General features: G+C 38.4%; 10 protein-coding genes, 1 long non-coding RNA gene and 1 pseudogene across 12 annotated transcripts in view; 6 read left to right on the plus strand and 6 right to left on the minus strand.

Annotated features, from left to right (window-relative positions):
• Positions 1 to 213,724: 213,724 nt before the first annotated feature.
• Positions 213,725 to 257,066, plus strand: LOC127659290 (von Willebrand factor C domain-containing protein 2-like). Its single transcript, XM_052149039.1, has 4 exons — positions 213,725 to 213,733; positions 216,814 to 217,215; positions 244,355 to 244,484; positions 256,918 to 257,066. The coding sequence occupies exons 2-4, from the start codon at positions 216,826 to 216,828 to the stop codon at positions 257,064 to 257,066; spliced, it is 669 nt and encodes a 222-aa protein (XP_052004999.1). The 5' UTR covers positions 213,725 to 213,733; positions 216,814 to 216,825.
• Positions 257,067 to 275,617: 18,551 nt separating this feature from the next.
• LOC127658836 (uncharacterized) lies at positions 275,618 to 282,490 on the minus strand. Its single transcript, XM_052148367.1, has 5 exons — positions 282,439 to 282,490; positions 278,595 to 279,632; positions 278,345 to 278,500; positions 276,850 to 276,939; positions 275,618 to 276,081 (listed from the first exon to the last, which is right to left on the minus strand). Exons 2-5 carry the CDS (start codon positions 279,615 to 279,617, stop codon positions 275,764 to 275,766), a joined length of 1,587 nt encoding a protein of 528 aa, XP_052004327.1. The 5' UTR covers positions 279,618 to 279,632; positions 282,439 to 282,490; the 3' UTR covers positions 275,618 to 275,763.
• Positions 282,491 to 297,414: 14,924 nt separating this feature from the next.
• Positions 297,415 to 322,711, minus strand: LOC127659241 (BRCA1-associated RING domain protein 1-like). The gene is made up of 11 exons (XM_052148972.1): positions 322,573 to 322,711; positions 322,416 to 322,472; positions 318,287 to 318,435; positions 313,737 to 314,755; positions 313,233 to 313,313; positions 311,592 to 311,764; positions 308,239 to 308,365; positions 307,944 to 308,076; positions 304,488 to 304,583; positions 299,529 to 299,626; positions 297,415 to 298,379 (listed from the first exon to the last, which is right to left on the minus strand). The coding sequence occupies exons 1-11, from the start codon at positions 322,668 to 322,670 to the stop codon at positions 298,044 to 298,046; spliced, it is 2,367 nt and encodes a 788-aa protein (XP_052004932.1). The 5' UTR covers positions 322,671 to 322,711; the 3' UTR covers positions 297,415 to 298,043.
• A 2,009-nt stretch (positions 322,712 to 324,720) lies between these two features.
• On the minus strand, positions 324,721 to 413,827 carry abca12 (ATP-binding cassette, sub-family A (ABC1), member 12). Its single transcript, XM_052148368.1, has 72 exons — positions 413,707 to 413,827; positions 411,687 to 411,768; positions 410,682 to 410,775; positions 398,995 to 399,163; positions 395,546 to 395,673; positions 395,279 to 395,346; positions 393,411 to 393,590; positions 393,114 to 393,305; positions 389,951 to 390,082; positions 387,761 to 387,927; positions 387,115 to 387,245; positions 386,871 to 387,001; positions 385,923 to 386,087; positions 385,594 to 385,802; positions 382,024 to 384,228; positions 381,259 to 381,924; positions 380,464 to 381,135; positions 379,635 to 380,309; positions 378,796 to 379,470; positions 376,664 to 377,323; positions 376,228 to 376,340; positions 376,011 to 376,102; positions 374,269 to 374,390; positions 373,615 to 373,745; positions 373,359 to 373,501; positions 371,659 to 371,835; positions 370,081 to 370,301; positions 366,404 to 368,836; positions 365,734 to 365,837; positions 364,618 to 364,724; positions 363,518 to 363,726; positions 362,966 to 363,042; positions 362,692 to 362,822; positions 361,033 to 361,203; positions 360,330 to 360,494; positions 359,919 to 360,114; positions 359,631 to 359,770; positions 358,630 to 358,749; positions 358,445 to 358,535; positions 358,134 to 358,313; positions 356,721 to 357,012; positions 355,746 to 355,860; positions 355,187 to 355,516; positions 354,399 to 354,468; positions 354,177 to 354,311; positions 353,595 to 353,747; positions 353,291 to 353,474; positions 351,826 to 352,044; positions 350,875 to 351,071; positions 350,284 to 350,441; positions 349,817 to 350,053; positions 349,463 to 349,610; positions 349,039 to 349,285; positions 348,180 to 348,269; positions 346,834 to 346,933; positions 346,251 to 346,378; positions 345,212 to 345,299; positions 344,933 to 345,038; positions 343,922 to 343,976; positions 339,737 to 339,914; positions 338,602 to 338,717; positions 336,191 to 336,350; positions 332,801 to 333,051; positions 331,900 to 332,104; positions 331,193 to 331,302; positions 330,635 to 330,785; positions 327,285 to 327,419; positions 326,854 to 326,957; positions 326,362 to 326,454; positions 326,090 to 326,195; positions 325,746 to 325,883; positions 324,721 to 325,061 (listed from the first exon to the last, which is right to left on the minus strand). Exons 2-72 carry the CDS (start codon positions 411,753 to 411,755, stop codon positions 324,957 to 324,959), a joined length of 17,415 nt encoding a protein of 5,804 aa, XP_052004328.1. The 5' UTR covers positions 411,756 to 411,768; positions 413,707 to 413,827; the 3' UTR covers positions 324,721 to 324,956.
• Positions 386,467 to 388,189, plus strand: LOC127659239 (uncharacterized). Its single transcript, XR_007972509.1, has 3 exons — positions 386,467 to 386,509; positions 387,199 to 387,279; positions 387,775 to 388,189. It is a non-coding gene; the product is annotated as an uncharacterized LOC127659239 (long non-coding RNA).
• A 15,251-nt stretch (positions 413,828 to 429,078) lies between the features above and the next one.
• Positions 429,079 to 468,513, plus strand: LOC127658838 (3-hydroxyisobutyryl-CoA hydrolase, mitochondrial-like; annotated as a pseudogene).
• Positions 468,514 to 483,556: 15,043 nt separating this feature from the next.
• On the plus strand, positions 483,557 to 486,550 carry LOC127659272 (growth/differentiation factor 8-like). Its single transcript, XM_052149013.1, has 3 exons — positions 483,557 to 484,152; positions 484,854 to 485,224; positions 485,729 to 486,550. The coding sequence occupies exons 1-3, from the start codon at positions 483,774 to 483,776 to the stop codon at positions 486,107 to 486,109; spliced, it is 1,131 nt and encodes a 376-aa protein (XP_052004973.1). The 5' UTR covers positions 483,557 to 483,773; the 3' UTR covers positions 486,110 to 486,550.
• A 31,982-nt stretch (positions 486,551 to 518,532) lies between these two features.
• On the minus strand, positions 518,533 to 554,798 carry pms1 (PMS1 homolog 1, mismatch repair system component). Its single transcript, XM_052148698.1, has 13 exons — positions 554,686 to 554,798; positions 554,249 to 554,390; positions 551,195 to 551,377; positions 550,638 to 550,740; positions 550,378 to 550,541; positions 546,154 to 546,270; positions 533,632 to 533,754; positions 532,890 to 533,039; positions 531,806 to 532,605; positions 526,361 to 526,840; positions 525,874 to 526,004; positions 520,046 to 520,206; positions 518,533 to 518,834 (listed from the first exon to the last, which is right to left on the minus strand). The coding sequence occupies exons 2-13, from the start codon at positions 554,378 to 554,380 to the stop codon at positions 518,637 to 518,639; spliced, it is 2,742 nt and encodes a 913-aa protein (XP_052004658.1). The 5' UTR covers positions 554,381 to 554,390; positions 554,686 to 554,798; the 3' UTR covers positions 518,533 to 518,636.
• Positions 554,799 to 557,301: 2,503 nt separating this feature from the next.
• On the plus strand, positions 557,302 to 561,968 carry ormdl1 (ORMDL sphingolipid biosynthesis regulator 1). The gene is made up of 4 exons (XM_052149101.1): positions 557,302 to 557,429; positions 558,574 to 558,756; positions 560,805 to 560,956; positions 561,356 to 561,968. Exons 2-4 carry the CDS (start codon positions 558,583 to 558,585, stop codon positions 561,489 to 561,491), a joined length of 462 nt encoding a protein of 153 aa, XP_052005061.1. The 5' UTR covers positions 557,302 to 557,429; positions 558,574 to 558,582; the 3' UTR covers positions 561,492 to 561,968.
• Positions 561,969 to 563,559: 1,591 nt separating this feature from the next.
• Positions 563,560 to 568,500, minus strand: LOC127659326 (probable inactive tRNA-specific adenosine deaminase-like protein 3). The gene is given in 3 exon segments (XM_052149100.1): positions 563,560 to 566,080; positions 566,082 to 566,280; positions 568,390 to 568,500. Coding segments are annotated over 2 exon segments (1,035 nt in total). The 5' UTR covers positions 566,235 to 566,280; positions 568,390 to 568,500; the 3' UTR covers positions 563,560 to 565,198.
• Positions 566,880 to 568,500, minus strand: LOC127659325 (probable inactive tRNA-specific adenosine deaminase-like protein 3). The gene is given in 3 exon segments (XM_052149098.1): positions 566,880 to 567,405; positions 567,408 to 568,051; positions 568,390 to 568,500. Coding segments are annotated over 2 exon segments (1,032 nt in total). The 5' UTR covers positions 568,006 to 568,051; positions 568,390 to 568,500; the 3' UTR covers positions 566,880 to 566,971.
• Positions 568,501 to 568,758: 258 nt separating this feature from the next.
• The window catches only part of osgepl1 (O-sialoglycoprotein endopeptidase-like 1), an 8,923-nt gene continuing 965 nt past the window's right edge, over positions 568,759 to 576,716 (plus strand). Inside the window, exons 1-6 of one of the 2 annotated variants that reach the window (XM_052148825.1) lie at positions 568,759 to 569,047; positions 571,499 to 571,886; positions 572,209 to 572,413; positions 574,748 to 574,896; positions 575,067 to 575,197; positions 575,281 to 575,352. In XM_052148825.1, the coding sequence (XP_052004785.1) occupies positions 568,854 to 569,047; positions 571,499 to 571,886; positions 572,209 to 572,413; positions 574,748 to 574,896; positions 575,067 to 575,197; positions 575,281 to 575,352 (1,139 nt within the window). In that variant the 5' untranslated portion in view covers positions 568,759 to 568,853. Of the gene's footprint in view, positions 569,048 to 571,498; positions 571,887 to 572,208; positions 572,414 to 574,747; positions 574,897 to 575,066; positions 575,198 to 575,280; positions 575,353 to 576,716 lie in introns of those variants that run through there. The other variant, XM_052148826.1, reaches the window with a different exon arrangement.

Genomic DNA, 576,716 nt, shown 5'->3' on the forward strand with positions numbered 1-576,716 from the left:
CTTATGAAAACCCCAAATTCAGAATCTCAGAAAATTAGAATATTACATGAAAGCAATAAAAAAAAAGGATTTTAAATACAGAAATGTCGGCCCTCTGAAAAGTATAATCATGCATATATACTCAGTACTTGGTTTGGGCCCCTTTTGCATGAATTACTGCCTCAATGCGCCGTGGCATGGATGCTATCAGCCTGTGGCACTGCTGAGGTGTTATGGAAGACCAAGATGCTTCAATAGCGGCCTTCAGCTCTTCTGCATTGTTTGGTCTCATGTCTCATCTTTCTCTTGGCAATGTCCCATAGATTCTCTATGGGGTTCTGGTCAGGCGAGTTTGCTGGCCAATCAAGCACAGTAATACCATGGTCATTGAACCAGGTTTAGGTACTTTTGGCAGTGTGGGCAGGTGCCAAGTCCTGCTGGAAAATGAAGTCTGCATCTCCATAAAGCTTGTCTGCTGAAGGAAGCATGAAGTGCTCTAAAATGTCCCGGTAGACGGCTGCGTTGACTCTGGACTTAATAAAGCACAGTGGACCAACACCAGCCGATAACATGGGTCCCCAAACCAACACAGACTGTGGAAACTTCACACTGGACTTCAAGCATCTTGGATTGTGTGCCTCTCCATTCTTCCTCCAGACTCTGGGACCTTGGTTTCCAAATGAGATGCAAAATTTGCTCTCATCAGAAAAGAGGACTTTGGACCACTGAGCAACAGACCAGTTCTTTTTTTCTTTAGCCCAGGTAAGACGCTTCTGACGTTGTTTGTTGTTCAGGAGCGGCTTGACAAGAGGAATACGACATTTGACGCCTCAGTCCACTCCTTGTGAAGCTCCCCCACACATTTGAATGGCCTTTTCCTGACAATCCTCTCAGGCTACGGTCATCCCTGCTGCTTGTGCACCTTTTTCTTCCACACTTTTCCCTTCCACTTAACTTTCTATTAATGTGCTTTGATACAGCACTTTGAGAACATCCAACTTCTTTTGCAATTACCTTTTGAGGCTTTCCCTCCTTGTGGAGGGTGTCAGTGATGGTTTTCTGCACAACTGTCAGGTCAGCAGTCTTCCCCATGATTGTGAATTCAACTGAACCAGACTGAGAGACCATTTAAAAGCTCAGGAACCCTTTGCAGGTGTTTTGGATTAATTAGCTGATTAGAGTGTGACACTTTGAGCCTACAATACGGTACCTTTTCACAATATTCTAATTTTCTGATATTCTGAATTTGGGGTTTTCACAAGCTGTAAGCCATAATCATAAAAATTATATCAAATAAAGGCTTGAAATATCTTACTTTGCTTGTAATGAGTCTATATAATATATTAGTTTCACGCTTTTAAGTTGAATTACTGAAATTAATGAACTTTTGCACGATATTCAAATTTTTCGAGTTTCACCTGTAATGTTACACTGTAATTCTAACTAGGTTTCGTTTAAATTCAGCCATACAAAGTGTGCAAATGGCTTTACTTGAATTAGTCCCATTTGGATTTCATATAAAAAAAAGGATCTACATCATTTACTGATAAATGACATTTTATGACACATAAATGGTGTCTTTCCACATCCAAAATGTATGTCTACACGTTTTGTGCAGTATCTAAAAAAGACCTCTTTAATGACAAATGTATTCCTAAATAGAAGCCAGGTGGGACCTTTAATTTGTACTGTTAAGGTTTGTTTGGTTTTATGTTTATCTGCACTGTTTATTTAAAACAGTTTGAAATCACCTTTCAAGGTGATAATGTGCGCTATCTTGTCCACAACAGTTCCACGCAACTGGTGAACACTGGACGCCTCTTGAATTTCTTAAGCTTTATTCTGTGACGAACTTGAAAGAGGAGTATCACCGGCAGGTCCAGTACTTGTGGTATGCCCCTTTTCAGATGAGCCCGTGTACTCTGGCTTAGTGGTCCATACATGGTGATTCCCTCATCGGTAATCCTGGATGATGCATTTCCACTGTTCGGTTTCCCGACAGAGCTTCGCTCTGCCTCGACCACTGTTGCTGTGTACCCTCTCCATAGATAGGGTACTCACAGAGGCTCCATTCCATTTGTGAACTTCCCCATCGGTAAGTCCATGTGAGGAATTCTCCACATGTTAACTTCTGTTATGATGTGGTCTCCATAGTGCTCTCGCTCCTGGAGAGGGAAGAGCACTTCCCCAGCGCTATTATAGCAGGTGCTCAGCAGGAAATTGTTTAATGCACAAATCAGTAAAGGCCACTGCCTGTAGCCTCCTCGGGTATGTGCCTCCTCCCACCATTAACAGGACCAGGGAGACACCTTACCTAACTCGCTGGAAGGTTATGACATGGTCGAGCGCTCGCTGTGAGGCATTTCTTGTAGGAACCCCTAGTGTCACTTCATCGAAACAGCATCGAGTGAGTGACAGACAGGGAACATCTTGGTTACAGATGATATCTCTGTTCCCTAATGGAGTCAATGAGATGTTGTGTCCCTCCTGCCGCGGCGCTGAACCGACCACTGACTTGGCTGGGACTCTCTCTCAGCTCCTCAGCACAAATCTGAATGAGTGTGGCATACCATCTCCTTTTACACCCGTATGTCCATGGCAGAGAGTGGCATGCAAATTCCACTTGCCAATTTTCATTGGTCTTTTCTGAATTAAGAAAAGGTGTCTGGGGCTCTCAAGAGTGAACCCCTAGTGTCACTACATCGACACAATGTCTCGTTTACTCCATCAGGGAACAGAGGTTACATCTGTAACCAATACGTTATTATACAGCTCTCTGAAATAATCGATTCTGATTGGTCAATGGCAACGGTTAGATATTGCTCTGTAAAAACCACACATCCGGGGACTTAGACGTATCAGACCGCTCATCCGGGTTATGCAAGCCGTCTCTCTTGCTTTTCGAATCCCTGTGCGATATCTACAAGTAAACTAATAAATAATTTAAACTCAAATTAATATTCAAGTGTATTTATTTATTTGTCAAGTAGTCTTGTAATAGGCTGAATAATGAGGAGTCAGGCAGTTATTATTACAAAGTAAACACCTACAGATCTCAGATGCAAAACGGAGGTTGATTTCATTTCTTGCATAATTACACAATTTCAGTGTAAATCAGTGTTTAATGTCTGTTTATTTATTTGGCAAATATTCTTGTAATAGGCTGAATATTGAAGAATCAGATGGTCATTTTCTATTATAAACCAATTGTTTGTTTGTTTGTTTGTTTTTTGGGGGAGGGTGTTTATGATGGTTGTTTATTAAAAAGGAAAACAGTGGTTGATGGGGCCGTATTATATACAAATTTTAAGTAAATACAAAAAATAAGATACAAAAATGTAATGTGAAAATTATATATGGAACTAAAATATGGTAGAGGACAGTTTTCATGTGTGCACAGAACATGGTCAAACTTCACGCATGCAATCCATATAATTATTTACTGATGAACAAAACCAGGAGCTCTCTTGCACAATGTATGCACAATGTATGCTCTCATGTTCTAACCAGAACACATGTGTGAAGAGTTCTTAAAGGGGTCATGTTCAATTTATGACTAGATTTAAATAACATGAAATTTCTCTACTTGGCTACATTCTCCCCTGCTAAATGTCATTGTCCCCGATTACGTACTACTTTTTTCACTTCTTTAACAGCATCTCTACAGAACATACTACCCAGGCTTGTTAACACCGGAGATAAGACTTCAGGAGAGAGTGAAATAGCATTGCATGCTGATTTTGGCACACAAAACGGGTTTGAGTGTATGCCAGCATTGGCACTTTTAGATCGTCTTGTTGCTCTATCTCAACTCTCTCTTGTTGGGTGCTTCGGTCAGGAGTGGGTTTGGTTATTAGATATAATTAATCAATATAAAAGATAACAGGACAATAGGATAATAAGATAATAAAAACAATAGGACTTTGATTAGAATCAACATAAGCTTTTTAATTATTTAAACCAAGAATCATCAAAGATAACCATCAATTATTAAATTCAATAGAATTTTAATTATTATCAAAGATAATCTCATGATGGTAGAGGAGTTCTAATCCAAGGGAACCTGCCTCCTGCTCATTCCTGCAAAACGCTAGAAAGAACAAAGTGCATCGAACAACCTCCAACCCCACACTGGTTAACAAACAGGCACTTAAATTCCCACAGCCCATCCAAACCAGATGTTCACAATATCACAATCGCAGACAGACAGCGACAGCACGGTAAGACCATGACACCTCTCCTAATAAAAAAGGGAGGACCTTAGCTAAGGGCCTCGTTTACTAACCCTGTTCTCAAAAAAGTCAGAAATGTAATGTTTAAAATGACAACACTGTTTTATCAAATTAAATCCCATCACCAACACATTTCAACACCAATTCAAGGCTCAGCCAGAGTCATCTCTCCTACCTCACACTTGGTATCTCCCTCTCCAGAAATTCTTGAAGCCTAAGTAAAGCAACATTTAAGGTGAGAGAAATCCAAAATGAAGGAGACAAACTACTCGTCCTGGTGAACTCGCTCTTTGCCAGGTTAATGCTTACAAGCCAGAGCGTTCAAATTTGGGAACAATTATTCCCATGGTTCCTGTCTCAAAATCTTCGCCATCCAATCACTGATTTTATTTCTGAAAACTTCCATATACTCATGACAATATAAGCTAAAAGCACAAATGATTGGTAAAGGGGTTACTGGGCCAAAATAATGTATCATCATCATCGTCATACTCCATTTGCATGGGCGGAGCCAGAGAGGATTAATTTATGTTAACGCAAGACAGCTCGTGGGGATATGAGGTGGTGTATTGAGCAGAATATACTTGTAATTCAGTGGAATGATACGCATGCAGATACATGACTTTCCAATTTCAACAATGCGAATGGCTCAACCGAAATGACAAGGTTTGTAAAATATGATGGTGACTGGACAACAGAAGTAGCCCTCCAGCCCACTGTCATCAGCCATTATAACAAAAACATGGGCATTGTTGATAGGTCAGACCAAATGATAAAATCTTACGACGTCCTACAAAAAAACTCAGAAGTGTTGGAAGACTGTTTTTTTCCACTTCATAGACATCAAATCAAATCAAATCAAATCAAATCAAATCACTTTATTGTCACACTACCACGTACACAAGTGCAACAGTAGGTGAAATTCTTGTGTGCAGTTCCGAGCAACATAGCAGTCATGACAGTGACGAGACATATACCAATTACAATAAACAACATACTTACACAACACAATTTACATATCAAATGTACACATACTTACACAACACGATAATTATATACAATACACACAATATAGAATACAATATAGAATACACAATATGCAATACAATAAGTAAGGAGTATATGAAATATATATACAGTATATATATATATATATATATATATATATATATATATATATATATATATATATATATATATATATGAAGTAGTATATTGAGGAGAATATGTTGACAGTCCAGTGTGAGATTACAGTTGAATAAAGTGCAGTGCTAATTATTGATCCTGAGAGATCAAGTGTTCAACAGTCTGATTGCTTGGGGGAAAAAGCTATCATGTAGTCGGCTGGTGCGGGTCCTGATGCTGCGATACCGCCTGCCTGATGGGAGCAGTGAGAACAGCCCATGACTCGGGTGACTGGAGTCTCTGATGATCCTCCGAGCTTTTTTCACACACTGCCTGGTATATATGTCCTGGAGGGAGGGAAGCTCACCTCCGATGATGTTCCTGGCAGTTCGCACCACCCTTTGCAGGGCTTTGCAGTTGTGCGCGGTGCTATTGCCATACCAGGCGGTGATGCAGCCAGTCAGGATGCTCTCTACAGTGCTGGTGTAGAACCATGTGAGGATGTGTTGGTTCATTCCAAACTTCCCCAGCCGTCTCAGGAAGAAGAGGCGCTGGTGAGCCTTCTTCACAACGGCCTCAGTGTGGATGGACCATGTGAGTTCTTCAGTGATGTGGACACCGAGGAACTTGAAGCTGCTGACTCTCTCCACCGGTACTCCATTGATGGTGATGGGGCTGTGTTCTCCGTCTTTCTTCCTGAAGTCCACAACAAGCTCCTTGGTTTTACTGACGTTGAGGGAGAGGTTGTGCTCTTGACACCAGTGTGTCAGAGTGTGCACCTCCTCTCTGTAGGCTCTTTCATCATTGTCAGTGATCAGACCTACCACCGTCGTATCGTCAGCAAACTTAATGATGACATTGGAGCTATGTGTTGCCACACAGTCATGTGTGTACAGGGAATACAGGAGTGGGCTGAGAACACAGCCCTGTGGGGCTCCAGTGTTGAGGGTCAGTGATGACGAGGTGTTGCTGCCCATTCTAACCACCTGACGTCTGCCTGACAGGAAATCCAGGATCCAGCTGCACAGCGAGCTGTTTAAGCCCAGAGCCCGGAGTTTCTCATCAAGCTTGGAGGGCACTATGGTATTGAATGCTGAGCTGTAGTCTACAAACAGCATTCTCACATATGTGTTCCTTTTTTCCAGATGGGAGAGAGCAGTGTGTATTGTAGATGCAATGGCATCATCGGTGGAGCGGTTGTTGCGGTAGGCAAACTGCAATGGGTCCAAAGAGGGTTGCAGAACAGAGCAGATGTGATCTCTGATTAACCTCTCGAAGCATTTGCTGTTGATGGGGGTCAGAGCAAGTCATTTAAGCAAGTGATTGTGGCTTGCTTTGGTACAGGCACAATGGTTGATGTTTTAAAGCATGTGGGGACTACAGACAGGGAGAGGGACAGATTGAAAATGTCCGTAAAAACACCAGCCAGTTGATTCGCGCACGCTCTGATGACGCGGCCCGGAATGCTGTCTGGACCCGCAGCTTTACGGATGTTCACCCGTCGGAAGGATCTGGTTACATCCACAACAGAGACGGAGAGTGAATCAGCCTCTGTAGCGTCAGCCGCGAGTGCTCTCTCCGCGAGGGCGGTGGTGTAGTCCTCGAAACGAGCATAAAATGTATTAAGGTCATCCGGGAGAGATGCAGCGGTGTTCATGGCGGAGACTTTATTCCGTTTGTAGTCCGTGATTGTGTTAATTCCCTGCCACATACTTCTGGAGTCAGTGGTGTTGAACTGACCTTCAAGTTTGTGCCTGTACTGGCGTTTGGCTTCACTGATGGTGTTACGGAGGGCATAACTGGCTTGTTTACGCTCCTCCGTGTTAGAAGAATTACCTCGCCGTTAACCCATGGTTTCTGGTTGGGGTATATCCGTATAGTTTTGGTCAGAACAACGTCCTCTACGCACTTCCTGATGAAACACGTTACGCTGTCAGTGTAAACCTCGATGTCGTCATCAGAGGCGGACCGAACATCTCCCAGTCCGCGTGATCAAAACAGTCTTGTAGCGCAGAGTCTGATTGGTCCGACCAGCACTGGATCGTTCTGAGGGTGGGTGCTTCCCGTTTTAGTTTCTGCCTGTAAGCAGGTAGAAGTAGAATGGAAGAATGGTCCGATTTGCCAAATGGGGGGCGGGGGAGGGATTTGTAGCCATCCCGGAAAGGAGTAACAATGGTCTAAAACCCGGTCCCCTCGTGTGTTGAACTTCATGTGTTGGTGGTATTTTGGAGCGATTGTTTTGAAGTTGGCTTTGTTAAAGTCCCCGGCAACAATGAACGCAGCCTCAGGGTGCGCGGTTTCCTGCTCACTTATACTCCCATACAGTTCCCTGAGTGCCCGGTCTGTGTCGGCTTGTGGGGGGATGTACACAGCTGTGATGATGACCGCTGTGAATTCCCTCGGCAGCCAGAATGGTCGACACAGAAGCATGAGATATTCCAGATCAGGAGAGCAGAAAGACTTGATGAAATCTACGTTCCTCTGATCACACCATGATTTGTTGATCATAAAACACACACCACCACCTCTGCTTTTACCGGAGAGGTCTTTCGCTCTGTCCGCTCGGGTGCACGGAAAAGCCCGTGATTTCGATGGCCGAAGTCTGGAATCTCCGCAGCCAGCCAGGTTTCTGTAAGGCAGATAACACAGCAATCTCTCGCTCTCGTTGGAAAGAGATCCGCGCTCTCAGCTCGCAGAGCTTGTTGTCCAGAGACTGAACATTTGCCAGTAGTATACTGGGTAGCGGGGTCGATTTGCACGACGCCTTACTCTGATGAGAACGCCGGCTCGTTTTCCTCTTTTCCTTCTGCGTTTCCGCGGCCGAGCAGCCCAGACAAAGGGCTCCGCCGGCGTGTTTGTAAACAGCGGGTCGGCATTAAGGAATTTGAAGTCCGGTTTTCGATGTGTAATTGTAGAACCAATGTCCAAAAGCGTTTGTCTGTCGTAAAAAATAAGGCAGACAACATCCAAGACAAAAAAACAAAGAACTGTAAACAAAACAAACAATAAACCGCAGTGTTGTAACGGAGCTCGCAACGCAGCAGCCATACTCAGCGCCATCCTTAAACCTTTCTAAGGTTTGCCCTCATCATTAGTTTCATATTGTTTAAGGAATGGCAACACATTCATGCGGCACCAGGGGATGAGCGTAGAACGGTGAACTTAACCCGGATAGATTTCAGAGAAAACCTGCCTTGTCAGCTGGTAGGTATCGATGTTCACGCAAGTTTCCCTTTGCATACACTAAAGCCTAGTGTAAGTGCTGTGTTTACTAAGAGGCCTAGGTTGGGCTGTGTTTACTGGTGTTGCTGTCCTCCCCTCTAATAATATATATATATATATATATATATATATATATATATTGTCTTCCTGCACTCTTCATGAAAAATATATTTACTGTAGATAGTTAGAAAGTTTGATTCTGTATGTTTTGCTATGTAATTTGTGTGTAAATCTAATGTTCAAATTAAAGTGTGTTTATTGAACACATAAAATGTATATTAATGTATATTAAAGTTTCCCTCTATCCTGTAATTATAATGGTTGAAAATGCAGTTGCCTGATGAAGTTTGGTGGCGGGAGAAGATATTTGTAAAAATTGCTGTGTGAAATCTTTTTGATAAAGGATTATTCACCTTAAATAATCATACATATATTTATATAATTTGAAAGCCCTAATTACAGTTCAGGTGTGTGAAGTTGTATGAATATGAATATAATATGAATTTGGATAAGAATATCATGTTCTGGAACAGAATGGAATTTATGGAATATTGGGCTCATGCAGGTAAGGTTTAATGGTTAATCAAGCCTCAGCAAGACACTCGAACAGAGCTCGGACCCAGCAGAGATGTTGTTCCCAGGTCTGACTATAGACCACAACATCAACTAATTATACAGCACAACCCTCTTAGCCAGACGTCACCTGGTTAATTAGGTGCTGGAAAGTGGCAGGCACATTTCTAAGGCCAAAACTCATCATTCTTGAGCACGAGGAGTAAGAGGTACTTGCCATTAACTATTCAATAGGTCGAATTTTTTAGGTCGAAAAAAATTGGTCTATAGAATCCTCCATGCGTGGCAGAGGGATTGAATCAGGTTTCGTGACATTATTTAATTTTCAGTAATCTGTACGAAAGTAATTCGATACGTTCCATCTGGCTTACCAAACAAGGGGATGCCCAGCTGGAAGAGGATGGTTTAGCAATATTATATTGAACCATATATTTATTTTCAGACTGTATATAAAGCTGCTTATCCAGTGAGACACAGTAGAAGCACTGACGTATAGGTTTAGCTTCTCCAACATCTATGTCATGCTCTATTAGATGGGTCCGAGTAGGAACATGTGAAAATAAAAAAGAAAACTAAAAAATTAAGGACATCAACTCAGCTCTTTGTTAAGTGGGTAAATGTTTCACCAACTGCTCCAAATTAGCCAGTGTTTCAGAATTTTTTTAAACGTGGCTGTTAAAGACAATCATCGGGCATCACATCTTCTGATACAGCTGTCACTGGGGAAGAAACAGCAGCCATTGCAACAGCTACCGTTGCAACCGAGTTGCCGCAGCCACAACTGAATGGACCTAGAATGGTTTTAATAAATTAGCACGGCACAGCGGAGAACGTCTTTTATGCTCAGGTGTAGAAATTAAGTAATTCTGATCTGATCGTTTACGAATCATGGTATAAGGACCAGAAAACTTAGCACAGAAAGGTGACTCACCAGCACAAAACTCACAGGATTCGGTCTTCCTGTCAAACCAGCACTTTTTCTATTTCTTTTTCAACAAATTGTCTTTAGCATCTCCCTTGCTAAAAACAACCGTCTTCGGAAACCATTTACATAATGTAACAAACTCACTGGAGGTTCATCCTCCTGTAACCCATCACAAAGAACTGCAAGTGGTCCATGCACTTTATGCTCAAAAACTTAATCACTGTGACTAAACCCTAAATTGTCCTGCAACACTTCCAAAGCTGCCAGCAACAACCATGGCAAATAAAAGGCCCCAGTTCATATTTTACAAAATATCATTCTACTTTTTTATTCCAAGTCTTACTCCTGATCGGAGGCTTATGTAAATATTTAGTTCATACGTAGGGATACATTCTAAGTTTTGACTTACTGCCCATTAACACCAAAACTAGGCTAGGTTGTAACATACGTATTGCCGGTGAAAAGGCCCCAGTTCTTTTACACATGAAGGTAAGAGCAGCTGTTGATATTCACCATGATGTTGGTCATTCACAATGCAAAAAAGCAAGCCATCCAGCTCCCTAACACACTTCTGCTGCTTTACCAGAAAGAGAACAGACTTTGAAAGACCAGATCTCACAAGTGGTGGGCTTTTGTTTATGATCCCAAAAGATTATGAAAGAATTGAGAGTGGGATCTTTTAATTGAAAATCCTTCAGTTCAGCTGTTGTGTAAACTGGCAGAGTAGGAGTACTTCCTTGAGGGTTACCGCCTTCCTCTGCTCCACTGCTTCACCTCAAAATCAAAGACTGCTACTTAAGCGATCCAACTTTGTTTAACTGCACAGATCATGGCTATTTTTTGGTGGCACAGAGGGTTGTTATCTGTGATGACCACTGTGATGGTTCTGCTTGGAACCCAGCAGATAACCACTGAATTGTTCAGAGACAGAACACTTGAGGGCCAGTAGCTCAAGCTTAGTGCTTCTGTGAATTTCTGTCATTCCTTTCTGCTTTTCAAAGTCTCCTACTGGCATAAGCTATGACTCTCCTACACTCACCTGCTGCTGGTATAAGACAGCACCCATGCCTTCGCTGCTCGCATCAGTCTCCAATGTGAAAGGAAGATTGAAATCTACATACCCTGACACAGGAGCAGAAGTAAGCTTTTCCTTCAGCAGCTCAAAAGCTGATTGGCACTCAGTTGACAACAAAGCACTTTTATTGAAGGACAAAATTGAAGGACAGTTCAATACCACCGAATCTAGAAGTATGTGGCAGGGAATTAACATCATCACGGACTGCAATGGGAATAAAAACTCAGCCGTGAACACCGCTGCCTCTCTCCTTGATGAGCTTAATACATTTTATGCTCGTTTCGAGGAAAATAACACCGCCCTCGCAGAGAGAGCACTCGCGGCCAACGCTACAGAGGATGGTTCACTCTCCATCTCTGTTGTGGATGTCACCTGATCCTTCCGACAGGTGGAACATCTGTAAAACCCCCGGTCCAGACGGCATTCCGGCCCGTGTCATCAGAGCGTGCGTGAAGTGTGTAGTCCCTACATGCTTCAAAATGTCCACCATTGCGCCTGTACAAAAGCATTTAAAAATAATTTGTTTAAATGACTGGCATCCTGTTGCTCTGACCCCCATCATCAGCAGATGCTTTGAGAGGCTAATCAGATATTACATCTGCTCTGTGCTGCCCACCTCTCTGGACCCACTGCAGTTTGCCTACCACAACCACCACTCCACTGATGATGCCATTCCATCTACAATACACACTGCTCTCTCCCATCTGGAAAAAAGGAACACATATGTGAGAATGTTTGTAGACTACAGCTCAGCATTCAACACCATAGTGCCCTCCAAGCTTGATATGAAACAGCTCACTGTGCAGCTGGTTCCTGGACTTCCTGTCAGGCAGACGTCAGGTGGTTAGAATGGGCAGCAACATCTCCTCATCACTGACCCTCAACACTGGAGTCCTGCAGGGCTGTGTTCTCAGCCCACTACTGTATTCCCTATACACATATGACTGTGTGGCAACACATAGCTCCAATGCCATCATTAAGTTTGCTGACAATACGACGGTGGTACGTCTGATCACTGACAATGATGAAACAGCCTACAGAGAGTAGGAGCATACTCTGGTTTCTCTAGCGCAACCTCTCCCTCAATGTCAGTAAGACCAAGGAGCTTGTAGTGGACTTCAGGAGAAAAGACAGAGAACACAGCCCCATCACCATTAATGGCGCACCGGTGGAGAGAGTCAGCAGCTTCATGTTCCTCGGTGTCCACATCACCGAGGAACTCACATGGTCTGTCCACACTGAGGCCATTGTGAAGAAGGCTCACCATGAATGAACCTCCACAGCCTCATACGGTCATACACCAGTACTGTAGAGAGCATCCTGATGGGTTGCATCACCGCCTGGTATGGCAATAGCAACGCCCACAACCGCAAAACCCTGCAAAGGGTGGTGCGAATTGCCAGACACATCATCAGAGGTGAGCTTCCCTCCCTCCAGGACATATATAACAGGCCGTGTGTGAAAAACTTTCGGTGGATCATCAGAGACTCCAGCCACCCGAGTCATGGGCTGCTCTCACTGCTACCATCAGGCAGGCGGTGTCGTAGCATCAGGATCCGCACCAGCTGACTACATAACTACATGTCTCGTCACTGTCAAGACTGCTATGTTGCTCGGAACTGCACACAAGACTTTCACCTACTGTTGCACTTGTGTATATGGATGTGTGACAATAAAGTGATTTGATTTGATTGACTAAACTCTCTCTTTGTGGTGCCAAGGTGTTTGATACACAGGTTCACTAAACTATGAAGAGGGCAGACAAAATACTGGGAATTTTCCATTGCTTGACTGCTTTAACTTTACCTGGAACAGTACCAATACCTCATGCTGAGATCTGATGACTTAAGAAAGTTACTTCTTGCTTTAAGTAATGACACTTTTCAGGCTTAAATTTTAGACCTATTTATTTTTGTTATTAACAGTTTTATTGATTCCATGTAACATATAAAAAAAATATTTGGAATCACATTATATTAAAATCAACCCTTCCTCCTGAACATTAAACCCCCCACCCAACACAAACAGATACCCCAGTGGTCAAATGCCAATTGACAAAGACACACAAAGAGACAATAAAACAGTAGAAAGGGTCCATTGCAAACTCCAAATGGCATCCGAAAATACTCAAAGATCCCAAATGGAGTCGTAAATGCAGTCTTATGCCTGTCTCACTCATGGACAGCAACCTGATGATATCCACTTGCTAAATCAATAGAAGAAAAGAACTTGCTCCTTGTAGTGCATCAAAGCTTTCATCTATCCTAGGCAGAGGAAACGCGTCTCGCTTGGTCTTTGTGTTCAGCTGTTTGTAATCGACATAAAGTCTGAGACTGCCATCAGTATTCCTAACAAGCCTGATAGGTGAAGCATAAGCACTAGTGCTTTCTTGGATCACTCATTTCTTAAGGAGTTTGGTGATATGTTCCCTCACTTCCCTCTACTGAGTTGGTGGGATACACCAATAAGGCAGAGTGACTGGTACATCATCCACCATGTGAATCTCATATTGTTCTTTGTCTGTAAAACCGAGGTCTTCATCCTCGAGAGCAAAAACTTCAGTGTACTTCATAAACAAATCACTCAGCTCTACCTGTTGTTCAGGAGTACCACAAATTTGTAGCTAGTTGAGAAACTCTTTAAAGCTGTCCACCAATAACTGATTGTCTTTTGTGTTTACACTGATCTCTTTAATATCAGCAGCAATTCTCTGAAATCTCACCTCACATGTCTCACTGGACTTCACACTCTCAACACAAGACTGAGTAACAAGTCCGGTTCTGTCTTGTAACTATATATCTTCTGGGGAGAGGTTCATATCCTGTACAGGAAACAACAGTTTCTCTGAAGACACAAGAGAGGGAACACCAATCATATCACCAGGTAAGGGTGTGTTCGCTGGGTCTAACAGGAAGTCACATAAACCATTCTGTAACATATATTTTTCTCCCTTGACCATTACCATTGTAATCGATGAAGCACGTATGTGTACTATGTCTTTTCCAGCTATTCGGACTACACTTTGATTCTTTAGACTGCTGGCACTCTGCATCTGCTGAAACGCATCCCTCCAATCAGTCTGCAACTCTCCACCACAGGCAGTATAAAACTCTGCATGAGACAGTCTGCTAATGACGTTCATGCCAATGAGGGATGGAAGCAGAAGAGTTTTCAACCTCCAACTCAAGATAACCTTGATAAGGTATGTCTAAACAATTGGCAGCTATAATCTTCAGCCAACCTACTGTGGACAGCGTATCTTCATCCTCACCAGTTCTCTTTAGAAACTCTCAAAAATAGTACTGATTTGGCTTCCTGTATCAAGTAAACAAGAGACCATTACTCCACTAATCTTGATTAGTGACAGAACATTTTCCCACAGCATGCTGGAGTAGTCGTCATAACAAGTATTGATATTGGCTGAGCCTATGGACTGCCCTCATACTGCTTGACTCACAGCAAGCGAGTTTTCAAGGTTTCGCTGCTGCACAGATGATTTAGCATATTCTGTGACAGTGTGTTTATTTTTCTTCACACACCTCTTAACTATGTATCCTACACCATTACACCCGAAACATACTGGCTGGCCATCATCTGTAAACCTTGGCTGAATCTTGGGTTTAATATGAGACATGGGATCTGACTTAGTGCACTGCAAAGTGAGTTTCTTGACAGCTTGTGTTAGCTCTCCTATAGCTTTTCCTTGTGCTGCTACAATTTTTAAAACGTCTTCAAATATAGCAGGGTTTTTCTCAGGTATAACAACACCAGCACACTGAGCTTCTGCTGTCTCAGACACAACACTTCTGTTGCTGACTAATTTTGTGACCACATAAGGGCTTCATCTAACACTTAAATTAGTGTTGACTACGGCTTGTCTCTCACAAGCTTATGAAGCTCCCTTTTAAGGCCTTTATCCCTAATCCCCTAAATGAATTGATCTCGGATTGCTAAATTCACATTTGATATTGCATTTGATGATTGCTTCAGGATAGAACTCAGAATTTGGAACAAAGCATGAGATTAAGCACAAACATCCTTGCCTTCCATTTGTTTATGGCTATAGAATGTTTGTAATTGAATCACAGTGCACTTTTCTCGAAAAGCTTCTATCGGGTACACAAAGAGGTCACATGTTCTCTTTGATTAATTTCCCATCCGTAATCTGACCTTTTCTATGGTTGTACCCTTTAATAGGGAGAGTACGAGGTCTAACTGGTCCTCTGTGGTCTGATTTATAGCATGTAACTCCCTCTCTACTTCTTCAAGAAACTCATAAACAAATCTCCAATCTCTGCTAAAATAACTACTAAATGGTTGGATGTGATGTTATCTTGGCACATATCAATAAGACTTGGTTGGCTCTCTTCTCATATTGGCAATAGCTACCATGGTCTAATCATGATTTCTGTTGAGTTCTTGAATCTGTAGCTGAACATAATGCATACTACTACCTGCACCATGTTCATCATCAGTGTTTTGTAATACTAGACAATCATAATCAGATTGTGACATTTTTAAATGTTCAAATTATCTATATTAAATTATTCAACTCAGTAAAATAACGATTTCAGTTTACTTGTGGGAAAAAGAAAAAATATCAGTCCGTAATTTTGAAACCAAAGGATATGTTGCCAAATGTCTGTATAATACTTCTATGTTCTCTTGTAGACAGTCACTGGATAAGTGTCTCAGCAAACAGTACCCCAGTGGAATCAACGAAAATCAGGTGTTCAGCATTCTCTCTCATTCAGCAGTCTTTTCACCTTGACATGGCACCTTTGGCCGACATCTATTCACTGGACTATTGCACCAAGGATGATAGCCTCCACCTTCTGTACCACTGGCACCTTTCTTCAACTCTACTGTTTTTCAAAAATAACAAAAAAAATGTATCTATTGTCTCCCAACAGTCAGATACCCCTCTCCTGGTACCAAAATGTAACTGGTTGGTGTGAATAAACCACAAAGAATACAAAACATTTTGGGGGGGAGGGGGTTTGTTTCATACTGCTGTTATTTAAAAGGAAAAACAGTGGTCGATTGGGCCGTATTAAATAAAAATACAAATGTTAGATACAAAAATGAAATGTATGCACAGAACATGGTCAAAGTTTTCACATGCAATCCATATGCACTACAAATAATGATTTACTGATGAACAAAACCTGGAACTCTCTTGCACAATGTATGCTCTCTCCTTCTAACCAGCACGTATGCGCAAAACGAGGAGTTCTTAATGTTGTTATGACCAATTTATGACTTAACCATAAAATTGACCTGACTTGACTTGACCTCGACAGTTCCATTACAAACACATTTGCGTATGCTATTACAATGGTTCTGGCCATTCTTAAGAAATTACACAGAATGAAACAAAGTTGTTACTAAATGTTATAATGTTGAAATGTCCTATGATGTGACATTCTGTACCAGCATTTTGCCTATTCTTTTAGAATTAATTTGCATGCAGATTTTGACTCCATATTAAATGTTAAATATAAAAAAAAAAACATTTTACACACCGCTGGACTATTTACAATTAAACAGTGAAGGCAATATAAAATTGTGACCAGTTGCAAAACCATTTAATTTTATTTTCAGACATTCATACAAATTATAACCTAAAACCTGTCTGATGATAAAGTGAAAAGTTAATTTAAACATTGTATTGTTTGTATTAAAAATGTATATGTGCTAGAACAAAACTTTACATTCAGATACCTTTGAATACTAATTTGATAGTTGCCATAATAAATAGGAAGTCAAACTAGCTTTCTCTTTCTTTTCCATCTTGTACTCTTTGTCTTTTTCTTCCACTCAATCTATATCTGTCAAATTACTCTCATAGATTGTGGTGATTTATTTGAGGATTATAGAGCTGGCTGTCCATAATTCGGCCTGTGACTGAAGGCACAGAAGAACCCCAGGGATCTGGTGGCGTGTCACTGTATGCAGTTTCAGTATGGGCAAGGACAAGTGCAATCAATACGATTCGCTATCTCGAATGAGAGTCACTCTACCATTTCTCAATCACTTGGCAGAAAAGGAGCTAATATTTTGCCCAACATTTTTCTGTCAACATTCTAGAATACAAAATGGCCCCATTCTCAAGGAATTTTGATCTACCTAAGTGTATGTGAACTGACTTCAACAGCAAAAGTGTGTCTTCATCAATGTCTGCCTGGCACACATTGCTATCACTTGCATTCTTCTATTAAATAAATCCACACATTGATGGGTTAAATTAAATTAAGTCACTAGTTAAATTAAATTCAAGTACACATTATGAGTTATGTCACTAGCCTTTCACACAGAAATTGAGTTCATTAGCATTACACAATCTGGCCAGTGGTACACCTAGCTAACATACACACAGAGCAGCATATGTCAGAGAGCAGCAGCAGTTCACGTCTTGGAGATAGATCTGCTTGGATGGGCAGTTGTTTTTGTGTTATGCATTTTATGCAGCTTACCTGTTTTGTTTGGGGATTGTTTGTAATGTAAATATGTGCTGCAGCATATCATACATGCTTATTCAGCATGTCTTGCATTTTGTCAAATTGTGCAGCAGCATGTACACATGCTAACTCAGAATGTATGTGCATTAGCAATAGCAAGTCTCAGCACTTACTATGCAGCAGCAGCATATTAGACCAATTCTGCCAAGAACAATATCCTATCAATACCCACATTAATATGATAAATCTTTCTGAGAGTTTTAATGACTGAATTAAAATGTGGAAATTATTTCTGGTCTAAGCTATTCTTTTTTTAGCAGGGAGGGGAAAACAAGTTTATTTCAACCTGTTAAGAGCCCTCTTTTAAACAGAGAGCTAGTAAAACATCTACTTTAGTATATTGACATTTTTACTGTATATGTTGCTTGCAAATATAAAAATGAATTTTGTCAGAATATGTCTTTTTAATGGCAGTCAATGGAGAAACATGCTTTTTGCCAGCATAATATTGTAGTTACCGCATCTACTCCACCTGCAGGGGCTAACTGCCAAAGCTAACTAGACAAACCTTGTCCCCATGTCTGCAAAAATAAACAACAGATGTGGTTGACTCTATGCAGCGCTGCATAGATAGATAAGTGCCTGCCTTGATACAATGCATGCAGGTTAGAAATTTTGTCATGAAAATGTTGTAATTGTGTTTTTTTATAATGACATTTTATAAAAGTGTTACATGGTTTGTAATACGTATCATGGCAGTTCTGTGGTCAAATTTCCACTGTGTGGCACCATTAGAGTTACATTTTCTCCCCAACAAATTAGGTTATAAGGCTAATGCTCAATCTAATTTTAAATGAACAAAATATATATACACCCTAAAAATATCCGTAAAAATCAGATGTAACATGAAAATGCAATTGCTGAAGCAACCATGTCAGTTTGAGCTCTTCCACTTCTAACAGTATATATTTCTACTTTCAACTTACAATTTGAGTGCTGCCTAAGATGGCTTCAAAAGATCAATTGGTAAGGCAAAGTGCCCGACCCCAAGGTCCTCGCACAGGCCAGCATCCACACAATGCTCTGTAGGTCTCAGCTGAGATGGGCAGGCCACGTTATTCACATGGAAGATGAACTCGTGCCCAAGAAACTTTTCTTCAGTGAGCTGCAACATGGCAAGCGATCTTAGGGCAACAAAAGGAGGTACGAGGACACCCTCAAAGCCTCTCTGAAAAAAAATGCACCATCAACCTTGACAGCTGGGAGAACCTTGCAACTGACTGGTCAGCTTGGCGCAGACAAGTCTCCGCCGGCATAGCCTCTTTTGAGCGGAAAAGGACCGATGATGCCAACAAGAAGCATGCTGCCAGGAAATCCCAAGCCAGAACCTACTCACCCAGAAGGCATCCTTGCCCCCAATGCAACAGACTTTTCTGACACCTATCGATGATGGATGAAATCCGTTGTCCTCGTTGCTTGTTACGGACGAAAAATAGGACTCGTAAACAGGTCTTAAACAGGTCATTTTCAGTTAAGCTACTATACAATTTGATTGCAATTGAACAAGCTTGTTAATGTATTTGACTATGTAATGTAAGTGTTAATGTGTATTGCCTGAAAAGTCATGCACTAGTAAAATTCAGTAGATGTCGTAAGATAGCATTGTGCAAAGGTTCATTTGCATTATGCAATTTGGCCTATCCTTGAAAATAATGGAACACAGGAATTAATGCTGGATAAATGAATTCCACATTAAAAGGATAGTTCACCAAAAAATGAAAATTCTCATTATTTACACACCCTCACGATATCCCAGTTGTGTATTACTTTCTTCACCAGAACACATTTGAATAAAATAGAAAACTATCTCTGCTCATTAGGTCCTTAAAAGCAAGTGCATGGTGATCCGACGTTTGAAGCTCCAAAAAAAAAAAAAAAAGGGTCATTTTTGTAAATGAAGTAGGACATTCCATGCATACAGAGCATACACTTACAGTGCAAAGTACATACAATATACTGCAGAAATATTAACGCCTTTATGGTAATATGCCATTCCGAAAATACCCAGAGGTGATTTCCTCCACTATACAGTCCGTGGACACTCATGTTTCCACTCATCCATCACCCTGCTCTTTAAGCATTATTAATTGGTCACTTATGAACAATTGGGCTTGGTTTATTAATTAAAATCCCATTCTCATTAAGCCCTATCAACGCTTACAAGACAGACTGTGTGAAATTAGTCTGTAAACTCCCATAGTGAGACAAACATAATGACAAAAGTCAGTTATGACTGTTCATCTGGTGGGTCAGGTTATTACAACCAAAAACCTGAATAAACAAGTAAAATAAAAAAAATAAAAAGATACCAAAAAATTTTTAAAATAGGTGATACTAAGAATTATTTTTACCCCAGTTAATATTTCTCAAAGATTTATTTTTGAAAGTTCTGCATAGGTACATGACTACAAAAAATAGCTAATTAATATTTAGCATTATTGTCCATGAAAGATTATGCACTTCAGTAAACACATGCTGACCTTTTCTGTCAACAAGCCCTACCATGGGGTAAGTAATCACAATAGAATCAGCCATTAGTCAGTGTATTGTAGGCCTTTGAGCAACATTTATACAGTAAAACAAAAAACATCAAATACCAGTAGCATACAAAATATCAAACCTCTGTTGTGGCCAAAAAGTTGTGACAAACTGAGTTTCTAAAATTCTCATTTCACAGGGATGTAAACTAGGCATTTGAACCCAATTGGCCTATTCAAATCACTACTAGAGAGAAAACTTAACATTTGTGCCATTAGGCTATTTTGTTCACTAATTATTGTGACCATTGCAATAAATTATAATAACTTTAAATACTGTACATTTCATCATCATTAACTCACACTCTTGTCATTCTAAACCTTTACAACTTTCATCTGTGAAACCTTTTGTAGCATATCCTGGCCATTCAATTAAAGTAAATGTGGACTGGAGCCATCAAGCACTATAATGATAAAGTGGCCCATGTGACTTGTGTTGTAGATCTCAAATCTTTTAAAGTCAAAAGGAACAGCCAGAAATTTTACTGGTAAGTGTTGTTCTATCCTACCTCTTTCTTTTACAGGTAAATCGGTTTACCCATAGCCATAACCTTTATAACCATAAAATATCCATACCTGCAAAGACATGGTATTTTAGTTAGGAACATATTGGGGTTTTTCACACAGTCCTGTTTGAGTGGTGACTTCTGGGAAGATTTTTGTTCTTGTTTATTCTCTTTGTCCTTTGTGCCTGTGAACAGTTCATCTTTCAAGCCAGTCACTTTCAAGAATGAGTTCTGAATTTGTAAATATGGAGCAGTAAATTGACCAAACATGAATTCCCTGTGAATAAAGTTTGCAGATCCATTATTCGTGGCACCCTTTGAAAAACTTTCACTGACGACCATTTAAAAAGGGCATTTTATATACTCACTGTCACTCAGTTGCCTGATAATTCTCCCAGCCAATGTTGCAAAAGGGAACGGTGGCATTTCTGCAAAAATACATAGTCAATCCTTTTGACTTCAGGGATCAGACCGAAGCCCACAAACAATTTATAGGCACAATAAATAAATATATATATATAAAAAATAGCTGCAGTGAATGGCCTTGAATAATGGGGCAAACAAGTCATTGTCACAAAGTGAACCAACACACTGAGGATAATGATGAAACCAGGAGCGGATATCTTTATTGAGATACAGCAGGTTATGACAGACAAATAATAACCACAGAGATGGATGAAGATGACTCTGGAAGAGCAATAACAAATGGTGAATCACAATGGAGAGTAATGTGGGAATAAATACCTCTTGTGAGAAGAAATGAAGATGGAAGTTCAAATATCAATGGAGTTAATCCACACGATAGGTGAAACGGAACATATAAACACTGTGTGGAAGCAGCGCAGTTGCACCATACTTTTGAGAGACTCAACAGAGAATGATTGTGAGTGGTGAGTATTTGTAGCGTCCTTGATTAACTATGGTTTGTTTGCAGGTGTTCATGATTAGAAGTACAGCGAGAGAGATCGGAGCCAGGCGTGACAATTAATTTCACTAGCCTTTTTTGAATTTTACCCAAGGGTTATATTTTACCCAGTTGTTTGCAAAAGCTTTATTGCCTGTGTGATTACAGAGTTTAATTTTCTATTCCTTTTTGTTTTGCATTTCAAGTGACATTTAAAATTGCCTATGAGTAAGTGAATGTATGTGATGTTGTATTCACAATGAAAATACAAAGTGATTCCAGAAAATATTAACTTAAAATGGCAATACTAATAGGGCTAATGAAGCACAAATTTTGTTCTCTCAATTAAAATGTTTTTTTTTTTTTCGCCTTTGGCAAGTAACAAATTACATCTTTTAATTGTCCTTCATTGTTGAATGGCTGCCGGCTTTATCTCATAGTTCTCTTTCAGCATCAGTTTTACCCAAGCCTGACACACCAGACAAAAAAAAAACAGGGTACACAAGGTGTCCTATTTTCATGTCACAGTTTCATGGCTTTCTTTTTCTGTAATTCCAATGTTCAATATGTGTGCTCATATGAAGGTGCACATATGAGCATATGGCATTTTCTTTACAGGACCCAGGCAGTTTTTTATAACATTAGGGTTAAATCATTTACGTTAATATTTATTCTCAGATTTGTACTATGTTTACTTTTTTTTAAATGAGGCCTTATTGATTTATGTATTGCATTTTTACATGCTTAACATAACTGGATTCCAAGCATTTAGCATTTTAAAATGTTTTGTGCTGAACATTTAAGTCAGTTTACTATCAGCACAATTAACAACAGCACATTCTGAGCATCCAAATCTCTATTAAGGTCATGCATACACTGCTAATTACAAATAAATATATTTTATAAGTTTAATTGAGTCTTGATGTTATTTGGGCACTGCATCATATACTGTCAGGTAACTAGTTAAAACACATGCTTGCACTATACACATTATATAGATTGAATGCTGAAACTGAAAGGCCAAATATAAAGAAAAAAGGCAATAAATGGCACAGCCCGTTAAACTGGAAGGGGGTAATTTTTATCTCACCCTTGTCCAATTTGCCCCAAGATTTGTTGGCATTTTTTAGTGAGAATGAGCTGTAATTTCAGAATTGCAGCTCAACAGCTAATTCACAAAAGCAATGTCATAGCCTATCACTCATGTTTTTATAATTGTTTACTTCCAAGCTGTAAAATGTATTTACGGCTTAAACAAAGGAAAAATTAAGATAAATTATTTCAAATAACAATGCCATAGTTACCATACATAAAATATGTTGTTTTTACAACATATTATCTCATTATTATGAGAAAATATGTCATTTTTGCAACATATTATCTCGTTATTAAGAGAAAAGTTGTAGTTTTATGACATGTCTCATTATTATGAGAAAAGATGTCTTTTTTATTATATAATATCTCGCTATTATGACAAAATTGAGTGAAAAACATATTAAGTACATTGACACGTAGGATACATTCACAAGCTGCACACGTGTTACACATAATAAAGACCGTCTTCATAAACGGCAAGTGATAGGATGCATTTGCAGGTTTGGTTTCCTTTGATTGTATGTCCACTGCAACCAGCGTTATCTTGATTTTCTGTATTTTAAAGCAGTGGTTCTTAACCAGGGGGCCAGGTCCCACTAGGGGGCCTAAGCACACTTCCAAGGGGGCCGCAAGGTGACTTAAAATCGATTTAAAATAAGAAATATTAAAATAATTTAAATTATTTAACTTAATTGAAATGCCAAACAATACTTTAAGATGTATGCTGACAAATTATAAACAGACTCTTTCTGAAACTTATAGACTAAAAAATTATCCATGATTAAGTATTTTAACCAGACTTATCTAGTTTCAGGTGAGGGGGCCTTCAAATATTGTCTTGGACTGGGGGGCCTTGGAGTCAAAAAGGTTGAGAACCACTATTTTTAAGCATTCCATTTGCATGTTGGCAGTGAGAGAGTGCACATAATGATTTAGCAGTGCGCGCATGAGCTTTCTGATTAATTCAGATTGTATTGCAAACTGATTCAGACAGATTCAGACACAGATAGATAAATAACGGACAGACAAACAGAATGCTAAAGTGACTGACAGACAGACAGAATTAATGTTAGAATGACCGACAGACAGAGATAGAATGTTAGAACGACCGACAGACAGATACACAGACAGACAGATAGATAGACATATACACAGAGAGACAGACAGTCAGTCAGAGAACAACACTATTTTAGTTAAAAAAAAAATTCTAGTATTTTTGTCTTGTTTTCCAGTAAATGATCAAAGCATTCTTAAAATGTGATTTATTTACTTGACAAGCAAACTTTCTAAAGATTTTAGGTCTTGTTTAGAGATAAATTTATCCGAATCTACTAAGAGATATGTTTAAAAGACAAATGTTTGCCAATGGGTTAAGAAAAATAATCTTAATTTGAAGGTAAAACAAGTTTATTTTTCTTACTCCATTGGCAGATTTTTTTTTAAGTCTGAAGTTCAATTAATTTTGTCAGATTTCTCTTAAAACAAGACTAAATTAAATCATGTTTTAAGAACGTTTAGACAATTTTTCAGGAAAACAAGACAAACATTCTTGTCTTGAAAATCATTTTTTGCAGTGCAGACAGACAGACCCCAGTTAGCAAAATTTGTCTTGCTTACTTGTGGGCCACATACTTAATTTAGTTCTGGCCCAGCATATGCCTGGTTCCTCGGCCCTGATTTGGCCCACACACTGTAAAATGATCAGAACTAATGGGTGTGGGTCAGATCTGGCCCAGAGATTGTTAAATGAATGGTTCTGACCCAGATGTGACCCACAGTGTGTAAATTGAAGAAGGGACTGGTGTGGACCAGATTAGGCCCAAAGGAAGTATTGTATTGTATAGTATTGCCCTTAAAGTTCATATATGGCCTGAGAATGCCACATGGATGTTAACTGGGCTGTCATTTTCAAATAAAATGACAACAAGCAGTTGAAATGTATTATTTTTTATTATTGTTGAAGTTCATCAGTTGCCAATACAGAGAAGTGCAAAGCAGTTTAAAGGGATAGTTCACCCCAAACTTAAAATGTTCCCATCATTTACTCACCCTCATGCCATCCCAGATGTGTATGAATACAAATAAAGATTTTTGAAAAATATCTCTGTAGCTCTGTACAGTAGGTCTGTACAATGCAAGTGAATGGTGATCAGATCTTTGTAGCTCCAAAAAAACTTAAAGGAAACATAAAAGTAATCCATAAGACTCCATACTCCATGTCTTCTGAAGTGAAATAATAGATGTGAGTGAGAAACAGAGCAATATTTAAGTCCTTTTTTACTATAAATCTCCACTTTAACTTTTACTTTTAGATGTGAAAGTGAAACTAAACAGGCTTCACAAGTGACTATAAGATGTGTAAAAGTTAAAGAGTAGATTTATAGTAAAAAAAAAAAAAGGGATTTAAATAATGATCTGTTTCTCACCTACACCAATTATATTTCGTATGAAGATATAGATTTAACCACTGGAGTCTGGATTGCTTTTCTCTTTCCTTTATATCATTTTTGGACCTTCTGAGTTCTGGCCACCATTCACTTGCATTGTATGGACCTACAGAGTGGAAATATTCTTCTAAAAATCTTTGTTTGTGTTCTTCTGAAGAAAGAATATCTGGGATGGCATCAGGGTGAGTACATGATTGAATGAATTAATTTGTATTTTTAGGTGAACTATCCCTTTAAATGAATGATTTTTAAGTTCATCAGCTGTCAATTCAAAGAATAGTAAAATGCTACGAAGTGATGTTGCAACCCATAAAAGCAACTGTGAATATTTACATTAAACACATTCATGTTTTTTAACAAGGCATAAGTTACCTATGGCATAAATATACTTTTATAATACCGTTATTTTAATGTGTAGAACAGAAATAGACTGGGAATGTTGGATATATTTTGTACAATAAAAACACTGATATTTTCTAGTAAACTGTGCATTTATTTGATCAATTACTGATTTTATCAGTGTAACAAGTCATTGGATCTGTCGGGAGGAGGAGGCGGGACTCTGCGTATTCTTTTCATAATGAAGTTGTTTATTTACAATAAACAACGTGGCTTTGCAGCACACACACTTAAACGCATATACACACTCACTCTAACGTTTGAACCGTAGCTCTCTCTCCCCTCTTGTGGTTAGGATTGCACTTTTATCCCTCTCCAGCTCTCAGTGCATTTCCCACAGGTGTCAATCCTTATCATTCTTCTTCTTCCGGCCTCGCTCTCCACAGACATCGCTCAGCCACACCCCCATTATCACATACCCCCATCGCCTGACTCAGACTGGGGAGCCATCCGACCTGTCACTTACTCCCTCCCCTCCATTTCTAGAGAGGAAATCCGCAACAGCCATCTACGCCCCGGACTGTGGACCTCTGTGGATACCAATGGGTGATCTGCGCGTTGGTATCCTTTATGCGATGGAGCCACTGGAGCTGGGCATGTTCTGAACAGAGGGTGAAAGCACGCCCCAACAGATAGTACAGGAGGGTGAGGACTGCTCTCTTGATGGCCAAACACTCTTTTTCCACTGTGAAGTACTTAGTGTCCCTCATCAAGAGCTTACGACTAATGTACAGCAGGGGCGCTCCTCCTCCTGCACCATTTGGGACAGTATTGCTCCCACCCCCCTGTCCGATACATCCATCTGCAAGATAAAAGGGAGAGAGAAATCAGGAAAGTACAACAACAGCCTGCCGAAACGTGCAGCTTTCACCCATGTGAAGGCCTTCTGATATGGCTCTGTCCACTGGAATGGATCTGGTGCCCCCTTTTTAGTCAGATCAGTCAGCGAGCTGGTGACGGTCCAATAATTAGGCACAAACCTATGATAATAGCTAGCCAGCCCCAGGTACTGTCTCATTTTTGGTCTTAGGTTTCTGGCAGGCTGCAATTGCTGCGGTTTTATCAATTTGGGGCTACAGCTGCCCATGACCCAAATGGAAGCCCAAAGGGCTTCAAAGGGCCCATGCCACTTGGCAAGTGATTTACAGCTCAACGTGGTGAGTAAAACTAGGACTTCATTTCCCAGTGTAAATTCCCATAACCGAGTACCCCATTATACTACCGGCTTTGATGTTCGTGAACCTGGTGCATCTCTTGTGTTAACTGCTAAGAAATTGCTAAACATTCTGTAGTCATTGTACAAAGTTAGATAGCTAAATTACATTTATATACTGTAACTAAAGGATTTTCATTCTAAAGATACACAACAACAGTCGGTGTAACAGTCTCCAGGACTGAACAGGTTTTCTAACAGGCTATCACAGCTAACGTTAGAAAAATATAGAAAATTATTTTCCAATTGACTGTTACAACAAAACGGAAACTGAACATAAAGTACCATGAGTTGTCTTTTTGCAACTGATTTTGATCCTCTCAAAAAGTCAGTTTATACCTACATCCTCACCAAGCAGGATCCGAGTGTCAAAGATAGCTAGGCTCTGCAAGTATTAACCACCAAACCGTCAGTTTTATAAGTGGGCCAATTGTGTGACGTATTATTTTAAATAATTGTGGAACATATCGGACTCGGGCCACAACTACACCAAGTATGGATCTGCATCATAGAACTGCTTTCAACCACAATTGGCCCACATGGGAAAAGCCATCTGTCTGCCAAAGTGGTGTGAACAGTAAGCAAGGCTCTAGCCAGTGATCTTTCAGCCGATGTCAGCATTGAGCCAACAGTGCCGCATTTCTGCCGTAAAAGGCCCAAATGTTAGAACGACCGACAGACAGATAGATAGACAGACAGACAAACATACTGACAGAGACAGAATGTTAGAACTACTGACAGACAGATACACAGACAGACAATCAGAATATTAGAACGACTGACTGACAGATATACAGACGGGCAGACACACAGACAGAATGTTAGACCGATCAACTTTTAGACAGACAGATTGGTACATTTTTAGATATATACTATAAATTTCTGAGTTTTAAATCATGTGCACACAAGAGAGATTTTATTCCCCTTGAGTCAGTTGCCCTTTCCTAGGTCCCTCCCTACTTGCAGTGTTCCAGAAGGGGTCAGCAGTTTAAGCCTATAAATAAAACAAACCCTTAAACATGAGCATCAATTAGATATTAATGAACCTTACAGTTTCTTTAATGGTTAAAAAATTATCAAATAGGTCTCCAAGCTCCTAACCTTGTTGACATAGTTGTAATTTAAGAGGGAGGAATAATTCAATGGTAGAGACTTATCTCTCTCCACCCCTATGGTGAAGAGGACCTCACCTGTGGGTGTACTGAGGGCATACAGACAGCCCTATTCTAGCACAATTCTGCTGGCTCTAATTACTACTAAGGAGCTCAAATCCTCAGCATGCCGCTCACCATGTGATCTCCAGTAAAACTGTAGGGTCAGACTCTCATGAACCCCAGAATCCTTCATTATAGTACCTCCATTAAACACATAGACCTCTGTATGCTTGTTTAAGTGGTATCAGGGGCATGCACACCTAGGTCAAGTCATGAAAAAATATTTTTCTTTTTTTTTCATAGAAATTTTTGCCACATTTATGGTTGCTATCAAAAAGATTTTTTACTTTACAGAACGTCAGGCCATATTCCCTATGCACTGTCAAGTGGAGTCATTCTTATAATTAAGCACAAAAAAAAAAACAAGAATTTTGAAAGAAACTTGACTTTTAACAAGCGTTGCTGCAACATAGACAGAATCAAAAGAGTATAAATTATGAAAGAGTGTAAATAAGTCTGAAATAGAGAGGAATAGTCTGTTAGATGACCTGAGCAGGTAGAGTATAGGTAAAGAAGATTACAAATATATTGCAGAGGAATACCATGCTACGCCTTAAAAAAGTTTAGTAACATTTTAAATTAAATTCTTAATTGACTGGTAGCCAAAAAAAAACGTCAGAAGATGTTACCCTGGGAAACACCATATGTAATGGATGCAGGCAACCATTATGCACAGAAGAAGTTCTTTCCTTGAGGCAAACTAATTTTTGAGCAAGGCCCTGGATGCAAACCACACATTTAAGGTGTTTTAAAAGAATGTCATGGTCAGTCCTGTCAAATACTGCACTAAAATCTAACAGGACTAAGACAGCACAAGATTCAATCAAGAGAAAAAAATAAATGCCATTAGTAATTTTCAGCATTGCAGACTGAGTGCTATGTAACACTCAGAAACCTGACTGGAATTTATCAGAGGTTAGGATCTAGGAGATAAATAGTACACTGTAAAACATGTCCTTAATTTTAACGGTAAAAGACTGTAATTGGGAAACAGTACCTTAAAATGTACTGCAAAAATTATAATATATTTAAATAGAAAATAAATGTAATTTTACAGTACAATGTTGTAAAAATAAAACATTTTACTTGTAAAAAGTATGGTTTTACTGTATAATTAATGGTAAAAATGTATATTATGTTTAACAAGAGAGTACATGTACTTTTTATGGTAAATTATTGTAAAAATTACGAATAAAAAAACAATAATTGGTAAGATCTTTCCCAGAATTCCCTGCATTACCAGGAAGTTTCTTAAAACAATCCACAGAAGCAGCATCCCTAATAGATGAGGGTAGTGTGCTCCATAACGTAGGCGCGTTATAGGAAAAGGCCCTTCCCCCCATGGTTTTTAATTTACAACGAGGCTGACACAGAGAGAGAGAGAGCCAGCAGAGCGGAGAGAGCGAACGGGAATGGATGGAGTAACCAAATCACAGATGTAATCTGGAGCCAACCCATGTACTGCTTTATAGGTTAAAATCAGAATTTTGTAATCAATACGTGGCTGAACTGGAAGCCAATGCAGTTGCTGGAGCACGGGTGTAATGTGATGGCGTGAGGATGTATGAGTCAAAACACGTGCGGCAGGGTTCTGTATATATTGCAACGTCCTAATAGAATTTGCTGGTAAACCCGCAAAAAGAGAGTTACAATAATCAAGCCTTGATGTAATGAAGGCATGGATTAGCTTCTCTGCATCAGGCCTAGAGAGAAATGGTCTAATACGTGCAATGTTCCTCAGATGGAAAAGAGCAACCTTTGTTATGTTTAGCGTTTGTGGGAGTGACACTGAGCACTCTCTCTTCATGTTTGGTCATTGGTCATTGCTCCACAAAAGGCCTCTATTGATGAACTCCTTGTCATCTTGTGCCTTTCTGTAAATACTTTGGTGAGCAACAATACATTATAAAGTGAAAATCAGATTTTTCAGAAGATTAATATATCAAGTTCATTATTTAATAATATAAACAATGTTAATGCACCATAAAATATACTGGCATCAAAATTACATCCTGTAAAGCCTGAAGTGTGTGGTCACTGTGTTTTACCATCATTTTAACAGGATTTATTTTTTCAGTCAATCTTAAACATAGGTCTGTAGTTTTAGTTTTATAGGTCTGAAGTTATATAAAAATATATATTTCAGAGGAAAGATGGGGTTTCAACGTATCAAGAAAAGTAATAAAAAATAATAATTTAAATAAGGTTCCATTTTTAACATTAGTCAGTGCAATAGTTTCAAGAACAAACTATAGAAAATATATGTTTTACAGCATTTATTAATCTTCGTTAATGTAAGTCAATACAAATGCATTTGTTTTATTGTTAGTTCATAGTTTATTAACTGATTTGAACAAATTAAAAAAATGATTAGTATATTTTGAATTTAACATATATAACAACCAATATTAATAAATACTGTAAAATTGTTAACTAATGGTGTTAAAAAAAAATTACAAATGGAACCTAATTGTAAAGCGTTACGTTTGGTTCCATTTGTTAACATTATTTAACACCATTAGTTAACATGAACTAACAATGAACCAGACTTTTTAAGCATTTATAAATCTTATCTAAATAATTGTTCTGGGTTCAATACAAGTAAAGGTCAATCGACAGAATTTGTGGCATAATGTCGATTACCACAAAAATGTATTTAGACTCATCCCTCATTTCTTTAAAAACAAAAGTCAAATTTTATCAAACTAAAATCATATTTACACTCATATCCTTTATAACTTGTGGCTATCATTTTGAAATTGTGAGTATTTTAACATTAAAAAATTAGCACCCATTCACTTTTTAAAGAATAGGAGTAAACAACATTATGCCACAAATGCTGTCAATTGAGCTTAAATTGAAGTGAACTCGGAATATTCCTTAAATGTTAATTTCAGCATGTACTAATACATTTTTAAAAATAAAAAGTTGTATTTGTTAACATTATTTAATGCACCATGAACTAACAATGGACAATTGTTATATAATATATATATATATATATATATAAATAAAATTGTTTTATAAACTAACATTAACAAAGATTATTAAATTGTGTAATAAACATATATTTTTAATTGTTAGTTCATGACATCTTATGCATGAATTAATGTTAACGAATGGAACCTTATTTTAAAGTGTTACCGTGGACCCTTGTTGTAAAATGTTACCTTAAAAAAAAGGAAAGGTTGCAAAAAAGAAAGTCAAAAAAACTTTTATTTATTTTATTTTTATCTGTCAGATAATATGCTCAAAGGTGTAACGGTGTTGCTGAAACAGGCAGCGACGATGATGACAAAGTGAAGATGAACCCAAGTGCAGTTTATTCTTAAAACGTGAAACCAATATCCCTAACTATCAGTGTGAAAGGAAACAACAAGAAACCATTGACCTAACTAATAATGACAAAACTAGACTAGACACGACATGAAATAACTAAGGCTAAGGCTAGACTGGACTGGAACAAAACTACAAGGTACATGTATACTGACTGGACTAAACTATGGCTTGACAACAAGGTTACATGTACACAGGCTAGACTAAACTAGGGATGAACAACAAGGTTACACATATAATACCTGACAAATGACAAAGGTAAACATGAGGGTTTAAATACACAAGACAATTAACTAAAGCCAATGACAAACTAGAACTGAATCAAAGTAATCAAACAATGAACCAATGAAAACCAGACACATGAACAAGAAGGGAAAACAGGAAATGACAAGACTAGGAAACAGGAACTTAACAGGAAATTTAAAAATAAAAGTACACAAACTAAAAGTCAACTGAGAATATCACAAAAGGCAATGATGCTTAATGACTTTGAAGAATCCAGTCTGCTGACTTATCTGAGAAGAAAACCAACGGGAACAATCGTCATTGTATTAACTTACATTAACAAAGATTAATAAATGCTGTGAAACATATATTGTTCATTGATTGTGAAAAAATGGACCCTTATATTAAAGTGTTACCAAAAGTTATTTGTTAACATTAGCTGATGTATTATGAACTATGAACTTATAATAAACATTAGTATATTTCTAAATGAACATTGTCCAACAATTGTTAGTTCATGATACCTGATGCATTAAAGTTATTGTATACAGTAGACCTTATTGTAAAGTGTTAGGATTATTATTTATTTTATACCTTAACGGGAGAAATCAAATTACTTAAAATGTTACATAATCAGTAATTACTGAATATCTTGTGAATTTAAATTAGGATCATATAAGTGACAATTTATATAAGTCAAAAGGGTTTAATCAATATCTAAGTGATCATTTGATTGACATTTTCCCAGCTTTGATTATCCCAGGAAGGATTTTGCTTAATTAAATATGCATGTTCAACCATTCCTTTGATCATGAATGCTTTAGCAGTATGCTTACTTAAATATTTACATTTTAGGTAAAACAGTGATGTCAGTTACAGTTTAGCAGGCTTTATTTGGCCTAACTCATACAGTAAAGCACAGAATACACTGTGCTGCACATCCACCGAGCTGATCTAAAATATCTATCTAAAAATAAAGTGAACTTTGCTCCATCCATAATGCATGGCTGGCTGGATTTCATGCTCCATTGGCGTTTTGTGTAGCACATTCTTCCACCTGAGGGGCACAAAAGAAACAGAGCAGGAATCAGGACCTCATCACTGGCCAGACCATACTGGGTCCTTCTAAGACTATGGCTCTCAAGCTACTGAACCTGCCAGGTGTCAGACTGGACAGTCCAGTGTTTCATTTTTATATTTTTTTCATGTTTATTTAATTATTTACTTTATTTTATTTTTAATGCAAAAAGAAGCTACTTTTAGAAATGTATGTCCTGTACTATTGATATTGTTTTACACTATTGTTCTGTAATGTCAGCTTTAGAACAGAGTAGGTATGTCTGGCTTGAAATTATACATACAGTGTTGCTCAAACACAGTAAATCTGAATGAATTTTAAAGAAGTTCTTTTAACACTGGTGTGTATGTTCACCTCTGTGATATAGTATATAACTCTTTCACCATTAAGATATGTGTGATGCATGAAGTATTCTCAATGCTCTATACTGGAAAAAGGTGGCGTTCATTTACTGAGCACTTTCTAATGCCATTAAACAACCATTATTTTTCATTAAGGTGACATCTAATTTTCTCATCCTATAAATCATGATAAATTACACAGTAAGAAGCTGGCCCTTTTAAATTATAATTGTATCTATCTATGATGAGGAAATTAAATTAAACAAACATTTAATAATTTGCAGACACAAAACCATGATGGTTTTAATTGGCTTGCCCAATTTTGTTTCCTTAAAATCAAATTTGAATCTAAATTATTTGGCTTGTTGACTTGTAGTGGATTCACAAGTCTGGTGGAAAGAATTTAATATATGACTATACATTTGTCCCAGATTGCTACAGCATCATGAGTCATCTCCCCATTAAGTGTTATTTTATGGACTGCATTAAAACATCACAAGAATACTTTATATGACCTCCATTACACTAAAAGGCCACTTGCCTTATGATTGTTCTCTGTAACGGTGACAGACTTTTCACTCTTTACAGAGAATATCACCCATTCCCGGAACAGCTTCATGCCTGAAAGGAATCCCCAACATTACAAGGGAAAAATACTGTGCTGTTTTACTCATTGACTTGATAAATTAACCCTCAGCATGTAAATATGCAGTTCAGGAATTATTATAGGATTCATCTTCCTAAATCATCTAAACACATCATATTGGTTTCCATTGGATAAAATATTTTTTGTGACCTATACTGGATTATCTGTATATTCTCCATGCAAGTTGATTGTAGTTTTACACCATTTCCTCATCAGACACAACGCTGAGATACTAAATAAAAGGTATCTTTTCCATGTTAATTCGGCATTCTATCGATGGCTTGGTTACTATCTGTCCGCTGTGAACTCATTGGTCTAAAATCAGTCTCAGAATACTACATTAAAGCCATCATCTCATTAGCCGGTTCCAATCATTTTGATTTTGGCCAAGGGTGTCACATCTGTTGTACTGGAATCTCACTCTCTTCAGATGGAGGTCTATCAAACACACACACACACACTGATTCAGAATGGAGAAGAGGTGACTGGAAAACCGGTGTTTTGCCAAAATCTGACTTCCCACCAGATTCTAATACTCTGCTACCTGATTGGTGCCTATCCCTAAAACCCACCCCTACACCTACCAAAAATTATAATCATAACCATTACCAGAATATCATTCTTACTGGACAAGGAATCAGTTGATTTGCATTTTAACATTCTGTAGGGGAGAGTGTTTTTATATAAATTGTCTGTCAATGTATGAAAATAACTAACAATGCCATCAATTTCTGGTATGTCATCCAATTTGATAAGGAATCTGTTTACTTGACATTAAAAATTAACACTGAGAGGGAAGTGGTTTTATTTAACAATGAAACTGATGACAACATTAACTTCTCTTCCATCTTGTTGATCTGGACTCAAGTATCTCTCAGGAGAAGTGAGCTGCACCATGTTCACTTATTTTTAGTCGTTGCGTGATATCGCTCTTTGGGACCGATTCATAGAGTAACTTTGCTTTGTGAATGTGTGTGTTTGTGTATTTATCCCCTAGGGGCATGCCTTAGAAATGGCATTTTAATGCCATGCCTTCAGTGTGATTCATACCATTAAGAAAACACAGTTTCACAATGAATAAGACACCCTATGCCTATGGACATCATACACTACATCTCAATCAACTAATAAAACCAACTGAAATTTAAAAAACATGTTCACACACGAAAGCCAAAACCAAAGAATGTCTAATACCAGAAAAAGCTAATAATCTAATAATACTTGCAAAATTTTGTTTCGTAAGGGTACACGGTTACTTTTCATAACTTTAACCGACACTGAATTCTCCAGCCAGCCTAATTTACACGTGGAAAACTCCTGATGTTCTAAGCACTTTCCAATTTGCTTCAAGTGGAAATCCCCCCTGCGATGGACTGGCGACCTGTCCAGGGTGTCCCCCGCCTTTCGCCCAATGTTAGCTGGCATAGGCTCCAGCCCCCCGCGACACTGTACACAGGATAAGCGGTTGACGATGGATGGATGGATGGATGGAAATCATCCCTCTTTTATGTTTACATCTTGGGTTTTTAAATTTATAAGGATCTCTTTCTCAATGGTGATGCTGGCAGTGATGACAGCGACTCATCAGCTAGATCTCGTGCTCTTAGCTTCCAAATTACGTACATCATTTGATTGCATCACTCAAGGCCAGCTAGAAGCCTTGACTGGGACATATCCTAAAGACCGGGACATATCCTAAAGACCACACCCACCAAAAACAAATAAATCAATCTGATTGGCTGATGAATCTGACAATCTGACTTTAAGTGCCTATTCACTGCACTGTTGAGGGATTCTGTAGAAATTCTGAAGCCCTTACAGGGTGGAGCTCAGACTCAAGTTCTGCTTCGGCTATCAAGCTCTATGGGGAGGAACATACTGCCAATCTTAAATACTTTAATAAAAGGATAAAAATGAAAATAAAAAAAATAACGATTAACCATTTTATTATTAATAAGTGTCCGCAAAATATGTACCAAAATTAAAAAGAAAATGAAATGATTTGATTTGACATTTCATTTTCACTACAATCTCAAGGCAAGACTGACAATGAATTTAAAATGAAAATGCAATTGTGAATAAGTGAAGCATATGTGATTTTTTTTTTACAAAGCTTTTTCTTAATATTCATGCAATAATAGTGACATAATTTAAATTCAAATGCAAAGTTCAGTTTTAATATTATTTTTAAATGTATCTTTTAATTTCAATTTTCACATTTCATCATATAAATCGTCATGTTACTGTTGTAACCTCTGTTCTCCGATGGAAGGAACGAGACGTTGTGTCTATTTTAGTGACACAAGGGGTCTCTTCTGAGAGCCTCACATGTATGGGCTGAAATATGTGCCACCAGAAACTGAATTTGAACCATTTATATTTGAATTTGAATGGCTAAACTTGAATAATTGCATTGAAAAACTGAATTTGAATCACATAATTTGAAATTGTATTGTTTAATTAAAATTGAATTTATTCAAAAACTGAGTCTGAATTGTATCATTTGAAATTGAATTTATTTGTTTGGAACTGAAGTCCAATAAAATTTGATCCTCACTGAAAATTAAACTCTCTATATATCTTCACATTCACTTCTCACAATTCAGATTCAGTTCTCAAATTCAATTTCAAGTTACTGAGACAGACATCCGGGTAGTTGGAGGATGAAGGAAGAGCAATCGAGCGCAGATCGATAAATAGCGTTCATTGGTTGGTTTCACGTGACGTCACGCTGCTGCATCGCGAGAGCGCGCAATTCAGATGGAGGGCAGGAAGTGAAATAGCTGAGGATCTGCCGTCTGGCAAAATGCCAATGTTTTGTGTAGTTTACGGCTGCTCCAATCGTTCTAATCGAGAAAAGGGAAAGGGTTTTTATAGAGTAGATTTCTCGATTTTTAACGTCTGCGGTCGGGAGGAGCAGAGTCCGTTAATGCCCGTGTCTGCAGCGACCACTTCGTCGGAGGTATGTTAGCTAGCCAACGTGTTTTTTGTGTCTGTGTTTATATAGCATTAGGTTGTCATTAAATGCTCATTTACTTAGTAATGCTTATTAAGTTACCGGTAGTCTAATATGGACTTCATTGGGGCTTTTAGGTTGCCCTAAGCTTGTCTAATCTTTTGGAGTCTATTGTCCCATTGGAGTAAGGAGGAGGGATAATAATCAGTCAGTCCAGTACCTGAGCCCTCACACATGTAGTGTCCAATACCTGATCCCTGCTTCTTGGCTCTGATGATGATAAGTAAGAGGACAGGGAGTAGTAGTACCTGAGCCCCGACACATATCAGTCTGTTAATATGTTTTCAACAAGTGTAATACTTTTATCCACTAGTCCAATTGTACTGGCTATATGTATTATATGTAATGAAATGGATTCTAATCTGTTATTGCACACCATGTTCTTGTTATTATAACAATTGTTGAAAAATCTAATCTTGTAAATAAACCACCATGTATAATTCTGTCTTCTCAATGGCATTTAATCTTTTCATTTAAATTATACAACAACCAGAACTCACAAAGACCACACTCATAACAATAGTCAAAATGTAGAGTGCCTAGATCCTTTCATTACATTATACATGTGAGTTTGTAACTTGCTGTCCCAGTATTTCTGGAGTATACCGTTTCTAAAAAGCACTCAACTTTAGGGATAACATCATCCCAAAGTTCAAGATCGGGCAAAATCCTTTCAACAAAAATGTCATTGTGGTTCCACACAACAAAATCACAGTACTCAGCGTCTACAATGTGAAGCTGTCCCTGAACTTGGTAGTAGTAGTCATGTGTCCGGTCCAGCATGACATTATAATAATAATAATAATAATGCATTTTATTTAATGGTTCCTTTCATAACACCCAAGGTCACCTCACAAGCAATATACAGGTCACTGCATAAGACAATACACACAACAAACAAGCCGCATACAGATAAAGTGCATTAAAAACTCAATACAATATGTTATAAAAAAGCTTGTATAAAAAGATATGTCTTAAGACGCGTTTTAAAAGTCAACAAGCAGTCAGCTATTACGAACATCAAGGGGAAGAGATTATCCCCATCATTGATGAGGCAGAAGCCCTTTTCCCCAGCACACAAGCGCAGATTGGCTTCATCTTGGTGAGAGTGTGGACACTAAAATCACAGAGAGAAGGACACGTGAACAATAGATTAACAAATATATTTTCTGCCTTTTTGCTCAGTTTAGGACTTGAGACACGACTCAGACTCGAGATTTAGGGACTTTACTACAACAGAGACTGTAATATTACCTTAATCTCGCGAGATGCCAGTTCCGTAACAGTCACAAGCAACAATCCCATCAGGGAGGACCCCATGTATGGCCACTTGGGGTTCAGCCAGAGACCACTGTCCATACAGGAGAAGCCTGCATGCTCCCGACCCATCAGCTTCTCATAGACTCCTCTGGCTTGTGCTTCATGTTTGCATCCATAACTGTACACAGTACACATGCAAAACATGAAAAGGAAATGATTACTTAGTATTGGATGTGTAGAGCCAGTTCAGTGATTTAAATGCCATTTCCCTAACCCCTATACTTAGTTCTACTCCTGCATAACCATAGTCTTATAACCCTATAACTAATAACTAACGTGCACCAAAGCAATGTGTTACTATACATTTCATTTAATATTCCATCAGTAAGATACATTTACTTAATAGACAAGCTTCTTTTTTAACCAAATTATACCCTCTGTTGTCAGTGTTTCTTTTTCTGGACATAAACACTGTTTACACGTGGCCTTACCTCTTCCTTACCCTAATTCAAACCCTAAATACCTTGTAGCGGCTGTGGTGAACCTATATGCTTCTGGGTAGCATATGGCCTTGATCAAGCTCTTGGATGGTTGCTGTGGGTTGGTCTTAATAGCTTGTTTCAGCTTGGAAGCAGTTATGCGTCCAGCTGTTTGCCTAAACCAAATCCTGCATGCACTCTGACTTCGAGTTGCCCTCTCTACAGCCTGGACCTGGGACATGATGAGCTCTTCTAGCTGGAATACCTGGCATAGCTCTCCAAGCTCTTTGGGGGGTAGCTGCAGAGTCTCTGGTGTTCTGTATTCAAGAACAGTTTTAAGAAGCATACTAGATTTGGGGATGAATTCTTTGTAGTAAGGCTCCTAGCCATCAGTGCTGCACTCCTTGGACAGTTTTTGCTTAAAGTCTCAAAAAAACTAGCATATGTTTCTGACCCTCTCTTCACTCTTGGGCATGAAGTGATTTCCCAACCTGGTTTTCAGTTGTCCTGCCATCAATAGAACGGTCAAGCTTTTTTTTTTGACTTTAGCAGAGGAGAAGTCGATCAGAGCTACTGGAGCAGCAGGAATCTGAAAATAAGTTAACACAAAGAAGATCATTAAGTCCACATTTCTGTGGTCCATAACCATAACATATCTATATGCAGTATAAATCTGCCGTTTATCCTATGGCTGTGAGCAAAACAGGTAAGGCTATCATCACAGGATTGAGATGCCAAACTGTGTTTATGTGGGTCTTTGCTGTCTTAGCTTCTCTTTGTCCAACAGGGAAATTGTGACGGACCACATTGTCACAAGCTACACATATTAAGGCAGAATATAGAATAGAAATAATTTAATAATCCCCAACATTAGGTATGATGGAATATAATGAAAATCCCCTAAAAGAAGATGAAATGTAGATGAAGACAAGCAATCTGCCTGATGAAGTAACCAAAGGGGCACAATATAAACATTAATTTAACATCATCATTTAGCCTACAGTTACACAGTGTCCAAAAAATACAGTGTCACCTTACCTTTTTTACATGTGATGGCATCAGCCACTTGCACTGCTCTGTTGTGCAGGAAGCTGTATCGCTTTCTTTCGAAGTGTAAATGTGCTATTTTTGTGTTCTAGTCAAACGGAATTAGCTAACTTATGCATTCAATTCAAATGAATAGGGCTAGTGCTATGGTGTAATTGCCCTGAATTTATGGCCTTACATTATGCTAGCACCTGCCAAACACAGCGACACATAACTTACACGCTTACTACTCTATCTCTCCCTCTCAGTAAGCAGTAACGTTACTCTGACAATGACAACCACGAGGAGAAGTTATCGGGAAAAAAAAAAAAATCACACTGAAGACATGACCAGTCTACTTGGCGGCGGCTAACACTAGCTACGTTTGCAACAACATTTTCACCGGAGGAAGAGGCAAACGCTTAGAAATAATAAACACCAGGCAAAAATGTTGTTACCAGAGCTAGTAGGCTACCATAAAAACGTGGGATTATAGCTACTGTGTTTGCAACGCCGGGAGAAAGATTTAATTTCCCTGTTTCTACAAAATAGCTATAACATTAACAACAGTTAAACAAAAGATCGTAAAAAAAAAATGTCATTACCGTATTTGTCCCAGCCGAATCCATGGTGGTGGTCACGCAAGTCAGGCAAGCACTTCTTCTTTGTTTCATGGCGGGTAACGCCCTGTGCTCCAAAACATTGGTGCTGATTGGCCCAAGAGGAGTCCTGTGCGCCAATGAACGCTATCTATCGATCTGCGCTCGATTGCTCTTCCTTCATCCTCCAACTACCCGGATGTCTGTCTCAGTAACTTGAAATTGAATTTGAGAACTGAATCTGAATTGTGAGAAGTGAAATGTGAAGATATATAGAGAGTTTAATTTTCAGTGAGGATCAAATTTTATTGGACTTCAGTTCCAAACGAATAAATTCAATTTCAAATGATACAATTCAGATTCAGTTTTTGAATAAATTCAATTTTAATTAAACAATACAATTTCAAATTATGTGATTCAAATTCAGTTTTTCAATGCAATTATTCAAGTTTAGCCATTCAAATTCAAATATAAAGGGTTCAAATTCAGATTCTGGTGGCACATATTTCAGCCCATACACATACCTCTGAACTTGAACTTGAGAAAAGGCCAATGTCAAGTTGGCAGACAGAATTTGCATGCCCCGCCCCGGACATATGGGTATAAAGGGAGCGGGCGAGCGAATGCCTGACAGGTTTTCACTGAGGAGCCGATAATACGGCTACGGCGCATTACAATGGTAGGGATAGTGACGTGGCAAGGGGAACACAATGTCTCATTCCCCTTGCCATGACGTTCTCCTTCTGTTACTCACTCAACATTGTGTCGATTGTAACGGCATGCACTACCCCGTGTTACGTGGCTGCCGAGCCAGGTGTAAGCAGGCTGTTGCGTGCTAGAAGCAGCTGGGTCGGCTGCATGTAACCCTCCCTAATGCCCCCAATGAAAGGTGTCATATACCGCTCTTAGGTTCCCCGTACCCATACGGAAACAGGCGACATGACTTGCATGGGAGCCAGCTGGCCAGCTGTGCCTTTTCTCGCTCTGTGTTTCTTGTCATAGAGTTAAAAAGCGCTATAGATGTGTCTAGGAAGGTGTCCTTTCCCGTTCCTATTCTTTCAGGGGGAAGAGGCCCTGCGGAGACCACGACCTGCCCAAACTGGGGGGAGGTAACTTGTGGTTAATACACACAGGGGTTGTCAAGCCACCCGTGGACATGGTGCGGTGGTAGATCTTGCCTGACAAGGGAGGAGTTACTACAGACACGGCGAACAGGGGGCAGTGAGGACCGGCCCAGGGAGATTTTTCCGTACCACGAAAAATATGTCACAGGGAGTTGCACGAAGCGGGAACTCTGCCTGTGGAGCCCAAGTCCAACACGGAGCACTCGACTCGTGGTGGGTCTGGCGGTGAATTCCTCCGCTGAATCTGCGGCCAAAGGGCTAGGGAGGAAGAGCATCCAGGAAGCGAGTGCTTGCTGGCTCACCTGGGAATGAAGGCGCACTGGATCAGCTTGGTGAAGGGCACAAGGTGCAAGCGGAACATCCGGTCGGTTGTTCCGTAATACCGAGTTCTACAAGCTCGGACCTGTCAAAACATGGCACGAGACCGACTCAACCCTGAGGTTGTAGAACCTAGCAAAGGGGTTGGGTGTTGCCCAGCCCGCCGCTCTGCAGATTTCTACTAAGGAGGTGCCATTGGCCAGTGCCCACGAGGATGCCACACATCCCGTAGAGTGTTCTCGAACCCGCCTGGGTGTGATAGGCTTGGGAAATAGCGTCAACAACCCAATGAGCTAACCGCTGTTTGGAGATGGCGTTCCCTTTCCATCGTCCGCCAAAGCAGACAAAGAGCTGCTCAGAGCATCTAGAGCCCTGTGTACAGTCCACGTGGGTACGCAAAGCAAGTACCGGACACAGCAATGAAGAGGCTGTGCCCGTCTCGGGACTTGAGTCTGAAGCCAGTGCTGGAGCAGTCTCATATGCCTGTCTGAACGGATCAAGACGTGTTTGCCCTGAATCAGCGGGAGAAACCTCCACAGGGCAAGGAGTACAGCCAACAACTCAAGGCAGTACACAGGCGGGGCCCCGTCCAGGAGCCAGCAGCTGCATGCCCATAGCACACGGCACCTCAACACAGTTGAGAGGTGTCTGTGGCGACCACGACATGTCTGGACACCTGCTGTAGGGGAAAACAGAAAACAGAGGTCTGTCCAAGGGTTGAAGGTCTGATGGCAGGAAGGGGTGATAAACACACGATATGTGCCGCGGCACCATGCCCATCTTGTTACTTGAGTCTGAAGCCAATGCTGGAGCGGTCTCTTATGTCTCATATGCCATATACCGTGGCCGAGGATGCCATATGCCCCAGGAGTCTCTGGAATTGTTTGAGAGGAACCGCTGTGCCTGGCTTGAAGCGAACCAGGCACGTAAGCACTGACTGTGCACACTCGGTTGTGAGGCGTGCTGACATTGAGACTGAGTCTAACTCCAAACCGAGAAAAGAGATACTCCGAACCGGAGAGAGCTTGCTTCTTTCTCAGTTTACCTGAAGCCCTAAGCGGCTAAGGTGCACGAGCACCTGGTCCCTGTGGGCGCATAGTAACTCTCGAGAGTGAGCCAGGATGAGTCAGTTGTCGAGGTAGTTGAGTATGCGGATGCCCACTTCCCTTAGTGGGGCAAGAGCTGCCTCTACGATCTTCGTGAAGACACGAGCTGGACAGGGACAGGCCGAAGGGGAGGACCTTGTACAGATACGACTGGCCATCGAACGCGAACCGTAAGAAGGGTCGGTGTCGAGGCAGAATGGAGATAAGGAAGAACGTGTCCTTCAGGTCTACCGCTGCGAACCAATCTTGATGCCAAACGCAAGTTAGAATTCGCCTCTGAACGGGAGTCTGTGTAAAGTCCGGTTGAGTATTAGTTCCATAATATGGAACTATTAAGCAGAAAAAACACATCATGTTACGGAGCCATGGATGCTTAGATGCATGGCCTGAATGACATGCCTCGGTTGCGACATGTGAATGGCGTGTTTGCGCTGCTTCTGAGATGTATTGAGCCAATAGCCTGGATGCTGCAGTTGTGATGTCGCCAAGCTTGAGCGCACAGCCCGAGGAGAGGGTTTGTGGTGAGGTACCAAGGTGGTACATATGAGTTAGTAAAGAATGGGCTTGTTAAAGCTGTGGTGAGGAATAGACAAAAAGGGCTTCGGCAGAAGCATGGTAAAATGCTGAGGCTGCAGTGGGTTGTATTCGAACAATTAGTGAATTTAATACTGAAGAGTGTCTTTCCTCCATTTGCTCATGATCCAAAGTCAAACATCACCAGAAAACAGTTTATGGCTGATTTCTATGTTTATGTTTATGTTTAAGGAGTATTTTAAAGGGGGAAAAAGTTTTGATTCCAAAAAGAAATCAAAATCTAGTTTTAAAGAATATATCAAAACAGATTAAACTTTTAGTGTGTCTTTTCAATTGCTTATTCCTATTTACTATAAGTGTTGAACATGTAACATTTTCCAGAATGTCTACCTCACCCAGACAGTTGAACTGTTCTCAACAATAATTTATCCAAATCAGGTAAATTATTAATTGAACTTTCTTTCCTAAGAACTTAAAACACATTTTCAATTAATTTGGTATTTATGTTTACAATATGTCAGTATTGGCACCTATTCGTTATCCTGGAATAGCAGCTGTTTGCCTCGAGAGCAGAGTGATGATGTGAGACAAGTGTTATTTGTGCATGCAACAGTAGGAGGTGCACCTGACTCAAGTGAGTCATGAGAGAGAACCCCAAGACAACATGCATCTATAATATAGAACTGGATTGCTCATGACTCACAACAGTGAAGATACTGGGCTGCCATCTTTGTATTCCCTAACATTCTGTACTCGCTATGGGTCTTAAATAGAAATCATCTGTTTTTGGAGTAAGTTTTACCCATGCAGTCACTTTAAAAAATTAAATTGAAGTCTGCATATACAGCATCACAATGCAATCTTCTTATACATGTAATTAGTTAGTTAATTGGACATATTTTCTTTCCCTGAATGTGTGAGTGTGTTATGTTACTCTTTATTGCATCAGCATCACCGTTAGCGGTGCACGTGTTACCTCAATAGAAACAAGTTTAAGATTAGTAGACATTTTCAAACATATGTGTTTATTCTGAATACATAATTATGCGTTGTAACTTTTGTTTACGTTGAACATTCATTGTGGCTATTTTCTTAGGCTAAATTAATATTCGCTATGCAGCTATGGTTAGCTTAGCAAAATAACCAAAATGAATAACAGTGTAACTCAACCAGTTAGCTTTTTTAGTCAAGTTGGATAATAACACCAGTGATGCAACTGATGAATATAATGTGGGCATGTATAATCTTTTTTTTACTAACCTATTGTTGTCTTTTCTCTTACCTGTTAAAACAGCTCTTCAGTGAAGCTAGGCTGACAATTGTCATCTCATACAGCTTTTTCCTCTTGTTGCAAACCAATTCAGTTTTATCTAACATTCAATGGGATTATTAAAAATCCAAACTGCAAACTTACCTCATTTAACTTTTATAATATCCATGTGCTCCTCGTAAATTCCAATTGACCGCTTTAGAAATTATGCCCACGAGTTGGGCCGTGTTCAGGCCTGCACTGCAAAAAATACATATCACACTGAGAATTAATACTATCTGTTTTTATTTGCAATGTAGATACTTTTGCAACATGCAGTATAACGACAGTCTCATACAGCTTTTTCCTCTTGTTGCAAACCAATTGCAGTTTTATATAACATTCAATGGGATTATTAAAAATCCAAACTGCAAACTTACCTCGTTTAACTTTTATAATATCCATGTGTTCCTCGTAAATTCCAATTGACCACATTAGAAATTATAAAGAATGTTTTTGTCCATATAAAGAAAGTCAATGGAGACCAAAACAAGCTGTTTTGCTCACCATTTACTTATCTGGAATACACTGATGACATAATTCAAATTGTTGAGTTAACTTTTCTATTAACATTAAAAGATATAATTGAAAACACTGAAAATCTGAAACACAGTAATTTTATGAGACGACAATTGTCAGCATAGCTTCACTGAAGAGATGTTTTAACAGGTAAGAGAATAGACAACAATAGCTTAGTAAAAAAAAAGATTATACTATCTGTTTTATTTGCAATGTAGATACTTTTGCAACATGCAGTATAACGACAGTCTTATAAAATTACTGTGTTTCAGATTTTCAGTGTTTTCACCTCATTTTTTTATGAGCTTAAATATTCGAATGCCAAATTATTGATGAATGCTCATCCCTAGTGCTAGGTTGAACATGTGATGTGTGCCTCAAGATCCTTGAATGCAAAACCACAATGAAGTTCCAGCACCTTTGTGGAGACCCTGGATTTAAAGTTTGTGTCAAATTCAGAGATGGGCCTAGTGAGTGTGTGCTGTTGAATAAATCTCTCAGCTGTCTTGCAGACTTTCAGGATGCTGTCTGACAGTCTGATACGTCCACCTTGGGACTTCATGTCGATCAGTGTGTGTTCAAGTTCATCGTGGGAATAGCTCTTGACAATGAGTTCTGATAAAAAGGTAGTGCACTGAATCTTCATAATTGTTTTAACTAAAAAGCCTGCTATGTACCCAGGGTTGGGAGTGTTACTTTTGAAATGTATTCCACTACATATTACAGAATGCATGCTGTAAAATGTAACTTGTAACATGTTCCGTCAGATTAATCAAGGTCAGTAACATATTCTAAATACTTTTGATTACTTCTTCAGCACTGGTAGATTGTTTCACTTGTTTTGACTATAAAACTCTGCTAGCACAGTAAGACAAAATACACGTATTGAAATACATTCTCTGAAAAACCTAAATATCTTATGCAGTGTTGTGGTGCAGTGATATATATATACACTGCATAAAATGTATATATACAAATTACTGTATATATATATATATATATATATATATATATATATATATATATATATATATATATATATATATATATATATATATATATATATATATATATATATATACAAATTACATAACATATATATCTTTCCATCTGGCCTGTCACAGAATAGAATGACCCGGGCAGCAATCATTGTAAAGCTTAAAAGTGGATTTCAAGAGTCTGGCAGGGTAAGGACAAGACAGAGCACAGCAAACAGGTTAATATGGATAGGGGTTGGAAAATTGATTTTAACACCCAGACAAGTATAAGCTCAATGAATAGAAGGGTCAGATGAAATCTTGTGTGACAGCACTGCTGATTGTGGAGACTGCAGCAAAAGTGAGAAAGTTTGCATCAAACAACACCTGGAAGGAGAAAGGGGTGTCTAAATGTGAATGTCCAACATGTGACAGAGAGGCTGTAAAAATGCTATAGATGGCTAAATAGTCAGAAAATAAAGGGTTAACAAAAGATACTATGTTTTATTTCATAAAATACAAATTATAGTGCATATTATCTTACAGTATTCTAACAGTTATACACTCAACAATTAACTAGAACAGATAAAATCTCAAGACAAACTTTGAATGTTTGAATTTTTAAGGTTAGATTGAACTTAATATACCTTATGTAATGTATAGTTTGAAGAGTTTTTTAGTATGTATGAAGAGAGATTTGAATAGTTTTGGGATCAATCAATTTAGATGCAAAGGTTCACAGTGAATCTATTAAAATATAAAGCATGCTAAGTCAGAACAGGCTGAAGGACTGTGCAGAGTTTGATGGATATATTTTCAAAACTCTAGTAGGACATGGAGTCAGATATGAGTTTATAGGATTTTAAACAACCTTAACCCAAGTTTGTCCACTAACAGCATGTTGTCTTTTTCAAGTCAGCATAATTACCACACCACAACTTAAAAGCTCTAATGGACTGACTTTGAATGGCAGTAACGGATTCATGGACATATTAAAATGCATTTATCACTGTCAGCTTTCTAAAGTTACTATGAATTTATGTGTTGCTCTAAAATTTCCAATTACACTGAATGCTGGCTCAAAAAAATAAAATAAAATAATACAAGAGCTCATTAGTTTAGACACCATTTAGACACTCTTGTTCATTTAAACATAGAAAGAACTGGTTTTTACATCATACATTTTTTATTTGTTTGTTTAATATGTTGTTTTGAAAAGCAAAATAACTATGTGGCTCCTTCCCATCAGTTTCACACATTTATTACAAGACCATTTTATATGCTGTCAGACAGCACAGTTTGATCCTGGGTATTTGCACATAATGAAGTACTGTGAGAGCAAATCAGCTTGTGAAACTGTACAACAAATATGGTTAAGGAAATTAAAAATGACAAGAGCGGAAAAAACCCAGCCGCACAAATGGTGACATTCTTTCCACAGCACTTTAACATTTCACCAGTATGCAAATAACCACTTTGTTATCTCAACTGTTTGAACTAAATGTCACTGAAATGTTATTGTTTAACCATTAAAAAGATTCCTCTGACAACATGCCAAAACTTGATGAGCTGCCTTCTATGATACAAGGGGAAATTACTTGCCTGTTGAATAGATGAGAATAATGCATTCTTTAAGCTTTATTTCCTTGAATATAAACCTAATGTGAATCTAAATAGGATTGATGTTACAAGCAAAAGTGCTTAAATTCAAATTTCACCACAGAAATTTTAATTTATGGCATAATTTACATATAATTCCAAACCTGTATGACTTTCTTTCTTATGCAGGGCCAAAATAAATACGTTTTAATCAGATGTGGGTAGAGTAGCCAAAAACTGGACTCAAGTAAAAGTACAATTACTTTAAAAAAATACTTAATCTAGTAGAATTTATAAGTACTATTATAATTACTTGAGTAAGAGTTAGAAAGTATCCTATTAAAAGAGTACTCAAGTAGTGAGTAACTTGTTACTTTCACAAATGACATAATGGATGTTAACTCCCCTATATTCCATTACATAATACACATTTAACATGTATTACAGAATTATTATTATTATTAATGGAAATTCTGTCATCATTCACCATCATGTTGTTCCAAACCTGTATGACTTTCTTTCTTCCATGCAACACAATGTGGAGATATTAGACAGAATGTTTGCCTGAGTCTGAGTCACCAATTACTTTCAATGGTGTTTTTTTCCTCTATATTTTCAAAGTAAATGGTGACTGAGACTGTCAGTCTCTACCATTCTGTCTAACATAGTTTGTGATCCAAAAATTACAGAAGGTCACATGGGTTTGGAACAACATGAGGGTAGGGAAATTATGACAGAATATTAAATTATGGCTGAGCTATCACTTTAAAGGTATAGTTCACCCAAAAATGAAAATGCTCATCATTTACTCACCCTTATGCCATCCCATATGTGTATGACTTCCTTTCTTCTGCAGAACACAAATTAAGATATTTAGAAGAATATTTCAGCTCTGTACGTGAGTACAATGAAAGTGAATGGATGCCAACATTTTGATGCTCCAAAAAGCATATAAAGGCAGCATAAATGTAATCCATATTACTCCAGTAGTTAAATCCAAACCTTCAGAAGTTATATTATTGGTGTTGGTGAGAAACAGATTAATATTTGTAATTTTTTGCTAGACATTCTTCTCCCTGCCCAGCAGGGGGCGATATGCAGAGAAGAACATGAATCATCAAAAACACAAGAAGAAGAATGTGAAAGTGATCTGTTTCTCTGTTTCTCATCCACACAATCTCATTTCGCATAGCTTCTGAAGATATTGATTTATCCACTGGAGTCTTATGGAATACTTTTATGCTGACTTATTTTGTTTTTTAGCTTTAAAATGTTGGCACCCATTAACTTGCATTTTATGGATGCTGAGAAATTCTTCTAAAAATTGTAATTTGTGTTCAGCTATGGAGCCTCTGAAGTTACCTGTGCAAAAACAAATCACAGAGACATTTGCGTGCGCACACGTTACAGTTTCCGGTGTGTGTATAGCTCTTTTCAGATTGCGTCATTGCCACAGAGGATGAGCTAGGGATGACAACATTCATCACTGATCTATAATAGTAACGTACATTTTGAATCTAACCACACAAAGTATTCTGAAAGCTTATAATTCAAAGAAAGCTACAAACAAGATAGTGGCACAAATGATTAAGCCATCAAAAGATTTTCTGAACCAGCAGGAGCAACTGACACTTAATCATTTGCAACGCCATGTGAGAAGCCTAGACCAAAGAAAGCTTGAGGCCTTCTTACGCGTCTTTACAGGATCTACTGTCATGTGTAAAGACAAAATTTAAGTCATGTTTAATGGATTATGTGGTCTTGGATATTAGATTAGATTCAACTTTATTGTCATTGTGCAAAGTACAAGTGAAATACTAACCAGAAGTGCAAATAGCAATATGTACATATTATATATGTATATATAAATGTTTAAATATATTTATATGGCTGGTGACCATAACAGTGCAAGCGGCATCAGGAGGTAGACGTTATGTGCGAGAAATGTGCAAGGGGATGTGTGATTTTTTTTTTATATAGATTAATAATAAATACAAATATGTAGTTCGGGTGGGATGTAGTGTTCAGTGCCTGAGTTTAGAGTTCAGTAGGCTGACAGCTGAGGGAAAGAAACTGTTCCTGAGTCTGCTGGTGCGACAGCAAAGACTCCTATAGTGTCTCCCAGATGGGAGAGGAGTAAACAGACTGTAGTTGGGATGAGAGGTGACTTTGATAATGCTTCTCACCCTCCTAAGTCAGTGGTTATCATGAATGTCTTTGATGGAGGGTAGCTGGACACCAGTGTTGTATTGGGGAGTTTTCACTACCCGCTGGAGTGCCTTCTGGTCTCAGACCCCGCCGCATTTCAGCGGCTGGTAGGAGCTTGGGCATGTATCCGCTCCAGGCAGTCAGCTAGGAGCCCCTTCTCCCCTTGCGGTGGGCGACCAATGTTTCCGCTTCCAGGCGGCCGAGCTCCACCGTCTCCCTGAAAACAGCCGTGGCTGCTCCATTGGGGTGGATGGTAGCAGCGAGAACTCCACTACGGCGTATCCCGCCTCCTTCCCGGGGCTTCGGCACCAGTTTAAAGGATTTCAATGGAAAGGAGGAGTCGAGAACCGGCTAAACAATATAAAAAAATATTTTAAAGAAAAACTTTGTGTGACACAAACACACACATAACGGTCAGCTGCTTGTAAATATTCTCTCTCTCTCTCTCGCACCACCATCCGCAGTCTGCCTTTATCCCTCTCGGAGGCTTAATTAGCCTGATAAGGGACCGGGCCCCGCCCTCCACCCTGTCACAATCTGGATCTCAGATAAATTAAACATGCTAAGCACAGGTTGTAATGAGGTTAATAGCCCATTCCTTAAATGCAAATACAAGTCTATTGCTCGATAAGAGTCCTATGGAAGATCAAAGTGTGTCTCAGCCATGACAATTTTACAAATGCCTTAGACATCACTGTTACATGCTATTGATAATCAAGATGTGCATTCTGTCTTGCACAGCTGTAGGTCACCACTCTCCACCAGTGACAGGTAGTTTTCTGCTCCCAACAGCTCTGGGAACAAGTACATGATATTAGGTCAACTGCTTGGCACTCAGTCGTTCTTGGAAGGTCTAATTACATGCGCATCCCACACATGGTCAGTCTTGTCCAATTCATCCTGTAAGGAAAAATATATAGATTGGTTTAGTTAAAACGTTCTCTAAAAAAAAAATGTCTTTCATTGTGCTACTGAGAGTGTCATGATTGTTTGTAATTGAAATGTAGAATTTTCACTAGAAAATAAATTGTTTCTAAATTTCATAATCTGCAAAACAGTTAATAGGTCAGTCTCGCCCCAAACTCATAGCCATTTTTTGAGCTAATGTTTCTCTCTTAGGTTGGTAGGGGGGGGCATCAACCTATGGGGCACAGTTGTCTTTGCACATTAAGAAAATATTTGATCAAAAACAATGCTACACACTTTACATTTAACTTTAAAAAGAACACACTTACCTGAATAATTACCATAAAACAGAAAAGGAAGAGATTTTTATCCCAAAAAACCCCCATCAAACAATCATCTGTCTTTAAGGTCAACAAACAAAGAAATAAAAAATTCCATGCACTTTTTTCTCAGGAATCACCACCAACCTTTTATTCGTTGATTAGCTGTGCTTGCACCTTCCAGGTAGCTGTCAGTGTTGAAATCCAGCTCAATGTTGTTGTGTCTGAGGAAACGCTGGAAGTCCCTCATGTGTCCATTCTCTGTTCCACAATCGCCTCTAACCATTCTAGAACAGCCACATAAGCCATCCACTGTTTCCATGTAGTATCCTCCGATGACCTTCGGGTCACTGCTTGTTTTGTATGCATTCAGTCAAATTATCTTTCTTGAAAAGCCATCAATACAGCCGTTTATGCAAATACCATATGGCTTCAGTTTGTCATAAGAATCAATGTGCCAGTCATTCTGTCCTGTTGAGAAATATAGCGCCGATTGAGATGTCGAGATTTTCTGTGTTCTACACCACTAGCATTTAATAAACTCAAAATGAAACGTACATCTTCTTTTTGAACATGTAAGTATTTTTCTTTAGATTTTGTATACATCCACATTTATCCATGGAGCTGGCCTGATGTTTGGTGTTGATGCTGAATAAATTTGAAAGCTTCTTCAATGCGTGAGTAGGCCTTTCGGCAAAACAGACCTCTTGACCATAAAATGCGTTTTAAATGTTGCGCTGTGACGGGAATGTCGGGAAACAAGAACAGAAGTAATTCTTTATGTGTAAATGAATGATGGCAATAACGCAATCTGAAAATTTTTCACAGGTCACTTCAGAGGCTCTATATTCATGTGTTTGTTTGTGTTTGCACTTTTACACACGGTGTGCAGTTATAGCATGTTACTGCCATACTGTTGACAAAGATCTCTGCTTTTGGACCCACAATCTGATCCACCCTCCTCTGCTTCAGTCACCATCACTGAGGGTATGGAGAACACATGCTCTCAACTGCATTTTTTCATCAAACCTCCTGTTCAACTGCACATCCAGAGAGCTAGGACATGTATTCAAGCCGAGAAGAGCCACCCTCCTTGACTTCAGTCAACATCACAGAGGGCATGGAGAAACCGATACTCCCGACTGCAAATTTTCATCAAACCCCCTGTTCAACTGCTCATCTAGGGGCTTTAATTCACTCACTGCTGAGTTACAGTGCACCCACTCCCATTCACTAAACAGGAAATAGAATGAGTGAATTTCAGACACAAGCACTCTCTTCGCATACAATCACCTAACGCCCACACATCTCTCACGTGCCTCTCACAACCCTCGCTTTGCATGTGCAGAAATACTGTCTGTTCGTGCTCTAGATGTCAATCACGTGAAGGGCAGAGCAAAAGGCATTTACACTTAACTGTATAAAGTTAATCAGCCTAAAGTAGTAGCGACAGTTTCCAGTATACCCGCAAGGGCGTGGTAAATGTGTAAATGTTACTGGTCATGACATGTGGGACGCGGGACAAAGCGCACTGATATATTGCTGCACTGATTTAAAAATGTACAATTAAAAACTGATGTCATAAGAGCCCAGTTACAGAATCTCCCTGAAAATGACCACCACATTACACAGAAAAGCCACAACTTTCCAGCTGCCAGCTGTCTTAAATTGAAACTGAGATTTTAATCTTGAAATATCATCTTGTCTTGGTGTTTCACTTTGAAGAGCTTGATGCTGCAGCATTGATAGAATCGGTCTGTGATGGCACGCACAGCTGAACTTCCGCTGTTTTAAAAGTCCCGTTCAATAATCTCTCAATAAATTACACATTAATTAAAATTAAACCCAGTAATATAATGATAGGAACACAGCCCTTTTTAAAGAAGTAAAAGTAAAACAAATTCATTAGAAATTTACCTGAGTGAGAGTAAACAGTACCCACTTTTAAACCTACTATAAAAGTTTTTTTTTTTTAAGTTACTCAAGTAAATGTAACACAGTAAATGTAGCACATTATTACCCGCCTCTGGTTTTAATGAGCATTATGGGGGATCTTTTATTAGTTCATGCAACTCCGGCATCATTTTGCAAGTCTTCTTAAGTTGTTTTAAGTGCTCTTTTGGAGTCGTATTCAGAGCTACAACCTTAAATCTCTTTGGCGTTTTCCAGAGTATCTATTTTGATAGAAACATAGAAACACTTGACTTTTTGCCAACTTTTTTCAGTACACAAACTGTAAGTTTTAACTAGTAAGTGGCTTTGCTTAAGGGTACAATGGTGATAGGAGATCCCAGCTCTGATCTTTAACTGCAAAACTACCATCACCCCCAACGGAAGACCGTTTTATATATCATGTTTTGTGTCAGCACTGTCTGTAGGTTTTATACCACGACTCTCTCTATATACATTAATGGCCTATGGTATTGTTCGGTTATTCTCATGTAGTAATCACCACTTGTCACAATTGTTTGATTTAAACTGAAAACGTCTCGGGTTACATGTGTAACCCTTGTTCCCTGAAAAAAGTGGAACGAGATGTTGCGCTGCTAAGCGCTACGGGGAACAATCTTGCATTGTGAGCAGCTGTGAATTTGTGTGAAACACGTCAATGAACATTGACCTGAATTTATAGCCTCGGCTGGTGAAGATCATTAGATGCACCTGTGGCCAGGCTATAAAATAGAGGCGTCACCAGCGTGTCGACAGATACCTTTTTCTGAAGAGCAGTCCTGGGACGTCCCAGTGCGGCAAAGCAGCGCAACATCTCGTTCCGCTTTTTTCAGGGAACAAGGGTTACACATGTAACCCGAGACGTTCCCTTTACAAAAAGCTTCACTACGATGTTGTGCTGCTAAGCGCTACGGGGAACGCAACACCCACGCTGCCGCACTTGGGGCTGTCCGGACCCCTACAGTTGTGCAGTGTACTCACAAAAACGCGAGAGGTCTCAGACATGAGCTTGAGATGTCGACTCAAGGGCATAAGAGTCCGGAGTAGCATAAACATCTAAACCATTCAATTTTGATGAATGTGTGCGGAGAGGACCAGCCTGCCGCATCACAAACTTGTTCAGGCATGAGCTGAGATGTCGACTCAAGGACATAAGAGTCCGGAGTAGCAAAGCATCTAACCCATAAAGTTCGATGAATGTGTGCGAAGAGAACCCTATCGCAACACAAACTTGTCATAAAAACTGATGAATGTGAGTGGAGAGGACCAGCCTGCCACATCACAAACTTGTTCAGGCATGAGCTGAGATGTCGACTCAAGGGCATAGGAGCCCGGAGTAGCATGAACATCCAAACTATAAAATCTGATGAATGTGTGCGGAGAGGACCAGCCTGCCGCATCACAAACTTGTTCAGGCATGAGCCTGTCATAAAAATTGAAGAATGTGCGCGGAGAGGACCAGCCTGCCGCGTCAAAAACTTGTTCAGGCATGAGTTTGGGATGTCGACTCAAGGACGTAAGAATCCAGAGTAGCAGAAACATCTAACCCATGAAGATTGATGAACGTGTGCGGAAAGGACCAGCCTGCCGCATCACGAACGTGTTCAGGCACGAGCCTGCCATAAAAAACTGAAGAATGTGCGCGGAGAGGACCAGCCTGCCGCGTCACAAACCCGTTCAGGCATGAGCTTGGGATGTCGACTCAAGGAAGTAAGAGCCCGGAGTAGCATGAACATCCAAACTATAAAATCTATGAATGTGTGCGGAGAGGACCAGCCTGCCACATCACAAACTTGTTCAGGCATGAGCCTGTCATAAAAATTGAAGAATGTGCGCGGAGAGGACCAGCCTGCCGCGTCACAAACTTGTTCAGGCATGAGTTTGGGATGTCGACTCAAGGACGTAAGAATCCAGAGTAGCAGAAACATCTAACCCATGAAGATTGATGAACGTGTGCGGAAAGGACCAGCCTGCCGCATCACGAATGTGTTCAGGCACAAGCCTGCCATAAAAAACTGAAGAATGTGCGCGGAGAGGACCAGCCTGCCGCGTCACAAACCCGTTCAGGCATGAGCTTGGGATGTCGACTCAAGGAAGTAAGAGCCCGGAGTAGCATGAACATCCAAACTATAAAATCTGATGAATGTGTGCGGAGAGGACCAGCCTGCCACATCACAAACCTGCTGCAGAGGGACCCCTCTAGCCAAGGCTTTAGGGGCGGCGACCCCTCTGGTGGAGTGAGCCCTGACACCTACTGGCGAAGCTTGACCGCGAGCCTCATAGGCCAGGGCAATAGCATCCCTCACCCAATGTGACATAGTCTGCTTGGTAGCGGCTGCCCCCCTGTTGCGGCCCCCAAAGCAGACAAACAATTGCCCAGACTTACGCCACTGGCTAGTGCGGTGGACATAAGTTTGAAGGGCACGGACTGGGCAGAGTCCGTGAAGACTTTCCTGCTCCGGCGTTAAAAACGGCGGGGAGCAGAAGGCTTCCAGAGTGACAGGGTGTAGTGTCAAAAAAGGCACCTTAGGAAGGTAGTCAGGATGAGGATGCAGGATAGCTTTGGCCATACCTGGGGCAAACTCTAAACAGGCCGGCAAAACAGACAGAGCCTGTAGATCCCCGATTCTCTTAAGAGAGGTAATCGCCACAAGAAAAACAAGCTTGAGAGTCAGAAGTCTATCAGACGCTGACTCTAGCGGTTCAAAGGGGGTTTCAGCCAGACCCTCCAGGACTATTGCTAAGTCCCATGAGGGAGTTCTGGTCCTAACAGGAGGCCTCAGTCAGCCTGGCTCCACCGAATGAAGCTGAGCGAGTAGAGGGTGCCTCCCCAAAGGCCTCGTCCATCAAGGCGTGGCAAGCCGAAATGGCGGCCACATAAACCCTGAGAGTAGTGGGGCATATGCCTGCTGACAGTTTTTCCTGCAGAAAGTCCAGAACTGAAACAATTTGGCAGTTAACTGGATCTGCACCATGTGAACTGCACCACCTTTCGAAGACACCCCATTTATTGGTGTAGATTCTTCTGGTGGAGGGAGCCCTAGCACTAAGAATGGTCTCGATAACTTCAGGCGACAGTCCTGTGTTCATCAGTTGGTACCCTTCAGGGTTAGTTTCCACAATTCGGGCCGGGGATGAAATATCGTCCCCTGTGCCTGAGACAGAAGGTCCCTCCTGTCCGGAATCGCCCAAGGCGAGCCGTCGAGGAGAGATATAATTTCTGAGAACCAAATCCTGTTCGGCCAGTGAGGCGCTATCAGTAAGAGGCAAGACCCTTGCTGGCGAACTCTGGCTAAGACTCCTGGGAGCAGAGAAACCGGGGGAAAAGGATACAGACACATTCTGGGCCATGTATGCGCCATCGTTTCCAGACCCAGGGGGGCTGGGTGACTCAGAGAGAAGAAGAGGGGACATTGCGCAGTCTCTTGAGAGGCGAAGAGGTCCACTTCTGCTCTGTAAAATCTCCCCCAAATTTGTTGAACTACCTCGGGGTGGAGTTTCCACTCGCCCCTCAGTATGTTTTGTCTGGACAGCAAATCTGCTCCCACATTTAGGCGTCCAGGGATGTAAATTGTCCTGAGTGACAGGAGCTTGTCCTGGGCCCAAAGGAGAATCCAACGTGCCAGGAAATTCAGGTGGCGAGAGCGTAGACCTCCTTGACGGTTTATGTAGGAGACTGCTGCTGTGTTGTCCACCCGCACAAGGACATGGCAGCCTCTCAGATGTCGGAGGAAGTATTTCAGGGCCAGAAATACCGCCATCAGCTCGAGGCAGTTGATGTGCCAATCGAGCTGATGACCCTCCCATTCCCCTTGGGCTGGACGACCACTTAAGATCGCACCCCAACCCGTCATGGAGGCGTCTGTCGTTAGCATTCTGCAACGACATGACGCACCGAGAGTGGGACCCAAGGTAAGGAACCGGGGTCTGAGCCACATAGAAAGGGAATGAAGCGCTTGGCGCGTAACCCTTATTTGCCTTAGGGGACTGGCCCTTGGATGAAATTCCCTGGCTTTTAGCCACAGCTGAAACGGTCTCATATGGAGAAGGCCCAAAGGAATCACCGTGGACGCAGACGCCATGAGACCTAGTATTCATTGATACTGATGAACAGTGCAACTTTGACCTAGCCTGAGATTGCTCAGGGAGTTCTGGATGGAGCTGACACGAGCGGGAAACAACTGTGCCCGCATCGTGAACGAGTTCCATATAATCCCTAGATAGGTAATTTCCTGGGTTGGAGCAAGAACGCTCTTCTGGACGTTGAGTCTCAGACCCAGAGAACCTAGATGATCCAAGACGATATCCCTGTGCTGAACTGCCAGTTCTTGAGATTGTGCTAGTATCAGCCAGTCGTCTAAATAATTCAGAATGCGGATGCCCTAGAGTCGCAAAGGAGCCAGTGCTGCATCCATGCATTTCGTGAATGTGCGGGGTGATAGGGCTAGGCCGAATGGAAGAACCCGATACTGGAAGGCTTCGTCCCCAAAAGCGAACCTCAGGAACTTCCTGTGCTGTGGCAGAATTCCAATATGGAAATATGCATCCAAGAGATCGATCGTGACCAGCCAATCGTGATGTTGGATCTGAGACACGACCGACTTGACAGTTAGCATCTTGAACTTGAACACCCTGACCGAGCGGTTCAAGCCTCGAAGATCTAGAATCGGACACAACCCCCCACCCTTCTTGGGAACCAGGAAGTATCTGCTGTAATAGCCTGACTCTTTCTCTGGAAGGGGAACATGTTCTATGGCCCCTTTTGCCAAGAGATTTTGCAGTACTTTCCACAGCAGACATGCCTGCTCCGCTTTTACGGTAGTGGGAACCACGCTGTTGAAACGCGGAGGGCGGCGAGCGAATTGAATTCTGTAGCCTCTTTCTACTGTCTTTAGAACCCACATAGAAATACCTGGCAGAAGTTTCCATGCTGCCAGGTTCTCTGAGATGGGTAATAATTTCAACACTTCCTGTTGAGGGGGTGTTGAGTGTTCCGTGTCCTGGACTAAGGCAGGAAGCAACGGTACACCCAACTCTTTGTTGGAAGCCTCTATCACCCGAAACACCAAAGGCGGCGGGAGTGAAGAGGTTTCGTGAGGGTATCGGGAGGGCCGAGTGGATGATACACGCGCCCGTCCCGAAGGGAACTACCCTCACAAAGTTGGGTACAAGAACATCAGGGCTTCTTTCTTTTAGAGATCACAGCCCTGAGGTCCTTCTTGGGTGGCTGCTGAGGGCTGACGAGCCTGTCCCCAGTCCCTACGAGGGGAGCACGACTCGCCACGCTCTGTTTTTGAGCCTCTCTCCTAGCAGAGGCGGGCGAGACTGGGTGGCCGACGACCCCGCCCCTGAGTGCGGCGAGGAAGAAACTGCCCAAAGGCTTCCTCATGGCTTTTCAGCCTCCTGGAATCTGGAGATAACCAGTATTCATGGTGTCTCCGAAGAGACCAGAAGGCGAAACCGGGGCATCAATTAAGAAAACTCTGTCCCTATCTCGGATGCCTGACAGGTTAAGCCATAAATGCCTCTCCGTACTGACTAAAGCGGACATAGACCGGCCAATGGCACGGGCTGACTGCTTGGTCGCTGGAGAGACAAATCCGTAGCTCGACGAAGCTCTGAAAAGGCCTCTTCGTCAAGAGTTTTACCCGCACTCAGATCTTTTAGCAGGTCAGCCTGGTACGCCTGTAACACAGCCATGGTGTGCAGCGCAGCACCAGCCTGACCTGCCGCTTGATAAGCCCTCCCCACTAGCATGGAGGTAGTCCTGCATGGCTTAGAGGGAGAGCAGGTTTTTCAAGGACGATGCCGAACCCGGCGAGAGATAACCCGCAAGTGTCTCTTCGACCGGCGGCATCCTCGAATACCCTCGCGCCTCAGCACCCACGATAGTCGAATATAATGATGTTGAGGGCACGTGAACGCGCGAGGTATAAGGGTTCCTCCAAGAACGAGCAAGCTCATCGTGGAGGTCATCAAAGAAGGGAAGGGACTGATGAGGTGTTCCCTTCCCTTGGCCATCAGACAGAAATCTATCCTCTAATTTGGAGCGTTTGGGGTTTCTTGGTCATGTGGCCAGTCTGATTGAAGTCTGGCCACAGCACGAGTCACCACATCGAGTAACTCCTCAGAGGATTTTGCATCATGTTTTGAGTGCTCTGATGTAGGTAACTTGAAATCTATAGACCCAAGGGAATCGAGGTCCCCCTCCTGAACTGAAGAGGCGCCAGAGCGTGCTTCAAGAACACGAGAAGGACCAGCCGGATCTGGGGAGAGAGCGAGCGAAAGGGACGCACCCGTCTCTCGCTCCTCAGCCAGATCCATACGAGAGCCCCACGAATGAAGTGCGGTGCTGGCTCTCGAAGTAAGCGTAGGCGACGCGAAGCATCCGACCGAAAGAAGGTCACAATGCGCGCACCGCCCGCCCCAACGCGAGCCGCGTGCTCTTCCCCAAACAAACAAAGCAAAACTCATGCGTGTCCTTGTCCGTCATGAGAAGTTGACAAGGAAACACGCATCGTTTGCTCTGTTTCTCCGTCATTCTCTCTTTTTTTCTTTTTTTATATATAAATATATATACTCTTTCAGAGCAGAGAGAGAAAGTAAGAAAGTTCTGCGCACTGCCTAACAATTTCTAACTCCTAACAAAGAGGGAAGATAGTTTTCTAGCAGGTTGTGAGACACACAGCATAGTATGCTCTGAATGAAAAATATCTGTCGACACGCTGGTGACGCCACTATTTTATAGCCTGGCCACAGGCATCTAATAATCTTCACCAGCCGAGGCTATAAATTCAGGTCAATGTTCATTGACGTGTTTCACACAAATTCACAGCTGCTCACAATGCAAGATTGTTCCCCGTAGCGCTTAGCAGCGCAACATCGTAGTGAAGCTTTTTGTAAAGGGAACACTAATAACTTAATTGCACTCATTTCATTGAGTAAACTCATTCCCTCAATTCCATTAGGTAATGGAGTCTCCTAAAACTTTTTAAGTCCAATTAACTTGATTTTCAAGTACAGTGAACTTAACTATTTAAGTTGAGTTAACTACATGCAAGTAGACTTAAATCAGATTTGAATTTAAACATGGTTATTTCTACTATTGTACATTTTAATTGAATTGACTCAATTTTAGATCAAACAACAGCACATCTCAAATAAAGATGATACCTGATTCTAGGTCAGTTATTAAATAATTATAATTATTTAATAATTATAATATAAATGCATATTTGCACTTCAGCTGTACATGCACAAAGAGAACTAAGATAGTGTGACCAGGTTCCAACTAATGGTGACATTACACCAAACATATATTTGCAACAAAGCATTAATAATACAACAAAAGAGCTAAAACACATATGAATTCTTAATAAAAATTATTTAAATTCAAGCAGCCTCAAATTTGTACTCAATAGTTTGAGTTATTAACACTTCAAATCTTAAGTCTATGGATTTTTAAGAAAGATAAGTATAAGTTATGAGTCCAAAACTTTTCAAGTAATACTTAATTAAGCCAACTTGATTTTTACAGTAATGACAACTTTAGGGTTTACAGTGTAGTGCATATCCTCAAATCCATGTCATGAGATGTGTATGTTAAACCAGGGCAGAGCACTCTAAAAGTGGAAGATTAACTACTGTCGGTCCTTGGGAAAGGAGGAGACTAGTGATAATAAGAATGGAAGAGAATGATTAAGACAAAAAGGAAGGGTACAAAAGTGCATCATAAAAGTGCTCTATTATCAGAGACTGTACAAAGCAGCTTACTGCCATTGCCAAACCAACAGCACAGAATAAAGTTATCAGATTTAGGATTTGGATGTGATGCTAGTTCACTCTTTATTCACTGTGAAAGATGGAATATTCATATATAACATGGATTATACACTTTTTAACATAGCTGTCCATTCTTTGAATTACATGTGTCAATCTAAGATCTGAATATATTTGAATGCCCATTTCAACTAATTTTGGCACCTACACTATTTTAAACTAAAATAACCATAAGAAAAAGAAAACATACTAGTATGTGCTAGTTGATATTTGAGGAATACCATTATTATGGGTAGCCGTTCAAGGAAAATACAAATAGAAGTATGAATCTCATCCTCTGAATCGTTTCAGGAAATGTCCAAGTTGACATTTAATTAGCACTGTATCCAGAGAGCCATGGAAACATCTGTTATGTTCGGCAAATTGCTGCAGTATGTCCACATCTTGGTTAACATCTAAAATAAGAGCAACATATTGTGGTCAGGAATACTGTGTTCAGTATTAATAAAGGGCAATAATGGGGGAACCTTTTTAGTTCATTCACTAGTGAATATTATTGTATATTTATTTTATTTATTTTTTTAAGTAAATTTTTGTATTGACACATCCCTTAAACCTTTCTATAAAAAGGTTCACACATTTAACTTTTGTGACTCCCCAGTAGCAGGGCATGTTGTCACACAATAGGGGGTATGTTGTCACAACAGAACCTGTTATTAAACATCTTATAATAGGCTTTTCAGCTAAATATAAATTGTAAAACAATTATGAAAAACAGTGTAACTGGACTTTTGATTTAAAAACTTAGTTACTAAGATACAGCTACAGTGACAGCTTACTCTTTGTGACTCACTAGCCCCAGTCTCTGCCATTTACATTTTATATAAAAATTACTTCTATGTAGATCTGAAGCAAATTCATTGGAGGGACAAGGCTTCTTATATTTTAGCTTTTAATTCAACTCTTCTGATTGTCAGCACACCTATACACATATTCTGTAAGTGGGGAAGAGAAAGAAAAACAGTTTAGAGGTTTAAATCTTGTTGCTCATTTCAGAAATGCCACAATTAACAATGCCCAGGTAAGAAATTTGTTATTTTGGGCTAAAATATTTAGACTTTAAAATAGCTTCCTCAAACTTGTGAAAATGTCCAAGATCAGAGATAGGCCCATCACCTGTTCATCCTGTCCAAGCTGTTACCCATGACAGCATCTGAAAAATAAAATCACTAACCATTTATATTTAGGAAATGAGGGATCATTACCCACTCAGGAAAATGAAGATCAATATTTATGTTTCCAGACTAAAGATGCTATTATGAATAATTTATCTTTCGGCCCCCATTGGAAGAAGCCAAATGTAATACTTTTAATCAGGTTGATGCAGAGATGCAAAGGAATGCAGCTATGCAACTCGTTTAATCTACCAGCTCACCTGATTTAATGCCTACTGCTTTTTTTTTACTATTTTTAATTGTATGGAGGAAGATGTTTTGTCTGCTGATCATTTCTCCCTGTGCTTGTAATGTCTCCCTGTACTTAAAACTACTATTTCAAAGCCTCGAGTTAGGAAAGTTAATTTCAATCCCCTGATACTCAGTATTTACAGGAAATTCTAAATTATTATTTTAAAGTTGTATTATTGAAAAAAAAATTTTTTTAGACGGTTCCAAATTTATAAATAATATCTGGTTTTGATGTGCATCACCGCATGTGATGTGATTTTTTTCATTTATTGTTACATTTGTTCCTATCCAGAAACAACTGTAACCTCCTGAGACCCGAGCAAGACTGCTTTGTGCATTTTTCAATTTCCCTTTTGTATTTGTAACTAGTAGCCCCTAATAAACATGAAATAAAAAAACAACTGAAGAGTAAATAGTTTTCCTAAAAATGTATGTCCTCATATGGGGACAGTGGGACTAAGTTGTACAATTTTAAATAATACCAAGCTTTGGAAAGTTTATATGAAATAGTTTTTTATGTTTTAAATCTGATTCAAGGGTAATGGCCAGCATCATCCAATCTCTGCCAACCATGATACAATAAAATTTATCATTATAAATTCAGAATCCATGTACTGATTACCATTGTCCTATCTCTGCCAACCATGTTGAGTACATCATCTGCTGCCTGAAACTGAACTTTTGACTAGAGGTTTGGAGTATATAGAAGCTATTGGATGCTCCAATGCTCCCTTAACACCTATTAAGTGAATGACTTAACTTCCAGTGTGCTGTCTGTCTGCACTGGTCTCAGAACAGTTTGAAATCCACTTTATTTTCATCAACTCTATATACAGCCTCTGAAAGCAACATTTTCCAGCTTTTAGATGAACTCATTGATTCTCAATGTGATAATGCACAGTGGATATAGGGGAAAGATCCACCATCTGAAGTCATTGTGTATAACAGCGTGCCGCTATGCGATAAATTGATTTTAAAAATGGCATATTGGATAAAACTAGAGTATTCTGACTCATAAAGGTTTTGATGTAAATACTTTATGAGGTCTCCATCAATGAGGTCTCATTCGCTTTTATTGTTTGGAAAAAGATGCAATGAAAGTGAATGGTGACCGATTGTTTGGTGACTAACATTCTACGTGACATCTTCTTTTCTGTTATTTGAAAGAATGAGAGAAAGTCACATGGGTTTGGAACTAAATAAGGTTGAAACAAAACGAGCTTGAGTACATTAACTATCCCTTAACCTTTTGAAAAAATGTCTCTCCTCTTAGTCCAGAACTCTACATTTTGATCTATTAATTTATATGTTAATCATTAATGAATTATTGATGCTAATGATTTTTTTTTATTTGTCTGTATCAGTACTTCATTTGAATTCAATTTATTTATTGACTTAAAAAATTTGCTTTTTATACTATTGAATTTCCATGGATGTAAATGCTAAAAAAAAAAAAAGGAAAAAGTTACAAACACTATTATTTCCCTACAATAAAACATAAATATTTGTTTCATTATACTCATATTAATGTACTGCATTATGTTGAGTAGTAATAAAGCTGTTTCTCAGAATACTTCAATGTAGCCAGGCAAATGAATTTATGTTTAAGTCAGTTGAATTTATTTTTGGATTAATGTTTAATGTGATGGAAGTTCCTCCATGTAAAGAACACTATTTTCTTGTTATCACAAGTGATTATGTTCATTCATAAAATGTGTAATAATATTATGGCTCTTATCCTTTATTCAAAAAATGTGTAATCAGGAACATAGGAACATAAGAGGACACTTGGAACCACAACCCCATTGCAGCCAATCAAATATACCTCAGCACTTACAAACAAGTTGTTCATTATCAACCTCATGCCAGCATAGACAACAGAAATTAAATAAAAACATTTACTACATGCACAACTTAAAAACTGTATAGATTAAGTTTATCAGGTTAAGAACTCAATGTAAAGTAATTCGACTGTATTATTGAATAAACTATGACAAATATTCCTGCATTGGTAGTGATCATTTGCATTTTATATTCTCTACACTTGAGTCTGATTCTTTGGTCATACTGAGCATGTGTACGGAGTATACTGGAACCAGAGCAGAGTGTTGGTACAGCATGACAGATGATGGAGACCTCTTGGGAACTGGGGTTATCAGAACAGCCCATAGGAGGAAAGAGGAGCATGGCAGAGACTGCAAGAGTATTATCAGACTGTAATCCCCCTGTGTACTGTTAGACCATGCCATGGTGTTTCTACAGAAGCATACTGGCAACACTGTTGCCAGCTAATTACTGTAAAAAACTGATAAAAGTAAACTACTGCAATTGCTGTGTACAGTAATTTACTGATTACTGTAATTTTTTAGATATATTACTGTAAAAAAAGTAATTGTACATTAACTAGCTGTGAATATCCCTTACATAATTATTTTGTTATGTTGTATTGTTATTCGTAATGTTACAGAGAAGGCTGGACAGGCTGAAGACAGGAACGGATGAGGACAATGATGTTGTGAGACCCCAAGTACAGGTTATTTACAAATCCAAAAACGTGACTCCAAAGTGAAAACAACACAGAATCTACAGTAACCCAGAACATAAACTAAACTTGAATAAACTTCACTATAAACAAGGACTTGACTAACAGCATGACAACTGACACGACATTACACCAACAATACTTGACCTTGAACAAGAGAACATGAGGGCTATAAATACACAGACAAGGGTAACATGACAACCAATGGGAGAACTGAACTAATAACAAGATATCTAGGCAATGAAACAAGAACCATTGATAAAATAGAACTGATAACAAGACTTATAAACATAATCCAATGAAAAGCCAAAATTAATAAACATGGTGAAAGCAGAGGGTTACATGACAGTCACATGACAGGGAAACCAAATGACATGAAACAGGAACAGGAAGCATGACAACAATTTAAAATAAAAGACATGACTAAATGAAGAACATGAATCAAAACATAAACAAAAACACATTTAAACATATAGATTTATTTATTATTTATTTGTATTTTTATTGGAGCATATAACAAGAACAGGGGAACATCCAGTAATTCTAATTTATATTTTAAAACATTAAAGGTATAATTTTAATTATCTTAAAATGTCCTCACCCTCATGCCATCCCAGATGTGTATGTCTTTTTGCTGAACACAAACAAATATGTTTAGAAGAATATTTCATCTCTATAGGTCCATATAATATGTGAATGGTGACTAGAACTTTGTACCTCCAAAAATTAAAAAGGCAGCATAAAAGTAATCCATAAGACTCCAGTGGTTAAAGATATGTCATCAGAAGTGATATCATAGGTGATTTATATGCTTTTTGTAGCTTCAAATTTCTGGTCACAATTCACCTGCATTGTATGGACCTACAGGGCTGAAATGTTCTTCTAAAAATATTTGTCTGTGTTCTGCTGAAGAAAGAAAGCCATACACATCTGGGATGGCATGAGGGTGAGTACATATTTTTTGGATGAACTAACCCTTTCAGTAAAAGACTACACAACATACTGTATACAGCCATTAAAAAGATGGCAAGGATAAAAATGTATACAGATAGAAGGAAAAGTAGTCATCAGTCAGTGTAGGGCCACCTGGATCAAATGACCACTGAAAGAAAATAATTAATGTTAAGTCATGAAGTCATCACACACAATGCTCCCCAAAATCTCCTTTAATTGTGTGGTCATTCACATAAGATGTGAACTCGTAGTGAACTCGTGTGTCTCATTTAACGTTAACGTTTAATGTGACGCACTGACCTCTTAAAAACGCAACTCTCAGGACTCAAGAAAAAGCAGCGAAACACGGTTGTTGGAGCCATTTTAATGGTGTCTTTTGGGGGCGCTGTAGGTAGCCATGGTAACCTAAGTGTAGGACTAATTATTACAGGTGTGGCACACAGCGAGGTCTATAGTTTTTTGACCATAAGCAGGGTAAATGTGGTCTTTTTATTTTGAGGAGATAGCCTACTATTTTCTGGAAAGATACACCAGAGGGCATCCATGAGACCTTTTGCAAAGCTTTTTACAACGGCCAAATCCCTCCTACAGGAGCATTTTGGCAAAGAAACAAAAGATCACAGCAGCTTCTATGGTAAAAGTTCTCAACTGGCCTGCTGTTCAGGCTATAAATATTTGTTTTGCTCTATTGCTTTATTCCTACGTGGATGTAACAACGCACTGCGTCTGATCTGCTAATCTCAAAGTTGTCATTTCAAAACTTCCTTTTGAACTGATGGAACAGTTCAGAAGCATTGCATGTACTATTCATGAAAATCAAAAATGCAAACCAAACTTGATGTGTACAATTTGTGGAATGTCAAAATACAATTTTTGGGGATATTCAAAATCACATATAGGGGAATGCATATCAAAAGGGATGTGTATATGGTAAAACCAAAGTTGAAATGAGACAACTTTGCAACAAATGTCTGTGCTACAAAGAGTAAGATCAATTGTTTATTCTGTTTACAAGGTCACTCTCTGGATGAATGTCAAAAATTTGCCAAAACAAAAATCAACTTCTTAAAGGAAAAAGGAGCTTGCTTTGGGTGTCTCAACATTGGGCATTTGAGCAAGAATTGTGATAAGCGTATAACATGTGAAAAATGCAAACAGAACCATCCAACAGCTTTACACATTCACTTAAAAAAAATGGACAAGGCAGTAAACCACAATGGCATAAACTCCAGTGAACCTGAACCAACTGTAAACAACACACTTGTGTCAACTCAAGGCTTTGTAAGCCAGACAGGGGCTGGTAGCAATGGAATGCTCCCAATTCTTCCAGTTCAGGTGAAAGCATAAAAGGCAACAAAGTGATTCAGACATATGTGTTTCTAGACAATGGGTACCTCTAACTTCTGCTCTGAAGCTCTGATGTGAAAGCTGAACCTTCCTGGGAAAAGATCAAAGATATGTTTGTTAACAATGAGCCCAAAGACATCTGTGTCAACATACATTTGTAAATTAACTAGAAATATCTAGCCTTACTGGAAAAGGGTACTACAGGCTTCCAAGTGTTTACACACAAAAAACGATGCTGGTGAGTACAGCAAACATCAAACCGGAAATCCTCAGAAAGTGGTCCTACCTTGATCACACTGACATCCCTGAAAACCATGCTGAAGTGGAGTTGTTAATTGGTACAAAGCTTCAAAGTTGCTGGAACCAGGGACGTTGTGAACAGCCAAGGTATGATTTCAATGAAAGATTCACTGAGGACAAAGAACAAATGTCAAGAGAGGAAACAAAATTAATTTAAATTATGGAGCAATCTGTGAAGTGGCAAGATGGACATACAGTTTAAAACTGCCTATCAAAAACAAAGAGGTGACAATGCCAAAGAACCGTTGTGTTGCTCAACAGCACCTCATTGGAATAAGCAAGAAAATGGAAAGGAATGAAAAATTCCACAAAGAGTACACAGAATTTCTTAAGAATGTCATCAACAATGGTTATGCTGAAATGGTACCACAGGATAAATTAAACTGTGGTGAAAACAATGTGTTTTGCATTCCTCATCATGGGGTTTACCACCCAGGCAAAGGCAAGTTGCGGGTTGTTTTTGACTGTGGAGCTATGTTAATTGGAACCTCCTTAAATGAACAACTTCTGCAGGGTCTGAACCTTACAAGTTCCTTAATAGGAGTGCTCTTAAGATTCAGACAATAACCCATTGCCTTTATGACAGATGTAAAATCCATGTTTTAGATGTAAAATACAAGTCAAAGTGGCAGAGGAAGACAAGGACTTTTCAATTATTATGGTGGCCCAATGGAAATGTAACCAAAGAAGTTGCAGAACACAGGATGACTGTACACTTATTTGGAGCAGTGACGTTGCCCAGCTGTGGATGCTATGCTTTGAGGAAGACTGCAGATAACCACCAGGGCAGCTTTATGGAGGAAGTGATTGGCACTTGTGTGTAGAAATTTCTACAGTATGTGAATGACTGCCTGAAAAGCTCACCATCTGTGGAGAAAGCAATACTGATTGTTAATGACATTGGTGACCTTTGCCAGAAAGGTAGCTTTCATCTAACACAGAGGATCAGCAAAAGTCGTGAAGTCCTCCAAGCAATTCCTGAGAAGGACCACTCAGTGAGCTCAATTTAAACAGAGACCATCTCCCAATGAAAGAGCCTTGGGGATCCAATTGTGTATGTAAAGTGACACATTAAACTTCCGCATGGACTGCAAAGAATGGATGCAAACTCAACAGGGGATTTGATCAGTTGCCAGCTCAGTGTATGATCCTTTAGGGTACCTTGCAGCAGTTAATCTTCCAGCCAAGCACATTTTTACAAGAGTTGTGCAGGAAGAATTATGGCTGGGATGAAGAAATTCTGCAAGGACTAAGACAACAATGGATCAATTGTTTGAAATACCTGAAAGGGCTTCCGAGGTTCCGAGGGAGCAGGTGCATGAAACCACATGACATTGGACCACCTATCCACGCCCAGTTGCACCATTTTGCTGATGCCAGTGAAGGAGGGTTTGGCACAGTAACATACCTGAGGTTACAGAATGAACCAGGTGATGTACATGTTTGTTTCCTTCTTGGAAAAGCCAGAGTGTCACCACTTAAACCAGTAACATCCATTGTTTAGAACTCACTGACGCTGTCTTGGCTGTTGGGGTAGACAAGATATTAAAAACTGAATTGCAGCTTCAATTAGAAGAATCCTGTTTATGTACTGACAGCAGCACAGTCTTGAAATGCATCAAAAATGAAAATAAGAGATTCCAAACCTTTGTGGCCAACAGAATTTCTGTCATTAGGGAAGCATCAAACACAACACAATGGCGGTATATTCATACATCACAAAATCCTGCAGATGATGCGTCTAGAGGACTGACGGTCCACAAGCTTCTGAACAACAAGACATGGTTAACAGGGCCAGAATTCTTGTGGAAAGCAAAGGAAACATGGATGCACTGCAAAGTAGAGTCCAGTAATGATGAAGGTGATCCAGATGTCAAAAAGGCGATCTCTACAAATGCAGTAAGTTTACAGAATAGCAGTGCAACCAGTCAGCTCATCATTTATCACTCTGATTGGAAGAGACTGAAAACTGCAAAAGTAGCAACTGTGCACACCCAGTGCACAGCTGTAGGCCTCTGCTAACCTGATAGCTAATGTTATTGTGTTAAAATAGTTTTGCTAATCAGCTGCAGGCCCACTTTTACCTACAATTGTGTAGAATTATGCAGCTTGTTTGCCATTCTTACTATCATGAATAGTGATCAAGTGTGGAGATGGATTTATTTTTACAAATGGTCATTTTACGTCTGCATTCCACGGTAGTGCTCGGCTAACTTGCTATGTAATGTTGTTGTTTTGGGTAAGGGTTTACTATTCAGCTGCGGGCCGGCTTTTACCTAAAACTGTGTAACAAAATGGTTGATCTCAAGATTCTAATATAATTATATAATAACAATCTGTAATGTTACGGCTGCTATCCACGGTTGTCCACGGTTAACTTGCTAATTAACCAGGAGTAAGCTTCAGTTCTCTGTTCATATCTTGGGTGACAAAAGTTTGGCTACACCCATTCCAGCAAAAGATGACTAACTTAGATGCACTATATGTCTTTCAATTGAAGCTTTGTTAGGTTGACTATAATCAACAATGCGCTTAAGAAAGCTACAAAATTAAAACTTACCACTGTGAAACATTGTGCTCAAGTCATGCTTGTGAAGGTGGTTCAGGTTGATCAGCTTGTTCTTCCAAACTTTCATTATCTGACTCAGGCTAGAGTCTGTATGGCAAAAACTGATGCCGCTGTTACCATAGTTACAATAGTGTTTACAACTGTTAAGGAAGCTTGAAACTCAGTTATGGTAAGGGTTGTTCCATTTCTGACATATGCTCTGTGGTTAACCAATCACAACAGACTAGGCCAGCTGACCAATCAGAGCAGACTGGGCTTTTTGGAAAGGGGTGCTTTAAAGAGACTGGACCTAAATCAGAGCATTTGAGCCAGTGGATGAAAATAGGTTTAGCAGAAATATACAGTATGAGAAAAATAATGTATTTTTTTAACATTAAAGCATGTAAATCTATTCTAGTACACCCCCAAAATAAAATGTGAATGTAAATAAATGAGCCTGTAAATTAGCGTAATATGGGCTCTTTAATTTATGATTATTAACTTGCTGAGTCACCAAATGCTAGCTTGCTTAATGTAATTTGATAGGTATGATACATTGTTCTTTTGTCTAATAACCAGAACTATTTTCATGAAAGTTAAGATAAAAAACTGGATATGCTTGTGCTTGCTTGTTAGTCTACATGCTTGCAACAGCTAGCCCTACGATATTTTGAACAAGGGCAGGTGTGACCAACCCTGCTCCTGGAAAGTTACCTTCCTGCAGAGTTTAGCTCCAACACACCTGTCTGTCATTTTCAAGTAATCCTAAAGACCTTGATAAGCTGTTTCAGGTGTGTTTGATTAGGGTTGGATCTAAACTCTGCAGGAAGGTAGCTCTCCAGGAGTAGGGTTCGTCACCCCAGACCAAGGGACATCATTTATTTTTTGAGGCAGAGACTATTTGCACTAAGTGCAAATAGCATTAGATGCTGCTTGCACTCTAATGCAAAAAGTGTCATATACTCTTACTCCCCTGTTTAAGCATTAGCATGCAGTATAGGGGCATCACTACAGAATTTGTGTGATAATTTATAATCCCACAGACATCCACACCAATCCCTACCTCTAACCCTACCTTACAAAAATGAACCATGGTTTTACTACAGTAACAAAGTATCACCATGGTATTTTTCTAGTAAAATCATAGTAACCACAAAATTAAACATGGTTACTATTAACTACTATTAACAACACGTTACTGTAGTAACACCATGGTTAGTACATCAGAACTATATAGTTTCCACCAAAACACATGGTTACTACACTATATTACTAAAGTAAAACCATGGTTAATTGTTCTCTCAACTCCCTCAAATCCTTCTCTCAACTCCCCGACCTTCACTGTGACCAAGTCACTGCAAGGAATCTCTTTTATTTATTACTATAAGTAGTATTATAGGAAATATTAAGAGTTGAGACATGGGAAAAAGTATATCATGGGGTGGGATTTGAACCCAGATCTCCAGCATGACAACACATACACATACCATCATTACACCTAGACCTACTACAGCTTTACATGGGGGCGCTGTTTGCTGTAAAATCCTGTGTTTCCACCAGACTATTAGCATGCAAACAGTCACTTTTTAAATGTCCAGTAATGTCTAACACGTTAACTTGTTTAATGTCTCTGCCCCATCGCAAAAATTCAAATATGCCTGCCATCATTTGATCAGCAGTTGACCCCAAATGAATCAGTCATGGCTGTCTTGAGTTTGGTCTGAGCAGTTGTGGGCAGAGTTAGTGTAAACAGCCTCTGCTAGAACCATAGAGCACAGAGTGAGAGGCTTCCTCTGGACTTTGGGGTCCTGAGTTTCATTGGACTCTACATGACTCGGAGGCTGCAAGCCACAAAGGCAAGAGCACAGAGGAATGAGGAGTTCCAGAGGAAATGAAGAGCAAGAGAGCCGAAGAAGAGAGGAGACTGAGGAGAGCGTCCCTTGTCGGTAGGAAACATTTGAGCTGAAATTGGCCACTCCCCAAAGATATCCTGAGCAATCAGAAGTGGAGTCACATGGTCAACTGGTCAGTCCTTTTCAAAGTTGATTTACAATCCTTTGTATAAAGGGTTATTACAAATTTCCTGCTCAAAATAGTGCTTGTTTAATCATGGCCTATTACATCTTGGATAGAACTGAATATATAAAAAGTTAATTAACATAAACATTCCTGAAATGCAGAGAGAATTGCAACGATAGTGAACATAACATTCTTCATAAAAATGACATGGATAACACAAGATTAAAGATTATAATCATCAATTTGACCGTTATAAGTGATTACAAATCACTACACATATTTTAAAAGGAACATAAGGCTATAATCATTAATTTGTCAGTTATAAAAGTGATCATAGGTCATAAAGTCATTTTTGGAATTGTGTACATTTTGGATCCAAATGCATTCTGTATATTTTAGAGGGTTAAATCACTGCTACTTTGTGTGAAATTATCATGGATTCCTTTTTAGCTGCTGTTTGCAGAATAATGATCACGAGGTCTTGTGATCTGATGAGTCTAGTTTAAGTGTAGCAAATTTGTTTATATCGAAGGACAAAAACAAAGTGTGTTGTAAGCCTTTCCCAGGGTTTCTAGGGAGTGTGTTCTCTGTCTTTAATTGCCTGTAACCTCTGCCCCTGAAACGGTGGGATTTTCTTCAGAAGCAAGTTCTCAAGTCATGTGCTATCTGGACAAGTCCCTTTTGTTTGTTTTATTTGCCAAATGTAAGCTTCAGCTAGACTTCTTGGTGCCTAGTCGAGCAGAATCTTTTAATTTATGATGAGGAATTCCTAACCCATTCCAGGATTAAAAGGTTGGGTTTTCTAGATTCAAGTCATATTGCAGCAATTGTTTGCTCTTCTGCACCTAATATCCTACACGATGTTCATGTGTAGTCCGTTCTAATGGCCCGATGAGGTCCATACCAATTCTTTCAAAGGGTACCTCAATTAACAGTAGAGTGCGAAATGCCGCTTTTGGGGTGGTCGGTAGATTCACCAACGGAATTTAACGACATGCCACACACCACCTGCGAATGCCCATGTTTATGACCGGCCAAAAAAACGGGCTATAAGTGTTCTTTCCTAACCTAAATGGCCAGCCACTAGATTATGGTGAGCTGCCTGGAAAAGAGCTTCCTGATGATTATTCAGGACTAATAACTGGTTTGTATTTTCTTTTGTTTGTGTGTCACTCAATACAAACAATCTTTGATAATTGAAAAAAGATATGTGAGCACAACATTATGCTAGAGCTGTTGACCATCGATTACTCTCACTTGGTCAAATTAGTGTTTGAGGGATTCGATATGTGACTGCTCTAGAGGGAAATCCTCTTCAGGGAACTCCCTGAGGGCAGGAAGCTCCTCCCTTGCGTCACTTTGATGCAGAGCAGATGTAGAGGGCCTGACCCACCGCCTTCCCAGCCATAGCATCGCACATCACACACCGAGGCATTATTTCCTAGGACCTATCACACATACACTCACCTAAAGGATTATTAGGAACACCATACTAATGCTGTGTTTGACCCCTTTCGCCTTCAGAACTGCCTTAATTCTACGTGGCACTGATTAAACAAGGTGCTGAAAGCATTCTTTAGAAATGTTGGCCCATATTGATAGGATAGCATCTTGCAGTTGATGGAGATTTGTGGGATGCACATCCAGGGCACAAAGCTCCCGTTCCACCACATCCCAAAGATGCTCTATTGGGTTGAGATCTGGTGACTGTGGGGGCCATTTTAGTACAGTGAACTCATTGTCATGTTCAAGAAACCAATTTGAAATGATTCGAGCTTTGTGACATGGTGCATTATCCTGCTGGAAGTAGCCATCAGAGGATGGGTACATGGTGGCCATAAAGGGATGGACATGGTCAGAAAGACCGTGGCATTTAGACGATGCCCAATTGGCACTAAGGGGCCTAAAGTGTGCCAAGAAAACACCGTTACACCACCACCACCAGCCTGCACAGTGGTAACAAGGCATGATGGATCCATGTTCTCATTCTGTTTACACCAAGTTCTGACTCTACCATCTGAATGTCTCAACAGAAATCGAGACTCATCAGACCAGGCAACATTTTTCCAGTCTTCAACTGTCCAATTTTGGTGAGCTCTTGCAAACTGTAGCCTCTTTTTCCTATTTGTAGTGGAGATGAGTGGAACCCGGTGGGGTCTTCTGCTGTTGTAGCCCATCCGCCTCAAGGTTGTGCGTGTTGTGGCTTCACAAATGCTTTGCTGCATACCTCGGTTGTAACGAGTGGTTATTTCAGGCAAAGTTGCTCTTCTATCAGCTTGAATCAGTTGGCCCATTCTCCTCTGACCTCTAGCATCAACAAGGCATTTTCACCCACAGGACTGCCGTATACTGGATGTTTTTCCCTTTTCACACCATTCTTTGTAAACCCTAGAAATGGTTGTGCGTGAAAATCCCAGTAACTGAGCAGATTGTGAAATACTCAGACCGGCCCGTCTGGCACCAACAACCATGCCACGCTCAAAATTGCTTAAATCACCTTTCTTTCCCATTCTGACATTCAGTTTGGAGTTCAGGAGATTGTCTTGACCAGGACCACACCCCTAAATGCATTGAAGCAACTGCCATGTGATTGGTTGATTAGATAATTGCATTAATGAGAAATTGAACAGGTGTTCCTAATAATCCTTTAGATGAGTGTATTTCCCAAAACAAATTCTTGAAATCAGGCCAATTCGTCCCCAAAATTAGCAGATGGGTGAGGTGGGAATTAACTGTGGCCTCCATTCTGTTTTCTTTCCCTGAATATTATCTCAGTGGTAACCACGGATATGTGTGAATATCCCCATGCACACAACGCACCTTCACCCAACTATTTGTGCCCAATGCCCCGTCTAGTACCAAAAGATGATGTATGGAGGGTTGAGAATAACCAGAATCCACCAAAGCTTGATATGTATCCGATACGCCCCAGCCCGATCGGGGCAGCCTGTGGAGCGTTGGGAATCTGCACCAGTGTAATCACCTCCATTTAAGGGGCAATGGTCCAGGAAATGCCCTAGATCCCCGCAGCTCCAATAGACCAGCCCAGGCCCCCCTCCTACACCAGAGGGAATGGACTCTCCAACCTGGGTGGGATAGCGGAGAGAGGCAGAGTTAGCAGGGTAGATCGGTGAGGACCTGGGCATCAGACCACCCAGCCTCCTGGGGGCAGGAATGGGATGAAAAGAGGATGGGATTTGGTGGTATGGAAGCGAGAGTAATACCGGTGATTTAAGCCCTTTTGCTGACCTCATTCCCTCGGAATGTAAATTTGTTAACTCTTCTTGAACTTCCAGCAGAGATGGAGGTTTGGCTTCTGTTTTTAAAAAAGTTTTTCTCTGTTGACTTGTAGAGACTGATTTTGTTCTCTAGTTTTGAACTGCAAGTCTTTCAAATAGATTTAGATGAGCCTGTGTGTGTGGTGGTATATCGGCCACCCAATATTAACAAAGACTTTATTCAGGACTTTTCTGAATTCTTGTTGGGAATTTTATTGAAGTTTGACAAGTTTTTAATCATGGGGGATTTTAATATTCATGTTTGCTGTCCATCCGAACCTCTGGTGAAAGACTTTGAATCTTTTTGACTCTTAATCTTTTTCAATATGTAAAGGTTCCAACACATGATCATGGACATACTTTGGATTTAATTTTATCTTATGGCATCTGTGTTATGTTGATGTTTGTGATGCAACTTTCTCTGACCACAAATCCGTCATTTCTTTTCCCATGTCAGACTGCTAAATCTCGCCCACCTGCATGTCTGTGCCGTATGATAAATTCCAGTATTATTAGTGAGTTTTTTACCGTATTTGAGAATGATCACAATGTTTCTGGTTTTGAAATCCCTTCATCATATATTTGAATCTGGAGTCTCTGCTTTGTTTTTTTTATTCTGTATGTACAATTATTTAACATTCCATTTCACCCTTGAAGGTGAGGCATGTATAAACTAAGGCAGAGCCTTGGATTAATGGTAGAAGGACAGGCTTCAGGTGTCTTATGAAATTTTAAGGGACTCCTTGCATACCCATCAAAGTAGCTAAGGCAAAGTATTTCTCTATTATTGTGAAAAACTGTCACAAGCCTAGAGTATTATTTAAAACTATAAACTCTGTTATAAAGCCACCTAATGTAATTGGGCCTGATATCTCAGATACCTTTGAATATTTTAAGAGATTTTTTTGTTTCAAAAAATTTACAATATTAGATCTCAAATAACACCTGCTGTTTCTGTCACTCTGTGTTGCCCTGTGGTGTTTGATCACTTTGAACTTCTCCATCTCTCTTGTTTGGCTAAAATAGTAGACCAGCTGAGGCCATTGGAATCCCCACTTAATACTGTTCCATTAAAACTGATCAAACAGGATTTTGCTGCCTTGTATCAGGGTCTGTTCCGGCCTTTTTTAAACATGCCATGGTGCAGCTATTAATTAAACATATAATTTGGATCGAACTATATTCGAAATATAGACCTTTTTCAAAATGACCTTTACTCTCAAAAGTGTTCGAGAAAGCTGTTTTTATCCAGCTGCAGTCTTTTTTGACTAGTAATTCTCTCTTTGAGTTATTTCAGTCTGGGTTTAGGGAGAATCATAGTACAGAATCTGCACTTTTAAAGGTTCTTAATTATGTTTTGGAAACTCTGGACTCTGGGGGATGCTGCAATTCTGGTTTTAATAGACCTTAGTGCAGCATTTGACACCATAGACCATGATATTCTAATTGCATGGCTTGAGTGATTATTAGGGATTCGAGGTACTGTTTTAAACTGGTTTAAATCATATTTAACTAATAGAAGTCTTTCAGTTTCCTTAGGTGAATTCACAATCTTTGGCCCCTCACACATGTGGGATTCCACAAGGATCCATTTTGGGACCCATTTTGTTTTCATTATATATGCTTCCAATTGGGTCTTTGTTAAAAACACAGAGTATAATTTCACTGTTATGTCGATGATACTCAAATATACGTGCCAGTAAAGAAGGAACTTAACTCTTTAGGAACTCTTCTTGCATTTTTTAAGGAATTGGATGCATGGTTGCCTGTGAACTTCTTGCATCTAAATACATGTTAAACAGAGACTATTGTATTTGCACTCATCTGGGTCCCAGGAAACTGCACACCCTGTGGCCATGTTCATTGTGACCGGGGACTTTAACAAAGCCAACCTCAAGTCAATAGCACCGTCAATCAAATACTGCAAACACATCTGCTTCAACACACGAGGGGACTGGTTTTTGGACCATTGCTGCTCTCCCTTCCGGGATGGCTACCAATCCCTCCCCTGCCCACCATTTGGCAAATTTGACCACTCTTCCATTCTGCTTCTGCCCGCTTAAAGGAAGCACCCACCCTCAGAATGATCCAGAGCTGGTCGGAACCAATCAGATTACATGTTACAAGACTGTTTTGATCATGCGGACTGGGAGATTTTCCGGTCCGCCTCTGATGACACTGATAGAGTATTGTGTTTCATCAGGAAGTGCGTAGACGACGTGGTACCGACCACAACTATACGGATCTACCCGAACCAAAAATCATGGAATAATACCAATGTTCGTGCGGCACTTAATAAGTGGACCTCCGCTTTTAATTCCAGGAATGTGGAGGAGCATATCAAGCCAGTTATGCTCTCCGCAAAACTATCACAGCAGCCAAACACCAGGACAGGGACAAGATTGAAGGACAGTTCAACACAACCGACTCTAAAGGCATGTGGCAGGGAATTATTACCATCACAGACTTCAAAGGGAATAAAATCTCTGCCGCCAACACAGCTGCCTCTCTCCCGGATGAGCTTAATACTTTTCATGCTTGTTTCAAGGGAAATAACACCACCCTTGTGGATAGAGTTCTCGTGGCCGAAGCAACAGTGGTTAGTTCACTCTCCATATCTGTAGCAGATGTATCCCGATCCTTCCGACGAGTGAATATCTTTAAAGCTGCGGGTCCAACTGGCTGGTGTTTTTACAGACATTTTCAACCTTTCCCTCTCCTTGTCTGTGGTCCCCAGAGGCTTTAAAATATCCACCTTTCTGCCTGTACCAAAGCAATCCAAAATAACTTGCTTAAATGATTTGCGTCCTGATACTGTAACCCCCATCATCAGCAAACGCTTTTAGAGACTAATCAGAGATTACATCTGCTCTGTGCAGCCTCCCTCACTGGATTCACTGCACTTTGCATACCTCAACAATCGCTCCACTTATGATGCCATTGCATCTACACTACACACTGCTCTCTCCCACCTCGTAAAAAGGAACAAATATGTGAGAATGCTGTTTGTATACTACAGCTCAACATTCAACACCATAGTGCCCTCCAAGCTTGATGTGAAACTCTGGGCTCTGGCCTTAAACAGCTCGCTGTGCTGCTGGATTCTGGACTTCCTGTCAAGCAGATGCCAGTTGGTTAGAATGGGCTATGTTCTCAGCCTACTCCTGAATTCCCTGTACACATAATTGTGTGGCAACACATGGCTCCAATGCCATCATTAAGTTTGCTGATGATATGACGGTGGTGGGTCTGATCACTGACAATGATGAAATGGCCTACAGAAAGGAGGTGCACACACTGACACGCTGGTGTCAGGAGCACAACCTCTCCCTCAATGACAGTAAGACCAAGGAGTTTGTGGTTGACTTCAGGAGAAAAGACCACAAAGAACACAGCCCCATCACCTTCAATGGAGCACTGGTGGAGAGAGTCAGTAGCTTCAAGTTCCTATGTCTCCACATCACAGAGGAACTCACATGGTCCGTCCACACTGAGGCCATTGTGAAGAATGCTCACCCGCGCCTCTTCTTCCTGAGACGGCTGAGGAATGAACCACCACATCCTCAACCATGAAGCCCTGCAAAGGTTGATGTGAACAGCCAGACACATCAACGGAGGTAAGCATCCCTCCCTCCAGTATTTATATACCAGTCAAAAATCTCTTAGGATCATCAGAGACTCCAGCCACCATTCACAGCGGTCATTATCAAAGCTGTGCACCCCCCCCAACACACATACACACACACACACACACACACACACAAGCTGACACAAACCGGGCACTCAAGGAACTATGTGGGAGTACAAATGAGCAGGAAACTGCACACCGTGTGGCCTCTGTGAACTGTCAGACACATCAAAGCAGGTAAGCATCCCACCCTCCAGGACATATATACCAGTCTGTGTGTGAAAAAATGTCTTAGGATCATCAGAGACTCCACCCGAGCCTTGGGCTGCTCTCACTGCTACCATTCACAGCAGTCATTATCACAGCTGTGTAAATTGGTATATGTCTCATCGCTGTCATGACTACTATGTTGCTTGGAACTGCACGCAAGACTTTCACCCGCTGTTGCAATTGTGTATATTGTTGATTGACAATAAAGGGATTTGATTTGATACTGTGTTACCACACAATGTAATTAGATTACAGTACTTTGTAACGTGTTACACCCAATACTGCAAACAATACAATGCCTGAACATTATACAGAGTTGTACAGTCATCTTTTATAGACTGTGAGTGAGTTTTATAAATGGCACTTCACGTTTATATCAGATCTTTTAATGCTAAGCAGGGAGACTCATCTATGAACGCTAACCTGGGGTGCTTTCCCATACAACGACGTAACTCGCGGCTAAAACTTGCTTTTCAGTGACAGAGAAATTTAAACCCTTCACCATCTGAATTTAAATACAAAATATAATATCCCATCTGATGACATTTTGCAACGTGTTTTGTGTTAGTGCTTTTCTAATGCACATGGCATTCATTCATCCAGTAGTTTAAGATGTGGAAATGAGCACATAAATGTGATACTTGTGACTTGATGCATCACAGTAGCATGTCAGATCAAAATGTAAGCAATTATTGTGTGAATCATGTCTTCCATGAATCCTGTCATCTCTGCATGATCAACTACCAGAATAATGTAATTAATACATTAAATAAGTATGGTTATGAATCATATGGAATGAAAACCGTTATTGTTTTGCAGTGGTGACCCACCATCACATACAATACAACAGTCAAAAAACGTAAGTTTCTCCCAAGACACAGCATGAAAACTATGAAAAACAGCATGAAAACAGTCTATTTTAAAACCAATAACACATTAACCGATTAATAGAATTACAATATGAGATATGTGATAATCAAATTAAATGACCCTATTACTGTCACAAATCATTGATGAATTACTCATTATTATTATTATTAATAATAAACTTTATTTAACCAAGAAGCCCCTTGAGATTAAATCTCTTTTTTGAGGGAGACCTGGCCAAGAAAGCACACCGAACAAGGTAAAAAGTTTAAAGATCAACACAACAAAAACAGACACAAGAAAAACATAGGACACAATAATGAAAACAATGAACTACAATTAGAGAATCCAGCTTATGCATTGCAATTGCATCTCTTCAGACATACACTTTTTTTATCAAAGATTTGAATTCACCCAAGGTTACAAAGTGATTTAAATGTAATGTGTTCTGGAGGGAATTCCATGACCAAGGTGCAAAATAATAAAAAGCCGTTTTACTCAGATTAGATAAAATCCTGGGTACCCTGTAGTGTAGCCATCTAGAGGCATGAGAATCATAACAGCTATTGATGAGTGACAAAAGATTGCACAAATAAGGTGGTAGTTTTCCCTGTATGGCTTAAATAAAAAAATACCAGTGATGCTGTCTCCTTAATCTTAATGAAGGCCATGAGACCAAATTATAAAGTAATTAGTCAATGACAATGATGTGTACTAGACTATGAAGAGAACAGTGATACACAGAGTCTAGACAGCGAAGTATAGAGGAAGCAACATGCATGTTGATAATATCTCCATAATCTAGAACACTTATGAATTTAGCCTGTACAAGCTTTTTCCTAGCTGCTAAACTGAGGCAGGCCCCATTTCGATAATAAAAACCCAGCCTAACCTTCAGCTTCTTCACTAGGTGTTCAGTATGCATGCTAGAAGAGAGCCTATCATCCACCCAGATACCCAAGTACTTATAAGATGATACTTTTTCAATTGAGTCCCCTCCTAAAGTATAAATGCCAACATTATCTGAGGTCTGGGTGTGGGCTCTAGAAAAGATCATAAATGTAGTTTTCTTACCATTAAGTACGAGCTTAAGATCGTACAATGAGACTTGTAGCTTTTGAAAAGCAAGCCAAAGATTAACAACAGCCTGGTTCAGAGAAGAGGCAACTGAGTAAACGATTGTATTATCTTCATAAAGCTGCATTTTAGCTGTAGACATGTCCCTCACAATGTTGTTGTGGCAGGGCGGAGTGCGGGGCCGGGTCGTGATTCTACACACCTGGTCCCTTATCAGGCTAATCAAGCCTCCGAGAGGGATAAAGGCAGACTGCGGAGGATTGTGAGGGAGAGAGAGATCGTTTACGGACATGTCCATCGTGTGTGTGTTTGTCTTTTGTTTCAGTTTTAAATTAAAATATTATTAATATTGTCAAGCCGGTTCTCGCCTCCTCCTGTTCATTAAATTACGTTACAGATGTTTATAAAAATAGAAAATAACACAGGGGCTAAAATTGAAGCTTGGGGGACACCCTTAGAGATTTCCAAAAAGCTTGACTTATGTCCATCTGTGTATACACACTGGGTCCTATCTGCAAGGTAGTTCTTAAACCTCTCTATAGCCTTGTCACCCAATCCAACATCACTGAGTCTACCTAACAGCAGCTCATGTTCAACATGATAAAATGCCTTTGACAGATCAACAAATAGGGCAGCACAATGCTGTTTTCTGCCCAAGGCATTTATAATGTAATTTGTTAACAAGATAGCTGCAGATATTGTACTATGACCTGATTGTACTCTAAAACCAGACTGTCTTTCACTTAAAATATTATTGTTAGCCACGAATTGCTTCAATTGAGAGTTTACTTGATATTCTAGAATCTTGGCAAGAGTAGAAAGTTTGGATATCGGGCGATAGTTGTTTAAATTAGAAGGGTCCCCATTCTTCGGTAAAGGAAGTACATAGGCTGCTTTCCATATTTTAGGTATGGTATTAGTCTGCAGACTCTGATTAATAATTTAAGCAATCGGCTCAGCAATAAAATCAGCTGAAAGCTTTAGAAAATAAGGATCCAAATTGCCAGGTCCAGGTGACTTTTTTGGATCGATACCCTTCAAAGCTTTATAAGAAAAGCTCCACACAAGAAATAGGACTAAATACAAAGGGGTCCCTAGGTAATTTAGTACATGATAAAGACGTTATCAATTTAGAATTATAGCTCCCCGATTCTGCTACATATGTATTTAAGAATAGACCCCTCATGTTTAGCTAGTTAATTTAGAATAATTTTTAGCCACCAAGATGTTTCCATCCATCCCTCAGTTACATCTGTAGCAGTTGTACTAATGATTCTAGTAATAAAAACAGTAGTTATGCATAGTTCAAATGCTCAGCAACGGTGGCTTTAAAAAGTATTCTACAGCTTGAGCACAGAAGGTGACGCAGAAATCAGGCAGTATAAATAACTGTCTGCAAAAGGACAATGTTCACCCCGCTTGATACACTATCCGATGTCGACAAACATAAGAATATTTCGGCTTTCAAGGACCAAGATCCTGAAGAGTGCCACAAGAAGCAACTATGCCTGAAGTCTAGCAATGCAGATCTTAGCTGCACAGTGGTGTTCTGCTGTGGGAATTTTTATGGAGGTGGTTAGTGATGGCCTGTGGCTCAGCAAGTCTTTGGTCAGCAAGGTTGTGACAGCAGTAACACCTTTGCTGTTACAGCTTATGAACACCATGCTGACTTTCTCCTCAAGAAATCCAGCTGGCCAATCAACAGTTCTGTAATATTGCCAACATCCCTAGAGTGATTGGCATCATCGATGGCACCCTTATCCCAGTAGCAAGTCCTGTGGGTAATGAGCACTTATACATTTGCAGGAAGGGCTATCAAGCCATTAATGTTCAAGTAGTGTGTGATCACCTGAGGATATGTGATCACATTGTGGGAAAATGGAATGGAAGCACACATAACACTCTTATGTGGGCCAATTCTGCAATTTGGTGACAGCTGGCTGCTGGGAGACAGTGGATATCCTCTTCAGCCATACTTCTTGACAGCTGTGCAGCATCCAGCCACCATTGCAGAGGAAAGGTTCATTCAAGCCCATGGAAGGACATGCTCTATTGTAGCGAGGGCTATAGGAGTGTGGAAACAATGTTTTCGCTGCATCAGCTAGTCCAGTGGCGGCCTGAAGCTAAACCGCTCCAAAACATGTGCTGTTGTAGTGCTTACTGCAATTCTCAACAACAATTTAGTCAGGGAAAATGTTCAATTCCTGAGGATGAAGAGGATGCTGTGCTGGTGCTGATGATGTGGAAGATGATGCTACTGATAATGATGATCCTCTGAATCCACATCAAGGCAGAATGCATCATACAGGAGCAGAAGTCAGAGAACATTTAATTCAGAACACAACAAATTATCTAAAAGAAATATCTGGTTACTGTATTTTCTATTATTTCATCTGACTGGCATAATTTATGTTAATAAACATTTTGTGTAATTGCCTGCCTTGGTCTGTTTTTTCCCCCTGCAAACATTAATTGAAAGACTGCTGCAAACAAGAAACATACTGTACATTTGTTTTCTATAACCAAGCCTATTGAGAATATTCTATTATATTCTACTTCTGTGAACACGACACAGTAAACCCAAAACCACTTACACAGACATCTAATCCCATACAGAAATCAGATATTGCCATGTACATATTTTTTTAATTATTGTTCATTTATTTGGGCATATTGACTATATAAAATTATACTGTGATTTGGGAAATAATGTTTTACTTAATGTAATATTTTGAAATGTGAATGAATTAATTTTACACTTAGCACTTTGCTAACACTACATTGAAAGCACTGCAGATATGTTGAATATATGTCTAGAACAGATACATTTTATCAGTGAAAATCACTAACATACATATTATGTTTTACATATATATTGCCATATGTGAAATTTCACTATGGGAATGTTGTACCTCACTGTGACAGGGCGGAGGGCGGGGCCGGGTCGTGATTATACACAACCGGTCCCTTATCAGGCTAATTAAGCCTCTGAGAGGGATAAAGGCCAACTGCGGAGGGTGGTGCAACGAGAGAGAGATCGTTTACGATCAGCTGACCATCATGTGTGTGTTTGTGTCTTTTGTTTACGTTTTTCATTAAACTATTATTTATATTGTCAAGCTGGTTCTCGCCTCATCCTTTCCCGTCTAAATCCCTTTACACTCACCTTTTCAACATGGAAAAAAAATGCCAGTCCTGCATTCCTAATGGCATTAATAATAACTTTGGAGGGCACTTCGAAGGGAGAACAATTGTGACAGTTCCGCTCTAAGATCGTTTCAAACTGAATTTCCAATAAAAATAACTTAAAGTAAATTACGTGATATTTGAACACCAAATCTTTAAGCCTTCCAAAACTATCAAAGTGTTTGAAGTATTTGAAAGAAATGGGGCATAGGGCTGATACCTCTGAATAGAACACACCCAGCCACTGCTAAATCAATGACGTTGACAATTTAAACTAACAAGGAATTATGCTTCTAACTAGTGTTGTCACGGTACCAAAATTTCAGTAGTCGGTACCAATACCAGTGACATTTCACGGTACTCAATACCATTTTCGGTACCAAAGCAAAAACAGGTTACTAAACAACACTCTTTTATTAACAAAGTCTACAAAACATTAGCAGCAGAACTAAGAACAGAAATATGCCATTGAGCAACACTTTAATTTAAATATATTATTTTTTAATTATAACAAAACTGAACAATGTATGCTTAAAGTATTTTTGAACACTTATATAAGATTTGCTTCAACTTTTGCAACTTTTAATTTAAGTTTTTACCAAGTACAAAAAAAAAAAAGCCTAAATAAACAAGCATACAATAGAATTAATAAAAAACTATTTTCAAACTAATGTGCAAAGTGCTCTCTTATTAATAAAGCTGCATATTGCCAATTTTCTTCATGATAAGAAATGCATAGTGACATATATATATATATATATATATATATATATATATATATATATATATATATATATATATATATATATATATTAGATATAGATATTATGATTAAGTTGCGAGCAACCGCATTCTAATCTAGCTGCATTTAGCGTGCGAGGGAGGAGCGACCGAGGCAGAGTCTCTCTCAGCCGGTTACAGTTTCAATCTCTCCCCCTGAGATCGGGACATTCGCGCAACTCATAGAAGAGGCACCGACCACACAGAGAAATGCCAGTTTCTGGGTTTATAATTATTAACATGACCTGCTTCTGTATTATTTGAACTTTAATAAAGCAATTTTACTGCATTTAAGATGTTACGCCGGGATGTTTCCTTTAAAGAGCTCCGCCTCCACTTATTCCACAACGGTACATGCTTCTGAATGTCCTTTTTTTTAATCATTCCCTAATACTTTGGGATCTACATAAAATAAACTGTAAAAGTTTAGAGTGCATCTGGACTGATCTGTGTAATTCTTCCTCCATCTGGCGTGAACTGCTGCTCTCATGCGATATCGTTACAGTTTAATGTGATTTCATGTTACGTTAAGTGAGATCAAACGACTATTCATCAACGAACATTTTTCTCATCAATTTTGTATTTTCGACGATATCGATAATGTCGACTAAACGTTTCAGCCCTAATGCAAATGATAATATGCTTTTAAACTCACCTGCTTTATTTGCTTGAATAAATCCAGGTGTCTGTCTTTATTAAGTTTGATGTGTTCCCTCCTATCGTCAGAAAATTGCGAAAGCAGCGTTTACAAACAGGTTTTTGCTGATCTGTGATGTTTCCCTTTTCATCAGCCTCAAATTACCTGGCTTTTCCCACGTTTCATTTTGACATGATTCAGTTGAGGCTCCGCAGCAGCTTTGCTTGTCGTCATCTTTTGCTTGTTGTGAGCGTTCGAAAGTTCCCACCTCTGCATGGGTACCGGGTAGAGTACTCTGTACCCCGGTACCTTCAGAAATTCTGGTATCGTAAATAATTTTTTGTTTGAGTTCCGACTTAGTACCAGGGTACCGGTATTTTTGACAACACTACTTCTAACCACAGGTGGAAAGCTGTAGTTCCAACTACACAACTTTGCGACGCAGTTTGCGAATGGTCGTTGGAACTACGGTTTCAGGAAACATCAAATCAATGAACTATGTTGGTAATGATGGAAATTGCAACCATAGTTGGCTAACGATAGTTTTGGGAAACGCACCCCTGGTCATTTGCGCTTGCAGTACAGACTGAGTGGCCTAGAAAATGGCTACACTCTTACCAACTCTGAGTACTTCCTATTTCACAAATGCCACAGCCTAGATAAAAGCACATTTGTGTCTGAATGTCTTTTTATGCATTTTGAAATATGAGAGCCAACCTCGTAACGGACAAGCTCCTGTCATTATACATCTTTCAAATGGTTCCGTCTGCTGAGACATTTGTCTCTGTGAGTGCAGGACGGCTCATCCATTTTAGTTTTTATCTTCTCGTTTCAGTGGAACGGATTTATATTTGGAATTCGAAAGGGCATTCTGACCATGTTTAGCATCTAGAAGGGCAGCCTTTATTAATCAAAGAAAAAAGAAAGAAAATAGAAAGAGGTGTATAAATCCTTTGTGGAATTCAAGATATATTAAACCATCTTTTAGTTTCAATATAGGATACTGCTCTGATACTGTAAAGCTTTGGAACTATCTCCATATTCCCTAAGGCTTGACTCTCATCTCTAGACCTTCTTAACTGTAAAATAAAACTTTCACTCTAAAAATGATAAATGACTATACTTTAAAGAATATTAGAGATTATTCTAGACAGGCATATATATATATATATATTACGAATCATGACCCATATATATATATATATATATATATGGGTCATGATTCGGTAATATTTCAGTCCCCAAGAGCTTAAGTGGTGGTTCACTAAAATTAAATGTTCAACTTTTTATAAGATGTTGATATGGCCATCATGATTTTAAAAAAACAAAAACAGGCTATAAAGGTTTGTCCCTCATTCTGAACTCAACTCCGTCACACCAACCATTTTCAGGCCGATTTTAGTTCCGCACATATGTAACATTATTAATCAGAAGTGACATCTGTCTTCAACAGCGTGGTACAGAAACAGGTACGATATCATAATCTGTATTCATATTTTGAAGTGTACTGCAGTAAGATAGGTATGGTCAAGCTCAACAACTCAACCCCGTCACATGAAATTAAGATATTATATCAGTACTTTCAATAAGATATTTGAATCCATTAATAAATAGATAGAATTTATTAATATCATGCATGCTATATGGTCTTCTCTCCTACACCACATGAGGAACAGTGACCATTTTCAGCAAAAATTCACAACTCTGTCACACTCAACCCTGTCACATTTCTTCATTGTAAACCTGTGACGGGGTTGAGTTTAGTACATTTATGAATATTGTGACAAAAATATGGAACAGTCAATGTATTGTATATTACAAATTCTATATATCCACTTGAATGAAAAGTGTTAAAAACACATGGGTGCAAGTCGCCTAGTGGTAGGAGAGTTGTTATGGGGTTGAGTGATAATATTTAATAATAAAAATGGGAACACAATTAAAAATCAATATATTGTTTGCAGTGCACAGCCTGAAATGTTAAAGCTAGCTCAAAAAGGTTGAGTTTTAGTTAAATATCTGAATTGTGTCTCTGTCTGTTTGTCTGTCTGTGTTTGTCTATCTATATATTTATTTATTTTTACAAAAAACTATGAGGCCACGGACACACACAATTTGACTTTCTGTAGCTTTATCACATTAAAAATAAGACATGTTTTATAAATTGTAAATTTGCAATCATTATATTTATATTAGGGACAAATGAGGTAGATGATTATTTTCTAATAATATTGTGTAGCATAATTTTCAAACCACTTCCATTATGTCTGTGATGGGGTTGAGAAAAAAGGTGTATAAATCAGAAAAAAATTGTAAATAATAAAAGGTATATGATGTCTGATGTGGAAAAATATGATTACGAAAGACATTACAAATTACATTTTACAGCATGTATTCTGTAATCTGTAGTGGAATAAATTTAAAAAGTAACCCTCCCAACTCTGTATACAGTGTGTGTGTATATATATATATTAGGGCTGCACGATTTGGACAAGAAGTTATATTGCGATTCTTTTGAAAAATATTTTGATTGCGATTTCAACTGCAATTATGATGGTCATGTTTTCCAAATGTTCATCTGCAAAAAGGCTACTTTTCATACTTGAACCCTCTTAAAAAGAACCAAACTGAGACCTTTTCTTCAGTTCAACCACAAACAAATAAATATATAGTTTTCTTCATATCCAAATGTTACCATCCACCGTGTACCTGTTTTTGTTCATTTTGTGATAGGGTCTCTGCCCACTAATCATCATCATTAGTTTTTGAAACACAGTCAACTTGAATATTAGGGATGCTCCAATCAGGATTTTAACATCCGGTACCGATCTCCAATGTTCTTTTCATCTCATCAATCGATGCTGATCATTTAATTTTTATCAGCAGCTCTGTCAAAACTGGTTATATGTAAGCTTTCTGCTCAATGTCACTGTTAACTACATTTCCCTGTTGTTAAAACCATTTTTGTTGCCTAGTTTTTGTTGTCAAAAATAATTCAGTATACACAAAATATAATTTTTAAATATAAATGTTACTCTTTATTCTAGGCCTTAAAAACTAGTGGGCTTATACAAACTATTCTTTACTGTGTATAAGATAGTCTTAAAGAATGAGGCTTAATGTCAAACTGAAGTTGAACTGATAACCCATTGGTGTCATTAAATTTAAAGAGAAAATTTTGGTTAGTTTGTCACTGTTTCATTGAATTATTTGTATTCATTATTTTATTATATTTAATTTAGCAATACATTATATTATAATAACTCAATATTTGATAGATTTATTATATGTATGTTCCTTCCATATAATTTTGTTAGATATTGGTAATATTAGTTCCGCTTTCACTTGTTTACGGGGGGAGTGTAATAAGGGCGACACGCTCTCTTTTTTTTTTTTTTTTTTTATTGAACATAAAACACAGGGGATACATGTATCAAGCACAGAAAAATAAAATAAAATAAAAATAAGACATTACACTCAAAGTAAGCAAGGCAATAGGCTAGATAAGGGATAGTCCACTAAAAAAATAAACACAATTTACAAGACATGCATAGAAACAACAAATATACAAAATGAATACAAGTAATTAGAAGTAAATAACATTGGGAATACATAAATTTAAAAAAACACATATATATATATATATATATATATATATATATATATATATATATATATATATATATATATATATATATATATATATATATTTTTTTTTTTTTTTTTTTTTCAGAAAAGCATGAGGGAATTTATACTGAAACCATAATTTATTTGAGCAACAAAGAAGTTTTAGCAGCTTTCTTATTAGCTGATAAACAAAGAGAGTCGTAAAATAATTTCAAATCAACACAAAAAAGTCTAAAATTGGGCTTAGAATCAGTTACTTTACATTTATGAAGATGAAACTCACCACATAAAGTAAGCAGTTTTAATCTGTCATCCATCTCCTTTGATCCGGAGTCCCAAATCAAAAACAACACATTCACAACCTCAAAAGTAAAGAGTTTGTAATAAGCAGAAAAAATAAGCCAGGCTACTTTTTTCCAGAACTCCTTTGCATAATCACATTCAAAAAACAAATGTGGTATTGTTTCCAAATTAGAATTACAGAATGCGCACTGTGAAGAGACGTCCAACTTAAATTTAGAAAGAAGAGAGTTACAGGGATAGTAATTATGTAGAATTTTAAAATGAAGCTCTTTCCACTTGTTAGGTAGCGACACGCTCTCTTGTGAGGTAAATAAATTACATGAGAATGAAGAGAAGTTTCTGGACTTTACAGGTGTACTGTTAATGCTGTTTGTTCAGCAATCATTTAATAAAGATGTTTGAATTATACTCCATCTTGTATTTGCGTTATTATTATGATACCTGTGCCTTGCGGACACTGAAATGCTGCTATCGCAATAAAAAACGCTTCACACAGGACGCGCCAGTTTATTGTAAATAAAGCGTTTATTTTATTTTGATTAATTGTGCAGCCTAATATACATATAAATATATATATGTATATTAGGTAGTATATATATGTAAAAGGATTGAAATAATTAATTTTTTTAAGGTAAAGAGGATAAATAATTTTATACTGTGAAAATGTAATATACATATCAAAGCATTTGCTTGAGTGCCCTATCAGTAAAACATGGCAACAACAACTTTCACCAATTAACTTTCACACAATTAAATTAATTGTTTTTACTTTCGCATTGTGTACATTACTTCTAAATAAATCAATTACATTTCTTACAGAGCAAATCAGGTACAGATACAAAAGAACCTAAGGCAAAGTCATCCTCTATTTCACTGCACAAACATTTTTATTGATGATTGTAACCCAAACTGTCTACTCAGCCACTGTGTTTAACGTGGGTAGCATTGTAAACACCAATTTCACATTATTCAGATGAATTCTTTATGGCTCTGAATACATTAGTACTGTGCTAATAGTATCATTAGAATTGCTGGAATGCTGCCACCTTTTTTGAGGCATTAGCACATAGAATGGATAACAAATAGACTGTTCAGACAGATGCATTTTATACTTTTAAAATACATCTTACAATGACGCCACTGTTTTCGACTATACTCAAGACCTTAGCTCGTGTTTCCTTGTAAATCAATAAAGTGGTACGATTATGATTATTGCAGAAATTGACCATGGATGCAATAGCACAGGTGCAAATTTCCAGGGTTTTAGGTTTAAGGGTTTTGTTCTTGCAAGACAGGTACTGCAACTCAGTGAATACCAAGCTAAACAAATTGTGAAGTAAGTCTATAAATTATACAGAACTTTTAAAAGTGTTTCACTGCCTGCTAGCATAAAATGATGTACCTCTATAATGGCATTTCTTGCCAATGACACATCAAGTGACTTACTCTGCAGAATAGGCCATCTCAGATATAATTCAGTCCAGGCACTTTACTTACAAACTGCAGCTACAATTTAGAACATGTGTAATGCAGAAATTCAACTTTTAAAAAATCTTTTCATTCTGTCCTTAGGAGTCATCTATAGCAGCCCCCGCTGGAAAGATAAATGGCAAGGAATTTAAATTTAAAAGAAAAGGAGAACAAGGGTAGGAATAAAAACTAGTATTTCTGAGAATTACAGTTGTTTATGTTCTTGTAATGGGTATTTATTAAATGATAGCCTTAAGCTCTACATGAAAACATTTAAAGATGCTCCCCTAAAATACCACACCGTATTCTGCAGGGTACTAACGCTCCGTGAAACCATTTCTCTGCCTCCAGATCTTACATTATACTGTGCCATCTTTTGGAAATAATAGACTGGAATTGCGAATTATGAGCTTGTGTGAATGTGCACATAGAGTCTGCGAGGCAGGGCCCCGTCCCCCATCTTGACAAATGAGCTTAAATTGGCCTGCCATAGGAATCATAATTGCAGACTTTGCATGGCTCTGCTTTACTCTTTCCTGCATTTCATTTCTTTCATTAGTCATATCCTCAGAGTAGATGAGCCCAAAGTCTCAGCATTTGCCGGATTGACAGCCACTGGTCTAGTGCAGGCATCATTGAAGAGGAATCAGATATTACAGGGACACTTCACTTTTAGGGCAGATCAGGGTTCCAGACTCCCTCATTTAGCATTCATCCTGTCCTGTCCCAGAATGACAGCTTAATTTCATGTTTAACGAGCCAGAGTAACTGTAGTTTTGGATTACATGTACACACCCATTTGAAAGCAAAAATACAAGGTGTAGAGCAAAGCACAAATAGTTTTCAAATCACAAGCTCAGCAAAACAAAAAACCTTCTCTCGAGTAATTCCAGACTCACACTTTTGTTTGATATTGCTATATATCTGATATATCAAAACTAAAGTATTGCTTTTCAAAAGGCATTTTTCCTAAAATTCCAAAGGAGAAATAAAACAATACTCTACAATTCACAGCATGGGATGTACTATTGTATTAAACGGCAAGCTTCATATACATTCAGTTCCCCAATATAGGGCCTAGCTAATCTGGTAGGTGGATTGTTCAGTGTGAACAATCTACTAATTCTCAAGTCCTGAAGATGGCTCATGCCACAGCCTTAATAGGTTCATAGTTTAATGGCGATGTTGGACACCGAGGACTAGACTGCTGCCACCTTCGGGTCTGCACCCCCAGTCTGAGGCCAATGCAGAGCTGACCACCATGCTTGCCCTGGCCGCTGCGAGTATCGGGTTGGACTGGAATCCTCCACCCTCCCCTGAGCCTGATGAACTGTGCATGATGAACTGACGATGTCATGGTTGGCAGTTTTTTCTGCCTGATCATTAAGTCTCCTCACATTAATTCTCTTTCTGTCACATTCCTCATTGATAGGCCCAGGAGAGGGGTTTAGTGTGACCTTTCTAACACTAAAAGTGTCTTACAAAATTTAAATTACTATATTGTTTTGTATTAATGAGATGTCATCCAAATGCCCTGCTGTGGGGGCTCTAAAGCTGGAACCAAAGTGTGTGTGTGTTGCTCACTGTTCTACCTGCATTCGAAGTATCTACCAGATTCTCTTTCTCACTGACCTCCACTATGGTATGGATGCATGTTTCTAACTCATTAGCCTTCTCTGTCAGCCTTACTAATTCCTTAAATGTATCACGTTTAAATCCCTCACTGCTCACACTGCTCACACATGTAGCATGCAATGCAGGAAGCAATAACGTGAGCGGATGCCATGACTTAACGCAATTGTTTGTTGTTGTTGTAGTTGTTATGGTTGATCTTGAGCAGATTAACTTGGGTTGAATTATTATATCACACAAATTTCATATTTGATCAAATATTCCAGGCTTGTATTTTAGAGAGTAACATTTGTTCAGAAATATTTTACAATTGATTCTGTTTCATTACAACACTTTTAACATTGATGTTTTACAACATTTCAAGTCAACCAATTGTAATGTAAATAGATGGACCACTCAAACCAAAAGAATGAAAATGGTGGATGAACAGTGTGGAGTTGCAGAGGAAACTTATATAGTTAGGTTGCTCTTGAATAGTTCAGGAGACTTTTGGAAGTTCTCAGTCATGCTTCATATAAGTATCAGCTATGTCCTTTGATATTTCTCCTAAAATAGTCAAGCCAGTTGTTGGTAACAATAAGTGTTTAGAGCAGAGATGCCCAAACTAGGGTCCATGGGCCAAAGTTGTCCAATGATGACCTTTGATTTGGCCCACCTTGAAGTATATGACAAGTGTGAGAATAAATTATTTTTATTTTTATTGCATTAATTTAGCAGATTGCAGAGTAATGATTTTTATATTTAAATCATAAAGTAGGGGAACCAGGGCAACTTTAATATTTTAATATAATTCAGTTTGCAGAGCCTGAAATTCGGCACTTGATTGCAGGTAATGCGCAAAATTTTAATAATTCCTGCAATTTCCACATTCATAATGTGGGAAACTCCTGCACACTTTTATTCACTTTACAGTGCAGCTGCGAATTAGTAAACCAATAGATACAGAAAATCAAATAAGTTCAATAAACTTGTTTTTGTATCAAACTGTAATTCCAGAAGCTGCGTGAGTAAATCCGCTTTACTTCCGTCTTTCACTTTCTCTCTCGTGCAGCTGTCTGCTGTGTCAGACTTCTAAGCATGTGCAGTGAGGAAGTGCTTTGTCACATAAATATTGAACTTAAGATGTTACAGATCTATAAACCTTTCTCATCATGCAAATGGCGTTACACCATGTCTTCCTAAGCAAGCGACGCAATAAAACAATATATCGTTCCTGGTTATAATCAACAAAGCTGTTAACATTGCAAGCGCGTGCGCCTATATATACAGTGGATATAAAAGTCTACACACCCCTGTTAAAATGCCAGGTTTTTGTGATGTCAAAAATATTTGACAAAGATAAATCATGTCAGAACTTTTTCCACTTTTAATGTGACCTATAATGTGAACAATTCAATTGAAAAACAAACTGAGAGCTTCGTGGGGGGAAATTTTTTTATTAAAAACCTGACAATAACCTGGTTGCATAAGTGTGCACACCCGCTTATAACTGGGGATGTGGCTGTGTTCAGAATTAACTAATCACATTCAAACTCATGCTAAATAGAAGTCATTACACACCTGCCATCATTTAAAGTGACTCTGATTAATCACGAATAAAGTTCAGCTGTTCTAGTAGGATTTTCCTGACATTTTCTTAGTTGCATCTCAGAGCAAAAGCCATGGTCCGCAGAGAGCTTCCAAAGCATCAGAGGGATCTTATTGTTGAAATATATCAGTCAGGGGAAGGGTATTAAAGAATTTCCAAAGCATTAGATATACCATGGAACGCAGTGAAGACAGTCATCATCAAGTGGAGAAAATATGGCACAACAGAGACATTACCAATTATATATATATATTTCCCCTTCTGTCGCTCTCTCCACGTTGTGTCGGAGAAGCGACACTAGGGGTCTCTCTTGAGCGCCGATATTCACCTCTGATCTTATTGAAAAGGGCCAATGGGAGTTGGCAGTCAGTATTTGCATACCCGCCCCGGACATACGGGTATTTAAGCCGGGCAAATACGGGAGTTCATTCAGAAAATTTCTTCGAGCCGATGGTCTGTCTGCAGTTTGCTGCGAGTTACACGCCACTTAAACGTTCCTGTTTTCCTCTGACGATCTGCATGCTGTTGGATCTTGACGGCGCACAACAGCTGCTTTCTCCTTCTCAGTGCACGGCGTGCATTGTTGCCCCTGAGCGCTCGACAGCGCAGACACGCATACACACACACTGTGTATTAAAAGAGCTTTTACTAAAAGAGTAATTTTCTCTAAAAGAGCAAACACAGCGGCGTTGAACGCCCTTTTAAGGACGCCGTCTTTTCAAGATGCCTTTCCGCCCCTGTGTCGCTCCTGGATGCGGTAGAGTGCTCTCCGCTTCAGACGGCCACAGGCGCTGTCTCGCGTGTTTGGGCCGCGATCACACCGAGGCGGCGTTTATGGATGGTTCATGTTCTCACTGCGAGAACATGACCATGACCACGTTAGTGTCGCGGCTTGCTTTCAACAGAAAGCAAGCTACCCCAGCTGCACCTCGCATTGCTCCTTCTTCCCACGGGATTAAGGACGGTGCGGTTGGCGCTGGGGCGATTTGGGGCGGCAGCGGTGCAGTTTCGCCGGTAACCCCCTCGAACCTCCTGTTCTCGACACGCCGCTGGTCTCCGTCCACGCTCAAGGGCGATAGCGGCTCGCCTCACGGCCCAGCTGTCTATCCTCCCGAGTCCGAAGCAGATGAGCTCGCCGCTGCATCGGAGAGTGCGGTGTCTGATGCCGAGGACTCCCTGGACTGCCGCCTCGGGCCAGCAGGCCCAGGCTGAGGCCGACGCTCAGATGTCCGACATGCTTGCCCAGGCCGCCTTGAGCGTGGGGTTGGACTGGAACCCTCCATCCTCCCCACAGCCTTCTCGGTTGGATGATTGGTTCCTGGGGCAGCAGCCGCTCAGCGGCCTCGCGATCCCCCGGTCCCTTTCTTCCCGGAGGTGCATGATGAGCTGACGTCTACGTGGAGAGCCCCGCTCTCCGCTCGTCTAGGTGCCACCCGCTCCACTCTCTCCACCCTCGACGGCGGAGAGCCACGGGTACGACGCGATTCCCCAGGTCGATAGGGCAGTTGCGCACCATCTATGCCCCGTAGCCCTACCTCCTGGCGGGTCGCCTGCACTCCCATCCAAGCCCTGTAGGACAACATCCTCGCTAACGCCAAGGCCTACACTACGGCTGGACGCGCTGCCTCCGCCCTGCATGCGATGGCCCTCCTGCAAGTCCACCAGGCCAAAGCTCTCAGAAACATGCACGGGGTGGACCTGATCCTGATGTGCTGCAGGAACTGCGCTCAGCGACCGACCTCGCCCTGAGAGCGATGAAGGCCACAGCGCAGGCACTCGGACAGACGATGGCCACCCTAGTGGTCCAGGAACGCCATCTTTGGCTCAACCTGGTCGAGATGCGTGAGGCTGACAAAAACGCTTCCTGGATGCACCTGTCTCCCAGATTGGCCTTTTCGGTGACACTGTCGAGGACTTCAGCCCAACAGTTCTCCTCGTGTGAAGAAGCAGACGGAGGCCATTTCAGCACATCATGCCCCGCCAGAGACCTGCCGCCACGGGCCCTGCCCCGTCTGCCCGCCGAGGGCGTCCCCTGCGAGGAAACCAGCTCCTGCTCCGCCTCAACCCGGGCCCAGCTCTCAGCCCCAGCGCCGAAGCACTCCGCAGGCAGCGACGCTCCCTGTCACACTGAACCCCTCCAGGACCCGGAAGGCTCCCAAGCCGCTCCTGAGACAGCCGACCCAGAGCCGAAGATGTTAGCTCCGGAGGTGGTAAGATCAGCCCGCCTCCCGGTGGAGGGCCGGAGGAGAATCCTTTGTTTTTCATTTGCCACACCCCTGACGGGCTGTGGTACCCACATTCTCAATAAAAGAGCTATTTCCTTTGCCTCTGGGTCACCTGGCCTGCAAATGCCGCTTTCACGGCAATGTGCTTTCAGATCACAACAGTCCCGTACACCGGACGCGGTGATCCCGCCTTCCGCCTGCCCACGACTGTCCCCTCGGCCGGCCGGTTCAGACGAGTCCAGAGGACGCCAACATCAGACCTCCTCCTCAGTCAAGAACCCGCCCTGCCGGGCGCGGAGCAAGGTAAGTGCTTTGAGTCTATTCTCAGCACCTCAGCCTCAGGCCGCAACGGCCACCCGACGCTGCATTACCTGTTCCACTCCAGCGCAGGCCCCGCCGGTACATCCAAAATACTCATCCCTTTGGTGCCCCTAGCGCAGAGCTGGGAAGCGTGGCTTTCGCTTCCCAACGCATCACGCTGGCTGCACCGACCATTCGACTCGGTTACGCAATTCAGTTTGCCCGCTCCGCCCCCTTCAGGGGCGTCCGCTTTCCGCAGTACACGGCGAGCACGCCAGTTCCCTGCGCGACGGAAATCGTGACCCTCTTAGCCAAGGGCGCAGTAGAGCCCGTCCCTCCAACCGAAATGAGGAAGGGTTTCTACAGCCCTTACTTCATTGTACCCAAGAAAGGCGGCGGCTTACTGACCAATCCTGGACTTGCGAAGTTTTCAATCGGGCCTTGTTAAAACTCCCGCTCAAAATGCTTACGCAGAGAAATATTCTGGCTGGCGCTCAGCATCTAGATTGGTTCGCAGCGGTGGACCTGAAGGACGCGTACTTCCACGCCTCAATTCTGCCACGACACCGACCCTTCTTACGGTTCGCGCTCGACGGCCAGGCGTTTCAGTACAAAGTCCTCCCCTTCGGCCTGTCTCTGTCCCTCGCGTCTTCACGAAAGTCGCAGAGGCGGCCCTTGCCCCGCTACGAGTAGCCGGCATCCGCGATTCTCAACTACCTCGACGACTGGCTCATCCTAGCACACTCTCGAGAGTTACTATGCACACACAGAGACCAGGTGCTCCGCACCTCAGCCGCTTGGGGCTTCAGGTCAACTGGGAAAAGAGCAAGCTCATCCGTTCAGAGCATCTCTTTCTCGGGTTGGAGTTAGACTCAGTCTCAATGACAGCACGTCTCACGAGCGAGCGTGCTCAGTCGGTGCTGGACTGCCTCGCTTCCTTCAAGCCAGGCACAGTGGTCCCTCTAAAACTTTTCCAGAGGCTCCTGGGGCATATGGCGTCCTCCATGGCGTCGCACGCTGGGGTTGATGCATATGAGACCACTCCAGAACTGGCTCCAGACTCGAGTCCCGAGACAAGCATGGCACCGCGGCACGCATCGGGTAAGGATCACCCCCGCCTGCCTCAAAACACTCTGACCCTTGACAGACCTCTGCTTTTTACGGGCAGGAGTGCCCCTGCAGCAGGTGTCCCGACGCGTCCTGGTCACAACCGACGCCTCCCGGTCCGGGTGGGGTGCTGTGTGCAGCAGGCACGCAGCAGCGGGCCATTGGAAAGGGGCCCCGATGCGTTGGCACATCAATTGCCTGGAGTTGCTGACCGTCCTTCTTGCTCTCAGGAAGTTCCTCCCGCTAGTTCGGGACAAACATGTCCTCGTGGAGATCGGACAGCACCACGGTGGTGGCGCATATAAATCGCCAAGGCGGCGTACGCCCCGCCACATGTCACAACTCGCCCGCCGTCCTCCTATGGAGCCAGCAGCTACTCAAGTCGCTGTGCCACTCACATCCCCGGCAAGCTCAACGTCGTGAGCGGACGCCGCTTATCACGACAACGCCTGCCCGGGCGGGAGTGGAGGCTTCACCCCAGTCGGGTCCAGCTGATTTGGGAACGGTTTGGCAAGGCCCAGGTAGACCTGTTCGCTGCCCAGGAAACCTCCCACTGCCCGCTCTGGCACGCCCTAACAGAGGCTCCCTCGGACAGACGGCTGGCACACAGCTGGCCCTCGGGCCGCGCAAGCACGCATTTCCCCAGTGAGCCTTCTTGCACCGGTGCTGTGCAAGTTCAGGGAGGACGAGGAGCAAGTCACGCTGGTGGCCCCCTACTGGCCCACTCAGACTTGGTTCTCGAACTCAGGCTCCTCGCGACAACTCCTCCCTGGCGAATTCCCCTGAGAAAGGACCTCCTCTCTCAGGGACGGGCACGCTCTGGCACCCGCCCAGACCTCTGGAACCTCCACGCCTGGTCCCTGGACGGACGCTGAAGAGCTAGCCGGCTTACCGGCAACCGCTAGAATACCATCAACCAAGCCAGAGCCCCTCTACCAGGCACCTTTACGCTCTAAAGTGGCGCTTGTTCGAAGATTGGTGTTCTTCCCGAGCCGAAGACCCGCAGAGATGCGCTGATTAGGGTCAGTGCTTCTGTTCCTACAGGAGCGGCTGGACAGGAGGCTGTCCCCGGCCCACCCTCAAGGTGTATGTTGCCGCTATCGCCACCACCACGCATCCTGTAGACGGCAAGTCTTTGGGTAAGCACGACCTGATCCTCAGGTTCCTGAGAGCGCTCGGAGGTTGAATCCCTCCCGCCAGGCCTAGTTCCCTCCTGGGATCTCTCGGTAGTCTTGGCAGGACTCCAGAGACCTCCCTTCGAGCCGCTCGAATCAGTTGGACTCAGGGCCCTCTCTCTTAAGACGGCCCTGCTGATCGCGCCGCCTCCATTAAGAGGGTCAGGGACCTGCAAGCCGCTCTCTGTCAGCTTACACTTGCCTGGAGTTCGGTCCAGCAGATACGCCTGTGATCCTAAGACCGCTGACCGGGCTATGTGCCCAAGGTTCCTACCACACCATTTCGAGATCAGGTAGTGAACCTGCAAGCCTGCCCCAGGAGGAGGCAGACCCAGCCCTTTCGTTGCTGTGTCCAGTGCGCGCCTCAAGCATTTACCTGGACCGCACACAGAGCACCAGACGCTCTTGAGCAGCTCTTTGTCTGCTTTGGGGACGGCAGAAAGGGAATGCCGCTCCAAGCAGAGGCTCGCCCACTGGGTTGTCGACGCATCACACTGGCTTATCACACCCAGGTCGCGTCCCCTACCCTTGCGGGTCCGAGCTCACTCAACAAGGGGTGTTGCGTCCTCGTGGGCACTGGCCAAGGGCACCTCCCTAGCAGACATCTGTAGAGCCGCTGGTTGGGCAACACCCAACACCTTCGCGAGGTTTTACAACCTCCGCGTTGAGTCGGTTAGTGCCTCGTGTTTTCTCAGGTCCGAGCCCGTGAGAACTCGGTAACACGTAGACCGACCGCCGGGTGGATCGCTTGTGCTCAGCCCTTTTCCTGACGCCAAGGTAAAGTAGTGCACCTTCTTCCCAGGGCGCTCCACTCGAAGTCGGGCCCCTGGTCGATTCCTCCCCAGCCCTCCGGGTCCAGCGGTTCAGCGGAGGAACTCGCCGACCCAAGCCACTGCAGGTACCCTGATGGCTACCCTGTACTGGTATAGGTGCTCCAGCAGGTAAGGCCTCCTGCTCAGACTCCCCTGTGTGTAATTCCACGGTTCTGTCCCCTTACGAGCGGACTCCGTGTCTCCCTTAGGCAGTTACAGCTGCCTCGGTCGCCGTGCTGTAGCAACTCCCCTTTCGAGGCTGGATCTACCACCGCACCATACTTTCCACACGAGCCCTAAGACGGCCGTGTGACGGTCTACCACTTTTCCTCCCCAAGAAAAAGGGCAGGTGTGGTCTCCGCGAGGGTCTGGGTAAGACCCCCTTCCCTATATGCGTAAGGGCCCCGGCCGTGATTGCTCTATGCGAGAAACATAGAGAGAAAGAGGCCCAGCCAGGCTGGCCCGTTCCCATGTTGGCAAACATCGCCTTGTTCCCTCCCAGGGTAACTAGAAGGACTCCGATGTTCTTATGGGGCATTGGGAAGAGTACGTGCAGCCAGGTACAGACGATGCGTGGCACTGGATGAAATCCCTGCCCGCCTCTGTATCGGGCGGTCCACGTACAAGGTTCAGCACATGGCAAGATTGGAATGGGTCCCCTAGTGTCGCTTCTCCGACACAACGTGGAGAGAGCGACAGAAGGGGAACGCTTGGTTACGTATGTAACCTCCGCTCCTCGAGGGAGGGAACGACACGTTGTGTCTTTCCTCCGCCATGTCGCTGAACCGAGCCACTGTTGTGGCCGGACCATTTCCGGCTCCTCAGAAAAATCCTGAATGAACTCCCGAATTTGCCCCGCTTAAATACCCGTATGTCCGGGGGCGGGGTATGCAAATACTGACTGCCAACTCCCATTGGCCCTTTTCAATAAGATCAGAGGTGAATATCAGCACTCAAGAGAGACCCCTAGTGTCGCTTCTCCGACACAACGTGTCGTTCCCTCCCTCGGGGAACGGAGGTTACATACGTAACCAAACGATATATATATACAGTGGATATAAAAAGTCTACACACCCCTGTTAAAATGCACACCCCAATCATTTTCTGAAATTCATTCCCGGCACTGAGTTTTTTATAATGCAATGTTCTCTTTTGGCCCACGGCCCTTAATCAAGTTTGATTTGTGGCCCTTCCTATGAAAAAGCTTAGGACCTCTGGTATAAAGCAACACATATAAATTAGGATAGCATAGCTCAGATAATTTGGTCTTAGAAGAATTTGATGAGAACTGTTTGAGTTCATATTGTAACCTCTGACTTTTGATAGCCAACTTTGGTATTTCTGGCAAATATGAGCACAGCTTGTGGCATTGTGGAAAAGAAATCTGAAACCTGATCTCACGAAATGTTTTATATATTTTACGAGTTGATTTTTTTGATTATGTATGATTTAGTTTGTATGAATGTGCACGATTTCATCATGCGCAAATGCCCAGATGTGTAAATGTGGAAGTAAATGTGAGTTGTCAAGGACATGCTTATTAATATTATGCCCTTACCCATACCCCTTCTCTAAACGATCAGTAGAGTGTGTAAACATGACAGGAAGGTGCTGTGTGTGACAGAAGTAATTGTCACGAATTAGATGAAAAACAATGTCCAGCGACATCATTGGCTGTAGTGAAGTTCATACGAATTCATACGAATGCAGTCATCTGATATCAGTATAGTGTGTTGAGGAGGCTTTAAGTCTTCATTTGCTGTCCATTTTGTTTCATTGCTGTCTTGGAGAAACAATTTATATTTTAAAGAGATATTATTTTTAATTTTTCTTTTCTGTGGGAAATTTAATGGGAAAACACGGGAAACCTGGCACAGAGCATACCAAAACATGCAAGAACTAACAAAGCAAACAAGAAAACTAAGGGCTTAAATACACAAAGGAACAAACAAGGGAATGAGGAACACGTGGGGAAACAATCAGGGAATGAGATCTAATCAGGGGAAAACCAATCATAAAATGAAACTTCAAAGGACTACAAAAACCAAACAGGAAACGGGAACTAAACTAAACTTCAACATAAGAGCACAAAAACAAAAGACAACAATGAAAATGACACTTTTACTATTATACTGGATGTTGGTTCATTGTTTTAGTGCTTTGTGTTGGCACTAAGCTTTGCTTTCCCTACGGGATAGGCTGAGGCCTTAATTAATACATGGCAGGAGAGGCCTTAATTAATACATGGCAGGAGAGGCATGTTATTATCGTCACTGGATATAGAAAGTAAAAACCAGATCTATAACATGAATGAAACATTTTCGAAAAGCTGTCACAAGTATCTCTCAGCAGACCAACTGCTAGCAATATTGCTACACAAATTTGTTCACAGGTCAAAAAAATAAAATAAAAAAATAACTTGTTATTGTGATTTGTTGTTAGTTTATGTATATTTTGATCCTATTAAATTGCATCAATTAAGTATTCATGTACTATTCCTCCTCTGGCAACCATAGTTTCACCTAAAATATCATAGTACAGTACAACAATTAATGTTACTACAGTTAAACTGGTACATTTACTTTAACCATTAGTGTTATTTAAAATAATTGAAGTAAAATAACAAAAACATTCAGCTTCTTACACATTTAAAAGAGATCCAATGTTATGGGTAAAAAAAGAAAAGTTAGACCCAAAATGAAAACTCAGTCATCATTTACTTTCCAAACCTATATGACTTTCTTCCATGGAACACAAAAACAGATGGGTAACACTTTATAATTTCGACATGGTATAAAGTTTTTGTAAAGCATTAGTTTGTAATTAATTGATCATTTATAAACTATTGTTCCTACATTATTACTAGATTAATAAGCTACATATAAATAGTATGATATTTATGATATTTACTTATATAGGCAGTTTGATCTTGTTTTATCCTTGGTAACGGATGTATTGTAGTTGATGCAAACCAGTGGTAAATATGTGTTTTGAGAACATTAAGAAAACGTACATTTATAGTTAATAAAGATATTAAATATGTAATGAATTGAAAACATTTCTGCTTAATTTGTATATTAATGTTTTAGGAACACTTACTATTAAATCAATTAATGCTTAGTAAAGGTTGTAATAAAACACTTATGGCTAGCTAAGCATTTTGCGTGACCTAATCTAAAGTGAGAACTATGTATGTCGAATTAAACATTTATTAACATTGTTCAACAGCAGTGGCGATTTCTCAGGGCCAGCAAAGCCTTCTCTGCTGGCGCAAAGTGCCTAATAAATCAATATTTTTCCTCAATGCTTGCAAGCAAAGTGTGACAACTATTTCACAAGTCGCATGCCCGAAGCTGAGCTTGCGAGCTGAAGCGGCACGTGAGATTGAGCTCCTCCCCGTTAGGCCTTCAGAATTTAGAGAGTCCCTCAACAGTGCAAATGAATGTGCATCTAATGTCAGATTGTCAGATTCATTAGCCAATCAGATTGATTTATTTGTTCTTGGTGGGTGTGGTCTTTAGGATATGTCCCAGCCCTTCTAACTGGCCTTAAGTGACGCAATCGTGCTTTAAGTGATGCATGTAATTTGAAAGCGAATAACGAAAAATCTTGCTGGCGAGTCGGCTGTCATCACTGCTCTTTTTGCCGTTGAGAAAAAGATCCCTATAGACTTAAAAACCGGACATGTTCTGCATTATCATGCGATTGATTAATTAAACAGGAAAGATGATTAAACAGGCTGATTTTCACTTCATGCAAATTGGTAAGTGCTTTTTACAGTGTTATTGCAACATCAGGAGTTTTCTAAGTGTAAATTAGGCTGCTTGAGCATTCAGTGTCAGATCAAGTTTTGAAAAGTAATGTACCCTGACGAAACAAAATTTATGTCAAGCACAATTTAAATCGAAAATATTATTAGAGCTTTTTCTTGGTATTAGACCTCCTTGGTTCTGGCTTTCATGCGTGGATGTGTTTTTAAAATGTCAATTTGTATTATTAGTTTACTGCCACGTAATGTATGATAGGCATGCGGTGTCTTATTCATTCATGGCATGAATCACACTGAAGGCATAGACTTAAAATGCACGGGCCGCTGTTGTTCAACAGTAAGTATGGCCTGCTGCCCAGTGTGAGAGATTTGCCCATTTAGGCCAGTACTGCGTTGTCACTAAATCTTCCATTGATCTTGTAAATGTGTTGTACACATGTGCTAGTCTGATTATTACACCACAGCAGCCAAATTACAAATCCGCCCCTGCAATCTCTGAAAATGATTACAAACGGGCAAATTCCAATCGAAAGTTATCGTTCCTATGCCCTACTCACTACAAGGACAAAGCTTTTGATATGGGCTCTCTAAAGAGAGCGTGGCATTACTGTTTGATTGTACCCTTCACTAAAAGTCTTGTAAAAGGGCCCTTTGTGAAAAATATACTTTATTTATTTTGTTTGGAATGACTCTTCGAGTGATGTCCCCTTCTCAGAATACCTTTCAAGTGTGCAACAAATGTTAATCCCATTATGCCCTATTCAGGAACCTGTTATTGTTCCATCTGGCCCGGCGCTAAGAAATGTAACGTGCGGCATGACAACATTGCTTGTACACTTCAGCAGCATAGTAAGGAAATTTTCACTAATGAAGTTTAATAGGCACTGAATTGGAAAAATATTATTTAATGTCAATAAAATAACATTACATGCACCTGTGTTTTTTTTCTTCTTTTTTTCTCTGTTTCATCACTGTTGTGTCTGTGGTGACGTACTGGCTGTTTCCAGAGCGTGCGCAGACTATAGCACAGACTATAGCGGGATGTTTGGGCCTTTCTTCTGGAATCGGAAAAACATTAATATTAAATAGTAGGTGGTGAACACTGGTGAAACTGCATTAAACAGTATTTTTTTATTGGCAATAATGAGAACAAGTCTGCTAATAAAGCTTAATAGGATGGAAAATCCTAAAGTGGCATTTGAGCAATTAGAGGATCTCTTTTAATAAGCTGTGGATTTTCCTCTCTCTCTTATTCCTGTACTTTTGTGTTGTCTTTTTTTATTTTTTAGTTTCGAGCCTTTGAAAACTTGAGCCTGAAATAACCATCTCCACAGCATCTCAATCACAGAGTAATGGATCATTAATAAATGTTTAATTGGGCATATACAAAATTGATAAAAATTAACTTTTTAAACAATAATAAATAATTTACTACAATATAAACATATAACAAACTATTTTTATTTAACTTATTAATGCAGGAACAATAATTTAGAAACAATAAATTGACTATAAACAAATACTTTACAAATACTTTATACTGTGCAATTATTATTAAGTGTTACCAACAGATATTATGCCAAAAGTTTTGGACTGACAGCCTCAGTCAATATTCACTTTCATGATGTGGAGAAAAAAAATATACACACACACACACACACACACACACACACACACACACACACACACACACACACACACACTAGCGGCCAAAATATGGAATAATGTACATATTTTTCTCTTGTGGAAGGAAATTACTTCTACTTTTGTTCACCAAAGTGGCATTCAACTGATCAAAATGTATAGTCAGGACATTAATAACATGAAAAATTACTATTATAATTTGAAATTCGTAAAATAATTCTCAACGTGCAGCAAATGACAGCTTTGCAGAACCTTTCCATTCCTTTCAGGTGACATTTTACCCCATGCTTTCTGTAGCACTTGCCATAGATGTGGCTGTCTTGTTGGGCACTTCTCATGCACCTTCGAGTCTAGCTGATCTCACAAAAGCTCAATGGGGTTAAGATCCATAACACTCTTTTCCAATTATCTGTTCTCCAATGTCTGTTTCTCTGCCCACTCTAACATTTTCTTTTAGTTTTTCTGTTTCAAAAGTGTTTTTTTCTTTGCAATTGCACTCCTGAGTCTTCTCTTTAATGTTGTACATGAAACTGGTGTTGAGCAGGTAGAATTCAATGAAAATGTCAGCGGAGGACATGCAAGGCATCTATTTCTCAAACTAGGGACTCTGATATACCTATCCGCTTGTTTATTTGTACATATCTGCTTCCACATCTCTTTCTGTCCTTGTTAGAGCCAGTTATCCTTTGTCTTTGAAGACTGTAGTGTACACCTTTGTATGAAATCTTCAATTTTGGCAATTTCAAGCATTGTATAGCCTTCATTCCTCAAAACAATGAGTGACTGACGAGTTTCTAGAGAAAGGTGTTTCTTTTCCATTTTTGACCTAATATTGACCTTAAGACATGCTAGTCTATTGCATACTGTGGAAACTTAAAAACAAACACAAAGACAATGTTAAGCTTAATTTAACAAACCTAATAGCTTTCAATTGTGTTTGATATAATGGCAAGTGAGTTTCTAGTTCCAAATTAGCATTTTAGCATGATTACTCAAGGATAAGATGTTGGAGTGATTGCTGCTGGAAATGCGGCCTGTCTAGATTTGATAAAAAATAACTTTTTTCAAATAGTCTTGGTGCTGTTTTTTTTTACATCAGTAATGTCCTGACTATATTTTGTGATCAGTTGAATGCCACTTTGGTGAATTAAATTACCAATTTCCTTCCGAAACAGCAAAATCTGTACATTATTCCAAACATTTGGCCATGTGTGTGTCACAATATTTTATCAGCCACAATATTAAAAGCACCTGCCTAATATCATGTAGGTCCCTCTCATGCCACCAGAACAGCTCTGATCTGTCAAGGCATGGACTCCACAAGACCTCTGAAGGTGTCCTGTGGTATCTGGCACCAAGACGTTAGCAGCAGATCCTTCAAGTCTTGTCAGCTGTGAGGTGGGGCCTCTATGGATCAGACTTGTTGGTCCAGCACATCCCATAGATGCTCAATCGGATTGAGATCTGGGGAATTTGGAGACCAAGTCAGCACCTTGAACTCTATTTCATGTTCCTCAAACCATTCCTGAACAGTTTTTGCAGTGTGGCAGGACGCATAATCCTACTGAAAGGGGCCACTGCCATCAGGGAATACCATTGCTGTGAAAAGGTGTACATTGTCTGTAACAATTTTTAGGTAGATGGTACATCATGATTCATCAGACCAGGCCACCAACTTCCATTGCTCCATGGTCCAGTTCTGATGCTCACATGCCCATTATAGGCACTTTCGGTAGTTGAGAGGGGTCAGATTGGGCACGCTGACCGGTCTGCGTGGTACGCAGACCCATACTCAACAAGCTGTGATGCACTGTGTGTTCTGACACCTTTTATGGACAGCATCAGCAGTTTATGCTACAGTAGCTTTTCTGTGGGATTGGACCAGATAGGCTAGCATTCGCTCCCCCTGTGCAATGATTCTAGGGCACCCATGACCCTGTCGCCGGTTAACAAGTTGTTCTTCCTTGGACCACTTTTGGTAGGTACTAATCACTGTTTACCAGAAACACCCCACAAGACATGCAGTTTTGGAGATGCTCTGGCCCAGTCATCTAGCATCACAATTTGGCCCTTGTCAGTCACTCAGGTCATTATGCTTGCCCATTTTTCCTACTTCCTACTACATGAAATTCTAGAAATGACTGTTCACTTGCTTCCTTATATATCCCACCCCTTGAAAGGTGCTATTGTAACAAGATAATAAATGTGATTCACTTCACCTCTCAGAGATTTTAATGTCATGGCTGATCAATGTATGTATGTATGTGTGTGTGTGCGTGCATGCGTGCATGCAATGAAACACAATGGTGACAGTTTATAGGTTCTGCTTGACATCTCCTTTGGTGTCCCACAGAGAAAAATCATATGGATTTGTAATGACAGGTTGGTGAATTATGAAAAAAATGTCATTTATAGGTGAACTCTTTAATAACAATAGTAACTGTAGTATTCTGGTAAAAACAATATTGTTACCATGATAAAAATTCAGAAAATACAGAACAAAGCTTTCAGGAACATTAAGAAAGCTCCATACTGTTTGAAGGAGATACCATACACAGTACATTTATAGTTTTAGTAGCAGTTACTGTAGTAACTATACAATTTTGACTAAAATATTATGGTTACCTTGTACATTTTTACAAGGGAATGAGTCTAATACATGGCCATTCTGTACAACAGAACATTTGAATGTGGAGTTCTTTAAAAGTCACTGCAGGTTCACTTAAAATGCAGAGCGATTTTCTGGGTAAACATTGTTCAATCACTCTTCCTAAATCATAATCATAATCATCACTGCTGTCAGTAGCTAGGTGCTCCTGCAAATGATGACAAATAGACCGCTGGAATTATAGGGGTCTGGGGGTTATTCTCTCAGGTCAGGATGGGTTTATCCAATAACAAGTTTTCATTCATTTGGAAAATAGTCTCTTTTTTATTCTTGATTTGTTTGTTTATTTTTGTCAATTATGTGGAATGAAATGTGTTGCCATGAGTTTCTACAACCATAGGAATGTACTCATTTCATTTTCTCATAGACTATGTTCACAGGTAGTGTTTGAGATTGACAACAATATTTGGGAAATATTTTGACAACATTTGTAGCATTTTCTAAAATGAATAAATAAATTGGATTTAATAACTTAAAATTGTCAAGTAAAAGACATTAATTTACTCCTTACAATTTAAAAAAGTCTTCAAGCACATTTTTCAAGGTTTACATACACTCACCTGCCACTTTATCGGGCAGGCGATGTCCATCTTGGTGGTCCAGGTGCGCCACCTGTGGCTGAATCTGGTCGAGATGAGGGATGCCGAAAAAGCACCCTGTCCCCTTAGTGCCCCTCGCCTGGAACTTGGACGCATGGCAAATGCTTTCCAACCATTGCGGTGGGTGGCCAGGACCATCTGACTCTGCTACATGATTCAGTTCGCCAGGAGTCCACCTTCGGTGCAGGGAGAGAACGCCGCCACCCTGCGTGCGGAGATTGCTGAGGACCTAAGTGGCCTACGACTGCTGGTGGTAGGCAAGATAACTCAGGCCATCTGCCACTCTACAAAGAGTTTGGCATCTTTGTAGGCACTGGCCAATGGCACCTCTCCAGCAGACATCTGCAGAGCAGCAGGCTGGGAAACACTCAATACCTTTGTGAGATTTTACAATCGCCGAGTTGAGCCGGTTTCATCCTGTGTTCTTTCAGGTACGAACAGGTAGAGTTCGGTAATACGGAACAGCTGGCTGGGTATATCTCTTGCGTATAGTGCCTTTCCCCTCCCCTGAGGTGAAAAAGTGTGCGAAGTCATGGACCCTGGATGTAATTTTTCCCTAGCCCTATGGTTCACTAACTCAGCAGAGGAGTTTGCAGCCAGCCCCATTACGGGGTCTAATATGCCCTGTACAGGGATAGGTGCTCCACAGGTACCGATTACTCCGGTAACCCCTGTGATGTATATTCCGCAGTACGGTCTCCCTGTCAGCGGACCCATGTCTCTGACAGAGCTCCCTCTGGCCCCGGTCGCTGTGTTTGTAGAGTCCTTCCCCGTTCTTGGTGGGACCTACCACCGCAACTCTTCCATGTGCTGCTGCTGAGCCCATGTGTCGTATTGCCACATGTTGACCTCCCCTTTTTGGCAGGATGTTGTATCCACTGGGTCTTTTCCCCCTGAAAGAATAGTAAATGAAAAGAACACCTTCCACGATAATACCATTTGATGGCCCCAGCTGAATATAATACTCTGTGGAGAGAAAACATAGATAGAAAAAGCCACAGCTGGCATGGCCTGCTCCCATGCTAGTTACATCGCTTCACCCCATCAGGGAAATACGTGACATCTTTTGGGGCATTGGGGAGGTTATGTGCAGTCTGATGCACCTGCTATTATGCACGCAGCAGCTTTCTTGCACATGCGTCGGCAGTTCACGTAACATGGTTCAGCTGTTGTGGTGTTCCTAATGTAGGGAACGAGACGCTGTGTCCCTCTTTCCACAACGCTACTAGCTGCTGAAATGGCAGGGACCGTGTCTCGGCTCCTCAGCTCAAAAACTGAATGAATCCTGCATTCCAGCTCCCTTTTATACCTATATGTCCTGGGCAGTGGTATGCAAATTCCACTTGTCAATTTTCATTAGCCTTTTTTCAAAGATCCGAGGTGATCGGGGCTCTCAAGTTCGACCCCAAGTGTCACTACATCGACACAACGTTTCTTTCCCTCATCAGGGAATGGAGGTTACGACAGTAACCAAAATGTTATCATGTTTATATTGTATCTCATGTCATGTTTTTATTCAGAAAAACAAGCATATCCATGTGCTCAGTAAACTATACTCATTAATACACACCAGTTTAAATGATAGAATGTCCCTTACCTCCCCTACCATAGTCTTTCTCAGATGCCATGTTTGTTGTTTACATTCACACAATAACCCCTTTTCTGGTGTCCATCTGAACATACTGAATGACAGAAACGTTTGCTCAACAAATGTGATTAACTTGTGTCCACACTCAACAGCGCAATCCAGTGCATTATTTTTTAACTACCAGTTTTAGTTTGTGTGTTCAGGATTTAACATGCATCTCACTGTATATATGGCCAGTAAAGCAAAACTTTCCAAATTAGAATAGTATTTTTACTTTATTTGTACACTTAGTGCAAATTCAAGGTCTATTACTACATTTGCCATACAGCTGGACAACACTATTGGATCAGCGGATTTACCTCTTACACTATATTAAATATTATATATTATATATAATTTATATACATTTTTGTCTGCTCTGAGCAGCATTAAACAGTCTGTGTAAATGCATCTAAATGCCTGTTTAAATGCAGCTTCTGTGCCACCTTGGCAGGGTAAACATGGCTTTATTTTATGCTGATATTTTATATAGATATGCTTCAGCTTCATCATTACAAATGCTTGATACAGTTCATCATGGGGTTCTGAGATTCATTACAAGATATAAACTCATCATTGTGTACTGTATGCAAAGGTTGACTGGCTATCGTTAAATATGCATAGGTTGTTGCATTGGTATGTATCCATTTATTAAAAACGTATTGGTTTGCTACCATAATATCTTACACCTTATGATAAAATTCAGAGCAATTTACATTATACAGTGGTTTATGATCAGATGTATTACCTGTGTTAGTGCCTAAAGTGAGAACATAATTTGGAAAGAAACACACTTCAGCAAACTTTGAGACTACATGTATGTATAGTGTGTGTGTGTGTGTGTGTGTGTGTGTGTGTATGTATGTATATATTGGAAAAGGAGTAATATTGACATTATATTCATGATGTGAGACAGAGGGGAACTGGCCCCCACAGTGTGTCTGGTTTCTCCCATTAACCAACATCTTATGGAGTTTTGTGTTCTTTAACACAGTCACATTTTGCATGCAGTCATGAGTGTCCGAAGTGCCTGTATTTGTCTGTATTTTACACTAAATGACTTTGATTTGATAAATCTTTTTATTCTTATCATATTTTAAAACACATTTCTTAGACTGTAATAAATATTGTTCTGCACTAATGACAATATTTCCTTTTTCAAGAATTTCAGCTTTTAATTATATATATATATATATATATATATATATATATATATATATATATATATATATATATACTGTGTATAATGTTTTTTTGTCTCTGGTTGGTTACGCCACATGCGATTTTTCACACTAATACGTTTTCATTTGAAACGCATCTTTTTCTTTCCGTTTTGGCCTTCCGTTCACACCGAGACAGCGTTTTTGTCTGCAAAAATGTCGCTTTTTGAAAACGCACTCCAAAGTGGATACATTTGAAAATGCCGTTTTTGCGTTGTTGTGTGTGAAACTATGAAAATGTATATATATATGAAAATGATGATGTATTTGTTGTCATGTGATACAGTCTATCGTGCTGTACTTAGTCTCCCTCAGTGAGAGTTTGCAACTAATGTACAGCATGGGGTGCTCCTCCCCTCCACCATCTGGGACAGTACCGCTCCCAATCCCCTGTCCGTTACATCCTTCTGAAAGATAAAAGGGAGAGAGAAATCAGGAGAGTGCAATAATGGCCTGCCGCAAAGTGCAGCTTTCACCTGCGTGAACGCCTGCTGACATGGCTCTATCCGCCCTCTTTTTAGTAAGATCAGTCAGCGGACTGGTGACGGTCAAATAATTAGGCACAAACCTGTAATAATAGCCAGCCATCCCCTGGAACTGTCTCACCACCTTTTTGGTCTTTGGTCACAGGCAGGCTCACCCACTGGCCTGTCATTGAAATTTTCCACCTGGAATCCACAGAAGTGAGTGGTGTTCCAAACACACAGGACACAGTGCAGTCTTTTCTCAGCTTTATTCGTTCTCACGGCCAGGGAAGAAGCTTCAGTGTCTTCCCACCTCCTTACACTTACACTGTCAGGATTATATTAGATGTGCTTACATAAACTGAAAAATATACTTATTCTTTGAGTAAACAAGTTCTTAGAATAGGAGTTCTTAGAATAGGTCATTTCACAATACCACCCCTCCCCTGAGATCTGACCACAGCAGAATTATTGTTAAAAACAGGAATGGAGGTGTTATCATTTTTTACTTTAAAACAGGATGGGTGACTTGAAAAACAAGATGGACATCAGCACAATATAGAGCTGTTCTTATACTGGAGTTTCTAGCTCAAAGTTAATCATTAATAAATCATAACAATGTATTAATACACTTAATTATTTCCTTCACAGTCCTGTATTCAAACCCTCAGATTGAGCCAAGCTTTGGTGAATGGAGGTTTGATTAAAATCTGAATCCGCCAAGGCTTGGTATGTACCCCCCTTAATACTCACTGGAATCTAGTATGCTCTTGCTTGATCAGGGGCAGCCTTGTGGCACATCGGGGATCCAGACCAATGTCTCCACCTCCATTTGTGGGACATCGGTCCTGGAAGTGCCCAGGCTCCCCGCAGCTCTAGCAGACCATCCAGACCTTATTCCCACACCTGAGATTCAACAGCCTGTGTGGGAGAGTGGAGAAGGTTAGGGAAAACTGGCGAGTTGAAAGGTCCACGGGACCGGAGAACGGGCTTTGGTCATAATTTCCAGTTTCTGGGGGAATAGGAACAGAAGAGGGGAAAGGAGAGGGGGAGGGAGTGAGAGGGAGAGAGATAGAGAGAGGAAGGCTCACCGGCCCCCGGATATGCCACCATATGGTCCTGAGCCAGCTGGACCGCCTGGTCAGCGACGCCGGTCAGGAAGCACTGGACCCACTCCACTGTTCCTTTTGATAGCCGGTGATGAACTGTTCCAGTACCATGAGATTGAGTACCTCCTAGACACCGCAATGTTCAGCCAGCAGCCACCTTCAGCAAGTGTCACGGAGCTGTCAAACAAATGTGTAAGGTTGTCCGAGCTCGCCGAGCATCAGCAAGTAGATTGTTGCCGTTGTTTTTCTGGGCTTTCTTCAAAACTTCGTACACCAGGAGGTTGGATAAAGGTAGTTGATGGGCAGCGAGTTGGGCTTCCCCAGACAACAGCAGCATCGAGGCGGGCCACCCACTGAGTGTTGGGCCTGTTCCATTCTCGTGCTGTCCCCTCAAAGAGCACAAAGAATACCTCCTTGTCATCTTGTGTCTCATGACGTGCTGTATGGCCATAGGTGGGTTCGGGGTCATGGCTGAAGACCCTTCCTGGTTTTCCAATCTCCTTAGCACCTGCCAGTCGTCCATTTGAGCCTGAAAGAGTGCCTGGAACTACTCCTCTTTTTCCATATGCAGCTCGTGCAGATACTGATGTTGGGCTAGATGGATGCTGCCGAGGGTCTTAAATACTTCAGCCAGCAGTGAGGAATCTATGACAGCATTTTCTTCCTCCTAATTACTGGATTTTGGCACCACTGTGATAGATCATTAACTCTGTACTGAAGGAAGCGGGGGCCAGGTGAACAGTCCATGTAATTCGTTATTATTTACACTTTTCAGTGTACAACAATGCTATCCAGCCACCCACTGAAATGCGCACACACACAGCTTTGCGAATCTCTCTCTCACTCCTCCAGCGGTTTTGATTCATACCAATGTTTCTTGAGGCAAAGTTGTTCAGAAGGAGGAGATCTATCATATGATATGAATAATCTGTGTCTGTGTGAAACAAATTGGTATATACAAGCATTTACAGGCATGTAAAAAAATTATAGCGCCCCCTGGTGGCCAATGTTTTTTTAAATTAAGCACAGACCTCTTGGACCAAGAGACAAATAGGCCTAACAAGTTTCGTTCTGACCAGACTTTTTTAACCTAGGCTAATAGCTGCTGAAAATTGATTGGTCAATGGCAGCCATGTTTTTCAAGATATGCAAATGTCTTCCAACACCTTTGTGGCACCTTGTTCAAAAGACACTCCATGCAAACTTCCAAGTCGATTGGGCCAACAGTTCCATAGTTAGAGCTATTTTTAGATTTCTAATTTTTAAAGCATCACCAAGAGAAAGAGGTGCACAATCTTTTTTTATTATTTGTGCTTAGATAAATCACATACATAAGTGTCTCATATTTGTTGAAAATATCTCATTCTGTTCAAGAGTTATAACCATTTAAGTAAAAGTGGCTACTACTGCTTTGTACAATTTGGGGTACCCATCAGGGCCACGCACCGGCATTTTGGGGGGCAGGTGCTCAAATCTTTACTTATTCTTTTATTTAAATACCCATCAGAGCATGTAAGCGAAGCAGAGCTGTGTGACACTCTGCTCAATAACCCACTCCATGCATATGCTATCTACTCAACCGTTCACGACCCCAGCAGGCGCTCCGCTCAAGTATCACTCACTCTCACCGGTAAAAAAGTGTTCGCTCAAATCCCACTCCGACATTAAATTTCTCGGTAGTATACTTGGTATACTTATTAGTATACGTACACAAGGGGTCGCTACAGTGCCCCTCTGGGTGAAATATAGACAATAGGCCAACACTTATTAAATTATCAAATGCTTAGTAATGCACACATCTGAAATTATGTGATTAAATTGTTGTGTTTTAGTATATAAATTATTGCTGTTTATTTTGGACTGGTTTACAATGGCTGTTAGATAATCAGGTCTACCAGACCTTCCTTATCAGCCAAATATTTGTTAACACATTTGTCATTGAACATCTTAAAAATTTGTTTTCAGTTCTAATTACCATTATTTACTTAAAACAAGTCATCAAACATGCCTCTACAGATGATAAAACATATTTGTGTTGCCGTGGAAACTTGCATATGCACAAAATTGAGCTTTTCAGTTTAAACTGGACCCGAGGGATACAACCAACCCAGAAAACCACAATCTTTTCAACTTTGAAATTTTGTTATAGTTGTTTATGGCAATTATGAAAACATGGGCTGTACCAGGAAAAAAATTGCAGGTAAAAGTGAAATTTATCATTATTTTTCAGTTGTCTCCATGGAATGATTATACTGTAGATTTGATACATTAATAGGTTTCTGATTTAATGCTATCAGACTTTGGGTGTGTAAATTAAAATTAGCAATTTCTCATCTTAATTTTCTGTTCAAAAACAAAATTTTCCTTGAAATTTTTAAAGCAGCATAAAGTGAATCTGGACTTTATATCCCTCAAACAAGCATGTCTTGTGCATGCACTCTTTATACAGTGCATCCGGAAAGTATTCACAGCGCTTCACTTTTTCCACATTTTGATGTTATAGCCTTAATCCAAAATTGATTAAATTCATTATTTTCCTCAATTCTACAAACAATACCCCATAATGACAATGTAAAAGATGTTTGTTTGAAATCTTTGCAAATGTATAAAAAAATAAATAACAATAAAACAAATCACATGTACATAAGTATTCACAGCCTTTGCTCAATACTTTGTTGAAGCACCTTTGGCACCAATTACAGCCTCAAGTCTTTTTGTGTATGATGCTACAAGCTTGGCACACCTATTTTTCGTCAGTTTCTCACATTCTTCTTTGCAGGACCTCTCAAGCTCCATCAGGTTGGATGGGAGTGTCGGTGCACAGCCATTTTCAGATCTCTCCAGAGATATTCAATCAGGTTCAAGTCTGGGCTCTGGCTGGGCCACTCAAGGACATTCACAGAGTTGTCCCATAGCCACTCCTTTGTTATCTTGGCTGTGTTAGGGTCGTTGTTCTGTTGGAAGATGAACCTTCACCCCAGTCTGAGGTCCAGAGTGCTCTGGAGCAGGTTTTCATCAAGGGAGTCTCTGTACATTGCTGCATTCATCTTTCCCTCGATCCTGACTAGTCTCCCAGTCCAACTACTTCAAATCAACTGAGATTTGAGCAAAGATTTCAAACAAACTTCTTTCAAGTTGTCATTATGGGGTATTTTTTGTAGAATTTTGAGGAAAATAATGAATATAATCCATTTTGGAATAAGGCTGTAACAACAAAATGTGGAAAAAGTGAAGCGCTGTGAATACTTTCCGGATGCACTGTATGTACAGAAAAGTTTAACAATAGATTCAAAAAATACAAAATATTTTGCCCAATATATAGCATATATTAGATTAAATCATGTTTAATGAGCCGAAAACAAATATATATATATATATATATATATTTTTTTTTTCACAAATTACACTGCCTTTGTTTAAGATTTTGTATTTTTTTCTAATGTACAATCATTTATAGCTTTTGACTGCATGAATGCAGCAAGCGATGTCGAAGATGTTATCTGCAACCACTAATCTAGAGTAAGTTTTTTACATTTCACTTATCGTTAAGGTGTGGATTTGGCTTTGGGAAACTGACCAGCAGTTATGTGCCACTTTACCCCAAGCAGAAATCGAAAGCAACAGGCGGTCGATTAAGTGAGATAATTCCACGATGAAATTCTCTATGCGAGAGCGGAAATCTTTATTATTTAAATACTAAATATTACAATGGAGGCATGAAAGAAGAATGCTCTGCCAGCAAATTAGGACACACTGATCTGCAAGATCATGTTTATTGGTTTTGATTCAGGGATTTTTTTGTGTGCAAACACACACAAAAAAATCTCTGAATCAATTCAAGGAAAAATGCCTTGCCAAAATACAGTATTATTTAGCTTACATGTTCAATTGAGTGAGCTCTAATATTCGCAACCCTGCAAAACCGGGCCTGCCTCTAGCTGGCAGCTGTACTGACATGATGGCAAAACAACAAGATACCTTGCTTCTCTATTAATTTATTGTCAAATAGTAGTGTAGCCTACTAGCTCACCTTTTGCTGCACTGCCATGTTTGTGTAGCACATCCTTGTGCTCTCTGGCAATGTGACAAATACGATTCCAAAAGGAATATTTGCTCATTCTCACAGTCTATCCACACTCCCTTTCGATTTCCTTGTTCTTAACTTTGATTTATGCTTTGCATTTATTTAGGCTATAAGGTTTGCAACTTCACTAAAACAATGTTTGAGCTCCCTAACCTCAGGCCTATTGCTTATTTTGCAGAAACCCAATCCAGCATATTACAAAGTGCATTTTGGGTTGAACGAGAGGCACTGAGCGGACTGAGCGGGAGAGTGGAATCTTCAAATAGGCGCTCTCCACTCGGTTGGAATTATCACCACTCCACTCAATGCTCTGCTCACATGCTCTGATACCCATATACTCATGCAAATGTTTAATACTCAATAGATTTCTTCAAAATGATCAATTCTCATAGAGACTATGGTCTTTAGCATTCACTATTATCAGTGTTTCCCACAGGATTTTGTGAGACTGTGGTGGGTGGACCTTGGACCCTCTAGTGGGGTCCAGGAGTATGCTCCCCTTAAAATGTTTTTCACATTTGAAAGTTAAATGCATCAATCTGGTGCACATTGAGAGCAAGTAATTTAATCATAAACACATTGATTGTATTGATATGAATGGTGATGACATAGCAAAAAAGTCACACCAACAAAGCATAGTAAACGAGACCGAATTTAATGCAGTACACAAATAGTCAAAACACAAAATCGATTAGTGCATACATTTAAGCCATCAAAGGAATGATGCAAAAATGGTTAACAGTGTTGAACTTGATCCTCAGATGCTGACTGGGAGTGAGAGATGCTTTGCAGAAGCAACAGTGCAAATCACAACGCTATAGATCTTTTATGTTATTATGAGAAGTGTAAAAATATTTTCGGTTCATTATGAAACTGGTGGGACGCCACAGTCTAGGTAATTAATGGGAAACACTGCTATTTCAACATTTAGCACAAGAACAGGCAACGACAAAGAAAACCATGCAACATTGTGCATGCTTTAATGGTCTATAAAATTAATTATCATTCAAAATCAAACAAATCTTTTCACAAAGTTGAAAAAGGCTGTTTTCTGAATAAATAAAATAACAAATCAACCAACCAATCTACCCTCCAAACTACAAAGTAGGCCTATGTTCAGTTGCAACAATTAAGGTGCACTTTGTGTACTGTGGTGAAGGGAGCAGGATCATTCTTCTGCTTTTAAAATTTAAATTAGTTGAAAAGTTAAACTTTCAAATCTGAGCTTGTAAAGGCCCTAGACTATTGTATTAAAATGACTATCAGTTGGCTTGCCTACAATTGCCAGTACATTTTTTGTCACAAGAGTAAGAATCGACAATTCACTAGGCTATACCATAAAGCTTTTGCTAATCAGTATGAGCATGTAAAACAGTGGACGAATCATATATTTTCATATTTCTTGTTAGGGACGACAGGTCGGCTAATGTTTCTGATACCAAAATATGATTGGCTATTAACCACATAATGCAAATGTATTTGTTTCAGTTGCCTGACAAAGGAACTAGCCTACCAGAGAATTTTTCATTGACGACGGCGTCACGTTGCTATTTTACTGGGGTCTATCTGTGCATGTATGTGGGTACCATTGCAACGATGAATCGAAAGTTTAAACTTTTTTGATAATTGCTGATATCGGGACATTGAATCTTTCTCCACTGTTTTGGTTTCGATCGGGTGAACAGCCTAGGACTAGTTTGAAAAAGTAGGTTTTGCAAACAATCCAGAATGGTAGAAAATGTAGTTGGCAGAGCTCAAATTTGACAAGGCTGAAAAAGATTAGTCATGAACCAAGGCATCACAGGAAGAAAAACAATTGTAGGCCTTATGGTTCAAATGTTATGGTCCTAAATGTGTGATTTTCTTTCTTTCAAGGCATGTCAGTCCATTTGGCGGCCATCTTTAGAATGCTCCCAGGCAGCAATTCTCTATGGTTACAAGCGGCGTACAAGTACTGCTCCTATCAGTTTTAATGGGAAAAGGCCAAAATCTCCAAAATAACTGCTCAAGTTCCCAGTGTAAAGAAGACTGCGCTGAAAAGTAAACAAAAAAACAAGGTACTTTTCCAACTGTTCTGAGACCAGCTTCCTGAAGAGTTCTATTCATTAAAAAAATGCTATAGTTTAAGCCATTTACCGATTAGGCAGCAATGCATCTGCCTCTATTTTTAGATGCAGCCACAGTTTGTGTAAAACTAACAGAAGTGTAGTTCCAATCATGGCGTCCTCCATCGGTGTAGTTGATGTTGTTGCTATTGAATAGCACATGCAAACAATATCAGAAGAAAAGTGGTCGACACTAGATGATGTCAATATGGGGGTTACTTTTGTGCATGCGAAAGCAAGAGGGAAAAAGTCTCATTGGGTCGTTCCTTTTAAGGTTAATAAGTACCAGGACTGTGTGTGGGAAAGATGCTTTTCATGTCTCTAGGCCTTACAGTTTGGTCTCCACAATCAGATTTAGTGGAGAATAATAAATAATAACACTAAAAGTGAAACCGTTCAATTACAATAGAGTTTCAACACTTAGTGCTTGAACCCCTAATAATAATACAAATACTGAAAAAAATAATAGGGTTTCAGTAACTGAATATCCTTGAATAAAAAAAAATGGGGCATTTAAATAATTTGTGTAATTCTGTCTGCCTGGTGCATTTAAACTTTACTTATACAATCACTGGATTAGAACAGACAAAGAAATTCCAGCAATACCATCTTCAAACTGTTAAGCAGCCATGACAGTTGTTGGCTTGAAAATTAAAACCAATGTAGAGATAGATAGTTAACGTTTGTTACAGCGCCCCCTGCAGCAACATTGAGAATGCAGCACTGTGTTTGGAATGAAACAAAATTAGCAATGAACCAATTAACATGCATCAAAATGATATACTAAAATATGATTTGTCACAGTCATGCATAGCATTTACTTTTTACTGGCTGTTTTACAGTGAAAATTTCTTGAGACTGGGGGTACTTTATAAAAGCGATTTACACCACAGTTTTAACACTCTATGGGTCTAACAAACAATGCACACTCTATTATTTGCCACTATGACGTAAGACATACCTGTCATAAAAGTGGAGAGAATTGAAAAGTATATGCAAGCTGAGTGGTGCTAAATTTAAGTAGCCTATGCTTTCCTGTCAGTTTGTTGTATTAAAAAAAGATTGTCAAAGTGGTTTCCTGAAGAATTGTGCTATATAAGACCCTGGGGAGCAATAATTAATAAATGCAATTATGTACTTGTATTTTTCTGTATGTTTGTTTATGTGCGTGCCTATATTTATTTTTTAAATAAAAAGATGGAGGAATTATTTTTTTTTGTACATATTGCCTTAGAGGAATTGCCTGCCCTCATTGTAATGTCATGGCATTGTGGATATGCTTTTCATATTTGAAAATGTATGAATGCCACTTTTGTGAACTGTATTTCATAATAATACAAATACAAAATAATACAAACCTGTATTATTCGCTAACCACCTGCAATCCATTTTAAGCAAGCATTAAATGCACTGAAATTGCACCGAATAAGTGTGCCATTTAAAAAAATTTAGCCATTGTCGTTCTTTTCAGAGCAAACATGCCAAGCTTTCTATGTAAATTAGGCTTGTTATATATTGCGCCTTATTCATAATAGCCCTATTTGCCAGGCACAATTTACGCTACGCTAGTATTGCTTGCTTAAAACAGACAGAAATGTTTGTTTATTTTATAGTGATCATTGCAGTAATAATTTATAAAACAATGGAGAAGAACATTATAACAAGGCATATATCCAGACATGCTGTGTAGTTGAGTGAACTTTAAGTATTTATTTTTTCTTGCATCCAAAAAAAGCAGCTAGATTACAAGTGTAAATGTGGTAGTAGTTTAAACTGCAGTATGTAGACTGCAACTCCCTTTATCAGAAATAAAAGCTCCATAAGGTAGGTGAGACATCTTAGCACTTCAGTCCACTTCCTTTGGGGTAGAGGGGGTTGGGGGAGATGGGATTGTGGTGAGTGCTGAGATCAGAAATGACACAGCACCTGTCAGCACTAATTGGACCTTTCATACTTTCAATGCTAGACCACAGGCTCCATATTTTCTAGTCCTGTTGTCAGTCCTAAACCAGCTATTATGAATGATCATTTACAAGATGTATAAACCTTGTGTCTTTTTAAGAAAAGTCAACTTACTGTTTCCGATTCCACTGTGAGATCCGTCTGTCTACTAATCTGAGATAGATGTTTAGAATCAATTGAAAAAATATTTGAGAGTCCCTTTGCAGAAGTCCTTAAGTCTTCTTTTTTAACAAAAAATGTAGTTACATTTTGCTGTCCTAAATATGTTTCAGATTTTAGTTATATGAATTATGGTGTATTCTAGTTTTTATTACAGTGTATTCTAGTTTACAATAATTGTATCTGTTCAAGTTTAATGTTGTCAACCTAAGATATCAAATGGGACACCTTGAGGCAAATTTTTATTTACTGGATGAACAGATTTTTTTTAGTTCGGCAAAAAATTATGAGAAAAAAACTTTTAAATTTTTTTTTTTAATTTTCAAAATTTTTCTATTCTGGTGGCGTAGTGGGCTAAACAACATAACTGGTAATCAGACGGTCACTGGTTCTAACCCCACAGCCACCACCATTGTGTCCTTGAGCAAGGCACTTAACTCCAGGTTGTTCCGGGGGGATTGTCCCTGAAATAAGTGCACTGTATGTCACTTTGGATAAAAGTGTCTGCCAAATGCATAAATGTAAATGTAATGGGAGAGTCGTAGTCATTTATCATTACATGATGTTCTTCAAAGCCACAGTTTTTATATGATACTAAAGACAAACTTCACAAAGAAAATCGTTTCATAACCAGCTAGTAAAAAAATGCATATGGCTTCTTCCATTGCATAAATTACACTTTACGGTCTCACAGGCCTCACAGACTCACCGACAGCCATTGCAAGTCCACATCAGGTGCACCATTTGGAACAGGACCATATTGGCAAAATGTAGACCAGTACCTTTTTTTTTTTTTTTTTTGCAATGAAACTAATCTGCTAAATGCATTAAAGGGATAGTTCACCCAAAAATGTAAATTCTCTCATTTACTTACCCTCATGCCATACCAGATGTGTTTGACTTTCTATTTTGTGCAGAACACAAATGAAAATTTTTAGAAGAATATCTCAGCTCTGTAGGTCCATACAATGCAAGTGAATGGTGGCCAGGCCTTTGCTCCAAAAAGGAGATAAAGTCAGTATAAAGTGAATCCATAAAATTGCTAAGGAGACTGCTGTCATGACCAAAATGTAACTCCTTTTTAACTGTACATCTTGATAGCAACCCTTGGCAATCATATTTTCAAGCTCGATTACACTTCCTATAGAGCTATCTAGTGCTCTGCGCATGGGTCAAGAACTAGGCGGTGTAGTCGAGCTTGAAATCATGATTGTGCCTAGATACTGCAGTCGCAACATGCACAGTGAAAAAGAAGTTATATTTTGGTCTGTTCTCACCCAAAACCATTTTTTATTTAACAATTGGAGTTTGATGGATTATGTTCATGATGACTTGATTTGCTTTTTGGAGCTTCAAAGGCCTGGCCACCATTCTCTTGCATTGAATGGACCTACAGAGCTGAGATATTCTTCTAAAAATCTTAATTTGTGTTCTGCAGAAGAAAGTCAAACACATCTTAGATTTCATCAGGGTGAGTATATGAAGTCATTTTTGGGAGAACTAACCCTTTAATGCAAAACTACACAATTAACTCGTAGTGTAGCTTGTTCAAAATAGGATCCTGACTGTAGTTTAACTACTTTATATTATGAGTAGTTTGTAGTTCACAAACTAGTTTCAAAGTAACTTTAAACACACAACACAGTGAGCCACATACGTATACTAATAAAATCTTCCATGCACTGCAGCATTAGTGTCAGCCCAGGAACTCTGTCCCGGGAGACGGCTCAGCCAGAGCTTGTCAGTGTAGCTCTCTCTGCCCCATAAATCTTCACAGAGCATAGCCTTGTGTTACTTTGCCAAGAAGAATTAGGGCTCGAAAACTAGAAGCCATGACATGAAGACAGAGCATCCACCTGAACCACAAGGGACATGGAAGCACAGGAGATGTGCCACACACCTTAAAACTGCAGTAGTGTGTCATCTATGCATAACAAACACATCCTACAAATAAAAGGTACACTCTTAAAGTGAATGTCTCCAAAAGTTTATTCTCTAGTTCAAAGCCAAAGCAACCTATGAACTAATTTTAAAGAACACAGAAACCAATACTCTGATCTGTAGAACCTATAATGTAATTCATTATAATTATACCTAAAAACAATGCTGGGTAGTAACATATTACATGTAATTTGGATTTCGTATTCAGGTTACAAAAATCAAGTACGTCTATTTGGATTAAATTACATTTAAAATACTCATAATATGACTACAGTTACTTTTTATGGATTACATATTAACAAGGCAAAATTGTTAATAATTTGTTGATCATCCTAATGTGTTTCATTCTGAATCAGCACACCGCTGATATATGTTTGCTAAATCTTTGAGTGTTTTCGGAAGAGAGTTGTGTGCACACAGAACTGATACACGCGAACATATAATGACTTCAAAACAAATAACAGATTAATCTGAATAATATACAAATATTTGTATGACTGATTATAAAGTCAAAGTGACATTTTAAATAAACTTATCCAAAATGACAGTGATGTTGCAAATCTGTGCAGCCAGTATTTCTAATGTGTAAACCTTATAAATGAAAATGGCCATGTTGTAATTTCAGATTGGATGGGCGCAGTCTCGACTCCGTTTGCGGTCTCTGTTAATTGTGCACGGCTGGAGCTTGTCAAGTTTAATATTAACTAAGATACAACATCATATACACTTTCCACTTCTTGAAATGTCTATGTTAATTTATCAAAGAAGTATTAAGTATTATGAGTCTTATGTATTTATTTATAGTCTAAACCTGAGCGTGATGTTAAATTCCTGACTTGAAGTGAGTTGACATCAGAGCTCATCTAGCCATCTTTTAAAGTTGATCACATTCATATCCATTTCAGCAATTAAGATAATTAACTGGTTAAGACTTTATTCCCAAAAAAGTTAAAGTACTCCATAGAGTACTCATTTTCAGGCATATTCCTCCTTATGTAAAATGAAGAAACTGAAATATGCTCCATCTTTTTTTTTTTTATTCTTCTTTAAACTGTACTAAATTTTAATTTTTTAAAGGCGTTATATAAATGTAAAATTATTATTATTATTGAACTAAATAATGGTGTCCTATTGTAAAAATTCCTGATAGACTTATGGGACCTTAACTGGTTTGTAGGCTATATTGATTTTAATTCAATTTATTTTAATGTTTGAATCTGTATTTATTATTCACTGCAAAATTGTGTGCTTGACATTTCACATTTTGTTTGACACATCTTGCCTTCAGAATAATGTTGTTATACATGCACAGACAAACTGTTTCATGCAGATATTAATATATGAAATACCTGGAGATACCACAGTTAACATATTCCACATTACTGTAGCCTACAAATTCAGCTTCATCTAGTAAGAAAAATATAATTTAATAAAATAAATAAAATAAAATAATAATTTAATGAAACAACATTTGTAGATTACAATAATAATAATAATAATACTTATTATTATTATACTTATTATACTTATTATTATTATTAGGCTACTATTATGAAAAGGCATTTACAAGGCACATTTTATTATAGAAACTATAAATGTAAGAGTAACATTTAAAAATTGGCATTTTATATGTTTAGAAATGTCCAGTTTAAGCCCAGAAACAGATACAGATAATGGCTTCACTGAACACCCCTAATCTATAGAGATAATTACATTTTTCAGGAGGCATGGGGCAAAAACATCACTGTGCAATGTAAACTCTGCCTTCCAAAAGTTTATATCCTGTCAACTGCAAAGGATTCTGCATCAAATCTAAAGAAGCATATGGAGGAATGTTTGCAAGTTTTTTTTTTTTCTGAACATCGAAAATCTAACCAAATCAAATAAAAATTATATTATTATTTGAATTATCACTCTGTGTGTTATATAACTAAGTTTTCGCTATGTCTTTGGAAGGTTTTGTCCATCAAACGCATCAAAATGCACAAATATACATAATTTAATATTCAATTGGATTAGAGCAGCAAAGTCACCATCAATTTCTTAAATTGCTTTTGTAGTCGGCTTCACAAATGTATATGAATGCACTTTAGTGATAACTTTGACACTTTCTGGGATGGTGATTCACAAATATAACTGGTCTGATCTCTTTCTAGAGGTGTTTGTAAAATGGCAAATTTGCATGACCACATTTGTATTAACGAGCCCTGGGAACCTGTCAATAATTTTAGAAACTCCAATAAGAAATGCCTATTCAACTCACACATGTTTGAGTCTGTCATGCCTCTATCAGCATCAGGGGGGAAAATATGACTTTGTGACATAAGCCTCAGTGTTGGGGGCAATGTGTTATAAGTAATGTATGTTATGTAATCAGATTACCTTTTCAAAAAACGAGTAAAGTAACGTGATATTTGTTTTATTTTAAACCATAATATCTGAGTTAATTTTTAAATAAGTAAGGCATTGCTTTGTACACCTTTCCCTGTATTGTGATAAATCAGGAGTAAAATTATACACATTTTGGGGAAGAGATGTTTTGCATGATGGGCAATGAAGTTCTATAGGGTGGGAGGCTTGATTACCAGAGATGCACAATGAAGTTGTAGTATGTGTGCACAAGATGGATATTGTAGTTCTAGAGCATATGAGCCATGTTTATCAGTGATGGGCAGAGCACAACAAGTCTTCTTTTAGCCCACCCTGAAATTTTAGTTTTAAAAACTGAAAAATATTGCTGGTAAAGGAATGTACCTAGCTCAGGCATAAGCCCGGAGAAGTCTTCCTGTGGCCACGGCATGATTATACAGTTACATACAACGTGGAATGATCGCTGACATTTTGTGCATCTGAATTGCTTTGTTTTAAAGCATTTAACATTCAATATTTGATTGAGTGAAACGTGTTTGATTCATGTGTAAATACACACTGCATTAAAAAAAAAGTCAGTAAACATGTTTAGGCAGAGGGATTATAAGACTAGCCTTCCACTGGTCATGGCATGATATACAGGCAAACTGCTCCGTGTTAGAGCTCCCCATAACTAGAAGAATGGGATGAGAAAAGCTGACTCTGGATCTGCAGCTGTGAGCAACGTACTACATGGTTTGTGTATGCAGACAAAATGTCTTAATTTCTTAAAATGTGATTTGTGAAACATACCATTTTTATGATATTTTGGTAGCATTAAAAACAAACCATTCAAGTTGTAACAACATGGGTGTCTGGAGTAGGCTGTCCGCAGTACGCACCGTGGATCAATTCAAAACAAGCTGCACTAAGATGACTTAAATGAAAAATAATAATTTATTCATCAGACTTATTCCTTGAATGTTAAATTGGCATTCCCCCCTGAATTTTATCCTGACTTCTGAAAAATATTTCAATTTGACTCTGGCATTGTCAATGGGCACTGCATATGATCACATATATGATGCAGGTTTAAGTGTTGGAATTTACTGCTTTAGGCAGTAGTTTTTCTTCATTATTCATATTTGCTGCCATGTTGATGGAAAAACAAATCATGCATATTCCTGTTATTGAGTCTTTATTATAAATATGATGTGAAGTCCTACTAATTGTAGTCTTTCTAAATATATGTTTGTTTAGTATGTTGTTTTGACAAGAGTGTTGTACAGTAGCTTGCATGTCCTGTAATGTATCTTGTAAGCAATGCATGGCTTATATATATGGAATGCATAGCATAACAGAAGAGAGAGTGGCAGTGAGAAAAAAAGTTATGCAAAAATAGCGCAAAATTACTTTTAATAAAAAGTAACTTTTTAATTAATTCAATTACTTTTTTAAGGAGTAATGCAATACTCTAACATGTTACTTTTATAAGTACCTAACACTGATAAGCACCATTTAAATGAATATACCATGCAGAATTTGGTTGTAAGTAATCCAAAAGTAATTAGAAAAGATTACTGCTAAATGTAATCTATGAGATTACATTACTGGTTGCATTTTTTGTCATGTAATTTGTAATCAGTACCTAATTACAATTCACAAGTAATCCACCCAGCACTGCCTACAAAGAACTCTCCAAAGAACCACATATCCAACTCAAGAACTCTGTAACTCTAAGGAGCTACAAAGAACCACTGCAGAATCTTAATTTTTTTAGAGGAGGGGCTATAAAGCGTAACAGTGCCTGTCCACTTTTTCATATATATTTTTTCCAGAGGGATTTCAAGTCCTTCATATGATAGTTCTAAGCAGTGAACCAAACCAACCAAAACAGTAGCACTAAAAACAGCAAAAAAAGTATTTGAAAATCTGACAAAAAGACAAAGATTGTGTACTTTTCGTCTTTCATGAGGGAATGAGCTACAATCCCATGAAGCATGCAAATGATATAATTGAAAATATAAAACTATTCATTTAAAGTAGTTGATTATGGAAGCATTTTAAATTTATTAACAAAATTTCAATAAATTTAAGTCATTTCAGAGGATATAAATGGGTGTCATGGAAGCGGGCATTCACTGCTGGGCTTTGCAGTGCTTTGTTTCTTTGATTGGTGGATTTTTCCTTTTCAGGATCATAGGTAGTGTAGTTCCTCACCAGAAATTCCTCTATTAAACAAGATTGTGAAATAATGCAGACTGATCGCTTCAACGTAAGCACAAACCGTCAATTTACTGAGCTCAAGGTAGGTCTGTCTTTAACGGTTTATAAATTATTTTAAAAAAATAAATTCGCCCAGTGAAAAAAATAATGGGAATTTTACTTTCAGAACAAGAGTGTTGTGCTCTTTAATCACAAGCATAAGGGTTTGAAAAAGGTGATGTACAGTACACTACCTGACTTGAAATCTTGGAGCAAATATATCTTGGTTTTGCAGAGATTTCAAAAGGTGTCACTTTGATATATATTTACTTTCCCAGGAACACTTCATCAATCAGGCCTCAAGCCAAACGTTATCGCACCGTGCTGCTATCTGCTGCTCCGCAGATGAACCCAAGCTCTTTGCCAGACAGTCTGTAAAGGCTCTCAGGAAAGGCCACAGTGCACTTCCTGTACAAGATAAGACAGGTGATCAATAATGCTGTACCACATGAGTGAGAAACAATTCCAATTCAATGTTTGTATTTTGCAACATTGAAGATTCTCAAAGTATTTGGCTTTTTAGCAAACTGAAACAATGTACTGCTATTATATTATCCCAAAGGCAAACATTAAATACAGCTTAGGTCTTGTAAAGCAGAGGAATAAGTTACATTTTATTATTTTCAATTAGTCACTGCTGTTCATGACTCTATCAGACCAGACCTGTGACCCATTTTGGGACCCACCAGTTTAAAACCACAGGTGAATGTGTGTCAAAATGTGCACCTGACTGCCTGTGTTTTAAGGGATGCTATCCTCAAGTATCTGTCTCCATGCATGCCTACAGTTGGGTCAAATCTTGGCATTTCCCGTATTTGAGCTTTTATGAAATTGAATTAAGTTAATTCATATGTCCAGTCTCTGACTATGACTTTATTTATTGATAAGATTTGCATTTATCTCCATATCAGGACTCTGTCCTTGATGCCTGCTCTATTATTTCATACAACTTATTTAAGATTCTAGAATGCATATATATATATATATATTAATCAGAATTGCTATCTTCATGGAGACCCAAGTACATGTCTCCATTGGCAGTCCCCATATCCTTACATACAATGTTGGAATAGTTATAAGAATAAGTAAAATTGCCTTTTATCTAGATCCATTATCATTTGTTGCAGGCACAAATAGAAACAAGCCATCTCTGTTATTTACCATTTGACAAGATTTATTTCCCCTTTCCAATCACAGAGAGTGGAAAATGTATTTTATGTCTCAACTCTGCAGTCTCCATGTTGCATTTTTAGCAATGATGCCAGTGGCTGAATTTCTCAATTTTATGGTCTCAACCTTCCTAACTCGCTGAAGAACAAGAGCTCTATAGCTTTCTAGTGGATATCCAAAATCTGGAGTTTTTTGTTTTTTGTTTTGTTGTTTGTTTGTTTTTTTGCAGACAATGTATCTTTCTGTCTGTTTGTCCATATATCCATTTATAACATCCATCCATCTCTAGTTTCAAATTAAACAAAATTAAATAGACTGCACACCAAAGGGTAAAATAATCTACAAATCACAGTATGAATGTTGTCTCTATGGGCTGAATTCATTGCATAAGTTTAATACTTCAAACAAACACCTAACCTGAATGTTTTAGGAATATCAATACAGTGCTGCCTTGAAAGCACTAGCAGCAAAAATTCTTATTTTGAGGCCTTTTAGGAAGACACAAGACACTATTCTTATCAGTGTGTATTGTGTGGAAGGGCCCATTACATTTACATTTTGTTTTCAAACAAACCACCAATAAGCGGAAGCAACATTAATCCATCGTACATCAGACACGAGGACATACCAGGTCTAGAAATAAGAGTGATCATGAGCTGTGCTGGCAACTGAAGGCACAGTGGTGTGTAGGGAGAAGGACCATTCATCCAGAGAGAAACAGTAACCAGGATGAATTTTTCTTACCACAGGCTCCTATTGATGCATGCCATCTATTTTTCATTGCCTCTTCTCTGCACACTGAACCACCATCAGCTAATAATATTTCACATGGCCGGGTTTATCTTTCCCAGTGCATTTCTCATCTCTGCATAAAAGGGTGTCATGCACCTAATTTTTTTGTTTTGTTTTGAGGCACACAAATGGCAGCCTGGCAACAACTTAGTAGTAGTTTTTTTTTTAGGATTTGTTTTTTACTGAACCAACATTTTAAGTGAAATAAGAGTAAGGTAGATGAAGGCATGAATCTCATGAAAAAAATACTTTGGAAACATTTGTGCAAAATGTCATTTTGTGGCTCCTTTCACTTATCGTGGAAGTTCAGAGGTCAAATGTCTAGTGAGGGGCGCTATAATTTTGTTAAATTCTCCCCCAAACAGATTGATGCTCTATCGAGTTCCCTTACAAGAAGGTAACTTCGACTGTACTGTACTTTACCAGCCAATACAATTTGCGTGATGGTATAGGATTCAAAGTCCTGTCCCCTGATGTGTTCTCGCATAGTGTCAGCTTGTGACGCAGCGTCTCATTCCCTCCTTTTAGGGAACCAAGGTTACGTACTAACCAAAACATTTTAAATCAACAAAGACGACCTCCGATAACTAAACGTTTGACCTAAACCTTACTGATAGCTTCATAAAAAGCAAATGTGACATGAAAAATACAATTGCTGTAGCAACCGCATCATTTTGCGGTGATCTATGACACTTGTGGCACTTGTTTTCTTTTGTCAACTCTTTTCTTCAGGACTTCCCAGTCCTTTGCATCGCAAGGACAATGCTCTATCAGTTGGAATATGCTTGTAAATGTAGATGTACCATTATACATCTGTACCATTTATGGAGCGAGAGTGAGTACTGATACTTCCTTTTTGATACTCACCGATGCAAATCAGTTGTCTTTTATTATTTTATTTTTATTTTTTTATTATTTTGTTATTTTTGGATGGAGGATTTAATGAGTACAATGTACATCTCTAACCAAAAACTTAAACCTTAACCTAACCAATAGTGATCTAAATATAAAAATGAAAGGCAGACAGGTATCTTTACACTTAACCAATGCCTAAACCTAACCGCTAGTTTCAACGTTATCAAAAATCTGTTTTTATGCTTTGTCATTATGGGGTATGGAGTGTAGATTTATGTGATTGTTTTTTTGTGTGTGTGTGTGTGAATTTTAGCATAAGGCTGCAACATAACAAAATGTGAAAAAATTAAGGGGTCTGAATAGTTTCTGAATGCACTGTTGTGCATTTCAAACTCAAATTGACTCATGTGATGTATTCCATGTTTTCTAAATTCATCAACAGTTTTACGTGAGGAACAGACCGAAATTGTGAATGTTATCAGCTACTGACTGTTTCCTATGAGACACAAAGTTTTCTTCCTAGGACAGAAAGTCGAGGATGAATGATATGGGTTTTTAAATGGCCAAAGCCGATATCCAGAGAGCAGGGTGGCCGATAGGCTGATACAATGCTGATATATCACACAATCTAATATAGTAAATAGCATAAACATAAAATTGCTAAAAAAAAATTATAAACTCTTAGTTAGCACTATATTTAATCAATTTCATACAAAAAAAAATAAAAAAATGATCTAAAAAAATTATATAATATGTATAATAAATGGTAGATAGCTTTCTTCTGATTTCTGTTTAGTCATCTCATTTTTGTAATTTATTTGCACAAGAAATTGATAATATATTAGGAAGACGGAAATAACAGTACACACAGTAGTCCAGCATCCATGGATGACATATCCATGCTAGCAATCGCATTTTAAAAAAAAATACCAAATCAAACCAATTTCACATAAAGTGCATAGTGAATAATTTACTTATACATGAAGTTGCACCAGATACTATTTAGCAGAGATGGGCAACTTCTATTAAAATGAATGGAGGAAATTAGTATGCCCAACTGCAGCCAACATTCAACGGATGTAGATGGGAAGTCCCGCCTTACAGGTAAAAGAGTCAGTCATCTTTTATATACAGACATCGGCTGTCAATCAACTTGAGAACACGCATGCGCTTTAGCTATGAAAGCTGGGGAAATTGCATTTTTAGCATAATCTAAGGTAAAGAAGCACCATTTATGATACCAATGTTGTCAGATTTTACAACTGATTTGAATTTTTTTCTTTGATCATAATCTTGACCAACCATTTTGGAGATTTCAAGTCTTTCCCCACTCAAGTAGAATGGAGCTGCACTGTAAATACTGGAAATAGCCTCATGAGAGCATTCCAAACATGGCCAACAGTGGACTGACTAGCTAGAAAGACTTTGGTTGTGCTCACACACTCATGTGGATCCAGCGAGCAGCAGCAATCTCCTGACAGTTTAAAAGGCCTGGATCGCCTGCTTGATTGTGACTACTGGCCAGCTTGATTGGTGAATCAGAGGATCTTTAGATCCTGATCCTGAAATTTTGATTCTGGCTGATAGAATATGCGCTTCAGAGGAAGATATTAGATGAGCGCTCGACAGGAAGAAAACTGAGAATTTTCGTGAGGTTTGTGAATTACATCTGTTTAAATGAGATATCTGCATATTTGCAAACGGTATATAATAGAAATGTCATTTACATTTTCCTTATATCATCAGAAACGAAAGTAAAAAATGACAGGGAACTGCTGAGAAGAGGCTGATAGAACACTTGCTTTAGAGGTAGATAAATGAGCGCTCCACAGGATGCTGGATCTGCTTTTTTGAGGATTATTACATCTGTTTAAATGAGAAATGTGCATATTAGCAGATGGTATATATGATATTAGGTTTATTGATATTTGCCTTTTTATCATTCGAGTTAAAATTTACAGGGAACTGTTTTGGAGAGAGAGAGGGAGAATGAAACATGCGAATAACATTATGAACTCTGAACGTGTGTGTCACGGCTCTGATATGCAGACCATTTAAATGACACTGTGTTGCACACCAGTCTATTATTGTAGTAACAAAACAAACTGTGACTGGTCGTTTACATGTCTTACTCACTTCACATTTTTGCACAGGATAGTAATTTTTTATAAAAACCGATTCATACCTGTGAATGGAAATCTCCCTCAGCATTATCTATGAAAGCATTTTTAAAATCCTCATCCAGTAACAAACAACCTTCCCTGGCCAGCACTCCGTGTAGGTTCCGCGTGACAGTGATGTCTACACAATGCTTGGATAAAGGTCTGGACCTCTGGACAATAATTTCCACCTGATTAAAGATACTAAAAAACTTTAATAACCATTGAAATAAAAACAGACCTAAGAACGTTTTAAAAAATACAATCAAGTGGTACCCCCATGGACACGGTTCTGCTGGGCACATGCCCAATTGCGTTCAGCCCTGCCCTTTCTGCTTCTATGTGTTTTTAAAGGTAGCTTCTCGCCTCCGGAAAAGCAGGTCACTATGTGACATGGGGTGCCTTCCAAGCAGAAGTGATTATCCCTTTGCCCTATTTCCTTTGAAAACTTCTCCATCCACTGTGAGAGCTTTGAAATGTCGATAGGTTTGTTGCTCAAAAAGAACATTAAATCAGAAATAAGTTTTTAAATAATTGAAATGCGGTTTGAAGCGATCTTACAGCATGACTATCATGATTGTTCTCCCCTCAAAGTGCCCTATGGAGGGCCAGTGTGATTATTAAACCGCAAAAGGCTGCTATTTAATTAAATAAAAATGTTGCCTGTATGTGATGCAAGCTGCAGAGTGAATTAGCACTCGCTGTCAACTACTACAAACACAGCGTGCAATGCTCATGGTGGTATTTCTTGTGTAGATCTTTTTTAAGTTTATGAGCAGCCAGCTTCACACATTCACTTTGAAGTGCACAGCATATGCAAACAATTTACAGTATGTATCCCATAAATAGTTATCTCAGCTTTTGTGATTTAATAATCACTCTAGGACATAACGTGATTGTAATATGTGCACTGAATGTGTATGCAATGACATTCATACATCCAATGGTACCATTTTTTGGTATTTGAGCATATTTACTAGCACGAGTACAAGTATAAGAGCACAGTATCGGACCTGATTTCATTACTGGTATCAGGACATCCCTAGTTTTGATTTCATAAGATAACATTGTGTGAGGAGCCGAGCAAAATGTGTTTATGAACTAATGAACTTTATTACTTGTGATTTGCGAATAAAAGTCATTGTTATTTTAGTGCCTCTAGAGATTATTTCACCATTAAACTGCTGCGATATGCGCAATGAGCCACGCCACATAAAAAGTATTTAGCAAAAATGTAGTAGCATGTTTCTAAGACTAGGTTTATTCGCTACTGTTTCTGCTAAAGAAAACTCTTTTCTATCTATAATAATCAAGCAATTTAAATATCAAAGTTACAAATAAAAACATTTAACTCAAAATACCCATTGGTCGAAATGTTTTATTATTTGTTTGAATTGAGAATAATCTTTTGTGTGCATAAACAACTGCCAACGCTGCTGAAAGAGACAAACTCCACTCAAAATGCTGCTTCGAATCACAGCACATTCAAAATTAGTGAAAAGTTGAGAGATTAGTGAAAGTGAGAGATCATTATCGCAAGGGGCTTATTATGGTGCGGTGCGTGTCCTTTTTAATTTGTCTGTTTGTTGATCAGGGGTGGTTCACAGACCCCCCATTGGATGGAATTTCTTAGCCACCACAGACTGATCACTGTACCCCGCCCGGCCTCTCCCCCCATGTAAAAATCCTGGCACCACCCCTGGTGCTGATGTGCCTTTGCACTATGTGTTGACTGCAGAATCATCTGTTTCAAAGTCTGGCAGAAACCACACCACCACCCACCATATCCATCACTGCTTTTGCCAACCTGGCATCTCCCTACAGTCATCCTCTTTCTAAAGTTTGCTGTCATGTCTTTTTTGAAGGACGACAGAAGCAAAAACTGTTTTAGCACAGATCAGAAGTGTAGTAACAAGCTGCCCCTCCAGCAATGTGGCAATGACAGCACTGTCAATGAAAGTGAGATGAGTCACTTTAACTACAGTATGATCAGGTTCTTTTAACCCCCCTTAGGTGGCATAACGCATTCAGGGCGCATTCATAGTGTGTGTAACACATCAATGAACATTGACTGGAATTTATAGCCTCGGCTGATGTAATCATTAGATGCACCTGTGGCCAGGCTATAAATGGATATGTCACCAGGTGTCGTCAGAAACTCTTTTTTCAGAGCGATTCTGTTTCTGTGTGTTTCACAAACCCTGTCAAAACTTTCTTTCCTCTGTTAGAATTTAGAATCAGTTAGGCAGTGTGCAGTGAACGTTGTTCTCTTTTCTCTTCTGTTTCGAAAATATTATATATATATATTTCTAAAAAAGAAAGAAAAAAAAGGGAGAATGACTGAAAGCCGCAAACATTTACATTTACATTTATGCATTTGGCAGACGCTTTTATCCAAAGCGACTTACAGTGCACTTATTACAGGGACAATCCCCCCGGAGCAACCTGGAGTTAAGTGTCTTACTCAAGGACACAATGGTGGTGGCTGTGGGGATCGAACCAGCATCCTTCTGATCACCAGATTACCAGTTATGTGCTTAGACCACCACACCACCACCACTCCTGGTGGTGGTGGCAAACGGTGTGTGTTCCCCTCTTCTCGCTCTATAGCTGAAGACGACACACATCAGTTTTTGCTGTTTGTTTGGGGGTAAGAGCACGCTGCTCTCGCGTTGCAGCAGCGCGGGTGCGAGCACTGCGATTTGCTTTAACAGGCAGAGTGCGTCGTGCTCGCCTCGCTTGCTTCCGGGAGTCAGCACTCACGAAAAAAAAAAAAGATAGTTCGTGGGGCTCTTGCATGGATTTGGCTGAGGAGCAAGAGACGGGTGGTTCCCTTTCTCTCACTTTCTCCCCAAACCCAGCTGGTCCTTCACATGATCTCAAAGCGCATTCCGACGCTTCTTCGGATCATGAGGTGGATCGCAATTCTCTTCCCGCCTCCGAGCTTTCCGTCCGCGATAGAAAATCTACGGAGGAATTGCTCGATGTTGTTACTCGTGCGGTTGCCAGATTGGACTGGCCACGCGAAAAAGAGACCCCCAAACGCTCCAAATTAGGGGATAGATTTTATCTTCCAGTCGAAGAAAGGGAACGCCTCATGGGTCCCTTCCCTTCTTTGATAACCTCCATGAAGAGCTTTATCGCTCATGGAGAACCCCTAAAAAAAAAAGAAAATAAATAAATAAAAAAATATATATATTTTCTTCCCGTGTTCACATACCCTCGACGTCATTATATTCGACTATCGTGTGTGCTGAGGCACTGGGGTATTCAGTGATGCCGCTGGTCGAAGAGACGCTATGGGCTATCTCTCGCGGGCTCGGCATCGTCACTTAAGAAGCCCTCTCTCCCCTCAAAGCCTTGTAGGACAACCTCCACTTTAGTGGGAAGGGCTTATCAAGCAGCAGGTCAGGCTGGTGCTGCTCTGCACACTATGCTGTTTTACAGGCGTACCAGGATGACCTCCTGGACGACCTGAGTGTGGGTTCTGCGCTTGACGAGCAAGCCTCAGACCCACCTCGGTCCTGACTGAAGGGAGGCTCAAAAGCAAAGCGTGGCGAGTCGTGCTCCTCCCAACAGGGATTGGGGACAGTCTCGCCGCTCTCGCCAGCCCCCGAAGCAAGACCCAAGAGAAAACGCTGATGGTCTTGCGCCTAGATTAGGGGGTAGCTCCCCTCGGGACGGGGCACGTGCTTCACCCCTCGAAGCCCCTCCATTCCCGCCACCTCTTGGTGTTTCGGGTTGCAGAGGCTTCCGTCAAAATTGGGTGTTTTCACTGTTCCTGCATTTTATTCAGGACGCAAAACACCCGACAACCCCTCAACAGGAAGTGTTAAAAAATAATACCGATCTCAGAGATCCTGGCAGCGTGGAAACTTCTGCCGGATATATTCTTTTCTGTGGGTCTTATAAGGGCGTCAGGATTTAATTCACTCGCCGCTTTTCCGTGTTTCAACGGCGTGTTCTCACTACCAGTAACCGGATTTCTTTTTTGTAAAAACAAAAAACTCAATCTCCTGGTTAAAGGGGCCATGGTATGTGTTCCCCTTCCAGAGAGAGAGTTAGGTTATTACACCAAATACTTCCCGTTTCCCATGGAGGGTGAGGGGTGGCGTCTGGCTTAGATCTTAAAGCTTGAACTACCCGTGGGTGTTCAAGTCCAAGAGGATGCCTGTCAAGACGGTCGTGTCTCAAGCCCTACAACTCGTTTGGCTCGTCACCATCGATCTTATGACGCACTTCTATACTTCATTTAGAAGTTATGCCACAACATGGAAAGTTCCTGAGGTTCACTTCGGGGCGAAGTCTTCCATGGTCAGGTTCTTTCACTCAGCCTAGCCCTTTTTACCTGCACATTCACAATGTATGATGTAGCGGTGGCTCCTTGCGACTCCGGAGCATCTGCATTCTGAATTATGTAGACGACTGGCAGATCCTAGCGCAGTTCCAGGAACTGGCAGTTCAGCACAGGGACATCGTCTTAGCTCATCTGTTTCTCTGGGGTTGAGGCTCAATGCCAAGAAAAGCATCCTCTCTCCCACTCAGAACACTGTCTATCGGGGCTAGTAATCACAATACGGGCACAATTGTCTCCCGCTAGTATTGAGTCCATTCAGATCACCCTGAGCAAAGTCAGGCTAGGTCAAGGTTGCACTGTTTTTAGTATCAACGATTTCCAGGTCTCAGGGCGAACGTGTCCACGGTGATCCCTCTGGACCTTCTGCTCATGAGACCATTTTTGTTGTGGCCAAAAGCCAGGGGATTTCTTCCAAGGGCCAAAATCCCTAGGCCAAATAGGGTTACGCGCCTCAGACTTCGTTCCCTTTCTATGTGGTTCAGACCCTGGTTTTCTGCCTTGGGTCCCACTCTTGGTGCATCTTGTTGTCGCAGGCTGCTAACGACAGACGCCTCCCTGATGGGCGGGGTAGCGGCCTTAAGTGGTCGTCCAGCTTAAGGGGATAGGAGGGTCGTCAGCTCGGTTGTCACAGTCACTGTCTCGGGTTGATGGCTGTATTTCTGGCCCTGAAATACCTCCTCCTGAGGCTGCCATGTCTTGGTGCGGGTGGACAATACAGTGGTAGCCTCTTAAATCATCAAGGAGACCCAGGTTCATAACATAAATCATCAAGGAGACCCAGGTTCCTGTCAGCTGTATTTCTGACACGTTGGATTCTCCTTAGGGCCCAGGGCAAGCTCCTGTCACTCAGGTCAGTTATATCCCTGGATGCCCGTATATGGGAGCAGATTTACTGTCCAGACAGAAAATACCAACGGGGGAGTTAAGAACTCCACCCTAAGGTAGTAGTTGGCCAGAGTTCGCTAGCAAGGGTTTTTGCCTCTTACTGATAGCACCGCACTGGCCGAACAGGGCTTGGTTCTCGGAGTGAATTTCTTCCCTCGACGGCTCGCCTTGGGAGATTCCGAAGAGGAAGGATCTTCTATCTCAGGCACAGGGCAATATTTCATCCCTGCCCCGAATTGTGGAATCTTTCATGTTTGGCCCCTAAGGGTACCAACTGAGGGACACAGGGCTCTCTCCTGAGGTTATCGAGACCTTTTTAAATGCCGGGCTTTTTCCACTTGGAACAAGTTTGGGTGAGATCTTAGGGCAGAAGAGGACCTCTTCGCCTCTATGAATAGCGCAATGTCTCCTCTACTTCTCCCTGAAATCACCCAGCCCCCTTGGGTCTGGACGTTAAGACACATACCGTACATGACCCAGAATGCGTCTGTATGCGTTTCTTTCCCTGGTTTCTCTGCTCCCGGGAGTCTTGGCAATGTTCACCAGCAAGGGTCTTGCCTCCTATTAATGGCGCTGCGCTGGCCGAACAGGATATGTTTCTCGGAGTTAATTCCTCTCCTCGACAGCTCGCCTTGGGCGATTCCGAACAGGGAGGACCGTCTCATCCTTGGCCCGAATTGTGAAACCTTTCATGTCTGACCCCTAAGGGTACCAAATGAGGTTCACAGGGTTTTCTCTTGAGGTTATCGAGACCATTTCAAGTGCTAGGGCTCCTTCCAATTGGAACTGATCTGGGTAGATTTTACAGGGCAGAAGAGGACCTCTTCGCCTCTGTTGATGGCTCAATGTCTCCTCTACTTCTCCCCGAGTCGCCCAGCCCCCCCCCCCGGTAGGGGCTGAACATAGTAACGCAAATGCGCCTGCATGCGTTTCCTTCTACTAAAGTTCTTATTACAGAACCAGCTAACTGCCAGTTTGCTTCAGTTCTGGATTTTCTGTAGAAAGAACTGTCAGCGGGCACTTGCCTCGCCACTGCCAGGTTCTATGTGGCCACTGCGGTTTGCCACGGCTTGGTGGGCGGGGTGCCCTCAAGAGGCATCCTCATTATTACCCGGGCCTACGAGGCGCGGGGTCAAGCTTCACCAGTAGGTTTCAGGGCGCACTCTACCAGAGGGCTCTCCTCCTCTAAAACCTTGGCTAGAGGTCTCCCTCTGCAGCAAGTTTGTGATGCGGCAGGTTGTCCGCACACATTCATTAGATTTTTATAGTTTGGATGTTTTGCCACTCCGGGCTCTTATGCCCTTGAGTCGACATCTCAAGCTCATGTCTGGACAAGTTTGTGATGCGGCAGGCTGGTCCTCTCCGCTCACATTCATCAGTTTTTATGACAAGTTTGTGTTGCGATAGGGTTCTCTTTGCACACATTCATCGAACTTTATGGGCTAGATGCTTTGCTACTCCGGACTCTTATGTCCTTGAGTCGACATCTCAGCCCATGCCTAAACAAGTTTGTGATGCGGCAGGTTGTCCTCTCCGCACACATTCATTGGACTTTTTTAGTTTGGATGTTCTGCACTCCGGGCTCTTATGCCCTTGAGTCGACATCTCAGCTCATACCTGAACAAGTTTGTGATGCGGCAGGCTGGTTCTCTCCGCTCACATTCATCAGTTTTTATGACAAGTTTGTGTTGCGATAGGGTTCTCTTCGCACACATTCATCGAACTTTATGGGCTAGATGCTTTGCTACTCCGGACTCTTATGTCCTTGAGTCGACATCTCAGCCCATGCCTAAACAAGTTTGTGATGCGGCAGGTTGTCCTCTCCTCACACATTCATTGGACTTTTTTAGTTTGGATGTTCTGCACTCCGGGCTCTTATGCCCTTGAGTCGACATCTCAGCTCATACCTGAACAAGTTTGTGATGTGGCAGGCTTGTCCTCTCCGCTCACATTCATCAGTTTTTATGACAAGTTTGTGTTGTGATAGGGTTCTCTCCGCACACATTCATCAAACTTTATGGATTAGATGCTTTGCTACTCCGGGCTCTTATGCCCTTGAGTCGACATCACAGCCCATGCCTAAACAAGTTTGTGATGTGGCAGGCTGGTCCTCTCCGCTCACATTCATCAGTTTTTATGACAAGTTTGTGTTGCGATAGGGTTCTCTTCGCACATAGTCATCGAACTTTATGGGTTAGATGCTTTGCTACTCCGGGCTCTTATGCCCTTGTGTCGACATCTCAGCTCATGCCTGAACAAGTTTGTGATGTGGCAGGCTGGTCCTCTCCGCTCACATTCATCAGTTTTTATGACAAGTTTGTGTTGCGATAGGGTTCTCTTCGCACACATTCATCGAACTTTATGGGTTAGATGCTTTGCTACTCCGGGCTCTTATGCCCTTGAGTCGACATCTCAGCTCATGCCTGAACAAGTTTGTGATGCGGCAGGCTGGTCCTCTCTGCACACATTCATCAAAATTGAATGGTTTAGATGTTTATGCTACTCCGGGCTCTTATGCCCTTGAGTCGACATCTCAAGCTCATGTCTGAGACCTCTCACGTTTTTGTGAGTACACTGCACAACCGTAGGGGTCCGGACAGCCCCAAGTGCGGCAGTGTGGGTATTGCGTTCCCCATAGCGCTTAGCAGCGCAGCATCAAAGTGAAGCTTTTTGTAAAGGGAACGTCTCGGGTTACATGTGTAACCCTTGTTCCCTGAAAAAAGCGGAACGAGATGCTGCGCTGCTTTGCCGCACTGGGACGTCCCAGGACTGCTCTTCAAAAAGAAGTATCTGACGACAAATGGTGACGTATCCATTTATAGCCTGGCCACAGGTGCATCTAATGATTACATCAGCCGAGGCTATAAATTCCAGTCAATGTTCATTGACGTGTTACACACACTATTTCAGCTCGGTTCACAGCTAGAGTTGCCTCCCCATAGCGCTTAGCAGCGCAGCATCTCGTTCTGCTTTTTTCAGGGAACAAGGGTAACCCGAGACGTTTTTAAATGTGCTATATAAATAAATGTGATTTTGATTTGATTTCCTTGATGGCAAATGGCATTGGTTGTTGTGTGTCATGTGACTGCATCATTTAATCGTAATTTCACAAACATAAACGTCCACATACGTTTTGAGAGCTATGGCTTCTGAAGACTATCCCCATTTACTCATAATATATGGAAAACATTCTGTCTAAGCACACATTTTGTGTGCACATATCTAACTATTTCTCTCTACACTGCATCTTCAGATGACTGATCGCCACAAAATAGAAACACATTAATTGACTCTTTGCTGTCTTTGGTTTATGAACTAGCATCTATACAAGACCCCTTTCTAACTTTTTCTGTATGGCTTAAATCAAACTGACAGTTTCTTTTTTTATTGGGGAATTGTTGATGGACGCTAGCCAGGGTGGGCAGCTGGTATTGAGTGAGTTCGAAACAATCTATAAATTGAAGTAAGGCCTTTAAACGGATTTAAAACATATCTTAAAAGCACTACAGTAACTTTTAAGCCTTTTGCGGCACCGTGGATTTCAAACGTATGCCATGGTTCAGTGATTTATTTCTTTTTTAGGGAAAGTTCCACACTGCAGCACAATTTTGAAGAGCTGTCAAAATGTAATGTTTAAACAATATTGTACCCAGTGTCAATAATTAACTTTTATCTTAAGGTATATTTGATGCTTTAATTTAATGATTAGGTTTTTTTTTTTCTTACCAGGTTTAACACAAAGTATTTAATATAACTGATTCATTTAAATGTATTATTTATTAAATCAAATCTGAACAGTAAATGTTCTGCTTGAATATATTTTAAACAGTCATCTGGACCCTATGTTTCATTATATAGTCCCTTAACCCCTATAGCTCTCTATTTTATAATATGACAAACCCATAACTAGAAAGGCAAACAATAGAATATTATAAAATATTAAATAATAATTAAGACATTCATTACAAGGATATATTTGTCTTTGCCTTTGCAATTTTATATATCTGGGGTATTTTGTCACTTTCAGTGGTGTTTTAACTTAGAATTCAAAGCATAGAGCTATTTTTCAGAGTTGTATTCGAAACACATGTATTTGTAAACTGCTAGATTTTCTTGACACACAGCTCCTCAGGTCCCCGATGTGTTGAACAATGACCTTGAAAGACTCTGGGCACTCAGTCACTAAAGCTCTGCAGCAGAGGAGAGGCAAATCAGGATTCTGGGAGCATTTCTGTGGCATTTCTCCTGCATTTTCGAAAGCCCATGAATAAAAGAGCACAATCTGTATTGAAGTACAGTGCAGAAGCTGATCAATGCAGAGGGACTGTAATATCTTAGCATTCTGGTCAGATGTCTATATATGCAGATATGAGTGAGTGCGTGAGTGCGTGAGTGAGTGGGAGTGAGTGAGTGAGTGAGTGAGTGAGTGAGTGAGTGAGTGAGTGGGTGAGTGAGTGAGTGAGTGACATTTGTTCATGTTACCATATGGCCTCAAAAATAACATGTGATCATAAAATAACATGGAATTTATTTATTTAATTAATGACCAGCTTAATGCATTATACCAGGTCTGCGGAGATCCCAACATACTAACTAGTCAAGAATCAACGAACGAGGATGATCACCCAATACTGCGAAAAGAAGTGGAGGCAGCCATCAAGTCTCTGAAGAATGGAAAAGCAGTTGGTGTTGACAACATTCCCGCAGAGCTAATTAAGTGTGGAGGAGAAGCGGTAGTAAAGGTCCTCACCAGAATCTGCAACAAGATCTGGCAGACTGGAATGTGGCTGACACCCTGGACACAGTCACTCATCATAACCCTACAGCTCTGCCAGAACTACAGAACTATCAGCCTTATAAGTTATACCAGCAAAGTGATGCTCAAAGTCATACTTAACAGTTTAAGACCACAAACATAAGAAATCATAGCAGAAGAACAGGCTGGATTTTGTAGTGGACATAGCACTACAGAAAAAAAATTCAATTTAAGGATTATATGCGTAAAGTATACACAACACAAGCAGAACATTTACCACGTCTTTGTGGACTTCAAAAAGGCCTTTGACCGAGTCTGGCATGAAGCTCTTTGAGCCACCATGAGAAATTACAACATGGGCAAGAAGCTGATAGAGAAAATCCAACAGCTGTACACAAAAGTTAGCAGCGCAGTTCTACTCCAGGGTCAAATTGGAAAATGGTTCTGCCATCAAGGATGCCTCCTATCCCTGTATTCCTGGAAGGTATTATGATGATGCACTTGAGGACCACCATGGACCTGTCAGCATCGGAGGGCATACCAACACCAACCTCCGTTTCGCCGATGACATTGATGGCTTAGCAGGACGCAAAGATGACCTGGCAAATCTAGTGAACCTCCTGGATAAAATATCAACCAGATACAGCATAGAAATAAGTGAGGAGAAAACCAAGATCTTGACAAACTCCACCCAACCTGTCACTAAGAACATCTTAGTGAATGGACAAAAGCCAAAAAGGTCCACCAGTTCAAGTACCTGGATGCCATCATCAGTGACGAGGGGTCCAGGCCTGAAATCCTTGCCAGGGCAGCACAAACAACAGCTGTGCTTGCCAGACTCAAGCCCATCTGGACAGACAGTAAAATCAGTCTCAAATCCAAACTCAAGCTGCTGCATTCACTGGTCCTATCTATCTTCCTGTATGCTTGCGAAACATGGATGCTGACAGCAGAACTAGAAAGAAAAATCTAGACAATGGGGATGAGATTTTATTGTAGAATCTTGGGCATCTCATATATGGACCACATCACCAACGAACAGGTCCAAAGAAGAATTAAGGCACAAGGCCATTATGAAGACCTGTTGGCCATCATAAAAAGAAGAAAGATGCGGAGGTACGGACATATCACTAGGAGTGATAGTTTATCGAAGACAATTCTTCATGGGACAATACCTGGAGGCAGAATATGAGGTAAAATGGATGGATGACATCAAGGAGTAGACAAGCAAGAGCTTCGCCACAACCCAGATGCTAGCCTGTGACATGAAATGGAGGAAGACGGTGTTTGACTCAACCATACAGCGACCCTATGACCGAAGAGGGTTAAGGGACAAATAAAAAAAAAAAAACAGCATTATAATGCTAAGAAGCGAAGAAATCCTTACAAACCTGAGATTTAATTTGTGGATGGATGTGGATTGTGGATAAATTAAAATAATATAATTGTTTGTTGTTACCAATTTTTACTTACATAAACAGTTTGATCCTGCATATTCAGTACCATATTTTACTTTTACTATAATAAATGCTTAGAGTAAGACATTACAGGCAAGCTATAACTGCACATAGGAGTCCTAATGACAGGCACAAACTGTACAGGCCAGTGGATGGTGGAACTGAAAAATTATGTGTATGGATAAAGAAGAAAAAAAGAAATACCACAGATAATGTTTTTTTGTTGTTGGACTCTTAAATAAGAGTGAATTTGAATGTGTACACAAATGAATGTGGTGTTGATTCATGCAGACAGATCGTCACTCTGTTGTTTTGTGGATGTTACTGAGTCACGCGTGACTAACTGTCCTCTCTCAACATAATGAAGACATATCACACGTCGCCTGGTGGTGTGCCTTTGCCTGACAGAGTAACAGACTTTAACCATTGATGACAAACACATCTCTGTTATGTTCAGATTTTGCATGTTTTGAAGCCTTGCTTTTTTTGATACAGTATAATATAATTGCAATTTATGTATAACAGCATACCTTAGAATGAAAATGCAAGATGGAAGAAAATCATATGAGTTTAGAATAACATGAGGGTGAGTAAATGAATGCCGAATGTTGATTTTTATTTGGGGCGAACTATATTTTAAACCATTGGATTGCGGAGAAAATCACAGAGATCCAATGTAACAAAAAATTTGAAAGAAAGAAAAGAAAACCTTCCAATTTAAGTATTATTAACTAAAGCAAAAGTAATCTATAAGATAAATCAAACAATTTCAAGAGAATACCAAGAACCATATGATATTTCATAATACTAAATGCAAATCAAATATGTCAAATGTTAAACTAAAACACATAGTTCAGAGGGAGTACTTTACTGCAACTCTTCCTTAGATGGTAGGAGACATAGAGATTAATCATACTGTTTTTCCAGTGGGTGAATTTCTACATTGATTCCACACATCTGCCCACTTGGTGTAAGCACAGCACAACCACATGTTGTATAATATTCGTCAGCTTAGTTTAACTGTATCCTGTACTGATATGTTTGCATCACCTTACTTCAAGTGTTACCAAAAAAGTAAGCAAGCATGAAAGAAAACTTTCAAGTGTAACACTGGGATGGTTGAAGAGATATGAGTCTATCACGTCCTGACACTTTGGCAATATATGGCAAGCCATTATATCCCTTAAAAACACTGAAGTCCCTAGATGCATAAGTTAGGCATACTGTAAGGTGGAATTGAAAGCTTAGAATCTGAACTTTTCAGAGAACCCCATCGAATTTGCATTTATTTGCATGAAATAACAAAATAAGGCCTGAAAAAAATTATTGTAAAAAGGCCCCACCTATAGGTAACATTGTAGAAATTTAAAAATGAATATAAAGGTCCTTCACATAGCACATAAATAGACAAGTCTTATCTCAAATGAAACCTCTCATTCTCAAGAAGGTGATTGTACAGTTTAATTTGTTTCCATAATACCACAATAATCTCACGAAGTGAAATTTTATTTCAGTAAGGCATAAAATGCAAACGTCTCTTTTCTGTGATGACCACTGATCTGTAAGCCCCAAATAGCCTCAAACTTTATATCAAATCTTACCTTGGGTTGTTTGCTGCAAAATTAGTTAAAGAAATTACTTGTTTGTTAGCTTCCTTGGGTGAATAATCCAATGTTGTGTCAAAAACATTTTGAACAAAATATGTGCCGCTCGAAAATGTATGAGAAACAAATCATCAGCAAAATCGTTTTTTTGGGATTCTCTGCTTTCCAATGACAGATTGGGCTTCTAGAAACTCAGAATCCAAGATATTCAAAACAGTGTGGAAGCTCTCAGCACTTAAAAAAAAAGTGTGTAGTCTATGGAAGAGCACTAAAATGCTTCAGAGCACCACCTACTTTTCAGATCAGTATAATGTGATGAAAGGTGATAGAGGACAAAAAAATATGTTCTAGTACTTTGCTGAAATCTAGTGGAATAAAATAAGACTTTTTGCTTTAAAACAGAGGACACAGAACTGAAATGGCATGCTTTTAAACTTTAAACTCTGTTTAAGTTTAAAATGTTGAACTTATAGTGGGTTATTTGTAAAATGATAAAATTTGTATTAAATTATTCCACTGTATGTGTGAACAGGGCACATTTGAATTTGAGTGTGCACATTTTCAGGTGGCAGCCCAAAAATCCTACAGAGTATAAGAGGTTTTAAAGATGAAACCAACTCATCGTTTAACATTTAGCTTAATATGTTTTTCTTTAATAAAAGAGTTTCCTTTAAGATTAAAAATAATTTAATCTTTATACAAGCAGTTGAATTTCCCTTTTTCTTTACAAGCCACCAGACCTTGTGTCCTTAATTCCCACTGAGACAATGTTCCAAAGTTTAATTAATTGACTGTACGTTTTTTTATATGTCTGTTCACTCAGTTAAACAGAAAAAAGGAAATAAGATTTTTGAAAACACTATTATACTACTGCTGACTATACTAATACAACAGAAAAATTTCCAACCTCATGGCTTAGTCAAGTGTGATGTGTGTAATCCCTTCAATACAAAAATACATTCTCCAGTCCCAGCTTAAAATGTAAATACATTAAAGTAAGCCATTCATATACATTGATTTTGAAAAACGAATGTGATACCAATCAAACGAACCAAACTCTGAAGTCAAATGGACCCCACACACACCATACCAATGGCTGTTGTGGGAGAATGCTATATATGTCTGCCTGCCACAGCCCATAAGTGATATTTTATACAATGACATATCAGTGGTGATTGTGTAGTGTATCAGTAATATATCAGTGTTTTATCACCAATATTTATCTGTGACAGTAGAGTAATTGTCTGGGTGGTTCAGTGTGACTGGGATGCAAATGTTTTTGGAGAGAATGTCATTCAGTGCTTTAGATCTGTGCATTAGAAATTCACAATGCCGTGTCTCATGATAGATAATGTGGGAGAGAGAAATAAATATTTAAAATCCAGGGCAAACAAGGAAGAATGATGAAGCTGGGGTGGTGCTGCTACACCATTCAAAGGGTGTCTGAACAATTGAAGTTGCTCCAAGCCAACCAGCACTCCCTCACATAACCATCCCCCTCCCCCCACCCTTCTGTTGTCGGTCCATTTCACCAAGCTCACTTTAGCGTGACTGATAATGAAAATGCAGGTAACGACCCATTTTTGAGGCGGCAAATGACAATGACAGCAGCCACTGAATGTTTGGATAAAATAGCCAGGGGTTCGATTGCTGTGAATGCCAGACCTGAAGTCATTTATGCCTCTGGCTTCTCCAGAGCTCAGTGAGTTAGCAGTAATCTAATCATATGAGGAGAATGCACTCAGGGAGGCTAAGAGAGCTGTTGCACAGGCAGAGAGCAGAAACGAGCCTTGGGTGCCAAAAGGAAACAAGCACAGTACTGCCATGAAGAGCCTTGCAGGCTGTATTTTCATAAGAGTACTTCTGTTCGGGGGACCTGGGTAGCTCAGCGAGTATTGACACTGACTACCACCCCTGGAAGGTAGAGTCACATGGAGTAACCTCCTCTTGGTCGCAATTAGTGGTTCTCGCTCTCAATGGGGCACATGGTAAGTTGTGCGTGGCTCACGGAGAGTTAGCATGAGCCTCAAAATGTGGAGTCTCCGTGGTGTCATGCACAATGAGCCACGTGATAAGATGCGTGGATTGACGGTCTCAGAAGCGGAGGAAACTGAGACTTGTCCTCCGCCACCCGGATTGAGGTGAGTAACCGTGCCCCCACGAGGACCCTACTAATTAGTGGGAATTGGGCATTCCAAATTGGGAGAAAAGGGGATCAAATAAATAAATAAAAAAGAGGACTTCTGTTATTGGACTAGTGAATGACTGGATAACTATGATGGAGTATAGCCACTGTAAATAGAGATAGGCCCGCCTCTTTTCTATCATGCAAAATAAGCATTAATACGCAAATCACAGAATAGCCTTTCAGTAATGTCAAACATAAAACACACATAAGAAACCAAGAGGGCTAAAACTGAGCTTTTCAATGCACAAAAGAAAACTACAAGTAATAATTAAGCATTTTATGATACAAATAAAATGCACATTTCACTGGGCCACATAGTCTCTGAATTAAAAAGAGCTATGCTCTATGCGGAGACATTTATATTCAAGTCTTTTTTCGGTAATGGACAGAAATGGAGCGGACTGATATATGGATGTGCCCATTTATGCAGCAGGATCCATCCATATCGACTGAATTTCATATGGATTAACTGAAGGGGAGTCCCAAGGAGAAAAAACAAAATCAAATGACTCTCTGACCCTGCTGGAGAATGGTAGGTGCTTCTGGGGGAACGCCATTTTAGATGCAGTCGTGTGCGCTCTTCACAGTGTGAAAAGCCTTTTACAAGTTACCTTAGCTCTGTATTCCGGCTGCATTCTCACTAGCCCAGGACCTGAACTGCTGAAGGAGATGCTTCAGAAGGTATGCTAAGAGCCTAATGAATGCTATACTTTGTGCAAGAAAGCTTAAAAAAAAAATGAATAATGCATTGTGTTTTGCTGGATGAAACTTGTTAAGACATATTTCGGAGGTGAAAGATGAGAGTTTTCAGAACACATTTTTAAGTCTTCATTTTGATTGGTCTTATTGATGTAATCTATCTATATAAAGAGGAATGTTTTCCTTTAAATAATTCTCCATCTTAGAATATTCCTTTTTTAATTCATGAAGCAGCGGAGACAGGGTTTGTTGTCACACACTGAATAGTCAAATGGGCTTTATCTTAGCAGGTCAGGACAAAATGTGTATTTTTCACAAAACCCTTTTAAATTAGAAAAATGTGAATGTGAATTCCTCATCCACACTAAAATTCCAATATCATCATATTTTTGCTATAGCTGTTGTGTAAACAAGTGAACATAATACAACCACACCGGCATACATTCAGGCAACGATTTTAACCAAAAAATGTAACTATGTTCTCAGTACAAGTCCCACAGCTTTATGTTACAGACCAGATTTTTAGAGGAAGCTCAGAAACTCGGTCACCCTGAGACAGAGCAGTCATGAGGTCACCCTGTCAGTCCAAATCAATGCCACAGAATATATTAGGGTCCGCAAGAACTGGTTGGTTTCCAACGGTTAATTTTTTAACAGCACATTCATTATTACTAAAAATAATAATATTAATAAATTAATAATAATAATAATTTTTAATAAAATAAAATAAAAATGAATCAGCCTAAGCTGGTTTGCTGGTGTTAGCTGGTCTCCCAGCCTTGTTGTGCTGGTCTGGTTGGCTTGTTTTAGAGGGGTTTTGGGAACTTGTCAGCTGGTTAGGCTGGGAAGCCTACCAGCTAAACCAGCTGAAGTCCTTTTGACCAGACTGGGAGACCAGCTTAAACCATTAAACCATTGTAAGCTGATGTTTTTATTTTATTTTTCAGCTGTGATTTCCCTTCAATTATTCAGTTTGTGTTCACTTATCATGGTGCAGTCCATTTGGTTGTTTTTGATGTGGCTTCTATGCTGGAGACATCAAGGGTGATTTTTTTTATTTTTTTTTTTATGGAATAGCAAGCTGAAATAGAAAGCAGAAATGTTTATATCACGTATATATGCTGAGATATGACACCTGTCTCAGAGACAGCCCTAGGCTCTGCAAACAGCAACAAAAAAGGAACCTGACCATGAGACACTATTGTTTATCTCAGGGCGTTTTAAAGTGTTAGACAGTGGACCTCCCTTATGACCAAACTTACAAGAAGATGACACACACACACACACACACACACAAAACTTTTAGTCATGTTTTTCTTTCTAAAAACAACCAAATCTATTGGATATTTCTCAGAAGACTTTGAGGTGCTCGCTGGCTTTTTTCATTTTATTTAATTTTTTCTCATTTTGAGTGTTTGGTTTTGCTGACATCAGGTTTGCAGCTAGCATTGTTTACACCACCATAAAGATGTACACTCACCTAAAGGATTATTAGGAACACCTTTTCAATTTCTCATTAATGCAATTATCTAATCAACCAATCACATGGCAGTTGCTTCAATGCATTTAGGGGTGTGGTCCTGGTCAAGACAATCTCCTGAACTCCAAACTGAATGTAAGAATGGGAAAGAAAGGTTATTTAAGCAATTTTGAGCGTGGCATGGTTGTTGGTGCCAGACGGGCCGGTCTGAGTATTTCACAATCTGCTCAGTTACTGGGATATTCACGCACAACCATTTCTAGGGTTTACAAAGAATGGTGTGAAAAGGGAAAAACATCCAGTATGCGGCAGTCCTGTGGGCGAAAATGCCTTGTTGATGCTAGAGGTCAGAGGAGAATGGGCCGACTGACTCAAGCTGATAAAAGAGCAACTTTGCCTGAAATAACCACTTGTTACAACCGAGGTATGCAGCAAAGCATTTGTGAAGCCACAACACGCACAACCTTGAGGTGGATGGGCTACAACAGCAGAATCTATATATATATATATATATATATATATATATATATATATTATTTCTGAATAACAACAGTTATCAGTTCCCAATCCTGTATACCGTATGTCACAGCAACAGTATTTGTTATGGTTAAATAAGTATTTCTCATCTTAGCTGTTGGAAACTCCCCAAACTGTGTCCTGAATTAATTTATCTGTGAAATAATTCCTGCAGAAACCCTGCCAATCACAACGGCGAGGTTGTGTTAGTGTATTGTGGTTGTGTGTGTTGTGGGTTGGGGGGTTTCCAGACAATGTCTGTATGAAAAATGAATTCAGTGGCTGTTAGAGGCATTATCTGGGTGGACAAGTGACAGGGGGGATATTGCTGTGTTAATCTGACAGGGAGAAAAGAGAGGACAGGAGGCTGATTGACAGAGGAAAGGCCTGTTTACCAATGGCCCCCTCAGAGGAGGGTTGGGCTGGATTCACATGCAGGTCAGGCAGCACTCCATTTCCTTGCCTGTCAGTGTGGACAAGCTAAAACACCAGACTTCTGACACTGGCATTTACCATTGCTCAGTCTCCTTGACAAGTCCAGTAGCAAAGGAGGCTTGAAGGCGAGTTATTTCCTGCGGGAGCCAGGTCAATTTGCACGTTCCCCTGAAGATTATAAAGAAAGCTAAAGAAATAATTTCTTCCTTAAGGTGTGAAATAATCACACCTTAAAATGTCATAGCTGCTATTGGTGGTGGTCAAAATCTTTCTATGTTTTCTTTCCCATTTTGATTTGTCTTTCTCTCTTTAGCCTTGACCAAGGACTGATCTTGATCTCAAAATTCTAACAACAACACATTGAGATTCAGAGGAGGTTTTGGAGAACGTGCCTCATGAAATAAGAAACATCCAGATAAAAACAGTGATCTCCTCAACTGAGTTCTTTCTAAGGGCAACTTTGACTAAGTACAATACTCAGATAAAATACCTCCTCATTCATAGTCAGTGTCTACTCAGAGGAAGACAGTTTTAATGAACACATACTCTCTATGTCTCAAAGTGGTCTGATGGGTATGCCATGAATGGTTAGTTAATCTGCCATAAGCACACAAAAATATTTTGGGGGCGACTCGTGAAATTTTGATGGTCAATGTTAATGATGCTTAAACTAGCCCAACTAGTCTGTTATCACCTCTGAGCATTCATTCAATTATTGTTGAATTATTGAAGGCTTTTAAATGAATATTAACCTCAAATGGAAAACTCTGTCATCAATTATCATTTAGATAAACCTTTGACGTACTTTCTTCTGTAGAACATCAAAAGAGCTGTTTATAGCAGAATATACATTGCACTTTTTTACATATAATGAAAGTGAATGGTGACTAGAACTGTCAAGCCAGATTTTCAGCTTTTCAGATCTTTCAGATTTGTCTGCTCCTTACACAATGCTATAGTATGACTTCAGTTAGACTTATATATATAATATATAAAGCCCACATAGTATGGACCCACTTTAAGATACTTTGATAGTGCTTTCCTTTTCTTTTCTTTATCTTTTTGTTCTTTTTTGGAGCTTGACAGCACCTGGTCCCCACATACTTTTTTAATTGCATGAAAGAGAGCAGTTTGGAAATTCTGCTAAACTTCTCCTTTGGTGTGCCACAGAAGATAGAAACTCATACAGGTTTGAAGTAATATGATAAAGGTGCGGTCACACTACACTTTTCAATCAATTCACTCTCATTCAGATGCATCCGAATACAACAGAGTGGAAACGCGAGCTCATGTGAAGACATTTCATACTACGCTGCATACCAAAGCTCAAGCAAGTGAACTCTGAACCATGTATTCATACAACAAGAGGACGTGCGACTAATAGGAGGCCAAAACATCACACTCTGACCTCTTGACTCAATTCAAAGGATACATACACTCACCAAGCACTTTATTAGGAACAGTATGGTAATAAAGCACTGCTTCTGCTGTTGTAGCCCATTGGCCCATTGGAATACATGTTGTGTATTCTGAGATGCTATTCTGCTCAGTACAATTAAAAAAAGTGGTTATCTGAGTTACCGTAGCCTTTTTGTCAGCTTGAACCTGTCTTGCCAATTTCCGTTGACCTTTCTCATCCTCAAGCCATTTCCGCCCACAGAATTGGAGCTCAATAGATCTTTTTTCTTTTTGGCACCATTCTGAGTAAACTCTAGAGACTGTTGTTAGTGAAAATTCTAAGAGATCAGCAGTTACAGAAATACTCAAGCCAGCCCGTCTAGCACCAATAATCATGCCACGGTCAAAATCACTGAGATCACAATTTGTCCCCATTCTGATGGTTGATGTGGACATTAACTGATGCACCTGACCTGTATCTGAATGATTTTATGCATTGCACTGTTGCCACACGATTGGCTTATTAGATAATCACATGAATAAGTAGGTGTACAGGTGTTCCTAATAAAGTGCTCAATGAGTGTATTTCAAAGCTGCTAGATTTATTGTTGCAGGAAAGTGAGTAGACAAATATTTTAACATTTTAAGACAATATTACTTGTTATTTGTGATTTATTATTTACTACACCAGAAGCCCTCCAGCGTGACATCATATCCTGGTTCACTGCGTTGTCCGAAAAAAAATTGTATGCTCATAACCTAGATTGACCGCCCCTTAAGTAAATACATTTTCATTTGTAGGTGAATTGGAAAGTCAGATTCTTCTTGTGGTCTAGACATCAAAGGTGTGTTCCAGGCACATAGCCTCTTAAAACAAAAACCTTTTTCAGGAAATATTGGATATTTTTCTTGTATTTTCCATAATTCATGCGATGTCTTTGTTGGTATCTTTGATATACCCCTAAAAGTTTCTTTTTTTGCTTGAATGGTAATTTTTTAGTAGGTCTCAGCCATATTTGGAGATGACTCATTTTACCCACAAAAATGATGTTCAATTACAATCTAAGCCTTCGAAGTTGATAGATGATTACCATTGCTGCCTAACAAATGTTAACAATGACTCATGACTGCCATAGTGATTTCTTTCTTTCTTTCTTAACAAAATCAGTGCATAGTTCTGGGAGCATTTTTCAGAAATAAAGCCTTATCAGCAATTGTTTGATAAAGCTGACACATAGAAGTTAGAGCTCTTTATGAAAAGCATAAGATCCCAATTAATTAAGATGAACATTTTTGTGGAGACAAGGATTTGTCTCCACAAATCCTTGTTGTGCTGTAGTATGTGACTTGCAACACTAGCCTCACAACTTTGATTCCCAAAGAACATACATTCTGGATTAAAGCATGTGCCGAATGCGTACATTTATTTTTTACCTTCTTACCCTATGGCATTATTATGTTCACTCAGGAGAATATGTGGCATTTTTATATTGTAGTTGTAGGACTCACATAAAATACTTGCACGGAATAATCATTAAATGTATGACAAATGTTCTAATCCCCAAACCTGTGACAACTCATTTGTATTATACTGACATTATCAGCTGTCATGACAGGTGTTTTCTTTCAAGCAACTACAACTACACTGTTTCTTTACAAACATCCCTAGTTCTGTTCTAATACATAAAGCATTTGTTAATGCATTGCTACATTAGGCATTTGGGTACAAAACATGAATTTGAAGAATGCAAATAGAGCATTATATAAAGCATTGTTTTGCTGATTAGCTCCTAAACTGCCAGAAATGTCATAACACTCATAATTAATTTCATTATTTAGAACACAAAATAAAAATGTTGCCTTTTACTGTGTGTGACTTTCACAATGCCTAAATGTACCTTGACTGCTGTATTTAATGACACAATCCTCACTAAAAATAGCAAATATTTTAATGGCAGTTATTGTAATCAGCAACAAAATGTATCCAGTGTTCAAGTGCTTTACAAGATAAACAGCACCTAAACAATTCCAATGGACTGCTAAACAGGAGTCTAATTCCCATTCTCAGGTCATTAGAGATGCATACAGTGGCATGAAAGTGGATTATCACTTCAAATGCCCCAAACTCTTTCACTAAAAAAAAAAAAAGAAGAAGAAAAGAACAAGAGCCAGCACTCCAGAGAGCATTGTCAATTCTCTGACAGTTCAAAGCCTTGTACACGGCTGCAGTGTGGATCTTCGTAATTCAGCCATTTGTTGGAACAGCAAATTGCTTTCTTATTTTCCTAAGCCACCACTCTTGTTTAAACTTGGCTCACAAAGTGCAGGCTACAAAAAAGGAACGCCATGACAGCTTAAATATGGAAGTGCGACAGCAAATCTCCTTTTGAACAAAGATAAAAGAGTAACACATTTGCCAGGGAGCTGCTAACAGTGTTTGACAAATGAGCCTTGTTCTTCACAAAGGCTGTATTCCTGTAGACAGAGCAAAGTCTAGATGCATGTGGACCAGTAAAGAGAAAGGCCAGCCTCTGAACACTGGTGACAATAAGGAGACGGAATAGAAGAGACATTAGCCTTTGATCAAATGTTGTATTTGGCAACTTTTTTGACCTTCTCAGTCTGTTAGCGTCTGGAAAGTTTAGCCCTCCAACAAGGATAAAACTCTAAAGTGCAATACTACACTTTTTATCTATCTATTCAATGGGACTGGGATCACCAGTCACCATGTACTAGCACTTTTAAAAGGTCAGTTAGCTCAAATTCGCAAAAGACATCGCATATAATTAATTAATAGTTCTCTTAAAGAGATATTTTACCCAAAAATGAAATGCACTTTCATTGCATCTTTTTGTACATACATTTTGTTTTCCGGGTAAGAAAGAAACACATACATGTTTGGAAAAATATGAGGGTGCGTAAATAATGACAGAATTAAAATTTTTGGTTGTACTATCCCTTTAAAGAATTGTGGAGAAACACTTACAGACTGTTTGGCAGTAGAGCATGCATAAGGCAATATCCAACAATTCATTGATTATCAATTTGAGCGGCCTGTATTTATCAAGGAAATAAGACTGTGTATACAAAGGTCTCACATTAAGACATAAGAAATGTATAAGCAGGGTTGGGAGTAACAGAATAAATGTAACTGGATTACGCATTTAAACAAAATATAAGTAACTGTATTCCACTACAGTTACAGTTTAAGTAATTGGTAAATAGAATACATTCAACAAGTATTTTGATTACTGAAGAGATTACTTTGCATTTTATTGTCTTTTGTTTCATTTAATATTTAGTCCTATCAGATGGAAAACATTAATACATATAAATGATGTGATCAAAAGTGCATTTAAACAGCGGTGAAACACTTTCTTTTGATGTGTTACATTCATACGAGCAGACAGGGAAGTAAGTTTGAAGTTAGTGTGGAGCAGAAGAAATAGAAATAAACCTTGTGTAAATTGTCAGCTTTATGCTAAGCTAAAATGCTATTTCTAGCCATTTAACATGCACATTACCAGGCACGATCATATTTTTTATCAAGAAAATTCATCGTAATTCGTAATTATCGTAATTTATTTTTTTCTAGTAAGACCTTTGATATTAGGGCAAAAATTGTATTCTTGATAATATTTTTTTTATTGTTTTCTTGTAAATCCTTAAAAAAAAGTTTTAGAATAAACACTGCATAATATATTTAGGTTTTTAAGAGAATGTATTTTTAACATGTGTATTTTGTCTTACTGCACTGGCAGAGTTTTTATAGTCAAAACAAGTGAAAAAATCTACCAGTGCTGAAGAAGTAAGCCAAAGTGTTTAGAATATGTTCTAAATATGTTATTCAAATGATTGTAAATATTTTACAGCATGTATTCTGTAATCTGTAGTGGAATTAATTCCAAAAGTAACCCTCCCAACCCTGTGTGTAAGTTATTAAAGTTGCCAGAGCAGTTGCACATCAAGAAAAAGTACCTTTAGGCAGCCTTTTGATGATTATACTGAAATAAGTGGTGAGTTTAGAACATTTTGTTGATCGCTTGGTTTCTATTTCTGCCAAGTAGCCACATGGACTGTGACATCATTGGTCCAATATTCCAATGCTCTTAACTGTATGTTAAAACATCAAATACATTTTGCTGTAATTTTCTAACGTTTTAACACAAGGATGAAAATAATTATACAGAGAAAGTGTACCTATCAAGAGCTCATCCAAATCATAGTATTACATTAGACAAAAAGGATGAGATTCCAGAAGTCCAGTTGCCTATGCAATAATTGGCCTTTCTTATAATAATTTAATTTCATCTTTGAGCAAAGTAACCAAAGTTGTTTAGTGTAAACATAAACATAAATGTCCTTAAAACCAAACATTAAAAATGTATTATTATTTAGATTAGATTTTTTTTTAGCCAATAGTTCATGGCACAAAACACATTGTGGTTAGCACAAACAATCTTCGTCCATGCTAAAATGCAAGGGTTAATGCATCAGGTTTATTTTTCCTTGCATAGTTTTGTTCATGTTTTTGAGGATAAGGGCATTTCATATAACCTGTCCATGATGGTATCTGCATAATTGGCTTCATTCTAACAAGTAACAGATGAATTTTCGACAAATTCAACATGATCACACAGGAAGCTGGCATCCATCCATCCATCCATCGTCAACCGCTTATCCTGTGTACAGGGTCGCGGGGGGCTGGAGCCTATCCCAGCTAACATTGGGCGAAAGGCGGGGGACACCCTGGACAGGTCGCCAGTCCATCGCAGGGCCACACATAGACATACACTCACACCTCACACCCACATCCACGGCAATTTTTTTGGAGACACCAATTAACCTAGCCTGCATGTCTTTTGGATGGTGGGAGGAAGCCGGAGTACCCGGAGAGAACCCACGCAGACACGGGGAGAACATGCAAACTCCACACAGAAAGGCCAGGGCAACCAGGGTTTGAACACACGACCTTCTTGCTGTGAGGCGACAGTGCTAACCGCTGCACCACCGTGCCGCCCGGAAGCTGGCATGTTGCTACCAAATGTTCCACTACCATGACATCAACCCCATTCTGCCTACTGAAAAGAATCATCTTCCATCAGACATCTTTGCATCAGTTTGTGTATTTACCTTTTCAGTGACCGATTGCGTGGTCAACAGCCTCAAAGACCCAGGATCTCGTGCAGCATTGAAACAAAGAAGTTATTGCATTTGGATAATTATTGATGAGTTTCGATGGTTCCATTTTACTATTTTTACTCTACTAATGGTTAGGTTTAGGGTTGAGGTCTGGGTTAAGGGGTAGAGTTAATATGCATTCCATTTATTGTATCACATCATTTACAACTAAAACTACTGGCTTTACAACTTGCATTTGGTGTCACTGTGTGGACATTTCACCCTGAAACTGAAGCTCACACATGCCCATACTTTAAAGAAAAACACTGGGGGGCAGTGGTTCGAATTTTGGTAAGCACAGAGTTTAAGAACATTCCACTAATTGTCACCGGAATTACAGTGTGATCAGTCTGCACAAAATTATCATAGAATATAGGGTAAATGTTTTCTACTACTTTTAAAAGGATGAACCAATTTATATTGCTATCATATCGATGCACAGTCATATGGCTAGTTGCATTTTATGATCTGAATGACCCTGTCAGAACAAATCCAGTGGGCCATTTTTGGGTTGCAATTCATCTGTTAAAAACGACTTCTGTAAATATATATAACCTTTCTTATTTGTTATAATGTAACATTGAGAATAACATTCCAGGACAATGCTGTTCTTGTGCTCTAAATCTGTAGGAGGTGTGGAGGAGGAGATGGTGGCATGCCCCTGTATTCCCTATACGGGAGGTTCCAGTGATCTCATACTCCATATAGACGAGCTGGATATGCTGATGAGTTCAGAGGGAACAAACAGGGAAGATGCTGTTTTGGAGCCATTCCCAGCAACTGACAAAACAGTAAACTGGCCCTTGCCCAGACATTCGTTGTGTGGGAAATTTGGGGATGTTGAGACAGAACACATCCAGCGGGATGGGGTTGAAGTCCTTATGAAGTAAGCTATTCAACTTCCATTCTCTTTTAAGCAGGTATTGTCACGGTTTCATGACAATTTTATGCTACTTTTCTTGGAAAGTTGTCTGGACCATTCAAAAAGCACAAACAACAGTTTAGATGAAGTTGGACATTTTTTTCAAGCAAGTCAAATTCCTTTATTTGGGTAATTTCTCATGGATCGATGCCTTTCTTTTGCAGAAATACATTCATCATGGATCCATTTTGGCGACATGATGTCTAGCCAACAATAGTTTTCCTGCAGAGCTCTTTTCAGTTATTTGTGTATTCTTTTCTTCTCTTTTTGTGTTGGAGGGTTAGTTTTTGCCAGTATAGCTGGAGCTGAACACATAAAAAGTGTTCTTAGTGTGTCAAGATGTTCTCTTCTGGATAAATCTAAAGTGCTCAGAAGACAAGGCACACTTAGATGGTAGAACATACCATAATCACCTCTTGTCTTACTCCCTCATTCAGACATACATCTAGCTGTAAAATAGAAAAAACTTGAAGACAGTTTGAAGACTTGAAGAGTGTTTTCTACTAGTCTTTCTGCCTATCATCCAAAATCCTGGTAAAACTTTCATGGTTGATGCATGCACAGTAAAGTTGTTATTCTCTGGTTGAAAGATTCAGGTTATGATATCTGGGACTGCATGGAGATTTATAAAAAGAGAAGAGAACCCCTGCCTGCTGGCAGACTTTTCCCTGCCTCTCGGGAGCTGGAGTGGGGGATGTGGGGAGGGAAAAAAAGAGGAGAGGGAAAGAGTGAGGCGGAGCGGCAGTGAGAGAGGAGAGACAGAACAAATCTTGCTCGCCGGTTCCCAGACACGCCGTCACCTGGTCCTCGATCACTCATCCACCTTCTGGCGAACGACAGCTGCTCCTCCCCGGCCAGACTGGAGCAAGTCCTCCGACACATGGTGGATGGAACGCCATCTGCCTTTTGGCGGCCGGTAGGGAGCCTCTCCACCCCTGGTTGCAGCTCCACTACTCCAGGTGGCTGGTCGCGAGCCCCTCCTCCTCTTGCAGATAGTGGCCGTTCCTCCATGCCCCGGCAGACTGCCGCGGCTGCTCCTTTGTGCGGATGTCAGTGGCGAGCTCTCCACAACAGCGCGTTCCTCCTCCTTCCCGGGTTTTAGCACCAATGTAACATGATTCAAATGTAAAAGGAGGAGGCGGTAACCGGACGAAGCATCAAATGAATATTTTAATGAAAACTTAAACAAAAAGACACACAACACAAACGCACACACAGTAACTGCATGTGTCTCTCTTGAAATGCTGCGTCCGGCTGCACTTATCCCTCTCCTTGGCTGATTATCCTGATTAGGTGCCAGGCGTGCATAATCATGGCCTGGCCCCGCCCTCCTCCTTTTAACAATATTTATTATATATATTAATGTTACATATAAAACGTTCACACAAAACAATTCAAGTAAGCATGCAAGTGACCTGTATTTAATGTACTCTGGATTCTTTCACATTGCATATTTTGTTCATGGTTTTCAAGGATGAGGGCATGTCATGTAACCTGTCCATGTCAAATTTTACTAGCTTCTACCAAGTCAATTTTCTCCAAATATTGTATTTGATTAGACGAATGGCCTTTGACATTAATAAAAAAATATATGGAATATGTGTTCTCCTCCCTTTTAAAATTTTATAAACCTATTTATATTCGTATCCAAACTATGCATGATTATGATATGGTTAGTTGCATTTTATTATTTGCATTTAGCATTGTTTTTCCTGCCATCCGTGATAATATCAGAATGGATCTGCAACCCATTCTTTGGATTTAATTAAAAGTTGATAACCACTGCTCTGGAGAAAACACAGCCTAATAGAGTATCAGCTGAATAAACCTCTTCTGCAGGACACTGAGTTGCTACTGTTTTATTACATTTCTTTCCAAATATTAGTATGTCACGACAGCAGATATATATTATCTGCCCCAACAATAGAGTCATATGGCGATAGGAGGAAATGCCAAGTGAACACATTTACAAACACTCCTTTTCCACTTACTAATCCTTACTTACTTATCGCCCTCTAGGTCAGCTGGCAAACTTTCTTGAGGAGTTGGATATCCTACTGTCCTCCTTACTGGACGATGGTAGGCCACTTGTGGTTCCTGGAGATTTCAACATACACCAAGACAAGCCCCAGGTCACTAAACGTCATACTCTTCTGGCCTTGTTTGACTTGGAAAGACTAAGCACTTCAGCAACTCACAGATCGGGCAACCAGCTGGACCTATTTTTTACATGTAACTGTACCAATTAAGATATTCTTCTTACTCTTTTACATATCTCTGATCACTACTTTGTTCGATTCAACATGACTCTCTCATCCTTATTAAAACAGACTCCACCTTTGGTTTCCTTTTGCCGTAACCTCCATTCTCTTTCACCCTCATGCCTTTCCACTGCTGTCACTAACTCTCTTCCCACACAAAACTTATTTTCCACCCTGGATGTAAACACTGCCACAGACACACTAAGCTCTACTTTAACAATCTCTCTAGACAGCAGCTGTCCTCTCTCCTCTAGGCCAGCATTTATGACACCACCCAGCCTCTGTCTGACATCCTTCATGAACATCGAACTGACCTCAGGGCATCTGAGAGGAGATGGTGTAAATCTAAAGATCCAGCAGATATGGGTATGTATCAATTTCTGGTTGCAACTTTTTCAGATAAAGTTAAATCTGCAAAAACTTTGAAAAAGATCAACAGCACCACTGACAATCACAGCTTGTTTAGAACATTCAACTCACTTCTCTGTCCTCCACACCCACTGTCTCACACATCACTGACAGCAGATGTCTTCACCATATTTTTTTACTTATAAGTCAAGTCAAGTCAAGTCAAGTGGTTTTTATTGTCGTTTCAACCATATACAGTTAGTACAGTACACAGCAAAACGAGACAACGTTCCTCCAGGACCATGGTGCTACATAAAAACAACAAAGGACCAACATAGGACCACATGAGACTACACAACGAAATAAAATACCTATATAAACTACCTATATATACCTATATAAAGTGCACGTGCAAACATGTGCAAAAAGTACAGGACAGTACAACAAATTACTGACAATGAACAGGACAATAGACAGTGCAGCGCCGACCAGTACTCAGTAGTGCAAAAAGATGACAGTTTCTAAAATGTAAACATAACATACTATGAGATAATGTTCTATGCACATAGCAGTTATTGAGGTAGCAGACAGTTATAAAGTGACAGTTATTAAAGTGCAACTTAGGACACGTGTGTGTCAAACCAGTCTCTGAGTATTGAGAAGTCTGATGGCTTGGGGAAGAAGCTGTTACACAGTCTGGCCGTGAGGGCCCGAATGCTTCGGTACCTCTTGCCAGACGGGAGGAGTGTAAAGAGTTTGTGTGAGGGGTGTGTGGGGTCAGTCCACAATGCTGGTTGCTTCTATGGATACAGTGTTTTTGTAAATGTCTTTGATGGAGGGAAGAGAGACCCCAATGATCTTCTCAGCTGTCCTCACTATCCTCTGCAGGGCTTTGCGGTCCGAAACGGTGCAAGTCCCAAACCAGGCAGTGATGCAGCTGCTCAGGATGCTCTCAATAGTCCCTCTATAGAATGTAGTGAGGATGGGGGTTGGGAGATGTGCTTTCCTCAGCCTTCGAAGAAAGTAGAGACGCTGCTGGGCTTTCTTGGTGATAGAGCTGGTGTTGAGGGACCAGGTGAGGTTCTCCGCCAGGTGAACACCAAGGAATTTGGTGCTCTTGACGATCTCCACAGAGGAGCCGTCGATGTTCAGCGGAGTGTGTTCACCTTGTGCTCTCCTAAAGTCAACAACCATCTCTTTTGTTTTGTCGACATTCAGGGACAGGTTGTTGGCTCTACACCAGTTCGTCAGCCGCTGCACCTCCTCTCTGTATGCTGACTCGTTGTTCTTGCTGATGAGACCCACCACGGTCGTGTCATCGGCGAACTTGATGATGTGATTCGAGCTGTGCATTGCTGCACAGTCGTGAGTCAGCAGAGTGAACAGCAGTGGACTGAGCACACAGCCCTGGGGGCCCCAGTGCTCAGTGTGGTGGTGGTGGAGATGCTGTTCCCGATCCGGACTGACTGAGGTCTCCCAGTCAGGAAGTCCAGGATCCAGTTGCAGAGGGAGGTGTCCAGGCCCAGCAGGTTCAGCTTTCCAATCAGGTGCTGGGGAATGATTGTGTTGAATGCTGAGCTGAAATCTATGAACAGCATTCGAACGTATGAGTCCTTATTGTCTAGGTGGGTGAGGGCCAGATGGAGGGTTGTGGTGATGGCATCGATCCGTTGAACGGTTTGAACGATCACGCAAACTGCAGTGGGTCTAGTGAGGGGGCAGCTGGGTCTTAATCTGCCTCATGACGAGCCTCTCGAAGCACTTCATGATGATGGGTGTAAGTCGCGACGGGACGGTAGTCGTTGAGGCAGGACACTGAAGACTTCTTTGGCATGGGGATGATGGTGGTGGCCTTGAAGCACGTTGGAACAACGGCGCTGCTCAGAGAGATGTTGAAGATGTCGGTAAGAACATCTGCTAGCTGGTCTGCACATCCTCTGAGCACTCTGCCAGGAATGTTGTCTGGTCCAGCAGCCTTCCGTGGGTTGACTCTACGTAGAGTTTTCCTCACATCTGCCGTGGTAAGACAGAGCACCTGGTCGTTAGGAGGAGGGTGGACTTCCTCGCCATCACGTCGTTCTGCACTTCAAACCGAGCGTAGAAGTCGTTCAGCGCATCTGGAAGGGAGGCATCTTTGTCACAGGCAACTGATGTTGTCCTGTAGTTGGTGATGGCCTGGATGCCCTGCCACATGCGCCGCTTGTCACCGCTGTCCTGGAAGTGACTGTGGATTCTCTGGGCGTGTGCGTGCTTTGCCTCTCTGATTGCCCGTGACAGTTTGGCCCTAGCTGTTCTTAGGGCTGCCTTATCGCCTGCTCTGAAGGCGGAGTCTCGGGACCTCAGCAGCGTCGCACCTCCGCAGTCATCCACGGCTTCTGGTTGGAGCGTGTGGTGATGGTCTTGGAGAAAGTGACATCATCAATGCACTTGCTGATGTAGCTGGTCACTGATGCTGTGTATTCCTCCAAGTTGGTAGAATCGCCATATGTTGCAGCCTCCCTGAACATGTGCCAGTCAGTACACTCAAAACAGTCCTGAAGAGCAGAGATGGCTCCTGCTGGCCAGGTTTTCACCTGCTTCTGAAGCGGTTTTGTGCGTCTGACGAGCGGTCTGTATGCTGGAATTAACATAACAGAGATGTGGTCTGAGTAGCCGAGGTGGGGGCGGGCTCCGCCCGCAGCGCCTGGGATGTTTGTGTAAACAAGATCAAGCTGCTCGCCCCTCTCGTTGCAAAGTCCACATACTGATGGAATTTAGGGAGCACTGTCTTGAGATTTGCATGGTTGAAATCTCCGGCGACAATAAACAGTCCGTCGGGGTGAGCGTTCTGCAGTTCAGCTCATAGCCCCATACAGTTCACAGAGCGCTTCCTTAGTGTTAGCGCTGGGGAATGTAAACTCGGTTATGCAAACAGTGGTGAATTCCCGTGGTAGATAAAAGGTCTGCATCTAACAGTCACAAGCTCCAACAGCGATGAACAGTAACTAGAGACTAGCATAGAGTTCTTGCACCATTCGTGTTGATATAAACACACAAGCCACCACCGCGAGTCTTACCGCAGAGAGCTGTATTTCTGTCGGCACGTAACGAGGCGAGCCCGTCTAGCTGAATGGCGGCATCCGAACTCTGTCGCTGAGCCACGTCTCCGTGAAAACAAAGACGCAGCAGTCTCTAAACTCACGCTGCGTAGCCTGCTGGAGTCGGATATAGTCCAGTTTATTGTCCAGGAGCAAACATTTGAGAGCAGGATAGACGGGAGAGCCGGCCGGCTAGGGTTTGTTTTTAGCCTAGCATGGACCCCGCCCTCTTTCTGCGCTTCCGCTTTCACACACCGCTTACGACGTCCTCTCCCCGGCCACCGGCATCAGGCGACGCCGAGGGCTGGAGGCCTGGTCTCCACAGCAAGCCGAGTACGCGTAGCGCCTCCTGCAGGTCATCATGCAGCTTGGTTTTTGCATGAGTCTTATATTTGAGTAGTGTCTGGCGATGGTAGACACGAACACTGGTTGCTCCGATGTCCATGTGTTGCAAAAGTCGGGCTTTTTTAACAAAAATAGCACCATTGTGGATCCGGAGTGGCCGCTGCGTGCTACCGCGCCGCCATCTTGGATTACTAGATTAAGGTTACATCCATCAGCAATACATTCTCAGCACCACACCCTGTCAAACACCTGCCTCCTGTGTGCAGCTCTTCTGTCTCTGTGTTCTCTCACCTGACTGACACTGAGGTCTCTAAACTCTTCCTCTCCAACCACCCCACCACCTGTTCCCTTGACCCCATTCTTTCCCACCTTCTAATTTCCCCATCCATCCTACCTTCACTCACACACATAATTAACACATCTCTACTTACAGGCATTTTTCTCACTACATTTAAGCTGGCTCGAGTAACCCTGCTGCTGAAAAAACCTGCACTTAACCCTACACAAGTAGAAAACTACAGACCAGTCTCTCTCATCCCATTCATGGCAAAAATACTTGAAAGGGCAGTTTTCAATCAGATCTCTGCCTATCTCTCACAGAAAAAGGTGCTGGATGACAATCAGTCAGGTTTCAAAAGTGGACATTCCACGAACCCTGCTGTCTGTCACTGAGACGCTGAGACGGGAAAGCTGGATCCAGATAATCCGTCCTGATTCTACTGGACCTTTCTGCAGCCTTTGACACAGTCAACCATCATATCTTTCTCTCCACCCTCTCTACTCTAGGCATCACAGGGACTGTGCTTGAGTAGTTTAATTCCTATCTTTAAGGTAGGTCCTTCAATGTAGCATGAGCCCTTGGGCCACTTCTCTTTATACACAACATCACTGGGACCCATCATTCAGGCACATGGTTTCTCTTACCACTGCTACGCCGATGACACACAGCTCTACTTGTCTTTACAGCCCAACGATACCACAGAGATTGCTTGAATATCTGTCTGCTTGGCAACCACAGCCTGAATGAAAGAACACCAACTGCAACTTAACCCAGCCAAGACTGAGCTCTTTGTCTTTCCAGCCAACCCTGATGTTGAACAAAACATCACCATGCAGCTGGGTTCAACAGTAACACCTTCAAAAGGTCACTTCTCTTCTCTAGGGGTAACCATCGATAACCAACTCAGTTTCACAGACCACATCTCAAAGACAGCACGATCAAGTAGATTTACACTCTACAATATCAGGAAGAGAAGACTCTTCCTCTCTGAGCATACCACACAAATTCTTGTTCAGTCACTTTATGTTCAACTTGACTGGACTACTGTAACACTCTCATTGCAGGCCTCCCTGCATGGGCAATTAGACCCCTACAAATTATCCAGAGTGCAGTAGCACGTCTTGTCTTTAATAAACCAAAGAAAGTGTGTGTTACACCACTCCTTGTCTCTCTTCACTGGCAGCCAGTTGATGCACATATAAAGGCTCTGATGCTGGCATACAGAACATTCACTGGGTCTGCTCCAGCATACATAAATTGTTCCCACCAGAAGCCTGCAGTCGGCTAAGGAACGGTGACTTGTTGTACCAACACAAATAGGCACCAAAACACTTTCCTGGACTTTCGGTTTCATTGTACCACATTGGTGGAATGACCTTCCCAACTTCATCCGTGAAGCTGACTCACTTTCTGTCTTCAAAAAACAGCTAAAAACACATCTTTTCCTTGAGCATTTAACCAGTCATTAAAAAAGAAAAGAAAAAAATCTTGTTGCAATTCTTGTCTTGAATACTACTATCCTGATGCTAATGAAACTTTGCGATTCAGCACTTTTCAACCCACTCCTTAAGATGATTTGCTTATAATGTGTTCCTCTTTCGTAAGTCGCTTTGGATAAAAGCGTCTGCCAAATGAATAAATGTAATCCTAGAGGCCTTAAGAAGTGTGCAAATGATCATTTACTCCACACATTATTTTGCACACTGCTTTAGACTAAACTGCAGGAACTAAAAAATAAAAAAAACTCTGATTACTAATGTTGGGAAATGACTGTATGCCACTTCTCACATTAAAATGTCATGCTTTAAAAACAGCATATTTCCCCATGGGAATTTTGTCTGAGTAAAGAACATTAGATCCTAGTCTAGTGAGTATTGCACATTATGCGCGTGTAATACTCCAGCACCTTTTCATTTCATTTATTTATTTATTTGTCAGGGACAATACACATTAATCAAACATCTCAATTATGTAAATGTGTCAGATTTAGCCAATGGCACATTTTCATCTGCTGTCACTGGGCAGGTTGATGTCAAAGGTTAAAATTGCACTCAACATACATAATTATAAATATCACAAATTACAGATTATACAAATGTTTTAAAATAACATAACAATCAAAACCAATCAATTATTAATCTTAAAAAACATGAAACTCCAAAACACAATATAAAAAAATCCCTAAGAGTATACTAATACTAATACTATGTTGGCAGTTCTGGTTTGACAGTAACCAGATTTTTTATTTTTGCAAGAGCTTTCAAAATCAACAATAGGCCTACAAATTTAGTCAATTTTTCCCTAACTAAAGAAATTATAATTAATTACAATACAACAGTGATGAAACCCATTTGATTTCCTTGTCTAGTACTTTAAGAGCCTACATGTATACTGTTTCAACAGGCTTCAGAGCAGATTTACCAGGCATTGCGAGAAATATATTACTACTTTCTGCTTAGCATATAGTCTCTTCAAAGGGTTGGTAGAAGATCAAATCTAGAGTCTTTCTGGGGCTAATTTTGCTGTCTGGACCAGAATTCAGGGGTAGTGTCAGCTGCTAGTGCAGGACTCCAACAGATGTGATGTTTATGATGTTATCAGGGGGACTGATATTACTGGAATTATTTGATCAGATTGGTCCATCGATTGTCTGTGGGTAATTTTTTCGTCCTTTTTGGTAAAGAATATGCTATAAATACCACATTGGTCTTGGTATTTATTAAACAATGGGGCTAAGGGCCCCACAGAGTAAAATTCCCCATGATTTTCTTTTAAAACAAAAAAAATGGATTTGTTTTGATGGATGTGCAAAGTGTCTCAACTGACTGCGTCTGTCAAAATGGACATTTATTTATAAAAATATACATGGAATATGCACTAAAATTGTAGCTGAGGTGTACGCTGTTGATTTACTAATAGCAGAATAATGGAGGAGTTGTAATAAAATGCTATTAATAATATGAAATGCTTTCATTATTTAATTGAACATTGGATGTTCCACCCAATATACAGTGAGGGAAAAAAGTATTTGATCCCCTGCTGAAATTGTATGTTTGCCCACTGACAAACAAATGATCAGTCTACAATTTTAATGGTAGGTTAATTTGGACAGTGAGAGACAGAATAACAACAAAAAAATCTAGAAAAACGCATGTCAAAAATGGTATAAATTGAATTGCATTTTAATGAGGGAAATAAGTATTCAACCCCTCTGCAAAACATGACTTAGTACTTGGTGGCAAACCCCTTGTTGTCAATCACAGAGGTCAGATGTTTCTTGTAGTTGGCCACCAGGTTTGCCCACATCTCAGGAGGGATTTTGTCCCACTCCTCTTTGCAGATCTTCTCCAAGTCATTAAGGTTTCGAGGCTGACGTTTGGCAACTCGAACCTTCAGCTCCCTCCACAGATTTTCTATGGGATTAAGGACCTTAATGTGCTTCTTCTTGAGCCACTCCTTTGTTGCCTTGGCCGTGTGTTTTGGGTCATTGTCATGCTGGAATACCCATCCACGACCCATTTTCAATGCCCTGGCTGAGGGAAGGAGGTTCTCATCCAAGATTTGACAGTACATGGCCCCGTCCATCGTCCCATTTATGCGGTGAAGTTGTCCTGTTCCCTTAGCGGAAAAACACCCCCAAAGCATAATGTTTCCAGCTCCATGTTTGATGGTGGGGATGGTGTTCTTGGAGGTCATAGGCAGCATTCCTCCTCCTCCAAACATGGCGAGTTGATTTGATGCCAAAGAGCTTGATTTTGGTCTCATCTGACCACAACACTTTCACCCAGTTCTCCTCTGAATCATTCAGATGTTCATATGCAAACTTCAGACGGGCCTGTACATGTGCTTTCTTGAGCAGGAGGACATTGCGGGCGCTGCAGGATTTCAGTCCTTCATGGCGTAGTGTGTTACCAATTGTTTTCTTGGTGACTATGGTCCCAGCTGCCTTGAGATCATTGACAAGATCCTCCCGTGTAGTTCTGGGCTGATTCCTCACTGTTGTCATTGCATTTAGCCCCAGACCGAGGGAGTTTGACAGTTCTTTTGTGTTTCTTCCATTTGCAAATAATCGCACCAACTGTTGTCACCTTCACACCAAGCTGCTTGGCGATGTTCTTATAGTCCATTCCAGCCTTGTGTAGATTTACAATCTTGTCCCTGACATCCTTGGACAGCTCTTTGGTCTTGGCCATGGTGGAGAGTTTGGAATCTTGTTGATTGATTGCTTCTGTGAACAGGTGTCTTTTATACAGGTAACAAAATGAGATTAGGAGCACTCCCTTTAAGACGTGTTTTTCTGGATTTTTTGGTTATTATTCTGTCTCTCACTGTTCAAATTAATCTACCATTAAAATTATAGGCTGATAATTTCTTTGTCAGTGGGCAAACGTACAAAATCAGCAGTGGATCAAATATTTTTTTTCCCTCACTGTATATACAGTATATATTCACATTGTGGGACCAGAGAAAGACCCATTTCCCCTTCTGTCGCTCTCTCCACGTTGTGTCGGAGAAGCGACACTAGGGGTCTCTCTTGAGCGCCGATATTCACCTCTGATCTATTGAAAAGGGCCAATGGGAGTTGACAGTCAGTATTTGCATACCCCGCCCCCGGACATACGGGTATTTAAGCGGGGCAAATACGGGAGTTCATTCAGAAAATTTCTTCGGAGCCGATGGTCTGTCTGCAGTTGCTGCAAGTTTACACACCACTATAAAACGTTCCTGTTTCCTCTGACGATCTGCATGCTGTTGGATCTTGACGGCGCACAACAGCGGCTTTCTCCTTCACTTTGCACGGCGTGCATTGTTGCCCCGAGCGCTTCGACAGCGCAGACACACATACACACTGTGTATATTAAAAGAGTTATTTTCCTTAAAAGAGTAAATTTCTCTAAAAGAGCAAACACAGCGGTGTAGAACGTCCTTTTCAGGACGCGTCTTTCTGAAGATGACTTTCCGCCCCTGTGTAGTTTTTGGAGGCGGTGATTTCTCCCTACCTCTGACGGTCATAAAAACCGTCTGGCGTACCTGGGTTGCGAAACACGCATGCAGCGTTTTTTTATGAAAAACGCTGCCTGCCTTCCCACGGGATTGAGGCAGGCGCCGCGGGCGATGAAAACGATCTGGGGTCAATGACGGGCTGCGTTTCGCCGGGTGAACCCCTTTGAAACCCCCCGCCTCCCCGGCACGCTTGCTGTTTTCCGTCCGGGCTCGGGATGAGCATGCTCTCCAATGAGTTAGGTTTTCAGCCTGAGAACATAGCTGCAGCAGCGTTGCGATCTCTGCTTTCTTGTGAGGAAGAAAGCCACTTCAGCCGCCCTCCGCTCCTCGCCTCCTTCCTCACGGGATTCACGCAGGCGCCGCGAGCGATGAAGATGATCCGGGATAATGGCGGGCTGCGTTTCGCCGGGTAAAACCGCTCGAAACCCCCCCCCCCTGCACGCTTGCTTGCTCCCCTCACGAGCTCGGGATAAGCGCGGTCCGCCTAACGGCCGGCCGCCCGGTCCCTGGAGCTCCCGGACATTGGATGACGACATCACCGCTGCATCGGAGAGCATCACAGCGGCATCGGATGCGGATAACTCGCCTGGGCCGCCACCTACGGGTCTGCTTGCCCAGTCTGAGCCTGACGCACGGAGATCCGCTATGCTTCCCCGGGCTTGATGATTCACGGGCTGGTGAGCCGCCCACAGCCGCGCCCCCCCCCCCGTTCCTTCCCGGACGTGCACGACGAGCTGAGCGAGCCAAGCTTCCTCGCTCCTCCGCTCTCACTACCCTCGGCGGTTGAACGGTCCCAGACCGCTCCCCCCCTGCATGCCATGGCCCCTCCCTGCAAGTCCACTGGGCCAAGGCACTTCAAGATTTGCACTTGGGTAGTCCTGTTCTTGACGTGCTGCAGAAACTGCACTCGGACAGGCGATGTCCACCCTCGTGGTCCAGAAACATAACAAATGGACTGGATCTGGTCGTAGTACAGGAGGTAGACAAAGCACGCTTTCTCAAAACTCTCCAGTCTCCCAGCTCCATTCGGCGACACCACCTGACGACTCCACCCAGCAGTCCTCAGTGGTGAAGAAACAGACGGAGGCCAGGTCACACGTCCTGCCGCCAGGGGCCATGCCCTGTCAGCTCGCTGAGGGCGTCCTCCTGCGGCTTTCAAGGAAGAAAGGAAGTGGTGCTCCGCCTCAACGACCGAGAGCGGGCCTAGCTCTCAGCCCCACGTTGAGCTCCCCACAGAAAGAGGATGCCCCCTCGTCTCACGGACCCCCTCGAGGACCCGGAAGGCTCCCAGGCGCTCCTGAGATGACCGACCCAGAGACCGAGACGTTAGCTCCGGAGGTGGTAAGACCTCTCCATTCCCCGGTGGAGGGCCGGGAGGAGAATCCTTTGTTTTTACATTTTCCACATTCTCAATAATAGAGCTATTTCCTTTGCCTCTGGATCACCTGGCCCACAAATGCCATTCTCACGGCAATCTGCTTTAAGATTACGACAGTCCCGGTACACCGGACGCGGCGATCCCGCCTTCCGCCTGCCCACGACTGTCCCCTGGCCGGCCGGTTCAGACGAGTCCAGAGGACGCCAACATCAGACCTCCTCCTCAGTCATGAACCCGCCCCCTGCCGGGTGCGCGGAGCAAGGTAAGTGCTTTGAGTCTATTCTCAGCACCTCAGCCTCAGGCTGCAACGAAGCCGCCCGACGCTGCATTACCTGTTCCGCCCCGCTGCGAGGCCCCGCCAGGTACGTCCAAAATACTCGTCCCTTTGGTGCCCCTAGCGTATAGCTTGGAATCGTGGCTTTCGCTTCCCAATGCATCACGCCGGCTGCACCGGACCATTCGACTCGGTTACGCAATTCAGTTTGCCCGGCTCCCGCCCCCCTTCAGGGGCGTCCGCGGAAATCACGACCCTCTTAGCCAAGGGCGCGGTAGAGCCCGTCCCTCCAACCGAAATGAGGAAGGGTTTCTACAGCCCTTACTTCATTGTACCCAAGAAAGGCGGCGGCTTACGACCAATCCTGGACTTGCGAGTTTTCAATCGGGCCTTGTTAAAACTATCGTTCAGAATGCTCACGCAGAGAAATATTCTGGCTGGTGTTCAGCATCTAGATTGGTTCGCAGCGGTAGACCTGAAGGACACGTAGTTCCACGTCTCAATTCTGCCACGACACCGACCCTTCTTACTGTTCGCGTTGGACGGCCAGGCTTTCCAGTACAAAGTCCTCCCCTTCGGCCTGTCTCTGTCCCCTCGCGTCTTTACGAAAGTCGCAGAGGCAGCCCTTGCCCCGCTACGAGTAGCCGGCATCCGCATTTCTCAACTACCTCGACGACTGGCTCATCCTAGCACACTCTCGAGAGTTACTATGCACACACAGAGACCAGGTGCTCCGGCACCTCAGCCGCTTGGGGCTTCAGGTCAACTGGGATAAGAGCAAGCTCACTCCGGTTCAGAGCATCTCTTTTCTCGGGTTGGAGTTAGACTCAGTCTCAATGACAGCACGTCTCACGAGCTGGCGTGCTCAGTCGGTGCTGGACTGCCTCGCTTCCTTCAAGCCAGGCACAGTGGTCCCCCTAAAACTTTTCCAGAGGCTCCTGGGGCATATGGCGTCCTCCGCGGCGGTCACGCCGCTGGGGTTGATGCATGTGAGACCACTCCAGCACTGGCTCCAGACTCGAGTCCCGAGACAAGCATGGCACCACGGCACGCATCGGGTAAGGATCACCCCCGCCTGCCTCAAAACACTCCGACCCTGGACAGACCTCTGCTTTCTATGGGCAGGAGTGCCCCTGCAGCAGGTGTCCCGACACGTCCTGGTCACAACCGACACCTCCCGGTCCGGGTGGGGTGCCGTGTGCAGCGGGCACGCAGCAGCGGGCCATTGGAAAGGGGCCCCGCTGCGTTGGCACATCAATTGCCTGGAGTTGTTGACCGTCCTTCTTTCTCTCAGGAAGTTCCTCCCGTTAGTTCGGGACAAACATGTCCTCCTGAGATCGGACAGCACCACAGTGGGGGCGTACATAAATCGGCAAGGCAGCGTACGCTCCCACCACATGTCACAACTCGCCCGCCGTCTCCTCCTATGGAGCCAGCAGCGACTCAAGTCGCTGCGCGCCACTCACATCCCCGGCAAGCTCAACGTCGTAGCGAATGCGCTATCACGACAACGCTGCCCGGCGGGGAGTGGAAGCTTCACCCCCAGTCGGTCCAGCTGATTTGGGAACGGTTCGGCAAGGCCCAGGTAGACCTGTTTGCCTCCCAGGAAACCTCCCACTGCCCGCTCTGGTATGCCCTAACAGAGGCTCCCTCGGGACAGAGCAGCTGGCACACAGCTGGCCCTCGGGGCTGCGCAAGTACGCATTTCCCCAGTGAGCCTTCTTGCACCGGTGCTGTGCAAGGTCAGGGAGGACGAGGAGCAAGTCACGTTAGTGGCCCCCTACTGGCCCACTCGGACTTGGTTCTCGGAACTCAGGCTTCTCGCGACAGCTCCTCCCTGGCGAATTCCCCTGAGAAAGGACCTCCTCTCTCAGGGACGGGGCATGCTCTGGCACCCGCGACCAGACCTCTGGAACCTCCACGTCTGGTCCCTGGACGGGATGCGGAAGAGCTAGCCGGCTTACCGGCGACTGTTGTGAATACAATCAACCAAGCCAGAGCCCCTTCTACCAGGCACCTTCATGCCCTAAAGTGGCGCTTGTTCACAGATTGGTGTTCTTCCCGAACTGAAGACCCGCAGAGATGCGCTATCAAGTCAGTGCTCCTGTTCCTACAGGAGAGGCTGGACAGGTGGCTGTCCCCGTCCACCCTCAAGGTGTATGTTGCCGCCATTGCCGCCCACCACGATCCTGTAGACGGCAAGTCTTTGGGCAAGCACGACCTGATCCTCAGGTTCCTGAGAGGCGCCCGGAGGTTGAATCCCTCCCGGCCAGGCCTAGTTCCCTCCTGGGATCTCTCGGTAGTCTTGGCAGGACTCCAGAGACCTCCCTTCAAGCCACTTGAATCAATTGGACTCAGGGCCCTCTCTCTTAAGACGGCCCTGCTGATTGCGCTCGCCTTCATCAAGAGGGTCGGGGACCTGCAAGCGTTCTCTGTCAGCGACACTTGCCTGGAGTTCGGTCCAGCAGATACGTCTGTGATCCTAAGACCGTGACCGGGCTATGTGCCCAAGGTTCCTACCACACCATTCCAAGCTCAGGTAGTGAACCTGCAAGCGCTGCCCCGGGAGGAGGCAGACCCAGCCCTTTCGTTGCTGTGTCCAGTGCGCGCTCTGCGCATTTACCTGGACCGCACACAGAGCACCAGACGCTCTGAGCAGCTTTTTGTCTGCTTTGGGGGACGGCAGAAAGGGAATGCCGTCTCCAAACAGAGGCTCGCCCACTGGGTTGTCGACGCCATCACACTGGCTTATCACACACAGGCCGTGCCCCTACCCTTGCGGTCCGAGCTCACTCAACAAGGGGTGTTAGCGTCCTCGTGGGCACTGGCAAGGGCACCTCCCTAGCAGACATCTGTAGAGCCACGGGTTGGGCAACTCCCAACACCTTCGCAAGGTTTTACAACCTCCGCGTTGAGTCGGTTAGCGTCTCGTGTTTTCTCAGGTCCGAGCCCGTGAGAACTCGGTAACACGTGAGACCGACTGGCCAGGTGGATCGCTTGCGCCCAGCACCCTTTTCCTGACGTCAAGGTAAAGTAGTGCGCCTTCTTCCCAGGGCCTCACTCCGAAGTTGGGACCCTGGTCGATTCCTCCCCAGCCCTCCGGGTCCAGCGGTTCAGCGGAGGAACTCGCCGACCCAAGCCACTGCGGGTACCCTGATGGCCACCCCATACTGGTATAGGGGCTCCACAGGTAAAATAAGAAGGCCTCGGTTCGGACTCCCCTGTGTGTAATTCCACGGTTCTGTCCTCTTACTGAGCGGACCCCGTGTCTCCCTTAGGCAGTTACAGCTGCCCCAGTCGCCGTGCTGTAGCAACTCCCCTTTCGAGGCTGGATCTACCACCGCACCATACTTTCCACACGAGCCCTAAGACGGCCGTGTGACGTGTCTACCACTTTTCCTCCCCAAGAAAAAGGGCAGGTGTGGTCTCTGCAGGGTCTGGGTAAGACCCCTTCCCTATATGCGTGTAAGGGCCCCGGCCGTGATTGCTCTATGCGAGAAACATAGAGAGAAAAGAGGCCCAGCCAGGCTGGCCCATTCCCATGTTGGCAAACATCGCCTTGTTCCCTCCCAGGGTAACTAGAAGGATTCCGATGTTCTTATGGGGCATTGGGGAAGAGTACGTGCAGCCAGGTACAGACGATGCGCGGCACTGGATGAAATCCCTGCCCGCCTCTGTATCGGGCGGTCACGCATACACGGTTCAGCGCATGGCAAGATTGGAATGGGTCCCCTAGTGTCGCTTCTCCGACACAACGTGGAGAAGCGACAGAAGGGAACGTTTGGTTACGTATGTAACCTCCGTTCCCGAGGGAGAGAATGACACGTTGTGTCTTTCCTCCGCCATGTCGCTGAACCGAGCCACTGTTGTGGCCGGACCATTTCCGGCTCCTCAGAAAAATCCTGAATGAACTCCCGTATTTGCCCCGCTTAAATACCCGTATGTCCGGGGGCAGGGTATGCAAATACTGACTGCCAACTCCCATTGGCCCTTTTCAATAGATCAGAGGTGAATATCGGCGCTCAAGAGAGACCCCTAGTGTCACTTCTCCGACACAACGTGTCGTTCCCTCCCTCGGGGAACGGTGGTTACATACGTAACCAAACGTTTTCATTAGGTGTGTCTTTAGTTTTTTATGCCCTGATCATTCATTTTTTATAATTTTCGATGTGGGGTCACAGGTGGGTGCAGTTTTGTAGGACAAAAGGGTGTTTAAGAAGATCTGAGAAATAATGTTTAACGTAGTTAAATGGAAGCAGGCCGTGGTGCCCAGAGGAGTTGTGCATTTCAGTTTCTCCTTATGGATTGAGGGCAACAGAAGGGTTGTTTGACAGTTGGGCTGATTATATTGAGGATATTTGGTTAATTGCCATTATAAATCCTATTTAATGTTTTAGAGGCTTCATTAACTCGCTGTCCAAAATGTCCACATTCATAATGAGATTGTCATTTTTGATGCAAGAATTGTAGGTTTTGCATTATTTTATGTTGGAATGTGGTACTTTATTTGATATGCGACTTGAGATCTGAACAAAGAATGATATTGCAAAGAATGATAAAGAACACGTCTTTACGCTTGTTATAAAATTCACATTGACAAGTAATTCGACAGTTAGGATTAATTACTTGACATAAAATGTGATACTTGTCATAAGCGGTGGCTACAGAATGTAAGTTTTATAAATGTTAGATATACCTACCGGTTCCATTGGTATGTACTGCGTAATGACCATATGTCTACATTCACTTTACTGGCTTTTAATAATATGCCAGTGGTCTGGTAAAGGATTTAAATAATGAAGGTAACCAGGGCCAGATCTAGAAGTGTTTTTATGGGGTGGCAAAGGGATGACTATGAGACTATGAGGGGTGGCAACACCAAAGCAAGCTCCCATGTTCAGTTTTTATGGATTAAATATACCAAGCTTCATAGCAACAAGTAGCTGCTAGTTTATATATTGAAATCACTATCAAATCACAAAGGTCCATGGATTTGTGATATAATTCATCCATAGATACATAGAGGAACCACATGGTAAACATGTTGCTACTGATTTGCTAAATAAAAAAAAATAAAAAAAGATTTATTTTATTTGATTAACATTTGTTTAAAATAAAGTTTTTTTTTGTTTTGTTTTTTTTGCACAAACCATTAATAGCAAAATATATATCTCCAGAGAACCAAGACATTGTCACATCAACAAATTCTAAATATTCTTTTGGTTGACATATAGAACTGGCAATCTAAAGACTTATTAAGCATCATTGGGGTAAAGACTGGGAAAGGAATGATCATAAGATAAAAAGAAACACAAACTATGGCGATCAATAATGACAGGTTATGTAGAGCAGGGGTGTAAAACCCATTTTAAATTGATTACCGGATTGGACTTAATGTCACCTTTTACAGGCCGAATTGTTTTATTTTGTTAAAGCTGATGTAACATTTTCAGTGTTAAAATACTTCCTTGTTTTCCAGTTTAATATGCAGAGACAACAATAAGTCATTCAGAAGTTAATTTTCTCGAAAACTGTAAACTTTTTGTCTCGGTGGCACTAAAAAATGTCTGCGTTTGTTTACAGCGACCCGCTTAGACTTACCCCAACAACGTTACTCAACCTATGGCATGAGTTGGGAGCATATCTATCTGAAGAACAACACAAGATGAGGGGCGTATTCGGAAAGCTGCTTTGAAAACATTGTTTTTGCATTTCTGTCAGGTAGCACTAGTGTTGCAGAAATGACATATTTTAGCTTTAAGTGTGTAAGTGATGGAGGGTGCATGCATATACTGCAATGCTTTTTCTGAGGGTGGATGATGCCACCTGATGTCACCCCAGTAGATCCGAAGCTGAAGATAACTTTGGCTAGAAGAATTCTTGAAAGTGTAATTAAGTTTGTGTTTGAGTTTGTGTTTGTGTTTGGTGTGGGAGTTCACAGAGCTGAATCTAAGGTCTTTGATGAAAAAATTTTGCAAATGCACTTTGTATTTTATGCTTGTGTGATTTGTATTTTTACCTATTCTTTATAAGGACCAATTTTAGCCTCTGAAATCTGACATATAAGTCACAAAGGATATTCAGTGCAAAAATAGTAGTTTAGGACTTTTATCCATCAGAAGTTGATTGGATGGTTAAAAGTGGGTGTTACATACTAGAATGGAGCCAGGGCTTTGAAGGGGAGAGGCTAGAAGAGGAAGGGAGCTGGTCATCCCTTTGATGAGAATCTCAAGTTGTAATTAGAGCAAATGTAGTGCATGGACTAGTGAGCACAATATCATGATATATTTTCAATTACCCATCTTTACATAAAATTATTACAATTTTCTTCAGCTTGCATATCAAAAGCTCTCCTACTGAGTAATTCTGCTCCTTTGAAGACCAAACCCCAGGAGCGGGTAATTCAGAATAGATCACACTAATGTGAGTCCACACTAGTTATGAATTTTTTGTAGATGAATTCCTTCAGTGTCTGCTTTCATTGTTTTATATTATTTATTTATCTTAAACAAAAACAGTTTTATGAGAAATGGATGGGTGAATTAACCACTGTCGTCAGATAATGTGTTACATGAAACCAACAGCTTATATGATCAAATAAACTCAGAATCCCATGAGCTTTGAAATCGTGTGCAGTAAAGTAGGTTTGAATGATTGTAGTCAAAAAATTTAATTTTTGCACCAACAGGGAAAGAGGGGGCAAAATGCATGAATTCATACAGTGAGGTTTGAATTAATTCCACATAGAATGTGAGATATTTTATTTTTGAGAGGGCAGGATGTATTTGTTCAGTGGGTATAGGCTATGTTTTAGAGAGAAAAAAGAGACTCAGGGGATCTATTTAAGTGTCAACAAGGAATCAACAGGGGTTTAAAGTAATGAATTACAAATACTCACATTACTGTAATGAACTACTTTTTCCCAAGAATTGTACTTTTATAAGTAGTTTAAAAATGGTATACTTTGTCTTGATTACATTTTAAGTGCTGTAACTGTATATATACGGTGCTATGCCGTCTGTGTTCTCTACTTCCCTGTCCTGATTTTATTTTTATCTATCAACATTATTGGCTAGGGAGAGTCTCGTGACTCCCATCCAATCAAATCACACTTAAAAAAATTGAACAGCAGCTGCCGATCTGGCGCCAACCGTTATGGATGTGGAGAATGTCTCAAGCACAGTTTACAGCTGAATATAACCTGCCGAACCTGGAGGGGTTTTCACAGTGAAAAAGACCAAATTCTTAATCGTGTCATGTGAGTTTAACTTGCTCAAGCCAGATATCAGCATTAATCCTGCCTCTAATTTGAAGAAACATATCAAGGTAAATTTCATATTTCTGCTTACTTGATTCTGTGTGTCTATAATGTAGCCTGTGATTTAACTATCTATCACTGAAATTATTGGGCTGGTGTGAGAGATTAATGCAATGTTATCAATAGGGCTGGACAATAAAATGATCTAGAAGTTTATATGAAAAAAAGATTTTGATGTCCTCGATCAAACCTTTGAGTAGTTTTCTATATTTAGCCTGTGTTTTACATCTATAACACGGGTGTTCATTAAATCAATCATGATAGCAAGAGCACCACTGGTTGGTTGATCTAGATGAAATATAAAAGATTGACTTTGTTTGTTGACAATGTTACTTCCTGACGTCTGTCATTGCATGCTGTTTGATTGACAGGTGGCTAATGCTTGAGCACTAATGCTGTTTGCGCCTACGTAAATGATCAAATACACTTTGTAAATCCAACAATGCCCATTTTGATGAGACATTAATTTAAACACAGTCGTTTATGTCTAAAGTGAATTTAAACAGTGGGACAAAAAGAGTATTTGTATCAAAATGTTGGACTTACATGTCTGTAGTAGTTATGTATGTATGTAGTTATAAGTGTACATGTATGTGATTTGAGCTGTGTCTAGTAGGCTGTCATATAAAGGCTATTAATCAAACAACATTAACAAGGTAATGGACCACTCACCACTTTGGCCGAATAACTTGAGTAGCTTTAAAAGTATTAATGGAATGGAATATTTGTGTGATATTTTTAATAATATTTTTTTTTAAAATATTGTTAATTTTTTAATAATACTTATCCCTGATGTAGAGAGTGTGTTAATTGGTATAATAAATTACCAGGAAAGTAGAGGTGATAAAATTATTTATAATAATGCTTAGCCTGTATAAAAATCAACATTTGCATAGCAATACTTCAGCAGTTCATTCCACGAGTCACAAACTTCAGAAAATTGTGCATCATGCATTAGAATGAGAACACAACTATTTCTTGGCTTAAAAGATACAATCAATGTTGAACATTGTATCTCAAAAGGAGGACAATGTGACCCACCCATGTGCTACTTAAATAAATAATTCATACATAAATGAAAATTCTCTTATCATTTACTCACCTCATGCCATCTGTCTATGACTTGCTTTATTCAGAACACAAATTAAGATTTTTGAAGAATATTTCAGCTCTGTAGGTCCATTAAATGTAAGTGAAGGGGTGCCAATATGTTGGTGCTCCAAAAAGCACATAAACGCAGCATAAAAGTAATACATACAACTCTAGTGGTTTAATCCATGACTTCAAAATTGATACGACAGGTGTGGGTGAGAAACAGATCAATATTTAAGTCAATTTTTGCTAGAGATTATTCTCTCTGCCCATTAGGTGGCGATATGCATGAAGAATGCGAATCACCAAAAACACAAGAAGAACTATGTGAAATTTAAAGTGGAGATTGACTGAGCAGGGAGGAGAATTAATAGTAAAAAAGGAATTAAATAATGATCTGTTTCTCACCACATCTATCATATCACTTCTGAAGACATGGATTAAATTACTGGAGGCACATGAATTAGACAACTTTTATGCTGATTTATGTGATTTGTGGAGCTTAAATATTTTAGCACAGATTCACTTTCATTGTATGGACCAAAAGAGCTGAGATAATCTTCCAAAAATCTTACTTTGTGTTCTGCAGAAGAAAGTCATACACATCTGGGATGGCATGGGGGTGAGTAAATGATGAGAGTATTGTAATTTTTGGGTGAATTATTCCTTTTTAAGCGTGATTTAGCCCCTGTTCCAAAAAAAAACTTTACCTCCTCTATAGTGCAGGACATGACATGCCAAGTGATCCTGCTTATTTAGCATTTTTTTGCATTTCTTGCATTGTTTTGAAATCAACAATAACGCTCTGTCGGCAATCGGTATAAAGGGAAATTTAGACCCTACACATAAACTGATTTTAATGTAATTGTTTCATACATTATGATTTCAAATGTTGATCAGTTTATTGAAAATAACTATTTAATCTTTTCTGTTATTATGTCTCTCTTTTATTTATTGGAATCATATTCATGTAGTGTTTATCATAGATAAGTGATGTATTTTAAAAGTTGGTATTCAGTGTTCATTATTATGGGGCATAGGTTTTGCAACTCGGTACTCAATACTCACTACTCATGAGTACTTTTAAATGAGCTACACTTTTACTCTTACTTGAGTAGTTTTTAGGACAGCTACTTTTACTCTACTCACACTGCATTCTCGTGTTTCTGTTAAAGGGATAGTTCACCCCAAAATGAATTTTCATTTTTGGGGGAATCATTGCTTTAAATTACCTTTTTGCTTTCAGTAGTTCATTTTAAAATGGTCCTCCATTGTGATGATAAAGCAAGAAGCCATGAGAGGCCATGCATTATAGTAATTTTACCGTGAGTAAGGGATGTTTTGATGGCTTGTTGCTTTTATAAAATGATGGCAACAGTGCTATGATAAAAGACACCAATGTTCTATAAAGAATCATATTCACAATTGATATTTATTGGAATAAACAATTTAGCAAAAACAGAAGTACTATGGTTCATAATACCATAATGGTAGGCTGTTTACGGTTGCCAAGAAACTTAGAAACTTGACGCTTACAGAATCTACAATTACAATCATTTTTCAACAGCTTGAAACATGGTGCAACCAATCAGAATTTAGTGTTGGAACCAGGGTCTAAAAACAAAATGTTTTTCATTTTGGTACCTTCTGAGAAAAAAAAAATGTATTTTTTCATTCCGGTTCCTACAGAAGTTCTGCAGCCTCCTTTCCAAATTGTTACCAGATAGAACAAAATAAAAGTATGATTAATAACATTATTATTAAAATGACAGTACTCTGCGCTAATGGGTGGGTGAAATATCAATTGCAGTGTTGTCAGATCTCGCAAGAGAAACAAGCGACCAGGTCTGGAAAAACAAGACCAAAATAAACCACTTGCCTTATAATTTTCAGCATAGGAATCATACCAAGCATACAGTTATTTAACAGTTAAGGATAATTTTAATTACAGATCTGTTTCACAGTCAAAACCCGACAGCATCAAATCTGTAATAATGCATCATATCTAACAATACTTCAGTGAAGACGTGTAAACAACTGATAAATGAACTTTTTACCTCTAATAATGTTTTCCTTGTACCTGGATTAGCCATGCATGTATACAGTATGTAGTAATAATTATACATAGTTGCTAAAAAGGTCTTGATTAACAGAATGTGACATTCACAACGGGCAGTTAGGCAAAGAAATGTGTGATACAGCAGTTTCCTTCAGGATCAAAGCACATGTTTCATTTTTTAAGGCAACATGAAGTGCTGTAGTTCCAAAAGTTTACTGTGATAATCCCTTTGGCCTTTGGTTTCATGATTTTTTTTTAGATGGAATATAGCATAATACACTGCAGGATATGACAAGTTCCCCAAAGTATCTCATGTTAACTACCCAAATGGAGCAAAATTATTTATCTGATGTTATGGCTCTCAAACAGTGTTTATACTACTTGTGCGTATAGTTGGTTGGCACGCACATTACTTACATGGATTTGCAATACAATGCATGCTTCGACTTACATATCTTATGCATGTCCAGCTAATCAAACCATGAAATACTCTACAGCGATCTGCTTCCCCCATCACAGAGTCTGGGGCTTATGCACACTTTAAAGGTTGAAAATGACAAGCCTTTTATGAATTACACATAGCCACTAAAACTAACATGAATGCACTTCATCTGACTGGCAAGCAGCAGGCAGAAGCCTTTACAAGGGCAAAATAAGACAGATGCTGAACATTTTGGAGGCCTTAATGAGAGAAGGCAGTGAAGCATGATGTGTAAAGGACAGGCCTCCTGAGATAAAGCAGAGTGGGTTTATGAAGGACTGCTTTATGCCTGGTCTCAGTTTAGCGCAGAGGGCTTCCAGGATCATCTGCCAGGCTCTAGTGGAGAAGAATGTAACAAAATGATCTCGGGGGTAAGGTGGCAGTGAGTTAAGCCATGTTTTTGTGGACTTGCATGGAATAGTCATGGGGTTTTATGGTTGCCAAGAATTCTTTCAAATTGTTTCCTCATCAAAAGAATTGTTGATTGATTTGAAAGGGAATTTGTTCCATAGAATGAAAGAGAATGGTGAATGAGGCTGTCATTCTGCCAAACATTTTCTTTTGTAGCCCACATTTGGTAAAATATAATGGTGAGAAAATGATGACTAGCTATATCATACAAAATGTCTGGCAGGATGTGTGTTTGAGCGGAAATGTCTAATCAGAAGTTTGTTGAATGACCGGATGTTTGATAGGAAGTCTGTTTGAGAGATAACAATAAACGGATGTTTTGTTCGGTGTTTATGTCTGATAACAACAACCATATGTTTCTGACCGTAGTTTGACCTTTGGTGTGCAGGAAGTCTGGTTGTGGTGACAGGAAGTCTGTTTTGTGGTTACAGGAAGTGTGTTTTAACTGACCATGGTTTGACAGATGTTTTTAAGTGACACAAATTGTGTCAAGCAGTCTGAATAACTGTCCACATTCAGAAAAATATTGTTTCTCATTGAGAATGCAAGTTGAATTAACTGAAAGGAAAGCTTTTGCCTCATAGCGCAAGAATGGATCAGGTGTGCTAGAGTTAACATCGGACATTGTGAAGTATGAGCTCCCCACATCCCATGAGAGTGTTGTTGGGTTTGAGTTTAATAAAACAACATGTACCATCAAGATGTCCACTAGGGCTGATGATTGAGTATCATTCAATGATCCACACTTATTCCTCATGGCTGCGGATTATAATTTTTTCTATATGAACATCTGGACATCTGTGAGGGGGAAACGGTACAGCTCGATGTACATTATCAATTGGGCAAGTGTGAATGATGATCAACGTTTTCGGGTACTGCCTGAACAATACAGAAAGTCAGATAATTATATCTGTATAGGCACTTCAAGGGTTAATGCAAAACATTCTGATGGTGATGACTCTTCCTCAGGAGACAGTGACACAGATTTGGGATATAAAACAGACTCTAAAAACATAGAAAATTTGTTGATAGCCTTGAACATGTCTGTAATGACCAAGATGAGTGAATTTATTGAAACAAACCTCTTTTTCTACTGTTCTGACATGAAAGTATTTAGCGAACTTTTCTCAAGTTTGGACAGAGTAAATATGTTTTTTTCAATAATAGACCAAAATGTTTCAAAATAAGAATTTCAATTAACAAAAAGTAAAGAAATTGTGTATGTACTCACCTGTTTTGAATGAGATGTCCAAGACTTTTAAAACGTTAACTCTTTAACTTGAGTCACCACTTCACAGGATATCCTCATCCCACTTCACACATAACCTCAACAGAACCTTCTGGTCGTAAAACATTAAGGTTGACCAGCCTACACATGTTTGACCTTATGTGGATCAATTTAATATTACAGTATTTCTTGACATTATGTGTTAAACTCACATTTCATTATCATTGTATCATACAGCATCAAGAAATAGGCTATAAACACATGTTTAATAGTGTTAAGTACAAAATGAATGTTAAATCAAACATACATCGAACAATATCAAACTAACATGTTTAAAACTTAGGGTCCAGCACTACCTGTGACCCTGCATAGGACAAGCGGCTATAGAAGAATGATGGATGGATGTTTAAAACTTTTGAATTTACAAACTGTTTAAAGTGTAAACTCCTTTATGATTAATTATTTGTAATAATGAATATGTTTATTTCATTTTTATTCTAAATCCTAACATGTACACCATTTAAACATGATTATCAATTTAACAATTCAGTAAAGAGAAATATTTCAAAGTAATTTAGTATATTTTATTTTTAAATGATTTGTAAATTATACACTGCTGATGATAATCAGTGTTGGGTGTAATGCATTAATAAATAATGTATTACTTTGCTCAAATAATTACTCCTATTTATTTTATCTCTTTAAAAAATTTTGTTTAGACATTGAAACAGCAATTAACATTTTAGCAGTCATGATAACAATGAATAAGTGATTAATCTCTGTTGTATTCATATTATTAGAAGCACCAAACATGAGCCTATTGAGTATGTAATCCCTAGTTTATGATGAAAACAGTAAAATAATAATAATGCCAATAATGTTATAACTAATAATGTTTTAGGGTAAGCACTTACCATTTTCTTTTGCTACTGTAAATTGAATGGTCACACCTAATTAGAGAGTACAAGTAGATGTAGAATTCAACCAAAGACATTAAATATTTTTTATTTGGTCATAAATGCTCAATCTAGCATTACATCCCTCTGAATCAAATGCTGTATAGTATTAGCCTTCTAATACAGCCATTGCACTGGGGGGTTTATGAAAACAGAGAGGAGTAACTAGGGGCCTTCGCTCTGTAATACACTACAACCACAAAATAAATAATGGAAATGTTAACTTTTTAAAAACATAGTTTTAATTAAAACAACTTTTATATTCATAAAGTTAAATTAGTAAATTAGTAAGAAAATGGTTGTTAGCGAACACACTAATTTATGATAACCATATATTGCATACTGATGTGCTATGGTTCACAATTTGAAGATGGTCTGTATGTTTTGTACTTTGTCCGTATTATTCATTCAATGGATGAGATTTATCACAGTTTTGATAAAAGAATCTCTTTGAATGCAACAGTCAGACAATGTTATTTTGTAAAATAGAGTAAATATGTGAAATATCTTGAAACTGTGTAAGACTTTAAAAAAAAGGGCAATTGTAGCCAACTTGTGACTTTCTATTGAGCAGGTCAGAAGATACATGCTACAATATAAACAGTAGAGTTTAGTTGTTTTCCTTAATACAATTCTCATCTGTTCATTTCACAAATAGGCTTCTAACTCAAATTATAACACTTAAAACTGCACATGCTCTGTTAAGTTGCTGGTGTTACACTCAGACAGGCTATGCTCTGACATAAATATTTTGGTTCACAGATCTGATGTTAACATGTTTTTACAGAACTGTATTAACTCCAGGAGCTGTTTTACCCACATAGCAATTTTAGGCTGGCCCAGCATACAGCCTAAAATACAGCAATGAATTATGGCTGTAGTGGCCCAGATCAAATTTTCAGACTAGGGCCACGCATGGGCCATAACTGGCCCAAATCTTAGCAAATCAGTTGCCCATAACCGCTCCTGCACTGGGCCAGAACATATATAATGTCAGTACCGAATCTCAGCCTTATGTATACCATATCTACACCAGCCTTTAACCAGAAACCCCATAACTAAGCCACACCCCTCATCTAACCAAATTTCTGCACAGAATCTCTTCTCAGCCATAATATCCCCAAATCATATACATGTAGAATAAACCACAAAACAACTATTGAATGAAAAGGTTTTATGTTTGTATATAAAAAAACATGTCCTTTAGACAAATTACAATGTTGTTAATTTTGTGTGTTTCTTTACACAAAACGTTTACAATGATCTAACACTAAAAGTAAAATAAACCAACTAAACTAAGCAAATGAGAAAAACTGTATTTTAGTTCAGACACACTTAAAGAAACTGGGATCCACTTTATGTTCATCATCACCTTCTTAGCAGATGAAGTCTTCTCTTGCAAATGTCTTCACACTTTTTCGTTTGTTTCACACATTTTTCACTTTCTTTGTCGAAACAGTTTCCACATATCTCATTGAAAGACCTCAAACTCTATTGGATTAACTTTGCTGAACAAAAGGAAAACATCTATTCACAGCTGATAGAAAGAACTTGCATAATTACGAATCTCTAATGCGTCTGTGTGAAACTTGTTTGCACAACCCTTCAATCAGCAATCAGTCCTCATCCATCTATAAAAGATGCCACCTCTGTGTTGCTCTTTGCAAGCATGGATCAAAGAGGCAAAAGGTACGGAAGGAGAGTAAGAGGTCATGGTAGAGGGGCCCGAGGAAGAGGAATTTGCATGCGTGGTGGAGGAGCCACATCAAGAGGAGGAAATAGAACTCAAGTTTCAAATGAAATTCAGGCAACAATTATTGACCATGTCATCAATCATGGCTTGTCCTTTAGAGAGGATGGACAAAAGGGTCCTTCCCATTCTGAGTCGGAGCACTGTGGCAACTATTGCCAGTCCTTTTCGGAATGAGAACAGGCAAGTCACAATGTTACTATATACCAATGTGTATTTAAGCTTTACTGTATTGCCCTGTAGGTAGAACAAACTGTGTCTACAGTAATGCAGATGTTTCATCAATCCCATTTATGTGACTGTCATAATGTACATTTTGACATGCTTTTTGCTTTTACTTTATAGAATCCACACATTGGTGGCAGAGGAAAGATCTTTAGTGTTGAATAGGAGGCTGCCATTGTAGATATGGTTGTGGCCAACAATGCAATCAGACTGTGTGAAATCCAGGCAGCAGTAATTGCAGAGCAAGGAGCATTTAGAAATATCAACAGTGTGAATTTGGCAACTATTGTTAGAGTCCTTAAATGAAACCATGTCAGAATGAAGCAGCAGTACAGAGTTCCATTCCAAAGAATCTCTGACATCATGGAGGCAAGATTCCAGTATGTGCAGGTACAGATTTGTTATTGTAATGCCTTATTTTACCATACAGTTACATGCAACTGGAATAATTTGTTTTATGAATTTGCTTTTGTTCTTGGAGAATAATTGAGCTTGAAGCTGAAGGGGCACATCACAAATTCAAATTAAAATGAATTGGATGAAAAATGAATCACAAATTAAGCGGATGAAGCCGGCTTAGGAAACGCAGGAGGAACATCACTGGGCAGAGGGCCACTGTTACAGTGCCGGGTCAGAGGGGCACCAATATGTGCTGCCATCTCCAATGATGGTGTCCTTTGCCACATACCAACTATCGGCCCATACAATACAGAACGCCTCATCACATTTCTTCATGCACTGAATGAAAGATTGGTTCAACCCCAAGAGAGAAGGCTGTTGAGGCCTGGCATGACTCTGTATCTCATCTTTTGGGACAATGTTGCATTCCACCACTCTCTCCTTGTGAATGAATGGTTTGTAGCACAGCCCCGTATGATGATACAATTCCTCCCTGCATACTCTCCTTTTCTGAACCCAATTGAGGAGTTCGTCTCTGCTTGGAGATGGAAGGTGTATGATCACCAGCCATATGAGCAGATGTCCCTCCTGGAGGCAATGAATGCTGGTTGCCTGGCAATATGTGCAGAGGAATGCCAGGGATGTATACGCCATGCAAGGAGGTATTTCTCTCAGTACATTGCAAGGGAAAACATCCAGTGCAATGTTGATGAGAACTTGTGGCATAATCTTTGGGAACAAGTGGACCAAATGTGAAGTTCTGAGTATTTCAACTGTTTATTTTATTTTTTTTATTTTTCCATTGGTTTCCTTTGGTTGCTTTTTTTTACAGTATTCAGCATCATTGTATCATATATTTCATATTGATAGCTGTATTTTGTTGTCCATTGTTTAAAGGTTGATTGAAAGAATATATTAATTTGACCACAAGTTGTTGCGTTTGATGGAAATATTTGCTTTTGTTGCATGTTTTTAATGTTTCGTGAGTGTTAGAGCATTTTGCCAACAAAATTAGAAAAACGGTGTCAAATAAACACCTGCAACAGGTAAATTGCAATTAATTCAATGTTTTCCAATTATCACAGTTATACATTTTGCAGAGGGGACTAAAGGAAAGGATTAATGCAATATACATGCACATTCTAAACAAATTAAAGGGATCAATCAACAGATAAAAAAAAAAAACAATACATTTGTATGATCACAGTAGTTTTTTATTGCCAACTCTAATAGCTGTGTGTGTGTGTCAAATCAAAATCAAATCAATCAATGTGTGTTTGTGTGTGTGTGCGAGAGAGAGAGAGAGAGAGAGATAATTGTCCTAAACAAGTTAAGTGTCCTGCCCTTCTTTTCTCCTCATCTGCTTCCTCCTTCCTCAATCCCTTTCAGAGGCAAACTGAAGCCATTTCATTACTTTAACTTCAGTCTTCTGGTCAGTGCCAGTGTCAATTAATAAATAAATAAATACAGATCATTAAAACACAGGCATTGCTAGATACTATTTAGGGGTGCTTCAGCGGGGTTGAGTGCAGGACGAGCAAAGATCCGGATCTGCTGACCGACTGAACGAGAGGAGATGGCTTGTCGTTCTTTTAGTTCCGCAATCTTGTTTAACAAGAGAAAGGGGCTGAATTATAAGTAAAAGTAACTTATGACATTACAATGACATCAGGACCTAATTAAACTTCAAATACTTTTTGGGTCTTTTCTGTATCGTCATGCACAGCAGTTCACAAAATAAAAGATGTTTGTTTTGATTTGTGGGAAAAACATAAACACTGCTAAATTCTCTTGGTAGATTTGTATACACGCAACTATTAATAAAGTATAATTACACTTGTTTCAGTCATGAACAACTCAGTATTTTGTTAATGATTTAAATGGATAGTTGGTTAGAAAAATGAAAACTCTCTCATCATTTACTCCCCCTCATGCCATACCAGATGTGTATGACTTTCTTCTGCAGAACACAAATGAAGGTTTTTGGAAGAATATTTAATCTCTGTAGGTCCATATGGTGCCTAGAACTCAGAAGGTCCAAAAAGAACAAAAGCAGCATAAATATAATCCGTATGACTCCAGTAGTTAAATCTTCAGAAGCAATGTGATAGGTGTGGGTGAAAAAGATCAAAATTTAAGTCCTTTTTACAATAAATATTTTGATCAGCCCCGACCAGTATCTGGCTGAATGTGTGGAAGTCACTTCCACACCAGAATGTGAAAGTGTAGATGTACAGTAAAACATTTCCTTAAATATTGATCTGTTTCTCACCCACACATATCATATCACTTCTGAAGACATGGATTTAACCACTGGAGTCATATGGATTACTTTTATGCTGCCTCTATGTCATTTTTGTACATTCCAGGTTCTCATCACCATTCACTTGCATTGTATGGACCTACAGAAAGGCACACACATATGGGATGGTGAGTACATAATAGTGTGAGTGCATAATGAGAGAATTCACATTTTTGGGTAACCATTACTTTAAAGACTCTTTTTACAAAAACAGTCACTCACCGAATCAGTGAATCAATCATTTTGGACTTGCAAGTTAATGACAGACAAATCAACTTTATCTAAAGTTATTTCACTCTATGAAATAAATGTGACTGGAGTGATTTGCAGAAGAAAGCATATCAGAACAATTTACAGGTTAAATAAATAATTAAATTGCAAATTAACATATTCTTACTTTTTCCTTGGTCTTGCCAAGACGTTCTTCTCAGTAGTGACAGCCCCTTGAGTGTTAGGATGAGATGAATGATAAATCTGCTGTCCACCATCCAGTTCTTCTAGTCCGCACACTAAACGAGATAGAGAGAGAGAGAGAGAGAGAGAGAGAGAGAGAGAGATATATCTAATTGACAGTTTATAAACTGATAGAAAAAAAATTATAGCAACTTTACTCTTTCCTTGGCTTTGGTTTCTTCTTAGCAAATAAATCACCTTGGAAGACAGTAACCAATGCATGTAAGATCTTTGGTGCACTAGACAGGTTTTCTGGTCTGTACAGAAAGAGAGTGAAAGGCAAATATAATAAACATTTCATAAATTGCTTATAGGAAAAAAAGTGAAACGCAACTGAAACTTACATTTTCTTTGGCTTCATTTTTACCAAGACAGACTTCAAGGGTGAATAAATATACTTGGGAGTGAGGAATAAATTAGTAAAAGAAAAAGGACTGTCTCCATACTGGCCATTGTTTTGCAGGCAACACTTTAGATTAATCAGTTTGACAGAACTCTGACATAACATGTGAAATTATACAGTATGTCTTTATGATATGTCAAGGTAAGATAGTATTCTACATGTGTGGGACATGACATGTTTACTAATACATCTATTTTGTTTGGTGGACACATACAGTACATTCATTTGTACATTGCATTAAATGTTGTTTAATTCTTGTCATCTCATATTGCTCCTGTTGTTAGAAGACCAATTACTCTCCATGCCTAAATCAATTTGTCTCAATTCCAGTTTTCATTGACCCAAAAAACAGCCCCTGCAGGGAAGGAAAATGAAAGATATACTTTTAAAACAATCACTAAACTGTTTTGTTTTAAGACACTGATTATTATGAATCATCATTATAAATCACAATAATATCTGGTGTTCTGCATAGATGCTTACTAAAACATATATATGTGGAGCGGAGGGGGGCGGGCCGGGTAGGAATATCGTGCGCCCGGTCCCCAATCGGCCCCAATGTAACACAGTTAATGATGGACAAGGATTAGGCGAGAACCGGTTTGTCGATATAAATGATAATTTAATTGAACTTAAACCAAAAGCACAAACATAAACACACATGTGTGTTTTCTCTCTCTCGAACCATCGTCACCGGCGCCTTTATCCCTCGCGCGCCTCATCAGGCCGATTGGGGACCGGGCGCGTGATATTCCGACCTGGCCCCCTCCGCTCAACAATATACATTTCTGCACTTGTAATTTTTAAATCATGCTGCATTATCAGAACCTGCTAGAAACAAGACAAGCAACTGAACAAGAAAGCACTGTAAATAGATTACATCAATGGAGATGTGAGATAAAGTTACTTATATGGTCAGTGTTGGGTACAACAGACTATATCTGAATAATACAATCGGTTACTGTTTCATTATAATTACATATTTCATTATAATTACATATAATTACATATTACATATAATTACATATACATTATATACAGGGTTGGGCAGTAACGGAAAACATGTAATGAGAATACGTATTTAATATACAAAATATAAGTAACTGTATTCCACTACAGTTACAATTTAAATCATTGGTAATCAGAATACAGTTACATTCAAAATGTATTTTGAATACTGAAGAGATTACTTTGCATTTTATTGTCATATTTTTTTTCATTATATAAATATTTCATTTAATATTTAGTCCTTTCAGATGGAAAACATTAATACATATAAATGATGCGATTCAAAGTGCATTTGAACAGCGGTGAAACACTTTCTTATGATGTGTTACATTCATACGAGCAGACAGAGAAGAACGTTTGAAGGAAGTTTGGAGCAGAAGAAATAGAATTAAACATTGTGTAAAATGTCAGCTTTATGCTAAGCTAAAATGCTATTTCTAGCCATTTTACATACACATGTTACCAGGCACGATCATATTTGTTTATCAAGAAAATTCACTTTGGATCATAATATCTTTTTTTATAGAAAGACTAGAAAATATTATATTTGAAATTAGGGCAATAATTAAGGCAAATGTTGTATTCTTTGTATCATTTTTTATTGTTTTCCTGTAAAAATATCTAAAATTCCTTAAAACAAGATAAATTTGATTAATCTTGTTTTAGAAATAACACTGCATAAGATATTTAGGTTTTTCAGAGAACGTATTTTTAACATATGTATTTTGTATGACTGTACTGGCAGAGTTTTTGTAGTCAAAACAAGTGAAAAAATCTACCAGTGTTGAAGAAGTAATCCAAAGTATTTAGAATACATTACTGAGCTTGAGTAATCTAACAGATTATGTTACAAATTACATTTTACAGCATGTATTGTAGACCATTCTGTAATCTGTTATGGAATACATTTCTAAAGTAACCCTCCCAACCCTGACTATTTATCAGGCACCGCAACATATTTGTAGCTAAATAATTTGCTTGGTAGGCCTTATGTGACAGTGTTAAAACACTGAAAGTGGTCTCGTTCATCATTTACTTAGACTACAGAAATAACAACTTACAAGAAGACACAAAGACACTATCACAGTGCAATGCAGCGTTAGCAGAGAAACATCGCTTACCTCGCAGCACTCATGGAAGGAAAAAGAGGCACACAGACACACATGCCTGTGTGGATCTGACACACATGCCTGTGTGGATCTGACACACATGCCTGTGTGGATCTGATTCACATTCGGTGGGAACAGTTAAATGCCAACTGCCAACAGTCCTGATGTAGAAAAGAAAGTCCCACCTTAAAGGTAACAGATCCAGTCACAATTTAGATTCAGACATCGCCTGTCAGTCAACTCGTGTATGCACATGCGCTTTAGCTGAAGCAGTCAGAATTTGTCTTATTTAATGCTATCTTAGCTAAAGAATCACAATTTATGATAATTTTGTAGTCAGACATTACTGCTGAATTTATCTTTGAATGTAATCTTGACCAACATTTACATATTTTTAATACATATCAAACATTTTCAATTTTTAACAAATGTGATGGAAAAAATAAATATATACAAACATGGGTCATGCAGGTGGCTTACGAAAGACTTATAACAATGAACATTGTCTTGATTTTTTGATTATCAATTATTCTAACATTTATAAAAATTATTATTTCTAAGAAGAATACAATTTAGGAATCCATTAAAAAAAAAAAAAAATCAATGTAACTTTTCAAATGTGGCCCATGATTCATACAGTAAGCCTAATTTGGGCCACACACCTCCCTCCAACAATCATGTTGTTTGCTGTCACATATGCAGAGATGTCATTGCCGACATGAGGCCATCAGTGCCAGATTGAGGCCACACTCGGGCCAAGTCTGTCTGCTATGTGGGTAGGCTCATTGGCTATGTATGTGTTAATCCTTTGATGGAAATAGGAATATAATACAGTAAACTTTATAATTAAAGTTTAAATCTGTGAGGACTCATTTATGTAAAATATATTTCTTAAAAGAGTTATTACGCACTAACACTTGTCTCAGCCTCTTATACGCTCAATGTACTTTTAACACTAGTCACTACTTTAAAACATGATAAAAAAAAAAACACACTTTCCATAGTTCAGTGCACACTGTGTGCAACTGACAGTTTAAAGCATTGAATCATTGGGTGTGTTTAGAAGTTACAAGTCTATTAAATAGTTTTAAATATGTGTTTATGAAAAAAAAGTAGTTGCTGGACTCATGACTATTATAAGAATTTAGTGTGTTTTAAGCATCATATTAAGCGTAACAAATGAATACCATATTGTTTAATCATCATCAACATTGTATAATTTACAAATCATTAACTAAATAAAATATACTTCATTACTTTGAAATATTTCTCTGTATCTGAATTGTTAAATTGATTATCATGTTTAAATGGTGTACAGCTCTCACATTAACACAAAACAGCTGTCAGAGATAATTTCCCACAGGTGACAATCCTAACTGCTGTCATCTCCCAAACTCGCTCTCCATTCACAAACCGCGCTCGACCACGCCCCCACCACAACTGTTTGTTTCAAACAATTCACACATCGTAGTCATTATAGACATGTCGAAGTCTATCACCACATTTTCTACATCTTCAGAGTGTTTTATATCCCAAATCTGTGTCAATGTCTCCTGAGGAAGAGTCATCATTATCAGAATGTTTTGCATTAACCCTTGAAGTGCCTATACAGATATAATTATCTGACTTTCTGTATTGTTCAGGCAGTACCCGAAAACGTTGATCATCTTTCACACTTGCCCAATTGATAATGTACATCGAGCTGTACCGTTTCCCCCTCACAGATGTCCAGATGTTCGTATAGAAAAAAAATGCCAATTTGAGTCCGTGAGGAAATAAGAGTGGATCATTGGATAATACTCCATCTTCAGCATTAGTGAAAATCTTGACGGTAAGTGTTGTTTAATTAAACTCAAACCCAACAGCACTCTCATGGGATGTGGGGAGCTCATACTTGATGTCCAACGTTAAATCTGGCACACCTGATCCATTCTTGCGCTTTGGGGCAAAAGCTTTCCTTTCAGTTAATTCAACTTGCATTCTCAATGAGAAACAGCCATTTCTGCAACATTCACAATATTTTTCTGAATGTGGACAGTTATTCAGACTTTTCGGTCATTCAAACATTAAACACACATCTGGCCAGACATTTCCAGTTATGGTTATCAAACATAAACATCGTCAACGACTTCCGGACATGCCCCCTCATCAATCATTTTGACATTTACCAAATCATATCACTACTCCAAAGTACTGTGCAAAAACACAGGCTGAGGGCAGAGGATAAAGTTTCTCCCATACAACATGTCAACAGATTGAAAGCAAGTCAGATTGATGCTACCTCTGAATACACAGAACACCATAACAATTCACAGTAGAAATTGGTTTGGGTGGAGGGATGTTAACGGATAGACAACAGGCCACATGTTACTCAAGGCCTCCCGCTGTCAGGTCGATTCAAACCAAACCAGACTGTCCCTGAGGTTAGCATGACTCACAGTCAACCGTGAAGAAACAGATATATCTGCATGAGGAGAGAACTGTAAGTGAAGAGCAAACATAAGTTTAAGGTTCGGTGAATGATCCCAGCTGGAGTAAGAGATGGATAGAAATGGAGAGGGTACCCTCCCCTGCTTTTAGCCATAAAAAGAAAATCCCAAAATGGATTGAATGGAGTGAAATTGTACAAAATAGGGCCTGAAACTCTTAAACCCCCTTTTTCAGGTTTGCTAATTTTGCACTTCCAACACTTTTTTAATTTACAGTTTAAAAACCTGATGGTGTGATTATATTATTTTTTACCAATACAAATAAAATAAAAATTATAAATTAAATAGACGAAATACATTTTTTAAACAACTTTGCCAGAGTGGGTAACAGGGTTGTAAATTTAGCCTAAATTAAGAAATCACTTTTTTTTTGGACCAAATGTTGGCTTGTAGTCATTTCCCATAAATTAAAAACATACAGTTTTGAATTTTTTTGTCTTACAATAACAAATGTAGTCAACGAAACAATATTTGTAAAGGGTTAGAAAATGTAATGAGTACTTCAGAGTTCCCATCAAAAAATTATCCACGTGCAGCAACGACAACTTTGCAGATTCTTGACATTCTAGCTGTCAGTTTGTCCAGATACATTTCACCCCACGCTTCCTTTAGCACTTACCATAGATGTGGCTGTCTTGTCGGGAACTTCTCACGCACTTTACAGTCTAGCTGATCCCACAAATGCTCAATGGGGTTAAAATCCATAACACTCTTTTCCAATTATCTACTGTCCAATGTCTGTTTCTTTGCCCACTCTAGCTTTTTCTTTGCATATCCTCTTGTTTAGTTGCACATCTGGCCTTCCACATCTCTTCATGTCTTTGTTAGAGCCAGTTGTCCTTTATCTTTAAAGACTGTAGTTGTAATGATGAGTCATTGAAGTTGAGATCATGGGCAGCTTTATTTATAATAATGTAAACAGGTAAAGGTCAATCACCAGCAGTATCCAAGGATAATCAAAGGGGTGGAGCCAGCCAGGCAGCCAGCCAGGCAGCCAGCCAGCCAGCCAGGCAGCCAGCCAGCCAGCCAGCCAGCCAGCCAGCCAGCCAGCCAGCCAGCCAGCCAGCCAGCCAGCCAGCCAGCCAGCAAAGGCAGGTAATAACACAAGACTTCACAATGATAGCGAGTGAGAGTGAGTCTTAAATAGTTGTGTAGATGAGGAACAGGTGAGCAGGTAATTAGTGACAGGTATGGGGATTCTGGGAAATGGAGTCCAAAGAGTAAAAGACAATAAGAGTTTGAGGAGACCTCTGGTGGTGAGCAGGAGGAACAACAGAGGTGTGATTCATGACAGCAGTGTACACCTTTGTATGAAATGTTTTGGAAATTTCAAGCATTGTATAGCCTTCATTCCTCAAAACAATGATTGACTGGCGAGTTTCTAGAGAAAGCTGTTTATTTTTTGTAATTTTTGACCAAATATTGACCTTAAGACATGCCAGTTTATTGCATATGGTGGCAACTCAAAAACGAACACAAAGACAATGTTAAGCTTCATTTAACCAACCAAATAGCTTTCAGCAGTGTTTGATATAATGGCAAGTGATTTTTCTAGTACCAAATTAGCAATTTAGCATGATTACTCAAGGATAAGGTGTTGGAGTGATGGCTGCTGGTAATGGGTTCTGTCTAGAGTTAATCAAAAATGACTTTTTTCACATAGTGATGGTGATGTTTTATACATCAGTAATGTCCTGTCTATACTTTGTGATCAGCTGAATGCCACTTTGGTGAATTAAAGTACCAATTTCCTTCTGAAACAGCAAAACCTGTACATTCTTTTTGGCCGCTAGTGTGTATTATTTTGGTCTAGATTAAAATGTACTTGAAAACTCTGAGCACACACATAAATCCACAACTAAATCCATCAGATGAATTAATGAATTATGTGTCACAGACTTACTGAACAGCAGTTTATCATAGCTATCATTGATCATGTCTGAGTTGAAATGGTATATAATTTCAATTTAAATTTCTTATTTACTTTAATAATAATAAAAAACATTTAAGTATGTTACCAAATAGTTTTGTTAAATGTTTTTAAAGTCCATTCATTTAACAGAGACTGTGGTCAATTTCTGATTCTTATCAGATCCAAAAATCACCATCACTGAAAGAAAATTCTTCTTAATCATAGATTCTTTCCCATTTTCTCCACAGATTTTCATTTTGTGCCTTTGTGGGAGAAGAATGGGAAGGGTGCTCGGTTACTCTGCAATTACTCAGCCTTTGTGGAAGAAGAATGGGAAGGGTCCTCGGTTACTCTGCAATCACACAGCCATTTTGAGGCAGACTGCTTCACCGTATCCACGGTAAACTTCCTTCATCTGGCCAATCTCTGACAGGTTTTAATGAGGTCATTGGGTCCACCTCAGCATGCAAAACATCATTTTGAATACACTCTGCCAAGAAAATCACATCTATAGCACCAAATATGACTGTATAAATTATCGCTCTGTGTGCTCGCCCCATTATGGCTGTAGTGGTCAGATAGTGTGTCCATAATTGGAAAGAGGAGGAATGGTCTAGCTGTTTGATTGACCCCCTGCAAGCTGGATTTGAGAAAAGCAGAAATTATGTGATTTGTTTGTTACCATTAGAGCTTTGCGAATCAGATGTCTATGTGTGACTAACATTGTATATGATGTGTTCTTTAGATGATATGGGGAAATCCAGTGATACATGCAGATGCAATCATTTTCTAACACTGACCTTTCTTAAGTACATTGGCACACATTCTGAATCATCGCTTTTAACTACAGTAAAAACTGAAATGTTGTGAAGTGTAATTTAAAGGAATGTTTGCACTTACAAGGAAGTGAATAAGGCCAGTCCATAAATGTTAAAATATAGCCACAAGATATATAGATTGTGTTAACATGGTTTTAGAGTGATTAAATCAAGGATTTGCCAACATTATAGCATTTACCAGATTACAGGATTTAGTCTACCTGTGTTTTGTTGTAATGACAAGTGGTAATATAAGATATAACTTTACACATATCAGGTTTTTAGGTAATTTGATCACAATAAAATCATGCTAACATATAATGTGTACATCATGTGAAACATTGTGAATGTTTATGTTTATGTATTTTCCCCGTTCTATTTCTGTCTGTCTGTCTGTCTGTCTATCTATCTATCTATCTATCTACTGTAGATATCATTCTATCTTTCTGTAGTTCTTACAATATATCTAACTCTCTCTTTGTCTGTCTGTCTGTCTATCTATCTATCTATCTATCTATCTATCTATCTATCTATCTATCTATCTATCTATCTATCTATCTATCTATCTATCTATCTATCTATCATCTGTCTATATGTCTGTCTGTCTGTCTATGTTTCTATTGTTCTGTCTATCTATCTTTCTAACAATCTATCTATCTAACTCTCTGCCTGTCTGTCTGTCTGTCTGTCTGTCTGTCTGTCTGTCTGTCTGTCTGTCTATCTATCTATCTATCTACTGTAGATATCATTCTATCTTTCTATTGTTCTTACAATATATCTAACTCTCTGTCTGTCTGTCTGTCTATCTATCTATCTATCTATCTATCTATCGTCTGTCTATATGTCTGTCTGTCTGTCTATCTTTCTATTGTTCTGTTTATCTATCGTTCTAACAATCTATCTAACTCTCTGCCTGTTTGTCTGCCTGTCTATCTTTATATTGTTCTATCTATCTATCTATCTATCTATCTATCTATCTATCTATCTATCTATCTATCTATCTATCTATCTAGAACTAACCATTCTTAGAAAAATAGGTATACGATACCTAAATATCCAGGAAGTTTCACCCACAAGGCCTCACGCAAACAGCTGTATATACATGCTCATCATGCCAGACATGTGTTTAGGAAGCATATGAACATTTGTAATGTTAATCTAATACAATATCCATTGAGCAGAGGAGTAGGCCAACAGAAATCTCCAGTGTTATTATAACCACTGGTCGTTCACTCTTACAATCACTTTGTAAATTACTGACATTAAACGAGGGGATAAAGTTAAGATGCTGAATTACAAGACCTCTGACACAAGGAACATAGGTACCTGCCATCCTTTAGTAAAGCACCCTGTAGTTTGTGTTAGTAAAACTCTCCTTTTTGCAGGTTAGGCAGTGTGCTGACAGCAGGAGACCTGTTGTGAGAGGAGGGTCTAGACAGCTTTGTGTTCCACCAGGAGAACTGTAATTGGAGCTAATTACATAGAATACATTATAACCATAACAAATGACCTTCTGTTCTGGCTGTATGAATCCATCTGATTGAGTGCAATATCTTTCTCTGTCACACTCACTCACAAGCAGTCATGTAAGGGATAATCCATGGTTACATAAAATTATTTTAATTCACAATGAGGAACCACCCGATGTGAAGCAGAGGGTGTTTGCCTCCACAAAGTGCATTCAAATTGTTTAACACACCTAGCCATAGATTATCCCACTTATACCATGGTCACTTGCCAGCACTGATTAGTTACAGCTGTCATTTTTACAGTGATTTTTGATCTGAAGTATAACGATAATTAACTTTATCGACATGTTGTTAGATCTAGAGTTCTGCTCATTCTAACTCAGACACAGAGATAAAGAAGTGTGATAGTATAACATTTATTTGAATTAACTAACTAAATAAAAAGCTGTTAGAATCATTAAAAAAATGGACATGAGTGTTTTGGAGACCAAACATTTCTACAAATCCAGAAAAAATGGTGGAAAGTAGAGCCATGGGAGGCTCAAGACTAAGAGTCCTGGATGTCTGGGAAAAGACTTCAGTTGTCATGAACATGAGGACAGTCTTGGGAGCGACATCTGTGGTTGTGTACATGGACTGAGTCTCAGGAACGACCTTTGGGGTCGTGGACATAAACAGAGATGCGGGAATGACCTCTGTGATCGTGGGCATGGAAAGAGACTCGGGAACGACCTCTGTGGTCGTGGGCATGGACAGAGACTCGGAAACGACCTCCATGGATGTGTACATGGGCAGAGACTCAGGGACGACCTCTGTGGTCGTGAACATGGGCAGAGACTTGGAAACGCTCTCCGTTGTCGTGAACATGGGCAGAGACTTGGAAACAAACTCCGTGGTCGTGTACATGGGCAGAGACTTGGAAACAAAAGCCTTTTTCCTCCTCCGGCTCTTGGACAGACGAGGCTGGCAACGTTGGCTCTGGGACGGAGAAGGCTGGCACTGGGCTTAAATAAAAGGAAATAGGTATCAAGTAAACAAGACAACCAATCACAAGACTAAACTATAAACAAGATAACAAGACTAAATGAACTATAACCAATGAAAAGACAATACTAATAACAAAGTAATCAAACAATGAACCAAAGAAAAATCAAGACACATGAACAGGGGAAATGCATGCCAAGATCACACAAGGGAACAGGAAATCACATGACAGGAAAAGGAACTAAACTTAAAAATGAAAGACATGAAATAAACATGAACCAATAGAATCAACATGACAAATTGGAGGAAGCCTCTGATATCATGCAGAGCTCAACCATTGGATTTGCTCTTCACACACATCAGAAGGTTAGCAGCATCTCTGGAAGCTGCAGAAACATGTGTATGTGTATGTGTCCTTACAAATGGAAGGAAGCTCTTCATCTGCCTTTATCTGTAGCCAGACATGGCAGCATGCTGTCTGTATGAAAAGGCACAGGGTATGTAGGTTTTTTATATACATCATATCAGTCTTTAAAAATACAATCTGAAACATCCACTTATAATGTTTTTTCTCTCCAGTCATAACTACATTTTCATGATAATTTTCCATTCCCTCTTTGACCCATATAATATTTGCTCTTGTGCCTTTAAGACATCTAAGTAAACAAACTCTTCGTAAATAAAATGGTAAAATCTGTGTTTTGCTGTACTTTCTCAGGTTTGCTGTCTAGTCCAATACAGTTTTCAAATGTGAAGTCTGCGGCACTAGGGACACTAAAAATATAAATTATAAATAGAATTAACACTTTGCACATTTCAGTGTCCGTATTGCACATATTACATATTATTATAATTATTGTTCAACCCCAATTACAAAAAAAGGTGAGACAGTATGGTAAATACAAATACAAATATAAAGATTGATATGTTAATTATATTCACCCTGTGCTATATTGAAAGCACTACAATAACACATTATTTGATCTTTTACTTTGTGAACGTTTTTTTACTCTCATATTAAATCAGATTGCAACACGCTCCAAAAAAGTTGTGACAGTCGAGTGTTTACCACTGTGTAAAATCACCATTTCTTCTAAAAACACTTTGAGCACTGAAGAAACAAGTTTGTTCAATTTAGCAGGCAGAATTTTCCCCCCATTCATCTATTTTGCAGGTCTTCAGCTGCACAATTGTACAGGACTTCGTTGCTATATTTTGCGTTCCATAATATGCCACGCATTCTCAATTGAAGACGATTGCTGTTGTCTTGTTGGAAAACCTCTTCTGAATGCTCATCACTGTCTTAAAAACCATCTTGTGTATCATAACATGGGCTTGAGAATACTTCAGGAAACCCTTGTCAGTCAACACATGCAGCTACATCCACAGATGCAAGTTAAGACTTTAATATGCAAAGCAGAAGCCCTACATTAACACTGTCCAGAAGCACTTCCAAATTCTCTGGACATCTGAGATGAAGTGTAGAACAGTGGAGCATAAGGTGAAACTGGTGAATAATGGAGAGAGTGATATATTCCTTTTATTCCTCTCCAGGGGAGTCCACACCTCTGAAGCAAGATTGAATTTAGTTAGACATGGGACTGTGACATTTTTGGAGATTTTATATTTTTCTTTCTACAATGAGCTTCCTTCTACATTATTTGATTAGATTATTTCACAGCAGTTGGAGCTACCGCCATGTCATGCGAGGCATGCAAGACAATAACCACATGGAGAGACTGGGGATAGTTGTCACAGGGGGAAGTTGTGACATGGGTTATATTATAGTAATATAAGAGTTTGAGTCAAAAGGCCCAGTTACCCAAATGTGTTTTTTTTTCCTTCTCTCTCTCTTAGCAGTGGTTTTGAATATTGGTTTCAAAGACCTGGTTGAAAACACTCTTAAAGAAATATTCCAATAGTTCAATACAAGTTAAGCTCATTTGACAGCATTTGTGGCATAATATTGATTACCAGACTTATTAATTTTTACTTGCCCCTCCTTTTGTTAGAATGTGGCATTTAAAATGGAAGTGAATGGGGCCAATCCATAAACATTAAAATACTCACTTTCTCAAAAGTATTGTCACAAGACATGAACAATATATGTGTTAACATGATTTTAGTGTGATAAAGTCACTTAATAACCTTTTCTGTGTAAAGTTATAGCCAATTTCACTGCACTGTTGTCGTGACGATGTAGTCAATAAACCCTAAAACCCTAAAATGACAGCAAATATTATGTTTTAAACAAATTTGCTCAAAAACAGCTCAAATAATGCACACATTTTAACAGAAAAAAATATGTATGTGTTTTATAAAATATATGCTACACATTTCTGCCTTTAAATCCTCCAAATATTGCCTCTGTAACATTGCTTCTTTCTCTTTTTTTAAATAAAATAAAAAATACATTTTTTAATGGTTATCAACATTATGCCACAAATGCTGTCAAATGAGCTTCATTTGTATTAAACCCAAAATATTCCTTTAAATAAGAATATGTTTGGAGAATAATTTTGAAATCTATCCTCCAGACTTCATAAATAGTGTGACAACATGCCCTGCTATTGGTCAATGCGTGTTCATTGAACTAAAGTGCATCCGGAAATTATTCACAGCGCTTCACTTTTTCCACATTTTGTTATGTTACAGCCTTATTCCAAAATTGATTAAATTCATTATTTTCCTCAAAATTCTACAAACAATACCCCATAATGACAACTTGAAAGAAGTTTGTTTGAAATCTGTGCAAACTTATTAAAAATAAAAACAAATGTTCATATGTTAACTAATGTTCATAAGTATTCACAGCCTTTGCCATGACACTCAAAATTGAGCTCAGATGCATCCTGTTTCCACTGATCATCCTTGAGATGTTTCTACAACTTGATTGGAGTCCATCTGTGGTAAATTCAGTTGATTGGACATGATTTGGAAAGGCACACACCTGTCTATATAAGGTCCCACAGTTTACAGTGCATGTCAGAGCACAAACCAAGCCATAAAGTCCAAGGAATTGTCTGTAGACCTCCGAGACAGGATTGTATCAAGGCACAGATCTGGGGAAGGATACAGAAACATTTCTGCAGCATTGAAGGTCCCAATGCGCACAGCGGCCGCCATCATCCATACATGAAAGAAGTTTAGAACCACCAGGACTCTTTGGACCGCCCGGCCAAACTGAGTGATCGGGGGAGAAGGGCCTTAGTTAGGGAGGTGACCAAGAACCTGATGGTCACTCTGACAGAGCTCCAATATTTCTCTGTGGAGAGAGGAGAAACTTCCAGAAGAACAAACATCTCTGCAGCGCTCCACCAATCAGGCCTGTATGGTAGAGTGGCCAGACGGAAGCCACTCCTCAGTAAAAGGCACATGACAGCCTGCCTGGAGTTTGCCAAAAGGCAACTGAAGGACTCTCAGACCATGAGAAACAAATTTCTCTGGTCTGATGAAACAAAGATTGAACTTTTTGGCCTGAATGGCAAGTGTCATATCTGGAAGAAACCAGGCACCACTCATCACCTGGCCAATACCATCCCTACAGTGAAGCATTGTGGTGGCAGCATCAGGAACTGGGAGACTAGTCAGGATCGAGCGAAAGATGAATGCAGCAATGTACAGAGACATCCTTGATGAAAACCTGCTCCAGAACGCTCTGGACCTCAGACTGGGGTGAAGGTTCATCTTCCAACAGGACAATGACCTTAAGCACACAGCCAAGATAACAAAGGAGTGGCTACGGGACAAATCTGTGAATGTCCTTGAGTGGCCCAGCCAGAGCCCAGACTTGAACCCGATTCAACATCTCTGGAGAGATCTGAAAATGGCTGTGCACCGACGCTCTCCATCCAACCTGATGGAGCTTTAGAGGTCCTGCAAAGAAGAATGGGAGAAATTGCCCAAAAATAGGTGAGCCAAGCTGTAGCATCATACACAAAAAGACTTGAGGCTGTAATTGGTACCAAAGGTGCTTCAAAAAAGTATTGAGCAAAGGCTGTGAATACTTGTGTACATGTGATTTCTTTAATTTTTTATTAATACATTTGCAAAGAATTCAAACAAATTTCTTGCACTTTGTCTTTATGGGGTATTGTATGTAGAATTTTGAGGAAAATTCATGAAATTAATCCCTTTTTGAAATAAGGCTGTAACATAACAAAATGTGGAAAAAGTGAAGCCCTGTGAATACTTTCCAGATCCACTGTATATCTTTTTTCCTGAGCAAAAATGGTGGAAATGTTCAATAACTTTTTTGTAGCCGACACTTTAAGGTGTGTGTCTATAGAGATTGATTTTCAAAAATGCATGTACCCTGAGAAATATTCACTGGAGTACAAAGTGTGACAATTTGCCTATATACAAATAAAAAAAATGCATAGCTAGTTTTGCAAGGGCAGATTTTTTTGCTGTGCATGTCTTGCTGTGCCGTTTATATTGTGGAATTATGAACTACCTTAACCAAATATAATGCTGAGAAGTTGTGAGTAGTCTATTAATGGAACCCTAATGGCTAAACCATTATAACGATGTTGAAATTCTCACTGTGAAATGCATTGCCAAGGCAAAAAAGGGCTTTAGGAAATACGCTGCTCCTCCATTAGCATAATTGAATGTGAATGGTTTCTTTGGATGCTCCCTGATGCTTTTACCAGCGATTTGATCAGACTCAAATAGTCTCTGTTTAGCGCTCTGAGGATAGCAAACAAGAAGAGAGTAGATAAACTTTCCTGAGCCTCAGATATACACATGAAAGTTATTGTGAAAACAGCTTAATGGATTATATACCTTTTTGTGTTTTTAGTGTTTATTGCTCCGTTAATACACCAATTACTTGTTTTTAGGTTAGTTAAAGCAAAGCTAATGGATCAGTCAGGAAAAGTTGTGGAACTAATGGTTCAGTCTGTGTCATAGAAGCTCGTGGTTAAGTGAAATGGCTGTGATGTCAGAATTGTGGCTGGAGAACCATAGAAAGGCCTGTAATATTTCACTAAATATTTAATGTCCTTATTTCCTGCTCTCATTTTGAAACTTTTTGTTAATCTGTTACAATGAACATGGAAAAGTAAATGGTGACTGGCATGAAAGTAAATGGTGACTGGCAGAAAGTCATATGAGTTTGAAACAACACAATGGTGTGTAAAAGAATTTCCATTTTAGATGCACTATCTCTTTATTTGGGAGTGGGTCCTCCCTTTGATGTTGTGGCAGCTTCCACTCTACTGGGAAAACTTTTCACAAGATATTGGAACATGGAGGGGATTTGCTCCCATTTGGAGGCATCATTTCAGAGGCATCAGTTAGGTTAGGCACTAAACTTTGGCGATGGGGTCTGGCTCACAGTCAGCATTTCAATTCATTCCAAAGGTGTTCAGTGACATTCGGGTCTGGGTTTTGCGTAGGCCACTCAAGTTCTTCCTCTTTGTGCACAGGGTCTATTGTAATGCTGGAACAGAAAAGGTAAGTCCCTTTCTTCTAGAAATGTCTTTCTCAGTAGATTGCATGGCTTTATGCTTAATTTTATGCACATAAAATAATAGGTGCAGCTGAAATGACGAAACATGTTAATTAAAAGTGGTTGTCCACGTGCTATTTGCCTTCTAGTGTACTTAGGCACTGCCATATCAACCTGTTTTCAAGTTCTGTGCCTTACTGTAATTTTTCAGAAATATCAAATTCACAGAGACATTATGGTTTTTGATTCATGCAAACATCTTCAGATATTCCTTAAGAGATTTCCTCTTGGTGAATTGCATTTCAAAGTCTGCATGAATCTGCTCTTTAATAAACTATGAACTTATAAAAACTCCACTGAGAGAGTAATTGAGAAAACCTGGTTCCTTTATGCTCGCCATTGAAGCTTGAAGATATTAGATTCTCTCACTTGGTTACTCATACATCACTTGTGCTAGTGGTATGATGTATTTAATAAAATGTTGTATTGAAATAACAAGAGACTGTTTAATAAGAACTCATTCACTGGTATTATGATTTCCATAATCAGAGATGTGACACTGATCTGACCCTGTCTGTGAACCCTTCATAACACAGGAGTGGTTCAAGCCAATTATGGTGGGATCATTTACAGGGGATGACACCCTCTGAACGAGAAAGTGAGAAAACGTGCCCCAATTACTGGGTGGTGATGTCATCACCCGCGGTCAGACACAGTTGATTTTTAAATTATGTGACAGATTCGCTGAGAGGCCCAGTGCTTATGTATAAGATTCAGTGTCAGCTTCTGTAACAAATGTGCATCTGTGACCAAACATGAAGATTAGGATGGGGAGGAGGCATAAGCTTCATGACAAAATAAATTCTTCTATGGCTTTGACTGGTGATTTGCATATAGAAAACAGATACATTTCACTTTTAGATATGGATAACATATATTAAAAGGATGTGGACACCCCTTTCTGAATAATAGGTTTGCTGTTTTGGTGCATAAAATCAAGCATTCAACCATGAAATCTCCTCAGACAAACATTTTTAGATGGCATACTTTTTATGTTCTATAAAGATCTATAAAGAAATAGTTTACAGAGTCTAGTGTGGTAGAACTTGACTGGCCTGCACAAAGCTCAGACTTGAACCTCACGAAACACCTTCAGAATAAATTGAAGCATAGATTGTGAGACATGACCTTGCTGATACACTTGTGTCTGAATGGGGGAAAATGTCCGTAGCTATGTTCTAACATCTTGTGGAAAGCCTTCCCAGAAGAGTGGAAGCTGTTAAAACTACTGTACAAAAGATGGACCAAATGGCCATCACACTACAAAAACCTGTTTAAAAATATGTTTTGTTATCCAAATTAAGGGAAAGAGGAAACAATACTGCAAAAATAATGTTCTTATCTATAATTTTTGTGTTGTTTTGCAGTGTATGATTTGGTGGGAAAGCACTAAATAAATACAACTGAATTCAATTAAACTGTTAAAAACATGTACTGTTCAAGACAGACATACAGTATTTGTATGTGGTGTTTTAGTGTCCACATGTTTGCTTTTGGCCACAAAGTGTATTCCCCATTGTTCAACAGCACATCAGTGTAGCCCACTTGTACTATTTCTATAGAGAGCTTTAGAAAAGAAGATAGTGAAGGTTAAGCTAAAGGCACACTATTCTCCATCTCCCTCTGAGGTAGGCTATGCTTATTCGATTAGAGTCACACTGGGATGAAGACACTAGTTTCTCATGTTTGGCTTTGCCCATACACACCCCCCTGAAACAGGCCTAAAGTATCTTCAGGGGCAGATAACCTAGAACTGAGATCTCACATTTAAAAACAAAGCCTGCAACCTTGCCTTTAGATACCACTCTATTGATTTGCTCAGCTATGTGAACGGCATGTGTCTAAGAAGGTTTGCCATCAGTGGTTTAGTGGAGACATTTGCAGTTATATCACTGCATTCAAGAGTGGAACCTATGGTGGGGTCTGGGTAGCTCAGCGAGTAAAGACGCTGACAACCACCCATGGAGTCACCAATTCGAATCCAGGGCTTGCTGAGTGACTCCAGCCAGGTCCCCTAAGCAACTAAATTGGTCCGGTTGCTAGGGAGGGTAGAGTCAAATGGGATGACCTCCTCGTGGTCACTATAATGTGGTTCTCGCTCTCGGTGGGGTGTGTGGTGATTTTGTGCGTGGATGCCACGGAGAACAGCGTGAAGCCTACACACATGCTATGTCTCCACGGTAACGTGCTAAGCAAGCCACGTGATAAGATTGGCAACTGAGATTCATCCTCTGCTACCCAGATTGAGGAGAGTCACTATGCCACCATGAGGACTTAAAGCCTATTGGGCATTCTAAATTGGGGATAAAAGGGGAGATAACTGCACACAATAAAAGTGGAACCTATGGAACCCAACCTGTGCACATACACCAGTTGATCTACAAAAGATTCATGGGTCATTTGCGCTTCAAGATGTTACATAAAGCACTCGTATAGTTTTGTCAGTTGCTGAGGTTATGTCAATGGCTAATTCTCCCATATTATTGTTTGTTTGGTTTGGGCCCATTTTATTAGCCTGGGAAATTACATTACATTTTCCGTTCATGAAGAAAATTAGGTGATTGTGGATACTGAAAAAATGTAAGCCTAAAAATATGCTTTGGTAAATCAAGTCAAAAATACTATTTAACATCACTGGATGGTGGATAAAATATCTGCCAAATGCATAAATGTAAATGTAAATCACAAAGTTAACCTGAATGCATTAGGTTGCACTAACAAAACTCATAGTTAGATCAAGTAGAAATAGCTCCTTGGGTTAACAGTTTAAGGTTACCACTTTTTTACAGTGCAGGCCTAGGGTAGTGCTTTGCAACAAATTCAGTTTAAAAGCAAAATTTGGTCCTTAGAACTTTCAGAATATGTTTATTTGCAACACGTTCTCACCAGTAGTTCTCACCCAGTAGGAATAAAACCACTTGAGGGATGGCATGTCACATGTTTTTCTGCTGTCCCGAGCAAACACGCTGTTGTCAACTCTCTCAGAGCTTTTCCTGTTAGAGGTCCACCAGATTGGGTTAGTTTTTCAAGTAGGACTTTTAGTTTCTTTAGTAGCGAATGGATGAGTTAGGGGCCGTTCATACCGAACATGTTTTTAGACTGCGTCTGCTTTTCTATTGTTTACCTATGTAAATGCGGTGGACGAATGTCCTTGCCTGCTGCACTGTGTCTCACTGTTTCTTCAGTGTCTCACAGGACCGGCATATTTTTAGACAAAGTGTCAAAAGTTAAAAAGAACTTCAGGTCTCAAAAATGCTGTTTCACTCAAAAACATTCCGTTTCAGTCGTTCCGCTGCATTTAGATTGCTTTTAGTGCAGAATAATTTCTGAGTGTTTCACTGTTGGTTTCATGTCTCTAGGTCATACGGTCATTAAGTTTAATAGATTTATAGGGATAATAAAATCTGTATAAAAAGTACTGAACATGTACTCCCAAACACAAGCCTTGTGCTATATAAAAGAATAATATTCTGAGTGTTATAGTACATTTAAAAAAAATAAATGATTGTGACTGAACTTTATCTGTTTGAAACGTCGACCGAGTACGGTAATGGAAAACAGTTCTCTGAGTTGGTTACAAGGGAGGCTGATTTTGAGAAGTGGATCGATTATCTGGACTAATCGGAGAAGGAATTATATGATAATCTGCTCACAACCAAAGTTGATTTGGAACACATTCATTGAAAAACTTAGATAATAGGAGCTGCAGGAACAACATCTGAATAGTTGGAATTCCTGCGCATGAGGAGGGCAGAGAAATGGTGAAATTCCTAGATGAGCTCTTCCCGAGTCTGCGCGACAAAACAGGCCATAAGCTTGAAATCGGTGAGCTCCCAGGGTTCCGGCTCGTAGATCGGCTGAGGGAGACAGGCCCCAATCAATCCTGGCCAAATTCCTGAGATCATCCGATAAAGACCTTGTGTTACACGAGGCAAGGACCAAAGGAAATCTTTCTTGGAAGAATCACAACATTTTATTGTTTCCAGACTTTAAGCATTTGACAAGAGAGAAACGTGATAAATTCAAGGAATGCAAGAAACTTACATCAACAGAAGATTGCTTTTGCACTGATGTTCCCAGCCAAATTGAGTATAAATACTAAGGATGGCCGCAAAGTATTTTTATGCCCCAAGCAAGCACTATCCTTCATAAAAAACATTTGTTGTTTCTCATGTTAGTGGATTGACTTGCTGTACTTACTCATGGCTGTCTGAGGAAGCTGGGCGCCAGTTTTGTTTCTTTTTGTGTTGGTTCTGCCTAGCGGCTGGAGTTTGTTTTATGGAATAACACTCCTTCAAGACATTTTGCATTGATGGAAGATCGCTTTTACACTGAAGTTCCCGGCCAGTGATAAGGACGACCACAAAATATCTACATGCCTACAGCAAGTGATGTCTTTTATAGAGTTGATGGACTGAGAAAATCATGGTGTGTTTCTTTTGTGGCCACACTTGACCGTCCGAGGAACCAGGACGCCTGTTTTGTTTCTTTTTGTGCTGGTTCCACCTAGTTTGCTTTGTGGAGGATCATACCTTCGGAACCGCTGTGGATGAATCTGCTTGTTCTTTGTGCTTATGCCTTATATTGGCTGGAGTTTGTTTTACAAATTATTTTCTATTATGTCATTTTGCCTCACAAAATTTGTATAGAAGCACCGGGCTTGAGCAATCCGACGGCAAAGTTGTTGCGGGGGTACTCGTAGGATAGCACAGACTCTTTGAGTTTCGAGGGATCGATGTCGGTTGGCAATGTCGTGCGCAGGGTTAATGCGCACATTTTTATTTTTTCTGTTTGCTTTGTTCGGAGGGAAGTTTGGGGTTTTATTGTTGCACTAATGCTGACATGTTTTCTTTATAATTTTGTTTTTGACACAATTTATTTTTTCTATTATATCAAAATGTCAAATGTTAATATGAGAGGATTGTCTCGCTCCACATGAAATGTGAATGGTTTGGTTCACCCTATAAAAAGAAGGTTAGTTTATTTCTTTTCTTAAACGTATGATATATGATATTGTGAAATCTGCTGGTGGTGAAATATTTACCTCAGCCATTGATATTAATAATGCTTTTAAAGAATTCTATCTTGATATTTATAGTTCCACGTCTTCATTGACTGATGAATGTATTAGAAACTTTGTGGAACAATTAGAACTCCCTACATTGATGCCTGAGCAAAATAAATCACTTGATTCTGAGATAAGCTTTTGTCAAAAATTCTGGTTTACGTAAAGTTATGACATCTCTTATACATATATATCAGGTGGGGTTTATTCAGGGCCATAGCTCGCCTTATAACACTAGGCGTCTAATTAATATCATGTGGTCAGTGGCGAATGATCAGACTCCAGTCGCTGCCATCTCACTTGATGCCAAAAAGGTTTGATATGGTAGAATGGGATTATCTTTTTAAGATTTTGGAAATATATGGGTTAGGGAAAATTTTCATTGAATGGATTAAGTTATGGTAGTGGTGGTACAAACAAATTGATTAATTTCAGTTTATTTTACTCTGGATAGGGGCACCCAGCAGGGTTGCCCTTTTTCCCCACTATTGTTCTGTCTTGCCCTGGAACCATTAGCAGCCGCAATAAGAAAGGAGGATGATTTTCCAGTAGTGATTGTGGGAGGTCTAGCATATAAATTTTTGCTTTATGCAGATTATATTTTATTATTTGTCTCTGACCCTACTCGATCTATGCCTTGCCTCCTAGGAATTATTAATTCATTTTCTAATTTCTCAGGATACAGAATCAGTTGGTCTAAATCTGAAGCTTTGGCTCTGACAGAGTACTGCCCAGTAACTGCTTTTCAAGTGGCCCAAACAGGGCATTAAGTATTTGAGCATTTTATTCCCAGAAAATCTGTGTGATTTAGTTCATTTTGACCTCTTATTAAAAAGGTTTTCGAGTGATGTGGGCAGGTGGGCTTCATTACATTTATCTGTGATTGGGAAGTTTAATGTTATTACAATGAATTGTATTCCAAAAATCAACTACCAGCTACTGTCTCTACCTGTAGATGTCCCCCTCTCTTATTTCATGCAATTTGACAGTATAGCAAAGTCCTTCATTTGGAATGGTAAACGTCCCAGATTACATTTCAATTAGTTGCATAGGCCAATTGATAAAGGTGGGTTAGGCTAAACAAATATTTTGTTTTATCATTATGCATTCTGTCTCAGACATATGGCTCATTGGTCGCTTCCATCTGAGAGATCCCCTCCCTGTTTTTGTATCGAAAAGTAAGTTCTTGCCCCTATTTTATATCACACTAATATATTTATAAGTACAATAAAACATTCAGGTTTAACACATAAAATAATATTAAAAGATTGATTGCTGATGACAAAATTTTCTCGTGGAAAATAATAGGGTTTCTCACCTCGTCAGCAAGAGGATGCCATGGGACATGGATGCTTAGGTAATGAGAACTGGTTGTTATTTAAGAAGAATTGAGCGTGTCAACACTTGAAGCTACATCTAATTTTGCTGTGTTACCATGAGAACAATAATAATATGGAAGCTGTAATTGTTTTGATCGTGGAGACCATTAATGTAATGATGAGAGAGTGTGAACAGTAGTAGCCTACAAGTGCAAACTAAAGTGGAGAGCTTGTATTATGCAGTTATGTGTAAAAAAATCCATTTCGTCCCCTTGGAATTATAAGGTTCTATCTGCGTTCTGAGCAGTTTTGAGATATTGAGCTTTAAAGATTTTGCATTACATATAGGAAAATTTATATGGGGAACAAGTTTCTTTCAAACATGAAAATAAGAGGGACCCTGTATCTGTATTCTAAATATACAATATCAAAATCCTCTCAAATTTGTAAATGGGGATTTTTGGAATGGGTCAAATGCAGATAGAACCTTATAATTCTAAAAAAAACACTTTTCGCTTAGAATTATAAGGTTCTATCTGCCAAAACATTATTTGAACATTAAATATAAAATTAATGTTGTAACAATGTCTCAATATGTGTTAGAAAGTAAAATGTTATCCTTTATAATGACATTTATTTCATATTTTTAGCACTTTCATGCATTTAGGACATTTCAAATTAAACAAGGTAGGTCTAAATATTTTGTCCAGAGCAGTTAATTTTTGGTACCAATTTGGTGGGTAATTAAACACATTATTGCAGAAATTGTTACTTTAATTTTTCTTTTGTTTAGACAGAAAGCAGCTACTGTAATACGTCTGAGCAGGACTTTATTCCACCTAAAGTGGGCCAGGTAAAATGGCTTTCTCTCTAGACATCAGTATGGCTGAAATAACATGGTAACGTTTATTGTTGTAATTAAGACCCCATGAATTCAATTGTTGACTATTTGACCTTTAAGGCTTAATATTGTAAAAATTACGACATTTTAAGACTTTAAAAACTGCTAGAAAACAGACATGCTTCAGCAAATTAATTAATTAAGTTTAATATACATTGAAAAATTATACACTGACTATATCAAAAAATCACAAACTCATTTTTTAAAACACAGGCTTATAATACTCTCTATCTGCTAGTGCCATGAATTTAAACATGGACATAATGTCACTCATCTTCGCCTCTGAGATGATGCTCTGTTTGGGGAGTACCCTTGGTTTGGGTAAAATGGATGTAAATGTCTACTTTAACTCTTGGCTCTGCATGTGATTTTGTGTAATGAAGAGTATATGGACACTGATCAAACACAAGCTGTGACACTTCAAAAAATGGAACCTGTTTGTACTGAAACAGCTTGGAACATGCCTGAAAGTCATAGAAATCTATTCTCTTCATCTGTATGATTTCATATGGGTTGTTCCTGTTCACCTTCAGTAAAATGCGCAAGAAAGACAGTGGTGAATAGAATTCAGACACTGCCATTGCCTTTTCAATATGGCTGTGCATATTGTCTACCTCCTGCACTGCGGAGTGGCCTGGAGTAGAGTATTTCATTGTCGATCTTGAGGTTTCTTAAAAATTTTGCGTTGCGTGCCATTATCCTCTCAGATATTTTGTTTCTGCGATCTTTTCTGTATTCAAGGAAAAAGCCGGCGACACGACATATAAAGTTGATCCTGATTGGTCCTCTTCTGTTCATTCGAAGTGCTGATTGGCTAACGCAGATAGAACCTTATAGAGCCAAGTTAGAGTTCGACTTTGTAGATAGAACCTTTTTGTTTTTTCAATAAAAAGTCCCAGAATGTACACAACTTTTAAAAAAAAACATCACATAATGTAAATAAGTTGTCACAGAATAAGAATATGTGAATAACTCAATTTTGACAAAAATGTCAGATAGAACCTTATAATTCCAAGGGGACGATTTGAATAATTCGTATTTACATTCTAATTCAGTTCGGGGGCGTCTATAATTAATAATGCCTGCTTTGCCCGCACTCAGCTCGCCATTATATATAGTAATGCAGTGGCCCCTATGGGTTGTGTTCTGCACAGCATTTTAGCATATTTTTGTGGTTCAATTGAAATGCATAAAATCCAATGTTATAGCGACTTTTCGATTTGATAACTTTTTTTTTTTATTAACAAATAAAATTGAGGCAAGTTCAAATAGATATTAGCAATTCCCCCAGGGTCTCAGACAACTGTCATGTTGCACAACGGAGTGTGAATACAGAAGCACAGAGCAGTTTCTAGGGTAGTGTCCATGGTGCTGAATCAAGCGCTGCCCGTGGTGCTGAACTTATCGAAGCGACCTATTGAAGATGAAACCCTCCTCTGTTCTCATTCCTCCCCGCACTCAACTTAGTAGTGCGCTCTCTGACGATGCTTTTCTGTCTGCTTCGACGGTATTCACTGAAGCGTGTGAGGTGCGAGCATCTCCAATGTAGATACATTTACTTTCTCACTGGGGAAACTTAATGCTAAAGAATCCATTATCGTTTATTAACTTGACGGCAAATTGATGTTTTCTCGGCGGAGGTGCTGAAGACCAAAAGGCGTTACTGTTTCACCTGCAGTATTTGGGAGTTGATGTAAATACCGTGGATGACTAGATGGCCAGACAACACAAGAAAGTAGTACGTTTTTACAGATGTTTTGGATTTTTGGCTCCCCTTCATTTTCCATGCAACTTCATGATCGGAGAGGGATAACTACATTTCTGGATATGTCGGGTGCAAAACAGTGGGGTAGAGGCATGGTCTGTAAGAGGCATGATTTGTAAATGTTAAAGCAAAGACACTGTCTGGATTAAACGTTCTGTTGGAGTAAGCAATTATTTTCCAATTGGAATGTTTTTTTCTACTTAACTTACAATCACTGAGGTGCACTTGGATCGCTTGATTACGATTCCAACAAAGTGGAACCAGATATTTGTATGCGGTAAGTCTAGTCTTGAGCTCAACATGGATGTCTCGTGTTCATTGCAATACTTAATTGTAAAATGTACAGTATAATAAAATTAAATAACGATAATAAATATTTTTTTTTATAATAATTACTTAAAATACATCCCACATTCAAGGCATGTAGGCTCCGCACAGATGCATTTAGCATGCCTGAGGCAGTCATTTTACTATAGACATTTTGTCAATAGCAGCCTATCTTTCGGCGTATAAAAAGAAACACTTCTTGAAAGTGCTTTCCTCTATTGCTTTTCCAAATGCGTAATCTCGCACGGTCAGTGTGCCGTTTAATGCTTCATTTCTCGTGCTTTCACGAGTGAAGAGGTATTTGGATCAAAGCCCATTACGCACTCGTTAATGACACCGAAACCGTGTCGTTTCTTTAGGGCTCTTCTCGTAGGTGAATTTAACAGCGTAGAAATGTACGGACATGGTAAGTGCACACCTACAGTATATGCAGTGCTTTGAGGTATTAATAAGAATCCGGGGAGCTACCTGTTGTCCATGTAATCCGCGCAGTCCCTTGGGAAGCAAATTAGACGTCCCTCTGCGAGACTTTATATTGGCTGACTTTGTTGAGCTCAGTTTATGATGCCTGTAATTATTTGGGTGTTTGTTTGTGTTGATTATGGCCTACTTTATTCTTTTGGTGGCATTCCTGCAATCATTAAAAATATATATTTAACCATCTCCTGGTCCAGTGCGCACAATGAAAGGCAACAGGAGGATAACACGCCTCCTTTCTGTGTGTTAACTCTTCATCCATATAGATACCTTCAGTTGATAATGCATTCAGTATGATGACAGATCTTTACAAGAGATTGACATGTTCACATAGTGTAAATTTGGTGGTGGAAATAGAAGTCCATTTTCATTTGTATAGCACAATACACGTCGTTTCAAAGCAGCTTTACTGGCAGAGGATGATAAGCTCGTACGTACCTTAATGATTTTATCTTTAAAGCCCCAATGAGCAAGTTAAGACGACAGTGACAAGGGAAAAAAAAACGTAATAATATGTAAAGTTAGTAGAGAAAAAAAGAAAACTCGAGTGGAACCAGAGCTTATCCTCCTCTGGCTGAACAATAAATGTACATATGCAAATATTATGCTATACGTGTAAAGATGTGTTCATTGAATAGATTAAGTGATACAATTTTCCAGCATAAGGAAATGTGTAAATTGCATATGTGAATATAAGACTACGTCCTTCCACCGACACAACTAGAACACTCACCTTGCTCTTAATGGTAATACATTACAGTGTCCATTACACAAAGCATGTAGCTATGATCAAGAACTATATATTACGCTATTAACAATAATAAAGTGTAACAACATGTAGGCTATTTGCTTTATGTAATTACACTAGTATAACTACTAGGTATTGTTACAATCATATCTGCTAAAATAAAGAATATGCATGTAAAGTTATCAAGCTTCGGGTTGTTTACATTTCTTTCAGTGTCATATTTGCAGAATGGAGACGGACAACTTAAGGGACCTGAGACGCTCTCCTTGAGTGCGTCAAAACAGCCGCGCCGAAGGATGGGCCCTTTTCTCCCTGCGATTTGCGTCGTGCTGCTCGCCCTGAACGCCGCTGTCTCGCCGGCCTCTGTCGGCCCTGAGGACTATCCCGCCGTGGACGAGGCCGAGAGAACTGCCAACAATGACATCATTTTCGATGACTACCGAGGGAAAGGCTGCGTGGATGACAGTGGCTTTGTGTACACGCTCGGGGAACGCTTCTTTCCGGGCCACTCGAATTGCCCATGCGTGTGCACGGAGGATGGACCTGTTTGTGACCAACCCGAGTGCCCTAAAATACACCCCAAGTGCACTAAGGTGAAACACAACGGTTGCTGCCCCGAATGCAAGGAGGTCAAAAACTTCTGTGAATATAAAGGGAAGACTTACAAAATCCTGGAGGAGTTCAAGGTAGGATCACAGCTCCCAATTATCAGAATTATTAAGCATTATTATATTGCTCAGATGAAATGTACTCATTATAAACTTACAAAGATTCATGTCCAAATGGAAAATTCTTACCATTATGCTTGTGCGTGGATTGTGCTTTTATACTGTTTGAATTGATTAATCATGTCTGCAAGTTTAACGAATCTGGTTCTATGACTGTTTATAAGACTATGTTTTCGTATTCTTACATCATATTTCAAAATCCACAAAAGATTGATTTTGGCAGTTCTTCATAAGTAGATTTCAAGAGGACACACTGTATAGACTAACACACCAATGTTTGAGTTTGTGCATGGGCAGGTGAGTCTGTGCATGAGTGCAATTCAGGATGTTGTGGGATTACTTCAGTTCTGTTCTTTTTTTCACATAGAAACTCATCATGATATGCCCAATCCATCACTATCAACTGTAATTTGATTAGCGCTGTGCCACAGAAACAATCCACTTGACAATGCAATCCATTTAAAACTAGTGTGCATCAGTGTGCATTTTCTCTTGACTTTAGATTCAGGTTATTTATATTGATCGGAGAGAGAAGGCAAACAAATGAATCATACAACAAAGCAATGGTGCATTTTTGAAAGACCCATCAGCCATAGGCAGGAAAATGAGTGTTATTGTGGATGAAATCCTACCTGGCCAACTTGAGGTTCATATGATATGGAACAAAAACATTGGGCAGCTAGCAGGTTAGACCTTACATGTTTTGGTAAACTCTTTAGTGAAGAACAAGTTGCCTATTATCAGCAGGGTCCTTATTTACCACATGCGTAATAGTTGGAGATACCGAATATTACTCACATAGCTTTCCCTAAGAATAATTTATAAACAACATAATATATGGCCCTGATCCATGTCCTGGGTGGTCTGCATATAGCAGGTCTTACCATACATATTTAGAGTTGAAGTGTTTAATTTCTTCGACGTTTCACCTTTTCCAGCTTAATGTGGATAGACAACTATAAATAAGCCTAAAATGTGTATGTTGTAAACAGAGGGGCTCTGTGGTGCTTTCAAAATATTGCTTTATTTGTTTTAGCCTCTAGAGTCAGACCAGCCAACTATTATGTAGAAGCATTTGTTTATCCAGTTGTGTGAGTTTGGGGTAGAGCAATATGTTTATGATGACAGACAAGAAGAGCATTCGGGAAACCTGTTTGAAAACAAATATATATTTTTGCAGTTCCGTTTGGTGTCACTTGTGGCACAGAAATAATACTATTTGTCTTTAATTTGCACCCTATTTTGATACAGAGAGACTCCCATTCAATGAAGTATGGATTCCCTAAATCACACAAATTGTTGAGTTCTGTTCGAAACATACAATGTCACTGTATTAACTATACAATGTGCCAATACAACACCAGAAAAATAATTGATGAAATCACAACAAATGCCCTCAACAATCGTGTCATTGTTGTGGTGATTTGGCCTGTTACATTTTCACACTTATTTCTGGGGTTTAGTGGGCTGATTCAATTAATGCTATCTTAAATTTAAGTTGTATATCGTCAAAGGGCAAAGCAATAAAGCATCACACACAAAATTAGTCTTTGGGCTCTACTGCACAAGATTGTTTTCAGCACTTGTTACCACCATTTATGGATTTCATCTCTCTTGGCAACACTGCAGTGATTAACCTGAACTCTGTACAAATTCTCTTCTATTCAGCATTTTTGAATCAATTGATTTCATTGTCGCAGTCATTTATATATGGCCATTAATTTGTAAAGAGTAAAATCCTATTTATAAAAAGATATTTAAAATTACTAGGATATATGGCTTTAGGAGAGTGGGGTAACATATTTGACTAAGACATCTCAGAAATGTCTTACTGATATTTTATAGTGCACTGGTCACATTGGTAATTATGTTCATTCTAACAACTATGTTTGTATTTTAGAATTTTATTCATTTGGATTGCATGTCTTGAATCTACTTGGACTCTCTCCAAAGAACAAAATATCACAAGTATTTATCTCCTGATCTGATTCATTGAGTATAATCTTGAGATAATGTAAATTACGGCAATTTTAGGCAGCCTGTCTACTACAATTAAATGTATTGCAAAGATTGCTATCTTTGATTATATCAAAGCCTGAATATGGTTCAATATGAGGGGATTACAGTGGGGCGGAGAGTCTGTGTAATTCAGTTTTATACAGAGTGATGAATTTCCAATCCAGCAGCATCTGGTATATTATCACTCATCGCTTCTGTTGTATCAACACGAGACTGGCCAACTTCAGAGCTGCATTTATTACAAAATCAGCATTTTATTGCAATACACAGTGTTTTCCTTGAGGTTTTAAGATAAATTATGTTGCTTGTATGTTGGCCACATCTCCCAATAAACAGAAGATTATACTTGAGTTCGGTCTGGTCTTCTAATCTGATTTGATAATTGGTGTTCTAAAAATACAGATATTTAGTATAACAGCTGGAACACTGACTGTCAGTGGGGCACCCATGAGGAAGCTGCTTAAAAAGATCAAGACTGAAAAAGTAAAAGCATTTAATGAAGGCACCAGCATCTGCAGAAACTTTTAGGTAGTTAACAAGAATGAGGTTGCATTACATAATTGGTATTATGGAAAGAGTGTCAAAGTTAAGCGTGTTATTATAATTAGGGTTGCAGTGACTTTTAAATCTAACACAATCTATCTCCATTACAAGGTGGCAGATTAGCGCAGTGTTTGATGCAAGCACATGTTTCAGCTAGATGTATTTGCCCATATAATCATGTTTGATAAAAAGATCAAGTCCATCATCATAGCATCTCACCTGCATGTTCTCTCCAACCATAGTGTCCCTGCCAGAAAAGGACATCTCACATATCTTAAAACCTTTTATTGCTTTTAAAACCATTTATTTGATGCTGTTGATTACCACCAGTGTTGGGTGTAATGATATTACAAATTCAATGGTTACTGTAATCAAATGACCTTTTTAGTCAAAAAGTAACTTAACAGAATATATTAATATATTATTAAAATTTAGCTGCAATTACATTACTTACACATGTTACTAAAATAATATTATTTACATGGAATGCATTTCAAGCATGAACAACATACATTTACTGCATTTGCGTTTCTTCTGAGGTAAACGCATGGTGCTGAGTCTATGACTTAAGTAAATCAATGGACGAGGAGGAAATATAGACACGTTGTACTCACTGAAAACCTTTCTGTGAATAAGTGTTAGTAGGGTTTTTATTAAGTAACTTAAAAGCAGGAAACCGATGGAGTGTGTACTCCAGGTATGGAAGGAGGTATTGCCCCAAGTGAAGGAGTTCAAGTACCTCGGGGTCTTGTTGACGAGTGAGGGGACAATGGAGCGGGAGGTTGGCCAGAGAATCGGGGCAGCAGGGGCGGTATTGCACTCGCTCTATCGCACCGTTGTCACGAAAAGAGAGCAGAGCCGAAAGGCAAAGCTCTCAATCTACCGGTCAATTTTTGTTCCTACCCTCACCTATGGTCATGAAGGTTGGGTCATGACCAAAAGAACTAGGTCACGAGTACACGCGGCCGAAATGGGCTTGCTCAGAAGGGTGGCGGGCTTCTCCCTTAGAGATAGGGTGAGGAGCTCAGTCATCCGTGAGGAGCTTGGAGTAGAGACGCTGCTCCTTTGCGTCGAAATGAGTCAGTTGAGGTGGTTTGGGCATCTGGTAAGGATGCCCCCTGGCCGCCTCCCTAGGGAGGTGTTTCAGGCACGTCCAGCTGGGAGGAGGCCTTGGGGAAGACCCAGGATTAGGTGGAGAGATTACATCCCCAAACTGGCCTGGGAACGCCTCGGGGTCCCCCAGTCAGAGCTGGTTAATGTGGCTTGGGATAGGGAAGTTTGGGGCCCCCTGCTGGAGCAGCTGCCCCCGCGACCCGACTTCGGATAAGCGGTTGAAGATGGATGGATGGATGGATGGATGAACGTAAAAGTAATCAATAAAGTAATCTGATTAAAATTTTAGAGAAGTTATTAGTAATATGTATTGGATTATTTTGTTTTGAGAAACTTACCCAACACTGATGCACCAATCAAAGGAAACCCTTACTGAAAACACAAAAACAAACTGAAGCAATTCACTACCAGGCATTCATTTTGTATTATTTTCTGCTCTGAATTTGTGCAAATGAAGCATCATCGCTCACTAGGGTCCAGTGAGATCTCTTTGAATTAAAAAGCAAACACTGAGGTCAAGCTGTGAATGGGAATCAAAGGGCACAGCGGCCCTTGATAGCTAATCCAATTAAGAGAAGCCGACAGGGTAACCTTTGGTGTGGGCCACATTGGCATTTCCTCAGTCTCTGCCGTGGTGTTTTTGCGAGGACTGTATTTACTTGGCTCTGCAGGAGTGGAAGGATCCCTGCTAAGATCTGAATCTTGCAGGAACAGAGCGGGTTTATTGTTACTATTCACTGCAAATGACAGACGAGTGAGAGATTCCTAAATTAAAGACTTCAAGTGTAAGATGAAAGTGATGCGCATTGACCTACTATGTGTGACCCAGCCTAACTTTGGTAGTTCTGTGGCTTTTTAAATGTCATATTCCCTGGTCTGAGGGTGAATAGCCATAAGATTTAGATCAACACAAAATAATTTATCATATGTCTTAAGCATGGTCATAGCTTATCCAATACATGTATTGTATTTTTTGTTCCAATGAAAGTTCAGGAAGAGTATGTTCATATATCCTGTTAATAGAAACCCTTACAGAATAAAGTTCAACAGCAAATTACTTAGTCAAGTCTCAATTTCAAGTCTATCCATCCATCATCCATCATCCATAAGTTTGTTATACACTAATACAAGTTTGCAATAAAAAAGCATCAGATTAAGTGGCTCCAGAAATTATTTAGCAACACCTCATATCAAAATAACGAACCAGTTGACATTTATTTTAAATGGGGTTCCACCCTTTTTGACCAATGAACTTCTATGATTTTTCCATGACTTTTCCAGTCTCTTGTGAAATCGAGGAAGAAAATGTATCCAGAGTGATTTGTAAATAAATAATTAAGACAGATTTGTGAACCGTTTAACCAAATAACTGCAAAGATCCATCTCAAAATAAGGATTTCGCTCATAAATCGAACATCACCATGGTTTGCGAGCAAGTTCTACTCAACAAAAGCTCTAATTAAAGCATTATTTGGGTGATTATTTTAGTGCAGAGCATAACTAGAAGAAAATAAATTGACTTTTCCATGACTTTTAAGATTGTGTTAATATCCATGACCTTTTCTGATGTCAGATGTTAGTGAAACATGTCCATAGTTAATGTGATGAACTACACCTGTGGTTACTCAGCTAGAACACCTTTGAACTTGAAGAGTAACTGACTCCATACAGGAAATCCTCTAAAATAACCTTAAGGCCAGTTGGTTAAAAGTAACTGCAAAAATGGCTAAGAAATATGAACTTAGCTCTGAGAAAATGTCTAGCATAATTTATTTGCAGATGCCACTTTTTTGATTGATTTTGTGTTATGCAATTTTTTAGGGAATTTATTACATTTTAAGTGTGTCGTAAGTGTCCAAATACTTTTTTGAGGCCAATGTACTTAGAAAAAAACATATAGGGAGTTTAAAAATATACAAAAACAATAGTCAGCTTAGTGTCATAGACATAACACCACCATAACAAAAGTTTTGCAAACTGAAATTACGTGCCGCTTTCTACGTTTTGCTGCAGTTTCCTGGTGAAATTGACACTACAGCCCTTACAAAAAAATCTAAAGTTCTGACAAACTTGCTGCAAATTTGCCACCAGTTACTTTCACATGCAAATGAGCTTGTTATTTGCTGCAAATGTTTGCCAGAAGTTTGCAGCTTTTAACCATTAGTGTGCAGGTGTGTAGATAGCCCTGGGCTTCCGGGGCTATAGCCCCGAATAATTTTTTCTCTACCCCCGAAATTTCTCCCTCATTCCTGTACTATAGGTCTATTTTCTCCAATGGTTGCAAGGAGCTGTGGCATCGCCCTATCCCATTTTAAAACGAGCAGAAAGTTGCTGGTGCGCGGCATACAACCATATTATTAATATTTCTGAAATATATACAGTAGATACGGCTGAATTATATATGCTTTAGCGTATTTGAATGAGAGACAAAATCGTAGTGTATTGGAGAAATAAGGCGATCAGAAATTGATATCCAACAGTTTTGTGTTAAAGCTGCACTATGTAAGAATCTTTGGTTAAAAATGAACAAATTGCCATTAATGATTATGTGCATAATCAATCAATGTTCAAAACAATGTCCTTACCTTACCCCAATTCATGTTGGTAAGCCTATAAAAATAATTAGTATTCTGAGCTGTCGGGTCGGATTTGGTACAAAATCGCTGGCTTACAGCATGTTATTCCTCTTTGCACCATGACATCATGTCCATAAACACAGGAAAGAAGTGACGGCTGTCATATGTCACGGTAATGCTTTTATGAATCGAACAGTACTCGTGTTTTTACTGATCATGATCCGTTGTCAGGGGAAGTTACTATGCAAGTACAAAAATTTTAGTATATTTTATATATAAGTATATTTTAACTCCATTATTGCTTGTTTTATGTTTTTAGTTTACAGTGTTAATTGGCCTACAGTTTCTTTCTTTATCAACTGCTGTGTTCATTTTTTCATTTTAGTCACAGTTTGTCTGTTGAAAAATATGTCCTTTTAAAATTTGTCAATATTTCCATTTTGTTTTTACAAAAACTACATACAACTTTAGTCAATGAAAATAATATTGTTTACTTGACGACATACAAAATGGACAAAAAAAAGTGTCAAACTGTAACATACAATCGAATATTCAAATATTTGAAAAAAAATATATAAAAATGTTCTGATGTAAACATGTCAAACATACAGTATGTACATGGGCCTACTGTCCTTGTTGTGAAAAATCTGAGCTCCTGAAATAATAATGAATAGACTCAAGTATTAGCTCCTTTTTAGAAGTTAGCCTGTATTCTGAATTCTTCATGCTTAAGAGACTTAAGAGTGGTTCATTGTGCTGGCGATAGCAAGCTCAACACACTGGATTAATGGTTAAATGAATCCATATCTAATATCTTCTATTTACAGATTATCAAGATGTTTCTTCTTCTGTTTATATCTTTCACATTTAATATCTTGCAATATAATTTGTATTGTCATATTTTCATCAACAGTAGGCCTATGCTGTAATAAAATTATTTAATAATCTTCATGATGTGCTTTTTCCCTCTCGTCTTCGTTATTGTTGAGGAAATCAAAAAACCTTTTGTCAACAAATATTTTCATCATAGATTTCGTTGACTAGATTAATAATGTAAAATAATTACGTTTTACACTGAACTCGAATCAGCAGTATCACAAGTTTCAGCTCTTAAAGTTGCTGTATGTCAGATTCAGAAACCCTTGTTATTAATGACACCTGTGTCCGTTATGTGAACTGCAGCCTCTGCTCATGATCGCACACACACTCCATAGGGACGCGAGCGAGCACTGACCAATACAATGACGTAATGTACAAAGAGGCTGAAAGTGATTCACCAACATCATGCTGACAGATGAGGTAGCATAATTAAAATCACACATTAATAATTGTTTTAATACAAACTTTGAAACTGTATATTATATTTGACTCTCTAGTGCTGGAACATGATACACTGACTGCATTTATATGATAGCCTATGTCTGTGTTAGCTAGCTAGCCAGCTTTATCAATGGCTGTTAGCTAAATTTCTTGGATAATGACAGTAGCTGGTTATAAAATAGACTGTACATTATAAATATGTTGACACAATTCAGTATTGATGTGTTTCCATCACAACTGTCATTGTGATATATCGATGTGCTATTGTTTTATAATAATAGAATGTATATTTTTTCCTGTATAACCAAGTTACATTACACTAATGAATGGAGATTTTTGCATTATCATGATCATTGTCTAGCATTCATTTCATGTGTTATTGTAGTTTACATTGCTGAATAAATACAGATTAACATTAACATTAACATTAACCTGAATTTTAGAACAAAGTGAAATCGTTGAAATTATTTGAAAGTTACGAAGCAAGGTAGCTTGCAATTCATCAGCATTAGCAGGCAAGATCAATTTAGCTAAAATGACACAGATCAATCCTTATGGCACTATATTTCACATGCTTTGCATTTATGTAAGCTTACCTGTCCAATAAGAAGAACGCCAATTCAGGGTCAATTTTGATCCCCAAAACTGAATGAAAGTTCCTCCAGGAATCAAATGCCCTGCCGATGTTCACTCTAGTTTTCGCTCGACCACAATCACATTCCCGCTGAGTCAGACGGGATTGAGTAGATAAATGTTTACATTTTTTATTTTTTTTTAAACAAATATATATTTTTTTCCTTTAAATTTATAATAAAATACAATACAATGCAAACATTAATAGTCAACAAAACACTTGAATAATCATATTTAATTATATAAATTATATTTGTAACTGGTGGTGAACCCTGGTCTTTATGTAAAGGCACTTTAGAGAGTAGTGTCAGAAAAGTGTACAATTCATTTGTTCAAAATATGTAAATAAGAGTGTTGTTTATCTTCATCAAAGATAAAGGCACTGGATACCTTCAGTCATGATCACTCAGGCAATGTCCAGGTAACCTCATATCATGAGATTCATCCGCCAGAGAAGTAGTATCGAAACACGAAGGACGTAATGTATTCCTCCGCAAATGGCTTTCAATTTTAAATTTCAACCACAGATGTCACTAGAGAGCACAAAGTCGCATAGTGAAGTTTTAAAAGTTTCGTTTAGAAGGATGCATCCTCCGGAGGTCGCATTTGTCATCCACATACGTCATCCAGGCTGTTTCGTTTCATTTTTTAAATTTTTATTTTTTTATTGGGGATGCAAAAAAGGTTAACAATTGTATAAATGTAAGTTAATATACATGAAAAGCATTGACAGATAAAAAATAAGAAAAAGAAAGAAACGAGACAGCCTCGATGACGTATGCAGCCGACAAATGCGACCACCGGAGGACACATCCTCCCAAACGAGACACAGCCAATTCGTCAGTTGAGTAAAAGAATGAAGAAGCAGTAAAAACCCTCTCATGGATTGGGCAGCTGATGGACCAGGTAGATTTTTGTGCTCAGGCAAGCTAGCGTATGTTGTTCCAGAGCAGCTTTAAGCTGGAGCCAGTAAACTAGAGGCATAAACAGTATTTAACTCCAGCAAACTTCCTCCTTGATCATGAATGAAGCTGTATTTATTTCAATTATTTCTTCTGATAAAGCAATTTTAATATGCAATGTAAACGTATTATCAATATTACTCAGTTGGCTGTCATTGTCAATATTACTCTGGTTAGTTTCAAATATTTAGATATATAACCCTTAAAACAAAGAGTAATACACGTGTGCTCTGGAATTTCATGAGCCATGACATTTTCTTTTTTTTTTTGCTAAACTCATTTATTGAGATACAATGCCTTGAACCTCACAAACATTGCAAAATCTAGCAAATATTTGTTCTTATAAGCACATGTTTTATCATATTTACAACGTATCTTCTAAACTAAGTTCAAAACACCAGACAAATTAATAATAAGCTGAATAATAAGTGTGGTGAACTACAGAAAGTTTTAAACCAAGTTTGAAAATACATGGCATTAAAAGCACGCAATTTTTTATCTTTGTTTTCTATATTTCATCGATGGTACTTTACATATCCAGGCTGAGCCTCAAATATCCACTGACCCTAGAAATGCCCTTGGTAGCGGGGAACCTGCAGCAAACTTTAGGAAGCCAATGAAGAGTTTGTTGCAAAGCTCATTTGCAAGTAAAAATAAAGCAATTTTGCAGAAAATTTGCAGATTTCTTGTAAGGGAGGCAATACAATAACTGTGCGTTTTATTCACTTTCACAATTGGATGATGTGGTTTCTTCAGAAAATTTGTTTTTCATGTCACATTTTCATTTAGGGCATTATCACAGTTAGGTTTAGGTGTTGGTTTAGGCCAGGGGTGGGGAACCTTTTTCCCATTAAGGGCCATTCGAAAAATCATTTACGAAATGATTTGCGGGCCATGCAATTATTTGCAATTTCTGATTGTGGCTTAAAATTAGTGCACGCATTCTGTTACATGCTCACGAACCAACAAAAACACTGAAAGGTCTGTTTATTCTGCAATATTTTGCATTGTTATAATTGTTAATTATTTTTAATAATTATTTTAATATTTATTTTTTTACAGTTAATTGAATCAAGGCCATTTAATGCTTTACAAATTATTTCTCAAATGGTCTCGCGGGCTGGGTAAAATGGTCTCACGGACTTTATACGGCCCCGAGGCCTGACGTTCCCCACCCCTGGTTTAGGGTAAGAACGTCTGCTTTATTCACCTCTCATTTGCTTTTATGACACTATTGGTTAGGTTTATGTTAAAGTTTTAGGAAAGGAAAATAGGTAAAAGGGAAAGGAAAAATCTAATATTTACTTTAAAAATCTGGTCTGATCACAAAACAATTTCACTCCCTTTTGGTGCCCTTCCATGAAAATTTCACTGCGAAACTTCAGCGAAGTGTGTAATGAAGCAAAAATGGTTTTGCAAAAATTTTGCCATGGTCACTTAAATTTCATGAGATCAGGCTGACAATATTGGAACTGATTTACATTAAGTGGTCAAATTGGGCATTTTTGAGGGCAGTTGGAGGTGGGTTGGAGTGCTTGGAGTTAGTGGTTCCTTTTCTGCTGTTGTTTTATATTTCCTAAGACCTCTGTAACTTACCCACGGTAGGTTTTTCACCTACAGGGTTCCCCAGCAGATGTGGAATGGTGCCACTTCACTACCACACCCCCGGCCACTGCTCAGCTGCAAGCAAGAGGTCAGAGCTATAGGGTGAGTTCAGATCCCAGGCAGGAAGTCAAGGGCAGGAATGTTAGCTCCAAACGATCCTGTCTTTTTGCCTGGGATCACCAGGAAGGGGCATACCTGTGACAGAGGGTGAGAAAATTTAAATGTGACAAAACTAATTGAAACAATGGCTTGCGAGGGAATGGCTTTAAGGAATTGTTACCCAAAACTCATGGACTCATATCTAGGCAACTTCTGTGGATATGTATTGCAGAATCAAGCATTTAGAGAAAACCATTTTTTGTAAATGATCAGATAACACTCCATTCCTCAAGGTTCTTGATTGTTTTATCATGAGTATCGCTCAACGTTTTAACAAAAGAATAGTGCGCCAGTATTGTTCACCATCGCAAAACAGACAAAGTACATTTTTCAAGCTGAAGTTTTAAACAAGGGCTGCTGTCAATTAAAAAACAAAGCAGTTTCTGTCACTGTCAAGAGACAGCAACTTTATTATTGCGATGTGTATGGTAATCTGTTTAGCTTTAAAAAAAAAAAACTGAATCATAACTTCTACCTCTCACTCTCTCATCCACATGTACATGCAAAAGCAAGATGCCCTCTCACCTGCAAATGCTACATTGAGCAGTGATTAGTGAGTGTACTCTCAAACCCTAAAACCTGTGAGAGGAAAGTTCTATAAAAAGCACCTGAATTGAATTGCTTAAATAGATTTTTTTGGATCCAACTGCCTAAGGAAAAGCATAGTTTTCATTAAAAACACTGATTAATATCTAACAAGTAGGCCAGCGGAAACTGGAACTATATGAAATGGTTTCAGCAACTTTAATCTCTTATTACAATTGCGTCAAAATTGTGGTCACTTTTAGTTCCCATGTCTTGATTTACCCACCCTCTCTGCTTTGTATTCCCCAATCCTGGTGTTGTTTCAACATAGTGACATAGAAATGCAACCCTTGCTACCCCTTGTAATCTTTATTGTTTTATGAATGCATGACCTTTTAGTCACCGACATGCCTGAAACTACTAACATTTTTACATCTCACAATACCAGATGTGGTGCTGCAGACGGTGCCCAATCTGCACTACAAAAAAAGCATTTTCATTATCAGTATTTGTTCATCATTATTCAATAATTGTCTTCTTTTACTGTAACAATATCTACTATAGCAAGACAAGTTTACTTGGGAAAAAAATGCAAGATATTAAGTGAGGTGTGTGTGTGTGTTAAAACAACTTTTTTCAAAACAAAGTATTTTCCAGTTGAATTAATTGGTTGAATTTTTTTATCTATTTGGCAAAAAAAAAATATTTACCTGAAAGTAAGACTTAATATATACAATTATTTTGTTTCTCAAGTAAAAAGTTTAAAAAGGATGTTTAGATACTGTTACTGTACTGTAAGCGATATTTATACACTTAAAGCAACCACTTATTTATTGAATGGATACACTGTTCCTGTTTTTGTTGTGGTGTAAAGCTACTACAGCCATTTCATTTTCCCTGTCCATAATAAAATATTCATTGTCAAATAATGAACGCGTGAAACGACTGCTGTATATTTTAATTATTGTATAACTTCTGACCGTTAAATCAAAGCCAGTTTATGATGGCATAAAAATGCTGGATTAAATGACTTTGCGTGATAAAAATGTTTCATCAAAACTACTAACAAATCTATGTTTGTGAAAACTTTTTCTAAAAATTACATTGTGGTTGTGGGAACGAGCAAATATCCTAGAGTGACAAGAACGTTATTTAATGGTTAGAACAACATTCCTGAAAATGTCTAAACTTAATGAAAATTTTATTTGCCAACTTCTTAATTAGTTTTACATTTTTTAATCTAAAAGTTAAAAAAAGACTTTTTGTATAGCTGACATATGAACAGTGTTGTACTAAAAACATTTATCTTAACATAGTGTGAAACTTTTATCAAATACAAATAATGTCAAAAGGACATTCAGTCATTTCCTAACCTTTACATAACATTAGCCAAAGTTGTTGGAATGTTCCGTGTTATGTGGGTAAGAGTAAGACACATAAACAAAGATCATGGGCTGTGTTTGCTTCTGGGTTATTATGTCAGTTATGTCATAGTTTGACACCTCAAGAGATGTTTGCAAGTCCCATGGCCATGCACTGGCTCTAACACCAACACCAGAATACTCAATGAAAAAGGGGTATACACGACCAGAATGGAACTGATGACTCAGGGTCAGCGCATCTGAGCCATGCTTTTCCATCAGTGGCACTGCTAGTGAATAGATGTTTGTAATTTAGTAGGCCTACAGATTGTGGTTCTCAATGGTTGCAAATTATAGTATAGTATTATATAGCATAGTATAGTTTACAAGTATGGCGCAATATAACAAGTATGTGCATGTAGGACAAAATGCAAATTAATATTCATGCTACTTATACATGAATATTAATTCCAGATTTAGCAATTTAGCATGACTACTCAAGGATAAGGTGTTGGAGGGATGGCTGCTGGAAATGGGGCCTGTCTGGAATTTATCAAACTTTACATTTTTCAAAGAGTGATGGTGCTGCTTTTTTACATCAGTAATGTCCTGACTATACTTTGTGATCAGTTGATTGCCATTTTAATGAATTAAAGTGCCAAATACAAATTATTCCAAACTTCTGGCTGACTGTGTATGTATAGTATATGTATGTATACTGGAAGTATTTGTTCTGTACAGAGGCCAAATTCCATCAGTGAGCACACCTGGGCAATAACACTTCGATATCTGATGCATCAGATGGTAATACCATGGTGCTTTAATATACAATTGCCATATTCACTTATGTGACATTCTGTGTTTACATGGTGCTTCATAGTATTTTAAAGAGGACCATGTGCTACTGAGATATGATTACTATGGTGCTACTTAGATATATGATTACCATATTAATATAAAAAAGTTTCAAGGTCATTCAAATAATGCCATGGTATTACCATGGTACTTTGATATAAGATTACCATATATATACCATTATATGTACATGGTGCTTCAGGTTATGGTACACGTCCAAAAAACATGGTAATGCCACGATACTTTTTGTGTGTTTTAGTCTAGGTTACTAAATGTTCTGATACTCTTTTGTTTGGAAAATATATTTTCCTTCAGTGATCGTTCACAAGCTGCACACTTAACGTGTTTAACTTAATAAAGACCTTCTTCATCACTGGCAAGCGATAGGACGCATTTGCAGGTTTGGTTTCCATTGATTGTAAATAAATATTATCTTTGTTCTCTGTGTTTTGAATATATTCTGTTAGCATGTGAAAAACCACTCCAAATGATTCAGTTCACACATGAGCAGTGTTTCAGATTAAATTGCAAACCAACTATTTTGCTATCGCGGGTGACCTGTATAACAGAAAATATATTGACTGATTTCAAAAAGGTTTCCCACTCGCTCTCCTTTTTGCATATAAATGTGTCAAATATCAGAAAACTTAATTTTCACAGGATGTTCACCTGATATTCACAGGCTAACAGGCTTTAAAAAATTTCATTTTGTTCCTGCCTGGTGCTGTGCTTCAATGGGAGACAAGGAGTGCTATTTAAACGGGGAAAATTATCTGACTGATTACTGGACATTGTATTTTCAATAAACATATTTTTGCCTCGCCTGGAAGAGCAGCTTTTTTATATGATGATTGGTAGGGCTCTCAAATGGGCAGGACTTTGCAACAAACAACCAAAAATTAAAACTTTGATGGGCACGATTAACAGCATTTACAGTAATATGTGAAAACATTGCTTCTTCATTACTACCTCAGTGTGTAGAATGCTTGGGCCATAGAGCAGACATATTGTAGATTGTTGAATTCTGGCATCTGTAGGAAATTCTGTAGTATAAATGTACACGGTATGGGATAAAGTGGCCGTGTACCTCCATCATTATGTAAGGAACAGCATGTGTGTTAGGAATTAAATTAAACCGTGTACCGTATTTAGGGGTTTCAATGAAAGTTCGCTAACTGGTTTATTTATTGGTGTTGTGCTATGCTATTAGATTAGCTGCACTGTGTTGACAATATGGTGTCTGAACGTTGCGCATGTGTGGTTGTTGCCCCGGAAGGGTCTCTTTAGGACTTCCCATGAACTTTTGTCACCATAGCCACCAACACCAGTGATTTGTGATCTGGGTCAACACTGTTTCATCGATGCATATGAACGACAGCATGTTCCACAATGCACAAATAAACAGTAATCAGTTAACTTGCCCAAATGCTCACACTTATATATGTAGCGAATTTTGTATGATAAATGTACACTGCATGGGTTAAAGAGTTGTGTATATTACCATTATTTGTAAGGGAAACAGTATGTGTGAGATAGGAATTAAATGAAACGGTCCTATTTCTACATTACTATGTAAGGAAATGAATAATTGAATCAGTCGTGTTTGACAACCGTTATAATTTAGATAGATAAATGACAAATAATTAGATTATTTGTCTGAAGAAAATTCTCCACCAATGATGTCGTAATACAACATCTCGTTGTATCAGCTCACAATTTCTAATATAGGGAATTATCTTTAATAAGAGAATTAAGATTAATTATCTTATTGGAGTAATATTATTCTCGTGGCTTATTGACAATAATATTAAACATATAGGTATAGCTTTGAAGCTAAATCTTTTAGAAACAGGAATGAGATTATTTATCAAAATATGCCACAGTCAAAATATCTTTAAAAGGGAAACATGAATAATAAATCATAACTTATACATAATTATAATTAATTATGAACATTTAGATCGGTTAACAGAATCAACTTGAGGTAGCTGAATTAACATTACAATCAATTTATCTGTTTGTCCAGCGAACAATCAATACTCTGTATTGATTGTCTTTCAATTCACAGAAAGGATATTTTTCGTCGCCACACAAAAACTCTTTCTTAGCATGGAGCTGAGATTGAATCATTAAAATTACATTGATTTACAAGCAGACCAGAATCAACTCGTAAGAATGTACACAAAAGTTTATTTAACTAAAATACGAACACATAACTAATCTAAACAAAAACATACGAAACACTCATACATGGGGAAAGGGAAATGTCCAAATAAAATGAAACCGGAACAGAATAGGGGAAATGCAGTTATGAAAAGAATCATTTGACCATTTGAGAGGGCCATCAAGTTCTTTTTTTAATATAGCAAGAATACAATGCATGCTGTAAGAATTATATATATACCATTGTGCTGGATGTCACAAAAGGATTCATTTGGTAGGAAACACAATACTAAATAATTTTACTTTAGCTGGTAGTCCTGTCATAAGTCATGCATAAAACAGTATACAGAACAACAAACACTTTACAAGACAGTAATGATCCTATACACAATGTCCTGGGGATATACATGTTCATTTATAGTTCGTTTATAAATGATTGAAGAAAAGTCTATGTTCTGGGCTTTATGTCCATTTCCTATGGGGGAAAGGAGTGAATCAATCTTTCTGCATTCTTTTCTCTAGCATGCAGCTAACTTCCCTGCTTGGAATGTCACTGGGGGTCCACTCTTTGCTGGTCCAATGGCAGAGACAGTGAAAAGTCAAAGACAGTGTAAAGGCTTGATAATGATCAGTGGGGGAGCAGACATAACAGAGTCGGCTTGGGCCTACTTGGACCTTTGCTTGTTACAGTCTTGAGACATCTGTTGGTTTATTCATTAAATAATGGATAATTGTGTTTCTGATTGGTCCAGATGCTACAATTGTCTGCATGTCTATATCATTATGTAAGGAAATTCATGATAGAATTAGTTGTTCAACAACCATTGTAAGAATGAATTGCTTTAATAAGGGAATTATTATTAATTCACTTATTGTATTAATATTATTCACATGGCTTATTTAAACAAATATCACAAATATTTTAGGTATAGCTTCAGGACAAGATCTTTGAAAAATGAAGTGACGAGATTATTTATCAAATCATACCAGAGTCAGTTCATCTTTGAATACAAACAAGATTGCATTGCTACTCTAAACATAAAAACAAATCCAACGCATACAAACATGAAAAACAGGTTGAGTAAATTGTAACAGAAGGTGAATCAAATGATCTATACAGAGAAAATTAAATTTAAGGAGTCTAGAGACAATGCCTTGAGAAACATTTGATACTTCTTTCAGTGTACCTCGATTTGCAATCAGATTACCCAAAGTATTTAAATAAAACACCAGCACATTGTATCTGTTGCGTCGATGGGTGATGAGTTGGGCTTTGAAACAAGGCCTTCCACAGGGTGGACTCGTGACTCCTATCACCTGTGAGAGAGGGAGAAAGGCTTCCCTGGAAGTTCATGTCCCAAGCTTTCTTGGACTCCACATGGTATGGAAAGTGAGGGGCACCGGAGCGAGGCTACAAGCCATGAGGGCTAGAGCGTGGCAGATGAGGAGCTGCAGAGGAAAGGCAAGAGAGGATGCTAGAGAGCTAGAGTTCTTCCTTGGTTGGAAAGTTTTGAGTTTAGATTGGCCGCACCCCAAATGTGTCCTGAGCCAATCTGAAGTGTCTTTTCAGAACTTTCTGTTCATCCTCCTGGGGTGATTGATTGCCTTTGTAAGTGAAGACTCCTGTTTCCCACTCAAAATAGGGTAATGTTTAATTATGAACTTTTATATTTCACGGATACAACTGAATATATCAAAATTTCATAAACATAGACATTCCTGAAATGCAGGAAGAATCTCAATGATGGCAAACATGATGCTCTTATCCTGAATCGTTACCATTGTAGTTATATGACATGAATAAAAAAAACTGATTAAAGATTATAATCATTAATTTGTCCATTAAAAAGGTAAACACAGGTTATAGTCTCCTGGTTTCTTTCGTAACCTCCATTCTCTAACGGAGGGAACGAGACATTGTGTCGATGTAGTGACACTAGGGGTCGCCATTGGGAGCCCTATGCACCTCTGATATTTGAGAAAAGGCCAATGGGAATTGGTGAGTGGAAGTTGCATGCCACTCCCCCAGACATATGGTATAAAAGGAGCTGGCTCACAACTACTCATTCAGGTTTTGTGCTGAGGAGCCGAGCCAGGGTTACAGCCATTTCAGCGGGTAGTTCAGTGTAGTGGCAGGAGGGACACAATGTCTCGTTCCCTCTACCAGGGAATGGAGGTTACAAAAGTAACCAGGATGTTCCCTATCTGTCACTTACTCGAAGTTTTGTCAATGTAGTGACACTAGGGGTCCCTATACGATACGCCACAACTAGCTGAACTGTGTTACGTGGACTGTCGGTGCGAGAGGGGCAAACCATTGCATGCCTCGTAGCCAGTGCAGCTAGCCATCACGTAACCTCCCCCAATGCTCCTACAAGTGTCGTATGTTCCCCCACACCTCGGGGACAAGTCGACTGCAAAAAATGGGGATGGACCGCCCCAGCCGTGGCCTCTTTTTTTTTTTTACCCCAAAAAGAGTGGAAATCGTTCAGCTGGGGGCCACAAGTGTCCATGTGGGAAGACACCATGGAGAACACACCCTGCCTGAAGGAGAGGCAATTCTGTGGAAATACTTACTGAGACTTGTCGGCAGTGTTGCATGTGGAGAAGTCCCCATGGTAGGTCCTACCCAGAGGGGATGGAACACACCAACCGGTGGCAGAGTAGACTCTGCCCAAGGAAGACGTGAGTTTACCAATGGTGAAACCATCTTGCCGAAGATACATCACACTGGGTTACATAGAGACAACCAGCACATGTGGAGCACCTACCCCAGTATAGGACCTAATAGCACACATACTGGCATCGCAGCACTTACCTGGCTCCGTGTACCCACCATAGGTGGGTCAGCATAGTCAGCGACAAAGGAGGAGGTAACCATCCTCGTAATCCATCATAACCACCCGTGTGTGGGTGTGTTGTGCCGCAGCTGGGCGCGCAGTGGTGGGGAGCCCACCTCTGCAGTGTCGTGCCTGCCATAAATGTGCGGTGTCCAGCGATCACAATAACGACGGCCGTAAAGTCTGAATTTCTTAGCTTCTTAATGCTTCGAGGAATTTCCGGTGATATAGGACATTTTTGTGTAATTCTGTTTAAAATTTTTCTTACATTCCTTCAGCCAGAATATTCCGATCCTACACATCACACATTTATTTCAGCATTTACAGTGTTGATTTTCTTTTCTTATTAATTTATTTTTAAATATTGTAAATTTACTGAGAATGGTAATTTATTTTAGCTTGTAAGTTCATTGTTTAGATGAAGTCTGATGAGCATTGCAGACAACTGAATAGTTCTTTTTAGTTGTCTCAGCACCAGTGGCCTCTGTTATACAGTAATTAGTGTAAATATAGACATATTTAGATGGATGCTTGTAGTATTTCTATGATTACCACCAGTGAGCAAGGACCCGATCATCAGCTAAGCATAATATGCTCTCTATGTTTGCTTAAGAGACAGAAGACAAAGTAAATTCATCAAACTGAAACTCCATTTGGAATCAGCACAATAATGTTCTCAGAAGTGATCTTAATTTAAACCTTTTTAACAGTTAGTGTTTGAACAATTAGTGCTCAAGAACTATGAGTCAGTAATGCATATCATATCTACCTCTATCTTTTGACAATAGCCTCTACTTTCAGAAGATGTTATTACATTTTTGTAAGAAGCACGTTGCAGAATACCTATGAGCCAATTCAAGGTCCAAAATTTGCTTTTTATTACAGATACTTATGGTGGTGAATTGACAACATTTTAAATCCATCAATATTTTGTAACAGCAGTGAAACTTTATTTAGCATTATTTATATATCAAAAAATATATTTTTGTTCCTATGACCATGAAATTCTTTAAAGTTATTTTTTCTTTGAGAGTCATTGTCTCTGTGAAGTTGCAACTGATACAATAACATGAAATATACATAATGATTTCTCTTTTTTTTTTTTGATATGCCACATGTTGTGGAGTTCAGGAGGGAAAAAAGGACAGGTATTCAAGTCAAGTAATTTGTATTTCTCAACACATCGTTTCAAAGCAGCTTTACAGAAGATCAGGCATTAACAGAAGATAAAACTGTAATATCTATAATGTCTTAGAGTCATCATTATGTAGTTTGATAAAATATGATTGTGAATTGTGTAAAAATAATTAAATAATAATTGTATTTATAACCCCAGTGAGCAAGTTGAAAGCGAATGGCAAGGAACACAAACTCCAGAAGATGTTGGTTAATGGAGAAAAATAACCTTGGGAAAAAACAGACTCACTGTGGGGGCCAGTTCCCCTCTGGCTAACATCATGAATATAATGCCAATATTACTTACTGTATGAATAGTTCAAGTCATTGTTTTAAACTGTGTTAATGGTCAGTGTTTTAACAAAGATTTTGTATGAACTGTAAGATTAATGACTAATGTCTTTGAAGACCATCCTGGATTAACTGCAGAAGTTCACATAGATGCGATTGTAGGGTTTTGTTGGCAATTAATTGGTAGTCTATGTATTCCATTTCAAGACTGTAGTCCATCATTAGACCGAGGTGATGCAGGCAGAGATCAGTGAGGTGCATTCCAGTTCAACCTGGCCAGTAATTTCAGGTGAGGTCTATCCTAAATCTAATTTTCAGGCAATGGCATATGAAATATCCCATGTCTTATAGTTGTAGTTGGCTTCAGTTCATCTTCTCAAATCCATCGTAATAGACTGAAGTGATATTTGGCTGGCACCGGCTGCTTTTAGTCATCATCACACAGTGACCCGTAGCAGTGGAGTCCAACACGAAGCAGGAATAGAACTGAATCCAGCCGGTTCTTGTGATCACAGGATAGGAGTCCCAAGGTTGAGACAGGGAAACAAATAAAAATATAGCTGCAAGCAGCGATGGCGGGCCCAAGCCGGTGGCACCGCCACCCCCGTGCCTTTAGGGTCGCTGCTGGCACCGCTACCCCCGTGCCTTTAGGGTCGCTGTGCACGATGGGCAATAACGTAACCTCGCTTTGACCGTCGAGAAGACGTGTGCTGTAGAGCTCGCATCAGCGTGGGCTCTGCAAAAGTGCGCATGGAGGGCACATATCAACCACAAAGTATGCGTGAGCACCCTTCCGATACCTAAAATGAAAAATGAGACACCCGGTCTCCCACACGTTTGACTGATGACAGGGCAGTCAGAAAAACGGTTTTGAGTGAAAGGTATTTCAAATTCACGGATTGAAGCGGTTCGAAAGGGGGGGCTTTCATAGTTTCGAGAACTATAGAAAGGTCCCAGATAGGAACCGATGGGGGGCGCGGGGGGTTCATCCTTCTAGCTCCCCTGAGGAAGCGGATGACCAGCTCGTTTTTTCCCAGTGACTGGCCGTGCAGGGGTTCAACGAACGCCGCGACGGCCGCCACATACACTTTGAGCGTGGATGGGGATCTGCCCTTATCCAGCAGCTCTTTGTAAAAACACGAGCAGCGACGACACCCCACATGTCCGTGGGTCCAGGTCTCTGTCGGTGCACCATTTTGAAAACACAGACCATTTTGACACAGAGTCTTCTCGTGGAAGGGGCTCTAGCGTGTATGATGGTGTTTATTACCCCTTCTGGCAGAGCGACGGGTAGTCGTTGATCACCCACGCGTGCAGCGCCCAGCGCTCTGGGTGGAGATGCCAGATCGTGCCGCGAGCTTGAGAGAGGAGATCTGCTCTCACTGGGATGGGCCACGGCGCTGTCAGTGACAGCTGCGTAAGCTCCGGGAACCATGTCTGATTCTCCCAACGCGGGGCTATGAGGAGCACCGAGTGACGCGTTTCCCTGATCCTCTGCATTACCTGTGGCAATAGCGAGACGGGAGGGAAGGCGTAAAGCGGGCGGTTGGGCCAGTCCTGGGCCAGCGCGTCCTCGCTTTTCGAGAAAAATATTGGGCAGTGAGAGTTCTCTTCTGACGCAAAGAGGTCTATCTGTGCTCTGCCATAACTTCTGGACTGTTTGAGCGTGCAGGGACCATTCCCCTGGGGGAATATTGTCTCTGGACAGTCTGTCTGGGCCGTCGTTCAGGTGGCCTGGCACGTGCGTCGCCCTCAGCGAGCGCAGGTGGCACTGGGACCAACTCAGTATGCGTTTCGTCAGATGGAAGTGGTTCCTGGATCTGACACCGCCCTGACGGTTTAGGTAGGATACCACAGATCTGTTGTCCGAACGGACCAGGACGTGGTGACCCTGAATGACCGGGAGAAAGCGCATGCGGCGTACTCGACCGCTATCATTTCCAGACAATTTATGTGGAGCTTTTCCTGAACTGACCATAGGCCAAAAAAAACGGAGAGCCCTCGCAGACCGCGCCCCAACCCGTGTTGGACGCGTCTGTCGAGATGACTTTTCGGCGAGATACAGCTCCCATCGTCACTCCCCGCTGATACCATTCGGCCACTGTCCAGGGCTGCAGAGCTGAAATACAGGTCTGAGTCACCTTGATCGGCTGGCGGCCTGTGGCCCAAGCCCGGCGAGACGCGCGGGTGTTTAGCCAATGCTGAAGCGGGCGCATGCGCAGTAAACCCAGCTGAAGTACTGCTGCGGCTGAGGCCATGTAACCTAGCACTCTCTGAAATTTTTTCAGAGGCGTGAGGCTGTTCATCTGAAAGGACGCGGCTAGTCGCTGAACACGGCGCGCGCTGTGTAGATAAGCGAGCCGTCATTGCCACGGAGTCTAGTTCTATTCCAAGGAAGGAAATTGCCTGACTGGGCTGTAGTGAGCTCTTGGTCCAATTGACTGCAAGACCCAAACTGTTCAGATGGCTGAGAAGAACTGTTCTGTGAGACAGAAGCTCCGTATGTGACTGTGCCATAATCAGCCAGTCGTCCAAATAGTTCAGAATTCGCAAGCCCTGACTCCGCAGGGTTGCGAGCGCCGCATCCATGCACTTCGTGAAAGTACGGGGTGCTAAAGACAGGCCGAACGGAAGGACGGTGTATTGATAAACCTGCCCGTCGAAGGCGAATCTCAAGAATGGCCTGTGACGGGGATTTATCTGAATCTGAAAATAGGCATCTTTCAGATCAAGAGAGATAAACCAGTCCGAGTTTCCTGATTGTAAGCATTTTGAACGGTCTTTTTGCAAGCACCTTGTTCAAAACCCTGAGATCTAATATTGGTCTGAGGCCGCCGTCTTTCTTGGGAACAAGAAAATAACGGCTGTAAAACCCCGACTCGCTCAGCGAAGGCGGCACTTTCTCTGTGGCCCTTTTGCACAGAAGGTTTGCTATTTCTGAACGAAGCATGCAGGCTGCTTCCGTGTTCACAATAGTTTCGAGCCGCGCTGTGAAGCGGGGAGGGCAGCGATCGAACTGTTGCAAATAGCCCTGTTTTATTGTGCTTAACACCCATTTGGATATCCTGGGATAGCTTCCCACGCTTTGAAGTGTAACGCTAGAGGGTGAATGGCCAAATCGCCCTGATTGCCGCACACAGTGCGCTGAACAGAATGTGTGAGCGCGCTTACTGTGCTTATGCATGACTGCTCGCAGACAGCAGGGACAGGCTGTTCTGTGAGTGACTTCCCGATGGAGGTGAATGGGGAAAGAGTCACATCTGTTAAGTGATGCGCGAGCATAGTCACGGGCACGGGACTTACATACAGAGAAGTGTTTGCTGGCCGTGTGACAGAGCGGGCAGAGAATGGGCGCGCGCACGTATTCGTGAGCACGTTTATTGACTCTAACACTCGAGCGGGCTGTGTTCGCTTTATGTGAGTGGGCTCTGATAGGAACACGGGAAGTGTAATGCTTGTGTGTAGGGGTGAACACTGGATTGTGGGCACATTTTCTACACATAAGGCATGTTTGCTCTTTACATGATTTCTTTGGGTCGCTGTGAAAACGGCGTTTGAGTGCAGGCAAGCGGGCAGTATCACCGGCATGTTGGCTGCTGAATCCACCACTGCAGTAGCCTGAGAGAAGGGGACTGACAGAGGGCGAAGCTTTGACGGCTGTCCGGCTGCGGCGGGACTGAGCCGTCGTTTTCTCAACAAAGCTAGGAGGAATTCGGTTGCTCAGGTTTCAACGCAATCTTAGGCCAAGGCCCGCGGGGGGGCGGCGGTCTGCGGCGGCTGTCTGAGCGCGACCTGGGGCGGCCGCCCTGTCGACGCTGAAATGTCTGGCTTTGCTGAGCTGGGCGCTGTGAAGAGGCTCGTGCAGGAGGCTGGTCATGTGGGCGGCCTGCAGAGGAGCTAGCGTGACGAGGCAGGAAGAGATTCATGGCTTGGGTGGCTTTCTGGACTTCCGTGAAACGGTCAACAATGCCACTCACCGCGGAACCGAAGAGACCGGACGGAGAGAGCGGCGCGTTGTCCGTCGCGCTCCTTAGATCTGAAACAGCCTCTGGGTGTCCGCCTTTCTCATCCCATTCTCGAAGGAGGTCCGCTTGGAGGATCTGTAAGACGGCCATGGAATGCAGAGCAGATGCGGCTTGGCCGGCGGCGGCATAGGCGCGGCCAACACAGGTGGAAGTAGTTCTGCAGGCCTAGACAGGAGCACCGGTTTAGACCGCCATCTCGCGGAGGGCGGGCAAAGGTGTGCTGCTACCGAATCCTCTGGATTCCTGGGCCGAGGAGGAGGCTTGGGAGCCTGACCACTCCTCGCTGTCCGAAGCCATGATGGAACAGCAACCCTTATCCTCCGCCTCGTCATCCCAGATGGCAGCAGTGCGGCCGCTCGGCGGCAACTGCGCGTCCCGGGGGGACGGGGAGGGTGAAAGCGAGACTCGAGGGAGAGGCTCCGGCGAGGCAGTCGCTTCTAACACCGGTTCCAGCAGCCTTTGGGAGCGGCGCTTCTTATTGCGGATGGCTGAAGGTGGCGAAGACAGCCGGCTTCTTCGAGCACTGTCCAAGCTTGCTAGATGCCCCTCGAACGGCGACGCGGCTTCCAGTTCAGAAATGCGAAGAGCTTCGCTGAAGAGATGAAAATCAGGGTTCCAGCCTACGAACTACGCTTATATGCACTCTAGCCACGCCCATTTTGGCGGGCTTTGATGCAGTAGCGCGTGACGCTCTCTCATTGGACGCGAGTTCGCCCAAGTTCGTCTATAGGCTGCAGCAGTTGCCGCAGAGCAACCAATGAGCTCGCTAGCTAGCCCGCTCAAGGTCTGCAGTTGCTGCACTGCGTTGACAAATGATACAAAATTAAGGATAATTTTTTGGCTTCAATATCTCAGAAAAGATTAATCTTTCCCGTAGCGTAAGCTAGCTTACGCAATACGAGAGAACCTCTCGTAAGAGAACACTCGTGGCCACTTTTACACATTGTATCCTTTTTTATTTATTTATTTGTTTTGCCTTGTGGAGCTGCCCTACAAGGAGTCTGGCACAATATCAGATGATTTGGAGGAGCATGTTAACAAGCCTCTGTCCCAGTAGACAGGATGCTGATATCAATGGAGAACAGAGGATTAATATTATCGGTGCCACAAAAACAGTGTGCACAGACTAAAGGGCAAGACCATTGCCAGGACAGGGGCGGCCAAATCTTTGACTGTCCCTGAGACCTTCAGCAATGATCCATGCTGGTATACTGTATGTTAATGTCACTGATTTTGGTCTGTGTTACAATATAAGGCCTGTTTCACACTGTTACAGCATTCATGACAGCACAACTGGAATTTCTGTATTTTTGCTGTATGTCACATCCTGAACTCACCAGAAAGATGTATGGTATATGGTATGTATAAACGTATGGTGTTTATCAATACAATACTTTTGTGATACATGCTTTTATGAAGCAACATAAAATCAATGAATAAAATCAAGTGTCGTCTTTCATTTATCGCTCTCTCTCTCTCTCTCTCTCTCTCTCTCTCTCTCTTTCTCTTTCTTTGAATATCCCATTTTACTTAGAAATACATCAGATTATGGACGTAAATTACAAACTGCATTTCATATTGACTTAAAGCAGTTTATAGTCTTCAATTTGGCGTTTAGGTTCATGTCAGTATGATAGCTCAATGCTTGTCTGCTGTTGCAGTAACTATGATGCTTCGCTTATGCATATACCAACCAATCTATGAAGGTGACTGAAGTTTTATTGCAATAATCAGCATCTGCTAATGTGACACAATGGTGATTGAAACATAATGGTAATTGCCCATTACCGGTAACAACTTGATGCATATTACTTGTTTATTTGCTTATGTAATTTTGCTTTATGTTGGACAGACTCACAGAGCAAAAGTATTCACGCTTAACCAATTCCATCATTACAGTGATTGCAAAGTGGCATTGTATTGCTTTTCAATATTACACTTAGCACTTTATTGATATTCAGTGACAGTGTTTAATTTAACCAGAACCAAAGATTATTCCACCCTTAAGTGTGCCATTTTGTTTATTTGTTTTTATTTAAATTTAACATAACATTTAAAAACCTCTCATTGACTTATATTTGATAGAATATTCAGCATTTAAATGTGACCGGTCCATATCTGCATATTGAATTGCAGTAGATATTCTTTCATAAATCTGTTAGCATATTGAATTGTGACTGGTCTTATTTCCTTGCATATATTTAACATTTATACCCACGTTTACACTTTAACTTATACACTTTTTTTGATTCTCTGTGATATTCATATTTTTAACTGCTGAAACTCCATTTCAAAATTCAGTTATATTTTGTTGTGATGTTTTAAGTTAAGTTAGCAAAACTACTTGTAATGTTATTAAAACAATGTCTGTACTCTGAATAGAAACTACAAAGTTAAGAGACCATTATTTTAAAGGAGTGCTATGAAATGTATTAACTACAGATCTTTCAAAAGATGAAACATGAAAATTAAAACAGCTGCATAGATTAGAACAATATGGAAGGATTTTGATGTCCTACTGGGTACTACTGGTTTATATATATATATATATATATATATATATATATATATATATATATATATATATATATATATATATATATATATACTGTATATACAGTATACACAGTATACACATATAGAATAGAGTAGACCAGTGAATCATGCACAACAAAGTATAGACAACAAAGTATAGACACAGGACATAAACAATACCTGTGTAGTCAACAAACCCTAAAATGACCATAAAAACGATAATTTAAACAACATAAGAAGAATGAATGTAAGTGCTTTCATAAAATGATAAGCTTCACAGTTTTTGCCTTAAAACCCTCCAAAAATTGGCCAAATTCATGTTCACTTTAACTGTGGTGTGTGTTTTGCTAGACCAGTAACAAGCTCTTGCTGTATTGTGTTTGTCTGTCTCCCCAGCCCTCGACCTGTGAATGGTGTCGCTGTGAGCAAAATAACGAGGTACACTGTGTGGTAGCTGACTGTGCAGTACCAGAGTGTGTCAACCCAGTGTACGAGCCAGAGCAGTGCTGCCCCGTCTGTAAAAATGGTAAGAATGGCCTATTTCTTATTATAGCTTCTATTGAGATTTGGGCTCTGTGTGAGAATATTTCATGGGGAAGATGAAAATGCCTACAAGGTGTTCTTTTGAGTATACCTTGGAATACTCTCTCTAATGTCCCTAAGCAGGCCTGGACTGGTAATTTGACATACCGGGCATTTTCCCGGTGGGCCGACGCAGTTTGGGGCGAAATGGGCCGAATGGGCCACGATAAGCTAAAATAAGCCGCCGCGTTATGCAGAATGGACCACAAAACGGCATCGCAATATGCAGAAAAGGCCAGCGAACCTTTTGGACCAGTTGCTATGTAAAATCCCAGGCCAATTTCTCTTCTCAGTCCAGCCCTGTCCCTAAGGAAGAATAATTGTTCTGCAGACTGGCATTTTTCAATGATTGTGCAATTCCACCAACAGCTTTATGAACAGGTAATTTAAAGGAATAGTCCACCAAAAATAGCTTCAGTCACCATTAAATTTCACTGAATCTGTAAATGCACAAATTGTTTTCATGTTGAATATCCTGGTACACTCAAAAATATGTCAGATTACAGAAGGGTAACATTTCATGTTGACTTTAAAACCCACTCAGTTTGACCAGCTAGTGAGTGCTGATTACAATCATGTGCTCAATTACAGGTGAAATTTGGTGCAGATAAACAGTGTCCCATTGATTAAGACCACACTAAGAAGGATTAATTGGCCTAAGGGGACTCCTCTATCTTTTGTGTCCTGATGCACTAGTCAGTGATCCCAAAATTACAATTACTGGATTCCAATGGCTCTCTGGATGGCCAAGGGCAAGAAATATCCCTGTGTCAGCCCCATACAGAGGGCATTTCTCTCTCTGCACAAACACAAGGTCATTGAATCAGTGGCACATAAAAAATGTTGATTGGCACAGTGTGTATAAGCCAAGCAACCTAGAAGGCATAGGCTTAATCAAGATTGCAGTATTGATCAAAACTGGGATGTTTGAACAGACAAATCAAGCTGAAAATGCCAATTTACAGATTATGATCTTTTTAGGTAAACAGTTTACCTGGCAGTACCACAATCTGTGGTATTTAGCTGTTAGACAGTTCACAAATTGCTAATTCTTCAATGTGATAACTTTTGTAGAACACATATCAGAAGGTAGAACCGATTAGAAAATTATATCTTATATTTAAACGTGCACTCGTTATGTGTTGCGCTTGTTATTTTGGATGTAGGCTCAAACACGAGCAATGGTTTCTGGTTACAAAGGCTGTTGTATATATGTGCTATTTGAAAGTGTGCCGTAACACAGAGGTTACTGAGATAAAGTCAGATGTAAGTGTATGCATATTTACTTTCAAAGAGGTGCAACACTCACTCTATAAGCATAAACAGAACTTCAACTTAATTAAAATTCTAAAAGTTTGAATTTGTAAAACTTGAACTTATTAGTCTTATAAGGTTGCTTTAAAGTGTTACACCACCTCAGAGTATGACATTTAAAATTTTGGTTGCTCCTCTTCTTCAATTAAGCACATTTTTATCTTTTCTGTGTTTTTATAAACTTTTTCAAAGGTACTATTCATTTCTAAAGGGGTAGAACTTTCTTAAGGAGGAAAAAAAATACTGGGTACACCATTAAGTGCTGGTTTAGAAAAACAAATCTGGTTTTACATAAGGTTTAGAAGTGTGAAAATATATGACAGTGTCATACAAATATCCATTTAGTTAGATTTTATCAAAATGAAACTGAATCAGGTTTGCAGCATAATTTAGTTTTTCAACTCTAAAGAAATCTTGCTGCTTTCCGGAGTGCCTCGGGAGACATGTTTGAAATATATATAGGTTAAGAAATCAAATCTAATCTTCCAACAGCAACTTTTAAATCTATGAAATCCCCACCTTGTTCCCTTCTGGCACACACTGACCTAGATTCTCCAGGATCCACGTCACAATCAGAAGTAGCCTGGTCTCATGAAATTTACGTGAACATGACAACATTTTGAATTTCAAAATGTATGTGCTGTTACGTTTCCAGTGAAATGTCCAGCAGGGGGGGCCAAAAGCAAGTAAAATTGTGTATTCAGACACGTTTTTCTTTACACGAAATATGGACTTTTATATATATTTTTTTAAAACATGCCTCTCTTACCTAAAGTTTTGCCTGAACCTAACCAGTAGTAGTGTTTTAAAATATAAATGAGACGTTTCAAAATTCATCCTTACCAAATCAACACCTAAACTTAACCATTAGTGTTTTAAAAAATATATGAGAAGTTAAAAAAGACATCCTTAACTTATCAATCCCTAGTGTTTGACACCCTTACCTTATCAATCCCAACCCCTAAAAATTGTTTTAAAATGCAGAAGTGAAATGAAAAAGCACATTTTGTATTGTTTCTATGACTCTGTAATATCACCAGTCTGCTATAGTCCATAACTGGTTTCTTCCAACTCTAAGTCCAACACCCTATCAGCTGAGCTACCATGCAAGCTATCTGAGTTGGAATAAGTATATAAATGAAGGTGAGTCTGTAATAAAATCATAAAAATATATTTTATTTCCAAAAGATATGTTTGAATAAAACTGTGTATATATCATAAAATAGCAGGTTCTGAGTAATAGAGAGAAAAATAAGTATTTCTAAAGTGAAAATCAGCCATTTAATTTATTATTTGCGTGAAAGTGAATAAAACACAGTTGTTGTAGTGCCTCTTGTGTTCATTTCTCCTGGAAACAGCAGGAAATTGTACCTGGAGACACGTTTAACAAGATTTGCAAAAATGTATATAGTCACATTTCACTATGAGACCAGGTTGATCAGAAGTGTGGTGTAAAGTATAGTTGCCAAATAGATGCTAGCTGTGCCCTTATCCTTTACTTGCACACAAAGACATGCAGAGATACGCACGTACCAATACGTAAACCTTGCCTACAGCCTGGAAGATAACTAATCCAGAAAGACAGGGCACAGAGATGAGCTCGTGGTGGTGGCATTTCAGGAAGGCTGTGGTGGAGCCCCTTGGAGGACACAGCCACATCTGTTTCTGGGATCTGTAAAGGGTCAAATCATGAAGAATCAAATTTTCTTCCTTGCTGAAAAGAGCAGCATTGCAAAAATATTGCTATGCTGATGTACCAGCTACCCTGCCTAAACAAGCCAAGTCCAGCATGGAAATTCATGCTGGTCTAAGTTGGTCTTTACAGCAAGGTTGATCTTTTATAGCAAGTAAGCCATTTTTAGGTTGATTACGTTCTAAAAATGTTACGCTGTAGGTAACGCTATCAAAACATTCCTCTGTTTGTTTGAGCGGCCCTTCCAACCATCTACAGCAGCATTTGTTCAAACAATGCCATGAGTTTGGTGTGGGACTATCTGATTGTACAACCAATGGAAAACAGGGGACATTATCTGGAATATGTATAAAAAAATTTTTTTTATTTGTTTTGTGTTTTGCAAGTCTTTGGTTACACTAGTGGCATAACAATTACACAGTTTAAAGATTACAGCTTTAAAGATTAAGGTACTATGAAAACATACTATAACTTTAATGGAAACGTTCACCCAAAACTGGAAAAATTCTCATCATTTACTCACCCTCATGCCATCCCAGATGTGTATGACTTTCTTCTGATGAACACAAATGAAGATGGTGTGGCATAGAGCACTAAAACGAGCACTAAACAGAAGGTTGCCAGTATGATCCCCTCAGCAACTACCATCCATGAGCAAGGAATTTAACTGCAGGTTGCTCCGGGGGGATTGTCCCTGCAATAAGAGTACTGTAATGTAAATCACTGTGGATTAAAGTGTCTACCAAATGCATAAATGCAAATGTAAAATTTTTAGAAGTATATTTCAGCAAGTGAAAATGCACTAAAACTTGAAGCTCCAAAAAGCACTTAAAGGCAGCATAGAATTAATCAAAACGTCTCCATTGGTTAAATCCATGTCTTCTGAAGAAATATGATAGGTGTGGGTGAGAAACCAATCAATATTTAAGCCCTATTAAACTATATTAAACTAAATTCTCCTCTCTGCCCGGTAGGTGGCAATATGCATGAAGAATGCAAATCACCAAAAACTAAAGAAGAAGAATGTGATTGTGGAGATAGGTAGTAAAAAGGACTTCATTATCTGTTTCTCAGCCACGCTTACTATATCGCTTCTGAATATATGGTTTCAACCACTGGAGTCCTATGGATTACCTTTATGCCACCTTAATTTTTAAGCTCCAGAAGCATGTTTTGGTACTCATTCTCTTGCATTGAGAGGACCTACAGAGCTGAAATGTTCAAATTACAATGATCAGTAAATGATGAGGTCAATTACATTTTTGATAAAATTTTCCTTTAAGAACTCAAAACTTTCTTCCCTGTTCAAAAAGACCATTTAGACTAAGCTTCAAAAATGTCTCCTTCATGCTCATTTCATATGCAAAGACAACATTTACATAGTAGCAATAAAAATGCCCTGTTTAATTTTTAAGTGTCTGAGAAGGAGTGGAATTTATTAATTTTTTTTTTTAGCTGAAACAAAACCCCAGAACATAAAAAAACTACAACTATAAGTGGACTTGATAAAATGATAAAAATTGAAAACTCAATAATGTCTTCAATAATTAATTTTCTATTTCTGTTAATAATTTCAAGGCTTTGGTTTAAAGTGACATCATAGCCAAAATAAATTTGCCAGAACCTTACCCAGGCTCTTTTGTTCTGCAATTTTAGAGGGTAAAAAGGCAAAATATTTAGTGTGAAATAGTATTGCTCAAGAACTGCTCTAAACCATCTAACAAGAAGTCTGTTGTTGAATCTCTGTCAGATTGTTCCACATGGACAAACTGAGACAGTAAATGTCAAGAGACACTTATGCCAGCATTGACAGAGCTGGCAGTGGATCGACGACGACACTGGAAATGCCAAGTCTCAGTCAATCAAAATTCAGACATGACTGCATCATTTTTGTAGCACAACTTTTTGCCTCACAATGCATATTGTTTCTTGCTATAAACATACAGCTAGTATCTGACATTCTGGCAAGTCATATAAAGACAGAGGATGTGGAAGCCTTATAGGAATGTTTTCTTTTGGAACCTCCCTTAAAGGTGAAATGTCTAATGTTCACGCTACTAGCATCACCAAATCTATTTGTAAAAATAATGACTGTTTTCAAAGTATTAAATTGTATGGACAAACAAATAACCCTGCCCCAAACTCATGCCATTACTTTAGCCAATGTGGCTGTGTCAGGCTGCTCAAACTAACAGAGCTAGTGATAGTGCCGAGCCATAGTGTTCACAAGGATTTTAACCTACACATGGCTTACATATATACAGTTGAAGTCAGAGGTTTACAAACACCTTAGCTTAGTTTTTCAAAATTCCTGACATGTAATCATATAAAACATTCAACAACCCTGTCTTGTTAGGATCACTATTTTATAACCCATCTGGTAGGGACTATAAATGTTTTTCATCAGTCCATATGATTTATTCTAGAATATAATTTTTGTATATATATATATATATATATATATATATATATATATATATATATATATATATATATATATATCTGTTGTTGATTGCTCAATTGGAAATATCTTAGTTTCAGATCATGCCCTGGTGAGTTTAGAGGTGTTGCCACACAAAGAGAAAAATAAATCATATAGTTGGCGCTTTAATGTATCCCTTTTACAAAATCCTGTAGGCTGCGCCTCAATGAAAGGCTGAAATCAATGTTTATTTGGAGACCATCTGGTCCTAAGTATCCTCTGTGAGCATGGCTTGGGACTTAAGGCAGTTCTTAGGGGCAGGATCATACATAAGCCTCATTCATCAAAAAATCCAAATCATTAGAACTCGTGAAAGGGAATATTAAAAGTGCAGAGGCAGAGCTGAAGCGCCGAATGTTGTCTGATAGCCTCAGAGAATGAACCCGATTGAAATACATATATAATACTATTTTGTCACGGAAGCTGGAGTTTTGGCTATTCGGGGCAATACAGTCATACTTTGAGTTGGGGGATAAAGCAGGGAAGCTTTTTCTAGATACATAAAACAGAGAGTCTTTTTCTACCATTCCCTCAGTGAAATCTGCTGGTGGTGAAATATTTACCTCAGCCATTGATATTAATAATACCTTTAAAGTAAAAAAATCTTGATCTATATAGTTCCACGTCTTCGTCTACTGATGAAGATATTAGAAACTTTGTGGAACTATTAGAACTTCCTAAACTGACGACTGAGCAAAAAATTCTCTTGATTCTGATATAACCTTGGAGGAGCTTAGCGAGGTAATTAAGGCCTTGCCTACAGGCAAGTCTCTGGGGCCAGATAGCTTTGCTGCTGAATTCATTTAGGTCTTATGCTACAGAAATGGTTCCACTTTTGTAAGAATATTATACAGAATAATTATGAATGATTGGAATGGAAAGATTCTGCCAACCATGACAGCCCGGATTAGTCTGATTCTAAAAAGGACAAAGATTCAAGCGAGTGTAAGAGTTACCGTCCATGATGTAAAAATACTGTCAAAAACTTTGGCTAATCGATTGAGTAAAGTTATGACTTCTCTTATACATACAGATCAGGTGTGGTTTATTCGGGGCAGTAGCTCTTCTGATAACATTAGGCATTTCATCAATATCATGTGGTCAGTGGCGAATGATCAGACTCCGGACGCTACCATCTCACTTGATGCCGAAAATGCATTTGATATGGTAGAATGGGATTATCTTTTTAAGATTTTGGAAATACTTTTCCAAATATTTTGGTAATACTTTTATTGGATGGATTAAGTTACTTTATAGACACCCGGTAGCGGCGGTACAAACAAATAAATTCATTTCAGATTATTTTACTCTGGATAGGGGCACCCGGCAGGGTTTCCCTCTTTCCCCATTATTGTTCTGTCTTGCCCTGGAACCAATAGCAGCCGCGATAAGAAAGGATGATAATTTTCCAGGGGTGGTATCGGGAGGTATGGCGCATAAGCTTTTGCTTTATGCAGATGATATTTTATTATTCATCTCCGACGCTACTAGATCTATGCCTTGCCTCCACAGAATTAGTAATTCCTTTTCTTGGTTCTCAGAGACTGAATGGCCACGTCCTTCACAGTCTCTGGTCTCTGAGTCTCTCTTGGATGATTTTACTCTTGAAGCGGGATCAGATGAAAGCCAGTGAGTGTTTACATGTGACACTCTCTGTACAGTAAATCCGCTCCCATGTTTATTATGAACGAGACATGCGTCACGCACTGTGAATAAGCATGCACTGCTCAGTACAATCGGTTTCTGTGGAAGGTGCAGTATATTTCTGTGGAAATGTGCAGTTGAGTCAAGCACTTCCTGAAAATGTATATATATCCCAATGTTAGTGACAGAAATTGGGGGAAAATATTGGTGAAGTTTAGCCCATTGTGCGTAAGTGCCTGGGTTTGTTCCTGGCAGGCAGTAGATGGCCAAACACTGCCCCACCCTAATTAGAGCCTGTAAAGCTGAGTGGCCTGCCAGGAACAACTTGGGACACCTTTCTACTATCGTGTGAAGTTTTTTGCGTAAATTGCATAAACATTTTTAATGCTTTAAACATGAACTATTAATTGCAGAAATGAATACGTAAAATTTCCCAGCCCTAATTTAACAGCCCCACAAAAGTGCACATACACACAAAAATCCCTCTCCACTGCCCCTCCCCAAGAACCCTCCAAAAAAGCTAAATATCCACCCCACTTCCTATTAAACAAATCCCATTTTCCCAACCTTCCATAAATCGCCACCACAAATGCTGCCACTCCACCCATCTCCCCGCACCACTCCGCAAACGAGGGTACCCCAGCCGTCTTCCACCCTCTAAGAATGATTCGCCTGGCAACCATAACTCTGGCCAGGACCCAAACTTTCAAGTGGTTATCCCCAAATTTAATGACCGCCCCATCACCCAAAATGCAGAGTATGGGGCAAAATGAAAATTGTATGTCCAAAAAGTCACAAATAAATCTCTGACTCTTCAACCAAAATTCTTGTATCTTAACACATCCCCAAAAAGCATGGGTTGTGTCCCCATCTTCTGATTGGCATTGCTAGCAGGTAGGTGTATCTTTAAAACCAAGTTTATACAATCTAAAGGGTGTCCAATATAATCAATGCAAAATTTTAAATTGCATCAGATGCACTCTTGAATCTCTATATGGAGACTTGACATTTTTTTGAATCCTAGCCCACACTCCCTCCTCCAATACCAAGTTTAAATCTCTCTCCCATAATCTCTTGAGAGAAGTTGAAGCTCTGTCCCCCAGACTCTGACTTACATATTTCACCTTTAATTAATCTTACTGGAGCGTAGAGCTTTTGATGAAAGGAATTGGCACATGAAAAACATTTTCAGGTATTATTTTTGAATTCTGATTTTGATTCACTAATGATTATTTTGATAAATCAATCACTTGGCTTGCTACTTGAAGCAATCGATTAAATACCATGTTAATGAGATATGAGAACATTGTCCAGCAATACTAAGCTCAGTTTGTACATTGCTGGAAAGACAGTTGGCCATGTTTCTATGTGGGTGAGCCAATCGTGGGAAACCATCTCTCAGTGGTTTCAGTGGTTACCATAGTTATTGGATGCTTGTGGGTTGCAGGCTAACCTTAGGGCAGTGATGTGGGCCTCCACTGCTACAGAGTAACTTCAGTAATGCCTATGTTCAGCAAGTAGAAAGAGGTGTATGGGAATAATTTATCTCTTATTGGAATAATTTATCTCAAAATTACTATTTTACAATTACTCAACTTTGTTTCATTCCAGTCCTATATTATTATATTTTTTTTTCTTCCATGAAACACAAAAGGAGATCTAATGCTTAAATCTTAATGTCTTAACTTCTGTTTTCGATATAAGGAAATGGATGGTGATTTGTACTGCTAAGCTCCAAAAAGTTTAATAAAAGTATTCAATATAACCACTATATTCAACATCTTCTTTAGGAATAGTTCCTCAAATTTTGTATCAGGTACAATGTGATTTTGTAATCAAGGATTACATTTTTTGTTTTAAAAAGCAGTCTGGGTCATTATGTCATGCAGGGCCATTAAGGTGCCCTTGCACTGGTGACACTCCTTTCTATTGGATGATGAATAACTTATTTTGGCTAGGCCAGTGGTCCCCCTCTTCCTTTCTTCATCTTTTGAACAGTGGGTTTTGCACTCTTGCCAACAGCTCTTAATTTTTACTGATAGAAATCAAATATTCAAGTGCATGTACTGTAAGACCCTTTCAGGTCTCTAAGGAGCATGCAACATTTTCTTGGCAGTAAAGCAATTTGTGCACTGCTAACACAACTGCCCTCTTGCAAGTCTATTAACATGTCTATGATGTGGTTAAAAGGTAATCTAGTTGTTTCCCCCCACAGATAGATGGAGGTCATGATACTTGAACTCATTTTGCAATATGCGGCCCCACTGACTTTCACTGACACAGAGTGAGAGCCATATTTCAGACAATACTGCAACATCAAATCAGTAGGCTTTTTAAGGACTCGCTTAAAACAGCCTTACATTTTAGCTGAAACCTTAATTAAATATAAATTTTTAATTGCTGAATTGTGAATATACTTGCTGTATTAATTGCTGAATTTAATTGCTGTATTGTGAATATACTTCTTTACAGCTGATATTTTACTGATTTAGATCTTATCATCAAATATATCATATATATTGCTCCCACACTTTAAAAATGATGGGAACGGATTGGGGAAGTAGCAATGTCCTTACGTCTTGAATAGTTTTCAGCAATGTCCTTACGTCTTGCAACTCAAAAAGGGAGAACTGAATCCTTGCTTTGGCATGACTCGCTTAAAGCAACATGGACTGAGACACTAAGAGGAGAAGAACTTGAAGAGAAGAACATTTTAGAGGATGGTAGTGAGCACTTAATGTTTAAGGAGCCCATGACATAGCACCTTAAATTGCAGTGACGATAGAGAGCTATAGACCTCATGATCCACATACTGTACATGTCTCCCATAGCATCAGCATGACACAGCATTGAAGTGAACTACAAAAGGGAACTGCACATCAAGCAAATTAACGAATTAACTTGTAACATAAAAATTGCATTTATCTCTGTATTCGCAAATAATAAAAATAGTTTGGTCAGGGTATAATGTCTGAGAGATCAGAAGCAATAAGGATAAATGCTGAGTATCTTGTATCTTATGTTTTACACAGTCTTATCCTGGTTTGTCTCTGAGAAAAGATCTGATTTCACCCACAAAAATAATTCTGATAGAAAAAAAATGTCTGTTTACACTGCAGGTATTCTGTTAAACCCCTTTAAATAGAGCAAATCCACAATAATATTATTAAGCAAGCTTGTACTATTATCTCTAAAGAACTCTGCATGATCAATGGGTTCTAGATTCAAGCTCATGATTCAAGTGCAATAATCTTCTGCCTAACTTTGTCTTTGTCTTGATGTCTAATACGTTCAGATGAAATGCATCTGCTGTATGAATATATCTTGTAAAATAAGAATAATACATATTAATGTATTAAATTTGTATGAAATTAATATGAAAGTATGATAGTTCTGGTATAATATACTGTATAACTACTGATATAAAACTAAACATCGCACCGAACTGTACTAGACTAGAATAAATTGATTGGATAAGCAGATATGGAATGTAAGATACATTTTTTATATGATCCAAAAGGGAATTTCATTTCAGAGTCTGAACATGTTATTACATTGTGATATATGATTACAAATCCAATTTTATTTATTTGCAATGACATAATAATGCACAATAAGACCAGGAATATGTTTCAGGAAAGTAAATGGGGTCAAATTTGATTTCATGTGATTTAAATGGACTAAAAATGCACAATGTTGAGAGGGGAGGTGATTTCCCATTGTTCCTGCACTAAAATCTGCCCCCTTTTTGTTCCTAAACACAAAGACTTAACAGCCACCATACTTTCTTAACCCTCATCCTGCAAGTCTCTTTTAATAAGATACAGTTTTGTACAATATTGTAAAAATGATCTTTCAACACTTAATATTTAGAGCTAGTCTATTTAAAATGTTTATTTCAGTTTTCAAAAATCCCTTGACACTACCTTTGATATAATGTCAGTTGCTTTCAAGGCAGAAATAAAACCACCAGAAGCATTCAGACAAATGTGGCTGTCCTCCTCAGCTTTCAATTTTATGGTAGAAAAGGCATTACAGTCCCATAAACTCATCACAGGAATGTTATGGCCACTATCACAACTATCCATCATTCCTACACATTGAGTCTGCCTATTCCACTGTTGATTTTTTATCATTCAGAATTTATTACTGCTAATTTATATGAGTAAATATGGACATAAATGCATAGATACTGTATTTGCTAAGCAATTAAACCAACTGCTTGGGGTTTAATCCACAGGCAGGCCACTAATGTGTGCTCATTGGGGGATTATCCTGTTGAAGCATGCTTTATAGTATTGAACATAATATTAATATAAACTTTTGTCATAGATGAGACCCTGAGTAAAGCCTTGGAATCTATAATAGATTCAATAGAAATATTTCAATAGAAATATGACACTAATGTTTAATAAATAGTTAATTTTTTAATAGTAAATAATAAACAGATCTTTCATCCAGTAATATAGTTCACTTATCTAAGACCACATCCACAACAATCTGTTTTTGTTCAAAACGTCTTTGTTTTCCAAAGCATGCGGTAATGTAGAGTGTTATCGAAATTTTAGGTGGTTTATGGTTGCCAAGCAACATTGCAACTTGGCGCATTAATATAGAATGCAAGGGATTTTACAATGGCTTCAACTGTGTCTTGAGTTAGAATTTAGAGTGGGAAAAATCTGTTTTATAATTCACAATAACACCACACTGTTCCAAAACACTGAACACTGTCCATTACATTTTGTCTTTAGAGATAATAAGCTAGTTCTAACCTAAACAACATTATTCAATTAATTCTGTAGCTTTACTTGTGACCAGATTGCTGCACTTCTGAAGTCTTGATGTTCACAGGTAAAGCAAAAATGTGTTAAACAACTGTGTGTTTGAATGTCAGAGAGGTTATCTGCTAAGCTCTTACCCCACACTAGAATGGAACAGAACCGAGTGAGCTCGGATCACACATAGTGCCAGCAAGGCTTCACCAGCCTCTAATGCAAAGCATCCCAGCAAGAGGACAGAGAGATTTAGAGGAAGAAAAAGAGAGGGAGAAAGAGCAGCAAAGGAGCTTTAGTGTTACAAAAACAAGCCCATCGGTGCATGCCTGTGAAAAACATCCACACGTCTGTTCTGCTTTCAAACACCCTTGAGTTTTGAATCACTCCAGCATCTCCTCCAAAAGACACTCACGAGAGCTCTCTCTCATATCTTCTTTCCTTAAACCTCCTCATTTCTCCCATGTGACAGGTCCAAATTGCTTCGCTGGAACGACAATCATCCCAGCTGGCATCGAAGTGAAGGTGGACGACTGCACCATCTGTCGGTGCCACAGTGGGGACTGGTGGAAGCCTGCACAGTGCTTGCGGCGGGAGTGCCTGAATGGCCAGACATCATAGAAGCCCCTCCAGAGCTGTAGGGAGGGACACCGATTAGATGTGTGGCACGACTGTCAGAACACAGGGGGCGGCCCACGTTATGGCAGCGCTAGACTGATTGGCAGGAGCACAATTCCTTTGGCAAACTAAGACGGCTGGACAAGCTGAGATACATGGACTCTAATACACACTGTACACATACACATATACACACACACACACATAAAAGTCCTTGGCAGAATCAGAGCAAGTATTTCTCACCAAGGACACATTTATTTTCTCTTGTGATGAGTTCATACAAGGGTGAATCTCCAAAAAACAAGTCTAGGTTGGATTTTACCCCAAAATCATAAGTAAATAAATAAGTAATTATATTTTGTATAATGAAAATGAAGCCAGTTGTTAGGACTATTGCGATTTTGTGCATTGTGATATTATTTTTACGACAATTAAGCACATTGTTTTTTTGTCATTAACATTATTTTAAATGCTACTTCTCATTACTGTAAAACAAAACAAAATATAAGAAAAAATATAAATAAATGCAGTACAAATACCATGATATATAAATAAATGTACAATTAAATTATACATATATATATATATATATATATATATATATATATATATATATATATATATATATATATATATACACACACACACACACACATTCTGTATAGATTTATTTATTTTTTTGCATTACAGAAATAAGAAATATTATTATTTATTTTTTATTTACTTTTTGCATTATAGTAATGAGAATGTGTGCTTCATTGTCATGAAAATATTGCCACACTGTAAAAAATCTTAATGGTCTTTAAATAGGCTTCATTTTCTTTAAATAAAAATATAATTTCTTATTTGTTTTTAATTTTGGGGCGTGAAATGTCCAAGTCATTATCTTGACAGGTTTTGTGAGATTCGCCCACTAATTTTATTTTTTGCTTTTGCTGCTTAAACACTGTGTTTGAATATTTCACAAGGTCACACATGCTCTATGAGTAATTAAAACTGAAAATAGCATTTCAATCATACCATACAGTATTCACACAATTTGAGCATTTTAGTCTAAATTTATGGTAATTATATAATAAATCATAGCACACATTACATCATTAAAACCATAAAACTACACCTCCACTCATCCTGCACAAGCCTCTATGTTCCCTCATTTGTTGAGTATAAGTTACATTTAGTGGTAGTTTAATGGTAGTATTATTAGGGGTATAAGCTTGTTCACTAGGCATCCTGATTAATGACAAGTTTGATTGTAATTGTTTAATTAGTAGAACAAGAGGAAATAAGGTAGACCTTCACCCCATAATTGAAAAAATGGCTCAGGAGTAGAGATGGGAATCATAAGGGATTTTTTATTATTCTATTCTGGCTCTATTTCCACATAACGATTACAGTTCCTTTACAATTCCAATAATGATTCTTTTACTTCTGAGGAAGCCTTCATGCCCAACCCCAATAACTGGTCCTAACTATGTACTAATCAAAAACACTGAACAAGAGAATTAAAATATGTTAACAAAATTAGTGATGTCTATTTCAACTCAACAGACATTGTCAAGACAATTCTGATTCAAATCGAATACTGATGATTCATTAGTCTATTTCAATGATACATCAAAAAGAATAGCTTCATAAGAGTCATTCGTTAGTGGACAGGAGAACTGACTATCATATTTAATTCTGACTGAAAGCTCACAACTCAGCAAAAAGCTTAATTTATTTTCACAACACTGAATAGGCACTGCAGTAAACACTGCACACCGAGTATTTTAGTACAATGCTACATCCACATTGGCAGAAGTATGAAGATGTTTGGGATCCATTAAAAGATCCGTACAACATGAAAACCATTTGGTTTCAGTATATTTTTTTAAATGGAATCAATTCTTGTTTCCCAACCCTACTCAGGTGAAACACTGCTGAAAAGCAAACATTATCCTGTTTCCATTCTGGAACTGATTCCATTGCATGATCCATATGGGCAAACATTTAGGATGGATGCAGCAGTATTAGAGATTCACCGATTGCAATTTTCTTGGCTGATTCCAATTTCTGAGTGTGACCTGCCAATACCGATTTTTTCCAATTTTCTTTCTAAGAACCATTATTGACCGCATATGCAAACAAAATCTACCTTTTAATTTCATAATAAAAGAAATTATTAAACATTACAATTTCTCCAAACTGCACTAAGTTACAGGACTCTTCTCTCACTTTAACAACTCTCAAAATAAAGTGCTCTGTGACTGGAAAGAGGTAGAAATAACAATTAACTGCAAATAAGTTGCTTTATTTAACAACAGATGTCATTTTCAACCATTTTTATAAATGGACATTTTTCTCTTTTTTTTACTCGTCTAACAAAACAATTCCAAAGATTACAAGCCTATGAACAAAACTGAAGTGTCCAATACGTTCAACATTGACATTAAGCTTACGTTAGATGTCCAAATATCAGTTGTAAAACTGATTGCTGCTTCGGGATTGGCTTGTAACCATATCTGTCAACACTCCCGGTTTTCCCAGGCGTCTCCCGTATCTCACACCCATCTCCCACCCCCCTCCCGTTTTGTTATTTCTCCCAGGAAACTCCCGTAATTTGTATGGCCCAAACCACGTTATATGAATAATCACATCAATATATTATTCCAAGGTTGTCCAGTTGCCAGATCTTGTATGAAACACATCCTACTCAAACAATCAACACATCATACAAATTTCTAATAATTTGTGACCTCAACCTGGCAACCAAAACCCAGCTGCTCTGTTGATATCTGCGCAGGCAGTAGACGCGGGAAGTTGAATCAAGCATCACTGGTAGATGGAGGAGAAGACTCAGGAAGTGCTCCGGCGAAATAAAATAATAATATATATATACATGTAAATTTAACAACAGCTGGGCGGAAGAATTTAATTTCATATCCCGAAACCATATCGACAATGCCCATGCCTTTTGCAAAGTGTGTCGCACATTAGATAACAACGGCACAATTTGTATGTATTTAACCTGCCTCTGCCATCCAGCAACCCCCTACCCCTCCCGGATTTGTTTACCCAAATGTTGACAGGTATCCTTGTAACAGGCACAGGCGTGTGACATGACACGAGATTAAACAACTCTGGCAACGCGACGACGGAAAAGTAACACCTACTCTGTATCGAGGAAATTGATCAGATTTCTGAACCTTCTGTCTTCATCTATGGAGAACGGCTGATCATCCAGGGCCATGAATTGCATAATTTTCCTCGTAATTGCTTTAGTCTTTTCGCTTCTCATACCAAGGAATGATAGGAGACGCTGCTGACTTGTGGCTGGCTCTGAGCTCTGGCTAGCTTTAGCCGCTTTCACTTTTTTAGCTTCTTTTTTAAGCTGGGTGATGGTGTTTTAAGTGTCTAATTAGGTATATTGTTCCGAACGTTATTGTGGTGGTTCCCCCACGGTTTACTTTAGCCTTACAATTATTACAAATTGCGAACTTTATGTATTCTTCACAGTGAAGATCTTCCACGCCAATGACATGTTTACATGCGGATGTGACGTTATTGCCTGCACTGCTGGCAACAAAACGGACCGGCTTGGAATCGGAAAGACGTGAGTCTGACCGGCTGGTCACCGGTCCGGGACGAGCATGCGGAAAATCGGTTGATTCCGGTCCCTGGCCGGTCGATCGGTGCATCTCTAAGCAGTATAGGTGGGAAACAATGTGCAGTATATAGAGATTGATAATATCCATGTGAGAGGCTAGAAGGAACTTTGAAAATGGTAATGTTAAAATTGCACACCTATAAATCTCGTCAATAATGTAGTTTTCTCATCTGTTTGCAGTGCCCTTGTTTTTTCTCTCCCAAGCCCAAACAAACAAGCTTTCCCAAAGGCTAGCAGCTTGAACTTGTTATCTAAGCAATTTGCCAGCCCAAAGCAGCCCACTTTAATTTTCCTTAATCAGACAATATGCAGTGATAAATGATCCGCCTCTGCCCTCTGTAGTAATGCCCGCCAGACACGTAGCCCAGCATGCACTGGGCTGAAACAAAGGAAGGAATCTGCATACAGTCTGGCACTTCAAAGCAACAGTTAGAAACACTCCTTTTGATCTTCAATGCATCATAACCTCAGCTCACAGCAAATTTGCTTTCAGCTTAGAGGGAAGATGTTGATCAACTCCACTTTGAAAGCACTTAAACCAATAAGAATGTCTAAAAAGTCTCTGAGTCACTTTCAGCCCACATTTATTGAAGATCTTTTATTATTATTACACAGCACGGCGACCAATTACAGCATGGCACGTTTGTAACAGTCATCATTCAGGTTTAGTGAATACATTGCTTATTCTGTAGATCTCCTTAAGGAGCCTCGTTAATACCGGCACCCGCTTCTCTGATTTAAAAAAAAAATAATAATTTTTTATGATGAATACCATTCATTAATTCAGAGGTAACTTCAACAATCACTTGCGATTTATCATATTTATTTTTTTTCCCCTTCTGAAAGAATTCATTCCCTTTAACCTCTTGGACTCTGTTTCATAGCATTGATGGATGAGCTACTTAACAACAGATCTGTGGATTTGGTAATGAGACGAAAATGAATGCAATAGTGTGACCCCCGAAGGTGCTTGAATCTGAATCTGTGGTTCTCAACCCGTTCTGATTAAGGACCCATATTTTACATTGGACATAAAGTGGCGGCCAAACACGATCAAAATTTGCTAGTCTTACACAAGTTAACAAAAATGCTCTTACAATAAATAATTGATATTTGCAATAATTATTGCATAATTGCAAGTGAATCCATTTTTAATGTAGTCTTTTGAGTACCTTACATATTCAGTTCATGGTTTTATGGATGAGGATATTTCATACAACCTGTCCATGAGTACGCTGACACGCTCAGCAATATACTAATACTATCAAAAGCTCACTCATTCAAAAAACCTGACAAAGCAAGAAAACCATATTTACATGGCATTTGAAGTTATAAGTGTTTTCTCCAACACAATTGAGGTTATCGGCAAAAGTCTAGGAGCGCATTTCTTATTTGTTTAACCATTTATGACCTTACCCCGATTATTATTAATTGCCCTGGGGGATTAATAAAGTTATAATAATAATAATAATAATTAAAGAACACAGTTTAAGACATTTACCTGATTTTAAGGCATTTTTAAAGCTTATAAGCATAAAACGCACTCCATGTTGGTAAGGCAGTCAAATTAAAATTTGAAATTCAAACATTTGTTGAATTTAAGATAAAAATGCACATTCGAATGCTAAAATGCGCGTTTGAATTTTGGATGTGGGTAAAAACAGATGAACAATGAATATAACAGAACACAGGGGTATCGAGATGCATTTTAAAGGTTAAATTTCCTTTTCAATTGACATAGCACCTAAAACAATCGCAGTGATTATGTTAGCAGTGTCTTGCTGTATAAGCATTAGTTACATGCATACAACTGTATTCAATGAAAAAGACTATAGCTTTGTCCCAAATGGAGCACTATACACTATGCACTTACAATATAAAATATGCACTTAGCCATCTGAATTTTCAAAATGAAGTAATTTGTTCAAAATGGAATACTATAATTTTTTTACTATACATAAGCACTCGCTGTTTTTCAGCTGACGGAAGGGTCATTTCAAATGCACGCGATGCATTGCCGCAAGTTTTAGTTAGCCAAACTCTGCTTAACAGATATATCTCAAATATAGGTATTCACGCTGCATGGGGAGATGGTAAAGCATTCAACTCACATTTGTGAGGTGCTGTCTTCACAGAAGTTTTGGTTGTTGCCACACTTCTTTTTGTTGCATTTTCAGCTTAAACATAATATTCACACTACTTACACTACAAAATGGTGTAGAATAGTGCAGAGGTATGCGATATAGTACTGCCAGTATTTTGAAACCTGAGTCAGTGTGGAAGTACCATAATACCTGTCAACACTCCTGTTTTTCCGGGACTCTCCCGCCCCCCTCCCGTTTTGTTATTTCTCCATGGAAAGTCCCGTCATTTGTATGGCCCAAACCTCGATATATGAATAATCACATCAATATATTATTCCAAGGTTGTCCAATTGCCAGATCTTGTATGAAACGCATCCTACTCACACCATCGACACATCATACACATTTCAAACCATTTATGACCTCAACCTGGCAACCTACAACCCAGTTGCGCTGTTGATATCTACGCAGGTAGTGGAGGCGGGAAGTTGAATCAAGCATCACTGGTAGATGGGAGGAGAAGAATCAGGTGGTTCTCCAGCGAAAAAAACAAAATATACATTTCAATTTAACAATAGCTGGACAAAAGCCCATGTGTGTCGCACTGATTTTAATATCAGACACGGTGGGGAAAATGATGTTACTCAGCACATTAAATCAAAACGGCACAATTTGTATGTATGTAGCCTACCTCTGCCATCCTGCACCACCACCCCCCCCCCCCAGAGGTCTCATGGATTTTGGTACCCAAATGTTGACAGATATGAGTACTATGTCTTTGTGCAACACTAATGTAACATAGAACCGTTTCTGAGGCATTTCTTTTCTCACTTATTACATTTTAAACTTTATCATTTTACTTTTAAAACGTTACTTTGTTTACAGCCAGATACGTTATTCGCAATCAACAATACCTATAATACGTTGCTGTTAATTGATTCGTTGCACCCTTATGTGGAATTAGTAGACAATGTCGATATTAAAATCAAATGTCTTGTAGCTTTTTCCCCTACCTGAAATAATGTTATTAAAATTAGAATTTAATTTTAATATAACTCGAATTTGGTCATATTTAAGTGAAAATTAACATTTTTCTTTCCCAGCCTTGTTGACGGCCCTACATGTTGGCATGTTTGGCTAGCTTCTACCAAGTTATGTAAATTTGCATCAAAATAATGTACATTGCAAAAAAAAAAAAATATATAAATATGGGCAACACTTTCCAATGAGGTTCCATTTGTTAACATTTGTTAACAACATTAGTTAACAAGAACTATGAACAATACTTATTAAGCATTTATTAATCTTAGATAATGTTCATTAAAACATATACTAATACTTTTTAAAATACAAAGTTGTATTAGTTAACGCACTATGAACTAACATGAACTAATATTGAACAATTGTATTTTTATTAGCTAACATTAACTAAAATTAGTAAATGCTGTAGAAAATATATTGTTAATTGTTTGTTCATGATACTTAATGGATTAACTAATGATAACTAATGGGACCTTATTGTAAAGTGTTACCCATTAAAAACAAACTGGCAGCTGTGATTGCCAAAAATTTGCCATTAAAAATACAGTGACCATGTTTCAGTTATTGTAGGATATCATGTTGCCTCTATATTTTTCAGTTCACTGTTGCATTCATAGCCTATCATTATATTATATAATGATAATATTCCAGCCAACTAGGAATACAAAAATCTGCTTTGGAATTTTAAATGTACTGTTGACAACCATAGTAACACAGGTGGTATAACAAAAGACCAAATTTTTATTTAAATATCATCAAGAGTGGCCCATCCAGGAGCATTGGTCAAAAAACATATTAAGAGTGCACACTGTCAATCACACAATCACAAATCACCATGAGTAATAAAGTTTTTTCTGTACCATTTTTACATGATTTTTCCATTAAAATTACGAGCATTTTTACAGTGATAGGGTTTGATTTTATGTACAGCTTATGATGTCTACATCAAATAACATGGGAAGTGTTTTCACCCTTTTATAAGTCTATTTATTCATCGTAACTGCATACAAATACTGTATATGGCCAATTGAACTTTACTATTTTCATTTAGGATTGTTTTTCACTGCTATCAGTAACCCTACCGGAGGAAAATAAAAAATTCCAATCCAATTTAGGGTCTTGATCTACCAGTTAAGACCAACTGCTCAAGATATAGCTCTGGAAAATGATTAAGAGACCACTGCAAAATTATCAGTTTCTCTGGATTTACTATTTATAGGCATGTGTTTAAGTAAAATATATATTTTTTTGTATTCTATAAAGTACTGACAACATTTCTCCCAAATAAAAATATTGTAATTTGGAGTATTTATATACAGAAAATTACAACTGGTCAAAATAACAAAGATGTAGTGTTTTCAGACCTCGAATTGCAAAGAAAACAAGTTCATTTTTACACAACTCAGTGCTAATGTTTTAACTTAGGAAGAGTTCAGAAATCAATATTTAGAGGAATAACTCTGATTCTCAATCACAGCTTTCATGCGTCTTGGCATGCACTCTACCAGTAATTCACATTGCTGTTGGGTGCCTTTATGCCACTCCTGGCACAAAAAATCAAGCAGCTCAGCTTTGATTGATGGCTTGTGACCATCCATCTTCCTCTTGATCACATTCCAGAGGTTTTCAATGGGGTTCAGATCTGAAGATTGGGCTGGCCACAACAGGATCCATGACAGGGTCAGGGTCATGATCCGGTGGTCCTCCATCCACACCTTTATTGACCTGGCTGTGTGGCATGGAGCATTGTCCTGCTGGAAAAAACAATCCTCAGAGTTGGGAACCAGTCATCAAGCTGCGAAGGCTCAGGGCAGGGTGGAGGGTTCTACTCCAGGCCGACACCCAGATTAAGGAAAGCCGCGACCGCAACGTTACTATGGTCATGTTCTCGCAGTGAGAGCATGAACCATCCACGAACGCTGCCTCAACGTGACTACGGCTCAGACACATGAGGCAGTGCTCGTGTCCTTCAGAGGCATAGAGATAGCAACCGCATCCAGGAATTACACACAGACGTAAAGGCATCTTTAAAAGACGCTGTCCGTCAGTGTGCGCACTTTTAGAGGAAATACAATCTTTTATTTTACAGAATATATATTCTGTTAGCTGTCGAAGCACCCATGGGCGTACTCTGCGGACACTGAAATGCGGCGTATATCCAACAGCATACGCTTCTCATTGTGAGATGAATGGAACGGCAGTGGAACACACTGCTCAACACCGCTCGGCTCCAAAGAAAAAATCTTATTGAGTGGTTGCGAGCCAGCTCTTTTTATACCCATATGTCTGTGGGAGTGGCATTACCCATTGGCCTTTTCTCAAAGATCAGAGGTGTTTGGGGCTCCCAAGAGCGACCCCTAGTGTCACTACATCGACACAACGTCGAAGGAGTGACAGATAGGGAACTGATACATTTGCAGTGGTCTTGTTTTTTCCAGAGCAGTATATTAACCATAAATGTTCATTAAACTGGACAACTGTTTATTGTTTTGCCAGCATATCACACATCGCTGTACACAGAATTATTTATTGCTTATTTATTGACTGAAAGTCAGCTGTGGCACTTAACACCTATCTGTTTCCATTTATGATTTGTTTTCCTCCATTCCCTTTTGACAATCACATGGAATTCACAATGGCTCAGCCTGATGACATGGAACACATTGCTTGTACTTTTCATGGACTCTTTTATTACGATTCATAACAAACTACACTACGTCCACTGAAGGAAGAAGGACCAGATTCATCCGAGAGCGACATGAAGAAAGTGTGCTCTGCATCATGCTTCTTGAAAGACCTGACTCTTTGTGCACATGACCTTTTAATATCTGTCAATGTCTCACCATTCACTGTCAGTTTTGTCAAAGTGAACCATTGCTCTTTTCTGAGACACTGACTTACTGTAGCTGAAAGCTGTGAAAGATTGTTCTTTTTCTAAACAAAACTGTTATATGAACTTGTGCCTGAAAGCAAACAAACTGTATCTATAATGGAAGAGTATAAAATACTGTTAAACAATCAGCTTTTACTACTTGCGAGCACTGAGGTTCAGTAAATTGAAACCTGTCTGAATTTACTCGATATGAAACATTTAAAGGGCTAGTTCACTATATAAAAATTCTGTCATTAATAATTCACCCTTGTGTTGTTCCAAACCTGTATGACTTTCTTTCGGGGAACAGAAAAAGAGACATTTTGAACCACGTACCGCTCACTCTTTTTCATTTCCATCTTTCAAGCTACAAAAAGGATGCAAAACAACCATAAAAAGTATTACAGGTCTTGCAATATAGTGCACAAGTCATATGGATAACTATTATACTTTAAATAAATACAATTGCATGGAAAAGAGTGACCAATACATTCTTAAAGATTTTTCCTTATGTGTTCCACAGAACAAAGAATGGCATATGGGTTTGGAAAAACACAAGGTGACTAAACTGACAGAATTTGCATATGCGAGTTAACTATTCCTTTAACATTCTTAGTGCTATTCTTTAATATAAGAACTTATAACCTGTGCATTTAAATTTGTATGTGGGACAGTACAAAGTTCAAGCCATGTGCCCTTCCTAATGTATAAATATGTACAGCTCTCTAAACATTTAATGTGTATTCTAAACTCAGAGGTAGAAAGAGGTTTAAAAACATGTATTATTTATGAAGACAAAACTATTTTGTTAAATAGACCTAAAAAAAGAGTGTTATTCAGTAAAAAGAAAGACAATGTGTGGATGTATTCCTTCCTTTTGTAAGCAAATCAATCCAGCTCATCTCTAGACAGCTGCACAGGGTGTGATCTCTGAAAATGCAGACATTAGCAATTCTTCTCTGCTGACAGGGCAGTATTTTACATCCAACCATGCATTTACAGTGTGAAAACATCACATTCTCTGTCACAGGGAGAGCAGAGCACATGTTCTCTTTATTCTGCAAGTGCTATGAAAACAGACACCACACTGGGTCAGAGAGCGCTGAAGAAAGAGTGGAACTCAGACCATTACTTGAACTTCACCACAGGTTTCCTCATCTGTCATTGTCTAGGAGGGCATTAAAGTGCTGATACAACAGCAGGAAGGAGCACAAAAAAATCCAAGTGCCCCTCTAAAAGCTATTGAAGAAGTGCAACCTTTATAAAAAGCAGAAACAGTAGCCAGATCTGAATTACTTCCAGTCCTGGCACACCGACATACTCCAACATCCAGAGAAATATCAGTTATAGTTTCTTACTACAACTTTTTTTACCACGTTGTTACGAACCTATTTGCTGTTTGTATTTAATTATTTATTTTTTCTAACAACTTTTGAAGAATTTAGGTTATTCAACTGCAGCTGTTAAATCTTATTTTCCATTCTGCAGATTTGAACTGGTGTGTTAAGTTTGGATACTTCATGTGGAACATATGATGTTATGGCATCAAACCTGGTGCATTTGTTTTTTCAGAATACAAATGCAAATTCGATTTTTGTTGAAGAGGAAGTGATAAGTGAATAACAACTTTTGGTCTGTATTTAGTAGTCTTGTATGGTCCTTTTTGGAGCTTGAAGCTGTGGTCACAATGAACTGTCATATGGAAAAGAGCTGTGTTCAGATTCTCTAAAACTTATTTTGTGTTCCACAGAAAACATTACAGGACACTGGTTTAATATGACATGAGGGAGTAAATAATGAAAGAACTTTCATTATTGAGTGAACTATTCCTTTAAGACTATTATTCCTATCAATCCCAGATGTGTATGACTTTCTTTTTTCTGCAGAACACAAATTATGATTTAGAAGAATATTTCAGCTCTGTAGGTCCACGCAATGCACATGTATGTTTCGCAAAATGTTGACACTCCAAAAAGCACATTTGAAGCATCATAAAAGTAATCTATACGACCCCAGTGTTTTAATCCATGTCTTCAGAAGTGATATGATAGATGTGGGTGAAAAACAGATCAATAAGTCATTTTTTGCTAGAACTTCTTCTACATGCCCAGTAGGGGGCGGTATGCATGAAGAATGTGAAACACCAAAATACAAGATGAAGAATGTATTCGCCATTGCAAAGCCTTTCTATCAAACTAATCAGAGAATATAAGTTGCACCCCGTTATCTCGCATTTGCACTCGGTGTGGACAAAAGTGTCCAGAGTGTTTAATTCGGACATTTATTTAAATGTTGCCTTGAGCATATGGAAGAACCTAGAATTATGTATTAATTAGTCCCCTTTCTGGTGGTCAGAGTGGATTCTGAGGGAGGTTAATACGCTCTGTGACCTATATGAGTGTTGAGATCTTTTGAAAATATGGTTCAACATTTTGGGATTCCCAGATCTGTTTTATAGGTATTTACAACTGTGCCACCTGCTCTGTTCTATTTTTGGGAGTAGCATACAACCCACTAAAGCGGCAGATACTCTGGGAATGGTGATTACTGCTTTTGGAAAAGGTCATGAGGCATCAGTGTACTTAGCAGTTACTCCCTGCTAATTCAGAGTCTGGGGGACAGAGCTTTAACTTCTATCAAGGGGGGAGGAGGGAGTGTGGGCTAGGATTCTAAATAACATGAAGTCTGCATCTATAGATGTAAGGGTGCGCCTTATGCAATTCAAGATATGACATAGATTTCATTGTACCCCATCTAGATTGTATAGGTTTGGTTTTAAAGACACACCCACCTGCTGGCGATGCCAATCGGAGGATGGAGACATGACCCATGTTTATTGGTGGTGTGTTGAGATCCAGGAATTCTGGTTGAAGGTTCAGAGTTTTGTGTGTGATGTGTTGGGCACTCTGAGTTTATTTTGCCCTAGAATATGTGTTTTGGACGATGGGGTGGTCTTCGATGTGGGGAATAGTCACATAGAGAATTGGGTTCTGGCCAGTGTGATGACCACCAGGCAGATTATTTTGAGGGGTTGGGAGGTCAGCTGGAGCTCCTCCTTTTCAGGAGTTGTGCACGGAGATGGGGAGGGTGACAGCTTTTGAAGAGGTGTCATTTGGAAGATTGGGTAACTTGGAATTTTTTGTTGGGAAATGGGCAACAATTTAGAGTTTTTGGTGGGCTCTCGGGGTGGGGCGGTGGAGAGAGTAGTATAGTTTTTATTGTGTATGTTTATTATATATATATTGTGTGTGTGTTTGTTTGTTTGTTTTTTTGTGTATATACTCATGTGTGACCACGGGGATATTTTTTGGGTGTCAGGGTGGGGATTGGGTGGGGTAGTTATGGGGTTTAAATGTTGATTGTATGTATATATGTTTTTGGTTTTCTTTATTATTGAAAGAATTAATAAAAAATGTTAATACCAAAAAAAGATCTTTTTCTCACCAACACCTATCATATCACTATTGATTTAACCACTGGAGTCTTATGGATTACTTTTACGCTGTCTTGTGTGGTTTTTTGGAACAAAATTTTGGCACCAGTTCACTGTTCATTTTATGTATTAAAATTGCTGAGTAATTCTTCTAAAAATTTTCATTTGAGCTCAGCAGATGAAAGTCATACACATCCAGGATGGCATAAGGGTCAGTAAATTAATCTTCATATTTGGTTGAACTATTCCTTTAAATCCAAAATACACTGAAGATCATTTGTGAGCAGTTCTAAGATTTGCAATATCATTGTAATTATGATGCAGTCTCTTTTGTGTAGTGCTTTGAGTCTAGACAATAATCATATTATATAGTCTCCAGTCTTTCCCTTTAAAGGGGTCATGACATGAGAAACCAAATTTGCCTTGATCTTTTGGTATATAAGAGGTCTTTGTATCATTAAAACGTCCTGCAAGTTTAATATTTTAAGACGTCCTCCCCATTCTAAACGAATCATTTATTTAATCAAGCTCAAAATACAGCTCGTTCTGGATTCATGGTTAGAAGTGACGTGACGGTTAGAAGTGACGTACCAGCGTTTGCATATGACCGCCTCCAGCACAAGATAACTACGCTTTAAGCGCAAGACAGCTACGCTCATTTTAGTATCGCCGTGAGCCTCACAAGTGTTCAGTCGATGGACAGCGAGCTCTGACAGAGACTACTTGTGCACAGGAAAATTACAATGCCACACAGATGTGCTGTTCCTGGCTGTGGTCAAACAAAACCTCTGAATAAGCTGCCGAAAGATCCAGACGTCAGGGAAAAATGGATGCAGTTTATTTTTTGAGGACGTTCCAGTCACGGCAGTGTTAACTTAAGCGTTTGTTCTGCACATTTTAAGGATGACTGTTTTGAGAACAAATCTCAATATGATGCTGGCTTTGCCAGAAAACTGTTGCTCAAAGGTAAGTCCGTGCCGACTATTCTGGGAACAACGACGACGCAAACTGTAAGTAATCTATTTTAAACTTTAAACTACTTTTTAAAGCGCAATTTCATTCATTATGAATAAACACAGTGTTTTTACTTAGTTTACTTGCATATTGTTCTGGCTGGGGGCGTCAATAATTGATACATAGGCACTGACGTTAGCCAATCATAACAGTGGGCGTTAACACTGAAGTCTTAAATGGAAAACGCCCCCAAAACAGACTGTTTGAATCAGAGGATGAGAAACAGGGTGGGAAAAGGTCATAAATCACTAGATTTTAAAAGTTTTTCTTAAAAAAAAATATATTAATAATATAATTGCACCTAAGGGAACATAATAATACAATAAAAAAAAAAAACATGTCATGACCCCTTTAATGTAAAATTCAGGCTAGAAATATTCAATGAACAAATTCTTCAAATTTAAACCAAAAGGCCACATAAGAACCATATTATGTAATAAGAAACTTTGCTCTTGAGACTCTATCTGCCTACACACGTTTTTCAGTGTTCATATACTGTAGTGTTTGTAAGCTATCCTTTAGCAGCGAGATGATACTGTTTGGAAAGTCAGATGTTAAGAGTTGGGTGTATGGCTGCTTCCCTCTACCCACAGGACCCTCAATACCCTCCAATTAATCACCCCACGAAACCCTTTCCACACCACTAATTGCCTCCCTCAACGTCACTGCAGGGCTACAGCGAAGCAATTTAATGTGGTTCACAGCAATCTATAGCAAGTAGGAGCATCCCTGACTAATCCCATTGAAAGCAGTGTCTTGGGAGATGGCCAAAGAAGACCAGAAATCTTTCAATTTTTTTACCCTCACAGAAACAAAGAACAAGAAAACTTGTTTGTTTGAAAGTCCCAACTCTGTGACTAGATGATTAATTGCTATTCTCTCTCTCTCTCTCTCTCTGTGAGTGTGTGAGAGCGTTTCTATCGTGCGCTGTTCTTTATAAATTCTTTTGTATGTTTTCTTCTTTATTTCTTTTTTTTTTTTTTCAGTTTATTGTTTGTAAAAATTTTGTTTTGGGGTTCTAGAAGGTAGGCCTTGCGTGCCGTGCTTTGCACGGTTTACCTGGCGTTAGGTATGGCGTCCACAGGTGGAATGACGCCATTATCCCTCCGCCATGGTTTCAGGTGTGTGCCAGAGGCGAGTGCTACCGTCGAAGATGTTTTGATAGCGGTTGGTGAGCAGTTAGGTTATGGAAATATCATCTCGGCATCGAGAATGAATAAAGCTGTTGTTGTTTTTTTTAAAAACAGAAGCATTGGTCAACAAAGTAATTGAGAATGGTCTGTGGGTGAAAGAAATTTACGTTAATATCACTCCGCTGTTTGCTCCGGCTACGAAAGTGGTTATTTCAAACGTTCCTCCGTTCATTGAAAATGAGGTAATTATCAGAGAACTTGCAAGATTCGGAAAAGTGGTGAGCGAAGTTAGAACGGTTTCCTTATGATGTAAAACTCCTGCGCTTAAACATGTGATGTCTTTTAGGAGACAAGTGTTCATGTTTTTGATTTCTCCTGATAAATTACTGGATGTATCGTTCAGAGTGAAAGATGGCGATAGTTCGTATCTGATATTTGCAAGTACGGAGAGTTTGCGATGTTTTGAATGTGGAGAGTTCGGACATAAAAAACTCTCGTGCCCTCAAAAGAAAACTTAGGCAGTAGCAAAGATTAGTGGTGAGACGGATGAATTATCAGTGCCTAAAGATGTGGAGTTAAAACGGAAACCAGGAGGGGAAAAGTCAGGCTTGGATGAAGCTCCGGTGGCTGAGACGAGTAAGGACAATGGATTGGAGGTGAGTGAGAGCGTTGTGAGTAACTTAAATCATGTTGACAATGAAAAGCCGAGTTGTAGTAGTGTAAATGGCACTGCAGCAGTTGTAGAGGAGCAACTTGTAGTTGATTGTGTAAGAGGCCCACACGTCAGTGGTGTGCAGTGTGCGAGTATGGAGGAGGATGATGATGATGCCTCTGATATCATGACGCAGAGTCAGGATGAAGAGAGTTTGTCGGATTTGTCAGATCTCTATAAAGCTAATGATGATTTGTACTCTGTAGATCAGATAAATGCTTTTTTGGATGAGACTAAAGGGAGAAAGGTAGATATAGGAGATTTTTTTCCCTGATAAGGAAAAGTTCGTAGCCTCTGTAGTGTGGGTTCGTAAAACGTACAACCATACTGTGTTATCGCAACAGAAACGGTACAGACTTAAGAAGCATATAACGACCGTAAGACAGGGTATAAGGAATGATAATGAAAGAAGGGTTCGAGGAAAAGCTAAATGAACACAATGGCTTGTATGTATTTATGTGTATTTTTCCTTTTCTTCTGCTGTTCTCTCTACCCTTTCTATCTCATGGAGCATCTTAGAATAGGTTCTCTAAATGTTAATGGTCTGAGAGATAAGAAAAAGCAGGCTTTAGTTTCAGAATATTTAAATATTAAGAATATTGCAGTTGGTTTTCTTCAAGAAACCCACAGTAATACAAGTAATGTGTCTGAATGGGGTTTGTGGTGGAAGGGAAAATATGTTTTAAGTCATGGCTGTAATGTTAGTGCAGGAGTTACGATCATGTTTAACTCTACTTTAAATGTAAAAATCCTTTCTACATATGACATAGAACCTGGAAGGTTACTTTTAGTAAGAGCGGAAATAAATAATTTTCTTTTTCTTTTTGTTAATATGTATGCCCCTAATGATGGAACAGAAAGAGTTCTTTTATTTGAGAAACTGGGTCGTGTTTTAAAAGCTCTTAACTCAGGAGATATAATTATAATGGCAGGAGACTGGAATTGCACTTTTAAATTTTAATATAGATAGAAATGCTGAAGAACCTCACCATAAATCAGCTCTTGTTTTATCTGATGTGGTTAAAATATATTTGGAGAATTAAAAATCCATTGCTTAAACAATACACTTGGATAAAAGTCACAGATGGTAGAGCTCATGCTGCCAGATTAGATAGATTTTATATTACAAGTGATTCAAGAAGTAGGGTGGGTAATGTTAATATAATTCCAAATATCATTTCAGATCACAAAATGATAACAATGGATTTTGTCATTTTAAATGAAAGTGAAAGAAGTCTGTATTGTTACTTTAACAATAAACGTTTGCAAGACAATGTTTTTTGTGCACATTTTAAGTTGTTTTGGGAAACATGGCAAATGCAAAAAATAAATTATGATGATATAAAACAATGGTGGGACATTGGAAAAGTACAAATTAGAGTTTTCTGTCAGCAATATTCTTCATATTCAAAAAGGACATTAAAGACCAGGATACAGGACTTGGAAAATGAGATCTCTGATATTGAAGAGAAAATGATGGCAAGGAGTGGACTGCATTTGGAAACTGCTATTTCAGAGAAGAAGCTTCAGTTAAATTCTTTATTGTATGATAAAGTGAAAGCTGCCCTTGTTAGGGCACGTTTTATCCAAACTAAAGACATTGATGCACTGAAAAAAATTTGGAGTGACATTTACTTAAAAAAAGCTAGGCAACTTTTTCCACACAGAAAGTGCTTGTAATCTTTACTCGGGCTATTTCTAAGTAATATTTACTTACTAGAACCACTTATTTTTTATGTAAAATACACAAGTAAATTGCACTGGCAATACTCATCTATAGATTGTAACGTTCACTCAGATTACCATTGCATCCAATTACAAAACCCAAGTGAACATTGCTGATAGTTCTTTTGTGTTTCTTAATCATCTTTTTTTTGTTATATTCTATGTAATTATTAAGTATTATTTATTATGAAAGTACTAGTTAATATTAATCGAATTAAGTAAATATTTTTATTATTCTATTAAATAATTTCCAAAACAAATATTTGCAGCTTAATGGACACTTTTATTTCACAGTCGAAATGGCATAGATATTTAAAATATCTACTTAACATTATAACCACAAAAACATGGCCATAGAACTTCTTGCTCGCAAATTTCAGTGCATATATACATATACATAGAGTCCATACATCAAGGGAGTTCAGAGACCGTTATAAAGCTCAAAAGTAAAGCAGTATAGAATTTGAAAAATTAAATGTGGAATAACAAAGCACCAACTGACTTTAGGACTGATATTCCAGCATACAAAGGACTACAGTGTTAAGAGTTGACTTTTCCCTTCCAATTCTGTAATTCCATCAATTGGGCTCTATTACAAACAAGTTTCAACCAATCAGATAGCTGGCCTTAGCATGGGGAAAAAAACATGCTATTCAAAAACTCAGCATGCACTGTCCCCTTTCTTCTAATCAACTTTCAGAACAGTAAAGAATACATACATCAACTCTGTCCATTAACAGTTGCAATCACTACCTTTGCAGACATTCTCAGAATGTTCAGGACAGAAAGAACTTGTATAAAACTGAGCAACACTTGAAATCACTGTCTGAAAACAGACACAAAATGCAAACAAATTGTGCTGGACAAAGGCACAAATAACACTGGCAAGTTTCTTGTGGAGAGACTGGACATTTGCTGACATTCTCAGGTGATCAGAACAAACAGAGCTTATATAAAACTGACGAACACTTGAAATCACTGACAAAATCTAAAGAGATTGTTTGTGCTGGACAAAAGCACAAATAACATTGGCACACTCAAGCTAAAAGTTTCTTGTGGAGAGACTGGACCTTTGGTGACATTTTAAGGATGTCAAGCTGAAGAAACAGCTTCTGAAATACTTCAAACGTATATTTCAGTTTCAGTGGGTAACTTAAGTTGACGGCATAGATGACACCCATGAGCAGGAGGCAAGCGTTTGTCACACTTCGGCAGTCCTCCAGAACTTCTGTCCCCTCTATGATGACTGACACGTTCACGGGAACTTGGTTTTCCTGTGCCACATTGGGATGGATGACGATGATCTTCATCATGTGATTACTGCAGTCCTCTTTCAATGCTTCTTGGCTGACGTCCTGTGAAAACAAACAAACCACAATTAGAAATAACTAAGAATAGATTCCAAGTAAAAGAAAAGGTTAAGAGAAAAACATTTGAAAATAAAAACAAAGAGGTATACTCAATTTAGTATACTCAAATCAAACAATATTCATATAGCACTTTTCATATGTAAAGAACGTGCTTCACAGAGGCTGACCCTGAGACAAAGAAAGTCACTTTTGGGGGCCATCCAGACTGAGAGGGGTCAACGCCCACGACCACAGGGAGTGCCGACACAGTGACCACCCTGGCCCGGGCAGACAAGAGGTTCCACACAGAGGTGCAGCCACCCAGGCTGGAGCTGTCCATGGGACGGCACCCGTGTTGGTAGACCAGAACTACTCCCAGTGTGGAAGGTCCCCATGGGGGAAACACTTGAGCTGAAAACTGTGGGATTAAATCAGTAAAATAGGTTATAAAGGTATAATCAAATTAAATACTCTTTTGCTCATAAAATAAAGTTAATAAGTGATCGGTAAATAGTCAGAAAAAAACAGACAAAAGGCAAGTTAAAGTTTAAGGCAGATAAGATAAAGATTAATTATGATTTAAAAAATAAAGGGTAAGAGCATAAAGATTTAAGAAATCAGTTAAAAGCCTGATTAAAAATATGCATCTTGAGTCTTTTTTAAAAAACATCACAAGTGTAGAGAATCTTTGACCTTCAATATAATATCACAAGTGAAGACCAAATCATAAGGCTAGACAATCATTTTAATATAGTCATGATGATCATCAGATACCTGATAGTCTTTGATCAGCTCCTCTCCACTCTCTCCAAGATACTCAACTAAGCAACGGATGATAATGTCCCTTCTGCCATCGACATGATGCTATTAAACACAAAAAGAAAATTTATTGCAGAAAATACATAACATAACATAACATATGTAACATATATACATAACAGCACATGCAGATGTAAACAGAAAGTTACCCATGGAGAATGTAAGCCTGCAACTGCATTCTAACGTTGTGAAGTGTGCAACTTAACATGAATTTCTCAACGATGTGTGTTGAGACAAGAGTCAATGTCTAGTGCATGTCATAATCTGTGGGTCCAGAAACTGTCTCTGCCCAGTGAGGGAAGTTTTTTGCCTCATCACTGGATATGCAAATGAATTTTTCGCAACATAACAGTACCTCCTATCACAAAATGAACCAGGCAAGGACAGGAATTCCCACACACAAGAGTAATATTTTTGGAAATTATTGTATTGGAGTCTATGGGCAGTAGGAAGGGATCTCGCTGCACTCAGAGGGTCACTTTGAAAATTCTGTAAATCTCTCTGCTTTTGAGCACATATTAAGGGAGAGATGACAGGTTTGTATACACTTGTGGAGAAAATCATGTGCATAAATTGTTAATTGTGGCCTCAGTGACAGGATCAGGAGAACAGTTTCAGCCAACACAGACACTGATAAGATTAAAGGACAAGTTCGGTATTTTACACTTAAAGTCCTGTTTTCAGATTGTTTATGATGAAATAGAACGATTTTGATTGAAATTTGGACACATGCTGCTGGCCCGAGCTTTTTCGGTTTCTGTGGTAGCACACCCCCACCTCCACAATGGCTGCATAGGTGCATTGGAACAATCCTTCCTAAAACGCATTAAACTGTCTTTTTCAAAGACGTGAAACTCACCGAGTGGTCAGGGGTGTTCACTGATATGTTCACACAAAAATCGCTGCAAAATATGCTTTCCAACAGGTTTTATCGTAGTTTTTGTCCAACTCCATTGACTTGTATTAGATGTGCTGTGATGTACGGTATTAGTCCGCCGCTATTCTATTCTTCAAGCTCTCAGCGGAAGAATGTACGGGTTCGAGGCGTTTGGAAAAATAGGTCCACAGTTTTACAACGAATGGTAAAACACCTGTTGGAAAGCATCTTTTGCAGCGATTTTTGTTTGAACATATCAGTGAACACCCCTGACCACTCGGTGATTTTCATGTCTTTGTAAACGAAAGTTTAATGCGTTTTAGGAAGGATTGTTCAAGTGCACCTATGCAGCCATTGTGGAGGTGGGGGTGTGCTACCACAGAAACCAAAAAAGCTCGGGCCAGCAGCATGTGTCCAAATTTTAATCAAAGTCGTTCTATTTCATCATAAACAATCTGAAAACAGGGCTTTAAGTGTAAAATACCGATCTTGTCCTTTAAATAAGAGTGATATATTCTCAATGTGTATGACCTCATCATTAGATCATGTAATTAAAATAATTTGAAATTTTACCTCATTCAGTGAGTCCAACATTGGTTTTATTTTGGTCCCTGCAGTCCCGCCCTTCCTCCGAAATATCTCCAGGAGTTTGGTGGTGTACCCGTCCAATCTGGACAAAAACGTTCGCTCCAGATGAATTGTGGTTATTCGCTTAAACTCCTCTTTGATCTGAAATGAGAGATAAAAACACAAAATCATGTCAAAGATGACTCATGAGAACTCACATACACTTAGTTGCTGCATGAACAAGAACTGGATTTACCTGATTTTCACAGAACAGAGAAGGCCATCTCTCCAAGAGGTCTTGGATTGCGGGCAATCCTTGACAACCTCTGTTCTTCTCATAGCTGAAAGACTTCTCCATTTTCTCATTAATTGCCCTCTCATTGTTCTTCTTCTTTATTTCCTTCAGCAAATCTAGTCTCTCCTTCTCTAAGGTTTCCTCAGTCTCACCAAATGGCAGTGGTGGCAGATAGTTGACTTCAGCTTTTTTTGCCCTTTTAAAGCCTTTAAGTGAACCCTCTTCACTGGAGCATCGTCTCTTCAGTGTGTTCACCTCAAGCTCTGGAATGGCTTGTTGGCGACCTCTTAACTTTGCCCTGTAGTTGCCCATTTTATACTTTATCCTCTGTTGCCAACCATATAGGCCATTAAAAGACCCTGGCTCTTTGAGGCATGGGTATTTTTCTACCAAGGCTTCAGCAACAGCTAAAATCTGGACGCCAGTTGGATATGCTGTGAAGCCAAATATAGTCTCTGCAAGCTTCTCAAGAATGCTACTAGTTACGCTTGGGTTGTTCAAAAGTGTGCCATCATTTTCATAAGCTTGCCTTCCTGCTTCCAGTGCAAGGTCTATATCATAAGAAAAGTCTGGTATTTCAAACTTAAATGGCCATGGCTTAGACCTGTAGGATGGTCCACTCTCATCTGGGGAGGACAACAGGATTGTGTCACATCCAGATGCGGAGGAGCTTGCTTCTGTAGATAGTGGAACTGGAGATTCGACTTCTGACATGTCCACAGTAGTGAGACTCAAGATCACTGGTTCAGTGTTTACTACTTTGAGGTTAGCTTTATCTTGTACTTCCTCAATCGAGGTCAAAGTGAAAAACTGACCGTCGAAATCCATGTCCTGGTACATAACAGTGAATGGTCCTGTAATATCAAATGTCTCTCGAAGAACATCATTGAGGTCCTGAAGTGTGCTTGGGATGCCTGCAGGTAAAAGTAGTTTGCGGACATCATCCTCCCCAAAAATTATCCGCAGTTTCGCTGAGGGTGCCATATCAACAGGAAGAAGCTGCAACAACAGAGAAGAGAAATACACAGACATTTATTCACAAGCTTCTCTCCTCACACTTAAAAGGATAGGCAAATGTGGTGCTTCAAAGTTGTCAGGCGGCTTCCTGCAAGGGTGTATGAAGCCAAAGGATAAAAATCTTTAAGCTCTCTTTGCTCAAGTAACTGCACACTCCCTGTGTTCTCCAGCTCATAACTCCTCAGGTGTTCATTGTACCATGTATTTTGTTGTCTCACGAAAAAGTCAGTTTGTTACAAATCACCATTATCTGTAACACTTCAGAAAAGTCAGGCAGTCCTGCAGTGGAACCACAACACAACAACATTCCCACTGCATAGTTAGTGCCTAAACTGCACACATTATTGGCAACATGCACAGCCCTAACAGCAGGGAATCTGCATTTCACCAGGTCTTTTAGATCATCCTTAAGCACATCTAAAGAGACCTCTGTTGTTTTTGTGACTGCAAGTGATGGTTTGACAGAATGTGATTGATGGTATGCAACCATGAGCTGGTGCTTATTTGCAATGGACAGCAAAATATTCCTGAAACAACCAGTGTGTCTGACCACCTTCTTGAAAAAGCTGTGTTTGGCCTCGAATCTCATTGTCCAGAGGGCAGCTAGGGGGCCAAATTCCCGATTGAGCTGAGGATAGTGCTCAACGAAATGGTGCTTGGGAATGAGCTTATGTTGGGGGAAAACATCAAGGAATCTGCTTCGGTGTTCTGAAATGATGCTGTCAGGATAGTAAATGCTTTCTTCGGTATGGGCTGGAGACATGGCAAGGTCCACAATGTCTTTCAGTGTCATCAGCATCTGCCATACAGGCTCTTGTTCGGGTACTTTTAAACCTATAATCAGAGGCAAAAGACGTAACAAGCACCAATTTTCATGTGCGTTGCCCCCTACTGATTTTCGAGTCGAAATGTTAGCAGGAATGAGATGAGGGCGATTTGTTTTATCACTCCACTTGTATGGGAAATTGCAAATAGCATCATTCAGTTCCATGAGAGAAAAATATTTTTTCTTGATCAAGTTATCAAATGCCAAAGCCAGTTCCACTGGAACAATGCCCTCCAGCAGATCATGTAAAACATCTGGAGGGTAACCAGATGTAACATGAAAATGCTCAAGTTTTTCTGACAATGCACACTGTTTTTTTACACCATAACAATGTGGGTGATCTGGACTAGACACAGCTGTCTGTACATGCAGTGTATGTTGATCTTTGGTTCTTTGATGAAAAGACCCAGATCTCACTTCATTGGACTGAAACTTGGATCGCTCCCCAACACAAAACCGGCAGACGTATGACCCTGCAAAGCTTTCGACATATCCTGCCACAGAGTGCGCCCCAAATTATCTGCCACCACACTGACCACAGTCCCTTTAATGGCTTTCCCTAACGCTGGAACAAAAGACCATCTTTCTCCAAGCTTTGGATATCTGTTATCAGTGGCTCTAAAACTCGCTGGAATCCAAACTGCTTGGTGTCTTCAGCCTTACACAGAATTGCAAGGTAGATTGATGTCAATGTGGAACGTAACTGCACTGGAATGTTTCCCAACACCCAATAGACAGCTGTGACTTTGTGCTTTTTTCGAGATGTCCCAAGAGGATTACATACCTCAAAGTCATCAATGTACAGGATGAGACTCACTCTGTTCTCCTCTACAGAGAAAAATTAGTTTTTTTGATAGTGAGATCCATCACGAAATGTCTGGTACTTAAAGTCATTTTCAGATTTGTTTTCACCTTCAAATGTGTTTTCTTGAAAAGACTTACTTAGGATCTGCACCAAGGAGGGCAATATTGGGACATACTGGAAGGTTTTGCCCTTTTTTTTATCAAGTATGTGTTCTTCTGGTTCAACAACTGAAAAATGCTTCTTCATAAATACTCTTCTCTTGTATGAAGTTGTGAAAGGGCCACCTGTCCCCAAGGCAGTACTTATAGGGTGTGTCTCACAAATATTTTTCACTAAATCTGAGATAATGGCTGGATCCAGATCACAGTTGTGGCTTTTCAAGGTGGACACCACCACATCTCTTAAAAGTGGACCAGATGCAGAGGTGGATATAAACTGAAGCTCATCTACTATTTCATCAATGCATTTGTTTGGGACATTGAACATGCTTTCCAACTTTAAAAATAGATGGCCAAATTTCTCTTTTATATCTTGAGACAACTCCTGTGGTTCCCCATCCCAAAGCTCTAAGCTCTCTTCCACACAGGTCTCATCCTCAGCAAACATGGGTTCATTAGGTTGGCTTTTTAATACTTCAGTTTTAAAATCCTCAAGCGTGTGTGACTGGTGTTTTCTGTGTCTATGTGTAGCAAAGGTGGAATAAATATTTGTACTGAAGTTGCAGTTTTTGAAGACACATGCAACTGCTTCAAACTTCCTTAAGTGGTTGTTAAGATGCTCAAAATACTGCTTCTCTGAATAAAAAAAACCAGAGCAGCAAAGTAGACAAGTAAATGAAAGAGGTCCACTTAGTGTGACCATCTCCACATGGTGTCGAGACAAATGGGTCTTTAGGGCATTAAATGTTTTAAACGAGCAAGGGCAATCAGTGTGAAGACAAGGGACTGACTGGCTGCGACCAGCATTTCCATTCTTTAGTCTGTAGTGTTTTAACAATCCCAACCTCTTCTCTGACTCAAAGCTACATATCTTACACATCCATCTCATGTTGTGGCACCTGGCACAGACAAATTAACCATCTCAAAATTAAACCAAACTGCCACACATAAAGAAATTATGTGAAAAGTTAAACCTAATCATTTGTAATTTTATCTTACCTTGTGTCAGTCGTGGAGTCCAAATTAGCAGTCAGAAGGTCCTATGTTCTGTTAAAAAAAAAAAAAAAAAAGGTTATCTATATGCTTTTCAACTCATTAGTGCCGTTAAAATGAATTTGAGTTAATGCGTTATTAACGTGCTAATTTTGACAACCCATTTTGACATATATATATATATATATATATATATATATATATTATATATATATGTTGTATAAGATATTCTTCGTTCTGCCTCCTTTTCATCATGGTTTTATAAATTATATATACGAGGATGATGAAGTAAGTTAATGGAAAATATCCATGAATGAAATAAACATAATCAAAAAAAAATATATATATATATATATTTTTTTTTTAAGACGTTAGTTAAGGCAGCAGGCGTGTGTTATTTAGGCGGCCGTCTAAGCTGTAAAGTGCTGTGGGAAATTCTGGACATACCTCCTGCCAGAAAAGTTAGTTAGCTAGCTAGCTAGCAGGAAAATACACTATTTGCTAGCGCAGCAAGCGCCGCTGCTTTCAGTGCGGAGAAACTGACTTAAGTAGGTGAGCCAACAGGAACGTACAAAGTTTGTTTCGCTTAAAACTTACCTTCATGGTTCCATATTCACTTCATCCCGTCTCCGTCAACAAGTCTGCCAACCGTCGAAAAGTGGACCATGTCTGAGAAAGACCGCTCAAATGTGGGGAGGGGCTTTGACGTCATGCTCCGAATGCAGAGAAGGTTGCCATATTCACTGATGTCACTCCATTACATTTTACTTGGAAATATCAACTAATTAAGCCAATGAATTGGTTTAATGAATATTACTTGGACCGAATGATTCAATTTACATACAAAACTGAGGACACATAATTACAAACAATCACCAAGTAATGCACTACATGAAAAACTGCTATTTTAAAGTAATAGCACTGAATTGGTATTTTTTTGTAGAATTTATATAGATAATTGAAATAATAATTACAGGGCCAAAAAAATCATTTTTTTCAGTGTGGGCCCACAAAATTCTTTTTTAATTTAGAACGAAAGACTAATCAAAGAAATGTGATGGTGGGTTTAAAAAATGATGAAGGTGTTGTTACCTATGACTCTTGTCAAATGAGAAGAATTGCTGTTGATTTTTATTCTAACTTATATACAGCCAATGTCACTGATCCTGAATGTAAAGAAGAGTTATTTTCATGTCTTAAGAAGTTGATGCCTGAACAGCAGGAGGTTATTGATTTGCCAATTACTTTTCAAGAAGTGACAAAAGCTGTAAAAGATCTTGCGTCAGAGAAGGCTCCTGGTCTAGATGGTCTCCCATCTGAATTTTATAAATGTTTCTGGAATGTGATTGGAAAGGATTATTTTGAAATGCTTTTAAATTCAATACAGACTGGGTCTTTACCTAAGAGTTGTAATAGAGCAGTGTTGTCCTTGTTACCGAAGAAAGGTGATTTGTTTTCTTTGAAGAATTGGCGACCTGTTGCGTTAATGTGTATGGATTATAAAATTTTTTCAAAATGTATTGCCAGTAGACTTAATAATTATATGAGTGTTTTAATCATGAAAGAACAATCATATTGTGTAAAGGGGCGATGTCCATCCATCCATCCATCGTCAACCGCTTATCCTGTGTACAGGGTCGCGGGGGGCTGGAGCCTATCCCAGCTAACATTGGGCGAAAGGCGGGGGACACCCTGGACAGGTCGCCAGTCCATCTAAAGGGGCGATGTATCAGAGATAATTTATTTTTAATAAGAGATATCATAGATTATGCAATGTATAATGATAATGATTTAGGGTTGATATCTCTTGACCAAGAAAAAGCGTTCGATAGAGTGGACCACGCTTACTTGTTTGATTTACTGAAGGCTTTTGGTTTTGGAGATGGTTTTATTTCATGGGTTAATTTATTGTACAATGATGCTGAGTGTATGGTCAAAATAGCTGGAGGTTTAAGTGTTCCTATTAAGGTACAAAGGGGAATAAGGCAAGGATGCCCTCTTTCAGGACAACTTTATAGCCTTGCAATTGAACCCTTATTGTACAAATTAAGAGAGCAGTTGACTGGTTTGCATATTGAGGGGTCAAGCTTTTTAAATGATGTGAAATTATCCGCCTATGCCGATGATGTAACTGTGGTAATTAGGAACAGTAATGATGTTAAAGTGGTTTTAGAAAACCTTAAGTGTTATGGAAGAGCATCATCAGCGAAAGTTAATTGGACAAAAAGTGAGGCGTTATGGTGTGGTTCAGAGAGGTCAAATGTCCCACAGCTGCCTAATAATGTAAAATGGAAAAGAGATGGATTCAAGTTTTTAGGAGTGTTTTTAGGTTCTGAGATATACAAGGGGAAAAACTGGGAAGGATTATTGGAAAAAGTATGTGTCTGTCTATCTAAATGGAAATGGCTAATTCCCCAGCTGTCCTATAGGGGAAGGGTCTTAATAATAAATAATCTTGTTGCCTCATCGTTGTGGCATAAGATGGCTGTATTGGACCCCCCTGCTGCTGTCATTAAGGACATTCAGAGATGTCTTGTTGACTTCTTTTGGACAGGTCAGCATTGGTTGAGACCCGCTGTGCTTTACCTGCCTCTTCATGAAGGAGGGCAAGGTCTAATTGACATCGCATGTCGGATTGCTGCTTTCAGACTGCAAGCTGCCCAGAGACTTTTGTATGGGACAGATGTGAGTTGGGCTGATGTGGCTTGTGGTCTCTTGAGGAGAGGAGGATGACTGGGACTAGACCGCCAATTGTTTTTAATGAATTTGAAGGATGTAGCACTAGTTGAATTAGCTCCTTTTTATAAGACAGTTCTAAAATCATGGAATGTCTTAAGAATTGTTCGAGAACAGGGAATTGTAAGTGGATCGTGGATTTTAGAGGAACCTCTTCTTTACAATCCTGCAATACCTGTGAAAATCTTGAATTCTCATTCACTGCAGGCTGCTATGGTGAAAGCCCAGATTATAAAAGTCTCTCATCTTTGGAGTAAGGGTGATTGGTTGTCTTCTCAGGATATTGCCGCAAAGCTTGGCATTAAATCACTCCGTATAGCAGAAAAAATAAAGACTGAATTTTTGTCTGTAACTCCATCAACGTTTACGGAGTTGTTGAAGGAGGAGGGAAAACAACAGCAATGTACTAATAAGATGATTGAATTTCCAAATCTGGGAGTAAGGGCAGCTGTGGAGACATGGCCGGAGGATGAAGGAAAGTTATTGAGCTTTAAAACTCCGAACTTAATTTGTTCTGTGATGCTGGAAAGCGAGCACTGTATTATACTTGTGTAAAAGTGATGCATTTTGATTCATTACAATTAGTTTCAGACTCTAAATGGCAAGAAATAGAGGGATTTGATATATCCCTAAAGGTAGCTGGAGGACTTTATACAAACGTCCTATTGATAAGAGAACTGGGCACCTCCAATGGCGGATAATACATGGAGTAATAACTACCAATAGACATAGGGCATATATTGATCCTACAGTAAAGGATGAATGCCCTTTTTGTTTTCAGTCTGAAGATGTGTATCACTTATTCTTGCAGTGTGAAAGATTAAAGCCAATGTTTTTATTGTTGGAAGAATGGAGTAAAAATTTGAATTATGAATTTGCATTAAAAGGTTTTATTTATGGGCCTAAATACAAGTATCAAAATAGAAAAAGGGATGTGCTAATTAATTTTTTATATGGTCAGGCAAAGTTAGCTGTGTGGCTAACAAGAAAAGCGTAAACTGAATGGGGGTGTTTCTACTGATGTTAATATGACTTTAAGAGGTCTAATATCTGCCCGGCTTACTGTTGAGTTTACATATTATAAAATGGTTGGAGATCTTGACACTTTCAATCTTATTTGGGCTCTGAATGATGTTCTATGTAATTCAGAAGATGGAATGTTGCAATTGAATGTATGAGGCATCTTCTGTATATGTAATTTTTTTTTTTTTTTTGTGTATTTTATATGTATATTTATGTGTTTTGTATATTCATATATTTTAACTAGCCAAAGTGGCAAGAAAATGTTAAATTAAAGAAAGATTAAAAGTCAAAAAGTCTCTCGCTCTCTCTCTCTGTTCAGCTCTTCAGGTGTTGTTTTTGTATCTAATCAAAATGCCACCTCTGCATCTGTGGAGGCAAAGCTAACCAGAATCAACCCATTATCCTGTTCTGGACCATATGAATAACATTTGGGTTTTAAATAAATGTGATCCAATCAATTAGCATTTAATTTAAACGTCAGATGAAGATGGATATTTTGAAAACCCAAGAGATATCAGTATGGTTTGCAGATGACTAGGTGAAATTGCTCAAAATAGGACACGGGTCCAAACAATAGCAAACATTTTCATAATTTTCTAGCTTTCAGATGGCATAATTTGGCCCAGAAAAAAAGTACAAGGACAACAGATTCTGAAACGCATGCAAATACTTACTCCTAATTATTGCAAAAAGAAATCAATATTGAACAGATAGAAAGGCATTTTCTTTTTTTTCCCACACATACAAAATCTTGGTGAAGACAGAGTACATATTCTTTAGTAGAGTTAGAGTCGCCACAATTCCAAAACAGCACAGGCTCTATTTTCGCAAGCGGGCTTTGCGCAGTGCTATGCACAACAACCTTGCGCAATGACTTATCCAACTTTTGTGAGAGTGCTAATTCTAAGTGTAATTATCATGCCAGTTCAAAGCGCGAGTGAGCATGGTTGGTAGTGTTTGCACTATCAGTGGGTGTATGCGCACACACTGTGGGTGTATTGTGTGAAAATTAAGTGCCTCAAAGCGCAATTTGGGATTTTCCTGAGAAATAGGTAATTGAGCTTAGATGTCTGAGAAGCACTTCCATTCTTAGCACTGTCTAAAATCAGTTCCTGCATTTTCAGTTTGAAAATTTCAACAGCACGTACAAAATTTGTCCAAACTCAGAAAATATAGTGGAACATCAAATGTTATCCCTGACGAATCACAATTGTTTTATGAAAGAAATGTATGAGATTTGGGTTCAACTATATATAGGTCATGGTTTATTTTTCAATTACTATAATTACTATTATGTTTATATTTACAGTTATATTGTATTCATATTTTCTGTTTTGGGAGAGTGATTTTTAAGTCGCTGCAAAAGAGTCCGGTGGAAGACATTGGAGAGGGTAACATTTTTTGATTTGGTTAGGTGATTATTTTTAACCACTTCGTTACTTTACTTATATTTTTGTTTAGTTTGAAATGTAATTTTAATTTATAAATATTACTAATTTATAAATATTAACATGTTTCAATAAATGAACTTAGACCATGCAATAAACTCAGAATTAAATTGCACTTGACCCAGACCATTAGTGTTTGCATGCATCATTTTGTCAGACCTACTTGCGCCTATACCAGTGTTTCCCAACTTTTTTTCTGCCACGGCACACTTTTTACGACAAAAGATTCTACGGCACACCACTATCCCACATAGGCTAACCATCGTCAATATTTATCTGTCCATGTTTTCTGTCCATCTTAGTAGCGTGTTTACTTGTAATGTTTGAAATTCAACAATGCAAAAAAGTACAAATAAAAAGGTCACATATGTAGGCTATGCTGTGTGAGGTCACAGGTGGCAAGAGCGCTAAATGGGTAATGAAAAAACAACAAATTTGCTTCTTTTCTAATTTATATATTTGTTCTTTCAATGTCACAACAAATTACAGGGATGCAAATTTGTGTGTGGTGAAAAAGGTGACAATCACTGGTCCACATACATTATTTCTGGGGCTATTTATTATTAAAAGTATCAATTTCAGCTATTTTAGTGATTCAAGTTTAATCATGTTTACAATTGTGCAGAATTAGCTGCAAAATAATGAGTATTTTGGTGAGGCTTGCTTCTGTTTAAAAAATGTGTTCAATTTTATTAACTGATTAGTTTAGTGACCCCTTCTGGAAATGTCACTAGGTGAGTCAGTGAATCATTTTGAGTCATTCATGACCGAAATCTACCAAGAGACTTTATAGTGTTTAAGCATTAATAGAACAAAGCAGATCTACAGTCTTCCTTCAGTCTGAGCATTATATTTCATCCAAAAAGATTTCAGTAACGTTCTTACCTTGTCCTTTATTAAAACTTGCATGGCAAATCTGCTGACTTAAGTATAAGAATTATAAACACAAAGCAGATCTACGGTATAGATCTTTTAAACTGCGAAGCATGGCTTTTATCAGAAAAGAGCACAATAATAGACAAATAATAATACATTTGAGTTTTAAAAATGTTCTTTCTTCATTATAAAGCACATTTAATATGAGTTGAGTCAAGGTGTCAACGTTCAACGCCAGCGTCAAGCGGTGCATTGCCCTCCACGTGACAAAAGTTGCAGAACGCGTCACAGAGGGTCGATTTTACGAGTTTGCCATGTAAACAGTCAGGAGGTGTGCACAATAAACATTGAAAACATGTATTTGGAAGAGAGAAAAAAAGCTTGCAGTTGCTTTGAAAGCTTTATGTTTAAGTCTAAGCATTTTCTTGGTGAATTTAAATTAGTTAATTAACTGCGCTCTCTGTTCAATGTCTCTTCACAAATTTGGACAGTTTTTAAATATTTCTTGTAGCTTAATACTCTCGAAGACATAATTGGTGAAGCAAAAACATGTGTATGGAAAAACACTTTGTTCTAAAGTGGTGTCACTTCATAGACTTCAATGTAAAAGACCCTTAACATGTATAAATATCACTCACTTTTGCACATTAATAATTGATCTTCACAATCACCAAAGTGACCGATTATGGTTTCAAAATGGTGAGTTTGGATCCCTGAAAAAACTTTTTCATGCATTTATTTATTTTGTGGAATTTGACAATCTTTCGTGGCACACTAGCATTGGGAATTAGCGTATGCTTCCATGAAAATACCAAAACTTCTTGACTACGGCCATTTTGCGACCATTTTTCCTTACAGTGCGATTCAACTTTGCAAGAGGTTGCACTGGTGCGATTACAAAGTTGTCCGACTCTTGTGCACTGTCGTTTTTTTGTTGCGTGTGGGAAATATCAAACTGCAAATGTTAAAAACGCGAAAGGAAACAGCTCTTTAGGAGGCTAGAAAGGAAACCTTTTTACTGCACTTTAGATAATCTTAATGTTTTTTATATACCTCTGTCACTCTTGTAATGTATTTATGTATTTGGTATTGTACTTCTCTTGCAGTACTTGCTGAAGCACTGTACTGAGGATAGTGGGCACTGATTTGTTGGATCACTATGAAAATTAGCTTATTAGCTTATTCTGGTAGATTTACATTGAAGTGTAAACTGAAATGTTGATTAATGTGCATTGTCCCTGGTACATAAATAAATACCCGGATCAGTCAGCACAGCTCAAAGCTCAATGGACAAGGGGTGCATCTCCCAAAAGCAACGTTAGCAACTGTGGTTAGAAGCATATTCCTTTCATAGTTTGCTGTATGGATGTCATCTGACTTCGCTGAGACTTCTATAACTTTTATTCCATATATATATATATATATATATATATATATATATATATATATATATATATATATATATATATATATATATAATTATTTATTCATTTTTTTCATTCTGTCAAGTCTTTATCATATTTACATGCATCTAAGAAAAAGATTTATTCTGATTTTTGCAGAAAGCCTTTCTGAAATGTCACGTAAATGCGAATGCAGCAGTTTTAGTGCTTATAAAGCCTGTTAAGAGAAAGCACTTTAACACAAGAGGTTTCTGTTGGAGAAGACACAGCTTCTGTTTCCATGTTAACGCACAAGTGCCATTTTAGGCTGCTCCAAACCAGATAAACCAGCTTCCATAGTGCACTTCATATGGAGAACAATCATAATAAATAAACTGAATTTTCAATAAAAAAATGGCTTAAAAAGTAAACCCCAAATGATTGTTATTTTGGAGCCCCACATCTTTGAAAGGAATGGGCATAGGGATTATCTCTTCAGAATAGAACATGGCCATTTGAAGAGTGCGCATGTGCGTTTGTGATGAAGCATGTCGGGAAACCCAAAGTCTGATGTAGAGCAAAACACATCTATTGCAGCACAATCTGCCTCATTACATGGTGCATGCCGATTTCCTGTCTTCAGCTGTTTACTCACATTAAACTTCTTTCTGCTCTCTTGTGTAAATAAGCTATTATAATGAAATTTTCCCAGAAGATTTTACTCCACCCCCTGCGTAACATCATTAACGACAGTTCTGTGTTGTTGAACCAACGTGTTTCGAATGATGGATGTGCGACAGTTACTAGTGTTTCGGGAAATCGTGACTAGTTCTCTAATGATGCATCGTACTACAGTGGCTACGCAGTGGGTTACGTAGTTGTTCGGGAAACGCACCCCAGATCAGTGCAGAGCACGTGTATTGACATGTGGCCTATTGCTCAAAGGCACAGATCACCATAAACAGTGCTGAAAAAAGCACGGGCTGGGTCGCGGATTCGGCATTGATTATTTGTTTAAAACCTCTATGAAAGCCCATAATGTGTCGACGATTCAAACAGATTAGCATCGTATTAAATGGCCCCAAAATTCTAAACATCACTTAAAAGGAATAAAGGAGAAATCTGTACCATGAACACACAGAAATTGTAGCGAAGGCTTTCAATCCACACATCACAGATATTAAAAAAATATTTACCATGAACTTATTCAATAAATCGGGGTAGTGATAGAATACAATTTAATTTCGGGGTGTATTTTTCTTGTGAAAAATTGCATAATTAGTTTAATGGTTACTATCCATGTTTTTATGGTTTTACTTTTACCTTTGGTTACTATGCTCTTATTGCAAATACCACATCCTGATGAAAAAAAAAACATGAAAGAAAACTACTGTATCTCCCACTGTGTCCTAACCAGATGTGACGCTGAGTCAAGCGATCCTTTTTATAACAGTATATTAAAGCTGGGGTGACACTAGCTGGTTGAAAACATCTTTATTTTTGCAGAGGATGTCACAGACCTACAGAATGTTGTGTTTGTGTGATCGTTCTCTTCAACCGGAGCCATACGGAGACAGACAGACAGCCACACACACACACACACGCACTCTCTATGGATGGGTGTATCGATCCTAAAGTATCAATACTTCCGATAAACATATCGATCCTCACACAAAAATATCGATTGCCCTTTTTTTATTTTTTAAGCTAGGGATATTATTATTTCGTTACAACGAACATGAACAATAATCATAAGCTTCAAAGTGAAATAAAAAGAGCTCAACAATAAGCACTGCCCAATGGCCCGGGGCCAGTGTGAGAGAGCTTCCGGCCAGTTGCAAGAACTGTCACTTGCCCAATCGGGCCAGTGCTGCATTTAAATGTTAGTGTTAGCAGACAACGAGCAAGAGAGCACAAAATTGTGCTCGCGAGTATGGAGGCCCAAACCTGCATAAATAATAAATAATAAAAAAATAAATAAAGGAATAAATATCTTGATAAAACAAATATAATTCGTTTTTAATTAAATTTATTCCTGAATTTATTATTTTATGACTTTATTCCTTTATTATTTTCTATATTTATTTTTAACTTTATTTTTATTCTTTTTAACTTTTAATAATTTATTCATTTATGTAGCATATTATTTGTATTTATGTGTTCATTTATTTTTTATATTTATTTATTCCCATATATTTATTTCCATATTTATATATTCCCATATATATTTATTTATTTATACATGTATTTATTGTTACTTTTCTGTGTGCAACATGGAAATGAGGGAGGCGGTCCTTGCGTAGCTCCAGTGCATCATTGGTTAAGAGCTCAATAGTACTTATCAGAAGCAGATGCACGTCCCACCTTAGCACCCTCTCATATTTTGAATATGCAGGGAACGTTTTGCAGAGAGTTTAACAATCCAGGATGTGCTTTGACATTCATACCGGCATACAGCTCTCCTAAAACATCAATAAGCATACTCTAAATGAAACATAGTCATTTGATGTGTGGTTATCGACTTCATTCGCAAGTTGCGCAACTCTCTTTATTTGATTTGTTTTTATTGCAGAACTTATATATACATACATACATAAACAATCAGGGAAATGAAGCATGGTTGTATCTTTTACAATGAACAATCATAACAACAGAAAACAATATTATGGATTTGCGGACATCAAAATATGAAGTTATATACACAGAAAAAAAAGAAAAGCATAAGGTTAAATCATATAATTTATCAAACTTGCTCATTTTGTGTATTTGTAGAAGAAACAGCTCCCCATTTATTTTGTGATTGTAGTATAACCAATAAATCTTGGATTGACTTAAGCTCTTATGTTTTTACCCCCACAAATAGCTATAGTTTACACGATATGGCTATGACCTAACGTCACATCAAAACAAGTCAAGAGTAATCGAGCACATGCTTCAATCTACAATAAACCAATGGTAAGCAGGACCCGCCCACCTTATTATCATACAAGAGACAGAAATGTAAGAATAAATACAAAATAAATGTGGGAATATTCAAATATAGAAATAAATATATGTGGGATAAATGAATGCATAATAAATAATAATAATAAAAAAAAACAAATTAAAGAATAAAAAAAGTTTTAAAGAATAAAAAGTACATTTAGAATTATATTTGTTTTATCAAGACATTTATTCCTTTATTTTCTTATTATTACATTTATTTATTTATGTATTTATTTATTATTTTTGCATGTTTTGTCCATAGACTAAAAAAAGATGGACGACGCACCTTCGCTCTTTTCCGTTGGTGAGAACTGAATGATATGGCGCTGACATCTTGGGACTTGAGTCTGCGCAGTTGCGATTTCGGGACCAGACCTGCGCAGTAGTGAGCAGGAAGTAAAGCCGCGAAATCAAGGCCCCGCCCTCACTCTCGCTGAATCAATCAAGCACACGCCCCTGCACTTTTTACTTTTGACTTATGACGGTGTGAAATAATTAATTATAGAAATTTAGATATTAAATTTAAAGCTCCAATCTCCTCAGTCCTCCGAAGATCCCAAAAAAAGTCAGTTGGTGCTTCAGTGACTACTTCGCTCAGATAACCTGTCAATCACAGCTGTCAATCATGATGTCACAGCACCGTTTTATAACATCAAATATCTAACTAAAAACAAACTTTTTTTGAAAACAAACACTTGAAATTACATCAACGTGATAGAAACTACAGTAAATGACAGAAACTATCTTTGGAAAAAAGATATGTGAAGTGTAATTTAATTGTTTAGTTGGTCTCACGTCCTGTTGAATAACATGGGGAGGCGGGGTTTATGACCTATACTAGGACCAGTCACCGGGGGGCGATCGAGACGTTTTGGCTTCACTTTTGAGGGCTTGTGCGGCACACTTGGTTTTGTCCTCCAAACGCTAGTGCATCATATACTGGAAGCGTGAGGAACAGTCTCGTGGGGGCACAAGCGTGCAGACACCGAGCGCGCTCTCCAAGAATTGTCCTGACTTATTTCCATGTGTCTTAGCAGCAGCCATCGGCGTTATTAGGCCTTTCTTTAGAAAAGCTTCAGCCCCCCTAAAATTATGTAACTTTGCAATCAGCAAGTGACTGTTCTAAACAGCTACAGCCTGTGAAGGAGCATATCATTGGTTTGAGCCACTGAACTAATACGCCCCATTTCCTCATTCAATTTATGAATGAGTATGGAGGATCAGCGTCTTCTTGTGACCGATTGACAGAGGAGGCATGTCACTCCCGTTTAACAAGGAGAGAAAGGAGCTGGATTAATTAAGAGTAAAAGTGACTAATGACATTACAATGACATCAGGACGTAATTAAAACCTGTAATTACTTTCAGGCTATGTTGTCTTTTTTGTATATTCCTTGATGGTCAGCAGTTCACAAAATGATATGTTTGTTGTCATTTGCAGGGAAAACACTTATGATATTTAAATAAAGATTTTGCTGTTTCGGAAGGATATTAGTACTTTAATTCACCAAAGCGGCATTAAACTGATAACAAATTATAGTCGGAACATTACTGATACTGTAAAAAACAGCACATTACTATTTTTAAAAAAGGTTCCAGTTCCAACAGCCATCACTCCAACACCTTATCCTTGAATAATCATGCTAAATTGCTACTTTTGGTACTAGACTTTGGTACACAGCTGAAAGCTATTTGGTTTGTTTAAATGAAGCTTAACTAAACAAGAGGATATGTACATCAGAGTCTCTAGTTTGAGAAATAGACACCTCACATGTCCTCAGCTGACAGCTTCATTTAATTCTACCCGCTCAACACCAGTTTCATGTACAACAGTAAAGAGAAGACTCAGCTGTGCAGGCCTTGTGGGAAGAATTGCAACGAAAAATCCACTTTTGAAACAGAAAAAAAAAACAAAAAGAAAAGTTTAGAGTGGGCAAAGAAACAGACATTGGATGACAGATAATTGGAGTGTTATGGATCTTCAACCCATTGAGCTTTTGTGGAGAAGCTAGACTGTAAATTGCTTGAGAAGTGCCTGACAACACTTTCACATCTTTAACAAGTGTTACAGGAAGTGCGGGGTGAAATATCACCTGAGTATCTGGACAAACTGACAGCTATCTGCAAAGCTGTCATTGCAGCATGTGGAGGATTTTGAACTCTTATGTAGTTCAGAAATTTTCTTGTAATGGTCATTTTTCACATTATTAATGTCCTGACTTTACATTGTGATCAGTTGACTGCCATTTTGATAAATACAAGTACCAATTTATTTCCATAAGTGTAAAATCTGTACATTATTCCAAACTTTTGGTCACCAGTGTGTATATATATATATCTTTTTATAAAATATTTAGCTTTTTGTTTTGGGGCCAGTGAAAATTTTGTCAGGCCAGGTAAAATTCTGAAGCACTCGCCCAACCAGGCAGTAGAAAAAATCCTTATCGCAGAGTCCTGATTATGCTATATAAGCAAATACTTGTTGGAAATATTTTTCTTCCACTCATCTTAACAAGTATGCTGAAAAACACAAGCAGACGAGCACTAGCACCGTCACAAGGCTCGTTCAAACAAGAGGGATCAGTGCCTTGTAGACGTAATGATCTCAGAGAAACGGCTTCTGGATTAAATTCAAGCTAAAATAACATATCTAAAGGTGACATTTCTTATGAGGCTGTGTGTAGTTGTTGTTAATAATAAGTAATTAAAAAATAGGCTGTGTCCAAAAAACCACTTGACTCATTCACTATTTCCTATGGCAGTGAGTGCACTATATCTCTGCAGTGAGTGAACAAAATGATTGAGTGAATTCGGACACTGACGTACACCGAGCATGAACTTTTAAAATACCTGGGACTTATTTGTTATTCTTATTAAATAATATATCAATACAATAACTCTTCATTCTGTTGTTATATTATATTATTATCTATTAACATATATAAGTTAATAAAGTTAATATAAGAGTAAACACATTTTATCAGATGTACATTATTGTATTTATTTGTAATACTGTAATATCTTTAAACACTAATACTAGATGGGTAGCATTTCTGGGCGCAAATCGTCCTCATCCAAGCAAATTATCATAACCTACATGTTATCACCCAATATTTAAATCAACCACAGAATTATAATTTCCAATGTGTGCAGTCTCCTGAGATAAAGATATCATCTCAGTGAATTATTTAGTAAATAAAGAATTCTTCTGCTTAATGATAAAATTCTGTATATTTTAAAACGTATCTGTATGTTTTGCCTCTCTATATTTTATGTTATTTTAATCAAATAAAAAATTGTCAAAAAGTAATTTAATACATTCAGCATGAAATAAAACATTGCAGGAGTGAATGAAGCAGTAAACTCCCACCTTGTACGTCTTCCCCGCGGTAGATTATGGGCAATTAACCATCATCGAGTGTACTTAGAATTATTAGAGTGCATTATGGGTAAGAATGAGTGAACAAAAGTAGGAACAATTGGCTCATTCAGAAGTCAGACACTCCTATAAAATGGCAGATACCTGAATTAGTACACTATATACTGGATAGGGGGCAGTTTCAAACACAGCGATAGTTAACCATGGCTTTACTAAAGTAATATTGTAGTAACCATGTATGTTTTTTGTTTTTGGCCTGAAACCATGGTTTTACTGCAGTAATATTGTAGTAGTAACCATGGTTAATTGTGTGGTAAATATGGTTTTACTAAACACCATGGTTAAACTATATTTAGTGTAGTAAATATTCTTCATACTACGTAGATTTTCCTTATTCCAGGTAAGACCATGATGGGATACGAGCTCTCATGCATGGACTAGCAGTGGGTTTGCCTTTCCAAGGTCTCCTTGTACTTGCCTAGCCCTACCCTCAAAAAGCTTTTCTAGGGTTAAACCCTGTACTTGCCTCAATGAGGTTTAGGTATTACCGCTGTGTCCCAGTAGTACTCACGATAGTTTCTCTAACTATCGGTCCCCATAACCAAATTGATCAGAGATCTTCTGGTAGGGCTATCCAACTAGACCCTATCGGATCAGTTTAACGTCATAATCAGGAAGAAAAAAACTGGCCAAATTTCAATCAGTTCAACTATTAGATCGAGACAGCTGCAGTTTATTGGACACTGTCTACGAATGAAAGAGTGCGAACCGGCGAAAATCTATGCCCTTTACAAGTCGGAAGTAACATCGAACCCACGTGGTAGACAGAGCCTTTCATTTCGAGAAAAAGTGTACAAAGATCTTAAACACTTAGGCCTGGAATCGGAAAAAGAACTTCTAATGCAAGAGGTCACCAGATTGGCAGAGGATAAAAAGTTGTAGAAGAGTATTGTCTTGCCTAAGAAGACATGGTAATAGACTGAATTTTTATGAGATTAATAAAGTAGCTTTTGCCCTGTGTATGTTTGTGAATGTGTACAATCCCCATGAGATTTGTCATAGAAAGTGTACGTCCATAAACAGACTGTTCCATTTCTTTTAACATTTGCTTTTATTGTCATTTATACAACTCTGCGACCAACTCAGTTGCTGAAGAAACCATCTGTAGAACTACATTTACATTTATGCATTTGGCAGACGCTTTTATCCAAAGCGACTTACAGAGCACTTATTACAGGGACAATCACCCTGGCGCAACCTGGAGTTAAGTGCCTTGCTCAAGGACACAATGGTGGTGACTGTGGTGCTCGAACCAGCATCCTTCTGATTACCAGTTATGTGCTTAGACCACTACACCACCACCACTCCCATAGAACTAGGTGGCACTGGTGCTACCGCTCTCAAACTTTAGTCTGAAGCCCTGCAATAGTAGTATTTTGACAATTTTAAATTACATTACAATATTGGCTTTCGACTGTGGACATTTGGTGAAAGGCATTTTTGTGAAAGAAGTGTGTTTGACCATTCAAGTGTTCAGCTGCATTACCGCAAGAAGCAAGCATTTGTCACACAACACATGAGCAAATACACATGCAAGCATTCAAAAGTCAGTTGACAGAAACATTATCATCATTAATTTGTTTTATTTTAGTATTGACTAGTACAGACATTTTGATGTCCCTAGTCTCAGACTTCTAATAAGTAAAAAAACAAACATTTTCTCTAGCAGACAAAGTTTTATTTGATGTGATGAAGGTGCAAAAAAGTAACGCAATGACATGATCTAGGGTTCTGGCACTGGCAGAAGTTGAAAGGCACTGATGCAGTCCAGAAGCCACGTGGAGGGAGCTGACCAGACCTTACCTAGCCGAACCTGCTGGGGTTTGTAGGAGCTCTGAGGATCATACAAGATATACTGGGTGCAGAGGGCCTGATCTGAACCAGGATGGGCATGGTAGGCTGCTGCACTCAGGGTTTGAGTGACATCACTGTCAGGTTTAGGCTGGCGGCTCAGAAGATGACCTCCTCCCTCCTTCACCAACTGCAACAACTCATGTTTAGGGGGCTTGCGGAAGGAACCCAGTAAGTAGAAGAAACATCCATCAAAGAGTGGAGGCAGCTGAGGGCATAAAAGCATGAGAAGCATCAATGAAGAATCATCTAACAATTCTTCCTTGGCAGTGATATACAATGACCCGCAATAAGATTTGAAAATATCGCTTACATGAACACCAAAGCACATAAAATATCTGGAGCATGAGTGCTAACTGCAAAGCCATTGCTCTGACATAAATATTGCCTTTTCTGAAGGTGATAAATAATTAAAAATATTTAAAAAGCTAATTAGGAGGGTGGCCTGGGTAGCTCAGCGAGTATTGATGCTGACTACCACCCCTGGAGTCGTGAGTTCAAATACACAACAGTCTCTAGAATTTACTCAGAATGGTGCCAAAAACAAAAAAACATCCAGTTCGGTTGATGGAAACGCCTTGTTGATGAGAGAGGTCAACAAAGAATGGCCAGACTGGTTCGAACAGATAAAGTCTACGGTAACTCAGATAACCGCTCTGTACAATTGTGGTGAGAAAAGTATAATCTCAGAATGTTATTCTGAGATGCGGGTTTGTGCTGTTTTGGCGGCACGAAGGTGACCTACACAATATAAGGCAGGTGGTTTTAATGTAGTTGCTGATCGGTGTATACAGTACATATAAATATAATCGTTATCTGTCAATCTAACAATGGTCAGCAGGGATGGGATTCTGGGTGATGCTTGGTTGAAGTTTTGTGATTTTTGTTGTTTTAAATTAAAAAAAATCTTTGAAAAGATAATTTATTCTACAGTTTAAGAACTGTGTAAAGGCTAATAATAGATTATGGTGTGAGCCTTCTAAGTAATCAGATCAGAATAGCAATTTGACTGTTTTGCTGCTATGCATTTGAGCTATACATCATGGCCAGGGTAGATCAACAATGCCCTATTTTGTTTCACAGTCACCTTAGAAAGTTACAAGTTTGTGGCCTCCCTTTGAATCCCAAGCCCTCAAGGAAGTGTGTGACTTTCTAAACAAGCCACAATCCATAGCACAGCCAGTAATAAAAGCCAAGCAAGCCTGAGGCGAGCAGATCAACATAGAAGACTGACAATGAGAGACCATTAAAGAGCAGGACCAGCAGAGGATTTCACTAAGCCATTATTCTTCCTCTCTGGAGAGGAAAATGTGTCGATAGCTGTTAGACCCTGCACACATGTTTGCCTGTCACTCACCAGGCTGCCAATGTTCACACGGGCGCGCAGGGGGCCTTCACCTGCCTCGTACTCACCCTCCCCAGCCCAGCTGTCTGCCTGAAGGCTACAGCTCACCCCTGAAAGAAAGATAGAGAAGGAGAGAGTAAAAAAGAGAGTGAGGGAACAGATCAATTCACCCAAGTCTACCAGTTTTACTAGCATTTTAAAGGAATAATTCAGCATAATATTGAAATTCTGTCATTATTTACACACCTCATCTTGTTTCAAGCTCTGAAATCTCATTCATGTTTGCAATCAGATTCAAAAATGGTGCATTAACGTGTCAGTTCAGGTTTGACGTCATTGACGCCAAATCTGGCGTTGTAACCAAATGCAAAGTGCCAGTTTGAATATGTGGAATGGAGAATGAGATTTTAGAACTGCAGTGAAGGGAACATTTTCAGTAAATAACCTTAATATTAATCTGTTCCTCACACAAAGCTATTGTATGACTTCAGAAGACACAGAATATAGCAAACAAGTTGAATGGCTTACATTTAAGGTTCTTTTAGGCTGTTTTGGTCCATTTTGGAACTTGACAACCGCAGTTACTATAAAACTGACTTTAAATGAAAAAGAGCTATGCGAAGATGCTCTGAAATTCCTCCTGTCTTCCACAGAAAAAAATTACAGCACACAGGTTTGGAATGACATGAAGGCGAGTAAATCATGACAATTGTTTGGTGATTTTGGTGCTTTAAACTGCTTTTATGACTTTCTGTCTTCTGCGGAACACAAACAAAGATATTTTGATAGAGATCTGATCTGAAGTCAGTGGGGTCCAAATCTTTCAAGGTATAAAAAAGGCATACATGTGAGTGTGGACATGAGCACAGAGCATTTCTCACCCAAAACCGATCGGATCACATCAGAAGACGTGGATTAAACCACATGAGTCTCTCTTTAAGCTGACTATATCTGTTTTTTGGATCTTGGAAGTTTTGGACCCCACTGACTTGCATTGTATGGATGAATTCACATCATATCTTCATTTATTACATGGGTCTCTGGAATAGTCAATTCTGATTGGTCAATGGTGCCATCTGGGGGTCTGACATTTCTGAGTAACAACCGCACATCCGGGGATTAAGTCACTCAAATCAATGTTTTATGTCCATTTATTTATTTATTTGGCACGTAGTCTTGAATAAGATGGATAATGAGCAGACAGACAGTCAATTATTTACAAAATGAACACCAACAGAACACTGACACAAACCAGAGTTGGAATTTAGCTGTTCAGATATTTCTTCTCACATAACTGCATAATTTCAATGCAAATCAAAGCTTTATGGCTATTTATTCATTTATTTATTTGGCAATTAGTCTTGTAATAAGATGGATAATGAGGAGTCAGACTGTCATTTTCACAATATAAACACCAACAGATCTACGACGCAAACGGGAGATGAAATTCTGCTGTTCTGTGATTGCTTTCTCCTTACATTATTTCATAATTTCAACTCAAATCAATATTTTATGCATGTTTATTTCTTTATTTGGTGAGAAGCCATTAAGTTAGTTTAATGTATAGTCAGCTGGTTGTTATAGCACAAAAAAAACCACTTCAGGGTGAAACAAGACCCCTCTGCTTCTGAAGAAGCCTTAATTTTGGTCACACATTATACATACATTTTTGCATATATACAGTGAAAATATACTGGGGTCAGAGTGCAGGGTCAGCCATGATACAGCGCCCCTGGAGCAGATAGGGTTAAGGGCCTTGCTCAAGGGCCCAACAGTTGCATTACACAACAGTCACTAGAATTTACTCAGAATGGTGCCAAAAACAAAAAACATCCATCTTGGCGGTGCAGGGGCTTGAACCCCCGACCTTCTGGTCAGTAATCCTGAGCCTCAACCTGCTGAGCTCACCACTGATGAGAGATTTATCATTTTTGGATGAACTGTTCCTTCAAGTGTAAATGCAACTGTTAAAATCTGCTGTTTTAAAGCAAATATGTACAAAACAGCAATGATGCAACATGCACTGAAATTCAGCAAGTCTTATGCTCCATTTTTCAACTTTTACTTTGGAAAAGGAACAGAGCATGTTAAGATTTTCATGGCTGGAAGATACTAGAAGCATCAACAATCTTTGATGGAACCGTGGAAATCTTTTTGTTCATTTTTGTCAGATAAAATGTTTCACAATTAGACTTAGAGCATCATATACGGTACAACAACTGAGCTCACTGGTGTACAAGGCTGTCTAACAAAACAAAACAACAACAAAAAAAAAAAAAATCACACGCGTTATTTCCCTGCTGAACCTGTTTACCACTATTTAATAGCATTCTACTTTGTTTGCCCTAGATGTATGACTGTCTGAAATGGCTCTCTCTTGACTGAAGGGCTCTGCAAGAGCAGGCAGATATTTTCTATTATTATATAGGAGATGGTGACAGAAAAAGGACAAGAGAATATGTGAAGCAGCTTTAAGAGCAGAGTAAAGATGTTAGCTTGATCTCTGATTGTTTCCACAACCGAAAGGCTCTTTTCTATGTGTTGGTGTTGAACAAGATTATAATAGTTTTGCATTTTCACGTTTTTTTTATTATTATTATTTTAATACCATTTTCAAATGTACTTTTAATTTCCATTCAGTTTTTGCAATTTTAGTCTACTTTTGTTTGTTTCTGTTCCATTTTATCTTTAATAGTTATAGTTAAAGAATGAGTTCAATGACTATAGCGTTACAATAGTAATTAAAATCTAAAATAAGCAAGTCCTTTTGAAAATATGAATGCTAGTTGCAAAAACTTTTATTTTTATTTAGTTATTTTTTTTCCCAACTACTTAAAAGTTTTGTTTTTTGAAAAAAAAATATGAATGATTTTATTTTGGTCTCTAAAAATTAATTTTAAATCAGAATTTCTATTTTAATGTAATATTATTTTCAAATGTACTGGTAAGTTAGTTTCAGCAATTTTGTTAGTTTCAGGTTAGTTTTTATTATATGGACACATATATTTTGTGTTTTTATACATGTTATTTTACTTTTTACTGGTAGTAGTTATAGTTATAGAACAAGTTAAGTGATCAATATAATATTCCCAGAGTTTTAACAGCTAAAATGATTAAGACGTTTTGAAAGTTTAGCTTGCTGACAACAAATACTATTATTCAGTTTTATTATTAATTGGTTAGTTTTTCAACCAGTTTTTAGTTTTGTATTATTTTCTGACAATTTTGTAACTAAGTCTTCAACGCCAGTAGTTTTCACCTTACTGGTGTATCTTCAACACCAGGACACAACAACAACAACCCTGGTGTTGAGGATCTGTGCGCAAACAGATCTCAGATGAAAATCAAATTGGAGCGGCAACCAACCATTTCTGTCCTTATCCTTCCATAGTCTCTTATCCTAATGGAAAAACCCACTTTAGATTACAATTTTGTATGCTGTTGTGGAAGTGTGACGCTGAGCCATTAGCCAAATTACTATTCCTGCATCCGGAATGTCACAGCGCTATCTCTATATCCCGCCTAGCCTATCATTTCAGAACCCCAACACCACCTATAGGAGTACGTTCCTGTGCACACACACATGCAGAATACTCCATAGTAATCATGAGCTGTAATTGTGCTTCCTCTGCCACTTTAATTACAGCTTTCATTTCCCAGGTACCCATGAGGGCGGTAGAGGTGCAAATGCTACATTCCGGGGTTAATCCCACAAGCTCTCTCTAGACAATAGGGCCAGCTTGTTAGCTGAGCAGACAGAGCCATTAGCATATTAGCTATTTAGATTCACGATGATGGGAGAGAACATCGAAGCTCAGCATGCATGTGTGTGAGTGCGTGAGTGTGGTGGGTGGATTTGGATCAGTGATGCTAGCAGCTCACAGTGCAGCTCACACACTCCTGAGCACTGAACCGTGATTCACTGAGCCACGGAGACTCATAAAGAAGAAGAGAAGAGCTGAGGCATAGTATTAAGAGCTCATATAGAGTGATACAGATAGAGGGGCTAAACTCAACGAGACATGCTACAAACTCACACTCAAATTCATCTATTTAAGTATTATTTTAAATCAATCTTTTCTTTTCTTCTCAATTGAGTCATTGAATCAAATATCTAGTAAGAAGCATTTACACACCTTTTCCTAGGTACCCATGAGGGCGGTAGAGGTCCAACACCTTTTGAGAAATTAATTTCCATGACTTTTGCGGTCATTTGTTACTGGATAATGAATTATAAAAATTCATTTATACAGCTTGCTCTCACAAAGAGCAATTTCAAGCTAAACTTAGCATAAATAGAAACAAAAAATACGATTTTAAGATGGAAATCACAATTTTAAAATGGACAGGGATTTTTTTTAATCGGATTTTTAAGATTTTTCAAACCACTGTTTTTTGTTTCACTTTGTTTTAGTCTTTTGCTTTATTTTACATTCATTATTTAAGCATAGTTTATGAAAATGGTTTCTAAGCCAACAGTTTTAGTCTTAATCTAACTTTACAGAAATAACCCTGGTGTTACAGACATTACCAAGTACAGAAATATTAAAATTACCTGATATTTCAGGGATTTTAATGACTGTGGAAAACCTGTCTCTATAGCATGTTTTTTTGAAGGGATGTTTTCAACCAGGTTGATTTGTATCTTGAGGGAGAAATAGATAAGCTGATTGATGAGGCAGTGAAACTGCCCTCTAAAAAAATGACATAAAAAGTAGAGGGAATAGTAATACTGGTACAGTGAACACTGCACAGTTCTGGAACATTGGATGTTTCTGCTCAGGGTCTGCCCTAAAATAGAAATAGGTTTTGCTCAGCAAAACTTTAATTAGGAAACATCGCTCAAAAGAGTGCATTTGCAAATCTTTATTAGACTACAAGTAACATAGTTCATTAATTTGGGGACTATATTCCTTCATAATATTATTAAGAAACATAAAAAAAGCATTTAATTAGAACTACTGAACTTACAGCTGAAACCAAGGATCCAGCATCCATTCAGGATGCCCTGCAGTGTGGTCAGGGTAGAAGCCTTGGTGGGATCATCTGGTACAACCACATGGGTGACTGGAGAGACATGTAATCCAAGATAGGAGCACTTAAACACAAAAATTATGATTTTGAGCATTCATAAGAGACTGCGGATCTCTCGAGAGTGATATTACAGGAATAGTTCAACCACAAATTCTATATTCTCTCATCATTTACTCACCCTCATTCCATCCAAGATGTGTATGACTGTTACAAAGTTATTTAGAAGAATATCTCACTCTGTAAGTCTATACAATGCAAGTGTATGATCCCACAATTTTGAAACTCAAAAAGCAAATTAAAGGCAGCACAAAATGTAATCCATAAAACTCCAGTGGTAAATCCATGTCTTCAGAAGTGATACGATAAGTGTGGGTGAAAAGAAGATAAATATTTATGTCATTTTTTACTATTAATCTCCACATTCAATTTCACAATACCACCTTCTGGGCAGGGAGGAGAACTTATACAGGCATGTGATTGGAAAAGGACAAAAACAAAAAATGTACAGCGCAACCGCTGAGGATTTTTGGAGGATTTCAATTCTTGAACACATAGCTGTTGATGAGCACAAAACTACTCAAATGGAGTGCAGAAGTTATGAAATTGGGAGCTTTTTAAGTCTATTTAGCCTGTTATTCTGTCTACTGACACCTATATACAGGTTTATTTATAGCAAACAAATGAATGAACAGTGCAGGACTAATAAGAGCAAACCTAATTCTAAACCTATTCTAAACTAAATTCAATAAAATAAATTATAGCTGTTCACTCGAGCAAGCGGAGTGGTGGTGGCGTAGTGGCTAAAGCACATGGCTGTTAATCAGAAGGACACAGGTTCTAACCCCACGGCCACCAACATTGTGTCCTTGAGCAAGGCACTTAACTCCAGGTTGCTCCGGGGGGATTGTCCCTGTAATAATTGCACTGTAAGTCGCTTTGGATAAAAGCGTCTGCCAAATGCATAAATGTAAATGTAAGTTAGCCAATATCAGTTATGATTAAAAAAAATAGCTAGGATAGAAATACAGGCATATGAACGTAAACCTATTATATTATCTTAAACATGACATCCACTCACAGAATAACCACTTTAGCAGCTGGCATTACTTTGAAAAGTAGCCTACTTGAAAAAAATAAAGTGGAAAATATCTGCATACCTAGCATACAATAGCCATTTACTGCTTACTCAGACCATGCATTTTTGTTGAGCGAAATTAACATGTCGACGTGGTCTGGCAACAGATGAGACCTGACTCACTTGTGTCGCACTGCACTGCAAACCCAATTACAATCAATGATGCTGTCTACACTGGGAGCAATCGTTGCAGTGTGTCGCATCATCAATAAATGGATGACCCGTCTATTCTGCGCTACACATGCTGGCATTCCTGCCAGCAAGACAAATGGACTGGTTTAGAACGTGTGCTTTGTCCAGTGTAGACAGCTGTTGTGGCACGGTACGTCAACAGATGCGCCCGGAGTAGACAGGCGAGCCAATTAATCTCTGAACTTGAAAAAGTCAGTTCGAATGAAACAATAAATCCTTTGTTCACACTGCAGCTGAATGTGGCCCAAATCAGATTTTTTTTCACTCACATGTGACACAAAAAAGTTGTACTTAAGTGTAAAAACACTCATAGCAAATTGTGTTCCACTTCCCGCAGCATGACCAATGATCACCACTGATACTTTGCTTCTCTTGTGAGAGGACAATTTCCTGCACGTGCTGCGAGCAGGCTGGAAGCAGACTGTCTTTTCACTCATGAGTTGTGGCATGTACCGAAAAATGCAACATTTAAAGCGCTACAGCAGCATTTACTTCACGAATGGCACTTGTTTGGGTGAAGTGTATCAAGAATGCACTGTTTATATTAACACCTGATGAGATAGTTCAACCATCCCCACCCCCCTCTCTCTCTCTTTAAATATATTTTTTAAGGGATTTACACAATTCTCATGGGTCAAAATTTTAGGTCTGAAAAGACGGAATTCTGTATAAATATCGAAAAATCACATTCCTGCTTATAGTAAAAAAAAACTAATTTGAATATTAAACATAAATATTGATCTGTTTCTGAACCACACCAACCATATCGCTTCTCAAGACATGGATTAAACCATTGAAGTCGTATGGATTACTTTTATGCTGCCTTTGTGCTTTTTGGAGCTTCAAAATATTTGTACTCATTTACTTGCATTGTGAGGACCCACAAAGCTGAAATATTCTTCTGTGTGTGTTCAGCAGAGAAAAGAAAGGCATAAACATCTGGGATGGCATACGGGTTTTTTTTTTTTGAGAGTTTTTATTTCAGGTGATAATAATAATAATAAGTATTAAAGTATAAGTATTTCCATTTTGTAAACACTGGCACCTCTAAGACTCCTGACTTTTCTCATTAATGTACTAACTGAATTTTTCAAACTTGTCACTATTAAACAATAAAAGACATGTCTACTAATTTGCTGAACAAGATTCATTCTTTGGCTATTCTATAGATCAGAACAACTGTCGTTGACTATTTGAACTACTGTTTTCAAACCGTGAGGCACATCCGAATCCAATATCTGCTTAACATTCTGCAGACTGATATACCTCCATCTGGTCAATCTTTAAGGGCATTTTTGAAGTAGCCTTCGCTCCACAGCCACATGGCACCAAAGCAGCCTTTGTGGGTAACAAGAATCCACTTTACAGAAGCGCCCAATAAATAAAATAACACTTCACCAAGTCCATGAATAAAATTCAATTCTAGAAAACCACAGAGAAAAAAATCCAAAAGCTCTCCATTTTTGATGTGTGACAAATGCACAGCCTGCATTCTTAGAGAAAATTACATTCTGCCCTTGTTCAGCTATACGTGCAGCTTATGAGAACTACTTCAATTACTTTAATTCTGCTCAATTCCAACTTTGATCAGTAAGATGATGAGACACTGCATAAGTTGTTTGTCTGTTAGTGTGACTTTCGTCTGAGTCTAAAAACTCTTGACAGACACATTTGTCACACAAAACGCTAGTTTCATAATGCATAATCGTAATATCCTTCTTATACTTTAGCTGGATGGCTTGTAATGCGCATCTTAAAAATAAGTGCTGGAAGAAAGGCGAAGAAAGAACAGACACTTCATTTCACGGCGCTTAAAAGATTTCATTGTTTTGTTCTCCAAGTGCTAAGCTGTTATTATTGTGATTAAATAATCCTATTCTCAGCAGACACCAATATGTGCAGTAGTACATTTGACTTATAACTTGCAAATTTATAACTATATCGTTATATATTTATAGTTATCATCTTTTAAAATTACTCATAACTTGATATAAAATTTTTGTCATACTACACAACTCCAAACTATCTTACCCATTCATGTTGTCAATACCTAAAAAGAGATGTACCTGCACTATTAAAGGAATCCACTTGTTTCCCTCCAAGGAGTTTAGCTGCTTTGGCAAGTTGCTTCAGCTGAGTCTGCGTCAACTGACTGCCAATCAGAACCACTGGAACAGTCTCCCTCACACAACCTGAAGCCTACATGAATACAAACAGTAAAGCAAACTCTTGCATTCATTCAGACATTTACATTCATGATATTGACATATCTGGGATTACCAAAGCAATTTATAAAACAAAGAACAGAATACCAGTGTTTGTTTTCAGGATTTGTTTGTGAGCCAGGTCTGGGTTGTATACCTTAATGAGGCTGCTGGATGGGCTCAGGGGGGTTGTCACAGGATGAGGTACCTCAGGGGCCAGTGTTAGGACCTTCTGCATTTCTGGAGTCAGCGCATAATCCAAAGGCTGCAGGCCGAACATATTCCTGAGAAACCCAGACACACGTTTTATACAAGCTACCTTTTATTGATAAAAAAAAAAAACACATTCAATGGCATACTTAGTATTCTCAAGCTGGGCCTTTTTAAGCTTGATTATACATCTTACACATGGCAAATTATTAGCATTTGAGTACCAACCAATCAACTTGGAATAATCATAAATATGATTTTTATAATTCTAAGATGAGTGTGTAACTAAATTTATGTGATTAGTTTTTAAAGTATGTAATTTCTGAATCACTAGCATAACTAGGACTAAACTAGGACGTGAGAACGTATTTTGACGCACACATTACAGACGCATCATAAAGACATATAAATACAAATATTAACACTTAATTAAATTACAACATTGACATGCTTCAAATATTTCTCAAATAAGTAAACACTTAAGTTTTTCCAAGTAATTATTCAAGCAAACAAATAAATAAATTAAGGGCAGCGTTTTCCCACTATCGCACAACTATTAAGACATCTTTAAGCTGTAAAGGCGGCACAGATGCTGCATCTGAAGTCGCATTTAAGTGTATTTACACTGACAACAGTCAGACAGACTGTTTAACGCTGCTTAGAGGTGGCATAAATGCATTTACACTGCAATTACAAGTGCATAAAAATAAATAAGTTTAACATTTTAATTATGAGAGTATGAATATGGAAATATGAAAAGAAAACATGAAGTTATACTTTAAGTAAGAATCTAAATGATATCTCCTCCAACTAAAGTATATATTTTTTTATTCATATATATGCTAATTCATGACAACAACAAAGTTTAAGTCTGCTCTGATGTTGCATTTAATTTACAGAGAACCAAAGCGGCATTAAACCTGCCTTGCTGAGGTGGGTCAGAGCAGGCATACTTTGTCATAATCTTCTTTAATTAATGAATCTTCATTACTTAGTTTGCACTGTCTCCACAACTAACAGAGTGAAAGTTTAAGGCCTAGGACAAATCAAGAAAGGGCCTAAAGGATCTGTTTGGCGATCAGTGTGCGTGACAGGCTCATCGTTAGATAATATGTCCCTGTTGGGTGGTGGGGAAAAGAGGTGTAAATGAAAGAAAAGAAGGCAAACAGGATGTATGCTGAGATTAAGCTTCAGTGCAGAGATAACACCTGGGGGACAATTAAGAGGTCTACTGGTCCGTAAAATTTCATTTGGATTCATGAGCCACAAGCCCACATTCTCTTCACACCCCCATTGGATGCAAATTATTTTGTTTTGGTGCAGCACACACCTTCCAATCTCAAAAATTGAAAATCCAATAATTCCAAAGGTCTCATACACAGATGCCACATATGTACGAGAGTACTACCCATATTGATAAGGGGGAAGTGTGCATTAATCACCAGGAGCTGAATAACACACTGCATCCAGTTAAAAGAGTGATATTATTATGTTAAAACCTTGCAGTAACTGCATCCATCTTACAGTTGACAAATCAGACACAGAAGCCAGCGGTAACAGAGCCCAATGAATCACAGATCGATGGAGATGTGAAAATTAGTCCTCGGAGGTGCTCCAGCTGTTGCTTTTCACATAATCAAAGCAATCAAGAGGGATGAAGAAGTCTCACTGATTGAAAGACCAGTGCGTACCATTACTCTGATCATACCATCAAACCAACCGAGCTTCTGCAAGTCTAACCCAGGAGTTACAATATTGAACATACTCAAATTTCCACACTACAGTGTAACAGTAGGGTTCTGAAAAAAGTAAAAAAATTAGGCTATAAAAATCGAATCGAGAAATTCATTTTTATGACTACACAAACCTTTCAAAACACACCTAACATGAGCTAAGAGGTTGTAATGCAATTGTACTGTATTTACAGTATGTCTATAGAAGTCTCAAGTCAGTGTTATTTCAACGTCATTCTTTTGAAAATACGCTTAATAGACCATTTTATTGCAAAGAACTACACTACCCATAATTCCAAAAAGAACTCCACCAATCAGCAACCACACATTCCCATAAAGCACTGAGGATGACATAATCAAGTCGACATATAATTTAAAACACTATAAATCTTTTTGTATATTGAATATTTTTCAAAATAATTTTTATCAATGACTTTAAATCAATAGTTTTACATTTTTTCGCTGATATTCTTTTGATTTCGTCCTTTGCAATGCATCGTGGGATGAGCAGTTTATTCCTCATAAAATTACACAGTCTCTGTTCACTATTTTCAAAAACATTTTTACTTCAAATCAAAAGCTGTAATTTGGCTAGTGACATGGTTGGCTAGTGACATGGTTCAGGGCTTAGACCACTGAAGAAGTGGGCAGAGTTGCACTCTATTACACTGACTTACTCTGTCTTGATTGTTCTTGCTTCACTCAAAATCCCCCAAGAAGCGGCTTTTCATATATATTGGGACCCTGAAAAGTATTAAAGATTACAGCTGGTACAAAAGGGATGTGCCAGTCAATGCCTACAGCACATTACAGCACAGGCTCAGCCCGCACCAGTGGCCGCCATAGCCCCACAGCACCGATTCCACACGGCTCGAAGTGAGAGTGATTGATTATGTCTGACAGCAGTGGATTGCTTCTGTACACTGCTTCTATGACAGAGCTGATGCTTCACTTCGGCATTGACTAACGAAGCATAAATCTGCTGATGCTTTATGCGCTCCTAATGTACAGCACAGCACTAGTCAATCAATGTACAAAGGGGACAGACAAAAAGAGACGCAGAGACGCATACTGAGACCTCTAGGGGATATGAGCTGCAGAGCCCTGCGGAGCATCTTTGCTCAACTGGTTCATTGCCAATCTCAGAGAAATAGGTTTGGAGAGTTCATTCAAATAAAGAGTAGGTGGAGGAGGTAGGTTTCGGATTTTAGAGCAGAGGTTCCAGAAAATCTGTACACTAGATATACACAATCACATAGTCATAAGTTACAAGATATGCACATCTGAGAGATTTTGCTATACCGTTTATACCGTGGAAGATATATTTGCACGGCTATAAGTGGGCAAGTCGGCTTTATGTTTTGTTTACGTGAGGCAAACAAAAAAAAAACTGAGTAATTTATTTTACAAGTAATATGAGTAATATACAGTATATCCCTAGACAAAATGTCCTTTAAAGAAATACGAAATTCATTTGACATCTTTCATTCCCAACCAAAACACAACCACAGGTGATCGGTTGTGTATTTGATTAGGTGAGTGAGAGGGTGTCATGTTTAGAACTCACAGAACACTTTGGGATGCGCCACACTTAACCAAGATTCTGACCACTTCTAGGTGGCCATTCCTCACTGCGTCGTGCAGTGGTGAGTCGTTCTGATAGCCTGGAGTGTTCAACAGCGCTCCGTGCTGTAGCAGTTCTTCTACCACTGTCAGGTGACCAAGATTACAAGCCTCATGCTGTAAGATAAAATACAATTACGTAACCAGGGTTGGGTAAAATTCAGAATTTAAGTATTGGCTCCCTTTCTGTTTATGAGTTGGAATTGGCCATGCCCCACAGGATGTTGAATTAGAATGTGAATTGGAATGAAAGGAAGAGGAATACATTGAATTGCAATTCTACGATGTTCCAAAACAGAGGAATTTCATTAGTCCAACATAAGTTTAGCTTCCAAACATGTACAATTAATTTACATAATTAATTTAGACTAATTATGCCTATTTATTCACTGACATTATTTCTCAACTGATTAGAGAGAGATTATTAGAACTAAGGTAAATACATTCAATAATATAAATATTGACATACAAATTTAAATATATTGAGGACTAACCACACAAAGGTGTACCAATAATACACTTTTTGTAATTTTTGTAATATTATATTTTATGTTTAATATAAATATTTAATTTAGTATAATAATAATATTATTATTTTATATATTTAAATTGTATTATTATTAATAATAATAATAATAATAATATTACTTGTATTTTATTATAATATTTGATATAATATTATAATATATTTATTATACTTTTTTACTAAATTTAATATGATCTTTTATAAACTAATTAATGTTTTTAGAAATACCCAATATATTGTGTGTCTAATAACATGTTTACAGGTGATAAATATTTCATACTGCAATTACAGCAGTTATATGAATTTATTTTAAATGCATTCCATTTTAATTCTACTTCCTTAAATTCAAATACAAATGACAATTCTACATCCTGTTTGTTGCCTCAATTTAAATTCAGGAAATTTAAAAAGGTATTCTCAATTTAATTCTGCACTGTGCACAACTGTCTACATAACAAAGCCTTAGATATCCAGATATGACAATTTCCTGGCATATTACATAGAAATATAACAGAATCAGCATTTTTATATTAGTTTGGATCTCATAATTCCAAAGTATCAACAAGCTAGCAAAGGTCCTTAAACCATACAGTACAACCTGTCTGTGGAAAGTTTGACAATATATTGAATGTAAGCACTTACAGTAAATGCAAACCTATTCCTGTGGCAAAAGAGATACAAAATTTGCACTGCTTTCAGGGAGCGTTAATATTTTATTTTACAGTGTTTGAGCACAATTCTCTACATGGATCTACCCTTTTCATCAAACTAAATGGTATGTAAGATTTATAGGATTTAGCAAAAAAAATCATACAGGATAATACACTTACAGTTACCCACACAACATGAAAGAGTATTCATGAAATCTACATTAACCATTCATAGCAGTTGAGTATAGATTGAACATGAAGCTTTCTGCAAGGATAACACATTTTCCCAACAAGAAAAAGCTTTCCAACCATTTTCAACATGGAGTACCTCACAAATCACCCTAAAACAATGCTGTTGACTGTAAAAGTTGTATGCTGCATTGTGTGTGTGTGGGTTCTCTTGGCTCACCAGTGGTGTCCAACCTGCATTGTCCTTCAGGTTGGGGTCGGCTCCCTGCGCAATAAGCTTTCTTACCTCCTCCAAATCACCCTGTACAAAAAAATCAGGGGTCATAATGTCATTAACGAAGGTCATTATTGATTGCTCAGACTTACACAGTGACCTAGTATCTATCCTTGAGTGACTCACAGATGGCATACAAACAACAAAGAACAATCTCAGACAAGAAACATAGTATAGAGCAGTGGTTCCCAGCAAGTTGGTCATGACTCAAAAATGGGTCATATCGCAATTTTGATTTTATTTTCAATTAATCGTTCAGCACTAGTTGGGCTAGTTGCCATTATTATGGAAATAATAACATATTTCAATGGTTGATTTTAATGGTCAGGTGTGTAATTTCTGTGCCATTAGGTGCACCAAACAAAATGGCTGAAGTGATGCCTTTGTCATGAAGCAAAACCAATAGAGAACTACTGGTACAGGCCAAAGATATTATTTACCATCACAAACCTTTATCGCAGCCAAGTGCAGTGGCGTCTCTCCCTTGTGGTTCCTCTTCATGTAAGCTGGACTTCTCTGGTTACGTCGCACCACAGGACTCCCAAGGACAGGAGTAGATGGCGACCTTCTTCTCGATAAAGGTGAGAGGTTCAGCTTCACATTTTGCTCCTCTTTGGACTGTTTAAAAGTTCTCAAACTCTGAGAAAGGTCTTTAGTTGGAAGAGGTGTGGACTGTGTGGTTCCTTCTCTGGATAATCTCTTCCTCTGTCCTGGAGATGTTCTGGGTCTTTTTGGTGTACTAGCTGATTTTTCACTGTCCTGGTCCTCTCTGGCTCTCTTTGGTACTCTGGAAGGGGAAGACTGAAGAGACCCTGGGGCATTTTTATTGGATTCTGAAGTGTCACTGACAAGCTCACACTGCTGTTCATGAGAAGGAGGCTTCTTACCACCAGACTCGGTGTCTTTAACATCAGGAATTTGACTTTGATTTTCTCCTTGATGGACAGTCTTCTGAGGTTCCTTAGACTGGCTGCCGGAGCACTGGAAAGACACTCTCTTACTGGACTTCTTGTTGTCATCTCCAGAGCTCACCTTCTCCTCTTCTTCATCATTCCTGTCTATAGCACCTTCTTTCCTAAAGCCCCACTGTTGGTTAATGGCTTCTAGCTTTAGCCTTTTGCATTCCTGCTTAGTCTGTGTTCTTGTTGTGTGCTTTTTAGGACCACAGGCTTGTTTGCAGGCTGGGCTGACACTCTTTGTCTTTGTTTTCTTAGTTACTTTCCCACGTGGAGGAGTTGAGGACCCAGAGTCCTGGGAGGATGAGGTGAAGTTGAAGACGGACAAATCTTTAGGTTTGGACACAGGTGATGTAGTGGGTTTCTTTTGCTGGTCTACTTTTGACAAGTTCACCTCAACAGGCTTCTCAACGCAACAGCGTACTTTGCGACTTTTTGGGCTGAACCATATCTTGAAGTTCTTCTTCTTGGGGACGGAGCTCTCTTTTGAGAGAACAACATCAGTGGGCATGGCTAAACATAAGGAGAATCACATTATGTCACCTACTGTAAAACTGTAAAATGTGATTCATATTTAAAAATAGATTGAAGAGTCAATTATGTGAAATATTTCTTTTTTTTTTTTTGGCCTCGGTTGGTGGGTGCTTCTCATTTCTGAAATTGTGCATCCTCTTTTCCTTACCTTGCTGCTTATCCGCATTTCCTTGCAGGACAGAGGAATCGAAGCAAGATGTATTTGTAAAATGAAATGTCCTGCTCAATCAAGCATGACTTCAAAGCACCGTCTCTGCAAAGCTGCATTACAATGGAGTGCTTGATGTTATGTTGTTGAAACGTGATTTGTTAAAATTTTAATAATCATTCAAGATGCACGGTTAAAGTATGTGAAAATTATGGTTTATTTAAAGTGCAAAGTGAAACTGTTAAAATTAAAATTGTTGTGTCAGGTGTGAAGGGGGAGGAGAATTTATGCATGCGTCAGGTGCTTTGACCAAAAAGTCTTCAACATAGGATGCTCCTGTGTTTCCTTATTAAGCTTCATCTGTCCTCCATTCTCACCTCCTTCGTGGTGTTTTCAGTGAATTGATAGGTCCTTCATGATGGCCGACTTTGATCGATTACCAGGTCACGGGCTCGAGGAAATGAGGATACACAATTTAGGAAATGACAAGCACCCTATAATTTATTAAAAATACATTGAAAATGCAATTAATTCTGACAGTTTAAATGCACAACTTCATTTCTGATATAAAATGTATTTATATATTTTTTGAGGGCTTAAAGTTGAAAATGTATAGGTGGAGTGTCTGCTCAGAGAATAAGGTTGAAATTGTTGTAAAAAGGTTATATAATATTAGATAATAAGATTCAACTTTATTGTCATTGTGCAGAGTACAGGTACAGAGCCCATGAAATGCAGTTGTTTTTGCATATCCCAACTAAGCTGGGGTCAAAGCGCAGGGCCATGAAACAGCAGCCCTGGAGCAAATAGGGTCAAGGGTCTTGCTCAAGGGCCCTGCTCAAGGGCCCAACAGTGGTATCTTGGCGTTGCTGGGGCTTGAACCCCCAACCTTTCGGTCAGTAACCCAGAGCCTCCACCACTGGCCTGATATATTATCATCCTTTACTGCAAGTAAAAACAACAGTGAATCTGTTTTCTTTAAAAAATGTATTATTAATATACACTCACCTAATGGATTATTAGGAACACCATACTAATACTGTGTTTGACCCCCTTTCGCCTTAAGAACTGCCTTAATTCTACGTGGCATTGATTAAACAAGGTGCTGAAAGCATTCTTTAGAAATGTTGGCCCATAATGATAGGATAGCATCTTGCAGTTGATGGAGATTTGTGGGATGCACATCAAAAACAGAAACAATGCTCAGGTAGGCCGTGGCATTTAAACGATGCCCAATTGGCACTAAGGGGCCTAAAGTGTGCCAAGAAAACATCCCCCACACCATTACACCACCACCACCAGCCTGCACAGTGGTAACAAGGCATGATGGATCCATGTTCTCATTCTATTTATGCCAAATTCTGACTCTACCATCTGAATGTCTCAACAGAAATCGAGACTCATCAGACCAGGCAACATTTTTCCAGTCTTCAACTGTCCAATTTTGGTGAGCTCTTGCAAATTGTAGCCTCTTTTTCCTATTTGTAGTGGAGATGAGTGGTACCCGGTGGGGTCTTCTGCTGTTGTAGCCCATCCACCTCAAGATTGTGCGTGTTGTGGCTTCACAAATGCTTTGCTGCATACCTCGGTTGTAACGAGTGGTTATTTCAGGCAAATTTGCTCTTCTATCAGCTTGAATCAGTCGGCCCATTCTCCTCTGACCTCTAGCATCAACAAGGCATTTTCGCCCACAGGACTGCCGCATACTGGATGATTTTCCCTTTTCACACCATTCTTTGTAAACCCTAGAAATGGTTGTGCGTGAAAATCCCAGTAACTGAGCAGATTGTGAAATACTCAGACCGGCCCGTCTGGCACCAACAACCATGCCACGCTCAAAATTGCTTAAATCACCTTTCTTTCCCATTCTGACATTCAGTTTGGAGTTCAGGAGATTGTCTTGACCAGGACCACACCCCTAAATGCATTGAAGCAACTGCCATGTGATTGGTTGATTAGATAATTGCATTAATGAGAAATTGAACGTGTTCCTAATAATCCTTTAGGTGAGTGTATTTGGAAAATATTTTGAAGTCAAAATTGTTTAAAAGTCCCTTTCAAAGCAAGTCAGTCCAATCGGCCGCCATCTTGCGAACACTCCCGGTCAGCTATTTCTATGGATACAAGCAGCACGAAAGTACAGCTTCTATCTACTTGACTGGGGAAAGACCAAAATCTTCAGAACGGTGGGTCAAGATTACAAACATATTTCAAATCAGTAGTAGTAAGGACAGTCAAATCTGACAACAACGGTATGATAAATTGTGTTTCTTTAGCTCAGATCACATTAAAAACACTATTTTTTCAGGCTGGTCCAGCTAACGAAAGAAGCCATTTTGTCATCATGTGACAAGAAAACCCTAAACACCCCAGATCCCCTCATGATTGTGTCAATGTTTAGTATTATATATTACATATTTATATATAATATTACATTTTGACATTTCAAGGTAATTTCAGGTTTTAAATAGCCTAAAATAATATTATAGGCAAGGCAAGTTTATTTATATAGCACATTTCACACTCAATGGCAATTCAAAGTGTTTTACATATAAATGATAAAGACAATACAAGATAGATTAAAAAGTAACACATTTCTAATAAAATCGCCATGACTTTTTAAACCTAAAAATATAAAAAACTAAAATATATGTATTGTTTTTTTTACCTTCAAATAAATATGAAAATTATTAAGATGTGTACATGTGAGTGTAAATATTCTATTGCCTTTTACTTGGTCATTTAATAAACAAATGTGTGGAACATAGTATACATGTTTAAAAAATAAATCTATCAAACCAAAATGAATACAGACATTTCTTGGCACATGCATTTTGAAAAAGAAAAATGTTTAATAAATCTGACGTTATGACCTTATTTTTCATTGCCCGTTCAGCTCAAAAATTAACTTTGACATAATTTAATGACTAAATATCCCTTGCTGACACTAACCTTCTAATTTTGGCAAAGCTAAACACAAGTGTGCTGTGTAAATGAGCACATTTATTCAGTGCTATTCCTCTTCCCCTGACTAGCTTTTATGCTATAGCATTCACCAGCATGAATGACCCAGTGTGACCCCTCCACTGCCTCAATCTCCTCTGCAGCGTTAAACATCCTGACCTTCAGGCCACAGACCTGTCTGTCAGACAGCACATCTCTCTGCCACTGGCAACATCACCCCGGCTTTAACTCAGCCCGGAGCAACCAGCTAAAACCACTAAGGAAAATTACATTGCATAATTATAGTCATTACGTGTGAAAAAATGCACATTACCTCATGAAGGGATAAAGGAATATCCTACACATGGTTAGGGTTTTAATTGGGTGCCTAATGTCATGTTTTGAAGCTCTTGTCTTACCTGAAACCTCTGTAGGGTTCAGTAAGGAGTCCAGATTGCAGAAGAGTTCTGTTATATTATTTAGCTGCCTGTTGATCTGAATGTCTTTCACCCATGCAGGACAGTGGCACACACTGCAGCCGTCTCCAGCATGGGGGCCTGCACAAGACCTGTATGACAGACCACATCCAACATGCACAATATAGTTATCGTCGGCACTTCAAAATACCGTAAATAATTCTAGATAACATTTTAGCCAAATTGTTTAGATTTTTATGATAGCACACTAGTTTTTTTATCCCATCAAGGAATCAAGATTCACAACACTGCTTGTACGTGGCACACATACGCACTCTGATATAAACAAACCGGCGTGGACTAGAAGCATGGATGAAGGAGGAACACTACCGACCCTTTATCCGCCTTCTAATAGGGTTAAGTCAGAAGTGTGGAAGTATTTTGGATTCCATAAAAATGCAGAGGGATTGTTGGTGGAAGATGGTTTCCCTTTGTGTAAAACATATAGCAGAAAAGTAGCAATGAAAAATGGGAACACAGCCAACATGTTCTCATTTGCGGGACAATCATATCATGCAATTCAGTGAGATTGTTTGTTTGTTTGTTTGTTTGTTTTTTACCACCATGACAGCTTCTATGGCTATTTCCATGGCGAGAAATGTGTAAGGAACTTTATATAAGGTTTTTAAAATCTATTTTTCCTGAAAACTCTAAAATTGCGTTAGGTTTGACTTGGTTAAAAATTTCCTCCAGAGTGTTGACTGAATAAAAAAGGTTTCTCACGGGGTTAAGACCAGTACAGTCTAATAAAACATGTTTTAAGGATAATGGATTCTGGCAGAAGGTACATGTTGGTGAGTTTTCCCCTAATATTAAAAACTTGGGTGTCATCCTGGATTGACCTATTCGGGTGTAGACGATCTGGTCCCAGCGATTTGAAAACAGAGAAATTACTCTTTTGCCAACAATAGGGCTGATTTCATGGAGTTTGTTCATGGTGCATTGTCTCACTCAGTTTGCCATTTGTTGTTAATATACGAGTTTATTATGTGTTTTAGGTCAGTGGGAGGTATTGGACACTTTTTGAAAACCGCTGATAGTGCCTCTTTTGAAGTCAATTCTTCTATTGTGAACAGTTGATTATAAGGTTCCTTATTATTAGATGAAAATTTTTTCCTTTCTTTGCGTCCTGTGCTAGGAAAACTTGGAAGGCATTAAAGCATTTCCAATGGAGTCATTCTTTTCAAAAGTTTCTGCTAGGGTATTTGCAATCTCTTGTTTTGAAGTTAGAATAGTGTCTTGACATTTGATGTGCTGAATTTGAGCTCCATCATTCTTGCCCTTCATCCTGCGAATCAGATTCCAGACCTTTATTGTTGAGGTACTTGATGTCAGACCAGATACAAATTGTCTCCAACTTTTCCTTTTAGATTCATTTATTATTCCTCAAGCTTGTGCCCTACTTATTTTAACCGTAACAAGATTTTCACTCTTTGGCCTTCTGAAGAATAATCTTTCAGCCTTCTTCTATTCTTTTATAGCTGTCTTGCATTTATCACCAAACCATGGCATCCGTTTGCATTTTGTGTTTGGATATGTTTTTGAAATGGTATAATTTGCTATGGAGATGAGTGTACTGGTGAAATGATTAATAACATCTGGATCATCTTCAGAGGCTTCAATAAACCTTTCATAGCAAAGCGTTTGAAAATTATACCAATTAACTTTTTTAAACTGCCATCTTGGTATTTTAGAGCTTCTTCTCTTCCTTTTAGGGTTAATATTAATGGAAAGTGGTCATTACCACAAAGGTCATGCCATAGTTTCCATGAAAGGTCTAAAAATAATTCAGGTTTACAAATTGTTAGGTCAATTGCAGAGTATGTTCCGTGCCCTGGGTGTAGGTAAGTGCTGGATCCATCATTTAGAAGACATAAGGCGTAATTGTCAAGGAATTTTTCTATCCTCTTTTCTTTGGTGTCACAATGGGTATTTCCCCATAGAGTGTTGTGACTATTAAAGTCTTCCATGAGTATACATGGAGAAGGAAGTTGGGCTACTAGGCCATCCAAGTCCTTGTGTGTAACAGTAAGATTCGGTGGGATGTATATGGAACATAACGTAACGGTTCTCTGCAGGGTTAAACACACTGCTGTTACCTGTAAATTACTGTTCACATAGATGCAACTATGAGTCATATCGTTTCTAATTAAAATGGTTGTGCCACCAAAAGTCTGTCTATAAGTAGAACCAAAAGTATTTAAAATTGTAAACTTTTTAAAAGAGAAGGTAAAATGTGGTGGTAGTTTTGGCTCCTGTTTAGTGATTGTCATCTGGTGCTACTGCTTCAAGGATTAGAAACCTTGTCCACTCTTCACTATTTGGCACAAGTAAACATTTATTCTCTGAGATTCATTCTTCATCCAAGTCTAGAAACCGCTTTTTGGAAGTGTGTTTTGAAGCCATATTTTAAGTTTTTTGTTTCATCATCCTTATTCCCCAACCACCTTGGAGCCCCAAAAAACAGGGATGCACAGTGCTGCGGAATTCCAGCAGATTACACATCAGCGCTATAAGAATGATATACTCGAGCAGGTAAAGCAGATTATAACCCGCTCTATCCACTCGATTGACACTTAGCCAACACTTACTGGGGATTCTGGAAAGTTAGCAGTTGTTAAGCTATCACAGAACTCTCAGAGCATGTCTTGACCAGCCGATTGATTTGAGTGAGCGTTCCAACCTCCCGACTAGGGCGTGTATGAGCCAAAGTAGTGTTGAAACAGTGGCAGCCACAGCAAACCGTATTTCTCAGGCACCAGGATCTCTTCCTCCACCGAAACGGGTCGCAACTTACGGCAAACAAGTCACCCCTTTTATCGCTCTTTGCTAAAATTTTTGGGATACTGAGGATCTATTTTACTCTGGATCCTTTCAGAGAGATGATGGCATGTGCAAAAGGTATAATCGAGGAAATTGTAACCCTCGTAAGGGGGGCTCAAGGGTTATTCTCTTAGCGTGCCACTGTTCCTTTCTTGAGCTGCTACCAAGAAGATGGGTCTCGTGCCGTATCCAGAATTTAAGCTAAATAAAGGTAAGTTTTGACAGTTACGCTCGTTTTTACAAACTGTTTTTGAAAACTGATGGACAACACTTTAAGAGATACCTAGCAGAGTGACAAATAGGATGAGAAAGGAAGTGAACTGTTGTTGCCATTTGCAGATAATATGTAGCTTGCATTCAAGTGCCCAAAGAGTAGTTCACTAAAACTCTGTTAGCTACACAGTAACGTTTACCGTATAACATGATAAAAAGCTTCTGCGGTTATAGTGACATGAAAATATTATACCGTCACATGCCTACATTCCACATCAATAATAGAATGATTGTATATTAATAGTAGTATGGTAATATATTGTATGATGTAGTATGATTACATTTTATACTATAGAGAGATATTAATTAATATTAAAAATAATAAGCATGATCAAGGCTTGACTTGCTTATCAAAAAATCTATAATAGCATATTCATACAGTATATACTACATAAGGCTATTAATAATTGGAGCCTGACCAAGACTTGCATTACATATCAAATAAAGGTTACGATCTTATAATTATGGACAGAGAAATATTTTTAATTCAGTTTGAACAAGGCCTGCATTATATCAAAAGCTCTAAATTTATCCTATAGGTATATACAGTATTTAAAACTACTATAAAGAAATGTTTATGATTCAGGACTGTTCATGGCCTCTATATCAGAGCAAATATATTTTGTATGGTAGACCGATATTCATGATGGGCCTGATCAATAGCTTAACTGCATACCTAATGCTATTTATAATCATATAATTATATACACCATATAAACATCTAACTATGTATTACTACATACGTCTTGTGAAGATTATATGAGCCTAATGAAGAATTGAATTGCTTTTCAGATACAGTTCATAATAGTATGTTTATTTGAAAGAGAGATGTTCATGATATAGGCGTGATCAAGCTGTCATTCACATTATATAAATAAACTGCTGATTCTCCAGTCAGTTATTCATGATGTGCCCTGGTGAGCATGAATGAATCAATATAAGGCAGTCAGCAACAAGCGTCTCTAATATAATTTACCTGCAAAGCATATGTTCACAGAGTCCTAGGCACACTGGCTCTTTCACGATGTTTGAGCTGCAAAATCAAGTTAAAAATGACGCGTTAGATTCCAATTAAGTTGTATTAACAACGAGGAAGTTAGAGCTGGTTTCCTTATGACTGATTTAAAACATACCATTTTGAACAAAGCAGAAGTTTTCGGAACTGAGCAATCGCCTCTTTCGTTTTGGTCCATTTCACTGCCTCTGATTGTATGACAGGTTCGCGATCCATGATATTAAAGAAATTACAGCTTTTCTATAAACGTATTGTAATGATATAATCATGCGGTTGCTTTTGCAGCTCGCGCCAATATCAACAAGGAAGCGAAGGGGCGGAGTTCCACGAACTCACGCTCTGATTGGTCAACTGGACATTATGACGTTCAGTAAGGGTCTTCCATCTTTTTATTTCAGGATTTAAAAGTGATAAAAATCATGCAAAAATATAATATAATATAATATATGCATAGGTCCACATGTAATTTCTACAATGCACTAAATTTTGTATATCACCATCCTAGGCTGCATGTCTTAATATACAAAATAACATTTTAAACTCAAATTTTTACAGTTGGAACAAACTTTTGATTTCATTTTTTACAATTTCACTACTCTGATTTGAGCAGAGGCTGGCATTTTTGTCTCATCCCTGCATGCTTTGCATAATCTTCTAAAATTGAAAAACTACATGTTTTTCCTTTCTCTAATCAAAATGATTCAAACAAAACATATTTTCTTGGGGATGTTATTTGAATTGGAAATCAATTTATATTTTTCAACCTGTTAGTTTTTGCATTATCCCTTTAGGAAGGAAATAAAACCATTCTCACAATGTGAGTTCTTACTATTTCTGCCATATCTATACATAGAGTAAGAGTAGAATGTCATTCCAAGCCCCAAGAAACAACTGCACATCATTAAAACTAATGGAATATTCTGGATTCAATATGATTTCAGATCAATCGAAAGCATGTAAATGTCATATTGATTACAGTGGAGAATTCTCAGGGCCAGCAAAGCTTTCTCTACTGGTCTAACATGCAAAATAAATAAATATTTCCATCCTTTCATTCTCAATCACCTTTTTGCCTATATGTATTTTTAATTGCTGTCCACTCTTAATTAATCTACTAACAAATAGAGAAAAACGAAAAGTTTATCCAGTCAGAATTTATTCCTTGATGCTTACAAGCGAAGTGTGAAAACTGTTACACAAATCACATACTTGAAGCAGCGGCTGAGTCTGAGCTCCACTCAGAATTTCCACAGAATCCCAAACCTCACATCCAACTTGAATGGAACGCAGCATAACAGTGTTGTCTTATTCATTGTGAAACTGTGTTTTCTTAATGGCACAAATCACACTAAAGGCAAAGACTTTAAATGCACGTGCCACCACTGGTTGATTACTACAATAAGTTTTCCACTTGTCCCTCCTTTTCTTTAAAAACAAAAAGTACAAATGAGGTTACAGTGAAGCACTTAATATGGAAGTAAATGTGGCCAAATTTTGGATGGTATTAAAGGCAGGAATGTGAAGCTTATAATTTTATAAAAGTTTGAACATTAATTCTTCCATAATTTGAGTAATAATTGAACTGTAAATTATTCAAATTGTCGTTTTCACTCTCATTTTAAGGGTTTAGTTTTGTTTTTTTTAAAGCATTTTAGTATTTACTTATTGGCTCCATTCACTTTCAATGTACAGAAAATGTCAATGTAATGTGAATTTTCAGTATCAATAATTTTATTTTCATTTTTTGACTTTTTTATGAGGGGGGTCAAGTCAAAACAATTTTTATGGTAATCAACATACAGCCACAGATTATGTCTATTGAATTTAACTTTGAATATTCCTTGGAGTATTCCCTTACTCTTTATACAGTAGATCTTATAACTTAGTCATTGCATTTTGTTTTTATTCAAGTTTTTTCATCTGCAAAATCGTAAGAGTACTAAATAGCATATAATATTTGCTGTTCTATGCCGCTGTATATAGAAGCCTATGTATGTAATGTAATGGGTAAGAAATATGAAAGAAATGTGGTTTAAATAAAAATGTAATAGAATTTACACTGTAGTGATTACATCCACAGGACTTTACACAGGAATTTGTCTTCGTCTGAAGTACTTTAGTAACTTTACACTTCAGTAACTGCTGTATTCTGGAGTCATTCTTTCAAAAGTGCTCAATATTCTAAGTGAAGGAACCAGACCTCAATTTATGATATAAAGAGCCAGTTGCACCACATTCAATAAGACAAGCACTCAACAACTGCATCTGAAAAATAGCTTTAATGTGAAAATAAGCGTAGTACATTTTTTAAGAGGAACTGTGCCTTGAAGCAGACAGAGGAAAGAGCCAATTAAATATTCAGTACATTCTTGCACAAGAGATGTGCCTGCAGAGAAAATATTAATGAGAGTGAAGATGTGCCGACATTGAAGAATCATTTCCTATATAATTAATTTCTTTATTTAAGGTTCATTCAGTGGCATTATGTGCAAATCAAGTATGTTATGTGGTCAAAGCATTGAAAGAGTCTAGACTGTCAACATCTGTGCCTTCAGTCAATTCCTGAGTGTCTGTGTCCGACTCTCCCATGGCAAAGTTAATGAAAACCTAAGGAGGCAATCCAAAACAATCATTAAGTTTCCATATCACCACCTCTGTAATTCTCAATTTTTTTACATTTCTCTCCTTTTTCCAAATTCATATGCCATTATTGTTTTCAATGATATGCAAAATGAGGATTTTCTAAATAATTTTAAGATAGCTCTATTCCATACAAGGAAAGTTTGTGTTGAGCACATCTGTCAAGCTCCAAAAAGGACCAAATATGAAGCTCAAAGAACTATAAAAGTAGTCAGTAATACTCTACAGCATTATTTTCTATGTCTTCTGAGGCCATTTGTGATAGATGTGTGTGAGGATTGAACCAAACTTTTTTTATTCCCTTATAAACTCCCCCTTCAACAAAAGTTCTGAAATCTCATTCGCGTTCAAACTCAAACATGAAGATTTGACGTCATTGAGGCAAAAACTGGTTCTTGCATCTTCCTTGGGTTCGGGGGAATTTGTTACTCAACAAATATTGAAGGGTTTCAGAAGATTCTGAATACAGCAAGAGAGTCATATGGAATACTTCTACAACACTTTAGTGTTCTTTTTTGGAGCTTGACAGCCCTTGTGACTGTTGTTTGAAAGGGCTGCATAAAGACTTTCAAAAATAACATCATTCAAGCTTGGAACAACATGAGGTTGAGTAAATAATGACAAGACAATCATGATGCCTGTATATTTCACCTCATCTAGTGTGGTCTGGCTGACTGAGAAGTGTTTAATTTGCAGTATAGCCTTGTTGGACTCTAATTGGTCAAAGATGGAAGCCACACCACCAGGAGCAACTGGTACATGATACTCCACCATATTGGAGTGATGATCCTTTATGGACAGAAAATAGATCAAGTTAAATTAGTCCAAGACAGCTAAAATAATAACATACTCTTGCGTAAATGTAATTTAGATCAATTCATCCAAATTCGTAAAGTACCCAACTGATGACCAAACATATTCTTCCTCAAAATAGACAGAACAAAAGGATGAATTAAACAAGACTTTTTTTTACAATGTGTTCTTTTTATTGTTACCTTTAGGAATGTGCTGGGGAAATTCTGCTGCATGAAGTTGCTGATCATATCTACATCACAGGAGGCCTCAGCCAAATACATCTTCACAGTGAATCCTTTGCCAAACCTGACAGATGAACACATATTATTTTATCACCAGGGACAAAATGATGAAGTGTTTGCTGGAGATAAAGTGCAACAATGGGTGTGGAAAACAAAGGAGACTTGTGATAACAGAGGAAAAGGATTGGCAGAAGGAAACTGCTGACTCATGAGCAAGAAGAATGACTGACCTGTTCTTGATGTGCTGCAGCGAACCAAGACATCTGAACTGTCCTTTCACCATTATAGCCAGACGGGTACACAGGGCCTCGCACTCCTCCATACTGCACAACACAAATGCATATTGATTAATTACACTCTCCCAAAGCCATCTGTACTAGCAAGAAATGCATAGTGATAGAAGATCACAAGAAGCATAATAGACACAAAATACTATGGTTTATTACAAAGTTGGCCAATCATGTTCAAGTATTTTTGTATAATGACTCCTTGACAATTGACCATTGTCCCAGGCCATCTCTTTCTTATGACATACAAAAATAATTAAATCTTAAATCTATGATGTCCATTTTTATGGACGTACTATTAGCCCATAATTTACTATAGAGCTGATCACTAATTAAACCAAATAAAACAAATAGTAAGAGTATTATGCGTCTAGGCAACTTTATTAAATACTGTATAGAGGACAGTGACACAGTATTGATCAGGAACATTCATACCTGTGTGATGTCAGGACCACAGCACATTTGCCCATCACCTGCTCCGAGATGATCTTCCAGAGGTGACGTTTGGAACGAGGGTCCATTCCAGAGCTGGGCTCATCCTAAGAGGGACAGTTAAATAAAAGCATGTGGCATGTGTCTTTGAGCTTACAAAACAAATGTAAAGCCCATAAACTCTCCAGGTAAAAACGGTTCTTTAATGCGGCAAGCCTACATTGTTTCAAGTCATAATAACGGATGTGCTTTGAGACTTTGGTCGAACAACTCCACCTACACATTTCAGAGATGTTTTTCATAAATGCACAGTATTTTATCCATTCAAACCCCTTTGAGGAAAGACTCATTGCAACATACAGTATGCCATGCAATGATTTATAGCGCTGTTGAATGGTTTTCTAAACAGTAATGTGTTTGTTTTTTTTGCTCACCAATAGAAGGATCTGTGGGTTTCCAATCAGGGCCAAGGCTGTCGACAGCTTCCGGCGCGTACCGCAACTGTAGCTCTCACTTGTGTTGTGTCTGTGGTAATTCAGCTCCAACTTTTTCAACAGATAGTTCACAACCTAAAGAAGAAAATATGAAGATATTGAGAGCCTAGCCATGTACATTTTTTAAATCTAAATGAACCAAATCCTTTTTTGCCATAACAAAAAATTATTTCCATCGGAATTTGGTTGGATTGTGAAAAGTGGACTTATCATACCAGAATGGAGCCAGGTGATTGGGAAGAGATTAAAAAAAAGAGTTTAGTGACATCAACCAAAAAGAAAAGTCGTTTTAGAGGCGGAGCAAGTTATTACTTTTTGATTTGTGGTTGCTGCGTTAGGATCCTGTTACTTTGGTCGGTTATGTTTATTGTGTGCAGACAGGATCCTTATGCCTATGTTCTGTGTTTTCATGTTCTAAGCATGGTGTCTGGGTCCTGACTCTTCAGCCTAGTTGGGTTGGGTTCGGAGTGGGGATCCATAAACTTGTGCTCCATGTCTCGTCTTTCTGAGCAAATGGCTTCAGTTTAGGTTCTCTTGCCATGTGCTCTTCTGTCAGTCTTGTGTGTCGTGTGAGTGCACATGGCTGTGTTTGTTTCTGCATCGCCATGTGCACTTGTGTCTGTTTGGTCTTGTATGTTAGCACATGGCTTAGTGTTTGTACTATCATGTGCTTTCCCGACAAGGTCTCCTTGTTCCCTCATTACTCTCCCTTGTTGAGTCCTTGTTAAGTTAATTCATTTCACCTGCTCCTCATGTGCTTTCCTCCCTATATATTGTGCTCTCTTCCCTCATGTCTCTGCCAGATTGTTTTATGATTTTGTCAATTGGTTTGAGAGTCCTGTTTGGTCTGTTTATCTGTTGTTTTCTCTCCTTTGTAAGAGTTTTGTTTGTATTTGTAATTATTTTAAAATTTAAGAAATTGTTTTAAATATTGTTTTTGCCCTTTTAAAAGCCCTTTGAAATTGCCTCTGCATTTGGGTCCTCCCTCAGATCCATGACATGCTGAGGTGTTCTGGGTGGTTGCTAGGGCATTGTTAGTTAGATGCATACTGTACCAAGTCAAAAGAGCCTGCCATTAGGTCTATATAATGTTCTGGTCTCTAGACAAGACTTGGGTCCCTCCCCAATATACTGTTTAAGTTTATTTGTATAAATTGTTGTATGTTTAAGGGCTTTTTTTTTTTTTGCCTGTTTTATCATCCAAGTTAAATCACTTAAGCCATAAAATTTGAGGTATCATTCATGTTCCAGCACCATAGTTTAATTCCTACCTTCTTGAAATGAGCAATGGCAAAATAATGTTTGCTTTAGAAAATACCACTAATAAGTGATTTTTTAAATCATGTTCCACATCTACGGCTCTGTCATAATTTCCCTGCACAGTCTCTTTGATATTAACAAAGCAATAATTGCCCCAAAAAAGGCTTAACAAGTTGTTGGAACACATTAACTGTGTGGTCTTGACATCATAATGAGTCACTTTGAATAACGTTTTGATTAAATGCCTGGTGAAATTTGACCCCAACACAGAGCATGTCATGGTTTCTGCATTCATTTAACTAATTGGATTCATACATCAAAGGATCCAAGAAGGCATTCTATGAATTTTAATAGCTTCACATTAACCTGCAAAACCCATAAAGGTCTAACAGGGTGATATGCACCAACAGATCATCCGTTTTGGGCTAGAATTGAATGCTTCCCTCAGGACATCAGCCATTTCCGTGCAATCCTCTACTAATCCAAGTTAATGAGCCAAACCAAAGAAGCAATTTCAAAAGTCTCAGCAGTTTCTACACAAAGATGTTCACTCGCCAAGAGATGACTGAAAGTGTTCATACTGTAGATTGTTAATTATGAATCATTCAAACGTGTTCTTAAAATCAAACATTGAAATGTATTATATTAATATAAAGTGTGAACCACAAACATGACAGAGTCTAAAAAAAAATTATGTTTCTAAATGTCTCTTGAAAGTCAGTGGTTTCATGCTCTTGGCCAGTAATTCACTGCACAAGGCACACTGTGAAACAAACCAGGTTTATCCTTGCTGCAAGTGACCTTGGTAGTTTTGTGTATGGTTTTCGAGACTGAGGGCATTCTATGTTGATCTGTCTATGTTGGAATATACCTAATCTCCTACTAAGTGAGATCTGATGTACCAAAATATTGAGTTTGATTTGACGAACAGACTCTGACCTCAACAACAAAAGGTAGCAAAAAGTATGAAGCATTTTAAAACATATAAAATTAACATAATATTTTCTATTAAAGTGCCACTTTGCCTTACCGTTTTTAACCATAAACAGCCTAAAGTTAGACTAATAAATTATATTACTTGGCAGAAGAATTTTGTATTCTGATTATTACCATTATTATGATTAATAGTATGTATCTATGTATTAATCGATGATGTTTATTGTTTTATCATATTGCTGTTGCTGTCATTTTCTAAAATTAATAAGCCACTCAAGGTGGTGTTACAGTGATTTTGTCATGGTAAAGGGGATTTTAGGCACTCTGCTTTGTGTTGTACTTAAAACACCTCTTAGCAGTGGTAAAATCACTGTAATCCATGGCCTCTAGCTTATCACTTTAATATTCCACTCAAGACCACTGTTTGCAAACTATTCCAATTGAAACTGATTTTCATTACTGATTGCTTATATGACATATTCCCCTAGACCAGTGTTTTAATCTTTAAGAAAATTGCTAAAGATTTTGCATCTTCAGTCAAAGGCAGGTTTTACTGAACTGCTTCTTCCCAATAATCCTGATAAAATGCTAGATTTATTAGCTTCTTCGTTAATAAGTGTGCATTTCCTTTCAAATGCAATACTCTGGTAATACCAAACTCTCACTGTCCAGAGATCTAATCAAATGGTTATGTACTTCAACATTTTTCATTTCTGCTGCCATTTGATGCAAAGGATATTCGCTATTGCAGGACTTGGGATTGTGCTGTCAGGACGTTGTCATTTTCCTGTGGTTCCAAAGTAATTAGTCTCATGGCATTTACAGTAAAAATGATGTCTCTAGAGCCAACTGTCCATGAGCTAATCGCAGCAATTGCAGCTGTCACTTTGTGTATATTCGGGGGGGGTCACATGCCAGCTGAGCAACTGCCGTTGAGATGAATGGGAATACTAAAGGATTGTATTAACTGTATTCTTTACCCCCTTGATTGTTGCATCAGCTGGAAAACCTGTACTTTCATGTAGGTCACTTTGATATTGCTTTTCAGTTGTCTTTCCCTAGACAAAAATATTTTGGTATAGATGTGGGCTTACCCGGTCAATCTCCCTCTTGGAGATGCCCCTAATTCGGGCGTAAAAATAGAGATGTTCCTCTCCAGTCAGGAGGTCATCCAGTGCGTCCACCTGAGGGCAGTAACCAATGTTTATGCCCTCTCTATTGCAGTCTATGATGTCAACCATTCTCCTAAGGACAGCAGTCAGGGAAATTTATGAGCACACAATGAAAACCAGACAAAATTGTCTAGTAAAAGGGGTTTTAGTGCATCATGAATGTGTTGAGCAACAGTAAAATGATAACATTGCAAAAAAATTATTTGTCTTGTTTTCCAGTAAAATACTATTGGGGAAGACAAATGAACTTGTTTTACTTTTGACTTAAATTTGAATTGAGGAACTGTTTTTCTCATAAGCATACACCAATTAATTTCTTAATATAAAACATAATATCGGTCATATTGACTTTCAAATAAATGTGCCTTGTTGTTTAAAGGATTTTTAGATATATCTGGAAACAAGATAACAATACAGATTCATAATTTTATTTTAAAATGTTTGCACTGTAGATGTTAGTTTTTAAGGGAAAAGCATTACCCGTCAATGTCACGGATCTTAGCAGAGCCGTCGGTGGGGGTGATGTCTCCTGTCAGCATCTTGAAGGTAGTGGTCTTTCCTGCACCATTGACGCCCAGCAATCCAAAACACTAAAGGAAGACATTGACCTTCCAATCATTCACATTGAATGCTTTGCTGTCATCAATTATTCTCAACAGATGAATCATAAATCTTCTATGTGATGTGTAATTATGAAGCACAACATATCCCAAATCCCTCAGTGACTAAATTTAAATGCACAGCATTTTCCAATTACTATTCCATATTCGCACATTTATATGCATGGTATCAGAATAATATGAATCCAAGATGTATAGAACTTGTTTATCTAAAGGTTTACAGTTAAACTCCCCCCATATGGGCGAATTGGACCGGACATTGAACGAAAACAGCAAACAAGTGCACAGCATGCATGGGAACTCTTGCAATACTATTTATATCCCGTGTGGATACCTCTTAAAGTTATAAGCAAAGTTGTAGTGTAGTTTATAATGCTTTTGGACATCTGCATATTGTCTAGATTTATGTTTTTGTTTTTATGTTCATACAAAAAATGTGTTTCCTCCTCAACCAAATGTTTTTCAGTTGAATGATATGTTTACTGTTTCAATGGAGACCTAACTGGAATATGGCCAAATTATGAATAATCTCAGAATATTGTTTTTTGATTTGCAAACAGCACAGACCTCGCCAGCTGGGATGCCCACAGACAGCTGCTTCACAGCTTGTACCCTCCTCTTCAGGTGCTGGTAGACTTTAGTCAGCTGGTTGACCTGCAAAATATCTGCACTAGCGTCCCCACTGTTCACACGCAAGCGTTCAGCCACCACATCTTCATCTTCATTGGGACTGTAGCTCTGAAGGAAGTCCCTCTTATGGCAGATTAACCATCTATGAAGGACAAATTAATGCACAACAAATCAGACAGCTATAATGTATGATGAGTGAAAAGAAAAGTTTAAATTAAAACCTCTCCTCTGCTGGTCATAGTTCAATTTGACACGTTAATGTAGTGCAGTAAATTAAAAAATATTAAAAACAGCACAAACAAAATTTGGTTTCTTGCTATCTAAACATCTTTATTCTGCATAGAGATACAGTTTATCTATATATAAATTCCCTTTAAAAGCTAAATTGCATAATGAATTCACTTGGGACAGTGATTATTGTATGTATATCTTAAATGAAGTTTTTCTTACCGTATTAGCAAATAATTTTTGTCTTGTTTTAAGCTTATATCTAACCAAATATATGAGTTTTGCAAGAAAACAACAAGTTGCCACTGGAGTAAGAAAAAAAAAAATTATTCAAGACATATCTGTATATATGTATGCCTTTGAATTATCTTAATTTCTCAGCATATATTGTTTTATGCAATTGTTTGCACTTAATTTGATTAATATCTTAATTCGATTAAATGTTCAATTGACAGTCCTACATTTGAATCACAGAAAATATGAACCTCTTTTTTTTTTTTTTACAGTTCTATGCCAACCAAGGCACTTTTCTTTTTTTCAAAAACATTTTAGCGACCAACAAAAATATCTAACACTTTGACTCTATAGTGTCAGAGCCTCAGGCATGTACCTGACTTTGCGAATGAGTGGCTTGAGTAGCAGACGGAGCGTGAAGCAGATGAAACCCTGCAGGAATAAAGAGATGAACATCCAGCCCAGCACATCCATGGTGAAGGGGTCCTTATAGGCGTCCACCCCATAAGCGCTCAAGATCTGCACTTGCATGTCAACCCGAGCCAGTTCCATCAAGCCATTCCCAAAGCTGAACTGAGGGAACACTAGGAATACGTTGCTCATGGTACGGTACACATCCTTGACGCTCTGAAATGCACAGCAAGAGAAGGTTAGATGGCAAAAGACAAAATGCAAAGCTACTCAGGTCCTCTGTCATATCAATATTGCTATGCATATTTTTTTTGCTTTGTGTATATTAACTCTACAGTGTATATAATTGAATGAAAAAACATGTCAAGAACACGTATGGGTAATCATTGTATTACTGCTAAAGTAATGGCAGTACTGTAAAACCGTAATAGACAACTTGAATAATACCACAAAACAAAAACTAATATAATAAAAAAGAATGTGTGTGTGTGTGTGTGTGTGTGTGTGTGTGTGTGTGTGTGTGTAAAACTCAGCAAAAAAGAAACGTCCCTTTTTCATGACAACTGTGTTTTAAAGAAAATTTTGTAAAAATCCAAATAACTTTACAGATCTTTATTGTAAAGGGTTTAAACAATGTTTTCTATGCTTGTTCAATGAACCATAAACAATTAATGAACATGCAACTGTGGAACGGTCGTTAAGACACTAACAGCTTACAGACGAAAAGCAATTAAGGTCACAGTTATAAAAACTTAGAACACTAAAGGGACCTTTCTACTGACTCTGTAAAACACCAAAAGAAAGATTCCCAGGGTCCCTGCTCATCTGCGTAAACGTGCCTTAAGGCGGGTGCACACTGTACAATATATAATAGTCCTTTGCAATTGTTGCTTGTCAGACTGAACGATATGAATGCATTGATATCACCATGGCACACTGTGCGACGTTTTGTCAGACTGCACGATACACATCGTAGCCTATTGTGGTCCCAATTGTCCCGATCAATGAACGTGACTCAATGGGAGTGTTGCAGAATAGAAGCGAAACGGCTAAATTTACCCATCACGGAGGAGCATTTTTTTCTTTCTCTCTCTCTCTCTCTCTCTCTGAGAGTCAGGACATCAGCATTTCCATTGCACCAATATCACTCCATCATGAGCACAGGCTAACATTTACAAGAAAGATGGATTATGTCAAATAGGCCTATAATAAAACAGCCTGATCACAAATAAAGAAAATTACAGATGTTGAGAATGAACGTGAGTGCGGGAGGTTGCCTACAGTAATAATGAGCTACAACAAGCAAATATTCATTGTGGTAATAAAAAGACTTGTGGCCCGAAATTACGAACGTCTCTGTTCACATTGGAGAAAACAAAAAATAGTATATGGGCTATAGTAGTCTTCCTCTTCTTTTAGATTAGTAACCTATCGGCCACGCAAAATTTTGATAATTCATTAAGGCTGATAATTTATCACGCTTGCAAATACCCTATGGATGATGCATAAACATGACATAGATTTCTATAATTGTATCCAACTGTATTAAAACCTCCCATAAATACTTATCAGTATAAATTGCTCAATCTTATTCTTAACTAAAGAAGTTTACAGACATTTAAAGTAAATTTATTCAAAGTAAAATAGTAATTAAAATATTGCTGTAAAGAAAATGCATGATAAATGTAAAGAAAACAAAATGAGAAAATACAATCATTTATTGTCGTTTTGCAAGCTCTGTATTTATTTAATTCAGAGAATACTGCTTTTATATTGCTCATGTGTTACACTTTTCTCGAAGTATTTTTTGCTTATTTATTAAAACTTTTTATATAAAATGAAAAGAAAAAAAACATCGAAAATGCTTGAGTGAAAACTGGGCACAAATATTGCTATGGTGGTGCAAACATGGGAGCAGGTTTCTTTCCAAGTGAATTAAGGTGCGAGAGAGGAGCGGAATATCTCATATGGCTGTCGTAGTGTCCTGTTCATTTTTAGTAATTTTATTGTACTGTCCCGTAATTTCTGCAAACGTTTGCACGTGCACTTTATATAGGTATGTTATTTAGTCTGTGTAGTCTCATGTGGTTCTGTGTTTGCCCTATGTTGTTTTATGTAGCACCATGGTCCTGGAGGAACGTTGTCTCATTTCACTGTGTACTGTACTAAATGTATATGGTTGAACGACAATAACATCCACTTGACTTGACTTGAAATAGCGGTCACACTATATGGCTACGATGCTAAATTTCAGACACTGCCCAAATTTAGTTGGAGGCTGAAGATCTTCGCAAAGGCTATTAATTGGCCATCTGTGAACATGTCACACTGAACGTTGGAAGATTGCCGGTTTTGCCCTGTGATGAGAGAAATCCTTGAGGATTCCCGAAATTGTTCTCAGACGGCAGAATCGTCTGAGTATGTACCCGCCTTTAGGCATGCTGCATGGGGCATGAGGACTGCAGATGTGGCCTGGGCAGTAAATTGCAATATCCATACTGTGAGACACCTAAGACAGCGCTACAGGGAGACAGGAAGGACAGCTGATTGTCCTGGAAGTGGCAGACCACATGTAACAACACCTGCACAGGATCAGTACATCCGGATATCACACCTGCGGGACAGGTACAGGATGGCAACAACAACTGCCTGAGTTACACCAGGAAAGCATAATCCCTCCATCAGTGCTCAGACTGTCTGCAATAGACAGAGAGGCTGGACTGAGGGCTTGTAGGCCTGTTGTAAGGCAGGTCCTTACCAGACATCACCAGAAACAATGTCGCCTATGAGCACAACCCCCCCCCCCCCCCTCCCCTCCTTTGCTGGATTAGACAGGACTGGCAAAAAGTGCCAGTGTATCACAGCATCATCGGACTGAGCTTGTTGTCACTGCAGGCAATCTCAATGCTGAGCGTTACCCTCCTCCCTCACGTGGTACCCTTCCTGCAGGCTCATCCTGACATGACCCTCCAGCATGACAATGCCACCAGCCATAGTGCTCATTCTGTGCTTGATTTCCTCCAAGACACAATCATTCCATCTGTCGATTGGTGAGTGGTCCCCACAAATGTCTGACTGAAAGCTTGTTCGAGTTTATGCGCTCTTAGTTAGTTGAGATACTGAGTTTTATGTGTCATACAAATACTTTTACACATAGTTTGACGCTGACAAATGATACCATTCTGGTCATGTCTGGAAACTGTGAGTTATGGCATGTTGCTTTTTATGTCAAGAGTATATATATATTTGCTGAAATGAGTAGTGAGTGGATGCATATATATATATATATATATATATATATAAATATGGGGACATATTTTTGTGAACATGGAAGCCCTTTTCACTATTCTTTCACCTGGTCATTCGGGTTGAGCTGACCAAGGAAGTAGATAATTGATGTGGAGATGATGGTGTTGACACTGATGAACAGATTGATGCAAACATAGCCAATGAAAGCCATCTCTGCATCCTTGAATAACGTAGACAGAAGGTACATCCAAGGGAAGGTGGCAAAGCTGTAAAGAAACCATGAAATCAATTTGGTAAGAACCCAGCTTAAAAAAACAAGTCTAGAGAATAGAATTAAAACATGGAAGACAAAACAACAGTACTAAGAATTCTGCTTTGATTAAAGCAAATAGAGGGAGAACACTAAACCAAAAGAGAATATATTCCAAAGTTGAGCTAAGAGGACAGAAGATAAATGAGATCATCTATTTCCTCTTTGTGAAGCACTCTTTCTCCACTTCAGCTCTGCAGAATGATCTGCTTTTTTATTCATTACTCTTGGTGATTGGGGTGCTGGGGTCAAGGCAGAGGATGTGCTTAAACTGAGGGTTTATTGTGCGTGTGTGCATGTTTGTTAGCCTGTGCATATGGATTGTTAGTGGAGGAACGTCCAAGCCACATAAAGGAACAGTTCACCCCCCCAAAAAAATATAAAAACCAGTATGACTTTATTCTGTGGAAAACAAAATGTGTTTTCAAAGAATATCCTGACCACTTTTCTACATATAACAAAATTGAATGAGGACTAGGACTATCAATTTTCGAATTGACGAAAAAGCATTGTAAAAGTATAATAAAAATGTTCCATATGACTTGTGCACCAGTTTCCAATAGAACAAATTTCCAACAAATGTATTGATACTATGTGATAGCTTAGTGTGAGAATCAGACAACAATGTAAGTTGTTATTCAATCCAATTTTCCCTTCTAGTGTGCTGTCAATCACTATGACTGGCTCATTGAGTTAGTGAGTTGAACTACAATTGGTGAATGAATCATTCAGACCAGTTTTGTGAGGAAAATCAACAAGACTATGAGACATTCACAAATGGTACGTCACTACTTCTCTCATGAATTCACATTAAATGCAAGAAAAGCTAAGGCAGATGTTAAGATTGTCAATTAATGATGGCTTTAAGGAATAGTTCACACAAAAATAAAAATTCTTATTTACTATCCCTAATGCCAACCCAGATGTGTATGAGATTTTTAATTGAATATTTCAGCTCTGTAGGTCCATACAATGCAAGTAATTGGTGACCAAATCTTTGAAGCTCCAAAAAGCATATAAAGGCAGCATAAAAGTAATCGATGCGACTCCAGTGGTTTAATCCACGTGTTCTGACCAAAATGTAACTACTTTTTCTAGGCACGATCATGATTTCAAGCTTGATTACACTTCCTTGATGTATGAGCAGAATGCTAGATGGCACTAGGAAGTGTAATAGAGCTTCAAATCATAATTACCAAGGAGATGGCTGATGTCTTGATTTATAGTGTTTTCATAGTCTTTTCACACCCAAAACAGATAGGATCGCTTTAGAAGATATGGTTTAAACAACCACAGTCATATGGATTTATTTTATGCTGCCTTTGTGCTTTTTGGAGATTCAACTTTTTGGTCACCATTCACTTGCATTGTATGGACCTATACAGAGCTAAGATATTCTTCTAAAAATACCCGTTTGTGTTCTGCAGACATCTGGAATGTCATGAAGGTGAGTAAATGATAATACATTTATCATTTTGGGGTGAAATTTTCCTTTAAATTTGGATCGGTTCCTCACACAAAGATATCTGACTGCTTCAGAAGACTTTGAATATAGCGCCACAAGCCATATGGACCACTTTTATGGTGCTTTTTTGTCATTTAGGAGTTTCAGAGACCCAGTCCTCATGGGTCATATGGGTTTGGAGCAACATGAGGGTAAATAATAAATAGTGACAAAACTTTCAATTTTGGGTTGACCATTGCTTTATACAAAAGCAATTAATCAGGTTAAAGAGAAAGTAGCTAGATTGCTCTGAGGTGTGGTTATTTATGAGCCGAGAGCCGGTGAGCACACAGGCGGATGGATGAATGCGGGACAGACTGCTGACTTCACACAATGAAGGCCCTCCAAAGATGCCTGGAGCTCTGCAGCCTAAAACCTGTCTGTGACTGCCCTTACTGCTCTCCAAAATGCAATTAACTGGGTGAGAGAGTGTGTGAAATCACTTCTTCAGAGACCAGGCCTCACAGGAAAGCTCCAAGCAGCTCTCCCTCTGTAGCACTGTCTTTTGATTACCTGAAAGGCTCTGAATTTTAGGAAACTTCCTCTATTACAGGACCAATGCTGCACTGTGTAACATTTGCTGAATAATACATTCATCACATCCGATTGCATTGAGGAGCTGTCAGCACTGAGAGGTTCTATTGAGATGTCTGTCTTAATGCAGGAAATTCTCTGGCTGTAAAGGAACATAATGTATGCTGACCCAAACAGCACCAGCAGCACTGTGACCGCGGCAAGATTCTGCCGCTGTGTGAAGGCTGGGAGCTGGAACGCTGCTACCATAGCCACTGACAGGACCACAGGAACCATGTAAAGGGCCTACAATGGCACAGAACAAGCCTCATAAATACAAACTCTTACATAATATACAATTTAAAGGAATAGCTCAACCAAAAATGTAATTCTTGCAATCATTTATTCACCCTTATGTCATTCCAAACCTTAATGATTTTCTTTCTTCATTGAACAAAAGGAGATGTTAGGCAGAATATCAGAGCTGCTTTCTTTAATATAAAAGTGGTTGAAGCTGAAAAAGGAATAAAAAGCAACATAAAAGTAGTCCATATGTCTCATGCACAATATTCCAAGTCTTCTGAAGGCATAGAATGCGCTTCGTGTGATAATCAGGACAAAATGTAAGTCATAGTTTACTGCTTATCTTCCGTCTATCGGAACTTTCAAATCTCATTTATTCATGTGTTCAATAAAAAAAGAAATACCACCATTAAATGCATCATGCCAGATTTGAAATCATTGAAGGCAAACGTTGTTCTCATGTCACATGATCAATCAGCAACCGGCAAGTTTTGAAAAATGCAAACTCAAATGAGATTTGAGAGCTCCGGCAAAGGAAAAGAGAGTATGAATGAACAACGTCAAAAATTTCCATCTGTTCCTCACACAATGCTATTGTATGTCTTCAGAAGACTTGAATGATATAGCACAAGTCTATGGACAACTTTTAGGTTACTTTTATGGTGCTTCTTTCCTTTTAGGAAATTAGCTATATAAATCGCCATCCACTTTCCATGTATGAAAAAGAGCAGCTCAGACATTCTCCTTTTGTGTTTCACAGAAGAAAATAATGGATTGCAACACATTGAGGGTGAGTAAATAATGACAGCATTTTCATTTTGAGGAGAACTATTCCTCTACATAATGTACAGTACAATATGTAATATAGTATAGAGAACCAAGACATATTCACATTAGTTTTTCTCCATAACACGTTTGTAAAATGAAGCCACAACATTATCTTCTGATCCTAATATATTTGATCAACGCAAAAATCTAAATTACCAAAATTACTTTACATCTATCAATTAGTACTTAATTACCATGTCATAGAAGAAGTTGATGATCCAATAAAAAGTCTCGCTGATGCCAGAGATTTGTTGGAGTCTCTTGGAACCGGTGTGATGTTCCTGAACCTCGTAGATGACAAAGCTGGCAGTCATGATGGAGTAGCCAGTGAGGACACAGAGTGCAACCAGTATACTGACCAAACCTCCCACCCTTGAGTGGACAAAAAGAAACATTAGAGGATAGAGAACAACTTGAGGACATATAATTAAAAGCAATGCGAGCTAACAGTACCTAAACTTCTGTCTGGCACCAAACACTGAGTGATAGACCTCATTCACGCTAGCACCTTCTTTGATATTTAATAGGAATGACAACAAGGCTGTAAGGAATAGACTTACCATCTCTTCAATGACACGAACGGTATACAGCTGTATAAAGCTACGAGATCACATCTGGTTTTCCACAACTTATGTTGTCTGGAGTTCTTTGTATAGTGAATGTTCTTGGAAAGATGTTTTACAAATGTTTTGTCTGCGGAAAGATCCAAAAACACTTTAAACTGCAGTACAGCCCACTGAAGAGACTGTAAATATATCCCTCACAGACTCGTTGTCATTCCCATTAAAAATCAAAGATGGCGCTAGCGTGAATACGGTCAATAGCAGAGGTTCCCAACCCTGTTCCTGGAGGCCCCCAAACACTGCACATTTTGTGTATCTCCCTGATCTGATAGACCCAATTCATTTACATTTACATTTTATGCATTTGGCAGATGCTTTTATCCAAAGTGACTTACAGTACAATTATTACAGGGACAATCCCCCCGGAGCAACCTGGAGTTAAGTGCCTTGCTCAAGGACACACTGGTGGTGGCCGTGGGCCAATTCAGGTGTGGAGTCTCTACTAATGAGCTAATGAGTTGAATCAGGTGTGTTTGATTAGGGAGATATCCAAAATGTGTTGTTTTGGGGGGGCCTCCAGGAACAGGATTGTGAACCACTGGTCTATAGGTTAGAAAACTATAGCTCTGTTACAAAACCTACAGCATTGAGTCTCATTTTAAGTATCATAGGTGCACTCTCAACACAAGGCATGTTCCAACAGGTAGTCAGCATGCAGTCATACTGCCTTCTAAGATGTATTGCATGTGTCTCTTCAGTGGACAAGGCAATCAGATAATGCATTGCAACAAGATGGTGGATGAAGCGCGATAAAATTAAACTATAAATATTATTCATTTAATGCCAATAACCTATTGATGAAAACAGTTCATCAATCTAATAGAAAAGGGACTATTGTACCCAATATTTGAGTGATTTATGAGGAGATAAAACAAAAACTTCTATCAGAATTTTTAACAATTTGAAGATACATACACACATACATTATATATATATATATATATATATATATATATATATATATATATATATATATATATATATATATATATATATATATATATATATATATATACATACTGTAAGTATTGTCAAGTCAGACAATTCTCACATCTCGTAGTGGATCAGACACCTACGAGATCAAAGGCAGATATGGCTGGATTAACGTTCGTGCCCTCTTTCTGATAAAGTGAATGTAATTTAAATTCTGTTGCTTTAAAATGAAAATAAATATGATGAAAAAGATATTCAATGTACCTGTTATTTAATTTGTAACATTTATAAAAGACATGTATTTGAGATATTTCAGAAATATGATAAAAATTGCATATCCCATTCAGAGATCGAACTATTAGATTGTAGAGAATATTCACTTTATACAAAAACATGATATTAGAGATAAAAAAGGTTTTTTTTTAGAAGAGAACGAAACATTACAGTTGTTTAAACCAATGAACATTAAGCTGTGTCATCAGCAACTCGTTTCCCATCATGCTTGTAGTTTGCGCTCCAGGAAAATCCAACTGCGTGCCTGACTGCTTTTTTGGCATACGTCACCATGACATCATAGCAAGTCAGACAGATTTCCAACCGGCATGCACCTGCCGCTGATCAAAGTTGAGCGGTTTTGCACAGAATTTGCTAATCTCAAATGAGCCTAATGACTCGAATAATGATTCGTTCATTTAGCTGAATGAGATACAAAGATCCAAGTCAGTAAAATGATCCGATCTTTCCATCACTACTGTCGACTGAAATTAACCGAGAATATTCTTTTAAGATTTCAAAAAAGTAAAAAATAATCATTTTCCAAAGATTTCAAAATAGTAAAAAATAAACATTTTCCACAGATTTTTCAACAATATCGAAAATAATTATGTATATTTACATATATTTATAGATTTAATATTTAAATATAATAGATTTAAAAAATATATTTTTAAACATAATTGATTTAAATTATATAATAATTTTTTTTTCTCTCCTTTTTCCCCAATTTGGAATCATAACAAATTCAATTTATTGCCCAGCCTTAGTGGACACATGGCAGTACTTAAAATAAAATAGTACAGTTGCTCTTTTCAACTACTCATAGAAGCAATTTTTAGTTGCGAAACCATAAATATTCTCACAAATTTTCTAGCTTTCTCTGCATCTCTCCTCCACTCATTTCTCCCTGTCTAGAAATCCCTCTCTCAGGCATAAGCAGCAGGCGTCGAGCCAGCCTCATCATAATTGCAAAATAAAAACAATTGATCTCACGTTACGGAGTGTGCCTTTCAAATTTCGGCACAGTTAAAATTGCCCACAGTGTTCAAAATACAAGTATATTTTGGATGGCGATGTTGAATCTATTAACCTCTGAACCACCTTCAGAGTAAACAAACATTATATTGGGTTAGTAATCAATAAGCCAAGCTCAGGGAAAAATCAAAGAGTAGTAAATACATGAGTCAAATTACATTAGTTCAAGTGCTCCACTAGAATGAAAATGTCAGAGCAATGTTTGCATATATTATCTAAAGCCCATCATTGGCTAATTGCTTTCTTTTCTCCACTGGGCCTGTGATTTGGTCAGTCTGTATTAGGTCTTGCTGAGCTCCTTAATCAGCTTTAGCTGCCAGACAGAAAGGAGTATGTGTGTGTTAGGTATGGTAGATGTTGACAGGCAGTATGTTAGTCTCAGTCACCAGTCAACATTCACTTTCATTGCATATTTTTTCCATACAATGTAAGTGAATTTTGACTGAAGGCTGCCATTCTGCCAAACATCTTCTTTTGTGTTCCACTGAAGATGGAAATACAGGTTTGAAACAATGTGAGGGTGAGTAAATTATGACATTTTTGGGCGACCTATCTATTTAAAGGTGCAGTATGTAACAATTTTCATGTAATATTCACCTTTTTTGACAATGTGTGAATGGCTTGTAATGCAATTGAAAAATTAGCCCTTCCCGGACTTCTTAGGTTGCCTATTAAAGCCTGTAGACTGATTTTCATGCAAAGCGAGCGGGTCTGTTTTGCCGGGAAAATCCAAAGGATGTGACGTTTATGCACGCTCCCATGAGCCTTCTACTGAATCCCATCTGGCTAAGTGGGAAATTAATTGTGGTTGAGCAAAAACTAGAGTGAACATCAGCTGGGCATTGGAGGGACCTTCGTTAGGTTTTGGGGCTCAAAACCGACCCTGAATTGGCATTCTTCTTATTGGACAGGTTACATAACTGCAAAGCATGTGAAATATAGTGCCATAAGGATTGATCTGTGTAATTTTAGCTAAATTGATCTTGCTTGCTAATGCTGACGAATTGCAAGCTACCTTGCTTTATGAATTTCAAATAGTTCCAACGATCTTCTCTTTGTACTGGTTTCTTGATCGTAGTACAACATGACATACAAAACATACATAGTGCAGTGCAACAGTAAACTGTCTTGTATAGTTCGGTAGTATGTAGCTGTATGTGTGTATCAGTTTGGTATGTTAGCTAGTTTTAGTTTAGTCACAAAGTTTGTAGTAAAACAATCATATCTGTGTAATTTAAATTATGCTACCTCATCTGTCAGCATGATGCCGTTGGATCACGTTCAGTCTCTTTATACCTTACGTCATTGTTTTGGCTGATGCTCGCTCGCTTGCATCCCTATAGAGTGTGTGCATGAGCAACAGGTAGCTGACTGCAGTTCACTTATCGGCCACAAGTGTCATTAATAACAAGGGTTTCTGAATCTTACATACTGCAACTTTAAGACTGACAAGTCAACTAGTTGATTATAAAAATATGTAGATTTACACATCCCTAGAGGGTGTGTACTTACATGACATCCTCGTCTAGCACTTGGCCAGGATATGGGTGGCTAGACAGTGAGATAGCTGTATAGGGAGAAAAAAAAGCATTTTAGTACACTAGTAAATACACACGTTCAATCAATCATGTTTTGCTTGAAACATGTGAACAGCAGTTTGCTTCTTGGATGAACATTTGCTGAATTTATGCTCTGTTTTGCCCTGAATGAGTTCACCAGGTCCATATGAATGACTGTGTCCCCACATTCCATTAACGACTGCTGGAATTGTATTAATTTTGCTGGGAGGCAGACAGTAAATCTCAGACACTGGATTACCAAACGTAGTGCTGAAATAAGACTGGGGTTTCCATCCAGCTCTATTTCTTTGATTTCAGTTCTCAGCACTTCTAATAAACATTCAGACCACTACGACTCATGGCAAGCCATAGAATAGTAACACTGCCCCCTGTCTTAAGTCAGTGATTTTGCAATTGTTTCAGCCTCCCAAGGCATGGGCCGCCCACAGCCCATTCAATAATGAACTGATCCAAAAATTAGAAAGCACCTGTAAAAATCGTAAGCTCTGATCAGTCAGTGAAATAATCATTATTCATTATTTTTGAATTGACAGAAATTGTGAAACTTAATTTCAGCTAATTTCTTTGACTTTTTCTGTACAGTTGTCTGTGTAGATTGTTCCTCTAATTTGAATAAGCTTTTTCTAGTTTACCCACCCCTAAAAACAAACAATGGTTGGTCACTTTATATGACAATCAGATGGTCTCTTCCAGTCTAAGTGGGTGGTTCTAGGCCACAATGAGCTGCAAAATGGACCAGCCTTTATTTTGTAAGTCAAAATGCCTGGCTATAAGACAATGTATGTAATGAAAACCAATTGCCAACTGTGTCCATGGCAACTTCTTTCTGTATATGAAATGGACATTATTAGATATATGTGAAATTGTACATATTCTAAGAAGAAGCCAGCCCAGATCAGAGAGACAATATTGGACAGTATTAGAAAGAAAGGATTCAACTTACTGTATTGTTGCCGTTTCTCAGGTGGCAGACTGGTTCTCAGGAGAAAGTTGTTGAGGCTGTTGAGGTAGGCAGGCATGGTGTGGTGGCCTTCTGGATTATACCAAACCTATGTTAACACAAACAACAATAAAATTATCTGCAACCCTTTTATTATCATAATGAAGCATATTGCTTACTAGGTTTTGCAACAGAGCCTGTTAATGTCTATAAGAACTGCAACATTTGTGACAGTGAGCAGCTTTGCAATTGAGACAATGTAATATGACTAATTAAAATTACCTTAGTAAGTGTTCTGTTCTGTGGCACTTCTAACATGTCCATCTTAAGATCACGTGGGAGCGGCTTTCCAAAGTCCCAGCCTCCATATCTGAAACAAAGCACATCACATTGTTGTGTTCTGTTAATTATGTTCTGTAAATTATGATGATTCTGGATTTCCATGACGGCTGACAACAGATGTCAGGAACTTTGTAACACTGTCAGTTGTAGCTCTCTGTTTTCAGAAATCCAGAATCATCATAATTAACAGAACACAACACATAACTTTCAGTAGATATGTAGATTGTAACACATGGCTGGTGTAACATCTCCAAAAGCCTCTTCATTTTGCCGTTTTGCTAACTTCTGCAAGACTCAGTCAATGAATTAGAGTGCCCCAGCCCTTCAGCGGAACACCCTCTCTCCAAAATAACACCCTCCAAAAAATGTCAGCAATTTCGATGTCAGCAATCCTAATTATTTTATGCTTGGTATTCCAATAATACTAATCCATGCAAAACCCACCTCTATGTTCTTTCCCACATTCTTCATATTTACATTACAGCTCAATATATGAAACAAAAAACATGTGTTTTACAAATTTTCAGTTGTATACTTTTAATCACTAGTTTTATGTCTTTGGTTAATTCTCTGCCAATTTCGTTCTAGAGCTGTGATTTATCTTTTTATTTATATCCTCCATCACCCTGAGGCAAGGCTGTTTTTATTTATTTATTTATTTATTTTTATTTTTTGCAGAGAGCAATAAATAATATATGATAGCCTTACTATTTTTTGCTTAATAAAGTATTTTCATGCCAGTGGCATGTCCTGGTCTGGTGTGGTATTTGACTAGCATGCAAAATGTCAGTGGGTTGGAAATGCCACAGTAAACATTGGATAAATCGAAGCACTTCCTCTTTCATTATAAACCAGCCCACCAGTGCTTCATAAATTCCTTATTATTCCACCTCGCCAAAATTTTAACCTGTGGTAGACATTTACAGCGTTACCTTTTGAAATTATTTTAAACTGTGATCTCATGTGCAATCAAATTCACCTGTTTCTAATGAAGTCATTAGCAGTGGCCTGCAGGTAGTTCTCTATGTTGATGCCCGTCAGGTTATAGACAATCTGGGATGATGGATTTCTTATGTGAGGTGGATCGTAACCTGATGCAGGACAAGACTTAAATGGAAAGAAATGTGAGTGACATACCTGACAGAAAAATTTTCTCGGCTAAATTAACAATTCATTAATTGGCTACTTTACAATTCATGAGTTAGAAATTCAATTGGTCAGTTGAATACTTCATCTTGGTCACTTTTCTTTTCTACATCCAGTATACTAATATATTTTCTACATTAAAAGCTGTATATGTTAAAATTCATTAATGAATTATGAACCAACTTAAATAAAAAATGAACTATTTTGTAAAACCAAGATTAAAAAAATGCTGTAAAATGATTAATAAATGTTGTAAAAAGGTTAGGAAATGGTGTAAAAAAAATATATAAATTCTACTTCCTTAAATTTGAATTCAAAATACAGATAACTCTGTATCCTGTTTGCCACCTGAATTCAAATTCAGGAATTTAAGTGGTGGCACATCATTGACAATATGTAATGATGGTCTGACTCACCTGCACTTGTTCGCTACACTTGCAGGTGGTAAATGTAGCTGAGCTGTCGCCTTTGGTGGTCCAGGTCTGGACTCCTGTTCTTTGTCTTTCTTTGCAAACCCTGTATACAAAAACTTTTTAGTTTTTTTTTTTTTTTGTTACAATGAAGAATACAATATTCTGCCATGCTAAATTCTGCATGCAGAAATGGAGAGGAAATGTCTGTGGAATGCAAGTGATCCCTGGGTAAATCTCACTAAAACATGACAAGGTCAAATTCCACAGCAACATTTATATATATATATATATATATATATATATATATATATATAAATTTTATTTCTTTACTGTATAAAAAAATGTGTAATAATTTTTTACTATTTTTTTTATTACATTTGCATAAAGAAAGGAAGCACAACAAAAGCCATTCTAATTAATAAAATCTTGAATATTTAAACATCATTTTTTATCATTTTTCCACATTATAGTAATGAAAATTTGCTTAATAATAAAAAAAAAAAAGTATTGCATTGCAGTGATGTCACTTCCATTACATTTGAATTACATTAATTGTATTTAAATGCATTTGGTAGACACTTTAATCCAAAGCAACTTCCAGTGCATTCAGTATATATATTTTATCCATTTGCTTGTTCCCTGGGAATCAAACTCTTAGCGCCATGCTCTCAATTAGGAGTTTATTGGGGAATTTGTGACCATTTTCAATATAAAGATTCTAAATGGTCCTAAAATTGGCTTCATTGCCTTTATGCAGAATATAATTTCTATATGATTTTGGCAAGAAATATGACCCTGACATTCTCTTGAAAGGTTTCATGAGATTCAACCAAGCATCATTATGTGCTCTTACTGAGGAGTTTAAAAAGTGGAGCTTTTCAGATGTGTGGATGAGAGAGAGAGAGAGAGAGAGAGAGAGAGGATGATACAGAAAAAAGGAAGGGAGCTTTTATGGAAGGGAGCTTTTATGAGTGAGTTACAGAGTAAGGAAAGCAGAGAGATGGGGAAATTAGAAAATAGAGCTACTGGGAACTGAAAATGGCAAATTAGTGTGAAAAAATGTTTTTACCAAGAAAGCAAAAAGACCCACTGATACAACCATATAAGAGTAGCACAGTCCCAGGGCTCAGCAATGGAGGTGTTGACCAGAGTTTAGGATCAGACCTGAAAAGATCAAAGAGATTGAAATCCCAGCCAGCAAAAAAATGAAACCCGTTTACAGTGCGTAGGTGAGCTGAAGCCGTTATGTGTAATCACTTGTGGCTTAAAGATGCCTACGGAATGATTACCAAGCTCAAAGAGCTGGACTACACAGACGTACACTACAAGACCCATGGATGATTACTTACGAGTTTGTGGGGTCTCTCATGCAGAAGTGGTCAATACCTGGATAGGACATCATGGTATCAACAAAACTGCTGGCATTGGGATTCTGATTGCTGTAGAAAGAATGTTCAATAGCAATATTTAGTGCTATATAGAACGTATATTGCATGTTCACAATATAGGATAGTGAATATCGCATTGATTTTAATGCACTTTTTATCTGACCATTACATTTCCTGAGGTTGCATCAGCTAAATGAGAAATTTTTACAAAACACAGAAGTTGGCAAATGTTTTGGCAAGTCCTTGTGCATGATAGCACTGAGACAGAGGTGTTTTACTAGCATTTCTGTTTTAAGCCTTATTGAAATGGATATAGAGTTTGAAGTTCTTTTAAACTGTCTGCGTCAAGTCGTTTCTATGATTCGTTTGATCAGCACCCAAAACTCTTCACTAAGGTCTCAAAGTGGCACTTAAAATGCTTTACAATGTTATTGTAAACTATATGTAGATAAATATTTCTGTATATTAATATGTACTATGATATTGGTGCATATAAATGCAATTCTTTCAATATAATTATTCCAAATACAGTGTGCAAATCATTCCTTGAATATTTGCCTGATTATTTTAAATACACGTTACTTCATTTTACACCTTGCATGTAAAAATGAAGTTAAGATTGAATATAGAAAACATTGTTAAAAGGCACAAAACAATATTTAGCTACCATAAATTACCCAGCACTACCATTATTACCAAATTTTATTGAACAGTTTAACAGGATGATGCTTGTAAATTGCCTGTAGTTTAGCAATACCAATATGTCCTAATTGAATTCAGAGACACATTTGAGTCACAGTCAAGCAACATGCAATCTAACCTGAAGAAAGCATATTGTTCATCAATGTTGTACTGAGCAGGTGAGAGCGTAATCTTAGGAAAGTGCTGAAGGTCACTCTTGATAGAGCCCAGGCCCATTGCAGCAATTACAAAGAACACAGGCAAGACCACCTGGGATAACAGCCCCTTCCAGTCCCTCCTGGAGTGATGCACACGTTTCAACAGCATGGCCATCACCCGCTGTGCCATCAGGGCAAGCCCACTCACAGCTGAGGTCCCAGTGAGGCCTACAAGAGAGAAAAAGGGAGTGTGCCACATTAAAAAAAACTGTTTTAACCCAGCAAAAGTCTCAAGATGAGCTTTCAAAGTTCAAAGCTTTTAGAGGGGTAATTGGTAAAGCACAGGTCATGACTGCAATTCTACAGAATGTGGAAAGAACCTAATAGTTCAAAAAGACCACTTACTGGCTTTCTCTCCCAGGTACATGCTGTTGAGGTCATCTGGAATGCTGTCTCTGTAGGCAAATGTGTCATTCACAGTCACATTCTCTGACACAGAGCAAGCCCCACTCCTCTCAGGCTCCATGTCATCTCGAGTCAACTGCAGGAACACCTGAGAAACAGAACAGGTCAATGGCATTTAAAAAGGTCAGTGGAATGTCTTCATTGCACCAGGGTGTTATTGAGGTTGCATAAGGGCTGTTCACACAGGGTGCATGTTTGTGTTCTGTCTTCTCTTTTTGTACACTTTAATAATAATAATAATAATGCATAATGTTTGAACAGCCACTAAGCCTTCACACCTCATCTAGTTATTACCTCTTCCAGGGTGGTGTCGGAAATGCCATAGCAGCCCAGCTGAAGCCTGTCGAGGTTCTGATCCAGATTGGTGAGCAAAGACTGGTATGCAGCAGCATTCTGAGGGCTGTATGGCGGGAGGAAGTAGACCAGATCGCCCACTTCTCCCTCCTTCTGCCGAGCGTCAGGCAGGTAGGACTGAATGAAAGCCCTTAATTCATCATTGTCGAACCTCTCCTTTGAATCAGAAGTCTGAACCTAAACCGACATGGAATTGCATCTTAATTATATGACAAATCATTACATATTTATTAAACAGCTCTCTGGAATACTTGATTATTGTTCATCAGCAGAATTCTGACCACTAAACTTTATAATTGACCGTTGTCCCAGGGAACCGATTCCCTACATAGCTTGTTCCACTTACCGCTTGGTGGCACTAGAGAACTTACTCAATGAAGATAATATTTGTAATTAAACAAATGTACCTTCTTTGTGAGGGTGAGGTTGTAGCCCTTAGCCAGTTTGTCTTTGAGGAAGAAGGGTGAACCACAGCATTTGAGGCCTCCATGCTCTAGGAAAGCAATGCGGTCACTAAGAACTTCAGCCTCATCCAGGTGATGGGTGGAAAGAATGATGGTACGCTCTAGACAGTTAAAAAACAACATGTTAAATCAAAGATCTACTGAAACGGACAGAAAGAGAAAGACCGACTCTGAGCAAAGAGGTGATGTACCAAAATAACACCGGAGAATCTGACATGACCCTCTTTTATGGTTTAAATCCTTGCCTGAGATAAATTCGCTAACCATCTTCGAGGAAGATAATTAAACATCAGAGGCCCGACAGAGGGAGCATGACGGATAACAATCAGTCGTTACTACAATGTCCATTGGGATTTTTCCCTGTCTTGATTTGACAGCACACACCTTGAGAAAATCCATTCAAACCTAATTAAATTCCAAACCGAGTGTCAGATACCCGATAAGATCAAAGTCCTTTGGGGGGTCTGCTACAGGTATGAAGCAGGAGATTATTTTCTCCCTGGCCTGAATGGCAGAATTGCAGGGGGATTTCACCTTGCTTGTGTTGTAGGACAATTTCCCAGATGCTGCGTCGAGAGCAGGGGTCCACACCAGTGGTGGGCTCATCCAGCACCACCAGTCGTGAGCCTCCTATGAAGGCAATGGAGATGGATAGCTTCCTCTTCATACCTCCTGACAGGGTGCTGACACGCTTGTGTCGGTGGGCATACATGCCTGTTTCCATTAGGATTCTTAGACAGAGAAAAGAGAGACTGTGTTAATAATAATTTATTTTCCATTTAGCTGATGCTTTTATATGAAGCGATCCGAAGTTAAATGCCTTGCTTAAGGACATACTGGTAATAATTCATGAATCGTGCGTTGTAGGATTTAAACCTACATCCTTGAAATTACCAGTCTTTTACCACTAAGCTACGTCTCTATGTTAAGGAAACATTACAAAGCTACAACATATGGCTCTTAACAAGCTTATAAACACAGCAAATATAAACCGAGTTCACTTCTCTCATAAGGATTAGTGAGTCTTAGGGCACGTTCACAAAGAATGTGTTCTAGCTAGCTGCAGGAACAAAATTCAAGTGTTTGAGGTATTTTTTAAAAAGAAAAAATTTGACATGCCATCTTAACAACACCACACTCACAGCATGTCAAAAGCAAAGATGCCCATCTAGCGTATGCTTACATAAAAACTTTTTTACAGCCGATGCTGACATTAACAGAGCATGGTGGCCAATGGCTAAAATACAGTATATAGCACAACTTAAATGGAAAAATATTTTTGTATATATGTATATATATATATATATATATTGCACAATATTTGCTAAAAATATTTAAAAATGGACACTATCTATTGACAAGGCAATATATACACCATGTACTCTATCCTTTGACAACATTGGCCTACTAATCGGCCTGTAGAGATATCAGTCAATCACTAGTTACTGTACAAAAAACTGTAAGAAAAGTAGTGCTGTAACATACCTGCGCACTTGTTCGTTCACTTCCTGCTTGTTCCAGTGGGGGGCTTTGATCTGAGCGTATAGCAACAGGTGCTCTTTGGTGGTGAGGTGGTCAAACAGGACATCGTATTGCATGCACACGCCCATTTCCCTTCGTACATCATCGATGGACGTCTGCATATCCATCCCATAGACCTCAATGGTGCCGTTGGTGGGTGCAAACAACCCCGTCAGAAGTGACCTGAAATATATTGATCATCCTAATCATTCTCTCTTTTTTAATCTTTTACATTTTTTGTTTTAAATCAGCACACCGCTGATATACGTTCGGTAAGTCTTCTGAGTGTTTTCGGAAAAGAGGGGTAGGGTTGTGTGTATTGCACTCAGAACTGATAGTCTAAGGGTCCTGCCCGCAGGGTACACTGCATGAGTCCACTACATGAAACCAACATATAAATTGTCACAATTGTTCCTTGTGTAACTCGGTAGTTTTAAAATACTCTGCTCTTTTAGAATATTCTTGCTGTTCATAAGATAATATGAGCACCTCCGATTTGGAATAGGTGATGGACTATCAGAAAGCAGTATGGGTTAAAAGTTTTTCAGTGGTTTTAGATGAAAGCTTTGAACTAGCAATGTCATAAGAAGGTCTTTTTAATAAAAATGTCATAAGGACCTCTTTTTGTGAGGCTCTTTTTGTTAGGAATAAAAAATGGAATACATTTTCTTCCTCTTTGTACTTTTATGTTAAAATGATTATCTTATTCAAATGCATGTGGCATACAATAAAATAGAATTAGGTTCAAAGTAATCCAAAATTAATTGGATTAGATTACCCCAAAAACATAATCCACAAGATTACGTTACTGATTGCATTTTTGTCCTGTAATTTGTAATCATTTCCATATTTCAATTCACAAGTAATCCACACAGAGTAGAGTACAGTAGAGTATAGCCTAGTATATAATAATAGAGTATAACATAGTATAGTATAGCATATCATAGCCTAGTATAATATAGTATAACATATCATAATATTGGATAGTATAGTATATTTTAGTATAGCATAGTAGATACATTAATGCAAATGAGATTAAAACTCAGTGCCGAAACAGCAGGCTACCTTCTTTTGGCCAAATTCTAAGATAGTGTCACATCTATCCTTTAAGATCGACTAAGAGAAATGGCAATAATAACTATACTTAGAATGAATCCAATACCAAAACGTATTGGTTAAAAATAGCCCAGTATAATAATATTATAAACTATTAAAACTATTATGCCAAATACTGTGTGTTGCATATTTTTATGCTAATTAGAGGACTGTTTCGTTAGCTTGGCTAAAGCCAAACTCTATTGAAATCAATTGTGAATAGTGTCTCGCATGCAGAGCGCTAATTGTATAAAATAAAGTGTTGCTACCTACAGTATATAAAGTGTTACAAATATGTCCCATATTCAACCTTATTTAAGGGTGTAACTCTTACATAGTGGTAGTTTTTCCAGCTCCATTGTGACCCAGCAAAGAGGTGACCTGCCCCTCATAGAAAGAGAGGTTCAGGTTGTCAACAGCATGCCGGTTGCCGTAGGTCTTCGTCAGGCCATACAGTGAAACTCCAACAGGTAAACCCGAAAAGTCTTCATCTCCATTAGCTGGGAAGTTACCTTTACCTAAGAGACATCATAGAAAAAGAGAAGCCAAGATGTTACAACAATAGGGTAAAGAGTTCAAATGAAAGTATAAAGGACACATGTGGCGCAATTCTCTCTAGATATGAATGGTTAATATACCTTTGTTCTTGTCATTGCTTTGCTCCTGCATCATGTTGGTGAAGAGCAGTCCTCTGCCAATCTTCTTTGGTGTTCTGTTACAGCAGCTGAACATATCTTTCCAGAAGGATTGTGTCACAGGGAAGTACCACGGCACACCAATGCCATACTTTCCTGATTGAGAGAAAAATATAGAAGAGTTTAACTCTTGATTAAAACAGAAAAAAATAACCATACATTTTTTAACCAAACTACAAAGAAAATTGACTGCTTAAAGTAATAGCTTGAATAAAAACAAGAAGACATTTTGAAGAATCTTTACACAGCTCTCTTCTATACAAGAACAGATAATAGTGACCTCATCTGTGAAGCTTTTTCAAATAAATAAATAAAACACCAAAACGTTCCAAGACTTCTGAAGTTATATGATAGCTTTATTTGCGGAATAGACTGATGTTTCTGAAATGTAATTAGAGTTCACTTTCAGATAAATAAAACTGTCAACATGTCAAAGCTGCAGAGGAGAGCAATATTTTAGTAAATGACAACTATATTTTAGTCTAGAATATAGCACGTACAATATATGTAGCTAATCACACATACCTGGGAAGACCATGCGGATGTAAATACCAACAATGAAATACACTACTGAGTCAATGAGGAGCAGCCAGCAGAGCCAACCGAATGAGGAAGTGTCTCCAGCCAGAGGAGAGACATACATGTTGCTCCACTGGATGCCTGAGGTGAAGGTACACAATACATTCAGTTTATGTAATTATTCCACACAAACACTAATTACAGCTTGAGGGTTTTTGATCAGCCTACCTTCCTCCTGTTTTTCATAGCGGGAGATATACTGAGTGGCATAACTTAGGCATGTTGGAGAAAACAGACTCTGTGTACCAAAAACAGTCAGATTTATATATTAGCGATGTTTCAATTAGGGTCTCTAAAATGTTATAAAATACATGAATATATAAAAACATAGATGGAAAAAGTGCTAAATAGAATTCCACTGATATGGACACTTTTTATAAATGTATAATAGAGGGGAAGTTAAAACGTCTGGGTAAGGTACTAGACCAAAAACTGAAAATTCTGGCTTTTTTATTTTATTTTTATTAAACCATTAAATGAATCAGTTCACCCTCAAATCATAATTTACTAATACTTACCCTTATGTTGTTCCAAACCCATGCAGCTTATTTTTATATTGAACTCAAAAGGACATAAGGGCAGAATGAAGCCTCAGTCACATTTGCTTTCATTTTATGGAAAACGGATGCAATGAAAGTGAATGGTGACTGAGACTAACCTTCTGTATCACAGAATGAAAGTCATATGGATTTGGAGCAACATGAGGGTTAGGAAATAATGACAATTTATTTTTATTTTTGGGTGAGCTATCCCAGGACAAGGTAATTAAAGAGCCACTTAAAATAAAAAAAAGAATAACACTATTAAAAACTATTCTTTAAACCTAGAATGATTATTACAAATAGAAAAACATCCTAGGGCGCAGGAAAATTCACTGAAAAATCTCCCATACATATATATATCAAAATATGACTGAACAATTATATTTTATTGCACATTTTATATGCAGTACAGACCAGAGCACTCTTAACAGAGAATGAGAGATTGTCCTCCAAGTGGATCAGCAAGATGAAGGGGAAGAAGCAGAAGACATAGATAAGACTGCCACTCAGCCCTGCGATGTTGGTCTTATCAAAGAAGGAGCTGACCAGGAAGCTGATTGCGAGGACGCTGAGGCCGTAGTCACACAGATAGAGGAAGAGCACAAAGCCATCGCTGTGAGGAAGGATGCCACCAGCTTTCAGAATGATTGTGAGGAGGATGATGGTGAACAGAAGGAAGACGGCGCTCTCAATAAACCAGGCAAAGAAGTGGCTGATTGGATTGACTCCCATCATTTTCATGTACTGTGAGAAGAGTTAAAAGAAAGTTTAGAAACCTGATGAAAGTTTCTGGAAAAACACATATTACTAGAAGATAGTGTTAGTTCAGTATACCCTAGCAAACACACAGCAATGAGCTAAAAACAACTCCGAACATGTTAGCAACGCCTTGGTAACACTCCAAAACTAACTAGAACAACTATTTAGCAAAAGTAAAAGCCTCCAAGCAATCAAAATAAGTTTGGTTTCACACCTCATGCAGTCGCAGTTCTCTCTCGTGGACAAGTTTCTTAACAAAGTGGGCAACAAAAAGCACCCAGGAAATCATGAGAGCCATTGGGAAGGCAAAAGCGATGCTGTTGAGATATCTGGAAGGTAGAAAAAGTTCAGATTAGCTATTGCAGAGCACTCCAAATGTTGAAAGATACTGAAGAACAGACTGACCTGATTTAAAGTCGTTACACTTTGATGTTGGAATTAGTGAGTCTTAACTATATTAGTGTTTCTAAAATAAATCTAACCAAAGAATATGCTGTTTCTTCACAAATAAAAAGAGACAAAAAGAACTGATCTGATGAACTGATGAAGTACTACAAATAATTATACTTCCTACTAGGAAGCAGTCATTTTTAAGAAACAAGATAAAAAGCATGATGTTCGCTGGTGATTTAAACTGCATATGGTGTAAAATGCAGTGTGCACTACATTTAGGTACAATATTTCAATTGAATCAATGAGGTAGGTTATCTATAAAAATGATATCAAAAACTAAAGTAGTCATAAAAATGCACAATATTTCATTACACAATACACATTTTGCTAGAATACATTTTAAATAATTGAGCCGGTCCCTTCTGTTATGCCCCAATCTCTGTTTAATTCCAACCGAGCCTACAGAACAGTGTTAGACCGATAAATTAGCCAAGACTGTCAGTAGATTTTAGAACTGATAAAAGAGAAATCTAATGCTTCCATTAATCAGTCAAGCTTTCACAGTTAAAGGTCGATGCAGATTATCTCAAATTGGCCCAATACTGGCATATTTATCGGTCTGGCAATGGATAATGCACAAATATATCAGCATTTTATCAGCTACCAGCCACCCAGTGCTTTAGCTATCGGTATTGGTATTTCCCATGAAAAAAAGGACCATAGAAATGACAGTCCATAGAGCTGATGCGCAGTGACTATGTTAACTGTGCTAGGGTTTGTGATTGTAGACACTCACTCATCTTGGTAGAAGCATGGATAAGGGAAGGCCTGGATCTGGACCGCAGGCCCATCCATGGCTTTTCCTGTCTGCATTTCAATGATGGCTCTCTCGATGCTCTCCTGCAAGTACACAAAGCCTCGGTTGTACCGTTGAGTCTTTGTGGATGAGATGAAGGCATCCTTCACCCAGAAGGGATTCCGTGCACGGTCAGTACGCATGACATTCTCGATATTCATGCGGATGGTGTAGTCGATTTGAGGAGGCAGGCTGGAGTTGGAGTTTACCTCAGCTTGTTTGAAGATGATACCTGTGGAGATGCAGATTTTATATTGGCTGTGTTCACTACGTTTGGTTGATTCTTTTTTCATCTCATAATTACAGTAAAATAATTACAATCAGTAAAGATAAAAGGCATTATCAAGGGTCTACTGCTATTGTGTATAAATGCTTGATTTAATTAACATATATTTGTTTTATTCACATTGCAGTACTGTGACTATTATATTTAACTTTTTTTTTTTTACATTATGGTAATGATAATTTTTTGAAATAAAATGTGTCTAACTGTCATGAAAATAATGTCACAATGTAAAAAAACAAAAAACAAATTTGGCCATACTGTATACTAGGTGGCCTTAACTACTACTGCATTTACTCAATCATTTGATACAATGTACTTATTATGTACACACATGTTGTTGCATTGTTACATTAAATGACTTGCATTTAATTACATTTGCAGTTACACTGTTAACTTTACCCCTTACCCCAAAACCTAACTCTAACCCCTAATCCTAACCCTACCCCTACCCTTACTCCTAAACCTACCTGTACCTCTACCTCAGTAGCAGCAAATGTGGGCATTTAACATGTAGTTACACAGTAAATAACTAATATACAGTTCCTTGACAGGTTTAATGAGTATCACCCACATATGAATAGGTGTGGTTCTTGAATTGTTCTGTTCACACCACAAAAGCAGATCAAATAATGTCTGTATGAACATGTAGCTGAAGTCAATCAACTTTTCTTACTTACAATTGCCTTGAATAAGCTGCTTAAACATGGTAGCTGATTACAATAGTACTTTGTTTTGCATCTTTAAAGGCCTTGTGAAAACACTTGGCAAGCACCTTTTCTTTCTGCTGCTATACAGTACATGGACACAGACATGGCAATTGATCTAGAAGCTGCCTCTCTGTTGCCATAGTTACATCAGAGGCATGCTGCTCTTCGATAACAGTTGAAATCTATATCTCAATGGAATTGTATCGAATTGCATTGAATTACAGGCTTCACAGCCCGATGGCTCTTCAGTGTCAGTGGTGTGCTCATCTATTAGTGTCACAGAACACATGAGTGGGGCAGTCAGTAGAAGAGGCATCTAATCATACAAGTGTGTGAATGTCTGTGTGTGCGTGTACTCACTGGCGTACAGCTCGCGGTTCTGAGCCAGTTTCTCTGCCTTTGTGTCGAGTTCATCAGTGGAGTTGAAGCCTTTGAAGCGGTCGAAGTTGACACAGGAGGAGAGGTTCATCATTAGCTGGGAGAGGGTAGTGATCTGATCTATGATAAACTTGTTTTTCTCCAACAGAACTGTCATGTTTGCTGTAAAGAGAGTGAGGGGTGGGGGGATTCCCGTTCAATTCATGAATTGGAATGGCAGCAAGAGGAATTTACTTAATTGCTACAATATACTGCATGCATTGCATATACCAAATTGTCAAGTTCAAACTTACAGAACTGGCTGAGTTTTGTTGACATTTCTGCAACATCAATACCAGTCTGGGACTGAATGAAGTTTTGGACGAAGGGATTGCGCAGAGAGTTCTGTGAAGAGCAGTTTGACAAACAAGAATTCAGTGTTTGTTACAGAGAGAGGTTTACTTGATTGGCTTTGGACTTGGTCTTCTATTTAGTATACCTGAAGCATTGGCAAGGTTTTAGTCAGAAGGTCAGCAGACTGCATGACATAGGATGATGACGCTATCCATTCAGTAGCATAAAGCTTCAGATCGCCAAACTGGTGGAGTGTAGAATTTGACTGCAGGAAAGCAAGATGAGAAATTCATTGTTGAGAGTGTATGTTTAGGACAACACAATAGTTTAGTAGGTATACAGTTACAGTGACTCATCCAATCATAATTTAGCCCCACTTTATATTAGGTGTCTCTAACTACTATGTACTAACATAAAAATACATACAATATTGCATTTATTGTGCAACTACATGTTGTCTGCAAAATTCTCACAAGATTTAAATTGAATGCTACTGAGGTTGAGATATGGGTAGGTTTAGGAGCAGGGGTAGGGGTTAGGGTACGATTTGGGGTAGATCTGCGATTAGGGTTAGGGGTAAGGTTATTTAAATAGCGTAACTACAGATGTAACTAACAGGTACTTTAAATGTAAGTACAATGCAACAATACATATGCACATAAAAAGTATGTTGTATCATATCAGTAAACGCATAGTAGTTTAAGACACCTATTATAAAGTGGGTCCAAAATTAGAGTGATTTTTGCTGATTATAGGTATGCTCAAGATCCAGTCTTTGTTCTCATAATTTAAATGGTAAAGCCTGGCACTAGCAATGACAGTGAGAAAACTGCACTTTTTAATGCAATAAACTTATGTTCAACTTATCTGGGAAATTAAAACAAATGTAATGGATAAAAATAAATCCTGATGGAAAAGAGTGACAAAAATGGATTATTTGTCGCACAACCTCTGAATATATTTATTAATAAAATGTATATCTTCAGTACATTGCTTTGGATACAAGTGTCAACCAAATGAATACAGTAAATGACCATGTTCTGGTAACAATTTGTGCCAGATATCAGTGAAAAATCAGAAATTGGCAGACAGTGTAAATGCAGTCAAGATGTGAATGTTTATTGGAGGAGTATTTTAAACTAATACCTTTCTCATGATTTCTCTGGTCAGAGGTGTGTCTGGTGAGTACAGGACCTGTCCTAACAGCAAGGGTTTGAGGAATGCCCATGCCACTGCGCCCCCTGTGGTGTTTACCATATCCAAGTAGAGGTTCATACAGAAGGGACCTGCACAGCAGGACATGAGAAGTGTATTAAGTCTGACAACAGCATTTCATCAAACAAAATTCCAAATGCCGTCAGCAGGTTCTTGAAAGTTCATTATCATATTGCTTTATTGCACATTTAACTCTGTGCTGAGAAAGTGCTTTCATACTGGCATCATGAGGGATTTTAAACTTCTGAATGAGTTCTTCTCTCTTGTGGTCCACCTGGACGGAGGGATCAGTCTCAGATGCGATGGGAAGTTTAGTGATGGCGAAAAGCGTAAGGATGCCGTTTTTGCACAAGGCTCGAGAGATGGTGTTGAAGGTCGCTCTGCTAGACATGGTGGATCGCTTTCCTCTTACCAGCTGAAGGAGAGAGAAAATTATGTAGAGCAATATTTTGATAGTGCCTTAGAGCTACAGTGTTTAGACTTGTCATGATATTTTAACAGCTTACTTATAGTTGTGTATATTAAGCTGGAACAGGAGGAATAATTTTAACATAGAAAAAATTACACACAACAGTTTTACACAGGGTTGATTTAAAAATAAAAGTAAAAATTTTCTTTGGGATAACGCACGCTGTGGAACTCTTGGTTGGCCACCAGGTTTAGGTCTCCAATGTTATCAAGGTACTCCTGCAGTTTGTTCAGGGCAGGTACCAGCCTTTGCATAATTTCCATCAGGATCTTGACCATATGTAGCATGAGTGCCACCAAATCCTGAATTTCTTTGGATAACATCAGCTGCAAGAGAATTTTGTGGTGTTAACACAAGAAGAGAACACCACAATAAAAGGTAGGGTAGGGTGGTATGACCAAAATAAAAGTAACGGTATATAATCACAATTTAGTTTTGAATTATGATTATATATTTTGTGCTAGAAATTCAATGGAAAAATTGTTTAGATATAAAATAAATAAATAAATAGAACATGTGGAAATGCCTATTTATGGAATTAATGGCTTTATCTCATTTCATTATTTTGTCTTTTTTAACTGGAAAATGAATCAAAACCATAAGATTATTTGTAACAAATGAATGATTAGAGCTGAGAAAAAAAAGAAAAAAAAAAGAATAAAAATAAATAAATATATATATATTAAACACAGTAAAACTACTGATATAAAATTAATAGTTTTGACCAAATGATCTAAATGACAAATGAGAAGAATCTGTACAAATACATCATAGAATAAGAAATGGCATTACTATTTTGATTCATAGCAAGTAAGCTATTGCATATATTTGATTTAATACAACAGAGACAAGACTTTTTTGTACCTTAAACAAAAAGGCCTTCGTGTCCACGTGACGAACCAGGAGAATCGCCATGCTGTACCATTCAATATCTGTCAGATTACAGAAAGCGTTGAAGATCATCTGCTCTGTCGGGTCCAGTCCCAGAGACAACGGGTCTGTGCACTGATGCAGGTTTGCCAAACATGTCAAGATCTATGGTGAGAGAGGACAAAGCTAAGCTTTGGAACTCTTTCAATATTATTGAAAGAGCATCCCAGCTGACACCTCATGAAGCTGGTTTAGAGAATGTACAAAGTGTGCATAGCTGTAAACTATGCAAAGGGTAGCTACTTTAAAGAAACTAAAATATAAGATAGCTTTGATTTCTTTTATATTTTTTGGTCATTCAATTTGTTATTTTATAGTTTTGATGACTTCACTATTATTTCAAAAAGTGGAAAATAGTTGTAAAATGCATTGATGAGTCCAAACTTTTCACTGGTGTATTTCCCAATTTATTTGAATAATATTTTCATAATATATATTGTTTAAAAGCATTTTTATGAAGAATTGTGCCCTGCATCCCTCAATGAGCAAGCCAAAGGCGACAATGACAAAAAAAAATAATAATTCAACCTATTTGCCATGTCTATATTTTCAGTCATAAAATTAACAGACCTAATTTGTACCGATTCCTTACGTTTTATCTCTGCCATAGCTTTTATTACTCTCTAAGCTGACTGAATTCTGCCATTAGTGAGCGTCTCTTCTACTCAAGTCTTATGTTTTAGCTTTGCTCTCCTAATTTCCTGTTTCACCTCCCAATTTACTTGTTTCTTGTCTAAAAGACATATTTTTTAAGATTTTGTCACCCAAGGCTTATTGTTCAGGTAAAATATTTACATAATTTCTAGTTATCACTAGTTCTTTACAAAAATAAATATAGGAAATAACTACATTGGCCAACTCATCATTATCAGTGCAACAGTCTTTAAACATTTCCCAGTCGATACATTCAAAGCACCCTTGTAGACATGAAATGTTCTCATCGGCCCATCTTTGAACCGATCGGGTGACTGGTTTTTCTCTCTTCAGCACGGGCTTATATAATGGTTGAAGGAAAACCGCATTATGATCAGCACAAAGTTCTATATGCATTCCTTACAATCCCATACATACGTCCAATATTTTATCATAACGTGTGGGGCAGTCCACATATTGTTGAAGGTTTAAAGATGCATATAGGTTGCATATATAAGCTGTCAAGGTTGCATATGTAAGCTTTATATAGGTTGTATGTGTAAGCTCTTACAGTGCATTAGTCGCAGGTGTTGCATGCGTAAGTTGAGATGTGTGTTTTCAATTATAAGGGGAGGAGAAGATATTTTAAACTTCTATGGTATGCTTAAATACACCATGCAAATGTACTCCTTCAGAGAAAGATGAGAAAGACCGAGCGAGACTGAGAAAGATAAGAAAGACCGAGCAAGACTGAGAAAGTTTAGGGAAAAAAAGAGAAAGATGAGAAAAGGAGAGAAGACCATAGCATAACATCATTATAATTAAAATGTCACTTTCTCTCTTATTCAATTTATTTTTGTTTCTCTCATGTTTTCCTGTTACTGCCTAACACTGTGTGAAATCTTCTTTTATTATATATATCTTTTGAGAGTATGCATGGGGGACAGAGTTGTGCTGTACCTGCATGTTGCTGCTGGGTAGAGGGGACTCCAGCAGAGCCTGAAGTGCGAGAGGGGGCATGCTGGTGTATTGCTCGACATCCTGAACAAATAGAGTGGTGTTTTTCAGCAGCTCTGATACTTTGACTTCAGCTGTCAAAATGCAAGTCAAAAGACAAGTTAGGGAGCAGGCATGAGCACATAGGATTGAAAAAGTGTGATTGGACCACCATCTGATGGCTGTAGAACATTGATGTTTCTGCTGTCCTTATGCTGGAAGGGACAGTGGTACACACCTGGAGATGTGGTGTTGATGTTAAAAGTTCTCAGAGTTTTGACGTCGAAGCCAACAAATTGAGAGAGGGTTGAGGTCCTAAACAAGAGGAAAAGATAAGTAATACAATGAAAAGTAAAAATGCTTAAGAAAAGCTTTAATAACGGTTTACAACAATCAATGAAGTCACAGTGAAAAGCCATTCACAATCCATTTTACTTCCATAATTTGATTGAAGCATAAATTGAAGCAAACTAGGATATCTAACGAAAAATAAATGTATGGTGGGACTTGATTTTATCCATTGTAAATTGATTGGATTGTGAAAAGTGGCTGTTACAAAACAGACATGATCCAGGTGGTTGGAGGGGAGACGTTGAAATGTAAGAGGGATTTGTGACGTCAGCCAAAAATGAAAGTAATTTCAGAGGCAGAGCAAGTTATTACAGAGACGTTTAAAAAAAAAAATTCCTTGATAAATCAAGCACAACAAGACCAGGAACATATATTAAACAACTAAACAAGGTGAATTTTGATTTCATATTGAGCTATTTAAAATGTTAAAAAGCAGTACCAGTCCATTTTAGTGATATAAGTGCTGGGGTCTCCAACAAATGTCTGGAAAATCAGATCATAGATGTTGATGCTTTTGTCCACAATGCTGGTTGCGAGCACATGGAGGGCCTGGAATGTGGGGACAACGGTGCCACATAGTAGCCTGGGGCCAAGAGACAGCGTCTGGCTGATCAGCTGCACAGAGGCCATATTTTCAAGAGCACACACCTACAAGATCAAGAAAACATCTCACAGTCAGACTTACAGTCCAGAGTGCTGGAAATCAACTAAACTAAAAACCTATTGACCTGTTATTCACTAATGGCACTTTTCCACTGCACATTACAGTTTGACTCGTCTCAACTCTACTCGCTTTACTTTTCTTGCATTTACTTTTCTTGCGGCTCGGCTCGCTTGAAACCTCGACCGAGGTGGTACTAAAATAAGTATCAGGTAACAGGTGTATCCACATTGGAAAACCCCCAAAAAGCGAGCAGAGTCAAGTTGAGTCAAGTTAGTATCGTGCAGTGGAAAAGCCCCATAAAGGTTCCTTTCCTCTGCACATTCTCTGTTCCACATTTTCAAATTGGTGCCATATTTGCCTATGCCACACATGGAAATCAACGCCATAAAACCTGGCATGATACCTATAAAGTGCAGCTCTCAGACCATATTGTGATTGTGTTTAATGGCATTGAATAGGAGGAATTTAATTAGTGACCTACAGTATATGTATAGGCTATATATAGATAATTTATTTTGGTTTGGAAATTATTATTATTATTTTTCTTTTCTTATCCCATTGGCGAAAAGTTTTTTCTTGTTATAAGAATAAATGTTACTATATTTTTTTAAGATTTGTCTAAAAAGTTGTAATTTTGCTTCAAGTAGATTTTTTGATGTTTTAAGAATGTTTATATGCTTTTACTGGAAAACAAGGCAAAAATACTTTTTTTGCAATGTGGAAAAGAGTGTGTACATTCTTCAGAATTCCTTCTTTTGTTTTCCACAGAAATAATAACTGCATTTAGGAACAACACAGGTGTTAGTAAATATTGACAACATTTTCATTTTCATTAAATTAAGCAAAATTTGTACATCAACTATCAATACTCTCACCTGAGTAAACAGGCGGTCCAGTATCAGGCCTGAACTGTCATTCACCCAGTTGGCTGAGACTAATTCAAAGGCAGTGTTTAGCACTTGCAGTAGAAGATGCAGATTTTCTGCAGAGAGGTGAGAGAAATGATAAAGGGAAAACAAAGATTAACTTTCACATAGCTAAAGCAACTTAAATTCCCCACCGGCATCATTACTTAAACCTAACTCCACTTTCAGACCAGAATCACAGTGAAGCAAGTGCAAATGATCCAGAAAAATCCCCCCTTAGAAAAGAGACCTTGAAAGCTTAATGGTGCCATGTGCTGATTTAGATCTGACAGTTCTTACAGTATGTCTTCAACACCTCCAGCTATTAAAAAGGTCTGACACTTATGGGGAAATTAAATGCACAACAAGACATTGGCATTATTAAAACATACATACTAGCAAATATAAAAGCAAAAAGAAAGACTTAATGAGCAACTTGTCAATGAAAATGTGTTGCATACAAGAAAATGAAAAAAGTGGAACTTCAAAGAAACCAAAAATGATGCATCCTAGAGCAGAGCTGGATGATATATTTAAGCAAACTCAAAAAGCAAATAGGCTAATATAACACAAAGTACTGGGGATCACCAATAGCAGAGCAAGGAGCCAAAAGTTTTGAAAACATTTTATATTTTAAACAGCACAGGCTGCAGAAGTGATTCTGCTGCATTAATGGGATTTAATAAGGTGCAGAAAGACTTTCTCATATAGTCTGGCCATATGCCTCAGGCTGAACATTGAGAAAAGCAGACTTTAAACCTATTATTCATAGAATCGCTATGAAAACTAACAAATCTTTGTAGTGGCAAGCACATAAAGCAACATACATTATTTCATAGCAAGAGTATGAATGTAATTTATACAGTGGAATAATCTGTGGTCTGATATATTTACAGTGCATAACACATAATTTTTGTTTCCTGAGCTAAACAAATGTAAATTATGCATAGATATAATTATGTATTCACATAGCTGAATGATAAATACTCATATGCGCTATTTATAACTGGGTATCTATTTTGCATAAGAGATTGTGGAAATAAAACCCCTGAATGAACAGTACATTTTCTCACTTGATTTATATACCTTGAGATTCATTGGCCAAACGTCTCATGATGGTCTTAATAGGAGAAGAATACTGTAGATCATCTGGAAGACTGTCAGCAACATTTGCCAGCATCAAAGGCAGCCTAAGTAACCATAAAAACAAAGTTTAATTAACTAACAGAAACATATTATTTAGCATTTTTACTGGGTTCAACTTAATCATATTGTTCTACAATGCATTACGATACTTTGTGTTCTTTTCAGAGTTGTGAACAATATTTCTTTGAAGAACTAATAATTTACTATATTCAGGTTAAATTCTATGCTGGCTGAAAATATGAGAGCAAAATAACAGGTTTACATTGAACAAGAAAACAATAAGCATTGTTATAAACTCATAACCAAACCTTTTCAAACCTTTTGAAAAGACCAGCACTGCTGGTAACCAGCATAGGTTTTGTTTTGGATGCTGGTTTGGTGGTGTCCCCACTGGGTTTCTTTACTAGCTTAACAACTAAGAATTCCATGGTCAACAATCATCAACAGAAAGACCATGTTAGTTGACCAGATTTCCTGGTGAACAACATGGCTATTCTGGCCTACCAGCTAAAGCAGCACTAAACCAGCAAAAAACAGCAAAACTTGGAAAACTTCAGAAGGGAAAGGACCAGACATAGCTTGTTCTGGGAAGGACCTCAAATAAACTTACTTGGCTGTCCAGTTTGTGACATTCATCAGCAGCAGATCTCCAATATTCATGCTAGCAGCCCCCAGCACCATTTGGGTGAGATCCAACTCCATGCTACTGTTGCCCATCGAGATGAATTTCTGAATGGTGTACAGCAGCTGTTGGGTAATGTCAGCTGTTTTAGTGAGGGGGCTTTCATCCCCTTGGAGGACCATTAGGATTGTCTTTAGGTTCTGTTCCAGGTCACCAATAATGCTGCCTGATGAGGTGGTATTAACATGTGGCACCATGGCCAGAAGTCCATTGACAGAATTGACTATCTGAGATACTGCTCCCTCTACATCCCCAAAGGTGCTGGTGTCATTAAGGACAGAGGACATTGTCTCCATGAGGTAGAGAGTGATATTGAGGTATTGTCTTCCTTCAACAGGCATTATTGAGTACAGAGATTGCACAGCCTCACTCAGTGAATCCACCACTTGTGATACTTCAATAGGAGAATCAGTTATCATAAGGCCCTCAAAGAGACTCATGGACACTTGATTAGACGTGGTCATCAAAATATAAGCAAGACCATCTGGAGTCATTTGTGTGGACGTCACATTGTAAACTATGTTAAGAGAGGCAAGGAGAGACCCTGAAACCTCTTGGGAGATTTCCGGGAAGTGTAGTATTATTTCCTCAGTGCTGGATACTCTGGAGAGGGCAGTTAAAAGAGCAGATTTGATAGCGTAGAAGTAGACATGCGTTTCTTGAGGGAGAACAAAGACCATTTGACTGAATGTCTGGTTTAGCAACATTTCCCGCTCTGCATCGCTGCTCAGGCTATAGTTGTACATAGAGAGGTTGAACAGTATATGGGTGGCCATGACATTGTTAAGGATGAGAGTATGGGTGACCTCTTGAACGGATTGTCCATTTGGAAGCATTGTGACATTCAAGAGGGCCAGAACATGGTTTATAGAGTTAGAAATCATGTTGGTTGACATCAGGACTTGATCTGTATCACTAGGATATGCATCGAGCAATGCAAATGCTTGCAGCATTTGTCCAGATATGTTGAAATACATTGCTACCTCTCCAGAGAGGAGTGACGCAAAGGCTTCGGTAGCTTGATCCACAGCCGCCAAATACGGTGCTACAGTCATTTGTGACCCTGGATTGGAAAATGAGGCAATTATGTTTTGAAGAATGTCAGTGATCTGAGGGCTGATGTCATTGACTCCCTCAAAGTTCTCTGTGAGGATGCTATTGAGGGCAGTGAGGAACTCAACTGCATTGCTGGTGCCATTTTCTTGCTGTGAGACAATGTTTGACAATGAGGATTGAAGTTGATGGGCCATGTGCTCAATTGTTTGAGTGATGTTCAGAGATGGCTGCTCAGAAAGCAGCATGGCCACATCAAACATTCTTCCAAAGCTCTCTGTTAGCTTTTCTATTTTATCTAGTTTCTCCAGACTCAATCCATCATTGCCAATGTCCTTTAACATCTCTAGAAACTTCTGTCCATTGCTTGGGAGTGTCAAATAGGACAGCACGTTAAGAGCTGAATCAATGGTTTCCTCCTGATTTGAATTTCCAGTCATGTCACTCAAAAGGCCTTTCAGGATGACTGCCAGGTCTGGATTGGCAAAGAAAACATGGATGGTCTCCAGGATTTCAGTCTGGGTTGGTGGAATAGAAAGAACTTCAAGCAAGGCTTGGTAATCGATGTCAAGAAGATCAAGGAAGTCGTCCACTGGCTCCCTTATTACACTACGTGTGAGCCTTCTGGTGTTTCTGGTATTGGACAAAAGACCATGTAGGCTGTGTCCCTGAGCCAGCTGCATTTGAAGTGGGTACAGATATTGCTCCACTGGGGCAAAGAGGTCACTGGTAAGTTTGATTTGTCTCAGCATGTACAAAAAGTTCCCTGCAAGGTCGATAAAACTGTCAGAGATGCAACTCATTGGAGTTGTCTCGGAAAGAGTTGGCAGAACTTGCCTTACTGTCTCGTACAACTTGAGCAACATTTCCAACACGAAATTGATTCCACTATCTTCAGTAGTGCTGAGCCAGTTGACAAATTCAATGGTTTTCCACACAATGCCACTTGAATTTTCCAAATACTGAACATGTTGAATTATTTTATAAAGCGTGGGCCAGTTTTCCAGCAATCCCGTTTCAATGATTTGTAAGATAACCTCTTTTATAATGCTGTCAATTGTGCTTACATTGGGGTTCAAAACTATTTCTCCACTGAGGAGATAATTAATGGACTCCTCTGTAAAGTTCATTCCAGTAAGGGCAATTTCTATAGCCTGCATGATCATTTGAGGGTTTCCAGTTGAGTTCTGGAGAAGATTGCTATTCTGTAGGATATACTCTATGGTTTTTCCAATTGCCTCGATGTATGGTTCTATCCAGGGAGCCTCTGCTTTGATTTTCTCCAGAGCCATTTGTACAGTGGGCATGCTGATAAATGAGAAATAAGTTATTATTGCACAATCACAAATATATATATATATATATATATATATATATATATATATATATATATATATATATATATACAATAATTACAAATGGCCCTTTTAAGGTGATATGTGCAATTTCTGCACAACTAGAATCACCATATTGCACCAAATTAACATCTTAACAGCTTTTAACAGGATGCTCACACAAACAGAGCAATTTTTAAAGCACCACAGAGCTTCAGTGTTTACACTTGTGAGGGGAACATATCAACGCATGACTTTCTTAAGGATGTCTCTCCATATTAAACTGGGATAAGATTAAGTATTTACACCTTTAAGGATCCATAAACTAAAAGGGTTAGACAATCAATAATATTTAAATATACAAAATATATGATAAGTATTAAATACAGTTTACAGTACTTGAAATGGCCATTATGTATATTGTATACTGTATACAGTGTTATAAAACAGAAATAATCTGTTTAAAAAATCTTAAACCTGCAAAACATTAGTCTGTAATTCATCTTGATTTTGTTCTCCATTTCAGTGGGCACTCACATTATATTAACATAATTGTATAGCTATAATACAATTGGAGCATTTCCATCATGGTCAATGATCTACAGTGAGCACATAAATGTTCCAGCAGTCATTCGTGATTGATTTGCCCAGATATGGGCAAAGGCATAATTTGATTCCTATCAGTAGTCAGTTCATTAAAATGATGAGCACATAAAGCTGAATCGATTTAAGAGCAGGGAGACAGGAGATAACCGAATAAGAGAAACTATTTTATCTGCTCAAACCTGTTTGGAATTCAAACTGAATAAATCACCCTAAATGACAATTTAATTACTCCTACTTAGTTTGTTTGCATGTATCCAAACTCTGGTCCTTATTGGTAATAACTGCAAATTTCTCAGCAAATTTGAGAACTTATTTTTGTAATGTAATCTGATGCAAGACAACGTCGAGGTGTAATGGGTATACATGTGCCTCATGCTTTTGTTGTTGGCAGTTCTTGTAAGCTATACAGGCTCAGTTTGAAATATAACGTGTGTAAAAACTGTGAAAAGCTCAATACACACTCAATAAACCACAGAGTGTGTATGTTTATAACATATCTTTATCATTTATAAGATATTTATAAGAAAATTGTTTGCTGTCATTTAATATGACTCATGTAGCAATGTATGAATGAGTTACTACCTTACAAAAAAAATATAAAGCATTTTTCACCTTTGGTACAATTGCAGCTGGAAGAGCTGGGCATTCCAGTCTCCCTGGTTTGATAATTCAGCCACTGAGATGTTGGACAACATTGATGTGTAATGCAATAGGACTTCTGTTAGGTGTTCACAAGCAAAGGTATAATTCAGAGTTGTCCCATATAGAGACTCCAGAGACTGAACCATCATATCTGTGGTGCCATTTATCCACAGAGCATCCATCTCCATGCCCTGTTTAAAGTAGGAATAGCAAATATATTAGAAAATCTAGATCAGTTTTTAGTGCACACTGTCATCTAGTGGGGAAGTATGACCGTTGCATTTAAGAGAAAGAGATGTGTTTTAATAGCACAGTGTCATTAATTAGTCATCAGAAACTTAGAAAACTAATAGCAAACTACTAGAGGATCTGTTACAACTCCTGGTCAGAAATTAATCAACAATGTACCACAGTACATATGAGTGTACCCCATACAGAAATCTGAAATATGGCAATATATTTAAAACACATACCAGTGCATAACATGTACGATGGAAGATTTCATATGTAACACATACATCGTATGACACACACGTATGAAATATATTTCTATGAATTCCAACATATCACATGTATGGATATAAGATTGAAATACATGAAAAACCCCATAATCTGCTTGTTTGCACATGTACTTTAAAACACACATTACTGTGTAAAAGTGTTAGGCACATAAGATGTTTCACAAAAACATTTGTCTTAAGATGGTTATTTATATTTTCAGCTTTAGTGTGTCAATGGGGAATATACATTTTATAATCACAAACATTACTTTTGCAAATATAACAGAACAGAAAAGAAGCATGGATCCCTGCAACAGATGGCATGACCCCAACAGAGCCCCCCACTGAACATTGTGTCAGTCTGAGATTACATAAAGAGACAGAAGCAATTGGGACAGCTTAAATAGATAGAAGAAATGTGGCGGATTCTGCAAGATGCTTGGAACATCCTATCTGCCAACAACCAAGAAAAACTGTCCAGTGTATCTAGGAGAATAGTATTAGTATTTGAAGGCAAAGGTGGTCAAACCAAATATTGATTTAGCTTGTTTTATGTTCACTGCACCTTGTATGATGTTAATTGATATATGAAAACTGTTTATGACATTATTTTTGAAGACATCCACACTATGCAACAGTTTTCACAAGTGCCTAATTCTTTTGCACAGTACTGTATGTAACAAAGAAATAGTGAAATTGGATAAATGTGCATAAAGTATATGTCCACATTTATGAACTGAAATATGTCATATTATAATATAGTCATAAATAAACTGTATTGTGCATTATTTACAGCTACTTGTGTCTTTGATGTTAATTTGATTATATACGTTTCATCCATAATCATTTTAATTGAGATTTAAATTTTGAATTTATTAATTTCAATTAAAGAATTTTGACATTAATGTTTTATGTGGCTAAAAAATAGATATGTCATTATGCAAGTAAAAACTGTCCAAGAAACTCATATGGGAGGGGCAATTAATTGGACAAATATTGCCCCTTGACAAAAAATTACAAGCCAACTCATTAACTTTATTACTCTCACCATCATATTTTGGGCTGTTGTTGCCTCTCCTGGTTTATTGAAGGCTGCTATGGCTGGCAGTAGATTGACATTGCACCACAAAGTCAGACCGGCTTCACTAATCCCAGCAGCTTTTCTCACATCCAGCCAAATCTGAATCACGTCGCTGCAATTCAGGCCCTGACCCTCCAAACCAGCCTGTGGAGATAAAATAATTTGTATCATGTGCTGGTCAAACATAATTTTACACTACAGTAAGACACAAAACGAAACAGGAGGACAATAAAACAAAAGATGTTTAGTAATATCAGAGACTAAAACAACATAATATATAGTTTAAATGAAATAGTTTGAATGATAACATACAGTAACCCATTCAAATCAGACAAATAAACCATCTACGCATTATGCATTCTCTGATGACTTCTTCCACAGTGGAAAATGTATCCTAGTTTATTTACTGCAATACCTAATTTTTTCTACCTCTAGAAATCAACGTGATGACATCTACGTGGCTTATCTTTCATGATCTGCATGAGTGACACAATGACTAGCACTATTTGTCACTAAAATGCAAGGAAAACAACTTAATAATTGCATTGTAATTATTTAGCTGACAAAAAAAAAAAAGGTTTTTGAATAAACATAATACGAAATACAGTTTCATGGCCATAAAGAAATATGTATAGCTGCTAACTGTTCTCAATTCAATCGCTATTGGAAAGTAAGTTATTTTTGGACCCTGACCTACTCATAGGGCCCACCCATAACCATTTCTGTTTCTGGCCCCTGGAAGAGATGGCTCTGATCACTGAGACTCTCCTAGACAAAGCATTCACTAAATGTATGGAGGCAAGGATATAGGATTCCTGCCAGGATTTAAGCATTGTTTGTGAAAAGATACCAGATTTTCTCTAGGGGTGAAATGTAGCACCTAATACATGCTAGATAATAAAGTCTGCAATGGCTGTTTATCTGTGATTACTATATACTTCATGGCACATTGACTGGGCCATTCAGAAATCTAAATAGGTCATGATTAGACTCCCATAACAATCTGATTATCAGCATCCCAATATCCGATTTGTTTAGCCGATTTTCAGTACTTTGGAAGCTTCATTTACATAGTTGTTCAAAAATCAGAGAAAGTAAGTGTCCCTGATAATAGTGTTTTGTTAGGGTTCTTCTACACTTAAATTACTAATAATATAAGACACTTGAGACAGAACAGTCTGTATATCGAATGTAAATATTTTTCTAACTGAAGATGCACTAAAACGGTTCACCAAAATTGAGTTGTTTTGAATCAGCTAGACGGAAAATCAATGTAAATACTGTAACTATTCATACAGAGAAAACGTTGAGTGCAGTCTGCTGCGATTTTACATTGTCATGCTTATGTAATGTCATTGCTTTTTCCACTGTCACAAAGGACTTTGGCTATATTAAGATGTACCTCTAATAACCTTATTGAAGATGCCTAAAGACAGTTGGTTCTAGAGGTAAATCATAGACATGTCTTTGTTATTGGCACAGTTAATAACGTCATTAATGTGAAAAACAAACATTCTTTAATACGCTTCAATGGATAAAAAAGAAAACCCAGCTGACCAACCCTCTTTTATGGGTTACACAACTTGCATTCTTGACATTTTTATTGACACTGTGTATACAGTAAGTGTTGTAACAGGCACAACAGTAGAGAGGAATGTTGTTCTAACCTGTATAGCAGCTTCAGCGGTCGACAAAATAGCCTGTGGCAATCCACCAACAAAGGAGGGAGCAGTGAAACTGCTGGAGTTCATGGCATGAAAAATGTCTGACAAAAGTCTAGACAAGGGCTCCTGAAGAATGTATAAAAACTCTGCAGAGAAGGAAGCACTTCTCTTAGCTACATACAATTCCAAATCTGAAGGTGACACTGAACCTGCAATTATTCTGTTGTTTTAGTTGTAATGTACAGTAGGCTTCTCTCACCTGTTTGTGCCTGCATGTTTTGAGTACTATTCAAAATGACATTTTGAATTGTGGACACAACAGAGGGCAATGAATCCCACATAGGAGTATCTCTGAAGGTTGACAACAGAGCAGCCAACATCTCCTCCAACCTGATGTTCAACAAACAAAGTCAGTTTAACATTCAACACTAAGATGAAATCAGATAAACTAACTCATCAAGCGATTTCATTGGATCTTAGAAAATTGATTATATTTATCACACGTATACTATGAAAACTGCTATATTACTTCTGTTTGGGGTCTCAGAGACTGCAGGTATAAAAACAATTTTCATGTGATAAGATGTTTTGATTGGTGTACACACTGTACCTTTTCATCCAGCCAATTTAGTCTATTTGTATTTATTTTCAACATATTTTCTCTAATGTGTCATGGTCAAATTGACCCCAAAGATGAAACTATGTAACTATATTAGATTTACTGCAAATGAACAGTCACAGTTCTGAAAAGTCTGTGCCTACTTTGTAATACAACAGAACTTTAAATGTCAATAATATCTGCCAAATGGCTCTTACTTGGGTTAGAAAAATACAGTATATTAAAAGAATCTGAAGAGAAAAAGCAAACGACCAGTATGCTGTGATTGTGTTGTCAACAGTTACTTTAACTTACATCTGAAAGGTCATTTGGTCAGCATTCCCAGAGAGGATTTGGACCAGCACTGCTGTAGCTTCTGTGAAAGTCTGAGCAGAGTCATTCAAGAATGGTGAAACAGAACCCATAAGCACTGCAAGCTGAGGGACCAAAGAACAAGTTAAAAGTTTGATATGAGCAGACAAGTACAGAAGTCTGAGACCATTAGTGAAATTGCTCAGAATTCTCTTTTGATATTTTCCTAATTTAAATTAATTTCATTTCATTTCATTACAACTTTACATTTCATTTTCTGTTTTTATTTTATTTTAATTACAAAGATATTATCAGCAAAACAATTTGAGTAAACAGTTGATTTGAAAACATATGCCCTCTTTTGCTCTAATGACAACATGAACTTGAGTTTGGGGGGAAGGGGGGAGGTAATCCTCCCCAGAATCTACACCCCTATTTGAAGACCATCTTGTGCGCTTCCATATAAGCAAGAAAATCTGAGATATTGTACTAAAGACTCCAATGACCCATTTGCTTACATTTATAGCAATCGTTCACCAAAAAATGAAAAATATCTTATTATATAACATCATGCCATTCCAGATGTGTTTGACCTTTTTTCTTCTGCAGAACACAAGTGAAGATTTTTAGTCCTCACAATGCAATTTAATTGTGGCCAAAATGTTGAAGTTCCAAATATCAAATAAAGGCATCATAAAAGTAATCCATAGGACTCCAGTGGTTTACATTTACATTTACATTTATGCATTTGGCAGACGCTTTTATCCAAAGCGACTTACAGAGCCCTTATTACAGGGACAATCCCCCCGGAGCAACCTGGAGTTAAGTGCCTTGCTCAAGGACACAATGGTGGTGACTGTGGGGATCGAACCAGCGACCTTCTGATTACCAGATTACCAGTTATGTGCTTTAGACCACTACACCACCACCACTCCTGGTTTAATTAAAGTCTTCTAAAGCGATCCAAACAGTTTTGAGTGAGAACAAACCAAAATATTACTTTTTTACTGCACATTTTGCCATTGTAGTCTCTATGGCACAATCATGATTTCAAGCATGATTACACTTCCAAGTGCTTTACGCATGCACAGAGCACTAGATGGCGCTATAGGAAGTGTAATCGAGCTTGAAATCACAGTCGACAAGGAGACTGTGTAAAGATTAACAGTGAAAAAGTAGTTACATTTTGGTCTGTTCTCACCAAAAACTGATTGGATCACTTCTGAAGACATTGGTGAAATCACTGTCAATGAGTCTTATGGATTACTTTTATGATGCCTTTATGTGATATTTGGACTGTTAAAGTTTTGGTCAACATTCACTTGCATTGCATGGACCCACAGAGCTGAAATATTTTTCTAAAATCATTGTTTGAGTTCAGCAGAAGAAATAAATTCATACACATCTTGGATGGGATGAGGGTGAATAAATAATGAGAGAATTTTCATTTTTGCCTGAACTATCCCTTTTATTAGTGACCAACAAATAGTGCATCAGAATCACATTGAATCATAAATATTTATTTTTCACTTTACATCATCACTTGTTTACAATTCTCCAAAATCTGAAGAAAAAAATTATTTGTTTCCAGGTTTAAATAGAAAAAAGAAAAAAATCCCAGATTTTCAACGTGATGTCAGACTTTTGGACACTACTGTAAGTTTCTGTGTGTCTGCAGATTCTTTTGTATGGGAATGAGCTGTCAGTACGAGCTGTCAAAAACTTGTATTTCTTGTTATCGTTACCTGTTGTGATATTTCATTGAGGCTGCCAAGGCTTAGGTTTCCTAAGTTTTCCCATGGGTTTTTATAGTATGAGAAAATTTGATTGGTTAAATCTGAAAAATGAAAGAGAGAAGGCTGAAAAAGCTAAAACTAAGTAAACTAACTAAAAACTAACTAAAAATTAGTTGATAAAGTTATTGTAAAATAAATTCTAAAAAACACCACACAGTTAACTTGCCTTCATCTGAGTTTAGAATGTACTCTGTGACCTTGAGAATCACAGATATGATGGGCTGAGCTGTGTTGTTTGACGGCAGATTATTCTGAAGTGCTCTCATCAGATTTACGATACTGAAAAAGAGAAACATAAATTCTGTCATGACACACACAAACACATCCTGTCTATGTAGGCCTCAGACAGACAGACAGACAGACAGACAGACAGACAGACAGACAGACAGACAGACAGACAGACAGACAGACAGACAGACAGACAGACAGACAGACAGACAGACAGACAGATAGATAGATAGATAGATAGATAGATAGATAGATAGATAGATAGATAGATAGATAGATAGATAGATAGATAGATAATCTTCATTTTCAGATGTGCCTGTCTATAGAGAGCAGTTTCAAAGTAATCCAAGTAAACATATGTTCTCTTCACTCACATTTCATTCCATTTGCCTGGTCCACCAGGTTGGGAAATTGTGTTCAAATAGGTGAAAATGCTGTTTGTGATGGGAAGCAACACTTCAGCTGCCTCCACTGGCAAAAGAGTATGAATTACTCCCTCCACCATCTGGACAGTCTTCTGTGTTAGGTTTCTAGCTTCAGCAGAGCTCATATTAGTATTCACAATCAGCTGAAGTGACCCATGAAAAGCACTAAGAATATTCTGAACCACATCCTGAGGTAGACCTCCAGTCTCAATAGACATATTCTCCAAAACCACATTAACAGCACTTATGATGGCTTCTGTGAAGTTTTCACTTTGGATACCACCATCAGTGCTAGCTACATCTAGAGCATAGTTTAGAACCTGAGAGACATGATCTGCCACAGCAAGGAAGGCTCCCTGCTCAGGGGACAATAAAGGGTTCAAGGCTTGGATTAGTTGGTCAAGTTCCATCCCAAATGTTGTGAAATCTGAAAAGCTTGCATTCCCCTGGAACATTGCTGATTGTTGGTTAGTGGTCCCCTCCATAGTTAAGTTGCCTTCATTCAACCTCAGAATAAATTCTGTGACCTTCATTAACATGGACATGATGGGCTGAGCTGTGATGTTTGACGGCAGGGAATTCTGAAGTTTATTTATCACATTTGCAATACTGAAACAGAGAAAGAACATTACGTTTTAAAATTAAGTAACATTTTTCTCTCAGTCATTTGAGAGCAAAACCTTTTTAAGAAAAATTAGATGCTATCAAAAGTAAAAACAAAATTTCCAAAAAATATCTGTATTTTAAATGTATTATAGGCTATTTAATATTTAATGAACTTTTATTAATTTAAAAGTTAACCATAAAATGTATTGTTCATTTTCCATCAGAAATTTTAACTACGGTAATTGAATAAAATTATAACACAAAAAACCCAAAACATATCGCACTGATTTAAATGTGAAAAACTGTCCCAACATGATAAATAAATAAAAACCCTTGTACACAGAACACAATTTAACCTTTAGGTAAAAAATACACAATATAGCTGAATCAGGTCTTAATGTACCCTTAGGTAATTCTATGGATTTATTGTGCCCCCTAGCCATAGATATAAAAGTTGAAACCTTTTTTTGCTAAATATGATGCTGGAATTTTTATTTTTAGGACAAAAAAAGGTCCTAATTTAAGATTTAAGTTTTGAACTAGGTGTCTGAAACCAACATAGGTAACCATTTATAAATAAATAGCATTTTTGCAATTGGGACTTCTGACTGAACGACTCATTACTAAGGTATTGGTTTTGTGACATCTTCCCTATGCAAGTTCTGGTTTCCCCTATGTGTTTGGGTGTGTGTGTGTGTGTGTGTGTGTGTGTGTGTGTGTGTGTGTGTGGTGTGTGTGTGTGTGAGCGTGTATTTATCACTTTGTGGGGCCCAAATGTCCCCATAAGGATAGTAAAACCCGAAATTTTTGACCTTGTGGGGACATTTTGTCCGTCCCCATGAGGAAAACAGCTTATAAATCATACTAAATTATGTTATTTGAAAATGTAAAAATGCAGAAAGTTTTCTGTGAGGGTTAGGTTTAGGGGTAGGGTAAGGTTTAGGGGATAGAATATAAAGTTTGTACAGTATAAAAACCATTATATCTATGGAAAGTCCCCATAAAACATGGAAACACAACATGTGTGTGTGTGTGTGTGTGTGTGTGTGTGTGTGTGTGTGTGTGTGTGTGTGTGTGTGTGTGTGTGTGTGTGAGCGTGTATTTATCACTTTGTGGGGCCCAAATGTCCCCATAAGGATAGTAAAACCCAAAATTTTTGACCTTGTGGGGACATTTTGTCGGTCCCCATGAGGAAAACAGCTTATAAATCATACTAAATTATGTTATTTGAAAATGTAAAAATGCAGAAAGTTTTCTGTGAGGGTTAGGTTTAGGGGTAGGGTAAGGTTTAGGGGATAGAATATAAAGTTTGTACAGTATAAAAACCATTATGTCTATGGAAAGTCCCCATAAAATATGGAAACACAACATGTGTGTGTGTGTGTGTGTGTGTGTGTGTGTGTGTGTGTGTGTGTGTGTGTGTGGATGGAAAGATTGATAAGTATATTGAACAAAAACAAAGTGTCTACACTTACACTTCATTCCATTTATCAGATCCACCAGGTTGTGAGATGGTCTCCAGATAGGTAAAAATGCTATTTGTGATGGGAACTAACACCTCGGCTGCCTCCGCTGTAAGAAGAGCATTAATTACATCCTCCACCATCTGGACAGTCTCTTGTGTGAGGTTGTTAGCTTTAGTGTAGCTCATATTGGGGTGCAGGATCAGCTGAACTGAACCATTAAAAGCACCAATAATTTTGTGAACCACATCTTGAGTTAGAGTTCCAGTCTCATTAGACATACTCTCTAGAACCACTTTCACAGCACTGATGATTGCTTCTGTGAAGTTTTCACTTTGGAGACCACCATCAAAGCTAGCCACTTGTAGAGCGTATTTTATGGTCTGAGAAACCTGGTCTGCAACAGCAAAGAAGGCTCTTTCCTCAGGGGAGAATAGGGGGGTCATGGCTTGGATTAACTGGTCGAGAGCTATCCCAGATGTTGTGATATCTGCAGAGCTAAGGTTCCCCTGGAATGCTCTGGCAAGTGCCATTGTTAATTGTTGGTTAACAATCCAATCCCTTGTCAAATTGCCCTCATTTGAGTCAAGAATGAATCCTGTGATCTTGGTTAGCATGGATATGACAGGCTGAACTGTGTTGTTTGATGCCAAGGAATTCTGAAGTTCTTTCAACACATTTGTAACACTGAAAGAGAAAAAGAACATCATAAAGGTTTTCATGACATCTCCCTGTCTCTTTCGCTCTCTACACATTTATAAATTGGAAGAGATTGCGAAAGATTGAAACAGAATTATTTGGAACAAATACAAATTACACATCCAAGCATGCTAGCTGGAGTCTACACGTACATTTCATTCCATTTGTCAGGTCCACCAGGTTCTGAGATTGTCTCCAAATAGGTAAAAATGGCATTTGTGATGGGAACCAACACCTCAGTTGCCTCAGCTGGCAAAAGGGCATGAATCACTTCCTCCATCATCTGGACAGTCTCCTTTGAGAGGTTGTTTGCTTGAGCATAGCTCATATTGGGGTTAAGAATCAACTTAATTGAACCATATAATGCACCAAGAATATTGTGAGGTACATCCTTAGGAAGAGCTCCAGTCTCATTTGACATACTCTCCAGAAACAATTTGACAGTACTAATAATGGCTTCTGTGAAGTTTTCACTTTGGATACCACCATCAGTGCTAGCAGTCTGTAGAGCATTATTTAATGCCTGAGACACCTGGTCAGCAACAGTGAGGAAGACTCTTTCCTCAGGGGAGAATAAGGGATACAAGGCTTGGATTAACTGGTCAAGATCCATCCCGGATGTGGCGATATCTGCTGCACTAGGATTTCCCTGGAATATTCTGGCAAATGCCATTGTTAATTGTTGGTTAACGATCCAGTCCCTTGTTAAATTGCCCTCATTTGAGGTAAGAATGAATTCTGTGATCTTAATTAGCATGGTTAAGATGGGCTGTGCCGTGCTGTTTGATGGCAGGGAATTCTGAAGTTCTTTCATCGCATTTATAATCCTGAAAAAGAGAAAGAACATCACTATGACTGTCATATCTCTCTTGATATATATATACATATGTATATATATCATATGAAAGAGAGAGAGAGAGAGAGAGAGAGAGAGAGAGAGAAGACAAATTAAAAATAATTGCCTTCAGTATATATACTCACACATCATTTAATTTATCATGTCCACCAGGTTGGGAGATGTTGCTCAGATGGGTAATAATGCTGTTTTTGATGGGAACCAACACCTCAGTTGCCTCTGCTGGCAAAAAGGCATGGATTACTCCCCCCACCATCTGGACAATCTCTTGAGTTAGGTTGCTAGTTTGAGCGTAGCTCATATTGGAGTTCAGTATCAGCTGAAGAGAACCATGAAACATACCAAGAATATTGTGAGCCATATCCTGAGGTAGACCTCCAGTCTCATTAGACATACTCTGTAGAACCATGTCCACAGCACCTAAGATGGCTTCTGTAAAGTTTTCACTTTGGATATTATTGGTGCTGGCTAAATGTTGAGCATAGCTTAATGCCTGAGAGACCTGGTCAGCAACAGAAATGAAGGCTCTTTCATCTGGGGACAGTAGGGGCATCAAAGCTTGCAATAGTTGGTCAAGATCCAACCCCAAATTTGTGATATCTACCAAGCTAATGTTGCTCTGGAAAATTCTGTCAAGTGCCATTGTCAGTTGTCGGTTAATGATCCAGTCCTTTGAAAAGTTGCCTTCATTTGAGTTCAGAATGAATTCTGTAGCCTTCATCATAATAGATATGATGTGTTGAGCTGTGTTGTTTGATGGCAGGGAATTCTGAAGTGTTTTCATCACATTTACAATGCTGAAAAAGAGATAGAATATAATCAAGTCTGTCATGCCATCTTGTTGTCTCTTTTAAAATGGAAAGTAAATGACAGAGACAGAATAATTTGGAAGAAATGCTGTATATATTGTCTAAACTTACACTTCATTCCATTTGTCAGGTCCACCAGGTTGGGAGATGGTTTCCAAATAGGTAAAAATGCTATTTGTTATTGGAACCAACACCTCAGCCGCCTCTGCTGTCAAAAGGTCATGAATTACTTTCTCCACCATCTGGACAGTCTCCTGTGTGAGGTTGCAAGACTGAGCGTAGCTCATACTGGGGTTCAGGATCAGCTGAAGCGAACCTTGTAAAGCACCAAGAATATTGTGATCCACATCCTGAGGTAGAACTCCAGTCTCATTAGACATACTCTCCAGAACCAAATTAATAGCATTTATGAGACCACCAACACTTTGGAGACCACCATCCGTGCGAACTACCTCTAGAGCGGAGTTCACTGCCTGTGAGACCTGCTCAGCTACTGCGATGAAAGCTCTCTCCTCTGGGGAGAGTAGGGGGTTCATGGTTTCGATAAGTTGGTCAAGATCCATCACAGTTGTTGCAATATCTGCAAAGCTAATGTTCCCCTGGAAAAATCTGTCAATTGCTATGGTCAGTTGTTGGTTAGCAATCCAGTCCTTTGTCAAGTTGCCCTCATTTGAGTTTAGAATAAATTCTGTGACCTTTAATAACATGGATAAGATGGGCTGATCTGTGTTGTTTGACGGCAGGGAATTCTGAAGTTCTTTCATCACATTTATGATGCTGAAAAAGAGAAAGATCATGAAGTATGTCATGATATTTTACTTTATACATATAAAACAAGAGTGAGATAAAATTAAATTGGATAGTATCTGCACTTACACTTCATTCCATTTGTCCGGTCCATTAGGTTGGGAGATGGTCTCCAAATAAGTAAAAATGTTATTTGTGATGGGAACCAACACCTCAGCCACCTTCACTGGAAAAAGGGCATGGATTACTTCCTCCACCCTCTGGGCAGTCTCCTGTGTGAAGTTGCTAGATTGATTGTAGCTCATCCTGGGGTTCAGGATCAACTGAAGTGAGCCATGAAAAGCTCCAAGAATACTATGAACCAGATCCTGGGGTAGAGCTCCAGTCTCATTGGACATACTCTCCAAAACCGCTCTCACAGCACTGACAATGGCCTCTGTGAAGTTTCCACTTTGGAGTCCATCTTCAGTGCTAGCAATCTGTAGAGCATTATTTACAGCCTGAGAGACCTGGTCAGCAATGGCAAGGTAGGCTCTGTCCTCAGGGTAGAGTAGGGTGTGTATGGCTTGGATGAGCTGCTCAAGATCCATACCAGGTGTTGTGATGTCCAAAGAGCTCATGTTCCATTGGACAATTCTGGCAAGTGCCATTGTTAGTTCTGGGTCAGTGATCCAGTCCTTTGTCATGTTGAGGTAGGTCATGATCTGAGCTTCGATTTCAGAGGGAATACTAATGTTCATAGGGGAGCCTAGAGAATCAAAAAATGCCTGTTGGATTTCAAGATTTGTTCTTATTAGTTTCAGCTCACCATGCAGTATGGTCATGATTGCATTGGCAACCTGCATAAGATCTCCCCTATCCAGAGGAAGCTGCACATGGGCTGTCAAGTTCTGGATTTGGTTCATCACTAATGCCGTAAAATTGATTTCTGCATTGCTGAGAGCCACTTGCATTTTAGTGATGCGGATCAGGGGATGGAGAATTTCCACAAACTTGCTGCTACTGGTGGCATTCCCAAGCTTGTTTAAATACCACAGTGTGATTTCTCTATATACCTTCAGTTTGTATTGTCCATGAGCCATCAGTGTAGAGTTAATGGTTTGATATGGATACTGTTCTTTGAATGCAATTTTCAAAAGGTCCTCCAGAAAGTTGAGCTCACTTGTAATCATAGTCATATTTTCCACTTCGAAACTCTGAAGGTTTTGTTTTATGGTTGAGAGTGTTGCTATCAGCACCTCCTCTGTGAATGCATGTTGATTAGATTCAAGGCTAGACATGTCCATTAGTTTCTGAAACTCTACAGCTGTGATGTTAAGCCAGTCGCTAAGAGTTGTTTGAATGTTCTCCGCCACTGGAATTTCTTGAAGTAAACCATTTGCACTCTGAATGAGCTGAAGAACACATTCAGCCTCAGATTCTGTGGTTTGAGGCATTGAGGAATTGTAAGTGTTACATTGTGGGGTTTGAATGGCCATATTGAGGACGAACAGAGAATGCAGTATGGGCGCTGACCAATCATTTCTAATTACATTACAGACTTGTTCTAATTCGAATATAGTGAGATTAGAGGCTTCAAGAGCCTGATTGATGCTGGTTAAATTGGAAACAGGAAATGCATTGACCTGGTTGAGAAAATGTTTAACCTTACTGACAATCTCCATGTTGGATTCAGATGACATTGAAAGGAGCAGAGAAAGCACATCAGCGGCAACAGAAAGAGTCATGTTACCCTGAATGTGTGTCATTGGCCAGTTGCTATCATTTCCAGCTGCAACTATTTCAGAAAGAAAAATTAGAAGATGAAAAACATTTTGAACATCAGCAACGCAGTCCTGACCATATGCTGAGCAGATCTCCAAATCTTGAAAAAGAGCATGAGTATTATTTATCCCTGCTTCTAACTGAGACTGTTGCTGTGGAGGCAGGAGGGATCCAAGTTGGCTCAAAATCGAATGCAACACTGCAAAACCCCCCTCATTGTGTAGCATCTGGATGTAGTCATTGGTGAGGACCTGAAGAATGGCTGGTTGGAGGTCAGATGTCTGGGAACCTCCTAACAACAGAGTATCTAGCTGTCCCAGTCCAAGAGCCGCCATGATCTCATTTAACAGAGAATGCGAGAGTTGATTTTCAAACTGCTCAGTGGACTGAATATTGGAGAGGAGCTGAATTTTCTTATCAACAGTATTACTGAGGCTCAGCAAAAGTCCTTGTAGTGATCTGTCATTGTCAAGCAGCTGACCAGAGCTGTTGGCAAGAACATGTTGCAAAAGTCCCATGTACGTGTCCTTGTAGATGCTTTGTAGTAGAGCCACTGTTCCCTGGATAGGTCTACAATTAGAAGAGAAATGTCTGTATGTTATTATAACAAATAATTATTATATTTAGTTATTGTATGACTGATTGGTCTTCTTATTTAATTTTATACCCTCTGAGTACTAAGCATGCAGATACTAAAGTCAACATGAAACCGCATTCACAATCCATTTTACTTTCACAATGTGAAATATTTCTGGGTGAAACAGGATATAAAATGGGAAAAGTGGATTTAACGTTATCCATCAGGAATTGATTGTATTGTTAAAAAATTGGGCATTCAAACAGAAAGGCCAGGGATGGGTATAAAAGGAAGAGGGATTGATGATGTTAGTTGAAAAGGAAAGTCATTTCAGAGGCAAGAGCAACTTATTACATTTTGATAAAAGATTACAAATACACATTATGTTTTCTTTGCAATAACATGCATCAATAAATCAGCCAAAATAAGATCAGGAAAGCTGTCAAGATGTCATGTTGATTTGAATACAGACAGTGAATTTATACAAATATTAATTTAGTATCAATAAATGTTCAGCTGTAAACAATCACTACCTTAGAAGGCTTTCAGGTTCAATTGACACATCAGAGATCATTGAATGAATTTGTGAAATCAATGTTTCCCAAGTAAAGCCAGTCTGACAGGTTAGGCCAAATAAACCAACAGTGCCTGAAAGAAAGTACATGCTTGTCACATAATACATCATTCACTGCATGTTATTATAATTTGGTCCAAATAACAAATTAAAATCACACATTTACTTCAGTGATCATATTAAGTAACTGGTCAAATATGTTGCAGGGTAATTGAAAATCAATGGAAAGGATGGTATCACTTTGCATTACAATGTTAATGTTTCAAATATTTCAAATGAATAAAATTAAAAATAATAAATATATATATTTTTAATATATTTACACAGCACAATCACATATTAAGGACTAAGTATTGTAAAAAGTTTACTGACAAACTTTAAGTACAATGGACCATTTACTACTCTTCTTTGTATGCATTTGTAATTATATTTCTTGCAGTGGCACTCACAGTTTGGTGATGCAGTGACATTGGGTTGGTAGTTCATAATCCAATATGCCATGTGGAAGTATGGTTCCATGGAGGGCCACATAGAGCTGTTTTCTAGCAAAGAACCTATAGTCTCAAATGTTCTCATTTCCCTGTTTTACAAGCCAAAAATAATAATGCATAAATAGACCTGAAAATTATTTTAATAAATGATAAATGTAAGCAGTTAAACATGTTTCTAAAACATGGAATCCAAAGCACTATAAATGTTTTGTTCAGAGTTTGACAGCTAGTAATTCTAAATAAGCAAAATTCTGGTCACATAGTAATTCTTGAACTATAAGTGGGTTTCTGACCTGTTCAGCAGTATCTGGGACAAATTATTTCTAATGTTCTCTTGGGTCCATGCAGAAAAGTAGTCTTGATTGAGCTCAGTTGTCAAGTTCTGGAGGGAAGTGCTGTACTGCAGGTAAGTTGCATATAGTCTGTGCCACTCAGCCATAAGTATGGAGGGTGTGACATTGTACATTAAAGTTCCATTTACTACATCGATCAACTGTTGGACCTGTGACAAAATATTTTCTTTAGGCAAATAATATTACTAATCTTTTTTTTTATATATATATATATATATATAAAAAAGGATGCAATGTTCTGGAAATCACTTCTTAATATATCCCCATACCGTTTCAATTACAGGATAAATTGGTGTTAACAGCATTTGCTCAAGATTTGTGTTTTTCCCAGAGCAAATGAGAGCATCCCACTGCTGAGGGTCTATAGAGGTAAATGTTGACATCCAAGTCCAGGGAGCAGACAGATCACTGCAGTTAGTGTGGCCTTCTAGAATCTGCATGAAAACATTGGGACAACATCCAGCATGGTAAATGAGGAGCTTTACACAAACTACATGAAGCTTTCTTCTAAAGATAAAGTGTGTAATATTTGGAATCTAAAATATTTTTTCATCACAGCTCAATATGCAGTGACAACTATAAGTAAGCCAATTGTAGGTAGATTTCCCTGAAAAGTGTCAACACTGTGGCACTATCAACACACAGCTGTGATTGTGAGCATCCCAATTTGCACAGCATAGCAACATAAACTCAAAAAATGGTATTGTAATTTTTGGGACATTTTCCCTAGTGGCCACTAGAGGTCACTAGAAGGTTTAAGACTTTTAGTTTGAAGTTTGGTTTATGTTGTGCCTCTGTTCTCTGTGTTCCTTTGAATCATTCTGTGCTGTGCGATCACAGATGTCTTGTTACCCTTGTGAGTATATATATATATAGCCCTTGTGTTTTCCCTGTCTTTTGTCTTTCATTATTTTATGTAATTTTAGTTTGGTGTTTACTTGGTTTGCTTCATTTTTGTTTGCGCAGCTCTCTTTTAGTTTTTGACCTTTTATGGTTTTTGATTTTCATTTACTTAATAAACATGTCCAATTTGTGTTCTTGCCAGACCCTCATTATTACAGGTATTATTTTGGGGTGGGATTATCTGTTTTTCCAACTGATGACAGAAGGAATATTGGTTGAGAAAACTGTTAGGAAACTCATTATTTTTGCAATTCCATTTGATTATACCAGTGGCAGAGAAATTACACACCTGTACTTAGCCTTGGCTGACTCACCTTAACTACAGTTTGTACAATGGAGTTCATTCCAATGTCAGCCCAGGCATTTGCAAAGGTCTCATTCTGCATTAGGGAAAGGAAGATCTCCTGGACATACTTGGCATCTTTCAGGACCAGCTGCATGAATGCTGTGAGGCAAATTAACAAAGATGCTCACATGTGACCTGCTGTATATTGATGGCATTGGAAATATTTACATAGCTTCTTTACTCATAACTTCTCTGTACATCCTGATACATACGTAGCTGTGCTTCCATTGCAACTCTGGCCATCTGCATGGAAGAATGGCCACCAATAATGTAAGTCTCCATGTACTCCCATCCAGGTATCCCTTGTAGAAGATCAAATGCTGTTTTGCCAATTCCAAAGATTCTTTAGTGAGAACCAGAGATGGGTAGAGGGGAAGGTGAGATAATTTCAACCAAACAACACACTTTACCTCCTATACAATGACAAAACCTATTAAGTCAATGAGAAAATGGATTAGACCAGTGGTTCTCAACATGTGGGTCATGACCCAAAAATGGGCAATGTACTTTTAGGCTTATGGACTTCCTGGATTGTTTTTTGGACGTTAATAAGGCTGTGCTTCCAATAAACTACATTATTTTGGCACTATTCATGTCACTTGGTTGTAACTAGCCAAATTGGGCAGATTCCAACATGGGTAAGTTACGTGACCCAAACTACATTATATATGACTTGTGGGTTTAGTGTTGTGTTCAGTAATCCCTTGACGTTTTATGTGAAATCTGGAGTCTCAAGCAAAACCAGATGAGAACCACTGGACTAGACAGTAAGTTACAGAAAAAAGTACATTGGCTTCTTATTTCATTACAGCATCTAACTCCACCTAAACATATTCAAAATAGCCTGGTTTGACATACAGTTGTTCCCACAGGCTCAGTGGTTGAGCATCGCTGCTGCGCTGGGACCTGCTCTGTTTAAGTACATCCAAGACTGCTGGAGAGACCATGCCCAGCACATTGCTCAAGACCTCCTTCGTGAAGGCCACATCTTCCGAGGCAGAGTTCTGACTCCACGCCACCATCACCTGTGGAGAGGGGGTGTGTTCAAAGTGTCTTTAAAGCAAGTTGCTTTACTCTGCAACCATCTTCGTAATGCCCCCAGACAGCTACAGTAGGAATTAGTCATACAAGTCATCTCCTTAAATGAGGAAAGACTGAAATCTCCAAAACCGATTTCAATTTCAATTGCGTATGTTTAATCAGCAAGAATATTTGACAACGATGTTACCACAACGATTGCTGCTTTTAGCTCAACACACACACACACACACACACACACACACACACACACACACACACACACACATACATATACTGTATATTTGTACAGCCAATGCTGCATGTCCTCAAGGTATGTCCAAATCCAGTGTTTGCATCACATCCTGTCTAAGATCTCTTCAGAATTTGAAGGCAGCATATAACCTGTGAGCATCATTCACCATCTTATACAAAACACTGCCTGTGATGTAATGGACTGATTGGACAGTGAGGCATCAGGTAGCTGCCTTGGCCTCCAGATGCAGCCTATGAGTTGTCTCTTCCTCATTTTTTCTCTGGTAATGTTGCATGTTTGCTTGAAGTTTCAAACCCTGTCATCTAGATTTAAGCTTTAGCATAATTCACACAGTTCATTCACCTTTAAGTTTAAATTAATTGATTACGGAGTACTCCACATTTGTCATGTGGACATGCAGCATGACTTTTGAACAACACTTATGATTGGGTGATTACATATTGTGGAGTTCCCTCTGTGGTGAGGGAAATCGCTAACTGGGTCTCCCTGAAGGGTGCCGCATATCCGTGCATAAACATGCAATCAGTCTCTAGCGTGCTTTTTGTGTTAAGACTGAAATTGTTTCCTAGGTTACGTGCACAGGTGATGTTTTTGTGTTTCCATACATGATCGTTAATATCAAGGAAGGGGGAGGAACCTCAGACAAGAGTTTTCACTCTTATTCTCTTGTCTAGGTAATCAAAAACCAAATCTAAAATTAGTTAACTCGACATGTACAGTAATTATAGTGGACATGTGGTCAGTGGTAATCTCATCAACAATTTTTAATGGAGGGTTTTCTTTTTTTTTTATTTCAGTCAACAATAAAAATTAAGAAAGATTTTGTATGATGTTGATAATTAAACAATTTTAATTCCAGTACACTGTTGACAGAATTAATATGAGAAGAAAATTATTCTATATTTGGTAAAAGATTGGTCTGTAAATGTTACACAAGTTTTATTTTTTCCAAAGAACAAATGTTTTTGTCAACTAAAATTGTCATGCAGACAGTAAATTAGACTAATTAAATTTGAAGGACATTCTTCAAAAGACAAAAGCTACGACTAAAACTGACTCCTGTGTGGAGTTGCACCAGCTGTGCGTAACGTCTCACTTAAGTTGAGACGTAGTAGTAGAGTTCACACTAAGGGCTTAGTAACTATTAGTTGGTGTCTGTGCTTAATTTGGTTGAACCAACTGTTCTGAAGGCAATACTTAAATAGTAGGTCGTAAGATCTCCGTAAAGTAATGTGTAGTCTCATCATATGACATTTACTTGTAACGATTCAATAAGCAGCCTACAAATTTGCGAGCAGAAGTGTTAAAGCCATGAATTTCATTTTGATCTTGTTACGGTTGATGTTCAAACCTTGTTTGCTCATGTAACTGTCAGCTGTAATAAATGATATCCCCACTAAAATACAAAACTTAATAAAACAAGATTTAATTATTGGTATATTTAGCCTATGTAAATGACTATTCAATAACTGTATCTAATAAATAAGGGGCAAGAAATACCAATACCACAGGCTGGAAAAATAGACATTTATTCATTTTAATATCGTATATATTTTGTGTATGTTGAAACGTTACGTTCGAACCAAGATTAATGGTGCCACATAAATATTTAGTGAGTAAATTGTGATTCCGTGCCCATTTACGCCACAACTAGGTTAAGTTGTAACTTGCGTATAGCTGGTGCAACCAACCCCTGGACTTATTTAGACTGATTTCTATGCTATTTGCAGTATATGCATATCTGAGTAATATACCTGTTGAGCAACCTTTCCTGTATTTATTCCTTGAAATATCTGTCCAGCTTCCCAACTCCAGCAATAAGCAGCGGTGATGTTATGATTGCACAAAAATGTACGGAAGTCTTCCTCGATGAACAGCACCAGAACCTAAGAATGTCAAAACATATGAGGGTGTGAGTGGTAATGCAGTTGTTTAACAAAAACAACTAAATTCTTTAAACAAAATAAAAACGGTAGGGCTTGTGAGTTGCCTACTGTATGTAGGCAGTTTAGGGGTTTGTGATTTAAGACAATTTAGGGATCTTAAGACATAATAGGTTTGCTACCAACACGAAGTCTGTTCTAAAAGTTAGACAGTTTCTTCCGTCTTTTGGCCCAATTTAGAGGCAGCAGCACATCATTCACAGAGAAAACAATCAAATAATGCACTGTGACAAGCTCAGGCAAACAAACCAAGTGTAATTCAATTTAAACCAATTTCTTTTAGTACAATATGGAGACAAAAATACTAAACTGTATGTATTTATATGCTTATTATTACAAGTTTTTAGCTTAGCAACATGCTAACACCACACTGTTGAAATAAAGTGACAGCTCAGGCAGATGCATCGCATATTAATACATTTTGTCATACAATACCATAAAGTATGGATCAAAAAATGTGTGCAATGTATTTTAAGCTTATTGTAGTATTGCATCATTATCTTGGCAACATGCTAATGCCAGACTCTGTTGAAATCAATAGTGAGTTGAGTCAGCCATACACTTAGCGTGAAGAGCACTACTTAAGTTTGTATATTTCATGTAGCCTCTCAATTTATGAGGTAGTTTAAAAAAAACTACATTCATGATAAGAAATTGCAAAATGTGGTTTCACAGTTTTTTTCACTGTATAGCCATGCCATGCCACCAGACGTCAGCTATCTGTACAATGATTTAGAACCTGCTCTGAACAATAAAGAGAGGCATACCTTGTCAAGAGGAATCTGGATTTGGTTGATAAGGTCCTTTATCTCTGAAGTGAATGGAACAATGCTTTCTGGTGTCATGACGTCACTCAATTGAACTTTCACATCTATTTAAAAACAGATTATGGTTTTGTAAGACTGACGTGAGAAATCTGGTGTGCGAAATTATGCAGGCAGGTGACATTCTGAAGTACTTGAAGCATAATATTGGTGTGTGTTATTTCACCTTCTGGGAAACATACCGTTAAAACGCCAGAGTTTTACTCTCTTTAGCTTTCTTCTGTGATAACAAGCTCTAATTGTACTGTGATAATTATATATTATTTAAGTTGGCTGTTATTCCCCTGTAGTTCAAGGGTGAGGTGTACACCGAACACGTAGCCTAGACTCTTTTGGACAATGGACTTGTTGGTTTCTTAGCAAGCAACCTGGAGTTATGTGCTTTGATTAAGGGCACAATGGTAATACCCTTGCAAGGTTCAGAGCAGCAACCTTCTGTTTACATACTTTTCCTGTTTCAATAGGCGGTCACGGGTGGGCTTAGAGCTTAAAGGAATAGTTCACTCAAAATGGTAAATGGTCTGCACTTATATAGCGCTTTTCTAACCTTAGCTGTTTTCAAATTGCTTTACACAGGGACTCATTCACACACGCACTCACACACCAATGATGGCAGAGCTGCCATGCAATGCGCTAGCCTGCCATTGGGAGCAACTTGGGGTTCAGTGTCCTGCTCAAGGACACTTTGGCATGTGTGGCAGAGTGCCCTTGATCATTTTGATTTTAGACAGGGTAGGGGCATCAGCAGTTTCTGGGGTGACCTGAGGCAAATACCTCCCATCCACCCAGAGCCAGCCATGGCCGCAAATGTTTTCATTCATGGTCATTTTGTCACAAACTGAATTCTACATAATTACGACAGTTTTGTTCTGGAAATCTGACAGTTTCTCAAGCCATTCTCAAAACATTTAACTTACATTCTGCCTAACATCTCAATTTGTGTTCCATGGAAGAAAGTCTTACAAGTTTAGAACAACATATGATGACAGAATTTCCATTTCCAAGTGAATCATCACAACGCATTTTGCCATGATTAAAACATTCTGAACCTATAGATTCCCTTTGCAACAAGTCATGAACTGACCCTACATACTGCACATACATACATTTACTGTACTTGGCAGTTTACAGCAGTGTGAGCTGGCTAGCCAATCAGCAAAATCAAGCTTGGACAGCCAATGAGTACCAATCAAGGCAACTTAATCTAACATAGATCATCTCTTTGCTGGCTAATGAAGTAATTAGGGAAATGCTAGAGCTTTAAATAGTTACACAATTATCATAGGTAAATAAAACATGTTAAGCAAGTCATCTGCAGCATACCTCTTCCCTCCCAAGTACGGATGTAGTTGAGAAAGCTAATGCCTTGATCAATGAATGGGTTCATGGTGGCAGTAGAAATATTGGACTGGGGTAAAATCCTCTGGATGAAAGTCAAGACACTAAATGCAAATTGGAAAAAAGGGGCGCACATATTTATAATGTAGAAATATGCATAGAATTGACACAAACAAAACTAAACCACCTAAAAATGATTTAATATACTGTAAATGACACAGCAGTGGTTCATAACTGGTTTGTTTAGATCCAAGATTTTACATTAAACAGCAAGTGACAACCCAATGTAGAGCCAAACTTGCTTATTGTATGCAAATAAACATAAATGGCCTCAAAATCCAATCTTGAAATTGATCGATATTACTATGAACTTCATAAGTACAACAATATGCTAGTGATCCTGTATATACAGTAATTTAGTCTGGATTAATTTCTAACATTGCTTTATTGTTTTTATTTTTTCGAGGAGGAGGACACTTCATGCAACCAGCCCAAGTTAGTAAAGGCTTGCTTCTACTAAGCCACAGTTGAATTTGGGCTGACATACCATAGTACCTAAACTGGACACACAGACTTTGAATTTATCAACACAAGATATGCATAGCATTTTTCAATCCTTATAAAAATTGATGTCTATTTTTTTTCCTATCTGTGCATTACTTTTGGGTTGTTGCATTTTATTAATTTTTTGCATTCAACATAGATTTATCCCTGCTGCCATGATACTATCAGAACAGACCTGTATCCCATTTTTGGGTCGCAATCAACCAGTTAGGAACCACTTCAATATAAAACTCTGATTTAATTAATACACACTTCTTCAGATTTCCCAGTTCCTCGGCTCCAGCACTTATCATCTCTGAGGGCTTCAGGAGGAGATCAGGCAGGCCCAGCAGGAAGTCCCATACTGACGACTCTTGTTGAAGCCTATCAAGGACCTCCACAGCCCCCCCAATAGAACTGAACACTTCTGATTGGTTATTGAGGAGCATTTCTGTCAACATCTGCCAGCCCAAAACATACACAGATGAACATGAATGCCATGAGATATGATTCAATTAATGACCAATGACCCTGTTTTTTGACACCCATGGGAGAGCTGACCGAACCTGATTCAGGGTTAGTAAGGATGCTTCCAGAACCGTGTCATTAGACATGCAGAAGTTTATTATGCCATATGTGATGGGATCCGGCTGAGAATCTGCCGAGATGTTCATGGCAGTCATAGAGAAACTGCATAAGGATTTTTTCAGGATGTTCACTGACTCCCAAATGGAGGCCATTATCTCCTATTGAAACAACATGAAATGACAAACGGAAGTAAAGTAGCGGTCATGTCACTGTTAATTTTTATGTGACTCAGGCCAACATAGTTGAATAACTATTATGCACAGTAAAATATTCAAATATATTCAAATTAAACTAACTATAGTTCTGTAGAGACTTTGTTTTCAAGTTTTAAATTTAAAATGTGAGGTTTGATTTGAGGCTTTGGAGTTTAAAACAACACAACAAAATCTGACTTTTCATTTCAAAGGGCGAACTCAAACTCAAATTTAATGAAGTATGTGACTATACAGTATATTGAATTGCTTCAATATATTCTTGGAAACCCTGGAAATATAATACATATTTTTCTAGAATATTCTACAATATTTTTAGAATATTTAAAATGCTCTTATAAATTATGTTTGAAAATCCTTATCCAGTAATCAGTCCCACCAGGTTTTCATGGTAATTTTTCCTGATTAATGCGGCCCAAAATGATTTAAGTTTCTGTGGCTTTTCTCAAATTTCCCAATGCAATTTGCAGCCTCTTTTTGGGTTGTTGTGCAGTGAAAACTCACAAATCATCATCATCATATACCTCTGTAATTGTGTTAATTACATTGTAAATCCAATTACAATTTTGCACAATAAGTGAATATAAAGTTAGCAAGAAAAAAAAAAAAGGATTACACACAAAAATACCATACATTTATGTGAAACCTGTGTGCATTTAAAGACCATTAATTATTTTTGTATTAACATTTTTTGCCTCTGACAATGCAAGAAAACTTATATAAGGTTAAAAATAGATCTGTAAATTAAAAAACACTAATGAGGAATCAATAATTAGGCCTGTTGCAGTTATTACATTTTCTGATATTGAAATCTGATTTATGGCCATATATGAAAAAATGCAATGAGTTCATATATTTGAGCATTTATGTACACATTTTTATTGCACAAGTGTTTCCAATTTTTTTTTCTTCCTGTAAATGAAAATGTTGGTAATATTTTGATATTTTTGCTGATTATGTATATGTGACCTTTTTATGTCAGTATAACGCATTTATTTTCAGCATACAAGTCATCAGCATACATTGCCATTTTCAGATTCGTAGCCTACTGTGATAAGCATTTCAAATTGTAATCACAATTTACTATGCAACTAATGGGGATTTTAAGTGAATGTTAAAATTGTTTGTATAAACACGAGTTTGTGTGTCTCATTTGCAGAAATTATGAAGAATTATAATAACAGCTACTGCAAATAATGCAGAGATTTGTTTAATGCAATTGCAAAATCCTGGAGGGACTGAGTAATCGTGAACAACTGGAAAATAGCATGGAAAAAAAATCACAGAAAATTATAGATCAAAAAGTATAGGAGTCCTAATATTGGGAGTAAAACTGTAAAAATATTTCTTGATATATACAATATAAATATTACATATATAAACTACATCAAAAATGTAATTTATAAAAAAAATGATGTATATATAATAATATAAAAACATTGCATATACAAATATTACATATTCTCACAAGAAAAAACTATTACGTTATCCATTTAATGGCTTAGGTTGTAGCAATTATGCCAAACAACTAAGCAATTTGCCAATGTTGTATACTGTATATAGGCTTCACAAAATAATGACTATATATAAACATGCTAATGTTACAGGAAATAATAATTTTATAGTGGCCTAACCTTATCAACCAGTACAGAGCTGTTGAAAATGTTCACGACAGAAGTCGCATTACTTTGAAAACTGGAATCTTTAAAAACAACAACAAAAAAACAGGGTAAACACAATGCAACAAATATTTAGTTTCATATAGAAATTAATATAAAATTAAAGTGTGTTATTTCTATACCACTAGCATCAATCTAAACTGAACTACAAAAATAAATCACTTTTTAAAAAAAATGTTTGGGTAGTATTTAACATTAACACATTAAAAACACTGTACGTACTGAGCATTTGGTCCCATATCCGTAGAAGCTCTGGTTGATCTGATGTTTCCCTTTTAAGAATGGAGTGAACCAGCCCTCCCTTTTGCAGATCGGCCAGTGGAGGTAAGCCATGGAGCAGCGCTGGTAGACTGGAATGAACAGAGAATCATGGGTCAATACAACAACCAATGGGACATACTTTTAATTCATTTCTCAAGCACATTTTCTTTTTCTTGCAAGCTATAGTTTTATTCTGATGTTTTACCCCAAGCCTAGATAAAAATAATCAGGACAGACCGATTATTAAAAGCAGATAGTATTAAGAGACGCATCACATAGTCAAAAATAGAACATTATTTAACAATTATAAGCACTAGGTGAGGGATTACACAAACAAGTTATTTGAATTTAAACTCCCCTACATCACATTAGTAGGTAGCAAGTTTGCTGAGAACATGTAAAGAGTTAATAAAGGAAGTATTTATATGATGCTGCCATGGAAGTTTCTGTCTCCTTATTTGAAAATCTTATAATGTCTGAATCACTCACATAATTTTGTAATACACTTTTTTCTTTATCTTTTTTTTGTCTGTGTTAAAGCTGAAGTATATAACTTTTTCTGTGTTAAAATACTTCGTCCTATCCAAATTAATTTGCAGAGACAGTTATAAGTAAGCCTTTTATAGGTTAATTTTCTATAAAACTGTCAGCAGTTTGTCTCTGTGGTGCCATGAATATCCTCTTTTGCACAATGATACTGGCTCGACCAATGGTGTGAGTTGGGGCAGGACTATCTCCAATGGCAGACGCGGGGCATATTCGGAAAGCTGTTTTGAAAACAAAGTCTATTTTTGCTATTCCATACATTTTTCCTGCCATTTTCCTCAATCTGGAAGTGTACAGTTCTTGAAGGGGGCAACCAATAATCCTCTCAACAGTCCGAACTGTCCGTGAGCCAGCCATTCAACCTCCCTTCTGTACACAGACTCGTCATCTTGGATGAGTACGATGACATTAGTGTCTTCCGCAAACTACAGGAGCTTGACAGAGGGGTCCTTGGCATCCCAGTCATTGGTATACAGGGAGAAGTGTTGTGGGGAGAGCTCACATTCCTGGGGGGCACCAGTGCTGATCGTACATGTGCTGAAAGTGAATTTCCCCTGTCTCACTAGCTGCTGCCTGTCCATCAGAAAGCTGGTGATCCACTGACAGATAGACGTGGGAACAGAGTTGTTTCCGGTCATAATATTGCTTTTTTAGACAAAAATTTGGTTTTGCTTGATTATTAGGATAACCATTATCTGCACACATTGTCCGGGAACATTTTACAACATTTAAAAAGCAATAGACTAACCGCATGACACGCAAGCAAGCAGTGACCGGCTACACACAAAACGCCAAACAATTGCACTTCCACTAGCCAACCGGGCATTCTGCCCATCTTGCGAAATACAGTGAGCTCGCTGGTCATTTTGTGGATAAAAACCTGCAGTTTCAAGTAGTAGTATCAAATCCTAATGCACTCAAAAAATCTGTCATCGTGTTTTTTTAAGTTTTGCAAATTTTAATTGCATGACAAATTTCCATCAAACTAAATTGCGTAATCCTTAAATAATGTACATATTATATATTCAGAATACATGTGAAGTATTTAATAACTAATATTGAGGAGTATGAACTTTAAAAACTCCTAAAAACAAAATGTATAAGTTTTAAACAATACAGTTAAATGGCAAAGCAACTATTGCAATGCCTTCAATAGAACTCGCTATTTAAGCTTATTAAAATAAATGTAATGTAAACCATTTGTTTAAATCTTAATTTTACCAGCAATCATTGTAATGTTTATTCTTTATTTTTTTACAACTTTTTGCAAGTATATAAAGCTTATAAAGATAAACTGTGTTACCTCTTTATGACATTTTACCATAAAACATTATTTATCTACAATTCTTTCTTGGCGTTTTTATGATATCAGTAAGCCTTATTCAACGGCAATGAGATGAAAAACAATATTCTGTTATCAAATCAATGTAAGACATTAACAACCTTATTTTTATCCATTATAAAACAACAGTACATCAACAATAAGACTTTTACACAATATTATTTCTGAATCACTAATTTAATATTGAAATATGAATGTTTTGCCAGTGTTAAAGCAATACAGTGTCTGAAAACCTTCAATTCAAAATTTCTTCAACCTGCATTGCTTTAACTCAAAACAATACTGTCTCTTTTTTAAGATTTACACATTTCAACTCTATGACAAACTTCCATCAAACTGAAGTGATTTACTCTTTAAATTATATAGATATTATAAATTCAGAATAAATGTAAAGTGTTGAATTAAAAGGGTAGCCTACAACCTTTAAAAACTTAAACCCCATTAAAATTCATAAATTTAAACAATACAGTTTTGGTTGATGAAAAAGTGAAATTTGAAATTTGTTTTTGCATTAATTGAAATTATTTTCTTCTAAAGTTAAATAAATCTAATTGAAACCATTTATTTTAACCTTACTTTTGCCAGGAATTGTTGTAATGTAAATTAATTAGTCTAAGTGTTACAGATTTTTACAGGTATACAATGCTTTAATAAAAACAGATAACCAGATACCTATATCTGATATTTTACATTATAAAAATGACTTTTGTATCTACATTTGTTATTTCGGCAATCATGTCTTGCCATTAATCATGTCTATTGCTAAACTCTATCGAACACCAATGAGACTGGACAACAATATGTTATCAAATAAATGTAATACTGAATAACCTGACTTTTACCCACCGTAAAACAATGACTACAACAACGATAGAGGGATTTCCACTACCCCTTATTCTGAAGATCATGTAATTTCAGAATCTAAAATGTAGCTTTTTTGTGTATATGTCAAAGCAAAGTATGTCTAAAAACCTTCAACTCACCAAACACACTTCAACATAACAATGGTTCAGTTGCAACAAAGGTTTTAACCTTTGACTCAACCTAGACATTAAGGACAGGACAATAAAAGCAGACAGATGTAAAGAACTACTCATGAACAAATGGCTTTAGCAAACATTATGGCATAATACAGCCATGAGTTATTGCTAGTCAACTAACCAAAGTGCATTTTAGCTTTGTGACTACTCAGGCAAAGGGGACCGCAATATCACAGGAGGTAATCTGCAATGAGCTCAATAGTCGTCTAGCCAGTGATGTGTTAATATACTGGTGTGGCCTCTCTCTTTATCAGCCCAGTCTTCATAGGCTTAATTAGACACTTTTCAAAGAAAGTTCTTAGGAAGATCACCACCAAATTCTAATTTGGAAAGATCCAGACTCTGTGATGAAATCAAAACAAACACTAGCTACAGAACTTTTAAGAATATGTGTGGTGCCACCAGAAACAACTTTTAGGGGAAGACTGTGTTTGTGGAATTTAGTCATTTTGCACAGCATTGAGTGGGAAACCTTATATTACCTGTGAGATTCAGTATCCCTGCGCCGACGATGGCCTGTATACCAGACTGATTTGGACTGTCCATCTGTTAGGTAGGATCTGTTTGCGCAGGAACTGTCTGTGCTGCACATGAGGGTCTGTAGGAAAGGGAAGAACCCAGTGCTTGGGAGGTTTCGTGGTGCCACATAGCCTATAAGAAACAGAACAAAGTCGCATTTCAATGCTCAGATGTTGCTCATTCAATTGAAAGGTTAATGAGTCTTAAAGATTCCATGAAATGGGTTGATGAGAACCAGTTTCCTTTCTTGTGTTGATTTATGTCCTGTTGAAACAGGAGGGTTACGCCAGGACATTTCTCAAAATGGGCTTCTGTTTACATCACAACCATATACTTAAGTTATTTGCTATTGCTAGTCTGTAGCCATTCTGCTAGTCATTCTCATTCAAGGGAGCATTTGATTGGACAAAAATGTATACACGGCCAGTAAACAAGATCATTGTCACAATTATTATTATTATTATTTTTAACCATTAATGCAAACGGCCTTCCTACTGTATATTTTTTTTTTATATAGTTTTGCTTATTCATGTTTTATTGATATTATACAAGCATATTCATGTATCCACATTTATTTATTGAACTCATGCTTTCACTGCTTTTGTATATGGTTTATGCCTTGTGTGTTCAAATGTTCCCGTGAGAAACTGGAACACTGCGTGAGACCAGGGATATAAATTTTACTTTTAATATATGAGCTTGTCCTTCTAACCTGATGAGGGTTCAAAGCTGGATGCAGAGAGAGCTTAATTTATAGTTGTTATGTGTAATGTTTAATGTGTGTGTTCATGTATTTCAAATCTTTTATTATGAAAAGTTTAGTTCCTGTTCATGTCATGTGATTCCCTTGTCATGTGATTTCATGTTTCCCTCCATGTGCATGTTGCTTGTTTGTATTGGGTTGTTATCAGTTCTAGTTTATCATTGGTTTTAGTGTATTAGTCTTGTTATCTTGTTTATAGTTCTGTCTGTTCATTGGTTAACTTGTTATTGGTTTACCCAATGTCTGTATATTTAAGCCCTCATGTTTACCATTGTCTCTTGTATAGTATTGTGAATGTAATGTTGTTTTGTTATAGTTATGTCCAGTCCATCCCATCCCATCCCATCCCATCCCATCTAAGCCAAGTCTAGTTCAAGTCAAGTTCATGTTTGGTTCTCGTTTATTGTTAGGGTTTTTGGAATTCACACTTTGTTTAATAAACCTGACTTTGACGGGTCACTCCATTGTCAAAGTCTTCATCATTGTCTATGCCAGCATCGTTATAGAATACGAGACCAAATAATGAACCCAGCAGTTCGACTTCTGAGCCTACGTTAGGGGAATCGGCCCCATTGAGGACTTTGTGGAGGACTTTTGTGATCTGGCCAGCTAGGTGGACTTTAATGAGGTTGTACAGGACTGTTTCCGATTTGGACTTAATGAGCCAATCTCCATTTTGATTCCAGGCGGTAAGAGTACCCTCACCCTCGCTCAATATATTGACCTCGCCCTGCAGATCATTGGTTCCACGTTCACTGTGGGGGAGGCGGCCGCCAAATCGGAGTTCCACGGCATGGCTGCCGAATCGGAGTCCCACGCTGCCAGCCTTGTCTGCCCCAGAGCCAGCACTGCCAGCTTCGACCTTCCCAGAGCCTGCGCTGACAACATTGGCCTCCAGGAGTAAGAGGAGGAGGAGAAAGACTTTTGTTTCCAAGTCTCTGCTCATATACACGACCACGGAGGTTGCTTCCAAATCTCTCCCCATGTACACGACCACGGAGGTCGCTTCCAAGTCTCATAAAAGCATATTCCTCTTTTGGACATGTTTTCAAGAACATCAAAGCAATATAGTTAATAGGCTAAAGTTAAAAAGGATCGGTAACACTTCACAATAAGGTTCCATTTGTTAACATTAGTTAACAAAGTTGGTTAACATTAACTTAAATGATCAATACTTGTACTGCATATATTAATCTTGGTTAATACAACATATACTGTACTATACATTTTTTAAATCAAAAGTTATATATGTTAACATTAGCTAATACTCTATGAACTAACATGAACTAGCAATGAACAGTGGTCTTTTTATTAACTAACATTAACAAAGAATAATACATGCTGTAAAAATTATATTGTTCATTGTTTGTTCATTATAACTAATGCATTAACTAATGTGATCAAATGCAACCTTATAAAGTGAAACCAAAAGATCAATCAAAAGTGAAAAATCTCAATTATCTGAACAAACTGGTTCACAAAAATTTATCAGAAATCCTTTTTAATTCTCCTCCTTGCATAGTGCTTATAAACAATGGTTCATATTTTTGAATGCGGTGGGAAAATATGCCCATTGTACAAATGTGCTTTGGCTCGGGGCACCTTTCTCACACCACATGAAAATAATCAAGTTCAAGAACATTTTTCTTCCAGGACAGACGGCTAAAAACCGTGATGATCCTGGAAAGGACAGGGGCAACCTAGTTGCAAAGTAGCCTACACCTCTATACTGATGACTTCAACGCTATCAACAGACAATGACAAAAGCAACAAAGGTCCAATATTGATTGTGTTTGGGTCCTTAAAAAAAAGATCTTAGCTATGTTTCGCTTAAGTACCAACTATAATGTTTCTACTTAAATTCCTTAGAAGCTATAAAAAATGTACTCAAATGAGAAAATTGATTACAAATTGCGTGTAGAGCTACACAATTAATGTGAATAGCACATGGGGCAAGTCTACTTTTGATCTATATATAATGTCATCGCTGCATGTCTAGAAAAACCAAATGAAATATGAAATGGTAAGTTCACCAATACATTTAAATTCTGTAATTATTTACTGACCCTCATATTTTTCTATACTGCATTGTATGGAAAAAAAATTATACAATGAAAGTTAAATGGTGACTGAGGCTAACATTCTGCCTAACACATATTGTAGTTTTGTGTCACACAGAAGAATGAAAATCAGATGGGTTTAGAATGACTTTTCATTTTTCCCTTTTCAATGAAAGGGAGAATAATACAGCCTTAAAATTATGATTTTTCTTTGTTTTTCCAGTATATGATTTTAATACACTGTTTTGTTTTGTCAGTTGTTTAAAAACACACAATACTAATTGTGTCATAATAAGTCATAAAATACATTAAGATAGACTATCAGTGACCATTTTAAAGGTTTAATTGCACTATTGACATTGCAATGCAATGTTTGTCCAGCAAATAGTGTTTCAAATCACCACAACAATAGTGAAAGGTATAAAATAAACTTGACATGAACTACTTGAGGTGTGACGTGTACAGATGGTTTGGTAATTCCTGCTTGTTGAAATATAGAGATCAAAAAGACTGTTCCTCAATAGGACTGTTGAATTGTTTAATTTAGTCGTTCATAAATCAATATTAAAAGATAATTAAACTATTATCAATTCTGAATGTAATGTTTATATTTTGATTGTTACAGATTTCTGCAGGTAAACTATGCTTTCACCCCAAACCTAAAACTATGATTCCTATATCTGAAATTTTATATATAAAAAAAATAAAATAAATAAAAATATATTATACGTATTTGTTGTTATTTCTCATGTCTTGCCACGGAAGTAAACAATTATAAAATTATTTAAATATTGACCTGTTTCTCACCCAAAGCATTTGAGAAGACATTCATTTAGTTGAATAGATTACTTTTACTATGATTTTGCTTTTTGAGCTTTAAAGTGCTCCTCACCATCAACTTTGATGCATTTTATGGACCTACAGAAATTAGATATTCATCTAAACATCTTTGTTAGTGTTCTGCTGAAGAAAGAAAGTCATAGACATCTGGGATGGCATGAGTTTTAGTAAATGATGAGAGAATTACAATTTTGAGGTGAATTATCTCTGTAACTCATCTCTGTTTTTGTAATCAAGTCTAAGTCAAAACAAGTAAACCCATAGTTTAGTTATACTGTATAGAGCAGATCTACTGGGGTAGAAAAAGGTGGCATGACACCCTAAGAAAAGGCATTGCTGGGTGGGCCTGGATAGCTCAGCGAGTATTGACGCAGACTACCATTCCTGGAGTTGTGAGTTCAAATCCAGGGTGTGCTGAGTGACTCCATCCAGGTCTCCTTATCAAACAAATTGGCCCGGTTGCTAGGGAGGGTAGAGTCGCATGGGGTAACCTCATTGTGGTCGTGATTAGTGGTTCCCGCTCTCAATGGGGTGTGTGGTAAGTTGTGCATGGATGGCGGAGAGTAGCATGAGCCTCCACATGTAGAGTCTCCACTGTGTCATGCACAAAGAGCCACGTAATAAGATGCACGGTTTGACTGTCTCAGAAGCGGAGGCAACTGAGACATGTCCTCCACCACCCAGATTGAGGTGAGTAACCACGCCACCACGAGGACCTACTAAGTAATGGGAATTGGACATTCCAAATTGGGAGAAAAGTGGATAAAAAAAAGGCATTACCCAGTATACGTATACAAATATACAAGTATAACATATAAATGTACGATTTTTACATTGTGTAGGGGTTTATTCATGTCAAACTGCCTGAACTCTCACTGGATACACCAGTGACAACACAGAGTGATTGTGAGATTGATTATAGCAGCAGCCAATCACGTGAAAGTATATCAGTGGTCAATTGCGTGATAGGTTACAGCAGCAGTCCATCGCTTACTTGCTGCTGCAGCTCATGTGCAGTGTTTGGGTACTCGCGGGCTTAGGTTTTTTTAGGCTTATTTCCTCAACCACAACAACAATATGACAATATGTACAAATACATGAAGAAAAAAAAGAGGAAAGTCTTCACTGAATGAAAATTAAATATATTGCCGTCAGTTGAGACATGTTCTTGTCCATTGCTGGCCGATTTCGAGCATTGCGGGTTAGTATCTGTGCAATTGCACGCTCATGGTGCTTTTTTATGTCACATTTGACACTGTTAGCAAGGTTGAGCTCATTTGTTAAATAAAACATCATGCAACAGTGTAAAAACAGGTCTCTATCATGCAAGCAAATTTGAGTGAAAATTACTTGGTGTCAATTTTTATATCTAGATTTCAAAATTACAATTAATTTCTTTAGGTATTACACTTATTTTTTTAATGAGGAAAAAGTTACTGAGTGCACCTTTAAAATTTTCACATGATGAGCCAGCATTCAGTGCAAGTGAGGAAGCAAAACGTAACCATAATATTAGCTCAATCCACTCTTTACATATAAACAAATTCAAATGCAAAACTAGCTAAAACTATTGTTACGCCCTCTAGGCGTATGTGTTTTGTTTTCTCTCTGTGTGTTTTCTTTTGCAGGAGCCTGCCCCATTGGTTCCTCCATTTGCCTTTGTTCCAGCCAATCACCGCTTGCCTTGTGTGATCAGCCAATTGCCCGTGGAGTCTTGAGCTCACCTAGGTCTATAAAATCCAAGATGGCTGTGATATGAAGAGTCCTGTTCTTTTGTATTGCTTGTGGTTTTTTATTGACAAGTCTGTTTCTGTGCTTCGTTTTCTTTCCTTTCAACTTTGTATGGTCCTTGGACCTCTCAGGTATCGTGTTACATTTTTGAATTGGGAACAGGTTAGGTGCCCTGCACATGTTACAACATGTATACCTTAACACTGTCTAGTAACACCAGGTAAGGAGTGGTTGCCACCAATTGTAAGTTTTGTTTTAGGTAGGCAGATTTATTTTGTGTTTTTGTTTTCAGTAAGTCTTTTCTGCCTTTTGGTTAGTTGGTTTTTGGTTTTCCTTGTTTAATTTTGTTGGCAACACTCTCGTTCCCTTTTCACCATTTTTGTGTTCTTTTGTATGATCATATGTATATAAATATGTAAATGCACTTAATTCTTCTAAGTAAAGCCTGCTTCTTGCACTTCAAGCCTTGTTGGTGGTCTGCTTGAGCATCTGTTTATTTATATAGGGTTGTTATAGTTGGTTCTGGTTTATGTTGATGTCCCTTCGATACCCCTAGATTAATAGGGACGTAACAAAATGGGGGCTCGTCCGGGATCTATTTGAAATCCTTGAAAAATAGTTACAAATAGTTCCTGATTCTGCTTATGCTCCATTTATTTTTAAGGGGCTAGAATCTGCAACCTGGAATGCCTGAGGATCATAGGCTGATTCGCATTCTGAGGGATACTGGGGCAACCCAGTCGCTTTTGCTTGCAGATGTGTTATCTTTGACAGATCAAACTTCATGTGGGGTGAGTGTTTTAGTGCAGGGTATTGCGATGGGATTTGTACCAGTACCCTTACACACTGTACACAAAGTCAGACTTGGTCACTGGTTTCTTTAGAGTTGGGCTGCATCCAACTCTGCCTGTAAAGGGGATCGACTTTATTATGGGAAATGATATAGCTCATGGGAAAGTAACCCCAATGCTCGAGGTAGCAGATCGAATAGATCAATGTTGTACATCCGATGAATTGTTTCACAACTTCCCAGATGTCTTTCCTAGTTGTGTTATTACTCGTGCTCAGGCTCAGAAATTAGAACATGTTGACTTATCTGATTCTTTTTTAGGCCCAATGCTGATGAAGGATCTGGCCCATGACAACTTAAAGGTGTCTTCCTCTTCAGACTCCGGTTTGAAGAGTAAGCCCGTTTCCTCAAAATTGTCTGTAAAGCTTGACCCACTTCAGTTTTCTGTTTCACGTGATCAGTTGATTGCAGCTCAACAATTTGATCCATCGTTGGTCAAGTATTTTTCGCTAGTTGTCCCTTCTGACACCAGGAATGATAGAGAGGCAGTGTACTACCTTGAGGATAAGGTATTAATGTGCAGGTGGACCCCTCCTGGTGCGGCAGATTTAGACTGGAGTGCTACCTATCTGTAACGAACCCCGCTCCTCTAGTTCTCCCCACTTCATCGAGCTCACAGGCTCGCTCCCCGAGCTCACACGCTCACTCCCAATCACCCCCTCTCTGGCTCTCATGCACGCTCCCAATCACCAGAGTATTAGTTTCACCTGTACTCATTCCAATCACCTGGTTATTCGTTTCACCTGCACCGCTCGTTTTCTCCCCTATATATATCACAACCCTTTCGTTTCACTCTTGTTGGTTATTGTTTAGTTTACCCCTTTGCTTTGCCAGCTCTAGTGTTCCCCTAGCTCCCCTGTCTATTCAACTCGCTTGTTTACCCGTTCTGCTATTCTGACTTCCCCGGCTTCGACCTTACGCTTTCCTCGACCACTCTTTTGTAGTTTTGCCCCGTTGCCATATCCTGATTCCCCGGCTTCGACCTTACGCTCCCCTCGACCACTCTCTTCTGGATTTGCCCTATTTGTACTTTTGCTTTGCCTGCAATAAACGCAGCTTGACTATACATTGTGACTGTCTCTTCTTGTGCGGGTTACACGATCAAGTGGTAATTCCTTCAGTTTTACGAGAACAAGTGTTGTGTTTGGCTCATGACAGTGTATGGTCTGGACATTTAGGTGTCTTAAAAACGTATAAACGTATTTTGAAAATTTTTATTTGGCCAGGTTTGAAATCCGATGTGGCACGGTACTGTAAAACGTGTCATACATGCCAACTGACTGGAAAGCCAAACCAAAAAGTCCCTCCAGCTCCTCTTTGTCCAATCCCCGCTGTGGGAGAGCCCTTTGAGCATGTTATGGTTGATTGTGTGTGTCCTTTGCCCAGGACTAAATCTGGTAATCAGTTCCTGTTGTCCATTGCTGGCCGATTTCGAGCATTGCGGGGTTAGTATCTGTGCAATTGCATGCTCATGGTGCTTTTTTATGTCACATTTGACACCGTTAGCAAGGTTGAGCTCATTTGTTACATAAAACATCATGCAACAGTGTAAAAACAGGTCTCTATCATGCAAGCAAATTTGAGTGAAAAATACTTGGTGTCAATTTTTATATCTAGATTTCAAAATTACAATTAATTTCTTTAGGCATAACACTTATTTTTTAATGAGGAAAAAGTTACTGAGTAAAATTTAAAATTTTCACATGATGAGCCAGCATTCAGTGCAAGTGAGGAAGCAAAACGTAACTGTAATATTAGCTCAATCCACTCTTTACACATAAACAAATCCAAATGCAAAACTAGTTAAAACTATTGTTACGCCCTCTAGGCATATGTGTTTTGTTTTCTCTCTGTGTGTTTTCTGTTGCAGGAGCCTGCCCCATTGGTTCCTCCATTTGCCTTTGTTCCAGCCAATCACCGCCTGCCTTGTGTGATCAGCCAATTGCCCTTGGAGTCTTGATCACCTAGGTCTATAAAATCCAAGATGGCTGTGATATGAAGAGTCCTGTTCTTTTGTATTGCTTGTGGTTTTTTTTTATTGACAAGCCTCGCAGTCTGTTTCTGTGCTTTGTTTTCTTTCCTTTCAACTTTATAAGGTCCTTGGACCTCTCAGGTATCGTGTTATATTTTTGAATTGGGAACAGGTTAGGGGCCCTGCACATGTTGCAACATGTAGACCTTAACACTGTCTAGTAACACCAGGTAAGGAATGGTTGCCACCAATTGTAAGTTTTGTTTTAGCTAGAGTAGGCAGATTTATTTTGTGTTTTTGTTTTCAGTAAGTCTTTTCTGCCTTTTGGTTAGTTGGTTTTCCTTGTTTCTTTTTGTTGGCAACACTCTCGTTCCCTTTTCACCATTTTTGTGTTCTTTTGTTTGATCATATGTATACAAATATGTAAATGCACTTAATTGTTCTAAGTAAAGCCTGCTTCTTGCGCTTCAAGCCTTGTTGGTGGTCTGCTTGAGCTTCTGTTTATTTATATAGGGTTGTTATAGTTGGTTCTGGTTTATGTTGATGTCCCTTTGATACCCCCTAGATTAATAGGGACGTAACAAATATAAATGTGCAAAACACTGAAGTGCAATGCAGATTCAAGAGAAACAAATGTTCCTTTTTTTTTCTCTTCACGTATTTGTACATATTGTTATGTTGTTGTTGTGGTTGAGGAAATAAGCCTAAAAAACCTAAGCCCGCGAGAACCCAAACATTCCAGATTTATTCCAGATTATCAGTTTAATGTCAAGCTAAGGAACATTTAGAATTGGTTGATCTGTTTAACAAACAATGTCTTGGTACTCTGGAGATTTTTGTTGGCAAATCAGTAGTAAAATGGTTACTATGGGGTTCCTGTGGAAATGCAGTTGTATTGCAAATTCATGGATATTTATAATTTGACAGTGACTCCAATTAATGAACTAACTTGTTGCAATGAAGTTTGGTAACCTGATCCATAAGAACTACGCATGGGTGCTTGTTTTGGTGTTGCATCCCTCATAGTCTGCATGCCATCCCCTTGCCACCCCATGAAAAATGTCTAGATCTACCACTATGCATTAGGTTATGCTCATAGTCACATCATTGTTTTGGGTAGAAGTGGAAAAAATATGAGACCAGGCGATGCAAAATTATTTAAATATCTAGGTTATTGATATCTACAGTATATCAAAATTAATATATGATATACAAATATTGTGGTTATGCATAGTATGTTGTTATTCAAAACAGTGAGATTTTGTGATCTTTTACTTGTTTATTTCTCTTGAATCTGCTTTGCACTTCAGTGTTTTGCACAGTTATATTTTTAGCTAGTTTTGCATTTTGATTTGTTTATATGCAAATAACTGATTGGATTGAGCTAATGTTATGGTTACGTTTTGCTTCCTCACTTGCACTGAATGCTGGCTCATTCATGTGAAGATTTTAAAGGTGCACTCAGTAATTTTTTTTCTCATTAAAAAAATAAGTGTTATACCTAAAGAAATGAATTGTAATTTTGAAATCTAAGTATAAAATCATGTGCACTCACATAAGATGAAGACTCCTTAACCTTGGAAAAGTAGTTTTATTCTACATAGAGGGTCCAATCATGAGGGCTGCCATGTTACGATCACATGACCAGCCAAATACTACCCACTGAATCTTGGTAACCGCCCTGTTATTAGACACCTTCTGTCATGGATTAAATGATCAAATGGATTAAACTTTCTACAAGTGCATTGGTAACTAAACACTATAGTGTTTGAATGAATCTGCATCTATGCCCCATTAGTGTATATGCACCTTTAATAGGTTTGGGATTATCGTTTATTTTATTACACTCCCACTTCTATTTTAATAAAACTGCATTTGGGTTCTTCACTTCATCATGTCTTGTGAGCTCAATGTTAGAACCACATGATTGGAAAATCAATCAAGAGACAACAATCCCAGACATGAGGCCAGACATGCAGCTCTCTTCAAAGGACATACAGTAGAATTGCATTGTATTCTAAGAACAGAAAATCTCTTTCACAACTAGCATCTGTTGTGTCTCTTTCAAATGCAAGTATCAAGGCAAACACATCAACTAGAATTAGCACTGATGCAAAAATGGCTGACCACTTAGTTTTCACATTTGTTTAGCTACTAATGTTATCAAATGAGTATTGAGTTGCTTATGGATGGATATACACAGATAGATAAACATTGGGTTTGCCCGGGAGCTACTTACAGGAAAGACCAGGCAAAACAACCTGATCCTCGAACTAGAACTAGAAAATTCCCTTTGGACTGTCAGCTTACAACTACAACAGATTGCACTTGCAAAGGCAATGATAGCGTGCATTATTATTAATAATATCAAGTGGATATTGGCTATTTTTTAAAGCTATTTCATTCTTGAAGTTGAAGGAATGTCACTAAAAATGTAGATGTGCTCAATCTAAGTTGTGATTAGTACAAAGGACATTTTCAGTTCATCTCACTATTTTGACCCTCTGATTTTCCACAACTTTCCATTTCTTGAGCCTTTTTCAAAACTGAGGTGAGAATGTCCAGTGCTTTCACAACATTTTAAGCTGCTAATACTAATATATATGTGTATATATATATATATATATATACAGTATATAAAGGGATAGTTTACCAAAACTGCTGGATAATATAAAATTAAACAGGAATAATAAAGATCAGTCTATCGAGAGATTTCTTATTTTGATGGACATGTGTGGCTGGGCCTCCATTATGTAGAAGCAAGGCTCTTGAACATTCCCAAGCCAGACATTGTGCCTAGTGTCAAATGTTCTCAAGAGACCAGTAGCAGAGAGATCTGTCTTAGCAGCCTACATTAGATCTGCATTATAGCAAACATACAACAGGCATTTTAAATCATTTACAAACATCCAAGAAATTTAGGATGTTCCCTTGCATCATCTCCATCAAACCATGAATCATATCATCAACATTGTAACTACTACAGTGTTATCATTTCTTGCAATTGAGCAGACAAGCTAAAAGGGTGCTACAGTGCACTAATTGTTGACAGTCCCCACAGGATAACTCAGGGATAAGTACCTTCCTCAAGGGAACAACTGGTGAGGAAGCAGGATTATGACCTGAGTTACTCTCCAACTGCAACCCTTCTATTGGCAGCCCAGAACATAAACATAACCTTACCTCATCACCATAACCACCTTCACCTTAACTAAGTCAGTTCATCAAGAACAAACATTCTGTCATTTTGATCAGATAAATGTAATAATTGACTGTTGAAGTGTCTTATTGTAGTGTAAAACTGAGATTATGACACATTTAATTGACTTCCCATTTTAGAATATACAACAGATGCTGCAACCTGGTCTCATAGTGAAAACGTGAAGACCAGGCTGATATAGGATTATGTTTGAGAGAGTATGTTTGTAACATACATGGATCTTTGAGTTTTGGAGGGAACTGTGAACGGGTGATGGCCAAGATGATAAAGATCACAAGAGGCCAGACAATGAGAGCCAGCGTCCAGGCCTGAAAACATAAAAAAACACAAATGTGCATTACAACAGATTCTACATAAGCAATATCACTATGAGAATGAGTGAAAGTGTACCAAATTCAGCACAACAGTAAGTCTGAGAGTGTGATATTGCTTTTATTCAACAGTTCTGTACACAAGACATTAATAGCAAGTAACCTCTATTTTAGACACTCTAGACATTTATTTATTTATTTATTTATTTATTGTCCATTATGGCTCTACTAATGAAAATATGCTCAAACAAATCTTAAAGAGGATCATGAATATCAGTTCAAAAATTTGAAATTTCGACCACAGGTAGTCACAGCAGTGATGTTGATCAATGCAACAGCAGTTCTCAAATCAAGTTAAAGGATCCAGAAATGTTGTGTAATGCTTATATTGTAAATAGTTATTAATTACAGTATAAATGTTGTGCAACTAAATGGATGTGGATGGGCATTCTGTGTCATGTGTTTATTTCTGAAATGGTTAAGCAGATTATTGGACGTCATGACAATAAAATGACACGAACACTAAAGCACAGGATATATAATGAATGTTTAAAGAAATAAAGACTCATCTAATTTATGTCTCCTGTAGATAACACTCTGTAATCTGCAGCTGTACTAGTTTAGTGCTACTGTATCTGATCATTGCAATAACATCAATATGGGCTACTGAAATGAAAACATGTTTGCAGTTCTTCCTCTAAACTTTGAGCATTGCAATTTGCATAACATACGGTTATGGGATTTTTTTTAAGCCTGAATAAAAACAGCAACCGTGATTCAAAAATCATTACCAGTATGACCTGGGCTGGACATCATGCCTTATCTAGAGACCTGCCTTTTTTCACAGAATTTACTCCTCTATAAATAAATAGACACTTGATTTGATTTTCTGATTTGGCTCCACTCACTGGCTGCCGGATGACACCCAGGCCATTTTTCCAAAGAAGAAGTCTTAGCTGTTGTAAGAAGGAGGCCATCAGAGAAGAGGTGCTGATTCAGATAAAAGACAAGAGAAAAGATGTTCAGAAATTGATGTGTTCCCATTACATTGGCAAAGATGTTAAGCAATTCTCACATTTTGCTGTTTCAGTCACATGCTGTAAAAAGTGGTAACCTGCCATTTTTACCTTAAAGGAATGTTCCAGGTTCAATACAAGTTATTAACAGCATTTTTGGCATAATGTTGATTACCACAAAAATGTATTACAACTTGTCTCTTCTTTTCTTTTTTCTTTGATTTTCTCCCCTATTCTCCACAATTTTGAATGCCCAATTCCTAATGCGCTCTAAGTCCTCGTGGTGGCGTAGTGACTCACCTCAATCGGGGTTGCTCTCCTGCAAATTCACCAAGCCAAGGCACTTAAATCTCAGTTGCCTCCACTTCTGAGACCGTCAATCCACGCAACTTATTAAGTGGCTTGGTAAGAGTGTTACCGTGGAGACGTAGTGTGTGTGGAGGCTTCACACTATTCTCCAAGGCATCCACACACAACTCACCACACGCCCCTACGAGAGTGCTCATGAGGATTACCCCATGTGACTCTACCCTCCCTAGCCAATTTCTTTGCTTGAGGAGACCTGGCTGGAGTCACTCAACATGCCCTGGATTTGAACTCGCGACTCCAGGGGTGATAGCATACCTCCTTTTCTTAAAAAAAAAAAAAAAAGAAGCAAAAATGGAGGTTACAGTGAGGCACCTACATTGGAAGTGAATGGGGGCCACATTTTTTATGATTTAAAAGCAAAAATATTAACCTTATAATTTTACAAAACCACTAATTAATTATTTTTAAACTTGTTAAAACTCACATATGCCTATTATTTGAGCAGTAAAGTTGTTTAAATTGCCATAAATTGTCAAGGCAAAGAATATGTAAAATTGACAATAACTTTGTCACAGAAAAGGTTAGCAAATTATTTATCACACAAAAATCATGTTAACACACGTTGTTTTACGTCTTGTGGCTAAACTTTTGAAACAGTGAGTATTTCAACATAAAAATTGGCCCCAATTCATTCCATTGTAAGTGCATCACTGTAACCCAGATTTTTGCTTTTAAGAAAAGGAAGGATACGTCAAAATACATTTTTTTGTGTTAATCAATGTTATGCTACAAATGCTTTTGATAGAGCTTAACTTGTATTGAACCCGAAATATTTTTTAAGAAGCTAAATCTACTTCATCTGTTGATGCACATTGACCTCACCAATGGGTTTGACTTTACTTTGCTTAAATTAGTTCACATTTACTACCTGTATATAGTTTGCTGTTCAAAATTGATCATAATGGTGACAAATTATATCTGTATAATATTTCAACATTATTAACTTGTTTTAGGCTAGGCTATATAGTTAATGTGAACTAATTTAAGCAAAGTGATATCATTTTCTTAATGTGGACACAGTATTTATATGAACAAATAACTACTGTTGTATAGGCTATAATAGTATGTTAGCATTTATATTATATTATAATATCCATCCATCCATCCATCGTCAACCGCTTATCCTGTGTACAGGGTCGCGGGGGCTGGAGCCTATCCCAGCTAACATTGGGCGAAAGGCGGGGACACCCTGGACAGGTCGCCAGTATATTATAATATATTATATTATATTATATTATATTATATTATATTAATGTATAAATAGCCTACAGTAGCTATATTACGGTTTTTTATATATATTATTTATAGGCTAATAATAATAATTATTATTATTTTAATATGGTCCCAATTTAACTTTATTATTGCGTGTTTGTTTAAAAAATACTGAAAGCAAATTTCTGAGAGATTCAATATGAAGGGGAAAATATAGGCATATTAAATAAATGAATAAATCAATATCTGGCAGACTTGACCAGATGCCAGAACTCTGGCTGCTTATTTAAAAAAGAATACAAATCAGCTATACATTAAGTTGTATAGTTACCTTGTTTTGCGACTGTCGGGTTGAGTTTATCTTATCCAATGCGAGTGATGTAATGAACACATTTTGCCAGATGTTTCCTAGCAACGAGCTCTCTCCATGTGAAATTTCAACACCTGACGAGAAATTAATAACAGTGATAAATAAGTATAATTTTCAATTTTGCGCAACAGTAGGCTATAGTTTTCTCTCTTTCTCTCTCTCGTCTGTTGTTTCTTGCAGCAGTCAGTTTTATCCCGTACACTTCTATTCTGTCTGAATGCTCATCGACGTTCAAAGCGCAGGTGAGAGGCGGGAGTTTCTACTACAGCTTGCACAACAGGTTTAATGATTCCGTGCGTAGTGTGTTTATTTCTTTGTGTGTGTGTGTGTGTGTGTGTGTGTGGGTGTGTGTTAAGTCAGTATAGTTTTCATAAGGGTATCATTTATTACGGATTACAGATCATAATTACAAATCAGAGTTTTAACAACTCTGAATTTAAATAAACCTGTAAACATTGTCACACAAGACCATTATAATACGTCACGTCTGACTAGTGTATTTGAGCATTTCTGCGCTTCAAGATAAGCGGAAGAAAAAAACATTCAGATGCCATGCAACTATTCGCAAATAAAAAGAAAATTTCCACTTCAAAGCTTATGACTTCTGAACTCAACTAGTTCAGAACATATTCTTATTTATTTATTTTTTCACCCCAACAGTTATACAGGTTGTAAAGTTTCATTGTACTTTTGTTGTTTAGGTCAAATTCTTAAAAAGAAAATAACAATGATTTAAATGCACATATTTTAAATTTAAATGAATATCTTACCTAACCTATGTTTTGAGCTCTAAAGCTGTGTGTAAAAATTACACCTTAGCCTGGACTCACTTTGTACCCTATTGTTAAAAAGAGACGGAACTTGAGAACTTGCTGTGAAAAGATTTCCAGAAACATCAATGGAACAAATGATTATAAAGCATCTCCTGCTGCCCTTTGTCTGTGAGAATAAGTCACGAGGCATTTACCACAAACTGAGGTAAAATGATCAGCACTGCTTTGAGCTACACTCAGATTGCCATCAAATGAAACCAGAATAACCCCACAATCATCCATGTTATAGGGATGGGCAATACCTTTTATTATTATCAAATATCGAGTACTTTTAGTAATACCGATACCTCTATTAAATTGTATTTTTATGAATTTGTAACTTAACTTATTACTTACATTTTTTATTTATAGGCCTAAACAGGAAATTATTATTTCCCCTTCTGTCACTCACTCGACGTTGTGTCGATTGTAGTGACACAAGGGGTCTCTTCTGAGAGCCTCACATACCTCTGAACTTGAACTTGAGAAAAGGCCAATGTCAAGTTGGCAGACAGAATTCCATCAAGAGGGTTGGGGACCTGCAAGCGTTCTCTGTCACTGACACTTGCCTGGAGCTCGGTCCGGTAGTCAGGTAGTCACAGCCGTGATGTTGAGCAATGCAACAGCACTTCTCCAATCAAGTTAAAGGATCCAGAACTGTTGTATAATGCTTATGTTGCAAATTGGTGTTCTTCCAGATCTGAAGACCCACAGAGATGCGCAGTTCGGTCACTGCTTTCATTTCTGCAGGAGTGGCTGGAGGGGAGGCTGTCCCCCTCCACCTTGAAGGTTTATGTCGCTGCTATCGCGGCCCACCACGACGCAGTAGTGGCCTTCAGAGACCCCCCTTCGAGCCACTTGATTCAGTCGAGCTCAAAGCCCTCTCCTTGAAGACGGCCCTCCTGATCGCACTCGCTTCCATCAAGAGGGTTGGGGACCTGCAAGCGTTCTCTGTCATTGACACTTGCCTGGAGCTTGGTCCGGCAGATGCTCAACTCATCCTAAGACGGTGACCGGGCTGTGTGCCCTAGGTTCCTATGACCCCCTTCAGGGTTTAGGGTTTAACCTGCAAGTGAAGCTGCCCCGGGAGGAGGCAGGCCTCTTCGTTGCTGTGTCCAGTACACGCTTTGCGTATCCATGTGGACCGCACGCAGGGCTCTAGATGCTCTAGCGGAAAGGGAACACCGTCTCCAAACAGAGGTTAGCTTATTGGGTTGTTGATGCTATCCCCTAGCCTATCACACCCAGGCTGCTCATTGGGTTGTTGATGCTATCCCCTAGCCTATCACACCCAGGCTGCTAATTGGGTTGTTGATGCTATCCCCTAGCCTATCCGCCCCCTCCCCCCCTTTGTGGGTTTGACCACACACTACGAGAAGTGTGGCATCCTCGTTGGCACTGGCCCATGACACCTCCCTAGCAGACATCTGCAGAGCAGCCGGCTGGGCAACACCCAACATCTTTGCTAGGTTCTACAACCTCAGGGTTGATTCTGTCTTGTCCTCTGTTTTGACAGGTCCAAGCCAGTAGAATTCGGTAATACAGAACAACCGACCAGGTGTTCTGCTTGCACCTTGCACCCTTCACCGACGCATCTATAGCGTTAAGATAGTCCCAGCCGCTTTTTAACTCTATGACGAGAAACACAGAGAGAGAAAAGGCCACGGCTGGCCAGCTGGCTCCCATGCAAGTCATGTCGCCTGTTTCCATATGGGTACGGGGAACCTAAGAGCAGTATATGACACCTTTTATTGGGGCCGTTGAGGAGGGTTACGTACAGCCGACCCAGCTGGTCCCTGGCTCGGCAGCCACGTAACACGGGTTAGTGCATGGCATTTTTTAAGTGGGACATCTTGTGTCACTACAATTGACACGTCTCGTTCCTTCCATCGGGGAACGGAGGTTACAACAGTAACTATGACGGCTGCTTTGTTTACCCTTTAAAAATGTGTATATTTAAAAAAGTATTAGCCACATATAAAACCTCAAAATTAACCATAGATATTATTATATGGTTACTATAACTAAAACCAAGTTACCATATGGATACTAAACGCTATAGTAAAACCATGGTTAATTATATCAAAACCTTGGTTACTGCCAAAAAAAAAAAAAGTCAATCCATAGTAAGATTTCATAAGTGTATTTATTAACGAGGATTACAGATCATTATTACAGATCAGAGTTATAACAACTCTGAATTTAAATAAACATGTAAAAATGGTCACACATGGCCATTATAATACATGTCACGTCTGACTAATGTATTTGAGCATTTCTGCACTTCAAGATAAGCAGAAGAAATTATTGTTCAGATGCCATTCAACTATTCGGAAATATACATATTTTTTTCCACTTCAAAGCTTATGAGATGCATTAATATTCAAGTTATCTAAACAAGATCACTTATTTAAAAAAAATCAAATTCATCAAAATCAATATTTATATTAGTATCGATCCACCCATCCCTACCATGTGATTTTCTAATCAGCCAATCATGTGGCAGCAGTGCGGTGCATAAAATCATTCAGATACGGGTCAGGAGCTTCAGTTAATGTTCACATGAACCATCAGAAAGGGGAAAAATGTGATCTCAGTTATTTGAGCGTGGTAGGATTGTTGGTGCCAGACGTGATGGTTTGAGTATTTCTGTAACTGCTGATCTCCTGGGATTTTCACAAAGTCAACGGTAAATCAGATAACCGCTCTGTACAATTGTAGTGAGAAGAATATCATCTCAGAATGCTATTCTAAAATGCAGGTTGGCACTGTTTTGATGGCACTAGGGGGACCTTCACAATATTAGGCAGGTTATATTAGGCAACATTTAATGTTGTGGCTGATCGGTGTATCTTCTATATGACTAGCAACATGAATATAGAACATAAACAGTTTCAAATAACAAAATAAACACACTGATTAAAAAACAAAATGTTCATCATCCATTGAATAAAAACAAAGCTGATGTTGGCTTCCTGGGATTAAACATGTTGTGTTACACCTCTGGGCATTTGAAGTTAATATTTTATCTTGTTCCTCATCTGTCGAGAAGAAAAAAAGAAAAAAAAAAGAAAACGCAAGGTGCACGGATTAAAATAAATTAGATAAAATTAAAACATATATACTGTTGTAATGTGTAAAATAATGTATGACAAAACAACTTAATTGCAGTCTATTTATCTGGCATCATGTTTTCTGCAGTACAGTCGATATCAACAGAAAATTTTCCAGTGTGTGGGCTGCTCGCATTCTTTCTCGCCACAGAAATGGTTCTAGGTGGTTTTAGTATCAAAACCTAGAATCTCCCTTTGCTCTAGTATTCTGAAAAAAAATGTTGAAACTGATGTTCTGATGGCAAGAAAGGCAACACCTGTGAGTGGGTGGTATTGGGTTATTTTACTGAGTAATGCAAAGTCATGGCAAACAATATGTAATGCAGATCTAATTAATTAGGAATGACCAACAACAGCATGTGATTAATGGTTCAAAGGTTGTCATATCAAACAATGAGCATTTTGTTCAAGTAAAGCAACTGCCTGAGTTGACTGAATGGGTTGAAGTGCAAGCTAATATGCCATAGGTCGTGTTTTTGTCATTTATAAAGGAAAGAATCTTTTCATGTCACACCCACATCAATAGAAATGCAAAATAAATAATGCTCCCTGTGGCAGGAAGGAGGGCGGAGCCGAGTCATGATGCTGCACAACTGGCCCCTAATCAGGCTAATCAAGCCCTGGAGAGAGATAGAGGTGACCGGAGGTGGCAGTTCAATAGATAGAGTGTTACCGGCAGCTGCCCTGATTGTGTTTATGTTTGTGTCTTTTTGTTTTATTAAAAGATTATTTACATTGTCAAGCCGGTTGCCTCCTCCTTTCCATTGAACTTTGTTGCACTCCCTTCTTAAAATAGCATTATTTATTGATCAAATCTGGCCAAAGAGTAACTTTTGAGATGAATTAAAGATTGGTCTATAACCTAAATTCACATTATTCCCAATTTCCAACATCAAATCAAACCAAAATTAAATGAGTTGTCTGCAAATTTCAAACATTGACGCTCTACCCAACTAATTATCTAGAAAAAAATTTTTAGAAAGCGAAGCCTGGTAGAAAATAAAAATAAAATAAAGTTAAAGAGAGAGATAACAGATATAAAAATAAACTTTGTAAAACTACAAGAAAAACATTTAAACTATCTAAACTGACTTGTAAAGCAACAAAATGTGAATAAATCAGAGTGGATGACTCAAGCACCTTATTGTCCGCCTACAGTGTTTCAGAATAGCAATGTCATTATGCAATTATGCATTATTCCTTTTCCAAAAGAAAGGACAGCTATGATCCATATGGGTGTGGTTCGATACCATACATGGGCATAGATCCACTGGTCCATGATGGCTATCCCCCCATCTTTTAAGAGCTCCAGGTCCTCCCAGATGGGCTCGTATCGGACCATCTCAGGCAGCAACCTTTTCAGTTTGGCTAACTCTACAAGCAGAAGCAACCCAATGTCATAAATATCCAAAAAAAGGGATATTTTGTCATTGTTTACCCACTCTTTATGTTGTTCCAAACCCGAATGTTGTCATTTTTTTATGTGGAACATAAAAGGAAATATTTTGAAATGAAATGTTGAAATGTAAGCTGTTACTCACTGAAAACCTTTCCTCCACTGAAGCTCTGAAATCTCATTATCCATTTTCAAACTGGTGTGCCACATTCACTTACATTAAATGCAAGAACCAAATGCGTTTTAGCATCAATTAAATCCAACTTGGTGCCATTTTTTAATCAAATGTGATTAAGAATGAGATTTCAAAGCTTCAGCAGAGGGCAAAATTATCAGAGAGTAACTTAAATGTATGTGAGGAGACTGAAATTTATCAAGTGTTTTGGGTGTGCTACATTTATGGTGCTTTTTGTCATTTTTGTGGTCAGTATGAATTGTCATTTTATGGAAAAGAGCTGCGTGATTCTTTTGAAGATTCTTCAAAATTTCTCCATTTTTGTTTCACATAGCATACAGGTTTGGAATGAGGTGAGTAAACAATTACAGATTTTTCATTTTTGGGTGAACTATTCCTTTGAATCAAAATATTATTTGATTACAGTATTTTTGTACAGTATTGTACATTACAGCAAATTTTCACATCATTGATGCTCTACTGACAACTCTGTCTTTGATAGTGTCCATACCTTCTTCATTAGCGTCAGTGGCAACAAAAACTCTCTCAACTTTGTGCTTCTTCATGAGACTACGGATCTTCTTAACTCCAACTTTGAGACTGGGAACATCCTCCTTGTGACCCCATATGAAATCCTTCCTGTGTAAGTGGTCTCCCAGGTAGGGGCCTCCCTTAGCACTGCCCGGCCTGCTTTTGTAACCAAAAAAAGAGTTTGTGTAACAGCCATGGCAGCTCTGTCAAACATATGACTTGAGTGTGGGTGTACAGCACATGGCAAACATACCAGAAATGCATTGTCTTGACAAGTGAATGAAAGCTCTGACAAATCAAAAGTATTTTCAAAGGTATTATAGGTCTTGTTGCATAAATGCAAAATCTGGTTATGATATATTTTCTGTATTCATCAGTGACTCTAGCATATCATGTATTTGAAAATTGAGATGGGAGCATTAATGTCTTTGAAACATTCTTTCATTCATTTCCAGTTCTTGCTGTACAGTGTCTGATCCTCTTTATCAGTTGAGTTAAGATACCTGGCCCTGAATTCATCCCCTACGATACAAAAGTGTTTGGCAAACACCATAATAATAATCTCATAAAAGTTTGGTCCAGTTTTAAGCAATCAGGTGAAAAAAAAAATATTTCAAAAGGACAAAAGCTAAATTATATCTTTTAAAAATTATTACAAATTCACTGTTTCAAAAAAACAGTGGTCCAATGTATTTGGAAACCTAAGCCACATTTTTAAATGTAGTAAATTCACTGTATTATAGAAGGAGATATAAAACCCTCTGCCTGTCTTCAAAAAATGACTTGACACATATTTTCCATGAGCACACATATTTTCCATGAGCACACATCTTTTCCATGAGCACTTAACCAGTCATTTAAAAAAAATAAAAAAACTTGTTGCACTTTAATCTGTTTTGAATACTATTCTGATGCTAGTGAAACTTTGTAATGCAGCACTTTTCATTCCATTGTCTCCATCAGATGAATCACTTATGATGTTACATTTACATTTATGCATTTGTCAGATGCTTTTATCCAAAGCGACTTACAGTGCACTTATTACAGGGACAATCCCCCCCGGAGCAACCTGGAGTTAAGTGCCTTGCTCAAGGACACAATGGTGGTGGCTGTGGGGATCGAACCAGTGACCTTCTGATTACCCGTTTACCAGTTATGTGCTTTAGACTACTACACCACCACCACACCACCACCACTCCATGATGTATTATTCCTCTTTTGTAAGTCGCTTTGGGTAAAAGCGTCTGCCAAATGAATAAATGTAAATATAAATGTAAAACCAAGTGGCATCTGCAAACAAATGATGCAAGGCCTTTTCTCAGAACTAAATCGTCGGATTCATTTTTGCAATGACTTTTATTATAATAGTCCCAAGGTGATTTCTAGTGGTTGTATGATGTAATTTAAAATTCAGGTGTAGTTCATCACATTAACCATGGGTGGCACAAGGGGTGGGCTACCGGGGCTTAAGCCCTGAATGTTTTTCTGATCCTGTTGCAATGTCAATGTCAAGTTCATAAATATATTTTTGTATTGATTTAACATACACCTTGCAGGTGCGACCTAGACACATCATTGTTGTAACCTGGAGTCATTGGGTGTTTCAGGTCTTTCAACATCATACATCCTCGCCCAGGCGACCCAGCCAGGGGTGATCAGTCCCCGACTTGTGACTATGTAGCATGTGTGATCCACAGATCACACCTTTTGATTAATTTGTATTAAGTAACATACAGTATGCGTGTATATGTATATATATATATATATATATATATATATATACACATTAGGGCTGTTAATCAATAAAAAAAATTATCGAATTAATTACATGGTGTCCCGATTAATTAATCGCGATTAATCGCATATACAGATATTTGTTGTGAAAGCCCCTCATATAACAATAATTCAATATATAATGATTATACATATTTATATCAATATATAATTATACATAGTTATCTTTAAATATAAATATATATATATAAAATAAAAAATATTCAAATAATTAAAATGCATTACATTCTTGTGGCAGAAGAGTTAATCATTGATAAGACCATTCAAAAAGCGGCTTTAGAATACAATGTATTGTTTACTACCATATTATTGATCATAATCCAATCATTGGCAAAGTTCACATCAGTCCATTTCACAAGCGAATGGACTGAAGTCAATCAGTTCGAGATTTATTATGAGGGCTTTTTTAAGGACCCAGTCAATTTACACCTACGTCACTGGTGAGATATTGGAAACTGTGTTGAGTAGTAACTTGAGTTGAAGTAACAAAATCGTAGATATAAACCTGAAAACAAAGGCTACATCTACATTAATCCGGTTACATTTGAAAACGGCGTTTTCATTTTAACAAGCTCTCCGTCCACACTAACGTTGCTCGTCCACACTAAAACTTATTAAAATCCTTAAATCGTGTCACTGTGCATGCCAAAAATCCCCACCGCATGTATGGTCTGAAACGCAAACCGGACTCCAATTCTGAGTAAATTTCCTTCGCCTTTGAAGGAATGCAATATAAGGTTGTACAAAGTGACATTTATTTATAACAAAGATATCAAAGAGAGTATCAGGCACAACAGCGCCGCTATAACACAGGCCCCCATCTTGATTGTTTTGGTTGGATAGATCACATGACTAAAAATGCATCATCGTTTTCCAAAGCATCAGTTTTCACAGTCCACACCACAAAGCATTTTCAAATGTATCCACTTTGGAGTGGACAGAAGGCCAAAACGGAGAGAAAAAGATCCGTTTTCAAACGAAAACGATTAATCTAATGATTATTTTTTAGATTAGTCGATTAATCTAACAACTAATTTGCAGATTTTTCTAAAGATTTTTTATTATTATTTCTTGATTAATATAACAATTAATTAACCCAAAATAAATATATTTTAGTTTTTACTCGCCAGAATTTTGACATGCAAGCAAAATGTAACAAAAATATATTAAGCAAACTGAGAGAGGGGTCCTCTTCATATATATTCACACAATATAATGTACTTTTTTTTTTTTTTTTTGATTTTGCTTTTTGCTTTTAATCACATTTTAGCTTTTTAAAATTTTACAAATATTACATTCTATTAATTTATATGATGTCATGAAATCACATTTTTAATAATGATACATGCTGTTGTCACGGTTTGAAATTTCATACACATTTTTAACAAAACAATTCACAAGGTAGGAACCTAATAATGAAAATTAGGGGTCATGATTGTGAAATTTGACTGACAATTAATTGTCAAACAAATAATTGCGATTATGACTATGATTACTGTTTTAGGACTATGATGATTAATTGTCTGTTTTAGGTGTTTCACGAATATGATGATTGAACCATACAAACTCACTATGTGTGCTTCATTTATACAAATTTAGCTTGGGTCATATAATAAAATAAGGGTATATGGTTTCCTTTTCAGGCTTCAAAAACTTGAATCACAGTCAAATAATATTATCAAATAATTAAAATAAAATTTTAATTATCAAAATATGTCTAAACAACTAAAATAGATCTCTCTCATTTGTCCAATTTACTTTTGATCCATTGGACTTTCAATGTTTTGTATTCTTTTGCTTCTTTTGTAACCCAGCTAACCTGTATTTATATTATATTGTATTATATTATGCAATAGTCAAATATTTCTGCCTTAAATTGTTCACTTTCACACATTATTTTAAGCCTCTCTGATTAACTCACAAGCCCTTATTTCTCATGAAGTAAGACTTTGAGATTCCGTTTCTTGGATGTTATCATCTCCACAGAAATAGAGCAGGGCATCTCTGTCTCAATGCTTGTTAATAACACTGTGTGAATAAACCCACAATGACCACAGACATTTGACATTACATGGCTGTTAAGTGAAACTGGAGCGCTTTGCGTTCACAAAATTAACACTTTTATACCTTGTTTATATTTTGGCGGGAGTTTGGCGCAAGTCTCTGTAGATGGCGTGCACATCAGAGCTCTTGAGAAGTGGTTCATCTTCACACGCACTCAAAAAAGCTGCTCTTGTGACGTCCGTGGTGCGGTTCCCTGAGATGTTTGGAGTTCAACTGAATGAGACAGCATCCAGCTCCTTAATCAACTGCTTTTTATTCAGTAAAGGGGCCTCGAACACTACACAACTCTATTACTGGCGAGTGAAATGTTAATATTTACTTGCCAGTGGCTAATAACAAACGTTTATTGGTCGCATAGTGCGAAATTTAATTTGGTCGCATATGCAATTGATTTACTCGCAATGTAGAGGGCTGCATGGCCGTTAAAATAAACAGAAAATATAAAACGGCCAAATAACAAAATTAGATGACGAATGGTGTAAAGTTACGTTAGCATGTTAGAAATTACTTTTAACATGAGGGTGATGAGGAAACATTTAGAAAATATATTTTAAGTGACTACTAGGGCCTACTAACAGGAACACGTGTTGTAATACTATATCATGTTTGGGTGGGGACAAAAAGTAAACAGGACTTAAGGTGCTGCCGTCGTGACAAGCGCTCCGGGATGCTTTCGCTACAAGTGTTCGTTCATGGCGGTTGTACGGCTGTGATAAGCCATTTCCAATTTGCATATCTTACACAGTACCACATCATTGGGTCTCTGGCTAAAAATACTTCCACGCATTAGATCACCATGGGCAAGTTTTTTTTAGCTGCAGTTTGTTCTTCGGGGAATCCATGCTTAAACCGGGTGCTACCATTTTATTATTCCAATGCGATGTACCGACGTATGTTATGCAAATCGACGTATTTCTGTAATCGATCACGTTGATGAATCGTCCCAGCCTTAGTTATATATAAGATTTTTTAATCACTTTGTTATTTTAATTGCTTTTTTCGTTTCGTTTAAAGTGCAATTTGAATTTAGAAATGTCTTGTTTCAATAAATGTATTTAATTTTCAAAGCAAAACCAACAAAGCAAATATTCACCGAACTTGGGGGTTGACCATATAAACGGATATTGCGATATTTTAAATCGATTGTCATTCAAATATTTTTTACATATCGCCCAGCCCAGAAGTTACATTTTTCATGAACAATTGCAAAATGAAGTAATTTTATGAAGACCCGCACAAACATGTGTACTCAATTCCATATTGCAACATGTTACCTATTCATTTTTGCATATTTGTTTGTTTTTGAGTAGTCTATGGGCACTATAAACATTTTATTTTATTGAAAAACTTTTATTTGATTGTTTTTGAAAATAGTAAATCATTTGTTTGTGGTATGGCTCTTTCGAAAAAAAATGAATCGACCAAAAATTTGAAAAATTGGCTCCTAATAATCAAGTTATAACTAATAGAATGTCTGAGCTTGCCCAGAGAATATTTAAGTCTTACATATCCTTTCCATTACTGCACAGCCATATACATTTTTAACTTACAGAGTTCAAGAGGTACTGCATAACAGAAATAGCACAGCACATGAGGACATATAACATGGGGCCAAAAGATTTGCAATAGATATAAGCAATATAAATTTTTCAGGCAGCCACCTGAGAGAACATCTGCAGCCCGGCACGAAATGCATTATTAAAAAAATGCAAATGAAGATTAATACTGAATAAAAATATGATGGAAGGGGACGACCACAGCTGTTCCCCTATTGTTCGCCACGTCGTACATGGTCACGCACTTCTAGCATCGCTTCAGTTGCCTAGCAAGAAAGGCACAGCTGTAATTATCGGTGTTTACTCTATTCCCTAGTAATCGAATCTCGACTTTTAAATATATATTTATACATATAAATATTTAATATGCAATACTATAAGGTTGATGTACCACGAAAAATAGCATACTTTTTCTTTTGGCAGGGCGCAGCCGCGAATGAAACTGTAGGGTGCAGTATCGGGACTTTGTTGATCAACTGTGAGACCAGAGTCCTTCTATCGAGATGTACCTAACGTGGCGTTCCCATAGACATTCTATGGTGGTACACAGTAGAGGAGACAAGAGACCATTTTGTAATTTATGTTAATAGGGGAGATGCTTCAGTGTGCTGAATAAACTGCTTTTGTGAGGAAACATCTCATCACTTAGTGAATTGACCACCTTTCCACCAATATTCAACATTGTTTTACATAAAAAAAATATTTTTGATATGAACTATTTGTGGAGTTTACTACAGTAAAATTGCTGTTTTATAAGAGAAGCCACGGAAAATTTTGTGACAGGTAGGTAATAGTTTACGCCTCTCCCAATTCAAATGTATGGTATCAGCAAACGGTGACCCTCTGTCGTAACACGCTAGTTGAGGCAATGGGTGCACCTGGCAGGCTACTCTGCCTTAGGTGGTTAGGATTAGGGTGGGGTGGACTTAGGGCATCATCTTCCTGCCAGGAACAAACAGAGACACCATAGTACAACGAGCCTAGTTGACTGAGGTAGTTATCTCGCTATAGAGATTGTGTCCTGTAGAAGATCTCTGGCGAGACTTCTTCGATGGCGCCATTGTATTGTCATGAAGGAAGAGCAACAAATGAACAGTTGCAGCAGGGCTGTCCTCTCTGTGTACAGTGATCCAGAAAATCAACTGAACTGTTTAACTGTCTAAGCTTTAGCCATGTCAATCTTAACATCTGCACACAGGTAAATCTTCCAGAAGTGTCACAGGTTTGTTGCATAAGAGATTGCAGTGACTTTATATTTACATTTATGCATTTGGCAGACGCTTTTATCCAAAGCAAGTTAAAGTGCATTTATCACAGGGACAATCCCCCCCGGAGCAACTGGAGTTAAGTATCTTGCTCAAGGACACAATGGTGGTGGCTGGGGAGTTCAAACCAGCAACCTTCTGATTAACAGTTATGTGCTTTAGCCCACTACGCCACCACCACTCCATCCCACTTTGTATCTGGACAGGGTTTCTACACACTGTGTAATTCATGTTATTAATTACTAACACCCAATGATGTTAAATTGCTAATTTGGTACTAGAAAATCACTTGCCAATATATCAAACACAGCTGAAAGCTATTTGGTTTGTTAAATGAAGCTTATCATCTTCTTTGTGTTTGTTTTTGAGTTGACACACTATTCAGGCTATCCGTTATTCCCCAACCCCAATTGCTGTATATTATATAATTTCTGTTCTCTTTGTTTTAACATCATGCATTGGCAACACAACAAACAGTCATTCCAATAAAGGTTAAAATGTGTCATAATTGAAGTCCCAGACATGGCTAGCACGTTTTCTATAGAGTGACCAGATTTTGAAAGTTTCAAACTGGGACACCTGGGGGGTTCGCAATACATGCATATATATATATATACTTTTGGGCACCAACATGGGTGGGGAGCAGAGATGACGAAACAAAAAATCCAAAACATGGCTACAAAACACACCTCAAAAAAACGTTTCTTTAACCAGACACAAGAATGAAAGTATCGTCAAATCATCATGCCCGGGTACGGCTCTGGACCCATCTTTATGATGGTAGCAGTGAAAGGAACAGTGGCACGCTCCTTCCCTCCGTAGTGCTAGGGTCATCTCATCAGAGAGAACAACCCTCAAGACCCCACCCCCCGCTAGGGTTACAGCAGAGGATGACTCGTTTTCCGTGAGTTGCGACCTCGGTGGAAGAAGAGATCCTGGTCCCTGAGAAATGTGGTTTGCTGTGGCTTCCACTATTTCAACAAGGTACTTTTGCTCCTACTTCACCTAGGCGGGAGGTTAGAATGGCTCGATCCAATCAATTAGCTGGTCAAGACATGCCCTGGGAATACTCTGTGATAGCTGAACATCAAATATCTCTCAGATTCCCAGTAGGTGTTGGCTAAGGATCAAACAAGTAAATTGAGCAACTTGTTGCTCATTTTTCTTGAGTATATCATCCCTGTATCCCTGATGCATAATCTGCTGGAGATTTGCAGTGCTGTGCATCACTTAACTTTTGGGCACCAACATGGGTGGGGAGCAGAGATGACGAAACTAAAAATCCAAAACATGGCTACAAAACACACCTCAAAAAAACGTTTCTTGGACCTGGATACCGACAATAGATGTGCTCTTGTGCCGAGTAATTATGACTGGCCAAAACTCATCATCATTGAAACTGCTTCTCCAGATTCTCCCATCATCAAGCTTTACCCTTTCACCTTTCCCCAACACCTTTGTGTGTTTGTATTTTTGTTTAGTTCTACATTAAAATATAATTTATACTATCAAGCCGGTTCTCACCTCCTCCTTTCCATTAATCCCTTTACAAACAGGTACATACATCCTCACATTTAATAAACCGCTAATCCCAGATAAACTTTGAATAGGATACTTAAGTGTTCCAGTGGACTTATTTGTACCCAACCCTCTGCAGTGTTTCAACTGTCAAACGTACGGCCATGGATCTAATGGCTGCAACAACAAACATACCTGTTGTTACTGTGGGGAGGTAGGCCACGACAAATGGAGCTGTGAAAAACCATAACAATTTTGTAATTGTTTAGGTGACCATTCAGCTGCATTAAAACAATGTCACATATGGCTCAAAAAAAGGAAATACAGAAGATCAGGGTGTACTAAGAGAATCAGTTACCTTGAAGTAAAGAAAATGGTGGATGATGTCCCTGTTTTTACGCTGAATATAACCTTCACCTCTGTTGCAAAAAAGCTTTGAAAACAATAGACTGCCAGACAGATATCACCTGGATGCATAAAGACGAATTATAAATTAAGTAAAAAAGGAAAGCTGGAGAAGATTCATTTCCAGCATGATAACAAAACTCCATCATACAAAATATGGAACTGATACGGAAAATGAATGGAAAAAACAACGGTCCTCAAATACAACACATCAAACAGCACGACATACTCTTGACTTCAAAACAAGAAATTGTAAACATTTGAGCAAAAACTTTCAAAAACAATTAATCTATTGAGAACTTCGTCTCCAGTAACACAGAGCCATACAACCAACATTTTTCTATGGAAAACTGCATCCATTGCAAAAGTAATTGGTTCTGATGTCCTCTGTAGTTTATATGCAGATGATATCTGCATTTGCTACAAGAGCAAGTACAAGAATACTATCGAGCGAATAATCCAATTGAAGATAAGCAAAATGCACTCCTGGTCATCACAGAACAAGTTCTCACGAACAAAAACCATCTGTATGCATTTCTGTCGGCTTCGTTCGCTACACAATGAACCAGAGCTGTTTATAGATGGAGTCCCCATTAAAGTTGTTAAACTTCTGACAACAAACTGTCTCCTATTCCTCACATTAAATCACTAAAAAAGAAATGTTTTAAAGCTATGAAGGTTTTAAAGGTTTCATCCAAAACCAAATGGGGAGCAGACAGCTCAACTCTCTGAACTTGTACAGAACCATGGTATGCTCAAAGCTGGACTATGGAAGTATAATTTATGGATCATCTAGGAAGTCATACATATGACTTTAGGACACGGTACACTGTACACCACCAAGGTATACGATTAGCTTTGGGAGCCTACAGAACATCACCAATCCAATGTCTCTATGCAGAAGCCAATTAACTTTCTATGGAAATCAGATGCCTAAAGTTGGCCTTACAATATGCAACCAAACTAAAAACAAATAAAGAAAACCCAGCCTATTTGACTTCAGCATTCGACAATATATGGAAAAAAAAACTTTTCATTCATCAGAATCTGAAAGTGGATCTAAACAGTTTGGAACAGACACATTTCTGCAAAATTCCTCCATGGAATCTCAAAAAGCCTAAAATCCATCTGGATTTAACAAGGAACCAAAAATCCAAAAGCATCCAAATGATTTCCATCAACAATTTCTGGATATAAGAGTAGAATACCCACAGCATATCCCAAAATACACAGATGGATCTAAATCTGGAAATAAAGTGGCAGCAGCTTTTGCAACAAGCGAACTGTGTCAGGGTATTCGCATCCCTGACCAAAGTTCAGTTTTCCCTGCAGAGGCAAATACTCTACTACTGGCACTGAAGTTTATTGAGGGAGCTCCACAAAAACTTTTTTTATTAATAACTGATTCAACCATGTCTTGAAGCATTGGAAGCTACTAAAACTGATCCCCCAACATTCGAGTAGGTTTTAATCAAACTGTCATCTCTTGAAGCAAAGAGTTATAACATTAGTTTCTGCTGGGTACCTGGACACTCAGGAATCTCCGGTAATGAACAAGCAGACAGAGCTGCCAGAGCTGCCAGAGAAGCACTATCTATTGAACCAGTAATATGCCCTATACCTTCCACAGATCTGAAACCAACTCTGAATGTATATATCAAAAACAAATGGCATTTGGAGTGGGATTGATGTTTAAACAGCAAATTATGGGAAATAAATCTTGTTGTTGGAACAAGATATGTGTTCCCTTTTAATAATCACTGGGATCAAGTCATTTACACACGATGCCTGATAGGACATACAAGACTCACACACCAATTTTTACTATCAGGAGAAAATTCACCAAAGTACTCACCTTGTCAGAACCAACTATCCATTAAACATATTTCACTGAACTGTCATACTGTCTGTCACATCTGAAGAACCTGTATTATTCAGTTGATACTTTTAAAAAGTGGAAGCTTTTCCAGTGGAAACCGGGACATTATTACTTTTTTTAGAGAAATGACACCTCGTGAAGCTGAGACCAGCTTCTGATCACAATAGTGTTCTACCTGCTTTCCTTCTCTCCATGATGTACTGTAGTGATTCCCTCCCGCTATGTCTTTGCTAATGTTGTGAGGGCAATAGCACATCTGCTAGTGCCATCGCCACCTAGTGGCATCTTTATGTATATTTGATTGCGGGTTTAAATTTTAAAAACCTATTGAAACAAAAACGACATCTTTTTTACAATTATTTTAGTTTTTTCCGAGCCATAAAAATGTATTTAAGTTTCAGTTTTTCCAATTATGTTGACTTTTATTTATTTAATTATTTTTTACATTTAGCTTTAATTGGATGCATTCTTGGTGTTATTGTCTTTCTGGAAAGTCCAGTGATCACTGAGCTTCAATTTACACACCGAAGGCATCACATTTTTGCCAAAATGGCCCGATACCTGAAAGAATCCATGGGGTCAGTCACATAATCAAGTAACCATTTCCTGCATCTGCAAAACACCCCATAACAGGACTGACCCAGCTCCATGCATGATCACGGGGATGGTGCCATTCTTATCATCACCTTGCCTTTCTTACTCCAGACATACTGCTGACCCATGTGTTTAAATCTAATTTTCAGTTTAGTGTCATACGTCCATAAAACTTTCCAGGATTTTAAAGGTCTTTCCAAATTCCTTCTTGAATATTCAACATTTCCCATGGTGAAGTTTTGCTTTCTTCCACAGCCAAGAAGGTTGCTGTTGTATATTACCATATTTTAAAAATGTATGAATGGTGCTGCCAACTTTACCTATTGGAAATGGAAGTGCCATGGAAATGTACTTTTAGCCATGGCCTTTCTTGTGTATTGAAATTATCTACTCTATTAGCTTTTGTGACAGCTTATTTGCTTAATTGCATTTTATGCACAGAATTACTTTTTTGCTTACGACACTAAACTTAAATGTTAAAACTTAAATAAGAGTGATGGCTTAATTTTGTTTTAAAACAATTACTTGTAACATATTTAAGAAACGGCTACATGCCATAGGGGAATATTTGGTTATATGTTCAAACTATGACTTTGAATGTGTCACTCAACTGATATATATGTAATGTTTAAAAATTCTGGGTCATCAGAAAAGCTTGCCTTTGTAAAAATCCTTACTGTCATGGGGGTATTGAATAATTTTGATTGCAACTGTATATGCATATATATATATATATATATATATATATATATATATATATATATATATATATATATATATATATATATATAATTATTTCAACTTGACTATTATTATATTACTGTATGTCTTTTCTCTTTTTCTTTATTATGCCTATGTAAAGCACTTAGATTTATGGTTGTGTTTGAAATATGATATATTAATAAACCTGCCTTGCCTTGTCATCAGTGGATACATGGATAATGTAGTAAAATACAGAACTGAATTCAAATATTACCATTGTTTTTTCTAGCTGTCAAGGATGCTGGAAAAGCTGGAGATGCTCTGGCCCAAGACTTCTTCCGTGAATAGTACATTCTTAACATCACTATTGGTATGTTTTCACAGTTCTGTTCCTAGTAATAAGGTTTGATGATTTGGTATTTATTCATTTTGTAATTTATTTGAACTCTTTTTAGGTACATATCAGAATCCATATGTGGCCCTAATTGATGGGATTACAGCGGGAGGAGTAAGTATTTGTCTTAAATTGTCACCTATGTCTTGCTACACAAGTTCGCCACCAGATGGTGTTGTCAATCATAAATTAGGGATTTAGGGTCAGGGACAATGTGGGCGTGGGGCCCATTGTAAAAAGGTGCCTGGGCAGAGGTGGGTAGCGTAGCCAAAAACCTAAAAAAAAATTTGGATTATTAATATTAACACCTTGTGTGCTTGAAATATGTGCCTATGTGATCCTTTATACCCTCTGTTAAAGTGATTGTTTAAAAATGAATAGTATGATATAATTTATTCACCCACATGTTCTAAACCAGTATGACTTGGAAACAATTAACACATTTAAGGAGATGTTAGACAGAATTTTAGAAACATTCACCTTTCAATTCTATTTGTTTTCATTTTTGAAAGTGAATAGTGAGGATGTCAGTCCCTCACATTGTGCCTAACACCTTGTTTTTTGGTTCCAGATAAGATGAAGACATAAGGTTTGGAACTACGAGAGTGAGTCTAAATTATGAATATTATAATTTATCATACCTAAGTAGACCTACGTTCCCACCAGAAGCCTGCGGTCGGCTAATGAGTAGTGCCTTGTTGTACCAACACAAAGATGCACCAAAACTCTTGCCCGCACTTTCGGTTTCACTGTAACTCGTTGGTGGAATGGCCTTCCGGACACCATCCGTGAAGCAGGCTCAATTTTTGGCTTCAGAAAAAGGCTAAAACCACATCTTTTTACATGAGCTCTTAACTATGCACTCATAACAAAAAAATTATAATTATATATAATCATGTTGCACTCTAATCTGACTAGGATACTACTATTCTGATGCTAGTGAAACTTTGTAATGCAGCACTTTTCATACCACTGTCTCCTTCAGATTAATCACTTATGATGTATTATTCGTCTTTTGTAAGTCAAGTTGGATAAAACCGTCTGCCAAATGAATACATTTATTTTATTGGTGAACTCACTTTAAGGATGCTTGACAGTATTGAATGACATAAGTTGCACCTTGCAGAATGAATTTAATGCCATTATAAATTGGGTTAAACTTAATAAATTAGTTCTCAACATATCTAAAACTAAATGTATAGTCTTTGGTACTAAACGTATGCTTGGCAAGCCTTGCAACTTAAATCTAATTGTTGATACATCTGTGGTAGAGCAGGTGAGGTCAGACTAAACTATTGGGTGTTAAGCTGGATAGTCAGCTCTCCTGGGCTGATCAGATTGATCATATTGTGTCAAAAAATGGCTAAAGGCATTGCTTTTTCCAGGAGATGTTCAGTATATTGTCCACCAGTAGTTATGAAAATAGTTGTCCAGTCTTTAGTTCTGTCACATCTGGGGTACTGGCCAGTAATCTGTTCCAGTGCTGCACAGGGACATCTGAAAAAATTACAAATCGTTCAGAATAGAGCCGCAAGAGTAGCCCTTGGTTGCTCTTTTCGCTCTAGTGTGGATAAAATGCACACCTGTTTGGGCTGGCTAAAGGTGGAGGACAAACTTAATATAAGTCTTCTCTGTTATATGCACAATGCTCTATTTAAAAACAATCCAAAATCTTTTGTAGATAAGTTGGTTTTTAGTGGGTATTGTCACAGACATGTTACGCGTCAGGTGAGCTCAGGTGTGTTAGTGGTTCCATCTGCAAGGTCCAATTGTATGGCAAGAACAGTATTAGTTAGATCGTCATCTGCTTGGAATAAATTGGATTTAAAAACAAGGCATATATCCAACATATGTAATTTTAAAAGACTCTAAAACAGATTACAATTAATAGTATTACATCAGTTAATTTGTGACTGTTTATAGGTACTGATATTGTCAAATGCTGTATGAGTGTGAATGTGTATATGTGGATAAATGTATACATGCGGTAATGTTATATGAATGTTATATTTATGTATGTTATATTTGTGTATTTTAACTGTACATATGTTTCAGTACTTTTATGGGCCCCAGGAAGACTAGCAACCACATTGTGGAAGCTAATGGGGACCCAAATAAATAAATAAAATAAATAAATAAATAAATTATACAATGTCTCACAGGCTCAATTATATAATTTTCTATTACTTTACATAGTGTATTATGAATTGAAGCAAGATTGTGCATTATTAACGCCTAATGTTGCTATTTCACAACTTTTTAAATTCCTGCATGCATTCTTAGTTCAGTATATTCTGTGGCTTACAGTATATACACTGAAAAAAGGATTTAGATCATTAGTGTACAATGCACCTTATCTCTGTATTTACATAGAAGCGCGTTTGTCCTTAAGAAAAAAGAGCAATTTTCAGCAGAGCAATTTTCTGTAGTAAGGATCTTTGAATCTCGTTCAGCACAATGAACGAATGAATGAAAGTAATTTCGTTCATTTGAGCAGAATTAAATGATTATGTTAAAATTTCTCCATCCCTAATCCTAAACATATGTTGACTTCAAGGTTGAGTTGCCTGCCAGGAACAACTCTAGACACCTGTGGGCCAGTTTGTCTTGTAAATAAAGATAAATGTGGGACATTTGAAAGTGATACTTGTCCCAGTGGACACTCTTGCTGCCAATGTCTTTATAAATAATGCATCAAGGAATGGTCTACTGTTAGAGTCTACTGTTATTATTTGTAAACGGATGCATAAAAATAATTAACCATAAGAACGTATTCACTGAATGTCAATATCTGGCAGTCATGTTTTGAAATTCTGAGCTACAATCAAGCTGTGACGCACTATGAGTCATAAACCCCTTTTTTATTCATTTCAATTTCTATCCTGCACTTGTGTATTTCATCCGGTAGGGGTCAGCAAGAGCTGCTCTTCCACACGATCTTACAGTTTATGAATCAGTTCATTAGTGTCATCTGATTGGTAGAATATGGATTTGTTGTCTTGCTTTTAGTAACACTGTCATTTTCATGTTGCATTATAATTAATTACATTAGCAATACCAGTGTGCTTTTACAAGCTGCATATTGCATATTCATCATGTTTTTCATTACTAAGAACTTGTGCAATTACACTGCGACATGAATACTAATGTATAGTGTGACCTTGCTTTGTTTATTTTGTTTCCATCAAGCAGTTTGAAATATTACTCTCTTCATAGTTTCATGGAGTTTTGACAGTAGGAATGCATATGACAGCAGTGGAATCTGTCACCTCCTGATTTTTGATTGATCAAAGATTTAAAAAGGCTCTTCCTCTTCTTCTTTCTGCTTCTTCCTCTCTTTTTCCTCTCTTCTTCTTCCTGTTTTTCCTTATCTTCTTCCTCTGCTTCTCCCCTGTCTTCTTCCTTTATCTTTTCCTCTCATCTTCCTCTTCTTCTCCTCTTCCTTTTCTTTTTCCTCTGCTTCTTCTTCTTCTTACTCCCCTCTTCCTCTTCTTCTTTCTGCTTCTTCCTATCTCTTTCCTCTCTTCTTCTTCCTGTTTTTCCTTATCTTCTTCCTCTGCTTCTCCCCTGTCTTCTTCCTTTATCTTTTTCCTCTCATCTTCCTCTTCTTCTCCTCTTCCTTTTCTTTTTCCTCTGCTTCTTCTTCTTCTTACTCCCCTCTTCTTCTTTCTGCTTCTTCCATCTTCCTCTTCATCTCATGTTTCCTCTCCTCTTCCTCTGCTTCTTCCTCTACTACTTTATCTTCCTCCTCTCTTGTTACTCTGCTTCTTCCTCTTTCTCTTCCTCCTCTCCTTTCCCTAGGCTTCTTTGCGCTTCTTCCTCTCTTCTTCTTTGTATAATTTGTCCTCTTCTTCTTCCTTGCCTTTCTCTGTTTCCTCCTCCGTGTCTTCCTCTTTCTGTCCTCTTCCTCTGCATTTTTCCTCATCTTTCTCTTGTTCATCTCTTTCTCTGCTTCTTACTCTCCTTCCTCTGCTTCTTCCTCTTTCTTTGCTTTTTCCTCTACTTTCTCTTGTTCTCCTCTTTATCTACTTTTTTTTGCTTCTCCTTTCTCTGCTTCTTCCTCCTCTTTCTCTACTTTTTCCTATTCTATCTCTTGTAACTCTCCTCTTTCTCTGCTTATTTCTGCTTCTTCCTCTCTTCTTCCTTTTTTCTTCTTCATCTTCACAGTTTTCTGGACTTCAGCTTGAAATGCTCAGTATACACACTGTAGGTAAATTTAGTCTTTGATGTGTTATGTTTTTTGTTTGTATGTTTTTACCTTAAGTCGCCAGAAATACATGATGCAGACTTAAGTCCCAGTCACACTACACTTTGCGCTCCATTCACTCCAATTGTCTGGAAACGCAAGCTCATGTGAAGAAATTTCACACTGAGCTGTGGAGGAAAGTGAGTAGACGGTATATTATAACATTTGAAATATAATATTATGTGTTATTTGTGATGTATTATTTACTTAAACCAGAAGCCCTCCCAAGTGACATTAAATCTTGGTCCGTTTCATTGTCAGAAAAAAAATATTGTGTGCTCAAAGCTGAGTGTGACTGCCCTTTCAATGACATAACAGAAGCTCTGATGCAGAACCCAAACTTAATTAAAATTTGAACACTATTCTTCTTCTGCTCTGGTATTTCCCAAATCTAGTTTTAGCCAAAACTCTACTTGTGAATTCCCCTCATACTTGGTTAACAGCAGTCTTCCATAATCCCTTTTTAGAGATTTTTGGAGGACATAATAATAGTCATATCAAAATAAATGATAGTAAATCATCATGAACATCAAAATGATTTTCCTCAGTAGTCCACTTGAAGCTCTGTTTTTGGAAGACTTTTAGTAATGGAACAAATATGTAATAACTCACAAGTGGGGTAATATCATACCTCATGCCTGCAGTGTATCAGTAGGAGGCCCAATGTGAACTATGAGAACGTCTTTGATCCCACTCACTAGCCTGTCAGAGGGAGGCCACCACCACACCTTTAATACTTTTTTGCCCATCATTATCAGCTTTTCCTTGGCAGTGTTTTTCCTGCATGTTTCCAGTTCTTGTTAGAAGGTTCTTTTTTTAGCTAATAAAATGAAAAAGAAATTGTACAAACTCTAATCTATGGTGGATGGACCAAATATTAAGAGGTTTTGGAATTTATTTGATCTTTTTGTAGTACATATAAAGTATGGGTGTGTGTGTGTGTGTATATATATATATATATATATATATATATATATATATATATATATATATATATATATATATATATATATATATATACACACACACACACACACTTACTTTATATGAACTTCATATATACAGGTCCTTCTCAAAAATTAGCATATTGTGATAAAGTTCATTATTTTCCATAATGTAATGATAAAAATTAAACTGTCATATATTTTAGATTCATTGCACACCAACTGAAATATTTCAGGTCTTTTATTGTTTTAATACTGATGATTTTGGCATACAGCTCATGAAAACCCAAAATTCCTATCTCAAAAAATTAGCATATCATGAAAAGGGTCTCTAAACGAGCTATTAACCTAATCATCTGAATCAACTAATTAACTCTAAACACCTGCAAAAGATTCCTGAGGCTTTTAAAAACTCCCAGCCTGTTTCATTACTCAAAACCGCAATCATGGGTAAGACTGCCGACCTGACTGCTGTCCAGAAGGCCATCATTGACACCCTCAAGCAAGAGGGTAAGACACAGAAAGAAATTTCTGAACAAATAGGCTGTTCCCAGAGTGCTGTATCAAGGCACCTCAGTGGGAAGTCTGTGGGAAGGAAAAAGTGTGGCAAAAACGCTGCACAACGAGAAGAGGTGACCGGACCCTGAGGAAGATTGTGGAGAAGGACCCGATTCCAGACCTTGGGGACCTGCGGAAGCAGTGGACTGAGTCTGGAGTAGAAACATCCCCGCATTCCCCAGGTCAAGCCACTTTTGAACCAGAAACAGCGGCAGAAGTGCCTGACCTGGGCTACAGAGAAGCAGCACTGGACTGTTGCTCAGTGGTCCAAAGTACTTTTTCGGATGAAAGCAAATTTTGCATGTCATTCGAAATCAAGGTGCCAGAGTCTGAAGGAAGACTGGGGAGAAGGAAATGCCAAAATGCCTGAAGTCCAGTGTCAAGTACCCACAGTCAGTGATGGTCTGGGGTGCCATGTCAGCTGCTGGTGTTGGTCCACTGTGTTTTATCAAGGGCAGGGTCAATGCAGCTAGCTATCAGGAGATTTTGGAGCACTTCATGCTTCCATCTGCTGAAAAGCTTTATGGAGATGAAGATTTCATTTTTCAGCACGACCTGGCACCTGCTCACAGTGCCAAAACCACTGGTAAATGGTTTACTGACCATGGTAGTACTGTGCTCAATTGGCCTGCCAACTCTCCTGACCTGAACCCCATAGAGAATCTGTGGGATATTGTGAAGAGAAAGTTGAGAGACGCAAGACCCAACACTCTGGATGAGCTTAAGGCCGCTATCGAAGCATCCTGGGCCTCCATAACACCTCAGCAGTGCCACAGGCTGATTGCCTCCATGCCACGCCGCATTGAAGCAGTCATTTCTGCAAAAGGATTCCCGACCAAGTATTGAGTGCATAACTGAACATAATTATTTGAAGGTTGACTTTTTTTGGTATTAAAAACACTTCTTTTATTGGTCGGATGAAATATGCTAATTTTTTGAGATAGGAATTTTGGGTTTTCATGAGCTGTATGCCAAAATCATCAGTATTAAAACAATAAAAGACCTGAAATATTTCAGTTGGTGTGCAATGAATCTAAAATATATGAAAGTTTAATTTTATCATGACATTATGGAAAATAATGAACTTTATCACAATATGCTAATTTTTTGAGAAGGACCTGTATATAGTATATATATATATATATATATATATATATATATATATATATATATATATATATATATATATACTAAATTTGTAATACTGATAATAATGTTTTTTTATTAAATTGATAAATAGAAAGATGCAAACAGAAGCATTTTCACTGGTAGTCTCAGACTTTTTGACCCCACTGTGCTTTAATTAAGTGTGTGTGTGTGCGTGTGTGTGTGTGTGTGTGTGTGTGTGTGTGTGTGTGTGTGTGTGTGTGTGTGTGTGTGTGTGTGTGTGTGTGTGTGTGTGTGTTTTGGCCTCTGGCACTGCTGTGTTTTTGGATTGAGTTAAGGTGCGGTCGCTAGACATATGACAAATATGGGATACAGTATATGATGTTATCCTCTGTTTTGAATAATTATAAAAAACTACCAATAAAATGTTAGATATGTTCAAATGTACTATTTACTTCACTTTCCGGCTACACTGCAGCTTGTAAGTTGGACTGTTTGGGGAGTACTTCCAGGCAAGATAAGTACCAGAATAATAACAAAATAATAACATTTTTATCAAAATTTACACCAGCGGCCAAAAGTCTTAAAAAAAAGTAACAACTCTCTCTAGAAACTCGTCAGTCAATCATTGTTTTGAGGAATGAAGGCTATACAATGCTTGAAATTGTCCCAAAAAAACTGAAGATTTCACAAAGGTGAGGACAACTGGCTCTAACAAGGACAGAAAGAGGTGTGGAAGCCCAATGTACAAATAAACAAGAGGATTTATAGTTTGACAAATAGATGCCTCAAATGTCCTCAGCTGACAGCTTCACTGAATTCTACCCGCTCAACACCAGTTTCATGTACAACAGTAAAGAGAAGACTCAGGGGTGCAGGCCTTATGGGAAGAATTGCGAAGAAAAATACACTTTTGAAACAGAAAAACAAAAAGAAAAGGTTAGAGTGGACAAAGAAACACAGACATTGGCCAACAGATTATTGGAAAAAAAATTATGGATCTTAACCCCATTGAGCTTTTGTGGGATCAGCTAGACTGTAAGGTGTGTGAGAAGTACCCAACAAGACAGCCACATCTATGGCAAGTGCTACAGGAAGTGTGGGGTGAAATGTCATTTGATTATCTGGACAAACTGACAGCTAGAATGCCAAGGATCTGCAAAGCAGTCATTGCTGCACGTGGAGGATTTTTCAATGAGAACACTTTGAAGTAGTTTAAAAAAAAAATTTTATTGTAATTTTTCACGTTATTAATGTCCTGACTATACACTGTGATCAGTTGAATGCCACTTTGGTGAATAAAAGTACCAATTTCTTTCCATAAGAGCAAAATCTGTACATTATTTCAAACTGTTGGCCGTATGTTCTGCTGTTTTTGATAGTGTGATGAGGAGGAGGGCGTGGCTGTGCCGTGAGGGTGCACACCTGGCACTGAGTTGCCCCAATCAGTGGGAGACAAATAACAAGCAGCCGGGGATGCCAGAGAGAGAGAGAGGCACGCAGCAGTATTTGTGTGTGAGTGTTTATATTTTGGTTATGCTGAAAATGACTTTTATATTGTGTTTTGTTGAATTACAATCTTTTGGTTGGATTTTCCATCTCCCGCTTCCTCCTTTGTTTAAGAGATACAAACCCTGTTACATTGGTGCTGAAACCCGGGAAGGAGGAAGGATGCGCTGTCATAGAGTCCTCACCACTGCCATCCGCTAGGAGGTGGAGGATCCCGCTGCCTTCCACCAGGAGGCAGTGCAGCTGGCTTAGGACCATGTGACAGTGTGTTCCGCCGGCAAACCGGAGTGTTTTTCTTTTTTTCTCTCTCTCGGGCTCTCACATTCTCTTTCTATCTCCCCTTCCCTTTCCCTTCATCCTACTCAGAGTCCCAGTTGGTGGGGAAGACCAACCGGCATGTTCCCCGGCCTGAATCGGGCTTTGGGGGTATGTGACGAGGAGTAGGGCGTCGGTTTCATCTAGTTGCTCCAATCAGCAGGAGAGAGAGATAAGGAGTAGCCGGGGATGCCAGAGAGAAAGAGAGAGAGAGGCACGCAGCAATGTTTGTGTGTACGTTTATGTTTTGGTCATGCTGAAAAGCACTTAAGTTGTGTTTTGTTGAATTAAAAGTTTTTTGGTTGGATTTCGCCATCTCCCGCTTCCTCCTTTGTTTAAGAGATATGAACCCTGTTACAGATAGGGATTGTTTTTCATCCTGGAGGACAGTCTTAAATTTAGATGCTGGCTGCACATTCCAAGTTTTCTATCATATTCCAGCCAAAAATTTCTGAGAATAGATGAGATTTTCCAGTTATTCTAGATGAATGATTCAATGTGCCTAGTTATAGTATATGTTTCCTGTTTGACTCAATAATAAGTTATCAAATAAAAACAAAAATTATATTACATCAGAAGTATATATTATAAGCTGCACTCTAAAGGAACAGTTAGCCCAAATATGAAAAACTCTCATCCCGTTCTTCTGGCCGTGTATTATTTTCTTTCTTCTGTGTGATGCAAAATGAGATGTTAAGCAGAATATCTGAGCTTCTGTCTGGCAGAATATGCTGAGTTGCTTAAAAAGGACTATAAAACCATCATAAAAGTAGTCCATACCACTTGTACGCCATTTCATATGATGCCATATGATAGCTTTATGTGAGGAACAGTCTGAAATTGAAATTGTAAATTGTCTGCATTTTTTCAGAATGTTAGGGATGGTTGTTCTCACTAAGATGTAATCAGTGTAATGAGTTTATGTGAGATTTTTCATGTAGAGGACATTTGACATCTGATCATAACATGCATCTCAAATCCACAGGAATTATTATTATTGTCTTTTAATGAGCAGCCCCGTTGAGCTTGCAGCCCCATGGGGTCTCGCAATTACTGATTTTATAATGTCTATCTTGTTTAACATGATGAGTCTGTGTCAGTCATGTGTAGTGATCTAATGAGTCACATCAGATAAATGTATTGAGTTGGGTGGGGTTTTGGAGTGGTGACAAAGAACAAGTTGTATGCACATGTTGGCCCTGACAGTACAGGGTTATTTTCTTTTCCATATGGTGGTTATTTTTTAAAAACAATCTACAGGATTCCAAAATTCACGCCTTGGTGATTTATTATATCAGACCATCCAACTGGTTGGAAATATGAAAACTACAGTAATTTTCTCTGTAATTTGATTTTTCTTTCGTACATCAGTGCATAATTTTAGTTTCAGTGTAGTTTTTGTTCTTTATGCAAATAAATAAATCTTTGACATTTAAATGGGTTTTATCACGTACATTTATTAAACTTTTTCCTTGGTGTCGACTGATAGTGTTTTTTTAATGGTTGATACTAATACTGATATCTAAAGGGAGCCAATGGCTAATATAATACTGATTAACTGAATACATAGTATTAAAATTCTGTTATTTTCTTAATTTTCTTTCTAAATCTCCCAACACTAAAAAAAAATCTGTAGATTTTGAAACTGGCAACCACTTGTTCATCGGCCTAGCTGCCAGTGTCAATAATCTCAAAATGGACAAAGCTTGGCTGATTAATCGGTCTATCACCAGTACTAATAAGATTTGGTCTTCAAGTCATCCAGACTATCAGTCGTCTGCTGAGCTTGGCATGTTTATGTACTGTGCTGCTTTTATATAATGCTACATGATGTGTGCACAGGCTTTGAAATGTAAGAGTGTATTAAGGTATAGTGTGTTGTACATCAGTGAACTGTTTGTTATTCCATTCCTACATCTGCAAATTAGACGCCACTCTTGTGATTCTGGGTCTCTACTAAATCACCAAACATGCTGTTGGTGCTTCACTATGGCAACAGTGTTTTAAGGAGTGTCCTAACACTGTGCATATGGTACACGACGTTCCACTTTAATGGAACAGCTAAAATTCTGTCATTATTTACTGCCCCGAATGCTGCTTTTTTTTCCTATGGAACTCAAAATTAGAAATTTTGAAGACTCTTCATGCAACTTGTTTCCATATGACGGTTCACTGTGGCTGTCAACCTCTGAAAATTACAAAACAAATACAAAAAAGCACCAGAAAATGTGTCTTTATCTTGCATGCACTATATTCTAAGTCTTCTGAAGCCATACAGTAGCTTTATGTGAGTTGTTAACTCGAGAATCACTGTGACCAGATCGTTGAGTCACTTCTCAAGAACTGGATCAGTTCAATTCATGAACAAAATGTTCAGTCGTTCATCAGATTTGTGAACATATCATTAAGTCAGATTCGTTAGCAAAAGCTTCAGTCAGATTCGAGAACAAAACATTCAGTCAGATTCGAGAACAAATTGTCAGTCAGATTTGTGAACTAAACTTTCAGTCAAATTCGTGACCAAGTCATTCAGTCAGGTTCATGAACAAATCAATTCATGAACTAACTATTTTGTTATATTTGTGAACAAATCATTCAGTCAGATTTATGAACCAGGTGAACCGGTTTATTGAGAAGAACCTGCTCAAAAGTTGTGTTCACTAATCAAACAGAATTTTCATATTAGAGGGATCTATTCCTTCAATCTATTTTAACGTTGATAAATGTGGAGACTTTATCCTTGATACTACAGCTCTCTCCATCTGGTCAATGTCTGTGAACATGGTACCCAGTTATTGATTTCTACTGTTCTCTCTGTCTTTCTTGTTGTGTCTTTCTCTGTAGGGTGTCAGTCTTTCGGTCCATGGGTGGTTTCGTTTGGCCACTGAGATGGCACTTTTTTCCATGCCAGAGACAGGCATTGGTAAGAGGCAGTCTGTCCTGTTATCTGTTCTCTTCTCTCCCTGTGGACTGTGAATAGGTTATAATCTAGACAAGTTTTCATAAATAATGCAAGATGGATGGGCATTGAAATCACAGGAATCAATAGTACTTTACCCCTAAAAATTGATTTTAAAGGTGAATGTAAACCATAGCTCTTGCTTAAAAAAAAAACAAACATTTATTTCAGTATTTTTTGACAACGTTTTGTATTATTAAATGTATTTCCATGAGGACACTTATACATTTTTTGCACCAAAGACGGTCACAATTTAGTTATTTTACCACCCTCTGTCTGACCCTGAAAAAGAAATTTCTGGATTTTGCTGTTGTGCTTTTAAGACTCCTATGTTTACACCCTTAGCATGTGAAATTAGATACAGTCTTAAGCTGCGGGTTTGCTGTCAGGTCCAGTATAGTTTTTAGCTGCTTCATCCTACAATAACAGCCTCTCTGCGAAGTCTGCATTGCATTGCGACAGGCTAGCAAAACAATTTGTGTAGATATGTGTCATAATAACTGTTAAGATCGGACTGAAATTATCTGAAACCTTGTTAAAAATAAACTACAGTCAATCTTTTAAAGCGGGATCTTTCAGAATGATATGCAGAGTTGCAGGTCATAAATCTAGTGTTAGAAATTGTAACATGATGTCTTCCCAGCTCTTGCCTCTTATGCTAAAATTGGCCAAACAAATTCTAAAGCTAAAAAAAAAACAATAGTGCTTGTGTGATCTCTTCCCTTCTCCACTTTCTGCCCGGCACAAAGATTTCTCAATCCAATCTTTCATAAAATATGTTTCAAGACAGTTTAATGTGGAAATAGTATAGAGAGGCAGTGTGTGGAGTAAAGCACCTGTCTGATGTGTCTGTTCTGTGATTGAGAAGCATGCTGAAAGCAATCCACAGACAGCGTGAAGCTCCCTCTGCTCATGGAAGGAATTCTGTCCATGAGGACAGCATCCGATTAATCTATTTTTTAATTTAGAACATCTCATCTGGTCTAGGTTTATCAAAATTCTTTGTATTGAGTGTTTTCTTTGTGGACAGCTCAGTGCATGGTGGCAGTATGTTAATGCTTTGATGGACTTACCAGACTATATTATCAACTACATATTTTTTGTGTGCATACTACATATTTTGAGATTTTCCTCCTTTGGATTTTTTCTCCCCAATTTGGAATGCCCAACTCCCAATGTGCTCTACATCCTCATGGTGGTATAGTGACTCGCCTCAATCTGGGTGGCGGAGGACGTATCTCAGTTGCCTCCACGTCTGAGACCATCAATCCGCGCATCTTATCACGTGGCTTGTTGAGCGCTTTACCACGGAGAGGCTTCACTCTATTCACCGTGGCATCCACGCACAACTCACCACGCGCCCCACCGAGAGCGAGAACCACATTATAGCGACCACGAGGAGGTTACCCCATGTGACTCTAGCAACTGGGCCAATTTGGTTGCTTAGGAGACCTGGCTGGAGTCACTCAGCACACCCTGGATACAAACTTGTGACTCCAGGGGTGATAGTCAGCGTCTTTACTTGCTGAGCAACCCAGGACCCCTTTCACTCTTATTTTTGATGGATTGTAAAAAGTGGCAGAAAATGAATGGGGAAATAGGATCAGGAAACTTTGTTGGCCAGACTCAAACCTGTGTCATCCAAATAAGCAACATGTCTCACTGACCCATTTACACCTGGTATTAAGATGTGTTCCGGTGATCTAGTCACATATGGTCAGTGCTAAATATAATGGGTCACGAATGTGGTCAAAAGTGCATGTGACCATATCACATTTGAGATGTTAACGCTAATCCATCCTGAATGCATCCCAGCAACAGCGAAGCACCACCCCTCACCTGTCAATCAACTGGTTAAAACAAAATTGAAAATGACTCTGTGTATATCTTTAACTACACTCTTTTATACAGGATGAACAATCAGTACGTATTTACAGAGATTTAAACAGATACACATGAGCAATTCTCAGTTTGGACATACCGCTTCAACAACACAATCACGAAATTGGATTAGTCTTTCACTTATACATTAATGTTTAAAGTCAATATTATTTATAGTTTCTTTGTCTGAAATTACTGTTTCCAGGTCCATCTTTCACAACCATACCCTTAGAATGGATCCTTCAGCATGGCACCTCACTTTTATTGCATATGTTTTTGATTTTTCAGGCTTTTCATTTCAACAAATAACACTTTAATCAAACCCTGTGAATGGAATTTCTGGAGCCTTGATGCAGAATAAATCATATTGCTTGTGATGAATACCCTGCCCTCTTTCCTTTCACATGCTCTTACATGTAGGCAGAAGTATGCCTCAGCTATTGTCATTCATTGCAGACTCTGAATGTGAGCTCTTAATGAGAACAGAATAGCCTTTGAAGTTGTACAGCATCCTTCACTCCTGCATGCCTTGGGTGAAGACTCCCTGCCGATCTGTTGGAGTGGCAGGAAGTATTGCTATTAACAGTCTGTGACACATCTGTTTAGTGTGTGTGTTTGAATGAATGTCCACTGGTGTCTGGGCACCATCACATTTTATTACTTTTTTGGACCTGAACAAAGCAACTAATATTTGTAGAGCAACCGCTGTATGTGACCTGTAAAGCTGGCACTTTCATGTCAATGGCAAAAAAGTCAGAAAATACAATAAGCATGAACCCATGTGAGGGGAGAAAATAGCCCTGATTCTTTAGTCACATATTATCCACACTAAATATTATGTGACAAGAACAAAAAATGCCAGGCCAAGGAGAGTTTGATCTTTAGGGAAGTAGGCTACACCTGGCCACAGCAGAACTGAAAAATGTGACATATAGTATAAAAATAATTTTTTAATGCCGTTATTTATTTTTTATTTGTTTATACTGTTGTATTTTATTTTATGGCCATTATTAACTGTATTCATGTTACTTGTCATTAAATGTATTAAATACATTTGATTAAATACATTAAATATATTTAATTAATACATTAATTAATAAATGTCATTAGTGTACATTTTGTTATTAATATTATTGGTTTGATAGTAACATAAAAAAAAATATTGCCTCATTAAGTAGCTTCAATGTAGCTAGCTACTTTTTGATAGTAGCTTGTAGTGTAGCTAACTTCTTTTTCAAAAGAGTAGCTTGACTGCAGCTTATCTACTTAAAAGTATGAATAGCTTTTAGCTTGTCAAACTACAGTTTCAAAGTAGCTTCCCCAACACTGCCCAAAAACCCTTAAGGGAAATGGGATGATTAGCCTTGCTGCCATTTTTCGCTGTGGTCCCACCCAACATGCACAGGAACTGAATCTGGGTAATCCACAATTGTCCTGCATGATGACTATATTCACATTTTCTGCACTTATTTTTAGGGGACTATCTGCAGAATGGATTTAAGCCTGATAAAATAGAGCTGAGAAGACTGCAATTTTATTATTCACTCATAGTATTATTAATTTAAATTAATCAAATTAGTCAAAATATTTGAGAAACAAGCACTTCTGAATTTGATGAATGGTAGACATTCAGATTCCAATGAAAGCCATCTTTTAAATGTTCCAGTTTGAGTAAATGTGTTCGAACAGTGGTGATTTGGATAATCTTGATCTTTAATATGTTTGCCATAATTTGCCGAACATTCTGTCTGCCTGCCATGGGTTAGGTAAACAGGTAGCCCCACCCCAATCTCCCACCATTGATTGTGCCAATGTCTTTAAAAAAAAAGATGTTTCGAAAGTGCCAGTGAATTAAGAATTAACAGAGAAAAATTACCTTTAAATTGCAATGTATTCAAATAGAAATTAAATAGGAGCAATGCCTAGTCATGTGTTGGACTTTTTTGCGGTTTCCAAAGGGGTTTAAAGAACAGATTTAGAGTTTTGAGATTTATTTTTCAAATTGTGTGTCATGATAAGCTTTAAATTCCAGGCTAAGCAGATTTCTAGAAAGAAAGCACCACCAACAGCATGGTTTTGTTCCTATTGAGCTGTGGCATCTACCCACCACACCAGTTGACTGACACCTTCTTTGACAATGTGCCAACCATCTGTGTTTTTAACGAAAATCGTACCCCCACCCCCACAACATTAACCCCTCTCCTTCACCCACACCGGCTGAAGGATTATGGGGCTATTTGTGTATCAAAACTGTGCCGTCCATGGGACCAAAGGAATGGGTGAATAGCAAGTGTAATCTGCATTTATGATATTACATTTGCTTCCTGGAATCAAGTCAGGTGACCTAATCCTGGGGGTGTTGGTTCGTTGTTCATGCCCAAAAGGGTTTTCAAGCGAGGGGGATCGACAAACTAGATAAGGGCCCCCTGGTAGTCAAGGGCCATTGGCCCGGTCGGTAATCCATCCCTGCTGAAGAGAACGCTGGGTTGAGATGTTCCTTGTGAAACCATTTCAGTTAGTTGATTTATTCCCATATATAGCATCTGATTTTCTGTCTTTTTAATTTAAAATAATCTCCTTTGCCTGTGTAATGAGCTCAAATTGAAGGACAAAACTGCTCCTTGAAAGCATAATCTCATAGCAGATGTAGGACATCACTTTGTGGCTTATCCAGTGAATAAATGTTATAAACAGTCCTTTTAAAACTGACTGTTATGGTTTGAAGTCCCTAAAGAAATCAACAGAATATAGAGTGACTGCCCACTTTTTCAATGGCCTTTGTTTTGCAAGTATTTTTTTCCCCAATCCATTTGTTCCATAGGCATTTATAAAAATATATTTCTAAGCCTTGACTCAAACCTTATGTATTTTCTCATTCATTTTCTCTAGGCATTTTAAAAATGTATCAGTAAAGAGTTTTAAACTTTGAACCAAACCAAGAATCACCACAATATTAACCCTAAAAAGGGAAAGAATGTAAAGGTACCTCGAAAATGTATTTCACACTTTTTAAATGTAATTTTAAATATATATATATATATATATATATATATATATATATATATATATATATATATATATATATATATATATATATATAAATGTAATACTGCCCTTTTACTTTTTCAGATAAAGATTGTGAGTTAATGCATATTTTATATACAAAGTCACATGTCCTCAGTTATTGAGGGTTCCCACTTTTTAATATTTTACACAAAAATCACTCACTCATTGATCTTCTCCCCAGCCTCTTAAAGGAATAGTTCATCATTTACTCACCCTCATGCTGTCACAGATGTGATCGACTTTCTTTCTTCTGCAGAACACAAATTAAGATTTTTAGAAGAATATTTCAGATCAGTTGGTCCATACAATACAAGTGAATGCTAGCCAAACTTTTGAAGCTCCAAAAAGCACATAAAGGCAGCATAAAAGTAACCAATGAAACTCAAGTGGTTAAATCTGTGTCTTCAGAAGCAAGATGATTGGTGTCCTTTTTTTTACTGTAAATATCCACCTTTGACCAGCCCTGACCAGTAGTTGGTGTTATGCATGAAGAATGTGAATTGCCCAATAACTAAACTGAGGAACTGAAAGTGGAGCTTTATAGTAAATAATTACTTAAATATTGATCTGTTTCTCACCCACACCTATCATATTGCTTCAGAAGACATGGATTTAACCACTGGAGTTGTACAAATTATTTTATGCTCCCTTTATGAGCTTCATAAGATTTGGTCACTATTCACTTGCATTGTACGGACCTACAGAGCTGAGATATTCTTCTAAAAAATCTCTGTTTTTGTTCTGCAGAAGAAAGAACTATACACATCTGGGATGGCATGAGGGTGAGTAAAAGATGAGAGCATTTCATTTTTGGGTGAACTATCCATTTAAACGTTTGGATCCCTTTGGATAAAAATAAAAATACAAATTTTAGGGATAGATTTGTCTTGAAGGGTCAAGGGAAGATTGATAAGGAGATGTATGCAATTGAATCTGCAACAACAATACAGTATAAAACCTATTCATGTAAAGTTATTGTCTATACTGCAAGTATAAAAAAAGTTTTGCAAAAAATTATAAATTCAGGTCAATTGAAAAAATAGTGCCCTGCGATGGACTGGCGACCTGTCCAGGGTGTCCCCCGCCTTTCGCCCGATGTTAGCTGGGATAGGCTCCAGCCCCCCGCGACCCTGTACACAGGATAAGCGGTTGACGATGGATGGATGGATGGATGAAAAAATAGTTACTGAGATTGATTGCTGCAATTCTTATTTGTGTGGCAACAGCAACTTTTCTGATTGTGGGTCTCACTTCAAGATTGTAGTACTTCACAGGAAACTTGTTATTGAAACAATTTTTAAAGATGTTGAAGATTGCTCTGACTTGTGGCTTGAACAGAAGCATATACACATGCTTTACAACATCAGAGCTCATGGTAGGTCTGTCTTGAAAGATTTATATGTTATCACTAAAGATCAATATCTCTATTAAGAAAATGAATGGGATTTTTGTTCCGATACCTTACTGTTGCAGTATATAGTGGTAATAGGCCTAATAGGTAAATGTCAAATCATGATCTAATAGCCTCACATTCTTTTGCATTTTGTGTTACTACAGGTTTGTTTCCTGATGTTGGGAGTGGCCACTCCTTGCCGAGGCTCCAAGACAAGCTGGGTCTTTTCTCGCTCTGGCTGTATTCCGTCTCAAAGGAAGAGATGTGCAGAGAGTCACAGTGGCTACTCATTTTGTGCATTCCAAGAAGGTAATGGATATGAACTAGTGATTTGGCCATTTTGAGATTATCAGCCAATAACAAAGTCAAACCAGTAAATTGATGTGTAAGAAGCCACGATTTACAGTTCTTGGTGATTAAACTCAAAATCAAGGTAATGATGACTGCAAGGGTACTATGCATGTGTAGCCTTCCTTGACTTTTGGACTGTAGTTCTTGCTTCTGATGGTGAAATGAGAGATGTTACTGAGGTTAGAGGACTAAGTTGGCATATTTCAGGCTTGCCTGCAAGCTTCTGGCAGCAGGAGGCGACCGAGCCCTGACACTACACCCAGTTTATGTGCCAGAGGTGAAAATGAGGACCAGGACCTGGTACTGCTGGAGAGAGCAGCATGCAAGCCTACAAACCGACACACACGCAAGTGTGTATCCTCTGGCCAAGGACAGCCAACCAGTATGAACTGGTATACACACTACACACAGAAGTGACTTGTGATAAAAATAACCACAAAGGGCTCTAAGGAGAGGGCGTTATTTTGTACTGCATGTCTAGTTGTGAGCTGTTACATTTTGCTTTACAAGCAGTGTTCAAGCAAGTCAGGCTGTTATCATTCAGTCGGTTAATGGGGACAGTACATTGAAAATGTGATTAAAATCTTAAGAAGTCATGGAAAAATCATGGCATTTGTGTAATGAAGATCTAGATATTTCTTTGACTAGAAATTGCTCTCAAAACAATCTCAATACAGGGATTTGTTTTTCAAATCCTTATACTGTACTCACAAGTGACTGGAAAACTCATGGAAATTAATTGTTTCAAAAGGTGTGGCTACCCTAATTGGAAAATGAAAGATCATGCCTCATTTTAAATCCTAGTGGAATACACTGTAGATAATACAAAACAGTGAAGTGGAGATAAGTAGTGCAAACAGAACCTAATACAGTCACACAATATTTGCAGGGCATTTGAAACAGAAATGCTGTTGGTGGCACTGACACAAGGGGTGAGAAAACAATTCTGTTAATCAGCCATATGATGCTATAAAAATGGTCAAATACTGGCCGACTAATGGCATGGCTTATATAGTTACTGGTTAGCTATATTACAAAACCTGTGTGAGCTGCCTTGAAGTCTTCTGCCTACTGGTGAGGTTCAATTTAGATAGGATGCTGCCTTAGAAGGATGCTGCCTTAGAAGGCAGCTGTCTTCAAAGGCAGTAACCGAACTGAAATAGAACCTCATATGTGACCCATTTGGAACACACCACATAGGCAGCAACTTTGGATGCCTAGCACAGGGGAGACTCAATTAACAGTCATTCCCTGTCTTGCTAAGCCAACAATATGATACTCTTATGACCATAGAAATGCAAAAGACACACAGATATTGGGTAGATACATTTCTTATTAAATAATTTATATATTTGTATTGATAGTTTGTTAGATTTAATTGAATTATAGGTATTTAAGTATATTTAAATTGATACTTTATTGTATACAATTGAATTAGACATGTATAAGTATTAAAGGAATATTCTACAAAAATGTATTTCTACTCGTTCCTCATTTTCTTAAAAAAAAATAAAAATAAATCTCAGTTACAGTGATGCACTTACAATGGAAGTGAATTGGGGCAGTTAAAATTTATAGTATAGTCACAAGACAAAATATGCATGCAAACATGATTTTAGTGTGATAAAATCACTAACAAACTTTTTCTGTGTAAAGTTATAGCCAGTTTAATACTCGTTACTATGACGACGTGATGTCAACAAACCTTAAAAACCTGTAAAAATGACAATTTAATAGACTTTACAGCTCAAATAATGCACAATTTTTAGCAGAAGAATTAATGCAAGTGCTTTTATATCTATTTTATGTCTGTGTTTAAAGCCTCCAAAAATTGGCCACGTTCACTTCCATTGTAGGTGCCCCACTGTAACCTCGATATTTGCTGTTTTTTTTTTTTTAAGAAAATGCTGTTGATTGAGCTTAACTTGTACTGAACCCAGAACATTCCTTTTGCAGTATTTAATTGAAATATAAGTGTATAACGTATATTTAAATCAACTCCCCCACCATCTTGGTTGATAATGTTGCAATGCATTATGGGACTGCCTTTTCCACAGAGGTTAAATGCAATGTTTCCTTAGAATTGGGCTAAAAAAATAGTACATATGAACTGTACCTTTTGAAACAGCCTTACTTTCAGAAGCACGCCTATAATGCCTAAAAATGTCTAAGTAGGCAGCTCACTAGGTTTTTGGAACAGAACTGTTGTTGATTCACGTTCTCTCTGTTTCAGTGTGCTCCTACAGTTACGTTCAGGAAACTCTTGTTAAAATTCCTGTTATAAACAGCACGCTGGGACACACATGCACTTCTGTTTTACCAGACAACATCAGCAGCCACTAAATCATTTCTGTCTGTAAAATGTTGGCTGTGAAACATTTTTGTGTACTGTTAGATTGCATCTCTTGAGAAGGATCTTGTTCACTTGAAGTCTCCTTCTATCAGTGGTGTGGCCCAGCTACTGGATTCTTATCAGGAACAGGACCGTGACAAGGACGAGACTCTCAAACAGAGTCTGTGCAAGATCTTGCACTTTTACAACCTTGCGGTTACACTACACAGCGGTGGGCTTATGTAAGCTGTCATCATAGCTACGTCATAGAACATTAATGGACTCTCTGTGCATCTTTGCACTACCCACACTGTATTTTAGATTTACAGCTAAATGATAACATTTTCATTGTAAATAGGATATATATAATTCATAGAAATGGTGGCAATCACAGTTATACCCTTTGTATTACAGAGTCTACCGTAATGTCGCTGCCCAAAAGATCAAAAGGTCCTGTACTTAGTTTTACTGCACTCATTATGTTGTGTGCTACATGTGTTGGTGGTACAGATTTATGAACATCTGTGGTTAATGCTGTAAAGTTGGGTGCCAAACAGGAGTGTCTAAGTGAGGATTGTTGTTGCTCACACTCTATACGCCACAGAGCTTTCCAGAGACATTCACAGACCCTTCCTTCAACATACACACACACTCACACACACACTTCAGAGAGAGTTATATCTGCAGCGCTGAACCATAAAATAGCACACTTTTATCAAGGATCAAAAATTTAAAGCCTGTGGATTGTTTGATAACACAACAAGATAAGATAGGATGTTCCCAGACTTGAACCTGTACTAGAGGAACAAAGACAACTTAAGCTCTGTTCCAAAATATAGTGAAGCAGCATTTTAAAGTGATAATTCACCCAAAAATTTTAATTCAGTACACACTCATATGTTGTTCCAAACCTGACTATCGTTCTTCCATGGAACACAGAAGGAGTTGGCAAGAACGTTGAGAGCTTCAGTCACCATTCACTTTCATTGTATGTAAAAAGAGCAGTGTCAACATTCTTTCAAATTTCTTCTCGGCCTTACTTTCTTAGCGAAGTATGACAAAGTATGGCAAATTTTATTCTTAATGTTCATTCAGTGTCAAAGTATTAATCTAAGTATAAATCTAATCGAATTAAACCATTTTTTAATCAATACTTGCATGTGCTGTGTATGTTTATTAGAGAATTGGATCATTAGTGTTGCAACATGCTAGCACCAAACTCTATTCTAATCAATTGTATGTAGAGTCTCCTGTGTGCTTTGCTTGAGAAGCACTATTTTTGTATGATGCACATACCCTAGTTGCTTTCTGTGTCAAGCATTCTAAATCAGTCACTTATGAAAATCCATTACTGTTAGAATGCAGCTGCCTATATGGGCACTAGACAGTAAAGCAGCTCACAAGGTTTTTGAACAGAGCCTTATTCTGGATTCAGAATGTGCTAAGGGTGAATTGTGATTCTGTGTCATGGATTCTTTAATATTAACAAAGATGTGTTATCAGAGCGATATTCACTGTGTATCAGAATAAGCATAAAATGAAATGTCAGTGAGATTCAAGTAACAGCCTGAAGCATTAAGAAGGAGGAAATTATTCTGACTAGCTTCTCACATCTTCAGAGACTGAAGTGATAAAAAAGTGTCTGACAGGACAAAAATGGCAACACACATACTCACACACAGACTGTCTATGCTGAAGTACATCCCTGTATATGTGCTTGAGCTGGAAAATAAACACAGACTGTTGTTCTGTCTCCTTAGGGCAGCCTAGACCTTGAGAAACCATTTGTCCTGCTGCAGCACACTTGAGGCCATCGACAGGTAAACCTAAATGCTCTCTAAATCAGACAGACTTTGACTGCTTGTATGCTGCTTGTACTTGTTCATTGCCAACCTGAATATGAAAAACGAATATTCTAATAAAGAGCATTTTCTTACTCTTAATGATTTTTGTTTTATTTATTTAAAAAAAAACAACAACAAAAAAACAGCAACCCCTACTTACTGCGTGGCACTGCCCTCATCCACACCCACTCCAGCACCATCCACCACCAAACACCCATCCTTGTGTTACTCACTCACTCACTGTTTAGGGATGCAAGTCTCTCCCTCAGTGGACCTGCTCTGCATGGTGGGGATGCTCGTCTCTCCCTCTGATAAAAAGTGATATCATAGGAAGAGTCTGATTATTTTCTTGCTGACTTCAGGACTAAAAATGAGCTAATTGCAAGCTTTAGTACTTCCAGCAGGTTGCAATATAATTGCCTTATAAGTATGGATGGGTATCATTAGGATTTTATCAATACTATTACTCTGATCGATACTCCTTATCAGATTGCTTTTTATCAATTATTAAATAATTGATAAATATATATATATTTTTAAAAGAATGTTGTTTCTAGAGTAGCAACACTATATAAACTCAATTTCTTACTGAATCAAATCTAAAATGTCAATAAAATAATTGTATCCAATGGCTGTGAAGAAAGCAGGGAAGGCTGTCATCAAGGGGCTGTGTTTGATGTCAATCAAACTGCACACACGTGGGTCAAGTCCAGGTGGACCTGTCACTGTCTTTGCTGCCTAGATAGCACCAGGGAAAATTGCAATGTTTATTTTTTAATTTAGATAGATGTAGGGATGGGCAATACCACTTATTTTCTTTTCGATCTGATACCAAGTACTTTTAGGCCAGTATCGCCAATACCGATACCTCTAATAAATTGCATCTTTACAAATTCTTTGGATAAAATTTGTAACTTAAATTATTACATTTTTATATATTTACAGGTCTAAGCAGAACATTATCAGGCTGCTTTGTTTACCTTTTAAAAATTTGTAAGTATAAACAACATATAAAACAACAAAATTAACCACAGATATTATTACATGGCTACTATTACTAAAACCAAGTTACAATATGGATACTACAGTAATGCTGTAGCAAAACCATGGTTAATTGTATCAAAACCTTGGTTACTGCCAAAAAACTAACAAAAAAAAACTAAAAAATAAACATGGTTACTATAGTCGTGGTTACTAGTCATGGTTAATACAATATTACTACAGTAAATCCATTGGTAGTTTACATAAGGGTATCATTTATTAACCAGGATTACAGATCATTATCAATGTTTTAACACCTGAATTTAAATAAGCCTGTATAAATGGTCACACAAGCCCATTATAATACGTGTCATGTCTAGGTTTGGCATTACTTAGTGTGAATAACTCCAGATGCTGTTTCTCTGTCATTACCTCAGGAAAACACTTCTCCATCTCTGAACGAGCGCTATTACTAATAGGTTGAGCTGTCTGCTGGTGTATTTTAGCATTTCTGTGCGTCAAGATGAGCGGAAGAAAAAATAGTAAAAAAAAAAAAACTTCAGAATCTATATTTTTGTGTGAGGATCGATACTCTTGATACCACATAAGTCTTGATACTTTAGTATCAATCCGCCCATCCCTAGATAGACGTCATATAAAACATTTAGTCTTCTCTGCATTGGTAACGTCTCCCACATTAACATAGCTACTCTTTGTACCACATTTGGTTTGTTGGGATCTGGTCACCCCTAGAGAGAGAGAGAGAGTGTGTGTGTGTGTGTGTGTGTGTGTGTGTGTGTGAGCGTGTATTTATCACTTTGTGGGGACCAAATGTCCCCATAAGGATAGTAAAACCCAAAATGTTTGACATTGTGGGGACATTTTGTCGGTCCCCATGAGGAAAACAGCTTATAAATCATACTAAATTATGTTTTTTGAAAATGTAAAAATGCAGAAAGTTTTCTGTGAGGGTTAGGTTTAGGGGTAGGGTTAGGTTTAGGGGATAGAATATAAAGTTTGTACAGTATACAAACCATTATGTCTATGGAAAGTCCCCATAAAACATGGAAACACAACGTGTGTGTGTGTGTGTGTGTGTGTGTGTGTGTGTGTGTGTGTGTGTGTGTGTGTGTGTTCCGCAATCTGATTGGCCAGGTGTTTCGACCGAACCATTTTCACAATAACAGCGGGGGGATGGGGTATCAGAATCAGATGACATGTTGAAATGTGTTTTAATGATAAAAATTCATGTATTTATCATGTAAATACATATGAATTCTATTTTCCGTGATATAAGTCAGTTAGTAAATTGTTGTACTTGATCCCATTAAGGGTCAACTATTCCATGGGCCCCCCTGGGCCTTGGGCCCTGGGTCATCTGTACCCTTTGATCTGTACTTTCTCCACATGGTCCTCACTGAGAACCTTCCAGAAAAGACAAATACTTGTCCCGTTTCTTACCAAATGCATCCAATCTTACCAAATACATAACTGTCTATATGACATCTTTTCAAATGCTGCCACCCTGAACAATTCGGTGAACCATTCCTGAAATAAGGGAGCACCAACTGACTTCCATCCTCTAAGAATTATCTGTCTGCTAATCATTACACTAGTTTTGACCCAGCTTTTTGTATACTTATCTCCTAATTTAATAACTGCCCCTTCATCCAATATACATAGTCTGGGGCAGAATGAAATTTTTGTATCTGGAGCCACACAGATACAAATCTGGACTCTTACCCAGAATTCTTGAACCTTAGCGCAGAACCACAGAGCATGGAATATGTCTCCATCCTCCAGCTGACATCGCCAGCAGTTTAGTCTTTTAAACCAAGCCTAAACAATCTTGATGGAGTCCAGTAAAAACGATGCAAAATTTTGAACTAAATAATGTATACCCTTGCATCCCTAGATATAGTTAAAAAAAAAAAAAACATATTCTTTCCCACTCCCCATCCTCCAATACCAAGTTCAAACTCATCCCCATATTCTCTTAAGAGCTGTGAAGGCCTCGTCACCAAGACTCTGAATCAACGAGGAACAATACACTGATGCTTCATGCCCCTTTCCAAAGGCTGTGAGCATCATACTGTCTGCAGCTTTAGAGGGCTGTGTACTACTACCAAAAATAGTACAAAGTAGTTGGTGCATTGTAAATATCTGAGAAATTGAGACCTAGAAATCCCAAATTGCTGTGTTATATTTTCAAATGATCTCAAAGCTCCGTTTTCAGAAATGTCACCAAGTGTAGAAACGCCCCTCTCAATCCATTCTTTCCAGCAAAAGGGGGACTTGTTAATACATACTTTGATGTTCAGCCATATGCTTGAGGAAAAATTTAGGTAAGTATCAAAATTGAACTTACGGGAAACCTTTGTCCATACTGAATGAAAGTGTGAAATAGTGGGAAGCATTTTTACTTCTCAAGGCAGTTTTATAGGAAGAATTTGCAAAGGTGAGATTGGGGCAAGGACCACTTGTTCAATGTTGTACCAGGAAGGGGCTCTCTCAGGTGGAAAAGACCAATGGGCCAGGTGTCTAAGACTAAAAGCATAGTAATAAAACTAAAGTTTTGGGGAGGCCTAAACCTCCTTTGTTAACTGGTCTATGTAACTTACTGAAATGCAAACAAGGTCGTTTACCATTCCAAATAAAATACTTATATATTCGATCAAATTGTTTAAAGAGGAACATCTAGCAGGAGAGACTGCAGTAAATAATTTTATTTGTGGATACACTTCATTTTTAAAACATTGACCTTCTCTGCCATAGCCCTCCTATCCACATTAATCGAGAAACTTTTCATAAATGGGTCGAAATTAACTCTTACTAAATCTATCAAATTTGCTGTTTATGAAGTAACTCAATTCACACAATAAAAGCGTTCCCCGTCCTGTACATTTCCAAAATCTTAAAAAGTCCCATTCCACCTTATCAAATGCCTTCTCTGCATCAAGTGAGATGATGCAATCAGGGTCTGGTCATTCACTACTGACCACATAATATTTATAAAACATCTAATATTATCAGAAGAACTACAACCAGGAATAAACCCCACTAACAATATGTATATGTAGAGGGGTTTGAATAGAAAGGACACGGGAGCCGGTTTCACAGTCCACGTGTCAACTTTTAATGCAGTTGTCTTCAGCTTCACAACAAAGTATTGGCTTTTCAGCTTCACAACAATGTATTGGCTTTTCAGCATCACTAAAAGTATATCTATGGAACACACATAGCATCTCTGGGCTCTCTCTGCTGGTCTGTCGTTCCAGCGGCCTTTTAAAGCCTGTCTCCGTCGTCACTGAAACAAGACACTGGTGTTCAATGTTAACAACATTAGGTGATGGCCCTTACATGTCCTCTCTCCCCAGTGACAGACACACAATCACATCCTGCTCCACAGTATAATAGATGTAATTACCCTGCTTAATCGATTAGCCATAATTTTAGACAATATTTTTACATCTAACTGGATCAGGGAAATTGGACAATAACTTTTACATTCATTTGAGACTGATCAGGGCTTGCGATATTGCTAATATCCTTATCGGTAGACATAGACGTGGAACTATAAAGATCGAAATAGAATTCTTAAAAGGCTTTATTAATATCTGTGGCAGAAGTAAATATATTGCCTCCATAAGTCTTGTAAAAAACTCTCTCTGTTTTATGTATCTGGTAAGTGTTTCCCTGCTTTGTCCCCTGACTCAAAGTATGTCTGTCTTGCCCTGAATAACCAAAACTCTACCTTCTGCGACAAAATAGTATTATATCTATACTTTAGCTGAGTCTAGGTATTGGAGGCTATTGGATGACTATTGGTGCTTCAGCTTTTTTTAATACTTTTAATACTCTTTTCCATTTCTATGAATTCCTATGATTTGATCTTTTTAATGAATCAGGCATATTGTATGATCTGCCCCTGAGAACTGCCTAAAGCACCTCCCATGCCATGCCCACAGAGGACACTGAGGACCAATTGGTTTCTACATAAACATTGACTTCTGTCTTTAAAATTTGTTGACATGCTGGGTCCTGTAGAATGGATGTATTAAAGCACCATCTATATGATTTTATTTTCTCTATATGCGGCAGCATCACTATGCTCAAGGACTGGATCTGTTAAAAGATTGAAGTCTCCACTCAAAACCACATCATGAAGAATCCAATCTGCTTGTGGATTTCCCTCAAGATCTATTAAAATATCTGATCATCAGTGTTGGGTGCATAAATATTAGCCAAAATAAGATTTTTCCCCTGTATTTCAGCCAAAACAATAAAGACTCTTCCTAAATTATCTTTGATCTGTTTGAGACATTTAAAGAGTAAATGCTTACTTATCAATGCGATGACTCCCCTGCTCTTACTCGAACCAGCACTACAACACATGCCCACCCCATGCCCTGCCAGCTTCCTGTGAAGAAAGGTGCATTTCTAAATAAAACACTAAATAAAAAATATTACGCTTAAGAAAAGATACCACCTTCCTTCTTTTTATAGGGTGCCTCAACCCATTAACATTCCATTTAGAGAGAAAATAAGTGTGACTTATTGACATGCAAGGCTAAATTATATAGACCACTATCCTATATAGAATCTCACCTGCGCATCTCCTTTCCTCCTCGACTGTCAGACTCGTCAACTTGCGACACACACACTCAGCTCGTGATCTTGATCTGCTCTTCACTCTGGCGCGCAGACCTCAGAACTGATGTGACCAATTTCAATTCTAGTGAGACTTTTCTAGTTTAAAGCATTACGGAGAAAGTCAAGTCAAACCTCTCAAACAGGAAGCCATGACATGCCAAACAGCACTGAGGAGGAAAAGAGCAACACTGTGTTATGCTCTATTTTTTATTATTATATATCATCACCTTTACAAATTTTTAAAAGAGGGAGAGAAAACTTCCTGTTGATTTTGTTGTTGATGTCAACAACAAAAATAATGTCACTTGATGCATGACCTTGTACTTGAAAACCATGAACAAAACTATTTAACATGCGACCCAGGATACATTAAATACAGGTTACATTTTTACTATGGTGTGTCGCCACTTGATTTCCAATGTAAAATCTGTCCTGAAGCAAAACCAGTTGAGAACCACTGAGTTAAAGGTTCAGACAGGAGCAGTCTGGCTGCGCTGTCACGCACCTACAGTATATGTTAATTGTTAATAATCATAGGACGTTACTTTAAAGCTCACACAGCTGTTGTTATTTTTCATTTAGTAGTATTATTGTTAATTTAATATGCTATGCTAACATGTAAACTAACATGCTTTAGTTTTATAACATGTTATTGTTACATGCTATTTTTGTATCATGTTTATAATTATAATCATTTTTATTAAAAGCTTTTTTATTTATTCTATTTATTTAATTTATTTTCAAAAGGGAGACTTTTTTTACATATCATAATTTTTTCATCATTTGTCCCTTAACCCTCCTGGGTCATAGGGTCACTGAATGGTTGAGTCAAACAACGTCTTCCTCCATTTCTGTCGGTCATAGGCAAGCATCAAGCAAAGATCTTGCTAGTCCACTTCGTTATCCATCCATTACTATCCATGCATCTTTCTTCTTTTTACGATGGCCAGCATGTCTTCATAATGGCCTTGTGCCTTAATTCTTCTTTGGACCTGTTTGTTGGTGATGTGGTCCATATATGAGATGCCCAAGATTCTACAATAACATCTCATCCCCATGGTCTTGATTTTTCTTTCTAGTTCTGCTGTCAGCGTCCATGTTTCGCAAGCATAAAGGAAGATGGACAGGACCAGTGCATGCAGCAGCTTGAGTTTGGATTTGAGACTGATTTTACTGTCTCTCCAGATGGGCTTGAGTCTGGCAAGTGCAGCTGTTGTTAGTGCTGCCCTGGCAAGGATTCAGGCCTGGACCCCTCTTTCATCTTTTGTCCATTCACTACAATGTTTTTAATGATAGGTTGGGTGGAGATTGTCATGATCTTGGTTTTCTCCTCACTCATCTCCATGCTATATCTGGTTGATGTTTTATCCAGGAGGTTCACTAGATTTGCCAGCTCATCTTCGCTTCCTACAAAGTCGTCAATGTCATCGGCGAAACAGAGGTTGGTGATGGTATACCCTCCAATGCTGACAGTCCCAAAAGTGGCATTCATCTGATCAAAATGTATAGTCAGGACATTAATAACGTGAAAAATACTTCAAAGAGTTCTCATCAAAACATCTTCAATGTGCAGAAATGACAGCGTTGCAGATTCTTGGCATTCTAGCTGTCAGATTGTCCAGATACTCAAGTGACATTTCACCCCTCTCTTCCTGTAGCATGTTCCATAGAAGTGGCTGTCTTGTCGGGCACTTCTCACGCACATAGCAGTCTAGCTGATCCCACAAAAGCTCAATAGGGTTAAGATCCATAACACTCTTTTCCAATAATCTGTTGTCCAATGTCTGTGTTTCTTTGCCCACTCTAACCTTTTCTATTTCTGTTTCAAAGGTGGCAATTCTTCCCATAATGCCTGCACCCCTGAGTCTCCTCTTTATTGTTGTACATGAGGCTGGTGTTGAGCAGGTAGAATTCAATGAAGCTGTCATTATTTATTTAATAATGTGATATTTACCCCGTTTAAATTGTTTTACTTCAATTAAAGGTTAGATTTTTGTAAATTTTTGAATGAAAGATCAAAAGGATAAACAATGTACTACTGTATATATATATATATATATATATATATATATATATATATATATATATATATATATATATTTATTATTTTTTCTTAATATAAGCCGTGTCATATAACTGTACATAAATGTGATCAATAACATAAAAAATAAAATAGGCCCCAGTAAACAATAACATCGAACCCACAAAGTCAAAAGAGCTCAACAGTAATTCAAAAAAAAGGAGGGGGGGGAATAAGGAAAGTCAGGCAGGAGCCAGGAGGCAGACAACAGAACAACAAACCCTCTCAGGCTGCCTCAGTAAAATCCATGATGTGTAGTCTGTATCAGAGCTGGACTGGGAAGAGAAATCGGCCCAGGATTTTACATAGCAACTGTAGAGGTCGCTGTCCTTTTATGCATATTGTGACGCCGTTTTGTGGTCCGTTTTGCATAACGCGGCGGCTCATTTTAGCTTATCACGGCCCATTCGGCCCATGTCACGGCGACCCACCGGCCCCTCGTTTCTCCCGATTACCAGTCCAGCCCTGGTCTGTATTTTTGATTGAGTGCAGGCAAAATTACCCACTTACACCATGATTTATTGAAGGCCATAGCTTGTCGTGGTCTTCTAACATTCGTGTGTCCATCCATGGCATGAATTCTCAGCTTAGCAGGGTAAAGCAGTGCGAAGTTTACCTTCTGTTGGTGCAGTCATTTTATACACTTTTTGAATCTCTCCCACTTCACTTGTGTAGCTCTAGCAAAGTCTGAAAAAACCATCATGTTGTGGTCCTCCTCGCTACTCGTAGAACAAAGTCTCTGTCAGCCGACCGCAAGAATCTTTACAGGATAGATCAGGATCTGTCATCCGTCCTGGAAAGCTGACCGAAAACTCTGTGCGCACTCAATTTCAAGCTGTGTTGCTCAAATTCGGAATAAGCCCCTCCAAAAACTTCACCATATCTTGACCTTCTTTTCCCTCAGGGATTCCAACTAAACAATATATTATTACATCTGCTCCGAATTTCCATATCCTCTAGTTTTTCCCACATCTATTCCACATCAGCCTTGGTAGCAGGCAGGTTAGCCTGTAGCTTTTTTCTGGCCGACTCCTGCATGGGTCCTGTTTGGTAAACCTGCACTCGCCCTGCACCCGCAGTACTTAACACATCACCCGACCCATTATCCCACAGCAGCAATAATTTAATTCTGTACCCGGCCCGTTCAACATGAAGACCGTGATCCGAACTGCACCCTCATTAAAATAAATCTACTACATCAGGTAGACAAAAAAAAATTATTTGCTCACTTCACACAAGCATTCAAGCGAACAATAGGCACTCTGAGTCTGAACATTTACAACGCCAATTCTGAAAAAGTTGGGACAGTATGAAAAATGCGAATAAAACAAAAATATTTTTTTGTTAATTATATTCACCCTTTGCTATATAGAAAGCACTACAACTACACATTATATGATTTTTACTTTGTGAATTTCATTGTTTTTGAGAAAATGTATAGTAATTTCAAATCAGATGATTCCAACATGCTCCAAGAAAGTTGGGACAGTTGAGTGTTTAACAGTGTGATACATCACTTTTGTGCACTGAAGACAAGTCTGTTAAGTTTAGAAAGTGGACTTTTCCCCATTCATCTATTATACAGGTCTTCAGCTGTACTATGGTACAGGGTATTCTTTGTCTTATGGTGTGCTTCATAATGTGCCATGCAATTGGAAACAGGTCAGGACTGCAGGCAGGTCAATCTAGCTCCAGCACTCTCTGCTCATGCGGCCATGCACTTGTAATCTGGGCAGGATGTGGTTTGAAATTGTCCTGCTGGAAAATGTAGGGATGTCTCTGGAAAAGAGGGTCCTGGATGGCAGTATATGTTGCTCCAGAATTTGAACATATCTGTCTCTATTAATGGTGCCCTCACTGATGTGCGAGTTGCCCATGCCATGGCCCATACAGACACTAGCTTTGGACCTGACACTGATAACAGCTTGGATGGTCCTTTTCCTCTTTGGACCAGTGTTTTTAAACTATATGAAATGTGGACTCGTCAAACCAAAAAACGCAGTTCCACTGTTCTACTTTCCATCTAAGATGAGACTGAGCCCAGAGAAGTCGGCAGCGCTTCTGGACAGTGACAATGTAGGGCCTCTGCTTTGCATAGTAAGTCTTAACTTGCATCTGTGGATGCAGCAGCGAGTGGTGTTGACTAACAAAGGTTCACTAAAGTAATCCCAACCCCAGAGATGAATGATGTTTTAAGACAGATGTCTTAGGGATCGGAGATCACGTGCATTCAGAAGTGGTTTTCGTCTTGCCCTTTACACAATGAGATTTGACTTGAATCTTTTAACGATATTGTGCACTGTAGAGTGTGAAATGCTTAAAATCCTTGCAATTTGTCTTTGGGGAACATTGTTCTCAAAGTGCAGGATTATTTGTTGAAACATCTGTTGACAAATTGACAAGTCTCGAACAATCGTTGCTCTTGAAGGCTATGGACGCTCCTTATATACCATGACATTGATTGCATCACCTGTTTAACATCTCCTGTTTCAAACCGCCTTGTCTTTTTAACTCATCAAATTGTTATTAGTCTTAAATTGCCCGTTTCAACATTTTTGGAGCGTGTTTCAATCATCTGATTTGAAACTAAAAAAAAACAATGAAATGTAAAGGGAAAAACATCATATAATGTGTAGTTGTAGTGCTTTAAATATAGCAACGGGTAAATATCATTTACAAATCACTCCTTTTTGTTTTTATCAGCATTATTCATTCTGTCTCAACTTATTTGGAATTGGGCACATAGCCTAACGTTGTGGTGACAATTAACAGAAAAATATTAGACCTATTTAACATTTTTTTTTTTTTTTTTTAAATAGCCTTGGCCATGGGTGCATGCAGGGTTTGGATATACACAGAAATCTACCTAATACAACCAAATAACAATTCTGGTGACTTTGAGAGAAGCATTTTTGCAACTATTAACTAAAACATTTCTTCTAGTAACCGTTCAGAACAAACGTGCTTGTACAAAAAAAAAAAGCCAAACGCACCACAAATAGAGCAGAACGTAGGTGTCTCGAGATGTGTTTTTATCAGTTGAATTAGTTATTTTTAACTTGACATGGCTTTTTAAAAGGCAGCGCTCCCATGAGAGATGCTCAAAACACAGTGAAATGTGGCACAGTTGTCAAAAGACATCCATCTAGTGAATCTTTACATGGAATACAATTGGAAAACAGTGCAAGCGGACACAAAATAATGTTTGGATTGAACAGCCCCTTGTTCACATGACACAGAACTAGCAGAAGTTTCTCAAAGTTACCTCTCAAAAATACAGCCTTTTGTTTCAGTTGATTGTAGGTAAATTTCCACTGTTTCCAGTGCTGTTTGTTCTATGTGTTCGTAAATATCCCGATACTGTTTTACTGTTTGAGAAAATGCTCCAAATTATTCAGAGAGCACTGAAAACAAATTGTACTAAATCATGAATCAATTCAGACCATTGTGCAAGTCTGATTGGCCAATTCACTGGAAAGAATTAACTCAAAATAATGATCAATTCGCCAGCAGAAATACTGACCACACTTCATGATTGATAAAATATTCTGAGAGTAAATGTTTCTCAGGTCAGTAGGAGTGCTCATGGTATGCACAGTGCATACAACTGTACAGATGCAGGTGTCACATGCCTTGGCTATTTGACCCTTAGTTCAGCTCATGCCTGTTGATTCCCAACCTGCACCCACACTGCAAATAACAATGTAAATATTTTTCCAACCATTACATCAAGCATTAGTGGTTCATCCATCGGGTACCCGCCCATGTGCAGGACTCTGCACCAGAGATTCGACTTTCTTTTCAACATTCTTGTGATTAGGGTGGAACGTTTCACTTCCATAGATTTGGTCGCACAACATATTTCTGAGGCCCTCCATGTCGGTCGAGATTTTCATTAGTGCTGCATAAATGTTTGAGATATCGCGATCTACGTCATGAAGCTCACTGTTACTATCGACTGGACCTCTGCCATCTTGATCCTGCAAATGTCCGAAGTGTGAGAACGTAAGTGCTTCTCAATGTCCCCCCAGGCCGACGATTTTATATTTTTCAACATCCTGCACTCCCAGCACAGTTTAACAAACAAAACTATTAAAGTTCTCACCGGTCAATATTGCTTAAAAGGATAATTGTTGAGAAAAGTTTAAGTGGAGCTTGGCTCTAAGCAACCAACCCTCACATAGCGTCACGTGGCTCCCAGACCCACTCCCAGACCTTTTGTCTTTTTGTCCAATTTTGAAATAATTTTTTGCTTCAAATCAAAGTTTAAGATGTTGTGATTCATTTCGGAGCTGGTTGGTTCATAGCTTGGAACTCTTATATGAAGTCCTTTATGAAATATTTATGGAAAATGAAATCCAAAAAATACTTCTGGAACCAATACAGCTGAAAGAGTGGGCATGCACTGTAGTGCTCTGTAATGTCTTTATTTAAACTACAGTAGGCAAGTTCAATACATTTCCTTGAATCAGTTCAAACTGTCCATTTAGGTGAATCGGTCCGAACTCTGATTCAATTCGTATGCATCATCTCTCAGAGATGTTTATGGAAGTCCATGAGTTGTCTATTTATTAGAATGTTTTACTAAATGTGCATTGCTGTTTATTGCTATATATTGCCATTTTGGTGCACATAAATGAAAGCAAATGCATACAAATGAAAATATTGTGATATAATTATTAGTATTAGTTTTTTTTGTTGCTATATCTCCTAGCCATGATACCACAGATGATGTCTATAAAGCAAAGGGTTTAATCCAGAATATTCCTTTAAGCATGTGTGGAGGGTACACCATAACTGTGTATTCAACATAGTTTTTTTATACTGTGCCAGTAAATATGCAAAACAGTGTCTGCATACATACAGATGTGGCCACTGTGAGTCTAATTCACCTGCAGGAAAAGAACAGGCCTGACATCAATAGACTTTACACTTTGAAATTGATAAGGTATACTGCTGGATTAGTCTGTTTCACTGGAGGTTTAAAACTTTGAGGCTTCCATGCAGTTTGTACCAACCTGAAACGCCCATAATTCCATTCACAGGGACAGAGTTGGGTTTGTTGACCAAAGGACTGAAATTATCTGAGTGATAAGCATTGGACACACTTCAAAGCTCAGTTTTCACCCTGACTGCAGCATGTACAGAATTGTCTTTGTGTCTTTCATACAGGGAGTTTGAGCATTTACTGGAATGAATTATCCATGAGCATATTGTTTACCTGTGTTTATGGAGTGCTGGGGTTTGACTCTGGATTGCATTTAAGCCTTATGTAACAACAGTTGATGCTGCACTAATTTTCTGTCCCAGGTTTAAATCTGAAGACTAATTTGTCTTAGCTCATTGTGCAATAAAATGTTTGATGCATTTCACAGATGGGGTTTGTGTGGGGGTGGGGGGTGTCAGGTGTCTTATGTGTGTGATTCACTTTTAAATCTTCACTTCCATCACCAGTTCTAAAAACTCTATTTTACATTTTAATTGAAATATCTAAAGTGGAAAAAGTTGATACTTAATAATTAACTTTTAGACCATTTAGGATGAGCCAAATGTTTTAACTTACATTTTTATTTTTTGAAAAAACGCTGCTAAAATTGGGACATTTCTAAATTAAAACAATTAACAAAGATCAAAATAGTTTTTCAACAAACCTGGCAATATATCAGATTATGCGAGCTGAAATAAATGTGAAAAGGCTGAGTATTTGCAAATCGCGAACATACTGTGCTCGGTGTCGGTGCTTTTACTTTGCTATTATTTTTCCATTTATTGCAAATTCCCGCCCATTTAGGAGCTCGACCTTTCATCATACAGAGAGGCCAGGCTTGCAGCAGGGACAACAATATTAAATACATAACATGCAGGTAAAATTACAGTCACAATAAAAATGATACAAAAGCACTATAATAATTCCAAACCATATGATTGTGTGAGGAACCGAGTGAAACCGAAGATTTTAATCGCTGAAAATCTCCCGCCTCCGTGAAGGCAGCGCCGCCATTCAAAACCGGTCACACATCTCATTCAAAAGATACATCCGAACTTGAGCTCATCATAATCAGTTACAAGATAAGGGGTCTGTTATTCACACAAAGAGTTCGGAATGCAAGGAAGTGACCTGTTGCTAAAAGAAAGAATATTATTTTTTTAAAAGAAAGTTAATTTTTTTGAGTGAACTAAACCTTAAAGGTTTCTCAAATTCAAGTTTACTGTGTTATTGGCATTGTTCGTTTTATTTTGTCCTCCTGTTTCAGGCTCTTTTATGCTGCCAATGTGGAGAACCTTAAGAATGATGGCTCTGCTTTTGCACAGAAACAGACTGAGGTATGTTCAGGGACAGTGAATTTCTGAATCCATTAATTAGCAGAGATAGTTAATACGAATGCAAGACCTATACCGATAATGAAGTTCCCATACTGAAATGTCCTTGGGCATTTTTTTTTATTATTGAAATGAAACTATACTTTAAATCAAGTGTTTCTCGAGTGTTTTGCTTTAGGAACCAGATCTTTGGGCATTATGTGGCAAACCAACACAACAGTCACAAAAGTGTTGAAAAAAAATCAAACTTTGAAATGTATTACATTGAACATAAACTACATAGTCCCAACAACTAAAGCAAAAGCAAAAATATTACCATGATGTTGGCTGAATGTAAAAAAATTGAGAGGATGAGTCACTTGATATGAACATTTTTAAATGCATTAACAACAGCAGACATGTAATTTACCAGCCTAACAATGGGCCAGATATTGTATTAGTATTAGCCATAGCAAGTGACAGATGAACATACCTAAACAGTTGGTAATTGGTGCAGTACTACCACCTGTGTATCTTATTCCATGTCTCTGGATAAAGGCAAGTCTTATATTTATTCCAAAAGCCACATGCTAGTGATGTTTTATGAACCTCATAAAAAGTGATAGCAAAAGGGAAAACCATGACAAGGTTTATGCTTGGTGAAGAGGGATGTTTTCCGGGATATTTGATGAGGCACACAAATTGGCTCCATATAGCCTCTCATTTGAGGTCCCTGCACACTCTCTGCTGTGTGTAAACATTCATTCTTATTGCGTAATGGGCCCTGAATCGTATTATGCCTCATTAGTATTTTAGAGCTGTTCTGTTTTCCATCCCACAACACTACTTTGCCATGCATCACTTTGTTTTAGAGTGAGCTTGAAGAAGGGAAATTGATGTTTGACTCTGTGACATTTCATTTTTCATTCTTCTCAGTTTCTGTTGATCAAATGTGGGGAAATTCTGTTTGTCAGGCTTCCTAAGCAACCAATTGGCCCGGTTGCTAGTGTGGGTAGAGTTGTTATAATTTGGTTCTTGCTCTTGGTGGGGCGTGTGGTGAGTTGTTCGTGGATACCGTGAAGCATAGCGTGAAACCTCCACACGTGCTAGGTCTCCAAGGTATCGCGCTCAACAAGCCACGTGATAAGTTGCGCAGATTGATGGTCTCTGAGATTTGTACTCCGCCACCCAGATTGAGGCAAGTCACTATGCCACCACGAGGACTTAGAGCACATTGGGAATTGGGCATTCCAAATTGGGGAGAACATTTTATTCCATGTTTATTCCTTAACCCTTGAAAGATTGATATATGAAACAATTGTCAGAATTTATTTTTTATATACATCAAACTCTAAAGGTCATGAGAGCCAGCAATTAATTTAATATAGAAATAATTTTATTTAACTTTCTCGTAGCCCATATATACCACAGTAGAAAATGTTAGTTTATCTTACTTAAAGAGGACACCCTGTACTTTTCAAAGCTGCCAAATATTTGGGAGTTTGGCCATGACAATTTTCTCTCCTTGGTCTATAGTAATGTATGACATTTACTCAAACATTTATTTTCTGTGTTTCTTTTGCACCAAGCACAATATTGACATTAAAAGAGTTACATTTTAAAACCTTTTTATTTTTTTTTATTTTTTTGCTGGGTCTCTGAGGGTTATAGTTATGGTATCATAATAACTTGTATAAAAACAATGATATTTTTATAATGAAAGAGCAGGCTGAAAAGATGAGAATACATATGCATATCAGTTCCCACTTGAAATATATCTTATACAAATTTCAGTACGTTCAAAGCTCTGTGTTTTTATAGTGGTGGACATAATGTATAATTGAATGGAATGATGATTTAGCGATATACCTAAAAAACCTGTTGAATTATATTTGATACGTGCATTTTCAACACAAATCTTTCAATCAACTAGTTTAATTTCTGTCTATTTGAATGCTTAACAGAGCATTAACTAATGCGCTGTTAAGCATTAATCTAATAATGTTTTTTAAGGTTTTAATAAAGGGTATTATATAGTGTTACATAAAAATTCCAAATCATTCTTAGCCACCTCCACTCACCAGTCATTTTTTCTTTGAACAACCCCTGAGAAAGGTCATTACATAACTGACAGATCTTTTCCCCCTCTCTACTTGCAGTGCTAATCGATAAAGACCAGAGTCCAAAGTGGAAACCCTTTCTGAAGTCTCAGAGCAAACCTTAGAGGAATGCTTCAGCTCACTTGGTGAAAGAGATCTCAAACTTTAAAAACCTAAAAGTTACTTTCACAAGCCTCTGAAATGTATTAAAGATTACATTGTTATTTCTGTCAGCATAGCTAAGAAGTGCAAAAATGTTCTGCTGCTTACAGCTTAAGCAAATGTTCCTCTGCTGATATTTGTGTAGAAATGAACAATGCTGGTTTCTTGAATAATTTCAGAGGATTTCTATTTGTCATTCCGATGGGAAATGGCATTTATGTGAGCAAATTTTTTTTTCCCAAAAATAAAAATGTGTATCATTATTTACTCCAAAGCATTCCAACATTACAAAGCCATATGCTGTTATTTAATTTTTATAACTTGGAACAGAACTTCTAAAGAATATTCACACAGCTCATTTCCATACTAAGTTTGTTCATAGTGGCAACAGCTGTTAAGTTCAGTTCGAAAAGAACGAAAAGCACAATGAAAGTAGTCAATGTGACTTCTGCACTATATTCAGAGTTTTCTGGAGCCATACGATATCCTTTCATTTTATTTTCATTTAATTTTATTACTGTAAATCTTCCCCTCCATTGCACGTTTCATTTTCCATTTCGCATAACTACCGTATTGCGTTCGATTACATCACATGTGAGAACAGATAGAGTTTTAGTGTAAATAATGTCAAACCTATTTTTTCTTCTGAAAGTAAGTGCTGAAGGCAAGATTATCAGTGAATAACCATTAATTTTCTTTATATTCCTTGCACAAAGTTGTCACATAGCTTCAGAAGACTTGGAATATAATGCACAAGTAGTATTAAATTATTTTTTTGTGCTTTTACTGATTTTGTCCTTCTTGGAGCTTGACATCCATGGTCCCTATGAATGTTTTTTTGTCTAGAAAAGAGCTGTCTTAAGATTCTTCCAATTTCTCCTTTTGTGTTCCATAGGGAAAAAAACAACAACAACAACAAACAGTTTTGAGGGTGAGTAAATAATGACAGAATTTTTATTTTTGGGTAAATTATTCTTTTAAGACATTGTGATCTTATAGAACTCTTTTAAGCATAAGGTGCTGCGAAGCATATTGTGCATTCTTCACACTTAGAGGTGGCTTTTTCCTCCATACTGTGGAATCATTTGTGTAAATCCTGTGGAAAGACAATGGCAGGCACACATTTTTGGACATGCTACATCACAATCCCTGATTAACCTTGACAACCCTAACACGTATATACACTGGCCACGATTCAGTTCAACAGGATTAAAGTATGGTCATGTGGTGCGTGCAGCATGGCTGCCATTTACCACAATTACTACACAGTATTAACACAAGCAGTTCCACTGGCCTAGATTATTGAGGCGTCAAAATATACCAGAATTATGTGAAAACCATGATGCCTTGACGATTTCAAATAATGTTCTTCTCCTCTGCTTTGCTCATATAAATATGTGGATGTTCTTGAAAAGCTGTGTGACCCATATTTGAGGAAATTTAATCTACTGTGTTTTTAGTTTTGGTTGTAGTTATGAAGTATAAGGAATTTAAACTTGCCTACAGTGCTTCTTCATGATGAAATTATACACTTTGTCTAGTTTTTATGCTTGTGGAATTTTTAACGTAAACAGTCTGGGCTGCGTTTATTAATTAGTAATTAACTAATTGATTCACTCAATTACATTCAAATTACATAGCAGCAGACCAGTTAATCTTCTATTCAAATTAATCTAATTACTATTAGATTACAAGACTTAAGGCAACATTTTTGTAAAATGACATTACGTAGGTCATGACATGTATCGTGGCAGTTTGAAGATGAAATATCCTCTGAGTGGTGCTAAAAAGGAGTTAAATGTTCTCCCAAACAGATGAGGTTTTTAAGGTTAATGCCCTATTGGGTTTTAAATTAACAAAACTTACCTCCCTAACCCAAATCTTAAACCTCAACATTAGGGTGACCATACGTCCTATTTTTCCCGGACATGTCCTCTTTTTCGTACCTTAAAAAAGCGTCCGGTTGGGATTTCTAAATTTGCGAAAATGTCCGGGATTCGGCTTTAGTTGCGTTATGATGCGCATCTGATTTGATACTTCATTGTGTGTGTGTGTGTGTACATATTTTCATTGCTTTAACCCCTCTTTGTAAGTCCCGCCTTCTCGCACACCATTGGTCGGTTATAAGAGGCTTGCAGCAACTATTGGCCAAATTCCTAACTCCCCGGGAACGTGCGAGCGCTGTTGTGTTCGGCATCGAACAGTTGCTTGACAGTAGCAGCAAATTACAGCTGAGTGGAAACAATGCCCAAACGAAAGTGCAAATTTACAGAAGATTTGCACCAAAATTTCCTATGCTTTGGTCCAGGTCGAGATCCGTGGGAAGCAGAATGTATGACATGTAAAGCTGCATTTATGTGTCAGTTGCTAATGAAGGTGAAAGTGATTTAGGAGCACACATTAGCTCTGGGAAGCATAAAGGGTCAGCAAAAGGTGAAAGTTCATCAGATAAATTAACAGACTACTTTTTGTGACCAGGTGAAATTGTTATCACATTGCTTCATTTTCCATGGCCATTCAAAATAATAGTAAATGAAATTACACACATGGCATCAAATATTTTAATTTAGTACATGGACATTCAAAAGAATGTTGGGAATTGTTTTTATTTATACATATTTATGTTATGCTAATAGAGTGTCTTTTTCACGATATTAAATTTGCATTCATAGTAACACTGTTTTGAACCCTATTATTCCAGCCCAACCCTCTTTTTGGAAAACCAGAATATGGTCACCCTACTCAACCTTACCAATCGGGTCATAAAAGAAAATGTGAGATGTAAAACGCAATTACTGAAGCAACTATAACACTGTGTGGTGCTTTCAAACACTTAGGAATTTTTTTGCATCGCAAGTGAAACACTATCAGTTGAGCTTCTGTGCAACATGATCATGCACAAATAAGCTTGAAAGTGTAATTTGTTATTAAATACAAATGTAAAAATGTATTGCTTTACTAGTCACCTGCAATACAAAAAATTATAATATGCATAAGATAGCATTGTGTGAGGAACAGGGTAAAAAGTGTTTATGAAGTGATAATCTGCCATTTTACTTGTGATTTGTAAGAAAGTGAATAAAAGTAATTGTTGTTCTAGAGCTTACATTGTTGTAGTGTTTATTTTAAAACTGCCATGATACTGTACGTACAGAACAAACAACATAAACTTATTTAGCAAAAATTGAGTTAGGCCTATAGTAACATGAACCAGGTTGAAGGTTAAGTTGAGCAGATTGCTTTTGGGACACTGTATTCCACACTCTATGCTCTATTGTATACTGCAATTTTGGCAAATGAAGTAGGTCATCAAGGTATTGCATGCATAGAGAAATTGTGCACACTGTGCACAGTATACATACTACACTGCAGGAATACTATGTAGTATGCTATTCTGATCATATCCTATAATACAAACTGTAAGTCAATCTGCTGCTGTGGTTATTTGATGATGTGTTAAAATATTAGAAGGAAATGACAAAAGACAACAGCTATGGCATTGAGGAAGGTAATGATTTATTGGTGTAGCAGTTTTCACAGAGCTGTCTTTAGAACATGTACAGAACACTTCTTTCAGAAAAATACACTTAAAAATAAAACATTTGACAATTTGGTCAAAATCATCGGCACCTCATTAAACATTTATGAGATGATTGGAAACCATATGAGAAATACATAGTGCGCAAGCTGGTAGAGTGTAGTATGACTGCAGTGCATATCTATTAATATTGAAGCACTTTTATTATGGTATATGATATTGTTTTGTATGCGTTTCATTAGTTTGAAACTGAAAATAAATGGTAACACCATCAGTGATAAGAACATAATGCTTGCTGAAAACAGGGCAGCAGTATTCACAACATACTTCATCTGATTTGGTAGTTCATCTTAAAATATTGCTTAGTAAGTTCTAGTTCTATTAGACCTAGTATAAAAGTGAGAGATTGAAGTGAAATTAAGAGATAATTTTACTGAAGTTTTACTCTAAGCATATAGTTATGTGTGTGACGAAATCCCTCATTTAAAATGCAGCTTTAAATCCACATAAAAGCTTTCATATCTTAAAGGAATATTCTGGGTTCAGTACAAGTGAAGCTCAGTCGATAGCATTTGTAGCATAATGTTGACTACCACTTAAATTAATTTAGACTCGTCCCTCCTGTTCTTAAAAAAAAGCAAAAATCCCAGTTACAACAAGGTACCTGTGAATGGGGCCAGTACATAAACGTTAAATGATCACGGTTTCAAAAGTATAGGCAATATGTAAACAGAATGTGTGTTAACATGATTTTAGTGTGATAAAATCACTTACTAAAAAAACATTTTCTGTCAAGTTAATGCCAATTTTACACATCGTTGCCATGATGAACAGCTGTAAAAACATCTATTTAAACAATTTTACAGCTCAAATTATACACAAGTGCTTTTATAAAATTATAAGTTTCACATTGCTGCCTTTCAACCATCCAAAAATTAGCCCTATTCACCTCATTCGTAAGTACCTCACTATAACCATTCCTTTTTTTTTTTTCTTTTTCTTTTTAAGCAGGGACAACTAAAAATTATTTTTGGTAATCATCATGATACCAGAAATACTGTAATTGAGCTTAACCTGTATTGAACCCGATTAAAGTGCAGCCCTCTCTAAATTGTCTATGCAGCAGAGCGCAACAAGTCAGGTTTCAGTGGCCTTGGTTTCCGGAAGTAATTTTTGCATTCATTTACATTTATGCATTTGGCAGACGCTTTTACCCAAAGCGACTTACAGTGCACTTATTACAGGGACAATCCCCCCGGAGCAACCTGGAGTTAAGGGCCTTGCTCAAGGGCCCAACAGTGGTATCTTGGTGGTGCTGGGGCTTGAACCCCCGACCTTCTGGTCAGTAACCCTGAGCCTCAACCACTGAGCCACCACTGCCCCCATTCCTTTTCTCCATAGGGATTCAAATGTATACAAACATGTAAGTAGTTTGAGAGTGTATTTAAGTAGTTGAGGTTTGGGCATGGTTCCTGTTTCCATGGCAACAACAACTTCTCTGATTAGTGGATCTTGCTTCAGGATTATAGGTAGTGTAGTTCTTTACCAGAAATTCTATAAATGTTTTTTAAATCAATGCTGAAATGATTGTTTTTGCATCTATAGAAGCATATATAATTTCTAAACCTCTGAGTTCCTGCTAGGTCTATCTTAAAAGGTTTTATACATTATCACTAAAAATCTACTTCTCTATGGAGAAAATGAGTGGGATTTTTACTTCCAGAACCCTACTGTTGCACTCTATTAATTTGAAAATCATTAAAGGGAATCTGGCTACCTGACAGTGAGACACAAGACCCACAAGGGCCTGTTGTATAATATACCACCATAAGAGTAATTATGTTTGTATTACCGCTCATTAAGGACGCTGGCATGTTTGGTCCCCGTCTAAACTTTGTCTGTCTCCTAGTGGGGGTTCGGCAGTCTTTGTAGCATCATGTTATTCTCAGTTGCTTAAGTTCTCCTTCAAAACTTTTTGGCCTTTAAGAATTGCATATTTAAGCTACAATATTCTGTATACACAGAAGAATATCTCCCACTTACAAAATCATATAATGGCTTAATACACAATAACCAATGTGTGCAGAATTTGGGACAGATGTAAGTCATCATTTCAGTCCTCTCTGGATTTATATTCTAATGGCATCTAGGAATATGCTGGATTGCTTGAGTTCTCTAAATTTGAGAATCATCTGTCAGTAATAAACAACGCCTGGTCATAGTGACCACAAGGTCGTTGATTTTGTTCCACTGGAATTAGTCACCAAAGCTATCACATGTCAAAAGAATTGTTTCTGGTGAAGTAATGTACACATATTGATCCCTGGCAGGCACTGGCCCCTTTAAGGAGAAACCATGACCCCTGAGCAGCAGCTCTCTGGATGGATGGATGGATGGATGGATGGATGGATGGATGGATGGAAAAATGTAATGCGGTACTGCTGGATGTACTGAGCTACAGTATGTAAACATAAAATGGTTAATGTAAAATGATAGTGAAGTCTGTAACACTTTACAATAAGGTTTTATACATTAACATCAATTGACAAACTAAAAGCGTTCATTAACTTGGTTTATATTAATTTCTACACACTAATACATTGTAACATTGAAAGTTTTGTATGTTAACATTAGCTAATGCATTACGCACTCACATGAACCAGGGTTGTCTTTATTTCTATTTTATTTTCAGTTGGTCATTCCAATTTATTTTAATAACTGACTGTTAGTTTTAGGTTAGTTTTAGTTTGTTTTTTTGGATTTCTCTAGATTCAGTTTAGTTATTTTTTATTTTAGTCTAAGTATTAGTATTTTATGGCTACCAAAGCTAAAGTGTTTACTGATATCATTTAACTATACTTAATGTGGTTAAATTGCTTGGGGCAGTCTTGTGTTAGCACTATCTATAGCATTTCCATGTCTAATGAAGGTGGTTTGCAAATGTTTAACATTTTATAAAATACTGTGTAACAAAAACTAAAATTAATTTGAGGTAATCTATATTTGAGTTTGTTTTGGGGCTATGAAAATGTATTTTTGTTTGTTTTTGTTTGTTTATCAACCATGTTTGTTTTTATTTTTATTTCAGTTAACGAAGTTGTTTTCATTTTGTTTAACGAAAATAACACCGACATGAACAAACAATGTATATACAATAGTATATTTTGAAATAAACATCAACCTACACTAATAAATGTTGTTAAAAAAAATAGCGAATTGTTCGTTTTAAGTTCATTATACCAAACGCATTAAAAAACACTTGTAAACCGTCTTATGTAAAGGACCTTATTGTAAAGCATGTCCAGGACTACTGGTGGGCATTGCCAAACTTTTGTCACCCTCTCCCAGTCCAATGTAGAGACAAATACTTGCCCACCCTAAAGATCATAATGCCTCCCTAAAGATTGTATCTTAATACCAGCCCTGTTGTGTCCACAAGAAGTCTAATAAATGTGCCTGAGATGATTGTCTTTTGGCCATTGAACATTTGCAAAGGTTTTCCAATTAAAGTACTGAGCTTTGACGGTAAACAAAAGACAGTCTTCTGCTATGAGTGTTACATTGCCTTTTGATACAGAAATGTCCCCCTGAATTTGCTTTGGATATTAATATGTAATGAGTGAATATTTCAAGTATATGCATATTGGTATCAAAAGGGCTGTTTCAAACTCCAAATGGTGTATCTTTTCATAATGACACGATGTCTCAACTTAGAATTCTCCACCAGCCTGCATTTGTCTAGCTGAACATCTCACCCATACATTGAGGAGAGGTATGAGTTGGAACAATCCAGTCTTTTTCCTTCAGGGACAAACCCTCATGGCACATCATACTCAATGTAGGGGATGTCACTGTATCGGCTATCCACCTCCGCCCATTGTTGTACCGCCCGTGCAATGATTTCCTCCGAGAGTCTTTGGGCATAGTCTAACAGCACCGGGTTGTCCTTGGAGCCAATCTCTGAGAAAACCAGAATCGCTTTCTCTCCTTGTTTTCCTGGCTTGCCATCCACTCTCTCCGTTGAATTCGAATTCTGAGTGGGCTCGTGGTGTTTGGATTTCATGCATCCCATGTTATAAATAATGTAGCATTGGTTTGAAAGCAGTGAGGAGGAAAGAAGAAATGCAAAGATGGCGTGATACAAAGGTTATATTCCTTTGGTTGGCTGTTTTTAGGGTTTTGTTTGTTTGAGGCTAGGATGCAGACAAGTATAGTTGAGACATTCCAGGTGGTCAGCCAGGATGTAGAGCTTTCTTATAAACACCTCACACTTGCCCTGTGAGTAGAAGATCTGTCAGTGAGTTATTGCCTGTCTTGGCTATGCTAAGTATACATTTTCATTATGACTATGTTTTAAGGTGTCTTGGCAAGCTATGTCCATGCACTGTAATGACCTCATCTTCACAGGAATGTGTATTTCCTTATGTGGCAGTAGACAAATATACTTGCATGTGCTTTGATCTATTAAGACAGATTTGATCAGATTTGTTAATATAAACAAGCTATTTATAAAGCTTGTAGCAGGCTAAAAGGATGTAGACATGGTGTGTTAGTAATAAATAACTAAATAACACAAAATTGGGTAATTATAGACCTTTTGTTGGTAGTAAACGGCCATATCTTAAGTAATTAAAGAGTATAAACGGCTTTGATTGAAAAACATTGGCAAATACTACATTTAGCCTACAATAAACTTTTTAAGCGCAAAATATGTAATTTAATATGCTATATAAATCAATGACAGCCATTGAAAACATCGTTTGCACAGTAGCCAAGGACAACCGCCAGCCATTGTCTGGAAATCCGAAGGGATCAACAGTTTAATAACATTTTCATAGGTTAAATCCTGGTTGTTATAGCCAAGGAGACAAAGTGGTAAATTCAATAAACACATTTGTGTCAAGAGACCCTCAATGTCTAGACAAAATGTAATTCTGGTTTAAAAATTGCCATTGTAATCTACTATTAAAAGTACATAGCCTACATACCTGTTCAGAATAAGGACGACTGGCTGTGAGAGCTGTATTGATGCATATGAATAATCAAGCGCGCCGTATTGAAGAAATGATTTAATACAAATCGAAATGTGAGATACATCCGCACTAATCATATGCATAAGCTCCCTCTTCTCCTCCATTCTCAGTTATCTCACTGGAGAATGGAGTAAGCATGATGAACTTGCTCTTGTAGGATAAGTCGTGTCAGAATTCAGCATGTGCGTCCGAAGTCCTCACACAACATCCAATTTAGTGATGATCACGTTTCGGTTTCATTCCAGTGACGATTGGGCTCTCTGCCCTTTTAGATACTGACATCCATATGACGGAATTTGCGGCTGGGAAATTCTCGCTGTTTCTATTCACGGGCACACTTTGCATGTACAGATGTTTGTAAACGGGATAAAATGGGTTATTGCAACACACGTAGACACAGGTTGTGCCTGTGTTGTGAAGACAATGTCGCCACCAAGTGGATTATATATAGGCCTATATATAATATAGGCCTATATTTATTTATTTATTTATTTATTTATTTTATTTTATTTTTAATTTTTAACACACTAGAATTGTACGTTTACAGCAATTAATATATATATATATATATATATATATATATATATATATATATATATATATATATATATATATATATATATATTTTTTTTTTTAAAGAAAATGTTAACAATTTTAAATGGTGTCACAATAATAATAACAATAGTTTTTGGGGGACGGAACTGTATGTTGAATGTCAAAGCTTGCTACAGTCACACAAAATCAACCCTAATGAAAAGTATGCATAAAAATCAAGATTTGATTAGATTCAGAAGCGATATGAGAGGTGTGGGTGAGAAACAGATATTGTATACAATATTTAAGCCCTTTTTTTTTGCTAGAAATTCTTCCCCCTGCCCAGTAGGTGGCGATATGCACAAATAATGTGAATCGCCAAAAACACAACAAAAAAATTTACTATTTTTTTATAGTAAAAAAAATTTTTTTTTAAAAAAGGACATCAATATTCATTTGATTTTCACCCACACCTATCATATTGCTTCTTAAGACATGGATTTATCCACTGGGGTCGAATGGATTATTTTTATGCTGCTTTGATTTGCTTTTTGGAGATTCAAAATTCTGGCCACCATTCGCCTGCAGAGCTGAGATGTTCTTCTAAAAATCTTTGTTGTGTTCAGCAGAAGAAAGAAAGTTACACATATCAGGGATGAAGTGAGGGTGAGTAAATATTAGAGAATTTTGATTTTGGGGTGAACTATCACTTTAAGATAAGGCTCAGGTTGCAGGACATTAACAATAGCAACAGACAATTGTGCAAATCTAAAATATAATGGAATAATATAAAGTAGTAAAAGCAAATAAAAAATCTCCTGTATGTAAAACTGTAGGAGAGTAATTTTTCCAAGTAAATCAGATTGTAAGTGAATTTACAACATATCTGTAAAATTGTGGTTTGTGTAGTAGGCTACTATGCACTAATGAAAATTAATGACATGCTTTTAGTTGGAAAGTTTTTCTGATATTTCAGATTTTATAGGTATAAATAGCTATAGATATACATATTAATACAAGAACCAATCTGTAAACCACCCTGAATGTTCATTGGAAAAAAATCAACAAACACAATTAGTCCAGCCTTTAAACTTGAGCATTTTATATTATTTTCTGTACACCTATTATCCTAAAGGCATAACTAGGACTGCTGACTTTCTGTTTCAAGTCTTATCTCTGTTAGTCTTGCTTCCACAATTTTAAACAGTGATATATTTATTATATATTTATTATGTCATATACATTAATGTCATTGTGTAATAATCAAACACAATCAGAAATTCTACAGCAAATTTCTTAGTTATAGCTTATTACATTTTAAAATGTATTATGCACTTTGATTGCTATTTTGCTCACATGTTTAAAATAGTAGGCATTAGCCTAAATAACAATTAGGCCTTGGTGTGTCCAAACTTTTTACTGGTAGTGTAGCCTACTATTTATGTTTATTAACGTTTAAAGTTTCATGAGCAGTTTTTTATTATTTTTTGTTTACTGTCTATATATGTTTACCTTTTAGCACCACTATAAAAAAAAACAACTATAGAGAAATCAGAGGAAAAATAGGACAGGAGCTTCACAGAAGCAGACGTTCCTCTTTTGCCTCAAGATGGCGCTGTGTATCTTACCCACGGATCCCAAAACCACTGAAGCTGCAACTGTGTCCCTCCCTGAGTGCATGGGACAAAAGAGATAAGTGCTAATAATTCAATTTAAAATATAAAACAGGCTGTTTGAATAGAATAGTATGTATTGTAACATTAGGTTGCTTAAGGCATACACTGTATGTATATTATATACAGAAAATGACAACTGGTCAAAATAACCATCTTCCTCTTGATCACATTCCAGAGGTTTTCAATGGGGATCAGGTCTGAAGATTGGGCTAGCCATGACAGGGTCTTGATCCGGTGGTCCTCCATCCACACCTTGATTGACCTGGCTGTGTGGCATGGAGCATTGTCCTGTTGGAAAAAAACAATCCTTAGAGTTGGGGAACATTGTCAGAGCAGAAGGAAGGAAGTTTTCAGTAGCCTGATTCATGCGTCCTTCACAAAGATAAATCTGCCTGATTCCAGCCTTGCTGAATCACCCCCAGTTCATCACCGATCCTCACACTGGTCGTCTAATGGTTAGACGGAGACCTGGAGAGGCCTTCAAGCCACAGTGTCTCGTAAACACTGAAATTTGGTGGAGAATCGGTGATGAACTGGGGGATCTTCCTAAGTTAAAACATTAGTATTGTGTTGTTTAAAAATGAATATTAACTTATTTTCTTGCCATTATTCAGGGTCTGAAAACACTGCATCTTTTTTGTTATTTTGACCAGTTGTCATTTTCTGCAAATAAATGCTCTAAACGACAATATTTTTATGTCTTTATAGTAAAATGTCTTTATGTTCCTTTTACTCAAACTGTACATCACAATTTACAATTACATTACAATTTATAAACAGTACATCCAGAGAAACTGACAAATTTGCAGTGATCTCTTAATTTTTTTCCAGATATATATACTGTATATACAGGGTTGGGGAGTAATGGAATACATGTAATGGGATACAAAATATAAGTAACTGTAATCCACTACAGCTACAATTTAAATAATTGGTAATTAGAATACAGTTACATTCAAAAGGTATTTTGATTACTGAAGAGATTACTTTGCATTTTATTGTCATTTGTTTCATTTAATATTTAGTCATTTCAGATGAAAAACATTTATACATAGAAATGATGTAATACAAAGTGCATTTGAACAGCGGTGAAACACTTTCTTATGATGTGTTACATTCATACGAGCAAACAGAGAAGTACGTTTAAAGAAAGTTTGGAGCAGAAGAAATACAAATAAACCTTGTGTTAATTGTCAGCTTTATGCTAACAAATTAAACTAAAATGCTATTTCTAGCCATTTTACATGCATGTTACCAGCACAATCATATTTTTTTATCAAGAAAATTCACTTTGGATCATTCTTTGGATAATCTCTTTTTTCTAGTAAAACCTTTGATATTAGGGCAAAAATCATATTCTTGATAATAATTTTTGGATTGTTTTCCTGTAAAAATATCTAAAAATCCTTAAAACATTATCTATTTGATTTATCTTGTTTTAGAAATAACACTGCATAAGATATTTAGGTTTTTAAGAGAATGTATTTTAACATGTGTATTTTGTCTGACTGTACTGGAAGATTTTTTATAGTCAAAACAAGTGGAAAAAAATCTACCAGAGCTGAAGAAGTAATCCAAAATATTTAGATTACGTTACTGACCTTGAGTAATCTAATGGAATACGTTACAAATTACATTTTACAGCATGTATTCTGTAACCTGTAGTGGAATACATTTCAATAGTAACCTTCCCAACCCTGTGTATATATAACATATATAGGCCTACATTACTTTTTACTTTTGTACATACATTTATACATACTTCAAATTCTTTTGATATATTTTGTATACTTTTCATCACAATTTATCTACTTCATTTGTTGTACAAAAAAATATTTCGATTCTACATTTACAATGACAATATAGAACTTGACTTTATATAGTGCATATCAATGAAAAAGTGCATATTTACTTGCAGAGCCACCTCAAGATTATGCAGGTTGCTGTATAGCTTTCGGCTTTTCATATACATGTGCCTTATTAATCGTCAAGTTCAGTTAATTCTACTATATATCCTCTAGGATGTGCCATACCTCTTTATGAACTGCGAAAGAAGTTCAGCTCTGTCCGTTAGGTTTATTGTTGCCTGCTCAGCCAATCATTGAATCTGACGACACAATAGAGAGGCCAAAGTTGCGGTATAAAAAGCCTTGCCGAATTTTAAGCATGACATCTCTTTGGCTGGTGCGTGGTGAGGTTTATTTCCATTGCAAAATCAAACCAAATCAAACCTCGCAAACATCCACCGTCTTATACCACGTCTTGGAACATGCATTTTACGCAGGTTTTAATTTCTCTAAGTGTTTTAATTGCATATGGTCCAGTGGGTCAAGGAGACATAACGGCGGCGAACCAGCAGCCTTCCACAGTTACGGAGGAAAGCGAGCAGTGTTCCACGTGTGAGTTTAGACAACACAGCAAGCTGATGAGACTGCATGCCATCAAGTCCCAAATTCTAAGCAAACTGCGACTCAAACAGGCTCCGAACATCAGCCGAGACGTGGTCAAGCAGCTGTTACCCAAAGCGCCGCCTTTGCAACAACTTCTGGATCAGTATGATGTGCTTGGGGATGACAGCAAGGATGGGACTATGGAAGAGGATGATGAACATGCCACCACAGAGACCATCATGACCATGGCCACAGAACGTAAGAAGCATCCATTTCAAAGATTCATTAATGTAGGCTAAATGTATACCGTTACGAATGGACCACCTGAATGGAGAGCCCTATTGCACAGTCTTTACGCTCAAGCCAAGTGCCCTCAGAAGCCAGCTATACAGTATATAATGCACAATTTGGACGTATTCCTCACGTTTCTGTCTCTCTTTTTCATTGTTGTTATTAGTAATGTTTTGTGTAGCTCCTTTATCAGCCTGCATGTTACGCTGCGTTTTTACGCACGTTGAACAGCAAACAAAGGCGCCCGAGGGTCGGTCACATGAAAATGTATTTTCCTCATTTAAAATGGGTTTACACCTTTTCCACAAGTAAAATTCATATATGCATATGATTATAAACACATATATTTGATTTTAAATTAATAAACTGTATTAAATTGTGGAAAATTGCATAAATCAAATTTTTTTTCCAATCAAATCAATGTTTATTTATTTAGTCTCCTTAATATCTGTTTTCATTTTCAGTTTTTTGGGCTTCGTCAAAATGGATTTCCAAACCGTTATTATTTTAAAACTTGCAATTTACAATGTATCAGAATTAATCATCAATGCGTCACTTCACGAACCATTAGGCTATACTTTAACAGCCGACTTATAAAACCCTTTGGAAATCTGCAGGTATGACGTGTCGTTTTCTTTCAATCGCATTTACTTTCGCTTCTTTTTCAGCTGACCCCATCGTTCAAGTAGATCGGAAACCGAAGTGTTGTTTTTTCCCCTTCAATCCGAAGATCCAGGCGAACCGGATAGTGAGGGCGCAGCTCTGGGTTCATCTGAGACCGGCGGAGGAGGCGACCACCGTCTTCTTGCAGATTTCGCGTCTCATGCCCGTTACGGACGGAGGCAGACACATACGAATACGATCCCTGAAGATCGATGTGAAGGCTGGGGTCACGTCTTGGCAGAGTATAGACGTCAAGCAGGTGCTCACGGTGTGGTTAAGACAACCGGAGACCAACTGGGGCATAGAAATTAACGCGTACGATACGAAAGGAAACGACTTGGCCGTCACCTCAGCGGAGACTGGAGAGGATGGACTGGTCAGTAAATTCAAATACGATATACCAACCACTTATATAAATATATAACTACATATATTTAAAAACTCTATGTAATTCTTCCATAACATATATTTTTAGTGTTAAACTAAATAAACTAACTGATAAAATATTATAAAAATTATTCAAGTGGTTTATTTAAAAAAAATGTCTACAAATGCACTTTGTACAAGATTTTATTTTGCACATCCATGTATTAGATCCAAGGGCCTTAAAAATGTCTGAAAAGTGTGTGGTGAGAAACACTGGGTCTTTAAAAATTATTACAATTAAAAAGTTGGGTGCTTTGGAAGGAAGATAGATTATTTTAAATCCAGTTATAGTGATTGCTTCCTCTGGTCAGATCATACCTGTATTGGTCAGTGTCAGCATTTGTTAATGTTAGAAAAACTATGTCAAGGTCAGCATGAGAATTATAAGGTCTTATAAATATGAAAGGATGAACAGTAAGTTGAAACACTGTCTCTTTGGGGTTTTTTCTCACAGCTCCCCTTTATGGAGGTCAAAATCTCTGAGGGCCCAAAGCGAATCCGGAGGGACTCTGGACTAGACTGTGATGAGAATTCGTCAGAGTCTCGATGCTGCCGTTACCCTCTCACCGTGGACTTCGAGGACTTTGGCTGGGACTGGATTATTGCTCCGAAACGCTACAAGGCGAATTACTGTTCGGGAGAATGCGACTACATGCACCTGCAGAAGTATCCCCATACTCATCTGGTTAACAAGGCCAACCCGAGAGGCACCGCCGGACCCTGCTGCACCCCCACCAAGATGTCTCCCATCAACATGCTTTACTTCAACGGCAAGGAGCAGATCATCTATGGCAAGATCCCCTCAATGGTAGTAGACCGTTGTGGCTGCTCGTGAACCAGTGCCCATACAGGACTCAAACTGTTTCAAAGACCCGGACATCTGATCACACCACCCACCATCCATTAGCAGTGCTTTCCGCAAGACACTGTGCAATAGAAGGACACTCACTCGCTTTCTGGGCACTGCTTCATTTGACTTTGTTTTTTTGTCTTCCTCTAAATCAGTATCTCTGCCACAGGAGCCAAATGTCACATGGATGTACTGGAATGTCATACTGGTTGGACTTGGGAATGGACACTATTGAAATCTATGACATTACCATTAACATTTTCACCTTTTCAAAATACTCTCATTAATGCATAATGGACAACGTACAAAAAATTGTATTACACAAACACGCCAAACTCACACCATCATTTAGATATTTGCTGTAACAGCTGTTAAACTACCGGTGAGCTTGTTTAAAAAGAGTATCCAAGAGAAACAGAAAGAGACTCAAGGACTTTAAACAGAGCATGAAAAACATGCCTGAAAAGTTTTGATAACATATATATATATATATATATATATATATATATATATATATATATATATATATATATATTTTTTTTTTTTTTTTTTGCAATTTTTTTTGCAATTTTTTTTTTTCTTTTGCCATTTTTGTTGTTTTTGTAATAGGGTAGTGTAGAAAGACAGGAAAGCAGGGGAGAGATGGGGGAAGGAGATCAGGACATGACCCAGGCCAGAATCAAACCCAGGTCACCTTGAGCCAACAGCTCACATACATGTCCTGCCCCAATCGCTCCAACAAGTTTTGAAAATCTAAAGCAAACTTCCACGTACATTGCAATAAACACAAGACGCGCGATCCGATTTAATCGTTAATTGTAGCTAGCTTTTGTCCATTATTCATCTGTTGAACAGCCCTACACACTTGAAGAATTGTTGAAAAATCGGCATTAGCGGACAGAAGGACTTGAAGCAGAGGCACTTTGAATGCAGTCTACACATTGAAATGTGTTAAAAGACAGAGAAATCTGAACTATAAGAATGAATGTTAATTTCACACTAACACTCTGTCTTCAAACCACACACTTTGCACTATGGCAGACCAATAGAAAGAATTGGTTGCTAAAATGTTGTAAAAAAAAAAAAAAAAAAAAAAAAAAAGTGATTTTGATACGTTTGCTAATTGTATTGTATACTTGCCATTGTTTCCATTAACAGTTGCCTTTTTTAACCACTGTTAGTAAATGCATAAGAACACAAATTAGCAAAAAAAGAAGTGTACAATATAAATCTATGTATCTGTTCTTCAAATAAAGGTGCTTGCTTTATATGTTTAACTCTGTTATTTCAAACCGGTGTAGACGTAGGATTAAAACATTATTTTGGCATTGAGTTTTGGTCATATCATGTAATGAACAAATAAACAAAATGCTCTTGTGTTGTAAGAAAGATATTCTTCCCCGCATTGAGCAAGGGGGAAATACTTCTACTGTTTACTAGTATTAGTACTGTGTAAAGGTGGATGAAGGGTGTTTTGTTTGTTAAAGACAATCCTTTTCTGATTTTAACTTTGTTGACCCAGTTGTTTGTTTTTCCCATAATGGCAGAGCTGCAGTGTTACATAAAGCCAAATGAACAATTCCGCAGCCTTTACTTCTCGGCTCATTTTCCCTTCACAATGGTTCAGCATGATCGTACAGCAAAGTTTTATAAAAGGGCTTGTGCAGAAATGTTTTGACAGCACGGCTAATTAGACCAAGGCTTATTGGAGCCCTCACTTCCGTCCAGAAGAGGGCGAGCTGAGCACTGCCGAGATCTGCTTCCTTGCCTGCTGTGAGTTGGACAGATGCCATGGAAACCAGGTGGGAAGTGCACTGAATTGAACAGAGGGTTGTGGGAGATTAAAAGTCCCTGAGCAATAACACTGCTTTCCAAATTTCGGTCAAGATAATGCACCGTGCAATCAGGATCATGTGCCATATACAATTAAAGTCCAACTAAGGTTCTGAAAAGCCCTAATATTAGTGCATATGAGAGAACAAGTAGAACTCAATTAGGGTTTTCACACTTGAAATTGTTAAAGGAATAGTTCCTCCAATATTGAAAATTCTGTCATTATTTACCTGTATGGCTTTCTTGCTTCCAGGGAACACAAAAGGAGATGTTACACAGAATGACAGCCTCAGTCACCATTCACTTTCATTTCTGGGAAAAATATGCTAACATTCTGCCTAACATCTTCTTTTGTGTTCCACAAAAGAATGAAATTCATATGGGTTTGGAATGAAATGACGATGAGTAAATGATGACAGAAATTTTATTTTCAGGTGAACTTTCCATTTATTCCAGGGTCATATTTAAAGGGATAGTTCACCCTAAACTGAAAATCCTCATCATTTGCTCAACTTCGTGCCATTCCTGATACATATGAGTTTTTTTCTTCTGCGGAACACAAATTAAGATTTTTTAAAAGAATATTTCAGCTCTGTAGGTCCTCACAATGCAAGTGAATGGTGGCCAGAAATTTGAATCTTTAATAATCACATAAAGTCAGCATGAAAGTAATCCATGCAACTCCAGTGGTTTAATCCATATCTTCTGAAGAGATATGATGAGTGTGGGTGAGAAACAGATCAATATTTATGTCCTTTTTTTACAAAAAATCTCCACTTTCACTTCCACATTCTTTTGTTTTGTTTTTGACGATTTGCATTCTTCATGGTCGAGGCTGGTCAAAGGTGGAGAAAAACCTTCATTTATATTCTGCAGAAGAGAGAAAGTATACACATCTGAGATGGCATGAGGGTAAATGATGAGATCATTAACATTTTTGAGTGAACTATCCCTTAAAGCCTTAATTAACTATGAGTTAAGTATACTGGGATAGCTTTAGAAGTAGAAAACATTATCCTGCTATAGTTTTAGCCCATGTCCACAGTTTCTTTTTCATTTGAAAACTCTGTTATCAGTTTCGTAATGTCGTTATTTTCCAAAGTATGTGATAATGCAGAGCGTTTTCGAAATCTACATTTTGGGTGGAGGAAAATCCTGTTAGTGTGGATGAGAGGCGTAAACGTAGTGGAATCCTTATGTGCCCTAACAGTCACGCTTTGGCCACTGGGGGCAGTCATTTGAATTTTGGTAAGCCTAGACCTAGTTTAGCTCAAGAAAAGTCAACCTACTGTTTACGAAATCACTGTGTTTTGGCTTTTGGTTAATCCACCTCCTTTTTTTTTTTTCTTTTTTTTTTTGCCTATTTACAATGTTTATAACATTGATGTACATAAGTTTGCTCTGGTTGTCTTAAAGGGATAGTTCACCCAAAAATTAATGCTTTTCCATTATTGACTCATCGTAAGACTTTCTTCTGTGGAACACAAAAGAAGATGTAAATCTATTTGTGTTTGCAAACCTGTACGACTTTCCTTCTTCCTTGGAACACAAAGGGAGGTATTCGGCAGAATGTTATGGACTGACAGCCTCAGTCACCATTCAATTTCACTGCATCTTTTTTCCATGCAATTGCTGAGAATGGAAACTTAGTTTGTCAGTCTCTGACATTCAACTTAACATCTCCTTCTGTGTTTTTCGGAAGAAAGTCATACAGGTTTAGGACAACATAAGGCGAGTAAACGATTACACGTATTTCATTTTTTACATAAACTATCCCTTTAACCAGTGTTAAAAGCCCTAATACATTTTTGAACATTTGAAAGATAGATATGTACACTGATAATCAGGTGCTTCCCTCAGTTATTCATTCTTTCCATGTGCTACATAGAGAATTTGCTCATGCCATGAATCACGTTTGGCAGAAAAATTATTGATTTGTTTTCTTGTGACTTTCTGCACAGTCCTTTGTGCCAGGTAAAGGCAAGTGCGTGATAAATAAGAACAGTAATGACTTCTCTGGCTTGTTATATCTGTCACTCTGGAAAAGTTTTGCTTATTTCCGTAAGTGACTGCGAGAAAATGGGAAGGCAGCGTGCCTCCTCAGTGGACTTTAGACTACAGGGGAAAACACATAGCTCATCCCAGCAACCAGGATTCCCCATATCCGCACAAGCTACAGGGGAGCTTGATAGAGCTGTGCTAGGACAGAAGGGAAGCACCATGTACAAGGGGGAAGAGGGACAGCTGCCAGGTGTGGTTAAACATCTGCATCTTCACACTAACCTGCATAGACTCTGGAACAGGGAACATCTGGGGAAATGCTTGCTTTGAGTAATGAGTTAAAGTTACAGCAGCACCATAAGGTATCAGGTTGAATATTGATGGTGAGGTTTAAGACAGGCCACATGATGCATTGTATGCTACTGAGATCTCACCTGGGTTGTTGTTACTGGTGAACCCTCAGATTCAGAGATTAAAAGGTGAAGTGTGTCGTTTTTCAATGTTAAAAATACTTTCTCCTATCAAATTTTGACCTCAAGCGACCCTGCTTCCTCCTGCGTGGACTGTGTGTTTTGTCTTCGCTTTACGCTATGCATAATTTAATTTAAGTTAAACTGACTGATCTCTGTTCAGAACACTCTGGTCTGTCAGAAAAGGGATAAACCTTTGACCTGCCGAGTCATGTGTCAAAACAACATGGCACCGATATCAGTGGAGTTTGTCTTTGGGAGAAAAAACGAACTGAATTCACCGTTTTCTCCATTTGTATGGAAAAAATATGCAATGGAATTGAATGGTGCCTGAGGATGTCAGTTCCTAACATTCTGCCTAACATCTCCCTTTTAGCCAAAATAAAAACATCATCTGGTAAGAAACCACATTAAGTTTTTACATTGAAACCTATTTGAGTCAAAAGACTAGTCTCTAGTTTCAGCCAATATGCCATTTAGAAAAATTCAGTGATTTATTGCAAAAGAGCACGCTGTTAAACACGATGACCACAGACGTGGACTAAGGTTATTTTACCTATAAATCCTATATTTATTGTGGATTATCACATTGAGAATCAGTGTGTTCATCCAAAAGCTGAAAAATGTTGCTTTCAGAGACTTCATGTGGAGTTAGGATAAAACATAAGGTGCATTTCAAACTGTTCTGAGACCAGTGCAGACAGAAAGCACACTGAAGGTTATTCATTCAATAAATAGGGAGCAAGGGAACATTCTATAGCTTTCCTATGCAGCCAAGTGCATTCACTCCTAACATCTGGTCAAAAGTTTCAGGCTGCTGTCGATATTTGGACCACTCAATATGGTTGGCAGACATAGGACAGTGGTAATCAGTACATCGATTTGTAATGCTAAATTTCATTTAAACATGTTTGGCAGTGATTGTATGATGCTGGCCATTACTTTGAATCAGAATTATGCTAATTTATGATTGGTAAAATGCTTCAGCACAGGCTATCACTTGTTTGTTTGACAGTGCAAAGAGAGCACATTGAGATTTGGTTGCCAGTAGAGTAGAAAGTAGAAAAAGCAGTGTAACCTAAAAGTCTGACTTTCTATAGCTTGGTATTATTTAAAATTTCACAACTTAGTCCCGCTGTACCCATATGAGGACATACATTTTTTGAAAACTAAATCTAAAACTAAAAACTTTTTTTGCATGTTTATTAGGGGCTACCAAGTGTGCCGCACAAGCCCTAAAAGTGACCCCGCCTCCCCATGTTATTCAACGGGACGTGAGACCAACTAAACAATTAAATTACACTTCACATATCTTTTTTCCAAAGATAGTTTCTGTCATTTACTGTAGTTTCTATCACGTTGATGTAATTTCAAGTGTTTGTTTTCAAAATAAGTTTGTTTTTAGTTAGTTATTTGATGCTATAAAAACGGTGCTGTGACATCATGATTGACAGGTACTCTGAGCGAAGTAGTCACTGAAGCACCAAAATAATTTTTTTCGGGATCGACGGAGGAGATTGGAGCTTTAAATTTAATATCTAAATTTCTATAATTAATTGTTTCACTCCGTCATAAGTCAAAAGTCAAAAGTGCAGTGATTTCGCGGCTTTACTTCCTGCTCACTACTGCGCGGGTCTGGTCCCGAAATCGCAACTGCGCAGACTCAAGTCGCAAGATGTCAGCGCCATATCGGGACACTGGCGGCTTCAGTTCTCAACAATGGAAAAGAGCGAAGGTGTGTCGTGCATCTTTTTTTACAGTCTATGGGGGCTAAAACAAAAAGCGACACGGAAAATGCACACAGCAGACATGCTCGGGTCTCAGGAGGTTAATATGCAGAGATAACTATGAGTATGCCTTTGTGTGGGTTGACTTCCCAGAAAAGTGTAAAAACTGTGGCTCTATCACGACATTGCTCTGTTGTTTGAGCATCCTGGCCAGCCAAACATAGCAACTTTGTCTCAGTCTATTGCCAAATAATGAGATAATTTCAGATTTTAACAGAACAGTTTCTTGCAAAAAGTGTTCACAAAGATCTTTTAATTAAGATATTTTAGAAAATAGCACTAATTACAACAAAACACATAAAGTGCATCTTTAGCTACACATTTCATATCAACGACCATCCAGTAATTCCTCTGATTTAAGTCTCACAAACTCTAAACACTGTAAAAAAATGTCTGTAAGTTTAATGGTGGTGGCGTAGTGGCTAAACACAGGGCTGTTAATCAGAAGGTCACAGGTTCTAACCCCACAGCCACCACCATTGTGTCCTTGAGCAAGGCACTTAACTCCAGGTTGCTCCAGGGGGATTGTCCCTGTAATAAGTGCACTGTAAGTCGCTTTGGATAAAGCGTCTGCCAAAATGCATAAATGTAAATGTAAATGTAATGGTAAAAGACAGTAAAAAAAAAAACATTAATTGGTTAATGGGTAGTTACCTTGAAATATATGGTAAAACGTTATAATATATTTAAAAAGAAAATACATGTAATTTTACGGTCAAATTCTGTAAAAATTACATATTTTTTTAGATGCAAAATGTATGATTTCCCTGTATGATAAATGGTAAAAATGTATATTATATTTAAAAAGACAGTACAGTAAATTAATGTTAAAATTATGGTAAAAACAGAAATCGTATGTTCCCAGAATTCCCTGTGTGACCCATTATATTTCATTATATTTTATGAGAATAGTTATGTTTCTTCTTATTTTTAATATCAGTTATGTACATCGGGGTGTTGTGTGTTATACTTGATGTAGTTTAATGTTTATTACATTATTTAATTTCACATGTGTTACCCTGATGGTGTTTAGTGTTTGTGTGAGTGACACTGAGGAAGTTTCTTTTTTTACTAAACAAAACTGTATGATAGGGTCAAAGAAACTGCATAAAGAGTCATTCGTACAAGAATCGGCCCCAAGTTACACTGATCAGGCGGTATGTTTTGCAATGTTGCCTCAAAAGACCTAGATCATAAGAGCCATTAGTTAGGGAATTGGGCTGCACTGGTCACACTGTGTGTCACACTGTTGATTCAAAAGAACAGCTCATTAGAGTAATTTGTTCAAGAATCAGGCTACACTCTAGCTGTATGTTTTGCGCTACATCAAATGAAATAAAGGTTTCTCGGTTCCCAATCCCTCCTAAAATTCATGCCATTGCTTGAACAACTGTTGCAGTTTCAGTAAGGTTGTGGATTCTCAAAAAAACTGAAACATTTTTAGATACAGCCACAGAGCCACTGTTTAGGTGTTAGGTGTTTAGATACAGCCACTGGCAGTTACAGACTTGCTTACTCATATTTGTTTCTACATATTAAGTTAAGATAGGAGAAAGTTGGGATAGATCTGAAGTGTGTGCAGCCATGTAAAAATGAGTTTAAGTTCGAGGTTTATGTACAGGTGCTCTCTGCATTCACAGGCTAAAGTGCCCTTAATGAACTGATTACACTTTGCAATGTAATAATTGCCTCAGTTTCCAAGGGAGATAATATTTAGTCGCAGAGTAAACTTTGGTAGTAGTTACTTGCTCTCATATAAAGAAAGCTATGAAAAACAATGAAAGCCATCGGCCTCGAGCAGATGGTGCATATGTGCAGTCACTGACAGCTGGCTGTCAGCGCTCCTGATGGATTTATCCAGCACATCCACACCAGGCCGTGGCGTCAACACCACTTGTTTTTTCACTTAGCCGAGAAATCGACATCCGTCTCTCTCTCAACTCTATTGACCCTTGTGGAATCAACATTTGATTAATAACATCGTAAAGCTTCCGGACGTCGAGGACGGGAATGTGTCCTGTTTTAGCAATGTGTAACTCAACATTGCATTTGGAATGAGTCATTCAGCAAGTTTTTGTCCATAAGTCTAAGTTCATTTACAAGACACCCTAATGACTGAAGTGGAAAAGGTCTGTGGCAGTAAACCATATGGCCCCAGGAGGCCAATGACTGACAGTGATGGAGGATAGATGCTCCTCCGAGGAGACTGCGAGATGTCTGGATTGTTTGGAAAAATGGAAACATGCCCCCTACTGTGTCATCATGACGCCTGTCAGACTGCTGGATATGCAAGAATGTGAGGTGTTCTGTCTTATGGAGAAGCAGTTCTACGTTGTTTTGCAATCAAGGAAATAATCTTTGTTTCAAACATTATTCTGCCTTGATAAACTCTGGAATTTTAGACTACAAGAACTACAAGCACATACTTTTCTATAGAACTGTTTGTCATCAAAATACTTTAAAATAATATAAAAAAACAAAACAATCCAAAGCCTTTGAGCCTATTTACACCAAGTCACTTTATGTGGCTTGACCGATTAGACTACTATCTGATCCAGCCAGCCAGCCAGCCATCTGCTGATTACTTTCAATTGCCAAATACATTTAAATGTAAAGCTAAATACAGGAATATGAGTATTATGACATAACATCCAAAAGATGCATCCACATAGATTATCAGACTTACTTGGCTAGAAGAACAAAATCTCAACATCTCCTGGGAACTTAACAAATATAATAGCCTATGTTCATGTCCATACATAAAAATTGTTAATAACACAAACTACACAAAGTTCAGACAGAGAACAAGGAAAGGTAAGCCCCATTCCAGGACATAAATCTTAAGCTTATAAAGTCTCCAAGGACAACATGGAAACCAAAGTCGGTCATTATACAGTGAATGCTGCCAAGTACAACAAGCTTCTCACCAAGAGTATTAAGGTGGACAATATGCAATCCACCAATATAAGGCAGCAGCTGTTAAAAATGCACATTTAGAAGAGTGCTTCACGCTCAGAGGTCACTGTCAAAGATTTACGCCATATTGAAACACACTTGATACCAATAAAATAGTCAAATTGGTTATTATAACTCCATCTAGAGCTAAATGGAGCCCTTTTATGAAATGTCCCAAATAAATGGTGATGCAGGTGGGGCTGGGTCAAAACATCCATTATCTGAGTATTGTATTTGTTTAAGCTCTTGCAGGGCCTTAAGAGAAATAATTGAGCACTATAAATTAAATCAAAAACTGAAATTCAGACCTACATTTCATGTCAGGAGTTTGGACACACCTACTGATCTCACTGTGCGTTCAGCGTCAGAAGGATGAAAGTTCTTCAGCTGAAATCTGTCTGCGCTTACTGAAATTTTAACCAATACCCCCAGTGGCCAAAGCTGGAATTATTTTTGAATGAATGGACACGTGTGAGCACCAGTTTCTGGGTGAAATGTCCACATATTGGTGTCAAAAGCAAGTTGTAATGTAAGTTTAATTTTTTATTGTAAATGATGTAATAAGTCAACAGTTATGCATGCTTTATTAACCCTAACAGCTCAAACCTAAATATTGGGCAGTAAAAATGTAATCTTGCATCCACCGAAATGCACCCTTTGTTGCTTACATGAACGCAATTACTTCCTGGTTCCCATGGGAGCAGAACAGGTGTCTCTGCAGCTGCAGTAGCACCACAGAATTTTTGAAAACAGATTTGAATTTATGAAAATATGTCTAATTGGAGATCAGTATCAGTAACTTGGCAGAGTTGATTTCAGGGTACTGGAACATTTGGTAGCAACATGTCAACTTCCAGGTTGATCATGTTACTCATTCTTTGTTATTACAATAGACCACATTTTAAAACTATGAAATACCACAAACTAAAGTATAGGCATTACATACTATACAAAAAAAAATAAACTAAATCAATACTATATTTTAGTTTCTTCAAAGTAGCCACCCTCTGCACACAGCTCTGCACACTCTGGGCATTCTCCCAACTTCACGAGTTGCCACCTGGCATGCTTTGTAAACAGTATTAAAGAAGTTTGCTGGGTTCTTGTTGGCTGCAACAACAAAAAAATAATTTTGTAAAGAAATTCATACGTCAACACAACCTATATTTGTCTACAAAACTAATATTAAGCATTCAAGCATTTAGGAAAGCTTTTGGCTGAAAGCTTTTTTTTTCCAGAGACATTTTCAAAGTGGAGACTTTCTCTTATTTTTGCAAAGCATTCAAGCATCAAACAGTATTTAAGATCAAGTGTGTCCAGATTTTTTGGTGATATGTGTAGACTCATAAATGTGCAGGTGATTTCAGCTCTCAACCAGAAAGATAATATCTATACCCGGGCTGCATGGACATCTGTCTACTGAGCCACAATGTTTCTTAACCTTCGCCTCCTGTTGCAGAGGCACTGGAATGGCATTTGGCACACTCGCTGACCATGATGTGCAGTCCATCTCATGCCAGACCCTCCTACAGTACTCTGCTTCTACCAGTGCCAGCTGCGCAGTCTTTAATTAATGAATACCATTTGACAGCAAGTTGAATAGTCCCTGAATCTACCCCACGTTTTGGAGGTTTGCACTTTATGACCTATGTTTGCTTAAATAGTTAGGGTGTTTGCATTTAGCCTAGTTGTTATATTCCCCAGTCAAAATTTCACATGTTAAAACATTACAAATGTACATACCTCATGCATGTTAAATTAATAGTTTAACCATAGAGTTGTTTAGTGCCTGAGACCCCAAATTAAATTTAATAGCCTGAAAAATATATTTATCATTGACTATTAGGTTGATACAAAATGCCATTTCCTAATCTTATGAGAACTCTACATTTGTTAGCTTCACAACACACTTTTTTTAACAGAATTTTACATTCCTTGGAATGAATAGCCAACCTACAATGAATGTTATGGAATTTTATGTATTTGTATTTTATGCTTGAACTTTGGTCCGCAGCGTAGTATGAAATTTCTTCGCACAAGCTTGCGTTTCCGCTCTGCTGCGTTCGCATGCGTTTGAATCGGAGTGAATGGACCGCAAACTGTTGCGTAACTGCCCCTATGCTGTTTTTCCTCTGAATCTCTTGCCAAATCAGTTACAATTGAAGATTTAATGGCATATTTTCCATTTTTATTAATGCATATTGTTCATTTATTTTTTTCCCCAAAAGAAAAGCATAGTTTCTTGAAGTATTTTGCAATGGTTAAAGTTTGTGAATAAAACTAAATATAAGATTCACGTGTGTCTTACGTTTTTAACTTGCATTTAACTTGCGAGTAATCGGGTACTCGTTTTTTTGTGGGTTAGAGTAGTATATATATACAAAATTACCTCCCTATTTAGCCTATACAGTACATGAAAACAATTTTCACATTCTAAGATACTCTGACTCACGCTCGTAAGATACAATCTTGCCAGTTGATTTGCTTTATTGTATTTTTATGTATTTTTATTGTATTTTTATGGATAACAGTTACATTCAAGAATCTTCTGATTCTGATTTCTGAAAATAATATGCCAAAATATCTGCCAAAAGGGTTCTGATTGGTTAAGAGTTATTTTGTAAGAATATGAAGGTAAATTAAGAGATCCATCCATCCATCCATCTTCAACCACTTATCCGAAGTCGGGTCGCGGGAGCAGGGGGCACCAAACTTCCCTATCCCGAGCCACATTAACCAGCTCTGACTGGGGGACCCCGAGGCGTTTCCAGGCCAGTGTGGAGATATAATCTTTCCACCTAATCCTGGGTCTTCCCCGAGGCCTCCTCCCAGCTGGACGTGCCTGAAACACCTCCCTAGGGAGGCGGCCAGGGGGCATCCTTACCAGATGCCCAAACCACCTCAACTGACTCCTTTCGACACAAAGGAGCAGCGGCTCTACTCCGAGCTCCTCACGGATGACTGAGCTCCTCACCCTATCTCTAAGGGAGAAGCCCGCCACCCTTCTGAGGAAGCCCATTATGGCCGCTTGTACTCACGACCTAGTTCTTTCGGTCATGACGTAAATTAAGAGATTAATTTCAAAATTACTATTATCATTTCTACATGTATATCAAAGGGGTCTCTGTGACCCCAAAATAGAGAGAGAGTTAAGTCAATCTCAACAGAGCATGGGGTTAAGGGTACGTTTGGGTAGGTGCAGATTTAACTGCACTCAATAAGCCTCAAAATCTGATAAAATATTATTCTTTCTCCATAACTGCCCTGCATGCACACTCATAAATAGACTTAAACAAAATTAAACAAAATAAAAATACATTTATATTTGTTTTGTAAATACCAGTTACAATCCTGCACTGTTTTTACACTTAAACCACATATAGAACAACAAACTAGTTCTAATGAGCACACATGTGCTGAACCTAACAATAGAGACCATGTGGTAGTGAATTTGAGCATGCAACTGCACCGCAACTTGATAGCACGTCTTATGATCATTTTGTATTTAACATAGGGAAAGGTCAAACCACAGCACACGTTTTAATTTTCACGGACCTGTGCTGCGACTTCAGCACTCACTCTCGCATAGCTGCAGGGTACAAATTCTACAGAAAGGCGAAGCTGGGGAGAGGTGAGGCAGGCGTGTGGGGCTCCGAGCACTCTGGGGCATCATTTCTCACTGACCCTTGTTTGAGACATTAATTAAAGGGTTGCATGTACCTGGTTCAATCTTAAAACATTTAGGACAGCAGATCAGATCAGGCTATATATTGTATATGCTTTGGCATGAATATCAGGCTGATTAGTTGGGATTAACTGATGAAAATGTGACCACTCAGTTAAAAAGGTCACACTCTTCATTTTTCCAGCTGTCACCAATGTTCCCAGCCTTTTTAGTATCGAATTATTTTTTCAGAAGACAGGATCAGTTGAGGGATAGATCATTATAAACCTTAGTACTTCTGATGACATTGGTTATTTTTATAGTATTTGTTGCCCACTGTCCCTTTCACAGCTTGTGTTCAACCCCCTGTGCACCCCTCTCTGGTTTCATGTACAGTAAACTTTGCATATTTATCAGAGTCATCAAGTCCTAAATGAAACTACACATGCTACATAAACCTACACCATACTATTTTTAGTTCAGTGATGTTTGAGAAAAGGCTAGATAAAAAGGAACCCACCACCTCCCCCACCTGTTTTAATTTAGTAAACTGAAAGCGACCGCGTCTCGTAGATCTGCCACGTTCTTCCCTGAAGTTCATAACGAACTGTCAAAATCCTGGCACGTGCCCTATTCAGCTTGCCAGCACAGCGATTACATCCTCTCTAAAGTGGATCACGGGGAAGAAAACAGTTATGCCCAACTATCCCCTGTGGAGGAGGCGGTAGCAGCACACCTCAGCCCATCGAGTAGCAGGGTGTAGAAATCACACCCCATTCATCCTTCCAAGCCCTATCAACTGATGTCCGCACTGGCTGGAAGAGCATACTCAGTGGCGGGCCAAGCTGGTTCAGCACTCTACATGATGGCGGTGGAGTGCTCCATGTCTTTCAAGCTAAGCTCCTCAAGCAAATGGACGAGCAAGGCTACGATCCAAAGACATTCAAAGAGCTCCTCACTGCTACGAACTTAGCACTGCGCACCACAAAAATCACAGTCAATGGGCAACCAGGTAGTTCTGGATCGTCACATCTGGCTGACCAACAAGGAAATGGGTGAAAAGGAAAAAGCCTCTCTGTTGGATGATCCAGTGTCTCCAGCCGGCCTCTTTGCCGGCCTCTTTGCCGACAATGAACAAACCAAATTGCCCTCTGTCTCGTTATGCGGACATGTGTCCGCGTACTAACCGGAATTTCAAATTGGGTGCTAAAAACAATAGAACATGGGTATACAATCCAATTTGCATGCCGGCCACCCCATTTCAACGATGTTCTGTCTTACTCCATTTCATCCGAAGACGCGCCAGTGTTACGAGCCGAAATACACAATCTCCTCACTAAAAACGTGATAGAGGTTGTTCCAAATTGTCAAACCCAAAAAGGGTTTTACAGCCATATAATCTTGTCCCAAAGAAAGATGGCATGTTTCCGACAATCCCAGATATGAGACATTTGAATCGTGCACTTGCAAAGCACCCATTCAAAATTATTACTCAGAAAAGGATTTTACCACACATGATTGGTTTGGGTCGATAGATCTGAAAGATGCGTACTTTCATGTCCAAGTTGTACAACATCACAGGATGTTTTTGAGATTTGTGTTCAAGGGAACAGCGTATTAATTCAAAGTCCTGCCCTTCGGGCTGTCTCTGGCTCCTCACACATACACAAAGTGCATCGATACGGTTCTCACCACTCTGAAACTGAGCATTTTGAACTACCTTGACGATTGGCTGTTGCTGGCCCAATCAGAGGCTCTGTTATGCCAGCACAGAGACTTACTTCTTCAGCATCTAAACAGCTTGGGCCTCAAGGTCAACTGGGTGAAGAGCACGCTCTCCCCCAGCCAACAAATCTCCTTTTTGGGAGCCTGCATCGACTCTATGAGTGGGCACGCCATTCTACAGTGTCTGTCTCAGTTCAAAATGAGGGAACACTTCCACTGAAGTGTTTTTGTTTCAAAAAGCATTTGGGTTTATAACGGCAGATCCACAGTCACTCCATTAGGACTTTTAAACATGAGACCTCTTCAGTGCTGGCTCAAGTGCCATGTGTCATGATATTCTTGGCGCTATGAGCGCATGCACATCACTACATCTCGCTGCTGTATAGTTGCTCTAGCACCTTGGTCTGCTCCTGCCTTTTACCAGTGAGCTGTCATGCTGGGGCAGATTTTCAGGTAGAAAGTGGTGACTACGGATACTTCCAACACAGGTTTGGGGGCGGTGAGCGATGGATGCCTGGCTTTTGGCTCCTGGACAGGTGTGAGGAGGGCTTGGCACATAAACCGCCTAGAGCTATCAGCTGTATTCCTAGCTTTGAAGGCTTTTCAGTCAGAAATACCAAACTGTCATGTTCTGGTTCGCTCAGACAACAAGACAGATGTGGCGTATCTAAAATGCCAAGGCGGAATTAATTCACCGCCATTGATGAGACTGACATGTCACCTCCTGTGGAGTGAGTGTCATCTCCTTTGCTTGAGAGCGAAATATGTCCCAGGCCATCTGAATTAAGGAGCGGACCTATTGTCACACCAAGGGCTGGTACCAGGGGAAAGGAAACTTCATCCTCAAACTGTCCTGAGGATTTGGTAAATATTTGGCAAAGCAGAAATCGATGTATTTGCCTCAGTGGGGAATGCCCACTGTCCCCTCTGGTACTCGAAGTCCCAAGCCCTGCTGGGAGCAGACGCAATGGCCCACAAATGGTCGCAATGGCTGGCTAGCACTTATATGCAAAGTCTGAGAGGACAAGGAAACGATTCTATTGGTTGTGCCGAAATGGCCCAATCAGCCATGGCTTCCGGAAATGATAGAGATGTTATACAGCTCGCCATAGGATATACCTCTAAGGAGGGATCTGCTCTCTCAGGCGCAAGGCACAATTTGGTATAGCCAGCCTAAGCTGTGGAACCTGCATGTGTGGCCCCTGAACTGAGCATGCTAAACATGCCAGAACTGACGCATTCAGTTATGAATACCATTTTACAGGTGAGAGCACCATCCACAAGGCCCCTCTACATGATAAAATAGAATGTATTCACTGATTGGTATCTTTCACGTGGCATAGACTCGGTAAACTGCCCCAAACATGAAATTTGCATATTTCTTCTAGAGCAATTAGACACAGGAATCACTCTGTCAACGCTAAAAGTTAATGTGGTGAATATATATGCATATCACGCACATGAAGCTGGCTCCACTATAGGCAAGCATGATTTAATTATAAAGTTCCTTAGTGAAGCAGGACGATTAAATCCAACTTGGCCGGCTACGGTCCTGACTTGGGACCTAATTTTGGTCCTAAAAGTGCTCGCAGGGCCCCCCTTCTAGCCTTTGGACTCTTGATTTGCACATACTCTCCATTAAGACCACACTACTGCTGGCTCTGGCCTCTGTAAAACGGGTCAGTGACTTACATGCACAAACAATTGGCAATTCATGTCGGGAGTTTGGCCCTGGTCTTTCAAAATCCACTGTCAAACCCAGAAAAGCCTATTTGCCTAAGGTTCTAACCACACCCTTAAGAGTGCAGGTGGTTCACAAGCCTTCTTCCCTTCTCCATTTTATTCAGATGAGGAACAGTCCTTGCATTTGTATTGCCCTGTCCTATGGAGGATGCACGAAAGGAATGTCCATCTCCAAGCAAAGACTTTCTCACTGGAAAGTTGATACTATTGCCCTGGCTTATGAGTCGCAGGGTAAGATTTGCCCAATTGTTGTTAAAGCACACTCAACTAGAGGCATGGCCTCCTCATGGGCATGGATGAATGGTGTGTATTTACAAGACATAGGTTTTTCATGTGTGTCCAAATGTTTGTGAGTTTCTGATTAAACTTTACGTTGGCTGTTAAGCTGGTTCCTGCCGGTTCAAGCTGGCATCCGCCAGAGGACGGAGGAGTGGTTGAGGACCAAGCAACAGCGCGTCTGGGAGCAAGTTCTTCTTTCTCTCTCCTATCTTTGTTTCTCCGCTCGCCCTTTCCGTCTCTCCTGTTTTTTGTAGTATTTCAACATTTTCCAAGTCAACATAGAGGTGCTGTAATTTTGTTGAAATACCACACATAAAATGTCCACATTACCTGGCAGATATCACTGAATTTGTATTTAACACTATCTACTCCAATAGCAGATTCCAAAATACATTATCCACTGATATTCTATTGAATTCTAGAGATATCAAGAGTCTCTGATGCGGGCCATGCTTTTTAGCCAAGCACAAACACTCCCTGCAAGTTCAGGTTACATTTCAGGAATTTGTGTGCATTGGGGCATTCAGTGACTAGAGGCAGAGACTATTTAGCAGAAACGGGTCACTTCTATTAAATGGGAGAAATTGGAACACCCAATCAAGGAGCTTGCGCACAATGGTCAAACTCAAAATACATTGAGATTCCCCACTTTCATTGGATATTTCAGAAATGCCCATTATTGTGTTATACAATAATATCCATTATTGTATAACACAATATTGTTCTGCAGAGACCTTTACTTCTACTGTCTCTTTTCATAGGCTGTTTTTTTAATGTACAGTAATTTCAAATCAGATGACTGCAACATGCTCCAAAAAAGTTGACACAGGGGCAATTTAAGACTAATAACAATTTGACGAGTTAAAATAACAAGGCAATGTGAAACAGATGTTAAACAGGTGAGGCAATTGTGTCATGGTATATAAGTAGTCTCCAAAAACAGTCTAGTCCTTCAAGAGCAAGGATCATTCAATAATTGTCAATTTGCCAACAGATGCTTCAGAAAATAATCCAGCACTTTGAGAACAATGTTCCCCAAAGACAAATTGGAAGGATTTTGGGCATTTCACCCTCTACAGAGCACGATACAGTTAAAAGATTAAAGGAATCTCAGATGAGTGGACCTAGGTGAAACAGGGTGGACCTCTATTCTGTGCCTAATTTCATCATGAATATAATGAAGTGCACCCCTTTCCTCAGCCTTTATGAGTAAATATTTGCTAATTTACCTAATACTTAAAGTTGCCTAATTACATGTACAATAACAATAATTATATATATATATATATATATATATATATATATTTTTTTTTTTTTACAATTATTAAGTTTATTATTAGAAATGTAACTTAATAGGTCATATTGATGCAATTGTACTGGGATTGTCTCTGTGTTCTGTTGAATAAAGCACTCAATTGACATCATCTCATGCCTTTGGTGGATTTTATTCTGTTTAAACACATTGAAAAGCAGTGGTAAATCCCCATAATATTACGCATGTTCCACCACAATTACTCTCGACTGGCACAAATCTTAATCTTTATGTATGAACAATATAGGATAGGTATACAATAATTTAAAATATAAAGTCTGTACCTCTTTAAACACATTGAAAAGTGGTGTTCAGTCCCAATAATCATGCTCACACATGTTGTATAATGAGAATGAACATTACATTAAACAAATACACTTTCATACATGACAAAACAAAATACATGTCGATGTTAACACCCTAAAATAAGCAAAAATTCATTCAAATATTTTTCCGGGGAGCACACACCCACCACAACCACTATCTCGGCTGACGCAAATCTTAATGACCCAACCAGAAACCAGATCCCTACACAGCACCAGCTAATGTGTGGAGAGTGCAGCTTAAAGGTGCAGTATGTAACAATTTTCATGTAATATTCACCTTTTTTTGCCAATGTGTGAACGGCTTGTAACGTAACTTAAAAAATGAAACTTCCTGGACTTCCCAGGTTGCTTATTAAAGCCTGTAGACTGATTTTCTTGCAAACGGAGCGGGTCGGTTTTCCCGGGAAAATCCAAAGGATGTGACATTTATGCGCGCTCCCGAATAAACCTTCTACTGAATCCCATCTGGCTAAGCGGGAACATGATCGTGGTCGAAGAAAACTAGAGTGAACAACGGCAGGGCATTTGATTCCTGGAGGGACATTTGTTCGGTTTTGGGGATCAAAACCGACCCTGAATTGGCGTTCTTCTTATTGGACAGGTAATCTTACATAACTGCAAAGCATGTGAAATATAGTGCCATAAGGATTGATCTGTGTAATTTTAGCTAACTTGATCTTGCCTGCTAATGCTGACGAATTGCAAGCTACCTTGCTCCGGGACTTTCGAATAAATTCAACGATCTTCACTTTATACTAAAAGTCAGGTATGCAGGAAAATCTATTTATGCAAATACGCTGGTTTCTTGATCGTAGTACAACATGACATACAAAACATACAATAGTGCAACATAACAGTGCAGTGCAAGAGTAAACTGTCTGGTATAGTTCGGTAGTATGTAGCTGTATGTGTGTATCAGTTTGGTATGTTAGCTGATAAGTAGTTTTAGTTTAGTCTCAAAGTTTGTAGTAAGACAATCATAACTGTGTAATTTTAATTATGCTACCTCATCTGTCAGCATGATACCGGTGGATCACTTTCAGTCTCTTTGTACATTACGTCATTGTTTTGGCCGATGCGTGAGCACAAGCAACAGGTATCTGGCTGCTGTTCATTTAACGGCCACAGGTATCATTAATAACGACTCGGTTACTAACGTAACCTCGGTTCCCTGAGAGGAGGGAACGAGTATTGCGTAAGTAGCTTACGCTATGGGAAAACTCCGTTTCTCGAGAAATATTGAAGTCTTTATGTAAAACGCATTGCAGCTACACAGCAGACAGCAATGAGCGAGGCAACTCGGTCATTGGCTGTGCTGCGGCAACTTGCTCGAACCAATGACGGGGCGACTCTGAACGCGTTCACGCGCTCAGAGCCCGCCAAGATGGGCGTGGCTAACGCGTTCGCGCGCTCAGAGCCCGCCAAGATGGGCGTGGCTAAGGCTATTTATTAGGCGCCCCATCATGAGAGTTCTTTAGGTTCAATCGACTGAAGCGAACTGACCAAGCACAATGTAGCGAATCAGCTCTATGAAATATTAATAATCAATCATAACTTGTTATAATCGATTATGAATACTTGGATCAGTTAATCGGGTTAACTTGATGTAGCTACATTACCATTACAACCAAATACTCGGTTCATCCCGTGAACACTCAATATTGGTTATTAATTAATTAATTAATTAATAGAAATGTACATTTCCGGGGCAAGGGAAATGTCTTTCTTACTACGTATTAAGAGCAAGTAGTCAAAATCTATGATTAGTGACTTTAGATATGAGCTTGAGACACAGACAACTTTACATGTGACATGAACAAGACTTTATTAACTAGACTAAACATTTAAACTACTCTAACATACATATACATACATTCATACAGATTACCAAGGGAAAGAGGGCTGAAGCAGAATACAGGAAGGCAAGAAGTTATAGCATTGTTTGAAGTTCAGCAGATCAACAGCCTGAGCAAACCATCATATTAGTTCTGACACGCCCTTTTTAGAAAGGGGTTAAGGATACTTAATGTATCAAATAATGAGACTAAGTTTGATACTTGCATGTCCCATTTGAATTAAACTGTCCTGATGCAATTTGTTGATGGCTTGAGTTGATCTTTGATGATGTTGTCTTGATGAGAGAGAGAACCAGTGGGAGTCAGAGACAAGGCCGTAGCCTGGCGCATGCTTGGGAGTCCTTGGGGCCTTCTAGTTCAGCATCATTCAGCAAGAGAGTGAGAGAGCACAAGGCTCAGAGGGCAAGAGAGGCAGGAAGCAAGAGGAGCATAAGAGAGCGAAGAGATAAGAGGACTAAAAAAATAAGAGATAAGAGCGTGAAGGAAGTGGGCGCAGTAGTTTTATACCCTTAGAAAACATGTCCCACCTCTCATTGGCTCGACCAATGAGAAGGGTTTGGGTTCCAGAATTTGGTTTATTGCTCTTTGTTCTCACATTTCTCATTGCATGAGCAAGAAAGAAACTAGGAAATATACTTGTAATACTAATATGTTGTTGTTATCAACATATCACGTACACAGTCATTTCGATCTTCAAAATACCAAGTTATAGAGACCAAATATGCCACACATATGATTTCGGTTAACCATAGTATGCAAAGTCTGAAACATTAACCCATTAGAGTTTGAAAGAAAACACAGATCAAACAACATTTAGGAAAATTATGAGGTGGAACATTAGATACATGTCAATGAATTTATCACATGGATATATAGAATATATATATAGGATTAACAGGGTTCATTTCTCTTTCTCAGTAAGAGAATGAAGTGAGGGTCAGCACTTCTCTGAACATTCCTTTGGAGGTCGTAAAAGTCTCCCTTACTCTGGGCATGAGAGAGTTCCTTTGTCAAGGCTCATTTGCATGTTTATGACAGTAAGAGATTTTGGGCTGAATGACTCAAAAGATAGTAAAACATCACGTAATATCATTCTACAGAGATCTTATATTCGAATTCAGCTCAGACAAATCGTAAGGTTTAATTTGATACCAAGAAACGTGTGTTTAGTACACTTAAAAAGGGAATATACACTCTGAGGCTATTAAATATGAGGCCTCAGAGTTTAAAACACACAACTGAAACAGTTCTAACGAGTTTGATATACCTCAGAAATACACAACATACAGGGATTACACGTATTTCATTAGCAATATGCAGTTCTGTGTTTAACTGAAAAACACACACACACACATTTTTACGTTCAAAGTTTCCCCCTTCCTGTCCACACGATAAGCACGTGGTGAGCATGCGGATGTCACATGCGGTTCTCTGTCAATAGTTCATTGTCTCTTTGTCAATACATTTATTGTGCTTGTGGAGACTGGTTGGCGCTATTTCAGTAATTAGGGGAGTTTTTAACAGTAAGTTCTTGTTTGTTCGTGAATCTGCTAAGCCACTGATCCTCCGCCATACCTTACAACAAGCACGGCAGCTTACGCAATACTCGTTCCCTCCTCTCAGGGAACCGAGGTTACGTTAGTAACCGAGTCGTTCCCTTTCGAGAGGTCTCTCCTATTGCGTAAGTAGCTTACACTATGGGAACACCATGCAAAACGCCGTGCGTGCTGACTTCGCTCTATAAAGCCAGAGGCAGATGCCTGAGCCTTAAAGCAAAGTGATTATTCAACGAGCCGGCCAACGGCAAGCTATATAATGGGATAATACAGAGCGCCTTTGCCCCAAGGTGGCCCATGGTGGGGCGCTCATTGTAAAAAAACAAGCACATATCTTATGTACTGACTTTTCTATTTACTGATATGTGTAAAAGACCCTCTAAGTCAGTCAGAGACGGACCTTATAAGGGAGGAGATAATGCTCAGCATATACATACTCCAGTCCATACTACAGTCAGGCTGATAGAATGTTGGAATGCAATGAGGGGACCTGTAGGTTATAAAACCTGATAAATGTCGAAGGCGAGGCCCAGCCTGCCGCCGCACAAATATCTTCAATGGGTATCCCACTCGACCACGCCCACAAGGAGGCCATGCTCCTCGTAGAGTGAGCTCTGATGCCTAAGGGGCATTGAAGGCCCTTGGCTTCATAAGCCAGCGCTATAGCATCCACTATCCAGCGCGATATTCTTTGCTTTGAAACTGTCCTCATCCTATTTTGGAGGCATCTGTCGTGATCATTTTTCTCCGTGTGTTCACGCCCAGACTCACGCCGGTTTGATACCAGTCGACGGCTTTCCAGGGCGTCAGGGCTTTTATACAGCCGTGATTCGCTCTGATTAAAAAGTGGCCCGAGCGCCACGCGTGAGTGGGGACACGGCTCTTGAGCCAGCGTTGGAGAGGACGCATGTGCAACAATCCTAGCTGGAGTACAGCTGATGCCGAGGCCATGAGACCGAGCATCCTTTGAAATCGTTTGACGGGGCGCGCGCGCCCGCTCTGAATGATGTTGCAAGGCGCCGAATAGCGAGCGCGCACTCTGATGAGAGGCGCGCCGTCATCTGCACTGAGTCTAGCACTATTCCCAGAAAAGAGATATTCTGGCTGGGGGATAGCACGCTCTTTGCAAAATCGCGGCGGGGGGTTTTTGGTCATGCATACAGTGTTTGTGTGTAGGGGTGCATGCATGACAATAGGCACACGATCTACATTTATGGGGTGTCCAGCTTGAGCTGGGGAAGTATTCGGCACTGTTTGGACAGTATTGATATGTGGTAATGCGCACTTTAGTGTGGACACGTGACCCCTTAGTGACACAGGCAGAAAATGACTCTTTTTGTGATTTCTGTGTGTTGCCGTTAAAACGGCGTTTGATTGCAGGTGAGCGAGTTCTGTGACTGGCCCATTGACTGCTGTACAGACATTTCCAGCCGCCTGTAAGGGGACTGGGTAATGTTTTACATGTTTTGGAGAGAGTGGTCCGGCTTTTGCGAGACACGCACTCTCTCTTTTTCTTCCTATGGCTAGGAAGACTTACGAGGCTCTGGGTTCAGCACGATCTTGGCCAAGGTCCCCGTCGCTCAGGCGGCTGCTTTCGGTTAGCGGAACGCGAGCGGCGTCAAGCGTCCGTTTCAGGTTTGACGAGCTGGAGCGCTTGGGCAGGAAGTGACGCATAGCCTGCGAATCCTTCCGAGCTTCAGTGAAGCGTTCAGCGAACTCTCTTACCGCCAGTCCGAACAGGCCGCTTGGAGCGATAGGCGCGTCGAGGAATGGCGCCTTATCCGCGTCCTTCATTTCTGTTAGCGTCAACCGCAGATGGCGCTCAAGGACAGTCAGGTTAGCCATGGCCCGGCCGATGGATTGGGCGGTGGCCTTTGTGGCTCGCAGGGCTACTTCAGTGGCGCTGCGCAGGTCCTTGAAAGCCTCAGGTTCAGGTCCAGACTCGTCCATGGTGCGGAGAAGTTTGGCCTGATAGACTTGCAGAACAGCCATGGAATGAAGCGCTGACGCAGCTTGGCCGGCGGCGGCGTATGCGCGACCAGCGAGAGCTGAGGTAGATCGGCAGGGCTTCGAGGGATGAGAAGCTTTGGCTTTCCATCCAGCGGTGGAGGGTGGGCACAGATGGTTGGCCACAGCCTCCTCGAGGGGCGGGTTCCTCAGTAGCCTCTTTCTCGCGCCGTCCACCGAGGAGAGCGAGGAAGAGAAAGAAGGCTTCAGGCGAGCAGAGTGCGGGGCTTTCCATGACTTTGTGAGTTTGTCGTGAACTTCGGGGAAGAAAGGGGAGGGTCTCTGTCGAGGGCCCTGCCGGCGCCCCTGCAGGAACCACTCGTCCAGCCGGCTGCGGGCGGGTTCTTCCGGAGAAGACCAGTCGAGCCCGAGGTCTTCCACGGCTTTAGACAGGATGCGGACGATCTCTGAGTCCATGCTGGTGCCCGTGCTCGTGTCCGCTAATGTCGACGGTGCGGGGTCGAAGGCCGAGCCCGGCCAGTCGTCAGATGCAGCGTCAAAGGTCGAAGGCATTTGAAACAACGCCTCGAATTTGATCTTTCACTAAAAGACAAAAGCGTCGCAGAGGCGAACACTTGCAAAGTGGCTTTCAGTAAAAGGATATCAAAGGTGATGCGCGCCGGATGGCGTAGCAGAAGGCTTTGAAGGCGGCTGAAGGCGCCGGCGTCCTCGTAGCAGTCCTGCTGTAGGCTTGTCGACGGCGGGTGAAAAGACTCCAATAATCCAGAGGATCCAGCGAAGAGAAGGTCTTTGCTGAAGGAGATTAAATCTAAAGAACTCTCATGATGGGGCGCCTAATATATAGCCTTAGCCACGCCCATCTTGGCGGGCTCTGAAGCGCGCTCATTGGTCGCGCGTTCAGGGTCGCCCCCGTCATTGGTTCGAGCAAGTTGCCACAGCACAGCCAATGACCGAGCTGCCTCGCTCATTGCTGTCTGCTGTGCAGCTGCAATGCGTTTTACATAAAGACTTCAATATTTCTCAAGAAACGGAGTTTTCCCATAGCGTAAGCTACTTACGCAATAGGAGAGACCTCTCGAAAGGGAACAAGGTTTTCTGAATCTTACATACTGCACCTTTAAATATAATGAAAGGGTCATACACAAAATTAAAGGAGCAATATATAAAAATGACATTAAGCGTTTAAAATGGGTATTGCAGTCCAAATTCAAAATATTGGAGAGAGTTGTCTCCCTCCTCCCCAGACTCGAAGCTCACGTGGGTTGCCAGGCTGGGGACACACAACAAGAACGAGCAAACTGCCAATGGCAAGCGACGACACATACGCTGTAAGTTAATCAGCTAATTTATATGTTTGCAATTTTCTTATCATTTGAAAATTATAAACCAGCTCATGTGGATTTTTTATAACTCTGTCAATGTTAGCTAGATGTATTGCTGGCTTCCATGGCTGCAGCGCGCTGTGTTTGCCCGCTAACTTGTTTCAAATTTGGCAACCCGGGGTGTCAAAATACCATTGGGAAATGGGCAGTTGGTGGGGTTCACACAGGCCAAAACCACTGATCAGATCAGTGGCCAAAACACAAAATCACCTGAAACGGACATTTCAAAGTAGAATATACTGGCTGTAGCATTGTTTTCAGAGAAGCCAGTATTTCAACTTAGCATGCGTCCGAAATCTCTGATAACATATTATGTTAATTTTATGCTTTAGTACATTAAATATATTGCATATTGCATCTTTAAGTAAAGTAGGTGGGAGCACTTTTATGACCCTGTTACAAAATGAAAAATGAAATGGCCATATAAATAAATACAATAAATTAAAATAAGCGATATCACAATAAACATTATTATTATTATTATTATTATGGGTTTCCAGAAGCACTAAGAAGAACATTGCATTTCACAAAAGCATCGTTTTCTAAGTAAAAACATTTGTAAATTAACGAGAACTTTGAACCACTCTTAAGTTCATTAAGTGCAACTTAAATGTACCGGTAACTTTCTCAACTGCGCTCGTTTGAATTCCAACGACTTTTACTACAGCCAATGACATCGCTGGACATCGTTTGCATCTAATACTCAACAAAATGCAGTTTCTTTTTATTTGCAAACTGTTCTAATATTCCTGCAGTTTTGATTGGGTGGACCAGTCGTCAATCTGGGTGGACTAGTGCCACTCTGGCCCTTATGGGTCCTCACGCTCAGGGTGAGACGAAAACCACTTCTGAATACCCATGATCTCTGATTCCTCAGACGTCACATGGGCTTGGGATTAGTTTAGTAAACGTATGTTAGTCAACACCACTTGCCGCTGCATCCACAGATGCAAGTTATGACTTTACTATGCAAAGCAGAAGAGCTACATCAACACTGTCCAGGAGGGCTGCCAACTTCTCTGGGCTCAGTCTCATCTTAGATGGAAAGTAGAACAGTGGAACTGTGTTTTTTGGCCCGATGAGTCCACATTTCAAATAGTAAAAAAAAAAAAACCTTGCCGTCATGTTCTCCAGGCCAAAGAGGAAAATAACCATCTAAGTTGTTATTAGCATCAGGTCCAAAAGCCAGTATCTGTATGGGCCAGGGGTGTGTCAGTGCAAATGGAATGGGTATCTCGCACATCTGTGAGGGCACCATTAATGCAGACAGATATGTAAAAATTTTGTAGCAGCATCCAGCACCATCTTTTCCAGGGATGTCCCGGCATTTTCAGCAGGACAACTTCAAACCACATTCTGGCAGAATAAGCAGAGCGTGCGGGTGCTAGATTGACCTGCCTGCAGTCTTGACTATCTCCAATTGAGAATTTGTGGTGCATTATGAAGTGAACAATAAAGCAACAAAGACCCCATACAATTGTGCAGCTGAAGACCTACATAATGGATTAAAAAACTTGAGTCTTCCCAGTCCAAATGCCTAATAAGTGATATTAGAAGAAAATGTGATGTTACACAGTGGTAAACATACATAATTATTTTAGACAAATTATGTTTTGTGTTATATTACCCTGGAATCAGTTTTAAATGAATTATCACAGCTGCAAGGGGGTTTCTATTTCAGGTGCTGAAAGAGTCACAGTAAATCTTGCATCTTCTGCCATTTTACTGTCTTAATCCAATGCTCTCAATTTTTTTCCTCTTCTGGAAAGTCATTCAAATGTAAGAGTAGGGTTTTTCTTTTGGTCTTGGAGCAAATGGGTAAGTTAAAATAATATTTGCTGTGATCTCCCATTCACTGCTGTCAAAGTTTAACTTGCAAACATTTACACACCAAGTGTGAAAAAGGTATGAAAGAAGGTCACATTCGATGGCTGCATTCAGAGTGTTCTTCTTGCTTTTATGAAACAAGACAGCCTCGATGACGTCTGCGGACGACAAACGCGACCTCCGGAGTACACAGCCTTTGAAACGACATATAGCTTTTGTCTACAGATGTAGAAAGAAAGTCCTGCCTTACAGGTAAAAGAGCCAATCACCTTTTAGATACTGACATTGCCTGTCAATCAACTCAAGAATGCGGATGCGCATTAGCTATACAATTCTGGAAAATTTAGTTTTTTTTGTGTAATATGAGGTGAAGCACACTTTATGATACCAGTTTTTTAGGATTTTACTGCTGATTTAAACTATGTTATTTGATCATACTGAAATCTTGACAAACATGTGGTCCCTCATTCAAGTAGATAGGAGCTGCACTGCCATGACTGGAAATAGCCTCCGGGAGCATTCCAAAGATGGCAGACAGTGGACTGACTTGCTAGAAAGACTTTGAAGATAACAAAGCACCTGAAACCGCTTGCAGCACCTTAATGCAGTGATTTAATATTTTATTGTCATCATCAACAACAAAGCACCATATGGATCCATTTAGGCTGTAAGAGTGCTGCATCGGTATCAAACATATTCGAGTCTGTGAACAATAAAATCTCAGAGTTATCAAAATAATTTAAATGAGACGTGAATGTAGCATATATTTAGTCAATCAACACCAATTAAAAGTTATAGGCTAGTTAATTTCTTCCTTTTATATTTATGAATAAAAACATCCTTCAGCATAATAGGCTTATCTTTTTTTTTTGCCAAGCAGTTGTAAAAAGAACAAACATCAAATGTATAGATACATCTTGGGGAGGTGGGGGTGGGGTTGGGTATTGGGTGGGGGAGGGGTAGTGGTGGGGGTAAAATGTTGATTGCATGTATATATGTTTTGCTTTTCGTGTTTTTTGTGTGAATCAATAAAAATGTTAATCACAAAAATGTACATATATGAGAATGTGATTGATACATATATTTACATTAATGTATGTACAATAGGTATGAAGAAATTAAAAGAAAAAGAAGAGAAATTTGCCAGGTATAAAAGTGTAAATACATCACTTACAAAAAATATTTAAAAAATAAAGCACAGTTTGACAGTTTTTAGAGCTTTGGTGTTTTTGAAAATGGATTGGATGTACTGTTTCATTTCTATTTCAAAAAATAATAAGGGCTTTTTATTACTGAATTTGCTTCTATGATTATGGCAAGCAGCAATTAAAGGTTAATAATTAAATATATATATTTTTTTATTTTAGTAATACTGTAAAAAACAATTAGGAAATTGTTCCAAAATATTTGTGTAATAGGGCAATCCCAAAAAATTTGAAGTGCAGATTCAGTTGGGGCATCACAAAAAGAGCTATTTGTCTCTATATCTGATTAGAATTTTTTAAATATAATTTTGCTGGATATAATCTATGCAATAATTAAAAAAACACTTCCCTTACTTATTTGTTGTCATGTATTTAAGAGGCAATGGAAACACTTTTTTCCAATCAATATTTTGAACAAAGTTCTCCCAATACAACATCACATTTGGGATTGTTTCGACTTCTTTTTGGAAAAGAGAACTAATTCCAAAATTACATGATGGTGGACATGGCAAAAAGCATAATTTCCCAACTGGAGTTTCAAATGGATCTAAAGGAACAGGTGAGGGTTCTGGTGATTTAGCAGCCTCTTGTAAAAGCACAACAGCACCTCTAGGAATAGCATCCATAACAATGGAATTTTTGGGAATTACTGGAAAATTGAATGCAGACAAAAACTTGTAAAATAGTTGTATATAAGTCCTTCAGTTCTTCTCAAGCCAATTTTTTAAATAGAAAGACTTATTTTTATATAAAATATTTTGGTTGTTCCATATAAAATACCAGTGAGCGGAGAAAATGTTTAAAAATTAAAGACTGCAAGTAAAACTTGTTTATGAAATTTAGATAATTTGTAAGGGATTTTGGCAATGTTATAATTACAAATCAATAAAAAGGGCAGACCACCTAATTTGGATTACACATGAACTACCACCTAATTCCAGATTGAATTTGGATTACACATGAACTTCTTGGTTTAGGGTTAGGTTAGGGTTATCATTCGTCATGCATGTGCAACAGAATCCCAACGGATGTCATCTTCCTCCCAGCAGTTCTTATCTCCTGATAAGAATATTTCTCAGTGGTGTTCCTTCTTGATTGTCATTGCAGACTCACATGCATAGAAAAAAGCTCACCCCCGTAAAACTGCCCTAGAAATAACCTTATGATAAAAACCTCTCCTTGAGCATAGACAATTAATCATTTTATGCTTGAACCCTCTGTAATGGCGTATTTGAATTTGTGAAACATTCATGTGCCTCTTGATTACATTTTGAAACTTGAAAAGGTAAAGTCGGTAAAATCCTGAGACCATGGTGAACATTTTTCTACTCTGCATTCTTTTTCATGTAAATTAAATATAATTATGAACATTATTATCAGTATAGCAATTTGAGTCAAGGTTTTATTTATTTTTTACCAATTTACATGAATGGCAGAATTTGTTAGTATTTGGTTTATCCAACTTATGCTTTAATGAAAGCATGCAATCAAACTGGCATGTCCTCCACAAGTTTGTGCAAAACCTAATGATCCATCTCAGCATGATTTTATGATATTTCAAAAAGCATCTTGTGAGCTTCAGTGGAAGCATTAATAAAGTCAATGTCACAAATTTGGTGAACCAGAAATAGTGCATAATCTATATTTTTTCTTCATACCTACACTGTATACTTGGTCACTACAAGCAAGTGCTCAAATCTGAGCCAGAATCCCAAAGGAAAGGCAGTTCAGATATATTGATCTGTTGTTCACAATGAGGTCTACGGTATGTAGTGCTTGTACAGTATACACTTATTCATTGACTGCAATTTCCTTTCCAATGGGTTTATTCTGTGCACAAATCTGTCAAACACAAAAGATGGAGACATTATTAACTTTTTCCTATGGCTTGCATTAAATGGTGCTGAGGAAATAAGGTGAACATTCTGGGCCCAGCAACCTGGAGACGCCAGAGACCCGTTTCAAAGGCTTTTAGGAGCTTAAATAACAATCAAGACAAAACATGTTTCACACCAGTGATATTTAACACAGAGCACATGTTTCTTGAGTGCCCAAGTTAAGAAGTGCAAGGTAATTGCTTTACTGCAGTTGATTGGCAAAATTATGGCCGCATGAGGACATGCATCAGAGTAATTTAGCTCTAGTCAAAAACACTGCATTACAGGGTGAACTTGAAAGCTCTGTTAATTACGTCTAACATTTTCTCTCTCATAAACCAACCACTTGGCGCCAGAACTGGTACGAAGGCAGCAATAAAAGGAATAGTTCACCCAAAAATGAAAATTCTGTCATTTACTCACCCTCATGTCGTCCCAAACACGTATGATTTCTCTCTTCCATGGAACATAAAAGGAGGTATTCTGAAGACAAAGCACCATAAATGTATCTTAAAAGGTTAGTTCACCCAAAAATACAAATTCTCATAATTTACTCACCCACATGCAATCCCATATGTTTATGATATTCTTCTGCAGAACACAAATTATGATTTTTAGAAGAATATTACAGCTCTGTAGGTCCATACAATGCAAGTGAATGGGTGCCAAAATTTTAATGCTCCGAAAAGGCATCATAAAAGTAATCAATATGACTCCCGTGTTTTAATCCATATATTTAGAAGTGATATGATAGATGTGAGTGAGAAACAGCTACATTTTTAAGCCTTTCTTACAATTAATTCTTCCCTGGGAGTGATATGCATGAAGAATATGAATCGCCAAAAGCACAAGAAGAAGAATGTGAAAGTTAAAGTGGAGATAGACTGAGCAGGGAGGAGAATTATAGTAAAAAAAAAAATCTGTTTCTCACCCACACCTATATCTCTTCTGAAGACATGGATTAAACCAATGGAGTCTTCTTTTGGATTAATTTTATGATGACTAATGTGATTTTTGGAGCTTTAAAATTTTGGCACCCATTCTCTTGCATTGTATGGACCATATTGCTGAGATATTCTTCTAAAAAATTTGAATTTGAGTTCAGCAGAAGAAAGTCATACACATCTGGGAGTACCTGATGAGAGAATTTTCATTTTTTGGGTGAAATATCCCTTCATAATACTTGTGGTCTATTTTCCAGGTCTCCTAAAGCAATATTATAGTTTTGTGTGAGGAACAGACCAAAATCGAAATTAAAGTCATTCACTGAAAATCTTCCGAGAACTGGAACAGTTTGATTTGTGAATGAATCATTCAGACCGGTTTTGGGAACTGGATCAACTGATTCTTTGAAAAGATCCAACTTAAGGAAATATTATTGTTTTTATTTGCAAATTGGCCATTACTGGTTCTCTCATCAATGTGCAAATGAGGGCTATGGCAGATGTCAGTGAAAAATTATTTCATAATATATAATTATATATATTTATTCTGCACATTTTGCTTATTAATAAACATGTTAGTGGTGAGAGTATAACGTAATTTGATCATTACATTGTTGCAGGATTGATTCCATAATGGTGTTTAAATTACAGTTCGTGGAACTGATCAAACACTGGACAACCACAAACCATATGGCTACAGGCGACCAACTGTTTAAACTTCACAGCATCTGAGCTTTATTTTCAGCTGGTAATTGGAGGACCCTCACTGCGACTGCACACTTTTTGGCAAACCCCAGAGCCCATCTTTTTTGCTTTATGGGCCCCTAGCGCCAGGTTTTCACGATCAGCATTTAAGGTGCTGATTTTGGGAGGGGGGAGTGAATTTACAACCACACTGCATTCAATTTAGTGGTTCACTGACATATGCTGTGGGGTCAGTAGTTTTAGCTTGTTTTCTTTAGTCAACAAGCCAAACTTTAAAAGTTGGGTACTTGACCTTTCCTTAATTACCAGTAATGTCAAAACAATTTCCCCCACAATAAATAAAGACAATATATCCCTTAACCCCACTGAAAAATACTATTTAGGTTTTAAAATCTTGATTCATCATCCTCAAAAATTATTTGTAATTTTTTGTACTCATGAAATCATTCATAAAAATTAAAAAAAAACATCAAGGTCTGTCAAGCTAGATGGTGTGTTAAATGTACTGACCAGAGTAATATTTACTGCGACTATTTTGTATACATTGTTACCACACAATGAACACTTATATTGAGAAATGTAAATCCTGTTTTTTATCTAAATCTACAGAGGGTTGTGTGCATAAATAATCTTAGCTTTCAAAATTAGGTAATGTCTTCCACCGTAAACATACCTTCACTCAGCAGATGACCATGGTCATGCAAATGCTGACTGGTTGTATGAAACATTGTAGAGCTCCAATTCCTGGGCTGAAACCAAATTCTACACCAGCTGATTGCTGTGCAAACTTGAACAAATGCCTAATACATATTCTTCACTTTAATAAACAATAGGAACCCTCAATATAGAAAAATACTTTCAGTACCAGTACATTATTCAAAATTGTCCTTTTATGTTCCATGGATGAAAGAAAATCTTTGGAAGGTTTGGGACGAAGTCAGTAAATGGCGAAAATGTTCTTTTGTGAATGCATTACTCCTTTAATCAGCAATTTTATCTTAAATCATAAGAATGAAAACAGTTATTTATCCAGAAAAAATAATATTTATTCCAAATAACAACAGTCATTCCTCAATATGGTACATGCATATAAGTCCTTATTGAGAACTAGACATGATCTTGAGAGCTTCCTCCTCTGTTTCAGGAACAGTAACCAGATCTTGATAAAATGGTCTTCCATGAAGACAGACAAGACTTTCCTCTTTCAGTTCCCGTTTCATTCGGCAAAGTGTATTGGTAACATCTACTCTGGAGAGGTTCACAGGTAACTGTCTAGCTAGTCTTACAGCCTCACCCTAAAAGAAAGAAAGAAAAAAGAAAGAAAGAAAGAAAGAAGGAAGAAGAAAAGAAAGAAAGATTAATCCAAAATTGCAGCTAAAAAGATACTAAAATATCACTGACAACATTTGCATGCACAAGAGTATTACAATATTAATAGGAACTTGGTTGTATTCTGGATGCACATGTTCAACAAATTGCAATAATCTGAAGCCAATATTCCGGTTTCTAGATATCTGAATAAGACAGCTGGCATTTCCCTGTATTAAAGGAACAGTTCACCCCAAAAATGAAAATTTGCTGTTAATTTACTCACCCTCGGCCATCCAAGATGTATATGGACTTTCTTTCTTCATCAGAACAGAATTTAAGATTTTTAGGAAAGTATTCCAGGTTTTTAGCTTCATCCAATGAAAGTGAATGGACAGTCCAAATAGCATTTTTAGGCAGCATCAAAGTAATCCACATGACTACAGTCAATTAAGTAATGTCTTCTCAAGTTAATCAATACCTTTGTGTGAAAAACGAATCGCTAGTAGTATGCTTTTTGGACCGTCAAATATTGCTGTCCATTCACTTGCATTGGAAGAAGCTAAAAAGCTTGGATCCTTTTCTTAAATCCTGTTCTGGTGAAGAAAGAAGGTCATATATATCTTGGATGGCCTGAGGGTGAGTAAAATATCAGCAAATTTTAATTATTGGGTGAACTATTCCTTTAATTGTTATTTTGGATCTGTTAAACACATAACTAGAATATCCATTTATATTTGCACATGTCCAATAAAAATTAGCTCTGGGGACATACAAGATCCAGACAGCAGTGAAAATTAAGAAACAAGTCGATATGTTTTTGAAGAAAGAATACATCTTTTACAAACATAAATGGAAATAATAAAAATATAACACAAAAATAAATATAACATCTAAAAAAAGGTGAAAGCATAGTAACTGTCTAATGGCTTACATTTTGCAGTTCATTGTGCTTGTGTGTTATTGTTAAGGACATGAATAAGAATGAAAGAATTTATTAAATTACTGTGCAAAATTGCTAAAAATACACTGGTATGGCAAAAGCGTCTTTTTCAGAACATAACCTAAACCAGAATAAGAATCTGAAAAATACTGTATGTGCATGTAAATGTGGTCATTATCTCATTAATAAACACTCCATTTGCACTCATTTTTTGAAACTCTGATGTGAAACTGGTAATTGAAAAAGCCTGCTCACCTTTAGGTAGTTTGAGACTTTGAGCGGTCTAAATTGCTCCATAGTTTTTGCATCCTGGGCCTTTACAGCCTGTAGAATCTCCCTCAGGTCTCCTAGCCCATAGAAAGGCATGCAGTCAGCCATGCCCGTCACTTCAACACGCCTCTCAGTAGACGAGGAACCTGGCCAAGATAAGCAAGGTGCAAGAATTAATAAACTCCTAGTACAACGTTCTCCAGGAAAAAATAATAAATAAATATTGTGATTTACACGCTGGTTGGAAACCAATTCAAGCAGGCACTGCACCAAATTACACTGTTACTGTGTCTTTGTGGGCTGGAAAGAAAAACCAAGGTGTAGGAGGTTTTCAACAGATGATTTAAAGATGATTGCTCTTCCCTAGACACATCTCAACCAAGAGATCTGCTCTAGGTGGAATGTACGGAAAGTTCATCAAGGAAGCGCAGGCTAAACGAATTCTCCTTCCTTATCTGCTTTAAACAGAGACCCAGACATTAAAAATCTGGGTTGATATACCATGCTTATAAATGAATGATATTGTTAATGTAGAACATATCGGGGGGGCTGGGTAGCTCAGCGAGTAAAGACGTTGACAACCACCCCTGGAGTTCGCGAGTTAGAATCCCAGGGCGTGCTGAGTGACTCCAGCCATTTCTCCTAAGCAACGATATTGGCCCAGTTGCTAGGTAAGGTAGAGTCACATGGGTAATTTCCTGGTGGTTGCTATAATGTGGTTTGCACTCTCAGTGGGGCACATGGTGAGTTGTTCGTGAATGCCGTGGTGGATGGCTTTAAGCCTCCACACGCGCTGTCTCCGCGGTAACGCACTCAAGCCACATGATAAGATGTGTGGGTTCACGTCTCAGACACGGAGGCAACTGAGATTCGAACTCCGCCACCCGGAATGAGGCGAGTCACTATGCCACCACGAGGACTTAGAGCGCATGGGGAATTGGCCATTCAAATTGGGGAGAAAAAAAAACATTTTAGTACATATTATAGGGTAGACACTCCAACAGCCTATGTTTACAGGCTCTGTTTTCAAGTGTCAATAAGATATTAGCTATTACTTTAAGACAATGTGAGTGCTGCTTGCCAGTGTAAAGCTTGCTGCCACAATGCTGGGGTATTCTGGATTGTTGTTTACTGGCCCAAGTCAATATTTGATCCTCTGTTCCCAAGATTTGGCTCAGTACACATCTTTCAAGGCAAGTCTATGGGATCTTCTCACATATTTTGCAACATAATCACACAGGAGATCGGCATGTTAGTTCTGGTACCAAAGGATCAGCCACATTATGCCATTATGACACACGGCATCACCTATCAAACATGTATGCATCGGCTCAAACGTGTTCACCTTTCTCTGTGGCACGACCAAAAGCGCGTAGCTTCAGCAGTGTGGTACACCCAGGTTCAGATACTGCGTTGAAACCAGGAAGTAATAGTGTTTGCATAATCAGCGATGTGTGAAATTCAGAGGTTGCATTTTTTTCCTCCAACCCCAAATGGGTTACAAATACGATCTGAGGGACAAATCTAATGTTGATGATGATTGAGCTGAACTTAACTTATTATTGAGCCCGGCATATTCCTTTAAGGATTTTGTTAAAATCCCTCATCCTAAGAACGATCAATAATAATGTTGGTGCTTGCCTTAGCAAGCACCACTATTTAATATTGAGCCTGAAGAACCAGAAAACGAAACATTTCCTTGTGGAATGCCCTTCAAGTGCTCTTGAAAGGAATAGAAATCTGGTGAAAGTGCTTTCGTAAAGGGCAGTGTTTCTCCACAGAACCACACTGAAGTGCAAATCCACTGTGCTGGCAAAAGCTTGGGCAGTGAGCCAGCATCAACCATGATGACCCTTACCAGTGCCAACACAATACTTACTGGAACAGGGCTGAGTGGGGAGTGCATTCCCTAACCAAGAGGCAAAATAAGGTCAAATGAGGAATAAGATGGCAGCCTCCTTAGAAAGAGAACAACATTACCATGTAAAATGGCAATTCACCAGGACCTAGAAAAACTGTTGCATGTTTCTCTGTTGTATTGGGACATTTATAAAAATGTGCCATGGCATAATTCATTATTTAATTTACATGCAATTAAAAAATGGTCTGGGATGCTGATTGGTCAATACAGCATTCCAGTACTGTTAAAATATAGTACAATATACAGTGACAACTATTACGCAAAACAATTGTTCACCGAACTACACTGTATATATTATAACCCAAGACCCACAAAAAGTTTTAATGAACATTTATGTCCTTGGTATTTTTTATAATGATGTAGCCATTTTATAAAAGCATAAAGGCACTCAAGACAGTGATATATTTTTAATATAGTTGCAACTAAAAGGGTTGCAAGCACTTTGCTGTGCAATGTGCCTAACAACACCCTTTAGCCCTGACAATATTCCCATTATAGCACAGCTTTTCGAACATTACTGAGTACTTATAACACACAAGAAAGAAGAGTACCATTGTTTTAAAATAATGTTAAATGTAATGTTTTCTGTTTTTATATTAGGCTATTGGAAAATTAAAGGCACCACAAGAAAAGAAAACATTTAAAGAAAACAAGGTAATTTCACTCTTCACTAATCAGACACAAGCAATTCTGTCAGAAATAATTGACAGTAATCCTGTTATTCAAGCTGTTATGTTTGACATTTCTAAATAATTTGTGAGCTGTGGCATTAACGATGTCCAGTGGGTCCAACCTTTGTTAAATCAAATTGGACAATCTTTGAGACCTTTAAACAGCATGACCCTTGAATTAATAAAGGCATATTTTCTCAAGGTAACCTGGCACAGAAAAAAACCCCACAAACCGTGAGTAGAAATATTTTTGAATCTCTCCCTCTCTGCAGCACATGATGAGTATGAAGAGTGAAGGTTGGGTGCAATTCAAACACACTTAAAGCTAGAGTATGCAATTTATACCAGAATATTTTTTTTGTTATACTGGTTGAAAGTCTCTTTGAATCCTGACAGCAATCATTAAATCAAGTGCTCTGATACTAAAAAAATCCTTTATCAGTGGCAGTCACAGGCCCGTTAAAGGCCCGTCCAATGACTGGATGGCCTGCCTGCCTGTTTAACTATGTACCTGCCTACCTCCACACACTCTGCCCGTGCACTCAATGGCGTGAGTTAGAGGCGGAACTATCTGACTGTTTGAACAACTGCAGGCAAGGAGTGTATTCAGAAAGCTGTTTTAAAAACGTTTATTTTTGCAATTCCGTTCGGTGGCACTATTGCAGCAACAATGACATACTCCAGCTTTAATGACCATCTCAAAAGCTCTTGCAATGGAAGAAGAGGCTGAGTCATATAGGAAGTGGACCAATCCCTTAGAATTAAGCCCCCTCTTTTTAAAACAAGTTCATATTATTAAGTGTGCCCACACTGAGCTGTGTAGGGAAAAGAAAATGCTGACAAAGCACTTTCCACTTAAGCAATTTGTATAAACAATGACTTCATCACTAGGCACAGCAGGACTTATCATCTCTGGGGTAATAGCAGGGATTTAAAAGTGATTAAAAACTGCAAAAAAAAAATGTTTTGTTAAAATGATAGCTGATTGATATCTTTCAATACTTTTACGTGTAGTGTGTAGTTCTACTCGTTTTGAGACAATGACCTTTTGCAAATTAATGTGACATCTGTCGACTGTTGTTCCAAATGAAGTCATACATGTGTAAGGTTAAAATATAAGCTTTGACCACACTCTTGGACCATTTCATGGAAAAATTTAATTTCTTGATTGGCTCCAAAGAACCCCAAGCTGAATAATCGTGTCTAAGGTGATGGAACAGTAAGTCTAATTCAAATTCCACGAAACCACTGATACGGAAAAATCATAATGTAATGTCACAATGCATTCTTTTTACATGAGTTTTGAATGACTTTTAGATAATTAAATGTAGTGACTGACTGATAATATTTTTAAATGGGCGATGGCAGTACCAATATCTACAGTATAGCCTAGAGGTCGACTGATAGTGAATTTTGCCAATACAATAAAGTCTGTCTGGCACTAACAATAATGCCATGTCAAATTCACTGAGATCACATTTTTTCCCCATTCTGATGATTTTATGCACTGCTGCCACACGATTGGCTAATTAGATAATCACATGGATGATTACTGGTGCCAGATGGGCTGGTTTGAGTATTTCTGTAACTGCTGATCTCCTGGAATTTTCACAAACAACAGTCTCTAGAATTTATTCCAAATGGTGTCAAAAACAAAAAAACATCCAGATAGTGGCAGTTCTGCAGATGGAAATGCCTTGTTGATGAAAGAGGTCAACAGAGAATGGCCAGACTGGTTCGAAACTTTTTCTGTAATTACAAAATCAATATTTTAACTTAATACCTGCACTAATACGCTACATGCATCAACATAAACAGCACCTCAAACTAATTTCAACATATTCATTATTCGGAAACTGTACATCACTATAGAAGGAATACCCTTCCTATTAAAATGCATACAAGAAGGGATGTTGTGATAATGATGCTTGAGCATTTTAATCATACATGGAAATCCCACACAAACACCCCAAGCTCTTTAGTTATCGTTTCAGGTCTGTCCGAATTAGCACTGAATGCCTGCTTAAAAATGGAAGGGAGTGTGTGCAGTTTCGGCTCACCTGTGGCTCTTTCCCTGGGTGATGTCAGCGTAAATGATTAATCATGTATCGATGTATTAATATTACAGCATCTTAATGCAATTAATCAAAGCGAAATATTGACGCTCGCAACAGATTACTGCCGCGCATGGAAACACGAAGAACTTGCGTGCGCATTTTAAATAAACCCTCAAGCACATTATTGACAGCACTCGTGTCGAGCGATGTCTGCAAACAGTGCATGTTTTGTAAAGGTCTATTGACCACTGCTGTTGTAATTGACTGCAAAAAGAAAATGTTCCAAGAAAGGAGAAACGCAGGGGGCTTCTCTATCAGTGGCTCGTTTTCTCCACTTGTCATTTTCATCTACACACAACGCTTGCAGAACTATGCAACCTATGAGAAGGTTGTAACTGTGCCTGTCTGTTTTATGCTTTGTTTTCTTATGCTCCATATGCGTCATTAAACTTGAGGTGAACTGACTGCGGTGCCAATGGTTCCTTTTTTTTTTACCGAGAACAGTTACACCCCTAGTGTTCACATAGTATTTCTCTTTGCATGCCCTTGCTTCAATTTAAAACACTAGATTAACTGATCACAATGAGATAAATATATGGATAAATAACTGTAAAATCATCTAGCGCTGACCACAGATGAAAATAAAAACTTTTGGCATAGATTTTTGCGAATAACTGTTTGTTCCAAAAAGAAACTATCGGCACAGTTTAATCGGTAAAACTGATATAGTGGTCTGACTCTAGTCCAGTGTAGCTGATGGCCGACATAATTACGAATGAATAGAATACAATTCAATGACAGCCAATGACATTTACAAATATGTTGAAAAGAACATTTATTTTACAAAATATATATATATATATATATATATATATATATATATATATATATATATATATATATATATATATATATATATATATATATAAATAGAGAGAGAGAGAGATAGAAAGAGGCAGTTGGTAGATTTTGAACTACAGATTTTGCCATAAGGGAAACCTAATACTTCTGATTATCGGGTCAAAATGGCCAGATGTTTGCAAATATATCAGTTAATTACAAATTAAATGTTCTTTTCATGATCTTTTGATTCCAAAAATGAAGATCGAAGACAAACAAAGTATATGAACAGAGAATGGATACAAAAAAGTCTTAAACTATTACCTGGAATAATCCTTATCTCGAAACCATTTGCCACAAGCCTAGGATCAGTGAAGTAGGTGTCGCCATTTAAACCGGGACTGCCTTTCTCCATGTTCATGAGAACATCCATGTACTCTGGCCCACCAAGTACCCTGGAAAAAACAACGGTGTCAGTGTGCAAGTACAAATACTGGAGTGGTGATGAAAGTTTGTAATTCAAAATAGTGAATATATTGTGGTAATCCTAAATTGTAAATCCAAATTTAAATATGAATTTTGAAATAACATTTTTAATAATTTATTTGCAACTGCGTTCAGCAGTACATTTTTATTAGCCAAACAAAGATAATTATCAAAAATCTTTCTATATAAAAAAGCCTCTGTAACACATAAATGTATATGCATGTTTTATTGTATTTCAAAATGCCACTAACGTAACTACAAAAACAAATCGGTTTGTACACATCCAAAATGTGCCATTAGTAGAGAAAACTAAGAGATGTGCTACCCATCTGTCAGCTGAACAGGGGTCTGCTGCCTCACTGCTGGAAGTATATTATTCTCCAGAAGTCTTTTAAACAGCAAGGCCTCCTCCACTCGAAACGGGTTCAACAACATGAGCTTTCTGTCGCATAAAACGACCCAAGCACCGTGAGAAGCCAAGCGGTTTACAAGCCTGAGGCCCTGTGCACTTGAGCTGTTCTGGTAGGAGAAGAGGTTAAGACTCTGCTTGAGGGTTGCAATACTGAACGGGAGGGGTTTGGAGAACTTGGCTGGGCTCCTTTTACCCGAGGGCTGAGAGGAGAAGAGTTTGTTCAGGTCCTGCTGGTTGGAGAGGGGGCCCTTGCGCTTCACGCCTTGAGCTTTGTTCAATGAAGAGTCTGCGCTCATCTGCTTCTTGCCCTCTCCGCACTGGCCACCTCCCTCTGTTGCCCTTTTCCTTTGAAGGTTGTAGGCTTTCAGAGACTTTTCTGCCTTGCATTCATACCTACAAAGGGATGTGATACAAGAGCAAGTATTTTGTTACAGTTCTTAGTAGTACATTTAGCATTTTATTTTTTGCGTAACTTTTTAAATGTGGTCAGATGAGAGAGATTTTGTGAGGACGAGGAACAGTAATAGTAGTCAACACTACTTTCAACACCATCTACACTACCAGTCAAAAGTTTGGACACACTTGACTAGATTAAAGTTTCTCAAGATCTTAAAAAAAAAATGTAAGGCTTAGGCTTGAATGCATAATATTTGTTTTGTAAACAAAAAAATGTGCCTATGAATTTTTATATAAAATTAAAATGGTTTTAAATGAATGAATTGAATGGGAAAAGCAGTCAACAAGTGCCTAGCATACATGGGATCTCCTTAAATACTATTTACACATCGTTGGTTGAGAGAATGCCCACAGCGTGCAGAGCAGTAATCTAGACAAAGGGTGTGTGTACTATAAAGAAGCGAAAATATAAGATAGTTGTGATTGGTTTCACATTTTTTGGATGATTCCCATTTTCCATTTTTGTTATTTAATTGTTTGATCACGCAAACAAGGTTGTCCAAGATTTAAAAAATGAGATTTTTTCTTTTTATGTAGTTCAAAGTAGTTTTTCCAGCCAAAAATGAACATTATCTTATCATTTACTCACTCTCAGGACACCCCATTTGTGAATAATGTTTTTTCTTATGCAAAACATAAATGAAGATGTTTGGAAGAATATTTTAGCTCCGTTGTTCCTCACTATGCAAGTGAATGGTGGCCAGAACTCTGAAGGACTAAATATCACGTAAAGGCATCATAAAAGTAATCCATACGACTCCAGTAGTTTTAACAATGTCTTCTGAAGTGATGCAATTGGTTTTGTGTGAAAAATATAATATTATATTATATTATATTATTTATTTATTTATTTATATATATCCTTTTTTATAGCACATCTTGCCATTGCAGTCTCTAGGCATGACCTTGATTTCTTGCTCTGTTACACTTCCTAATTCTTGACACATTTTTGTCTGTTCTCACCCCCAAAAAAATTGGATCGCTTCAGAAGACTTTGCCTTTGCCTGTATGGACCTACAGAGCCAAGATATTCTTCTAAAAATCTTTGTTTGTGTTCTGCAGAAGAAAGAAAGTCATACACATTTGGATGTCATGAGGGTGAGAAAATAATGAAAGAATGTTTATTTTTGGGTATCCCTTTAAAACACAGGTGCAAGTTCAAAGAAAGTAATATTTGTGTCCATCTTGATTACATTCTTGAAAAATTATTATAGCATTTTCTAGTAAATAATTTAAGGGCAAAAAAATGTCAAGTGGTGCAACCATCAAGTATAAGGTATTACAAAATTTCCAAGGCAACTTTTTACAAATATTATAATTTTTTTTTTTTTATATCAAGAAGTTTTCTAAGGTATACTCCATTTGACCAGAACAAAATGTGCATTTTAGAAATGCACAGAAATGTCTAAATATTAGAAATACTAAATATTATTGTTTGTGTGTAAATAATACACACAAACAAACTTCACACACATTCGTGAGGGTCTTAATTGGTCCTCTATGTTTTATGGTTTTCTTTCATGGCAACAAAATGCTACCTGCATGTTGGTTACGCCACCTGACTTTGATTTGGTGGACAAATATATTCATTATTTAAAATCAACAAATTGCTTCACTGCTTATTTTTTAAGAAATAATAATAAAGAATTATTCCAGACTACTCAAAAATGTTACTTTCTCCAGATGGTTACACCCCTTAGACATTTTTTACTTTAAGCCCTATAGATCAAATTACTTTGATCTTAGAAATTGAAAACATGTTCATTATAGTAGAGATCCGAACCAAAACTAGTGGCACACTATTGACCCTTATTCTAAAATGTGGTAAATAGCAATAATTAACAGAAAGGTGATTCCAAACATTTTACAAGTAGTGTGTACATAAAAAAAAGGCATAGCTGGTTTGGCAAAACTAAATCCATGACTAATTTGACTTAATAACAAACAAGTGGCATTAAAGATTTAAATTCAATCAGTAACCAACTCTTACACGAACATCTAGCACCAATTACTTTGCAGACTGTGTACGAACGAGGTTCAGCAAAGAGGTCAGAAGTTGTGACTAATTAAATATCCTCAATTCACACAAGAAACCTTGATTCAATTTGCTCTTGTGATTCTAAGTGGGCTGCTGTAAATCACAGTGTAGAAAATGTGCAGAAACAGGCGAGATAAAAAACATCTGCTACCTGTGACCAGATGGGGGCCATAGAGCAGGAGGGAAGGGGGGAGAGGGCCTGTAAAAATCATGCGGTCCTGACCCTTCACTGGAAGTTTCTCGATGGGCTTGCCAATTAACAGCTGTGCCATTGCATGGAGCTTGCTACTGTACAATGGACCGGGCACTATTTCAAGTGCACTGTATGGTTCCTGAGCATACAGCTTGGGTACAAGAGAAAGATGCAATTCAACATGCTGATGAAACAACAGCATTCAAGAGGCAGGCATGAAATGTGCTGAAAGCAAGAGCTAAGCAATAAGAGGCCAATGGGGGAGATAAATGATTTCATAATGGAGCAGAAGGTTGAAGCCAGAGGGTATTCCCTGCCATGTTCACTGAAATGGGTGGCTGAGGGCTTTGGGACTTTAGTTTGCAGTTTGAACAGTAACAATGTATTAAAGGAATTTCTGGGTGACATTTAAAGGAATAGTTTACCCAAAAATTTAAATTATGTAATAATTTACACACTCTCATGTTGTTACAAACCCGGGTGACTTTATTTTTTATGCTGAACACAAAATCTATTTTAAATGAACATTTCAGTCCATTGGGAAACTAAGCAAGTTGCCCGGGGGCTCGTACACTCTCAAAGACATTAGAAGTAGTGATATGAACATACTGATGAGGACCCCCAAAATAACATTTTGCTTAGGGCCACCAAAAGGCTAGGACTGGCACTGAAAAGCACTATGAGAAGCTCATTCAAAGAGGCTTGTGCGTTTATACGAAACTTGCGTTATTCAGCAATAAATACAATAACAACATAAGGTGATAGCATCAAATCTCAGGTAGGTTGTCAGAGCTATGACCTGCAGCTTCAAAACATAACATTAATTGAGCAAGCCATAATATCTCCAGCCATAATCATGATACAAGCAGTATGGAAATAGCACATAGAAAATTAAGATGCTATACTCTTAGCTACTGCTCGCCCCTCCTGATATGGACCTCTGTGTACACTTTGTGAATGCATGATGAAAGCCATTCAGGGAGCACTGTTTGCATTCTAAGCCTGGAATTCATACGCACATAAACTGTGCAATAAGAAAGCAATGCTCCCTCGGTGTGGGCACTTTGGATGTAAACCAAGTTCATATAGAGTTTCTGGATCGATGCCAGCTACTTTATTGCTGCATCAGACCACTGCAACCAAAATATAACAAGCATGGATCTGCTCAACCTGCACAACTCATGAACTCCCTCCCCCCAAAAAATCCATGACAACAAGTTTTTTGCTCAGCGTGCCCATATGTGATAGACCCACGTTATATGGATTTATGCAAATATGGTATTAGAAGTGTGTGCTACTCTATGGGTGCTGGAAAAAAGGACAAAGTACTGGCAAAGTACTTGATAAGGCCTATTTCATGTTTAAGACAGCAGTAATGCAAAACAGGATTCAAACAGATGTCTTTTTCCATACATTACATATGTGCCAGTATGCACTTTCCATTCATTTAATTATGCTGACAAGGCATGTTGTAATTGAAACAATTTATCCGGGAGGGAGCGAAATTAAGGGGTGAATTCACTAAACCATTGTGGCTCATTTACATAAAGCATTTAAGCACAAAAAACTGTGCCTGATGACTTTGTCTGTAATTAAGACTGTAATACAATTGTTAAAATGTAACGCTTTTCAAATGATGAGTTATAGTAAAAAAAAAAAAAAGGGTTTCGATATAATAACAGCAGTGTGCAAGTAATATTGTGAAAAATACTTTTTGGTTTTTACTAAGTCAATAATCAGCTGTTATAGTCGTGATTTGTGTGAAAGTGAATGAAACGCACAGATGTTGTAGCAACCCTAGAGTTCTAGTGTTCATTTCACCAGGAAACTGCGACGAAACGTAGAATTCGGAACATAAACATCAGTTTGCAAAAATGTAGTAATAGTGACGTTGACTAGTCTGAAATTTTTCTTTTTGTTTGAACTATTCCTTTAAGAACACTGATAAAGGTGCAATGCGAAATAAGGTTAATAGACGTGCCGATAATCTTTTGCTTATGAATACGAAGATTTTGTCTGTAAATGCACTCACTGTTATTCTTTCAGCACAAACATACCTCCTTTTTATGCAAATAAGGTTTAGTATAGATTGCTCTTTATTAAAAATAACTTTTTTTGCCCAGTGCAAATAAAGTCACAATATTACCTTCCGCAGAAAGCAGTCGCTAAACAGAATTTAGCGAAAAAAAAAAGTTTGTGTACATTTTCTTTTGATCATGGCAGTTGTAATTACTCAAACGATTATCAAATGATAGAGAGAGAGAAAAGCCTTATATACTGACATATATAAAGAATGAGTTGGTGTGTTAAAAAAAAAAAAAAAAAGATTACACAAATTTGAGTATTTTTAGAGCTCATAAACAACCAATAAATTTGTCAGATATGGACTTCATCTGGTAGAGAATGAACCAGATTGTTCGCATCAGAGGCTGCAGGGCACTGAAAGGCATGGCATTCTTTGGAAAATAGAATACCTCTTTTACAATGGAAAACAGGAATATAATAAGCAACAATTCTTCCATTGGGTAGCAACACGAACAAGCCAGGATAAGATTTTCCAATCCATATTTTATACATGCCACTGGCAGGTCAATTTATCTCTTTCTACACGGAGAAAGTGAATCACAACAACTGGAAACAGCAACTTCGAGGGTGAATTCTGGAAACTTACTTTTTTCGCTCTTCCTCCCCGAGGCTTTCCCATCTCTCTCTCACCAAAGAGGTGACATCCTGCAGACTGGCTCTTGGGTTCTCCTGGAGGACGAGCGATCTTGTGTCCTTCTCAAATAGTGAAAAGGCAGACGAGGGCTGACGCACCGAACGGTTGCTGATCAGGTCGTAGGCTGTCAGCTTAGCCATTTTCTCCATTATCACATTGGAAGGCCTCTTGGATGGGCTGGCCCCCTTACTTGTAGACCCACTTGCAGTTGTTTCACTTTCTTGATTTGTTATTGGGACATGGAGTTTTACAGGTTCTAGACACTCACCTGTGGTTTGATTTGAGAAGGCCCTACCTGTGCTCCATCTCTCAGCAGAAACTTCACTCTCTTGACCATGGTCACTGTTACTCTTAGAGGGGTTTGGGGAGTTACAGTTAAGAACAGCAGTAGAGTTCATTACAACATCGTCAGCAGTTAATGAGAAATTAATACTGTCAAAATCACTTGAGCTTCTGTTGATTACCCAATCCTCTGAAGATGAGGAGGAGCTGGTGTTTGCAGTGTTGCTCAAAGATAGCTCGCTGTCTTGTTTATTTGGAATTGTGAAAGAATGTTCGAGCAGTTCTGGTGGGTCCATCAAACTAATATCTGTAGTAGGTGTAGGTATAATTACACTAGTCTCGCCCTTATCAGTGCAATCCATTTGTTGAATTTGGACAGCTTTGGAGGATTTTTGAGGATTATCATCACCAACGGAGAAAGACCCATACAAGGAGATCAACATAGTCTCAACTGCCAAGAGCACTTCTTCCTGGTAAAAAAACGTGTTAAAATGCCAGTTCAAAATCAACTGAGAAAACAGTGAATTGGATTTCCTAAAGCACAGCTAGATTCATTCTCAGAGCCAATGTCAGAGTGCGTTGCAACACAAGTATTTCTCAACTTTTGGTCACTTTCACAAACTGTTATGTTTTCCCTTGATTACATTTTTGCAAATTCCCTGAAATCAATGGTATTGCAGCGTTCCCTGACACAGCACGTGTAGGCACCCTTATTTTAATAACTGTAAGTAAAGAAATCTGAACTGAATTTTACCTTATTCTGTAGCATCACTTCGGTTTTGTCTGGAGTCAAGTTAACATCTTCACTTGAGGCAGGAATGGTGATGTTCATCATTAAATGGGGATACCGGCGGTTTATAGATTCATTATTAGAATGAGCACTGGTGTAGTATTGCTTGACAAGCTGCAAGGAAAACATACAGAGAAAAGAAGATTGCGAGTACTTCTAGTCTGTTTACATGTTTCAATTGTCAAATTACAAATTTGTGCACTTAATACTTTAAGTTGCTTTGAAAGTCACTAAAAAAAGCCTCTGCTAAGAACAAAAATAAAGATGTCAGTAATCTGCGATGAATGTTCAAGCTTTGGGTCAATAGTAGGGCTACAGAAGTAAAAGCTCATTCATTTTTGCTTTAGAGAAATGTATTTTGAACAATAATATATACCTTTCAAATGAGAACATATGGGTGTTTCAGATCAACTTTGTTTTGTTGTTATTCATCTCAGACCTGGTTGGTTGGTTCATGGATCAAAACTTTACATTTATTGAATAATTTTCTTTAAATTCCCATTGAGAAAATTCCAAAACTAAGGTCACTAAATAAAACTGCTCTATACAAATGCTTTACAGCTAGAATGTCATTAAACAAATTAGAAACATTAAATTTAACATTAATAGAAAATTGCAACATTGCAAATATATGCACCCACAAAGTATAATACATGCAAATAATTAATGTGTAAATACATTTATATATGTATGACAGTTCCTTTACCTTAAGTATTTCTTTGAGATGTACAGGCCGACTATTTACAAAAATGAATGTTTTATCAGGTGAAGAGGAGCTTGTAATATTAAAATCTGAGGCCGGCTTAGGAAGGAACCCGTCGATGACAATCTGTGAAAAAATTAATGGTTTATCAAAATCACTTCAAGCTATAAACACAGAACATACAAAACCAAGAGTAAAATATGAATATTATTCCCAGGTTAGAAAAAGGGTTTTAACACATTCGTATTGTCCATTTTGTATCAAGAAGATCTTGCCAAAAGCAAGTATTCACCATGTCAAATATGGTTTATTTTAAATGAAAAATGAACACCCAAAAATGAAAATTCTGTCATCATTCCTCTACCACATGTCATTCCAAACTTGTTTTACTTTCTTTCTTTTGTGGAACACAAAAAGATGCAGAATGTTAGCATCAGTCACTGTTAACTTTTGATGCATCTCTTTCCATTCAATGAAAGTGAATGCTAAATGAGGTTGTCAGTCCTTAACATTCTGCCTAACATCCCCTTTTTTGTCCCTTGTTCCACGGACAAAACTGAGTGCGAGTAAATAATGACAGAACTTTCGATATGGGGTGAAATATCCCTTTAAGATATTATTTAATTTCCCCTTCCCCGCCACATCCCGTACTCATTAATTTTCAGAGCACATTAAGGCTTCCATGAACTTTTTCCAAGACAAACTAAATTACACACTATTGCCCTTTAGTCTGCTTTTCAGTAACCAATTAAGATTTCTCTGTGCTATCAGAACCCATTTGTCATCTAACTATGGAGTGGGCAAGCTACTAAAATCTGCAATGAAAACAGTTTCTGTTAGCTAAATGCAGCACCGGCGAAGTGGCAGAATGAGAAACGGCTCCAAATTACTCAGAGATCTAGCACTAGATTGTAATGCTTGAGCTCACAATTGGGAATTAACAAGCACAGCAGTTGGCTGGCAAGAGGACATTTTAATTGGAGTCTCTGACAAACTTTATAATCAGGGGTATTGTGACTTTCACAATAACCACTTATGTTCTCTATACATTGCCACATTTGTCAATTACGGTGGCATAGGTGGCCCAGTCCTTTCCTGTTTCAAGCACTGAATGGGGTTATTATCCCCAACTCTTCCATTTTCAAAGGATCTCGGCCACAGTGCAAAAACTGCTAAAGTCTGAAACCAGTGTTCCATAACGCTATTGATCTACTCAGAAAAACTGTAACCCTTACAGCATTTAGAGAAAACTCAAAGAGGGCACTTGTTATTACAATTGTAAATAAAACATATGGCAAAAAGGGGATAATTTTATGATTAAAGGATGATAGAAACTTATTTGCTAACATAATATTAAGCCTAGTAAATCAATAAGTACAAATAAATAATAAAAAATATATATATTTCACTGGCAGCAAAAAGTTTAATAATAATAATGTATAGATTTTGCTGTTTTGGAAGGAAATTGGTACTTAAATTCACCAATGTGGCATTCAACTGATCACAAACTATAGTCCAGGGTTGCAGCGGTATAACAGTTTCATGGCAGTTGTAGTTCAAGTTTCAAGATGTGTTTCAGCTAGTACTTGTTTTTTCATTAATATAATAATTTGTTATTATTATTACTATTATTTAAGACTAGCTACACTGACCTAACCATGATAATGAGGAGCCTTTCCTCCTGTTTAATATGCATGTTCTGTTTGAAATGTCTTTGAAATTTGGTAACAAATGGGATAATAATGGGATCAAAAAGTAAATATGCTCATCAATTTTTAAAAGGGGGGAGAGAAAACTACCTGTCGCCTTTGTTGTTGATGTCAACAACAAAAATAAAGTCACTTGATGCATGTACTTGTCCTTGAAAACCATGAACAAAACTATACAACATAAAAGGAAATGCGACCCAGGATACATTAAATACAGGTTAAGTTTTTACTATGGTGTGTCGCCACTTGATTTTTAAATGTATAATCTGTCCTGAAGCAAAACCAGTTCAGACAGGAGCAGTCTGGCTGCACTGTCGCACACCTACAGTATATGTTAATTATTAATAATCAAACGACATTACTATAAAGCTCACACAGCTGATGTTATTTTTCATTTAGTAGTTAATTTAACATGCTATGCTAACATGTAAACTAACATGTTATAGTTACATTCTATATTTTTATCATATATAATTCGGTTTATTATTATAATTCTGTTAGCTTTCTTAATTTTTCTATTTATTTTCAAAAGGGAGACTTCAATAAAAAAAAAAAAATGGTTCCAAAAAAAAAATAATCTGTTTTCACACCTTTAATGTCGTTGTAACTGATAATAATAATTGTGTAATACCATGATACCATTAAAATTTGATATTTTCTGAGACGGTTATCATACCATGAAAATCTCATACCGTTGCAACCCTAGTCAGGACATTACTGATGTAAAAAGCAGCACTATCACCATTTGAAAAAGTCACTTTTGATCAAATCTAGACAGGCTCCATTTCCAGCAGCCATCACTCTAAAACATTATCCTTGAGTAATCATGCTAAATTGCTAATTTGGTACTAGAAAATCACTTGCCATTATATCAAACACAGCTGAAAGCTATTTAGTTTGTTAAATGAAGCTTAACATCCTCGTGTTTTTATTAGACTGGCATGTCTTAAGGTCAATATTAGGTCAAAAATGGCAAAAATAAAAAAAAAAAAAAGATTTTTCTAGAAACTCATCAGTCAATCATTTGTTTGATGAATCAAGGCTATACAATACTGAAGATGTCATACAAAGGTGTACACTACAGTATTCAAAGACAAAGGACAACTGGCACAAAGAGATGTGGAAGGCCCAGGTGTACAACTAAACAAAATTATAAATACATCAGTCTCTAGTTTGAGAAATAGACGCCTCACATGTCCTCAGCTGACAGCTTCATTGAATTCTACCTGCTCAACACCAGTTTCATGTACAACAGAATAGAGAAGACTCAGAGGTGCAGGCCTTATGGGAAGAATTGCAAAGAAAAAGGCATTTTTGAAAAACCAAAACAAAAGTTTAGACTGGGCAAAGAAACAGACATTGGACAACAGATAATTGTAAAAGAGTGTAATGGATCTTAACCCCAGTGAGTTTTTGTGGGATCAGCTAGACTGTAAGGTGTGTGAGAAGTGCCCAACAAGACAGCCACATCTATGGCAAGTGCTCCAGGAAGAGTGGGGTGAAATGTCACCGGAGTATCTGGTCAAACTGACATCTAGAATGCCAAGGATCTGCAAAGGGTTAGGACAAAGCTGTCATTGCTGCACATAGAGGATTGTTTTGTAGTAGTTTAAGAAGTTCTGAAAATTGTTTTCACATTGTAATTTTTCACTTTATTATTGTCCTGACTTTACATTGTGATTAGTTGAAGAACACTTTAGTGAAAAAAGTACCAATTTATTTCCATAAGAGCAAAATCTGTACATTATTCCAAACTTTTGGCCACCAGTGTATGTAATAACTATATTTTTACATTTTAGTCACTTTACAGTGTTGATGTCACTGTGTATTGTTTGCATAAATTGTTGAATAATACTAATGGCCTTTCATGTACTTACTATGTGGCAAATTCTCAGGGCCAGCAGAGAAGGCTTAACCTAACATGCCAAATAAATCAATATTTTTTCATACTTTCATTCTCATTCAACTTATTGCTCATGTATTTTTAATCACTTTCCACTCCTAATTCCTCTACATAAAAATAGCAATAGGGCTGATTTTCACTTCAAGCTAATTGGTAAGTGCTTTTTGTATTGTTATTGCAACATCAGGAGTTTTCTAAGTGTAACTTAGGCTGGCTGGAGCATGCAGTGTCGGTTCAAGTTTTGAAAAGTAACCGCCTACCCTCACGAAACTAAATATCTAGCAAATATTATAAGATAGAGTTTTCCTGGTATTATAGGCCTCCTTGGTTTTGACTTTTGTAAGTTTGCGTGGTTTAAAAATGTTAATTGGTATTATTAGTTGACTGCAATGTAATGTATGATGTCCATAGGCTTAGGGTGCCTTATTCATTGTGAAACAGTGTTTTCTTAAATGGCATGAATCGCACTGAAGGCCTAGAATAAAAATGCACTGCCCACCACTGGTACTTACAGTCTAATTCTCATGGTGCAGGTGCAGGACAATTTGCATGCCAAACTTTAATATTCATGCTAGGTTTTTAGAAAAGTTATGATGAGCAATAGGAATAAGATGTGCTTCCCTTATAATTATAATTTTCATTTCAAGAAGAGACGTTCTAAATGAAGGCAGATGTTAAGCTTAACAAGTCATATCTACTGTCCCTATTCTCATAATGTCGAAAGAGCCAGGGGACTGTGTAAGATTTAGACACAAGTCAAATGGCAAAATCTGTCAGGTCTGCATGACATCGGGGGGGTGGGGTGAAGGGTTTGCGATGGTCTTGGCATCGTTCTTAACCTGATGATAAGTGTGCAGCTAATGACTGATTACTCTAACAGACCCTCCTCTCAAGGCCATAAATTAACTCCTGGTAAAACTCACCAATTCCTAGAATGCTAAGATGACTAACAACTAATAAATGGCATGCTGAGCAAAGATGCATTCTCATCTGACACATGGCTTTACAGAACATTGGCAAGACTCAGCCAAATCCATCCTTGAGTGTCGCTGTATATGCAATGTGTTCTGTTATACGTTCAGCAGGAGAGGAGCGAGCTGCCAAGATCTGACAGAGCCAAATTCTGAAGTGTGCCTACAGAGAATTATTCCTACACAAATGCAAAATGCAAGAAGGGACCCTATATAAACCGTACGTCTCTACTTAAAGCGTATTTTGTAAGAGGACACTTAACATGAATAAATCACTCATAAACGAGCCAGCAAATATAGACAATGCTAGCATTGTGCATTCTCCATCAGCTTCATATATCAAAGTAGGACACCATGTGTGCACCAACAATAGCATCCTCTCCAACAGGGCAGTGATGAGATCAGGCCAAATGCCTGAATAAGAATCACCATGTCATGCATGTACTGTATGACCTATACAGTTCCTCAAAACAGGGGATGTAATTATAGAACAAGAGGAATATTCTGTGATAGGAGAGCTTTTGCTGAAAGAAGGGGAGATAAGTGTGTCATTGCTGAAGAAAGTGGAGAAGGTCAATTGCTGCATTTGAAGGTAGCTTTCTAAAGCACACAAAAAGACCACAAAAAAAAGAGAAAGCAGGCTGGATCCTTTCTGAAAATTTTAAAACATGAATATGCTTGTGTTTAATTTAAAGCAGTATTTCTAATGGGTATTCCAGACTTGTATGTTCCGCTTAAGCTCATACACTTAACAATATTAATTTGTAACTTGTTTATTTACACAATGGCAATCAAATTAACAGGATGCAAATAAAGACATAAAGTTAGCTTTTTGAGAGGGATTGAGAGTTAAATTAAATATTAAATGAGGACATCAACCTGAAGTTATTTTTATATATTTTAACCATCTTTTTAGATTTTGATTTAAAAGTAAACAAAGTTATACCACAAAACATCAGATAATTTATCAACTGAAACAAATGTTGCATCATACTTTTTAAGTAAATTCAACTTAGTCATTTTATATCAGCACAACTAGAAAACTCTTGTTAGATATACATAAATGTATCAGTTTATTCAACTTTATTTCCTTAATCTCTTATGCTCAGCAGGATTTTTGGGCTGCTGCCTGAAAATGTTCACACTCAAATTTAAAACATCCCAGTTCATACTTACAGTGGACTAATTTCATAAAAATTGTCTCATTTTACAGATAACCCCCTAAAGTTTAAGAAACGACTGCAATAATTCATAAATAACATTGTATACGTTTACAATTTTATGATAAACAATTAAAAACAATCTTTTTTATTTCTGAAGTTTAAAAGCATGACATTTCAATTCTGTGTCAGTGAAACAGTGAAGCCAAAAGGTCAGACTTTGCACGAAGAGGCAATTGTTTAGGCACTGTATATGACAGGAAAAGCAAGCGGTGGAATGACATTACGAACACAATAACAATCCACCTATGCAAGACATGGTCCCGCTACAGACAGTCGAGGAAGACTGGTTCAGAGCAATGATTAAAACACTGGATTCGTGGACTGTCTTACCGTATGTCTTACCACAAACCCTATAGTTATCAAAGCCTTCAGTATATGACATTATAATGTTTTTATATTCTATGTATGTCTATGTCCTGACAGTAAAATAAGCCACTATAAACCTATATACAGGCCCAAACATAAATACTGTGATATACTGTGAAACCGCCAGAATCTTAAAAAATACCATGATACAGATTTTGGGTCATAGTGCTCAGCACTACAACGATGTGTAAGTAACATTTCATCATCAACAGATGATATCCTATTTTGCTGATGATTTGTTTCGCATACTTTTTCTACTGAACTTTCATATAAATATATGACACAAAATTGGATTATTCACCCAAGCAAACTCGCAAATATCAAGTAATTTTTTAATAACTTAAACCTAACAACCCAAGGTAAGATTTGATATAAAGTTTGAGGCTATTTGAGGCTTATAGATCAGTGGTCAGCACAGAAAACAACGTTTGAATTTTATGCCTTCCCGGAATAAAATTTGACTTTGTGATACTTTTGAAAATAATTCAAACTGTGGTATTATGGCAACAAAATAATACTGTACATTAGTGCCTGACCGATATATTATCGGCCGATATTAGCCTTTCACTGATATATCGTATCGGCGTACATGTTTACCGATATGAAATTTAGTTTTAGGATATATAATGCAGAAAACAATGCTTTAGAATTGGTGTCATAACATAGTTTGTCCAGCAGAGCACACTCCGACTGCATTGTTTACATAGCTGACTCTGAGCTGACAGTGACTTGAGTTAAGCGGTGTGGCGTTGAGCAGTGTCATCTCGGTAAGTTGTTAACTAGTTTGTGAAATACATACTGGAAAATTAATATAAAATTACCCCATCATTTTCCCTTTTCAATATAACTAATATAACGTTAACCCTGTCCCTGACAACCGTGTCACTCCTTTTTGCTGTTAGCCAGCTAGTTTGTCAGTTCAGTCAGTAATGTAGCAGATTGAAAGGTAAACATCAGAGCATCTTTTTGCAGCTCAGCAGAACACAGTGTGGTGCTGGATTGTGTCTGTTGAGTGTTGATTTCATGCTACGTTGTTACCTAATTGGTGAGACGCAATGCTAGTCTATCTTTTACTCTCCATGACAACAAGCTTATAGCTAACTAGCTAACCATGTAGCTACTTTCTTTGGTTGTCAGTTGGGTGGAAGCTAATGTGTAAACATGTATTCACCAACCTGTTTTGTTCAGGATTCACAGTTTGGTACTTGTTGTTTCAACCAAACAATTCCAGTCATTGCATTTATAAAATGTAATATTTAAATGTCTGATATTCCACTATTGAAAGTTTCACCTGAACTTGTATAGCAGAATACGTTGTTACACCGCTACAGTATTAATATAGTCAGCATTTTTTATTTATTATTTACTAGTCATTTTTTAATGACATTTATCTTTTTCTCCCAATTTGGCATACCCAATTCCCAATGTGCTTTTAAGTCCTCGTGGTGGAGTAGCGATTCGGTGGCGGAGGACGAATCCCAGCTTCCTCCACGTCTGAGACCGTCAACCCGCGCTTCTTATCACGTGGCTTGTTGAGTGCATTGCCACATAGACATAGTGCATGTGGAGGCTTCACCCAATCCACCGCGGCATCCACGCCCAACTCACCACACGCCCCATTATAGTGACCATGAGGAGGTTACCCCATGTGAATCTACACTCCCTAGCAACCGGGCCAATTTGGTTGTTTAGGAGACCTGGCTGGAGTTACTCAGCATGCCCTGGGTTTCAAACTAGCGAACTCCAGGGGTGGTAGCCAGCGTCTTTACCCACTGAGATACCCAGGCCCCCCAATATAGTAATTTGAGTGATACTAAACAAACAGTACTGATGTTTATTTAGCTATTTATTTTATTTTTATTTATTCTTTATTTTAATGGTCAGCAATTGACATACTAAACAGTACTGATAATTATTTAGCTATTTATTTATTTTTATTTATTCTTTATTTTAATGGTCAGCATTTGACTGATACTAAACAGTACTGATGTTTATTTTGCCATTTATTTTATTTGTATTTATTCTTTATTTTCTTAGTGTTCATTTCTAGAATTTATTGACAATGTATAATAATAATAATAATAATAATAATAATATCAAATATTCTTTGATACAAATATTTGTTTAAGAAAGCAGCCTTCAGAGTACCTTTAGTCATATCGTTGCAAACTCGGTGCACAATCCACATAGAAATGGTCTGTTTTCATTCCAGCTCAAAAAGTATCTATATCGGCCATCATATCGGTAATCTGTGAATTTCCCCCCTCTAAAATCTTTATCGGTATTTGTCTCAAAAATCCCATATCGGTCAGGCTCTACTGTAGAGTTACCTTCCTGAGAATGAGAGCTTTCAATTGATATATGACTTGTTTATTTAAGTGCTATGTGAAGGACTATTATATTCCAGGGTTTTTCCTACATAGAGAATTATGAGCCTCTGACTCTCAGGGTAAGGATAATGTTTGCCCTAAACTTCAACAATGTTTGCCACTCCTGTGAAATTAAACCACTATAATAAAAAAAAAAAAAATATCACCATAAAGCCAGCAGAACTCAGGCAATAGCCCTCCATTAAGCTTAACAACAAGCAAGCTAATCAGGTGTTTGCTCAAAATAGCATTGTGCACCAGAGGTGCCGGCACGATCTCCTGACTTTTTTCCTGATATCAGCAGAAAGGATTACTTCATCTTTTCATACAGATAAGAGTAAGACATCATTCGAAACTATAAAGGGTTTACTTTTATTTGTGTACACTCACAATAACAGCAACATTTTGTGGTTTTGTAAAATAAAGAAATCATACAGGATGCGCTTTTCGCTGTCGTTCTCCGTGAACTTCTGTCTAAAGTGTGTCACAAAAATGAACCGAAACTCAGCGTATACTTGCCTCGCAGACATGAGAAATATGTCTATAGAAAGCTTGAATTGTCTACTTTTAAATGAACCAATTTTTCTGATAACAATTATTCTGATTGTGTAATCTGTATAAAACCAATGAGAGGTACAGTCTTTCCAGTTTGAGCTCAGTTTTGGAAGAGGACACACTGTGAATTTACCTCAGAAGAAGAGCGTGATCTGATATTCAGTGCAGCTAATACTTTTTTTCATCCCTTTTCTCCCAAATTTAGCATGCCCAATTTCCACTACTCAGTAGGTCCTCGTGGTGGTGCGGTTACTCACCTCAATCTGGGTGACAGAGGACAAGTCTCAGTTGCTTCCGCTTCTGAGACGTCAATCCACGCATCTCATCACGTGGCTCGTTGTGCTGACACCGCAGAGACTCCCAGCATGTGGAGACTCATGCTATTCTCTGTGATCCACACACATCTTAGCATGCCACCCATTGAGAGCAAGAACCACTAATCATGACCACGATGAGGTTACCCCATGTGACTCTACCCTCCCTAGCAACCGGGCCAATTTGGTTCCTTAGGAGACATGGCTGGAGTCACTCAGCACACTCTGGATTCGAACTTGCGACTCCAGGGGTGGTAGTCAGCATTAATACTTGCTGAGCTACCCAGGCCCCAGTGTTGCTAATACTTAATGATTTTTGTTCTGTTGTTTTCCCACCAAATATTATCTAATGGAATGATTATGTCATTGAGGAACTGGCTTTTGTTGGAAGGATATTGGAGGACATAGGAAAAAACGTATTAAACCAATTAAAACATTGTTTGTAAGAAAACATGTTTTGAAACATTTTGACAAAATTCAAACAAAATTAAACACCTGAAATATTTAAAACAAAAATACCAGTTTTTCATTTTAGAAGTTAGTGCATTGCACATCCGCTCAAACTATTAAAATTTTACTCCTAGTTGCGCTTAACTGTGATAATACCTACTCATAAGATTAAAAAATTGTGAGTGTAATATTTTACCCTAAATATTAAGAAACATAGCATGGGGTTGAGAAACTATTGCATTGTAGGAATGATAAACTATGAGACTCAAGATTAGTAAAGCAGTATTAGCGTAGAGAAGCACATTAGGCAGTGAGCATGTTACACCTGTTGCAAACAAGGCAAAACATATGCAGCCCAGATGCTCCATTAAAAACGCCTCAGCAAACATTAAAGGGATAGTTCACCAAAAAAGGCCAATTCTGTCATAATTTACTCATGTTGTTCAAAAACTGTATGACTATGAACATAAAAGGACATGCTTGGCAGAATGTTACTTTCTATCTTCTGCTGAACACAGTTTTTATGTGTGTTCCACAGAAGAAATAAAGTAATGCATATTTGGAACAACATGACGGTGAGTAAATTATGACCAAATTTTCAGTTTTAGGTGAACATTCCCTTTAAATCTTTTATGTATGTCTTTGTAAATGTGAGAGAGAAATGTCACCAACATGGGCTGAAACCCAGCTCTGCTGCCCTTCAGCTTTTACCAATGCAGAATAGTATATCTATATGTCACATATCTTGTTGCTTGAGCACATGTTTGCAGCAGTGTATTATATTGGTGTCAGAGGAGTGTGATTGTGGTCTCTGGCCAAAACAGGCAGGTTATGTTCCTCGGAGGCCCTTTCACCGAGTGCACTGCAGTCCCTGCGGGGACCTTTAATTCATTGCTGCATTTGTCGCAAAGTTTGCAGCATTTGGCCAATGCTTAAAATTGTAATGTGATCCTTCACTGACCACTGTGAGTGAAACGGCACATGGTAAATGATCATTTCAAAGGTGCAAGTACCTTTTGAGTATGGTGTGTCATGAAATTCTACACCCTACATAATGTTTACAAAAAAAAATACTCTTTAGCTCTCAAAATGATTACAAGGTTCCCAGGTTGACCAGATGTTCAAATTTGATTCCAGTTGTTCCTGATTGTTTAAATAATTTTGATTCAAATCTTATAATGAATCATTTAGACAGACTGGTAATCCAGTTCCACCAAATCATTGAAGAGAACATAAGTGACATCATTATGACTTGATAGCATCAGTTTTACTCTACATAAGAGAAATGCCTTGGCAATAAAAAAATTTAAAGCACAACTAGAAAAATGTATATTCATTACCCAAATATCCATGCCTTAAGATTTTATTAATTTGCATGGCTTTTCTAGGCCAGGCCAATTTAAACTTCCCTGATGTTTCCAGGTTTTGCATAACCACGGGAACCTGATGTATAAAGAACAAATATTACAGTACATACTGTACAAATTTTAATCCTATCCTGAAAGTTAATGTTTTTTTACATAAGATATAACCTGGGTAGAATGGTGAGTCATTCATGCAAAAGGTTATTGCTGCGGAATGCACAACCAGGAAAAACAGAAACAGCTCTCCAGGGAGAGGAAAGCCGCTCGGAATGAAGTTGTTAGACAAGTCTTTGGGTTTACCAACCTGACAAAGGTGCAGATGCTTAAAGGGATAGTTCACCCAAAAAATAAAATTGTGACATTTACTCACCCTCATGTCACTCTAAACCTGTAATACATTCTTCTATGGAACACAAAAGGTGAAAGTTTGAGGAATGTACTGATTCCTCTTTTCCATGCCATTACAGTGAATCGGGACTGAAGCTTTCAAACTTATAAAAGGGTGCAAAATCACAGTAAAAGTAGCATTACAACTTGTGTGTCTTCTGAAGCCATCCAATAGCTACTGGTGAAAAAAGACTTAAAAAATTGGGTCAGTACGTGTACATGCACTTTAAAATTCAGTCGGATTAAACTTTTTAAAATGTATTGTAAATGCTTTTGTTGTATCAGTCCAATTTATGCAAAGTCGGATTAAAAAAAAAAGGTAATGCGACTGTAGCTCAGCTTTGTCCAGCATGTATACACGTTAATTGGTCCTCAGTTGGCCTTTTTGACATGCTACAAAAAGACAGAGATTACCTGTCGTAATTCCTTCAAATTACGAAATAATTTTATAACTGAAAATTTAAATGTAATGAGTGAGTTGAATTTAAACTGGAATCGTTCCTGAAAATTGTAAACAAATTATTAGGGCACAAGTTGAATGGACCACTTCATTGATACTTTCACAGTGCTTTCTCTTCCTTTTGAAACTTGAAAGTCTCCATTCATTGTAATTGCATGAAAAAGTGTGACCAGTACGTTCTTTAATATTCCTTCTTTTGTGTTGCACAGAAAAAGGTTAGTTATACGATTTGGGGCAACATGAGTAAATAATGACAGAATTTTCCTTTACTTGACAGCTAATTACTTTAACCTTTTTATGAATGAAAATGAGTGCAAACACATTCCTTTAACTTTCTTTAATGGGGAAAATCAAGTTTCCTAACTAAAATCTATGAAGCTGGTGCATCTGTGGAACACTACTGCTCATGCTGGAAATGATAAATATGCCCATGTTTTCTCAGTGATTCACTGACCTCTGGTTGCTCCTGGCAATGCTGGACGGGGAGCATGTTGGCTACAGAGGCCGCTCCGAGCACGGCCATGAGGGCAGCTCGGTGATCCGACACCCTGGCCTTCTGCCAGACAACAGCCTGTAACAACACGGAAAAACGGGTCAAGTTATTTTTTGGTCATCCTAAAATAAGACCACCTGTGGGACTGCATGCTCGCAAACAACTATTAGCCACCAATCAAGTCTTCACAATAAACTATTATCCTTTGGGAATGTTTGGATATTACAAAAACAACTGCGAATGGAACAGTAACTGCACGGAATTGTTGGGTGAACGGTCCCTTTTAGAGCACACAGAGCCATGCTAAAAAGACTTCCAAACTACTTTTCCTCAAAAGAAAGAAATATTACTCATCATTATGAAACTTTCAATTTGTGGCTCCCATGTCACTGGCAGTGCCAAGCAATCATGCAACTTGAACAAATGTCATTTCAATGTGAGGAGGGCTGTTACGCATATATTTTCACACCTGTGAATATTCCTGCTGTTGGCACTTTCACAAGAAAGTATATATATCCAAGGTGTTGATTTCGGAAAGCATGCAGCCCACAGCACACACCTCTGCTATGAAATATAAAATTTGGTGACTGTAAAGAGATCAGACCAGTAAACAGCTTTTGGAGAAGTCATGAAACTCAATGCAGGACGAAGTGCAAAGTTTGTGATACGAGATATGCCTGGAAGTGCTGATGGCATGAAATGAGTGGATGGCCCTATCCTAATGATCCACAACCTGAATGATATGAATTTAATGAAAGGTACGCGAGGTCTCGCCAACCAAGTCCAGATATGTTAACTGTAATGAGGGCTGACTGTTATAAAGTCTGAAAACTTATACCACTTTGCTTGTTACATTAGGATCATGTGGCAGTGGGAGATTTGAATGCTTAGTGCTTCATCTTGCTGTTGCATGGCTAATTTTGGAATAGAAGCAGTTGAAATGTACACTTTCTATTCCTCGTTATAAGAAAACAAACACGGCTGGAGCTTTTAATGATGACAGTTCAGGATTCGAGACAAACGTGTCTAAATCCTGGAAATGTCAAGGCTGTCATCGGAGCACGCGCAGGTTAATGGATAAAGAATATTCTTCATTTTATATTATGGACAGAGCCCAAAGCCACCTTTTTTCTTTAAATATGAATTGTCCTACAGGCCAATTTGTGTGGTGTGTACCTTTTTCGATGTCAAAATACTTTTTAATTGGAGCTTAACATGCAAAGACAACTGTAAGAAAGAACATTCGAAGGTTGATTTCCTTGGAAACTTGGGGGCTTGGGGCAGGTGGGGACTATCTGTTTGTTCGATCAATGTAAGACGTGAGGAGTGAGCTGTTAGAAAACAATGTTTATTTTTACAATTCCATTTGGTGGCGCACAAATTACACATTTACACACACTAAAAACAATCAAACAAATCTCATATTCAATAACTACTTTTTAGCTGTCAATTTATAATTTTTCTGAGGTAAAGACGCCATGGCAAGAAAGGAATGTCCTTTATTGTCTTTACTGAATAATATCAGGATTTAAAGGTGAAGTGCCCACTTAAGCCATTGCTGCTGTGTCAGGCTGGTCAAAATCCTCAAACAAACAGAGCCACAAGGATTTTCTAGGCAATCAGCCTACAATTGCTTAATTGCACATAAAAGGCTATGCATATTAAGCTGGGATAGGAGAAACTATTGTAATGTCAGAAATTTTACATTTTAAAATGTATGGTTTTAAAAGCTAGGTTAGCACAAAGTTAGTAGGGAAAAAATACAGTAATAAATAGTATCGCAAGTTCTAATTAATGTTAGCAGAACTGATATCATGCGTGTGAATGGTTAAAATGTGAATGAAAAGGGTGTCTAGTTTAATGCTAGACACCCTTGAGAGAAATAGCACTGTAGTTTTTGTTGATGTGTAAGGCCACCTTGTGGTCAAATATCAGACTTAATGCAAAAACTCATACTCTCTAAGAGTAGAGGACCATTTTGCAGTCTGTAAAATGCATATGACAAGATTCCCACTCCTTTTGACTTTTCCAGTCGTTTGTGATTGCTGGATGACGATTTGTATTTATTTATTATTTTATAGAAATATATCACTCACAAGAGCAATTTCTAATTGAAATATAACTAGAAAATGTTACATTCAAAATTGAACTTTCCATGACTTTTCCAGACCTGGAAATCAGGAGAACAGTTGGAGAACAAAATCTTTATCAGCATCTAAATCATTTTATATATATTTATAAAAGGCATATATCACAATATAGTAATTATTACTGGAAAATCAATTAAAATTTATTTATATATTGAATAACCATATTGTAATGTCTATTTTTGGATAATCAAGTCATTGAATTAATTATACTTTATATATAAAAATGACTTCCTCTTTTAAAATGTTCTCTTTATTTGGATCTTGACAAACATTACTAAAGTAAAAAATATAATAATAATAAAAATGTCACATTATGTCACATTTCAGTCTATGTTGTTGACCAATATTTGTATTATTATTATAAACTTTCCTCATAGAATCTCAACATCTTGCAACAAAGATATAAATACATAAGCAAAACTAAACACTTATTTAAATGAACACTTATTGGCTCTTAATTTTAAAGTCTATATAATCTCTATAGAGAATATATTATTTTCTGAAGGCAAACATGGCCATTTTCTATCCTAATATCTAACATATTAGGATAATTAACATAATTCAAACAGAATTTTAATAAGGGTAATGATGTTTAGTTTAAAAACCCTTTATTTTGGCACATAACACGGTATTGTAGTTATTACTTTGTCAGTGGTGGTTACTGTTGGGGTCTCTAGTCATTTGAAATGTTTGACTTCCTCCATAGTACTTTAAGGTAAAATAAATTCAAATGGATCACGCCGCGCAAATGGATATTTACATATTGTGATATAGAAGAAAAATCTCTATTGATTGACACTTTATATCGTCACCACAATATACTGTGTATCGTCAAACAGCCCTAATATTGTCTAACAGCAACTCTGCTTGACATCTGTATCAGCAATGGCAAATAAAAAATAAAAAAAACGGTTAACCACTATTCTTTATTTCATGATCACAAAACAATATAGCAACCACAGCATTTACAACTATTTGACGTCAATAAATGTAGTCTTAGATGTACTAATTAATGGGATAGTTCACCCAAAATTACTCACAATACTCACACTCATGCCATCCCTGATGTTTATAACTTAATTTTTCTTAATTTCTAGAAATTAAGATTTTTAGAAGAATATCTCAGCTCTGAAGGTCCATATAATGCAAGTGAATGAAGGCCAGAACTCTGAAGGTCCAAATATTACAAAAAAGAATCATAAAAGTAATACATATGACACCAGTTGTTTAATCAATGTCTTCTGAGGTGATCCAATTAGTTTTGAGTGAGAACAGACCAAAATCCTTTTTCACAAAAAAAAATGGTGATCGTGATTTCAAGCTCGATTACACTTCCTATTATATATATTTTTTTAAAGAAACGGTCATCTTTTTGCACTACTGTGTACTGATCGGCGCTGCACTTTGTCTATTGTCCTGTTCATTGTCAGAAATCTGTTGTACTGTCCCGTACTTTTTGCACATGTTTGCACGTGCACTTTATATAGGTATATATAGGTAGTTTATATAGGTATTTTATTTCGTTGTGTTGTCTCATGTGGTCCTGTGTTGGTCCTTTGTTGTTTTTATGTAGCACCATGGTCCTGGAGGAACGTTGTCTCGTTTTGCTGTGTACTGTACTAACTGTATATGGTTGAAACGACAATAAAAACCACTTGACTTGACTTGACTTCCTATGTAAAGTGTATTCGAGCTTGAAATCCTAATCATGCCTAGAGACTGCAATGGAAATATGTACAGTGAAAAAGGATCATCAAAGTTCTGGCCACCACTCACTTGCATTCAGCTAGAGAGCTGAGATATTTTACATTGTACAGCACTTTGGTCAACCATGGTTGTTTTTAAATGTGCTTTATAAATAAATATTAATTGATTGATTGATATTCTTCTAAATCTTTGTTTGTGTTAAGCAAAAGAAAAAAGTCATACACATCTGGGATGGCATGAGGGTGAGTAAATGAAAAGAGAATTTTCATTTTTGGGTGAACTATCCCATTTAGGACAGTAGGAACTCTGTACTTTGAAAAAAATTTACCTTGTTGTGACTTAATGTGATCCTTAACTCCGGCTTAACAACAGCATAAGCCATGAGCAAATTCTGGACACTCTTTAGTTCCTCTTTGCATTTCTTAGTGTTGGAATAATACTGCCGCCTGACAGGGAGGTTCTTGAACAGGTCTGCTACACACACAGTGGTGCCTGGGGGAAAGGGTATATTAGAATTGGTCTGTTCCCATATATCAAGAGTATTAAACAAAATCAGGCTCAGTCAGGTTCTTTTTAACAAACACCTACCCTCGCCAAGATGCGATGGTTTCTGAGACACAATCTGACCGTTGTGATCAACTGCATATTGAATGCTAAAATCATCAGCTGTGGTTTTAGTAGTAATAAACACCTGGTAGGAGAAAGAAAGATCCATTACAATTAAGAAAACATTTAAGATTTGTAATCCACCGATTATTTAGATTTTTCCATAATCAAATAGTAAGATCATGGGGCCAACAAAAAGGATGGCCCAGGCCAGTGTAAGCTGAGTTATCAAAACATCTTTTTTTTTTTTTTATTCGATGATAGTGTACATGTGTTTTTATGCCCTGCATACTTAAACATTTAGTTCACTGTGATGTATTGAACATTCTTGTTGTGAAGTCTGCTGATTTAAATACATCACCAAGGTTCATTCATGTAGCTGTCTAACATAAATTACATTTTGTTAAAATTGCTAGAATGATTTGTGATAGTCTTTGAGAATAATTTTGTGAAAAATCCTTAGTAAAAAAATACTTATTGTTGAGCCCTGAAGATCTCAAAATGATGTGTTTTCATAAAAAAAGACATTGAGATGTAACCTTTGAGATGGCACATATAGATGCCAGAGCTTCTCCACGGAAGCCGTAAGTCTCTAGGTGCTCTAGATCTTCGTGACTGGAGATTTTAGATGTGTAGTGTTTGACGGCCATCACAGGAACATCAGTCACTTTAATACCAGAGCCATTGTCTCTGACTTCAATGCGATCCAATCCATAATTGTCCTGATCACAAGATAACAATCTGAGATGTTAAACACAGATTCATTGCAGCTATTTACAGTTTCCTTATGAAGTATTTGGAAACTTAAGTCAAAATTAAATCTGTACATCATTGCATTAGAAACAAAATATCAAACCAAGTGGCATCTGCAAGCAGCCTATTCTCAGAACTAACTTAACTTTTCTGAACCATTTCTTTTTTAATGACTTCTAACCAACTGATCCCACTGTGATTTTGATCGGATGAATAAAGTGTTTTAGCACATCAAATTATTACCCACTAACCTTTTTGTCTTAGTTTCAAACATATCTATGGAGCCCCTTAGAGGACAGGGTTGGTTTTTGTTTTCTAAAATAGTTTGCATTCCCTTGAAATAAATTTACCATGATTTTACTACAGTAACCGTATTTTAACCATGATATTTTTAATGAAACCATAGTAATAGAGGAAAACTAAAATAATGCAAAATAGCTACAAATAGCATGGTTAAAATGTGGTATGTAATAAAATCATATACACAATAACTAACATGGTTAATCCAGTTTTTCCCACAGGATTTTGTGACACTATAGGGGTGGACCTCCGACCCTCTAGGGGGGTCTGGGTGCATGCTCCCCCGTAATAAAATTTGGTACATTTTAAAAAGTTAAATACTTCCATCTGATGCACTATGAGAGCAAAATTAAGAGGCTAGTGCTCTTGTAAACAGTTTTGTGCTCTTAAAGCTGCAGTAGGCAACTTTGAAATAAATTGAATTGTGAGAAACAACGCCCCAAATTCTTCCCCATATACATGATGCTCTTCACCCCCAGCCAGGGTTACTTGACAGCTGTTCACAAACAGAGCCAAGGCCTGCCTTTCACAGAGACTGTTGTGCTAACTAATTTCTCACAGGGCCTCATTTAACTTAGTTGTTTATATAACATGTTTATATATTTAAAGAAAATTCAATGAATAAATACTACCTACTGTAGCTTTAACAGTTTCTTGCTCTAACCATTCTAAAAAGCAGGGTACAAACTAGTGATGTCAGTTTCAGCTTTTAATCTTTTAATGTTACCTCAGACTGCTAACGATAGCTAGCTAGTGAAGCCGTAAGCAGTGTAACGTTATGCCAATTAACCTAGTAATGCTAACTTTAATTTATGTTAATCATCATGATTGTAACATTTTGTTTCCTTTGGCTACTTTTGTAACCCAGCCAACCTGTATAGCAATTATATTACATTATATTGTATTACATTACATTATATTGTATTATATTATGCAATAGTCAAATATTTCTACCTTAAATTGTTCACTTTCACACATTATTTTAAGGCTTTCTGATTAACTCACAAGCCCTTATTTCTCATGAAGTAAGACTTTGAGATTCTGTTTCTTGGATGTTATCATCTCCACAGAAATAGAGCAGGGCATCTCCTCTGTCTCACTGCATGTTATTAACACTGCGTGAATAAACCCACAATGACCACTGATATTTGACATTACATGGCTGTTAAGTGAAACTGGAGTGCTTTGCATTCACAAAATTAATACGTTTATACCTTGTTTATATTTTCGTGGAAGTGTGGCACAAGTCTGTAGACGGCGTGCACATCAGAGCGCTTGAGAAGTGGTTCATCTTCACATGAAGTCTGCAGTGCGGTTCCCCGAGATGCTCAGAGTTCAAATGAATGAGACACAAGTGTTTTTGCCTGCGTGCATGAGACATCATGCAGGGAAAGACGAGGCTGAATCCAGCTTCTTAATCAACTGCTTTTTATTTAGTAAACGTGACTCTGTGCTTTGAAACTACACAACTCTACAACTGGCTAGTGAAATGTTAATATTTACTTGTTGCCAGTGGCTAATAACAGACATTTTTTGGTCGCATAATGCAAAATGTAATCGCATATGCGAGTGATTTACTCGCAATGTAGAGGGCTGGTTAACGTTACTTACCTCAAAAATGTGTCATCTTCCTAAACCAAATAACATTAGACGGATTCAGGAATACTCCAGTGCAGATATCTGCGAGGGTGTGCATGCGCGTGAGTTTACAGCAGCGAGGGAGGAGCTGACTGAACTGACTGGCGCATGAGAGAGGGCGCAAAACACAACCTTTTATTTTATGTTATTATGAGAATGAGAAGTGCAAAAATATTTTGGATGAGAAGTGTAAAAATGTTTTCGGTTCATTACGAGACGCCATAGTCTAGTCAATTAATGGGAAAAACTGGTTAATACAGTAAAAATTATTTAAAATACAGTAAAATTATGGTTACTACAGTGTACAAGTACAACACTATAGTAAAACCATGGTGAATTTATTTTGTGGGATCACAAAACTATAAACTTGTAACCATGTTTTTAGGTGGAAACCATGGTTTTACTATAGTAATATTGCAGCAACCGTGATTGTAGTAACCATGTTTTTACTATACTGTTCCATGGTTTTACCATAGTAATATTGTAGTAACTATGAAAAGTAACCTTTTTCCTATTTTTTTGAGGATACCCTGGTTTTAACAGTATCCATATAGTAACCATGGTTTTACACTACTGAACCATGGTTTTACTATAGTAATATTGTAGTAGCTATGAAAAGTATCCTTTTTTCTTTTTTTTTGCACAAACCATGATTTTAATACAGTATCCATATAGTAACCATTGTTTTTATTATCGTTTTATGATGGTTAATATGGTTTTACTACAAGTACCATATTTTAACCTTGGTATTTATATAGTTAAAATATGGTTACTGTTGTAAAGCCATGGTAAATGTATTGTGAGGGAACGCAAAACTTTTTCAGAAAATAAAAATTCCGCCCTGTCCTAAGGGTTCAGTACATCCATACTTGAACATGACTGTTCAATATATTTTATTTTACCAGTTTGACTTCGAGACTCGAGGAACCAGCATCCAGTGAATTTTCAGCTAGCTCCTTGACAACATTCAGGACAGATGTTATAACCTGGGAGCTGCACAGCAGACGCACTGTCTCAAGTGGAAGTGCCTTCATAGTGTGCTTCCTAAGAAGAAAAGCTTTAAACATTTAGGAATGAAACAATAAACCAACCAGTCTTAAAACAACAATTAACTAATTAACCATTATAAAAGAGATCTGGCAAAAAAAAAAAAAAAAAAAAAAGTCGTTGCTGCACATCACAACAGTTGCAGCAAATAATAATAATTTGACAATGATAGCATATACACATTTCAATGTTGACAATGATATGCAAGTGATTTGTCTTTAATAAAGAAATTAACAATACTTCGTTAAACGATTATATTTTAGACAACTAGATATAAACTATTCCTACTTACTTTGTTTAAAATGAAAGAAACTCAAAATATATTCCAAAGTATCATTACAAAAGTGTCGTTCACATGTTTACACAGCTCGATTCAGCGTCGGATATGGCTTGACTAGGCGCCTAAATGACGTCACTCGTTTTCTCTGCATTGATTGGTGCTCTTTTTGTCTATCACGGTTTAGTTTTTTACCGCTTAAAAAAATATTATTTTTTTATGTAAAAAAGAATGTATTTTCATCCAAAGTGACACGAATGAGGGAAATCACACGCAATCAAAACTCATTATATATTTAAAGTAACGTGAGTTAGTTTTATGAATCTGTGGATACGACAATGTAGAGACGTGCGTGGGTAGGCCTACGGCCGTTCACACAAAACACATGTTTGTGTCCATCTGCGTTGTTGGTTTTTATTATTATTTTATTTATCTATATATTTTTTTCTAATCTGCGTTAGACGGACGTTTTTGATAGTTGATGTTGACAGCTCATTTTGTGGATGTGACCATGAAACATTAATCCAAAAAACATTCATTTTTTCAGTGTGAAACAACTCATACATTTTGTATGGAATCAAATATGTTTATTTGGAATTGAAATTGAATTGCAGTTTTGAATTTAAATTAGGCTACATCAAACTTCAAACAAATTCAGGTTATTTATTTTTTAATACACTGATTTGGGTTTTGTATTCAGATTTGGGTAAATCTGACAGAGACATCTGGGTACTCAGAAAGAGCAATAGAGCCTGTATGTAATCAAACTCCTTGACTAATCACAATGTAGCCCACAGTTCACATTTGGAAGAGGAAGGTTCCACTGTAAAATAGTGCCAACATGGGATCGGCTGAATGAGAGCCACCACCTCTCTCTGGCATAAGTTACTTGTTTTGCCCTGATGCAAACTCCAGATGTAATTAGTGTGATTGGTAAACAGGCTGTTAGATACATTTTCATTAAAAGTTTGATGTAATTTAAGTTCAAAACGGCAAATTAAATTTCAAGTAAACGTGTTTAAATTGAAGTCCTAAAATTCAAGTTCAAGTTCCAATGGCACATATTTCAATCCATCGTTTTGGTTTAATTGAAATTCCTAAGCACCCAAATTCCAAATTGCCCAATCCTTTAATTTAAAAGCTATTATTTGCCACTATAGAAACACGAATATATATATATATTTTTGTACTGAAAATTCTTTATCCATAAGCAAAATTTTACTTACCCACAGCCTACTCTTTCACTTTTTTATTTAAATTGATGCATTTCCCTTCAATTTACTAAAAACAATAAAAGTGACAGATTCCTGAAACACTTTGAGAAATGTTGTTGTAATAGAAAAGAAATATATAACTGCACAACTCAAAATACAGGCATATTTATTTACCAATGTTTCTCTTCTATAATTTTTGCCATAACTTACACCTCTCAATTTAAGGTGTACATTTACTTTTTAAAATCGCATTATATTAGTTATGTTTAGCTTTTTAGTGGAAGAACGCGTTTGGTCTGATTTTTTACCAACAGAATCGTTTTTTCTTTAAAGTGGAACTTGAGCTTTATTGATGGGATGTAGTGGGTTAATAAATCATGAAAAGCTTGGGGAACACAGTGCTAGAGTTGTCTGTTTAGTCTGCTCCTAAACAGCAAATGATGCCTTCGCAGGGCACTTTGTATGAACAGATATAATAGACTTGCTGTAGTGTCATTCCAGAAAAAAATACTTTAAAAAAGTAGACACTGGATCTTCTTAGTGGTCTTGCAATAATTAGTATCAACCATGTGACTGCTGGGCAGATATGATGAAGTCATTGATGATTTTGCATCAATGAAAACTATGAGGGGAGGGTTAAATTTTAAATGAGGGATTAGGTGTAATAGCACAGAGTAGCAGCAATTTGTAAGAATTCTGCCATATAGCTACTTTATTTATTTACTCTATAATTTAATTGTGCAATTTAAGTTATGTACTGTATATAATGTATAATGTCAATGTTAATAGAATGTGCCATTTATTTATATATATATTTGTATTGTAATCTTCCAATATGGCATAGGGAATGACCACTTCTGAATGGAACCAAAGTCTTTCTAGCAAGCCAGTTCACTGTCGGCCATATTTGCAACGCTCAGGAAACTATTTCCAGTCATGACAGTGCAGCTCCTATCTACTTGAATGGGGGAACACCGAAATCTCAAAAACGGTTGGTCAAGATTACGATAAAAGAGCATATTTTAAATCAACAGTCAAATCTGACAAAATTGGTATCATACATTCTGCTTCTTTAACTCGTTTTACGCAAAAAAAAAAAAAATAAATAAAAAAAAACGTGAAAAAAGCTATGTATATCTTATGCGCATGCGCTTTCTCGAGTTGCTTGTCAAAAGATGTCTGTATCTAAAAAGTGATTGGCTCTTTTACCTGTACCTGTAAGGCGGGACTTTCCTTTCTTTTTCCACCCGTTGACTGTTGGACGCGAGCTCCTTGGTTGGACGTTCCAATTTCTTCCATTCATTTTAATAGAAGAGGCCCGTCTCTACTAAATAATCTCTGATGGAACGCACCCTTATTTTGTAAAAATTAGCCCTCTAGTAACGCGAGATGTGCAGTCGTAATCTCGTTAGCTGTGATAGCCTGTGTGTCTGCGTGCGTGCGTGCGTGTGAGTGTGGTCACTGTGCTGTGGTGAGTCAGACCGCAGTGCGCGCAGCGGAGGCCGGTGGCAGCGCTCTAGCCTGCTCATCTCGAACGCAAATAAGGTACCGTTACACATCTTTAATGAAGCCAAGGCATTATTACTGCTACTTTAAACCACCTCGCTCCAAATTGGACGATTATATAATTAATTATAAGAATTTTTAATAGATGTTTGCGGTGTGTATTGCAAGTAGAGTGAAACAAAAGCAACTGGTGTTTGTTATAAAAGCAGCTGATGCTAAATAAAGAGCATTTCATAACCTCAAAATCCAAACAACTCGCTATAAAAACATTTTCAAAAACATTTTGAGCTTAGGACAGGGACATATAGAGTGTTTTGTAATGTATCTGTGCTGCTAACACATGGACTTGTTTACCATCTGCCGCTGCTATTAGAAAATTAATGCTAGCATATATGCAATGTAATATTTAGCAATGTTTAATTGAAATGCATTGCTATGCTGTCTCTTCGACTATGCCGTTTATGAGGAATTTAAGTATTTAATACTACTTCCAGCTGTCTATTGTTGTCTCAAACTTACTACATCTCATACTATCATTTGTGTCTATTTATGGGAGAATCATCCATGTTTCAGTGGTTATTAAGAGTGTTGACATGATCAGGGTAGTAAAGAGGCCTCTTCAGCCTTTGACCTGAATCTGTCTACTTGACGGCTGCATTGCATTTATTTTTAAAAGCGTAAATAACGCAATTTGTTCTGGACTTTGTCTTTTAATCTTAACAAATATTAAATAGCAAGTGATCTGGTGAGTAGAAAGCAATATATGATCAATACAGCTGATCTAGTTTTAAAGCTGTGTATTAGGCAACATTGAACTTTGACATACAAACAGCTGTCTAAACTGTTTACCTTCATGGATGAGCCAAACATTGCATGATATGTTAGCTGGCGAATGGTAAAATTTCAAGACATTGTATTACAATGAATCACACTTTGCAAATGTGCGAACATGCTTTTGTTTGCATGGACAATACTTCATGCAAACATCACATTAGAAGTAGCTTCTGTTGATTGACCAATGGTGATAGTCTCAAAGTGACCAGATATTGTTATATTGTATAAGGCTGTCAATAAATACTGTATTATTTTTTCACATGATTCATTTAAATGAATTCATGTATCGAGACAAGCATTTTAACCCTGTTGACATTTTGGACCGCTGATTTATTTTGTTTCCCAATAGGAAAGCAAGATGAACGTTGGTGTGGCACACAGCGAAGTGAACCCAAACACCCGCGTGATGAACAGTCGAGGGATATGGCTGACATATGCGCTCGGAGTGGGAATGCTTCACGTTGTACTGTTGAGCATTCCTTTCTTCAGTGTTCCTGTTGTGTGGACCCTCACAAATGTTATTCACAATTTTGTAAGTGTTCTCTGTGAAATAATCCTTTGTTGCAGCCCACCTCGTTTCCCGAAGTTCTCTAAGGGTTGTAATGTTTCTCAGCTGTGCCCAGAGGCCAATTGGTGTCTCAACAATTGATGCTTCCTTAGTAGTTTGTGTGGCATTGTTCACTTGAACAAAGAATCAAGGTCAACAACAGCATGACATCACTAACCCAAGTTAAAACTCTTTGGCACACAATGATGCATGAGTGCCTGTACCTAAATGATAAGAGAAGCTACTCAGAGTGACTGTTATGATGCTGTAATGATTGTGTTGTTCTGACATACAAGACAAATTTAGTAAGTGAAGTCTTCTTCTAGAGCAGCATAGGGATAGGCACAAGTACCCATGTACTTATTAAGTGGCTTTTTGTCAACATCAAAATATTTTAGACTGATAGAGGTCAAAAAGTACTGGTACTTCGGTACCAAGCCCATACTAAAATAAAAAAATATCACGAAAGTAGTGTTTCCAAAAACACAGAAACTGAAAAAACAAAACAAACTAAAAAAAAAAGCCCAATTCAACCTGCAAGAGATATCATGGTTTTATTAATTCATTTGATTAGATACCATTTAATGTGTATAGGGTGCATCCATTCTGAAGGGCTCATCTCTAATCCCTTCAGAGGGTTTGCCCTCCAGACTGAGATCTTTGGAGGGTTGAAGGTTATAGGGCTCAAAAATATCAATCATTCGGAATGCACTTCAGCATCATCTATCCAAGCCAATTAAGCCATTGCCATCCAACAAAGGCTGACACTAATGGCCATCACTTGCACCTAATCACAAAAGTTTATTTAGGATTTTGCCTTAGTATTACCTATTTTCAGGATGCAGACTGAAACTAAATGCTTAAAAACTTTTAGACTTTATGAAGAAATTTAAGCTTCATGTTTAAATATTTTGGTTTATAAAAATATGAGCCAAAAAAATAAAAATACCAAAATACAAATATACAGTATAAATTAAATTATGAAATAAAAAGGCACTGTGTATATTTCTTTTATTTCAACTCCTTTATTAGATTAACAGAGCAACCGAATTTACAGGAAAATACCACATGCAAAAGTTAGTTTCAAACAGACAGGAGTTTACATTTTTTTTAAAGTTCATTGTAATAATTAAAAGCATTTATAAACCACAGATTTTGTTTATAGAACCAGAGTGTGTTTACAGATCCACCTGGTTTAATTTGCAACAACCCTGTAGATTTATGACATGTTCCGGTTCCTGTCTGCTTTGCAGTGAAGTGTTCATCAGTGGAACTTTTCGGAAACGGCCCTTTTGAATTGCCTTTCAAAGCAGCTATTTATGAGCCATTCGGTCTGGAATGACCTTCAACATGGCAGCCACGATCATTCCTCCTTCAAAGTGCCCTTCGGAGGTAGATTTATCCCATTTGGAATGCAGGGTTAGTTAAACTTCAAAACATGGAATTTGAGGGGGAACACAGGATTTAGGGAATAGTATAGTACTACTAGTATTTTTTTTTTAAAGCAATGTTTACTTAATTGAGATACAATTGAAAGAAATTTTGGTATCATGCCTAATAACAACTATACGCAAATATACCAAAATTCATAATTGAACAGAATAAGGGTTAAGGGGTTAGTCTTTATGGTTCAGTATGGAATCAGGGTTAAACTTAGGAAAAATCTTAATCAAAATTTATTTTTTTTCGATGCAAGTTTAAGTCATACATTTTTTGCTTTTTGGACAAGCCAACTCATACAATACCTTACTATTTCAGCATCTCATATTAATGACTTGTCACGTGACTGGGTTGGGGGAAAAAAAACAGTGAACTGCTATGCAACAGCCTGATACATGTCTATATAGACAGCAATTTAAAAAAAATTAAACAGAGCAAACAATATATTTATCTTTTTACCAAGTTTCCCCTTTCCCTACCTTTACAGGAAAGATTGACCAGGCTTAATACTAATATAAAGAGGTCACAAATGTTATAAACCTTTGAGAATGTTATGTGTATGGCATTTGGATAATCTTTCTGTCTTTCCACAGGGTATGTATGTGTTTATGCATGCGGTGAAAGGCACACCATTTGAAACTCCAGACCAGGGCAAGGCAAGACTTCTCACACACTGGGAACAGCTGGACTATGGCGTGCAGTTCACATCATCTAGAAAATTCTTTACAATCTCCCCAATTATTTTGTAAGTATTTTGTTGTAATAACTACCCTTGCTTGAGCCTTGTTTTATATGGCATTTTATAAAATAGATGTGACACAGACATCCCATTGAATAGCCTTATTCAAAAGCATTGTAAAAGGCAGATAAACAAACACCTGTAACCACAAAGACAAATTAACTATATTACTTGGTAGACTAATTGTGAAGAAAAAAAAGGTTTTGGAACACTGTTGTCTTTTATCATCTCGCTGTTTCATAAATGCAAGAAGCCATTTAAGGCTGTGCATTACAGTAGTTTTACTGTAGGTAAGTGCCACAAATCCCTTGGTACAATCACTGTAACACATGGCCTCGAGTGCCTTATTGTCTTAATAAAAGATCACAAGTTTTGAAATGTAACGTGTTCTTATTTTCTTTGCAGATATTTTCTCGCCAGCTTTTACACAAAATACGACACAGCTCATTTTGTGATAAACACAGCTTCCCTTTTGAGTGTTCTCATACCAAAACTGCCACAACTCCATGGGGTCAGGATCTTTGGAATAAACAAGTATTAAACCCTAATGTTCAGAGGGCACAGACCAACTCTCAGTTGAGCTGTTGCCTGAAATGGAAAAAGAAGCTATCCCTTTGTACTGCAGTCTTGTACTTAAGTTTGTACAGTCTGTGTGTCCTTTTGTTTGATATATCTTGAGAAACTATTGTAGGGAAATATTAGGAAGACAATTCCGTAAGCATTAATAACTTAAGATATTTAATGTGTTTTCAGTTAGTTGTTTTCTGTTCCTCATGGATCTGGGCTGGCCCAGGTTTCATGGTTAATTTTGTTTAATTTGTTTTTGTTCGTTCAAATGTGCTCACACCACTGATACACTAAGATAATGCTTTTAGCGTAATTTCCACATTTCTGAATGCATTCTTTAACAATGCCATGAAATTACAATTGTGTTTTTAAAATCATTTAAAAGCCATGAAACAATTCTGATGTTTCTGTGCATGCATGATGTTCATTGTTTTATAGACAAATAAAAAATCTAAAATCGCATGATTTCCTGAACATTTTGTTAAATCACTATAATGTGATTGAGTTTTAGGCTGTTTGGTTAAAGGGGTCATGACATATAACATTATCCTTTGACATAAGAGTTTGTTGTACTATAAAAAAAAAGACTATGTTTCAATACTCAAAACATCCTCCTCCTTGCAAAAAGAGAATTTGCTGAAACCAAGCTGCCAAAACAACTAGTTCTCTACTTCCTCCACATTTTGGTAGACACCGTGGTAGACATTCGCATCTGACACCCTCCACACCACCACATTAACGCTTACTTGACCTTCCGTAGCTCCACCCAGTAGTGGTGAGCCGTGAGAGAGCAAGCCTGAATTTCCCAAAAGCATCGCAAAATTAAGTTGATTGTAGAGACCATAGACAAAGGCTTGCGATGCTTTTGGGAAACGCAGCCCAGGTCAGTCAAAAGCAGAGAGCCAGTTATAACAGTGGGCATTTAATATTTAGTCTTAAACAAGAAGCAGTGCCAAAACAGTTTCAGAGGGTGAGATTGAGGGTGGGAAATAATCATCTTTTACTAATATAAAAAAAAAGTTTTGCAAAAAACTATGCATAGTATAGGTGAACTTCAAGGGACACATTAAAAAAATGTCATGACCCCTTTAATGTGTTGCAGATGATAGTGACAATGCATAAACAAAACTTTAATGCTTAGTCTGATAAGTACTTGCATATTCATTTAAGACAACATGAAATTGAATTTGGCTTATTTACTTTCTTAATGAAGCTACCTGGTCTTATTTGTTTATTTTTGTCTTAATAAATTGCTCCATCTACAAAACAACTTACCTTTTCATTTGACATCACCTCTTATTTATCAATCCCTCCCTTCTAACTACTTGAAAACATTCTGGTATATGTCTACTTTTTAAAATCCAATCTGTTACATTTAAAATAAAGTCTGCCACATTTGTATTATTGAATATCCTGTTTCACATGGAAATATGTAACATGAAGTAGCGTGGGTTGCAAATACCATTTCATGTTGACTCAATTACGTAATGGTGAGAGTCTGTATAATTACCTTGGCACATTGTCATGGTATTATTGAAGCTGAAAAACGAACATAGCCTAATTAAAATATTTGTATCCTTTCACTGTCTTCTGACAATTGCTGCAAAGGCTGAATTGTCCCAATTGTTTTTATTTTCACTTTTATTTTGAGAGGTATGAACATAGTATGCTGTGTTGTATGACATGATGCAAACAAATAAAGAAAAAAACAGTATTACAACAAACCTTGTTCACTAGCATCACACATTGTTTAAATAAAATACATGTAATTCCTAAACCATTTGACTATAATTTGAATTTCAGTTAATGAAGTTCAATGATTTTTCAATTACTTTTTCAGTAGTTCTTTTTATCTTTCATAGAGATTGCACTCACAAAGAGCAACTGATTTCTTTGATTTAAATTATTATTTTTTTAAACTATATTCAATAAATAATTATATAGGTTTCCATGACTTATCCAGGCCAATTTTAAAAATGCCCACATTTATGACATAAGTGTTATCTAATGTGTTATCTAATATTAACTTGTTTGCATTATTTGGAGGTCTGAAAACACTGCATCTGCAAATAAATGCTATAAATGACAATATTTTTATTTGGGAGAAATGTTGCCAGTAAATAGAATAAAACAAAAATTTTCATTTTGTTCAAACATATCTATAAACAGTAAATCCAGAGAAACTGATAATATTTTCTTAATTTTTTCCAGAGCTGTGTATATGTGTGTGTGTGTATATATATATATATATATATATATATAGTGCCTTGCAAATGTATTCAGACGCCTGACCAATTATCTCATACTACTGAATTACAAATGGTACAAAGAAATTTAATTATGTTTGATATTTTATTTTAAAACACTGGAACTCAAAATTAATTATTGTTAGAGATAAAGTAATAATAATGCATAGATTAGGGAAAGGGTACAAAATAATATCTAAATGTTTGGATATTCCAGTGAGCACAGTTGGATCAATAATCAGGAAGTGGAAGCTGCACCACATCAGCCAGGCACTGCCAAGAAAAGGCCATCCCTAAAAACTCAGCACTCTAACAAAAAGGAGACTGGTGAGAGAGGCCAACAATCACTTTGAAGGAGCTACAGAGTTCAGTGGCTGAGAGTTGAGTAATGGTGCACCAGACAACCATATCAAGAGCGCTGTATAACAATGGCCTGTATGGGAGGGTGGCAAAAAAGAAGCCATTACTCAAAAAGTACCATCTGGAAGCACATCAAGAACTTGCCAGAAAGCATGTGAGTGACTCAGCTGCGATGTGAGAGAAGGTTTTGTGGTCAGATGAGACCAAGATAGAGCTTTTTGGCCAAAATTCAAAGCACTATGTGTGGCACAAACCTAACACTTCCTATGCCTCAAGACACACCATCCCTACAGTGAAGTATGGTGGTGGCAGCATCATGTTGTGGAGATGCTTATCAGCAGGGACTGGGCATCTTATTAGAATTGAAGGAAGAATGGATGGAGCAAAATATAGGGAAATACAGCAAGAGAACCTGCTTCAGTCCGCTAAAAAAACTGAAGCTTGGGAGGAAATTCACCTTTCAGCAGGACAGTGATCCCAAGCACAAGGCCAAAGCAACATTGGAGTGGCTCAAGAACAAAAAAATAAAATGTCCTACAGTGGCCCAGTCAAAGTCCTGATCTCAATCCTATTGAGAATCTGTGGCACTATTTGAAAATTGCAGTCCACAAGGGTCACCCAACAAACCTAGAGCAAATCTGCCAAGAAAAAAATGGGCCAAAATCTCTTCGCCACCGTGTGCAAAGCTGGTACATATGTACCCCAAAATACTTTAATTGCAGTTATTAAAAGCCGTTATTGCAGCAAATCTGGCTCCACCAAATATGAATGGGTGGAGGATGAATACTTTTTTTTTAATACAAATATTTCCCAACAAAAATACAATGTCACCTTGCAATAACTGATTTTGAGTCTCAAGTGTTTTAAAATAAAATATCAATTATAATGAAATTTCAGTGTACCATTTGTAAATGAGAATTGGTCAGGGGTCTGAATACTTTTGCAAGACACTCTGTGTGTGTGTGTGTGTATATATATATATATATATATATATATATATATATATATACACACATACATATGACAGAATTTATTGTATTTAAAACAATTAAAATGTCTTTAATAATCACATCCCTTAAGAACAAATTATAAAATCATTTTTGTGTAAAGCCTCACATGTGTTCAGCATCACCCCTTTAAACACTTCAAAGTGGTGATTTAAATCTTTCTGGCAATGAATTTTATACTTGCTTCCCAAGGCACCATCTGCAGAGGGTGCCCCATAGAACACTCTGTTTATTCTTGAGTGGACCAATGCCATTGCACACATCACACAAGGCTCTCTAGTGACGTAAAGATCATATCCGGTGCAGATGTACGGCTGTCCAGATTCAGTTGCACTGCTTGAAGTCTCTGGGCTGCTATAGTGACAGGCTGGATATTTCTCATAATTGTAGGCGCCTCCACTTTGTCCACAGGCCACAAGGTCAATACATACCATGACAGCGTGATGAAGTGGATGAGAGATGTTCTTACAGTCATGACCCACAGCAATGATCTGCTCAGATTCCGGGTCAACAATCACAGCACCCACAGCATCCATACCTCTCTCCCGCCCGTATTTTGCAGCCTTGATAGCCGCCATCATATACTCTTGCATTTTAGCTTTCTGATCAGCAGTGAACAACTGCCCTCTCAAAGCAGATGTCACTTGTTTGTCCTCGTGAAATGATGTAGGCCAATGTTTACTAGCTTTTTCAAACTGTGCCCTGGTCAGTGGTGGACTGGCTGGGATTTCAACCAGAAAAAGCTCTCCCAAACCTCTAGAGTCAAAGGAATGTGTGCAAAGCAGATCAGCAAGTGTAATTTCTTTTCTTGCATCCATCTTTTGCACATCTTTGACCAAGCACACAATGATTTCCAAAGGATGGGGTCTGCTTTTGTCTTTGCAAGCCCTGACTCTTTTTATGTGCTGGAGACCAGGTAAGGGGTGGCTCAGAGAAAGCTCTTTGATAAGGCTGAGATGTTTCTCTTTTCTCAATGATTGGAGCTGCAAAGGCCGGCAACAGTTCAGTGTCCCGTGACTGCTCATCAGAGAGGACAGGGAGAACATCCCAAGACTCTGTGTCATATATATCCATTGCTTTCCTTCGCTTGGCCACTGGCTCCATCTTAATCTACTCAATCAATCAATTGTCAGGGCTTTCTTGGAGTCACCTGTGAAAGCAAGACATGACGGTACACAAGTTATACAATAGCTTGGGAGGAAATTCACCTTTCAGCAGGACAGTGATCCCAAGCACAAGGCCAAAGCAACATTGGAGTGGCTCAAGAACAAAAAAATAAAATGTCCTACAGTGGCCCAGTCAAAGTCCTGATCTCAATCCTATTGAGAATCTGTGGCACTATTTGAAAATTGCAGTCCACAAGGGTCACCCAACAAACCTAGAGCAAATCTGCCAAGAAAAAAATGGGCCAAAATCTCTTCGCCACCGTGTGCAAAGCTGGTACATATGTACCCCAAAATACTTTAATTGCAGTTATTAAAAGCCGTTATTGCAGCAAATCTGGCTCCACCAAATATGAATGGGTGGAGGATGAATACTTTTTTTTTAATACAAATATTTCCCAACAAAAATACAATGTCACCTTGCAATAACTGATTTTGAGTCTCAAGTGTTTTAAAATAAAATATCAATTATAATGAAATTTCAGTGTACCATTTGTAAATGAGAATTGGTCAGGGGTCTGAATACATTTGCAAGACACTCTGTGTGTGTGTGTGTGATATATATATATATATATATATATATATATATATATATATATATATATATATATACACACATACATATGACAGAATTTATTGTATTTAAAACAATTAAAATGTCTTTAATAATCACATCCCTTAAGAACAAATTATAAAATCATTTTTGTGTAAAGCCTCACATGTGTTCAGCATCACCCCTTTAAACACTTCAAAGTGGTGATTTAAATCTTTCTGGCAATGAATTTTATACTTGCTTCCCAAGGCACCATCTGCAGAGGGTGCCCCATAGAACACTCTGTTTATTCTTGAGTGGACCAATGCCATTGCACACATCACACAAGGCTCTCTAGTGACGTAAAGATCATATCCGGTGCAGATGTACGGCTGTCCAGATTCAGTTGCACTGCTTGAAGTCTCTGGGCTGCTATAGTGACAGGCTGGATATTTCTCATAATTGTAGGCGCCTCCACTTTGTCCACAGGCCACAAGGTCAATACATACCATGACAGCGTGATGAAGTGGATGAGAGATGTTCTTACAGTCATGACCCACAGCAATGATCTGCTCAGATTCGGGTCAACAATCACAGCACCCACAGCATCCATACCTCTCTCCCGCCCGTATTTTGCAGCCTTGATAGCCGCCATCATATACTCTTGCATTTTAGCTTTCTGATCAGCAGTGAACAACTGCCCTCTCAAAGCAGATGTCACTTGTTTGTCCTCGTGAAATGATGTAGGCCAATGTTTACTAGCTTTTTCAAACTGTGCCCTGGTCAGTGGTGGACTGGCTGGGATTTCAACCAGAAAAAGCTCTCCCAAACCTCTAGAGTCAAAGGAATGTGTGCAAAGCAGATCAGCAAGTGTAATTTCTTTTCTTGCATCCATCTTTTGCACATCTTTGACCAAGCACACAATGATTTCCAAAGGATGGGGTCTGCTTTTGTCTTTGCAAGCCCTGACTCTTTTTATGTGCTGGAGACCAGGTAAGGGGTGGCTCAGAGAAAGCTCTTTGATAAGGCGAGATGTTTCTCTTTTCTCAATGATTGGAGCTGCAAAGGCCGGCAACAGTTCAGTGTCCCGTGACTGCTCATCAGAGAGGACAGGGAGAACATCCCAAGACTCTGTGTCATATATATCCATTGCTTTCCTTCGCTTGGCCACTGGCTCCATCTTAATCTACTCAATCAATCAATTGTCAGGGCTTTCTTGGAGTCACCTGTGAAAGCAAGACATGACGGTACACAAGTTATACAATTAATACAGAACTGACATCATAAGAAACAGACTTGTAAAAAAAAAAATCTTTAAGCAAGTCATCAGGATGAGCTGATCTGAAATTTCTGATACAGGTTATATATTATACATGCAGTTTACATGACCACACATTTTAACTGAATGACTACATAGCATGTGCACTTAAAACAAATCCACCCAAGTCTATTTATAAACATTGTGAGAAATATTATCTTAAATATACCTAAAATCATGTTACATTTAAAAAAGCCTAAGGGCATGTATATGTCAGCTACCCAAACACACATGGTATACAATTACCTTATTTGGAGGAATTTATGTACTCCCAATATCAAATGCTAGTTGGAAATGGTCAAAGAAACGATTGTCGGGCAGCAAAAGTATTATTATTTCTCCACGTGAGTCTCCATCCCTACTGTATTATTAGTCCGCTGGAAACAAGCACTCGAAATGGTTCCTTTTATTTTCTACTTATTAGTCTTTCATCTCTGAGGCATTTTTAGCATAATTATTGAAATATATTATGAATATATATTATATGAATCAAATGTATTTCTTACTCTATTTCCAGTTAAATGTTTTTGCGTTTAAAAGGAGTTTAAGGGAACCCAACAACGCTTGTTTTCGTAGGAACTATTTATATGTAGCACCTCGTTTCATGCAGGATGAAACTCAAGTTGATCTATGTTTCTGATTTACTTGAAATGATTGAATCTGACGCTTTGTTGCTATTTAGAAACTGAATTGTCAGTGTTACATCCAGCATGTTTTTATGTGCTGTAACCGGACCTGTTCGCTGCTGGATGAAACACTGCACGTTAAGATCATTTGGTGCAGGACGCCCTAGATTAGTTTTGGGGATTGAGACGAGCTGCGATGAGACCGGGGCGGCAGTGCTGGACGAGGCTGGAGTGATTTTGGGGGAGTCTTTGCATTCTCAAAAACAGACCCACCTTGAGTAAGTATGCAGTCACGAGCTAGCTCCATAAATATACATAATCGGAGAAGTCATAGACTTTCACATTTCAAATGTATTCAGGAGATTATATTGTATATTAGTATATATATTGATATGTGGACTTAATATATGCATTACTCTTTATAAATGTATGTGTATATTACTTTTGGGATTCAAAGTTCTGAAACTATCCATGAACGTGCCTCTATTTTGCTCGGGGAAAAAAAACAAGAAAACCGCTTAACCCAAAACCACCATAGGCTGGCCGGCTGGTGGTTTTAGCTGATTTCCCAGCCTTTGGCTGGTTTTTAGAATGCTAATCTGGGTGACCATCTAAAACCAGTTTATATCAGCCAGCCATCTTACTAACATATAAAAATTGACAATGTCTACATTTAGAATGCACCCCTTTTGCTTTAATAATCGCATAACCTCCCTTTTGATTTGAGAATATTCTAAAAGGATAATCTAACTTTTTTCAATGAAAGCCAGATTCATGAAACATTCAAACTTGCTCTTTGCTTTTCTTGCTTTTTGACCTTAAAGGAATATTCTGTGTTCAATACAAGTTAAGCTAAATTGACAGCCTTGGTGGCACAATGTCGATTACCACAAACATTAATTTCAAGACTCACCACTCTTTTTGTTTTACAAAAAGCAAAAAAATAAGCATTTTATAATTTTATAAAAGCACTTACATTATTTCTTCTGTTAAAACTTGTATTATTTGAGCTGTAAAGTTGTTTTAAATTATTATTTTTTTTTTTACAGGCATTTAGGCTTTGTAGACATAACTTCATCATAGCAACAAAGTTGCACAATTGGCTATAACTTTATAAAGAATAGGTTAGTTGGTGATTTTATCACGCTAAAACCATGTTTGCCTGCACATTGTTTATGTCTTGTGGAAATACGTTTGAAAAAGTGAGTATTTTAACGTTCAAAAATTGTGCCCCATTCACTTTCCATTGTAAATTCACTGTAATACAGATATTTTTTAATTTAGACATTTTTGTAATCCCTTTTTCTCCCCAATTCCCACTACTTAGTAGGTCCTGGCGGTGCCACGGTTACTCACCTCAATCCGGGTGGTGGAGGACAAGTCTCAGTTGCCTCCGCTTATGAGACTGTCAGTCTGCGCTTCTTATCACATGGCTCGTTGTGCATGACAACGCAGAGACTCCCAGCATGTGGAGAATTATACTACGCTCCGCGATCCACGTACAAATGACCATGTGCCCCATTGAGAGCGAGAACCACTAATTGTTACCACAAGGAGGTTACCCCATGTGACTCTACCCTCCCTAGGAACTGGGCCAATTTGGTTGCTTAGGAGACCTGGCTGGAGTCACTCAGCACACTCTGGATTCAAACTCACGACTCCAGGGGTGGTAGAGATTCTTGCTTTTTTAAAGAAAAGGAGGGCGAGTCAAAACTAATGTGGTAATCAATAGTATGCCACAAATGCTGTCGATTGAGCTTAACTTGTATTGAACCTGGAATATCCCTTTAAGAGGATTTTCGTGATTCCAGCCTACTTTTTGTGGAAAGGCGTTAACATGGTCAATGTTACACATTTCCTTAACTTTGATTGGTGATCTAGAAGTGTTTGAATCTTAAACATTTCTTCTTTGTTTTTTCATAACTTTTATTTGTAATTTGTAAAAATCCTAAAACTTTCAAGGTTTAAATGAAATCTCAGATTTTTAGAGCCAGTTTTATGTAAAATTGAACCTAAAACAGGAACTTAAAATGCAATGTTTTTAATTGTGGTTCGTTTGGAGCAGAAACAGAATTTTTTTTGTTCTAGTCTCAGAACTCCTTTCCAGTTGGTAACCAGTTAGAACAAAATTAAAGAATGGTAAATAATGTTCTTTTTTTTTTTTTTTAAATGACAGTACTCTCTGTTAATGATATACCAGTTGCATTGTTTCCAGATCTCTCTCAGAATAAGGGACCTGGTCTGGAAAAACAAGCTCAAAATAAGTGAATTTTTTCCCATGTGGGGGAATTATCAGCATAAAACTCAGTATGCAGTAGCCTATAAAAAATAAATGTCTTTTCAATAGATGTACTGTATGCTTAATATTAGATATATCCCCAAACATATTTATCTGGCCATCAAAAATCAATTAATTGCAAAAAATCTCTCTCCTGCATGTCTGCATACACTACTCGAGGAATTTGGACTAAATGTTATCTTATACTGGCCGAATAATTTTCTTTTAAAAGTTTAATAATTATTTTATTATAATTATTTGTTTTAATTACAGATCTGCTTTGTGGTCAGAACCCAGCAACTCAAATCTGTATTAATGCATCATATCAAACAATAATTCGTAACGTGGAAACAACTGAGAAATGTACCTTTTACATTTGTACCTAAATATCCAATTTATTTGTAAATGTAAAACTTCTGTATTGTTATACATTTGATTTGTTGTCCTGCAGTGCTGGTGGCATTATTCCAACAGTGGCCCAACGCTTACACAGAGAAAACATCTCCAGAGTTGTCCAGGAGGCCTTAGACAGAAGTGGCATTGAACCCAGTGAACTCACAGCTGTGGCCACAACAGTAAAGCCTGGTCTCGCCCTTAGCCTGGGGATCGGCTTGGATTTCAGTCTGAAGTTTGTAAGGCTCCATGAAAAGCCTTTTATCCCTATACACCATATGGAGGCACATGCCCTTACTGTACGAATGTTGCACCCTGTAGATTTTCCATTTCTCGTGCTCCTTGTCTCTGGAGGTCATTCTCTTCTTGCAATGGCTAAAGGAATCGATGAGTTTTTTCTTTTGGGGCAAACACTGGATGAAGCAGCGGGGGACACTTTAGATAAGGTAAGAAAATGTCATATAAGATTATAATGTTTTTAAAAACCTCATCAAATAGCATGATGTGTGCAGTTTATCTTTCTGTGTTGATGTACAGTATTTCCTATTGAAATCCTTCTTTTTCTATCTATTTATTAGCCAATAGCCTTTAGTTTACATCACAGCTGAGAAACATGATTTGCTACTTGCTATTTCTAGTCAGAAAAAACACAAGTGAATTGTGTCAACTTTTAGGAGTAGACTAGCATATAGACGACCTCAAAACAAACAGACATGAGTAGAAGCCACAGAACTCTCATTATGTGTTCATCTGTGCTTTAAATTATAGATTGCTAGAAGGCTTTCTCTTAAGAATCACCCAGAGTGTTCTACTTTGAGTGGTGGACAAGCCATAGAGATTCTAGCAAAAGATGGGGACCAACTCGCTTTCCATTTCAAGTCACCAATGGGGCAGCTCTTCGACTGCAATTTCTCTTTTGCTGGTTTGCGCAACCAGGTGACAATAGCAATACAAAAAAAGGAGAAAGAAGAGGGTACTGTATTTTTTTATACTGTAAAAGAAATGGGCTTTGTTCCAAAACCTAACGATGCAGCATCTTAGCTGAAATGGAACTTCATAAGTGGAACACTCTACATAGGCTGCAACTGTGAGTCATACAAATAGCGCTACTCATGTGAAGTGCACGGAAGACACCTGGGTTCCTGAAGTATTTTTCCCATTCATAAAATCCTTCATAAAAGAGCTTTAAACATTGAACCAAACCAACCTGCTCTGAGGTAAATTACAACATTACAAATTGTATTTGAAAATCGACAAAAAGACAAAAACTGTGTACTTTACGTCTTTCACGAGGGCATGAAGCACTGTTAAGGACATAATCAAATTAAAAACAATGGAAAATATTAATCTGAAACAAAATATTGCGATATTTGCAAATATATTCATAATGTGTCATAGGCAACCTGGTCTCATAGTGAAATGTGACTCTATATACATTTTTGCAAAACTTGTTATACGTGTATCCTGGTACAATTCCCTGCAGTTTCCAGGTGAAATGAACACTAGAGGTACTACAAAAATTGTGTTTTATTCACTTTCACTCAGATCATGACTTTAGTGGCTGATTTTGACTTTATAAATACTTATTTTTCTCTCTATTACTCACCCTGCTATTTTATGATATCGACACACTTTTACTCTTAATGCATCTTTTGAAAAACGATACATTTTAATGCTTTTATTACTGACCCACCTACATGTATACACACTTATTCAATCATGATTAGCTTGCACAGTAGCTCACTTTATAGGGTGTAGGATTACAAGTCGGAACACGGTAGTTCAATCCAGTCATGGACTCAAGCATTACAGAGTCATATAAGCGGCACAATAGGAAGTTGTTGGTTCAGAACATTTTATTTTTCATATTGCTTCTGTATTTTAAAACTCTAATGGTTAGGTTAAGGCATTGATTTGGTAAGGATCTCTTTTTTTAAACATCTCATTTATATTATAAAACACTATTGGTTAGGTTCAGTAAAGGTTTTACATTAGGGAGGTATATTTTAACAACATCCATCTACAATTTACCTTAAACCCCTCATCTGAATAGGATCCCATTTTACTCACTTTTGGCGCCCCTAGCTGAACATTTCACTAGAAACCTGCAGCCAAATGTGTTATACAGCACATCAATTTTGAATTTCCAAAATGTTGTCATGTTCAGGTAAATTTCATAAGATCAGGCTAGTCATGGGAGTGTGTGGTGGCTGCAGACTTTTTTTGGCATGCGTTGGTGGCTGTGATTTTCTGATTCGATCGTTTCTCTTTAGGATCATGGGTAGTGTAGTTCTTCACCAGGAATTAGGAATGCAATTTCTAAATTATGTACAGTCAGCCGTTTGTTATCGGAAAATAAACACAGACAGGGTAATCAGGACCCCAACATGAAATCCACCACCGGTTTGCTTCAGAGTTCTGTTGGTGTTTATTTGGAAAATGTGGCCATCTGACTGGTTATTATGCATCTTATTACAAGACTTTTTGCCAAATAAATAAATAAATGCACATGAAACATTTATTTGATTTGAAATAATTTTATTAGCTTTCTTGTAGAGATCGCACATTGATCCGAGAAGCAGGACAGATCGTAATACCCGGATGAGTGGTCTGATACAGGGATGTGCGGTTGTTACTGAGAAATATCAGACCGCTAGATGGCGCCATTGACCAATCAGAATCGAGTACTCCAGAGAGCCATATATAAACGTCGATTAACAACCTCTGAGCTCAAGTCTGTCTTTAAAGGTCATACGTTTTTGTTATTAATTTCGCAAATTAATTAGCCTATGGAAAAAATAAATGGGATTTTTTACTTCCAGAACCAAACTGTTGCACTCGAGTTTGGTATTATTAGCATGTTGCTTGGCTAATGACGCAATACTCTAATAAGCATACAAATACTCTGCACTCTGAAATATTTGGTAAAATAGTGTGTTTTCAATAAAATTTTACTATTTTTACACGAATGTTTCGCTCATTTCATCCGTTATATTGGTTGGAATTTTTTACAAATGCATTATGGGAACGACTGCTCCAGAAATGCTACATGCAAAGTTACTTTTATCTAAAATAAGTTTTGTACTTTTTGTAATACCCCTCGCATCAGGAACGTACCTATGATGCCTTAAATGCTGCCTATATAAGTAGCTCATTAGGTTTTGGAACAAAGCAATAGGTTGTTTTGATTGATTTATTTCCACAAATTTGACACTTGAGATGCAAGAAAAAATATAACATTATTACTAATCCCTATTAGACACATTCAGTATTATATTAACTGTAATACAATGTTATTTTTCTTTAGGCATTGAAACCGGACAGTTATTATCATGTGCTAAAGACATCGCTGCTGCCGCACAATACACTGTGGCATCTCATATAGCTAAACGAACACATCGTGCTATTTTGTTCTGTAAGGCTAAAGGTCTTCTACCACAGCACAATCCATCTCTGGTAAGTTTACAGCACCACATACCTCAGATGTGGCATTTTGCTTGAAAATTATCTTAAGCTTGGCTTAACCATTTCACAGTTTTCAAATTTCAACCAATTAACGTCTGTGGTGTATTGACATTTGGCAAAAATCTCTCCACTGTCTCTCTCGTGCACAATGCTCTCTGTAGGTCGTTTCAGGAGGAGTAGCGAGTAATGAATACATCAGACAGACTCTAAAAATTGTCACAGATGCCACTGGGTTGCAGTTACTTTGTCCTCCGTCAAAGTTTTGCACTGATAATGGAGTCATGATTGCATGGTATGAAAATAACATGTTTTCACTTAAGTGTAATGTGTCAGCATTGTGCATAAACACTGACTCTAGTTACTTGTGGGTTTTAGGAATGGCATAGAGAGACTAAAGCAAGGAAAGGGGATTGTGTCCCATACCCAAGAGGTCCACTATGAACCAAAGTAAGTCAAAAGCCCATTTACTGTTAGTTACCATAATGGATATTTAAATCCTTGAATTAACATTAAATCAAAATGTACTCTTTTTACTTTCATAGAGCACATTTCTGTTTTTACTGTGCACAACTCATCTTTAGAAAGCAAAAAAAAAAGTCTTAGCCCCTGAAATTACTTTCCTTTTCTACTGTCATCACAAATCCCTTATTTTTCAACCTCTCCTCTTCAACCATGTGTTCATTTTTCATATGTACAGTGCATCCGGAAAGTATTCACAGCGTTTAATTTTTCTACATTTTGTTATTCCAAAATGTATTAAATTCATTATTTTACAAAAAATTCTACAAACAATACACAATAATGACAACGTGAAATAAGTTTGTTTGAAATCTTTTCAAATTTATTAAAAATAAAAACGAGAAAGAGAGAGAAAAAAAAAAAAAAACACGTACATAAGTATTCACAGCCTTTGCTCAATACTTTGTAGAAGCACCTTTGGCACCAATTACAGCCTCAAGTCTTTGAGTATGATGCTACAAGCTTGGCACACCTATTTTTGGACAGTTTCTCCCATTCTTCTTTGCAGGACCTCTCAAGCTCAATCAGGTCGGTGCACAGCCATTTTCAGATCTCTCCAGAGATGTTCAATAGGGTTCAAGTCTGGGCTCTGGCTGGGACACTCAAGGACATTCACAGAGTTGTTCTGTAGCCACTCCTTTGTTATCTTGGCTGTGTGTTTAGGGTCGTTGTCCTGTTGGAAGATAAACCTTTGCCCCAGTCTGAGGTCCAGAGTGCTCTGGAGCAGGTTTACATCAAGGATGTCTCTGTACATTGCTGCATTCATCTTTCCCTTGATCCTGACTAGTCTCCCAGTTCCTGCAGCTGAAACACATCCCCACAGCATGATGCTGCCACCACCATGCTTCACTGTAGGAATGATATTGGCCAGGTGATGAGTGGTGCCTGGTTTCCTCCAGACATGATGCTTGCCATTCAGGCCAAAGTGTTCAATCTTTGTTTCATCAGACCAGAGAATTTTGTTTCTCATGGTCTGAGAGTCCTTCAGGTGCCTTTTGGCAAACTCCAGGCGGGCTGTCATGTACCTTTTTCTGAGGAGTGGCTTCCGTCTGGCCACTCTACCATACAGGCCTAATTGGTGGAGCGCTGCAGAGATGGTTGTTCTTCGGGAATTTTCTCCTCCCTCCACAGAGAAACGCTGTAGCTCTGTCTGAATCACCATTGGGATCTTGGTCACCTCCCTGAATAAGGCCCTTCTCCTCTGATCACTCAGTTTGGCCAGGCGGCCAGCTCTAGGAAGAGTCCTGTTGGTTCCAAACTTCTTCCATTTACAGATGATGGAGGCCACTGTG

This window comes from Xyrauchen texanus, chromosome 18 (assembly GCF_025860055.1).
Source record: "Xyrauchen texanus isolate HMW12.3.18 chromosome 18, RBS_HiC_50CHRs, whole genome shotgun sequence".
Taxonomy (NCBI): Eukaryota; Metazoa; Chordata; class Actinopteri; order Cypriniformes; family Catostomidae; genus Xyrauchen; species Xyrauchen texanus.

Bases quoted from the DNA above. Each gene is read 5' to 3' on its own strand.
- LOC127659290 (XM_052149039.1), top strand. From the start codon at position 216,826: ATGGGCCCTTTTCTCCCTGCGATTTGCGTCGTGCTGCTCGCCCTGAAC. The intron at 217,216-244,354 runs GTAGGATCACAG...CTGTCTCCCCAG, and splicing joins AAATCCTGGAGGAGTTCAAG to CCCTCGACCTGTGAATGGTG. The intron at 244,485-256,917 runs GTAAGAATGGCC...CCCATGTGACAG, and splicing joins CTGCCCCGTCTGTAAAAATG to GTCCAAATTGCTTCGCTGGA.
- LOC127658836 (XM_052148367.1), bottom strand. From the start codon at position 279,617: ATGGCACCCTCAGCGAAACTGCGGATAATTTTTGGGGAGGATGATGTC. The intron at 278,501-278,594 runs GTAAATCCAGTT...CTCTCATTTCAG, and splicing joins CTCTGTTCTGTGAAAATCAG to ATCAAAGAGGAGTTTAAGCG. The intron at 276,082-276,849 runs GTATCTGATGAT...TTGTTTTCACAG, and splicing joins AGCTGATCAAAGACTATCAG to GACGTCAGCCAAGAAGCATT.
- LOC127659241 (XM_052148972.1), bottom strand. From the start codon at position 322,670: ATGGATCGCGAACCTGTCATACAATCAGAGGCAGTGAAATGGACCAAA. The intron at 314,756-318,286 runs GTAAGACAAGAG...CCTTATGTTTAG, and splicing joins GAACCCTACAGAGGTTTCAG to CCATGCCCACTGATGTTGTT. The intron at 298,380-299,528 runs GTGAGTGACAGG...TTATGCCCTCAG, and splicing joins GTGTGAACATTGGCAGCCTG to CTGCCTCCACTCTTTGATGG.
- abca12 (XM_052148368.1), bottom strand. From the start codon at position 411,755: ATGGCCTCCTTCTTACAACAGCTAAGACTTCTTCTTTGGAAAAATGGC. The intron at 380,310-380,463 runs GTGAGTATATAT...TCTCTTTTTCAG, and splicing joins CATGATAAATTAAATGATGT to GATTATAAATGCGATGAAAG. The intron at 336,351-338,601 runs GTCAGCATACAT...GTTTCTTTACAG, and splicing joins GTGCTGCTGGTGCTGTTTGG to CTTTGCCACCTTCCCTTGGA.
- LOC127659272 (XM_052149013.1), top strand. From the start codon at position 483,774: ATGCATTTTACGCAGGTTTTAATTTCTCTAAGTGTTTTAATTGCATAT. The intron at 484,153-484,853 runs GTAAGAAGCATC...CTTCTTTTTCAG, and splicing joins CATGACCATGGCCACAGAAC to CTGACCCCATCGTTCAAGTA. The intron at 485,225-485,728 runs GTCAGTAAATTC...TTTTTCTCACAG, and splicing joins AGACTGGAGAGGATGGACTG to CTCCCCTTTATGGAGGTCAA.
- pms1 (XM_052148698.1), bottom strand. From the start codon at position 554,380: ATGAAGGCACTTCCACTTGAGACAGTGCGTCTGCTGTGCAGCTCCCAG. The intron at 526,841-531,805 runs GTAAGTTTCCAG...ATCCCTTTGTAG, and splicing joins GGGGAGGAAGAGCGAAAAAA to GTATGAATGCAAGGCAGAAA. The intron at 520,207-525,873 runs GTAATAGTTTAA...TATCTTGGCCAG, and splicing joins CGAGATAAGGATTATTCCAG to GTTCCTCGTCTACTGAGAGG.
- ormdl1 (XM_052149101.1), top strand. From the start codon at position 558,583: ATGAACGTTGGTGTGGCACACAGCGAAGTGAACCCAAACACCCGCGTG. The intron at 558,757-560,804 runs GTAAGTGTTCTC...GTCTTTCCACAG, and splicing joins CAAATGTTATTCACAATTTT to GGTATGTATGTGTTTATGCA. The intron at 560,957-561,355 runs GTAAGTATTTTG...TTTTCTTTGCAG, and splicing joins ACAATCTCCCCAATTATTTT to ATATTTTCTCGCCAGCTTTT.